The 574,751-nt window shown below is 40.3% G+C and overlaps 12 protein-coding genes and 1 pseudogene across 24 annotated transcripts in view; 8 read left to right on the top strand and 5 right to left on the bottom strand.

The window, feature by feature from the left end:
- Positions 1-24,418: 24,418 nt before the first annotated feature.
- On the top strand, positions 24,419-32,505 carry LOC117055228 (glutaredoxin-1-like). The gene is given in 4 exon segments (XM_033164664.1): positions 24,419-24,487; positions 24,489-24,641; positions 29,541-29,653; positions 32,302-32,505. Coding segments are annotated over 3 exon segments (318 nt in total). The 5' UTR covers positions 24,419-24,433; the 3' UTR covers positions 29,652-29,653; positions 32,302-32,505.
- Positions 32,506-38,371: 5,866 nt separating this feature from the next.
- Positions 38,372-67,360, bottom strand: LOC117054959 (rho-related BTB domain-containing protein 3-like). 2 transcript variants are annotated; one of them, XM_033164222.1, is made up of 12 exons: positions 67,221-67,359; positions 66,779-67,004; positions 62,214-62,406; positions 57,986-58,137; positions 54,959-55,070; positions 53,580-53,945; positions 51,942-52,054; positions 50,754-50,874; positions 46,308-46,481; positions 43,339-43,505; positions 42,672-42,768; positions 38,372-39,077 (listed from the first exon to the last, which is right to left on the bottom strand). In XM_033164222.1, coding segments are annotated over exons 1-12 (1,839 nt in total). In that variant the 5' UTR covers positions 67,223-67,359; the 3' UTR covers positions 38,372-38,961. The 2 variants fall into 2 exon arrangements, with proteins under 2 accessions (XP_033020113.1, XP_033020114.1); XM_033164223.1 differs by lacking the exons at positions 38,372-39,077; positions 42,672-42,768 and having other exon boundaries at positions 43,448-43,501; positions 67,221-67,360.
- Positions 67,361-70,149: 2,789 nt separating this feature from the next.
- On the top strand, positions 70,150-80,749 carry LOC117055149 (carnitine O-palmitoyltransferase 2, mitochondrial-like). The gene is made up of 5 exons (XM_033164535.1): positions 70,150-70,362; positions 72,105-72,185; positions 74,589-74,695; positions 76,109-77,407; positions 80,182-80,749. Exons 1-5 carry the CDS (start codon positions 70,184-70,186, stop codon positions 80,508-80,510), a joined length of 1,995 nt encoding a protein of 664 aa, XP_033020426.1. The 5' UTR covers positions 70,150-70,183; the 3' UTR covers positions 80,511-80,749.
- A 6,864-nt stretch (positions 80,750-87,613) lies between these two features.
- On the top strand, positions 87,614-96,554 carry LOC117055298 (spermatogenesis-associated protein 9-like). Its single transcript, XM_033164760.1, has 4 exons — positions 87,614-87,737; positions 88,268-88,356; positions 94,008-94,211; positions 96,312-96,554. Exons 1-4 carry the CDS (start codon positions 87,677-87,679, stop codon positions 96,552-96,554), a joined length of 597 nt encoding a protein of 198 aa, XP_033020651.1. The 5' UTR covers positions 87,614-87,676.
- Positions 96,555-98,839: 2,285 nt separating this feature from the next.
- LOC117055124 (Rieske domain-containing protein-like) lies at positions 98,840-106,437 on the bottom strand. Of its 2 annotated transcripts, none has more exons than XM_033164498.1 (4): positions 106,369-106,437; positions 101,101-101,281; positions 100,970-101,004; positions 98,840-99,470 (listed from the first exon to the last, which is right to left on the bottom strand). In XM_033164498.1, the coding sequence occupies exons 2-4, from the start codon at positions 101,276-101,278 to the stop codon at positions 99,201-99,203; spliced, it is 483 nt and encodes a 160-aa protein (XP_033020389.1). In that variant the 5' UTR covers positions 101,279-101,281; positions 106,369-106,437; the 3' UTR covers positions 98,840-99,200. The 2 variants fall into 2 exon arrangements, with proteins under 2 accessions (XP_033020389.1, XP_033020387.1); XM_033164496.1 differs by lacking the exon at positions 106,369-106,437 and adding an exon at positions 102,873-103,054.
- A 3,098-nt stretch (positions 106,438-109,535) lies between these two features.
- GPR150 (G protein-coupled receptor 150) lies at positions 109,536-137,179 on the top strand. The gene is made up of 3 exons (XM_033164589.1): positions 109,536-110,909; positions 119,740-119,854; positions 137,157-137,179. Exons 1-2 carry the CDS (start codon positions 109,607-109,609, stop codon positions 119,772-119,774), a joined length of 1,338 nt encoding a protein of 445 aa, XP_033020480.1. The 5' UTR covers positions 109,536-109,606; the 3' UTR covers positions 119,775-119,854; positions 137,157-137,179.
- On the bottom strand, positions 116,362-134,352 carry ARSK (arylsulfatase family member K). 2 transcript variants are annotated; one of them, XM_033164586.1, is made up of 8 exons: positions 133,808-134,352; positions 132,479-132,608; positions 130,575-130,734; positions 128,694-128,976; positions 123,528-123,699; positions 121,207-121,428; positions 118,292-118,516; positions 116,363-116,929 (listed from the first exon to the last, which is right to left on the bottom strand). In XM_033164586.1, the coding sequence occupies exons 1-8, from the start codon at positions 133,982-133,984 to the stop codon at positions 116,649-116,651; spliced, it is 1,650 nt and encodes a 549-aa protein (XP_033020477.1). In that variant the 5' UTR covers positions 133,985-134,352; the 3' UTR covers positions 116,363-116,648. The 2 variants fall into 2 exon arrangements, with proteins under 2 accessions (XP_033020478.1, XP_033020477.1); XM_033164587.1 differs by lacking the exon at positions 132,479-132,608 and having other exon boundaries at positions 116,362-116,929; positions 133,808-133,905.
- TTC37 (tetratricopeptide repeat domain 37) lies at positions 135,794-179,422 on the top strand. Its single transcript, XM_033164585.1, has 41 exons — positions 135,794-135,815; positions 137,160-137,251; positions 138,145-138,288; positions 138,823-138,914; positions 140,145-140,220; positions 141,210-141,350; positions 143,098-143,196; positions 143,309-143,417; positions 144,335-144,475; positions 145,436-145,537; positions 146,332-146,471; positions 146,833-146,919; positions 147,019-147,122; positions 147,200-147,326; positions 149,056-149,235; positions 149,732-149,856; positions 150,792-151,045; positions 151,776-151,878; positions 152,569-152,745; positions 153,591-153,735; positions 153,908-153,986; positions 154,088-154,149; positions 154,233-154,289; positions 155,742-155,810; positions 156,543-156,617; positions 156,967-157,108; positions 157,779-157,872; positions 158,981-159,058; positions 160,359-160,483; positions 162,038-162,161; positions 164,662-164,883; positions 166,147-166,219; positions 167,049-167,102; positions 167,219-167,330; positions 167,828-167,956; positions 168,176-168,297; positions 169,479-169,637; positions 173,225-173,377; positions 175,286-175,416; positions 176,850-176,973; positions 178,857-179,422. The coding sequence occupies exons 2-41, from the start codon at positions 137,162-137,164 to the stop codon at positions 178,938-178,940; spliced, it is 4,704 nt and encodes a 1,567-aa protein (XP_033020476.1). The 5' UTR covers positions 135,794-135,815; positions 137,160-137,161; the 3' UTR covers positions 178,941-179,422.
- Positions 179,423-182,357: 2,935 nt separating this feature from the next.
- FAM81B (family with sequence similarity 81 member B) lies at positions 182,358-213,562 on the bottom strand. Its single transcript, XM_033164469.1, has 9 exons — positions 213,363-213,562; positions 209,985-210,055; positions 201,764-202,022; positions 197,383-197,501; positions 192,616-192,745; positions 189,465-189,571; positions 187,730-187,865; positions 184,361-184,556; positions 182,358-182,729 (listed from the first exon to the last, which is right to left on the bottom strand). The coding sequence occupies exons 2-9, from the start codon at positions 210,026-210,028 to the stop codon at positions 182,596-182,598; spliced, it is 1,125 nt and encodes a 374-aa protein (XP_033020360.1). The 5' UTR covers positions 210,029-210,055; positions 213,363-213,562; the 3' UTR covers positions 182,358-182,595.
- An 11,591-nt stretch (positions 213,563-225,153) lies between these two features.
- MCTP1 (multiple C2 and transmembrane domain containing 1) lies at positions 225,154-395,646 on the top strand. 5 transcript variants are annotated; one of them, XM_033163778.1, is made up of 22 exons: positions 225,154-225,287; positions 276,027-276,141; positions 283,085-283,227; positions 284,267-284,346; positions 285,049-285,157; positions 289,553-289,600; positions 292,695-292,733; positions 298,165-298,335; positions 299,743-299,873; positions 306,526-306,712; positions 311,179-311,272; positions 324,038-324,140; positions 327,469-327,571; positions 327,902-328,003; positions 328,317-328,391; positions 329,933-330,052; positions 365,526-365,645; positions 376,452-376,505; positions 391,503-391,612; positions 392,883-392,992; positions 393,908-394,005; positions 395,489-395,646. In XM_033163778.1, the coding sequence occupies exons 2-22, from the start codon at positions 276,081-276,083 to the stop codon at positions 395,558-395,560; spliced, it is 2,130 nt and encodes a 709-aa protein (XP_033019669.1). In that variant the 5' UTR covers positions 225,154-225,287; positions 276,027-276,080; the 3' UTR covers positions 395,561-395,646. The 5 variants fall into 5 exon arrangements, with proteins under 5 accessions (XP_033019669.1, XP_033019667.1, XP_033019666.1 ...); XM_033163776.1 differs by lacking the exon at positions 225,154-225,287 and adding an exon at positions 244,389-244,415; XM_033163775.1 differs by lacking the exon at positions 225,154-225,287 and adding an exon at positions 268,277-268,466.
- A 12,086-nt stretch (positions 395,647-407,732) lies between these two features.
- On the bottom strand, positions 407,733-442,570 carry SLF1 (SMC5-SMC6 complex localization factor 1). 3 transcript variants are annotated; one of them, XR_004427537.1, is made up of 19 exons: positions 442,438-442,570; positions 441,220-441,333; positions 440,943-441,018; positions 435,748-435,991; positions 433,706-433,868; positions 432,393-432,524; positions 430,639-430,692; positions 428,394-428,546; positions 425,393-425,559; positions 422,950-423,087; positions 421,836-421,995; positions 419,696-419,843; positions 418,309-418,454; positions 417,094-417,257; positions 416,452-416,585; positions 414,453-414,545; positions 413,666-413,848; positions 412,453-412,706; positions 409,030-409,113 (listed from the first exon to the last, which is right to left on the bottom strand). XR_004427537.1 is itself a non-coding variant. In XM_033163693.1 (18 exons), exons 1-18 carry the CDS (start codon positions 442,471-442,473, stop codon positions 408,620-408,622), a joined length of 2,799 nt encoding a protein of 932 aa, XP_033019584.1. In that variant the 5' UTR covers positions 442,474-442,538; the 3' UTR covers positions 407,733-408,619. The 3 variants fall into 3 exon arrangements, 2 of the variants coding, with proteins under 2 accessions (XP_033019584.1, XP_033019586.1); XM_033163693.1 differs by lacking the exon at positions 412,453-412,706 and having other exon boundaries at positions 407,733-409,113; positions 442,438-442,538; XM_033163695.1 differs by lacking the exons at positions 412,453-412,706; positions 442,438-442,570 and adding an exon at positions 441,994-442,020 and having other exon boundaries at positions 407,733-409,113.
- A 3-nt stretch (positions 442,571-442,573) lies between these two features.
- Positions 442,574-574,751, top strand: part of KIAA0825 (KIAA0825 ortholog) — a 180,328-nt gene continuing 48,150 nt past the window's right edge. Inside the window, exons 1-20 of one of the 4 annotated variants that reach the window (XM_033163688.1) lie at positions 442,615-442,713; positions 457,238-457,342; positions 457,814-457,953; positions 460,340-460,508; positions 464,459-465,134; positions 477,616-477,783; positions 482,868-482,962; positions 485,317-485,544; positions 487,196-487,461; positions 489,633-489,783; positions 492,884-493,074; positions 496,052-496,234; positions 502,541-502,654; positions 507,017-507,156; positions 508,486-508,674; positions 509,862-510,095; positions 512,386-512,794; positions 518,734-518,893; positions 522,222-522,377; positions 528,791-528,885. In XM_033163688.1, the coding sequence (XP_033019579.1) occupies positions 457,823-457,953; positions 460,340-460,508; positions 464,459-465,134; positions 477,616-477,783; positions 482,868-482,962; positions 485,317-485,544; positions 487,196-487,461; positions 489,633-489,783; positions 492,884-493,074; positions 496,052-496,234; positions 502,541-502,654; positions 507,017-507,156; positions 508,486-508,674; positions 509,862-510,095; positions 512,386-512,794; positions 518,734-518,893; positions 522,222-522,377; positions 528,791-528,885 (3,755 nt within the window). In that variant the 5' untranslated portion in view covers positions 442,615-442,713; positions 457,238-457,342; positions 457,814-457,822. Of the gene's footprint in view, positions 442,714-457,237; positions 457,343-457,813; positions 457,954-459,385; positions 459,515-460,339; positions 460,509-464,458; positions 465,179-465,238; positions 465,276-477,615; positions 477,784-482,867; positions 482,963-485,316; positions 485,545-487,195; positions 487,462-489,632; positions 489,784-492,883; positions 493,075-496,051; positions 496,235-502,540; positions 502,655-507,016; positions 507,157-508,485; positions 508,675-509,861; positions 510,096-512,385; positions 512,795-518,733; positions 518,894-522,221; positions 522,378-528,790; positions 528,886-574,751 lie in introns of those variants that run through there. The other 3 variants (XM_033163690.1, XM_033163691.1, XM_033163692.1) reach the window with 3 other exon arrangements.
- LOC117055351 lies at positions 565,977-566,088 on the top strand (annotated as a pseudogene).

Genomic DNA, 574,751 nt, shown 5'->3' with positions numbered 1-574,751 from the left:
AAACCCCCAGGGCATTACATCATTAAAGAAGGTACAGGGCATCCCCAGTAAAAATCCTGGGAATCCTAGTTTACCCCTCCCAAAGCTACAATTCTCAGCAGTCTTAGCAAACTACACTTCCCCATATTCAGTGGGATGGGGAGCAATGTGCTTTCAATGGAACTTAACATCTGTAAATGTGAAAGACTACTGGAACATCAGCAAGAAGGGCTGCAATTGCCTAGGTAAAAAAAAAAACAACCCAAAAAGGGACACACACGAATACAACCTGCACATTTCCTTTATGTTTAAATGTGTTGCTTTCAAAATCAAACAAAAAACATTTCCTCAGGCAGCAACTGGAAAAATAAATGAATGGCTTGCTTGGTCAGGGACAGAAAAAACAACTCTGTCCCACCATGAGCATGCATGTTTCCAAACTCTAGCTTTCCCCCTAATAACCTTGCGCAAATGTAAGTATTAAGTGTGTTTCTGCAATTTATCCAGGCTGTGGTGGTTTCACAAGAGTGCCTGTAGTGTTCTTGTCTACAGGAACTTGGCATCATTTTTTCTTAGGCTTTTAATAACCATGGCACAAACACTGAGAAGTGAATATTGGAACACTTCCATCTGCTTTAGCTGAGATTCCTGCATTGCAGGGGGTTGGACTAGATGACCCTTGGGGTCCCGTCCAACTTTACGATTCTATTCTACTTCATCCCTGAACTGGACCACTGATAGGAGTACAGGGTTTCACGTGTACTGAGCCAGCAGAGACCTCAGACTCCAAAATTTTTGTTTGTTTGTTTTTAGTCAAAAATTTCTGGGGGGGGGGAGTTAGCACACCAAATGTGGAGGCAGCTCTAAGACTTCAGCACCATTGCTAAGGACACTTAATCACTGTTGCTAAACAATCAAAGCTAAAAAGGCTGACCACTCCCACCAGGGTCTTGGGATGCCCTCCCCATCCCAGCAAGAGTGGTGACTGCTACTAGCCTGAAGCTAGACAGAGGTGGATCCTGGGAAATGGTTAAACACTTCCCTCTATGCTGAAATTATTTAATTCACTCCCCAAGTGCACTGCCTTTACAGAATAAAAGGCAACTGGTTGACTTGGGTATGTGTTACTCAGAAGTAACTCACTTGAAATAAAGCTTCCTTCCTACTTAGGAAAAAAAGATGCTATTGCAACACCCCTGGTGTTGATTGGTTTGTCATCACTGGGCTGTTATTTATGAATCTGCAGCAACCATAAACAAAATAGAAAATGCAAAAGAATCAGCAAACACGTTAGGGCTGAAGCAAGCTAAAATTCCTATAGGCTATGCATTACGGTAACTCAATGATCCTTTTTTATTTTTCATAAAAGTTTTGTGTATGTGTTTTGCTGAGAGCTGTGACTTGTGCTTGTGGTTGTAGATTTGTATCTTGATTTTACTCCCAGGAGCTCCAGGCTGCGTACATTGTCTTCCTCTTCCCCCTTCACAACAGCCTTGCGGGTAAGCTAGGTTGGGAGTTGGCAGTTCAGACACCCAAACAGTGAAACTGCACACACTTAAGAGTGTGTGTGTGTGTGTGTGTGTTTGCGCGCACACACACTTATTTTTCCTTATCAGAGTCGGCCCTTTTCTTTTTTTTCCCTTGAAGGACTACGAAATGTTGCCAGTAAAGCAAGGGGGCCAGTGTGAAGGACATTATATATTGCTTTTGCTTTTCAACAAATGAGCTCAAGGTTGTGTAAATTACCAACCCCCTTCTTCCGCTTTCATCTTTGCAAAGGATCCAGCCTATTCCTGTAACTTATGTGTTTTTTTTAAAAAAAACCACTGCTTTAATATTGTGTTTTATTTGGCTGTAACACGCCCTGAAACCTTAAGGTGAAGGGTGGGCAAGAAATCAAATAATAATCACAATAGCCCGTGAGGTAGGTTAGGCTAGTTAATATATGTGCATTAGCAGCAGTTCTTGCTAATGGATTGAGGCGCAGGGAGGTGCTATGCCTAGGAAATCTTGTTGTCATCCTTCTCCAAAGCTTACTGGCACTGCCAGAGTCTGTTCTCCGGCCCCACCCACTCCCCACAAAAAAAAAATAAATTCTAGAGCATTTCGATAAGTATTTGAGCAATGAACATTGCAAAATTACTTACTATTCCAGTTAGACTTGGGCAATGCTGAACTGCAAGCAAATATGCTGAGTGGAAAGGCTTTAAACTGTCAGTTGCAAAAGCGGGTGGTTTGTTATGCCTGTTGTTCAGTCGTTCAGTCGTGTCCGATTCTTTGTGACACTTAAATGTATCCTTCCTCTGTAAAAGGATCCCCTTTTTCTTTCCTTCGACTGCTATCTGACATCACGCCAACTAGAGCATGGCTAATATTGTGGGTGGGCGCAATTGAAGTGAATGGGGGCTGTGTAAGCACATCCGGCAGCGCTAGGAATAAGTTAATTGGTAGTGCTAATGGAGAAAGAGTTTCACCTGGATCAGGCCCATTGTTCAGCCTTACACAGAATTGTAGAATGCAGGAATCTCAGCTAAAGCATCTCATTGTTTTGGGAAGAGGTTTTTTTTTTTTTTAGGGCTTTCAAACTGTATTGTTATAAGAATTTTAAGGTTATATATAATCATAAGTGTATAAACCACATGTCTAAAACCCCACAGAAAAAGTCCTGAAACCATTTGTCTCTTCCAAATTGACCTCAAATATTTCTCTGCAAGGTCGAAGGAAATGGGGAGCCTCCCCATTGTCTCTTTGCTCACAATCCTATCTCAAGGGCACAGTTAAGATATGAATAGGGTGAGCCTGTGATCTGGATTCAATAATTGAGTAGTTATCATAACAAAAGAGTGGCCAGGGTGCCCAGGTAATCCAATCAGGTAACCTGGCAGACAGAAAAACAACCCTCACTCAGATTTCTGTTGGGGGGGTGTTCTTGGGCTACACCCCTTCTGTGATGTATGTATGATGTATGGAGTGGTGGTCTTGAGCTACAGGGTGGGCAGTTCAAAAGTCTATACACGTATAAGGGCTTGCACACCTCTGTCCTGGGTCCTGCTCCTCTCTCCTGCGTGTGGGGGGCACCCTGTTGCAACAGCTTTAATAAAGATCAGGCTTACTAGCCGCTTTGCTTCTCAATATATTTCTCCTACAGATGGAGAACCTACAAAGGGCTCTATAAGGGCACTTGTGTACCCCATAAGGGAAAGGGAGCAGGTTTTGTTTATAACAGTATGTACTCAGGTCTTACATTTGCTTTTAGCCATGCACCCAGAAGTTCTTTATTTATGCCTGATTGGATCTAGCCTGTCCATTAAAATTTTAAATACCGTATATCTCTTCTCTTTTCAGTGTCCTATATCAGAGGAGCGGGGGACATAATGCATTATGCTTGAGGTGCAACACTACCAAATTACATGCACACCAGACATGCGATGTGTAGATTCCTGCCCTACTTTTCAAATAATCATTCACCACTTTTTACATTAAGGCCAAGCGCTGACTGTCCCCCCCCTGTCATCAGAGGTGTTCTCTGCTACAGAAAACTTATTTTCATGGAAAGTTTTCTCTGAAACCAAGGTTTTTTCCACTCAGTGTTTTCCTGGAACAGCTGCCAAAACCTTTCACAAAGGTGCGACAGTATAAATAGGTCAGTGGCTCTTCCAAGAGGTAGAGTGTGGTTTGTTGACTAGAGGTCAAAAGCAAACTTAGACAGCTTTCTGAACTTCACCTATTGCATTTCAAAGCTCCAGTGATTGCCCGTAATAGATTTGAGAGGCAGAAACTCTTAATGTAAAAATGACCTTTTGTGCGGGCGGGTTAGGACGAAAGAAAGGTAAACACAGCAATCCCACTTTATAAATCTTGTGTCTTCATGACGGCAAGTTGCTTCCTGCAACCATCGCCATTATTTATAAGGCATCTAAATTTACTAGCAATATGCAAATTAAAAAAAAGAACAAGATATTATTGCAAATGTGCAATCTCTAGAATACGGGTGGCAAGATCAGAATATACTGGTAGATCTCTGGGTGACTGGCAGTAAATTAGCTAAGGTCAATTGAATCCCAATTACCCAACAACTGCAACAACTAAAAGCATTTACCCCTGCCCCAAATTAGGTTAGAGTGCATTTCATCTGTAACATAACAATACGTGACCTTACTCCTAGTACTGATCACAAATCTGTGAGCTGAATATATGCTCAGAAGCACTCGTTGTACCCTCTTAGCATAAGCCTGCCCTTGCTAAGCCATGATTTGGACCTGGCTCAGGCTGGTGGACCTAGGCGTTCTGGTAAGTAACAAATTATCTGAAGAACTGTGCATGCACACAAAAGCTCATACCAATAACAAACTTAGTTGGTCTCTAAGGTGCTACTGGAAGGAATTTTTTTATTTTGTCGACTATGGCAGACCAACACGGCTACCTACCTGTAAATTAAATCCTGCAAGCCTGGGGCCTGCCCATCTGTAACCTAAAAGAGATCACAAAAGGAAAAGGAGTGGAGGAGGGGAAAGGAAAACAAGCAAACTCGGGCACCACCATAGTGGTTAGTATGGCCATCTTGAATGAAGACAGTGCAGGGAGAGGAGGAGCCAAAAGGCAGCTAGATTCTTCGCTGAGCTAATGAAGTGGGCCCTGCTGTCTCAGCTGTGCTTCTGCTGCAGCCAGAAACTAATACTGGGAACTTGTACACAAGTAACTGTATATTACAATAAAGGACACGTTCCAGACATTGGAGTAAGGGTACAATGCAAGGCTAGTGAGGCACGTATGACAGGGGACAACCCCAGAGGCCAGACAAAGGGGACTGAAGAGCCTCATTTAATTCCTAGGCCTAAGGTTCCCCACCCTTGAATTACAGTAATCCAGTCCTGGAAGTAATTGAAGCATGGATGACTGAAGCCAAATTTGCCTTCTCCAGGTAATAATGGCCACATCTGGCATATCAGCTGAAGCTGATAAAAGCCTCTCCAAGCAACTGTAGCCACCTGAGCACCCGGGGGGGGGGGAAGCTGACAGCTTCTGTTTCTGCAGCAGTTGCGCTGTTGGCTCTGCTACTGGGTGTGTATGTCATGCCGCCTTTGTTGTAGCCTGACCATAACACCCAAGCCTGTGATGACCAGGGGATTGGCATGCCAACCAGTTGTGGGTTATTCTGCTGGTTTCTGGCTTATCAACACCAACCAACTGGCAAAGTACAGATCTACTGGTATTAGTTCCTGGTTCTGAACTTCTCTTTGAATCAATCCTAATAATCCTTTGGTAAATTGTAGCAGGTAGTTTGCACAACCTTATTCCAATACTTGGCATTCCTCCCCTTTTTCTTTATAATTGCAAGCTTGTTTTTGTTTGCTGTGTGTCCAGTGAAGATGAGATACATTGGGGACAGGGGATATTCAACAAGCTTGCTATGTCCAGTATTTTAGACTTTTAATTAAGAAATAACTACAGTGGTACCTTGGGTTAAGAACTTAATTCGTTCTGGAGGTCCGTTCTTAACCTGAAACGGTTCTTAACCTGAAGCACCAAGGGGCCTCCTGCTGCCGCTGCGCCGCCAAAGCACAATTTCTGTTCTTATCCTGAAGCAAAGTTCTTAACTTGAAGTGTTATTTTTGGGTTAGTGAAGTATGTAACCTGAAGCGTATGGAACCTCAGGGACCATTGTAACTTGTAGTGAACCTGTAGATTCTATATGTAGCGCAAAAAAAAAACAAAAACAAGCACCATGCACATAGAAGGAGGAGTTATTAGCAGGCTAGTAGGATCATGGCCACTGATCCCATCACCTCCTGGCAAATAGAAGGGGAAGAAATGGAGGCAGTGAGAGATTTTATTTTTGGGATCCATGATCACTGCAGATGGTGACAGCAGTCACGAAATTAAAAGACGCCTGCTTCTTGGGAGGAAAGCAATGACAAACCTAGACAGCATCTTAAAAAGCAGAGATCTCACCTTGCCAACAAAGGTCCATATAGTTAAAGCTATGGTTTTCCCAGTAGTGATTTATGGAAGTGAGAGTTGGACCATAAAGAAGGCTGATCGCCGAAGAATTGATGCTTTTGAATTATGGTGCTGGAGGAGACTCTTGAGAGTCCCATGGCCTGCAAGAAGATAAAACCTATCCCTTCTAAAGGAAATCAGCCCTGAGTGCTCACTGGAAGGACAGATCCCGAAGTTGAGGCTCCAGTACTTTGGCCACCTCATGAGAAGAGAAGAATCCCTAGAAAAGACCCTGATGTTGGGAAAGATGGAGGGCACAAGGAGAAGTGCGACAGAGGACGAGATGGTTGGACAGTGTTCTCAAAGCGACTAGCATGAGTTTGGCCAAACTGCGGGAGGCAGTGAAAGATAGGTGTGCCTGGCGTGCTCTGGTCCATGAGGTCACGAGGAGTCGGACATGACTGAATGACTGAACAACAACAATAAGGATCCCTGAGATTTGAAGAAATGCAAAAAGAAAAATATTTCAGGGGTGGAATCTAAGGGGTGTAAATGAAAAACAATCTATTGAGGACTAAGCTAATGCCATGGGCATGTTATACTGACAGTTGGGGGCAGGAAGACAGAAAACTAGAGGAAGGAGAAATGGAATGGAGTTTCCTGAAAGAGGGCATGGCTGGCTTTTAGGTGTACTCTGCACTGCAAGATTTTGTTGCGGGTGCCGCCTGTAATTTCTCCTGCTTGTGAGCTGTTTTCCTGTGCCTCTGAATAAATCATAGTATAGGAATAAAGAACAGAATGGTAGCTTCCCCCAAGGAGAAGTGGGGCAGGACAGGATCACAAGGCCTTTCAATTACAGCAATTAGTCAGGGACTTGATCTTAGGTCTTATTATCCAGCTCTGTTTCTCTTCAAGTAGGAGGAAGCATGGCTGATTGCTAACTCATAGGCATCATTGCTTCCTGCACTCACTTTGAAGCCCAGTTGCCAAGCAAGTTTGGCCATGATGCAACTGATAGGAAGCACTTGAAGATGCAGGTGTGTGTCGCAAGAGACATTTAAATATCATTATTAGCAGTTGGGCATTTATAAGAATTCGAGAGGAAGGTCTCATAAAGTGATTCTGAGCCCAAAAAAACAAGCCATTTCTTATATAGCTTACACATTAATATGGTTTATGGAGTGTCTTCAGTGTAGAGGCTGTTCTACAAAGTAAATAAGCAATAGAAGCTAGGTGCTTGCAACCAAGCCACTTACAGCATGCTGCTGTTAGAATAGAATTGTAGAGTTGGAAGGGACCACGGGGGTCATCTAGTCCAACCCTCTGCAAGGCAGAAATCTCAGCTAAAGCATCCATGACAGATGGCCATCCAAGTCTGCTTAAAAACCTCCAAGGAAGGAGAGTCCACGACCTCCTGAGGGAGACTGTTCCACTGAGAACAGCCCATACTGTCACAGTTTTTCCTGACATTTTGTCAGAATCCCCCTTCATGTAACTTGAAGCCACTGATTCAAGTCCTAACCTCCAGAGCAGGAGAAAACAAGCTGGTTCCCTCTTCCATGAGATATTGGAAGATGGCTATCATCTCCTTTCAGTTGCCTTTTTCCAAGCTAAACATGCCCAACATTGATGGTCTTGTCTTCCATATACCAAAGATATGCTTGCAGACGACACCGCATGTCTCCCTGTCACATCTAAATGCTACTTGTAGCACAGATCACAGCTGAGGTTCTTGTGAGCAACTCTCCACAGAAAAGATACCCATTTGTAAGTTGAGTGTGCATTCTGGGCTGTTATGTGTGGTTGTAAATGTGTAGAGGGAACCTGAAATTCTTTGAAATCCAGGAGAACAGCACTCATAGGCCATATGACTAAATGGACTGTGGGTGGTTCCTTCCTCAGTAAGCACTACTTCATGTCTGACTGTCTGTGCTGCCCGTCACCTCCTAGGGAGGAGTCACTTGAGGTTGAGCCGCCAGCTCATTAAAAACAAAGAATCACAACCGATGCAAAGGAAGCTGATGACAAACCCTTGAGCAAAAGGGCTTATTAAAAACCCAGCCTCATCTAGCTATTTAGCAGTATAGTAGTAGGTCAGGAAATTTCACTGAATGGGTGGGTGAAGTATATAGCCTGTTTGTAATTAGCAAGCCAGATTGCATTCAGCCGAAACTCTGAATCTTCCTGGGCCAGGCAATTATAATTCCTTTTTATAGTGTCAACTTCCCATGAACCAAGGTGTATCGATGGAACAAAATGTTGGATGGATCTGAAGGTGTGAGGAAGGTTTAAGTTCTACTTCAAGCAGTGAATCATCAGCTTTCAATCTTTCTCTACTTCTGCTCCTCCAGCTGGCTACTGTGATTAAGAGTGGCTACCAAATTTCACAGGAAGGAAGAATCATAGAATCATAGAGTTGGAAGAGACCACAAGGGCCATCCACTCCAACCCCCTGCCAAGCAGGAAAAGATTTGAAGGGATTTTAAAAAAAATAAGTCAATTAAGGAAACTAACATAGTTTTTCCATAAATTGGTCTCAGGACAGGCAAAAAATTAATATGTAGGTTGTGAACAAAACTCTATTGTCCCCCACCTCTCACCAGCACCGGAACATTTAAATATGAATTTGAAGGACCTCGTGAAGAAACTCCATTTCCAAAGGAGTTAATGAGAAACTGCCCCCCCCAAGTAACTTGGAGTGAAATTCTCACCACCCTGTGGATCTGCGTCAGGGGTTCCCCACGGTTTCGCAAGCGCCTCTGTCCTCTTGAAATGGCTCGGCCCCTGAGGGCATCCTATTGTGTCAGCATGAATAATTCCTTTGACAAAAATGCCAACTTTCGAAAGCAGCTATAGCAGGCACAGTGAAAAGCTAAAGTTCAGCCGATGAAAACGGAACATAACTCTGTTTATTATTATCGTTCGAGTGGGGAGGTGTTGCTTCTTAAAAATCCAGTAGATGAAGGTTTATCTTTCAGTGCTTGGTATTATATGCTGCTCTAAAGAGTACCGGTAATCAATCCCTGGTAATTGGAAGAGACGATAACCTGGAATGGCTATGTCAAACCTATATGGCCTGTGTTTTTACATATAAACAAGTTGGGGGGGTCCCAGCGGGGGGTGGGGGGACAACCGGGAGGAATTCAACATTGCACTTAGTTAATTGTTCCATCAGTGTAAGCATTTCAGCTTGCTAGATGGAATTATCTGCTCTTTCCTTTCCCCGTGTGCAGTTCTGGGGGTTTCCTCAACCATTCAAGCCAATTTTGGAGGGTGTGTAGGGGGTGCGGAGAGTGGGGAGAGCCTCATTGCACAAGTGAGGGACCTTGTTAGGTGACTCACCTTGTTAGGTGCCAAAGAAATCGAGATTCTCGTCTCAGAATTAATAATTCATTATGTGCTTTTGTATTCAGCTGAATATCATAACTTTTATTAAATGTTTTTTGAAGGCAGGGGTGTCGCCTGGGGGGGCGATGGGGGGGTACACCCCGGGTGCCAGGGGAGGGGGTGACAAGCGGCGGCCCCTCCCACCACTCTCCAAGGGGAGCCCCGCCGCTCGGCACCCTGTCTGTGCAGCTCTGCTGCTCCCGGGGCGATGGAGCAAGCGGCGGCGCGTGGAGAGTGGCGGGAGGGGCCACCGCTTGTCACCCCCATGTGACACTCTGTCGCCCCGGGAGCAGCAGCGCACGGCCCAACGACGGAGTGCATTCCGCAGCCCTCCTGTCAGATGTCGAACAGATAAACAACTATATGACTATTAGAAGATATCTGATGACAGCCCTGTATAGTGAAGTTTTCAATGTTTGATGTTTTATTGTGTTTTTATATTTTGCTGGAAGCTGCCCAAAGTAGCTGGGGCAGCACAGTCAGATCGGCAGCATATAACTAATAAAATTATCGTAACATTATTGCTTTTATCCCACCTTTCCTCTGAAGAAGGACAGTATGGTTCTCCCCTTACTCACCCATTTCAGGTAAGTTAGGCTGAGACTGAGACAGTGACTGGACCCCAAATCACCTGAAAAGCCTGTGTGATAGAGTGGAAATTTGAACCCGAATCTCCCCAGTCACACGCCGACCAATATAACCACTTTACATCATTATCCAAATTCTTATTCCTTGAGAATCTGAGGGCATGTAAGACAACTCAGCAGATGATAAAGAGACACAGATTGTGAACAAGGAATTAGGAGGGACAGAAAACAGAATCTATCAAACTGGGACAGGAAGTTGTGTGGTGCAATGACAGTGGTTTGAAACCTGTCCTGCCTTGTGGATACTGTACTAGAAATTAGAGAGAGAGAGAGAGAGAGCGCACCTCTGTGGATTCTTTAACTGTGATCGTGTTGTGTTCACCAACTCACCCTTTGGGTGCTTCCAGTAGATGGATTGTATCTGACCAAGTCATTCTGTTTATGCAAGTATTGTGCAGCAGAATGTCCCCTCCCACTCCTCTCCCTGTGCACCCCCACATCCAATCTTTTCTGGAAGGTTAGAGGAACCCCCAGAGCAGATTTTGGGAGGACACACGGGGGGGAGGGGAGTTCTGTCGTGCATTTGATACAACCCTGGATAATAATATAGCTGCACCTGATCACTGCAATTCTGTTTCAAGCTAGATGTGCAATTAAGATTGGGTCATACACCTGGAATTTTCTGGGATTTAACCAGGATTTAAAATAGCATCGGGGGGGGGGGGATGTCTTGGATTTAGAGGCTGATTGCCTAAACTTTTGTTTCCTGAATTTCACTTCTAGAAATATGGTAACCCTAAATTAAGAACTCCAGGTTCTGGAATCCAAATACAGTCGTACCTCGGAAGTCAAACGGAATCCATTCCGGAAGTCCGTTCAGCTTCCAAAACCAAAGCACGGCTTCTGATTTGCTGCAGGAAGCTCCTGCAGCCAATGGAACCTGCGGAAGCCCCGTCGGACATTCAGGTTCCAAAGAACATTTGCAAACCGGAACACTCACCTCCAGGTTTGCAGCGTTCGGGAGCCAAAACATCTGAGTAACAAGGCATTTGGGATCCAAGTTACGACTGTAACTTCGTCTAGCAGTCCTCCTTCCCCCAACCTTTTCAAGAGCAGCCCCACTGAGAGTGCATTACAGTGTCCAAGCTGGAGGTTACCAAAACATGGATTACTGTGGCTAGCTTCGTGCAGGAATGCCCACAGGTAGTGAAGCAACCATAGCTGGAACTACCAGACACTCACTTCTACCATGGAGGCCCCATGGACTTCCAGCAACAGGTCTGGATGAACAGTACCTCCAAACAATGCCCCTGGTCTTTCAACAGGTATGCAGCCCCATCAAGGCCAGCTCCCAGACTCAGAAGTACCTCCTGTCTTTTCTGGAAGATAGCCAATGCAGCACTAGCTTTTTAACTAAGCACTGGAGCAATTAAGAAGCAAGTTCTGGAGCTCAATCTGTTCAGCAAAGCAAATTGTAAGGATTTATATCATGCCAAAGGTGCGTGGCAAGCCTTCTCTGAAAAGCACGTCCCGTCTTTGCTGTGCTGTCAGCAGTCTGCTATCTAAATTGGATGCACAGCAGCAGCAAGGCTAATGTTTTAAAATAATAATTCTTTATTATTCTGTCTGCCTGGCCCTAATTAGCTGCTTCTTTGGTGAAGAGAAAAATCAAATAAATTGTCATTTACATTTCCCTGATTCATTTCTAGCTAGCACCACACCTGCTGTTGGAGTAAACTATGCAGTTGGTCATTGTAGCCAAGCGAGAGAATTCTGACTCAGCTGCTGAACCAGAAGTCTCAGAAGTCTGAGGTGAAATGGGAAGGTGCTTCCACTGGCTGCCATGTCACTTACCAGCTAGCTTTTCATGGAACTATCTCACAATATCTTCCAGAAGCTGCCGCCTCACCTCACTTCTCTGGTGATGGCAGCCTCTGTGCCCTTCATGGGTCTTGTCCAAGAGTGTCTGTTACTGGATTGGCTTATTGGTTTTAAAATGTGCTGAAGGTGGGAATTATACATAGTGCTACTCATTTACACCAGCCTTCCCCATCCCTGGTGCCCAGCGGAGTTTGAACTAAATACTCCATTCCCTCCAACATTTCTCCGAGGAAAAGAGGGGTTTCCTATTCAATAATAATAATAATATTTATACCCTGCCCATCCGACTGGGTTGCCCCAGCCACTCTGGGCAGCTTCCAACATATATAAAAACATAATAAAACACTAAACATTTGAAAACTTCCCTTTACATGGCTGCCTTCAGGTGTCCTCTTAAGGTTAATAGTTACTTATCTCCTTGGCTCAGTCGCAAATGCCATACCCTCCAACAATTCTCTGGTGAAAATAGGGACATCCTAAGGCATGGGTGAAACTAAGGCTTTATTTCTCACAGGTCTAATACCCAGTTTGCCCCCCCCACACACACAGACTGGGAACCTCAATGGTACCCCTCTGGAGGCTTCACCTGGGGCAAAAAAACCTGGCTAGCCCTGCTGCAGCTACGGCTCTGCCTAAGGAAAAGTGGGACATTCCAGGATCAAATCAGAAACTGGGGCGGCTTCTGTAAACCCGGAGCTGTCCCTGGAAAATAGGGACACTTGGAGGGTCTGTTATTGGTTTTATAATGTGCTAGAGGTGGGAATTATACATAGTGCTCCTGGGGAGTTTTTTGGAGTTAAACTCCCATCATCCTTGACTACTGGTCATGCTGGCTGGGCTAATGAGAATTGTAGTCCCAAATAGCTGGAAGGCACCTGGTTGGAAAAAGTCGCTTTACACCCTGTGATTTATAGAATTGCACAGGCAAAAAAGGAAAAGGTTCCCGGCCTCAGGAACATACATTCTACATTTAGATCAGTGTTTGCACTGCTTTTCCTCTTCGTATCTGCTTAAGCCACTTCCAAACAGATGCAGAAACAATTTGTCACAGGATTCCAACATTTATGGGATGACGTCTCATCTCCAGGTTATGCTTGTTCAGACTTCATCTTATTTGCATATTTAGAAATACCACACCTAACGCTTTCTTCTTCAATAGGACTGTGTTCCCAGGAGGAGAACCCAGATGCAATGTAAAAATGCCAATTTAATGCAAATCTACACAGCTGTGCCTGCTCACGGGAATAGGGCTATATGTATTTTCCAGATTCAATACCCACACTGCCAGGAACCATCATGCAAACTAGCAACACTTGTTTAGCACATTACATGCTGCATTAATTGTATTCCTAAGTTTTGAGAAAGAGAAACTGTTACACAAACATCTGCACAAGCCCTCGTTGGTATCAAATACTCAATGGGGTTTGTGAGTTGCTTATTTGATTTAGGAGAGATGACTTCCATGCTCAAGTGAGGTCACATTGTCAAAAGTTTTGATAACAAAAGACATAGTGATCATGCTAGTAGAGGTTGGTCAATATGGGCCCTGCCTCACTAACCTGTCTCTACCCTCCAGTCCAGGAGGTGGCGCTGTCTGACAACCTCTCCACTTTAGTCTCAGCGTTGCCCTTGTAGAACTGAGCGAGGAGGAGGATGGGGATAAAAGTAGAATTAGTTTGCCTGTCATTGGCTCTGGCTTCACCTCCTATTGGTCTACCTTGTCTTGTTCCCTAAAAGATCTTTGGATAATTTGGTGGTTAAGAAAGACACAAGGGGAAAAATGACTAATCCCAAGCAGTGGTCATCAGTAGCTGACAGGTGCAAACAGGACCCCACTGTGATGACTGGTTTAGTGGGGACTTTCAGCCGAAGGAAACCTCCACACTTCCACAAGCACAGGGCAAAAGTAAATAATAAAAAAGGGAGCAAAGCATTCGTAATGGAGGTCAGGGAGGATGTGCCAGTCAAAGTAATGGTGTGAGTTGTTCCACTAAAATTGGCACCAGAGACTCACACAGGGCAATGCAGGTACAAAGGGAGAAACCATGCGCATGCTGTGGTCAGATGTGTGCCGCTAAGTTTGACCATCTTCACATGTTGCATCGTCCTGCCTCATAGCCCTTATCCCTTGCACACAAAGGGAACATCAACGCTGGATATGTATGCGAACATATTCTCATCCAGGGAAGAAGGATTTAGTTCCCTTCCTTTATGAGGCCGTAGGGGTGTTGGGGGAGGGGTAGCACCTCTGGTTGGGGAGAGGCACTTCATACTCCTCCTGGGGTAGCTTGTCCACCTTTAGTCCCCCACCCTTGAAGGAGGGCACATAGGAGTTTGATACGCAGGAATTTCAAAGATGCCCAAGCTTCCAGAGTGATCAGGTATACAATTTATCAAAGAAGGGTACAAACTTACATCAAAGGTCCGATGGCTTCCTCCTTGCTCCTGCTCACAGCATTCATGTGGGACGGACTCCGCTGCGAGGAGATGCCTTGTCCATACCCAAGTAAAGAGACACACAACCTTTTAGGCCCAGGCAGGTCACATCACAGGGGAACACAGGGAGCTGGTCTTAACCATTACCTCATCTCTAGCTTGGCCTGGGGCCTGTGGATACATCAAACTGTGAGGTGAGAGAGACTTTCTGCTGGCCATCAGGCAATGGCTTTTTCCACCTGCTTTGCCCCACCCTCTCCAGCCCTGGGAACCTTTCCCACACCATGGCTTTAGGAACAGCAGAAGCAGCTGGGAAGAGAGAAGAGGAGTTCAGGGATATATATATATATTTATATATTTATATAATATATAATATATAATTTAATGTTTAATACAGTAAATTGTGTGTCTTTGCTTCTCAATTCTTTATTGTGTTATTTTATGCACTGTGAATTGCTGTTATTTTTATGGTTATAGTTTAGAAATTATTTATTGTTATTTTAAGAATAAATTTCTGTTTGATTATTACTTGCTGATATTTAATTTTTTGTGTACTATGCTTATGGATTATTAATATTACTTTGATATAAGTTGTTTATTTTAAAGTTATGTTTTTATTATGACATTTTGTATTCGATCAGGTTGTTATAAGTTGTACGATATTTGTTGTTTCTTCAGCTTGCAAAACGCCTTGTGTATATGGAAAGGTGGTATACAAATCAAAAGTGAAATGAAATGAAACGAAATGGGGGGGGGGGAGCTTGTGAAACACATATGAGCTCAGCACTACAGCTGCTATCAATTAGGCAGGGGTCATCTTGATCATCAGTATGCTGCAAGCTGGGCTTCCAGAGCAGCTTGCCTTTTGGATGAAGACAACTCTCACCTATGGCTCCTAGAAGCTATCAATATGCAACAGCAGTCAAACCCCAGGAATAGCTTTGGCTGACCAGCTAAGCCAGGTGGGGTAGCCGATGCATCTCAAACCCTTGGGGAGTTAGAGACTTCTCCTGCGTGCCTAGACAGGCACTGGCAGATTGAGCAGATGAGACCAATAGCGGGGTCCAGCGATGAAGAAGGCAGCTTCTGCATATGGGAAGTGAGGAGCAGATAGGGCTCCTCAGCCTGAGAAGGTAGTCCATCTAGCAGAAAGAAAACTCTGATCCTAAACCTCTGCTGCCTTGATGGAAAGGCTAAGGAATAAAAACCTGCCAAAATCCGGCAGAGTCCCTAAGACGGTCAAATGGCGCCTTGGACGCTTCCTTCCAGCAACTCCTGCAGCCAAGCCAGTGCCAAATGGATTGCTCTGCTTTCCTTTAGACCGCATCAAGAGAGGGTTCTTGTTGTCTGGGCTGCCCAGGTTGCGCTCCAGGGAGGTTACTTCAGTGTTGCTTATGCAGTGGCTTGACTTCACCCTGGAGGCGCACTCCATTGTCTCTCGAGACTGACGGACGCTAACAACAAGAGCAATACATAAGAGCAGCTCTTCAGCAGAAATACAGTAATTGAAGACCTTATATGCAAATCAAGGAATGAGGAATCGGGAGATGCAAATTCTATGACAAGAATCTGCAAATTCACATTCTTTCTGCATGATCCAAGAGAATTCTATCTACCTCCACCATGCCTTCTGTAAAATGAGAACCATTTCACAGGGTAAGGAGATCCTGCAAGTAAACTGGCCCAAAGCTGTTCTAAAATACAATACAATACAGAAGCGCTGGTGGGTATTACACACAGTGTGATGCTTATCTCGTCTCTGCTGAATTTGAAGGCTATGGGTGGGCCATTAGTTGCTCATACAAAGCTCAATTAGAGTTGGACCAGAGTCACTGACCATTGATCAATGATTCACTGACCCATGATGACCAACAGTTGTACTCTCCGGGACTGAAATCTCAGGGAGGTAGAATATATGCATATCACAAGTGAGATATCAACAGTCCTTCGGGGGGGCGGGGGAAGGGATTCTCAAAGCTGATTGCAAGCAGCGATTCTTTCTGCTGGTTAATAAAATGGAAGTGTAGTGCAACAATACAATGCTGCCACCTAGTGGATAATCTGCATACTGTATGCACCTTTGAATATATAGCACCATATAGATAGAAAACTTCTTCGAAACAAACTCGTAAAGCCAGTGGAAGGAGGAGACTTAGACAACTGTGGGAAGTCGGGGACCTTCAGTCCACACAACTGCCTCATAGGGGCAATCTGCCCGGAGGAGTTGCTGTGCTCATTAGGCCTGGTTTCCTGAGCCGACCCAGTTTCCTTGAATAAAGAGTTAACTTCCAGTTACAGGTAGGTAGCCATGTTGGTCTGCCATAGTCAAAACAAAATAAAAAATAAAAAAAATAAAAAATCCTTCCAGTAGCACCTTAGAGACCAACTAAGTTTGTTCTTGGTATAGCTTTCGTGTGCATGCAGTGTATCTGAAGAACTGTGCATGCACACAAAAGCTCATACCAAGAACCAACTTAGTTAGTCTCTAAGGTGCTACTGGAAGGAATTTTATTTATTTTGAATTAACTTCCTTGATGCTGTGTGATTTATTGCTGCCTTGCTCCTGACACCCTTCTTCAGCTGTGAGTAACAGCTGCTGCCACCATCCCAGTCAGCCCCTGAGGGGAGAGGATCCCCCGCTACCACCTTGGAACCGGAGTTTGGAAATGGCTCTGAAGGCCCACAAGGGCCACCACCTTGTTGCTCACTGCTGCTGCCACTCAGCGGCGGAGCATATGCATGCGCTGCTCAGGGCGGGCCGCACTCCCGAGGGGGGCAGGCCGCGGAGGGTGCCCTCCCAAGGCACGGGATAGCCGCTCAGGTGCACGGAGTGGCCTGCGCGCCCTGCACCCAGGGGCGAAGCGAGCTGCACCTGGGAGCGGAGCTAGCCACCAATGGCAGGCATTTGGCGTGCCACCCGCAACTCCCAAACCTCCCCCTGTAAAAACAAGGGGGGAAGCGGGGAATGCCGCCGGCAAAGTGGCACAGCTCCTCCCTTCCCCAAAGGCTCGGGGTAGTCATGGGAGTCGCAGGTGGGTGGCACACCAAATGTCACCCCCTCACAAAGACACCCAGAGTGGTCTGCCCCCACCTTACCCCCCCTTCGTCCGCCCCTGCCATCCCTGCTGCCACCTGCTCCTCTCCTCTTAACATCTTATGTCAACACTAAACTGCTCTTAAACTTAAATACCCCCATTCCAACAAGTGAGAATGATAGGCAAATCTTTAAAAAATGTAGTACAAACATGGACAACTGGGGAACACTGGCCTGCAAGCACTCCAATTGGAAAACAGCCTATACCAAAGGTGTCATGGGCTTTGAAAATGCTTGAACTCAGGACAAAAGGGAGAAACATGCTAAGAGGAAGGCACGCTTGGCAAACCCTCACCGTGATCAACTCCCACCCGGAAACTTATTTCCCCACTGTGGAAGGACATGTGGATCCAGAATTGGCCTCCACAATCACTTATGAACTCACTGTTAAAACCGTGTTTATGGAAGACAATCTTACTTGGCTACGAGTAATCACCAAAGAAGAAGAAGAAGACTCTTAAACTTAAATGACCCAATCCGGCAAGTGCAGAAGTAAGTTTTGGGCATGCCTCCTTGAATTGGCTTCTGAGATGAGTCAGTGACCAAAATTAAATGGGATAGCTTCTACAATTTCCAATGTAGGCCTTTCCGGAGAAATGTCTCAGAATGTCACCATCACCAACTTAGTACCACAGCTTAAATGTGTATTTCATTATCTTAATTTCCCTGAAAAACAAACAAACCCTATTTCTGTTCTCAGGACGTATATCTTGCACTTTTTCCCCCTTCCCCAGTCGCAAGAGGTTGTTATGGCAACAAGACAGCTGTATACACCTACTTTTGACTCACAGCCCATAGTTATTTATAGCTGCTGTAATTCCTCATGGTACTTTAGTAATGGAAACCACAGCGAGCTAAAATTGCACAATTGATAACTGGCATCTTAATCTAGTCTCCGTGCTTGCTGAAATTATCCACACCTCATGCTCCAGTTCCATATTCATCCCTCCAAAATGAAACATGGCAGGGTGTAGGAAGGAGCTGTTGATATTCATCCCTGTCCAAGTCATCTTTAATAGCAACACCTCAGGAATATGTTTTATTGTTGTTGTTACATGAACTTGAAGTGCCTTTACCGTCTCCTCAACCACAATGAATAAACCTAGGGATGAAATAGTTTATCTGTGGTAATCTTATAATAAAATAAGCAATCAAACAACCACTTTTAAAAAGGTCAACTCTGTTGAAATCAGGTACATTATGGCACTCTGGGTGCACCAATATGCTCGTGTTTTCTTTTTCATTTCCCTTACTCCCAGGGATATCAAAATAATGAAGTTATTTTCTGATGTGCTAGAATCTGAAAAATGGGGTCAGTATACTTTAAGATGCCACAATATGAAGAAAAATCTGAAAACTGAACAGTTCGAAAGCACATCAAAGTGCAAGTAGATAAATAGGTACTGCTCCAGCGGGAAGGTAAACAGCGTTTCTGTGTGCTGCTCTGGTTCGCCAGAAGCGGCTTAGTCATGCTGGCCACATGACCCGGAAGCTGTACACCGGCTTCCTCAGCCAGTAAAGCAAGATGAGCGCCGCAACCCCAGAGTCGTCTGCAACTGGACCTGATGGTCAGGGGTCCCTTTACCTTTTATGCCTCCCCCCTCAAAATGCAGGACCCAAAGTGCACACCCAAATTATTTAGGGTTCAAGTTATTCCAGGTGACACAGATTTTGGTGCCAGGGCCATGCACGCTGCATGGTGCTCACAGCTCCGGGTACCCATGGTCGCAAGGCCAAGCTAGCCCTCCTGATCTCTGCCACACAAAAAGGTTGTGTTATACCCAAAAATAAGTAAGCTACCGGTACTTCCACAGTAGGTAGAAAGCAGTAACTTGGCACGCACATAGTTCGAAGCATGTTTGAACATTTGCACGCTTTGTCCCCAAATAGAATACTATTACAGGCCACCCCCAATCCCTGCCAAGCCATGCACGGGATTCCAGGGGTCTTGGCCCTCAACCAGGGTCTGTGCATAGGTTAGCCCAGGAATTCCTCTGCAGATTGTATATTCCCTTCATATCCCAATCAGAATCCTACCATTTATTAATTTCTAGAGTTTAGAGGTTCCCCCCCAAAAAACTCAAAACAACCTATAACAATACTCTCACGTCACTTATGAAGCTGGTACATGTCTAGAGAAAGGCACTCTGGTTACAAGTCTGAAAACGGGACTTTCAAAGGTGTAGCAATCCAAACTGAGAATGTGACATTTACCGCTTCTTCTTAAATGGCCCTCAGCCCAGCAAAGGACTCTGAGTTCCTGTACGGGACAGAATGCAGGGCTGTGGGAGTTCCATTTCCTCTTCTCACACTTTAAGCCGCCTTGGAGGAACTTCCCGTAACAGCTAGGAATGTGCATTTCTACTCACAGAAAGGAAGCGCAAGCTGGGTTCATTCCTTTATTTCCTTTAAAGTGCTCACATCCTGCCTTGCGGTTAAAAACACTTCAAATGCTGCTTGCAAGACAGAAAGAAACAATTAAAGCACTGGAAAGAGAGAAACTATGAAACCACATTAAAATGGCAAAACAGACAAATGGCGGCAGAATCTGAAAGAGCAAAGCAGCAAGATCAATAAAGTTTTGAATGAATTAGTGTGCAGATATATAACTATATCCAAATAGGAATAATATTCAGCATTTGAAACAGAAGACCCTCCAAGTGTCCCTATTTTCCAAGGACAATCCAGGATTTACAGAAGCCATCCTGGTTTCTGATTTGATCTCAGAATGTCACTGCTTTTCCTTAGGTCATCCCTATTTTCATCAGAAAAATGTGGCGGGTGTGGTGTTATGCTATCCCCAAGCCAAGAGATAAGTAACTATTCAAGCTTTGGAAGACATCTGAAGGAAGCCTGTATAGGGAAGTTTTTAAATGTTCAATATTTTATTATGTTTTTATATATGTTTGAAGCCACCCAGAGTGGCTGGGGCAACCCAGTCAGATGGGTGGGCTACATTATTATTATTATTATTATTATTATTATTATTATTATTATTACTGTTATTATTATATAGGTCTTCCCTATTTTCATTGGCTAAATGTTGGCAGGTATGGAACAGTAACGTCACCCACCACAAATATCAAAGCTACTTCCTTAGCAAACTGAGAGGTAGTATGGTGTAGCAGTTAGAGGGTCAGAGTAGGATTGAGATGGTTTGAATACCTGCTCAGATCTGAATCTGGCCCGATGACATTTGGCTAGTAACAATCTCTCCATTCAGCATATAACAGAGGTGTCATGAGGAAGGAGGAGAACAATTAATGCCACCCTGAGCTCTTTGGAAGAAGGGCGGCATAACATTGTAATTGATTAAAATAAACAAACCCTTGCGTGATTCCAGGACACTGCACAGCATCCAGGAATCTCCTTTTTGTTTGTGTGTGTGTGTGCTTTTTGCAGGCTCCCCTATTCATTTCAGTGGCAGGAACTGTCCCCTTCAAGGAGACCCATGGGATTTCAGAGGACCTAAATCAAGAGCACACCTCTAGTCTCCTAGATGTGTTTCCTGTGTATGGCACATGGGTGCTAAATCTTACAGATGATGAATACATCACAGTTAAAGTGCAGCTTGGCATCAGTAGGTTTGTGCCATGACACAATTAAAAATATGGTTGCAATCAGCTTAATCCCTCCTGAGGGTTGAGTCTGCAGGCTTGAAAGGCTGAATAGGCAATAACACAGCCTAGGTAATCCTTGTGATTTCTATGCCAGAGCATATTATTGTATTTGTTATCCTTCTTAATAACATTTTTTTTATTAATGCAGTTAGACAAGTCAATCCAAAATGATAGCTCAGGATTCACGAGTGCTTTTCACGTTTAATAAAAACTCACTCCAGGCAATGATATTAAAAAATTCAATAACAAAAACAAAACAACAAAAAATCTCCATGTGGTAAGAATTTCAGGGTTCCCAAGTAGTAGGCTGGTCAAACTACACATCAATTTAAAGTCACAGGGTAAATCATATCAGTAAGAAATTAAGTCTTTTTCTTGATTCAGAGTAAGGCAATTTGCCTTGGAAGAACTGAAAGCTTCATAGATGACTATTGCGCAGCCAGGCGAAGTCCCCCAGACCCCAACGGCCGCTTCCCAGGTATGACTCAAGTTCTATTGTGTGTACTGTATAATCCCACCTTCTACCTGGCCAATCCCCCTGGCAACACCTCCCCAGCCGGGATTGGGCAGCTGCTAGAGTAGGTGGAGTCCACAGGTATCCCAACCTGGGGAAGGCGATGCCAAGACCAACTACCAGGAGCTGCACCTGTGATCCAATGGGGCTACTCGCGACCACGCAAAAGGCGCACCCCATTTGATGTGGGGGAACGCTCATTCTTTGCATTTAGTTTCAAGGCAGCAAGAAAACTCAGCACTGCAGTGCTCACAAAGACTCTAGATAATGGGTTGTCAATGTTCAAGTGTGCTCCCTCACTGACCCAAGAAGCTTAGCCACTCATCCTCTAGATTTTGCACATAGGTATGAGAGGTTCCAGTGTCGTCTTCTTAAAAGATTTCTGCTGATGAGAAGTGCCTAATCCACATGTGGAACAGCTTCAAATATAATGCCTGCAACATGTGGAGAGACTCAGAGTGGCCTTCAGATGGTGGCCAAAGCTTGTAAATCTGGGTTAAAGTATGCACCCTGATATCACCTTGTCAGTACACATGCTTGTATCTCATTTCGATCAAACTGATGGAGGGGGGCAAGTAGTTCAGTTGGTAGAGCATGAGATTCCTAACCTCAGGGTTGTGGGTTCGAGCCCCACATTGGGCAAAGGATTCCTGCATTGCAGGGGTTGGACTAGATGACCCTCGCGGTCCCTTCCAACTCTACAGTTCTAGGCTTCTGTGATCCCAATTTATCCTCACGACAAGTGAGTTAGGTTAAACTGAGAGCATTGACTGGCTCAGGGAGCCACATGGCCCCAGTTGATAGCGTTGTGCCAAGGCCTCCAAAGACTGGTGCCAGACTTGAAGCAAGGGGAGAATGTAGGGATATGCTACTATGCCTGCTTAAAGCTTGGAAGAATGCAGAAAATGTGGATTTTGGGGGGAGGATTTGTAGTTAAAGTGAGAAGTGGCATGTACAGTAAGTATAACCGTTCTGCACATAAGCAAACATGCCCGCCATATCAATCTGGCATGTTGTGTCCTGTATTCTGCTTGCTGTCAACATAGCTAAAGAAGCTATGTACATGACAAACATGGGACTGCAAGTGTGACAGGCAATGATGGTCCAGAGTTATTCGCTTGACTTTGTGGCTTGTTTAGCAGCAACATACAGATGCAACACGGCTTTCCTAGCACGGCTGTGGAGATGACACTGTTGCTATATGTTGGCAATATGTCAAGTTTCGTGGCACTGGCATTTTAAAAAGGGTTTCACAATAGTCTCACAAGAGCTGCGTTGTCACATGCTAGGAGTCTTAGTCAATCAGGGAGTCAGCTTACCTAACTGATAATCTTATAATCATGTTGATAGATTTACGTAATAGTTTTGAGCTCAAGCATGCTACTCTTCTGGAGGCAGAGAGTTCCTCAGGTCACCTGTGTGAAATGCACTGTGAAATGTCATTGTCTTTGGGTGTCTCCAGTGTTTTGTTTACTCAGAGTAAACCCACTGAAATTAATGACAATCAATTTAGGTCTTTTAATTTCAGTAGGTCTACTCTGAGGAAAACTAAAAATGGATAAAATCCTTTTCATTTAAAATATGTTGCAGGTTAACTCTATTTTATACATTTTTATTATAATATTAAGATAAATTATTTCCTCTGTTTCTCCAAACTTCTTCCTTCCAGGTTTTAGAGAGGAAAAAATCCAATCTATGTGTTAGGGAGTTACGCCTTTTTGATCTGTAAGTATTCTCAGAATAAGCATATGATCATGGGAGGATATACCAGGAAGAAGGTCTTGCAATCTGGCAAAACCGGTTGTGTGCACCAGCTCAATCAGATGAGGGAAATCCTAGGCAGGTGAAAATCTGAAGCTGCAAGCTCTCAGTGAGACTTTGATCTATTCTGCTGTTCCTCCATGCGTTGTATAAGAGGTTGTGTACGTCCAGTTATACCTGATGAGAAAAAGGAACACATGAAAATGTGATAAATACATAAATCTGGAGACCAAGGTGGGTGCCCCCACTCCCATTTCCAGGATCTGAGGAGTGCAGTCCCGTATATGTTTTGCTCCAAAGTAAACTCCGCTGTGTTCAATGAGGCTCCTGCTTAGCTTGGTTTATGGCATTTACTTTACTGTATATTTGTTGTAATAAATGTTCACTATAGGAACCTTGGGGCCAAAGATAAGTATATAAATACACGTATGGTGATTTATTTATTTATTATTTGCACAAGAGCCCTGTCTTCTTTTGCACCTGGCCACGCTAGGTTTAGGATTTCAGGCTTTGAAAGTGCATTGTATTGAAGCACCTGTTGCTTCCAGCTCTGCGGCTATTTTGTCACATGAACAAGCCCAGCAGAGCCCAGTAAATACAATGCCAATGTCACCAGGGAAGAAGAGAGGCATGACTTTCTGTCGCAGACCAACATTTTATTTGGTTGGTTAGACAACGGTGCCGATAATGCCAAGGTTGCAGGTTCGATTCCCCCTGCATTGCAGGGGGTTGGACTAAATGATCCTCAGGGTCCCTTCCGATTCCATTAGAGGGATTTCTATCCTGCCTTTCAATCCCACAGAAACTATGCATATTTACTTGGAAGGTGGTCTCAAGCTGTTCTGTAGAGTTGCACCTCAAGAAGCAAGTTTGACTGCTGCAATGAAGACTCTTCTATCCAAAAACAAATACAGGCCATGCAAATGCTATGAAGCAAGCGACTTCAGTCCAAAATAGACTAGGGCGCGCCAGCAAATTATTTACCACACAGCTTGTGTAGGGAATACAGAACCATAACGCTTCCACTGGGCAACCGTTCATAGTCCTTTCTGACATTTTTTTTTTTTTTAAAGAAAGCCGCAGATAAGAGAAGGAGAGGGCTCCTCCTACAGGTGTTGTCCCTTAAAGGAGGAGCGACGGCTGTAAACTCATAAAGAGCACACAACGCGCTGGGAGCTGCTACAATCTTCCAGTTGCACGCGGCTGCTTGTGGCGAGGCGGCAAAGGTCCCAGAATGGCCCAACAATTCGTCAGCAGCAAGCTGAAAGCTGATAAGGTGGTTGTATTCGGGGAAGTCGGGCTGTCCTTACTGCCACGACGCTGTGAAGCTCCTGGAAGGACTTCATCTCAAGCCTGGGCACTTGGAGTATGTGGATCTCACCACCCGAAGCGACATGTCTGCTATCCAGGACTATCTTTTGGAGATAACGGGGGCCAGAACAGTGAGTTTCCTTTCAATAATCCTAATCCTTGCGCGCGAGGGAGAAGCAAGCAATATGCTTTTTTCTACTTTCTAGCCGTGCATTTTTCTTTAGATTCCCGCCCCCCCCCCACCGTAGGAAGTGGCTCCCCGCCCGTCCTCCATCACTTGGGAAAAAAGCTCTCCAACATGTGGACAGCAGCATTAGAGGTCTTTACACATGGCTCAGGAAATGACCCCGCCTTGAGCAAAATCCCTTGCAAAAGCTTCCGAGCTCTCAATGGATCCCTGGGGGCTACTTTGTGCGGAAAGGAGCGCCTGTCTTTGGATACCGTTGCGCTCAGTGTTGCTGCGATGTAATGACGAGAGGGTTGCGGGAATCTTGAGTTAACGCCCATCCATCCCCACCTGAGCCGCTTTCTGTGAGAAGCAGGACAGTGGACTGTAGAGACTTTTGGTATGACCCATGGGGCGTCTTTTGTGTTTGTTACCTACCTGATAGGGTTGTTGTGTGAATACATTGGGGTGGGGGAAATCGTGTGCTCTGCCTCAAGCTGCATCTGGGGGTGAGGATAGGATAGAAGCAAAGTTGGGTAGCAGAGGTGGCCCCCCCTTGTTACTTAAGGGCCACTTCTGCTACCCAGCTTTACTTCTTCCAGGGAAGCCCTTCATATGTCCTTGTGAGGGTTTGTTTTTTTTGTTTTTTTGCTTGTAGCTCACCTGAAGTTGGGGTGGGGGGTGAGCTACATAGGGATTTGCTGAGAGTTGTTAGGAAACCCCTGTTCCCCTCAGAGCTGCAACTCCTACAGCAGGGGTGGCCAACTCCCAAGGGACTGTGATCTACTCAGAGTTAAAAACTGGCAGTGATCTACCCCCTTTTGGGGGATTCATGTCAGTGTTGTTGAGCTATTTTTAGGGAGGAGGAAAGCCCCGCTTTTTGGGGTGCAGGGCAAAAACGCTGAGCATTTTTAGGAGAGCCACAGTTGTTGAGCTTCTTGGGGGGAGCCAGTGATCTACCGCAGACGTTCAGTGATCTACCGGTAGATCATGATCTACCTGTTGGACGTGCCTGTCCTACAGTAATTTAACAACAGATCCCTCTTCCCCGGGATCTCCAGAAACTGTTAACTCTATGAGGAGACCAGGTGTCTCCCAAAAATTCTCAGCAGCCTTAAAAAAACGATGGTTTCCGGGGTTCTTTGGGGGAAGACATTACTGTTCGATAGGGGTTTGAAAACACTTTAAATGTGCAGTGCAGATGGGTCCCAAGTCATGCTCATTTAGGCTATGATGGGGTTAGCAAGCTAACACACCATACCGCTCTACTTTTTTTCCATTGTGGGATTTAAGAGTCCAAGCAGTCCTTAAAAAAAATAAAAACATGTAGGCACATGTAAATTGCTTTCAGTTTTCTTACAATCAAGCAGTATATAAATGATGAGGATGATGATGATGATATATGAAAGCAAGTGTCTCATGACATGTGATGGGTAAGATAAATCATTCTTGACACTCACAGCAACAATGTGCATCTTCTGGAACAGTTCCCAGAATTCTTCCATAGGTGACAGAGAGAGATTTTTGTAAGACACAATGTAACATGTATGTCTTTTGAAACATAACTATTAAGAAGTGGGTTTTTTTGAAACGTTGTACCTAGTAAGACATGAGTCTTTTGAAACATAACTAGTAAGGTATGAATCTTTTGAAATATATTGTAGCTAGTGTACACAGAATTTGAAATATTTCAGTATGTCAAGTAGCCTACTGTACTTAAAACCAATCCCTCCAGGGGTGGACTGGACTAGCAGCCTGATAGACCACTACTATTTCCAAAAGAACATGTGGCAACTATAATGTAAGTTAAGACGTAACAAGCTCATTCTCATGTTGTAATAGAGAAGCCAGAAAGTCTGCCTTCCTGTGCCGCTTCTTCCCTTTGTGAAACTTAGGTAATGCAGCTGCTTCCTTCAAACTTTTCAAGATGAGCAACATGCCTGGAGCAGGGGCGCTTTAGGGAATTCAGATTTCTTAACAGGGCAGGGTGTTTGGTAAGGGAGGAAAATCCCATTTGGAATTCCCTTTTTGGAATTCTCACTTAGTCAGACATCTATTCAGTCATGCATTGCAAGGCAAAGAAGAGTCTGTGAGTTTTGTGTTCAGTCCATACCCTTGTGTATATGAAGCTGGCTTCTCTGACCACAGGTTTTCAGAATTTCTACCTCAGTGGCTCTCCTTTTGTTACTGGATTCCATCTCCCATCATCCCTGACCGTCAGCTAGGCTGGCTAGACCTGATGGGAATTTAGAGTCCCAACAGTTTCTTGGAGCCACCCCAGTTGTAAATGAGGCGCATGGTGTGTCAACCATGGTGATAATTGGCACAGTCCGTTGGTGGGTTGCCAACATTTCTGCTGGCCCTGCCCTTTTCTCTTGAATGGCTGCCTATAATGCATAAAGTTAATGGGCAGCAGTTCTGTTTCCGCTTTCCGTAAAGGAAAGGAACAGCTGCACTTAACTGCATGTCATAATAACTCTATACAAATCTGTGGGGCAGCTGGGTATACTGTATACAGTCTTGGTTGCCTCATCTGTAAAAAAGAAAAAGGATGTTGTAGAAATGGAAAGAGAAAGAGGAATCCAAATTATAGTGCAACATTTGGGGGGCTGTTAGCTTAGAAAAAAAAAGTTTGTCTCCTTCTCTCTGGGCTCATCCAGTGAAGATGAATGTTGAAAGATTCAGGACAGACAAATGGGAGCACCACTTCACATAGTGCATAACTGGAATTGGCTACCAACTTGAATGGCTTTAAAAGGGGAATTAGATAAATTTATAGATGGAGCTTTTGGTGGCTATCACTCATGATGGGGTATATATTACCTCTATGGGACTTCCCATAGGTAGGCCACTGTGGCAGCAGAATCCTGAAGGACCTTTCGTCTGATTTCAGAGGTTTCTTCTTGGAGAGCCAGTAGAAGCCGAATCCCCAGGGAATTTCCTGTTTGCAAGCCCCACTGAAATGAACAGAACCCGTATAGAAGCATGGTTGGGTGGTTGCCCATCCCATTCACCTCAATGGGATTTGCACCACAGAACTTCAGAAGGAAGGAGGGACTGTGCCTGTTGTATTGTGGGGACCTATATCTAATTAAACTTAACATTATTGCACTGATAGCACCTCCGATTAAAATCCACTTCGTACTGTGCTGGTGAGCAACAGAGAACAGATGTTGCGTAAAACCTCCTGATACACAAGCTTCAGGCCAAGAATGGCAGCAGGCACAAAAGTGTCCTGTTACCTTGGCTGACTAGTTTATAATGTCACTGGTCTTCTTAAAATGTTCTGGATAGGGGCCTTCTGGGAGTTACTGCAAGCTGCAACGAGAATCCTTTGTGCTAGGAAGGCACTTCCTCCTTGGCAAAAGCAAGTTATGCAAATCTGGGCGATGCAGTCCAAAGCCTATGGCACAGTGACCTTTGGCGTAGTGCATGGGAGAATTCTAGGGAGGGTAAATCACACCTGCACCTGATGGAAATTTGACATGTTCAACTTTCCTGTTACCTGACATTCAGCTGCAATGGCTCTTGTTACAACACTCTTTTCTGCACCCTCAAGAGATGAGCTGCCTCTAGTATTGCTTGCCCTTAAATTTACAGCACCACACAGAGCAAGAATGTGTCTTCATGGCCTGCAAGATACATATGTGACTTTGCAGGACTTTTGCCCTGCTGTTCTGTTCCATTTGCTTGCCATTCTATCCCATGGTTCACAGCATGGAAGAAAAGCAGATTGAAGAAATTATTGGAAGAGGTGCCATCACTGTATACTGTCTTGGGAACTTTTAGCACCCTAAGTGATGGGGAAGAGTCTTCAGATTTGTACCTGGAAATCCTGTTCACCCCAGGAGCGTGGAAGGTCTGATCCACATACTTAATTAGGCCTGGCATGAGTCCCAATTTGTCCTGGGAGGCTGTGTTTTTTCCCCTCCTTACCACACCAACCTGTTGCACGCAGGGGTATTCTGAGGGGGGGCGGGGGGTGGTGCACACCGGGTACCATTCCAAAGGAGGGGTGACGAAATGTACCCTCCCAAGATGCACGCCACACGCCCTGGGACGAGCGCAGCTTCTGGGTACTGGAGCAGGTTGCTTCACCTCTGGCTGCACATACCTGACATAACATACGATGTCAGGTGAGGGCCAGGTAGGGATGTGGCTGCCAATGCCCAGTTGGGAACCTTAAAATGCACTCCTGATTGCGCATTGGCAAGGGAGGCATGTTGTCACTGTGAGTCAGCTGATTGAGAGTCAGAACGCACCAGCTGGCAACGACTGCATTACGGAGTTCCCCATAATGAACACAGGGGAAAAGCTGAACTTCAAGTAAGTGCCTGTCAGCCTCTCAGACCTTTGCACTTCAAGGTCTCTGGGATCAACTGTTTGGGAGCTCCATGAGGAACTCTGTAGCCAGTCAAGACTTGCAAAGAGCCTTGTTCTGCACCTTGAACTCTGACTATCAGCTACCTGGCACTTCAAAGCACCACACAGGATTCTATGTAAGCCCTGTGTATCACTTATCAAGTCCTAACAATTGTCGGTACTTCAAAGCACCCCATCGCCAAATGTCATTGTGACATGGGGTGATTGACAGGTGTCTGGCCACACCCACATGTCAAATTTCACCCATAAAGGTAGGGGAGATAAGGAACAGGTCTGCTAGCCAGATCCAGTTCTCCAGCCCTGCACTACCCTTACCCCTCTAACTTAGTAGTCAAGCTGCCATCTCTCTCTTACCTCTTATCTTTTGCTGTCGTTCTTATAGCTCTATTTTAAGCTCCTGCCTCCCTAGGAGACTATGCTCCTAAAATCCTTTTTTCTTTGCTGAGTAATCCTAACTAACAACTTTAACTACTTCTTCTAGGTCCCTCGTGTCTTTATTGGAGAAAAGTGTATAGGTGGCTTTACAGACCTGGAAGCTCTATATAGGAGTGGAGAACTGAAATCCATTTTGCAGAAGATCGGAGCCTTGTGAAGGTAAGTGTTTGGATATGCTATCCAGCCGACATGAGAACAAGGAAGAAATGCAGATGCAACCCTGTGAGCCAAACTATGTGTTACATTCAATACGTAAGAGCAGTACATCTAGTGTTTTGTTTTGCTTAATACTAAGTGGTCTGTGGCAGCGTTCAAAATTCACCAGCCATTGGCCACTTGTGACCAAACGAAGATACCAGGATGACGCCTGACATCTCCAAGATCTGGAGGAGCCTGTCTGGAGGTCCTCTGATCTTGCCTGTTTTCACACAGTAACAACAACATACGCTTTAGAATTCTATCCATGGTATTTTATCTGCACCATCGGAACAAATTTCAGGAACCAAAACATTGTGTTGAAAAAGACAGCCTTCTGAGCCGTCTGGTGCCCAAATGGCAACTAGACATTCTGTTTTGGCGACTGTAACCCTGGTTTAAGGAGCCATTTGGTGCCTAGGTTATATATATCTGAGATTCTAGCACTGGGGTGGGTGGAATTGTATCAGGTAGCGCATAGGGAGAGGAGGTTTAAACCTTCCCTCCCTTGCTGCAGCTGCACCCCCATATAACCATTAGCCATAGCTGGGTGCTTTTTAATAAAGCAAGCTGCTGTGACAGGAAGGGACTCTGGTTGTGGTCCTGGTGGTGGAAGGAAGGTTTAAACTCTGTTTCCCTATGCATTGTGGCACTCATTACAATTCCTTCATGCTTCATATTACCGTAATAAAAATTCGTAGCTGCATGCTTTGCATAACATGTTGTTTGACTCCAATAAAACTAATGTTGTTGTTGGCCGTGCTGGCTGGAGTTGTAGTAAAGAAAAATCACAAACAAACAAAAATCAGGAGGGCACCAGGTTGGGGAAGACGAGCATAGCTCAAGTAGCTGCCAGTGCAACTCCTTGCACACAAAGCAGAAACATGTGACTGGCTGCTCCCACAAGCAGCATAAAGGATTCCTGATCTGCACAGAGGTTTATTTTGAGAAAAGCTTGCTCCAAAAGTATTTTCAAAATGTACAGAGGAATCTTGCTGCAGGAATGAGGAGGCAACTTTAAAATGGCAAGAACGTTTGTTGGCATCTCATGCTGCATCAGATGAAGAGAAACGAGGCTTGCCAGCATCTTGCTTGCAGCTAGATATTGTAGGGCGGTCGATTTCCTGAATTGTATTAGTTGAAAAGAGGCATACCAGAGGCCCCGGGGGGGGGGGATACTTTTTCTAGGCCAGGCAAACAGCTCTTCCGAAGGCCGCCTAGACACTTGAAATAATGGGGTTGGAAACATGCAGGGGTTTGCAAATGCCTGATCTCTGGAAATGAACAGCTGCTTCACAGATCAGTTGCCCTTGGAAGCATTCTCTGTGACAGGGGTGGCCAACTCCCACGAGACTGTGATCTACTCAGAGTTAAAAACTGGCAGTGATCTACCCCCTTGGGGGGGGGGGTTCAGGTCAAAGTTGTTGAGCTTATTGTTAGGAAGGAAAGCCCCATTTTTAGGGGTGCAGGGAAAAGTTGAGCTTTTTTTAGGGGAGCCAAAGTTGTGGAGCTTCTTTGGGGGGGAGCCAGTGATCTACCAGTGATCTACTGGTACCACAGACATCCAGTGATCTGCTGGTAGATCACGATCTACCTGTTGGGCATGTCTCCTCTATGACCTTCTGTCTGGGAGTCTGGCTTTGGAACGCTGGAAGCAACAGGTGGAGAAAGGAGCTTTTCAATATGTTCTGCAGACCCTGTTAACCTTTCTCATTCCCACAAAGCAGTGACTTTACCCTACAAATCAGCTACAGGTGGCTTATGCTAACCCTGTGCTGCAGAATAAGTGCTAATTATTGCCAACTGTAGTCATTGCCTCAGTTCAAGTTGCACTTACATCCACGCCATAAAATAAAAGCAACGGGTTTCCCGAAAGATTCCTGGGCCTTGTAGTTTACCTTTCACAGAGATACAGTTCCCCAGTACACTTAACAAACTACATTTCCCAGGATACTTTGTTGGAAGCAATGTGCTTTAAGTGTATGGTGTGATTGTGACCTTTAAGCCTCTGCTTTTAACACAGGGGCATCATTCACTGCAGGAGGCAATAGGAAGTAAAATTGCTAACTGCTCCTAGTGTGCAAAGAAGTGAGAGCCCTACAAAGGTGTGCAACCATCTTGGTACACTTTGCACCAACAGAGAGAGTGCAGAAAACAGAGTTTGGATAGGTTTGCACAGTCCAGGGCAGTTATTGGTCACTTAATGTTCTTTTTTCAACTACAGTGGTACCTCGGTTTTCAAACGTAATGCGTTCCAGAAGACCATTCAAGTGAAACATTCGAAAACAAAAAACTAAATAGCCAACAGCTAGGCCCCAGGATCTTGCACTCAGTGGAAGCTGCATCACATGTTCGACTTCTGAGGCGTGTTCAAAAACTGAAGCATTTACTTCTGAGTTTACAGCGTTCAAAAACCGAAATGTTCAACAGCAGAGACATTCGAAAACCGAGGTACCACTATACCGCATTTCCAGTATTGTCTCAGTGGCGATGGGTTTATTTTTTGAAACCAAGCTTTCTCCCAAAGTACTGCTCAAGATCTTTATAGCTGCCAAATGTCATTTCATGGAAACCTTCCAGTGTCCATAATGTGTCCCTTTTTTAATTTTCAGAGCAGCAATGGACAAGAGGACGGCACTACCTCATGCTACGGCACTATCTCCTGGAAATGAAACCGCAGCTGCCTACCTCTCGCTTTATCCTGCATCTACTATGTTCCTTATGGTGCTTTTCAATGTAGAGTAATGATGGTCGAAGGCTTTGGTCACTGTCTGGTTTTGCTGAGCATGTGGCTGGAACTTCTGGCGTGTTTTAGTGTGCACCATCTCTGCTAGTTAACATGGGGACAGTCAGAACCTGATGCAGTGGAATAAAATGCTTGTACTAAGAAGGAGTTTTATTATATAATTTATATGCATATATACACTGGTAGCAATCTTCATTCTCCAAGAGCTGGACCTTGCCTAGCCCAAACAGCACTATCCATGCACATAGGGGAGGCATCAGTGGTCTTGGGAGAACTGCAAAGTTTGCAGATTGGGGGGGGGGGGCGGCGACTCTTAAAGGGAGCCACAGAAAACATCCCAGGGAGGTTTGAGCATGCTGCATGAGGCACAGAATTCAAGTTAATTTGTGGAGAGTAGGAATGGAAAAACCAGCAGGAGAGGGAATGCAATGTCTGGGGTTCTTAGCAGTTGAATATGCTGCAGCATTTTGTTGTAGGCTGTACTTCTTCTCATACAACGAATATCATTAGCTTTGTTCATTTCCTTCCAACATGGGTGAGTCCATACATTGACACATGGCTTTTCCACCTTGTAGAAATTTGGTTCCATTTATCTGCATCCTGGCCTCCGTCAATCTCTTCTCAAAGTTAGCTGGTCCTTCTTCAGGCTGAGAATAACGGAGCACTTTGTATCTGCCCATCCTCATACATTATTGGGCCATCCATCATAAAAGGGATTTAAGTGATACAACGCAAGGTATCTCCCTCTCAGTCATCAATCCCTGCCTCAAAATTAGGACCATTCTTATTTGCTACAGCTGCATTCTAAAGCAGCTTTTTGGGACTCTTGTCTCCTGTGTATTTGGGCATTGTTTGTGGGGCATCAGTCAGCATACTTCAAATTTTATGAGACTCCATTTTTCCTTCTAGTGAGCCCTAGATTGTTAGGCCTCTGGGCAGGGGATCTGTACAATGCCTGCCCACAAAAGTTAATGTTTAGATTTAATAGTGCTTGATGGCAAAGCACTTAGCAGCTGTTCTCTTGACCTTCACAATTACTTTCTGGAAAAAAGCTTCATCTCTGTTTACAATACACTGGTGGAATTTAGAGGATGCAGTCACTTAACTCCATACCACCCAGGAATGCAGCAGCAGAGAAGGAAATTAAATCCTGTGCATTTAAGGGCTGTGATCAGTCAACTTGTTGCCTCCTATGCTTGTACAGGGGTAGCACTGTCCAGGAAGGTGTTGAGTTCGGTGTCGGAATATTTCCCTGTATTTGAAAACAACAACAGCACCCTCCAACTGATATGTCACTAATTCCCTACACAGTTAATTTTCCTACACAACGGGTGGCACTGTGGTCTAAATCACTGAGTCTCTTGGGATTACCAATCAGAAGGTTGGTGGTTCGAATCCACGTGATGGGGTGAGTTCCTGTTGCTCTGTCCCAGCTTCTTCCAACCTAGCAGTTTGAAAGCAAGCCAGCACAAGTAGATAAATAGGTACAGCTGTGGTGGGAAGGTAAACAGCATTTCCGTGTACTCTGGTTTCCATGTACCCTGGTTTCCATGTACCCTGGTTTCCAGTACAAGGGAGACTTGGATTCCAATCATCCCCACCGAGCTCACGGACTGAGCTTGGGCCAGTCACTGTCTCTTAGCCAACCGTTCATCAACCTACCCGAGATGCCTTCTTGATGCTATTGCTGTAACTGACAAAGAACTGAGTGGGAAGACACAGGATCCATCCCTTGGGGCATGCGCATGGTTCCTGAGGAGCATACAATGCCACCAAAGTCTAGCTCTGGAATGCTCTGCACATGCTTTCCCATATATAAGCCCATGCTGTGACCTCACAGAAGCACTGGTCTCTTATGCATGTATACCTTTGAGTCATGCATTGTTAAGTTATTGGAAAGCGTTAGCAAATATCAGATGCCTCTGATGAAAGTCTGACACACCTTGGTGGCAATCTATTTTCTTGTCAGCCGTACAAAATGCAAGGTGACTTAATTTTTCCACCCATGAATGCCATTGAAGTTTGTGCTTTATTGTCAAAGGGAGAGGCCATTATTCTGTGAACGCTGCTAAGTTGTGCAATCGCAGATTTATTTATTTTTGAAGTTGCTGTCTTGAGGTACAATTATATGAGTCTTAACATAATTGAAGCTCTTTTATGTCAGCACGTAACATAATGGTTGTATAATAACCTTGAATATGAATAAGGCTGTTTTGTTTCATCTTGGGCCATTTCCATCTGGAGAACTAAAACAGGACTTTGAAGGCTGATTGCTGTGTTATGTTGCACACCAGCAAGTCATTCTTGTGGTGGAAATCATAGAAACAACCTACCGGTACCTACAAACCATAAGGTCCCAAGGCAGGTTACAGCAACATTTGAAACAGTTGAAAACCATGACACAGTTTATAAATTATAAAAAACGAAAGTAAAACAATTCTCGATGCAGCAAGTATACATTACATGATTGGTCCCATAAAAATATTTTAAACTGTCAAAGGTATAGGTATGTCTTTAGCACAGTGAAAACGGAATCATTGTGGTGTTCAATGCACCTCTGCAGGGAGCAAGTTCTGCAACTTAGGGGCTGCCACTGAGAAAGCCCTCTCCTGCATTTGCATTGTCTCTATTTCTGAAGTTGGTGAAACTGCCAATCTTAACACCCAAGAGGATCTGTAGGAATGGAGGCTCTCTTTCAGATATTTGGGTCATTTATGACTTTAAACACCAATGTGAGTGTGTTGAATTAGGCCCAGGAACAAACTGGCGACCAGTGTGGCAATTTTAAAATGAGGGTTATATGAATTCTAATTGGAATCCCAGATAGTCATCAAGCTGCTGCATTTTGGACCCTTGAAGTTTCTGAATTGTCTTCAAGGGCAGCCCCATGTAAAGCACATTGCAGTAATCCAATCTGGAAGTTACCAGAGCAAGTACAGCTGGCAAGTAATTTATATGACACATCTGGGTCAGGTGAGGCTATCCATTATGATTCAGATAAGACCTTAATCTTTCTGAAGTGAGTGCATTGTCTTGGAAGTATTGTTTGAATCCAGTGCACACTCCTAGTATGCGGCACAATGAAGTATCAATATAATACAAATTTACTGTGGAATATGTTAGCTTTGACTTTATCTACCATGAAACTGATTCCCCCCCACACACACATTTCTAAAGATGATCAAATACACACTGAGTATAGTTTATATATCTATTTAATGGATAAATAAGCACATGAGATGAACACTTAGTAGAAACATTTTATTGAGTTAAATATTAAATTTAAAATCTTGTAATTTTTAAGCACCAGCTAACATGTGAAATTATTATTACATATCCAACACATGCCATAATAAAATAAGTGTTTCTTTGAGCTACAAACACTCTCATCCACGTGACAAGACTACAACAAAGATTCTTGTATCTTAAGGTTGGCTCTCTATACACCTCCATGCTGGCTTGACATTAGCCCATGTTCATAATTTCACTTTAAGAAATTATAACAGTCTGTTATCAGAAATTATTATTATTTAAATAAAAATAGACATTGAAGTAATCCCTTCAGTGTGAACTCTCTTGAATGCTACTTACAATACCTGCTTATTAATAAATAATTGCAGAATTAGAAATGTGAAATCTACTAGTTGTCTTCTAAAATAGACTTACATCAATTGCCCCATGAAACCACTTTAGGAAACTTTAGGAAAGTTACAAGTTGCTATCATGTGTTTGCGGATGGGAGGGCAGGATTTGACTATCTGAGCAGAGATTATGTTACAATGCATGTGCCTGTAAGGGGACCTGGGAGCTTTTCTGCCTTTTTGTGGTTCATTCAGCAGATCAAGCTACCCAAGAGTTTCTCGGTTAATTGATATATTAAAACCAAAACATGGTTTGCTAATTTTCAAGCTAAACTAATTCATATATCTTCATACTAATTGTAAACCGATTCAACTATGCATTCTTCCTAATCCAGCTAGGGCCATACACCATCTGCATGAGCATCGAGGAACACAAACAGGTGTACCGTATGTGGTTTCTAATCCTAAAACCCCCCAAAAAAACCTAACTAGTTCCCCTCAGTTCCAGGAAGCTTCTTAAATTTCTATACTTGCCATATTGCAATACTAGTGCTCTGTTTTTCTCTCACACAGTTATATGCAGTTACTGCTGTAAACAGCGTTGCACCATAGCAGGCCAGAATTAGGGGTTTAAATTTTTTGAGTGCAGAATGCACATCTATAGCAAACTCCTATGTGTGGCTATCCTCTTTCAAGTGAAGAAATTGTTTACAATAAATCTTAATTTTAAACACGTTCAAGCCCGGGTGGAATTCAATGACTGAGTCACATTAGCGGAAGTCTAGCACAAGGCCTTCCACTTGCACATTGGAGTTTTCCTCTTCTCCTCCCCCCCACTCCATGCCCCCAAAATTTACTTGTGAGAACCCCTGGATCAGCACACAGGGAAAGGAGGTGGGTACCATTCTGTCTGGCAAGCCAAAATGACAAAACTATCGCCTTAGCACAACAATGAATTCCTTCCATTATTCCCAAGGTTACTTGTCAACATCACCGCAACAAATTATCAAATCCATTTGAGTTGCTGTGCTTGTTTGTAGTATATGCAATGTTGTATCTAATACATGCAATTACAGAGTGCAAGTAAGGAATTACAACCTATTTTGTGTGCTTGCATACTTAACAAATCATTAGACATTTAGAAGGGAAACTGTCATGCTTGCCCTGCTGACCTGCGGAAAATGTATTGCAAAATGCAGCAAGTGTTTTTTTTTTAATGGCCTCCATAAAAACCACGCTGCTGGAGATTAGTTTCTAGTAAGAGATCCACAAATGCTTCAATTTTTTTTTAAAAAATGTTAAAAATCTAATAGAAAACACTATTTACAAGGGCCACTGAAATGCATGTGGGCTGTAAGGGAGGAACGCTTGGTGTAAATCTCATCTCTGATGACATCAACAGGATCCTACACCTACGACGTTTGCGCATGTGGAAGATACAATGTTGCAGCCTCTGGATGTGCACACAGGTGTTGAGGATAGGTGAGGAAATACTGGCACATATAAATATATATAGCCTCATATGCACACAAAAGCAGACAATAGTCTCAGCAGGGATATGCCACTGAAAACCAATGGGAGGCACCTCTTGCTTTCCAGTAGGGCATGCAGCCCCCTGGATCCTGGCCAGTCCAGGCATGCAGACTCGATGTGGGGTGACTACATGCAGGGCCTCATTGGAAGAAACTGACTAAGGACAGGAGAATCTTGCTGGGACATCATATGTCTGGAGATATGTAAAAAAGGAAAGCCAGGGCTTGTGAATTAAACTTGGGAGACTGGGGTGGCGGTCTGAGTGCAATAGCATGCCTGGATCCCCTGGAATCTGCAATATCTAGCTCCAAAGTGGCCAAAGCCAATCTGTCCAGCTAGCTGCTTTCTTCTCTCTTGCAGCTTCTGGGACATCAAAGTATAAGCAACAAGCCCTGGTCAGGGTTTTTAAAAACTACACCTGGCTGCTGAGTGTCACCTTGCTCCATAAGCTTTGCCTTGCAGATTTCCAACCCTTGCATTTTCATGCCCTTGGCTAAGCTCCGAATGCAATGTACTTTTGAAAAGCGTTTCTGTCACATGTCCCCTTTAGGGATAATTTTCCTGGAAAATGTTAGGACTTAATTTGTCATCTACTCAGGAAGAGCTGGCAAAAATGCAGTAGCGTTACATGATTGTGACAATTTTTTGGTTTTTCTCCACATGGAAACACATTTGTAGAGGATACACACACCAGAAACAATGTGGAAGAATGCTTATTACTTGATCATTTCTTTTGCACTGCAGGATAAAGACCTGCAAATAAATGACTGGCACTATTTTAGATATATTAGACCATTCAGTGAGGGAAAACATAAATCAATATTTTCTAGAAACATAGTGATGTATTTTACACCATAACATAGGAATTTAATGATGCTAACAGGAAGTACATTTTTCTAATTCCCAGTACAGAAAAATAATACTCTATGTTTTTACAAAATTCTTAAAAGGTCCAAAAATAAATCACAGAAATCCTTAACAGAGTAACTAGCAAACAAAATTGGGTTCTACAGTTTCCAGACAAAGAGAACCTACAAACATTTAATGAATTTGGAATCTCCTTCAGACTCTTAAAATCCCAATCACAGAGGCTGACAAGATTTCCAGGCTCTAAATAAGTCCAAATTCCACTACAAACCTGAAATAATATGACATGAATTGATGTCCCTATACAAGGAAATTAGACCCAGCAGCAGAATTGGGAAACATCCTGGTTAAATGCTTATGCTTTTCTAAATTTTGTTTCACATGCTTTAAAAAAAATACAGTAGTTATTCATTAGCAAGTGCAGTATTAGATAATAGTTTCACAGCATGTAAGCTCAGCATTTGCCTTCAGTCTTGTGAAGTTGTAAGATTCCTGAAGCAATTGACTTTCTTCTATTCATAACTAAAGATGGATCAGCTTTCAGTTTACATTACTACACAATGGCATTTTCGAGAATGAATGTAGTTCCTGTACTCTGCGAGCTGCTTCAGGTACATACTAGAAGGCCATCTATGCATCTCAACAAAATTGCGTTCTTCCACTAAAATGAGAAAAAGGGAAATGTATTTCTCATCAGGTTAAAAGATTGCTCTGTCCAGCGTAGTATTTCTAAACCAATTCAGAAGCTTTTTCTCTCTAAGCTAGGAATCTGTAAAGTTCTACCTTGTACCAGATCTGAATTGCAGTTTCATACATTCTGCACTCAACTTGGGTTGGAAACGGACAGGGTAAAAAGATTCTAACACACTACAGATTTGAAAACAATATGTGACGTACTTTCATCTAACACCATGTTTAATGGACTTGGTAGAAATGAATTGTCAATATATTTTGTTACTATAGAAGATAAACTGAAATACAGGGAAATGATACATTTTGAGGGGAAGGGGGCACTGCCAATCAGTGGGGTATCACAGAACCTTGCTAAAAGTTGATAGATCCTGCCCAGGATCTTCTGAGGGCACGGCAGAAAAAGAGGACATGGGAATCCATAAAGCTGTCCTAGCTTTTGCTTCCAAAGCTCTCTTACGGAGGGGAAGCTTTCTTTTACCCATTGGTAAAATGTTTTAGCCATGACTACATGTTATTCTTCAAAGTGCCCTTCTTCCTTTCTCTAGATACAATACTAGTTATGGCATTCCAATATAATCTGGCTTTTTTAAGGCTGCAGAGAAAATGGATGTACATTCAAAGGGTGCTACAGTGGTACCCCGCAAGACGAATGCCTCGCTAGACGAAAAACTCGCAAAACGAAAGGGTTTTGCGAGTTTTTAGTTGACTCGCAAGACGAATTCGTCTATGCCTGTTTTTCGCAAGACGAATTCGTCTGGCGAGGTACCACTGTAAGCTGGCTTACCTTTTCGCTCTGGTCGGGAGGGGTGATGTCCGCGTCCGCCATTTTGGATCGACTGTGCATGCGCAGTCGATCCAAAATGGCAGACGCGGACAACATCATTCCCAACCGCAGCGAAAAGGTAAGCTCCGCTGCCGGTCGGGAGGGGGCCGTGGGATCGTGCCCGATGTCGGGCATGATCCCACGGCCCTCTCCCTCCTTCCCGGAGCCCCGCCGCTGCGTTTTAAGACTGCAACGATCGCTGCAGTCTTAAAACACAGCACCGCGGAGCTCCGGTGCCAGTCGGGAGGGGGCCGTGGGATCATGCCCGATGTCGGGCATCATCCCACGGCCCCCTCCCTCCCTCCTGGAGCCGCGGAGCTGCGTTTTAAGACTGCAGCGATCGCTGCAGTCTTAAAACACAGCACCGCGGAGCTCCGGTGCCGGTCGGGAGGGGGCCGTGGGATCATGCCCGATGTCGGGCATCATCCCACGGCCCCCTCCCTCCCTCCCGGAGCCGCGGAGCTGCGTTTTAAGACTGCAGCGATCGCTGCAGTCTTAAAACACAGCACCGCGGAGCTCCGGTGCCGGTCGGGAGGGGGCCGTGGGATCATGCCCGATGTCGGGCATCATCCCACGGCCCCCTCCCTCCCTCCCGGAGCCGCGGAGCTGCGTTTTAAGACTGCAGCGATCACTGCAGTCTTAAAACACAGCACCGTGGAGCTCCGCTGCCGGTCGGGAGGGGGCTGTGGGATCATGCCCGATGTCGGGCATCATCCCACAGCCCCCTCCCTCCCTCCCGGAGCCGCGGAGCTGCGTTTTAAGACTGCAGCGATTGCTGCAGTCTTAAAACACAGCACCGCGGAGCTCCGGTGCCGGTCGGGAGGGGGCCGTGGGATCATGCCCGATGTCGGGCATCATCCCACGGCCCCCTCCCTCCCTCCCGGAGCCGCGGAGCTGCGTTTTAAGACTGCAGCGATCACTGCAGTCTTAAAACACAGCACCGCGGAGCTCCGCTGCCAGTCGGGAGGGGGCCGTGGGATCATGCCCGATGTCGGGCATGATCCCACGGCCCCCTCCCTCCCTCCCGGAGCCGCGGCGCCGTGTTTTAAGACTGAAGCGAGCGAACAGCAGCGCTGCTGTTCGCTCACTGCAGTCTTAAAACGCGGCTTGGCTTGGCTCCGGTGCCGGTCGGGAGGGGCCCCCGGACTTTTTTTCCCATAGGAACGCATTAATTAAATTTTAATGCGTTCCTATGGGAAAAGGTGCCTCGCAAGACGAAATTTCCGCAAGACGAAGAGTCTTGCGGAACGAATTAATTTTGTCTTGCGAGGCACCACTGTACTCTGTACGACTTTTAGAACCCAAAGTATCATAGTTTACAGTGCCTGGACCACCAAAACCCTACTCAGAAGTTTTACTTACGTAATCTCCAAGCACATGAATGGAGTTGCGCCAACTAGCCCTGCCCCCAATATCATGTGCACTATTCCTGCCCATTGATGACTGCACATACAATGCAAAAACATCTGCAGGGATGCAGTCTTCACAGGTACTACTATAAGCGCAAAGGCTTCCACACAAACTGGAACCCTGTGTAATCTGGGTTCCAGATGCTATGGAAGTCTTTACACGTACAGCTATTCCTGGTATGAGATACTGACTTACAGAACTTTTGGATTTTACATAAAAGTGTCATAGGTGTTCCAGATAATTTTGTTTCTCATGAAAAATAAAGTGATATAAGGAGCTGGACTGTAAAGGATTTAGAAAGCTAGCTACTGTGTTGTAATTTTCTTTGCTTGGGTGTGGAAGCAGATAGCGGACAACACAGGCCTCTTCCAAATTTGGTTTCTATCTAGACCTGGGCCTCCTTCCTTCTCCTCCCAATGCAAAGCTTGGCACCTGATAATAAAGTGCATACTATATATTCTAGCGTATAAGACTACTTTTTAATCCAGGAAAATCTTCTCAAAAGTCGGGGGTCGTCTTATACGCCAGGTGGAGAATCTGCGGTCGAGTATATCTCAAACTCTATATTTTAACTGGAAAAGTTGGGGGTCGTCTTATACACCCAGTCATCTTATACGCCAGAAAATACGGTAGATTGATTTTCCTCCAGACTCAGGCTTTCCCTGCTGTACAAATTCCTTGAAGGGTTCCCCCCCCCCTCATTGGATCCTTGTGGAAGGGAATTTTTCACCAGACTCTCAGCTTTCTCCTCCCACAAATGCTACTCTCAGCATTCTATGCTACATGTTGCCCTCAACTTGGGATGCTTGTTTGAGTAAAATGAAACCAGAACCACAAATGTTTATTACCCCTGATATGTAACAAGGGAGTAGGGGGTAGGTTTGTATGAGAAAGTTATGCACCAACCTCTATTTTTCTTTACATATGTAAATTTATTGAATTAAGTCTTCATAATTCATCTTCATAATTTTATGTCATGAATGTCCACAGTGTGACATATCAATGATTACAGATATGTTGTCCCCCTGATACATTCATGAAACTACCTGTTTGTCTGACAAAGCTCCATCAATTTCATAGCAAAGTTGGAAGGGCAGATTCTAGGTGATTTAAAGGTTGGTGAGTGAGATATCCTATCACTGCTAAAATAACATCAGTGACAGTGTGCACTCATGTTAATAATGAGCTGGATCCAGACCTCATCATGCTTAGAGTACTCCTACTGAAATCAATGTGCCTACTCTAAGCATGACTGAGTCGCTCCAATCCACCCTAGCATTAGTCTAAACATCAACTTCTTTGTGGTTAGGAAGCAAACTGGTAAATTACCTGAAAGGTCTTCAAATTCAGGTTTTTGACTGAAGATTAAGTAGTTAGAAGCAATAAAATGAAGAAGCCAGTTTGAAAGGCAATCAGAGTTGTGAAACTGCAAGAAAAGAATTGGGGGAAAAATACAGAGGAACTCAGAGTATTATAGAAAAACACATTTTGGCAACAGCATTAACTAAAATGGGTAGACATTTATCTAGAAATGTCATCTCTTTGCTGTGACTGGAACACCCATTTACCCAGTCTATTTGACACTAATAGAAATTGCTTATTACTCCAGTGTCTGCCATTTATACGCACACATGCATATGCTTCATTTTGCCTGTTACAATGCGCTGTATCCAACTATGTCCTACTCAAAGTAAACCCTTTGCCGTTAATGGATCCAAGTTAGTTGTCTCTACTAATTGTAATAATGGGTCTACTATGAGTACAACTAACACTGGCTACAACCTATATATACATTCTTCCTGCACTCTGCAGAAATTACAACCTATCCTAACAGGAAGAAGAAAAACAAATAAACCAAGAGGATTTAGAATAAGCCAAGTCATTTGATATGTCTGAGGTAGAAGAAATGGTAACAATTCTCATAGACTTGTAAAGAGAACATCACAGGCCAAGTTAGAAGTAGGAAATGTGCATGTATTGGATGCTTAGCACTTACCTTTGCTTTTCGAAGCAAGCTGACAACACTCAGGCTTGTTGATGCCAATTCCCTACTAGGCATACTCTGGAGCTGTGTGATGATATACAGCTCACAGATGTGCTGGAGTCTTGACACCTGGTACATCTCAGCACAAATCAAGAGCGACATAGCTTGCAGAATGCTGGCTGGTAAGAATATCAAACCTGAGTTAGATTACTGCCCACTTGAAAGCAGGCTAATCAACACAACCCTTATACGTCTGTTGCTGGTGCTCTTCTATGCTCCCTAACTCAAATGGGTCAGCGGTCATTTTTAAGCTGCTCTTCCTCTACACATAATCGGCTAGTTTACTAGCTATGAGTCCAAAATGGCTATGCCAAGAGCTATCAGAAGAGTCCCCTTCCATTTACCAATCACAAAGCATCCTTCTTGAGATAAAGGGTGGTTCTAAGGGAGATCTGTCCACAATCTACTTTAGCCGCAGTATGATTTAATCTCACTGGAGTGTATAGAACTAAATAAACTTAAATCCTACTATTTGTATTTAACTGGGTAGTGAATATGTCTCTTGGGAGACTCATTTTACTAAGTGCAAGGTATGACCCATCCTGCGGAGTCCTGCATAATCAAGGAGTTCCTGTTGCTGGCTGTATAAAGGGCCACCTCAAAGAGTACACAAGGTCCTTTCTTTTCCTGTAGCTGCCAACTGGGAAACCCCGTGACACACACAGACAGCAGCATAGCTGTAATTTCAGAATATTTTAGTGCCTGCTTCCTCAAATGGCAGAAAGAAACTAAAGAAAAGAGGGTGAAGTGAATAAAAAGAGAGAGATGTGATTTCTTTCTTTTAAAGTGCTGTTTCTTTTCCCTTTGGGGAAAATCATATATAATTTTAGGGATTGCCACTGCAATCTACAATAGAGTTATCAAATCAACATCCAGTAGTTTTCAAGGCCATACCATAAAATATTCACATTAACATGCCCTTTATATTTAACAAGAAACCAACCTGAAACATTTCTTTTGAGGGTTTTTTATGAGAACATGTTAACCATTATTATTATTAATAATAATAAAAGTCAATGTATAGAAGTTAGTACCAACTCAATTTCAGTGTTGATTCTGACACAGAAATGGAGATCTTTTGTTAGTCTGCTGTCTCTTTACAATGGGGTCAAGGAGAACGAGTACACAGCTGGGTGTGTCTGGTAAACAACTGTTTAATGAGATCTGAAGCGAGGAATGATTCAGCTGGGAATGGGGCAGTGTGGGTAGAGGAAATTCCCTGAGTAACAAATAAAGGTGTGGGTGACATATGTCATATACTGATTGGCTATAAATTATCAACCCTCAAATTTCTACTTGCACAATGCTGGATAGAAATTTGCAGGTTGGGTATTCCTCTCACAGTGAGACGCATAGATATTAGTGATTTGAGAAATGTGGAGATTTTGAAGTGTAGTTTTCTATATTCTATGTTGTAGTTCTTTTATTTTCAGCCTTTTTAGTCTTACTTGTTTTCATTAGCTCTGAGCCAAAAAAATTCTGAACAGTGTACTTGGTGGTCTATTTGTTTTGGGGGTATAGATTTTACAATCAGTCACTTTTTACAAGTCATCCAACATGATGACATCATTTGATTATTGCCATCTTATATTTCTCTATGGTTCTTTTGTCTTTTCTCAGACCGCAAAGTCTTTTTTTAGAGGAACAGAAGAGCAGCACAATCTCTCCAGGTGAAAATAAATGCCTTTTGCTTTACCATTCCACCTTTTTTAAAGTTTTTTTTTTTAATGTGGACAGTGACATACTAAAAAAAGAGGACCTATCACAGCTCAGCAGGCATTTATTATAAAATTTGCAGTGAGTGCCATTTTATGGCCCATTTCTTTAAAAAAAATCAATCTCTTAATTATCACTAGAACACTTTGCTGACTGTATTTTTTTTTAATGAAAGGGAGGCACGGTACTATAAGTCTATGGTGGTTTTTTATGATTTAAACAATCCCTACCCCTTTCTGGTCACACCACCATTAACCATGTCGATAAAACGATGAGAAGCTTAGAAAATTTTTAAACATTATTGTATTATAGTATTACAGCACCATAATAGATTACCGTTATAGCATTTTGGTGATAATGATGTTAAACCCTTTTCTCTCTTGGGCTAGAAAGAACATTTTACCAATAATTAAAATACTGATTAAAAAAAAAGATCATAAAAAGGTACCCACCACAAAGTAAATGTACGCTAAGGTTCAACTGTCCCCATATTCAGCAACTACGCCACACTGTTGTGGACAAAACATGGAGGGATAATAGAAAAAGCATCATGCTCCTGGGAGTGTGAAAAGTCAATTATGATTCTGCCTGTAGCTTCCAACAAAAGAGCAGTGACTGAGTAGCACTAGGAGTCACTCATATTGAAGCTGGCCTGAATTGAGCCTTTAAAAGGTAATGCAGGAATGCCCAGAAATATTTTTACCCAATATCAAAAAAATCCCAAAGGTTAAGAAACAGAAAATTCAAAAGGTACAACACTATGCAAAATGTACTCAGCAGCAAGTCCACTTAGCTCTTAATAACTATACTTAGGATTACAGCTGTGCAGAACAATCATATGCAAGTATACTCAAAAGTAAGTTCCATGGTGTTAAATGGAATTTACTGTATTTTTCCGTGTACAAGACTAGGTAATTTAAAAAAAAAAAAAAAAAAAAAAGGTTTAAAATTGGGGCTCGTCTTATACATGGGTAGTGCTAATGGGTGTTTTCTTAATTTGGAGTCCTGAAAAATAGGGAGCATCTTATACATGGAACAATACGGTACTACCAGCGAAGTCTGCACAGGATTGCAGCCTTGCTCAGCCGTAGAAGAAAAATGATATGATGGTATCTACTTCTGTTCCCTCTTCCTTCACCAATGAAGGAGCAACCAGAGCACCAGAATTGTATGAATATACAAAAAAAGCTTAAATATTTGTTTACCTGGACAACAGGAGTCCGTATACAGATACTCTAGAAAGGACAAGAAAGTGTCTTTGGAAATCCCATAAACTGGAACCAGAAAACTATTAGATTCTGCATAGTTACCGTTGAACATAGCCGCCATTACCTCACAGCGAGCCACAAGGACTGCTCTGTGAGCTGGCACTGTAGCACCTGCAAGAAGAGGGGTGGGGGAAGAGAAAGAAAACCAAGACAATGATTTCAACATTTTTATGCTGAAATATACTTAAGTTAGGGATGTGGAATCTATGGCACTCTAGATGCCATTGGACTACAGGGTTGATGGCAGTTACAAGTAACACGCAAAGGGCCACAGTTTCTCATTCCTAATTTAAGAGCGATGTTTTCTTAAATTATTGAACACTGATGTTTCAGGAAAAATCTGCCATGGTTAACAAATTTTACAATATAAAACAATATAAAGTGACAGGATTTATAGTGATGCCTTCACTTAATGGGATCTGAATCCACTGTCCATTTAGGATGAAATATTTGGTTTCTAGATCTACTCTGGTTGCCTTCAGTACACCTAAGTTTACAATTCTCTACACATTTACTGCGGGAATCAGTCCAATTTAATTCAGTAAATATGCTTAAAATTATATGGCACACTGGCCTGAACCCAAATTCCATAATTTATTGCACCAGCAAAGAAAAAAGACACTGTGTGTGTGTGTGTGTGTGTGTGCGCGCGCGCTTCTATTAATGCTGCCCATTGAAACTTTATGATCTGTGGCACCAATCTGTAAATATGGCATCCATGTGTATAATGCAAACGTCTGCATGGAGGCTTCCACATAATCTACAACCCTAACTATTCAGGGTTCCATATAGTATAGAAGGCTTTGTGCACTCAGCTATTTGAGTAAAGATTTCCACCCAGCCGATGTGCGTCTTGTAGACAGAGGTGCCTGAGAGCAGGGCTACTCAACACTGGTTTCAGGGGCAGAGTTATGTTCTTGTTTGCTGCAGCCCCACTCTTTCCTCACATGATCAATTCAGTTTTGAATAAAATGCCTGAATAGGGTTTAATTCTTTGGAAAAAGCACTGATAGAAGTAAACTGACATTTGCTCTGCAACTGAAAAACTTCTACAGTAAATGGCCCCAACATTTCACATTTCTAATACATTGATTTGTATGAGAGAAATAATGCACTGGTGAGGCATTTACCCATAATTTTATTCATCTCTAGGCCTAACTTACGAGTACTTAAGTATTTAAAATGCACAATCAGAGGCTGATTTTTTAAAATAACTGTTCCAGGCTCAAAACTGTCTTAGTGCCATGCTCTATGACTTGGAACTATTGGTTTAATCCCTGGGATCCATCACTAAGGAAGGAATAGCACTTTTCACATCCTCAGAGGTACTCCTATTATTACTGGAATTAAAAAGTCTCAGGGACTGATCTGTGTGCCCTGACAAAAATCTGGACACAATCTGGTAAACACAACTGAACTCTTTTGTGCAGTACATTCCTAAATTAGGTGTTTTTAGCTCTAAAGACAAAAAAACACTTTAAAAAGTACAAATTCATTATCATTGTGTTCTGTTTAGTAATAGATGGCTGCACTCTTGTTAATATGAATATATTCCTCTGTGGCATTTGTTTGAGACAAGCAATGAAACCTACTGTTCCCTCAACTTCCTACAAGAATTGTCCAAAGAGTAGCCCTTAGAACTGAGCTGTCTGTCTCACCAAGCTGTGCATTTGTATTTTGTTCTCCTTTCAAAGGACTGTTTGTTTTCTCTGCATACTGAAGGCGGCATCTAGAAAAGAATTCCCTTGTACGCATGTGCCTAGTTCATAGAGATTCAGACTTTGCTGTGGCTTTTCAAAGCTGAAAGCAAAATAATTAAACAACTCTTTAATCTTGTGCAAGCAGAAGTTTGAAGTTGATCAAAAATACTTGCCACTACTTGCAGCAAAAACTGCAAGGATTTTAGCGGAGGCAATTAGAATAAGATCTATTATTTGATTATTGATGTAAACCTCCAAAATGTATTTGGTATAGTTAAGTTTTTACCTCTTTCTTCAGTACATTTTATTTTATTTTATTTTATTTTATTGCTATGGCTAGTGGCTGATGCAAATAAAGATTCTTCTGATTCTTGCCACTACTCCTGTCTGTGTATAGGCATAGAAGTAGTTAAGGGTTGCAATTCTGTACAAAATCCTGCTTAAATCCCACTGAAGTCAATGAGATTAGGCACTGTTAATAATACACAGGACAGCAAATATAGCTCCATTACTGGGAAGGCAAAAATGAAGAAATGCCAGTATCGTCTGTAAAGGCAGCTGTGCTAGCGTATAAGAAAATTAGGCCAATACCTTTAATAGGCCAACCAAAATAGCACACATTAGAATTGCAAGTTTTTGAGTTTTACAGAACTGTTCATCAAGCTAGATGGTAAACAGAGCAATGTGGGGACAGGTGGGGGATTTCTTTTTTATTGTTTGGTTGCTGTTGAAAACATGGATTTTGCATCTGGTCATAGTCTTACAATGGAATGGGGGAGGAGGCACTAGCAGACATTAACATGAGGCTATTTAGGTGCAGCGGGATGCAGGTGGCACCGTGGGTTAAACCACAGAGCCTAGGACTTACTGATCAGAAGGTCAGCGGTTTGAATCCCTCCGACGGGGTGAGCTCCCGTTGCTCGGTCCCAGCTCCTGCCCACCTAGCAGTTCGAAAGCACGCCAAAGTGCAAGTAGATAAATAGGTACTGCTTCAGTGGGAAGGTAAACGGCGTTTCCGTGCGCTGCTCTGGTTTGCCAGAAGCAGCTTTGTCATGCTGGCCACATGACCCGGAAGCTGTACATCGGCTCCCTCGGCCAGTAAAGCGAGATGAGCGCTGCAACCCCAGAGTCGGACACGACTGGAGCTAATGGTCAGGGGTCCCTTTACCTTTACCTTTATTTAGGTGCTATGTGGCTCTCACCTTCACTAATATAAGGTCTGCGTCCTGGCCAAGAAGTGGTGCCAGGATAGGTGCTGATTTCCTGCAAGATCTGAGCAAAGTGTTGAAAGATGTCTAGGAGAGCAAAATATCTCTTGAGATTTGAGAGAGATCTTTCACGGACCAATGCCACCAATGCAAGGACCCACAGTCCAGGTGGGGCTCGCTAACTCAGGAAGGAGGTGTGTGATTCCTCAGCTGGAGAAGGCTCAGGTGAGGGTCAGATGCCTTGTCAAGCCCAGAAGCTATAACAGGCCTGCGTCCTGGTTTCCACCTACTAAGGAACCTGTGTGTTTTGCCTAAGGTTGGAGACAGACCTGTATAACAGATAATTCTTGAGTTTTGAGAGATCAGGAATCAGCCACATTTGATTCTTTTCCCCAGCTGGCCTTGATGCAATCTACATAGCCCCTAACCATTCTCATACATACTACCTCCTTCCCCATTGTTTTGAGACTTTGATCAGATACAGTGGAGCCTCGGTTGTCAAACGCTTTGGAAGTCGAAAGTTTCAGATTTCAAACTCCGACAACCCGGAAGTGAATGCTTCCATTTTTGAACGCGCCTCGGAAGTCAAATGGCTCCCAAGGTGCGTTTCTCCATTTTTTCAATGGATTTTGCCAACTGGCAATTCCACCTTGGTTGTCAAATGTTTCAGAAGTCAAACGGTCTTCCAGAACGGAAGAACTTCCTGACAGTGAGGGCTGTTCAGCAGTGGAATTTGCTACCAAGGAGTGTGGTGGAGTCTCCTTCTTTGGAGGTCTTTAAGCAGAGGCTTGACAGCCATCTGTCAGGAATGCTTTGATGGTGTTTCCTGCTTGGCAGGGGGTTGGACTGGATGGCCCTTGTGGTCTCTTCCAACTCTATGATTCTATGATTCTATAACTGTACAGGCTCCATGACTTTAATATCAGCTTAAAAAATAATGTTTCCTCCTTTCCCTATCCCACTTCTCTGTTTACCATCTAGCCTTCTGAAAAGTTCTGGGAGACCTGGAAGCTTTGAAACTATTTTGTGATTATTTTAGATGGCATACTAAAGGCACCGCCATAATTGGGATTTTGCAATATAATCAAATATCAAATGAGATTCCCCCCTCTCCTACCATACATTTGGCTTTGCAACATTTTCACAACACTATAATAAATATTGCTGGAAACCACAGGAGGGAAGAGTGCTCTTATGCTCGAATCCTACTTGCAAGTTTTTCTACAGGCATCTAGTTGGTCATTGTCGGAACAAAATGCTGGACTAGATGGGCCATTGGCCTGATCCAGCAGCCTCTTCTTATGATATGCTCTTACATATTGAATTCTCCCTTGTATTCTAGATAATGAAAACATATTGATGATGCTACTCATTTTTATTGCAAAAGTTATTCAATTCATCACCAGGAGGTATTTTATCATTGTTTGACTACTTAAAGGGAAAAGGTGGGAAAACAAATGAGATAAGTTTAATACCTTGTATTTTGAACATGACGTCAGCTAACACAGTTGTGTTAAAGAAGAGCCTGAGAGAGCTGTTACATAACTGCAGGGGCCTTTTTGACAAATATGATCTGCAATTTCTTGAGCTGTTAACCTGAAAAAGGAAAAGACAGGAGAACTTATGAGTGCCAATGCTTTTTAAGTGCCTACCGTACTCTTGTTCCTGCTTTGGTAGCAAACGGTATGAAACCACTGGAGCCTGTTTTTTTCACTTTGTTCATGACTGATCAGCAACATCTGTTGCACACTTTCAAAAGCTCTTCCTCCATTTTTATTTCTACTACCATAAATAGGGATCTCACAATGGTTCTTACTCTAAATATGTATCCTGCCATTGTAAGCCCCCCCCCCCCCGATGCATATAGCGTCCCACAGACCATAATTCTGGTGCAAGGTAGTAATCAATATTTTCCCAGTTTCCTTTTGGGATGTTCTTCTAGCTAGACACCTAACATTGGGAAGATCAAGCCGGGAGGTTGCAAAAAGAAATGTAACATTCTCCTACATACACAGAATCCTGAACACGACACTTTGTTTCTGACCATGGGGCACAATCCATCACAAAGTGATCCTGCACTTATCTTGTTGAAATAAACAGGAGCTGTGCAAAAGACCACCCTTGCACATTGTGTCCCAGCCTTAAGTCAGATGACTGTGTCTCTCTTAAAGGTATCCAAAAGCTGGCAGCCTGAGACAGCTACTTCACCTAGCGTGATGGCAGGGTTGCTTCTGCATCAACATTCATAAACAAAATAAAGTAATGCTCCCTCCCTTATATGAACCAAATATTTTCCCCTCTGAAACCTGACGCTTGTTAGCGTTTAAGCTTCCCATAGCTGCATCTTAAACTCTTTCATTGATAGGAAGAATATTAATTAAGAAATAATTGTTTAATAAGGATCATTTTGAATACTCTGTCATCATCACCCCGTGAGTTATTAAATCCACATATTCAAAAAGTTTATAATCTTTCCAGTTGTTGAATTCACCCTTTCCCCTTATTTCTATAGTCTAACTAATACTGAACTTAATGGTGAGTCATTTGGACTTAACACCCTTTATTGATAAACCTTCTATCTAAGGGATCCAATCCAAACCACTCCATCTGGCCTTTTGCAATCCAATAAGTGCAACTGAAAGGGGGAAAAAAATGTGGCTTACCTTTCCTGGAATTTTCAAGATACATTTTACTCTCTCAAGAACAAGCTCAACGTTCCCAAGATCCTTCAGCTTCTTTTTGATATGTTCTTCTAATAGTTCCCATTGGAAAGCACCTGTGGAGATGAGACAAACAATACTTCTAGGCTATGGCGCCTCTCAGACTATCAGTTTTTTAGCACCAGAAATGCAGTTATTATCAATATGTGCTGCACACAACCCAAGCATCTTCTCAGGGGGTGGCATTTCTGTCGCAGGGACACTGCATTTTTATATAACTGAATGAACTATATTTGGTACCTGGGAAAAGGAAAATCTTGCCTCTCCACATGCCCGAATAGCAAAGTCACTGTTATTGTGCTTGATGTTAATGTGGGTGTCATCGGCACTAATAAGACATCCCTATGGTGTAAGTGACAAAACTACCTCCCCAGTTCCTGACTTTTAAATAAAAGTATGCAATGCAAGGAAATAATTAGAATTGGAAAGGAGGCATCTGTTTGCCCTTTAACAACTGGCCTTGCAAAGGTTGTGAAGTTGCATCCTTCATATGCACACATACACAACAACATTTCAGCATCAGACTTGGAAGAAAATATACATTAAGACATGATGTCTAGATTCAGAGTTCTGCATGTGTTTTGATGCATAAACATATTTCCTGGAGAATATGGCATCCCCACCTAGTGCAATAAACCCAATAGGCATGTGACTGGAGTTGTCCTCAAACACACTGAAAGGAACTGTCCTTTCAAGAGCAAGAACTCCATGTGTAGACAGGAGCACCCTAAGTTTAAGGAATCTTAGGGCAGTAAAACTGGGTACAATCCACCAAAGAGTGCCATTGAAGAAGAGGAAGAAGAGTTTGGATTTGATATCCCGCTTTTCACTACCTGAAGGAGTCTCAAAGCGGCTAACATTCTCCTTTCCCTTCCTCCCCCACAACAAACACTCTGTGAGGTGAGTGGAGCTGAGAGACTTCAGAGAAGTGTGACTAGCCCAAGGTCACCCAGCAGCTGCATGTGGAGGAGCGGAGACACGAACCCGGTTCCCCAGATTACGAGTCTGCCGCTCTTAACCACTACACCAGACTGGCTCTTGCACTATTTCCATTTTTTTTTATTTCCTTCTTCAAAGGCTCTTGACTGCAATAGCTTGGTGGATTGCTTTATTGCACCTCCTTAGTAGAGTAACCAAGTGCCAAACCCTATCATCTCCACGTTTAGTCATCAATATCACTTTTCCTCCATCACCACTATTCAGCAAAAGTTTTTAATATGTAATAATCAGAAAACAACAAAGATGACAGGAATGGGATAGCCTGGTGCCCAAACAACTTAAATTGTGCAAACAAAAGTTCTTGCAACATTTACACTTCCCACTGAAATCTCCTTCATTAAAAAAAATCCCCACATAAAGAACACCAAACATTTGGAAGAAAAGTTTTCAGATAGTCTACTCCCTGACATGCTAGTAATCTGTATGCATCCATCTCAAGTCTGAAGTGGTTAAGTTCAGGAGCAGATTTATTACAACAATGAGAACTAGGCTTCTAGCGAGATGGTATGCAGCCCCATTGCAGTAGGTTAGCTCTTTCTTGCTAAAAGACAAAAAACAGCCAGAACCATTCTGACAGGATACCTGAGTAAATGAAGTGCAGAATGTCTGACAAACAAGAACAGAAGAAAGAGTCTTTAACAATGACTCTTACTGGTGAATTGCATGATGAGTTGTGGTTTAAAACAGGAAGCACAGCTTGCCGGTTTGCTGCAAAGAGAGTCTGGGCAGTTCGAATGATGGAGGAATCCTGAATGTCTGCTGGACTCTTCACATTAAAGAGTAACATGAACACATGGCTAACAGAGCACAGAACAATCCTGTGGGCTTCTGCTACTTCCTTCAAGTCTTCAGAATAAAATACCACATCTGCACACTGGCAACAGAACAGCAGGTTATGTAAATCGGAGTCATAATGCGAGGCTTCACCTTTTAAGATTGGCATTTTTTCTAAAACAAAACAAAAAAAATAGAAATCATGAATAAACTGTTTGTAACTCCAAATTTGCACTAGGCACAATGCAAACAAAAGCATTTTTATTCCCTGGGACTGGATTAAATGAGGACATAACAGCGTTTTCCTAACTGCCCTAAATACATTTCTCTTTACTACACTTTGGCCAGCAAAGGAAGCCCAATTTCTCTAACTTCTCAGGTTAATAAAAATTGTAAAAACATTTACTAAAAAATTAGATGTTTCTGAAATTCATCATTGGAGAATTGCTTGAACTTCAGTTGTTTTAAACAATATAGCCAAAGGACTGTGAGGACAAAAGGCTGCATACTCACAAAGGCCAAACTACGTTTTATACTGACCATCACCAGCAACTGCTTGTAATAGTGAAAAAAATGCAAAACATTCTGATGTCAGGGTAAATTGTATTAGATGCCAAAGGAGTCTGAGGAGCTACACAGCATTTTTGACAGCAGCCATGCACTTAACGTAATCAGAATTCAAGAAACTCACCTGATTCCTCATTATGAGCCAGGGCCCTTTTGCCATCTGGCTAGTAGAGGATGGTGGGGTGGAGTGGAAAATAATACCAGTGGAGAGTGAATAACGAAAGTTGTTAGGTGCCAGAGAACTTACAGCTGGCTTCTATTCAGATACTGGCACCAGTACTATAATTATTTGTTGTAGTTCACACTTTCCTCTAGGCCCTGAAGCCCCTCTGCTGCAGCAAGCCTGCCAGGAGTTAATCCCAAAACGGGGGATTCCAGGGATAGGGCAGCCTATGGTCTACCAGAGCCCTCCATCCCCCTGAGTGATCCTAGGGTCAGACCCATCTACTACACAAGTATAGAGCTACTGTGTTAATTTGGGAGGGTTTGTCAAAAACATTCAAAATAACCATAAAAAGAAGACCCCACCACCACCGACAGCACAGGCCAGCAGGGCTTTAAAATTGATAAATTCTCCCTCCATCTCCTGCTGCTTAGATGTGCTCTGTTGGAAATTATACCTGGCTGATCAAGTTGAGGTGGCTTAACTCCATGGCACTTATGGCTTTTTTTCCTTTTCTTCATTTTTTCAGAAGATTTCTGATTCAAGCTTTGTATCATAAAATATTCCAGCTAAAATAAAATATACACATATGTATTTACTTAACCTTCTTAGATTTATTTAAGAAGCCACAGCAGATCAATTATGGTTAAATGCTGATTGGACACTTTAATCAACTTGAAAGATAACAAATTTCTCATGTACCTTTTCATACAAAAGCAGGAGCACTGAACATTTAGAAGATATTAAGTAAAGTAGAAAGGATGACTCCTATAGTATTCATGTCAGTGGCAGGGAGTTTGGATGTTTCAGAACTGACCAAGAGTCCAAATCTCCATGTGGTTTTTACCCTTTCTCCCATTAAATTAGCCTCATCTGTCGAGTACAAGAAACAGGGCATTTCTTCCAGCAGCCTCTATGTCTATTATGGAATTCCCTGCCAGTGGAAATGCAGTAAGAGCCTCCTCCTCTTTGAAATTTTTAACATTCTTTGAAAATGTTTTGTAGGAAGGCCTTTTATGTAAAGGGTGTATAGGGTGCCCATTGCAAGAGAGGACTATTCTGGCTCCCGCCCAAGGCCAAACCAAAAAGGCATTTACTTGCAAGTAAAGAAGTAAATTTTGATACAAACTTAGCATCTAAGAAAGAACATAATCAAGTCCATAGCTTTGCATATACTGGACAGGCTGCAGAGCTGGCCTTCTCTGTATGGGAGTAGACTCTAGAGCTCACAGGTACATGCCAGTTCCTATGCCCATGCTTATGAGCTCCTTGCCATAGGTCTGCTAGGTGCTGCATTGCACACTGGGCCTCCTTGGTGCAACAATGGGGACCTCATAAGCCTCTCTGAAGGAAGAACATGAAAATCATCCAAACTTGATGAAGTGAGGTATTGTTTATTATACTGTACCAACAAATCTTTAAAAGATTAGCCTTTATCATCCCTGCTTCAAAATAACACTGATAGAAATTAGTACAAGGAAGGAACACCATGCTTAATGTGCTTATAGAATCAATTTAGTAGGCAAAGCCAAGCAAATGAGGACAGCTCTCACAGATGTTAATTTAAAAACAATAACAAATCTACATAATATGTATTCAATTAGCTCCCTCACAGCTAAATTACTACCCTGCCCATTAACTATCCTGTTTTCCATGGGAGAAACCTAACGTCTATTGAAATTCATTTTTAAAGTAGCTGATTCAACAGACAAACTAAAGTGCCTACTGACTGCAAACCATACTGCAGAAATCTTAAAACAGGCTCACTTCCAATACACAATTAAGATTGGCAAATCCATTAATGGCACTAAATATTGTTTCCCAGAAATAATTCGGAATCTATTGCTACTGTTTTCAAGACAGTGATTCATTTGAGAATGGGTGTAATCCGTATTCATTCAAACCATTTCTTTAAAAAAATCTGATATGGCTAGCCAATGGCTAATGTAATTAATGAACTGAAATGAACTATTTGCCAAGACTGGGACGAGGAAGGAAAGGCTGGTGGTGTGAGAGCATCAGGCTTGCAGTGCCACGCACAGATGCACACGTACTTAGGCCCACTGCTACCAGAGGTGTACCTAGGCTCCCTTGTGACCTTGGCAAGGCACTGTATTGGCGCCATCCCCTTATCGCTTGCACCCATGGCAAGGAGATATACTGGTGCCTCTGAAGCCAGGAGAGACCATGGACTCAAAATTCAAAAACTTTGTTTTTCATCACCTATTGCACTCTGCCAGTTATTTCCTCCTTGGCCACTGGAGTTGGGTCTGCTCTGCTCCACCTCCTCTCCTCCTCCTCCATCGGTCCATCTGCCTGCTTTCCTCCCTCCCTCTGGTTGCTGCGTTCCCTTCTGCCTCCTTCCACCTTCCCTTCCTTTTTCCTCCTCCTGCAACTCTCACCCTCCTTCTTCTGACCTGAGCCCTCACACTTCTAACAGCGCCACCACCCACTGGGGAGGGCCCCCCAGCGAGCAACTGGATTCCATCACAAAGGCACCCAGAGGAGCCGCCAGGCCTTGCCCAGCCACTCAGAAAAGCTCCAAGCCAGTCCAAGTGGCACCATTTTTGTGCCCTCATGGGCCTGCGTCCTTAGTAGGGGCCAGGCCAACCAACCCTTATGTACACCCCTGAATGCCACCACCAACCCAGTGCTTCTGCTGCCCTGTCCATACTAATCAGTGGCAGCGTTGCCCCAGCTAGGAGTACGCAACAGCAGCACTTCTTACATACTGCAACTGTAAAAAACTGAAAATGCATCCAAATTAAGGATGTAATACTACACTCGCTTACTAGGAGCACGCCCCACTAAACTCAAAGGCACTTGTGTTTCAGAAAGCATGTTCACAATAGTGCTGAAACATTTTGCTGCATTTCAATTTAATTTAGTTCCATTCCTCCAAGTACTAATCATTGCATGTAGACTTTCTCCTTCCCAAATAGTGGACTTTGAACAATGAAGGAGCCTTAAAAATGGCTCGGAGAAGAGGCAGCGCAAGACTGTTGTCAGTGAAAATACCCCCACTTCCTAACATGATTTCCTGTGGTACCTTGAGCAAAATGTTCCAATTACATCGTTTATTTCACTTACACAATTTATCCTTGCAACAACTCTGCCTGATATGATAGCTTTAAGCTAAAGTTTAAACTGTCATAATGAGTTGCCACATTTATATTCCATCTTTCCTTCAAGGAGCTCAAGGTGTCATACAAGATTCTCCCCCTTCCCATTTTATCCTCTCTTAATAACCTTGTGAAACATTTTAGGCTAAGAGGGAGTGACTGACCCAGCTTCACAGCTGGGTGGCAATTTGAACTCTGTTCTCCCACCACTTTAACCACTACACCATGCTGGCTCTCTGTGTGGATAAACTGTGTATGAAACAGTGTGTGTGTGTGTGTGTGTGTGTGTATAGCATAGCCCAAATTTCAAAAGATATTTGAAATCTTACCATTTGATCATTCTGAGATTCTTTTCTACTTACCACTCCTCCAAAATATTTTCCTATGTAGAAATCATTGAGACTGTGCAGTTCCAAATAAGTAGCTCCAAGTTCTTTAGCAAGCTGAATCCCTTCAGAAGCTGTAACACAGTTCCCTCTGTCTGAGATGCACAAAGGACAAGTGCAGGGGACTTCTGAGAAAACAAATCATTTATGCAAAATATTTTAATTACATTGGCTCTTCTTCAGTAGCTTCAAAATCATACTAAGGAATTAATAGCACATTCAACAAAAGGTAAGATTTTTAAATCTATTAACAGCATAAATAATGCAAGTGCAAATGCAAAGCTACTCCAACAAGAATTAAACAATAATTTTAATGTTAATTATATTATATATTACTTTTCTTATTGCAAGCTATTTTTGAACATGGGTTGTATTCAACTAAATCCTACTCAGCGTAGATCCACTGAAATTAATGAACCTAGTAATGTACATTTACTTCAACAGGTCTCCTCTGAGCAGGACTAGCACTGAATACCACCCCATACCTTGTTATTTGCGGTTTGTTTGATGTATAACAGCTAAGGTTGCATCAAGGTTTTCTACAAAGATCCCTCCTGAAATGCAAATATGGCTTGCCAAAATGATTAATGTACATGACACAGTATTCCCCCCCCCAAAAAAATGAAATTAAGCGTCTTATTATTTTCACTTCACTTTTCAATTTATCAAAAGTTTCAAAAAATTAAGACAAGTTTCAATGGTAGGACATTATAAATCATAAGGCAAATAATGAGGAAAGCTTGTAACACTTTGCAAGGACATTTGCCAGACCACAATTTCCTCTAAATTGCAGTCAGCATGATATTACACAAGAATTCTGCATTCCTTACTAGGAAGTGTCAGTAGGACCACAGACAGAGTAAACAAGGCTCTGCAGACAGCATTAACTATTATTTTCATTGTTAACTGGAGGGAAAAAAGTTCCCATAAGAAAACAGACTTGTCTTGTTTTAAATAAAAAATATTTAAGTGCATTATTATATTGTGTCATCAGTGTACATGACACTGATATTCAAAAAGACAAGATTTCCTTGCCCCTAAATTTAATCTCTACTATGCCCTAGGATATATCAAATTGCCTATGAATCACATCAGATAATATTTCATGAAAAAGAAGATTGCTATCTACTGACAGTTCTTACTGTAAAAGCAGTGGTGCAGTCACAACGAAATAATCTCTCTTGGGTCATTTATATTCTGATTATCAACTATTCCAAATAACATTGCCTTGCAGATGCATAACAAAAAATGACAAATATAAGGTTGCATCCAATGGTAGGTATAGTCAAAGCAGACCCACTGAAATAAATGGACATTAATGGACTTGGGTCCAATGATTTTAATGGGTCTATTCTGAGTATAATTCAGTTTGATAGAACATAGATCTGTATATATAAATGCAGAGAGAGAGAAATTTGAGACATCGATACATTTTCACCAAGCATCAAGTTCATTACCTATGGATAATTTTCAAGGTTTACTTCATAGAGTTTGGCTAACATGCAACACAACCTTTTAATACTTTTAGTGTTAACTGCCCACAAGTATTCCAGTAAAGAAATTTCAATTGGGAATCAGGTATTATTACATCAATGAGGATAAATTGCAGCCTTTTAAATAATAAGTATGATGAATGTCAAACTGGTTCATATTATTACAATCTTACTATGGTAGAAACTATTGAAGTTGATGGCATGTTTTCAGATAAAGTGGAATAGAATGTTTATTAACAGTGTGATCATACAAAGCAGTTTCATTCTTGTACATGTTCTCCTTTTTTACACAAATTTAATCTGGAAAAGTTTCCCCTTTTCCTTCATGTTGCTATTCAGTACAGTGGCATCATAGTTTTAATTTAAAAGCATTTCAAATGGTCTACCATATGGAAATGGTCTGCAAGGTATTTGGACCCATAATGCAACAGTGGACTGCATTGCAGCAACTACGGTATATTTTTTAAAAAACTACTTAAAAGTAGCTGCAACTTACAACAATACTGTATAATGGACAAAAACATGACAATGTATTAAGTGATTGTATAATGAAAAAACTTTTTAGCAAATGCTTCTCAATAAGAAATTACAGACTACTCTGATGCTACAACTTTCCAATAATCACATTAGCATGGAAGGTACCAGAAGTAAGGAAGAAACAAAAAACTTTTTTCACTTTTGACACTGTATCAGATTTCACACAAATAATGCCTTCATCATAATTCATTAAACATCATTAAAATTAAAAGTATTAAAAGTAGCTCACAAATGCCCAAACAACATTCTAGGGGGCAGGAACGCTGATATGCCTGTCACTATGCCACAATAAATACATTATGTTAAAATTTCAATTTTCCTGTCAACCTGAAATAACTATTCAAAGATGCTACCCACTATGCCTCTGACTGAATAAATGCTCTGGACATGCCTCCTTCAGTTTCCACTGAGAGCAGGGTAATTTTGCCACAGATATGTTTGGATCATTCAATTGCTCATGATACAGATACACAGCAAAATTACCTATGAGGAGGCATACCAAAATGGAGATATACTGTACAAAGTAACACTACTCTGGGCCATGTTGAGTAAACCTTTTCAGGAGTAAGGACTCAAATCTGTATCTCAGCTATTAGAAGCTTGAGAAACAATGTCACAGCTAAAGTTATGACAATGGAATCTACTCATGCAAAAGCTAAGGGCGATGAGATTCTGAACAGATCTTCACATACACGAGAGACAGCTGTAGAAATCAAATGTGCAAAATCATTTTTTTTATCATGTGTATCAATTTTTCAGAAGATGACATTCATGGTTTCATCATCCAGAGCATAAATTTCACCTAACTTGTGCAGCAGGATAAAATATAGGCAGGGATTTGCCCAGAGCTTCATAGCTCAAAAGGGATTAAAGCCTCAGTCCAAGTTCAAGTCGAACACATCAGGCACCCTTTAAATAACTTTTTCATGAGTGGCTCCCACATGGGCAGCGAATGATCTTTTTGGTTCTAACCAGAGAAGCATCAGGAGAGGATGCCAATTTCATGGGGCGGGCACTTTTGATCAGCCCTGCCCATATGGTTGGATCATTTTAATGAAATTGCAACTGTGCAGGGTCCACTCAAATAAGTTAAGCTCTTACACAGTCTGTGGGATCCCAGCAGACCACACAGCTGACGGGTACCAATGTGGCTTCAGCACAGACAATACAGCCTGCATGACTTTAACTTCTGAATGCAAAGGTGACAGGGGTAGGCCCTTTTAATGGAATCCCTTAACTACTGGGATTGACCTACAGCAGGGGTGGCCAACTCCCAAGAGACTGTGATCTACTCACAGAGTTAAAAACTGGCAGTGATCTACCCCCTTTTGGAGGATTAGGGAGGAAAGCCCTGTTTTGGGGGGTTCAGATCAAAATTGCTGAGCTTCTTTTAGGAAGGAGGAAGGTCCATTTTTAGGGGTTCAGGTCAAAGATGTTGAGCTTGTTTGATGGAGGAAGAAAGCCCTGCTTTTGGGGGGTGCAAGGCAAAAATGTTGAGCTTTTTTTAGGGTAGCCAGTTCTTTGAGGGGAGCCAGTGATCTACCAGTGATCTACCACAGACTTCCAGTGACCTACTGGTAGATCACAATCTACCTGTTGGATGTGTCTGACCTACAGTATGTAAAGTCTATACTAAGCAAAGGAAATGATGTTATGAAGTTACCTGTTACACACAGAACTGATACTGTGAAAGAGTAGGCAAATGTTTGGCAAGCAATGCTAACAATGTAAAGAATTTTCCAAGCAAATTACTGATATGCAATGTCAATAAGCATTTTAATGTTGCAATCTTACCCACACTTACTAAGGTATAAGCCCCACTGAACACTGTGGGATTTACTTTCAAGTAAATGTGCACAGGAGTCTGCTGAAACACATCAAAAGCAGCAATTCTGAAACCAACTAAATTTGGCAAACTTGCATTTCCTGGCTTAGCCCCAGTAACAGCACAAGGGTACACAAACCTAAGTGCTTAACCAATTGCGTAGAAGTGCAATTCTGGAACAAGTCTCTTGACTATAACAAATCTAACCAACAGTACAAATGTTTTGTGACCAAACATTTAGCTTATCATGATTGAACTAACAGCATAGTTTTTTCCCCACCATGATTAACCCAACACTTAGTCTCATATCAATACCTCAGCTGTTTATAAGATGAGCTCCAGCACATACCGTTTTGTCTTGCACCAACAGCAGAAATTATGACAGGAATTGAACAGTGGTTTAATGCTTTTTTTATCAGTGGTGCATAAATGTCCTTTACTTCTTGAAATGAAGACTTGTCATTTACAGAGTATTTAATCACAATGATATCTGCTTCTCCAATAAGGTTCCGAGATGTGTACCAGTCACTGTCAAAAATATCCTATACAAAACAAAAAGATGGAGCTAAATTCCATTTTCTATGGATCAAGAGCAACTGGCAAAATAGTCCTTCACACAAAAGTAATACAAAAGAGTGGTTTTTAATGATGAACTGAATGGTTGCTAAAGCCAAGAACAGAATTTGTAGTCACAGTTTTGTTTGTTTTTACTTTAAAGCCATTTGCGTAGAGATGGCCAGAATTAACAAATTCATTACTATGAAAAATTACCTTTAAACTTCATCTCATTCATTTTTGCAGCAACCCTGTCTTCGATATTTCCATTTTATAGATAGGGAACTGAGTGCATGACACTAATTGGTGAGTTAATAGGTGCACAGCACTTTGGATCTAGACCTCCCAACTCCAAGACCAACATTCAGTATGGTTTTAGAACCTCTGGTTGTTGCGTTTATTGGTTTATTATAAGGAATCTTTATGCAGTAAAATTGTTTTTAATTTCTAGTAAATTGTAGCTACAACAATCTGTTCACAGGTACGAATATAAATTAAAAACACATGCAGTTCGTTTTTTAAAATGCTGCCTTTTTGAGAAATTAATGGGAAGGTGTAATTCAAAGTCACCTGCACTACTGACAGCTTAATCTAGGCATAATATCCCTGGCATGGTTGTATCACATGAATACTAATCATAATTTAAATAAATCTGTCTTCTTTTCTGAATATCAGTAACATTTGTAGCCACAAAAATGGGAGAAATCATTCAAATCCAAATGAAGCACTTACAGATTTTTAAATGTATGCCCCAACTTTCTTTTAATAAAGAGCTAACCAACTATAGTGTTGGCTTATTTTTCCTCTGTGAGACAATTTACTATTATTTGAACTTGCTTCTGCCTACATGTTCCCAGCATACAATAATCTGCATTCAAATAATCCCTTTGACTGGCACTTTCCCTCATTCTCTTATTTCAATTATTATAATAAAATTCTGACTGTCCAAGTATGGAGAATGACAATCTTTTGTTTATTCTGACAAGCAGAGGCCATCGGATATTCTACATTGGTTTCTCCAGTAGTATTCTGGAAAGTTCACTACTAGAGAATGGAAATGCCAGTCCAATGTCCTTGCTTCTTATGCAATGTATACTTATTACCAGCTGGTGAAAGGCTTTCAGAGTAATCTCCTGCTCTCCTTATTTTTCAGTTTGTAAAATTCCAGTCTGCAGAAGTGCAGAAATAGCACAACAATTTGAGATTAGCATTAGACTTCCCAACATTCTAAATAACACTAGACAAAACAGAGAATGAGATAAATTCAGAATGTTTAGATTTGTGGGAAGTAAATGCAAGACAGGAACAGAACAGAAAAGTACATTCAAAGGAGAAGGAATGGAGAAATGTGAAAATCGAAGACACAGAAAACAAGATCTGGAAGATTAATAAAACCAAAATTAATGCATTACAACTTGTTTAGTGAATGAATGCACTGAGAAGTTTTAATTCACAGGCATATCTTTGTACATTCTTCACCCTACCATTCTAAATGTTGACCAAATATTTGCCCAATTAGAGAGCACCTATGCTGAAATCCCAGACTTCTGCAGGCACATTAGGAACCTTGACACACTTCTTAGGCCATGATAGTCAAGTCCTTCTAGACATCAATTCCATCCATTTCAGAAGTTCAGAGATGGATGTGGATCCTTGTGTAGCCAAAGCAGCACCATCCATACTCAAGGAAGAGGGAAACGGAAAGCTTTGCAAAAGTGCAAAAAACAAAAACCTTTAGGGGGAAATCCTAAGGGAGGGAACCCCAAAAATAGCCCAGTAAGGACTGAGCATGCTCAGTGCCACAGAATGTTGACTGGGTGGAAGAGGGAGAGAAATAAGTGTTCCCTGGAAAAGGGCATGAGTAACTGACTGAACACTAAACAGGCACAATTCATGCTGCAATGGTTTGTTACAGGTCTCATTTGTTTGCTTTACTTGCAACAAACAAGTTAACAACACTGGAAGTATTTTATATCTAAAAAGTACCTCTTACCCATAGGATTTGGAGCTATTGCTGCTACTCTTGCACAACAGTAATTATCCTATATGTGCTAATATTTCTACCACATTGTAGACTGATCAACATGGCAATCTCGAGAGTTGCTGCCTGACTTGTAAATATCTGGAAAGATCAGACAAAGTGCTGCAAAAACATTATGCCTGAAGAAAGCTGACACTGCAGTTGTATACTTACACACCTAGGAATTAGTTTATTTCTAAGTAGACATATATAGGAATGTGCTGTTTAGTCAAACAATTTGAGATGTGCTTAAAATACTAGTTTTCAACGCCAATAATAAATAGCAGAAGTAAGCCAACTTGGTTGCATTGTGTTCCAGACAGTAAATGCAAGGTCAGATGAATCAATAATGTTGACTGTCAGTTGTCTCTGCATGTTTCCATACACAGACATATGTATGCATATACTAATCATTGCACAGCAGAGATTGTGAAAGGGTAAAGATCTTAAATCACTGTTCTGCACATATGCTCAGGAAAAACTACAACCTATGAATGCTTTGTGTGAAGCTGTTCAATCGATTTCATGTTTTTAACTGTGGGTACAGACCATATTATTCATTCTAGATTTAATAGCTCAGAATGAATTTTTAAACATTGTCCTCAGGATTTGTCATGAGGCAAGAGATATCTTAACATTATTTGTAATTAATCACTTTTTAAATCTGGAAAATCTCCAGGATAGGAGATAGGATCTATAACACAACAAAAGTTCTTTCTAGACAATGTTGTTTGGGGCACATGGTGCACATATGCCAGGGATACAGGGGACCTTTTTCATCTACTGCACCAGTTCACGGATTTGAATGTTCCCTAAAATAAAGCTTCATTACTGAGTTACTATGAAAATTCAATTTCTCCCCTACAACAGCAACTATTGCACTGAAGTTATATGATCATTGTTTCACTACTTAATAATGCTTACAACAACGTAATGAAGAGTAACACAATAGTAACTCCTCACTCTACCCATGTCACGTTGTACTTTAAATGCCCTGTGATTTAAATTATTTTTTGTTTTTCCTGGTTTCCATATACTCTCTTCAGATACAGGTACTGTGCACTTCTGCTATACAACACCTATCCCAATATGTCTCAGCAACAAGATTACCCCTCTTCCATTCCAAGTGGTTGCAAATATAATAGGTGGGTATCAAAATTATAAGCTGCTTTTTTGGAAAAGGCCCAAAGAGTGTGGTCCACATCCATCAGATAATTTCAGGGAATAGATTCTTGTTAACAATCTACTCTATGTTACATCTTTAGATACCAGAGTCAACTAAAAAATAACCAACCGTTCAGTCACTTGAAAGATTTTCCTTGATGTACGCTATCTCAAAACATTTAGGAATTTCTAAAGAACCATAGTCTTCAGCCATTTCAGACCTGGCACCCATGTTTAAATTTTAAACTGCCTTTCTTCCCCTCTCTTTCATTCTACTCATATCACCTTGTTCCCATTAAATGCATACACAAACACTCCAAAAATGGTGGTGGTGGTGCTTTTGGTACAGCCCAAGTGTGGTTGGGAAGCCATGATTTTTAATAGAATATTTGTAAATTAAGTTGTTGCATACAAGGAATGAGGGTAGGGAGGGAAATCTTTTTAAGTGAAAATGAATGAAATTTACTAACAGAACCGTAAGTTGACCTAATATAATTTACCCAAGGTCTTATCAAAAAGTTATAAACTACGATTCCTGATAACTGACCCTATCACTAATTCCAGAAACACTAAAGAGCCAAATTGGTATATGGTCAACTTATTACAAAAATAAATAACAGAATATGCACACTTTTCAAATCTTTATAATCATGCAACTGTCAATCAAATTTAAAGCTGAAAGACTCATAGAAAATTAGTTGCTTAAACTGCTTTACCATTCTATTAGTTCCAGCTAAATGTCTGCATTAATAAACAGTTTTTCAACCCTCCAATATGTGTTTATTCTCTGAAACACATGACTTCCATATCAGAACAGCAGGTGATGGTCCTCTTTATTTAGATCTTTTCACGTTTCTTCGAGGAATGAACTTATTCAAATGGCAGTAATTTACAGAAGATTGTATTTTCGGTTCTTTTTTTCTATGAAGCTATATTCTAATAACCTTATACGGTTTAAAAGTTGAGCAAACTAAGGCAGCAATCCTAACTCCACTTACCTGGGAGTAAGCCCCACTGAATTCAATAGGACTTACTTCAGAAGACATGATTAGGATTGCACTGAAAAGCTACAATATTAGCATAATTACAAGGAAGTAAACCCCTTGGAACTCAATGAGACCCCTGTGTAAATACATTTAAGATGGCTCTGTTAATTTCATATTACAGTCTCTTACCCAGAGAGGACAGTCATGTACCACCAATCTGACATTTCCAAACACACAGGCTTGATATTCGGTGAATGCAGGGTTTCTAACATAATTGGCAGAGTTTAACAACAAGCTGCTGTCAGTCTCTGAAACCAGAGCACTTCTCCCAAGATAGGTCCAAATCAGACTCCTCTGCTGATCATCCTCGGAAAAGCCACCTCTTTCATTTCCAAAAGCTACAACGTGAACGGACCTGCAAATAAACAATGTTTTTAACCTGCTGGTATCAAACATCTACTGTATTATGACAAAATGAAGAGAATGTGGGAAGGGGAAAAGAGAGGGGAAAGCAAATGGTGTTTTTCAAGTGACAACAAGAATCATCATTCTTTTCTCAAGGCACACGGTTTGTTTTTGTTTTTGCCAGAGACAGGAAACACTCAAGGAATAAATAACACAACCCACGTACATGATCTTAAATCCAAAAGCAGGAGAGCAAGGTGACTATGGATCCTGCAAAAGCTGCTTGCATTATAAATCCAAAGCTCCTTGGGTTTATTCTTTCTCCATTTCCTGAGGTTTTTCATTCACCCCGTCGACGGCTGTGGGGTGCTTCCGCCACCGTCGTCCTCCTATTCAGCAATCCTTTCTCTGCAAGTCGAAAATGAGCGTTAGCTCTCTGTGACAACAGCTCGCTGCTGCCGAAGGTGAAACCGGCACGTAAACTCAGCAGCTCCCAGCTTCGAGCTCAGCCATTTGCCTCGTGACGTCAGTAAACCCTACCAACAAAGGGTATTAGCACCCGCAAAGGGAAGAGCGGCTCGACATTTCTGCAGAGCCAACATAATACGGTCAGGTCAGCAGAGGGAGAGAGAAAAACAAAGTGTGGCGTTGGGAACAGCAGCATCTCACCGAACGAAAGGAGCCTACGTAGTACATTGCTGTTGCTGCTACTTGCGGGAAAGAGATCCATAAATACATGAGCTCACTGGCAGCCAATCCACTTCCAGTCATTCCCAAATGTGGGAAGGCGGGCAGCCCGAGCTGGGGCAGAGGCGTCAGCACTCAAGAAAGAAATGCCCTCAATTTGAAACATTTGCTTTCAGACCTTTCACTGGCACAACAGAGTCATTGTTTTGAAAAAGGGCGTTTGGGAAGCCACATCCTGCTTTGTTATTAATAGGAAGGTTAAATTGCATCTTATATTTGATTGTAAATATACATGGGTTTTTTTTAAGGTGTGGTCTCTAAATAAAGTATCTTTTGTTCAGTAAGAATTTGTTCACTATGTTACCTTTTTAAAAGAGTAATAGGTGTTTTATGAGGCTCTTAATTAAAAAAAAACACCCTGCTCCTAGCAATGCCACTGCAAATCAATTATGCTAAATAAAAAAAAATTCTTAAGTAATAATATTAACAGAATATGCATGGTCTCCAACTTAAGTTGCAGACCCATTGAAATCAATAGACTTTTACTTAGATGGATGCAACAATATGGGCTGTCGCCAATGTCTGTTAACCTCAATAGTAGATCCATTAGAAGTAATTGACATGGCTTAGGCATTAGTTTAAATGGGTTAACTCTGAGCAGAACTTAGTTGGATACCATGGTATGTCTACCAAAGATGGGGAAGGGGAGAGTAAAAGCAACAAAGAGCACTTTAGACAAGTTTGCTCTGGATCCTGTAGCACATATTTATTACAAGGACTAAACAGAAATCTTAATTTTATTCACAGTAAAATGTTTTGGCTTCCACCTTCATCAGTTGCTCTGATAAAAATGATGCTGTTTCACAGGTGGTAGTTAAGAGACCTTTGAGGATGCTCAGAAAGCCTTCATTCCCTCAAGAGTGCTGGTACCACCCACTAGGCTGAGGTCATGTGGTGTTAATGTGTCCAGCATGTACAGCCAGAAGTTCTCCCTTTTTTTGCTAACACTGCTGGATCTGTTGGCATATGTCTAGAATTACTATTGCTAATTCTGGCAGGCCACGTTTCTCAGAAGTGTTTGGCAAACACTTTGTCAAAATTGCCGATCTGTGGTTTCTAAAACTGCGCCTAGCTTGTAGCTTTACCTACATATAGTGGATACACAAAACACATGAGAGGAGCCTTCCTGTCTGCTTTGTTTTTAATCCTTAATAAATGCAGCGAAGGCAGGAGGCGTTGAAATACTACTTCTGGGTTGTGCAATGTGTTGCTTTCCAAAATAAAAAATGCCATTAATTCCTATAAAATCATACGGGCTGCACACATGGATGTAGCCAGGATTTTTGTTGGGGTAGGGCAGGCTTTTGTTGGGGGGCGGGAGAGAAATCTCAGTTAGTTAAAATTTTTATTTATTTTTCTTGATGGGGGGTCAACTGCCACCCTGCCCACCCCATTTGGCTACACCCATGAGTCTTCTCTTTGAGGCTGCAAATGTATTCATACGTAAAAAAAAATGAGTGACCTTATTTATACTGTGGAACTATCCTCAGCATGCTTCATTACGACAATAGCAGAAAGAAACGGGGGTGGGTGTTTGATACTTTGCTGCTCCTTAAAACAAGGTTTGCTCTCATGTTGGAAAACTGTTTTTAGGTGTGGGGAAGCAGCGCTTCAGTCATTTATTTCATTCTGGGCCAGATTTAGGTATGATGAGGTCCTAAGCTACTGAAGATAATGGGGCCCTTTATATATCCAGCTGTCCTTTGTCAACAACAAATTGCTACTGTTTTTTGTGTTGAATATATGCTATATGGTAATTTATCGACCTAATAGGTATTTAAAGCCATTTGCACATAACAAAATATGTATTTTATTAAAGGAATTGTTGAACTGAAATACAATTAAAAAGAAGTATATTAAGAGTGAAATACAACCCTATATATAGAAAAGAGCAAACCAGTGATATTTTAGGGAGCAGGCAGCTGGGGCCCATTACTTACATCTTAAGAGCGTACACAACGCAAAACACTTGCTATATGTAGGTTTTATTTTATTTGTTTTTTATCTTATATTTTGGAAATGTACACCCAGGTTTTTTTCTTTAATTTTTTTTTGGGGGGGGCCAAGAGAGTGGGGCCCTAAACTATAGCTTGTTTAGCGTATACGTAAATCCGGCACTGCGAGGTAAAACGGGTGACCTAGAAACATGCACTGACCAACCAAGATGGAATAAAATATGAGGCGGGGGGAGAAGCTCCATCCCCCACCCCCGCCAGAAGAAGAAGAAACGAGCACGAGGCGAGGGCGCCATGAGGGAGACTCAAACAACAAGGCCGCCTCTGCAGAAGAGCAACACTCCCTCGCGTTGCCCTGGTTACCGCCCGAGCGCCCCCCCCCCACCCGCCGCGGCCGTTTGCCGCCATTCTATGAAGCGCGTGCCGGCGAAGATCGGTTGGCGCCTGCTCTGCTCCGCCCGCTCCCCCCCCTCCTTCTCAACGTGACATGCACCGAGCGAGGCCCCGGTGGGGCGCCGCGGCCCTGTGGAGCAGCGCGGCCAGGAGCCGCCGCTACTGGAGGACCGTGGGGCAGCTGGAAGGCATCGTGTCGGAGCAGGACACGGACCATCACTTCGTGCACCGGAGCACCATTCCTACCATGCACTTCCAGCCCAGCTTGCCCAGGTTCCTCCAGACTTGCAGGGGGTGGGGAGGGGGGTGTTTGAGGGAGAAAGGAGCAGAGGAGGAGGAGGAAGAAGAAGCTTGAAGGCGAGCAGGCCCCTCGTGCCTTCTTCCTCCTCCTGCTCTCCCAAAAAGCCACTCGTTCCAGTTCCCACAGGGGTTATATATGCACAGTAATTTGCACTTACAGTAAGAGCAAACGCAACAAGGCACCTCAAGTGAAAGCTGGCCCGCTTGTTGGGCAGAGTGCTTGAGGTTGATCCTACTTGAGTGAGCTCCTCATTCCACCCAAAAGTGCAAAATATTAAGTAAGATTTATTTGACCACGTTGTACTTTTGCATTGTGAATCGTTTCAGGACCATTTTTAAAAGCTGTCACCTTAAATAATAATGCAGTTACCATCTGCAGAAGCTTATGCTGTGCAGTATATTAGGTTGCAATCCTATGGCCACTTGTTTCAGGGTAAGTTGGTCGAGCTTTGTGGAAGTACATTTTCCAGAAAACAGATAGGATTTCGCTGTTAGGCATCAAGGCACCACGAGACTCTTTTTGTGCATGCCAATTTAACACTAGGATCCATTGTGGGTACACCATGCAGAGATGAAACACTGATAAAGGACGTTAGCAAAGCCCAGAGCTTTCCAAGTTTTTCATGTTGGTGACGCACTTTTTAGACATGCATCATTTTTTGACACCATAATTCAGTTTTACTAGCAAACCGGAGGTTAAACTAGCCTGTTTCCAGCTCCTGGAAGACTGCAGGGAGCATTTGCGCAACACACAAACTGCAGCTGATGGGCTCATGCATGTCCTGGGCAGAAGAAGGACCTGAGAAGGATTCCTTCATTGGGTTTTTTATAAATAATATTTATTGACATTGTGTGTACATCTGTCCACCTAACATTTGTTCTATTAAAACTAATCTCATATCAGTTTTCCTGCTAAACCTAAACATTAATTAAGACTAATTACGCCTTAATATGTCTAGTTTACTGGAATAGCTGCACCCTGTTCAGTGGCTGCTCATAATCCATAAATGGATGTAATGCACACGTGGAAAGTGTGCAGCATTTAATAACTTTTTAATCATCCTGATTATACTGCAGGATTGTAGAAAGCATTAAGCTGCTTGAAATAAAATGTTTTTTTTTGTAGGAGACAAGTGTTTCAGCGCTTCCGATCCTCACAGGACAAAATTCTGTTGTGTATCTTTGCATTCATGTTTCTGTGAGCATGGGGATAGCTCATACTGGTCCTCACCTGCAGACATTGCAGATATAAATCAGTATGGGTGAGGCACTGCTGGTTTGCTACTGTAGAGGGTCCCGTATATGTGATTTATTTTGCTTCCTCTGATTTTCATTGTGCATTATACCCTTTAAATCTTAGAAGGCATAAAGATTTATCAGTGTGGAAACAGAACTAGTAATCTTTCCACTCTTGCTGTTTTTAACATTTGTAGAGAAGAGACTCGGGTGTCTTCATCATTTAAGTTCTTTTTAATTTTTTTAAATAATACTTGTGGCAAGTAAGAATCACCTCTGGGTGATCAGGCAACAAAGGCTTTGCAAATTAAAAGAGTATTTATTCTCCCACACTCCAGCTAATCTATAAATTATGTGTCTCTGTGCCATAAATTACTAATTTAAATATGAATGAACAGGTGGGCTGGTACATTGAAGGGGAAGGTAGTAATCTGAGGATTTGTGTGCCGGATCTATAATTTGTCAATATCCATTTGTAGATTGCCTATTCCAAAACTGGAGGATACTATCAATAGATATTTAGCTGCCCAGAAGCCACTATTGAATGAAGAAGAGTACAGGTACAAGAAATGGCAATTATTTCAATATGTCAGATGTAAACACGAAAATTAACATTTGCTCTCCAGCTCTACCACTAGCAGCTGCTTAAACAACTCTCTTGTATGGCTCTGTATGTGTTTTCTGTTGGTGCTCCATGCCAATAGGAAGAGCTGTAGCATAGCACAGTACATGCTTGGCATACTGATTGTCCCAGGTTCAATCTTCAGCATCTTTTCTGAAACCCTGAAGAAATGCTACTAGTTAGTGTAGAAATAAGACCAAGGCTGTGTACACACTAACCCATTTGTAGCACAAAAATGTAACTTTTATCGATCAAGAATTGTTAATGCCTGTCCTCAACATGCTGCTTTCAGTCTTGATGTGCTGGTTATCTCCCGCTTGGACTACTGCAATGCACTCTATGTGGGGTTACCTTTGAAGGTGACTCGGAAACTACAATTAATCCAGAATGCGGCAGCTAGATTGGTGACTGGGAGCAGCTGCTGAGACCACATAACACCCATCCTGAAAAAGCTACATTGGCTCCCAGTAAATTTCCGAGCACAATTCAAAGTGCTGGTGCTGACCTTTAAAGTCCTAAATGGCCTCAGCCACAACCACCCCCACTGTTCAGCCCAAGGCCCTTCTGGTGGTCCTCACACTGCGACAAGTGAGGTTACAGGGAACCAGGCAGAGGGCCTCAGTTGTGGCGCCCCCCCCCACCAGATGTTAAGGAAATGAGTAATTATATAACTTTTAGGAAACATCTGAAGGCAGCCATGTATAGGGAAACTTTTTAAGGTTTAATGTTTTATTGTGATTTTATATACGCTGGAAGCCACCCAGAGTGGCTGGGGCAACCCAGTTAGATGGGCAGGTTACAAATTAATAATGATAATATTGATTCTAGATCCTGCCATCCACAAGGTTTGGTGTGGTTACTTAGTACCCATTTGAAAATCAATGCCTTTTTTAGCTTATCCATGACTTTTCCTCCCTGCGCATGTCCCAGGTGAATGAAGAAGGAAGTGGTGATTGTGATCTTGATATAGGCCCACCCACAAAATTATTGAGCAATTGTGCTACACACACACACACACACACACACACACATTGCCAGGACCGCCTATATCTTGTTCTTGTCTTTTTTCAAATGGACACACTGTGGGTTAATGCAGAATCAATCTGCAGTTAGCTTTCATTTTCAAAATGGAACCAATTTCTCAAGAAGCACTTTTCAGGGGCCTAAAAAATATTAAATAAATCTAGATTGTGTGTGGACTATGTAGAAAAACAACTACACAGTCTCCAGTGGTTCTTGACTAAACTTGTGTATACACAGCCTGAGCCAACTGGACGTATTCTCTGACTCAGTGTAAAATAGCTTATATTTACCAGTAACCCCTTCCCAGAACAAATGTATGGTGCCACTTCCCACCCCTCAGAAACCACAATTTCTGTGAAACCTTTGACTTAAAAGCATAGTTTCCATCCCTAGCTCAATGAAAACAATCTAAGATACAATCCTTTGCACACTTACTTGGGACATGTATGTTGATGGTGCTGTTTCACTGATAATTAGGGGGTCCAGCCCTTGGTTTTGGTTGGCAGTGCACTTCCTCTCCCCCTTCCCCCACAAATTCTTTGGTGTGTGCAGATTATGTAAGAGGGTGGTGTGCTCCACCACTCACTTCCTGCTCAGCTTTGGAGAATCAGAAGTGGCACAAGACACTAGGGATGTACTTTTCCTTCTTCTGCCTTCTTTTGCTGAAGAAACCAGGGAGAGGGGTTCTGGTGTCACTTCATACTGGGTTTGAGAGGTGGCAGAAACAGCGCAAGTCCTTTTGCTGCTTCTGCTTCTCTAAAACCTAGCTGCTAAGGCCCCTGATAAGAGAAACCAGTCCCACTTCTTTCAACATGCACAGTGGAAGACTCGTCTGAGTTCTCTGGAATTTGTAGACACCATAGGGGACCTGGAATTAGTGTTGATAATCCAGGTCATTGATTCGTGCAGCAAGATCAGGAAGACTTGTCACAGCAAACTGTCTTTATGGACTCCTAAATAGAATTCATATATAAACATTAACTCCTTCAAAAACTAAGCATGGAATTACAACAATTTCTATTTACAATATTAGTTAGCCTTCACTTTGATTAAGGAGCACACCTAACTTGACTTTTTCCAGAGTCATATTTACTTCATCCATTAATTTCATATGATGTTTATTTAATGTGTGATTCGTTGAAACACTGCTCCTGCACAACCTATATTAATGTCAAGGTGTGTAAGGATGGCACTATATATTGCATATACCTGTATATATTACATAAAAGGGAATCATATTAACTAAATATTAAAATTTATTATAACAAATACTATTAAAATCCAGTGCTAAGATGAGTAACACTTTTTCAATTTCTAGAAATACTGAAAAAATTGCTAGAAAGTTTGAAGCTGGAGAAGGGAGGTTAATACATCGTGATCTTCTGGAACATGATAGACTTAATAAGCATACAAGTTATATAGCAGGTTGGTTTTTAATTTTCTTGCAATTAAAAAAATGCCCATGAACTTTCTTACTATTTTTGATGTTTATTCCAGAGACAGTTTAGGAATTATTTTTCACCAACCATGCTCTCTCATTGTGTGCCAATTGTTTTTCCCACCAGATTACTGTATATGTTTGTGATGAAGTAGTCATGTAAGAATTCCACTTCATGTGGAGACTGCAGTTGAATGCTCTATTCCAAAACCTTAAAAGTTGATTTCACAATAGCTAGTTCACTCATATCTAGGTGAATAACAGAACTGTCACATGATCACCTTCAATTCTCAAATTGCAGACAAAACATAATTCAAGCAGAAAAAACTTAAGCACTCAAAATGGTCAGCTGAATGAACTCTGTGCCTCTGCTGAAACTTTCTGTCTGGTAGACTATTTACACATTATCCTGTATCTTTTAGTCCTCAGAAGCATATATAGTATGACCGTCTTGACTTCTATTACTCTCTACAAAAAAGTTAATTATCTTCAGTGTTTTTCAAAGTTCTTAAATCACTGGTTTTGTTTCAAGTTTTGGAACAGCCAGGTCTGCGTGTTGCATATTCCCCAGATAATATCCTTATTTAGTATTCATTAGCTTAATGAATACACACATTCTGTTAGTATTAGGTGAATAAATATTGACCAATATAAGAAGAGCTTATTGGATCAGACCAAAAGCCGGTATAGCTGAGCATTCTGTTGCTGTTGACTAAGTAAATCTCTATGGGAATCCCATAAGCAGGACATAAGCACTATAGCACTTATGATTCCCAGTAACTAGCATTTAGAGGCATACGTCCTCTGATATTGGAGGTAATATATAGCCATCATTGATAGGTTTATCCTCCATAAATTCATCTAATCCCCCTGTAAAGCTGATCAAGTTGTCAGCCATCACTACATTACATGGTAACAAAATTCCATAGTTTACCAATACCCTGCATGAAGTACGTTATTTCTGTTTCTCTGTCCTGAATCTCCCTAAAATTCAGCTTCAACTGATTGCTCTGGGGTATTGAATTTTTCAACACCACATATACTTTTGTACATGTCTATCATGTCCCCTTATGCCTGCTTTTTTATAAGCTAAAAAAACATAAACAAAAATCTTCTGCCTAGGGAAGTTGCTCCAGCCCCTTGATGGTTTTGTGAACTGCACATCTTCCAGCTCTACAATATCATTTTTGAGAGAGGTGTGTGTGTGTGTGTGTGACCAATACTGTTCTTATTTGGGTAAGACTTCGACTTTCTTAAGGTGGACTTTTTTCTTTAATGGCACATGTGACAGTGATTGTTATCCACACTGGTGACCTCTTGGATTTGGTTGTGCAACTATCTTTGATATATCAAAGAGCCAAATGTGCATTTTATTAACTGGATTGTTTTTGTTTTTGTAGGGCCCTGGTATGATATGTATCTTTCTGCAAGAGATCCAATTGTTTTAAACTACAACCCTTTCATTACTTTAAATCCTGATCCAAAACCAGAATACAACAGGCAAATAGTGAGAGCAACAAATCTGGTTGTATCATCGTTAAAATTTCTTAACAGCCTGAAGAATAACTATTTGCGGCCAGATATATATTATGTTAATCGCAAATGGGGTCAGAGTAAAGTATTCAAACATTTTATCCGTATTCTTCCACCTAGTATATCCTGGTATGGAGCGTATTTGGTGAATGCATATCCTTTAGACATGTCACAATATAAGTCACTCTTCAACAGCACTAGAATTCCTAATTTAAGCAAAGATGCATTGTTCACAAGTGAATTTGCAAGACATTTGTTGGTGATGAGAAATGGACACCTCTATGTTTTTGAAGTATTGGATGCTTTTGGTAACATTCTACACCCATCTGAAATCCTGGCTCATTTAACACAAATAATATACGATGCTGATCGGTTGCCTCAGTTTGATCTTTGCTACCTGACAACTGAAGAGAGAAATACCTGGGCAACACTAAGACAGGAACTTGTTCAAAAAGGTAACGAAGAAAACCTCAAGAAAATTGACAGTGCCGTATTTTGTCTTTGCTTAGATAGAGCTTCCCCCAAAAATGAACTTGAACTCACTCATTGCTTTCTTCATGGATATGGTTTCAATCGCTGGTTTGACAAATCTTTTAGTCTGATTGTCACTAGTGATGGTACTGCAGGAATAAATTTTGAACACTCTTGGGGAGATGGAATTGCAGTTCTGCGTTTTATTAATGAAGTCTATAGAGACAGCACAGAGCACCCGGCTCTTGTACCACATGCCAGTCCAGCTCTATTTGTTACATCATGTGACAAGCTTGAATTTAATATGGATCACACAATAACATCTGCTATAAGTGCTGCACGTCAGAAATTTGATAAAAAAAGGGGAATGTTCTGTGTTCGAACGCTTAAGTATAAAAAGTTTGGAAAACAATATTTAATAAATCAAAATTTGAGCCCCGATGCTGTGTTTCAGCTTGCATGTCAGATGGCTTTCTATCACAAGTATGGAAAACTTCTTCCTTCTTACGAAGCATGTAGTACTGCAGCTTTTAAGCACGGTCGCACTGAAACAATTCGACCAACATCTGTGTACACAAAAAAATGTACAGTTGCATTTATTGATCAACGAGGGAAGCATAGCCCTGAAGATATGAGAAACATGATTGATGAATGTTCGAAGTATCATAAACGCTTGCAGCTGGAAGCTACATTAGGTTAGGCCTTTTCAACATTTTCTCATACTATTGGGTTTCTGTTGTTTGACTTGTCTTACAGAAAGGGTAATTTTCCTAGGAGTTTTCACATGTAGATACATTCATTCTGGCTTTTCTTCATTTAACTAAAGACCTTACTGAGAGATACAGAATGCAGTACAGTGGTACCTCTGGTTAAGTACTTAATTCGTTCTGGAGGTCCGTACTTAACCTGAAACTCTTCTTAACCTGAAGCACCACTTTAGCTAATGGGACCTCCTGCTGCCGCTGCGCCACCAGAGCATGATTTCTGTTCATATCCTGAAGCAAAGTTCTTAACCTGAAGCGTTATTTCTGGGTTAGCGGAGTTTGTAACCTGAAGCGTATGTAACCCAAGGTACCACTGTAAGGTTTGTGATACTTTATTTATTTCATTTATATATCCCCCTTCCTCTGAGGAGCTCAAGGCATTATCTGTCATTCTCAGATGCCCATTTTATCCTCACAACAACTCTGTGAGGTAAATTAGGCTGACAGATTGACAGCACAATCCTATCCATGTCTGCTCAAGATTAAGTCCATTGAATTCAATGGGGCTTACTTATTACCAGGTGACAGTGCATAAGATTGCAGCAGCCTTTGTGACTAGCCTGAGATTTATGGCTGAATGGAGCTTTGAACTCCAGTGCCCTTAGCCCTAATCTGATCACTACACCATATTGGTTCTTGTGAGAAAAATGCCCTTTCTCTAGTCTATTTATAATGTTAACCTCTCACCACATGCTTTCAAAATAAAAGCTCTCTAAATGAAGGGTACAAAACATGTTGAAATGAAGATATGTGACTTTTAAAAAGTCTCTCCTTTGAAGGATTCTCAGCAATTCAAAATTGGCTAGGTTTGCAAATATGAAGAGCTATTTGCATTTTGGTTATTATAGTTCCAGTGCTCTTTGTATTAAACCCACCAGCAACATTTATTCTTTACAGTGTCTGCATTCTAAAATATTGTTTCTTTTGTTATTCTAGCAGAACTTGGTAGGTAGCATCACCCCAATGATACAGCATAAGGGCTTTTTTTCTTTTGATCTTATAAAATATGCTGAATCATTCAAAAGCCAGCTTTATTCATTTATTTTATTTATTTATTAAATTTGTATTCCGCCCTTCATCCGTAGACCTCACGGCAGTTCACAACAAAAATACAAGCTGAAAACATCATAAAAACAAGAACAACAAAAACAAAAACTTTTCAATATTTAAAACACTAACTGACATAGCAGTAATAGCACCTCACTTGATAGCAGCTTACTTATGTCCTTTGGGACTTCGTGAAACTAGGAGAGTCTATTCACCACTGTCCTGTCCCTAAATTAAGGTCATTGAGGGGTGCCAGTTATGTTTTACCACACTTCAATGACATCTGCTGTGTGGTAGCCTAAGAGAGGGCCTCCTCTGTAGTGGAGCCTCAGTTGTGGAATGCCCTCCCTTTCAGGATATGGCTAGCACCAACATTTGAGTGTTTGTCACCAGCTAAAAACAGTATTGCTTAGATATTTTCTAAAGAATTCTCTTAATTATGTAGGTTACCTGAATTTGTTTTAATTACTATTGTACTTGGTGCGGTTCGTTTTTATCTGCCCTGTAATTTGATGTCAGTTAAATTGTTTATTTGTTTCAGTGTACTCTCCTGAGATTGGTAGATTATCAAACACAGCCTTAAAAAAAAAATACTCTGAAACAGGAATGTTCTTAAATTTGGCATATTTCCTAACAGTAATAGACATTCAGATGCCATGCTAAATAGTGTTTTAGGATGGCATTTATGAGCCTACCTTCCTTCCAGGTTTACATGCTTTCCCCTCCTATTTCCTCCTGTAGCCTGGAGGAGCTTAGAAGCTTAAATTTGCCTTTTTGCATCTAAACCACACACCATAGTTTACCATTAAATGTACCAACTTGAAAACATAATTATGAAGCTGGTTTGTTGAGACTAATTAGTGCTAAACCACACAATGAAAAGTTGTATCTAAGAGAAAACAATGAATGCTTTCAAATTCCTCCACTCAGTTGTGTGGGAGAATCAGAACTGTAGAGTTGGAAGGGACCCTGAGAGTTATTTAGTCCAACCCCCTGCAATGAAGGACTATGCAGCTGTCCCATACAGGGATCATACCTGCAACCTTGGCTTTATCAGCACCATGCTCTAACACCAACTGAGAAGAGATACAGCACAGGAGGAAGGTAGGCACATGCAGGTCATGCTAAACCAAATGTGGCCATACACCCCCTAGTAAGATGAAGTATGGTTATACTTAGTGGGGAGACATTTCAGTGTATCTTTGGGGATACTCATGGGTGTCTAGCTGTCTGGCATCATTAGACAAAGTTACAGGTCATTCCAGGATAACAGGAAAATATAAAAATCAGGAATGGCATCAAGTCAATGACAGAAGAAACCGCTTAAAGCTGTTTAAAAGCTATCACTTAATGGAGGTGTTTTCACAAAATAATGCGTAAATAGTGTTTTCTATTTCATATTAGAATGGAAAAGTTTATGTACTAAGTATATAATCAAAATGTTCTAGCTTTCTGTACATTAGGTTGTATCCAAGGGTAGTCATAATCAGAGCAGACCTATTGAAATTAGTGAACATAGCTAGCTTTCCTTTTCACCTGAGCTTTTGGTCATTCATGTGTGGGTTTCAAATATTTGTGGCCTCTTACTAGGCAGGTTCTGTAAGCCCTGTTGTTGTTTTAATACTTACTCTATGTATTTGCCCTTTTTTTAAATCCAGGCCAAGGATTTGATCGCCATTTATTTGCCTTGAAGTACCTCGTCCAGCGCAGAGGTGGACGTATGCCTGATATTTATACTGACCCAGCCTACAAAAACATAAACCATATTATAGTTTCAACTAGTACCTTAGGCAGTGAAGCAATTAATCATGGTGGGTTTGGACCAGTTGTGCCAGATGGTTTCGGAGTTGGATATAACATGTTCGATGACTGGGTAGGAAGTATTATAACTAGCTATTTAGAAAAAGACTCAGAAGAACTTATAAAATACCTCGAATATACATTGAATGATATATATGATGTCTTGGAAGGAAGAAGTCTTAAATAGTATCAAATTTTCTATTGTATGGAGCTAGCAAAATAATGGTGCAAAATTAAATAGTTTAATATTGTGCAGAGGACTATGAAATGCAACAGAATTAGAAATTAAACACTAGAAAGCAACAATTTCAGACAAAGGTTAAAGTAGTTCTATGTCAATGTCAGTATACTAATATTGTAATTTCTTGTTCTTACTGTATATTGTTACTACTATTAATGATTTTATAGTAAACATTTTTTATGCAATATTTTTTCCATTGATTTTATTCACTGCTGCTCGTCTAGGGAAATCATATTGTACTGAAGAATATATCAATTCTGAGACTAATCCCAAACACTGCAAAGCCAAGCAATATATATGCTGGTGTTTATATTTGTCATCCAGTCAGCCAGCTCTCAAAATGCTTCCTTCCCTCCCATTCTCAAGTGTGGGAAACTATGTGTATACATTTTAGCATGCAGAGTCTGCACTGCATCATATTATAATTTCAAGGAACTTTCCCTTTCTTATATGCACATCAACATGGGAGCAAGGAGCAGATCTGAGTAGCTCTGCCCCTGATGTCCCCTGCTCCTTCACCCAGACTCTAAGTCAGCATGACTATCTGAATGGAGGGGAAATGTGGGTCTTCTGAGGAGGAGTGATGGCAGACTAGTTGTTGATTGCCGACACTCTCCTCGGCAGAGATAATTATGTGGTGATTAAAGGTAAGGTATAAATCTTGGTTACCAAACTCCCTGAATGGAGGGAAACTTCACAAGTATGTGCAGGTTGTGTGTGTGCAGTTTGTTAAACCACACCAGTTAGAAAAGGATATAAAAACCTTCCCTCATTTCTCTCTCAATAAACCTTTGTTGTTCAGTCGTGTCCGACTCTTCGTGACCCCATGGACCAGAGCACGCCAGGCACGCCTATCTTTCACTGCCTCCCGCAGTTTGGCCAATTTGGCCAACTTTCCCTTATTTCTCTCTCAATAAACCTTACCCTATTATAACAGTCATAGTAATTTGCATGAATTCCCTTTAAAAAGAACTGGGACAGGAGTTCAGGGATGATTCCTGGAGAAGCATGGGGTAGTGAGGAGGAGCTCCAACAGAAAACTAGTTGTAGCTGTTGATTAATCAAATCACTCTGTTAAGTCTTGTCTCAGCTTATTACTCTTAGAGGATTCCATTTATACTTAATATTTCTTCAATAAAAGCCATGTTACTGACTTACAAAGAAGAAAGATAGCCAGTGCAAAAATGGAGTAAAACAAGACTTAAATAAAAGCAATGTGGTGTCTGCGAGGTTCATTTTATAAAAAGTAGCTTTCAGTGAAATAAAGTCACCGAGTACACGTGATAAAGCTTACAAATCCTAAAAGCTACTGAATAGTTTGCAGAGACAGAAAAGGAACACACACTAAAAGCAATTGATTAATCTGTGTACAGAGAAAACTAGCCAGTTTAAAGTGCACAGGTCACAAGTTAGAACCATTAAGAAAGTAAACAATTAACGACATAACTTGCTGAGCAGTCAAAATAAACAGACCAAAACACAATGGGATATTTTCCTCCTTTGCATCAATGGAGATTCCTGCCAACCATGGAAAGCAATTGAAAAGAATACCCAGATTTCTGACAGATGAAATATGCATGTTTAGTTCTTTAAGTAATCCCACTGACATGCAGGCTGAGACCTAATCTAGATGTGTATTTTGGATACCGGTAAAGTGTGGTGAATCCTGAATTTTATCTCGTAAGAAATTGAAAAGGGGTAGTAATCAATTGTTGGGGATAAATTGGGCTTTGACAGAGACAGCAGCCACTGCAGAGATTCAGTACTAGACCCTCAGAAAAAGTAATGTATATATGTAATTGGGGACTCAGTCTGGTACTACTTGCCCCCCCCCCCCGCCGCCACTGCCCCATATCAGGCTTTGAAATTAGTGTGAGAACATTGTAACCAGTGGATTTCTCTTGCAGCATTGATGGCATTTGTTTGTAGCAGTTAACACACAGCAGCAGCTTCTGCATTCTGGACCAACTTAACTTTCCAAACTATCTTCATGGGCAGCCCATGTATTGTAGTGCATCAAGAGGTGATGAGGGCATGCATAACTGTGGCAAAACCTTGTCTCCGTGGGACAGATTACCCACATAATTCAGGAGTACCCAGTGTTGCTTGGACACAGACCACTTAGTCCAAAATCGGAGTTACGGGTATGATGTACTAGCTGGAACAGTTTCTCCCAGAGAAGTATTGGTTAGATACAACAGGGATGGGGAATCTCGGGTCCAGCGGCTGAATGTGGGTCCCTTGGTCTCTACCCAGCAGTCAGAACTCTCCCCAGCCACACACCCTCTCCCTAGACTAAGGTTACCAGATTTTTTTCAAAGAATCTGGGGACACTTTTTTAAGAAAAAAGAGGGGGGGAAGTTAATTAAATTTATATTTATTTAAAAGTAATATCTTCTGTGGTCTCTTCTGTTGTGTGGCCTTCCTCTGGGCCCCGGCCTGCTCTCTTGGAGTGCTAGCCGCTGTGGAGTAGGCTTGGATCAGACCTGGACTTGGCCATGTGTCCTTGCCCTCCTGGTGCTCTCCTACCTTTTTTCCTCAGCGGCAGCAGCAGTGCAGCAAAGTCGAGGCTCCCCTCTTTTTTCTCCTTCCTCTTTCTCTTCCTTCTCCTCTCCTCCTCCCTGTGTCAGCTCCGGGGCTTTCCTGGCCTCGGAGTGCCGCTGGGCAGGTGGCCGAGCGCTCTTGCTCCTGGCTTGATTTGGGTTGTGGGGGGGGGGAGGTCAGTGGTTCCCCCTGTTGGCACACTGGGTGTCGCTGGTTCCCCCTTAGCAGTGGCGGCAGCAGCGGCAGTCTCAGCAGCCTGGAGCCAGCCTGGTAGCGCAGTTGGCTCTGGCTGGCTTCAGGAGCTGCTTGCTGCTGTGGCACCCGCTATTTTGCCTCGCCAGAAATCCCCATATGATGTGTCTTGTGCCATTGAACAAATCACGCAACATTCACTCCCTACTAATAAATCTACAACACTTAAAATATAAATCCGGGACATTAAATGAAATCCGGGGACATTCCAGTGATGGATTTTCTCCGGGGACAGATTTGTAAATCCGGGGACTGTCCCCAGGAAATGGGGACATCTAGTAACCATACCCTAGACTGCAGTCCTCACCAAGCCTGATCTGTACCTTTTCCAGGTACATTTACCTGTTTGGAATGTGTCCTTGGGCTGTGATGTTGATAGCTATTGCTTGCCTGCGTTACACAACCAACAGGTATGTTTAGGCATGGTCAAGCAGAGACTGCTAGGTGAACAGAACCGGGTATCCTGCCCACATCCTTGGATGTCAATAATTGAAAACCAGCCGATAAAATCTGATTAGAGGACTTAGGTGGCTCTGCTGTTGACGCGGAGATAATGGCAGTGTCAAGGCTGGAGCAAATGCAAGGGTTTTTATCTGCAGAAACTGTGCAGGGAGCTACAGAAGATTCCAGCCCTTGTAAAGAAAGGAGGGGGAGAATGTAAAAAAAACTATAATTACGTGGAAAAGCTGTTTAATATTGCTGTTACAGGAATTCTAAGGTCTCGAATATAGAATAAATGTTGATAATTGCACAAGGTAAACACACATACGTAAGTATATAAAACACTTGTCCAAAATAGTACAGGAGAGCAATCCAAAAGCCATCTTGGCTCTCCTAAAGACTCTTAAATATTTTCTCTGCCTCCTTATTCCCCCTTGCCTGAGAACACGTAGGCAGATAGCAACCAGGGGAAGTTCCTAAAGGGATGCATCTCCTATATGTATAAACCTTTGTATTAATTGTCATTGTTTGCCCAGATGCTCTGCATTGAGGGATAATAATAATAATAATAATAATAATAATAATAATAATAATAATAATAATAATAATAATAATAATTTATTTGTACCCCGCCCATCTGGCTGGGTCTCCCCAGCCACTCTGGGCGGCTTCCATCAAATATTAAAATACATTTAAAATATCACAGATTAAAAACTTCCCTAAACAGGGCTGCCTTCAGTTATTTTCTGAATGTCAGGTAGTTGTTTATTCCCTTGACCTCTGATGGGAGGGCATTCCACAGGGCGGGCGCCACTACCGAGAAGGCCCAAAAAGGATGTCTGGCAGGCATCCTGAATGTCTAATCAAATGCTAATGTTCTGTGTAAACTGTGTCTGGAATTATGTAAAACTTGCTGAATCCCCAGGAATATCACACCTTCGCCTGTCTGAGCCACAGTACCCCACTGTGATGTAATTTCTGACTGTAGCTGGGATGTTCTTCTTCTCCAAGCAAAAATGCAAACCCTTAAAAGAGATGTTTCTTCTTGGTTCTGGCTCTCTCTTGATTCCTTGATAGGAACAGAAAAATAAAAATCTGCCTTGCTTTCACTGCATCCGGCCTCCATCCATTCATCTCTGACCAATCATGGACTTAGGGGACTCGGTCCCTTGGGGAGTTGGACCGCAAAAGCCAACCACCCATATTTTTCTATATCAATTGTAAAGCCATAAGCCACATGAAAATGAGGAACACCATGCACCACATTCTATGGTTATTGCAAAGGCTCTGGTTTGAGGCACAATTCTCTGACTACATGATTAATTAACATACTAACAGCCACTTTACACTCCAGGTGAGCAGAAATAGTTGAAATTGAGCCAATTTCATTCACTTGGCTTCAATAGGACATAACTTCTTTAAATCCTTGTTGTTGTTGTTAAATTCATACCCTGCATTTCCCCTTGACGGGACTCAATTGCATTGAGTCTGTAAAGGTAAAGGTAAAGGGACCTCTGACAATTAAGTCCAGTTGTGAACTACTCTGGGGTTGCGGTGCTCATCTCATTTTAAAGGCCGAGGGAGCCGGCGTTTGTCCACTTCCACAAACAGTTTTCCGGGTCATGTGGCCAGCATGACAGCCGCTTCTGGCAAAACCAGAGCAGCGCAATGATACGCCATTTACCTTCCCGCTGGAGCGGTACCTATTTATCTACTTGCACTGTGTGCTTTTGAACTGCTAGCTTGGCAGGAGCTGGGACCGAACAACGGGAGCTCACCCCGTCATGAGGATTTGAACCACTGACCTTTCGATTGGCAAGCACAGTGGTTTAACCCACAGCACCACCTGTGATACTGTAGAGACTGGCAAAAGGATACTCACAAACTTTTATCCCTCCTAGCAAAAGCTTCAGAACCAACTGGGCCAAAGCAAAGAATATGAATTTTATCAGGGAGAAATGTAAAGTACTACACTTGGGCAAAATAAAAAATAAAAAATGAAAGGCACAAATACAGGATGGGTGACACCTGGCTTGAGAGCAGTACATGTGAAAAGGATCTAGGAGTCTTGGTAGACCATAAACTTGACATGAGTCAACAGTGTGATGCAGCAGCTAAAAAAGCCAATGCAATTCTGGGCTGCATCAATAGGAGTATAGCATCTACATCAAGGGAAGTAATAGTACCACTGTATTCCGCTCTGGTCAGACCTCACCTGGAATACTGTGTCCAGTTCTGGGCACCACAGTTCAAGAAGGATACTGACAAGCTGGAACGTGTCCAGAGGAGGGCAATCAAAATGGTCAAAGGCCTGGAAATGATGCCTTATGAGGAATGGCTTAGGGAGCTGGGTATGTTTAGCCTGGAGAAGAGAAGGTTAAGGGGTGATATGATAGCCATGTTCAAATATATAAAAGGATGTCATATAGAGGAGGGTGAAAGGTTGTTTTCTGCTGCTCCAGAGAAGTGGACACGGGGCAGTGGATTCAAACTACAAGAAAGAAGATTCCACCTAAACATTAGGAAGAACTTCCTGACAGTAAGAGCTGTTCGACAGTGGAATTTGCTGCCAAGGAGTGTGGTGGAGTCTCCTTCTTTGGAGGTCTTTAAGCGGAGGCTTGACAGCCATCTGTCAGGAATGCTTTGATGGTGTTTCCTGCTTGGCAGGGGGTTGGACTGGATGGCCCTTGTGGTCTCTTCCAACTCTATGATTCTATGATATCTTGAAAACATGGTGGAAGTTGTTCTTTGTTTTAATGAACAACCTGGCAGAAAGAAAGCTCCTTTTGATCTCCCTTACAAAGAGGGAGTATAAGCATTGTAGGATTTATAAATGTTTTCTCTACGTTGCTGGAAGGGGAATTTAGCAAACAGATTTTATCAGATACAATTTAGAAGTGCCAGAGGGAACCTAGAGTATGGCAAGAAAATATTACGCAATGCAGCTACACGTACTGTAATATTAGAAGCTTAATGTGAAATGTGCAGCTATTAGCAACAATCCAGTACTAAGCAGGCTTGCAAAAAACACCTAACTCAACTGCTATGTACATAATACCAGCTAAAAATGCTGCTACATCATTTGTTTTCTCTATTCGGATTGAAGTTGGTTTAGGGGGGAAAGCATCAAAACACAGTATTTTATTAAAAACAACAGAATAGATACAGGGCAGATATAGACTGTAGCTAACATGTGAACATCGCTTCCCAAACCAGCTGTGGGAGCACCCTTGATGCAATGTAAACAGAAATGTGTGCACATCCTGCTTATCTACCATGTCTTCAGCAAATGGATTCCAGGAGTGGTGTAATAACAGTTTATTTCACTAGCCATATGTGGAGGGTACTTCCTGTCTAATATGTCCTAGCAAGAATTGGAACGCAATATATAATTAGTGCCTTTCCACCTGATTTTTTTTGTCAGTTTAGAAAAAATATATGCAGTTATGTATAGTAACAGTACAAACATATAAACACCTAAGTTCTATTAAGCTAAATATAACTAACTTTCCTAGTAGGCATGCATAAGTCTGCATTGTCAGTATCCCAAAACATACAATTCATAAACAGAAAAATAAATTGTAATATTAATATACCCAAGGCAGAGTAGGCCACTAAATTTTCTTAAAGTAAAACTTGCACACATTCCATCCAACATTCATTGTACTCTGTTTTAAAACTCAAGGGAGGGGACTTCGGAACTTCTAGTTCATTCTGAAACAGAATTCTAAGAATGTTAGGTTCTGTATAACCTAGAAACCAGAGCACTTTTTCCACCTTGCTCTTCAGCTTTTATGCTAGTCTATCAAGGACCATAAATATCAGCTTGGTTAGGCTAATTTTAGGAGCTGTAGTCAGACACCAGGGCATGCAGGATGTCTCTCAGGCCAATTGGCTGGATATGTGGAGAGCTGGTCAGGAAATTTGCTGGACAAGGTATGAGCTACTCTGTGTCTGAGTCTTGAATCCCCAACTGGAAAGGAGTTCTCAAATTCTGGATTCTGAGAACACTGCCTTCTCTACACCTTTGTACTTGATTTTTTTAAAAAATCAGTTTCTACCAGATAGGCCAGGGGTAGGCAACCTCATTCCTGGGGGCCAAATATGGCCCTCAATGCCTCTCTGGCCTGTGGAATTTTCCCCAGGCCACACCCCTTCTGCACCAGCCATGGCCCTCGCTAGCCCTATTCCACACATACATGTTTTTGCCTAGCTGGAATGCCTTTGGTCCCACCTACCACTAGCACATGGCCCTTGAAACGTTGGCCATATTGGTTTAAGGCTCAATAGAATAGAATTCTGCTAATTTAGATCAGCCAGCAATTGGCTAGACAGCAACTATAGTTCTTCGTTCTGATGCTGCAGATTTGCTCCAACCTGAATATTTCATGTTTGAACAATGTTTACATGATAAGTATAATTTTGAGGATGGATTTATTTTTTTTAACTACTGATTTTCAATTCAGCCCAGATAATACAGAGAGTCGTCTTGGAAATTATAGATGAGATTAGGGATGAATTCCCCAATTTACTGAGACTGACAAGCTCAAACCAGGTAATGTTTCTGAACTAATACTAATACTATTTCACTATTATTTGAAAGTTAAGTTTCTTTATACAATAGTCTGTTAAAGATTGCATTTATCACAAACTCAGCCAAGTTTCAGCTTAATGTTTTACTTATACATAAAGTTATACACAAAGTTAGAAAAATAATTAATATATTCAGGGGAGACAAGTTTTGGCAGAAAGCTGCTCCACAGATTTTTTGTTTTGTTTTGTTTTTAAGTATCATTTTTATCCAATGATGATAAAAAACTATATTATTACTAAATCCCCAAAATAAGCATACCCACCCATGTGTGCATCTATTGAGTTTTGGCTAATTTATCCAAGTAAGCAAGGTTAAACTGATGTTTCTTTTTTCTTTTTAAAATATTTTTATTCATTTTACAAGATAAAAAACATAAAACACAAATACAAAAAAACAAACAAAACACAAACAATTCTTATATCAACTTCACATTTTCCCTTTAACATCTTAGGGTGACTTCCCCCACCTCCCCTTCCTGGGTTTCATTACCATTCTTCTTTATGCATATTTAACAATAATTTTTGCTTTTTGCTCAGAATAAATCACATCAATACCATTTAAAAGGTTTTTGCCAACCTCCATATGAAGCAAATTCATCTTCATAAAATTCCATGACACATTATCAAAAGCTTTCTCTGCATCTATAAACTTTAAAATGGCTTTACATTTCTTTTTGTTGTTGTTGTTTAGTTGTTCAGTCGTGTCCGACTCTTCGTGACCCCATGGACCAGAGCACAATTCTTTTTAGATTGTAGCAATTCCAAAATATCAACAACATTTCTAACATTATCTTTCATATGTCTGCCAGGTAGGAAACCGGCCTGGTTGTTATTTATAAATTCTTTTAAAACTAATTTCAATCTTCTTGCCAGAATATTAGCAAAAAAATTGTAATCACATTAAGTAAGGAGATTGGTCGGTAGTTCTTGTCCTGAGCTCTGTCTGTGTCAGGTTTAGGAATCAGAGTGATGAAGGCATCTTTCCAGGTCTCGGGCGCCTTGTCCCCCCTTAAAATCTTATTGCAGACATCCGTCTGCGGTTGAATCAACCAATCCTTCAACGTCTTGTAATACTTGGATGTTAAGCCATCTGGTCCTGGAGCCTTCCCAATTTCCATTTGGCTTATAGCCAACTCCACCTCTTGTGTTGTTACCAAGTCATTAAGTAGGGTCTTCTTATCAGTGGGAGTCTTCTGCAATCCATTAGATTTTAAAAACCACTGTATTTTAGCTTTATCTTCTTTATCCTTTTGTGTAGAGCTGTTTATAATGCTTTTGGAAGTTTTTTCTAATCTCTGTAGGGTTCTCGACATGTCTTCCATCCACCACAATATGAGTTACTGTATTTTCCTTCTGTCTCTTTTTCAATTGCCAGGCCAAAAGTTTGCCGCATTTGTTAGCCGATTCAAAGGTCCTTTGTTTCATCATTTTAATCTTCCACTCAATTTCCTGACTGATGATTGATGAATATTGTGATTGTAATATCTTAATGTCCTTCTGAATCAGTGAATTTTTTGGGTTGGCGCTTAACTTTTTTCCCTTTTCCTTTATCTGGGACAGAATGTTATCTTTTTTCTCATTCTGTGCTTTTTTTCTGATAGCATTCTGTTGAATCAGGAATCCTCTCATTACCGCTTTGCTTGTGTCCCAGACAACCCTTAAATCTGTATCAGAATTCAGATTCAGTTCAAAATAATCTTTCAGGGTCTTTGAGCATCCTTGATAATTTGTTCATTTCTAAGCAATGCGTCATTCATCCTCCATCTAAATGAACCTTGCAGAGTTAATTTTAGTTGCATAAAAACAGCATTGTGGTCTGAACAAGTCTTTGGTAGAATCTCCACTTTTGAAACCCTTGGAACAAGGTCCTTTGTAATCCAAATGTAGTCCAAACGACTCCATGATTGCTTTGGCTTGGGGAAATATGTAGATTCATTTTCTGTTGAGTATTTTAATCTCCAAATATCCAGCAAGTCCAAATTGTCCGCCATATCGAATAATGTTTTGGGTAGTCTTCCGTCATTTGTAAATTTTTGTCTTTGAGATCTATCCATCAACGTTGAGACTACCCCATTTAAGTCTCCCATTAGAATTATTTTGTAGTCCAGAAAATCCAATAACTTTGTTCCAAGATTTTTGAATAATTCTGCTTTGCCATCATTTGGTGCATAGATTCCCACAACCAAAAGTTTTTCGCCTTGTGCAGAAATTTCAGCTGCTATATATCTCCCTTCCTCATTCTTGATGATCTGTTTTGGGGAGAATTTCTCTTTCACATAAATCACCACGCCTCTTTTCTTCACTTTATCCGATGATATGAATTCTTATCCTAATCTTTTGTTCTGTAAAATTTTCCTTTGGTTCCTTGTAACATGAGTCTCTTGTAAGCAAATCACTTCAAGTTTATGTTTGAGTAAGATATGGCTGGTTTCATTCATTTTCCAGCTAGAGTTCAAACCATTCACATTCCAGGAAAGCACCTTAGTGCCATCTTTATAAAGTCTTGGCCAGAAAATTAACTGTATATTATTCCACTCCTCCTGCACCTGCTTGTGCTCCCAGTTCTGGATCTGGCAGGCAAGGGCCTGATTCAAAGTCTGATGCATTCTTTTCGATGAATCTTCTCTTTTCTTCCACTGATCTAATTATTTGTTTCTTTCCTTGGTATTTGAATGACAGACCTTGGGGATATTCCCAACGAAAGAGAATTCCCTTCCTTCTCAGAGAATCTGCAAGATCAGAATAATGTTTCTGCAGTTCTAAGGAAAGCCTGGTGACCTCTTTAACAATACAATTTGCTGGTTTTGGATTCTGAGGGCTTTGGTGTAGTAAAGACCCAAAATTCTATCTCTCTGCTCCTTGATTTGAAACATGATACAGTCATTAACAAATTTTGAATCCTTTTTACCTTTTAATCCTAATCTGAAGGCACTTGCAATCCAACTATCAAGCTCTTGTTCTTCCAATTACCAAAAAATAGCCAATTTTTTGACTAGTGATTCTTTCAAATTATCAGTCTCAATTGAAGGCAGTCCTCTAATTCTTAAATGGGTCTCTTTCTGCCTTAGCTGAAGGAAAGCAACTTCAAATGAAGTTACTTCCTGATTTTTTTCCAAGTCCCCAATTCTAGTATCCTCCAAATCCTGAATTTTCTTGTCCACACCAGCAATTTTTACTTTATTTTCTTGAACGTCCTATTTGACAGCTCCCAGGTCTTTTTTCAGTTCTTCAAAATTGGCATTTGTCTGTTCCAAAGCCTGAGTATTTCTTTGCAGGTTCTCTGTGTTCTGGGTAACCTGGTTCCTGATTTCTGTCAATAGTCCTAGAACAAATTCTTAGAATCCAGTATCTTTAGAGGCTCTCCTGCCAGAATCCTTCTGAGTAGCTGTCTTGCCTCTGCTGACAGGTGCTGCGCTCCCAGGAAGAAAAAGGGCTGTCAAATTGTTTTACAACTCTTCACAGAGATCAATTGTCTTTAATTAAACCTCCCCCCCTTTCCCTGCAAAGAGGGGAAGCTACAAAGAAAAAATCTTAGGACACTTCAAGGGATTAACAGTCAATAGTTCCCGGCTCTGGCAGCTGCCGTCCTGGTCCCAGCGGAAGAGATCGGCTTCTGTTTTTAAATCTCTCCATGACCAAATCTTTTCAAATTAAATCCAAATCCTTTTACTCACGATTATAGTTTAGTCCTTTTTTTGTTCTTTTTAAACGGAAAATCCGCCGCTTGCTGCCACAAGTCCCGAAGCTTTGCACCGGGAAGGTAGCGATGTCGTCCTTAGCGCCAAGGGCTCCAACCCCTCTCACTCACAGCACGCTCAAAAGAGCTTTGCTGGGGAAAGGCGGAGTCCCAAAAGGTACCCGCTGGATCTCCACATCCCCAAAACACACTATTTGGGGTTTCTTTGGGGGTCTGCAGCGCTTTTGTGGTTCCCCCAACCTTCGAGAGCCAGTGTGGTGTAGTGGTTAAGAGCGGTAGACTCGTAATCTGGTGAACCGCGTTCGCGTCTCCTTCGGGTAGTGATAAAGTGGGATATCAAATCCAAACTCCTCCTCCTGCTCCGCGTGCCGGGATTCCAGAGCTCTGGAATTCCTCGACTAATGGCTGGCCCGACAGACCGGAAGTCCCTTAAACTGATGTTTCTAAAGCAGTCTAAAGATCCATGGCATACAATGTTCTTTGGTAAACAGCCCAAGGCTAGTAATGCTAATTTCCCCCCTTACTGGTGTTTCTGTTAATAATTGTCTAAAATACATGTCAACTTGGTGCATTTGCTGGAATGTTGGACTAGGAGGGACCAGGGTTCAAATTCCTACTCAGCCATGAAGTTACTGGATGACAGCCCAGTCACTGTCTATCAGCCTAACCTCTCCCACAAGGTTATGGAGAGGCAGAGATCCATTTATGCCATCTTGAGCTCCTTGGATTAAAAGTGAGATATTAATATAATAAATGAATGAATGACAGGGTCAGATGTTTGCAGATCTCATCATATATTCATTTTCCCCAATGGCAAACTATACTACATCAGCAATAGGGCCCAGTGTGGGAATGTTGAGGATAGTAGGAGAGAATATATTGATTAAATATTATCCTTCCTCACTCATGCTAGTGAGTTAGTAGCAGAGCACATTCCCTTGTACAATGCAGGAAGCTAGTTGATGAATTCGTGAGAATCATTTGAGTTAAGCAATCCAGTCTGGCTTGTTCAGATTCGATTGTTCCTGGTAAATCCCCTTTAGTTCCCCCTTAAAAAGAATAATGACACAACAGTCTTCCTTTTAAAAGTAATGGTAAAGTTTACTTACATTCAGTTCACTGTTTGGTCCTGAAGGCAGGCTTTATCTTGTAGTTACAGATACAGAGAAGTGTGGGTTCATCCTCTGTGAGGGATGAGCCCATGTGCTGCTGGCTGAGAGCCAGCAGACAGCAAAAGGCAAAATGGAATAAGGCGGAAAAGGGAAGATGGCTGCATGACCAGCCCTTTTGTAGATTCTGCTAGGGTCACACCCATCTAGCTGGTCACACACAGGGGGAGGATGCTCCAGACCAGGTGTGACAGTAAGTCCTCCTGGCTGGAGCAACATTCCCCTGTGTGCCCACTCTGGACAAACAGGAAATGTTGTATTTGACTGCTTCAGTGATGTTACATCCCACACCCAGAGGCATTGGAAATAAGGAAGATGCCACCAGCTGCAGCTATCTCACTTCACACTTGGCTTTACAGTGCTAGGCTGAGGGCGTACCAAGTGTCTGAGCTGCACAGTTTCCAGTGGGATCACCACCTACTGCCACTCATTTCCTCCGTTCCCCTGGTAAGGGAATTTCAATGGGAGGAGCATGTTCTGGAAGCTAAGCCTGCTGAAATTCATCTAGACAACTGTTAAAGGTACAGGAGCCCTGTCCTCTTTCACATCTGACCACATCACTTTCCCTCTTTCCCAGACACATATTGCATACTTAAAGTGAAATCTGGAATTTTCATGTGACCCCGAATGCTCTACCCAAAGGTCTTAATGCATCAAACTGGCTTTCTCTGTTCTAGGCCTCCCCCCCTCCCGAGTACCATAATTTGACTATTTTTTTCTCCCCCCTTGTATTGTCTTATATTTCAGGATGGCAATCGCACCGTGCAGCAGTCTAGATCTGTTGTGGCGAGAGTGTTCTATTCCGCTCATGCGGTAATGGTTAGCTCTTCAAAATCAATAGCTAAATTTGTGCAGCCACACCTTCTTCAAAAATTGACGGACCTGCAAAGAGTATCACATAATCTCTTGCATAAACTGAATGCTCCCAAACAACCTCTTTATAAAATGAAGGTAGGCAATGAGTATGACTGCTCCATCTCATATTTTCTAAGCGAGTGTGTGAGGGATTTTCCTCAGCACCACAACAGAGGATGAGAAGGTAAGATTTCCTCCTCCATGCCATCTTGAGATTCTCATAATTATAAGCCCCATCAGCTGATGCTATTTGCCCTAAAAATGTTAGGTGCAAATACCTTTTTTTTTTAACATTCACATATAGTTTGATCTTGCTTGTGCAGACAAGGATTCAGCATGAGATAAGATTCAGTATGGCAGCTTCCAATGTTCCTGTGATAGTGTATTACAGCACAAACAAAAAGGAATCTTGTGGCAGACTAATAGATATATTGTGGTATAGGCTTGTGGATTAGAGACTAGTGTTTTGTGCATATTTGCTAGAAACTAAGTCCCACTGAGTTCAAAAGGGTTTACTCCCATGTTAATATGCGTAGCCTTGTAGCCTTATGTTCTATTGATATCAGTGGGAACTATTTCCATGAAATGTGTTTAGGATTTACATAATCTATAACAGGGTGGTTACCTGTCAATTTGTTGATCTGATCTTCCCCAAGCCCCCTCCCCCCGCAATAATTTGTCTGGGGCAGCAGCGATAGTGTGTGTGCACAGAGATAAACCACATCAGGGGCTTTGCATTGAAATATTTAGGAACTGTCTAGCATGTGAATATTAGATTGTTATCCATGTTGATCTTTATGTCCCATTGATTTAAGCAAGTTCTTAACTCTCCATTCAAACCAAAGGAACTTAAAAGTGCTAAACTTTGAAAGGATCACATATACCAAACTGCAATATGGCAGAAGAATGAATCCCTTGACTATGAATCCCAGAGTGGTGTAGTGGTTAAGAGCAGTGGACTCGTAATCTGGTGAACCGGGTTCACTTCCCTGCTCCTTCACATGTAGCTGCTGGGTGACCTTGGGTTAGTCATACTTCTCTGAAGTCTCTCATTCCCACTCACCTCACAGAGTGTTTGTTGTGGGGGAGGAAGGGAAAGGAGAATGTTAGCTGCTTTGAGACTCCTTAAGGGGAGTGAAAGGCGGGATATCAAGTCCAAACTCCTCCTCTTCTTCTTCTTCTCTACAGGTAAAATCCATGTTCCTTTATGATGTCATTTCCTATCCAACAAGGACCGCCCTCACTGGTGTAATGTGCATTTCTTATGCAGCACTAATTTATTTGGTAGGTTAGTAAATAATGTTATATCTGATCCTTCTTGTTTCGTGCTTCCCCTTCCCCTCAGCAAAGAATTGAATCCATGCATTATTATTCAATCACTGTGCACACTTTTAGTGCACATTACCAATGCCCAGCTGTAGCTGGCTTGCTAGCTGTGACCTTTCCTCAACCAGCATTGCCTACTTACAGTAGCATATATACGGGTAACCTGTAATTTAGGCTATTGCTATTGCACTCTGCAAAGGGCAGCTCCAGAAACTGGCACTGGCACTAAAGCAGGATCAAGTGTCACTTATCCTTAAACCTCAAGAGGATGGCCATCCAACTGTCAATATGCCAGTATTTATTAAAAGTGTTCATGAGAAAAAGTGTTGACCACATGCAGTATTCCTTGATGGGATGGTTCAAGGGGTAGGCCAACACACAAACATACACACAGCATTTTAGACTGAAACCAGTCCGGAAATTTTCAAATTGTGAATCTGCTCACCTCATCCCCATCATGATTCTGTCCTTTCCCCCAGGCATTTGATATACAGTGGTACCTCGGAAATCGAATGGAATCCGTTCCGGAAGCCCATTCGACTTCCAAAACGTTCGGAAACCAAGGCACGGCTTCTGATTGGCTGTAGGAAGCTCCGGCAGCCAATCATAAGCTGTGTCGGACGTTCGGGTTCCAAAGAATGTTCACAAACTGGAACACTCACTTCCGGGTTTGCGTTGTTCAGGAGCCAAAACATCTGACTCGCAAGGCGTTCACGAACCAAGGAATGACTGTATTGATATAAGTAATGCATCCTAACCAAGTACTGCTATACTGCAAAACTGTATCTCTTAAAGTTAGGCAGAAATGCAGAGGATTCCAAACCTTTCCGTTTCTTTATGCCTAAAAATGTACCTCTTATGTGTATACAGACAGTCTCCATTAATAAAGCACTGGGAAGAATTAAAAGCATAATTGAAACAGAAAAGAGCTCCAGGGAAAGCAGCAGTGATGGTCTCGATGCAGATGGATTTCCCAGAGTCAGGGAAATGGCAAGCGAGTCTGCAACTTCCTCTGCACACGAAATATCTTCAGAGTTGACTATTAAGGAATCACCAAGCAGCGGAAGCATCCATACACTACTTTCGGCAATAGATAAAGAAAATGAACAATAATGCTCCCTTGTACGCTATACATAGCTGTAATTTTTCTGCTTGTGCACTGTTTTATTTCAATACACAAATATGTGAAGATAGTCTTCATTTTCCATTACTCAACCAAATGCAATTTACACACACACAGATGAACACAGGTTCCATACTGTAAATAGTTTTGTATGTTCCTTCTCTAGTAGAAATAAACCAAGTAATGGCTTGCCCCTGTGTATGCTCAGTATCACATTTCATGCAATAGTTTCAGAATATCACAAGCCTCAAAACATTGAAAACCATTTTGATAGAATCAACAGGCATGTTTTTAAATAAATATTACAAAAATAGGTCAATTGACTTATGCAAGCAAAACAAACATCTCTAAAGTCTCATTTTTTCCAGCATATATAATTGGCTGGTACCTAATTGTTAAAGAAGTAAAAGTAATATTAAAAAGTTGAAGAATGGCTAACATTTTAATTAGTTGATAATTACAAGGCTATTTTGGAATTTTTGACAGCAAAATAGCTGCCTATGTATGTATATATGTCACAATTCCTATTATTTTCCTAAACACACTCATAGCTTCTTTTGACTGATCCTGTCCAAAAGGCATTTAGTTTCACAGTATTTTGTCTTTTAACTCGCTCTTCCAGTATGTATGCATTACTGTACAGAGCTTTCCTTTGGGCTTGGTTTAAAAACAAAGTTCAATCGTACACTAGAAAATGGTTTCAGAAATCTGAACCCCAGAGAACCGTAATCAAATTAAGGGCAGTGCAGGGATTTGGTTATTTTATTTTCCTTCTCAATTGTCCTTGTCAGTCAGCTAGCCACATACTGTATAGGAAGGGCAGATTGCTCCCAGCAGCTCCACCTACACAGCAGTGAGTGCCAGGCTTATCCAAAGCTACTGTGTAAATGGGGCTTTGTTGCTCACAAACTCTTTCCTGTGCACAGTTTCTCGCTACTGGAAGAAAAGGGCTCTGTTTGCAGCTGGGAGAAAAGGGCAGATTTCTTTACTTAGCAAGAAACCCAGACCTGATTAAATGTTACAGATATGTGTGGTTTCTGCTGCTGCTGCTGCTGCAGTTTATCCTTTGTGGTGGCATAACTTTTGAAAGCTTTTACAGCATCTCTGCATCAGTTCCAGCACCTACCAGGGATTTGCAGTGTTTGTGCGGGGTTGGCAAACACAGTAGGATGGGTTTTTTAATACTACAGCAGCCACATAGAAGGGCGCCACATGGTATTGCTTTACATTTAGATAGGCCATCATCCAGAGGTGCCAACTTGAATAAAATATTGCGGAGGCTCAGGTAAGCCCCTTCCTGCATAGTCAATCATATGATGTGGTGCATGCATACCATATTAATGGCAATTCCCATCAACTTTTTTTGGGGGGGGCGGTCCTCTCAAATATGCTCCCTGAATTGCTTTTAGCCTTGCCTTCTGTATTTTCAGCAAAAGTTTCATAAGTATTTCAACAGACCTTTGTGATGCATGCATATCTAGAAATGAAACTGACAAACTAAGAGTTAAATACTAACATTCCTCAGAGCATGGCTATACCTAGGTAATAGGCATAATTGAGTAATTGCACATCTATCAAGACAAGAATAAGCATGAAAAAATGCCAGTGTGTCATCATCATATCGTGAAAATGAAGCCATCATCAGAGGAGGATTATGTGTCTCTGTGTTAAAGATGAGTTATAGACTTGGACTGGATGGCCCTTGTGGTCTCTTCCAACTCTTTGATTCTATGATTCTCTAAGTCATGGTCCATCCTTTGGCAAGTAATTTCACCCTTTTCTGGAGTACATTCTACCAATTTGGACCACCCAGGTGTTTATCACTGCATTAGTTTAATGTATCTCTCTCACTCATATGTACACACACACACACACACACACACACACCACACCTACCCTCTCTCCCTACAGCCACATAGAGGCATACCTAGTATTCAGCCACAACACACACCAATTGCACTCTTCTCCTTGCCTGTCAAGAGAGGCATGGCAAACTACCAAGGAGTTCAACTTTTCCAGGATATACTTTCAGCACAGTCAATTTGGCCCAAAAGCAGCCTGTCACTTCCAGATGATACATGGCTGAGCTGGCCTCTAGCCGAGTTGCATTAGGCAGAAGCTGGGCTCCCTCCTGCCTCACTTACGGGCAGATCTATGCACTGCTAAATAACTACACAGCTGGAACAGCCTTCAGGAATTCTTGCAGGAACCAATATGAACTTTGGCGATCTTTTTGAGAAGGATTGGATTAAGTGCGAGAAAAAGAATCAAAGACTCCCAACAATAACAAATCATATTAGCATACAAGCACAACATCTCCAATTATATTGATAACATTTGTACATCATAATACTTTTAAAACATCATTTTATATTCTGGAAGCGAGAAACACTTGAAGGCTGGATCAATATAAATCTTCTATCATTTTCATTACTGGCACACTATTATAAGCACACTATACTATTTTCTTCTCAAAGGCACAAATAATTCTCTGATCAACTCCCTTTTTAGAGAGACTGGAGCTCAGTTTCATATCATCACTCAGAGCTGAATGCTCTTTAGACAGCAAGGATGCCATTCACATACATCACATTCATTGTTATTTTAAAGCCATTTACTATGAAGCACAGAAGATGCTATTTTTGTTTGGGAGGCAGTATTGTCCTATTGTGTATGTTAGCATAATGATCAGAATCTATATTGTCATCTGTATCTGAAAGAGTCACATAAACATTTCCGCTGTCCACAGTAACTCTATGAGTCCTCTGTTTTACTCCTTTCGACTTCCATTTGGGTTTCGGAGATGGCTCCCTGGGGTTTATTGCTTGATACAATCCTTCACCTGTTGCCAGAGTTATTTTATACCTGTGCCAGGGACAAATAATGCATGGCTGTCCATTGATGTCCTAAACACACAAGGGAAGGAAGGAAGAACAGATGGGTGGGGAATAAATAATAAAATTATTATTATTATTATTATTATTATTATTATTATTATTATTATTATTATTATTAGGAACATGCCCCACACAAAATCCTTCATACCACTATAATAGGAGTACTAGGTTCCTGTTTTTTTTAAGCATATAAATGTAACAAACAAAACAAATAAATAAATATCTGAAATTTCACAAAACGTGGAAATCTCAAGTGTGCAAACTCCTGGAAAGTCTCCCTTAAAGTTCATTGGAAAATAACTTTAGCACTGGTTCACTCTTAAGAACACCCCCCTTCTGAGATTGCCAGGGCAGGCAGCCTTAGGAATGACCATCACAGAATAAATTATAACAACCCTTTCTACTTCATTCTGCATTGCAGTAACACAGTAGCCTCAGATAACCAGAACTCTTACATCACCAGCTGAAATTTGGTTTCATCAGTTGAAATTGGCACAATTAAAGATTTTTGCTTGGATCCCAAGTTTGATCTCATTTGCAAGAATATCCCAGGAGCACAATTCTGCTCAAACATGCTCCTGCCAGTGTACAGGGGGAGGTTATTGATTGATTGATTGATTGATTGATTGATTATTACCCTTGCAGTTCCCTCTGCTCTCAGAAAATCTGCTGCGGAATGTGTGGGGACCACCTGGAACAGCAACTAGGGAGAAGAGGGGTATCCGTAAAAAATGGCCTCCTCAAACTTCTGCCTGCCATGATTCTCTACTGTAAGCAGGGGAGAACCTCAGGCCCAGAGGCTGAATGAAGGCCTCCAGGCTCTCTGGCCCTCACGACTCTCCCTAGACCTCATCCCTCACCGCCCCTGGTCCACATCCTGCTTGAATGCCTTTGCTTGGCTGAAATAGGCCATTGAACTGTGATGCCTCTTGCTCACTTGGGTGGAAGATGAAGAGGGGTTTGTGAGTGTCTGTGTAGAACTCAGGGACTTTTGTGCAGTTGAAATGAGAGTCACATTAACTGCTCTGGCCACCCCACCCCACCCCGGTTCTACACACCACTGGAATGTGGTACAGGGAAGGTAATCCACAAGGGAAGGAAATCCTTTTTTGGGGGGGGGGAGGTTCCCCACCCCTGCTCCAACAGATCTAAAGTCTTTTGTTAACACAACAAGCACTCCCATTTGTGGAAGGCAGTTAGGTCACATACATTTTAAAGCATTATGGTATCACTTTAAACAGTCATGGCTTTCCCCAAAGAATTCTGGGAGTTGCAGTTTGTGAAGGGTGTTGAGAATAGTTAGGAGGCCTCTATTCTCCTCTCAGAGCTACAACTCACAGAGCACTTAACAACCAATCCCTGTTCACAGGGAACTCTGAGAATTGCTATAGCTACTATATATGCTGTAGCTAATATATGCACAGTAGTGCTGCATTACTGTAGCATTATGTTAATAGTATTCTCATTTATCAGAAGGTTCTGAATGAGGAAGTACTGTATTTACATACCTCTATATCTCCTTCATGCAAGGGACCTCCTGTATCTGTTAAAAGAACAGAATACGAAATTAGAGCAGAGGTTTTAAACTAGCTAACGTTTAAAGTTGTTCCAAAAACACTATCTTCAGGAAAATTCTTACGGTAACAGCGGCAATCCAGAGCATAAAACCTTCCATCGTGATAGAAAACAACAACTTCTCTGTCATGGATGACCACTGTTGTCCTTCGTAGTTTTTTAATATCATCTTCTCTGCCAACACAAATTGGACTTCTGTCTTCCTTCTTTTTAGATGTTTCAACAGAGCTGTCCTCATTCATATTCTGAAAGCAAGAGAAAATGCACTATATTACTTAATATGACTGTCAGAAATAACCATGTTGAGGAAAGAAAAGCACAACCAATACTGACCACCATTTATAGCAGAATGGTAGGCTGGTGTACAAAGAACTTTCACTGCAAACAAACAATATACAGTGGTACCTCGGTTTATGAACTTAATCCGTTCCGGAAGTCTGCTCTTAAACCGAAACTGTTCTTAAACCGAGGCGTGCTTTCCCTAATGAGGCCTCCCGTCACTGGTGCTCTTCCACTGTTCAGTTTCTGTTCTTAGGCTGAGGTAAAGTTTGCAAACCAGGACACTACTACCGGTTTTGTGGAGTTCGTAATCCGAATAGTTCATAAACAGGGCTGTTCTTAAACCGAGATACCACTGTATTTATTTTATGTGGATCAAATGGCACCCTCCTATTTCAAGCACGATATGGAAAGGGTGGATGAAAATTAAACAGGAGTAGTACATCCTGTTCGGCATTTGAAAACCTTTCTGAAATTTACTGTAGACTATGTATTTTAAAAAGAGGGATCCATCCACTCATGTGTGTGGCGATCCATTCTGTGAACTGGACAATTTTCACCCTATCTTTTATCCACGTATGGTGGTGTGAAAATTTTAAAGGTTATCTGATCTATGTGGCATGCTGTTGAATGCAAATGGCTTATCCTGTAAGGACAGCGTCACAAGGATCAACTCTTTAAAAGTCCTGATCTGATGGCCAGTATATTGAGACAAGTAGCCCTTGATGATGGCACCAACATAGCAACAACTTTCCACAGTAATAGCAGAATGTTAATCAAAAGCTAAAGTAAAGGGTGGAGGTTTTGTGGGTATGAACATTTTCCTTTTCTTTTCTGAAATGCTGTCCATTTTCATTCTGTGACAACAGGGTATTATTTGTTCAAAAGTATGCAAAAACCTTGATTTTTCAACTTATCACAAGTTCTTCTGAGGATGCAGTGGCAGCCAAAAAATAAGATATAAAGCATATAGGACAACCTGGAGGAAAAAAATCACATTCATTTTGCCATCAGTGTCAGCTATTAATTTATGTTATATAATACACAGTTCTTGGTTGTTGTTGTTTTAAAAAAAATAGATTCATATTACACAAAAAATGTGTTTTGAGAGCCAGAACAGATAAAGTGTGTAATGATTTTCTGAGTGCTTAAAGCTGCAATCTAAGAGACAGTGGAGTAAATTGCATAACTGTCAGATCTGCAGTCACTGTGTCTCGTCTTCGGTCTTAGCTTATAATACTTTCCAGCTTACAAACCAACCCTAAATGAGCCCCAGTGAGTTCAATGAGAATTCACTGCATTAGGCATGCATAGAATTGTAGAATAAGATAAAAGGAAATACTTAGCAGCACAAGATGAAAGAATACATATAATTACAGGCAATATCTTAAACTTTGGCAATAGAAGACGTTGTACAAAATAGTACAAAATAATACATATGCAAGAGAGAAAACCAGATACTTTCTGAATCCACTTTAATTATATTTCAGGATCAGAAACACGTTTAAATGAAAAGTCAGTGGCACTGCATTTAAAAACTATTGTTAAGAATGGTACCTGTGTGGAAAGTGGCAGATTCACATTCCCAGGGAAATCTGAATGGTGATCCTCTAAGACAGTAGTGCGGCAAACAACACAGAAGTTGTATTGTCACAGAAACACAGAAGGAAGATTGTAAGAGGTGGGTGAAAGTTCTGAATCATCAGCTTCCAATGGTCACATCCACCACATACGCCTTTATACAGAGCAGTTCTTTACTGGGAAAGACGTTTTCGTAGAACCTTCACAGAGTGACGTGACTTGGGAGAAGATGCATCCTGCCTGAGCTGATAGGAAAGTTAAGAACCAGGCTGCACTGAACTGATAAGGACATTTTAGATCCTAGGGAGTTCGACAACCACTTGTTCACCTTAAAAGTAACCCTAACCTTAAGCAACTAGATCTTTTAGAGTACCGTAATCAAATGAAACTTTATTACGGAGCATGACCAAAGTCTGCAATTTTATCGGGACAAGTTGTTTGTTGTTTACTGTCATAACAAAATATATCTTATGTACCATGAAAAATAAATAAAAACATGGGTTTTTTAAAATAAAAAGTAGCCCTAAACCTGCCTCCTCCAGGAACGCTGGATTGCAATGATGAAAATATTACTCATGTCTCAGGCTTAACAATATAACAATTATGTTAATACTATAACAATAGTAATAATAATTTATTTGTACCCGCCCACCTGACATCAGAACCCCACACCTTTTGCAGACATAATCGCAGTCAGATGAATGGGCTTCGTGCTATCACAGAAGCTTTGAAATATTTAATCTATGCAGTTCCCAGCACACCGATACAATCCTTATTCAGCTACAAGCAAGTGGAATCTGATTGCTCATAGAGGTGTGTAACTCGTAGCAGCGTCTGTCTAAATTGGCCATAAAAACTCTCAGTACGAAGAGAGTGTAAAAGGATTTCAGTTGCAATGGGAGAAGACCAGCTGTGGACACTCACCAATGTCTATAGCAAATTCGATTAACTTGTGTTTCCCAGCTTTCATTCTTCCTGTGAGTCACCCTTCCTACTGCCAAGCAGACTCTTAGCTGGGTACACTCTGAGATTTGTGATGAACTAGGAAAGAACTGCCTGGAAGTAAACATACTGGCACAGCATCCATAGAAGCATTGTGTTCAGAATACAGAAATATGAAGGGGAAGGGGAGAGAACCACCTAGTAGTGGTTGGAGTTGCCAACTCCACTGCGATGCCATGGCAGTCCTTACTGTATGTTAATAACTAGATCAGGAGTTCCCAAACTAAGGGCCGCAGGCCGCATATGGCCCACACGAGCCAATTATCTGGCCCCCCACTGCCCACTCTTACCGGCGCGGCGCTGCTGCCCATCTCCGGGTCGGTGCGGCACCAGAAATAGCTTGTGCGCATGCACAAGTGTGATTTCCGGCGCACTTTTGGCGTGGTGCAGCACCGGAAATAGCTTGTGCACATGCGCAAGCATAATTTTCAGCGCACTTCCAGGTCTGCGGAGGCCCGTGCACACGTGCACAAGCTAATTCAGGTGCCGCACCGCGCCATAAATGTGCCAGAAAAACGGAGTGCGCGCGTGTATGTGCGCACGCTCCCCCGCCCTCCACGCGATTGGGGCCGGAGGAACCGGCCCGAGGCCGGGTAAGTTTGCCAACCCCTGAACTAGAACTTACCCCTCTCTTCCTGCCAACCTAGCAGTTTGAAAGCACATCAAAGTGCAAGTAGATAAATACCGGTAGGTACTGCTCCGGTGGGAAGGTAAACGGTGTTTCCATGTGCTGCTCTGGTTCGCCAGAAGCTGCTTAGTCCCTCGGCCAATAAAGTAAGATGAGCGCCGCAACTCGAGTCGTCTGCAACTGGACCTAATGGTCAGGGGTCCCTTTACCTTTACCCCTCTCTAGGGCAACCACCTGAAAGAAAGTGGGTTCTTCTCACTTGCACATGTTCATTTATTTGTATGCACATTTTTTTAAAGTTGTCTTCTGCCTAATATCTAGCTTTAAATTAAAATAAGCCAGATGGCTTAGAAGCCAAAAGTCATGCAAGTGTGGTTTATTGCATACTTAATGTATAAAAAACCCACCACGTGTGGGATTTATATAATGTGAAACACACAAGCATGCTTCCCAATTTATACATAAGAATAAGAATACTTTATTTATACCCCACCCATCTGGCTGAGTTTCCCCAGCCACTCTTCAAGCTTGGGAAAAGCTTTCGAGAAATCTATGGAATAAGATAGGAAGTGGGGAGAAGTATTAAGTTACCACTGAAATCATATAAAGCTTAAAACATACATTGTGATAATCACAGAATTGTATAATTGGGAGGTCATCTAGTTCAACCCCCTGAAATGCATGAATCTTTTGCCCAACGTGGGACTTGAACCCAAGATTAGGAGTCCAAATGCTCTACCGACTGAGCTATAATAATGTAATGGGCACAATTATTTTTTTAAAAAAATCAATCAAGTCAAGTAACTTAGAAAAATATATCATGGCCATAATCCAATCTCTCATTAGATCATCTTCACCCACTCCTGTGTGTGCTGTTTTGAGTTGAGGAGCTGTCCTTCTAATCTAATCACTTCCCCTTCTTTCTGGCAGCTTTACTACAAGCAGACAGCTGTGGGCAGCTAACAGCATTCATGAAGTACAGCCTGGATGGGGCTCTAGGATATATCCTATGTGAGTCATACTCATGGTCATTTACTGGAATTAATGGGCATTATGATAGAGGATTCACTGCCTCCTGCTGTTTTTGCAGTACATTTTTAGAGTAATTGGCTAGAGTGGTTATATAGCTATAACTGAGCCACAACTTTGCTGTAGTGTAAATTACAAGTGTCCAACAGGAGTGGCTCATACTCATTGGAGAATGCCCCCCCCCCTTTTTTTGAAACACGAGCAGAGAAACCTGAGGCCCTTATCGATTTAGTTTAGCTCCTCACAGCAAATATAAATATAAATTTTCACCCATGCTACACAGCACTCTTAACAATCAAACTGCATAAATCTACCAGGTTAAATGCACTGTTTAAAATATCCTTGCTTCTTAGGTATCACTTTTCTAAGAATATCACGACTGCAAGATGTAGTGCGTGTGTAAACGGGAGTTACACAAATATATTAGCTGAAAGGATCCACACGCCACGGAGTGATTTGTTTCCATTTATACTTCCATTTAGAACTTCGGAGCCAGGAATTCTCCTCCCTCCGTACCCAATTTGGCCGCAAAGCTCAGAAAACGCCGGCAATTAAAGACAATATAACACTGATAGCAACCGCTAGGCGGCGATCGACACAAAGTCTTCAAGCAGCGTATAGGCAACACGCAGGTGCACAAGCTTTATCTCCCAGCTCAGACTGCAATACCCAGCAGCCACCGCGCCCCTTGGGACTACAACTCCCGAAGGCCCTTGCGCTGTCACCCCTCCCCCCCGCCTCCCTTCCTCTCGCGCGTGTTATGTGGGCTTAGGAGGGAGGGGGAAGGGAAGTGGCTTCTTGATGTCTACAAACCTGCTTAATGTGGCCTAAGGCTGCAGTAGCACCCGGAGGGCGAGACCCACGAGTGAGGCGCCACCGCAAAACGCTGGAACCACTTTTGCTTCTCCGCGGCGTCACGTCATTAAAACGCGAAGAGAGAAACGGCTGCTGCTCCTTTCCTAGATCTAGAACGCAGCCCTAAACTCACGCTGGAGGAGGGAGCAGTCCATTCCCACTGAGCGGAACGTACTTCTGAGTTAATATGCGAAGGGCTGCGCTGTTAGGAAAGCAAGAAAAGCGTTGGAAAAAATAATAAGACGCCATATGGCAATGCCGTCATTAGGCCACCTCTGCGCGCGGGCGCACACACACACAAGTGCAATGAGGTCCTAAGCGGACTTTAGAAGTACTCCAAAACTCTTCATCACACTCGGTGCCGGATTCACGTATAAGCTAAACAAGCAATAGCTTAGGGCTCCACTCTCTTGGGGGCCCCCAAAAAATGCAAGGGGGGAACTAGATGTACGTTTCCAAAAAATAAGATAAAAAAGAAATAAAATAAAACCTACGGTACATAAATTACCATATAGCATATATACAACACAAAAAACAGCGACAATTTGTTGTTCACAAAGGACAGCTGGACATGCAAAGGGCCCCATTACCATCAGCAGCTTAAGGCTTCATCAAACCTAAATCCAGCCCTGATCACACTTGAGGAGCAGCACAAAGGAAGGGGGACATGGGCATAGCCAGGGACAGGGAACAACTGCTCCCCCAAACAAACAAACAAGTAGAGATAATTAGCATGTTTGAAATTGAAATGCTCACTGAGGTCACTTGGACAAAGCTGTGGTGCATTCTAGCAATGCAACTGGCAACCCTAATGAGGGATAGTGCTAGACAGAGGATGATGATAGGTGAGTGTCCTGCCCCCTGCCCCAACATACAGTATATCCTGGCTACGCCCATGGGGGGAGGAGTGGGTAGAAGAGGGGCTGCATCCCCTCCTCTGCAATCATGTGGTGGTTGGGGCCAGAGGCAAAAGTGGGCAGAGCAACAAATGGTACTCTTTAACTTTGTACAGTTGGCTACACTGCAGCCACATAAAAGCCAGATGTTTCTACACACCTGTACATCTCTCTCCATCAGGCAAGAAAGAGGCATTGTCACAATTTAAGAACACGTTTCAGACATGCCCAAAGCACTAGACAAGGGTACAGAGCACAGCTGGTGGGGATGGGTGTGACCTGAGGACATGGGTTGTTTTCTGGGGAGGGTCCATAGAACCGGACACAGAGGCCTGAAGGACTGCGTTCAACATCTGGGCCACTGGTTCCACAGCACTATACAGGTAGTAGCCATTATGGCTAGAAGCCATTGAGTTCAGATGGAATCAGACTTTTGCCTTACAATCCAAACTCACTAATTACAAGTTGGCTTCACTGATTTCAGGCTCAACCTATATCAATGTTTTGAGGGTCAAAAATGAAATAGTAATATAAAAAGTCGCAAAAAAATGAACAGAAAAAAGTAGTAGCAAATTTTAAAATAACACAAGCAGCATTTTTGTTGTTTAAACAAGGAGTATTTCTAAATCTTCATTTCTGGATTATTTTCTTTATTTGAAGATGAAAACCTTGGGTGCTTTTCTACCATTTCTGATTCATTTCTGATGGGGGCGTACTTATAAAGAAGTACCATCTGGTAGAAATCATATTAGAAATGCCTTGGTGTAGGAGAAAGATTTATCCTTTGCAATGAAAATACAAGTGCATTCATGCAGTATTAATTGCCAACATTTCTGCGGCAATTCTTTATAATGAAAAGATGCAGAAATTTTTTTTTGTAAATCATAGCACAGTAACAAATATGCCTTCCAACAGGATACAACTTTCCAGACTAGCAAGACAAAGAATCACTTTTGGTTGAACAGGATTTGTAAACAAGTTTAGCTGTGTATGTGTATGGGTTGTTTTAATTAATAAAAAAAACCACATAACACATTAACAGTCAATCAGCCTTTTTGTGTGCCCCCCCCCCCAGTGATTGAGCCACTCTCCCCAAGGACCTCTGTAAAGTCACCAGATCATTTAGGCTTTTTGTTGTTGTTGTTGTTCTTCAGGATTTTTTTTTTAAATCATGGGGAAGGTAACTGTTTGGCTATACAAGAAACACGCATTTATATCCCATCTTTCTTTCACCACGGAACTTAAGACAGAATACATAGGCAGTCTTTCATCCAGGACTGAGCACACTCAGACCTGCTTAGTTTGAGCAAGGTGGTAGCACCTTAAAAAAACAACAAACTATTTCCTGTTTGATGAAGAGGGCTCCAGTTTACAAATATCTATGCCTCAATACATTTGTTTGCTGTTAATGTGCCACAAATTTTGGGTCTGCACTGCATCTTAGTTACTTCATTTGTTCCTGTTCTCCAAGGGAAAAATGGAAAAGACCCTTTGCTGGTCTGATTTCCCCTTTCTATCAAGTTGGGGCAAAAGCTGTGAAAATACAACAGGAACACTGTAGGAAATATGGAAATCATGAGCAATAGTTTCTGGCTGCTTAATCTGCATTGGTGAGTTGCAGTCGTCAGCTATTTAACTGGCCACTACTACTGTATAAGCTATGCCTATAACAGCAGCTTGATGTGCAGACATCAGCTGATAAGTGTTGATGCTGTGAAAAGCGTAACAATTTCTGTACATCAAACTGCTGCAGGGGCGCAAGGCAATTTTAGCTTTGATAAGGTTATGAAGGATATGCAGTCTGTTCTTGGTGGCGTCCGTGGCAAGACTCCTGGGCTTTTCATATACAGTACAGCAGGATTTGTTTGTGCTTTCCTTGCAACAGGTTTTCTAGCACATTCAAGCTAGATATGAACCCCTTTGGGAAAGCAACAGTGAAAATTGATGTGGCGGCTGCAGAGGGGAGCGGGGAATCGACCCCTTTTGTTGAGTGAGAATTGAACGCCGGTATTTAGCTGCGAAAGGCGTGTGTTTTCGGGAGGCGTCTGTGGAGAATGTGACAATGAAGAGATCCTGACTCCGCTCAAGACGACTGCAACCGTTGAATTGGAGGGGAGGGCGAGATGGGCTGCGGAGTGGGCAGAGCACACAGGCGCGATGGCTACAGCCTGGTGCACCCACTCACGGTGAGTGACAGGTGACAGAGTCCCTATATATGCTGCTGAGGGCACCCGTGCACAATCCCCGCTGCTCCTTTACCAGAGTAAAGTTCACCCCCAGTTGGGTGGGCGTCGGAAGCCATGGAGGACACGTTCAACCCGGACAGCCTTGCAGTCGGACCCAACTTATCCAGCATCGCGATTCCTGGGTGGAACTTGAACATTTCGTCCCACGGGGCTACTCTGGGGCAGCCTAGTGCGCGGACCCTGTCGGCGGGCGCGATCCTGCTGCTAGCGCTGGTGGGCAACGGCTTGCTCTTGCACAGGCTGCGCTGCGGAGGGTGCTGCTGCGCGGCCCGCTTCGGACGGCGGCGCAAGATGGATTTCCTGCTGGCACACTTGGCCATCGCCGACCTCTACGGATGCGGGCTGGTGCTGCTCTCCCAGCTTCCGCCGGCCGACGTGGAGCCGGGGCAAGCGGCGTGGCCTGCAGAGGACGCCACTTGCCGCCTCCTGTGGTTCCTGCAAGGCTCCGGGCTGCTGGCGCCCTCGCACATGCTCGTCCTGATCGCGATCGAGCGACACCACATGGTGAGGGGCCCCGCGCACCCGCCGCTCTCTTTCCTGCCCTCCCGGGGCGCTTTGGCGGCGCTGGGGTGGCTGCTGGCTCTGCTGCTCGCCTTGCCGCAAGCCTTCGTCTATCGGCTGGCACCTCTCGAGTCCGGGGGCCGTTGCCTCAGCATCTTCGCACAGCGGCCCCGCTGGCACGGCCAGACATACGCCGTGTACTGGGCCGTCGCGGGCTTCGTGGCGCCCGCCTGCCTCCTGGGCGGGACCTGCGGCCGCATCCTCAGCACGCTCGGCGGCGCACCCGGCGCCAAGGACGACGACGACGCCGAGCCGTCGCGGGGGGCAGCGGGCAGCGCCCGCCACTACGGCGCGGAGCTTCCCGGCGCCTCCGCCGCTCCTCGCCCGCTCTTGCTGCGGCTCCTGCCCGTCGCCAAGTGCGCGCTGTCCTCGCCGCCTGCGCCGCGGAGCCTGCCCCGCGCGCGGGCCCGGGCGCTGCAGCTAACGCTGGCGCTGGCCACGCTGTTCGCGCTCTGCGGCTTCCCGCGCTTTCTCCTGGAGCTCGCCTTGGCCTTCGCCTCCTCGGAGAGCGGCGGCGGCGGCGCCGACGAAGCGCGGGCGGCCCTGGGGAGCATCATGGCGGCCACCAACAGCGCCCTCAACCCCTACGTGTGCCTCTTGTTCCACAGCCACGGCCCGTGGGCGCGGCGCCTCCAGCGCAGGCTGTGCCGCTGCCCTAACGGGCAACCCCGACGGCGGGCTCGCCACCGGCATCGCCCGCCGCCGCCGCAAGCGGCTGCCGAGCGCCCTGGACGCTGGCTGTGTCCTTGCCAGACCAAGCCGCCCACCGTCTCCACGGTCGTCCACCTCGAGGCGGGTGAGACGCCGCTCTCTGCCGCTTGCGAAAGCGGCTTCTAAACAGTTTCTTGTGGGATTGCAGGCACCGAAGGATTTTTGCAGTATCCCTAGGACGTCGTCAACAAGTATTTTTGACTCATTTAACCCAGATATTCCTGGGGAAATCCGATGTTTAACATCTACACAACCCACGACATGTGTTAATGCAATCCCTTGGGGATGTCTCAGCAGCCTATTTGCAGTATCTGGACTGGGAAGCACCCAAGGAGGAAGACAAAAAGGCAAAAGAGAACTGACAAATTATTATAACGCCCACCTCAAGCACACTAGGTGCTCTCTTCACACAATGTGTCACAGAACTTTGTTGTCCTTGGTTGTAAGAGGTGCTGGGGTTCATATTCCCTGTGGGCTGCTGCTCACTTACTGAAATCTGGGAGACTCCCATTTTAACACCGGAAGTCTGAGGGCTGCTACCTACTCCAGTGTGGAAAACTCACTCTGCACTTGCTCAAGAACCTTCTTAATTAATACAGGTACTTTGCACTTCACAGCGCTGACCCACTGAAATTTTCTGTGAATCTGGAGCCCTTGTGACCCTTGCTTAGCTTAATCCATTATGAAGCCATGAGCCTCTTCCAAATCAAGGAAAGCCAGGAGATTCCACTTGACCATTTCAGATCTAGCTGCTATTTTAAGCCCTTGCTGGGAATGTAGGGACTTGTTTCCAAGTAAATGGGCTTAGCTTGGACATGGTAACAGCCAAATGTTTTAAACTTCCTGAAGTTTTGTTCAATTCATTGCACTCCGTAACTTATGATGGGACTTGCACAATGTGGTTTTAGCACAATCATTTTGTTAGGTTTGTCAAGAACGGGTTCTACATAATCTGTTGCTTTTGCTATGCAAACTGACTGTATATACTGCCTTTCTTAATTTTGTCATATTCCACACAATCAGTGCAAGTGAACTTAATATTAGACATTTTGTATATGAAGCATATGATAATTGTCTTTTCTGTTCAGTATGATTGGTCTAATTAGCATATAAGCTGTAATGATAGCTGCCAGTGACCTGTGGGCAGAGGTTGAGAAAAATCAGCAGGTACAAAATGTACCTGTAACTTGCAAAACTGAAAGGCTTTTAAGAATGCTTTATGCAAATTTAGCTCCTTTCTAAGTGGGTATTAGTGGCAAGTATGCTAAAATATGTGGCCTTGTAACAGGCATAAATAAATGTCATATATAAGTACCCCTGACTGATAATCTACAATTGCAGTAGTTTCTAAAGGAGTGTAATTACTTTCACCTTTGATAGTTAATATTCTGTTCTATTTTCTCACATAATAGTAGAGTTTATTCCAGCAGGTGGATTATTATTTTTTGCACAATTTGCTCTGGAAAATAGTGCAAGGAGTTGGTATTATGTCTATGTTCTGGGTACTCCACTCCCTTTTCACATAAAGTGTCTGTTTCTCAGTAAAAAGGTTGAAGCTTTTGTGCAGTTGGTCCCCTGCACACTATATAAAATGATATTTGGGTGTAAGGTAAAGGTAAAGGGATCCCTGACCGTTAAGTCCAGTCACAGACAACTCTGAGGTTGCAGCGCTCATCACGCTTTACTGGCTGAGGGAGCTGGCGTACAGCTTCCGGGTCATGTGTTCAGCATGACTAAGCCGCTTCTGGCGAACCAGAGCAGTGCACGGAAATGCCGTTTACCTTCCCGCTGGAGTGGTACCTATTTATCTACTTGCACTTTGACATGCTTTTGAACTGCTAGGTGGGCAGGAGCTGGGACCGAACAACGGGAGCTCACCCCATCGCGGGGATTCGAACCGCTGACCTTCCAATTGGCAAGCCCTAGGTGCAGTGGTTTGGACCACAGTGCCACTCGTGTCCCAATATATTTGGGTGTGAATGGGTGTAATTAAGGAAATTAGCATTTATAAACGAAAAAGGAACCCAACAATTCCAGGACAAGGGTGTATGCACAGGACACATGTAAGCAAATTGTAATAGAATAGAGGGAGTGAAATAAAATGAAATGTAACAAGTGCTTGTCTGAACACAGCCCAAGCTGTTTATTAATGCTGAAATGAATTCCAGCATCCTGTCCTATTTCTCCCTTCAGAGGCAGCATCACTTAAAGCAGTAATAGCTCAGTGTCTCATGAGCTTTCATTTGGGAAAAAACACAAAGATGTTGTGTAGCTTGTGTAACGAAAGATTAACAAGTAGAAACACCCACAAAAGGGGCACTTCATCATTAACCCATGACAGAAGTTCTGTTGTTCAGTATTTCCAAGCCATCTGTGACAGGAGCTGGTGGTGCTGTCTGCAGTTTGCAGGGGGATGTCAGCCTCAAATGCAAGCATTTTCTGAGAGTAATGGGGGTATATTTCTGCAGTAGGAAAAGGCAAAACTCGTTTTTCATTTTCCTTCAGAGTCCCCCCCCCCCAAACTCTGCAGTTCTAGGATTCCTGCTGAAACCATTTAATGCTGGGAGAGGAGTTTGGGGCTGTTGTTTTTAATTTCATAAGGCAATCTCAAATGGGTAGCATACTGGCAGCCAATACAGTTCTTACAGCAAGGGTGTTACATGCTGATGCTAGTATGGCCACTGTATTCTGCTCCAGCTGCTGCTTCAACCTCAGCCTCCACATGTAGGTCTTGGAGGCTATTGAGCACAGGTTCATAGCAGGATATTTTTGTTTAATCTTATTTGAATGTACAAACTAAAACACTTCTGCTTGCCTGGGGAGTTCCCAAAGTGTGTGTGTGTGTGTGTGTGTGTGTGTGATGTGTGCATGTATAAAACCACTACCTTGTTTTTGGATGGCTCCTTTTTGCTTGCAAACTGATAGGCAGGTAACAACTCATGTTCAGCATTTGAGGGAAATAGGATGAGATTTGCCCACAAACGCCACCTTTCTTCATTTTAAACTTTACTTCTCAGTTCCAATACATGAGGGTTTGGCGGGGGCAGGGAGAGATTAAGACGACTACCTGTACCTAGTTTTTCCCACTGCACTAGAGAGCAGATCCAAATTATTCTGAGTTTCTTCTTATTCTTTGCCCTTGCATTTGCTTGAAGGAAAGGGTACTAGCGCTGTGTGTGTGTGTGTGTAATGGAAAGGACAACGGTTGCTAGGGAGATTTAATATATTTGAGTAACAGAAATCTGCATGCAAATCTCTTGGATATTTAGACCAAATGAAACAACATATGCTGCTCACACTTAAACTGCAAATGCAAGCCGTGTTGGTATACCCAGACAAGTATCTGGAGTGTGTTGCATGAAGGTTAAACAATACTTAAAAGGCTTATGCAATACAGTAAAAGAATACAGTGGTTTTTAATAGCTGCAAGCCCTTAGAAGAAGAATAAGGAAGTATAGATGAATCTAGCATTACCCCACACAATGTTCACCACCACCATAATACTAACTTCATTCAGTGGGGTGGGTGGGTGTTTAAAAAAACCCACTTGTGAATTGCTACACAAACCATTAACCCAAAGGAATTCAGGACAGTATCACACAATCGTTAGTCACAAATGGCATCAGTATGGTGGTGACCTAAAATTGCATGTATCTCTTTTGTGTTCAGTAGTAACTGAGGCCATTGCCACTCAGTTTTGTGGGAGGAATTCAAATGCATACCAGAACTTCAGGTTTCTACATTTAAAGTGAGTTAAAGGGTTATGTCGCTCTTGTGCAACAAATCTACTTCTTAAAAAACTCAAGACTTTTTGTGGTTTTGAAAGTGACAGAAAAACGCACCGAAAAGTGGAGGGTGAACAAATGATTCCATGTAAACATAACCGCAAGCAGAATGGAGGATGAATGCTCAATAAAGACTAGGTATAATCTACCCTTCACATAAGCTTTGTGCAAACAAATCAGGATGAATGCTTAAGAAATGGATCACCTGGAGGGAGCCTGAACAGATGTGCTTGCCCTTGTTCAGCCCTAAACTGTTAATACTGCACTTTGAAATGTTTTGAAATGTTGTGTTCTGACCAAGAAAAATCCAGTTAGAACACAAACTCACTCACAAAATGAATACTTTTAACTAGGGCAGGAAGAGCTTACAAAGTACACTGTGGATGCTGTTGGACTCCAATTCCCATCATCCCTGACTGTGAACCATATTGGCTGGGGCTGATGGGATGTGGTGTTCAATAACATATGGAAGCCCAAAGGTTAGCAACTCCAGTTAGGGCACTGCAAATACTATACTTGCTATTCCAAGTATAGTAATACAAATGCGTATAGTGCTTTCAGAATGTTTTACATGCATCTAATTGTTATCCTTAAAACACTTTATGGCAAGCCACTGATTATTCCCCATATTGCAGGCAACAGCGGAGAAAGAGTGGCTTGTGTAAGGCACCTAGTAAGTTCATGGCAGTGACAAGATTGAAACCTGAGAATTCCTAATTCACAGCTAAGTCCTAGCCACTACAGTATATACTTTCCCACCTGAAAAAGTATAGTCTTGGGGCTAGTGCAGATGTAATAAGCAACTTTTGCTTCTGTTTTCAGTTGACTGCTTTTTATTGCTTTGTCCAAACCCAAAACTCGGATTAAGGTTTAGGGAAACAAGAGAATGGTCCTGTTCCAACCATGTCAGGGCTTAGTTCTTAGGCAGAGGCTGGGGTAGCCCTGTCTGCTCCTGCAACCAGGTGAAAAGCAGACTAAAGTCAAGGTGTAGTCTGTGTCAAAGCACAATAAAAGCAGTCCATCAACAAGCCTAGCTCTAAAGGCAGGATCCAAGTAGAAGCCAGCAACAGAGGCCATCAGTCAAAAGGCAGGGCAGAATAGACAAGGTGGTTCACAAGAGTTGCTAGATTTCAATATGTGCTGTTCCAGCAGCTTCTATAGTCTGGTCTCCCACACTTCACCCAAGACCCCTTACTATGAGTAGCTCTATAATTTTGGACTCTTTAGTAGGTAGATGCCCAGCCCAAACCTGGACTTTCTGGGCTCTATGCTCTCTGGGGCTGGGAGATGGTTCGGTCTCCCCCTCTGAAAGGGGGATGAGTTGGGAACCCATCTCAAGAGTCCTTCTAGAGCAACCTCTGGATACAGGCATGGTGAGATTTTCCCTAGATGTTAAGGGCTTCTTATCAGTGCTTGAGATTGTGGAAGGGTGGTGGTTTCCATTTGCTCTCTAGGGTATCCTTTGCTCAGGGGCTTTGCTGGCAGAATACTCTTCCAAGTCTTGGCAGGGCCCAGTGTGGCATCACATTCACAAAATGCAGCTTGAAGTTGGTTGGTTTCTCTGAACCATAGTTGAGACTAAGCATGGTTTACTGGGGTTTGAACATAATGGTAAACTCTGGTTAAAAATGGAAGGAAAGTATTTTGATACCCCCTTTGTGGCTGTGCCAGAGGAGACGGGAGATGGGAAGTGCAGACAAGGCTCATGCTATCAACCACAATTTAACATTATGTCCCAATAAGGCCATTATATCAATATCCATGTTAATCACAGGTCACTTAGCAGGGATTCTTAACCAGAGTTGAAATCAGATTCTGAAGCTGGCTAGCAAATCCTGGTTAAAAGGCAACTGGGACTAGCTAGTATTTATAGCTTAGCAGAGTAGATTTGTGTCGGGAAACGGGAGGGACTGGAGGATAGCATCTGATCCCATGTCCCATTTCAGTATCTGTTGCAGTAAGATGTAACTGCTTATTGCACCCGCACTGCCTCTTTACATTCAGGAGCAGATTGTCCATTCTCACTTTCTGCAGACATATCACAGATTTGTCTTCTCTTTAATCCATCTATCAATTGCATCCTCATACTTCTTTGGGTCCTTCTTCCAGTTCTGGTGCCACCTGAGGTTAGCTACGGTAACAGAATAGTTCTGTCCTAAACTTTGTTTCCAGTTGATAAACTCCTGTTTGTTGTACTGTTCAACAGAGGCAGAGACTTTGGGATAATCAACGATGGAGTAGAGTTTTTTGTTCAAATACCGTGTGATCTCTGGAAACTTGGTTGCTACATTTGTTAGTTCATCTGGATCGGCAGAGAGATCTGCAACAAAGAACGATTAATACAAATTAACGAGCCTGAACTTGAAAAAAAAAACAGTAGCGCAGCACTGGAGCATTTGTTTGGCATGCAGAAGGTCCCAATTTCATTCTGCACTATTAATTTTATTATTATTTTGCTTTTTATATCTCAGCTTTCCTCTAAGGAGCTCAAGGTGGTGTACATGGCTCTTCCATCTCCATATTATCCTCACAACAAAGCTGTGAAGTAGGTGAGATTAAGAGATGGTGCCTGGCCCAAGGTCACCCAGCAAGATTCCTATCTGAGAAGGGATTTGAACCCTGGTCTCCCACATCTTAGTCCAACACCCTAACGGCTACACCACCCTAGTGTAGGTTGGGCTAGGAAAGCCCCCTGCCAGCCAGTACGGAGCAGGAGAAGGGAAACTCTTTCATCTGAAGGACCATACTGTGTTAGATACTGGAGGTGGTACATAGCTTCGTCTTCCTTTCGAATCCCCTTTTAAAGCCACCTGAGTTGGCAGCCATCACTACACCTCACAGTAACAAATTCCATTAACTATGTGCTGCGTGGCAAAATACTCCTTTCCCTCCCCTCAAAACTCTCACCATTCAGCTTTATTGGATGGTCCCAAGTTCTAGTTTTATGAGAGGAAGAAAAACGTCCCCACTTTCTTAACACCATGCATGCTTTTATATACCTCTCTCACGTGCCACTTTACTCACCTTTAACAAACAAACAAACAAACCCCCCAAACCCTCAAATGTTGTTACTCCTAATAGGGGAGTTGCTCCCTTGATGATTTGGCCTAGACTACAGCATGCCACCTTTTCGGACCTTAACCTCTTTGGGTGCTTAGACATCTGACCACATTGTCCAATCTGAGAGGATGGAACCATAGTTCAGTGGTCAAATTCAAACCCAGGTTTATGGGTTTAAGCAGACTGGGCTATGCAAAGTAGAGACATTAAAGAGACAACTGTCCTACCTGTCTCAGGCTTTGGCCAGTGATTCTAGTGTTCTCAGACTGTACTTTTGCTGTTTCCAACAGTGCAGTGCATTGACTGCAGAACTGTGTTTTGATCTAACTGTCATATTTTGTTTGTACAAACTTGCATTGTTGCAAAGGAGGGTGCTGATCCTTATGAAGAATGGGATGCTAATTACTATCACTACTACTTTATTACACTGCTTCTCTGCTCTTCTGGTGAACCACACAAGACATGATGCAGCAACAATTAATCATAGGTCTGGTAGTTTGTGTTGCTTCAAGACAGGAGCTACACAGTTGTGCTAATGCAACACTGATTTGCGCCTCCCTATCATACTCGTGCGGACCAGAACAGAGGACCAGACTGTACATTAATCAAGTAGCAAACATACCAAACAGCTGAGGAGAAACTGAACGACCATCCGAGTATGCTATGTATTTCCATCTGTTAGTTCTCAGCATGTAGGTCGAAGAATTCACATTGCAGCCATGGAATTCACTCAGAATCCAAGCAGGATGTTGCTTTTTAGTTGGGACTTTATCATCTGCCTCTTTCAATACCAGGGGCATCAGTGAATATCCACTGAGATTTTTTGGTATAGGTATTCCAGCAACGTCTGAAATTGAAATTGTGACTTAAGTCAATTTATTTTTAAAATTTGGTATTTACATTATTTAAAAAGAATTAAGCATAATTAAAAGAAAAGGCAGAAATATATAAAACCAACAAGGAAATAAATTACCGGTATATACTTGTCAACCATTGCTACTTGCCCTTTGCCCCTTATAGTGATATTTCTGATCCTCTTATCTTTGCATTTATATTAAGTCCAAGATGCCTCTTACATTTTCTTACTGCAAAATTAATACTAGCTACCTAGGGAAATTATTTCCACTAAACTTCAGTTCTGTTCTAACCATTAGCAGTTTATTTGTTACTTTTAAACAACTCATATGCGGTGCAAAAGAGAGAGAGAGATTTTTAAGTCAGTGAAATTAAACCTAAGATCTTTCTGAACTAAGGGTGGTATCTAATTGCAGTGTCCTGTTTGCACAAGTTACAGGTAGGTAGCCGTGTTGGTCTGCCATAGTCAAAACAAAATAAAAAATAAAAAAATTCCTTCCAGTAGCACCTTAGAGACCAACTAAGTTTGTTCTTAGTATGAGCTTTCGTGTATCTGAAGAAGTGTGCATGCACATGAAAGCTCATACCAAGAACAAACTTAGTTGGTCTCTAAGGTGCTACTGGAAGGAATTTTTATATTTTATATTTTGTTTTGACTGTTCGCACAAGACTATTCCTTCCTTCTCCCTGAAGCCCCTCCCATCTGCCTAATTTAAATAACCCTTAAGATGGAAGTACAACACCATAGGTTGCATCCAGTGCTGTCACTGCACAAATGGAACAGACATCCAATTGTGCAATGGAACTTCCTGTCCCTTTTCATCCCTGCATATCCTCAAAAACATGCTTCAGAGGGCTGAGGAACCCTATGGAGTGAATTATATTTTTGGGGGGGGGGTCCTGTGGTGTACTGCAAAGAGAAATACAGGATGGCAAAATCTGCTGCAGGAATAAAAGTCTGTTTGTGCCATGTTGGATACAAAACCACACTTTTAAGGGAAATTGTTAAGATGTGACACACACATGTACAGAAAAGAACTGTAAAATAATATGGTAAGGCACAGAGACAGAGACTATATTCCTATTTACAGATAAGGTCAGAGCTTCATCAGTCAGAGTGTCTGAGAAAATAACATTAATCATTTGTTTGTTACTCACCTAAATAAATTAATCATTTTTGATTTTTGTATTTTTCTTTTAATATTCTGACTACAGGAAGGAAGAACCAGGAGAGAACATATGGAGAATGAGAGCACAGGAAGGACGGTGATTTAAAAATACAAACTTCATGAAGAGAGAGGGGGGAAATTAAGACAGTTGGAACAAGAAGGTAGGGGCTGAGATTTGATTAAGAGACTGTGTGACTCATTCATTAGTAATGTTAAACTAAAGTCTCTAGTTAGAATATAGGGTTTGAACTGAAAGTACTAACTATTTTCCAGCAGTGTAGAAATCCCCAACTTCTTGGCGACCTTTCAGTGATTCCTTCATAAGAGTTTACCTATTCAGAAGGCTTTGCCCTCACTCTGAATTGACCCAATTTCCCCTCCGTAATACTGTCATGTCAAATACTGTTAACTATGAAGCGTGGCCATCTTATCATGTTCACAATGTGATTCCCAATTGGTTAGGATCACCCATGTGACCGGCCCAGGAAACATCATCCTCACACTCATTAATTTTATGCTGCTGCACTTCCATAAAACTTAAGGTGGCATACATGGGGTTACTATCAAAGCATTAACCAGACCTGCTTTGCATCAGAAAGGTTGTTGTACCATATGCCTTCAGACAATGCCAGGGTAAGTGAATAAGCTTTGTTTCTCTCAGTAAAATCAAATTGGCTATGCAATATTACAAGTTCATCCTATTTACTAAATGACCCCTAGACAACTGAATTCATTTTTCTTCCGTCAAACTTTCCCAGTTGGATAAATTGTTCTTTACTGTGGGTGTCTACTTTGCTAGGGTTTCAGTACAGTTTTTAATGTATTTGCTGTTTTGGTGTTTTTAAGTGTTGTTAATACTCTTATGTGTTAATGGTTGTTCAGAGGGCAATGAATAAATCAAAGATGATGATGATAATAGGTGGGACAACTCATGTCACTGATCCAGGTAGCAATGACCCCAGTTTCACATTGATTTATTGTCCTCAGCCATGTCACATAGCTAAATCTAACAAGTTTCTTAGCATCTTGACAACATTCAGGTCACTATGTGGCCTATGATTAGTCTAGGATTGCCTGTTTGATTAGTCTAAGAAGAAGCAGTACTCAGAAATTTGGTGGGAGGTGAAGCTGACTGGGGCATCTCCAAATTTTGGCTTTATTGATCAGTGTCAGGTCCTTTAAATGTCCCTTCTTTGCAAGATGAGCACTAAATCACAACACAGTGTAGGCATGTTGGGGAAGTCATCTGACAGTAGTGACACCAGAGGTGGCTAACCTGTGGTCTTCCAAACATTCTTGGACTCCAACTCCCACCGGCCTCAACCAGCATGACCAAAGGTAAGGGATGATGGGAGCTGTAGTCCAGCAACTGCTAGACAGTCCCAAGTGAGTCGCCCCTGCTTTTAAGCCATCTCCTGCAATCATATGTTAGCAAAGGGGATGGTTTAAAATATTTTTTATCCCTGCCGGTCATGTGTAGTGAGCTTGCTATTCCAACAGAAATATTGCTTACCGAGCATGGTAGGGTAGATATCCACAAGGGATACCACTCTGGGGAAGAACTGCAGCTTAATATTTGGTCCCATTATAAGGAGAGGAACATGGGAGCTTGCTTCGTACATGCTCATTTTGTAAAACTGCCTGTGTTCCATGGCAAGTTCTCCGTGATCTGCAGTGAATATGACAAGAGTCCTTCTGAGTAGTCCTGTGTCATTTAGAGCAGAAATTATTTCGCCTGCAACAAAATATAAGGGAGGGTTAATATGCAAACATCAAAATATTCATTAAACATTTACATGCATAAAAATAGTTTTTAGATGTCACAAGGAGGTAGCTCTTCTGCCAGTGCAAAGAAAGCACTAGATCATGTTGCCTGTGTTCTCATTTATACAGAAGCCATTGCTGTTTCAAGGATTCCTAAGAAAAGTCCTCTGGGAGGATGGAGAGAAGCTGATTATGGGAGATCATGAGGGGCAGTTTATTTTCTCCTTGAGAACTCTGAATAAGTTTCTTCCACAGCTATATATCAGCATGCACAACTGTGGCTTCCATACTTCCAGAAAACTCCATCCGAAATGCTGCATTTTGCTAATCTGTTGCTAAACACCCACAGTTATCCACTTTTAGAAGCTCACATTTATGTCTGCCATATAGATCTCAACGTATGCTTCAATAGTCTGAAACTTGCAAGAGTTTTAAAAACTGCACTGAACGTTCAGTGATGAGTCTGAATCCCATTTAAGGTGGTGCACAAGCTCAGATACAAGATTTAGGTCACAATCCTATATATGCTTACATGGGCGTAGTTGGGGAGGCAGGGAGGGGCAGCTATCCCCTAAATAAATAAAAATCAATAAAATACATAGCAAACTGAGGTTCTGCCCCCCCCAAAAAGGCCTGCTCCTCCTAACAAAAGGTCTGCCCACACAACAAAAAATCCTGGTTATGCACATGCATACTTATTTGGGTGTAAGCTCCACTGAATACATTGGGACTTGCTTCTGAGTAAGTGTACCTAGGATTGGAGTTGTCGATATCTGGGTTCATTGTTGTTCTCTTGAAGTGTTTATTATCATGTATGAAACTGTCAAATTTCTCCTGAATTTCTATACACTAAGGGTTTTCAAAGAACTTACAACTACTAGCAAGGATTGTAATAACTGATCAGTAAGCCCAAATCATTGAGATTTTCCATACTGCCCATATACCTTCAAGGAGACAGCAAGGCACCAAAATTCTACCCAAAGAAAATACTTGACCTAAGCTCCTTCTCGCTTCTGTTCTCCATCTCTCTCATTACACTTAGGCTTTTATAGGAATTAAAGCTGGAATTCTCAGAATGCCAAATTCTGCAGCAGATGAGAACTGCATTCCAGATGTGAAGCCAACATATAAAAAGAAGATTCATAATAATAACTGAGAGAGGATTCCTCACTCCACCTCACTTCAGTTTCAGTAGATGTTCCTTGACAATCTTTCTGCTCTTCTGGCAATAACAATATAAAAATGCTACAGTGTCAGAATTGATGTGCCTGAATATCCCTTCATTTCCAACCTCTTCCCCCAGGACAGCCATCTCAGAATATATTATTTCCATAAAGTACATGTCCTACATGTATTAAGCTACAGAGAACAAATGCACCTGATTCATTACATTCCCTCCCCAATGACACTCCTGTCAGAATTGCATTAAGATTGCTGTGTACACTCCTGAGATTGTGTCCCGGCCAGGGACAGCCTCTTGCATTTTGCCACCCCAGGCAAATCAAGGAGGTGGCTACCCTTCTGCGCAGCTGTACCTTCCTCTGGCGAGATCTTGCTAGAGTTCAGTGAGATCTTGCTGGAAGAAGATGCAGCTGCCACTGCAGCTGTGCAACCCCAGCAGTGGTGGCAGGGGTGGGGGAACCGCCCCGCAGGATTCTGCTGCCTGAGGCAGCTGCTTCAACCTACCTCATGGGTGGGCTGGTCCTAATCCTGGCCTCTGCAATTGAAATGACATTACCATAGTCCTTAATACATGAACTGACACATATTGTTTTCTTCATGGATCAGATTCTAACCTTGTAGGCTGAGTATGATAGAAGTTTTATTAAATAATAGATTAAAGAAACCCCAGCAGAAAACATCTAGTTGTTGCTTTCTGGAAAAAATATTTTTATGTGAAGCTTAGCTATGAAAAATATATAGGCTGCATAATACATAATGTATTATTAATAATACATAATTAGGACTGTAGCCTCTACATGGCTAGAATCAGGGAAGAAAACTATCTGTGCAGTAATAGTATTAAGAAATACATTATGATATTAGTAAGATAATCAGGACATCACTTACCAAGCATTGCATCCGTTTCTGCACACATGGCATAATAATGTGCTCGGATATCTCTGATTTCTTTCTCCGTAAATTTCTCTGTGCAGTTCTTTGTATAAGAGGAATAGTAATCTACTGAGTGCATCTCTGAAAATGGAAGCCATTTTGGAATCTTGATGGCTTCGTATCTCACCTAGTAACAAAGTAAAAATGTTTTATTTTGTAAAAAGGTAACTATTATCACCATCCAATTTGCCAGCAGCCCAAGGTAGACATACTGACTGAACATGAGGACTCCATGTTTTATAAATGAAGGGAGAAGAAGAGGGGAAGGCCCCATTGCGCAAGCAGAAGTCCTCGAACAGGGCTTGTGCTGATGTGGCTTCTTAGGTGAATCCTGCCCAATGCATTACTTACAGAGAAGGATCAAAGTGCATAGTGCTTTACAGAGAACAGGAGCACAGGATCCTGCCCTGAGGGGCGTACAATCTGTAATATGACCCAGAGGAAGAGGAGGGAAATGGAGACAGGGATAAACAGGTATGTTCAGTTGCACATACTTGGGCATAGTTAGAGAATGCCATGAGGACTACAGACTTGTGCCAAAAAGCTTTGCAGAGAAAGTGTGCTTTGAGGAAGGTGTCCAGGGTGGTATTCAATGAAGGGTACACTTATTGAAATCAGTGGGCCTTAGTCATGTTCACTAACTACAGTGGAACAGTGGATGTACTCAGGGTAAAACTAACTTGAATACCACCCCCAATCTGCTTCTCAATAGGTTAGAACATTGGTGCAAGGAGAGAGTCCCTGACCCACTGCTATTTTTATCAGAGATCTGTGCAGCAAAATGTAGCATGTGTTTAGAGGCTTTTTTCCTGCCTGTGAAATTCATTCAGAATGCATAGGTAAGGAGTTGGATCTGTTACAGCCTGCTTCCATAAGTTTCTGTTAGATTTTAGGAGATTATCACAGCCTTCCACCGCAATGACTTCTTCTTTTGCAGCCAGTAGCTTCTTCTGGTTACGATATCCCCTAACTATACGAACGCTTATACAAATAGTCTACACAAGAAAGACTTTCCCTTAAAAAATTGAACGTGTGGTCTTCCCTTGCTCACTGCAGTGCCTGTGTCTAGGAACAACGCCACACGTCTTAAAGATGGCTCCAGCTGATAACTTACAGACCATATGCTTAGCAACACAGCGTACCGTGAGAGCATCATGTTGATGCACTCCTTTGAATTGATTCAGTAAATGAGAGGGCTTGATTCAGTGCTAAGCTCCATTACAACATAGACAGGCCATTGCTGCAACCCCAAGAACCACACAATTAATTCTGTGTGCCCGGCAGGACTTCCAATGGTGCATACACATAAACACAATGGCAATCCAATATTCAAAGCAAAAGTCAAAGTGTGACATACTGCATAGAAGTGAATATCCGATGATTTTTTTTTTGGTAGAATGTGTATTCGAGTTCATGTTCATATTTAGGCTTCAATGTTAGCTGAAGTTGCTGATTCAACTACAGTGGTACCTCAGTTGTCAAATGTAATCCATTCCAGAAGACCGTTCAACTTCTGAAATGTTCGATAACCAAGGCGCAATGGGCAGTTGGCAAATTCCATTGAGAAAATTGAGAAACGCGCCTCAGAAGCTGTTCAACTTCCGAGGTGTGTTTGAAAATGGAAGAATTCACTTTCAGGTTTTCAGCACTCAAAAACCAAAACGTTCAGCTTCCAAGACACTTGAAAACCGAGGTACCACTGTACTGCTACTGGACAAATGTGTTCAAGTTAATTGTTATCAATGGAGACAATGTCACAGCTAGAGAAATGGACAGTGCTTATTGGTTGCTATGAGGCAACAGCACAGGAGGCCTACCCTATTGCACTGCTTGGAAGCATGTGATTGGCTACTGTGAGAATCAGGATACTGTAACTAGATGCATATTTGGTTTGATCCAGCAGGGTTCTTGACTTCTTAGATGTTCACAGCTGCCCCCTCAGAAAACTTAGGAGCAAACAAAAGACTTATTTTGTCTGGCTCCAGTTTTTCCATGGAAAACAGTATAACCAAACATTCATCTAAAACAATCCAGTGAATTAGTGCCCTAGATACTACAGCCAACTAGGTTTTGTATGAAAATGTAGTAAATAGATGCTTCAAGGAAATTCAGAATCCATACATACAACAGAAGATAAAACATGATTGCAATAATTACTTTCATAGTCAGCTCACAGGAATGGGGAAGCCACAGTACACATTATGTACATTGTACAGTACACATTATGGTATATTCCAGAACATACCACCCATACTTCTCATTAGGCATTCCAACACACAAGTACTGTGGTGCCCCGCTAGACGAATGCCTCGCTAGACAAAAAACTCGCTAGACGAACGGCATTCGTCTAGCGGAAGCTGCCCCGCAAGACGAAAAAGTCAATGGGGCTGCTTCGCAAGACGAAAAATTTTCGTCTTTTTTTCCGTTTAGGGGAGCGCGGCTGTCCTTGCCGCTTCGCTAGACAAAAAAACCGCTAGACAAAAAAATTCGCAGAACGAATTATTTTCGTCTAGCGGGGCACCACTGTATGGGGGAGATCCTAGCAGAAGGCACATAACCACAGCTTTTTTTAAAGGCAGAACTCACTGGAACTGAGTCCGCACACCTCTCAGGTGGGCACCATTGCCATTATAAGAGAACCAGGGAGGCATTCATGGTGAGTTCCGGCACCTCTTTTTCTAGAAAAATAACACTGCACATAACTTTTGTCCCATTGGGCCTCTCCTGTGCCAACAGTCAAAAGCCATCTCTGCAGCTCATGCTGGCCCATGCTGGCCATGAGGTGGTCCCTGCCACCCAGAGGGATGAAAGGTGACCTGAGAAGAATGAAGAAATTGGTTGCACTGCATGAGGCACTCGGTTCCCAAGCTAAGAACAACTGCATGTTCTCCCTAGTATAAGGATATTCAGGGACTAGAGCTAAGACAAAAATTCTAGCACAGACATTAGAAAACTGAATTCAAGGTATACACTTTCTGAGTTTATTGTACTTCACTAGCTCAATATAGATCCCTTGGAGTGCATGACAACAGGAAAAAAGGAGTAAGCAAGAAATCATTCAAACAGCTGAAATTATAAGACATTGCAATGATGGAAGGCTAAAACTGAGCACTATTCTCATTATATATAAAAAAGTAAACCATGTACTGAAGATGCTTTTGTGAAGAAATGGTTGTTTCCTTTAAAACATTCTGCTGAATTACAGGGTTGCACTGCCATTTAAGCCGTGGGAGCCATGGCAACCAGTCTGGAGAGTTTTGTGTAACCACTGTAAAAACAGAACCTGGAAACAACTCAAATGGAATACAAATAAACAGGAAGAGCTGACTCCCCCTCACAGAAATAAACCATGTATGCCATCTTGAACTGACTGGAGGAAATGTGGGATAGAAATGTAATACATAAATAAAATAAAGGGTATCTTTACATCACAAGCTTAAACTGGTTGTATTAGTCATTCTTGGGGCTTTTTTCCCCCAGCCAGAACTCGTTGGGACTCAGTTCTGGCACTTCTCAGGTGGGCGCCATTGCCATTCTAAGAGAACAAGGGAGGCATTCATGGTGAGTTCCGGCACAATTTTTTCCTAGAAAAATAGCATGGGTCTTTGTGATCCCATGCGCTAAACCCTGTCCCCGGTGCCCACCACACCCCCAAGAGATGAGACATGACAACAGTGTATGGGTTTAAATTAGGCCACAACTTTATTTAATTTCAGGTGTAGGAACCTTGGCTTAGGCCTTGGAAGGCATCCCTCTCATCCCCGACAGGGACTGAGGATGTGCAGGGCAATCAGGTGTTGTGGGAGGGGACTGGAAAGAGTGCCCCCCCCCATTTCACCTAGCCAGAAGTTTGACCTATATGCTGCCGCTGTAGGGCCAATGACTCCCACAATAAACCCTTTAACGGGCCCTGCAAACGCCGCCGCACGGGGGTGCATCAATATGCTGGCCCCGACTCACATACAGACTATAGAATACTGATGAAGGCCTAAAACCACCAAAGTTGTGACAAAATGCTACGGGGAAGGTGAAACCTGCCAATGCAGGGAAATTCCTTCCTGGTTCTGAATACAGCAACCATCTTACGACCATAGCAGCGCCCGCTGGCCTGTAAAGCAAGAGGTTATCCTGCAAAAGAAGACCATGTTATATGTAGGGAGGGTTTGGTGGGTGAACCTGGAAGGAAAAAGTGAGCCTGGGCCGAGGGGCATCAGCCCCTTATGCTGGCCCTCGCCCCACCCCTAGCCAGCTGCCCATAGGCCTGCCGAGATGGGGGCAGGGCGATGGCCTCCCTGGAACAAAGGTGGGTGGCTCACCTGTCCCAGGATCCTGCACGGTGTCACAAACCCCGCCCACCCAAGGGAGGGGTGAACGGATATTCCATTTATCTAGGGAACCACGAGCATAGCGGTTTTTAACAGGAAGGATGTAGGACTAGGTATTCTGAAAAGAGAATTCTCAGCACTATCACCCAACTATAATTCCTGGGGGACCAAGGAGATTACAGTTTAGTATAAAAACTTTAGTACATATCTGCTGTACTTGGTCACAGACAATCTGGCAACATAATAAAATACAGTCATACCTTGGTTCTTGAATTTAATCCATTCTGGGAGTCTGTTTGACTCCCGAAACGGTTCAAAAACTAAGGCATGGCTTCCAATTGGCTGCAGGAACTTCCTGCACTCAATCGGAAACTGCAGAAGCCACGTTGGATGTTTGGCTTCCAAAAAACGTTTGCAAACCAGAACACTCACTTCCGGGTTTGCGACGTTCGGGAGCCAATTTGTTTGACAACTAAGGCATTCAACTACCAGGGTACCACTGTACTGTGGTTAATCTTTCATCTCACATTTGAGTCACACAGCATTAGGAACATAGCAAGCTGCCCTATACTGAGTCAAGCCATTGGTCTATCTTGCTCAGTATTGTCTACACTGACTGGCAGAGGTTCTCTGGGGTTTCAGACAGGAACCTCTCCCAGTCCTACCAGGAGATGCTGGGGACTTGAGACCCTCTGCCACTGAGCTACGGTCCTTCTGTGGGCTGAGGAATAAAATGCTCTAGAAATACAATTCTTAAAAAAAACCCATATCAAGCTATACGCTAATATTTGCATACCCTCTGTAGCCAATAAGGAGACGTCCGAAATGTAGATGCCCCATAATTTTCTCCAGAGGAAGGTGAAGGATATGGATGAGGCAAATTTAGCCCCAAGTAAAGAACGAAGGGTTGTGTCAAGTTGGTGGCTTTGTTTCTTAGCCAAGCTGCAGCGTCATCAGTGGCCTTCCAATCTTTTTGCATGACTCTCACATAAGACTTGTTACCTACGAGTTCTGCCACAGGCCTGCCTTCTTGCTGAAGCAAAAAATCAACACTTCTGGTCCAAGCCTCCACACGGTTACTGAAAATCAGAACAGTATTCAGTATACACGCTATTTCCATGTAGATACAATCACAGTCAAATTATCATCACGTTCATATTTCTGACATGCCTACCATTTGTATTCAGTGGTTTATGACATTAAATTTTAACTAGGTTTATAAAAAGATATTTATATCAGCTTGCCTTTGCAAATGATGTTCAAACATGCCCCAGCAGTGAGCCTTGTACCTGGGCACTTCTCTCTCTCCCTCTGCCTTTGCATGGCTGTAGGGACAAGCTGGGAAGTTAAATTTTGCTTGTTGTGACATTTAAAAATGGAGGAACCGTGGCTAGGCTTAAGTAAACTAGGTTTAGTGAAAACAAGTCAACTCAAGTCATAGTGAAAACAAGCCAGGTTTGACAACTAACTAATTTAGATTAAACATGGTTTAGGGTTTGGCTGTAACAACAAACCATGGTTAATTTAAAATGGAAAGGGACATTTCTGATCTCTTCCAAGCCGTTCTGGAGAAAAGGAGGGAGTCTCCCTCTTCTCCCCCTTGCAGCCCTCTGCATTTTCAACTCTCTGCAGCATGCACAAAGGAAAAGGGAGAATATCTTTATATGAAACGAGCTTCAGTAGACATGTTAGAAGTGGAATGACACATCCAATTATTTTCTCTTTATGCAGCATAAAGAAACTGACCCTCAGAAAGGTTGCCTACAAGTGGTTGCATTGTGAAGAAAAAGACTAGGCAGTAATATTTGTTCAAGAGCAAATGACTGCAGCTCTCCCAAGGTACTTAGTTCTTACAATAAGCCCTTCTGAGAAGTTTGCTGCCTTTATAATGGATTTTGTAGCTCCCTGACAATAAGGACTTCTTTGAGCAATAATGAGGATTTTAGTTACAAAATTAAAATGTTTTTAAAAAGTGTTTTTAAAAAATCATCTGAAAAATGCTACCAGTTTCATGTACTTAATGGAACAAAAAATTGACAGGGTAACACATTTTACAGACGAGTGAACTGTCAGAACTTGAGGTTACTACAGAGAACACATCCATTTATGAGTAGGTTTACAGATAGTGTCCTGTCCCCACTATACTGCCTGGTAACACATGTAGTTTCACAGGCAGGTAAACCCATCTGTCCTTTATAAAAGAGACTGTTTCAGCAATATAACTTTATTTAAAAGACAAAGATCGGGTAAAACAACTATGCGATACCATCGGTGGAAAACATGTAACAGAAATCCCTCAGGCTCTCTCACCAAATGGAACCTCCCTCCCCTCATACACCTCTGCCAGCAACTTCCAGCAACTGCCATCCGTTGCAACATTCTTTCTAGCCAGTAGGTGGAGCTGCATCAATAAACGTACAATAGCAATAATATACATCTTAGTATGTGGTGAAGGCACAACAGATAGTACAAAACAAAAAGTACTGTTTCAACTTAAAGTCTTAGGGCCTCAAAAGGGGTGTTGTCAGGATAAATGAAGTAAATACTGAAAAGCACTTTGTACATAGAAATGATAAAATAACAATTCAGTTTTAACCAGGAGGCTTTCAATTAGCAGTAATCACACCTCTGATTAACCAGTTTTAACCAGAGATGGGTTTTTCCTCCCATTGCTTACCTTAGTGAGTGATGCCCTGAAGTATAATCAAGCTTTCCATATTTCTGAGCATAGTAGCCATGTTTTTCCATGACGTCCACCCACGTTGTGTGATTTGGATCTAAACCCTTGAAATTATTCCATGATTCTGTTATGTGAGTGAAGAGGCCACTCCACATAGCTAAAACAAAAACAAGAAACCCACCCATAACATAATTTGCTGATGAATCATATAAAACATATAAAATCTGACTAAAACAAGGTACCGGTATGCACAGCTGTCCTCTTGCATATTTATTAGACATTTATCAGATGCCATTTTGAATGTGTTGTGGAAGGGGGGGATTATTGGGTTGTCTTAGTACTTATTTTTATTACGTGTTTTGTGTTTTTTTATATTGTAATTTTATGTTGTGAACCTCCCTGAGATCTATAGGTACAGAGAAGTATACTAAATAAATAAACAAATAAATGTTTATGACTTCCACTGCAGTTAAAAGGTATCCTGTAAGACAGGCATGGGCAACTGTAGCCTTCCAAATATTGTTGAAATACGATTCCCATCAGCCCCAGCCAATAGGACCAATGATGGGAGCTGTAGTCCAGCAACTTCTAGAGGGCCACAGGTTCCCTACCCCTGCCATAAAGCAAGAAGTTGTGGCTTCAAGGAGCCATAGAGATTTTGCCACTGTATTTTTCTAACCCAATGTTACAATGGCTCCAGGAGGCCAGAGCTCGTTCAGCAGCATGAGGAATCTTCACAATCCCTCTGCCCTCTCCACTGTCTCTCCAATCACAAGAAAAATAGTTTTATTATTAGTTCTACCTTGCCTTTTAAAGCAAGCCACTTACAATAAAAATATTAAAAGCAGCACAATTCTTCCCAGGCTTTGACTACTTTGTACTCAGCAAGGAAAGGAACTTGAGAACTGCTACTGCCACTATTTTCCGAACTACGAGTTAGAGTCAAATCTCCAAACTTCAGTCACACTATTGACAGATTAATTTTCAGAAGCCGTAATACAGTAAGAGGTGTGAAGAAATGGAAGCAGGTTTCTGCTAATGGATAACCTCTCAGCTCTGACAATCCATGGAAGAGGGAGGGGAGGGGAGCCAGTGCTGGACTCAGTCTAGGTATCCTAACCATCTATTGAGGGTGGTCCATTCTGATCATCAGTGTGAAGAAAAAAGGAGGAGCACCAATAAACATTGCAGTCCGTTTAATCAATCCTCAGTTAAGTGTTTGTTTATAAGGGCTTTCCATTTTGTCTTCCCACTTCTAGGAAATGCCCAAGGCACCTAATAATCAAAATATGTGATCAAAAAAATAAAAGTAAAGAGAAAAAAGTAGAACAGACAGAGCAGCAAATAAAAATATCCATAAAAACAGAAAACAGCCAACTAATCAGATGGAATGCCAGTCAAAATAAGGGGCTACAAAAATGATAAGGGGGGAAAGGTCTCTCCCAAGGCAGGGAGTTCTTGTAACACAATTCCTAAAGAGTGTGCAAGGTGTGTAAGTCATATAACCTATTCATCTAGAATAAGAGAAGCCAATGAAGCCCACTGAGTGGCTTTGTGCAAGTCACTGTCATATCCAGCCTAGTTTCTCCACTTATAAAAGGGGTATGACAACAGGCTTAGTCCTGACTCACATGATGAATCTTCTGACGTTGACCTCCAGCCACTCTGCACTTGGTAAATACAGACAACAACCCACTCCTAATGTCCCACCAACATATTATTTATTTCCTTTTTAAAACATGCAAGTGATACTATGTCTATCCTGAAGGCCTGGCTCACAGACACGAAAAGGAACCAGAAGTTTCAAGGTTGCCCAGGGAAAATCTTTTGAAGTTTAGCTATCATAAAGTAATATTTAAATAGGTTCTACTCATGTATTTCTTGCCTGAATATGATCTTACCTGCACGGGAAGGACAACATATTGGAGAATTGGTATAAGCATTAAGAAAGAGACTGCCATGTTTTCGCATGAGGTTGACAAAAGGCAAGTCTACTGTTTCATTTTTTGGGTGAAATGTCAGCCTTCCATCCTGCATGCAGAGGGGGAAAACATTTTGAGAATTACTCTGGACATTAATCAATGCAACATTAGAAATCACATTAATCAATGCAATGTTACAAATCACACTGTAAAAAATCACACTCTACCAAAACACCCATTTCAGTGGTTCTGGATGCAATATAAGTTTTCTAGGAACATGTCTTCACTGACAGGACACCAGCATGGTTAGAAATATATATTCCTACAAATATACATATTGACAATTGAAACATTTCAGTGAGAAGTACAATTAAGCAAAAACTGAACTATGTGATTTCCTTACTGTGATTTCAGTGAGACTTTCAGTGACCGGTTCAAAGTTTTTCCAGGAATGAACAACGGCATGAGAGCAGTGACTAATTGCTCAGAAGACTTTGTGTCATGTGTCATGTTGGTTAAGAGCAGTTTTGGAGCTGGCCATTTGCAATAACGCAGGCAAAGAAGACAGTGTGAAGTATGGGCCAGACATATGAAGTATGACAACATGGGCAACCTTTCCACATCCCCTGCTCCTGATTTAAATCAGAAGAAGAACGAACTCATTGCCAATGACCCATTTGCAAAGTAAATCCCTGTTCTGGAGCACCATTAGTGCTTCAAGTTCTGTACCTTTTACTTTTTCACTATTGAGCAAAACTTGCAAGCTGCTTCATGTTCACTCCCACAAATTCACTTATGCTAGAGGTGTTATAACCCCTAGCGTACATAAAGCACTATTTGAATTGTTTCATATAATGCTCTCCTTTTTTTTTTTTAGTATAATGCTAAATTTCCCTCTCCTCTCTTATAACAGGCAGCAGTCTGTTCGGATGCTATAATCTTGCAAAAAGTTAACTTTCACAGTGTTAACTGAATTTCTTCCCAAAATAAGCATGTATAGGACTGCAACCCAAGTGTGACACAAGAACATGCTCTCCAATTATTAGGTGAAAGTTTAGCAACAACTGTCACTCTCAATGCAAGCTCTTTTCGCATGGGGTTGTCTAGCATGTAAATGGCACCCCCAAGCGGAAAAAACAGCAGCTAGGCTCAAGCAGTAGGGAGATCAAGTCCATAGCAGCTGAGCCTGAAAAGAGTACTGTAGTTATTTTACACCATCCCGCCTCACATTCCTTCGCAGGCAGAAGCATCGGGAAGAAGTTGCTCTGGATAGTTTTGCATTTGTTTTGAAAAAGTCAAAATACTTACTAAGGAATCGCACATCACCATCACAATGTTAGGCTTCCCGCATCTGCTGCAAGTGTAATCCTCGTTGAGCAGAGGCCTCGCCTTCACTGCTCCCCAAAAAGCGAAGCCCGGGAGCAGGAGAACCAAGGCAACGAGGTGGCTTGCAGAAGTTACATGATTTCTACCTTTTCCACCCATTTCGGCCAGCTCAGCAGGGCTTCCATGCAGAGCTCCCTTCTCTGCCCCACCCTTCTCTTCACGCTACTAGACGATCATGACGCGCCCCTTGAGTAACCAGGGTGGTGCATCTCGTTCCGCACCCGCTGACCCGTCCAGGAGCAAAAAGCTCACGAAGGGAAGGAGGGCAAGTGACACCGTTCACAAACTCAGCCGCCGTGTCGCGGGAAACAGCGACTCTCATCATGCATGTCGGTAAAGAAAGCGGGAGGAAATAATGTCAAAGGCCATTGCAACGCGCCAGGGGAGAAATAAAGACGCACCCCCTTTTTAACATACTTTCTTTAGGGAGGGCGGAAATAAACGTCGGGTGGAGAACTACAACTCCCATAATGCAACGCCACCGGGAAGGGTTCTCTGTTGTCAGAGGACGCATATAGAGTTACCGTTCCGTTGCCAAATGGTGGGGTCGCTTGGTGGCATTTTCCCACTCCTCCTGCGAAGTAAAATTAGACAGCCGCCCATTCGAAACGACGGAGAAAACCGGGATTTCTGAGCAGGTAATGGGATAGCAGCATGATGACCTTTCTTCACGATGGCAGAAAGGAGGGCAGGAATGTATGCTCCTTATAAATCAGGCCTGATCGCGTGCTTCAAATAAAAACGAAAAATCCAATTTGCAAGCTGCATTTCCCTTGCTATGCAGGGTACACGCAATGACCGAACAGTCTCACTGAACTCCATGGAACTTTCTCCTGAGTAGACCTACACAGAACCGCAGTGTGTCAAGTCAGATCGCATGCATGTACTGTACATTGGTTGCTGTCTCGGGTTGTCCTCCCGTGTCTGAGTTCTGTTCAGGGTTAGACTCTGAAGCTTTGCTGGACTCCTCTGCAGGTGATGCCCTACTCTGCTGACCACACCGGTATAGGTGTGATATCAGAACATTACCATTGGTGTGGTGCAGCTGAACAGAGTGGCGGGCTACTAGTACTGTACTACTCTGATGACAAGAGTTCAAATCCCGACTGTCTCATGAAGCTCTTTGGATAACCTTAGGTCTGGCACTCTCTTCTCAACCCAGCCCACCTCACAGGGTTGCAGTGAGGATAAAAATGGTGCGTGTGTAAGAGAAGAAACATATATGCCACCACGAACTCCTAGGATGAAAGGTGGGGTGTTAATGCAATAATAAAAACATAAGCGTGTGCGACTCCACTCTCACCACTTTGCTGAAAGCAAAGGGCCATTGCTTTGACAGCTTGACCGCCTGAGAACCAAGTGGGTTTCATGACGGAAGAAAGCCGATATATAAATATTAGAAAATAAGCTATGGGCATAAAGCAACAGAGACAAGTAACTCTCGTCAGTGCCATCAAGAGTAAGCCCTATGATGTTTCGATTCGACTTGTTCACTTCACAGGAACTGCTCATACCTTCCAAGTGTCCCTATTTTGCAGGGACAGTCCCGGATTTACAGCAGCTGTCCCAGTTTCTGATTTGAACTGCCCCGCTTTTTTTTTCTTTAGGAGGTCCCTATTTTCATCGGAGAAACGCTGGAGGGCACGCGCGTTTAGGATTGCAGCCTCAGCCTACGGGGTTGGAAAAGGGGCTCGGTCGTAGCTGAGGCTGGCAAAACCGCGCCTTCCTGCGCGACACTAAGGAGAAATACGACTACCTCTGCCGCGTGGAAGGCCGACTTGGCGTTGCACAGCGACGAGGGGTTTTCTCTCTTCACGACATCGGTTGAGGGGCGGAGCTAAGGAGGGGTGATGCCTTCCGCGCGTGCGCGGGACGGCATTGATGGTTGTCTGCTGCCGGCGGTAGCCGTGGCGGGGTTTGGTAACAGCCGGTGAGTGACTGTTCGCCGCGCGGCTTCGTGGCGAAGGAAGGCCTGGTTCCTCGAAGGCTCCGGCGGGGCTTGCCTGCTGTCAGCGCCTGCTTTTGTGAAGGGCCAGCGGCGCAGTCAGTCGCTTGCCCCTCCCTGGAGCTGGGCTGCGGTTCCTCTGGGAGAAGCGGAGGGGAAGAAGAGCAGCTGGGTCAGGCTCGGGAGGCTGCGGCCCCTGCTTTAACAAATCCCCGTTTAACTTCCCGTTTAAATCCGGGCATTAACGCGCGCATCTTTGGCTTTAACATCTTAGTCTTGCGCCCTGGCTTGAATTGCGTGTAAAAGGCATTTACCGTAGAAATCGTAGGATTGCGGAGTTGGAAGGGGACCCTGAGGATCATCTAGTCCAACCCCACTGCGAGACAGGAATATGCAGTTACCCCATACGGGGATCGAACCTGCGACCTCCGTCTTTTCAGTGCTAGGGCTCTAACCGACTGAGCTTTGAATGGGCAAGCAGCAGGTATCAGATAAAGCAGTAAGGGGTTGCTCCCAGATGTCAGAAAAGGTTATTTATGTATGTTACTACTGCAGCACGTGTTTTGTTAGCCCAAAAATGGAAAATGAGTGGGGTCCCAACCAAAGAAGAATGACAACTTAAGCTGACAGAATATGCACAACTTGCAGACTTAACATATACAATAAGAGAACAAGAAGAACAAACGTTTAAAGAAGATTGGAAAATGCTTATTGAATATATGGAAAACAACTGTGTCCAGCTGAAAACACTGGCAGCATTAAGATAAATTCAACAGTGTAAATAAGTTTTGATGGATGCAATAATGGAATACTGAATGGTATAGTTTTTGTAAAATACGCAGGGATTTATGATATGTAAAATGAACCATGGAAAGAGAAGCAGGGAAGTCATTGATGTCTTAAGGATATAAAATGAGTATTTTAAATTGTATAACAGAAAGTTTAATAAAAAATTATATGCTGTCCTATGGTCAGTGTTGAAGGTAAGATCCAGTCAGCTGCTGTATGTGGAATGGGAGTGTATCTCTTCACTATAGCGAGCAAAATGTCTTGGTTTGGCCCTGAAGAATTAGAATCGCCATTCTCTATAATTATAAACCTGGATGATACCGCTCATTTTTGTCCTATAGGAAGAGGTCCATTTAGTGGCAGGACTAAAACAAAACGAAGCAAAACACTGCATCATAGGTTTGTGGCATAAATTATCACTTATTTTGTCAAGAAGCAAAAATACCATGAAAAAGAAGGGATTGAAATAAAACTGTTTTGAAAATTCTCCATATGGCCTGGTATAATTGCTGAAATTTTCTTCCGTTACCTTGCCAGTAGTCATGTCCAACAAGGAAGTGAAAGCAGCATTGAAAAGTGCCAGAGATGCTATAAGGAATAAGGAGTACAAAGAAGCACTGAAACACTGCAAGGTAACTAGCACTCAAATGTACAATTAAGCTTTCAGCATGTGAAATTGTATGTTCTATTCATATTCCTCCTATGATATTTTAAAGTATTTCTTCGCTGTCTTGGTCTTTTTTGCTGTATTTGTTTATCTGCTGCCAAACTAAAAGCTAAAGTTGGGCTGCACAGCAGTGGTCATTTTCTGTTTCCGCCCTGTTGGTGAGGATTTGGATGTTTTGTTATCCTCATAGATATCAGCACAAAGAGTTGCCTTATATCAGGGGTCAGCAAACTTTTTCAGCAGGGGGCTGGTCCACTGTCCCTTAGACCTTGTGGGGGGCCGGACTATATTTTGAAAAAAATAATAATGAACGAATTCCTATGCCCCACAAATAACCCAGAGATGCATTTTAAATAAAAGCACACATTCTACTCATGTAAAAACACCAGACAGGCCCCACAAATAACCCAGAGATGCATTTTAAATAAAAGGACACATTCTTCTCATGTAAAAACACGCTGATTCCTGGACCATCCGTGGGCCGAATTTAGAAGGCGATTGGGCCGCATGCGGCCCCCGGGCCTTAGTTTGGGGACCCCTGCCTTATATTGAACCAAGCCATTGGTTCATTTAGGTCAGTACTATCTTATCTTGTTGGCAGAGGCACTCAAGGGTCTTAAACAGGTTTTTTGCTTTAACTTTGCTGTTTGAGATCTTTTGAGCTGGAAATGTTTAGGATTGAGTTTGGGACTTTGTACATGCAAAGCACGTAACTTTGGGCTCCTTCTGCAGCTTTAGAATCTTTTGATGATAACATCTGAGCATGTATCAGTTCCTCTTTCTTCAGCTTCGAAATGATTTATTAATATTGCTTATTGTAAGTGTTTCAGTGTTTTTTTCCCACTTGTGTTCTTGTAGGCAGTATTGAAACAGGAGAAGAATAACTACAACGCCTGGGTATTCATTGGTTTGGCAGCTGCTGAGCTAGAACAACCCGATCAAGCCCAAGGTGCCTACAGAAAGGCTGCTGAACTTGAACCAGGGCAGTTGCTAGCATGGCAAGTACGTAGAATCATAGAATTGGAAGGGACCACAACGGTCATCTAGTCCAACCTCCTGCAATGCAGGAATCTTTTGCCCAATGTGGGGCTTGAACCCACAACCCTGAGATTAAAAACATCATGCTCTACAGACTGAGCTATCCCAGCTGATGTTGTAATATGACTGGTTCCATTGCCCTATTCCATATATTTGTATGAGTAAAATGCAAATATTTTGCAAATAGCATGCAGCATTAGATTCAAATTTAGGAGACTGTACATTGGACTATCTTCTAGGCATCTTCCTGACTACATGTAACAAGGCTAGTCTTTCTTGCTTAGAAGTTATAAATGATGTGGAGAATGTAGACAAATTACTCACTGCCTCTGCATCATTATCTTCACACATTCAGTTTGATGAACCTTGAAATGCTATGCTTCAAAAACTATTAAACAGTAACATGGTTATATCTCAGGAATGGATATGAATATGGGGGTGATAGTTGTGACCTAACAAGGATTTGCTTCAAACGTTATATGCTTCACTTTCCCCTAGGGCTTAGCAAATTTATATGAAAAAACAAACCATGCAGATGTCGGAGAAGATTTGGTTAATGTGTATCAGAAACTCCTGGAACTCTATGAGAGGTAGGAAATCAACTATTCTACAGCATTTTGAAAAAAATAAGCTAAACATTTACTTGAGGTGAATATTATGATACTAATTATAGAGGAAATGTTTATTACAACAGTATTCATACCATTTCAGTGTCAAATTTATCTTATGTATTTCAACAGAATGTAAAATGCTTCCATCATTCTGAAAATGAATCATTGTTCCCTGATAATTTTTTTACATTTAATCAACATGATAGAAAAGTTGTCCATGCAAAATGGTAAAATGCATTCTAGTGTGAAATTTAGTTCACCTATTTGTTTTATGTTATTACTTTACCCACAAAACATTTTGAGTGCATCTATATTTTCCTGAACTGGGAGAGATCCTTCTCTTTTTGCTAGAAAATGCAATAAGGAAAACAAAAAAGGCTGTCTTAAGTAGGTAGGCTTCAGTGCCACAGTGCTAGATCAAGCTTTTGTCTACTCCAAAAACTTAATTAGAAACACATTTCTCACTGTGTAGGACTGAAGGGAAGGAGATGGAGAAGGTAAATAGAAGTGAGGTAGCCCTAAAGCAGGAAGCAGGTAGCCCTAAAATGAAGTGGTGGGGAAGCAGGGGCCAAAGGATGGGAGCCTGTGCCAGGACCACCTTGGTCGGTGGTTGGCAGGAAGAGCAAAGGGGAAGGTCCCCAGTACCTAAGGGGAAGGGGAAAGGAGACTGCAAGATGGCATACGAAGAGGGGAGAGAGGACTGCAGGAAGCAAGGTTCACAGGTTGAAGATGGAGTGGGAAAAGCCACAATTGAAAAAGAAGTACGAAAGAGCAGATTGTTAAACAAATACTTTAAATTGAAAAAGTATGTTAACTGAGGATTTCCTTAACAGGCAGAGACATATAAGAAGAATGAAGAGGAAAAATATGTGGCAGTAGAACTGTCAGGTTTTGAGCCCTATGGGGTTCACTCCAGCCAGGGTTTAAAGGGGGGAAAGTCTGGAGGAGAAAGTAGTAGGCAACTCCAGGGCTGGCAGATTCAACCGCCCCCCCCGCCCGCCCCTCCAACCACAACACATTCCTTTCCCCCTCCTATTGCTCTTAGAGGACTGATAAAGAAAGAGGGACAGCCAGTGCAACAAAGGGTGGATTTCCTGCTCCAGCTGTAGGTCTGCTCCAGCTGCAGGTCTTATGTCTCCTGACAACCGTCTTTCCAGGTACGATAGGATTGCACCCTTATACTGTAGACATTTTGTCTTTTCCCTCCAGCACTGATAAACAGAAATGGTGTGAAGTATGTAGAAAGCTTGTGGAGCTGTATCAGCGAGAGAGAAAATACCTTCAGGTTAGTCATTGTCATGTTTGTTGTAACTTATTGTGATCAATGTTGGTAATCAATGTTTGTTTGTTTTGCAAAAAAACAAACAAACAAACCACCAAATTTTCATTTGCAGAAATATTTACTAGCTTTATGACTTCACCAGTCTTGGGTGTGCTTGCACGCTGTTGCTTTCAGATGAAATACCTTATTTTTGTCTATTGCATTGCCTCAGAGACCACTTCTGTTTCCACAAGCCTGTGGGCTTTTTTTCTTCTCTCTCTCCCATTTTTAAATAACGGAATAACAATATTTTGCGCTCTCTATCTCTTTTTTTTAAAAAAAGAACAACCATGAGAGGAAGCCGGTGACTAAAGCGTCCCTTTTTGTGAAATCAAACACTTCATTGCCCCAAATCTAAAGTTTGTTTGAGGGGCAGCTAGTAGGCTAATTCATCACTTTTCCACCACCCACTTTAAAATGAAAGCAAGGTGCAGTCAGATATGTTTATTTCTATGTTTAAATGGAAAAAGGAAGTGAGGAGCCCATTAAAGCCTCAATAGTGCTTTGCTGTTCATACTAGGCAAGGCTGGTGCTGCGATTGCATTTTATTACAAAAATAAATAAATAAATAAATAAATAAATAAATAAATAAAGGCACACGATATGGAAAACATTAGAATAAAATGGACTGATAGTAGCATTGTCTGGATGCTCCTTAAGAGGAAAGACCTAGTATGGAAGCAACCTGTATCAAGGTATTTGAAATGTCATGAGAGATACTGCCCACACCATACCACTAAAAGAATCTGTATAGCTGTGTGACTTGGTAGGCAGCAGTAAGCAAGAAGACTGCAAAATCATCTCATAACTCTGACACCTTATTGCTTCTGACATCTCATTTATGTTAAAAGGCATACGCCTTGATCTCTGGAATTGGGAGGTGCCTTCCAGTAGTCAAAGGCGATGCATGTCTCTGAGAAGACATTGAGGCTTGACTGGTTTTCTTTTGACAGGTGGCTCGGACATGGCACAAGCTAATAAAAATACGACAGGAAGAAGGTGCAGAAAAAGCTGAGCTTCATCAGTTATGGAAGAGGTTGGTTCAGTTACTGGAAGAAGGCACACATCTCCAGGATAATGAGACACAGCAATTGGTAAGGGTTCATCCCCTGATTCGGCTATATTCAAACAATAAATCTATATAAAATTCAGCACAACAATTGTAACTGATTCTTAGAACAGCTTGGAAGGAATGATTCCGAATTTCCATCTTACAGATGGGAAGTGATACAGTTATTTTCTGCAGACCGCCTGCTTGAGGCTATGACTAAATGGCATATGCCCAGCTCTTGGTTTATACAAACTCGGGGCTGTAAATCACAAAACCTATTAGGGTAGAAATAATATCTTACAGTGCGAAAGTATAAGCAGTAGTCCTGCTTATAACACATAACTACATTAGGGCATTGGGGTAATTTTTTTCAATCCCTGCTTTATGTGTTTTGGCTTACTTTCACTAAATTGGTCCTTCCTGCATCTTCCCCTTAACGTGGTACATTATTTGCTTCTGTTCTGTTCTTGAATCAGACTATCTAGATGAAGCGGTTTGTATAGTTCCGGGGTGGCCAACTCCCAAGAGACTGCGATCTACTCACAGAGTTAAAAACTGGCAGTGATCTACCCCCTTTTTTGGGTTCAGGTCAAAGTTGTTGAGTTTTTTCAGGGAGGAGGTAAAAAGGGGAGCCACAGTTGTTCAGCTTCTTTGCAGGGAGCCAATGATATACCAGTGATATACTGCAGACGTCCAGTGATCTACTGGTAGATCACAATCTACCTGTTGGACATGCCTGGTAGTACATAGTTCTGAAAAACAACACCATTCTGTAAATTGACAGAAAATCTTGCTATGGATAGTGCCAATTGGCTAATGCTTGTGATGTCATGGAGACTTTCTAGCCTACACCCCAAGAGCAATTTTGCAATTGTTTTTAAAATTTGAAAATATGTATGAAGCATAGGATGAACATAGAGAGAACAAACGTTTCTATCCAGTTTCTTTCACTGGTCTTGAATGTTACCAGCACCACCTTGTGGTTGAAAGGCAGGAAATGTTTTGGCTACTTTCACCCAAAGTCAAACAGGATCATAGTGAGATCCTTTCTATTTGCCTGTCTGTCGTTTATTCATTCTGGTGATTAAAATGAACTTCAGGCATGCTCCTGGGACTGGAGATTGTAGCATGGGAAAATAAGCCATGCTGCATGCTGGACGGAAAAAGGTGAAATAGCAACTTCAGTAGCAATACACTGTATTCACAATTTTACTGTATTAGTTTGGTAATATTAGGACCAAACCTTTGCACCTAATATGTGTAACTGTATGAACTGTATGACAGTTGTTGCTTTTTTTAATAATAAAAAAGGAAAATAAAAGTTGAGGAGATCAGAGCACCAGTGTGAGCAGACTGGCTTGAAGGGAAGAGGGGAACACCCAGCTCTTACAATGACAGCTATTTATTCACTCAGTGTTCTCATTCATGGACATGGAGAAAAGATGAAGTTCATCTATTTTACCCTCCCACTGTGGGTGGGAAAGCACTTTGTGGAAGGTGTGGATCAATTTTGACAAATGGCTAGCAAGTTCCTCCCTCTGACCCCCAATGAATACTCTTCGTTAAAAAAAAATCACCACAAAAACCACACAATTACCGGTATGTGTAATGATAGCTTGGCTCTGATTATGTGTAGAAAAGAAGTATTTGCTGGCACAGTAGTAGAACTGAATCTTTTCAAACTTTTGGTGCATTAATTATCCAGAGATTGCACCATCACTTGTTAAAATCTTGCTGCATTTTGGGCTTTGTTGTTCGATATTGCAGTGTCTATACTATTTGTTTTTCAGCTCCTCAATGCATTTGAAGAGGCTGTGAATTCCTCAGACCCAATTCCAGGTGAAGAGCATCAAAAGACTTACAGAGAGTTCATTCATTGTTTGTCAAAAGTAAGGATTATTGATTTATTTTGTTGTAAGGTAAAACATCCTGCTTTAAAATTGACAGCTATCTACAGACAACTGCCTACGTTGCTAATTGCTTTTCTCCTCCTGAAATAAGTTTCCTCATGAGGATTTCAGACTGAAGAAGGCCTGTGAAGATATGATGATTTTGTATCCTGCTGCGAGTTATCCTCTGGAAGTTCTTTGCTTGCGATTCATTCAATCAGGTAAATTTTGTTTTTGTTTTTTTGTTTGTTTTTACTACAGTACTTTCTTTTATTTGACCACTGTATCTGCTGCCTTTCTGTACTTTTTTCATACATCTGAGTTGCTCTGAGATTACCTGGGAGATTTGAGTTTGTCACAGAAGAGGTTCTAAAAAGGGGGTGGGGGAGCTAAAATAAAAAACCCTAAAATTTGTTGGTGGAATTGAGCGACTCATTAAGACAGATATTGCATCTGCCCCTCCCTGTCCCTTGCACATTGTTCACCTGCTTTTTGTATGCTGTTCCAAGAGCTTTAGCTGAAGAACAGCTAATAAGTATTTTAAATAAATGAAAATAATTCTGGTGGGCATAGAAATAAAGCTGCCTTAGTGGTCTTGAAATAATCTCCTTTTCCTGTATTGCTCTGATTACCATTAATGGCAGCATTCTTGACCTCAAAAGCTTTCAAATCCTTTGGCCTCTATGTGTGTGCCATATATGCTATTGCTTCCTTTCTTTTCCATTATTTACCTTCATGTGTTCCAAGCAGCTGGTCTTTATTTATATCCAGATTTACATTCTGCCCCATTCTCAAAGCTCTGGGCAAGTAACAGTTTAACAAGCAATGTAACAAATATCGAACAAAAGGCTTGCCTAAACCTTATTAAAACAGTAAGAACTGCTAATGTAAGCATTTTTAACTTAAAGCAGCTTGCTTTTACTATCAATGGTCACTAGCCATGGTGGCTATGCTCAGCCATTGCAGTTGGAGGCTGCAATGCTTCTGAATGACACAAGGCATTCAGAATTTGTTTTGGACAACTCAGAAAATAGTATGCGACACCAGAAAAATAATATAGCGAAAACACTAGAGAGATTTTTGTTTTCTTCTCACCTTCTAAACTGTGGCCAAATGGAAATTCCTCCATGTATTCTAGGTAGTTTCACTGATGAGGCCCTGAATTGTTGTCGGAAGCTGTTGGATATTGACTCAAGAAGTGGCCCAGCCCTTATTGGATTAGGGATTCAATCTCTCCAAGAAAAAAAATATGATGAAGGTGAAAAAAAGCTAACAGAAGGTGAGCGATATGGGAAGAGGACAGTGGGTGTGTACATAATGTATATTATAGGAATAATATGCTTGAATTGGAGTGAAATGCTATCCTTGTTTTTTAGGGAGACATTATTGAGTCTGGCCAAACTACCATATATACTTGAGTATAAGCCTAGTTTTTCAGCACATTTTTTGTGCTGAAAAAGCTGCCCTCGGCTTATACTTGAGTGAGGCGGGCGGTGGGGGTGGCGAGAAAGAAGCCCTTTCTCTACGCTCGTGCCGCCACCCGCTCTCCCCAGTCAACCATTCCTTAAGAAGTGTACAAGAACGGCGGTTCTTTACTCTCCCCAGGCAGCTTGTTCCATTCCTGAACTGCTCGCATAAATGCAAACTTGGCAAAGGAAGAAGAGGAAGGAGCAGCCCAAAGGGTTGCTTTCGGGCTGCTCGTTCCTCCTCCTCCTCCACAGCGGCAAAGGTGAACCGGCTTATACTCGAGTCAATAAGCTTTCCCAGGTTTTTGTAGGAAAATTAGGTGCCTCGGTTTATATTCGGGTCGGCTTATACTCGGGTATATACGGTATCTTTTTTCTCCCAGTTAGGACTCCAATATATTCTTATATGCAATCAGTTTTTAGAATTTATGCTGTCTTTAGTACTCTACACTAGAATGTAAATTATCATTAGACACCTTTTGAGGGAAGGAGGCGTTCAAAGTTAGTTCTGAGGGACAATTTATGTCCAGTCTATATGAAATCTAATTTGTGTATTGTTGTAGGTTTGAGGTTGTTCATGTATATCAGATACTAAGATCAAATATACATAAGGCAAAACATAATAGAACAGATTACTTTTGGGGTGGGGCTATGGTTATTGTCTGGTATTCACGAATTGAAAAGTTAAATAGCATTAAAATTCTAGTAGTTGCAAGTGCCATCTGAACTCATGTGTTTAAATCATGTTACACATGCAAAATCTTTCCTGCCAGGTTTGCAGCAGACCAGCCAGTGTCCGGAAGCATGGTGTTACTTAGGAAAGGTACAAGTGAAAATGCATAAATACAAAGAAGCTGTTCTTTCTTGCAATCAAGGTAATTGCAGAGCTAAAATACAACTTCTTTAGAAAAAAGGTAGTTAAACTTTTGATAAAATATCCCAAAGGCAGGCAACAACAATATAATAATAAAAAGTAAATAAAGCAATCAAATAACTATAGAGGCAGTAGAACAGCAATTTCAAGCAGTAGTGGTAAGCTGGAATTGCAGCATTCCACTAACATGCTCAGCAGTCAAAGGCTAATCTAATAAAGGTTTTCAAGGCCTGTTTAAAAAGAATGGGCTCTTGCGTCTGGTGTATTTCTTGTGGAAGATTGGTTCCACAATCTTGATACTCATAACAGAAAAAGCCTTCTCTGCCACTGTAATTTTATAGTAGCAGGCACATGCAATAAATTGGTACTACACCTGAGTGTTTAGTATATTTAATATTTTTTCGTCAACGTTATTTCAGATTTCTATGATCCCAGATATAGTCACTCACTAATTGGGCATGCTGTATTGCTGGTTTTGTATTGTAACTCAACCTGGGATCATTTCAATGAAAGGTGGGCTTATAAATTGGGAGGGGGTGGAATACATGTTTTATATAGTTTTAATAAAATATAGGTTACAAACTGGTAGATCTTAATAGCCCTTTCTTGAAATTGCTTCATAGGATACAGATAATATGTTGATATGTCAACCACTTCTCAAGCTAGTGGTTTATTTTACAATCCATAATTGATGGGTAGTGTATTGAAAGAGCAACGTTAAACTGTACAGGCAAATACAATGTCTTTTAAACCAAGTTTAAGTCAAATAGAGAATTAGAATTCTTTCTTTGGCAGCTTTAAAGATATTGGGACAACTTAATGAATCCAGTTCCAGTCAGCAGCAGAAAAACCTTGCCCATCGCTTCAAAGCCACGGCCTTGATTAAAATCCCAGGTGTCGACTCTGCAAAAGAAGCTATAAGTTCCCTTGAACAGGTATGTGAATAGCTCCTCCCCCCCTTAAACAACTTTGGTAAATGAAATCTGCCTTAGGCTTTCGAGTTTAAGATGCTGAGGGGGCCTTTGTGCCTTTATAGTTGTAAGGAAGGAGAATTTCATTGTCTACGTTTTCCCTTCATAGTGTTTTGGTGATTGAGGAAAGCCGGTCTCTTTACTGAATACTCTGAAACTATTGTCTGTTTCTGGGCGGACAGACAGAGGAATCATTGTGTTCACAGAGTGGCAATATTATTCTACTATTTAGACTTCAGTAAGGTTTGGTTTAATAAGTATTTCTCTCACAAGGTAGCTTCAGTTTTCTGAAGATTAACATTTCAAACATGCGTTTGGTTCCTAGGTTTTGGATAGAAACAATGATCCCAAGCTTATAGCTCTTAAAGGAGAGGCCTGTCTCAATAAAGGGCTTGTTGACGAAGCTTTGAAGGTTAGTATGTCTCCCCTCCCCCCATAATACAGCCTATTTTTCAAAAATATGACATTGCTCCATATGAAACTGTAGAATTTAACACTTTTTATACTATAGATTGCACAGGAGCTTAAACAGACCCACCCAAACTTAGCGGAAGCTGACTACCTTGAAGGTTTGATTCATTATCAGCAAAAGAACTATCATCAGGCAGAAGCAAGGTAAACCCTGCTCATTTGGGGGAGAAAACTTGAAATAAACAAACAAATAAATAAATAACATACTGTTTTTTTTTTAGTTTCCAGAGAGCTATTGAAAAAGAAGCTGAAATAGCTGACTTCCATTTCTGCCTGGGCCTCACTTATTGGTTTATGAGTGAAGAGACAAGAAAAAATAAATCCAAAGCTCTGACTCAGTTTCTGAAGGTAAACCATGAGGACAGAAATGGGTTACAGCTGAACATATTTCATAATGGTTTTCCCTCTTCCAAACAGTGGTCAGCAACTTGATTACTAGCCTGTGGGAAAATCAAGGGCAGAGTGAAGGAACCGAGGAGCCAAATCTTTCTCCTTACGTGTTCCTCCCGGTTCTGGAATGTTCCAGATGAACACACAGTGGTTATCATGAGAAGGAAAGGGAATTGTGAGAGATGCGACCTATGTGTTTCAGGTTGTTCCTGCCACACCCATTAGAAGCTAGTGGTGCGGAAGTTAGCTGCTTCCAAAAGGTTCCTGTAAGCCCCCTTGAGGTGATAAATGAGGGGAACGAATACAAATCTCCATGCTACTTATTAAGCCTCAGAAGAGTTTGTTGACATAGTGTCAGTGGTATTCCCACTCCGCTATAAAACAACATCAAAAAGATGTTGCCCCAAGGAGCTTACCATTTACCGTATTGGCCTGAATGTTGTTGTTGTTGTCGTTCAGTCGTGTCCGACTCTTTGTGACCCCATGGACCAGAGCACGCCAGGCACGCCTATCTTTCACTGCCTCTCGCAGTTTGGCCAAACTCATGTTAGTAGCTTCGAGAACACTGTCCAACCATCTCATCCTCTGTCGTCCCCTTCTCCTTGTGCCCTCCATCTTTCCCAACACCAGGGTCTTTTCCAGGGAGTCTTCTGTTCTCATGAGGTGGCCAAAGTACTGGAGCCTCAACTTCAGGATCTGTCCTTCTAGTGAGCACTCGGGGCCAATTTCCTTGCGAATGGATAGGTTTGATCTTCTTGCAGTCCATGGGACTCTCAAGAGTCTCCTCCAGCACCATAATTCAAAAGCATCAATTCTTCGGCGATCAGCCTTCTTTATGGTCCGGCTCTCACCTGAATGTAAGCCTCATCTTTTCCCCACATTCCGATCATGAAAAGTTAAAGTGCGGCATATATTTGCGACCTTACGGTATGCAGCCAGGAGCGTGGGGCAAACAGTGCCAGGAATGCGGCGAAGCTTATATTCGGGTAATTTTATATGGCCTATATTTGAGTATTTTTTTCCATTTTTCTTTTCCCTCCAATTTTAAAGGTATATTCAAGTGTGGCTTATATTTGGGCCCAGTGCTTTTTTGTTTTGTATTAGAAATGAGGACAGAGTGTTAAGTTAATGTCTCCACAGAAAACACGAATTCTTAGTGATTTTAAACGTGAGATTGAAATTTCATTATTTCCTTGCATTTCTTCCTTCCTTCCCTTCATTAATGTTTTTTATTTAAAAGATTTATGAGCTTGCCACTTCAAGGGAGCCTCCAACTTTAGAAACATTAACAACAATAATAAAACATAGCAGTAAAACAGTGGTGTACAAAACTAGTTGGTTAGTAAACAAACCAACCAACCATTAAATCACAGCAGCATAATAAAACCTACACACTCATCCACATTTTAAAAAGGTCTGGTAAATAAAAAAAAAGACTTCATCTGCAGCTGAAGGTTGCTGGAAGGTCTGGAATCCACAACGGAGATAGCCCTTTTCCCATTCACCACCCATCTTGCTCTTGATAGTGGGGGCACCCAGAGAAAGGTGCCAAAGGTGTGGACAGGAGATTATGAGAGAAGGTGCTCTTTTGGTGTCCTTTTTGTTAGTTTTTGTTTCCTCAGCTGGCACGTGCCTGCATATGAAAATGATGGATTGAAATATACTGAGTTGTTGTTTTTCTTCACAGGCAGCAAAACTGGACAATTACCTGGGAAGTGCTTTCCACTACTTAGGTCAATACTACAGGGATATAGCTGGAGATAAAAACAGAGCACTTGGCTGCTATAAAAAGGCTCTTGAAAAAGATAGAACGGATGGAGAAGCTGGAGCAGCGGTAGTGGACTTAAGCACCGAGCTTGGAGACTTGGTACTGTAATAAGTTGGAGCATTTTAATCAGAATAGCTGTAAAATGCAAACATTTCATAAACATTTTCTCTTCTTGAATGTTTTATCACCTATCACTGATGTTGCAAAGGGTTGTTTTACCTTATTTTGCATACATTCTCACTCGAATTAAATTGTCACTGTTTGAATGTCTTTCATTTCCTTCTGACCTCACTGCTTACAACCCCTACATGTGAATAAATACCTACAGCTGAGAATTACACTTTATGCAGCTGAAGCTTATCTTTAAGATGCCCCAACTCAACACCATAGCAAAAAGAACAAACACTGCTACCCCTCTGGCTATAGTTCAGAAATCTTCTCTGGGTTTGCTTGATTCTGTTACAGTAGTAGGAACGCTGAGAAACTGCTTCAGAGACTCATACTTAAACTGAAATGTGCTTACACTTTTGTCTGTTCTTTGTAATTACATATGCACAGATAATAAACTATTCATAACCTTATATTTGTACATTAGCAAACTGCCCTTGCCATCTTGACGGAGGTAACAGAACGAGCAAGTGCCGGGAGAGCAAAATGGGCCTGGCTTCGTCGTGGACTTCACTACTTAAGAGCTGGTCAACATTCGCAAGCAGTGGCAGAGTAAGAGAATAATTGTATTTCAGTGTCTTCTGAAAAAGGCAAGTTAAACAGATGATCTGATAATACCCATGTACATTTTTTTAAAAATGGCAAATCCTCTATGAATTTGACTGCTTGCTGCTGAATTGCAGTAACAGTTACAAACAACTTGCCTTTTCTTCTGTCTTTGCAAAACATTTGAGGTGCAATACCGCACTTTTTAGTTACGAAAGGCTCACACTGGACTGTATCCCGCCTAATCTCTCCCTAAGCAGTGCCTCTGTGCATGGGTTGCTGCTGCTAATGCAAGCATGTTGCAGCTTGACAGGGTCATTCAGTAACAGCTTCCTGCGTCTTGCCAACAGCATCTTATTGCAAGCTTATTGCCAGCCAGCCAGCCACAGCCCCACAGCAGCAGCAGCAACTCAGGAACCTTGAGGATGGAAGGATAACATGCAAAAAAAATATTTTTTTTTGAATGGCCTCTGCAAATTGTGACAAGTTTGGAGGCTGAAGGTGGGGTAGGGTTGTCATGGAGCTCCTAGGCAACCTTGCTATACTCTGTGAATGCAGGGTGCAGGATTCTGCCTTTGTACAGAAATTGGACATGGCCATCTAAACTTGGTTTTTTAAAAGTGTAAGTTACTTGGAGACTTTTTAGGTAACAAGTGACTAATATATGTAATGATGATGATGATGATGATGAACCTGGCAGCTTCCATAGCATTCTTGCACGAGTCCCAGTGTACTGAATGCACTGCTTTTGTGAAGACGTGGTTTCCCCCAAAATGAACCATTGGTACATCTTAAAAACCAAAAACAAAACTAGTGTAAATTCTGTTTCAAATCGGTAGCCCCCAATAGTAGCCTGTTTAGTTACTTGGGGCTGTGATGGAGGATTTAACAAAAGCAGCCCGAACACTTCTGAATATAAACTACTATTCCAATGTGCCCAGTTTGCAGGCAGCTCTGCGAGCAGATCCAAAGGATCCCAACTGTTGGGAATCTCTAGGAGAGGCCTATCTGAGCAGAGGCGGCTACACAACTGCATTGAAGTCTTTCAGGAAGGCCAGAGAACTGAACCCCAAGTCTATATATAGCATCTATAAGGCAGCAGCAATTGAACAGATTCTAGGAAAATATAAAGATGCTATTGCAGAATATCAGCACATCTTGAAGAAATCAAAGGATTATGTCCCTGCGCTGAAAGGTATTCATGTTTTGTTTTGTTTTTGTTGGGTACAAAGATATACACTATATATATTTACTACGTCTACAGAGTTAGGTTGGTGGGGAACCACTGACCCTCCAGATATTGTTGGACTACAGTTCCCATAATTCCTGACTGTTCCCCATGCTGGCTGGATCTGATGGGAACTGGAGTTCAACAATACCTGGGAGGGTCACAAGTGGCCCAGCACTGGTATAGGTGATTGGAAGTCAGTATAGCTAATTTAGAAGCGAGAGAAAGCGGTAGTCTGTTCTTGAGACACAAGGGAAGAGTATTTTGTAGAAATCTGCCTATTTTGGAGCTATGCATTGTTAACCTCTGACATACCTTAAATATGTGGGAGATTAACAAATAGCTAGCAGAAGTACTTTCTAACAAAAATCAAGAGGAGAATTCATTCACTTGCTTAATTCTGCCATCATTCTACATCTTGAATGAGGAAGGAGGTAAAGATATCCCTCACCCCTTAGTTCCTTGTATTCACTTATTTGGAAATAACTTGCACGTATATGTGATACTAATATCCTCATCATTCTTAGCTTATTGCTGTATTTCTGGTAATGTGCATCTAAGGATTTTAAAATTATGCTAAATATGCATAGTGTCCATCAAATGGTTTTCCAGCATCAGCCATTGTATGAGACTTAGGAGCTTAGTTCATCCTTCTTGCATTTTTACCGCACATTAACAGGCCATTAGTTCTATTCAGGTCTGGGAGAGTGTTATCTCATGATGGCCAAGACTGCCCTTGCTGATTACCTGGATGGGAAAGCCCTGGACTACATAGAACAATCTCTTGGCTTTTTAGCAAGGTTAGTGTTCGTATATTTAATCTCCTTTAGCAGCTTAAGGGTTGCCTTATTTCAACAAACAATATCAATTTTAAACAGTAAAGTAGTAGCAAACTCACAAACGAGAGCTGAATCTTATAAATGATAAAGGTCAATATATCCGGACATGGCCAAACATGGCCTTCCAGCTGTTTTGGGAGTACATTTCCCATCATCCCAGACCACTGGTCCTGTTAGCTAGGGATGATGGGAGTTGTAGTCCCAAAAGAGCTGGAGGGCCAAGTTTGGCCATGCCTGAATATACAAACCATTTCCTATTTGTTTCAGCATTGGAGGTAAAATGCATCCTCATGCCTGTTTTGAAAGAAGTTCCCAGCATTGACGGGGAATGACGAAGCCCATGTGCTCATTGGAATTTCCATAGATTTGGGGATCAGAAAGATGGGCAGAAATCCAGAAAGAGTTGAATGCAGCTAAGTCTCATTAAACTCAGTAACTGGATGTTAAGAATTAACTGTAGAGTGTGTTGAGGCATATAGATGAAATCCAGCACCATTGGTTTTTCTTCACAAGTTGATACTTGGGGTATTTTTAGGCGTGTAAGGAGAATGCTTTTTTGTCATCTGAGAAGGTTTTAGCTTTATCTTTTGTAAAAGGTAGCAGGTAAATTAGATGGACTCCACTTTTGTGATTTTTCTTCCTCCTTTTCAGAGCAGCAAAGCATCGTCCTGAAGTATCCTGCCTTTGGAAAATGCTTGGAGATGCCTGTAGTAGTGTTTCTGTCATTTCGCCATCCAAAGTGAATGTGAAAGTTTTAGGATTCCTTATTGGTCAGAACACAGACAAATGTGTGTTAAAGAAAAGTGACCTGCTCAGTCTGGGAGGAAGGTAATGTATAGTGTGTGTTATAAAATATTCTACGGCCTATAAGTCTGGATGCTTTCACATGAACTGCTTTGCTAGCACAAACCAGAGAACTGTAATCTCAAAGCTAAGGAGGAGAAATTAATAGACTGCAGTTTTGAAACTAACCACCCCCTCTTCCCCTGGAAGTGCTTAACATTGCTCTCCTGTGCTTTGAGGAAATTTCAGTGACTTTGGGTGGCAGCCTTTGCTCTGATTCCCCCCTTACTTCAGTCATATTTTCATGTCTAGCAAACAACATACCTTACATCAAATAAAATATTTAACAGATCTGGAAGCAAAGGGTATAAAGACTGAATGTGGGCATACAGTTGTGAACCAGCAGCCTGTATAGCTACTGTCTAGAATCCCCAAATGTTAGATTATGCATGCCTTGGGTAAACAGGGAGAGGAGAAGGTCCCAAGAGATGAAGAGAGGGAAATAACTTAGGCCTTGGTTCTGGCACTCCACCTGCTCAGCTGCAGCCCAGGCAACATATTTTGGCTCTTTTATTGCTTGCCTTTAGAATGTGTGGCTTTACAATTCTTCAGTATCAAATTTGCCCCCAAATTGATGCCATGTGGGCCAAGGTGTATTCAGATTTCTCGCTGTCTAACTGTCACTACATTGAACAGCGTTGCTCTCAAGTATGATGCTTGTGTAATGTTCCTTTCTCTCTTTCCTTAAAGGCATTTGTATTCAGGAAGACAGGATAGAAATACAACAACCTTTGACAGCATCACTGAATTAATGTTTGTTTTTTTTAACTTTCCCATCTGTTTTGCTGATACAAATCACTCTATTAATTTTGTGATTTATATTTCTGTAGGTGTTATGGTAGAGGATTAAAACTGATGTCTTCCCCAAATACGTGGTGTGATCTTGGGATAAACTACTATCATCAAGCACAGCACCTTACGGAAATGGGCAGTAACAAGAATGAGATTAGTGAGCTGCTAGAGAAATCTGTACAGGTAATTTTAAAAAACCTTCTTGTTCTTTAATACAGTTTACACTAATGGACCTATCACTATTAGGAGTATTTCTAAGCTATGGCTATTAAAAAACAAAAACAAGCCCTGTTGGGATAACACACAAAACATTTAACATATTGAATTACAGCACTTCACTCTCAATCTCTTCCAGTGTCTTAAAAAATCTGTGAGGCTAGACAGTAACAACCATCTATACTGGAATGCTTTGGGTGTGGTGGCCTGTTGCAAAGGTACATTTCAAAGTAAAACTTCTAAAATACAGTCCTTCTCTTAATTACTCAAAGTTCTGTTGAATATAGCAGAGGATGTTATAATTCGATCTGTCTTTCAGGTGTTGGAAACTTTGTCCTTGCACAACATGCATTCATCAAATCTATTCAAGCTGAACAAATTGTAAGTGTTCTACACAAGTGCACCTGTTCCAAAGGAGATTCAGTAATGTTAAATTTAATTTTTGTAACCTTTGTTTTGTCTAGAATGTTGTTGCCTGGACCAATTTGGGAGTCTTGTACTTAACAACTGGAAACATAGAGGTAAATAAGTATGAGTGCATATGCAACCTGTTCCAAAGACAAGAGTCATAAATGGAAGGACTTAAGTGATGTGCCAACTGTAAAAAAATAATAGTTTCTGTATTCCTGTTTTAGTGTGCTTATCAGACCATTTAAACACCAAAATGTCACTGTCAGTGTTAACCAAGGTATATTTATTGGGATGAAGAACATAGCCATTGAACATGCCTTGCCAGCATTATCAATAGCTTGTCTGTCTCTCAAGATGTCATAAAAGCCTTTCGGAGACTGTGGCAACAAAAACCTTTAAAACTTTAACACACTCTTTTAAATTGTATTTATTTTATTTATTTATTGAATTTGTTAGTTGCTTTATCTTGCCCAGGGCAACCCCAACCAACTTACAAACAAACAAACAAAACTACACATAAATACATTAAAACCAAAAGGAAAAAGAGAAGCATTAAAAAAATATCACTAATAGACAATGAAGGTGCCGGGCGAGCCTCATTGGGGAGCGCATTCCACAAATAAGGAGCCATCACAGGAAGGGCTGTTCTCATGTTGCCACCCACTAGACCTCTTGTGGAGGAAAAAGTACAAGGAGTTGAAGGATGCATTATATTGAAAGATGAACCAAAATAGGAAGAGGAGTAAATTGTGGTATCAAAAAGGGTGGTTCTGTGAAGGGAGAAGAGTTAACAGACCAGGACTATGCTTGATAAGAAACAGAGAAATAACTTGTGAAGATAAAAAGTCAGGCCTTGCTTGCCTTTAGTTCCTAAGAGAGTTCATGCTTCCCTACCAATTTCTTAAGTTTTCACAGTTATAAATTAGGCAAGCTGACTTTTGTTAATTGCTGCTGTTTTGCACAGAAAACAAGGATCTCTTCTTGGGAGAACTAATGCTAGTCTCTGGCCTCCATTTCAGACTTCTGTGCTTTGTGTAATATTTTTTTATAATTGTCTTATAATTTTTTTTATAATTTTTTATATTGTCTTATTTGATGACCAATTTTCTGCTTACTAGAGATACTGGCAAAGCTCACTGTATCCAGGCACATATGCGAGCTTTTTCATTAGTTCATGGGGGGGATAGAAAATGATATTTTAAAAATATTTACAATATCCAGGTTACCACACATTATCACTGGCGTAGGGGGCGGGGCACCCCGGGCAGCGCGATCCCGGTAGGGTTCCATCTCGGCTGCCCCCAGAATGTGTGTCACGCCCCTACGGGTGGCGCGCCACGCCCCCAGAACACGCGCCAGCCCCGCCCTTGCCTGCTTCCCGCCCCCGGTGCCAGAGCATGAAGCTCTGCCACTGCACATTATAACATTACCTTACATTATTTGTAAGTCAAACATGAGAGGAAGGAACAATTTCACTTGTATCTTGTAAAAATACTTGGTGACATTCTCAGCCACTGTCAGCTAATTTAACACTTCTGTATCAATTTTATATATTCTTCCAGCAAGCACATGAAGCCTTCAAAGTAGCCCAGTCCCTAGAACCCTCCTATCTAACATGTTGGATTGGGCAGGTAAGATGTTAAGCAACTTCTTTCAGCCTTGCATATATATATGATTATGATTATATTGAAACTGAATCTGATTGATCTGCAAGTTAAGTTACTGCATATGAGTGCTGGCTTACCATAAAACCTGGCTTTCTAAAAAGACTTCCTCACTATTACCTTTCTTTTTCATTCAAATTCTAGTTCATTGTATTCTCCTACTTCTCTTGTTGTCACCTATTCTTTTATAGTGAAACTGGCAGAAATGGATTTTGTGGCATTTCCACACTGTGCCAAGATATTGCTGTGCCTCTGGTTGTTGTTCAGAGACTGTAGCAGCACCATTCAGAACGCAGTTGAACTCAAAGTACAGACCCTGAAATACAGGCTGCAGCACCATCAATTTGCATTAGCGCGATAGTATAAAGATGGGTGTGCACCACTGCAGCTAAAATGGTCTCCTATACCCAGGCAACCAGGGCAGAGGACATTTCCTCTGTGCAAGGAATCTAATCACCCATGCATCCAAATCCTAGTGCTCAGAGTACTAGCCTACAGGATTGGGAGTGTTACTCTTGAGGACCTAACTAGAACTGGCTGCACTGAATTTTAGTTCTATCATAGATGAATTTAGCAACTGATGGTGACAACCTGTAGTGAGGAAAAAGATAGGAATAAGCTATTTATAAAGAGGAACAAAGCTGGTGCGTGTTATGTCAAATCAATGAGCTATTTCCCCCCTTTGCTTTTCCCCCTCAGGCGCTCATTGCAGAAACTGTAGGCAGCTATGAAACAATGGACCTCTTCAGGCATACCACTGAACTCCGCATGCATGTAAGCACTTGACCCTGTTTCAGGTTGCAGACCATTAAACAGGAAGCCGAGGGACTGTCCCAAGGCTGCCACTAGAATTTCCCATGTTCCTGGTGCACTTTGTTCAGGTGTATTATATGGATCTTCTGGAACATGGTGGCTGAGTTTGTTTCAGAGTGCTGTACTGTACGTGGAATACGTTTGGGGCTTTAGCCAAATGAACGAAATGACTGGCATTTGGCTCAAACAGTATTGATCCAGGTGCTTTCTATACATTTCAGATAAGTATAAGCTTAAAACCAGGAGTAAAAGAATTAAGGCTTCCTAGTTGTGCAGTTATTAACTTCACTTGTGTTTTCTGTTCAATCAGACTGAAGGGGCAAAAGGTTATGCCCACTGGGTGTGCTCAACCCTGCAAGATAAAACCAACCGAAACACTGAATTGTATAAGTACAATATTCTTCAAATGAATGCTATTCCAACAGCACAGATTGCTCTGACCAAATACACAGGTAAATTTCTCCCATGTTTAAAGCAGCTGTCTATTTTCTCTTTCCTTGTAATCAGGGATGTCACTTATTTAAACCTCAGTCGAGCCAATCACTGAAAATGGAACCCAGTGGTTTATTAAGTTATGCATTATTTGCTTTCTTGGTGGCTGCTCCCAGACTTTGGAAAACCTTCTCTAGAGAAGTGGCTCCCTCCTTGTTGTCCTTTCTCTGGCAGGTGTAGACTTTCTTGTTCCAACTGGCTTTTAATGAAAGGGCTGGCGCTGTGTTGTTTTTATTGTAATTATTGGTGTCGTTTAAGCAGATTTTATATATGTATATAGTATTAATTCTGTCAATATTTAATAGTTTTCAATTATTGTATTTATTTTTATCTGTAAGCTGCCTTGAGTCCCATTAAGGGGGGGGAGGCAGGGTATAAATAAATATGTAATAATGATAATAATAAAAACTGTGAAAGTATGGGGGAGAGGACTACTATTATGATGACTATTTTATTATTAGGCTGTGTGCCGGTATGCTTTTTATTATGCTTTTATTATAGATGTTCTGTAATGTGTTTTTAATGTTGTGCACATTAAAGGGTGGTATAGAAATTGAAATAATAATAATAATAATAATAATAGTTTTTTTCTTTTCATTTTGTTTATGTGTGGATCATTTGTTATTTCAGAAAGAATCCAAAACGATGCATGTGCCTTCATAATGCTTGGTTATTTGAATGAATATCTCCAGCTGAAAAAGCAGGCCGTAGATGCCTACCAAAGGTAAACTGCTGAACAACAAGGGATCCTCTCTGGCAGATCATAACAAAAGGGCAGGTCTATACAGGAGAAGGCATTATTTCAGGTATTCCGGGTATGGATAGGGCTTTGTAAGTCAGTAAAAGTAAATTGAAGAGGATTGGGCTCAGTAGCATGCAAGCAGCTGGTGCAATTCTTTCAGAACTGGTGTTGCATGTTCCCAGCTCACCCCAGATATAGGAATTAGATATGCTAAAAATGATCATAATATAGACAAAATCAACACTTTAAAAAACAATTAGACGTCATAAAGTTACATGTTTGGATAGGCTTGCCTAAACAGATACAGTGGTACCTCATGTTACGCACGCGATCCGTTCCGGATCGTGCTATGTAACATGGGCGTGCTTAACACGAACGCACCCCCCCCCAAAAAAAACCAAAAAACTGGAATTTCATGCGTTTCTGCGCACCTGTGCGTCGTGCGCGCTCCGGGGAGGACTACTGGGTCATGGAGGTCCGTAAGTTGAACGTACACAACATGGAGCGTACGCAACTCGAGGTATGACTGTAATAAAAAATAATAAAAATTCCTTCCAGTAGCACCTTAGAGACCAACTAAGTTTAGAACAAACTTAGCTGTTCTCTAAGGTGCTACTGGAAGGAAAAAAAAAATTCCCCGACTACGGCAGACCAACACGGCTACCTACCTGTAACTAAACAGATAAGTTTTAGCATTGAAAGCAATACAATTAATGTGCCTAATATTAATCTGCCTAATATTAATCGGCAGGGAGTTTCAGAGAATAGCTGCTGTCACACTAGATGAAGATTGATTATGTGCAAGTGTGAAACGAACATTATTTAAATCTGAATCCTGCTTCATCTGCAGTGCTCAAGGAAGATTATAAGATAATTGGAAAGATGAAGTAATAAATAATGAAATAATGGTTTTGTCAAAAAATGCAATAAAATGGTATTCCCCCCCCTTTCTCCATGGGGCTTGCATACCTGAGAGATTTTTTTTTAAATTTTAATTACTAGAATCAAGCCCTAGTTCTTAAACTTTGGAAAAAGCGATCTTACTGACATAAGTATGTAGAATTTTGAACCTCTTATTTTTTACATTCAGGGCAGTTCTGCTGTTGAAAAATTCTGAAGATAAAGAGAAATACTGTATAGCAATGAGAAATTATGGCAGAGCACTGTGGTAAGTCTGCTTATTTTTGGACAAATTGTTATTTCAATCTTCACCTAAAATTAAGAACTCTTATTCGCAAAAACCTTTTAATAATGAACATGACTCTTACTGCATTCACACATTGTGCTTCTACTAGGTTATGGTATTCCTGTGTCACTTGATGTAATACATTTTCATACTAATAATCCATTAAGACATAATTTAGCATATATCAAACCTGGGATCTCCATTGAGCTATGAAACTCACTAAGGGACCAGTCGTCCTCTCTCATTCCAACCTACCTTACAGGGTCCTTGTGAGGATAAAACGGAGAACAATGTACTCTGCCTTGAGATTCTTGGAGGAAAGGCAGGATCTAAGTAGTAAATGAATAATGAGGAATCCACCAGTATTTTAATTACTGAGATTTTCTGCTGTTTTCAAGGGGTGCAATTGGAAATGGTTTGACTTGCATTAAGCAATTGCTCTTATTAGAAGATTGCTTCATCTGCTTTATTAATTCCGTAATTGATTCCAGACATTAATAGCCAAGATGCAAGCAGAGCAAATGGCATTCTCCTTTGGATCGCAGCCTATGCTTAGAACTTGAATTGCTGAGTGTCAGTGTTTGGATATTAGTTTTTGACTAGATGGGTATATATTTTGTATCATGGGTGATTGATTGATTGTTTGATTTATACAGTGCCACAAGTGTGTATGGGAGGTCCCAGCCCCAGTTTAAAAATTGGCATGGGAAACAACAGAGAACAGGTAGGGTAGGGGACACAGAGAGGTAACATGTGGTTGTTTCAGTTGCATGTGCTTAGGCTTAATTGCAGTCTGAGTTAGAATAGGGTGTGGGAACTAGGCAGTTCTACCCAAGGCTTCATGGAAAAGGTGGGCTTTGAAGAAGGATTTGAAGGAAGGAAGACTGAGGGTGTTGTTTTTTTACCTTGGTTCCTTGTATTCTGATTGCATTTTAAATCTCATAAATAATACATTTTCAAAGTTCTTCAGTGGAGAAGCAATTTTTAAGGTAGCCACGATTCAAACACGTGGCTTCACAATTCAAGATCAGCACCTTAAATTATACTCCCATGCCTCTCTCTTTATAGCAGTATTCCATTTTGAAGCAATTCTACATCATTTCTGGAGGTGAATCGACTAATGCACTAAGTGTTGCTCACAAATGAACTACTGCATCATGTGGGTAGCATTTGCTCCTTATAGTTTTTTATGGATCTCGATTGCACCAAACCATTTGTTGTGAGCTCATAATTAGGCCTGAAATGGATATGAATGAGTTTTGTTCTTTTTCCTTCTTGAAAGTGCTCTAGGTCATTATGATGATGCCATCCAGGCTTACTTGTTGACTCGTCTCACAGAATTTGATGATATTTTAGGAATTGCCCAGGCTTACTTCAAGAAAGGACATTTCCAAGAAAGTCAGAAGGGTAAGTGTTGCACATACATAGCATCTCTTCAGGGTAATTAGTATGAATTTGCAATGTTAACTGGATTATATTGTGATGTAGAAACATGCATTAAGATCACAATGTTTTGGGTTCCCCCCCCCCCTATAGATAATCTTCTCTCAAATACCTTTCTAATGCATACAAATGATACCTTTTCTCTTCATACAAGTGAGATGCACTGCAGATTGGTCCATTCAGTTGACCCAAGCTATAGTATGAGGGCCCAAAGATTTTGGCTGGTCTTAGCACCCAGCCAGCATTTAAGGTTGCCAGGATTCAAACCTCAGCAAGGCAGGGCAGGGCAGAGTCTTGACTCCAGCATCACATCAAGCTTTTGCAAACCTTCTAAGCACAATATTCGTACCTTGGAAGTCGAACGGAATGCGTTCCAGAAATCTGTTCCAGAAGCCTGTTCAACTTCCAAAACATTTGGAAACCAAAGTGTGGCTTTCGATTGGCTGCAGGAAGCTCCTGCAGTCAATCGGAACCTGCGGAAGCCCCATCAGACATCCAGCTTCCAAAAGAATGTTCTAAAACCAGAACACTTGCTTCTGGTTTTTGATCGTTCAGGAGCTGGAACGTTCGACTCCCAAAGCGTTTGGGAGCCAAGGTACGACTGTACATTATGGAATATTCCCAGCTATCTTCCAGTATTGGAGCTGAAAAGTGGGAGCAGGAAATCATCACTGAAGTTGCTCTACGCTTAGGAGACACCTGTAGAGGTCAGGGCAGAATAAATAATCCCCAGCTCTCTTCCTGAGCCCTGCCATCGTAAAATTCTTGTTGGGGGGGTCATCCTCACAGGCATACTTCTGATGCACTCCAAGCATCTGCAAAATGCAACAGGGCACAAATCTGAGCTAGGAAAAATATGCTGGGTGTGTTTGTATCATTAGGCACACTGCATTTCCAATCTCCTTGGAATGTCTTCAAAGTGCAGCACAACTTCAGGGATTACCTACCATCCTTTCAAGCTTAGGACAAGGCTACTGTCATTATTTTGCCAGTGACACTTGCCAAGATAAGTATGGCAAATGTATTTGTGGACTCCTGCCATTGAAAAGTTTTGACTAAACAGCTTTTTCAGCTAGGTATTCTGTATTTGTTTGCAGTCAACTCAGAAAGGACAAAACTTGCTATTTCCAGTTATGCTCCCTCGGTCAAATTATGATTGTAAGCTTGAGAGTATGAGCCAAAGCTGCAAGTTGGATAATATGAGTACACACCCTCACTGGGCCACTTCAGATATTACTTTGCCCTTGGGATCCTGCCTGTGAGATTAGGGCAAGTTTAAGGCTTCTGCTCTCTCCTACCTGAAAGAATAATAAGCTGGAAACAAAAAGCAAAACTCTGTTTTGATGCACTTAGAAATTCCCATTCTAACCAAATAGCGATGTACAAAACAGCCCATTACAGAATATGTTTTTAAATGTATTGTGCTGCTTGTCTTTGGGGAAATCAAGGCAATAATTGAGCATGGTTCCTTTTGCTATTGTTTTGAATTTTCAAGCTTTGTTCCTATTTTATTACTAGCTTATGAGAGAGCACTCTCTGTTGCCGAATGTGAGCAAGACAAAGCATATATCCTAACAGCCCTTGCAATAATGGAATACAAGCAGGAGCAAGTGGATGATGCAAAAACCCTCTTATTTAAGTGGTATGTAATAGGTTCTTGCATTTACAGAAGTCAATAATTAAAGTGATTTTCTTGTACTGCAAAATATCTTCAGAAACACACACACACACAAAGGAACAACTCCTCCCCCCACAAAAAACCCCAACAGCCCATAGTCCTGTTAGCACTGTATATGCCTTACTAGCTACAAAATGTAAAGTAACAGTTGAGAAAAAAAGAATGCAACTTGAGAGGGAGTAGAATGCCCTACTTGGGTGGAATGGCATGATGATAGAGCCCTAAAGAGAAGCACTCCTTTTAGGTGGAAAGGGTACACAGCAGCATTTTGTTGTAGACCCCGCAGTAAACTCAGTAGCTAAAATACCTCCTGATTGAAAGCAAGATGGGGTTGCCCCAGAACAAGACAGCAGCTCTTCATACTAAGAGGACTTTCTGTGTATGTAGAAACACATAACTTTGTGAATTCGAAGAGAGCCCTGTTTAAAAATAACCCAAAACAGGATAAGAAGGACTCCTTCACTTTCTACTCTTACACACAGGGAGGAGCTCATAAGGACCCCTGCTTTCAGGCTTCTACAGGGATCTGGTTGGCCACTGTGAGAACAGGATGCTGGACTTGGTGGGCCATTAGTCTGATCCAGCCGGGTCCTTTTTATGTTCTTAAGGAGCCAGAACTTGTAAAGATTGATTGATTCAAGCACTGAGAGCAGCTGAGAATAGAGAGTTAAGATGTTAATTGAAAAGTCATTTTCTCTCTGCGTGTCTCTCTCTTGCTTCTCCTCCTCTTCCTGTCCCACCTCCTGGGCAGTATCCAGAGGTCTGAACAGTACTTGTAATGTTCCTTTTCCAGATTTACTAGAGCCAGTATTCTGTTGCTGGTCCCACTTGTATTCACCTATTTGGAATGTTTTACATTAACTTCATTTTGCCGTATTAAATTTTTTTTTTAGTAAAACGTCTTAGGACAATTTACTATGAAGCCTTCAGATGATGGCGCTGATAACTGGAAGCAGAAAAGGGGTGCAGAGATTTGGGTTCAGTACCAAAATGCAACGTCGGTTGGGGGGGCAGACTTTGTTAACATGGATCAGAAATGCTTGCCTGTAGCCATTATGTAGACCTCAGATTTCCTGAAATACCAAAGGATTCTGATCAACTATTCTTCAGGCCTGGAACACTTGGTAACCTGATACAAGAAAATGTAAATGCTCACCACTGCAACACCATTCTTGTTTTAGCCATCTGTTGAATCACTAAGAGCATCCTACACAATATTAGTCATTTATTTTCGAGACTAATGGTAAACATGCATTGTTTTATCAGGAAGGGCAAAGCAGTGCTGTAAAATGTAGACGTATTGCTCTAGAAGCTAAGTTTTATATTGCTTCAGTAAACCGGCTGTAATAAATGAAAATGAATGTAATTCCCATCTCCTGTTAAAAAAGAAAAGAAAAAAGGAACAGCAACCTTTCCTGGAAATAGGGGAGAACAGGCAACGGTCAAGGTTGTTTCACTCTTCTTCTTCATATCAGTTTTCAGTCCAGTTTTAATGAGTCATAATTTTTAGGTTGTTTCCCCCCCCCCAGTTGCCAACAGATGTTGTAAGAAGTATAATAAAGCCGGTCTTTGCATTGATTTTTCATTTGCAATCAAAACATTAGCTACAAAGGATACTGCCTCCAACTATGGAGCCAGAGCAATAGTCACCATAGCAGGAGCATTACACTGCCCCATATGATCTCAAGGAGGTTGTATGTGAAAAGGTTTTTAGGGCAAAATATAATTCACAACTCAATAGGTTATGAGTTGTAGATTCAGCAGCAGGCAAGGAGAGTGGTGTCATGAAAATTAAACTTGCCTTTGCCAGTAATGTGAATTTTGTATATCTGCAAGATTCTGTACGAGTGCACTAAAAGGTTGTAGTTACTTGTTAGGGGTAGAAATTCAGCTATCTTGATCTGAGGATGGACATATAAGGTTGACTTAAACAAAGTCAGACCATTGATTCATCTGTCCCAGAACTATCTATTTAGCTAGAGGCCTGCATTCTTGACATACCCAGTTAAAAGAAGCAATTGGCAATGGTCGGATTTAAACCTGGGGATCTTCTACATGTGAAACACACACCCTGCCAGTTTGCTGTGGCTCCTTCCCATTCTGGACCAGAGCATTTTGTAAAGCTTCAGAAGCACAATAAATTTTACAGATCGCATTAGATATTAGGTGAATCCCACCTTTGGCATCTAATGAGCCCCATCAGCAGAGGTCCTGCAGAGGGGCTTCTACTTGTACAACAAGCCTTCCCTGCACCCACACCTCACCAAGATAGTTTCAGGGGAATCGGGAGAACCCCCAAAACAGCAGGGGAACCTGATGTGCTTGCACAGGGGGAATATTCACCACAGCACAACATTGCATTCTACTTCAAGTGAACTCTAGCCCATGTGAACAACAGATCCTTCATGTTTTATTTTATGGTAGTAGTGCAGTGAGTAACCATTTATCTGTGTTGTACTTCCAGTTCTATATTACAGGAACCTAATATAGGAAGTCTGCAAGCTCTGTGCGCTTTAGGGCTGATAAGGCAGGATGCTACACTTGCCACAGCAGCTCTGAAAGAATTATTAAAGCTAGCAGAAAGAAAGGATGGTGTTTATGAGAGGTGCCTTCTTACATCAGCTGTCTATGCATTACAAGGCAGAAATCTGGCTGTTCAGAGACAAGTTTCAAAAGCTGTTCACAGGTATGTAATCCATACTTTCCCAAATGAATTGTGTTGCATTTGTATCCCTCCGTTCCTCCAAGGAGTGCTCTTTTGACATTAAACCACCCTGCAAGGTGGGCTAGGTTGGAAAGAAGTTTGCCAAGCTTGCCCTATGAGTTGCATACTTGAGTTGAGCTGAGTGGAGATGTGAACTTTTACATTGGAGTATGTTCATTTTTTATTCAAAGTCAAACTTTTTATTCTGGATGTGTTTGTTCTCTGTTTCATTTCATGGTGGTGCAGAGAGTTCTTATCAAGTCATTAAGTAGCCAAATTCTGTGAAGTGAACTTTTCCAACTTAATGTGGATAACTGATTAAATTTCAAAAGCACTAGGCACCAGTGAAACAAATGAACCTGCTTGGAAACAGATTTTCCGTAACTCTTAGGTCAACCCTTCTTGTCCTCTCTGAAGGACCATTTCTCTGTTGCTTCAATAACTAAGGGTTATCTAATTATTATTTATTAGCTTTTCATCTGATAAAGCTGGAATGTGTTGCAGCTACCTAATCTTCATAATCAGCTGATTGCTTTCCCCATATTCCTGTTAAGTCTTTTATGCTAAAAAATAGTGGCAGTGAAATGATAACATTTCATGCTGCCCCTTTCGATAATATTTAATTTAGGAACAATCATCTTGTGTTTATAAAATCTCAGCACGGTACCTAATCAGGTAGCAACTAGTAATGACAAATTCACAACTGTGGGACTCTTAGCTTAGGAGTTCACCTCCAATGCATTATTATCTAAACCCAAAAACTAATAAACGTTTGCAGTGGGCTCTATTACACTCCAGTTCTGTTATCAGGAGTACAGAAATGTCCAAATTTCAAAATGGCAAGAAAAAAATGTTACTTTCTGTTCAGGCTAAAAATAAACCCCAACTCATTTTAGCAGATCCATCACTAATTGCAGCTGATAAAAGAAATGTTTTTTGATCTTGAGTAATTTTTGCTCCCTTATTTGAAACCTTGATCTGCCAGTATAATTTTGAGATTTAAAACTTAGTAACCTAATTGTTATGTACGTTGCTCTAAAACTAATTCCTGCACTTGATTATGTCCCCCCATTCTTAAACTACTAGCATTTTATAAATGAGGGCTTCCTTTTCTTCCTTGTAAGTTAGAAGGTGCTGACTTAGAAGCAATCACTTAGAGAGCAAGTTGTATAACTTCAGTCCATGTTGATTGGTTCTACTACCGCATAAGATGGCAATTTAAAACTGCTGTGCTCTCTTCTCTAGCAACCCAGATAATCCTGCCCTGTGGTCTCTCCTGTCCCAACTGGTACCTCGGTATACACCACAAAATGCAAAGGTGAATATGCATAGGTTGAAATAGAATCAAGGCATTTCTTTATATGCTGAACTATCATTAGATAAGTAAGAACTTGGCACCAAGAACTGTGTGCACGACTGTTAATTGATTAGACAATTGCCCTTCAAGATGATCCGCTTGCCAAATTGGCATTAATTTTACACTTTCCACTGTTTTACAAATAAGTGTATAGTATCTCTGTATATCAGTTGTGCTGCCAGGTTGCATTTACCAACCTGTGCAGAATTCCCTTCACCCTTTATTCCTCTTCTTAGAAGGGTAAGATTTAAGGATGAATGGTCGCTGCTACTGCAGAATCACTCAGCACATGGAGTTCCCTGTCTCAGGGCCAAGCTGGATACGAAGTTTGTCGCATAGCTTGCCTTTGCATAGATGGTTTTTCTTTTACAAGTAGTTGGTGTGGAGGGGAAGCTAAATGGGGACCATGTCATGGTTGTGGTGGACTTTTTAACCCCTTGATCCTGCCTCATTCCCAAAAGGAATTGCCCCTGCCTGCTGTTTGCAGCAGGAGGAGGACTTTCCTTCCAACGCAAATAGGGTGGAGGGTGATTCTGCCTCTGCTTGTTCCCTCCATGGAATGGAACATTGCCAAAAAATATGTGGAAAAAAGAAGAGGGCAAGGGAGCAACTTACAGCTTGATTCTCTCCCCTCTATAATTTTAAGAAGTCAGAATATTTAAACGTACAAACCTATTTGACATTTCCACATGCATTGATCCAAAGAGCAGAAGAATTATCCAACTTAATAGATGTCTCAGACTTGTAATACTCTGTCATACCATAATCAGATCAATATTTTATCTTGCAGGGTGGGGCCGCTGCAGGAACTATTGCTCATATTCACGATTTAAACCATGGAAAGGTTAATATTTTCCCTTATCAAAATATTTTTCTACATTGAGAATTTAGAGTGATGCTTTTCATTAGACAAGGAATAAATTAAAAGTTCTCTTTTGCTGTGCATGCACCCTTATTTAGAGAGCCTTGCTGAACACTGCCGTTAATCAGTTGGCGTTAGGATGCCACACAGCTGAAAATAAAAAGAACATTGCATTGAAGAATATCCAAAAGGCAGTCCATCTTTCTCCAGGTAACTTTTACTTCTGAATCCTTAATTTTAAACCAGATTCAGGGATGCAGCTCAGTAGCGTAATAAGTTAGTTTTTCTGGGACACTAAAAAAAAATATGACTCTAAACATTGATTCATAAAAAGTGAAGTTACAGTTAGCCTACCACTCTTAATGAGCAAAGGCAATTTTTCATAATGAACTCCCCAACTTTATCTGTTTGCAAAATGAGCAGTTAACCTGATGATGATAATTACTACTACTATTACTACTCCACTTTTTTCTAAGACAGCTTACGGATAAAAAACAGAATTATTTCAAACCTTAGAAAAAACAATAATTAAAGAATTAAACATTTATAGAATTAAAACTGCAATGTCAGTTTTTAAGTATCTTGGGCATGCAAACTTCTGGGGGGTTTATTCATTTTACTTCTTTGGTTTTGCATCACTAAGTACACCCTCTTGTATAACTGCTTAGTGTACCTTGAAAATGACAGTTCTCTCATACTTATTTCAGATAACCCTGCTTCTTGGGCTGTGCTCCTGGCTGCTTGTCATGCTGAAAACACGATTGTTTGCCTGCATAATACACAACCCAAGAGGACAGATTTGGAAAAAATGATTGTCGCTACAATCTCAGCTAAAAGTAAGGCTTGCATTGTTACAAATAGTTACTTATGAGAGGAAACCTTTAGAAATTTTTCTTCTCATTTGAAATGATTAGTGAATGAGAGTACCGGTACCACTTTTATAAGTGTTGTTGGTGTTTGATGTTTGTTGATTTATAAAAAATGTAATAATGAATACCACTTTATGTAGGTGCAGATTGGGCTTTGACAAATAATGACCTTTACATGTTTTCTAGTCAAAGATAAGGATCTTCCAACTTCTTATGCTCAAGCTCTTGAAGAATGGTCTCTTTTCCAAGCTGTTACTAGCTTAAATGAGACAGGTAGAACTTCGGAAGCTGAAGCGCTCTGTACAAAGGTATGCATTAGTAATAGCTCAGTTATCAGCAGTTAGGGTTGCCACTTGTCCTGTATAATACAGGACTATCCCATATTTCAATGTTAAATACTATGTCCTGTATTGATACAGGTTTGTCCTGTAGTTCAGGTCCTCTCTCTCTCTCTCTCTCTCTCTCTCTCTCTCTCTCTCTCATCAGGGATCCTCTTCAAATTCATGTGTGTGAAAGGGTGTTTGAGCTCTGGGTAGCCAAGCACAGACAGGTTTAAGAATGCATGAGAGTAAAACTGTATCAAAAGAACAGCTGGGTGCATCGCTGTAGTTATTACAGGTGTGAGAGTGATTTTAGTTTTCCTTAAACAGACAAGTTTCACTTCAGAATTGCTAATAAATGTATTAGCTTGAAATGGGCAAGCCTTTGCCAGTTTTCCATCTCTACCACAGTAAAAGAAATAAATGATGTGCTACTGATCCTTGTCCCTAGCCAATATTGCATAATAGCTGAGAAAAGTTTCAAGAGACAAGGGCACAAAGGTACAATGAGTATTTAGCACAGAGCTTTCCAAACTGTGTCGCGACACGTTAGTGTATTGGCTGCAGTGTGTAGGTGTGTCGCACGAACGCTCCTTGCACTCCTCCTGGGGCTGGAAAGGGGTTAGTTTAACCTCCAGTTTGCTAATAAAATTGAATTACTGTGTCACCAAATGATGCGTGTCCAAAAAGCGGGTCACCAATTTAAAGTTTGGAAAGTTCTGATTTAGTGAGTGATTTCTGACACATTTTGGTTGTCTTCCTTTGGGGGATTTATTCCAGGAGATTGCCAGACACAAATTGTTATTGCCTTCTGGGAAAATATGTTTGGAGTCGCATCTCCTCTATGTAAGGGTTGTGTCTAGGTTTGTTTCGCAGCACAGTTCCTTTGCCAAAATGCACTGGGAATTACTAAATGTCATGGCGATTTTGGTTTCAGTGGAAAAAGTATGGACTGGCTTGTTGAAAAAGAACTGCATCTTTCTTCTTTCTTTCCTGTTGTTAGAGAAGCAACACTATTCCACCCACCCCTTTTGCTTATGGATTGACAGATGAGCATGCCGTAGTTCCTCTGAGTCACTCCAAGTTACACTGTTTACATGAAGGCACTTTTCTTTGAAACTGCTTCGAATGATTTTCTGTGTTAAACTCAAAATGTTGTTTACCTCTAGGGATTGAAAATTTTCCCTGAACAGCCAACTTTGTACTTGCTTTTAAGGCAAGTTCAGTGCAAACCACTTTGGCAGTCTCACAAAGAGCTTCCTGATGCAATCTTGGAAGAGCTCCGGAAGGCAGTGATGTCCAATTCTACTTCAGTTACAGCTTGGCATGTAAGTTTGGATGTGCTTTTGCCCTGCAGTTTTGGGTCTCTTTATCATATGATCACAATGTGGTATAATAATAGCAGCTGGTAGTGCGAAAGTTGAGAAAGGCTGCACTTGAGAGCTGCACCTAAACACAACCTGGAAGTGACTTCCATTGAAATCTGTCTGGAAAGCAGACAATCAGCTCGAGCTTTTTTTGAATCACACAAAACTTGGAAAGTCTTCGCCCATGGGAGCTGTTCCACCATCACCAACCTCTCATTTGCCCTTCTCTATACTTTCCTGCACTTAGCAGATTGTGAGGTGAAGCCAGGAGTAAAACAGACTCAGTGAGCTTAAAGAAAAGATGGACGAGACTCTTTCCATGCAGTTCTTGGATCTTCAGTGAAGGCTTTTGAACCTGCTTTGTTGATGAGAACAATGAGGTGTAGTTTTGTATTCCTCCTGCTTCGTTTTATAGAAGAAACGTTTTTTTAAACCAGTTCTCTGAGTTCACATCATTAATGCATGTTCTGAGCTTGCTCAGAAAAGCTCTCATTGCAGAGATTCAGGAACTTAGACTCTTTGAGCTGCTGTTTCCTCTCGCCTCTCCCCGCTCTTAAGCTGGCAAGCTGGGAAGAGACATGAGAAAGAAAATTGGTACAAGACTGAAGCTGCACTATTATGAGCAGAAATAAAATGGGGAGAGGGGGGCATTGATATTGGCTTATAATAGTGGGGGGGTTTCTGAACGAGGAGAGTTGTTTACACAGGCAAACACGTGTGTGAATGCTCCTCGGGGGATTTTTGGTTTTCCTCCTTGCTTCTTGGTGCTTCTGATCCCTGTTTATATTCCAGTATATTGAAATGTTGAGTTCTCTGATCCATGATTCCAAAACGTTTCCCCTTTTGCGGTGCTGGATAACCAGTGATGCTTATTGGCTGCCATGCAGGGGTCACCCAGAAGAGACCAGCTAGGGTCACATGACACAGATTTGATTGTCTTTCCCCCAGTTCTGTCCCTGCCTCACCTCTGCTTCAAGGCTTTTCACAGTAGCAATTCCTACTAGCAATTCTTGTTTTTTTCCCTTCATTCTGTATACTATTCAGCACTTAGTTTTAACTCAGCATTTTGTCCTTTTCTTGCCTCAGCTCCTGATCTTAAAAAAGGTCATTTCTTGTTTTACTCATTTTATCTTTCACCTTTTCTTCACTCTTGACTATGACATCCATTGGAAGAAGCATCTGGAGCTACAATTTGTTAAAAGAAAGCCTTTAAAAATAGTAGGTGGTGGGGAGCCAAGCCTGTAGTAGACAGACCTTGTGTACTGGCAGAGGCCACCAATGGGGCTAGCACAAGTCAGATTGCAAAGGGGATTGCAAGGCAGATGAAGGTGCATCGGTAATCGGAGGTTGTTTAAGTCCAGTCATGAGAGAGACAAAGGTGTATCCGGTTGTGACATGTATTTTTACAACTGAAGCAAGCCTTACAACTGAGCTGTTTAGTCGCCGCAGCACCTTTAACATCACACTACATAAATCAATAGAAGTTGACATGACAGCCTGTAGAAGAACAGATACTGCAAATTAATCTTGTATCAGCACATTGGCCCTTGGTAGCTTCTTCAGCTGGTCGTTTAGAATTAAAGCCTTGAGATTTTCTCTTTGATGCCATTTTTGTGCAGATAAATGCACCTGACACATTGCCCAGAGTAGATGGCTTTTTGCATTTTATTGTTGCAAGCAAAGATGTTTTAATGTCAGAGCCAAGAACTGAAACAACAAAAAGTAGTTAAGCACTGAGCTGTTGTTTCACTCTTTCTTGACAACAAAAGCTTTAGATCACAGATCTGCACAGGGAAGTCATTTATGACTAAGAATTATCCTGTTCTCCCAGGAATACCCCCATTCACATACTTCCCCTTTCCTCCTTTTGAAATTCCTCCAATATTACTACTACTAATGTGGGCCAATCACCAACTCATAAAAGGAGAATAGCTTGCTTGGGAAAGAGCTACATACAGCAGTAGGGGCAGCTGCCATTAGCTCAGCTTAATCTTGTTTGGCAGTCATGTTACGTAACAGAACTTTGCTTACCAATTTTGATTTTATGAATATAGGCACATCTAGTGCACCCAGCATAACTGTGTACTCCCTCTTTCTGGTTCTCTCTGTTTGCTCCGACATAAAATAAGTTTCAACTTCTACAGTTCCTCACTAGCATCGTTCTTTAAAAAAAAAAGTCATTCTAACAGTTGGACTATTATTGATTAGACTGGAAAAAAATTATAGGAATTTCAGTACTGTGTGCCTGAACCACATTAATACTAAACAAGTGGAACTTGCAACAAGTCATTGCAGTGTGGACTGCTCCTTTTTAGGTTTCCAGCCAATCCACTCCATCCCCTCTTCCCCAGGTACTGGTTTTATTTTCCCTCTTCCCCCAACCCCTTCAACAGGCAAAGCTCAGTCAGATGCTCAGCAGGGGTATGTAAAGTGTAGGAGCACAAGGGGAATTGCGAAGAGATTAAAGGAACTCAGACAGGCAGAGCAGTTGGTGAGTGACCAGGCATGAGGAACCTTTGGCCCTCCAAATGCTGCTGAACTCTGGCATCCCTGGCTGGTAGAAGCTACAGTTTGCAACGACCGGAAGACCAAAGATTGCACACACCTGCCCTAAATAATTCCTTACATGTCTGAATGAGTGGAGCAGAGGCAAAAATGCAATTATAGCGACTTAGACCTTAAGTGTTGTGTGGGAAATGCAGAGGACAGATTATGATATAATGAAAAAGGGAAGCGCAGATGGATTTGGTGAAACCTTGTTGTGGCAAGAGTTAAATTCTGCGGTTCTTTCATCAGGCTGTGAGTTGGGTGTGCTGAGCAGACATGCAAAAACTTTTCAGGGGGAGGATTTAGCTGTTCAGCACCATGATCAGCTCCTCTCGAGCCGTTTCCCAAATGTGTGTGCTGAGTTGGGATAGCTGGAGTGCCAGTATATCCCAGTTTAACGATGGCTGTGTGACTGCCCACAAAAAACAATAGTGAGTACCAGAGTCAGTTTTGTGGGAGTCATCTGCTTGCCTGGTAGCGGCTACCTGATTTTGCTAATCCGTTTTGGCTAGTACTAGGAACAGCACAGGCTCCTTGTGGCTAGCAGATGTTACCCATGCTTAGTCAGAATTTATTATACTCGCAGAAACCCTCTTGTCTGGTGGGTATGTCTCATATGCAGCAGGTTAATAATCCTGTTTTATGCTATGATCCGCAGCACTTAAAGGGAGAAGCTGTCTGTCATCTTTAGTCCCCCCACCCCAGTCTCAAATTAAGTTGCAAATTCAAACTATGTGCAAATTCATTTACCTTTTCCAGCTCTAAGATCCATTTTACCCAAATCTAATAAGTCAGTCAGGAAAGCTCTATATAGAATTGCAGATTATAGTTTTAAGAAATGGTATGTCTCTTCTGCAGATGCTTGTATTTTTACTCTAAAGTAATCTTCGCCATTTGAGAGTTTTGTTTTTAAAAGAGTATTTAATAGAATTATAAGACAAGGAATTTGATAGGCAGTAGTAGAAAAATATGAAATTTGAACTTTGCTCCTCTGTTTTCAGTGGTTGGCTCAAGTGTACCAGTCACAGGGAATGATGGTTGCGGCAGAGATGTGTTACCGTAAAAGTCTGCAGCTGGCATCTCAGCAGGGCCACTGGAGTGGAAAGCTCTCTAGTCTACTAAGGCTTGCTAAGCTTGCCCTGGAAATCTGCATGGTAAGAGAGCCAAGTTAATAAATATGTTGCATGTGTGAGGCTGCCTTTGAAACCAGTTTGGAAACTACAGAAACAAGTGCAGAATTCAGCAGCCAGCTTATTTACCAGGACCAGAAGGTCTGAGCATATCACACCAATTCTGGCCTGGCTGCATTGGCTACCAATTACAGTAGTTTACAGGTTCATTTCAAAGTGCTGGTTTTGCATGAAGCAGCTGAGGACCTCAAGGGCCTCTTCTCCCCATATGAACCAGCCTGGACCTTCCTGTCTTCATCAGAGGCCCAAATCCATGTGCCTCACCTGAGAAAGGTACAAAGGATGGCCACACAATAATGGCCTTTTTCAGTGCCCACCCCCCCCCCCCAGGTTTCTGGAATGTTTTTCTAGGGAAACACGCCTGGAACTATCATAGTCCAGTTTTAGGTGGCTGGCTTAAGACATTTTTATTTACCTGGTAGTTAAGTTAGTCTCTGCTGTAGTGCTCATCTTTGTCCTTATTGTGTTGCTCAGGAATTTTATATTGCACATTGCTTTAAATCTTCTGGGTTTAAATTGATTTTATCTGTTTTTATTTTATCCTCATCAGTTGCTTTGGTTCTTAAAAAAAAATAAAAGTAGTAGTAATAACGATAGGATAAAATGAACTGATTGCACGTGAACTGAATTTAAAACGTAATATGGTGCTTCTCATCTCACAATTGTGAGTAAGATAGTGCTGTAGCTTCCAGCAAAATAGATTACAGGCTATTTCAGGAATATACATGTAAAACTCAAAAAATTAAGTCCATTTATGTAAGCAATTGTTTTCATTAGCTACTGGAGTTTAATATATGAGATAGACTCATGACATGCAAAGCGAGATATGTCAAGCCTTTATTTGTTATAATTGTGATGATTATGACGTACAGCTGATGAAAACCCTAAAGTTGAAATTGTTAATTTTGGGTTCTCATCAGCTGTACACCATAATCATCACAATTATAACAAATAAAGGCTTGACATATCTCACTTTGCATGTCATGAGTCTATCTCATATATTTGTTCCACCTTTTAAGTTGAATTACTGAAAGAAATGAACCTTTCCATGATATTCTAATTTTCCAAGTTTCACCTTATATGGATTCCTGACATTTGGATAGCTGGAATAATGAAAGTTCAAAATGTGCTTGTCCAACACTTTGGTGACAGCCAGAACAGTAACTCTGGCTCAAGCACTATTTGGAAAAGGCTTCATCTCATCTGCATAGATTACAATTCCATCTGACAGTATGAAATACTGCTTTTACCCTTTCTTTCATAATTATAAGTGAAATCAAGCAGCTGGGGGAAGTGTTCTTATTTTCATAATACATTTTCTCTGAAAGTTGATCAGCAGAAATACCCTTATGCAATTTGTGTGGATGAACTGTTTTGCCCGTACATTTTGATTCTGTTTGTGGATTCAAAAGTACTTCATCCAACATGTTGCATTAATTTAATTGAAGCTGGCACGTAAGTTTTCTAGGAGTTGATCTATCACTGTCCATGGATTTTTCTGCAATGAGAATGTTTTGACTGATAAGAGATCATAATCATCATGATTAAGATGCAGGTGAAACTTTCAAAATATTTATACATTATGTCGCACCTCCACTTGTCCAGGATAGTGTTTGAAACTATCAATTGAATGATGAAAATACATTTTTTTAAAAAACAACCTCTAGGAAGATAGATTGGTAGTCCTGGTTGTTCTGTTGCATCAGCAGTTCTGGGAAGCTGTTTTATTACATTATAATTCAAAGCTGCAGTTCATAATTATCTATGTGGTACACGGGTAAGCAATCTGTCATGCAACATCGCAATTAAAACCACTAACCATTATGACACAATGACATAAAACATTGTTCTTAAATTTGTTTTTGTTTAAAGGGTAATATTTCAAATGATCACTGGCCATCCCTGGTTCAGGAAGCCACAACAGAAGCTTTGAAGCTTTCCTTCTGTCCGTTGGGTATTCTGTTGCAGGCGCTTCTGCAGTACAACCGCAAAATGGGGTCAAGGTGTGCATTGATCTGTATGTTATGTGTTAACTGTCTATGCATTTTGTTAGCATTTTGGCTATAATTAAAATATACCTAATGTAACATGCCCATATGTTCTAATTCAGAAAATGTCCAGATGGTAAATTTTATAAAGCAAACCCTTATTAAAATCCTGCTCTTTATAAGGGGGCTAAAGTGTAGGGGGAAAGCACAGGTTTTCAACAGCAATAAGATACAAAATAGACAATACTTGATGGAATATTTAAAAAAAACACCCATAATGGTCAAGATCCAGAGAAGCTCTCTATTCATAATATGAAAATGATGCTTGCAATTGTAGATTTTTGTGAAGTTTCCACTGGCTTTTTTCCTCAAGAGCAGGAGCTACTAGAGGGAGAGCAAACAAAATTTCTGGGTGCACATTCAGTTATTTTACTCCAGGAAGATCCTTGCAGAGCTTATCTGAAGCCCAGGGCTGGAGTTTTGTTCTTGGCATGACAGCGTGAGTCTGGCAAGCCCCTAGCAGGGCCTCCTGGCTGGCTTAACCCTCTAAGGCTTGGGGCAAGTGCACCTGGCTGCCCCCCCCCGCCCCCCGGCATGTACCTGTTCTAGGGGGTGGCAAAGCTCTAGGCCATGGGTCTGATTAGGACTGACATGTGTCCCAATTTGTCTCATGAGGCTGCTTTCAAAGGAACATGGCTACAAAGGAACAACCAGGACCTTAAAGTTCCTGATTGTTCCTTTGTAAGTGGGGATCACTGACAATTGCACTGTGTCCCTTTGCAGGTGTGGTTTGAATTCAAACCATACCACTGAGCAGACTTCAAAGGGGCTCACTGTAGCCACTGCTCAGCTGGGCTCCTCTGCCTGCCTGCCATCAAAGTTCACTCTCAGAGGGTTGTGAAATGAAGGTTTGTATCCAATAAAGTAATTTTCATGCACAAGGACTTCCAGCTGCACCATGGGGTGTTCTATTCCTACATATCTCCCCCAAATCTGTTCTGGAGGTTTCTGCAGCCCTCGGGAGCAGATTACAGGACACGGGGAGAGGAGAGGAAGTCCCATTGTGCAGGTAGAAGTCCTTGTGCTAATAGGCTTGTCACTAATGAAGTCGTCTTAAGGTTCTAGCCATCAGCAGGATCCAGTTCTCCAGTTCTTGCGTGGCATAGTGATGATATGTTCCACCGAGTCCATGCAATAGGAGATTAGTGACATGTAACTTAGGTTGTTCTAATGGAGTGGTCCACTATTTTCTTTTTGCTTCAGCAGTAGGTTTGTTCCCTGCTCTTTTGTTGCAAGTGCCCCAGATTCATGTAAGAACTTGCTGTATAGATAATAAATTTTGCTTTTTGAAAGCAAGGTTGAAACCTGAGCCCTTACAGTGCTGTAGATTCACTCTTGTTTTCTAGTTTTCTCATCGCATTTTGCAACGTTTTCTGTTTCCTTTGTAGGGAAACTCGCCGCATGCTAGAAAGAGTGGTGTATCAACCTGGTTATCCAGAAACTGTAGCGTCAGTTGCCCGGTGGTATCTCTTAAGGCACTTGTATGCCAAAGATGATTATGAATTAATAGATGTGAGTAGCGCTTACCTTTTAAATTCTTTATCTTGGGAATTAGATAAGGCCACATGCTTCTTCTAAGTAGTAGAGACCAGGAGGGCTCGTAGGCTGCCTGCCTTGCTGCATCCCAAGTATGCTGTTGTGAGGAACAAAATGTAAGGTGCGCCGATGCTTTAGCAGAGGGAGTGTGTTCATCTCCCTCTGGTCAGTAGAATTACCATGGGAACATAGCTCAGGGGTAGAATATACATATTAGGCCTTTGTAGCCACATGACCACCTTTGCTTATGACCTACGTTGTAGTCTTACTGCTGAGCAACAATGTGGAGTGGGAGACCAGCCCACCAGAAGAGTCTCTGAGGTGTACTTGCCTAGAGACAGAGTCAGCATCCAAAGTCAGGTCCAGTCCTAGGGTCAGGGAAACAGCAATCCACGTGCTTAGATTGTCCAGGGGTCAGGGAATCCAATGAACAAGGCTCAAGACAAGCAGGAAGCAGCAAGGTAGGGCTAGGAACAACAAGTGCTGTTTCCAACATCTAACTGCTGGTGGAAGCTCTGCTTAAGAAGGCTGAAGCCAGCTGGTTCTCATCAGCACCTTTTCCTCTGTGTCCCTGAAGGCTGATCAGCTGCAGGTGGAGTCACTCTGCCTTCTCCCCCTTCGGGCTGCTGTTCAGTAGGCAAAGCTGGCTTCTGACCCATGACAACCTCTGTGGAACAGTAGTCCTTCTTGGTCATTGAAATTAATTAACATAACTAACTTAGGTTCCTTAATTTTAATACACCTACTCTGAGTTGGACTAGCATTGGCTACAATAACTTTAAACTTTAATTCCTCTCCAACCAATACATATTTCAGCATCAACATTATTATTTCCTCCTACCGGTGGTATATCACTCCAGAGATACTATCAAAAATGTACAAAAACCAATCCAATCAGTGCTGGAAATGCAAAAGCGAAGTGGGCACCTTTTTTCATTTATGGTGGGGCTGTAAGGTTATAAGCAGATCTTGGAATGAAGTTTATGAGGAGTTAAAGAAATTATTTAAAATTACATTTACAAAAAAGCCAGAATCTTTTTTATTAGGAATAATTATGGATGAGATCCCAAAAAAGAATATAAATGTATTCTTATATGTGACAACGGCGGCCAGATTATTAATAGTGAAAAACTGGAAAGGGGAGAAAACCCCAACATTAATTGAGTGCAGAAGCAAAATGTGTGAGCTGGTAGAACTGGCAAAATTAACCGCAAATATAAGAGGCTGTTCAAATCAAGAAGTAATAAAAGAATGGCAAGGAGTGAGGAATTATATGACATGGCAGTGCTCCGGATTTGACATTTTGATAAATATGGATTGAAATGGGTGGTGGTAAGCAAGGTGAAATAAACAAAGTAGAATAGTAGTATTGGAATAAATAACACGGCGAAAGATAGGAAAGTAAAGGAAGAATTAGGGAGATCATACATAGGTGAGGGGGAGTGGGGAAGAAGAAGAAGAAGAGTTTGGATTTGATATCCCGCTTTTTCACTACCCGAAGGAGTCTCAAAGCGGCTAACATTCTCCTTTCCCTTCCTCCCCCACAACAAACACTCTGTGAGGTGAGTGGGGCTGAGAGACTTCAGAGAAGTGTGACTAGCCCAAGGTCACCCAGCAGCTGCATGTGGAGGAGTGCAGACACGAACCCGGTTCCCCAGATTACGAGTTTGCCGCTCCTAACCACTACACCAAACTGGCTCTCAGGGGAGGGAGGGGTAGGGGGTAAAAAGATGGGAGAATGTATTTTTTGTGATTGAATGTTTGTATGGTTTTTATTCTTTTTGTCTTGTATGAATTTAAATTAAATAAAGTTATTTTTTTAAAAAGAAACATTATTATTTCCTCCATTACTCCCGCAGGCTCTTGTAGCAAATGCCAAAGCTAATGGAGATGTTCGAGCTTTGGAGCTAGACAAGAAACTCTCAGCGGCAGCTGCATCCTAGTGCCATTTTCACTGGGAGATTGACAGATGGAAGCCCATGGCAATAACATCCACTTAGCAATTGTTCTTTAAAAGTCAAGGTTCCTGTTTGTTAAACAATTAGGATCAATTTTCCAACATATTTTAAAAGGAGTCTGTCATTAAACCAGTTGAAATTCAGTGGAAGTTTGTTTTGTGCTCAACTGAATCTACCTATTGCATGAAAGATTCCAGCAGATGCCTATGGACTTGGGAAGCACAGAGTGAAACATTGTTTCTGTCTGATGAAGAGCCTGATAAATATTTCCATGAATTAAGCGAATATGAACTGAGAAATTACAATACCCTATACTATATTGCACCAAAGCTTTTGCCAATTTGCAGTTGTATCAGTATCTCTTTTTTACTATTTAGAGGTGAACCTTAGCGCACCTTCTCAGGCATAGGAAATAATATTAGTTTGGTGGAGTTGATGATTAAATGTGTATAACGTGTTGATACACATGCAAAATATTTGTTTTGGAATTTGCAGTGCTGTTGCTGCAGTTCAGGGCCATTTGGTGATTGCAATAAGACATAACTTTGTTTCATTGTTAGCAATTTTCACATGAAATTTAAAATAATGCATTTACTCTGCTGTTGGCACTGAACTTCTGCGTCAAGGATATCTTTCAGAATGTGATCAGGTACAGGAACAATCTGCAAATATCCATGTTCTAGCATACGTTGCTTGGTTTTGATTTATGGGACAGAAATCAATTGCCACGAAGAAAAACTTCAGCTTTGTTCCTTAACTTCCTGCATAATAATCTTTTTTGTAAGAAATTTTTATTTGTATAAAATGTTTTTATGAATGGTGTGAAACTAGTAGAGACATCTGGGGCACCAGGGACAAGTCTGTTCCAAGTCTGGCTGCTTAGGAATGTACCCCAAAGTGAATGGAAACCTTCATCTAAGGCTGAATTTGTATGAAGGGTTTGGGGGTGGGGTTGAAAATGAAAAAAGATGTTATGTTCATTCGGTGATTCTATTTTCAGATGGCTGTTTTTTGTTTGTTTTACAAATGTCAGGTTTCTTTAAAGCATGAAGTCAAATGTCTTGAGGCTATAATTGGAAATGGACTGACATGGGGCTGGGGAGAGGGGCTTCTCAGCATCCTGTTTCTCTACTGAAATTCTTGCTACAGCTGCTTCTATCCTCTGTAGAGAGAAAAATGCAGGTACCTGCACTTTGTTCAAGCAAGGCTAGACAGTAGCTGGAAGCTGTGTGTATGTATTTTCAGCAGAATGATGGTGCACAGGGGAAAGCTTAAGAAATTTCTCCCTCCATGCCATTCTACCACTTCATGTTGCAGTCTCAGAGATTGTGGTGGTGGTGGTGGTGGTGGTGGTGGTGGTGGTGTGTGTGCGCGCGCGTGCGCGTGCGTGTGCGTGGTTTTTTAAATATATTGGAATTAAGCCTTTGTTTCAAATATTCTGAAGAATTTCATTCTTGGCTCAGATACATCAGATGCTACATGGCTTAGGCCTGTACTGATTGTGGGCTTTTATAATTAATATCAATGGTTTTGCTTATTATTTTACTGAAATCATTCTATGTGTTGGTTTATATGCCATTACGACATGATGATAATTGCAGTAAATCTAAACACTTGGGATTTCTCAGTGCCTGAAAGAGTGTTTAATGCCTTGGGAGAGCTGTATTTTTTTTTTAATTTCAGAAACTCATTATCTACATTGCCAGGTTTTATAAATGCCAGTTGTGAAAGCCATTTAAAGTATTAGAAAGACATACAGAGTGTTGTTTTGCCTGGAACCTACCATTCTGCATCCTGTAAAAATTAAAGAACAAGTAGCAGGAGAACAGAGAAAGTGGCTTTTATCTTCGGACTGTAAGGTATGTTGCTAACATCTCCCCTCAAACTGTCACCAACATCATTGAAGATAGCAATGTTAAAGGTAATCAATGTTTCCTCACGCACACACCCCACCTCTATTCATTTCTGTCACTCATAGATGGGAAGGTAAAATGCCACTATTTCAGAGGTAACTCCCTGAGTAAGTCCCCCATTTTCCTTGCAGTGCAAGAAGACTAGCTTCCTGAAATACCAGTAAGATCTAATTTGTAAGCCTACTGCTGCACAGTACTTTTTATTGCTGGATGTTTCAAGAGAAGTAATTATAATTCCTAAACTGCACATTGCGAGACTGAGGAAGAAGAATGTAACTAGTTCCCTCACGGCTTTAAATGAAGACAGTGGCTGATACGGAAGAGCTATCTACAGTGCAGTCATGTTTTGTATCTGCTGCTTGGCACTATATTTTCCTTGAAGCAGAATTGCAGCTCAGACACTGCAGAGGGTATCGAGATCTGAAAGAGCAGTGGTGCTTGGAATTTAGTCCTTCCAGGAGCCACCAATCTGTCATTCCTCAGGCACCACGGAGCTCATGATAACATTGAGAAGAGAGGAGGAAGGGCGCACCTCGACACTCTTGGCTACCACTGCTGTCTGTATGAAGAGAAGGAAATAAAAGGGCCAGCATAGTTCTTAGGAAACTCGTGGGAAAGGGAGCATTCATTTCCCAAGGCCTTTGGAATGGCCCAGGAAATAAGCAGTTTACCTTTTTAGGAAACAAAATTGGTGCACTTCCAGGTTGTTACCCATTGCAAAATGACTGAAAAGCAATCTTTCAAGGTTAAGAAAATGGTGATGAATTGTATTTGCGATCTCTTAACACGAGAGAAAGTACAGAAAGTTGGTCAAGGAACAGTAATGAGTTGCACAGCCTTCTTCCCTTCGTTCCAGTTTTGCAACCTTCCAGAATGCTTTCATCCTTTATGCCAGGCTACTTTTGGAAGAGATCCATCATTATGCCAATGGATACAACAGGACCTTCCCTTTCTCTCCTCCCAACCTCATCCCCCACCTACTCCACAGGTCCCCCAACCCTCCAAAGTAGATTTTAGGGGTGTGAGGGAAGGGCAAGAATGAGTCATTCCCTTATACAAGAAGTCATCATCCATAGTCACAGACTACCTGGATATCACTTAGATATCACTTTCTACCTTTTTCCTATCCTAATTCTCTGTGCCAAAATAGAAACAGCAAGAAAAAAACAAATCTGTAGGTAAGACACTATGTAGGTAAGAATAATATTTGAATTTTCAAGACTGGTTACTGAAGGGACAAATTTATGACATCTTTATAAAATTAGGTGGGTTTGAGGGGCAAATTATATGTAGGTGTCTGTTTATATGAATAGCACCTGTACCTGATTTTTAAAAAATACACTGCAAAGATTTAGTAGGCCTGTTTATACCGGTAATTTTTGTCTGAGGCTAGAAAACAGGCTTTTATGGCTTTGAGAATTTCAAAATGTAACAATTACTGGTTAATAATCAATTACCAAAGTAGACCAAGCAATTGCTTATACAACAATTACTGACAGCCCTTACATTTTATTTTTTTCCATAAAATAAATTCTAATGTAGGAATATGATTCAGATTGATTTGACTTAAATCCATTATAGACATTGCAACATTAACATACAATACTAATCTCCTAGGGAGACATAAGAAAACAAGCTTGATATAGTAGAATTCTTGAGCTTATTTTTTGCAATCTCTTACACACTTTCCCAAGATGGACTAAATGCAAATGTTTTAAGAAGTGGGATCAGTCTTCTTGAATTTCAGTTATCTTCCGCCGTATCTTTTTCATGTCTTGTTTGAACTTTTCTTCTTCGAGTTTAAGCTTTGTTGTCTGTATTTGTTTAAGTGCATTGAGCGAGTCACGGATTGACTGAAATCCTGGTAAATAGCAGGCATGGTTAGGGTGACAAAAACTCATTTTAATAACACATTTTTCTTTTTATAAAAACTACTGAACAACCCTTTACCTACATACTACCTGTGCTAAAGTTTGCTGAATTAAATCAGTTTAATCTCTTCCCATGAAAGTGCAATAATAATTACTTTAAAACTCTTTGCTGGAGGATATCACCCTACCTAAATTTTTCTTATGTGCTATGAGCAAAATTGCAAATTTAAGGGCAGGAGTAGCCAATATGGTCCCCCCCCCTGGATATTTCAGACTCCCTTGGGAGGTTGTGGACTCCCCTTCATTGGAGTTTTAAAAGCAGCAGCTGGATGACCATCTGTCATAGATGCTTCAGTTGAGATTCCTGCCTTTCAGGGGGTTGGACTAGATGACCCTCGGGGTCCCTCCCAATTCTATGAACTCCCATCAGCCCAGGCCAGCATAGTCAATAGCCAGGAATCAGGGGGGGGGGGAGTCGAAAGCATCTGGAAGGCAGCATGCCAGCTACCCCTGTGTGATGTGATACCACACTGGAAAACCCCAAACTTTTTGTGGGGTGTCAGGAGCTGTTCATTGAATAGGATAGCTTTAACCATTCTCATGCTTGAGCACAGCAACTGCTTGCACTGGTGTGGAGCCCAGTCGGAATGCTCACTCATGGAAACATAAGGGAGCCACTGCACCCTTCCCCACGGCCGCCCTGGCAGGGTTGTATCACTTGATGTATGTCAGGGGTGGCCCCCCTTCAGATTTGAGTCCCACCATACTAATCAACCAGCAGTTGGGCAGCTTGATTCTGGATACATACCCAATGCCTTGGCCGAAACCTACTTACATCTGTAATCAATAAAGTTGAGGCCTAGTTCAACCCAGTAACAATGCCCTGGGTCTTATTTATGGTTGGCCCCTCACTGGGTCACGGGCATCATGCGCCTGAGTATGCAAACACGGCATCTTACTAGGATGGAACCCAAGGAATTTGCTGTGGGTTTGTTGCTTTTCCTCCATTAACCAGAGGTGAGTTCATTTGATAAGATTAGGTTCTTGAAGTTGTTCCCCAAACGAGCAGGCTTGTAATTACAGGAGAACCCTTCCTGGTTATTCAATGGGATGCATTTTTTGGGGCAACCAAGGCTGCTGCTGCTGCTGCTGCTGCTGCTGCTGCTGCTGCTGCTGCTGCTGCTGCTGCTGCTACAACTGCCCAATGGCCAATGTGCTCGCAGCCATCATGAGATTGTTACTGGAAATAATGATCCACCCACAGATAAGGTAACTTGCTACTGCTTTGTCTCATAGTAAATGTGACGTCTAAAACGCACCTTATAGCCAGTGGGTACCCCCTGATTGGTAAGTGTGACTTGGGGGGAAAGGACCAGAAATAGGTAGCAGATTTGCGTTTCTTTTGAGTTATTGTGGATTTCAGTTATTGTCAGAATATGCAATGGCTTGATTTTGACATTACTGACAGAAACATCCTTCACCGAGCTATGAGAGGATTATGAACAGCACACAGAAATATGAAATTTCTGGTGTAATCTGGTAAGTACACCTGATTGGAGGTTAAGGCTTCTTAATAGGTTTCTCTATGCATTTCCTTAAAGAAACCCGCCAAAAATCTTACCTGATCTGTATTCACTTTGGATTTCCTCCAGCTCATGCCACATCAGTTTTTCAAACCTAGCAATCCTTGCATTGAGCTTATTTTGGTCATTTTTCACTTGGTCCAGCTCTGCGTTAAATTGCTCTGTTTTATCAGTGCTTTCTATTCTTTTGCAAAGGAAATAATAGCCATCATCCATTTTCTTTTCCACTGTGTCCTTTTCAAATAAAGATTTATGATAAATCAATATAATTACAGAATTTGGAACAGTTTTTACTGCCTCCCACAAAACTGCATCTGAGTTACCTATTCTTTCCCATAAAGACTATTTATAAATATTTTAAATTCTACAGGATTATGTTTGGGGTGTTAGGGGAGAGAATAGTACCTCTGGTGGGGGACACACTGTGCTCCTTCTGGAGTAGTTTGTCCACTTTCAGTCTCTATCCTGCAATCGGCTCTCACCTGTGGCTCCTAGAAGCTGTCAGCATGAGACAGTAGCCACATCCCAGGAATGGCTTTGACTGGTTGGCTAAACCAGGTGAGGGTAGCCGATGGCTCTCAAACCCTTGGTGAGTTAGGGGCTTCCCCTACATGCAAAGACAGGCTCTGGTGGGATTGAGGAGACGAGACCAATATTGGGTCAAGAAGGCAGTTTCTGCATGTGCTGTAGAGGGGGCAGATGGGATTCATCAACCTGGGAAGGTAGCCCATCTAGGAGAAGGAAAACCTTGACCCAAAACATCTGCTGTTTTGTGGGATATCTTTGGGAGAAGAAAAGGCTAAAGAGTGAACACAATCACTAAGGCAGTTGAATGGCCCCTTGTACGCCTCCTTCCGGCAACACCTGCAGCCAAGCCGGTGCCAAATATATCACACTGCTTTCCTTTGGGCCACATCAGTGAGACTGAAAGGAGGGTGACCCTCTTGTCTGGGCAGCCCAGGACCTCCATACACACTGCCCAGGCCACTTTGGTGCTGCTAATGCAGTGGTTTGACTTCACCCAGAGGCGCACTCTGTTGTCTCAATACAGATGGATGCCAATAGAGTTCTATCCAACATTATGGCAATAGAATTCTGTTCAACATTAGTCCTACTTAGATAAGCTGTAAGCCGCCCAGACTGGTTGGGGCAACCCAGCCAGGTGAACAGGGTATAATTAAATAATAATAATAATAATAATAATAAAGGTACCGCTGACAGTTAGGTCCAGTCGCAAACGACTCTGGGGTTGCGGTGCTCATCTCACTTTACTGGCCAAGGAAGCCGGCGTACAGCTTCCAGGTCATGTGGCCAGCATGACTAAGCCACTTCTGGTGAAACCAGAGCAGCGCACAGAAACACCATTTACCTTCCCGCCACAGCAGTACCTATTTATCTACTAGCACTTTGACGTGCTTTCAAACTGCTAGGTGGGCAGGAGCTGGGACCGAGCAACAGGAGCTCACCCCGTCGCAGGGATTCGAACCGCCAACCTTCTGATCAGCAAGTCCTAGGCTCTGTGGTTTAGACCACAGCGCCACCCGCATCCCGGTACCAATATGCTTTAGAACAAACAAACAGATAGGCACTTGCCTGAATTATATGGGGAAGTGTCACTTTCAGGCAGTGGCCAAGAACTTGTGTTGGGCTAAGATGAGACAGGGTTGGGTAACAGTTATAGAATGTTGTTCTTGAACTGGGGAGGCAGGACTTTTAATTGACATTATGCTCCCTGGGACAACCTTGGACCGCTCACTATCCTACAGCCTAACCTACCTCACAGGGCTCTTGTGAGAGTAAAACTGACTTGTGGAGAGAAAGGACATGGAAACATGTATGCCACCTTGAGCCTCTTGCAAGAAAGGTGAGATATAAATGCAAATAATAATAAAAACTGCATCGTGGAGCATGTTAAGGACACATTTTGAAATAGCAAGCAGCCATACTTAGACAACGCTCAACCACTTAACAAGCATCTTGCTCATTTATATATTTCTTGTTGCCTTTGCTCTATTAACAAATAGAAATGTGAATTGTTCATAGTGGTTGCAGCAATCCAAGAAAGTCTTTGAATATCTACTTGGGGCAGCTGAAATGAAAGATCGCGTCATCCTCTCATTGTGGTACTCTAGATATCTCCATTATCCTCTCCCATCAGCAATGAAATTAACTATGGCCAAAGGAATGTTCACCCTGTACTTGTTATTATGGCAATAATGATTATTAAGAGAATGACCCTCTCAAAAAAGGAAGGAGACAGTTTCTTCCTTGCAAATTCAAAGCAACCCAGCACTTGATATTTTTGAGATTGTCAACATTGACCTTGATGTTTTAATATAGGAAATGTGACATTTTAAACTTGCTATGTAATGTCAATAATTTAGGCTTAGCAGTTACTTAGATTTCAGGCTCTTGTATATAAGAACTGGATATATATCTCTCCTGTGATGTGACTTAATGAAATGAATCTTTCCGGCTGCATCCAGAATTTTGTGTGAGACATTTAATTCAGATAAACACTGAGAGCCCTAATCCTGGAACAAGGATTTCCTGAAGCTAAACACTCAACTTAAGTGGTTGCATGGAGCCAGGAACTCTTCTACTGCCAAGAATCTAAACTAATTTAGAATGTCGCTCATTGAAAAGTAGGCACTTTGCCATCCATGGGAGGCTTATTAAAGCCACAGTGTTAAGATTTTCCTTCTGATGCAAAGTATTTTACCCATAAAAAGGTAAAGGGACCCCTGACCATTAGGTCCAGTCGCCAACGACTCTGGGGTTGCGGTGCTCATCTTGCTTTATTGGCTGAGGAAGCCAGCGTACAGCTTCCAGGTCATGTGGCCAGCATGTCTAAGCCACTTCTGGCGAACCAGAGCAGTGCACGGAAATGCCGTTTACCTTCCCGCTGGAGTGGTACCTATTTATCTACTTGCTCTTTGATGTGCTTTTGAACTGCTAGGTTGGCAGGAGCAGGGACCGAGCAACAGGAGCTCATAGTGGAAGGTAATTTTATTTTTTATGATGCATGCTTTTTGTATGTTCCATTTCATAAAAGTAGTATTTTACCGCTTGACAGCATTATGTTGAGCACAAGGGCTAAAATATTGCCGAATATCAGATCTCTGATAGTAATATTCGACATCCTTATACTCAAATTCCTTTCATGTGCATTTGCTTTGCCTCTGTGCCCATTTTCCCTTCTCAGTTTATCCTAAGGGACTCTCTCCCAATTTTCTCTTTGCCTGAGTTGTCCCTGCTCTGCCCTGAAAGTATTTAAGCCAATCTCAGTTTGTATTCCTTGTTGGGAAATCCTTAATTATGGGTACTTTCACAAAGTCTAGGTTCTAGTAAGTCTTCCTAGGTTCGCTGTAACATCCATTGGAAGTAATAATTCTAAGTATACTTACCAGTCTTTCTTTCACTGAATAAATACACTGATTTATAAGGCAGGCCTGCTCTTGCTCAGATCTCCTCAACTCATTTTCTATCCACTGCCGCTGGTGTTGGATTTGATCCTTAAAGTCATTTAAAACACCATTTATCCTAGCATTTAAAGATACCGTTAGTGAATATTCATGCAACACAGTACGATAACTATGTCCAGTTAAATGTGGAGACCTCCCTAACTCTATCTGTCAAAAAAACCCTCAACCTTTACATTTTAAGGTGGCTGGCAGGGCCGTCTTGTCATAGATGCTGGGTGGCGCACCGCACCAGGGCACCGGGCCCCCCAGGGGCGCCCCCGCGAGCCTGCCAGCATACCGGGCACCCCCTCCCCAACCCGCCCCCGCCCCCACGGTCGGGCGGGCACTCGCGCGCTGGCGGGCAAGCTGCAAGCCAGCCGCCCTCCGGAGCCCCAGCTGGAGCGCTGGGAAGGGCGCGCAAAGCCCCGCGCCGCTCCAGCGCCACGCCCCTCATCCCCCGCTTGCCCACCCCCCCTCCCGAGGGGTGGCCAGCCGGGGGCGCTGAGGGATCGTTGCACCACGGCGGCCGATCCCTTTAAGACGGCCCTGGTGGCTGGAACATTACTAAGCTATATCTCACACAGGCCTTTTATATTGTCTAATTTTGTGTCTGCTAAATATAACTTCCTCAAGGCAGCCAACTTTCATGTGTGGAGCATCAATCAATCAAGTAAATATAGTCACCACAGAATCACATTTGAGATATATTTTGAATTTGTTCCATATACTTCCAAGTTTTGTATGTGAGATGAAATTCCTGACTTTCTGCTCAAGGGTGTAGATATCAGTGTAATACTTGGACTGAAGTGTATTACCAAATAAGAAGCAACTAAAAAAAGCAACAACTGACACTTGAGGCATTTGATTCCTTTCATTTTTCAGTATTTTCAGTATGAACACAATTTCTGAGCTAGAAAACCCAAAGACTTAAAAAGAAAAAAGTTGAACATAACATCCAGCTATGCAACAGGTGGGTGGAAGTATAAAAGGCCAGAATAATACTGAGAAACAGAACTGATTGAGAATACGAAATCTCCAAAGTGCAGCCTGAGGATCTGAAACGCAGGCCTAGTTAGACCATCCTGAGAGTAAGAAACGAGATGCCTTGATATGAACAACAGTGGCAAAGCATGAGCCAGAGATGGGAGTCTCTCTGGGGGAGTGTGTACCTACATACATAACATCAGCAATAATTCGTGAAGTGACTCAAGGCCATGTTTTACTCATAGCTCTGAACCTTTGTGATTTTGTGGTTCACTTTAGCATGACTCATGTACCGGTAGTTAAGTTTTGAATTAGTTTTTCTGTGACTATTTTTCTATATATAACTAAGAAATTGGCAGAGAAAACCATAAGCCCCGTGTAGAGAGACCTTAGTGTGGAGTGAAAAGTTGAAAGGGGTGGGTCGCAAAAAATAGACCTTGAGCCTCATAATGCACCCCCCCCCCCTGTAAAAATACTTTTGGCATTAATGTCTCCAGTACGCAAAGTTATTGTTACATTTCTGAATATTTTCCCACATTAAAACAACACAAAAGAAAACACTTGCGCACAAAAAACTAAACCAAGAAAGGGGCTTGGTGGAATTGTTTCTCGTAGATGTGCTAGATTTCTATACAAAGGGATTTATAAATGCAGGTAAACAAGGTTAAAAAGTTAAAAAGCTTCCACCACCTACTTGAGATCCAGGAGCTGCAATTCATGATGTTGATTTCCTTGTACTGCCTTCAAATTTGAGTTTTGCTCTGAGTTTGAAGTGTCTATCTTGCCTAAAAGCTGCATTACCTAATAGGAATTCAACAGGGAACACTCTTTATAAGGCAGAATTCCAGCACTTACATTAAATACACATTATTGCTGCAGTGAGTGGGAAAAGCCAGAATTTCTGACAGGCCCATTCTTAAAAGCTTTTCTCAGAATTAATTTAACTCAGTAATAAAGGCTTGCCATCAACTGGTACAAAATAATTTAGTAGCCGCCAGAATTCCTCTGATTGAATTGTGTGTATAGACAACTCTTAAAACCCAGTGAATTCAGTGTGGTTTTCAGGAGCAGTTATAACTGACTAAAATGTTAGGGTCATTATATAGTTGGAGAGTACATAAGGGTGCTCAGATAAGATTGAGGAAAAATCAGTTTTTATTTGGGAAATGTATCCTGAGGGACAACTGCACTACAGCTGACCGCAGGCCATGAATGAACAAAGCCAGTTTAGTACTCTTGAAGGGACAATGTGGTGTGAGATTTTTAGTGTTAGCTGTTGATGCTCTGTTTTGCATTCTGATCTTACATGTAATCCAGGGAGGGCTGTATCGTGATTATTTCTAGTTGTGTGGCTAAGGTCTGGGCACCCACCCACCCCACCCCACCCGTGTGTCTTTTCCTGTTGAGCTTTTATTTGTCATTTCCCCCCTGCTTGATGTCTCTCCATAGGAAAAGACTAACTTTGTTTTTACATTCTTTGGTATTCTGGTATATGTGATTTATGACATGCATTTATTCTATTTTACTTGGATTGTGGAAGCATCATTCTCTGCCAAGAGGAAGACAGGTTTGAAACATGCCTCTGACCACATTTCCCCAGTGAAATATTTTCACTCGCACCCTCTCAAGAATACCTGTCCTTTGAGAAAATACAAAGGAATACAGAAGATTGGGGAATAAAGTGTGGCCACTATCCTATGAAGAATGAAGGCAATACTGAAGCAAAAGAAAAGACCGGCCATCTAATGCTTGCTAAAGAATAGCTTTGGTCTAACAGAGCAGGGCTTAATCTACAAAACTGAGAAGCCATGAATATTACCGGTATATGTAGCAATATACCTGGGTAGCTTATTCTCTATTAGTACTGCAAACATCTGAACATTTGTGTTAGATCAGATTCCTTCAAAAAGTATGCAGCTTAAAAAGTTCTCACAATAAGGATATGTCAACAGTCTTTATTACATACTTGTCAAAGAATGACAGAATTATAGAGTTGAAAGGGACCTAGAGGGTCACTTAGTGCAACCTCCTGGAATGCAGGAATCTCAACTAAAGACAGATAGCCATCCAACCTCTGCTTAAAATCCCCTAGTGAAGGAGAGTCCACAACCTCCGGAGTATTTCTCAGTGATCAGGGCTGACTCCAGGTATAAGGGGCCTCTTGGCAAACTGCCCTCTATGGGAAAGCCCCACCCCACTCCTTTGTGGGGAGGCCACCATGAAAGTGGGTCTACCTGGTAACAGCAGTGAGTGGCTAAACCAACTACTACTGGTATTAATTTCTCGCAATTCCCCGGAGTGATAGTTGGTGTTCCACGGCTCTGTGGGAAGCTTTTGGCTGTCTATCACTCAGTAAGTTGGGTGGGTGGGTGGCTGGAAATCCAGGGGAGGCACCAGCAGTGGTGGGCCCTGTCTAATGCCTAAGGGTGCCTGGTGCTGATACTTTTTTTTGGGTTACTTTCCTATATATGTAAAAAAAGGTAGAGCTAGCAAGCAATAGCAAATCTCCTTATTGATATGAAAGTGTAATCCACTGTTGTATATTACTGTAATAAGTCTGCACATGCTCAGTGGCAGAGTTGAGGCTGGCAGCAGTCACCTTTATGGGCAGCTAGCTCATTACCTCAGAACAGTTTGGATGCTGCCTTTTTGCCTCCTTTCTGTAAGGCCCTGAATGCCTAAGAGCAGGTTAGTAGTAAGGTTCCCTTTGAAGTTTTAAAATGAATTACAAATTTCCTCAGCAAGTTCCTTGCTTGTTGGTGTTTTTGTGCTGCAGTGGGCTGTAAATTTCAGTTCCTGAGTGCCAGCTTGTTTGAGAGAGAGCTGCTGTGGAACTGAAGTGAACAAGAAAATGCTCTGTCTTCATCACTTGCTAACCGCACCCAGATTTCACATATCTGAGATTTACAGATAGGGTTTCCAGGCAGGCTTATGCAACTTTTCTTTCTTTCTTTCTTTCTCTTTCTTTCTTTCTTTCTTTCTTTCTTTCTTTCTTTGGTATGATTCTTACATTCTTTTGTTTATCAAAGGTCTTTATTAAGTGTCTCTGAAGGGATTCACACATAGGTAAATCAAAACACCAAACAGAAGTATATAAAAAAAGGTTTTTACATAATTTTAGGACACTTATGTAAATTATAGGATTAATAAAACAGCACTGTTCTCCCAAAGTTCTTTCTTTCAGGTTGTGTCACCACAAAACCTTTTCCTAAAGCTTAATCTATATGCTGGCTGGAAGGGCAAATTGCCTCTTCTCTGTGCTCACAAACATTTTTTTCCTATTAATATAGACATTCCCAGACTGAGCTTTTGCCCTCAAGCATGAGCCTCAAATGCACAAAACACTGAAAATCAGGCTCCTGTAAGATTAAATCTAAAATTATTTTGGGATTTCAATCTTTAAAAAAAAATAACATGGAAAAAACTGTGTATTCTTACAACTCCATTCTATTAATGTTAATAATTTTACACACCTTTGTACAGTGTTTAGTTTTCAGTACTGAAGAAGTACTACCTCTCGCAATATTTATTAACAATCCAATGGATTCTTTTAAACAAACCATAGGTAACACTAACCACAGTTTGTCTGTTTAGATACAAGCTGCCATTAAGCAAAGATGGTAGTAATTGCTCCCAAACTGCTCAACAGAAGAAGCAAAATGGGAGACCACGTAAGCCAAGGCTTTCTGTAACTCATTCATGGTACATTAAATTATAGTTTGAACTCAGCCTCTGTCTTTCACTAAGGTCAGTCAGCAGTTTGGAATCAAATGGGGAACTGGGGCAATGTCAGACACGCCTTAAAGATTTGAATAACAGAAATATTTTCCTTCAGATTCACTCACCTTCAGCTCCAAATTATTAGCATAATTTTCTACAGTAGACTTGATTGCATGAATTTCTTTCTCTTGTTTTGAGATCTCATGCCTGATGATATTTATATCTCCAGAGAGTTTTGCAATGCTGGCATCACATCTGGAAGCAAAGGTGGATGACAGAATGCAAAGTAGTGTTAACAATCCCCAAATTCCCACAGCCCCATCAATTCCCGACACCATCTCTCACCTAGAAGTGCATCGACCCAAACCTTTAACTTTCCTCCATAAGGCAGAATCCATACACCATGCACTTAGCTCTTTGACTCCTACCTAAAGACACCCCCTCCAATCAATTCATTCTATTTGAGGCTGCCTTTGAAGAGTATCTTGAAACTACACTGGTGCGAAATGTTAACCAGAGCAGTTGCTGTAACACCCGTTCTGCACGATAGCATTGGTTTCTATGTTCATGTTATTTTGTTAGGCAACATCAAGGCTTGCAAATATGGAGATCATCATTTGTGCTCCTGGGCGCAGCATCAAGAGGCTGAGCTTTCTTTTTTAAGATAAAAAATAAGTCTATAGCCCTCTTAGAAAGTTATGAAACAAAACATGTAGATACCCTAAGAAATTTATGTGAAATGAGGCAGCCTGGCTGCTCCTGCCTACCAGTGCATTTAGCCAATGGGTGAATAATTGCTATGATTGAAAAGTGAGTTGTGTTTGGATACAAGGAAATAGGAATCCATGGGATCCTAAAGAGATGCCGACACACCCATCCCTTATTGCACTTTTCCTAGTTTACTCTTATTTTCTAGTCCTTGGCAGCTTCATAGTTTCTCCTTCCGTTTTTCTTAGCAGCAAGGAGGCATTTTTTTCTGGTGCATGTGTATTGCTCTACAGGAGGGAAAGTACAGTCTCTTATTAAGAATTTACTGTATAATTAACTTACAGCGCAATGCTATACATGTCCACTCAGAAGACAGTCTCTTTGTGTTTAATGGGACATATTCCCAGGTAAGTGGCTGCAGGATGGCAGAAACAAAATAGAAAATTCTTTTCAGTAGCACATTAGAGACCAACTGTGTTTGTTCTTGGTATGAGCTTTCGTGTGCATGCACACTTCTTCAGATGGCAGCTTAGGTTTTGGTTTGGCACTGGGGAAAACTGGGTTCTTGTGCCTTGCTGGATTGCAGGGGTATAGTATGGGGGGTGTGCAGAGGGGCTGTGGCCCTGGGCATGGATTTTTGAGGGGGCTTGAAGCAGCCGTCCCCATACAGCCGCCCCCAATGCAGCCTAGCCCAGCGCTTCTCTCCTGGGCGTCAGAAGAACCGACGCCCACAGTGAGATGTGTCGGGCTGGGCTGCACTGGGGGCATAAATTTTCCCCATCACTCATGCTCTAGAAGGGCATATTCCCTGAACATGGAAAAGTAGCTTTCAGATGTGTAGAGACGGGTCCTAAGCAAGCACAGTAACAGCTTTTGTACTAGAGGTTTTTCAGTATTTCAAACTAGGCTAGCTCAACATTTCCATAAGAGAGCACTGGTAACAAGCAATATGCAAAAAGTGCTCATAATGTGGTATAAATCATTCCCTTGTACTATAGCTTAATCCAAGAGCAATTACTCAATGAAAATTGACTGCTTAAATACAGCTACTAAAGCCAGCTTTTATTGCTGCAATGTCAGGAGGTTGTGCTGAGCCTAGAGATTTGTGCTCGCTCATCTAACTCTCACAAAAAAGGTGGAATAAATTGGCCTTACTTTAATAAAATAACCCAGGGAACTAACACTACCGTAATTATTTAGATCACTACTTGCTCTGTTAATTATATAGGAAAGTGTCACATTTTAAATTGTTTATCCCCTGCAGTTCCTAAAACGGTGTTTCAGTGCCTAATACGGTGTTTCAGTGCCAACCTTAAGGCCAGAATATAATGCACACTCTTTGAGACACTATTAAATACACAGGCCAAGTTCAATAACTACTCTGAAAGGGGTGATCTCGTGGCAGATGGGTAGGGATATCTGTGCAAAAGTATTGAATGGTAATTCAGTTTCATCGACCACACGTTTTCCTGTGTTGCTTAATATTTATGTACTCGATCTACACATAGCTGACCCACCAATACCATTCCAAGGCCAATAAATAATTTCTTTTGTTTGACTCTTGTGACTAAGGAGTTTGTGAAATCAAGACAGCTTCTGTGATAGTGAAGACAGATTTGGTCCCATGGATAAAAGCTTGAAAGTGCAATTCCTGTAGTTTCTGTCCAAAAGCCTCTTTCCAATTCCAGTCTATTTAAAACACAGTAAGCACCTGCAAGGCAGCACCATTGTAACTTACCCCATATCCCTGTTTCCAGTTTCTGCTCATGTTAAGAATCCTATTTTTATCAATCCTCTCACTGCGTGAGTTTAATTAATGAGGCAATATTTATACCAAAATTTAACATAGTATTATAAGTTTGGAGTGGAGGAAATAGGCGCTGTGTGAGATCCTTCTGCATCCAGCAAATGTTAAAATACAAGCCAGGCTAGCTTCCTGTGTTGAGGTCATAGCATGGGTGAAGGGCCATTAAAGGGAACAAAGGAACGGGGCTCTGTGTGAGACAGCAAATGGGTGGGGTCCCTCCCCCAGATCACAGTTAGTTAGAAGACAGTGCCAGAGTTTGGAGCAGACTTTGGCCGTGACGTGACCTAGAAGTAAAGCAGCAAGCTGGAGAGTCAGAGCAATGTTTGATTTCTGTTTGAATCCAAGGCTGTAGCTGTGGGAGAAACAAGACGGTTTTTGGGTGTTCATGAAGACTCCACAGTCTTCGCTGTGTGCCACTTCCAAAAGGAAACATGGGCCCTGGAATGCCTGGAATTTCTCAGTGCTCAGAAATTGGGGTGATGTGCAACAATATGTACAGAACACTTCCTCCAGCTTTGAACTTAAGAGGCACCAGTTCAATGTTCTACAAATGGGAGTGTTCAATTATAAAACCAAGGTATTAGAGGAAAACTTCAAAACTACATGATACATTAAATCACTTGTGTCACCCCCTTAAAAAAAGGAGGAAGCCAGCAGTGGCCTACGTGTTTCAGCACCATGGCAGTGGAATGGGATCTACACTTCCCCCAGATGCTATGATACTGATCATTGCCACTGCATGCCGAAGCTGCTATTTGCCTCAGGAGAGAAGGTTAAGTAACAGCTTCCTGTTCAGAGCAAATGGTGCTGAGGGGAGCAATTTCCACCAGGCCCACAGCACTGGTGAAACGTAACTCCTTATGCCACCAGCACCAATTCTGATTTGGATCAGCCTCTATCCACCACCACACAGTTCATAGAAGGTGGCAAACCACACATTTAATGTAACACGTAGTTTTGTTATTGTAATGTGCTTTATTTAAGCACACACCGTTTTAGGGTTGGGGTGTTTGTATGGAGAAGGCTCTTTCTTGTGTCGCCACACAATGCATCTACCCCCATAGTGGAACACAGAGAAGGGCTCTTCCAAAAATCTGAAGGCGCAGGTATGATGATAAAACTGAAGGGGACAGTTCAAATAGCTAAATATCCCATATTGATTATGAATGCCTTAATTGCTTTCTAAGCTTGTTTATTTGTGTATCATTCACAGCATTTGTGCATTAATATATTTTCTGTATTTTTGTAATATTAAGAGAGACAAAGGAATGTGCCTAATGTTGCTTCTTCAACTATTTCTGGGAAATCAGCCAAAACTAGCCAGCAGCTTCAAGGTTTTGATAACGGTGTACGGTCTGGAATTAAACAATGGCCTGTTAATACAGAAATAGCACCTTGGCTGTTACCATAGAAACATCACAGGGGCCCCTTTTAAGGAATGTGCCGTTAATATTAATTGTGGTTAGCCTTTAATGGGCTTAAGAGCTGGTCTTGTTGATTGATCATACTGGAGGCATCAGGCTTGTTGGAGTTGGGTATCCTTACATGTATTGGTATGTATTGATTGCATATTTGTGTATTGTTCCTATGGGTCTTTGGGAGAGGGGCAGCTCTGAGTTGTGTGAGCAAGGGGGCCTCTCAGCCTTGGACGGGATGCATGCGCTTTCTGAGCAGACAGGAGGAATGCAGCTGGAGTTGGCTCCTGCCACCTGTATTAACATTATATTCAGTCCATTAAGATGTAAGGTATTTCCTAGTTAGTAGACTCATCCCCCTGCATGGGTATTATTGATTTATGCTTTTGTATTTCCTATCTAATGCAACAAGTATTATTGCCGGTTAATTAAAGTTATGCTTTGATATTGTTTAGGCAGACACATGCCTTATGAATAGGTTCAACCTTCAGCATACAATAGCGGATCTGTGTGCTCACAAGCTAGGTGATGTTGCTATATTTCTGGGAAGCCTGCCAAGTATATTCAAGGCTTGCCAGGACATTCCCAGACTGGGGAGGCTTTGGGAGGTTACCCTCCTAGGGAACATGTGAACCTTGAGCCAATTTTCGGTTTCTATTTTCGGTTTCTGTATTGTCTTTATAAGGAGTACGCGCCAGTCTCTCAGTGCTCAGTCCAACTTTTGGATTGTGCCTTTTGCTTTGCATATGTAACTCAAAATAAATCCTGCTGAACCCTGCATGGTGTTTTGCCTCTTCATGTTCCTGAATCCACCACTCAAGAGCTCAAGAGCCCATTATGGTCTTACAAAACCAGTGGTGCTCCTTCAGGTATTTGGGTCCCCAGCCCAGGATGTTGTAAATGTGAGACAAGGTGCAAATATTGTCAAGGTAGCTTTCCCTTAATAGATATGTCAAACTTACCTAGCCACTCTTCCACGTAGATCTCCAACTCCCTGCAAGTGTTTATGGTCTAGACTCTGCATAGCAAAGTTAGTTCCTGATGTTGCATCATCTCTTGATTTTATTTGCCTCTCCAGAACCTATAATTTTAGCAGAATTGTAAAGGACTGTACCAATACGTGTTCAGTTTATTGTTTTATACAAATTTTTGTTGTTGCTTTTATTACTATTTATTAAATTTGTATACCACCCATCATCTGAAGATCGCAGGGAGGTGGTTCACAACATAAAAACACGTGTTATACAAACACACAAACTGCTGTTATTACTTAAAAGCGGGGGGGGGGGGGGCTTACTTTGGAAGATAAAGAGCAATTGAGTCTGTACTGGTTTACATTTTTTAAAGGGCTAAGGCAATTCCTTTACCTTAGAGATTATCACGTTCCTCAGACCTGGTGGTACCTTTGGAAGTTGACGGTCCCACACTGTCGAAGCTTCCAATATCTGCCTGTGTTTGTGTATACAATTTTCATCCATATTGCCGACATTCAATATAGATTCTTGAGATATGGGGAAGGTTCCTAAGGCCCTAATCACATTATTTGTGTTTTCCATGGCAAGTGAACAGGCCTCCAAACCAAACAATCCAATGGATGAATAAACTAGGTCTGACAGCATAGTGGCAGCTGAATAATGAAAGTGTAGAGCAGTTTGTACTGTGGAAATGGGGGCTTTGCTGTTGTCCAAATGGAAAGAAGGGAGGGAAGCCTGCCTAACCTGAAAGCAGGAAGGCCAAACCTAGGAGGAAAGTTCCTTGAAACCACACTACATTCCTCACACCCATTCCCCTAATGGCAAGATATTTGGCCTGGTTCAGATGCAAGGGGAAATCATAATTTCCCACTATATGAATTAGAGTTGTATGGGCCCTGAACAACCCAGGCTCTGAAATTTATCCTGGCTCCTTTTAACAAATCAACTTTAGACAAACCATTATTTGCATTCTCATGGCAATGAAAGGTGAAAGGGAAGGGGGAGCTTGTGAGTACAAGGCTCACCACAGTTCGTTCAGATAGCAGGAAACCATGGCTTCTGTTATGCCTTAATTGGACCATAGTGTGTGCCTCTAGAGCTGGCCAGAAACTTAAATTTTAAGTAATATATTGCTGTTAGCTATCAACAGGGAAGGCATGCATAGCCAGGCTGCAGGCTGCTAAGAATATCACAAAACTGTGTTACTGGTGCTGTCTGTGCCACAAGTTCGCTACCTAAGGACTAAATGCTAATAGTGGGGTGGGAGAGCTGAAAATAATGCCAAAATATTTCACACCTGGCCATTGATTTGGTTCCAGATAGTACATGGGATAGTACACTTTGGTTCCAGATAGTACATGGGTAGACAAGTCTGAAAAGCCCGGGACACAATGTTTTCCCCTGTATTGTGTTCACACAGTACATTTGTTACTGTGGCTGATACTTCTGGCACTCGATTATATGTAACACTCAGGCCCAGATGAGACAGTTTGTTTGTTTGTTTGTTTGTTTGTTTGTTTTCTTCAGTGACGGTGTGAATCATGAGAACTATATACAGTGAGAGGGGGTGTTTCTCTCTCTGAAACAGGAAGTACACTCTGAGTACTGTATTGTATTTTCTTTCATGTTTGATGCTGTTAAATCAAATAAGGGTGGGGTGAAGGTTTCATGGTCATATTTGCAAGGGATTGGGCTAGATGACCTTTGGGGATACCTTCCAATTCTACAATTCTATGGTTCTACATTTGGGGGGGGAGGTAATCCTGGTGTTTATTTTGCTCTAGGAGGCTTAGTTTGGTCAGAATCTAGTAAAAACTTCCAGAGTTAATGCAAAATACATTACTTCTGGTAAATGAGCCACCATAGCTGCTAGAGGGCTGTGAAAATTTGTGTCCTGGGCTTTTTAGACTTGTCTACCCATGTACTAGGGACGTGGGTGGCGCTGTGGGTTAAACCACTGAGCCCAGGGCTTGCTGTTCAGAAGGTTGGCAGTTCGAATCCCCACAACGGGGTGAGCTCCCGTTGCTTAGTCCCAGCTCCTGCCCACCTAGCAGTTTGAAGGCATGTCAAAGTGCAAGTAGATAAATAGGTACCGCTCCAGCAGGAAGGTAAACGGCGTTTCCGTGTGCTGCTCTGGTTCACCAGAAGCGGCTTAGTCATGCTGGCCACATGACCCGGAAGCTGTACACTGGCTCCTTCGGCCAGTAACGCGAGATGAGCGCCGCAACCCCAGAGTCGGACACGACTGGACCTAATGGTCAGGGGTCCCTTTACCTCTTTACCCATGTACTATCTGAAACCAAAGGGGCACATTGGTTGCCAGATGTGATTCCCCCCCCCCAGCTCTCCCACTCAACTATAAAGCTGCTGTTAATTCTGAGAATTCATGAGAGTGTGGGAATAGAGGGAACATTCTCTCCTTGTCTGCCTTCAACTTTCTTCTAAGTGATTCATTATTATTTCATGAATATAACTGAAACAACAATGTTTAAGTACTATTTTAAAACATTTTTAATTATGCTGAATCTCCCCATAATTTGAAATACTCTATTAGAACGTATCTGTCCTCCTAATGGTTTTGTTATTTTATATAACATGGAAGTGTTGATTGGTTTGTCCTGCTACTTGCTAAGCAAAGAAATCCATCGTGGCTTTATGACTCTTCTCAATTTACCTCCTCATGTGGAATATCATTAATGCTTCCATCAGTATAGTTGCTATGACTCTGAGAATAGGGTTGTTAGCTTACAGTCTCCCTGGTGGCCACCTCTGCCAAGATCCAAATTATTCATGGTTATTATGGCAGTTGCTTCTTCCAGTGCAAAAGAGGCCAATTAAAAACAACCTTTGTGCCAGGAAGTATTTCATTATTATGACAGTTTTTTTAATGCCAAGTTTGTGTGTGGGTAAAATAAATGTCTTGACTCAAGAGGGTGGGGAGTGGGACTGCAACTACCTGACCCCCAATTAACACCCAGTTCCATGCACGGAAGAAGGAAAAACCATGATAATCTGTAAGCAAAACATAAGGTATGAGGGAAGCTGGCTGTAGAATCCTAAAAAAAAAAAAAAACCTTCAGGAAGGTCTAGAAACATATAGTACATGTAGGGAGCTTTTTTCATCAATAGAGTATGGAGAACTATTCCCCACCTGCAATTTGAAAGGCTGTAGTCCATAATTCTGCCACCTTGTGGTTCTAAATTTTTAAGCTCTGGGGGTGGGGGTGTCTTGTTGGTGTTACTCCAGTGTTTGAGCTGTACCAGGCAATGCTTCCTGGATTATTGTTATGGGGCAAAGACACAAGGGCCCAAAAATGTTTCAGGAAGGCTAGAGTCTAAGTCAGAGCTTTCCAAACTGTGTGTCGCAATACGTTAGTGTGTTGGCTGTAGTCTGTACGTGTGTCACACGAACGCTCCTTGAGCTTCTGCCGGGGCTGGAAAGGGGTTAGTTTAACCTCTGGTTTGCTAGTAAAACTGAATTACTGTGTTGCACGAAATGATGCATGTCTGAAAAGTGTGTCACCAACTTGAAAAGTTTGGAAAGCTCTGGTCTAGGTGCTTTGGAGAATCATCATCTATCACTTAAGCATGGACAAAGAATCAAAATGATGGCACCATCTCTGAATTCTAGGGGCCAAAGTGCAAAGAAAAGAGAGTCAAAATCACCTTTCTGGATACTCAGCTGAAAATGCCTTAGAAGATAAACTAGTACATTCATACCTTGTCGACTCAAATGCTTTGGCTCCCGAACGCCGCAAACCCAGAAGTGAGTGTTCTGGTTTGCAAATGTTTTTGGGAGCCGAATGTCCGACGCAGCTTCCATGGCTTCCGATTGAGTGCAGGAAGCTCCTGCAGCCAATTGGAAACCACACCTTGGTTTTTGAACGTTTTTGGAAGTCGAATGTACTTCCAGAATGGATTCCGTTCGAGAACCAAGGTGCGACTGTACGTAGATCTTAAAGCCTGCATGTACCCTTTCTGAATATATATTATAAGCAACAGCCAAGTTCTGCGATGAGTTATGGGAGAATGGGAATCAAAGTTCTTCTACCCAAATCCCTCTTTTCCCTAGTTTGGGGGTAAGAGATGTATCTGAGCAACAGTTCAGAATCTGTCATTTGAGGCCTCCCCTGTCCTAATGGGGATCATTGCTAAGAGGTAATTTTCATTCAGGAATCAGTACAAAAAGCAGTTGTTGGAAGCTAGCTGGCTAGACTTGCTGCCTCCTGGGGAGAACAAAGATATGCATATTTTATAAGTAACTTAATCTTAAGTAAACCCATCTGGAGCTAAACACAACATAGCTACTGAATAAACCAGAGCTTTAACAAATTGCTGGCAATGCCAAACACGACTGCGGTGGTGGTACCTCTATGTCGTGGCTCAGCTTTCTAACTATGCTTGTGATCGTCTGTATGTGGTTCTCCAGGAGCTGGCGTGCTGCTGTCTCCCCTTGCTGAACGCCTTTATTTCCGTGAAGGTAAGAAACGAGGCCATCTTTTATCCGAAAGGCCTGATCCAGGAGGACAGCTGTGGTTCTCTCCTGGTTAGACAGCCGGTCTTCAAGAGAATGCACTCTGCTTCCAGAAACATGAGGAATCGTAGGGAGGAAAGGCTGGCTCTGACTCCTGTCCAACAAGTAACCAAATGAGTTAAAAGGTTATGGAGTTAAAGGTAAGGCATATATTAGAATGCCCAGCTATGACAGCAGTGTAAAATAAGAAAGGTAAAGTGTATTCAGGTTGTTGTAATTCCTCTCTCTCTTCCCCTCCCCCCTCACTTCGTACCGATCATTTTAACAAAATTTGTACAATGCTTGAATCTAAATAAGCAGTTTACAGTAAAATAAAATGAAACATTAAAATTTTTAAGAACATAATTTTTTAAAACATATTTGAAATCATTCAGAAACTTAAATCAACAATAATCTGAAAACGTATTAAAACACATGTAACCTCTTCATGTTTGGAAAGGCTTGCTTTAACTAGGGCTGCCATAAGTCCAGACATTTCCCCTGGACATTACTGGGAGTTCAAAGGCAGAATTGTCATCTGGGGGGAATTTCCGAAAGGCGGATCTTAGGCGTTGTTGTTTTTTTGGCGTTTTTGTAATGAAAAAAAATACTTTCGGGGTGTCCTGGCTTTTACTTTTTGAAATAGGTCAACCGTACCTAAACAGAAGTGTTTAAGGAAGCACTGGAACGAGTACAGCGAAAGCCTGATGTGAATAGGCAGAGATTTCCAAAATGCAGGTGTTGCCACCAGAGGCAAAGCAACCTGCTCCGGTACCCGGAGCGGCGCTTGTCCCAGGGGGCATGGTGCACATTCTTGGGGGTGCGCGGTGCGCCCCCGGGGGTGCTGCTGATTGGGGGTTGGCATTTTGTCACCACCCTTTGGAATGGCACCCAGGGCAGAACACCACCCCACCTCGGAACGCCCCTGGCTGCCACCCCAAAAGACTGATTTCCTACAAGTGAAGAAAAAAAGTTATGTGGCACGTGTAACAGTGCCACTTCTGCAGATTGAAGCATATATGAGATAAGCCAGTCCTACAAGTAAATTATATACATATTGTTATATATAACCATCATATTTGGTCTGCAAGATCATGCAATCTGCCCCAAGTAAAGAGATTTGGGATTAGAAGGTTCAACATTCAAAAGAATAAGGCAGTTTTCAAGTACTATGTACAATTATTCTGTGCATCATCTGGTCTTAAAAGGTAGTATGAAAATTGTTGCAGGGATGTTGGCAGCCTTTCATGAGGAAAATATGGTAGCACAAGATACCATATCATGTGATATAATATGGTAGTGTTCACACAGAAGAATGGAGCCCTAACTTGTTAGTAGGACTTCAGGTTCATACTGCAAATCAAATACTGTAATAGGTACAATTCCGTCAGTCTTAGGGCACCTTTTTATGTTCTGCTTTTTTATATGGCTTTGGTTGATGGCATGCTTACCTCTAAAAGGGATACAATGGGAGTAGTCTGAAAAGGGAGCAATTTGAAATAACTCGAGCTGTTCAGACTTGGAGACCAGGCAGCATGAACTGACCCACTGAGCTTCAAATCAGCATTAAAAAGAAATTTAATCAAGAATTAGTAAAGCCTTGCAATTAGGTCTTGAGGTTGGTAAGCTGTAGTTGTCCCGTCCCCGTCCCCCCGAGTTAATTTTGCAACCTGGCATTTCATGGCTATGAACTAACATTTCATTTTTCTGTTCCAGGAGAGTTAACATTGAGCAGAGAGTATAGGAACCAAATGTGTTTTTATTTCCTTACATACTGCACTAAACACATTCATTTACAAGGTATCTTCACCATGATAGAGACATAATATAAATTACCATACTTTTCCATGTATAAGATGAGGGTTTTTTTACTCAAAAATAGTGTCCAAAAGGGGGGGGGGCATCTTATACACGGATAGTTCATGGGGGGGGGATGGGTGATTGGTTGCAGCCGCGAGCAGGAGCTTTTAAGCGGTGATTTTTTTGGGTGATTGGTGGCTGTGTCAAGTGCTGCTTTGGATTGGCTGCTGCTGTGGTAACTGGGTGGGTGATTGGTTGCTGCGGCAAGGGCTGCTATGGATTGGCTGCCGCTTTGCCAATAAGGATTGCGATTGCCGTCTGCTGTTGGTGAGCGTGCAGACGCATGTTGGCTTCGGTGATGCGAGCGATTGTCAGTGTTTGTCAGTCGAGATAGTGATTTCCAGCATTTCCCCACCCCAAAAAAGCTCAAGAACCCTGGGCAATCCTCCCCCAAAAAAGCTCAACAACTTTTGGCAATCTCCCCCCATTTTCTTAAGTTTGAGTCCCCCCAAATATGGGGCATCTTATACACGGAAAAATACGGTACTTTGAAGACACCCACCCTCCACTTTGGCTTGCCATCATCATAGGAATCTAAGAAGCTGCCTCAATTGAAGTCAGAGCATTGCTAGTGTTCATGTTAGCTTAGGCTGGATCTACACCAATTGTAAAAATGCTGTGTGTGGGGGGGGGGGAAGCAAGATAGCTCTCAATGCAATTTTCTATTGATTACGGATCACTACTCTACAGCAGCCTAGTGTTACATTTTTATAACACATTTTAAATGTTTTAATTGACCATTGTAGATTCGCCCTTAATTCCGTCTACATGGACTATCTGTGCCTTTCCAGGATTTCAGACAGTGATGTCTCCCAGTCCTTCCTGGAGATGTCAGGGATTGAACCTGGGACTCACCTGCATATGAAACAGATGCTCTACCACTAAGCTATAACGTTTCCTCATGTACCTCCTGGGGGTTATATGTGTGGATTTCCCTGACTTCATCAACTATCAGAATAGAAGTGACACACAGTCAGCCTCTCTTGCTTTCTGGCTTCATAAACTAACCGGGCAAATTGTAGGCAAAGACAGATCACAATTAAAAAGTGGTCTCGTTGCTGGTAAGTGTTGCCCAGCAGATTTTGGAACAAGGACGGGCATATCTTATCTTGCCTCTAGCAAAGGATACCCTTAAAAGGGAGGGCTACACACTGGTGCTGGAAAGATCAAACCCTAACTTTGAATTTATTATTTAACAATTAAAAACAAGAGGTATTAGACATTTCTTAAAGAAAATACTTGAAAATTAGAATAAAAAACTATTTTGAAAATGTCTACCAAAAAAATGCATTTTAAAAAAGCCATTCCAGCAAGTAGTGTTACAAATTTTAGATCACCTGGGCTTGATACTTTGACAGCAGCGTTTTGCATTATAAAACATCCATGACATTTGTGTTATGTCCAGATCTTGAGCTGAAACAATAAATGCTAGGATCTGTAATAAAAATGCAGAGTCGGTCTGCTGGCGTGACTTCAAATTGACAGCAGCAGTGCCAAATCACATTAATTTTTCAGGGGATCAGTCCATATGGAATAGAGTATCCATCTCTGGCTCCAGCTCCAAAACCTTAATGCCTGAAAACTGAATGGCTCTAGTAGTTTCATCAGAGCATATCCCAGTTGCCATAAGACAAATTATTTACACCCTTATTTGTTAGAGGCAAGAGCTGAGTGCAGAGGGGATCCAAAGGTGGGCAGACTACCCCAGAAGCAGCATGACATGCTCCCCACCAGAGGCACTGCCCCTCCCCTGACACCCCACTCACCTTTGGTCCCCACTCTACACTCAGCTCTCACCTGTGGCTCCTAGAAGCTGTCAGCATGTGACAGCAGCAACACCCTGTGAAATGATTTTTACTGGTCAGCTAAACCAGGTGTGGGCAGCTGATGGATTTAAACTCTCAGGGAGATAGGGACTTGTTATCCCCTGCATGTGAAGAGAAGCTCCAGTGGATTGAGCAGACAATAGTGCATCTGAACATGCTGTAGAGGGAAAGGAAGGGCAGATGGGGCTCGTTAACCTGGGAAGGTAGCCCACCCAGGAGAAGGAAAACTCAGGCCTTAAACCTCCGCTGCCTTTTGCCTATACTCATTTGTGAGAAAGGCTTTGGGAGTAACCCCTGACAAATAATCTCTATCCACTGCTTTTCAGGACATCTTTGGGAAAAGGAAAGGCAGAGGAGTAAACCCTACACAATTCCAAAGTGGAGTCCCTAAGGCGGTTGGATGGCATCTTTTGTGCCTCCTTCCGGCAACTCCTGCAGCTAAGTTGGTGTAAAATGTATTATTTTGTTTTCTTTTGGATTACATCAGCAAGGCCTAGAAGGGGTCTTGTCGTCTGGGCAGCCCAGGGCTTCCATATACACTGCCCAGGCTTGCACCTCAGAGAGGTCGCTTCAGTGCTGCTAATGCAGCAAAAACAATGTGGGAGGCAGCAGCTACAAGTTATAAGCTCAACCAGACGGGCATAAGGTGCCAGTGCTACAGGTTGCCTTTGTCAGTGGGAGAGAGATCATTGTGTCAGCTACCGCCCATCTTAAGCCAGGCAGACCCCGGTCAATACAGTGCTGACCTGCCACTGTTCACCTGCTTCAATGGGTATGTGTAGTTTAGAGTATAACTTGACAAGCAGACTGAACCACTGCACCAGGCAACAGAGTAAATAAATAAACTATCTTAGGCCTAGCAAGCTGGAATGCCAGGACCATGTATCCTGGCTTGTCCACCAACCTGGTGCAGGTTAACGACTCATGGAAGTCAGCCATCATTGACCCTGAGCAGAAAACACTCAACATTGATGTTGCCACTATATAGGAGACCAGACTCACATTGAATGGCAGCCTCCTAGAGAATAACTATACCTTCCTCTGGCAAGGAGGGCACCTAGAAGCACATGTTCACATGGGCTTTGCAGTGAAGAACTCCCTTCTGTCTGTGATAGAATCACCAACTGGGGGCTCAGAATGCTTGCTCTTTTTCTGTCTCTAAACCACCTCTAGTGTGGTTAACGTCTTGAGCATTTACACTCCCACCATGTGCTCTGACATACAGATCAAAGATCAGTTCTAGGGGGAACTAGACCAGGCTGTCTGGATAGTCGCAGCCTGCAAACACCTATTCCTGCTGGGAGATTTCAATGCCAGAGTTGTGGGTGGACACTGTGAGGGATCCCACTCCCTCCCCTTTTCGATGCTTCCCCAACCGTGACTCTCCCTAAGTTTCTCTGCCAACTAGGATGAATCCTTCAGTGGGTATATGGGAGTTGTCTCTGGGGTACCTCAGTGCTTCACGTTCAAAACAACTCTTGCCACCTTTGGGATCTCCCGCCCTGGGTTCCCAAACTACTGCAGCTTGCCTTCACTTTAGGCAACTGCGTGGTACCTTTGGCTTCCCTGCCCAGTCCTCTGTGTGTTAGGGAATTAAGCCACCCGTCCCCTTTTCCTCAGGAAACCTCTAGTGCTTTTCCCCTCAGCCACACCTCTTGAGGCACTGACGCACTGCCACAGTCAGCGAACGTTTAAACACTTTTAACTGTATTAAGGTAACGTGAAAACATGGATGTCTTGAGTTGTTACTGGTACAAATCTTCTTATATAATTCAGCTCAGTTATAATCTTTCCTGCATCCCGTTAGCAATGGTAATGACCTTTCCTCCCATTCCCCAAAGCCTAACCTCGTAGTTTCTCTTTCTAAACCTCCACACCCAACTGCCAAACCCCCAACTCCCTTTCCAGGTTGTTCCCCCTCCTTTTAGAATGCCCAGTAGCTCCGCCTCCCAGGGAACACCTACCTAACATGGGAGTGATAGGTTAACCCATGATGAACCAGGCCTTATTCCGCCACAGACACCACACATGGGACATCTGCACAGGCCACTTTGGTATTGGCAGCATGAATGAGAACAGACAAAGGCTGCTTGAGCTGTGTTCGTAACACAGCCTCTGTATCTCTCTCACACATTCTTCTCTACCAAGGTAAAACCAGTGTTATTTTTCTAGAAAAAGAGGTGTTGGAACTCTCCACGAATACCTCCCTTGCTCTCTTATAATGGCACTGGTGCCTACCTAAGAGGTGCCAGATCTGAGTTCCGTTGAGTTCCGGCTTTGAAAAAGCCCTGGGCAAAATGGCAAGTGTCCTGAAGACATCCAAGGTCAGGCCACTGGTACCAGCTGGACTTGACTATCACCAGGCAATTGGCATTGAACTGTGTCAGGTCACATGGCATGCAGGTGGCGCTGTGGTCTAAACCACTGAGCCTTTTGGGCTTGCCGATCAGAAGGTCAGCAGTTCGAATCCCTGTGACGGGGTGAGCTCCCATTGCTCTGTCCCAGCTCCTGCCAACCTAGCACTTCAAAAGCACACCAGTGCAAGTAAATAAATAGGTACTGCTGCAGCGGGAAGGTAAACAACATTTTCATGCGCTCTAGTTTCCGACACGGCGTTTGGTTGCGCCAGAAGCGGTTTAGTCATGCTGGCCACATGACCCGGAAAGCTGTCTATGAACAAAAGCCGTCTCCCTCAGCCTGAAAGCGAGATGAGTGCCGCAACCCCATAGTCGCCTTTCACTGGACTTAACCATCCAGAGGTCCTTAACCTTCTACCTTTAGTGCTGACTGTAATACAGATCACTCCCTGGTGGTGAGAAAGATCCTTCTCCAGCCAACGAGAACCCATAGCACAAAGCAGGAAGTACAGAGCCTCGAATCAACACTGCCAGAACAGTCATGCCTAAACTTTGTAAACACATCTCTGATTCTGTCAAACAAGCACAACTGAACTACCCTAGAGACAGCGCCAGAGTAAGGTGGGACCACATCAAAGAGGCAACCTGCAATACAGCTATGTCCTCTTTTGGCAAAAGAGAGCAACAGATCCCCAACTGGTTTGAGGCTCAAATCTGAAAAGTGGAATGAAAATAAGTTTGAATTCACCCCCATTGTCTCTTGAGACAGACGGATGCCAACAACGTTAGAGGCAACAAATATAAATAAAAAATAATTTGGACTTAGAAATGTCCATGTCATGAGCCTTACAACATGCATCTAACTGCTTCATTCCAAGCAGATCCCATGGGCTGAAGGACATGATTTCAAGAGCACTGAAATTCTGCCAAATAGTTGCATATCTCTTTTCCAGCGCCGATTTCCTGCCAGAGCAGAATAATAATAATAATAATAATAATAATATTTATTATTTGTACCCCGCCCATCTGGCTGGATTTCCCCAGCCACTCTGGGCGGCTTCCAACAGAAATCAAATACAAAAATATCAAACATTAAAAACTTCCCTAAAAAGGGCTGCCCTAAAAAGTAAATAAATGCAGCTGAGTCTCCTCCAACATGGGCAAAGGAGATCTGTCTTTCACAGATAGAAACCAAATCAGATTCTTGTATCATATAAACACAGTGAACCCACACATAGCCAGACTAGCCAATACTTCATTCCTTTTGAAAATGCTGGTTACTCTTACTACCTGTGTTTCTCTTCTTATGAGAAATGTGACAGCAGGTGTCAGAGTGACTGGTTGCAGGAACCCATACATGAAACATGGATAAATTATTTATGCTTGTTGACCTTGTGAAATTTGTATCTGTGAAGAATGTAAATGATAACCTACTGCAATTACCTTGCTTCCTGAGAAACAGCAGCCCGTGGAAATGTGTGAGGTTTGTACCTTTAGCTCAGCTCAGCTCAGCTTGTTTTTCACTGGCTTTCACTACTTTTTATCATGAACCATGCTATGATTAATTTCTAGCTGTGCCATCATGAATGCTTCAAGGTTGTTCTTAAAACCTGCAAAGAGGGTTTTCTTTGACTTAAAAAATTCAAATTTTAGTTCAGCTATACTTTTAAAAAATGCTTTTTATTTCTACTATGGTATCTCACATTGCCAAAAGAGTATCAGAACCTGCAGAGAGATTTATGGAACTTTTGTGTGTTTGCTTTTTAAGTGAGCCATTCTGAAAAGTGGGATATAAATAATTGTCTATAAAGAATTTGTACATCAACTAGTTAAAACGCTTTGACAAAGTTGAGGAAAATATCTGCAATATGAACAAAAGACAGACTTGGATATTGAATGTTGTCAACAGCTCTTAGCAATGTCACAATTTTTAGTAATGGTGAACATTATCACAAAGTCTTGTTTACCTTAACAATTTGTGCCAAATGAATGGTATCTTAAAGTGATGGAAATCCTAGATAATGACTGACTTACTTGTCAAGGTGTTTAATTGGCTCAGTTGTGTTCTCTGTTGACATCTTTATTTGACGTATTATCTGTAAGACCTTTACAAGGACAAGAAAACATTATTAATCATGAGCTTCAGATGAACTAATCAAACCAACTACAGCCCACTTATAGGTCAATATAACCTCCATTTACTAAACGGCTTGCAGAAATGCCAACAGTGTCAGTTAATCTAATGTCCACATAAACAGAGTTTGCTTTCATATATGGAGGATACACTCAGTTATTCATTCATTCATTCATTCAGCCTTTATTGGCATAATTTAGACAATAAAATCCTAAAAGAGAAAAAAAATCCATAAAACATTGGTAATCCAGACATATTGAAAACATAAATACTCAATAGCCACCATTAAATAACTGTTAAGTACCGGTAGTTTAAAATTTGACTTTAAACAATCTCGGCTAAATATCCTGACACAATCTCAATAGTTTTGGGAATATCACCCCTCAACAGACATTGGATTACAAATTCTTTGCAAGTAGATACTTTAAGCTTTAAAGGAGTCGCCAGTAGGTTTCTCCGAAGCATGTTGAAGAGAGGGCAGTCCATAATTATATGGTATATTGTATCTTGTGTATTCATACCACAAGAGCAAAGTCTATTCTGGAAGGGTATTTTTTTCCGCCTTCCAGACAGTACAAATGAGAGGAATGCATTTGAATGGGCTAACATAAAAACTCTATGATACAAAGGGGTATCTAAATTATAAAAATAGTTGGGCACAAACCTAAGTAAGCAGATGAGCATACAGAGGGGCTTAGTGTTATGTATTCAGTGGTCTGTGTTTGCCTGAGCATGAATCTGGACTAAGAATTCTGAGCTCCTGTGTTCTGATTCGTTACAATGATATCCAATCACAGAACATTTCAGGATTTGGGCCTCTGCCATTGGCCCTTAAACTCTGAATCAAGATTCGCAGCTTGGAAGTTTAGACAGCCAATCACATTTGGAGTAGGAGTGGCCCAGGCCTTCAGAAATGTATATAAGCAGGTGCTTTGTCCCTGTTGTTCAGCTCTGTAGTTCAATAAAGGTTATTGCTGCTATCACCTACACTTCACTTAGTGCAGTAAAGTTTTTGAAATTCGTGATCTAACAGCCTCTGCTTAATGAGAGAGAAATTGTGTAACTCATCCAGTAAGAGCAGAGAATGCATTGCAAGCTCTATCTGTTTGAGTTTAAAGGTAATTAGTATGCAAAATAGTAACGAACTGACATCAAACAAAATCACCCCATCAGTCATGACAAATTAATAAACAACCATGGGAATGTTGGCAAAAATACAGTAGACAGAATGCCAGCGACCATGGAAAATGAACAAGTGTAAAACAGCTAGGTCACATCTTTCTGTCCCTGTCCTATGGGACTTATCCACCCACTGGCCATGTCACCCAAGCCACTGAGGGAGGACCAAGTAGTAGAGCATCTGGTCCCTGGCTCAGTCTTCAGCATCTCTAGGTAGGATTGGGAGATATCCTTGTCTGAAATCCTGGAAAGATGTTTCCATGTAGAAAGATGATACTAAGGTAGCTGGACCAGTTGGTCTGACTCAGCATAATACTTCCTGTGTTTCTATTCACTCCCATTCTTTCTGTCTGAATGTGGCATGTGAGAATAGATTCCCCTGTAAAAAACCTAGCTAATATAAATATATTAGGAAGCTTCATGACTGGTGAGCATCTCCATGACCAGGAGGCATAAGAATGCCAAAGCTGTGCCTTATCCCACAGTTGAAGTGGATGGTCTGACTTGAAGATCAGTGGTGACACAACCAACACCTCCTTCCATTTTTCCTGCCTTTCCTCTTTCCCTGCTCCTACTCAGTGAGAGGAAATAAAAAAGGGAGGGGCTATAACTCAATGACAGAGCTCATACTTTACATGTATAAGGTCCCAAGTTCAATCCCTGGAAGGTAGGACTCGAAACAATGGTTTCAAGTTACAAGAAAGGAAATTCCCACCAAATATCAGGAAGAACTTTCTGACAGTAAGAGCTCAGGGGAAAGGTCTTCCTCAGGAGGTGGTGGACTCTCCTTCCTTGGAAGTTTTTAAGCAGAGCTTGGATAACCATCTGCCACGGATGATTTAGCTGAGATTTCTGCATTGCAGGGGGTTGAACTAGATGACCCTTGGAGTCCCATCCAACTATGATTCAGTCCAGTTCAAAGAGTCAGGTTGCAGGTGATGAGGAAGAACCACCCCCCCCAGACTAGTCTGGAGAGCCAATATCATTTTGAGTAGGCAGAACTGGGAGAGATGAACTAATAGTCTGGCAGGTTCCTATTTTCCCAGAAGGAAAATTCTTGTGCAGCACTAAACTGTCCTATGAAATGGCTTATTCTCTCCCCCTCCCCCACCCTTCCTCTGTGCAATTTTGCTCAGCGATGCAGTACTGAAGTAATAGTTAATTCATTACCGTAATTCAGAATGCTTCTACTAAAAGCAGAATTTTCTCCTGCTGCTATGATCATACCACTCACACAGCTATGATCTCTATACCAGCTCTAGGCTTTCAAGATCAACCCTAAGCGCTCCCTCTTCACATTTAAAGCTCTCGGCCCCTGACTATATTTCTGTGTACATCTCCCCTTATCCCCCTTTGTTCTTTCCACTCCACATTAGCTCATTTGGCTTATGAAGCTCTGTAGGTCCCTTTCACATACTTCCATGCTGTTACCTATGGTTGGGGTAATCCTTTTGCCTTTGTATCCAATTAAGCTACACTTCCTGTCCCTCCATAAAACCCACTACCCTCAGCAAAGCCTTTTCTGAATTCTGCCATCATATCTAATGTCAGAAGGAGACTGGGCCATCCTATGCCAGCTCCCTTACTGAGAAAATTTGTCCCATCCTCCCCACTTAAAAATAATAACCAGAAAGCCTATTTCCCAGACACCTTTGGATATTCTACTTTGGTTAAGAAAAAATCAAATGCTCCTATGGCATTTTAACTGACATAATTTTATCATATTATGTTAAAGTAAAATATATTGCTCCATCAAACCCCACCACTGTCGACCAGTGGTTTGGATTGCAGCCTAAAATAGCACGTTTTCTTGACTATTTTCTAAACCAAACTGCAGTGCCTAGCATACTGTAATTAATAACTGCTAATATTTCTATTATCATCAGACATTCTGTTCTTTATTTGGTACTATTCCTAGCAGTGATACATAAAAAGATTTGATGATAGAGAACAAAAACACAATTCAATTATATCTGAATGATATTTATGGAAGAAACCTAAACTAATGAACACTACAGCACCCAAAATTAATTAAATAGCATGACGATTACAAATATTACAAAGATTCCAAGAAGCAGAAAACATCTTAAATGGATTACCTGAGACTTAAGATGGTATAACTCTCTTCGCTCAACAGTAGGTGCTCAGCAGCTTTTTGCTTAGGCGATTCAACTGTTGTTCAACTCTGAAAGATGCTTAGAACCAGCATTGCTGTTTCCCCGGTGATGCCTTGAGGTCAACATTCCAGTTCCATGACTCATGGCAGAACTTGGAAACCTGTATTAGTAAAAAATAGTGCTATGGTAATCTTTAACTTACAAAGCAGTATTTGAATGAGTATGTACGATAATGGTTGAGTGGAGAATCAAAAATTCCCTTTAGCATCTGAAGTATCTGAAGAAGTGTGCATGCACACGAAAGCTCATACCAAGAACAAACTTAGTTGGTCTCTAAGGTGCTACTGGAAGGAATTTTTTATTTTATTTTGTTTTCCCTTTAGCACTATTAGATATGTTTACCCAGGTTCCTTGTTTATCCATACAGAAGTGAACTATAATACTGGCATAAAGTTTCTCCCTTGGGCTTAACTATATTCCAAAAGATTATTTAATACCCTCTCAATAAGATTTAATGTCCTTTGGATTTTCCACATGGTAGCTACTTTTAAAGAACTGGCACCACTCTTCCCAATAAATGCATGGGGCTTCTGTTAGCATGCTTATTTGCATTTTCAAGGAGAAAGGCTGTACTTCAGTTGATTTGTTTATTTCCACAGGTTCTGTATTCTCAAAAACTCATATCACTGTCCCATTGGAGAGACAGAATAGCTTTTATTAGGCAGAAAAATTGTATCACGAGTGCTCTTCAAATGACCACGTGGTTAGATTTCACCCCCAGAGGCACAATCTAATGTCTCTCAAGACAGACGGGTGTCAACAAAAACAACAAAATACACCAGCAATACAATTCATAAATATTATTAAGTGTACATTAAATTGTAATTAATGCTTATTGTACATTCCTTTCTGCTGTAACTTGCTTCTAATAATTAATCAGGTAGGGGGCTCAGTGTATTCTCCTGCCTCATAAATATCGGAAGCACCTTAACTTGTTCTTTACCGCTATCTGCCAAACTTTTCTCAATCACTCAGACAAAATAGATGGGGTATTTTGCTAATAATGCTCTGGCTTTCAATCCTAAATTGCTGACAGGTTCATGTTTTCTTCTTGCATTGCCTTTTAAATAACCCATAAGAATACTAACTTTCTGTAGTGGATGTCATAAAAGACACTTATTCATAATCCTGAAGGGTTTTTTTAAAGGTTCTTTTTACCCATATAGTTTCACTCTCCATCATATGTGAAAAAAGGATTGGCAACTCCATAAATTTCCCAAGCAATCTGCACACACTTTTTGCAATACAAAATGTTGTAGACATGTTCTTTCTTTGAGATGCTCGAAGCACATCAGAACTACATAATATAATTCCACCATTCTTCAGCATATTCAAATCCCTCGGGAGAAGTAATCCAATTTCTTGGGAATACAGAACTGGAAGAAAATCAGGGAAATTGCTCCACTTATAATTTTATTATATTATGCAACGATCAAAAGTAAACACACACAATTAATATCATGGCATTGGGGGCTGGTTCATAAGGGTAAATGGGGCACTGCCCCCACCAACCCCAGCATCTCCCTACTTGCCTGCTTTCTTTCTTACAACCAGCCAGGTGGTAGCTCTGCCTGTCATTGGCTGTGGCTTCACCTACTGTTGACTTCTGTCTTGTCATTCCCAATGGGCACCACCAGCCACTCCTGTATAATGGAATGGTATGATTTCTTTACATACCACATTTTGGCCCAAAGGCCGCCTAGGAGCTAAGCTGCATGTTAATAAAAAAAGACATGTACAGAATACAGTCAATAAAATAAATCACAACAATATAAATTCACAAAATACCCACCAGTCACTAGCATATGTGTTCCTGAGCTGCATTTGTCCTCTTGCCACGTATACAAAATATACCGGTAGGTATTTTAATAAATCAATAATAAATACAGGTTTGGTTTTCCAGGTAGTGGATTATAATAATTATAAGCTCTTTTGAACACCACTGCAACCTTTAAAGGCCTGCGAGTGCACACCATCTTTGATCATCAGAACAGAGCTGTAAAATTAGCATTTTATCCCAAGTCTGACAGGTTCTCTCTGCCATAACCCAGCCCTATTAATAGTCTCAATTCCACAGCACCTGACTCCAAGTACCAGTCCCAGAGAAAAAGCTGCTTCTAACCCAAGCCCAGCACTCATTACTGTTGTAGTCATTTGTTCTTCGTTTGCCTAGCAGCTTGCTAAAAATGTCAAAAAGATAAACCATCAGTACCTGGTGGGAAACGTCTTGGAGGAGCTACTGTGCTTCGTTTTGCGTGAAAATCAAAAGACAAAAGCCCTAGAAGATGGATTCCCCCCCCCCTTCGTTTCTCATGAAGAGCAGCAGCAGCAGGCAGCTCCAGGAAACTTCGCACTCTTGTCACCAAGATACTTTTGTTTACTTCTGTCTCCAGGCAACTAGAATGCCAACTTTCAGACAGGGAAATGTACAGCAAAGCTATGGGCTGTGCGCTTTACACTGAAAACTGGATTTAACATTTAAATCTGCTTGTTTTAATTTCTGTACGTTACCTTGATCTCCAAGGCTGTCGTTTACCTCTTGCAAAGTGGAAATAGCCTCCTTAGTCCAAGGCCAGAGTAATCATCAACATAGCCACCCACCTATTACTCCAGCTGGTCTAAAGCGGTGATATTTTTTTTTTACAGGATTAAAGCAGGTGATGTAAGTTCTGAGAAAGAAATGGCACCCATTTAAAAACAAACAAACAAACAAACCGCCTGCCTCCTTGGCACTGTTATGTTCCCTGACAAGACTCCCAAACCTTTAACAGCTGTGCAACAGGCAGAAATTCAATAGGTGCAGATTTCCCCACTTTGGATATATATAGATGGGGAAAACTACAGCTATTAAATTTGTGCATGATAATGACACAAAAGGTCTGTCAGAACAAAAGGTGACCAAGACCGCATACAAACCACACTTTTAAAGGACATTTCCGCTTCAGGAAACCTGGAAGCTGTCGTTTATCTCTAACACAGCTGCAATTTCCAGTACCCTAAACAAACTACTGTTCCCAGGATTCTCTGGGGCAAAAAAATGTGTTTTCAGTGTACTGTATATGCAGTCTAGGTTTAAGCCTCTTTATGTTTTGGCACCCTGCTCTTCTTTCCAAGTATCTCAGAGCAGCATTTAGGCTGAAAGTAACAATGACTGCCCCAAATCTTCCATGGAGTTTTACAGGCCCCATGTGAGCCGGATGAGGATTCTCACACAGGGCATTGCAGGCATGGAGACAGTGGACTCAGCTATACAGTTGCAAATAAAACATTTTGAGTGTGCTTTAAGTGCAATATACAATGTGACACTAAACGGCGATGGTGAGCCTTATGGAAAATTCCATGTATTTTTAAAAAATGCTTTTAAAAAAGCATTTTCAGAACATTTTTTTTATATGTGTGTAGATTCCACCAACCTTCATTTTGAAGTAGGCCAGTTGAGAGCCATCTAGACCTCTCCTTGGCCTAAAAAGGAAAATGTGGCAAATTACACTTTTTTAATGTAATATGGTGGTGCGAATGGCGCTGTGGGTTAAACCACAGAGCCTAGGGCTTGCCAATCAGAAGGTCGGCGGTTCGAATCCCCGCGATGGGGTGAGCTCCCGTTGCTGAGTCCCTGCTCGTGCCAACCTAGCAGTTCGAAAGCATATCCAAGTGCAAGTAGATAAATAGGTACTGCTCCGGCGGGAAGGTAAATGCCATTTCTGTTCACTGCTCTGGTTTGCCCAAAGCGTCTTAGTCATGCATTGCCACATGACCCAGAAGCTGTACGCCAGCTCCCTCGGTCAATAAAGCGAGATGAGTGCCGCAACCCCAGAGTCGTCCGCCACTGGACCTAATGGTCAGGGGTCCCTTTACCTTTATGTAATATGGTAACTATCAACTGTTGGGTTTTTATGTCTAATGTATTACTTATATTTATGTATACCAGTTATAAAATAAACCATTTAAAAATATGTTGGTCAGCCTCTTTCTTTCATACTTGTCATAAATGACAGTATGAAAAATATACCATAGTATTTAAGGTCCACTTGTTAAGAGCTAGACAGATGGACTCCTGTGTACCATTGTACCTAAGGAAAGTCACTAGAGGCTTGGCTTAGGTTTGAAAGAGTCACATACTGTTCCTCTTGAGCCTTGTACTTTGAAATCTGATGTGATATATTTAGTCTAGAAATGAACAGATGGGCTGTTTGTACTGTACTTGGTGCTTTAAATTCCCACAATATTAAAAATGATTGTATAGGTTTTTGACATGGTTTAAATGAATGATTTCTCATTATATAACAAGAGCGGGATTTTGCCCTTCCACTATTAAGATCTTTTAAATTTTTGGTTAAGAGTTGCTTTTCAGATTGTTGGGTTTTTTTTCCCAATTAACTTACATTTGTTGTTCAGTCGTTCGGTCGTGTCTGACTCTTCGTGACCCCATGGACCAGAGCACGCCAGGCACACCTACCCTTCACTGCCTCTCGCAGTTTGGCCAAACTCATGTTCGTAGCTTCGAGAACACTGTCTAACCATCTCATCCTCTGTCGTCCCCTTCTCCTTGTGCCCTCTATCTTTCCCAACATCAGTGTCTTTTCTAGGGAGTCTTCTCTTCTCATGAGGTGGCCAAAGTACTGGAGCCTCAACTTCAGGATCTGTCCTTCTAGTGAGCACTCAGGGCTGATTTCTTTGAGAATGGATAGGTTTCATCTTCTTGCAGTCCATGGGACTCTCAAGAGTCTCCTCCAGCACCATAATTCAAAAGCATCAATTCTTCGGCGATCAGCCTTCTTTATGGTCCAGCTCTCACTTCCGTACATTACTACTGGGAAAACCATAGCTTTAACTATACGGACCTTTGTCGGCAAGGTGATGTCTTTGCTTTTTAAGATGCTGTCTAGGTTTGTCATTGCTTTTCTCCCAAGAAGCAGGCGTCTTCTAATTTCGTGACTGCTGTCACCATCTGCAGTGATCATGGAACCCAAGAAAGTGAAATCTCTCACTGCCTCCATTTCTTCCCCTTCTATTTGCCAGGAGGTGATGGGACCAGTGGCCATGATCTTAGTTTTTTTGATGTTGAGCTCTGCCTTGTCGTGGCGAAGGGGCTTGAATTACTCAGGGAAGCTACGGACAGGTCAAGATTAACTTACATAGCCACTGCTAAACATTGTGATAATAAACATACATATTGTGCTAAAGTGTTGCCCTTATAACCCCCCTCTCTTTTTCCAGGCAAGAAGGAAAAACATCAATTTCAACTGCATATGCCGAAATCAAATCCTGTTTTGAGTACCCAGCTTTGTGGTTATGTTTGGCTTTTGGTCACTTTGGAAATATCACAAAATATGCACCATATTGCATAGATGGGGAGCCTGTGGCCCTCCGGATGTTGCTGTTGCTAACTATTAGCTTATATTCCTCCTTTGAATGGAACAGAGTTCACATTCAGGGAACAGGGATTTCCTGCCTCCCCATTCCCTTTGCAACCGTGCTGGAAACCCTGGAAGTCAGCTACTAATGGTTGGTTGGACCATTGGAAATAATGTACGAAGAGTCAACAGAAATCAACTGCTGAATGGAGGAACAGCTTAGGATCTGAGCCATTCTCCTGACATCCCTTTTGCCATTTTCTTGGGAGAGCCAGTGTGGTGTTCGTACTATGACTGGAGAGACCCAGGTTCTAATTCCCACTCCCTCATGAAGCTCACTCATTGGCCTTGGGGCAGTCCCCATCTCCCAGTCTCATCTATCTCAGAGACTTGATGATAAAGTATGTGTGTATACGGAGAGAAAACAATGCATGGCACCTTGAGCAAATGGAACAAAAGAAATAAAAGCTTGCATTTCAGTTCCTATTTGGTATGTAAGTGGGATTTCTTCAGCTCCCTTTATTGCTGTTTTCACATAGCTCATAGAAAGCAAATATGCTTATTGTACGCAGTGTATCATCTGAACAATATATCCTCAAAAGGCTTATTGCTAAGAGCAGTAATGCTGATGGAACATTACTTCCAAGCTAGGTTAATCCTAAGAAGATGAGAGCATCCTTTTCCCAATTATTGAGATTATATTCCTGTATTAGTGGAGGATATGTGTAGCAGCAAAATCACAATGGAACTCACAACAAAATAATCCAAAATGCTGAAAAAATAAGTGCTCTGCAGCACAATAACTCAGTTATGGAACTCCGAAGAACGCATTAGGGATAAAAATGCAATCCTGTAGTTCTGAAAGCTAATGGAATTTTAAACAAAAATGTTTTTCCATGCCCCTAAAACCTGTTGGGTATTCTTGTGAATAAGATCCCATTAGTAAATAAATTATAGATGCTTTGATGAATGTTTACTCCAATTTGCACACATACACCCCCAATGTCATAGGCTTTGTATATGTCTTCTAATCATTTGTATCATTTCTCCTACAGGCTCTGGAACATATACTTTGTCCAGGGAAAAGTAAGGTCAAATCCCTCCTCAGCTGTATAGCTCACTGTCTGTCTGTGGGGCAGTCACTTTATGACGATAAAGTGGGGTAAACTCTATCCATGAATGCTACCCTGAATGTTTTGGAAGATGGGTGAGATATATTAGTAGCAGCAGTAATAATAAATAATAAGCACTTTTCTAAGGATTGTTACCTGGGGGGGGGGAGAGAGAAATGAAACATGAGAATTCTGTGATTTCTGTTAATTTTCCATGGTAGTTTCCAAAAAGTTTGGGTAAACAGATAAAACATCATATTTTAAAGCAGCATTTTCAAAGTGCTGCTCAGTTTATTTTAACATTAGCTCTGCAGGATTGAGAAACGGACCGACTGCATGAGCAATCCAAGTTGTTGCCGGAGAGACTGCAATATTTCTATAGGCATCAATAAAAGTAACTAATAATCTCAGGATCCTTTGCAGTGTTGCAAGGTGGTAGAACATAGCATGAGATCATGGGGTGCAGCTCTCTGTATAGTACAGCTAGTTTGGCATGTCAAGATAGTTTTCAGCAGCACCTCGAGATGACATGAAGAGCAAAGCTTCCTTTGTTCTGAACTGGAAGAAGGAACATTTGTGAACTCAGCCTACTGGGCCCTGACTGAGGTGGGGAAACACTGCATGCTGAAGTAACCCACACATCTGGAACAGGATGGAGAACAGTGACTGCAGAAATCAAATCTGTTTAGAGATGCTCTAACTATTGTTTCATGATGCTATTGTGCTTATGTTCTGCTTCTGGGCTTCTTACAGGCATCTGGTTAGCCACTGAGAGACAGAATGCTAAACTAGATGGGATTTGGGTTTGTTTTTTTGTTTTTGTCTGCTTTAGAATGGCTCTTCTTTTGCAGAGATTGCTTATGAAGTGATGGATTAAAAGGCAAATTATTTGCAGCTCATCTTCTGCTGGCTACTACAGTACTAGGAAGGGGGATAAAGTCTATGGTTGAACCCTTTGTGGCCTATCACAAGTCATTCTAAACCTTCAGTGCTGAAAACTGTAGAAAATGTTTCTACATTTATCTTTCTTTTATGGGTGCGAAGCGTACACCCATTCTACCCCAAGGCAGAGCCAGTGATGGGGGAGCAGGTTAGTGGTACCAAGCACTCTGCAAAGGTAACATATGAAGTCGCTCCAATTATTCTGCATAGAAAATGAACAGTTGGGAAGAGCACATCATATGAGTATACTGCTGGAGGCAGAGAATGTGAGTCAAAAGCTCCCGGAGAAGCAGCACACGTAGCAGAAAAGTCCACAGTTCTGGGGATTTCAGTCAAATTAGTTTTACAAGAAGTCGCCAGCCTGAAAATTCTGAGCCTTTCCTTTCATGCAGTAGAATCCATTTGCAAAATCCTAGTATTTCTTGTGAGCAAATAAAGTCTCTCAGGCGGCCTGAGGCCCCTGTAAAAACAAACAAACAAACACACACACACACACACACACACACACACACACACAGCTGGAGATAGCGGGAAAGACAAGGCATTGCAGTGGCTCAAGGCAGTCATGCGGAACAGGTTGGAGATCTAAGACTGGGCACATTTCTGTGCAATGAAAGAGAATATGACATTTGTGCTACTATAAATAGAACATGCCTTTTTGGTCTAAATTAAAATGCTGAGCATCCCATTTCTTCCCAACCCCCAGATGAAAAGGCAAATATAATCTCAGTAGAATCTGGTATCTATAAGTTGATGATAAAAAGTACAGTCTTTTCATTATGACTCATTGTTCCTAAATGTGATTGCAGTGGGAGGGGGGCGCTGAGGGCAGAATAGCATGATGTAACATTTGATAAGTCATTTGGGAATCATATAACCCGTCCGCATCATTGGACAAGACAAAGTAGGCTTTGGATGTGACAGAGGGACTGGCCTGAAACATGAACTTGCCTCTTCTTTGTCTCTCTCTTCACTCTGTTCTCAAAACACCACTGGTTGCATTGACAGATGGCTGGAACTGTAACTGCTGAACCAGCAGAAGAGCTTCCTTCATATTCCATTGCAGGCAGCTTCTGCATAGGAAACTAGAGCTCTCAGGTTGAAACAGTGATGAGGGACTGACAGCACGCTAATTCAATATTGTGATTAGAAACTATATTTTTTATATAAAGAAAATACTAAGTGGGGGTGGGGCAATTATAATCAGAATTCCATCCCGTTTCCCCATTGAACTGGGCTTTTAAAAATACATATAAAAATCTGCATGATTTGATCTCTGATTTCTGCAGTAATAGTCCAATGCTCTGTCTAGGATGCCCATCTTTTCTCTTGGTCAGAGTACTGAAATAAAACTGCAATACACGTGTCTGCTCTGCTGCTATCCAATATGGTACAGGATCCTGTTTAATGCCAGAGGGCAGCTTTTGCTCAGTTACTTCAGCAAATTTTCAAAGGTTGTTGAAAATTACCTGGTTCCAGTGAACCTGCTTTGGATTGTCAAAACACCACTTGCAGAGCAATGTTTCTGAGGACTGGCCCTATCATTAGGCAGAGTGAAATGCATGTGGCGGGCCACAGAGACAGAGGGGTGTTGATTCCCCTGGCCATTCCTCCTGAGCTGTTCCCATCCTCCCAACCTGGTGCCCCAGCAGTGCTGGTTCTTGCATCTTGCTATCCTTTGCAGCCTGTCTATGTTGTCTAATCACCTTCTCCCAATGCATTACAGTCAGTGCCATTGGGGAACACTCCCAACCAAGTAAGCAGGCAGATTGGTAAGCCTGCTCAGGCCATGTGCTCCAGCATGCATCATGTGTGTGCACATGTTGCTCTACTCATGCGATGCACGCTGTTGCTGTTGCATAGGAGCAGCTGTTTGAGTGGGCAAAGAGTGCAGGAACCATGTGGAGTCGCAAATGAATGGCAACAAAATGTTGGTGGCCAGAGCAACTACGTTTGCAACTTATTATTATTATTATTATTTATTAAATTTATATGTTGCCCTTCATCCAAAGATCTCAGGGCAGTTCACAACATAAAACATGGTGTGCCCTGACCCTCTCAGCTAGCTTACTGCCCTCAGAAGGGTATGTTCACATTACCGCTTACTCTGCATACAGTGTGCTCCCACTGCTAGTTTTTGAAGCCACATTCACACAACTTTAGCCACAATCCATACCAGTCCTGTAGTTTATTGACAAATACTGTTGCTTGATGTGTTTTCCCTTGAAACCAATTCAAATAGAAATGAGGATGTGGAATAAGAGGTAATGTGAACATTTGAGACCGCCATTGCACACACGAAGATGAGTGCTCATGTGTAGATCACAGCATCACAAATAGGAGTTGGGAGGTTGCAGGGGTGGGGCAACCAAAAAGGTCATGTGGGTCAAATGAAGACATCACAAAGGCCCCTCTCTCAGGTGAACTGCACTGTGCAAATGTGGCATGAAATGCGGGGCAGGGGGAGAATGACCTTGCTGTGTTTTAAGCTGCTAATGTGAACATACCCTAAGGTTCATCAGGCAACCTGGTTGGCTGTGTGTGTGTGTGTGTGAGAGAGAGAGAGCGAGCGAGGGACAGAATATTGTCCTTCACCTCCAGCAGTAAAAGAATGTTGGGCCAGACCTGCGTACTGGTATTGTGCAGGGTTCAGGCTTGTGGGATCTACTTAAAAAAAAGCAACCTAAAAAAAGTAGCAAAACCTTTACAGATCAGCCAGAGATCTACTACCAGTAGACCCCAACCCACCTTCTCTCCACCTTTCTTTTGCAGTGTGTACCCTGTCCAATGCCTCCAGTGGAGCTTCTATGAGCCAATGGAAGTGACAAAGAGACAGGATAAAAAGGAAATGCCTCTTCACCTGGAGGCGATATTCACGCTCCACTTTTCACCCCCCCCCCCTTCTAACCTCTAACTTGGCTTGTGGGCTAGCATGAGTTGTATGCGTCTGCCTTGTCTCCCGGTGGTTATCTCATTCCATATGCATCCTTCCTCTACGGGCCAGTACAAGCCAGCGTCTCTTGTTCCCCTTATCTGTACCCAGCACCTCTTGATCCCGCCCTGGAGCGTTCCTCTTCTTCTTCTTCTTGCACCTCCGTGAAGGCTGAGCTCTGCAGACCGCCCATCTTTCATGCTGACCCATCACCGCGATCATCATCCTCCCCGCCCCCCCCCCGCCCCCTTTTGGCCAGCTGCCTCCAGCGAGCGCACACGTGCCTGTCATTAATCTAATCACCCTCCCCCACCCCCGCCGTCAGTCAGTCAGTCAGGCAGCCAGCACGAGCCTGCGCGGTCCGTGTGACTTAGCAGCTGCGAGGAGGGCGAGAAAAGTCCGGCGCGCGAGACACAAAGTTCGGTGGAGGCGCGTTCCTTGCTCGCTTGCGACGCCTCACGCGACGACGGCGGCGACGGCTGCTGCTGCTTCCTCCTCCTCCTCCTGCGGGTGGTGCACCCGGACTGAGTAGCAGCCGGGCCGGCCGGCACGCCGCTGAGGTAGCCGCCTATCGCGGAGCTGAAGCGGCCAGAGTACAGCCTTTTCCTTCGGCCGGCCTGGATTGAAGCCTCCAGGCTCCACCGGGCTCTGCTGCTGTTGCCTCCGCAGCAGTAGACGCCGGCGGTGGTGGCGTTTGTGGAGAAGCGGGAGGAGGCGGCCAAGAAACGGGAAGGAGGAGGAGGAGGAAGAGGCGGCGGCTATGGAGCCTGAGGCAGCAGCGGCGGACAAACCCAGCGACCCCGAGCCGGCGTCCTCCTCCTCGTCCTCCTCCTTCCAGGCCCGGCTGTGGAGAAACCTGCAGCTGGGCGGCAAGAGCAAGGGCAGCGGCGGCAAAGCGGGAGCCACCGAGCGCCGCAGTGCGGAGACCTCGCCGTCGCTTCCTCGCGCTCGAGCAGAACAGCAGCAGCAGCAGCCTCCGGCGGCGGCCAAGGGGGATTTGCTGAGCGGCGGCGCCGTCAAGTGGAGCGGCTTCAGGCGCAGGAAGCACGTGCTGGACCGCGTCTTCTCGTCGTCCCAGCCCAACCTCTGCTGCTCCTCGGCGGAGCCCCTGGAGGCCGTGAGCAGCGAAGCCGGCTCGGCGCTGCACCGCCTGCGGGAGCACATCCTTCACCACCACCGCCACCAGGGCAGGGGGCCGCCGCCGCCTCAGGGCCGGCGCCCCGACGACGCGCGCGCCGCCTCCTCCTCGGCGTCGTCTTCGCTCTGCCCGTCGCCGGTTGCCCCCGCCCGAGCCGACAGGGGGCGCGGCGGGGATGGCCCCCCGCAAGCCGAGAAGGGGGAGGAGCTTCCCCCGCCCCCGGCCCCCCCGCCGCAGCCCCGGCCTGGGGCGCACCTGTCCCACCAGAAGAGCTCCTCCCTGCCGGGCACCGCTTGCTTGGAGCAGCTGCTGCAGGAGTCGCCCACCAAGGGCAAGGCCAGAGCAAGGGAGGGCAGCGGCAGCCCCGCGGTGAGTCCCGGGAAGGGAGGGGAGAGGGGCGACGTTTGGCTTCCCGGTGCTTGCGTGGATGCTGGGGGTTCCCCCTTCGGTTTGGGAGGCAGACGGCTTTGTTTTGGAAACTTTCCCCCAACTCATGAGGGTCAGGAAAGGGTTAAAATGGTATGTGCTTCGTGTCTCAACCCGGATTTGTGTTTCACTTTAAATGTGATGGGGAAACGACAAAGAATTCAGTTTTTGCTCCTGTTCTTCCCTTCAAATCCGTCCATGCATAGGCCGGTGTACCTGACAGGGGGCTTCCATGACAGTACTAGATAGAACACAGGAAACTTTGGCCTAAATTGGCCATGGATTGATATCTATACTCAAGGGTATACAGGTAGTTGTAGTTTTGTTTTACATAACCATACAAAGTAGGCAAACTAGGTGCCAGAGTGTGTGAATGTGGCAAGGTTTGGCAAGGACCACGAGAGTCAATTTTTTTCTTTTTTGAGGAGAGGAGTGCATTGGTGACTGTTGCTCCAGCCACAATTTCTCGGTGTATCAAAGTGTACACCCTTGGCCCAAGGGCTAGGTGTTAACTTAGGAGCAATTCACTTTGACATAATTGGGTAGCTTGCTGGATGTTCAGCACATTTGCCCTGTAAAAGAGAAACTTTGAGCATTATTTTGCTTTTTTCTGTAGCTCTGTGGTATCTTCACCAAGGTAACTTGGCAACATTTTCTTTGCAAAGTTTCCCTTTTTTAGTGGGGGGGGGGATGGAGGAATTTTGGTTCAGGTGTTCTTTAATTCTGGAGAAAATGTTTTACACCTGGTTATGTAGGAAGGTCCAGGCAGGTGAAAGGTGTTAACACCTGTACACATAAGAATGTGCAGTTATCTCTTTTTCTTAAACAGCAGGTTTGAACACTGGAAACTGGTCTTGACATTGAAGTAATCTGCATGTGTGTTTACTGGCGTGCAAACAAAACAAAATAAAAAATTCCTTCCAGTAGCACCTTAGAGACCAACTAAGTTTGTTCTTGGTATGAGCTTTTGTGTGCATGCACACTTCTTCAGATACACTGAAATGGAAGTCTGAAGAAGTGTGCATGCACACGAAAGCTCATACCAAGAACAAACTTAGTTGGTCTCTAAGGTGCTACTGGAAGGAATTTTTTATTTTGTTTTGTTTTGACTATGGCAGACCAACACGGCTACCTACCTGTAACTGGAACTACTGGAGTGCAGTTAGCTTGGATGTATAACGTCTGACAGTAGGGAGATAAAGAGTGTAAATTAGAGTTGGAAATATTTGTAGTGGCTGCAGCATTTGGGTTTTCCCATCCTATATGATGTCAGAGCCTTTGTCAGCAAAATAAGCTCTGAATAAGATTGATGAATGAAGAAATGGTGGCTCAGGCAGGATACATGCAGAGAACCAGTGCTGCTTCTGTGCAGGTAAATTATTTCATTCATGCTTACTGTTGAGATTGGTGTGAGATATTGAGTGCATATAGTCAGTCCAAGTTTATTGCTTGTAGCCAAAGGCTGCTGCAATGTATGCAATGTTATTCAATAAAATATATACTAGTTTGATACACTAACTTAAAAAACATTTGTATTGTCAAAACATGACCTAATCTGCACAAAGCTATAGAAACTCCTTAATATACAAATTGAAACATTAGGCAATGAAATTTATAAACTAAAATCGCCGCGGGGCCACTAATATATTAAAAGTAATGTTAAGTAATACAATAGACAATTATGTACAAAGTTTAGTGATAAAGATATAGCTTGATGTAGATGGGGTCAAATAAACCTTTACAGTTGATAGCTATCTCGGCTATATAATTTTTTTCTAATTTTCCTGGAGGCAGTTGCAAAAAGTGCTACACGCCAGGTCACATAGTTATCTATGTCTGCGAGGAGATATAGAATCATGGAGTGCATATAGACTTACTCTGATATTTGCATGCAGCTACATTAACAGCATAATGTGCAAAGTAATTTGTAGTGTCAGTATTTTGAGACTGACGCAAGGCTACTTGTTCCATCCACTTGCGCAATCAATCCCCCTTTAGAAACAACATATATAATTATTTTGAAAATGAGATGATTTCTTTTAAAATGAGATATTTGTACTCCATAGGTTAAATATTCCTTAGGTAAACGGAAAATGTGCACAAACCAGTAGAAGTTCTACCTTCAGTACCTCTGAGAGACATCTGCCTCTCCCCCCTCCCAATTTGGATTATATCCACTTAAATGCCAACAACTTTCTTAACCTTCATAAAGGGGAAAAATGACAGTCTTATTTGGGTAATTTTCACCCCCAAACTGACTTTCATTGCATCTTATTTTATTTATAAATACTAGTATTTATAAACTGTGAGGTCATGAAAAAATATTGTGGCAGTGATACATGTGCGTCTTAGGAGTAAGATCTTCTGAACTCAATAGGACTTACTTCTGAGTAGACATTCTGAGATCATGCCATTAACCTGCTTTCCTGGATCACTTTTTGCTTGAAAAAGCACGAGTCAAATTTAGATGTGTTCTGGGTGGGTAAAATGTGCTGAAATAAACCAATGAGTGGTGTGTTAGAAGAAAGACAAATCTGTTTCTTTAGGTTGGGGTTTTGTTGGAAAAATCACATGGAACATTTTTACTCCAATATGCTAACTTACATGGATTTTTGAAAAACACCACCTTATCCCCCTCCATTTTTAAGATTAATTTGGTTGCCTTGTAATGTCTTTTGCCCCATGTGGTTCCTTACAGAAATAAAACTTGTAGGTAGTAAGTGGCTGAAATATGGGGATGTTGTTTATTACTATGCAGGTGAGAATAGATTTTAAGGACCGTGATAATTTTTTGCAATGAACACTACACCCCGGAGTGGATTTCAACCCTGTGTTTCATATAAAGAATTAATAAAATTTAACACTGGAAATCCTGGTCTAGGACCTGATTAATTGGTCCCAATGCCTTGGAAATTAAGTGTATTGTACAAGTAACACTAAAATCTGTGATATTTCCTTTTTAGACTATTTGCTGTAGTTGTCTCTAAATTTGTATACTACCCATCCATTCAAATTGTCTAAAAGCAAGATAAAATAAACCAGAACAGCATAAAGCTCAGCAACTCCCCTAAAAATATGTATAATAAACTATATGTTTCTGAAGTATAGGCTTAATCCATTAACTCTTGATGTCAACAAGATTCTCATGGTCAGTTGGAATGCTTCAAGTAGCAATTGGAGGGCTGCTGTCTGAAAGCATTATTACTCATGCTCTAATTCTTAGCACATTAACTTGGAAGTTAGCTCTGTTGATTGAAATGGAGCATGCTTCTAGGCAAGTGTGTATAAGACATCCTTTACTTTGCTGCATCCTATTATCTACGCTGTAGAGTTGGTTTCTTTAACCGTACATATACATTTAACACTTCTCTTTAGGTTTTAGAAATCCCGCTCTAAACACAAGATTAAAGATGAAACAGTTGTAAAAAATAGGCGGTGTTCCTATGTTTCTGTGCATTTAATTTAGTTTGTCCAGGAAGCATAATAGCAATGGGAAGGCACATAATGGTAGGTTTGTATGATGGAAAAGCTGAAGCTCATTAGAAGGATTATGAGAGATCAATGTTCTTTTTGCAGCCTATGGGATGGTTGTCTTGGGGGGGGGGGGCAATCCTTTGTACACCTTGCTTGACATAATTATGCCCTGATAAAGGGTACAATTCTAAACAAATGGCACTAGTTGCATAATCTGTATTCTGGAATCCACTCTTGCTGTTCTCTCGAGCATAATTTATTACTACTTTTGTTTACTCTTAATGCCTATGTGGTTACAAAAATCAATTATGCTAGCTCCATCTGTGCACATACTTTTTTTTTCCTTGGAGAAAACTTGATAGCTGAATGCATAAAATCCTTGCAAAGCACTGTGTCTTGGAAGCTCTTTAGGGCACTGTCAAAACAATGGGAGTTGAACTTCAAGGAGCAAGCTTCCGAGGTCTCTAGACTCTAAAATAGAAAAAGTGAGAGGGAATCTTAGGCAACAACTTTGTATACATTTGTGTTTTTTCCTTGGCTTCAGTAGACCAATAATAAGCTTCTAGTCGTACAGCTATACAGATCAAATAGGTTTGGCTGTTATTAGTCATGGAAATGGGTGAGGCAGGGAGAAGAGCTCTCCAGGCGCCCAATTCTTGATCTTGAACTGTGTGTGGCAAAATACCGGGTAGCTGAAGAACACTGCTTGGTTCAGCACCTGATTTTTCTCCCCAGAATTCAATAATTTGATCTAGGCATTGAAAGTGAGTGGGGCAACAAATAAGGGGGGAAATGCATTGGTCAGAAACAGAACATGTGGCACTATTTCTGGAAGTTGCATTTACAACCTTAGGATTGTACATCATCATCTGAAGACCCCACCTGCACGCTTCCTTCGTTATAAGTCTGCATTTGAAGTTGTATAACCTGGGAGAGAAGAAATTTGTAGCTCAGGGTGACAGGTTGTTCCACCTCCTCTGAGGTGTACCATTTCTGTGGCAGAGAATCTTTCGCTTGCAGACTTGCTTTTGAGTATTATCCTTCACTTTCTTCTTGTTGGTATTGTTCTACTAAAAGGGGAGGAATGCAGAGGTGTCTTTCTGTTATTACTCTTGGCACTAAATTATCTCCATCCAGGAAGCATAGAGGATGTATTTAGAATATCATTGTTATATGCCTGTCTAATTTGATCTCCTTACAGAAAAAGTAGCTTACACGAGCTTTTTAACATCACCAATTGTGTGTGCACTCAGACCATTGCCTACTTAAATATTACTGTGCATGTGTGAATGTAATGGAAAATGACTAACTTAGGAGAGAATTGGAATCTTAGCACATGTAGAAGGGCAAATCTCTCAGATGCGTTTTGGCACCCCCACCCCACCCCCATTGCCCCAGTTCAGTATCTTAATAATGCTAAAAGAGCTTTACTGGTTCAGAGCAAAGGTCCACAGAGTTCCGCATTCTAGACTCACAGTGACTAACCAGATGTTCTGCAGGCAGGACTTCTATGGCCATGAGAGGAACAGTGTTCTCCTCGTTTGTGCTCCCCAGCAACTGGTATTCAGAGGCACACGTCTGTTCTGCTCTGTGCTCCATTTAGAAGAAGAGCTGGATGTAAATATAATACCACCTTCAGTATCACAAGGGGAAGTCAGCCTACTTAAGGGTTATTGGCTTGCTTCCTGGGAGGAGAAAGTGGGATAATGTACACCGAGGTCTAATACTTACTGGGAACCAATCTTCTGAGTTGTGGGTGCTGAACAAATTAATCTCATGTAGTGCCTTGGAAGGAATATGCCCAGCCCTCCCCTAGGAGAGAAATCCTTTATTTACAGTGTGTGTATGGTACAGATGGGAAACTGACGGTTTAGCAAGGATCTCTTAAGCCCCTACCTGACCCGCCAATCCCAAAGAGTCTTTACCACCCATGCTTAATGATGCATGCCAGCCTTTCCCCCACAGGAACTTGTGCAAAGAAATCAAAACAGTTTCCTCTCCAATGTAAATTGCTATAGAGGTTCCAGAGTTTGCTTCTTCAGCACTCTGAGATTAAGTCTCATGCTCTACCAACTGGTCTATTAGGGGGTAGTCTTCATTTTCTGTTGCCTGTGATTTTAACACACGCACTCTCTCTCTCTATATATATATGTATGGCCTTTTAATCCTCATTCAATTTTTGGCTCTTGTTAGTGTTGTCTCCTAGGACCTTAATGTAGCCCAGGGCAGAAAATTAAATAATACCCTTGCCATGTGCTCAAGGTTGACATGCTATGATCGACGCATCAGTGGAATGAGACAGAAGAGTTCTGAGTTGGCAGTGTGGATTGCACCACCAGAGTGAATCTGAGTTATGCATTCCTTCAAATGTGGATCCTGTGGCCTTCACAATGCCACCCTTTTTAAATCCCCGAGTATTGATCATGCTGACTGGAGCTGATAGGACATGGGAGTCCATCACCTTCTGCAGGGTTACAGGTTTCGTATTCCTGATGTAGAATATTAGCATTGCCAATAGATGTTTTTGTGCCATATAAAAGGCAGAAAGGTTCATTTTATATGGGGTGCATGCTTAAACTTTTGTGTATTTTGATACTTGTATGAACTTTAATTTGTAGTAAGTGGTTGTATACTAGCTCTCTGTTTATTGTGATAGTTGACTATCTGTATGGAATTTCTTATTTGTTCGGGAGAATTAAAGAGTATAAACCGTCACCTGCACTTGGAAGGGATGCAATTTAATCCATCACCTCAGAACTTCACCTCACCATATTGTTGCATGTGTTGACATGACCTAAGATATTAGATAACACAAAGGAAGCAATCACTTGAATGGAAAAGGAGAGTTAAGTAGCGTATTTCATATGGCAGTCAAGGGAACCACTAGGTGGTAGAGCTCCAGTAACAGGAGACAATAAGCTGAAAGATCTTGAATCTGAGCATGTTGCACATCAAATTTTCACTTTTGTCAGTCTAAGAATTTGCCAAGAGGTTCTATTATTATTTTTTTTAAAGTAAAAGCCCACCCAACATGTTTAGCCTGCCATAGGAAATTCAGTCTTAATGAAACACTGGAAGAGTGAATTCTGAAACAAATTGTGAACATGGATGGTATTTTTCAGGATGTTCTACAGGGATCCTTGTCAGTGTGGTGAAACGTTGCATACAAAATGTTACAGCTATAAATAGACTTTCTCACGAACACTCATTTCAGTGCAAGTAGATGTGCCTTTCTAGCTCATTTAAAATCAGCACGTAGTTCTGAAACTGACAGCCTGCCAATCAGCAGATACAGTGCAGTCCTCTACTCAGAAGTCCCATTGAGTTCAGTGTAGTTTACTTCCAGATATAGGATTGCAGTTCTAAAAAACTTGCTGTGTTCTGTATATGACTAATGCGTTTGACATATATATATATATCACGTTCTGTCCAGGAATATTCTCTTATATGGCAGAAACAAAGGATGGTGGGGAGGGAGGCAGTTAAGGTAAATGGCGTAGGCTTTAGATAGGAAAAATGGTGGGGAAGTAAACAGCCTGCCCCGACACTACTCTAGTCAGATTCTATGCCCCCTGTGACTAATTTTGAGTGGTTTGTTTCTGGAGGCTTAAATGAGATATCTTTCTTGCTTCAGTGTGCCTCTATCTCTATTTTGTGGGAAGCCTGCAAGCAGGACATGAGCACAACGGCACTCTGCCCACCTTTGATCACTGCCTCTTGACAGTGAATGTAGAGCACAGCTAATGTTGGCCATGCTCTCTTCTAAGATACTAAAAGTCAGGTGTGGGAAGCCTTCACTTTATGGGGCTGATCTGGCCTGTTTAGCCTTTCCAAGTGGCCCACCAACCCTGATCCATTGTGTTGGTATCATTGGCTTTGGCAGCAGTGCTCTTCCCATGTCACCTTTGAAACTAATGATTGCTCTTTTCCTGGGTTGTCATTGGAGGGAAGAAGCATAGAAGAGTGGAAACAAGGGGAAACAAGTAATTTTTATGTTGTGGGGGGGAGTAGTTGTGCCCATTTTTGTTTTGACCATGTCCGTCACTGACATACAGCCTCATATGGTTGACCAAGAAACAATGCAGCCCCCAGGATGAAAAAGGTTTCCCAGCCCTTGTTATATAAGCTGTAAAGAGCTCAGATCCAGATTTCCAGTTTTCTTTTCTAACTGATGTCTGTGGCTGCTGAGGATGTTCAAGCCTCACTGGAATGTTTTTGGATGGATTTTCTCCTTAGATGTTAAAACATTTTTTTTAGTACGTTTGCATACATGGTTTCCCTGATCATGTTGATATCTTCCTCTTGTTTCACAATGACCCTGTATTTTTGGCTCAGATCCTATTGGCACTCAGTCACCTGTTTTGGTTATTAGAGGGAGTAATAGCTGCAGTTCTGAACAGATTGCTTTAACTAATTATGTTATGCTGCATTATAAAAAGTCCAGTCTATAGGTTCCTTTTCATTCTGTCCATACCGTTATTTTATAAAATGATCCAATTATAGTGCCACATTGGAAACGTAATATTCAATTTGGTTCTTCATGATAATATGCGGGGGGCGGGGGGGGGGATAAGATTTTAAAAAATCCCTGTGCCAAACGTTTGTTCTTAAAATATATTTCTTTCTTGGCTGCATTTTGCTTTAGGGCATTTATTCATTTAAAATGTTTCCTTTGCTTAAATTTTACAGGAAATCAATTAATAAATAGCTTTCATTTTACTTATGAAAGACCTGTCTAACTGCATCTGTCTGAAGCAGGGTTATTAACTGTAATGACACAGGACGAAACAACAATGAATAGCAATAACCAGAACAGTGATTTTTGTAACTTTCGTATTGGATTTCATCTAGAAGGTGCCTGCTTCATTTTGCAGGATATAAATTTGTGAAATTGCTAAAGCACCATACTAAGTCTGAGGTATCTATTTCCCTCTGAAATCAATAGGACTTGGCGGGGGGGGGTGATATAAGAGAACAGGGAAGCAAAATGTGTTGCTCCACTTGCTCCTGTACTGCAGAAGAGTGATCTTCACAAGGATTATATGGTAGACTACTGTTACCCTTTGGTCACACTCTGGCTAATATTTGTATAATCCACTGTGCTGTCATTGTTTTTCCTCTAGAACAGGCATGTCCAGCTCCCAAGAGACTCTGATCTACTCCCAGTATAAAAAATCTGGCAGTGATTTACCCATTGCCATTGGAGGGAGGTGGAGTGTGTGTGGGGTGGGTGGATTGCCCAGAGTTGTTGAGCTTTGTGGGGGGAGGATTGCACAGAGTTTTTTAGCTCCCCCCCCCCATACAGTGGTACCTCGGGTTAAGAACTTAATTCGTTCTGGAGGTCCGTTCTTAACCTGAAACTGTTCTTAACCTGAAGCACCACTTTAGCTAATAGGACCTCCCGTTGCTGCTGCGCCACCAGAGCACAATTTCTGTTCTTATCCTGAAGCAAAGTTCTTAACCCGAGGTACTATTTCTGGGTTAGCGGAGTCTGTAACCTGAAGCGTCTGTAACCTGAGGTACCACTGTAACTTTTTGTATACGATAAGCATCCCACGATCTACCAGGATCAGCCAGGGATCTACCGGTAGATCACAATCTACTCGTTGGACATCCCTGCTCTAGAAAATCTTCTAGATGCAGATTCTTGATTCTCCTTCAGGCATTTCTCAGATGTTGCAAGTGAATCTGTGGTAAACAGGTATGGAAATGGGAGCCATGGACAACTACCTAGATGTAATTCCTTGCAGTGGAGAGAGAGCTTGTGAACTTAAAGCACACAACTGCTTTTCATCATTCAGGTTGGGCTCTCAGGGTGCCTTCCAGCTCTACAGTTCTACGATTCCAGTTGTGCTTTATGCTTCTGGCCCAATGTAAGCCACAAAAGTGGTGTGTCTGATGCAAATAGAAAGCTGTTGATGGGGGGGGGGGGAATATGCTGGGGTGGCCTGATCTTTTTCCTACCTTAAATTTATTCTGCCTTCCCAACTTTCATTGTGGCATTTGGTTGAATCAGAGCATAAAACCAATTTACTTTGGCTCCTAGCACACATTGTTTCCCATAATCATCAGTCCTTTCTAAGGTGCAAAGAGAAGCTAATCTTTTTACTTTCAATATTGTTTCTCCATTGGGACCATTTTTATTGGATCTTATTTTCAGTATATTGCAAGCTTTCATCCTCTTTGATGGTAGGTCAGTGATGATGTATAATTTTATGTGAAAAGTTCAGTGCATTTGGTTACTTTATTTATTTTTTATTTTTTTGCTGAGAGCTGCTCTGGCTTCAGGGTTGGAGAAGGAAGTTCATATAAGAACCTTGCAGTATTTTCTTGTCTAAAGGGTAATGCATGTTATATTCAGCTTACATCGTGCATATCTGAATTTCACTGTAGATAATCAGGACCGAAGAAACTTGGTTCTTAATTACCTCTTACTAGTGAGCCCTGAAATGTCAAGAATAGATACATAGCTTCCTCTCTCCCTCACTCCTTGGAGAATCGGAGGAGGATGTGTAGAAATCTGCCCCAGGAGTGGGTTGGGGAAGAACATTCTCTCACATTGCCTGCAATAGTTGGGTGCAGGGAATGAAGTAAGCTGCTGCCTGTAAAACACCAGAATAATGAACTGTGAAGGTGACTTCATTCATCTCTTGGAATTTAGAGAGAAAAAGCAGTGCCTGTTTTCTAGGCAGTTGCTGTTGTGGTTGCTGCTTTGAAGCTGCACCCCTTGCTGTGGAATTGTCAACCCTGGTGTTCGTTGGACGTTGAGGTGGCTCTGTAATAACAGTTGCTCTGAAGATCTTCAGACTTTTATTATGCTTCGTGGATTTACAGTGTAACCCTATGCATGTTACATTGAAGAATGGGACTTACTCTCAAATAAATGTGCATGTGTTTGCAGCCTTAGATTTCTTTTCAAAATAATAAGTGTCAATATTTAAGATAGAAATTCTTTAGCGAAATCCTCTAACTGTTGGATTAGTAGCCTCATATAACCAACAAAGCGAGATGAGCGCTGCAACCCCAGAGTCGTCCGCAACTGGACCTAATGGTCAGGGGTCCCTTTACCTTTTTATAACCAACATGCTTACAGCTAATTAATGCATGAAGGGGTTAAGACCATAGAGTAAGCTGTCCTGCTAGGTCACTCCACCTCACCTTGAGAAGGATGGTTATCAAGCCTTTGTTCTTCTCATTCCACCATGTGAACTCTACCAATAAGGAGGACTTAAGGTGGTCACTCCAAACTAAGACCCCATGGCTTAAGTAAGCTATCCTTGTGTTTCTACACAAATAATTTAGAAACATTTATCACTTTTGGAACCTATGTTTTACTTACTATGCGTTCTTAACTGCTGTTGTATGGTAAAGCACATAGTTTGTAAGTAAACCAATGGTTTGTAAGTAAACCAATTTTAACTTACCAATGTGTGGTCTCTTTCTGTGTTAAGGGAAGAGGGAAACTTTGGAATCAACTTAGAAGGGGATATTTTAAAGGTCAAACAGTATATTTTTGAATTTGACTTTGCTGCATGTTTGTGATTTTAAATCTCTGCTTGGGTTCTCTCACAAAAGAGCACTTGTCCCAAACCTGGATCTTGCCATCCAGATAATTCACCTTTTTTTTTTATTAAAGATTTTCTTGGTTTACAAAAGTGTACAATGTCTCTCACATTTTTCCATGTAACATTTTTACAGATCAATTTTGGTTGTTGAGACATTAGGCAGAAAGGGGGGGAGGAGGTGGGTGGGATGGGGTGGGGAGGGGGTGGGGGGGGCGATGTTTCTATTTTCCTTATGGCTAACCTGATCCAAAACACCCACCCACCCCACTCACACAGAAAACCAAGATCAACACAGCCAACCACAAAGGAACAAGCACACCCTACGCCAATCGTGACCTCTCACCGCCAAAGAAACACAAGCAAACAACAGAGGCTCAAGTTGTTATCTAGTCCAGCCACTCCTGGGTGTCAGGATGAGATCCTCATAGTACATGCAGTAAATATATTGTCCATGTTTTCTGACACTTGGTTTATAATTACTTGATTATAAAAACACAGGTTTTTCACACTGCAGATAACCTTATGTTAGGAGTGGTCTCATTTTGGTACTGCCATCCTTCTGAACACTGACTTCTAACTGCAATATAGGTATTTGCCTCCCCAAGGAAATTTGTCTAGCCAGATGCTACTGCAGATACTTTCTCTCCCTGCCCCCATCCTGTGTACCAGTGAGTTGCACTTGAGATCTTATCTTCTGCTTGTTTAGCAATTTCCACTTTAGCAATTTCCACTTCAAGCTCCTTATCCATTTTCTTGGATTGAAATCAGCATGGAAAGCATATGGTATTATTTTCAACAGGAAAAAAACCCCAGCCACTTTCCATATATAGATCGAAAGAAATACTGCATGCCTTTTAAACTGAATTACATATGAGAGAGTTAGTTACAGTTATGGCTTTGCCACTCACATTTGCAGCAGTAGAATTACTGGGCGAATGTACCTTTGACAGTGTAAGATGTTCAAATACAGGTAGATCTATAATAATTACTTTGGCTGCTGAGTGCAGCAAGATGTACTGAATTCCTGGACTTGTGATTCATGGTAATTTGTTTGGTGCTTTTTGGAAAGAAACTCTGGTGCAATCATTTAGAAGACAAGCCAAGGAAAGTAAATACTATGTAGATATAGATGTGTGCTAATTTATCTCTGCTTTCTTCTTCAGTGATTCCATTTTATGGGGTTGTGACGGAGGGTTCTTAAAGCACATACCATTCTTTAGCAGATACTGCCTATCTTGCTGATTTAATCGGCACTGGGTCTATTTTAAATGAAGAGTGGCATATAAACTATCAAAAATGTGTTGAGGGGGGAAGCCTTTGTGGAAATACGTTTTCAGGTGCTCCTGCACCTTGCCGCAGTACGGTAACCTTCCGCGCTATGCACGGAAGGCAAGGAGATCAGGCAAAGGTTTGTTGCCTGGATCCCTCCGCGCTTAAGGCAAAGCGCGCCAAAAAAGCCTTTGGTAACAGTCGGAAAGAAGTTTCCTGCCCAGAAACTAACCCAGATACAGTGTTGTGATTGGTTAATGATGATGTTATGACGTTGTTCAGTTTACTAATAAAAGGCCCCTGTTCTCTGTAGCGGTGTGTAGAGTGCGCGAGACAAGCCAAGAGAGAACAACCGTGCGAGACAAGCCAAGAGAGAAAGCGAAAGAGAAACCAAGCCGCACAGAGCAGTAGAGCGCAACTCCACCATTGACTGCAGTCTCTTAGACTTTGTTTATTTAGTTCTTTATTTTATTTTTGGCCGCCTTCTTCGTTTTGGCCACCTCTTTTATCCTTTCCTTTTTGGAACCTCAAGCCTTCGTAACTCCAGAGGAGCCTTCGTGACTCCAAGAAACCTTCGGAACTCCAAACAACAATCTCACGACCTTCAGCTTCATAACCAACGGCACTCCGGAATTACTGCCTGTCCCAGATGTTGGTTATCCCCACAAGCCTTGGCTTGGGGAAGCTTTTGGGACTGACATATATTCTGAAAATGGTGTGTTGGTACTATTGACAAGATGTTCAGAAGGCCAACCTTCTGCTTTCTTAAAAATATTTTTTTTAAGCTGCTTAGAGCCATAGGTACATGAGGGCTATCCATTCTTTCCCCATAAAATTGTGCTTGATACTTGAAGAGGACGCATGCTGGTACTGATGCATTATAAGTAATACCTAGTTTGCTTTTAGTTAGCCAATCCCTCTCTTAAGACTGATTTATCAGTCACTTGGCTGACTCATTTTTGTACAGGGTATTTTACTGCTTATATAGAGCTACTGTTCAAAAAGGCCTTCAACAACATTACATGTCTAGATTTCAAAGGCTTTCTAAATCAGAAATACACAGTCAGCAGTTTATTAATAGGCTTGCTATGTGTCAAGAACAATGTTCATTGAGAATACAAATGTCAGTGGTACCAGCAACCTGTGGTCTATTTTTACTTATAGGTGAAATGTTAGTAGCAAGTGAGTTAACTCTGCAGTAGCTGGCCAAGTGAAAAGCGTATATAAAGACACTTAATTTATTCAGTGCTGAAGAGGCCAGAGGTTCAGCAGGAGTTGGTTTAGGCTGCTCAGCCTCCCTTTTGCTGAGCCTCCCCGCATAACAGCTGACTTGTGGGTAGCGCAGCCGCCACAGCCGCTTTCCTATATGTCCTCCAGCCTGCAGTTGGCCCCGGAGCGTCAATCCTGGATATTTTGTTCTGCATTTGAGAGAGAGCAGGGGAGATAGCTGAAGAGCAGGTAAAACCAGGTGTTTAGAGGCTACCCCCAACTAACACAAATTTCGCTTATGCACATGGCGGCCTGGAATGTAACCCCCACGTAACTGGGGAGTCACCTGTATTGATAGGATTTGCCTTAGGGAACCATAATATTATCAGACAAGCTCTTGAGTGTTCTGCAAGCCATGGGGTCGGTTTTCATGTATAGGAAAGGGTTCAGTGCATTTGCAGATTATCTCCCCTTATAAGAACACTGCTATTGCTAATTCCAAACAAGCAGTGCAATTTAAAGGGAAAAAGAAAACTTGGAGTGAACTTGCTGGGTGGGGTGGGGTGGGGGAAAACCTTGGGTGAGAAGAGGTCAGAAATAAAATAAAATTTTGCCACAAAGCACAAGATCTGAAAGATTTTCTTTAAATGAAACAGGCAGGCTAAAGACTGTCTCCCACTTTATTACAGGTTTGCTCAGTAGGAATAGATTTACAGGGGACCTTATGATTCTTCACAGTGCAACGCTTAATAGCGCTCTGCATTGAATTCTACACAGGAGACCCTGGGGCTTTTTTTACTTTGAAATTTGTCTTCACAGCTGAATAAATAGCTATAGAGGTGGCAATTGTATTGTACCAGCCCAGCACTGCAGGGTGTGATTTCTTGTGAAAGAGAGCAAATGCAGTTAGTATAACCACAATGTTTTGGTATTTATGTGTGTCTGTATTTGCAAGGAATATATTTTGGGAATAGAATTTCAATTGGGGGGAAAATACAAAGGGAAGCTAACAGTTGGCCCTTAACCAAACTAAAATCCCAAGGTGCCCTCTGTAGTTGACTAGCCATATGGCAGTTTGCTTTCGCGACTGCAGAAGCTGTCAAGCAGCCTGCACATAACGTACACATGGAATTGCAGCGAAGATGACAAATGAGGGACTTGTTCCCATCATGTTTGTGCCTTTGCCACAGGAAAGTTTAAAAGAAATAAAAGTGCTATCTTCTCACGTTTAGTCTCCTAAAATACAAAGTCTGCTGAATAAATTCTGTTTCCAGTGCTGGAGCTTAAGGCAGTGCAAAAATATACCGTATGGACCTTTCAATGCACATTAGATTCCTGGATATAGAGAGAGCATAAGGAATACAATGAGTAGGGGAAACACAGCAGTGTGTTCTGATGTGTAGTTAAGTTACTGTGTGTCTGGTGCTGTTTTGTTTTGAATATGAATTATGGAATTGAAGTAAACAGTCTCCTGCCCCTCCACTTCTTCTGCCACAGATATTTCCTGCATTTTTGTGTTTGTGTGCAGCTAGCTACGTTTCTAGGGATGCTGTGTCAGAAGGGAAATAGGGGAGACTCGAGGCGCTTCCAGATGGCCCAATCTGCCAGCTATATAGACTCATGTTCCAGTTTTCAAGTGAGGAGGGGGAGCAGAGTGTATGGAAGCACATTACCTTCCCCTTCTTTCTGCACTGTGCTAATTAGAGGTTTATAACTAGTGCCAAGATTAAGGTGGGGGAAATGGGGGGAACTTATCAAAAGGAGCTTCCCTGAATAGAGCTTCACCATTTCCTTCTTGCCCAAACTCATGGAGAGCTGTAAATGGGATAAAGGAGATGGGGTTTGGCAGCTTTTCCCTGCCCCCCTCTTACGTTTACATGTAATTAAATGAATACCTAAACAGAGCTCTGCAAAGGCCCAGGGGCGTACCCAGGATCAAAACTGGGGGGGGGGGCGCAAGCCATGGTTGTTCAGGTTGTGACATTTCAGCACGGAAAAGGTGAATGGAACCAAAATTTTAAGAAAATTATATATAATTATAGCAGTGCTTTATTACAGTAGTTATTGCAATGATTTGCTTGATTTTTTTTAATTTTTATTCTAGTTACATGTCTTATACTAATATCATTTTTCTTGGGTTTGAAGAAAACTTGTTCAAAACTTTTGTTTCAATCCAGACCCCATCCACATCCATTATTTAAAAAAATAAAGAAAAAACACACAGATTACCTGAAACAGCTAGCAGCAGGCTCGGGCATGGGCGGCTGCTGCAAATGGCGCTGAGCCAGCTCCGCCCAGCCCTCTTCCTGCTCTCAGCCATGCAGAGCTGCATCCCCCATATGTTGTTGGACTCCAGCTCCCATCATCCCTAATCACTGGCCACACTGGCTGGGGCTGATGGAAGTTGGTTTTTTTTGCGCCCTAGGCGAGACCACCTTCTGGCACCCCCCCCCATCGTTCTGCATACTTCGCGCATGCGCAGGAGCACTCCATTGCGTCATGTGCACGCACAGAAGCAGTACTCTACTTACAGACTTTTCGGGGTGCAAACAGCACCCCGGAATGGATTGTGTCCGTAAGTAGAGGTACCACTGTATTTAAAATATTTATGCACCTGCCCTTACATTCAAAATTCCCAAGACAGTTTATAAGAACTAATACAAATTACTTTAAAAACTGTAATAGGCAGTACTGAAAATGACCTATGTGCAGGGGGTTAGGCAGAGGTTAATAAAGCCTGGGGAGATAAAAAGGTCTTTAGAAGGAAAAGGATGGATGAGTAAAAGCTTATTTATTTGGCACATAGAGCATTGCCATACTCAACTGTGAAATAAGCAGTGATGCTCCTTCCCTGCCTGCTCCACAGAGCTGTGAGTGCCGTGCAGCCTGCCCTGTGCCCACTAGGCCAACCTGTTGCAGCGATGGACTCTGTTTTGTTAGCAGTGAAGTTTCATCTGCCAGTCTGGTGGGCCTCTGTAGTGTGGTCTAGTGGTTAGAGGATCAAGATGAGCAGTGTTCAAAGCCACTCATAGACCCAGTCTCTTAGCCTAACCCAGGGGTCAGCAAACCTTTTCAGCAACAAACTGTCCCTCAGACCTTGTGGGGGGCCAGACTATATTTTGGAAAAAAAAATCAACTAATTCCTATGCCCCACAAATAACCCAGAGTTGCATTTTAAATAAAAACACACATTCTACTCATGTAAAAACAACAAGCAGACCCCCCAAATAACATAGAGATGCATTTTAAATAAAAGGACACATTCTACTCATGTAAAAACACGCTGATTCCCGGACCGTCCGTGGGCCAGATTTAAAGGCGATTGGGCCAGATCCAGCCCCTGGGCCTTAGTTTGCCTACCCATGGCCTAACCTTTTCTATAGGCCTGTTGCACAGATAATTGGGGAAAGAGAAATGTATGGGGGGAAATGAGATAGAAACCTAACAAATTACTAAATGCATAGGATGGGAAGGGTGAACTCTCATCCTTGGCCTCAGGCAGCAAAATGTCCTGCACTAGCCCTCAGGGGAACAGTTCAGCTGGTAGAGTAGGAGACTTTCAATCTCAGGCTTGTGGGCTTGAGCCCCATGCTGGATAAAAGATTTCTTCGTTGCAGGGGGGTACTTGGACCAACTCTACAATTCCATGAAATGCACAAGCCCCATTGATTGTCACCACCACCCCAGTTTTCACCAAAGAAAGCTTCCTTACTGCTTTCAGAAAGCAGTAGCCAAGGGAAGTGTCATTGACTGGGTCCCCTCTCTGGGTCTCTGCCTGGGGGCCAAGGGGAAGGGAAAAGGGAATGAAGGGGCAGCAGACGACAGGCTGAAGACAATAAAAGGCAAGAAAGCGACGAAGGAATGAGGGGAGGGGAGAAAAGAAAAGTTGAGTGAGGAAAATGGCAATGGCGCAAGAAAGGAGGTAAAGTATGAAGGGTGGAGTGGAGAAGGCTGAAGGATATCTGGGGCTGGGGTGGAAGAAATGGAAAGGATGCAAAGAGAAGCAGGAAAGGAGGAAGGGAAAGGGACAGAAAGCGAACGAGAATCAGGAGGAGGCTGAAGGAGACCGGCAGCGCGAAAGGAAGGGAATATGAGGAGCGAGGGGAGAGGAAAAGGGCGAGAAGGGGAAGGGGCGAAGGCACGCAGGCACCCGATGGAGGGGCAACGGCGAGAGAGAGACGGCCTGGCGGGGAGGGAGGGAGGCTGAGGGAGGCGCGAGAGGGAAGAGCGAAGCCTGACGCAGCGGCGGCAGCACAGTGAGCAGAGCCGCCGCAGCCCGCCGCTGTGCGCACGCGACAGGCACTCCTCCTTCGCTTTCGGGTCAGGAGCTGCCTTGGGCAAGGGGGGAACTCATGTGGCGGGAACAGCAGCCTCCTCCTTCTCCACTGCCTCCCCTTCTTCTCCACTCCTCTCCTCCCGCCTAAATGGACGCGCCGGGCAGCCCGGGCTGCGGCTCCTCTTGCCCAGCGCCAATCATTTTTGCTTCAGGGGGGGGGAGCAGCTGGCTTCTGGGGGGGGCAGATGCCCCCGCCTGCCCCCCCCCTGGGTACACCCATGCAAAGGCCCTTGTCAGTTTCAAGTCATATATTTAGTTGGGACAAGAGACAAGGCCTTCTCTATGGCCACACCCAAACTTTGCAGCTTCATGTCTAAGGAGGTTCCTCTTACCATCTCCTTATTGGCCTTTCACCACAGTCTCAAGACTTTAACATTTAATACTTTCTTGGTCCTTTAGATACTACTATAATTATGCAGTCTTTTTAGGACTTTCATTTTTGTTTTTCACTCCAGCTTATTATTATTATTATTATTATTATTTATTAAACTTCTGGCTTTTATCTGTCTTTCCCTGTATATTGATGCTTTCAGCTCTCAACACATTGCAACCATTGTGAATTAAAGCATTGTTCCTCCTGACCTCCATATCTCTTTTGATTGATCTATTTATATTGCCCATATCACGGTTCTGACTACAGAAGAAAGCATCAAAATTATGAATTTAAAGTGTTTCCCCCTCCTATCGGTATATGAATTTAAATTTCCTAGTCTGGGGATTCTCTGTTTTCAGTGGCTGTAATAAATAAATAAGAAAGTTGCTCAATGGGAGCAATTGGACTGTAGGGCCTAATCTAAAAAGAAGTTTTGTGCATTTGGAAAGCAAGAACTCTGTGAACAATTGGTTTTGACTGTTTCTGCTGTAGCAGTTCCTGTTGCTGAAAAGACAAAACCACATTGTGAAAATTACTGTGGCAGAGGAAGCTGTGTTCGCATACCTTCACTTCCCCTTTTTTGCATATGTATATTGCTACTATTGTGTTGCACATCTGTAATCTTGTTCCTTCTGTGATCATCTTTTCTGCAGTATTTTTTGTTTCCGTTAAGATATTTGGATGTGGCTGTTGCGTTCTAAAGGCATTGACACTAATCTTTCCAAACACTGATGCTGGAACTTTGCCCTCAACTTTTAGCCTTTGCTATTTCCGTTCTGTTCTCAGTGTTTATTTACTGCTGAAGTCCTAGACGCCGAGTGGAAGTGTAGAACATGCATGCTCTGGTAAGTGGGTCATCCTTTCTTAGTAGTTGCACTAAGCTTTAATAATTCACACTCTTAATGGCATTTGCTCCTCACTCTAATAACATTAAGTGGATTACTTGAAAGTGTGTTAAGCGTCAACACAAATGTTAACTGGTTGGAAGAGTATGTATGAGTTAACTGGTTGGAAGAGTATGTATGAATCAAAATGGATATGATTTTTGTGGGGTATTCAACTATAAAAGAAATCATGGCAGCAGTGGTTCATGTTTTGATAGTTCTCCTCTAAAATAACATCTTATATTAATGTAGGCAATGAAAATAATGTACCTAACAGTATCTTAAGTATGAGAAATTTGTTATCTGTCAACACTGGTGCAGGTGCATACTGACCTCCTGAACTAATTTGTGAACCAGAACACCATTATCCTTCAGAATTCACACTTCTTCATTTTTTGTTATACTATTCTTGGTTCAAAAATGTAGGAAAATGCACAATATCTATTTTAGGTCAAAATATTTTTTAAATGATTACAATGAGAGAAAATATGTGTTTTATTATAAAATGCTATTTAAAATGGCTTAAATAATGTTTCTGTTAAAAAAACAACCTCAGACTTAATTTAGAAACAGGAACAAGGCAACCAAATTATAAATGAAACTTACAAATGAACATGCAAATTTGATATAGGCGGGAAATAGTCTGATCTGTTCACTCCTAGTGAAATGCTTGGGACCTCCTTTCAATGCAGGATGTCCAGGTCTTGCTTCTGTCCTGTTAAGCTTTATCCTTTCCAAAACTCTGGCAATTTTGAACAGAAAAAAGCCTCAATGTTTTTCACTCAAATATTGAGCACAACTATGCTTCTGAACTTTTGTAGTGAACTTACTACACCTCTGTGTTTTATGTCACAATAATGAAAAGTGCACACAAAGTCACAGAGAGGGTAAACTATCCCTTGTGGGTTTAAAAATGAAAAACAAGCAAACTTGGAAGCCTCGTTGCACAAAATCCCTCTACTTATTTGCCTGTAATGTGGCAGCTCTCATCCCTTCAGAAAGGATTACTACTCGTTGTTGTTGTTGTCATGTATAATAATATAATAATAATAATAAATTTTTATTTATACCCCGCCCTTCCCCGCCAAACCGGTTTCAGGGTGGCTAACACCAATACAATCACAACAAACACATAAAACAATTCATTAAAATAGAGATTAAAATACAATTTAAAATTAAATCTAAACTGCAGCCTCATTTTTAAGTAGCCCACCAATCACACCAAAAGAACGAAACATCAGGGTTAAACTGAAACCAACCCAAAGGCTAGGTGGAACAGCTCCGTCTTGCAGGCCCTGCAGAAAGATGCCAAATCCCGCAGGGCCCTGGTCTCTTGTGCCAGACTGTTCCACCAAGTCGGGGCCAGTACTGAGAAGGCCCTGGCCCTAGTTGAAGCCAACCTAGCATCCTTGTGGCTCGGGACCTCTAACAAATTATTATTTGAGGACCTTAAGGTCCTACCCGGGACATACCAGGAAGGGCAGTCCCTTAGGTATGAGGGTCCTAAGCCGCATAGGGCTTTAAAGGTCAAAACCAGCACCTTAAACCCGACCCTGTACTCCACCGGGAGCCAGTGCAGCTGGTAAAGCACTGGATGAATGTGGTCCCGCGGCAAAGACCCCGTGAGGAGCCTCGCCACGGCATTCTGCACCCGCTGGAGTTTCTGGGTGAGCTTCAGGGGCAGCCCCGCGTAGAGCGAGTTACAATAATCAAGTGTGGAGGTGACCGTCACATGGATCACTGTGGCCAGATCAGGGCGAGAGAGGTATGGGGCCAACTGCCTAATACGCCGGAGATGGAAAAATGCCACCTTTACTGTGGCTGTAACCTGCGCCTCCATAGAAAGTGAGGCGTCAAAGGTTACACCCAAACTCCTGACAGAAGGCGCTGGCACTAATTGCACCCCCGCAACAGATGGGAGTTGGCCCCCCGAGCCCATGTCGTCTCGACCCAGCCAGAGGACCTCTAAAGGTAAAGGTACCCCTGACTTAGGTCCAGTCCATAGCTGTCAACTTTCCCTTTTTTTGCGGGAAATTCCCTTATTCCAGGGCTGTTTGCCATTGCAAAAAAAGGGAAAGTTGACAGCTATGTCCATTTCCCAATGCAAAAAAAGGAAGGTTGACAGCTCTGGTCTAGTCATGGACGACTCTGGGGTTGCTGCGCTCATCTCGCTTTACTGGCTGAGGGAGCCGGCGTACAGCTTCCGGGTCATGTGGAGCGGTACCTATTTATCTACTTGCACTTTGACATGCTTTTGAACTGCTAGGTTGGCAGGAGCAGGGACCGAGCAACAGGAGCTCACCCCATCGCGGGGATTCGAACCACTGACCTTCTGATCGGCAAGCCCTAGGCTCTGTGGTTTAGACCACAGCGCCACCTACAAACAACAAATAAACAAGACATATAAATAAAACATTTTAAACACAAGAAAATATGAAAATAGTCACATTAGTGCAGCTAATAATTTCAAGGCTGCCAGGAACAGAATAGTACAGTATATTGAATGCCTGGGTGAACATGAATGTTTTTAAATTCCTCCTGAATGCTGTTAATGGCATAATAAAAATGTCATCCCATCCTGCAAAAATAAATGTGGTTTTCAGATTGCAGGCATTGGAGAAGGCCTGTGAAATCAATGGAGTTGTGTGTGTTCCCTCCTGTGGACACTCATTCTTTGGGATATGGTTCTCTGTAAACTAATATAAATTACAGAATGCAAACATTAAATCAACTGTTAAAGAGTTCCAAACTCTGGGTGCTTAAAAGGGTTATCTACCAGTATTAAGGGTGAATTAGCCTCTCAAGGCTGTATAATTGGCCTGAATCTTTATTCATCACCCGCCTTGAACTGCAACTACTTACCTATTGGTCAGATAGGAATCTGTCTCCAGACTCTTGTCTCAGAAGTACTTGTGGTTCTTGTGGTTGCATAGACAAAATGTTTGCTCAAATGGTCTTTCTGCTTTAAAGTTCCAATACTTTGCTTTTTCAGAGTGAGTCCCAAATATCTGGATAGTGTTTTTATCTTCCTCTGGTAGTGCATGATGTGAAGGGCAGCAAATGAAATTAGGCCAAATTTCATTGACTGGCAGCTGGCAAGATAGTGGTTGGCATGGCTGTAGGGCCATGATCAGTTCATCATTCAACTACTCAATGCTGGTGGAATAGAATCCACTGGGTTGGACTGAGACAAACCCATTCCATGGGAATCAGCCCATGGTGAACCTTGTTGTGGCGCAAGCCAAGCTGGCAAGGTCTTACTGGGCAACTGGGGTGAGAATTTCAGCCAGGCAGAGACCCCAACCCGAGCTTGGAGGTTCCATGGTCAATTCCCCCTCAGGCTCCTTAAGGGCTCCCCTTTTACTATGTTGATCCAGCCCAATGCTATTTTTCCCCCTATACAAAGTCTTTCACCTAACAAAGAAATCCATAATTTTTACTGAGGGAAAGGTGGGGGGGAAAACCCAATCACAGGCCAGTCAGGTTGGGAGAGAAAAATCATTTCCGGCCCTGTCAACCAGCTATCCAAATTGCACGGTGAAGGCTCTAACCTGAGGGTGGGCAGGTGAGAATCCCGTGGGACAAAATGTCCTTGAACTCCAGAATGGGGAAGTCTTGTAAAGGCTTCTGCCTCCTCCGTCTCCCATTGTGACCCATAGTATTCTCCTGCAGGCCCAAGCAGAGATCATGGTGTAGGCCAATCTGTTCCTATTTGCTTCTCATTGGCCCACATACCACTGGGCAGAGGGGGCCAGGGACCTAATTGGCCTGGAATGAGGCTAAAACCCTTATGGTACACTCCTAATAATAAAAGCATGGTGTAGTGATTAGAGTTGAGCTAGAACTGGGGAGCCCTAGGTCTCTATGTAAGCATGTAGCTCAGATGACCTTTTGGGTGGCCTCTCTGTCTCAGCCTAAGCTCGCAATGACCCTGAGCAGAATAAATAGCAAGTGGGAGAACCATTTAAGGCACCTCAAGTTTTCCCCAGAGAAACTGTGGGATATAAAGGTTTCACTGTGGTGCTAGAGAGGGTAGTTCTATTCCAGCTAATCACTAGGTTTACATTTCCTCGAACTGGCAAAGAGATGATGGAAAGCTAATGACTATTGGAGATAGACAAGTTTTGAAAGGATTTTGGATGGCATTAGCTTGAAATGTCAAACCTTTTTGAAGTTCATTGATCCATGTGACATTTTGTTTTGGTCTTCCTTAGATGATGTATTGCAGTAAAAATGTACTGCAGAAATAGACAGATTTTTATTGGACGGAAAATGATCGAGAGAATCGGTGTGTCTAAAGCGGACTTTAAGATTGGAAGGCAGCAAAATGATTACAATAGCAACATTTTAAGCAGTAGGGAGAAAATAAGGAAGTTCAAGGCAAATGTGGTTGTAGGAAACATTTAGATGTATACAAGTACTGTACATCTTTTGCCACACCTGAGAGGAAAACACCTCAAGCCATCTAGTATTTACTGATTTGTGGTCGTTTGTGTCTTTAGTGCTATCTTTGCTTATCAAACAAAATTTTTCTTAGCTAGTTCATACTTTTTGTCTTAACAACAACAACAACAACAACAACAACAACAAATGCATAACCATTCTTTCTGCTCTATAAGTATTTCCAAGGCAAGTCACATCTCTCTCTCCTCTCTGAGTTTTTCCAGAAATTTTGTGAAGGTATGTGTTTCTGTTTTCAATTGACAGTCCTTCAAAGTCTGCTTGGTTACCTTTTAATATTGACAGAACTTTTGAACCTGTAGTCTAGTCATTGCAGAAAGGGATTAGTGGTCCTGTGTTCACAGCACAGTATTCTGTAGAAGTAAACATGTTTTGTGTTACATTTTTGTGTACTTTAGTCTGCCTAACTAGTGTTGCAGATTAGTAATAAAGTGGGTACTTAAAAGTGCGTGAAAAGAAACTGTTCTAGATTTCTAATTACAGTATTTGAACTCTTGCATTGCTCTTGCAGTAGGTGCTCCTAGACAGTTTAATATTATATCTCAATACGATAACTCCTTGAGGTCTGTCCTGCTGAGTATTCCAGTTTTGTGTGACATCCACTAAATACAAAATTTTTGTGCCAGATTTGATTTATTATTAGAGCGTACTTAAGTAACGGCAATGGATTTCTGCAGGATAAAGGTGCATGCCAGTACTGGCACGGATTGTTTTAAATTATGTTTAATGTTTTAATGCTGTAATCTGCCCTGGGAACTTAAAGTAAAGGGTGGGTAATAAATAAAAATAAAAATAATACTGAGTTCACTTGTCATGGCTATTCAGTAAATTACAATTCGTGTTAGTGTGTATTTAATTGCATTTAGAGCTCGCCTTTCCTCTAAAGAGCCCAACGTAGTGCACAGAGCCCCCCCCCATTTTATCCTCACAACAACCCTGTGAGGTAGGTTAGGCTGAGAATGAGTGACTGACCCAAGATCACCCAGTGAGCTTCATGGCTGAGTGGGGGATTTGAACCCTGGTCTCCCAGGTCCTAGACTAACACTTAAAGTATGATCAGAAAATATATTAAATTTATCGGATTAAGAGGCAATGAAATATCTATAAAGCAAGATGCCAATTAATCATTTTTAAAAGGTCACTTTTTGCATGTGGTTTTTTCCTGCATAAGATGCTTCTGATTTGAAAACTGGCATGTGCTAAGGCTGCAGGTGTATATCTACAGGTGAAACTCAAAAAATTAGAATATCGTGGAAAAGTCCATTTATGTAAGCAATTGTTTTCATTAGCTACTGGAGTTTAATATATGAGAGAGACTCATGACATGCAAAGCGAGATATGTCAAGCCTTTGCTTGTTATAATTGTGATGATTATGGCATGCAGCTGATGAAAACCCCAAAGTTGAAATTGTTAATTTGGTGTTCTCATCAGCTGTACGCCATAATCATCACAATTATAACAAATAAAGGCTTGACATATCTCACTTTGCATGTCATGAGTCTATCTCATATATTCATTTAACCTTTTAAGTTGAATTACTGAAAGAAATGAACCTTTCCACAATATTCAATTTTTTTTCGAGTTTCACCTGTATTTCTATATATTAGAAGCAGGGTACCAGCTACCTGTGGCTTTGTTCCCTGCTCCTCTCAAGTAGCAGATTACAGTGGTACCTTGGTTTATGAACTTAATCCGTTCTGGAAGTCTGTTCTTAAACCAAAGCGTTCTTAAACCAAGACGTGCTTTCCCATAGCAGCAGGGGACTAAATTTACAAATGGAACACACTCAACAGGAAGTGAAACATGTTCTTATTCCAAGGCAAAGTTCACAAACCAAAACACCTACTTCTGGATTTGCAGCGTTCTTAATCCAAGTTGTTCATAAACTAAGCTGTTCTTAAACCAAGGTACCACTGTATCTGTTTGTCTTCTGCTAGATTTTTTTTTTATTGGCGAAGCTGGAATTTTAAGGCCAAACTAGAGGCAATAACTTGTCTTTGCATTTGGCATCCAGGTTTTAATGCAGATAAGCTGGAAGGCTGAGAAAAACCCCTCTTCTGTTCTATAAAAATGCCCCTCTGTTCTCTGTGCTATTTGATATTCTTACAATAGAAAATCAACTGGGGAGGGGAGGAGATTTCCCCTAGGACACAGCAGGGAGGAAATGGCTATATTTCCCCTTTGCATTTAAGAAAATTCTGATAATCATCAGGTCCTCCCTATGATTCAGTTCCACAAGAAACACACACAAACATGCACATTAATTGCAAAGGCACAGCTAATGTTATATCAGCTTTGGCTCTTAGAAAGCAGACCTCACTTTGGTGACTTTGTGCACATAAGTTAAGGAGCTTCAGTATAGCTGGTTTTCTCTTGGGCTCCTTGATAGGAGTATGTGCTGTAGCTCATGCTGCATTTTTTTTAGCAGTTCGTTGCTATTTCTGCATACATCTGTGGTCCTATGTTCTATATGGGGTACAGTTGTTAAAAGTGTGAGAAGGGCTGAGCCAAGTGATGGCTGGAATGTGAAGGTTGTGTTTGCATGAGAGAAGCAACATGTAAGCAGGAGCTATTGTTATAAGTGATGAGGACAAAGGAAGGGGCAAAAGATTAGAAAGTTGCTATGCCTTGTGTTTAAGACAGAAGAAGCCAGTAGAAGGAAGCATTGTCATATGGGCATATCTGCCCTTTCACTTGTAAGTGTATAAATACTCAAACATGTTTGGGGTGCCACCCCTCAGCTACTTGCTGGTTGTGGTTGTGTCGCACAGGCCTTGCAATGCTTAAATAAATGTCCTGTTTGGCTGACAATTTGATTCTGTTGGCCATTCCAGGCAGCCCAGTTGAACCCCGATATTTCACTAACAGCTGTATTATATCCCTGAACATCTGAGAATGCTGAGCTCATCTAGAAGATAAAATATTGCTACAATAACTTAAGATCATATTTAAAATCTACTACAGAATCTTTGGCATGCACAGACAAAAAACTAGTTTCTTGCTAGCTGTCTTTGCTTTATCTTGATGCAATTTGCACCTGATTCCTTAACATTTTTAATATCCTGACCTACAGGCTTAAGTGTAGTCTCCACATGCTTTATTGTGATATGCTCTGATTTATTAATGGGTTTTGAAGAAATGCATTTTTAAAAAAGCATTCACACTTTTTAAAAAGTTAAGAGATTTTCATACTTAGATATTTTGTGCATGCTTAACAGAACAGTAAGTCCTCTAATTTAAGAACAAACTTAATTTAAACACTGATGGATGTCTTGGTGGCAAATTGTTAATCATACTTAGTTGTCCTCAGCTGCAAATCACCATGCTATTCTTATTCATTTAACTTCAGCATTTGTTTTCCTTTCAGTAGATTCTATTTTTAACAAAGAAAACAATACTACTGAGTAAAGAAAACAATTTTGAGATTTGTATTTTGCAGTTGTCACAAATGAACAAATTGCTTAGAAACTTTGTATATAGTTAATCCTTGACGAACATTCTGTGATTACACAAAGTAATTAGTCATCTTCTAAAATAACCCAGGGCTGGAAACTCATGAATTTAGTAGCATGTCATTTGAATGTCTTTGGTCACAGTTCTGTAACTTAATATTTTGATTAGTCATTTGCAGCAAATACATAAAAATTGAGATGCAGACATTAAGAAATGCCAAGCAAACTAGCTTAAAGATGGCCAGTCTCCTAATGGTAAAACTAGGCATGCTTTGAGAGCCTATCTTGAATATAAAATGGAACATAGGTATTCTGAATAAATAATAACATAATTAGTAATTGTGTGAATAGCTTTTAAACAGAAAATATAAAGTATGATTATCAGGGCAGATAATAACTTTGGTTAGTACTAAATTCAATGTGCAAGGGACCTGAATGTCCTGAAATAATTCTTGCTACTTATACCATTGCCTAACTACAAAGTGATTTTCCTCCATTCTTTGTGAATACTACATTGTATTCCCTCTTGAGCCAAGCAAATTGTACCCTTGCATTATGATAGTCTATCCCTGGATATTTTAAATCGGAGGGCAGAAGACCGAAAGCAGGTCCATCAAATGGGGACCCACAATCACATGTTGTAGAATATTTTGTTGATTACTACTGCCCATTCCTGTTGGTGAAAAATAAAGCATTATACAGTATTGGGGAGACCACAAATGGTGAGAAATAAACCTACTCACCATTGCAGGTGCTGAGTGGCCTTGGCACCACTAGCAGAAACTTGACTGGTTGCTGGAGGTGGTGGCTATCTCTTCTTCCAGTATTGAACATTTCTCAGAGGACCAGGGTTCCCTCTTACCTTAATGTCCAAGCAGGAGCCAAGTTTGGGCAGGATGAAGGTGGGATTTGAGGGACAATATAAAGCACTGAAGACTAGATTGTACAAAGGTGAGGTGCAAGTATTGTACCGTTTGTAAAATTGCATTTGTACAAATAGCTTCAATAAATAGCTTATGCTGGGGGGAAAAATCTGAGCTTCTGTGGCCTATCCACTGGTAACCTTCCAGTTCGATGACTGCAATGCACTGTACATGGGCTGCCTTTGAGAATAGTCCAGAAACTTCAGCTGGTGCAGAATATGGCAGCTAAGCTGTTAACAGGAGCTATGCGCTCTGATTGCATTTTGCTATTCCTTGCCCATCTGCATTGGCTGCTGATTCTTTTCTGGGCCCAATTCAGGGTGCTATATTAACCCTATAAAGCCCTGCCTGACCTGAGCCCAAGTACCTCGCAGAACATCTCTTTCGCGTATGCATCTACCCAGGCCTTAAGGTTGCTGTAAGAGACTGTCCTCCATGTGCCAGTGCCTTCTGAGGTGTGAAAGCTGGCAACAGGAGAGAATGCCTTCTCAGTAATGGCCCCCCATCTGTGTAACATTCTCTCCAAAGAAACTTGTATTGGTGCTCATCTAATGTCATTTCAGTGTCAGCAAAGATTTTTCTCATTTCTCTTAAGGAGTGCTTTGGAACATTAATTTTTAAAAAGAAATTATTGCATAGAATGTTACGTTGTACTGATCAGCTATATGATTATGCTGTTCTGTTAGGTTCTGTAATAAGTTGTACATTACCTAGAGGGTGTAGCAATAGGTAACTTCTAAATTTAAGAAAAAGTAACTTTAGGTTCACTTATCAAAGTACATGTATACTGTGTATACATCGTAGACATACCCCTATATTCTGATGTACCCAAGGTGTCTGGGATTTGGAACCCCTACTCAGGAAGCAGAATTTTGGGTTTTGTCTCCAATATACTTTGTCAGTTGGATCCTATTTTTATCATAGGCTCGCTGGTCTAAACTGACTAGACTTTTTCTTCAAATGGAAGTTCTGAGCCATTAAATGGAAGCACAGAGATGGGGCTTTCTTACAATCTAAGAGACTGGTCTCAGATTTCCATAAATATATGAGGCTTCTTCTTGCTTCCTTTGACTCCTCAGAACCACCCCAAAATACTACATGATTAAAGCTTCTAACTTGATAAACTAGGATAGCATTATAAAATTGATGATCACTGTTTATCTGTTAGTTTACCAAACACTAACTGTTTTGGCTGGCCATAAACAAGATTCTAGTGGAGGCTGTTTACATGTAAAGAAGAAGAAGAAAGGCTCTTGCATGTATCCTTCATCATTAGAATTCAATATGCAAAAGTAGTTCTCAGGGGGCCAAATTGAGATTGGGGAGTGGCTGGGGCTATTGCAAGACACCTTGCAGTAGGCTACTTCCAACACTTCAGCACAGCTTGCTCATGGCTGGACCTGATACCTGCATGCTGTCCCACTAAAAACACACTTCGCAATGCTGGAGTAACGGGAGAGTGGCAATAGTGGCACCTGCATACATTATAGGAGTAGAACAACACATGCACACTTGCTGGAATGCATTGCCTGGCTACCTCTATCTATCCACTTGCCCAGGGGCCTTTCCCAGTGCTGTTGCCAGTGTTGAATGAGAGAATGTGACTAGGCCAAGAGGACAAGGCAGGCTAGGCCAGTGACAAGCACAGACTCAGGCAGGTGAGAATGTCCTGAGGGCTTGGGAGAATAGCTCAGGGACTCCCCATGCTTCCCACAGGCATTAGTTCCAATTCTGTCTAATGATAGGACTGGCTCTGTGAGCACACAAAACCTGCCTTATGGCAAGAGATATCGGTGACTAATCCCTTCAACAGGTAATTTCCACAGTTAAAGCTGCACTGCTGTGTTGGATTTCTGCTGGGTGTGATCAATGCAACCTGTTCCTGCCAACTGCAATTGAGAACGTTGGGCATGTATAAACCATGTTGTATGTTCAGGAACATTTGCCATTGTAATGTTGAACCATCAGGCAGGGTAATATTTACATCTTAGGAAAATAACATGTGTTTTTCCATCACATATAACATATGTCAACCAAACAGGTATTCTTCCTCCCTTAACTCTACAGACTGGATTGTTGTCCTTCCATTTTCCCACACAGTTAGGTTTTTTCATGTTCTTTTGTTCTGATGTATCAGCAACTTTTAAACAAATGATCAACTCGTTCTGAGTTATAGATATGTTGTTGTTTTTTCCTGATTGTAAAACATTTTGGACTTTCAGAAAGAGAATGCATCCCTTTATTCCAGTAGGAGGTATAGGCTAAGTAACTTGAAAGAGCTAAGCCGGGTTGTACACCTGTGCTATTTTTTGATGACTATTTGCATTAACTGCAAGAAAAACATGCAAAGTATTGCAAATCTTCCTTGTTGACAGCACAGTAAGTTTCATGTTCTGCAATCTAAGGCTACTTCATGTAATTTGACAAGATAAACACTTAACACACTCCTCATTTTGTGTTTCCTACACAGTTTGTCCATCTGTTGATTTTATCAATATATGGTAGTCTTACTATATCTACTTGGTGTTGGGTTTTTTTAAATCTGTAGATGTTATCAGTAATCTTTTAGGATTATTTCATGTAAATCACCTAGAGGCCTTTTTATTATTAAATATTGTATAGTCTGGTTAAATAAATAAGATTTAAGCAGAAGATCCTGAGCCCTAAGTGGCCCACAGGATGACCTGCATGGCTTGACTGTTCATGGCAGTAACTGCATGATCAAAAGGTCATGGAAGTGCCCCTTTAGTTAAGGTGTGTTGTTGCAACAACAACAGAAGTTACACCATTTAAGCCTAAAATTCTATATCTTACAAAATGATGCCTGTTGAGCTAATATCTTGAAAATTCATCAAAAGCATCTGCCTGATTAGGTCTTGCTAATGATTAAATTTCAAACTGAGCAAATTACCACAGGTTCAGCAAGTTTAAAAGTGCTAAAAATTGACATGTCAATCTTTCTCATTGCTGTTTATACTGGCTGATATAATATTTATTTCTTTCCCATTTTGGTTGAAACTATTAATGGGTCTCTTCAGGGTCATCAAGGAAAATACACTTTCATTGGTTTGGTGAAGTTCTGAGCTCAAAGTTACTAAGGGCATGTTTGCATTAACATCTCAAAGAGCAGTGAAATGGGTTTCCCATCCCCCCCAGTTTGCTTCACAGGGCTCCCCCCCCCATGCTGTTCAAATAAGCCTGGCATTATTAATGTCAGATGCATTTCTAGTTACAGGTAGGTAGCCATGTTGGTCTGCCATAGTCAAAACAAAATAAAATAAAAAAATCCTTCCAGTAGCACCTTAGAGACCAACTGAGTTTCTTCTTGGTATGAGCTTTTGTGTGCATGCACACTTCTTGCATTTCTGTTTATGTCTTGAGTTTATTGTTTAACGTTCTTTGAAATTTCTGCTTTGCTAGATATGTAAAAACAGAACCTTTTTAAATCCTACCAGTTTCTTTGCTTCACTTCATTTTGTCAGTCTCTGATGTATGATTCACAAGCTGCCTTCTTGCTGAAGCCTTGCAGACTTTATGGTTCTAGCGGTATACTGATTTTTCTCAGTCCCTAATCAATGCTGAACTTCAAGTCAAGTGATTAGTGCCAGTCTTGAGAAAGGAAATAATTTTGCCAATTAAATGTTACAGTTTTGTTTGAGATGGGTATTGTCTAGCCAGAATTAAGAAACAGAATTTCAGAGAAAATATTTGTGGTGCGTGGAGAAATCACCAATGGAATATCCTTAGGAAAACTAGGCTTACTGTGGTTTAGAATTCTTTTTTAGAAAACAAATCCTTCAGTAATTTCCCACACTAACTATGAGTAAAGAAATTAGTAAATGACTAGGTGAAGTTTGTTAACTACCGGTATTTAGTACTGGGTTCTCTTCTCCCTTTGCATGTGGGAAATGTGTTTTATGCAGTTGCTTCCAGTACTTTTATGTGGTTTAAAAAATTATTTCTTATTTACAGTACTTAGACATTGCTTTTCACAGGAGCTCAAATCAGGTAATGTCAAATCAGCAAAGCAGAAACCGCCTTCAACATAATTAAAATGTAATATTGGAAACCAAAGCAAACAATTAATTGTGGCATTTCCAGCTGAGATGTCCAATGCATCATTCCCCTCTGTCTTGTGGGATGATAGTCATTTTTTGCAACCTGATGATGTGGACAGGATAGGTGTAGCTTTGGATCCAACCACGTGCTCTCTGGATCCCTGCCCAACTTAGCTGTGCGACTAGTTGGGTTCTGGGTGTGGTAAGTGGATCACATTGAGAAGGCATTTTGTTTTATTGTTATTAATTTATTAAGTTTGCATACCATCCTTCATTCGAAGATCTCAGGGTGGTTCACAATGTAAAATTACAAAATAAAAACACAACATGCATCATAAAAACAAGAACAAAAAAACCCCATAGCTTTGCCTCCCACAAACACGTTTAAATTGACATAGAATGTTGATCATGGTTCCTGCCATCTTGGAGGAAGCAGCTGTGTGTCTATTCTGTAAAAGCTTTGGATCTGATAGCATGTAACAAGTACTGTCCAGTTGCTAATACTCAATTTTGGGATAAGGTGGTAATGAGGGTCATGGTGGTTCCGCAGAGTCTCCTTTTGGGCTGTAAAGTTTTCATTTTACTTGCTGCATTTGAAGCTCCTTTTCAAGTTGTGCTACCATGTTTACTTTTCAACCTAATTTCCCCCATTTAAAGAGTCAATTAACTCATTTTACATGTTTGTGAAAGTAAGCAATGTGTCTTCCCATACCATAGGTATATGTGGATACAAGCCATTGTGGTTCCCCAAAAGCAAGGAATTATATAGATGGAGAGCAGAGATGGATACTGTTTGAGCATTTTTCTTGTTTTTAACTTGATTTCCAGATGATAAATTTAGGATTACACTTGGGGGGCCCTGTAACAAGGCATAGTAGCAAAGGCAGTTTCTAAAGCATGTTCACTCAGTCCTAGCCGATTGCTAGATGAGTTTAAACCTTAAAAAAAAAACTTTATAAATTGTTATTATTTTATTCATGTTTTTAGATTTAAAACCATTCTTATAGTAGCAGACTCTCCTGAACCTGCAAATAGCACTGGTAACATTTTGCAGCTTTACAGGGATAAATAATAGTTCATGCCTTTTACTTTTTGAAGTTCTTCTACCCATGCCTAGAGCAGTGACACATAAACTGGAATATCTAACTTTTGAAATTTATAATCCTGTAAGAAGTACAGTTTGTTCAATTCTCAACTTGCTGTTTCAGCAGTGACTAAGATAACATTTAGAATTTATTCAGTTTATGACTACTTCTCTCTGATTGTAGGATGTCCAATTCTACAGGAAATTCAACTGGACTAGAACAGGATTCTTTTAATGTCATTGAATCCAAACCATTTAATAAGTTTTGACTAATGTGTGTACCCACCCAAAGTGTAATAAATCACAGAAACATAAATATTTAGTGTGTTTATACACTTATAGGCTTCTAAAGGCTTTAGCCAGCCACCTCTGTTGTATGGGGAGCAGTTGACAGAATCTTTGTCCTTTGCTTTTAGGGCTACATTCTTTCTTTTTAATAATAATAATAACAACAGTTTTTATTAAATATGTTCTTTGTATACAAAAGTACATGCATTGTCTCTCTTTTCAGGTTGTGTTTTCTACAGACCAGTTACATTTCTTATGAAACATAAGTGTTGCATGTAGTATACCAACCACGCCCTAGGCCACCTCCAACCTCTCTCACTTGACAAGGAAATATAACAAGCAAATAGAAAGAGAACCTACCCAAGTGATGTTGACTCTAACCCCCCTCACCCAGAGTAAAAGAATATAAACTTTTAAGGCTACCTTCTGCTGTCAAGCAGGCTGTGAATATAAACACCGGCAGCAAAACTGAGAAGGGAGAGATCATTTCTGTGCACTGCAAAGTGCCTCTTATAGCTGTTCTCGGGGGTGGGGGTGGGGTGGGGTGGAGCTTTCAACAACAAATTTAACAGCTCCAAAGGTTTGACCTGAAGACCAGCATTACACATAACACAGTTAGTAATGCTGTGTTCTCTTGTCTTTTGTGGTGGGTAGGCTTGCAAAGTTCCAGGCAACCTCATTGCCCAGGCACTGATGTAGGAAGGGAATATGGGTACGTGGGTGCATAAATTTTGAGTAAGCAAAGGATTGCATGGCTCTTCTGCTCACTTTGTCTTCACTTTCTGCCATCAAGGTTGTGTCATCAGCATATCTGAGGTTGTTGATATTTCTTCCGGCAATCTTAATTCCGGTTTGGGATTTATCCAGTCCTGCCTTTCACATGATGAATTCTGCATATAAGTTAAACACTCTTTTCCAACAATATAAGAGACGACTCTACACATGGACATCACCAGATGGGCAGCATCGAAATCAGATGATTATATTCTCTGCAGCCAAAGATGGAGAAGCTCTATACACTCAGCAAAAACAAGACCTGGAGCTGACTGTGGCTCAGATCATCAGCTTCTTATAGCAAAATTCCAGCTTAAACTGAAGAAAGTAGGAAAAACCACGGGGCCAGTTAGACACATTCTAAATCAAATCCCTTATGAATACACAGGGGAAGTGAAGAAAAGGTTTAATGATTTAGATTTGGTGGACAGAGTGCCTGAAGAACTATGGATGGAGGCTCGTAACATTATACAGGAGGCAGCAACGAAAACCATCCCAATGAAAAGGAAATGCAAGAAAGCAAAGTGTCTGTCCAATGAAGCCTTACAAATAGCGGGGGAGAGAAGGCAAGCAAAATGCGAGGGAGATAGTGAAAGATACAGGAAATTGAATGCAGATTTCAAAAAAATATATAGCAAGGAGAGACAAGAGGGCCTTCTTAAATGAGGAATACAAAGAAATAGAGGAAAACAACAGAATGGGAAAAACCAGAGATCTTTTTAAGAAAATTGGAGATATGAAAGGAACATTTCATATTCTGATCTAATTTTTGTAATAACAGCAGAAGGACTCCAAACTATGGGTGATTTTATTTTATAGATGATTTTTAAAGGCTAGAGGTAAATTACAATATGCATGCAAAACAAAAGGACCTGCAAGATAGTTTTATTAGCCATTCTAGGAACAAGACTTGAGATTTTACAGCTCTTTCCATTTACAGTACTCACATTTAATGCAATATTCAGTACCTGGAGAGCTGCATCAATAAATCTGTATTTAAGATCTGTCAAGGTTTAACTTAATTGTACACTTCATCTTTTAGTGAAGCTTTTACCTTATCAACTTTGGGCATGCTGCACACACACACACACACACACACACACTATGTTAACTCACTGAGGCCTGTGTATGTTCAGCCCTCTGTATGTTGAGCCTGAGCCTGTTCCCCCCCCCCCCACAGTAATTTCCTTGTGCATGTGGTTGCAACCAATTTAACCATGCAAATCCCCTAAGTTTAAAGCTTTTGTTTCTTAATTACATTAGCAGGCTTTTGACAGCTCAACTGTTTAGAATTTAAATACTCACCGAGTTAAATGGGCTTGACCTTTGACTCAGTTGGGTATAGAATTTCAGCCTTAACCTCAGCCCAGTTATGGTTAAAAGTGAACTGGTTATGCTCACCCACTTCATCATGAGCACCTCAAATTCAAAAAGCAGTGGTTTCCAAGTTACGAACTCACATGCGAGTTAAATACCAATTTTTGTGTAGCAATACAGAGAGCATGGTTCACCAAGGGTACCGGTCCTATCCCTCCCTGCACCCCTCCTGTGGACACACATGCCACCAAGCTTGGTTTTTATTGGTTGATTCATACTGATGAAATAGCAAGATGTTCCTTACCTTGCAGCATCAATTTTAGCTTTATGTTTAAGTTGGAAAACCCTTGTGGTGTGACCATTAATGCATTTACCCCAGCAAGAATCCTAACACAGAATCTTTCTGCCAAGAAATAACCTTTCATAACAATCTATATACAGTGTCTCTGATGTCCTGTTCCCCTCAGTACATATACTGTAGGACAGCTCAGGGTTTTCTTTTGTTTTTGTTTTGTTTTGAACCTTGAAACTGAATGGAAAATTTATATTTGATTAAAAATTTATTAAGGATGTGTGCCGATTTGTTCTTACTGTTAGATACCCTTCTGTGTGAGGACAACATTGTGGCTTTCATCTTGCATCTATAGATAGATCGAAAGGGAAATAAGTTGCATTCAGGCTGAAGTGAAGCCTTTGATGTCACAGGAAGGCTGACGTTCTATTAACAATGAAAAAACAAAACTAAGATTGAGACCTATAGAAGGCAGTTCTTCTAAGGCACTTTCACTCAGCATAAAGATCTATCCCAGTGTTTCCCAAACTTGGGTCTCCAGCTGTTCTTGGACTACAACTCCCATCATCCCTAGCTAGCAGGTGATGGACGATGGAAACTATAGTCCCAAAACAGCTGGAAACAGTTTGGGAAACACTGATCTATCCAAACAAGTTGGATCTCTAGGCAGATGCACACCCTTGAAGTACAGGTGTAAGGAAGCTGTGGTTCTCCATGTACTCGCATCTCAGTTCCCATCATTCCTAACCAACATGGTCAGTAGGCAGAGTTGTAGTTGAGGAACATCTGGATGTCAGCAGGTTCCTCACCAATGCTGTAATAGATCAAGGAGAGTTCAGAACCGGAGCACTTAATATCTCAGGAACACTTGGATCTCTTACCTAACAAGGTGCCACCTCGTTTCATGATCACATTGTCTCTTTTCTTACCTCTCCCTGGCCCTCACTCAATTATGTCTATTTGGGTCATGAGTGGCTAGCTTTCAGCTTGTTCCAGTTAGGACTGTTCAACACAATGTGTGATGTTACAGTGGTTCCAGATTGCATTACAGCTATAGTACAGTAACACTTGCTTAGAAAAGAAATTACCGGTAGTGTAACTATGTGGAGCACTCAAGGCAGGCAACAGTAAAATGCATAGGTCATGAAAAAAGAAACTGGTGGAAGGTTTCTTTTTCCGTTGAGGAGGATCTTTCTGAACCTCTTACCAAATGCATATTAGATGTTGACTGAACAGAAGGGCTGCCACAGAACATCTCAAAACTTAATTGCTAAATTAACAGGAAAAATCGGACAACAAGATGAGGCAATTTTCGACAGGGAATGGAAGAAATTTATGGATTACATAGCAGTAGAGTTGAAATAAATCACAATTGGCATTTGAACTTCTCCAATACATAAACTTTATTGGATCAACAAAGGGGAAACAAGCAAATTAATTATGTATATACATGTCACAAACTCCTTTGTGCGTTAAGTGTAACTTTTCACGTTTTAAGTAAAACAAAGCACTGTAAAACATGAATGAAGACAGCTAAGGAAGATTGGAAGCCATTGTAGATATAGGAAATATGTGTGTAAATAGAAATTAGTGAGAATCTAAAAACAGTAAACATCAAATGTGTAAATGATAAAATGAATGTAAAATACTTGTTCATGTCATACATGTTATGTTGACAAAAATGAAAAATAAATAAAAATTATTGTGAAAAACGATCTCAAAATATGGGCCAATTAAGCAAACTGTTAATGACATTTTACAAACTATAACCAGCACTGTGAATAGCGCCTGGGGATGTATTGGCCACCAGTATAACTGCTATAACCCTGTCACCAGCCACATTCAGCAGCTAGTTTGCAGTGTTCTGAAACAGCTCACATTTCTGAATACTGTTCAAAGGCAGCCTGTTGAACATGAGCACGTTGCACTAATCTGACCCTAATGTAACTAAGGCACATGTTAGTATGGGCAGACCTGACACCTCCAGTAACAAGCATAACTGGCACATCAGCCTCAGCTATGCAGAGATGTTCCCGAGAGCAAATCCATCTAAAATGGGTTGTGCATCTGTTTCCTGAAGTGCCTTCTACTGACCAGAAACATATCTGTATTGTTTGGATTCTGCTTCAGTTTAATTGTTCTCATTCCAGCCCAGTACAGACACAAAGCATGGATTCAGGACATCAGTAGCAAATTTGGATTAAGATGGAAAGGAGAGTTATAGTTTGGTGTCATGTGTATATTAGTAGTACAGAACTCCAGTACTTTGGGCAAGCTCAGACCAGTGGTTTCTTGTACATGTGAAATAGTATTTTAAACCACTAACAGAGAATGGCTTCGTAGGTGGTTATTGGATAAGTGACACACAGGCATTTTGTTTTTAGACAGCCAAGAACTAATCAACATAGCCACATCCTGGACCTCGTCACATAATAGAAAAGCAAAGAGAGTGCATGTTGACATTTTTGATTGAGTATGATAGAAAAATATAATTGTCCCATATGTTGTTCTACTTAAGAGTTTAGAATGAGCCTCACTCACCATTGACAACATACGAAAATGTAAACCAAACAGGGGGCAGGTAATAGGAAATAAGGACAGTTGTGGCATATAAGAGACTCGTCCCAAAATTCTGACTCATGAGTAATTCCCATTGAAATTAGCAATTGCCTTATATGAAGTCTGCTTGCCTGATACGAATTTACCTGGAAAAAAGTTTGAAAATGCTTTATTCAGCCAAAAATTTAGAGCTGAGGCACAATCATGACTATAATTTAGTGCAGAAGTCTTGGGAGTAATTATACTACTGGCAGAATGAACAATGTCTGCAAATGGGGAAATTGTAGGACATAATTTTCTTTTTCCTATTTGAGCAGAGTTTCATTAAAATACAGCATTTTATCAGAAAGAAGGAAGAAATAAACTGAACAATAGATCCTAATGCAAGCTTGGTCCTTATTTTGGAAGCCCAGCTTATTGCAAATGTATGAGTCAAATATTTCTATTCTCCAATTTATTTAAAAATATTAAATATTTTGCAGGAATCTCAGTGCCACAGAAATATTAAAATTGTGTGTAAATTTTTCAGAAAAGTTCAGAAGTATTCAGTGCTAGTCATACTCATTGTACACCAATTAAAATTAGTATGTTCAACTTCAGTTCATTAATTTCAGTGTATCTACTCTGAGTAGAATTTAGTTGGATATAATCCTCAGTTGGCAAACGTAATCTCTTCTTCTTTTAAACAGTCTGCAGGAGTGTAGTTCTTACTTGGGTCCACTTCTGCTGTATTCCATCTTTGGCACACAAAACAGAGAAGTGACTGTTCGGGTTTGAAGCATTCACATAAGTGGCATATTTCCATGTTGCCACAGTCTTGGGCATGTTTCCATGTTGCCACAGTCTTTCTGATTCTCTGTTCTCTTCCTGTCCCCACCCCTTTCTCTTCATACTAGACTCAACTGCCTAATGGCACAACTCGTTCTTGGCTGAAGCAGTTGCCTTAATCATAGATGGAATGTCTTTGTTTCATTTTAAAATGATAAACAGTCTTTTGAGAGAAGATTAAGCACTGAAGCTGATTTATATGATTTACATTGCCCATTTTCATGTCTGTGAAGCCTAACATTTGGGTCATACTTGACTAGATAGTCCATCCTTTTTCTTCTTTCTGATGCAGTAACATAAGACACGCATGTCAAAACAGTGAGCCTTCATCAAGCCACCATTTCTGTCCCATAAATTTGGAGTACTGCAGTGGGGCAGGGTGGATGGAGAAAGTGTATTTCACCAATTGTTCAGGTGACATTAGTTCTGAGTGAGGAGTAGAATTCTAATAATTCAGTTTTGCAAATAATTTAGCTTTTTCAGGATGGAAGTACCACTATAGGAAAAATCATTGGGCCATGTTCAGCTAAATCATTGTGCTAGCAAAAGCTAGTGCAGCTATTCCCAGTAGTGCAGTGGGACTACAGTGCCCTCCCCAAATCCCTCTGGAAGGGATTTGGGTTGGGAGAACCCCTAGAACAGTGGTGGCAAACCTTTTAGAGACTGAGTGCCCAAACTGCAAACCAAAACCCACTTATTTATCGCAAAGTGCCCAGAATTGTTGAGCTTTTTGGGGGAAGCTGCTGACCAAAATTTTGGAGCTTTTTTGGGGGGTCTCACACAAAAGTTGCTTTGCTTTTGGGGGGGTTCCCCCAAGCTGCTGAGCTTTTTTGGGGAGAGAGATAGAACAGAAATAAATGATGAATAATACCTTCACGGGAACTAACGTGCAGCACCGACATCATCGTCTACCAAAGCGCCAAAAAACCCAGCACAATAAGGGTTAAAAAACGAATGCTGTTACACCCAATCAGAAACAGCCACTGACGCAGCAAATTGAAAAACAGACCAATTGCTGAACACAATCTCTGGCTAACAGCAAAAAAAGAAAAAGAAAGAAAGAAAGAAGGAAAGGTTCCGGGTTTTAACAGCAGACGCAAGCTGTAGCCGGGGGGGGGGGGGGAGAGAAAATGGGGAAAAAACAACAACAGCACGGATGGGCCGATGGCGCTCGTGCCAGCAGTGAGGGCTCTGCATGCCAAGTCTGGCACACGTGCCACAGGTTCGCCACCACTGCCCTAGAACCTTGTGCAGGGGAAGGAAAGGGGAAATTGTTCCATCGGGCAAGCAGAAATGTTTGCACTGATGGAACAAAGTCCTCAGAACTATGAATATAAACCACAGAGTTTTTGTTTGGGTGAGTGTTTCAACACCAGAGTTGGATTAAAGTTAGGCTTTTTCAGATTGGTGCATTTCTCTCCCTCCAAAAGATTGCTGTCTCTTCGGCATGTTGCTGTCTAGACTTGCATGCACAAGACAGGGCCTTCTCAACTATGGAAGTCTTTCCCAGCAACACTCCTTCTTTGCAGGCCATTAAGTGAACAGCAGAGGCTCATTTATTTCAGGGGCCTTTTGGGGGGGGGGTATTATTTTGCCCAAAAAGTTTTTTGTAGTATAGTTGAAACATAATGTTAGGCAATTAGTAACAGGAACAGTCTTTATTATGTAGTTACAGAATGGAATTTTGTGTGTGTAGCCAGGTTTTTTTCCCCAGTCAGAACTTATGGGAATTCTCACTGCCATTATAAAAGAACAAGGGAGGTGTTCATGGTGAGTTTTGGCACCTATTTATCTAGAAAAAATAGCATTATGTGTAACTTTTGCTGGTTCAATAAGCAAGCCTCTACAGAAACTCAAGAAGGACAATTTACGGTGGTACCTTGGTTTGCATACATTTTGGATTACAAACACATCAAACGCAGAACTGCATGTCCTGGTTTGCAACCTTTTTTTGGATTGCAACCCCTTTTTGGGGGATTACGAACAAATTGTTTTTGGAGGCCCCATTGCGAAAGCACGCCTTGGGTTACAACCTGTTTTGGTTTACAAACGGACCTCCGGAAAGGATAATGATTGTAAACCAAGGTACCACTGTAGAACTGAAAATTACAGAAACCCTTCTAGTGGTTGTTTTCATCATGGCACCTCACATAACTGGATTCTTAAGGCATTGCTGATTTTAAACAGTAGTATTTAGTATTTTTTCATGGGACGTGGGTGGCGCTATGGGTTAAACCACAGAGCCTAGGGCTTGTCGATCAGAAAGTCGGTGGTTCGAATCCCTGCGATGGGGTGAGCTCCTGTTGCTCGGTCCCTGCTCCTGCCAACCTAGCAGTTCAAAAGCATGTCAAAGTGCAAGTAGATAAATAGGTACCACTCCGGCGGGAAGGTAAACAGCGTTTCTGTGCACTGCTCTGGTTCGCCAGAAGTGGCTTAGTCATGCCAGCCACATGACCCAGAAGCTGTATGCCAGCTCCCTCGGCCAATAAAGCGAGATGAGCGCCGCAACCCCAGAGTCGTCCGCAACTGGACCTAATGGTCAGGGGTCCCTTTACCTTTTATGCTGTTCTAATTATTTTTCATGATAGTTGGGTTTATGACTTTTGTGTTTTTGTATTGTATCATGCGTGCAACTTGTTTATTTTTTGTGTTTTAAATATCTATTTGGAAGGTAGCCAACCTAACAAGTTGGTTTATGAATCTTAAGCATACATGCCCTCTTTTGTACCAAAAGCAGCCTGGTGCACTTTTATCATGTTGTCAATCAACAATTCCGCTGATGCTGTTTTAGAAGACTGAAATCAAGAACTAGCATTGCCTGTAATGGGTGGTCATTCTGTGGAGTGGGTGCCACAAATGGTAGGTGTTGGTCAGTGCATTTTTTCTGGGGGTACTCAAGGGTACAGCACCTTCTCCCCCCCCCCCGAAAATGTTTAAAGTGTAACAACTTCATGCTGAGTACCAGTACCTTTTTATTTTTTATTTTTAAAAGCACTTGCGTTGGTGCAGACATAGGTTTATGCTGACTTAAGAGAGTTCCATGACAGAGGAGCAGAAGTAGGAAGATGTCTGCTTTCACTGTTACCATAGTTAATAGGAATATTACATCCGCACCAGGTCTGAAAGATGGAAAGGTGGAGAAAGCTTTTAATGGAGAAACCTTAGATTGCCTTGCATTCCTCTAATAAGAGATGCATTTGTGAATTTATTTCTGGAATATATATAATTTAACCTTGCTCTTCAACCTTAAAATGGGTAGTTCACACAGTTGTCTTTATCGCTACCATTCTGGTAATTGCAGGTTGGGAACTTAACGCTGCCAGAAAATGGAACACAGATTTGCATAAAACATGCTTATGTTAACTTGGATGTATAGCTGCAAATTTAGAAATCACTGTAATTTAAACAAGTACTGTATTTTTGTCACCATACTGTGGAAGACTAAGGGCCAGGTGACCTGGGGATCTATGTGCCTGTATGGACTACAATCTGGCTGCTATATGTGTTAGTGGTAGGATATACTGTGTCTTGTGACTTCTGCCTGTTGAATATTTATGTGAATATTTATGTGAATATTAACCATTTTGAAAAGAAATATTGTGTTCTTGCCCACTTGTTGAAAACATCCAACAAAACTGGTCGGCATCTCATGTTCAGTGTTTGGAGACGCTAAAAGATGTAGTACAGTGAGATGGGAGATTAGATTCGTGAGTCATATCCTTTTAAAGCTGTGAAGCAACTGTATTCGCACTCTATGGTTTCCTTTTACAGTCCCTCCCAGTGACTGCAGTTCAGAGCAGCAAGCTGTGTGCTAAGAAGTCACTGCTGCTAGATGGAGGCAAACAGTATCGTTGGGGGATAACTCATTTATAGGAGTAATTTTAAGTGTTGATAGATGGATGTTGAAGTCCAAACATCATTGTTTGATTCTCCAAACTGAAAACAGGGAACATGTTGCCATTTGAGAACAATAAGGTAATTTTTCCTTTCCTTCCCTCCTACTTTAATCTGTTGCTAGTGATTCTAACAAGGTTATATTTAGGGATTAATTGGGTACATCTTACATGTTCTTGGTTTTTTTAAAAAAGTAATTATAAAAACAAAAGACCTAAAGGTGCTACATCTGTGGAAAAATTATAACAATTTAAATGTTTTCATAGTTATTAAGTCTCTTAAGAGAACCACGTGAAACCTATTTTCTACTATATACTTTTTAAAAGAGCTTTTCAGTATTACATCTGGCTTCAAATGTATTGATTTAAAAGGTTGTCAGTTAACATTATTTGCACAGAGATGTAAGAGTTCTTGCTGCTATAAAATAGTGATACTTCAAATCGTATCTCATCTGTATTTGCTGAGAGAGTTGAAATCACTAGGATTATTATTATTTAAATGCAACAACAAAAAAGGCTGCAGTCCTATATCGCACTTAGCCTGGAAATAAGCCCTATTGGTGTGTCTTTCTTCTGAATAGACATGTGCAAGATACTGTATATGAAGTTGGTATCAGGTATAGATACTAAGCCTTTTATTGAGCTGATTACTAGCAGTGCTGAAACAAAACAAGCTTCTCAGATGTCTACAGTTTACTTGCAAAATCTAAACATATGCTACTGACTACTTTATAGGCAAGAGGAGAATTTGAGTTTTTTCAAGGTGTATACAAACTTAGCTGCTGGATGTTTTAAAAATATTTTTGCTAGTTTGACTTTCTAATACCGTAGACCTAAGACTACTAAGATTTTTGGTTTTGGAAGATATTAGTAGAATTCAGCTAAGCATGTCTGCAAAAATCACTAGAGCATATAAGTAGGTTTGAAGAAGAGAGGGATGCACACCTTTAATGAAGCTTTATTCTGAAATGTAACAATGACAGAATAATCATACTGATTTTCTAGATGAATCAGATATTCATAGTGAGTTCTACAGTTCTGACTGCTTGCCTTTTAAAAAACCATTGCCAATTAAGATTAATTCAGAACCATTATTTTTTTTAACTTGATAAGTTAACTAGAAGTAGCTATCAGATTGGGGTAATAATTCCGAGACTGTTCTAAACTCAGCTTTGTTTGAGCATTCAGGATTTCTTTATGGCTCTGATGCAGTTAAACACATGCAAAGGATTGTGTATATGGCCAAATTCTGTTTTCTCATGCTGAAGTGTGATTAAAGTATGGGGTGGGTGTGAATTAAACAGCTCATTGCTTTGACAAAGCTCATCAAAAGCTCAGCTGTTCATGTGGATCATGCATCATTGGTTTGGGGCTTGGGTGCCATTGAACTGATAATGTGATATTATCATCTGTAAGAGGATTGCTATGATAACAGCCTCAGTTGCTACATTTTGCACATCTTACTGGCATGGGAACTTCTTGTTGTATATTGTTTTTTTGACCCAAGTCACCCTCATTGAAAAATTATCAAATGAACTATCAAACGATACAACTTGAGCAGGAGCAGAACATGTCAGGAAACAAAAAGTGAGCAACAACAAAGGGAGAAGTAATGTCTTCCCACATACTAGTTTCTAATAAGGATATCCATAGTGAATTTAGGAAATAATTAGTTAAGCTTTATACAATGGGTACTGACTTTGCGTTATAGACCTTTGATCTTCTTCATGTTAGTTGCTGCTAGAATGGAAGTCGCTAGGAAGTGGAGGACAGCAAAGGCTTTAACTTATGAATCTTGGTTTCCACAGCTGTGACACTTTACCATGGCAGAAAGAAGGACTTTTATAATAAACTTAGTGAAGGCTCCAGCAAAGGCAACAGACTATCATACTGTTTGGAATATGTTTGGAATGTATGTTTCAGGATAATCATGCTTCAGTATCCATGTCAGCTGCATTTCTTAAACTTTGGGATTGTGACTGATATTTTCCAGTAAGTGATAACAACTGAAAGAGATATGGATTAAGTGTTATTTTAATTCTCAAGTCTTCCCATTCGAATGGTGTTAGTCCTCCCTGCTCGCCAGTCGTATCTAGGTGAACTCGAGATGGGGGAATGTATGTTACTATTGTTAGTTTCTGCTTATCAATATTGAACTAACGTCTTTTTGTGTGTGCATCATTTACCTATGTATGCTCACTGCATTACCCACCTTGGACAATCGGCAGGTACTTCTACATCTCTACTTAACACTCTGCTCTTATACTTCTAATTAAAACAAGTATTACAAATATTTGATAAAGTGATGCCTCTGAAACTTCTCAGTACTGGGAACACACAACATAGATGAGGATATGATGGAATAGATAGAGGGGTACCTGCAATCTGGGGGCCTAGCATCAATTTTATATTAGCTGCCTTGGTTGTCTGCTTCACAGAAGGGGCAAATGGGGAACAGAAGTTATTAAAACCTGACGAAAAGGGGCTTAATTACTAAAGCCTTCTGTAACTCATTCTGAGCCCCTGGAATAGAATATACCAGGGGTGGAGGATACTTGGTCCTCTAGATGTTTTTGTACCACAACTCTCACCCTCCCTGACCAGATACTGTGTTGGCTATGATTATTCAGGGTTCGGCCACACTTCCACTTGCCTAGAAAGTATAGGTCCAAGAGGTTTCCCACTTGTTGTCTGCTTTATAGGCACAGATCCAAGTGGTTTTTTGTTTGTCCCTGGGAAAACCTACTGTTTACTGCCAAATCGAAACAAATGCCAATCAATGTTTGTTCTGGTTCAGCAGTAAACAGCCAATTTTCCCTAGTTGAAAGTGTTGGGACAAGCAGAAGTGTAGACGAACCCTCACAGTTGGAGTCCAGTAACATCTGAGAGCCACAAATTACTGGCATGCCCCACCCCCCATTTTTCAAACTTCTATCCAGGACTGTGACAGTGTGGCCGAAGTGCAAATGTTGCTGAACTGTTAATGCAAGTTGCATCTATGAGTCAAGTATGGTAAGCGACCGCTTTATGTTGCTGCTATGAGGCCCTAGCAAACAGCACCAGGAAGTGCCATGGCACTGCATGTTTGTCAAGCAGCAGTCCGCAACAGATGTCCAGGCCAGCATGACAATATTATCAGATTGAATGCTCACATTTGTGCTGTAACTGATAAGTCTTTGGTTATGCATCTGTTTCTGATCAGTTGACCCAGCAGAACTGTGCCTCCGGTGAGCTGGAATTTAACTCCACTTCCAGTCAAACTAGGAAGAAAAATAAAATATGGTTTCAGAACCCTATGTAACGTGTGCTGTCCTTGGCTGGCCCTGCAATGTGCTATAGTTTTGCTAAGTGGTTGAACTCATTTTTTATTTTTTTTAAAAAAAGATTCCTGCACCCGAAGGAGTCTCAAAGTGGCTAACATTCTTCTTTCCCTTCCTCCCCTACAACAAACACTCTGTGAGGTGAGTGGGGCTGAGAGACTTCAGAGAAGTGTGACTAGCCCAAGGTCACCCAGCAGCTGCATGTGGAGGAGCGTAGGCACGAACCCGGTTCCCCAGATTACAAGTCTACCACTTTAAACCACTACACAACACTTGCCCACCACTTCCTTCTAGCGTGAGCTGGAAGGACTTGGAGTGTTGTGTTGATGTTATGTACTGAGTTGAATAGGATCCAAACTGCAGCAGTCTGATTGGTCCTAGAACAATAGGATTGAGATTGCAGCAGTCTGACTGGTCCCAGAACAATAGGATTGAGATTGCAGCAATCTGATTGGTCCCAGAACAATAGGATTGAGATTGCAGCAGTCTGATTGGTCTGCAGGAGTCATCCAATCCAGCTCCAGGTGGAAGTGAATCCGCACTCTGATTGGCATACAGGAGTATCCCAGAATTAGCCAATCACGTGGGGCCCATTGTGTAAATAGTGTATATAAAGCAAACGTTTTGGGGGAACTACATTCCTCACTACTATGAGCTGAATAAAGAGCATGAAAATCACACTGGACTCCGAGTATCTTTCAGTTGAATCAACCACTTTCTCTTTCCAGACCCTACTTAATAGTTGCTCTGTCCCTTCTCCACTCCTCACCTAATTATTGTTGAACTTGAATGTGCCCTTAATTGTAATAGACACTGTTTATTCTCTATGATCAAGCACTTTAGATCAGGGATGACTAGCCTGTGGCTCTCTCAACTACCACGAGCCCAGCTAGCATGGCTGGTTATCAGGGATGATGGGAATTATAGTCCAACAACATCTGCAGGACCTAAACTACTTAAGTTGCCTTCCACATCACATGACATAATATAATATAATTATTGCTTGACCAGGATTTTTGAACTGGCCAAATGTTATTTTTGACTGCTCTTTTTTCCCCTTTCTTTTAAAAAAGAGCCCTGCTGACTTGTTCATGCATATTGTGAGGGATGCTGACCATGTGGATAGCCAAGATATGGTTAATGCATCCTTGTTTGAGAGAATAATCCACACTGCCTTGAATGAGTCCCGTGTTCATCATTTTAGTTTGGTACTGTGGTGTGTATAGTTCAAACCTCACACCTTTGGAATAAGTTTTAATTTGAATGTATTTTTGAAATTATATTTTTAATAAGAATTAAAAATTTCAAGAAGTACTTTTATATCATTGAAATGAGTGGGAGGAATAGCATTGCCATGTTTGGAAAAGGATATTGAAAACTGGACCTAGCCAGTCTGTGCCGTAAGTATACATGATAGCTTGTTGGACAGCCTGAACTAAATACAGGAATTCAACGTTTAAACCAATAGAAAATGTGACAAAAAACCTTGGTTATCAATCAAGTGTAGAATTGCTTAATAATCCTTAAAATTCATTTTATAAAAATATATATAATTTATAGCAGGACTATAACAAAATTAAGTTGCTTCTGAATGCGAATTCAGAAATTATATTCAAGTAATCAAAGTAGTCTTATAAACTCTAGTATTGTGAATTTTAAAAAAGATTTTAAATACATTTGTAGCTTCCTGGATCTGAAGACCATGCTAGGTGTGACTTGAGTAATTTGCACATTACACCTAAATTGCTTGACTGGGAGTTAATTATTCTTCTTGGATATTTTGTGCTATCCCTCACTTCCCATCCCAGCCTTAGGCCTAGAACTGGAGAGGGAAGCCAAGGGTTTTGTTCTCACCTTGCTCTATCTTTAGGAAGTTCTGTGTGAGATCAAAATCAGGGCTCCACCCCTTGGAAGAAGGACATTGTCCTGGTAATCACACATTTTGGTTGGCTGCTAAAGCCAGCTAAAGTCCATGTACCCTCCATAAGAGACCTTAAATGGTACAATTAACATTTATATAGAATTTTGGAGTGCTCAGTGTACTTGCTGAAATGGCATTTAAACTTCAGCAGATGTTTCATTGGATTCTTTTTATTGTTGATCTTCTGCAAAACTGCAATATAATGTTGAATATGTCTAATGATATGTTGGCTGTGTACTGTTACTACTTTTGATATGCAATTCTCACAATGCTATGAAACAAACAAGTCAAGACTACCTTATGTCATTTTATATTACAATGTTGTTTCTGATGCCCTCCTATAGTGATAACAACTTGTAAACAATAGCATTTATTACTGCAAGGTACATAGCTAGCAGGCAGTGGGTCAGACATAGGTTTCCTGGCTAGCATGTTGATTGCTGTTGTCACCAAGGCAATCATACTTATATATAATCTTGGCACATCATTTGAAAGCTGCATGGTGAACAGAAATCATAGTTTTAGTACACACAGTATTAAAAAAATTCTACTTGTATCTTGTCTAACCAGATTTTTATAAATATATACATATATAAGTTCAATGAAGTAGTTTTAATTTTAAATGCCATTTTCACCTAATGAGTACTGACTAACTTAATAGCCTGGTCGAGACGTAATGTTAAACTTTGGATTAGTGTTTCTGGTACTGGCCTTGGGTTTGCAAGCTCCCCTCCTCTCCGGCATAGCTGCAAGGAGGAACTGGGAGTGCTTGCTTTAAAATTAAATTGAGTTTTTTTCATGTCCAGTCCAAAGGAACTCTAATTGGTTTAGCCTATGATTGGTGAGCAAGCTGAAGTAATTTTAACCTGGGTTCTTTCCCCTTTGCAAAGTTAGCAGATGAATTAACTTCCTGTGCCGAGTGGTAGTATATCTGACCATGCTTTGTTGTCTCTATATGAAAACTGTGACTGCATTCAGATGTAAACCATACTTTGTTGTTATGGGAAAAAGCTTAGAGGTCTAACTCACACACTTCAATCCTCCCCTCCTCTGGTGCAGCCACAGGAATTTCTTCTTCAGTTTTAGATTAATTGCTGTTGCCTGAACCCTAATATGTGGTTCAGATAACTAGTGGAAACAAACCAGCCTCACAGATTATGTTCTGTGGTTGGCTTCCATTAAACATAGCTAACCACAGCTTTTAAGAGGTTGGGTGACAAAGTACCGGTAAACTTCAGTTACTTTAAAACAGAAGTGAATGATTCTGCACTGGAGAAGAAGGGCGGAGGACATACGTCCAAGCTCAAGACACTCTCTGTGGCTTCTTCATGTAATGTCTAATCAGTGGTTTGGTATAAAACCAAATTAGACCACATTGTATTGGAGCAGCAAACTTAAGGCCAGAGGCTTAGAGTTTTATACTTTTCTGGGTATCTTAATGTGTGCATTAATGTGTGCATTTCCGTACGGAAATGTACGGAAGTGAGAGCTGGACCATCAAGAAGGCTGATCGCCGAAGAATTGATGCTTTTGAATTATGGTGCTGGAGGAGACTCTTGAGAGTCCCATGGACTGCAAGAAGATCAAACCTATCCATTCTCAAAGAAATCAGCCCTGAGTGCTCACTAGAAGGACAGATCCTGAAGTTGAGGCTCCAGTACTTTGGCCACCTCATGAGAAGGGAAGACTCCCTAGAAAAGACCCTGATGTTGGGAAAGATGGAGGGCACAAGGAGAAGGGGACGACAGAGGATGAGATGGTTGGACAGTGTTCTCGAAGCTACTAACATGAGTTTGGCCAAACGGCGAGAGGCCTTGTTTGAAAGCTACAGCTGGTGCAAAATGCTGAAACTAGAGCATTGGTGGGAGCAGTCTATCACCAGCACATAGTGCCAGTGCTTAAAAGTTTGCACTGGCAGCCATACACTATAGGGCCAAGTTAAAGGTTCTCGTATTCATTTACAAGGGTCCATGATACCCTAAGGACTACTCAATGCTTTATATCACTTTCTAGTCATTTCTAGTGGTCCCCCATGGCTCAGACACATGGCTCATATTCATCAGGATGTGTGTGCTCAGTACTGTACAGCTAATTATGTGGCACTCCCTCTTGGTTGAGCTCAGCCAGGCCCTCTTCCTGTTGACCTTCCGGTGCTTGGTGAAGATATATTTTTATTTCAGCAGGCATTTTATGTGAGTTCTGCCTCCCTGATCTTATTTTTCATTTTAACTGACTTTATGGCGTATGAGAAATCCCTTTTGTACACTGCTTAGAAACTGCAGTATTGGTACATAACTTATTAAGATGAATTATAAATAGTTACATGAATACATAACTTCGCAAAATGGCAAATCAGATTAATAACGTTGGGCATCATATATGTATTTCCTTTGTTCTTTAGAGAGTCAATCCTACTGGAAGTAGTAATGCAGAATTGCCTCTGGCTGAACCCGGAATGTATCAGTTGGACATTACATTAAAAAGAGGTCATAATCTAGCAGCTCGTGATCGAAGAGGTAAGAATATGTTGATCAAACACTGTTTTTACATAAAACACTCTGCAGAGGCTGGAAAGGTTAACCTCCCTTGATTAAATTTTATATATTTTTATTTTAATATTTGTGCACTGAACATGCTACGCTTGTAACAATCTCCAGCGGAGAAGCTTTGTTGGTCTGTTGCACCAAAACCAACATAAAGCCTTGTAATATCTTAAAGTGCACCTTAGCCTATGATGAAGCAGCTCCTTATTTATTTATTTCATACAATTTACACTTGAGTGTAAAAAAAATTCCCTCAAAGGAGTTTACAAAAAAGGTAAAACGATAAAACTATCAATTAGAAGAATTAGCAGCAACAATTTACAACTTTCAAAAAGTTAAAATAACAATAGACTACAAACAGATTAAAACTTGCACCAACTGTCTAAATATTTGGGTAGGCTTGTCTAAACTAAAACATTTTTAGCAGGTAGTAAGAAGGCCAGTACTTTGGCCACCTCATGAGAAGAGAAGACTCCCTAGAAAAGACCCTGGTGTTGGGAAAGATGGAGGGCACAAGGAGAAAGGGACGACAGATGATGAGATGGTTGGACAGTGTTCTCGAAGCAACTAGCATGAGTTTGGCCAAACTGCAGGAGGCAGTGAAAGATAGGTGTGCCTGACGTGCTCTGGTCCATGGGGTCACGAAGAGTCGGACACGAATGAACGACTGAACAACAACAACAAAGAAGGCCTGATACTGATAGGCAGGGAATTCCAAAGTGTAGGTGCTGCCACATAGAAAGACTGAGTTCTTGCAAACGTGGAACAGTTATTATTTGGCCCCTGCAACAGTGCCAGTTCCCCACAATTATGTAAAGGCTTCTACTTGCATTCAAACTAATTAGGTTGAATCAAAAGCTCCTTGTTTTCTGACTAATGGAGGGCATTTTTTAATCCAACCTTGTATGTTGAAGGCTCTGTGATGATGGAAACCTTTGGTTATATGAAACAACGAAAAGAAATATAAAGGTTAATAATCAAGATTGCTCCCTGTTGAAATTTAAATATGAACTAAATTTAAATTCTGGAATTCATAGGAAGATTTGATACTGTACTTTCAGATACAGGCTGAATATGTGCTGGGAAGAAGCTAACTCACCACAGAAAATATTAGCCCCTTTTTAGATGGTCCTGAATAGTATTTATTTTGCTGCGTCAATTTATTACTTGAATTTAGGCCAAAAAGCTTAGGCATCCCTGCATTTACCACTTCAGGATTTTTTTACTGTCTTGTTTGCATTTGATTATATATAGTAATATGACTCTTGCATTGCTATCTTACCGGTACTTTGTAATCATCTTTCTTTGGAATAACACCCCCCTTCTGTCTTGACTCTACACCAGCCTGAGCTATCTCTCCCTCCTTCTGCACCTTTTCTTCATTCTCCAATCCTGAGCTATCTCTCCCTCCTCCTGCACCTTTTCTTCATTCTCCGATCCTGCATCTTCTCCTGCCTCTGACTTTCATTTCCTGGCTGTTAAAGGCTCCCCCAGATCACTGATCCCTTCTTCCAAGTCAGACTCCAACTCTGCCTGTCCTGGTGCCCAGTCATCAGCATCCAGTATCCTCAGTGTCTAGCCAGACCCTGATGCCCTGACCCTTGCTTGCTAGCTATTCTGCCACCATTACCACCTGGAGAAAGTTAAAAGTGCTCCGCACCTGGGTGCCTGAAATGTAACTGGAAAGTGATGGAGTGAGGTGGTGTGCCAAGACTGAAAACTTCAAATGCTATTTGCTTAACTCTCCTACTTGGCATTGAGTACCACTGTGAAGTCGGGAAGAAACTGCTGCTTTGAGTCTTACTTCTGGATTTTATTTTGTTAATAACATCTGTCTTGAAACCACAGTAGCCCTCTGAATTGCTATTAAAATGGAAAAGCTATTAATGTTTGTCTCTGTAGCCTTGGATTTTCCGAATGTCACAGGCATGCAAAACATTACTTGTGAATATGTAAAATCTTATGTAAAGAACTCCTTGAACAAAAACAGTAAATCTCCTTTGAGTGGTAGTCAGATAATCCTGGTGCTCTAGGTTTCATTTGCTTCAGAGATAATGATTTGGGCATATAATGAGGAATAATTCAATGTGATAGTCTAGTCATCATAATATTCTTAACACATTCTGAATCACTTTTTATCTGTATTGCAGCAAATAACAAATTACCTCAAACAGATTTATTGCTGACCCTCGTTGTGTGGCACTGAAAGCATTATTTTGTGAATGCTGAAAAGGCAGTGCTTTGCTTTTTTTAATGCGTAATCTCATTACAGGGCCTGCCAGACTGCCTAGTAAATGAAAACACACACACACACACACACATATATTAGCAGTGTTTAGATCTGAGCTCTTTGTCCATGGAGTTTTCTTGGCAGGGATACTGGAGTGGTTTGCCAGTTCCTTCTCCAGGTGGATCACATTTAGTCTAAACTCTCCGCTATGACCTGTCCATCTTGGGTGGCCCTGCATGGCATAGCTCATAGCTTCCCTGAGTTATTCAAGCCCCTTTGCCACGACAAGGCAGTGATCCATGAAGGAGCCTGGAAAAGACCCTGATGTTGGGAAAGATGGAGGGCACAAGGAAAAGGGGACGACAGAGGATGAGATGGTTGGACAGTGTTCTCGAAGCGACTAGCATGAGTTTGGCCAAACTGCGGGAGGCAGTGAAGGATAGGGGTGCCTGGCGTGCTCTGGTCCATGGGGTCACGAAGAGTCGGACACGACTGAACAACAACAACAACAACAACAAAGATCTGAGCTGTGGGACTGAGTGTTAATTGTAAAGTGGTTCCCCACCCCAGCACCAACTCTGTAGGGTAGTCTCATAGCCCTAGGGAACCTAATGCCATCCTTTCTCTTTGCTGCCACCACCAGCGTATGGGTCACCTAGGGACAGGGGTGTGGGACTCCAAGTGTCTTCTCAATAATGCAGGAACAGCCAGCTGAATTTCCAGGTCTCTGGCATGGCAACTCCCACTGCCTCCTTTCCGCTTTCCCAGGCCCTTTAACAATTCGTAGCATGGTACCAGTAGCCTAAGCCATGTGGAGAGTTAACAAGCCTTTGAGCATACTGTATTCAGAAACTGCTATAGCCCATAACTCCAATTCAGCATTTTCTTTAAAAGGAGCATATGGAAAAGGGATGCGGGGCAGGGAATTGCAGGTAGCCAGTTCAGAATTGAAATAAAACACTACACCACGATACCAGTCTAACTAATCCTACACTTAATCCAATCTAACACTGCAGAATTTACACTGTGCTCTTCTCTGGTGCAGGCAGCTTCAAACATCAGTTGCAGGTTGGGAGTTTGAGAGGGACAAAGCAATATGGCTACTATTTTTAAGGATTTATTACCCATATTGGTTTGGACAGGCAGCTGGTTGATTCCTGCCAGACACCAAGTCAGGTAGAAGGGAACTGACACTATTTTAGGAGTGGGGATTGGTAGACCTTCCCCTGAGAGCAGAGGAAGATAAGAGAGATGCTTATCGTGCATGGAAATTACCACCAAATTTCCCCGTCTACCTGCTAAAAAGACTTAATCAATAACCTGCAGATGTGACTTTGCTTACCTATAATGGAAGCTGGATATCCTTCAAATGACAGAGTAGGGTACATCAGAAGTACTTAAGAGGCACTATGATAATTAGCATTGGTGTGAGATGGGTGATGCAGTAGTAATGCTTGGCTAGATGGTTAGAAGACAAAAAGGAAGAAAACATGGATGCATAATGGGCAAAGTTAGCAAACCCTCCTGTTCTCCTGAATCATTTGGCTATATAATAGGATGAAAAAGATACTGAATGGAGGCATTCAGTACTGATACTTAATGTTCTAGGGAGGTGGGTGGGAGAGACAAATACCGTATTGGGAGAGCAAAGTAGACGTAAATAATTGATGATAGGGATGAACTGATTTGCAAACAGTGATTTTGTATGATAAATGATTTCTACAATTGTTGGTTTTGATTTCTTCTTACCCCTCTGGAGTCTCTACTGCGTTTTTTGCCATTACAGAGGTTTGTGCTTCTGCAGTTGTGTCACGTTTTATTACGGTGTGCCTTTGAAGTGGCTTCATGCTTATCCTAGGTGATGTCATTGCAGCGAAATTACTATCCTGCAAGTAGTAGTTTGCTTTGCGATAAGTTAGGATTAAAATATGAACAAGTATCTGGGGACCCATCAATTTCTGTCAGTTGGAACCTGCAGTTTCCCTTCCTATTCCTCTGAACCAATTGCCACTGGAAGTCAGCCCATATAATTGAGAAAATACCTGCATTTTATTCAATGGTTTCTATTTGACAACTTGAAACGATTGCTCTGAGAGTAATAAACCACTGCATATTTGAAGTATAAAAATTGGCATGAAATCTGAGAGCTCAGGTGTATGTTGAAGGAATTGTACCAATCATAAAAATGATGGTGGCACTTAACAAACCTTCAATGAGAAGGTCTTGTAGAAGTTGATAGAGTAAGGTGGAATAATTTTGTTCTTTGAAAACTGAGTTGGATAACGAAGTGATGCATAATGTCAGGTGGCAAATGTGTTATTCTTATTACAGGTTAAGAGCTTATCAAATCAAATCAAACTTTATTCACGTAGCCAACAGGCCATTGCGACTAAAAAATACAGATAAAACAGATAAAAATACTGGAGGAAGACCAGTCAGGTACACAAATATATAAAAATACTGATAAATCATATGAAACCCCCAGGCTAAAAGGCCGTTCAGAGGTGGCCTCGTTCGAGTTATCTGTCAAATTGTGGCCCTTAGTCTCATTGCCCTCTCAATAAATCTGGCGACCTTCTCTGTTGTCTGGATGTTCTGGTCCGCTAACAAATAAAACATTGCGGCCGCTGATGAGCAACCTGGGATGGAAAGTAGGAGGGGAGTAATGATCTCGCTCCTCAGGTCTTTGTACAGGGGGCAGGTCAGAAGAACATGTGACACTGTCTCCAAGTTTCCGTCTCCACATGGGCAGAGTCGTTTCTCCCTGGGGAGTTTCTGATATCGGCCTTCGAGCACGGCAGAGGGTAATACGTCCAATCTTGCCAACGTAAAAGCACGTCTATACTTTGGGATATTTAAATTATGCAGATAAGATGCCGGGGCATCGAAGTGCGAGGGGGGCAGGTGGGCAAACCATGCACAAAATTTCTTTGTTTTGGCCAAGTTGTTTTGCTGCTCGATATCCATCAGGCGCTGATCAATTAAGCTTTTTGCTTTAGAGGGGCCCAACATTAACAAATGCTGAGCATGTAGACCGCATGATAGAAGTTTGAGTCTCACCATTTTGAACCATGCGCTTTCGTGAGCATCCCGTATCACCTGGGGCAAGAGTCCTGTTGGATTTTGGTTTAAGCGGAGCCAATAATTAAGAGTTCTTTTCCAGATCTGTGTTTCCACAGATGGGAGACCAGCTTCAAGGCGTAATGCTGCAGTTGGTACACATGATGGAACGGCAAAGATTTGTCTTAAAAAGTTAGATTGAACCGTTTCAAGAAGATTGCATTGGGTCCCCGTCCAGATTTGGGCCCCATATGTTAGCTGCGCTAGAGGTTTTGCCTTGAAAACTTCTATGGCTGCTGGAATGTACTTGCCTCCCTTGGTATAGAAAAAGCGGGACAATGTCTTGGCGCTTTGGGTTGCTTTCTCTCTGGCATATTTATACTGTGCGACCCACGACCCCGTAGACTGGAATAAGAGCTTATTTGCATTGAAAAATCCATACTGCAAGATATTTCCATTTCTCTTCTGTATGATTTTTTGCAAGCAGATATGTTCAGTGGAACTTGGAGATCATAATTTGGTAGGCATTATAGAGTATATGTATAGAATCGTAGAGTTGGGAGGGGTCCCAAGGATCATCGAGTCCAATCCTCTGCAGTGCGGGAATCACAACTAAAGCATGCAGAGAGAAGGATATAAGAGTGGCAATTGACATTAAATTAACATATGTTACACCTGTAATTTAGATAGGAACTATGTTGCCCCCCCCCCCAGCTTTTTGATGCTAGCATAGATGGAATAGCAGGTTTGTTGTGGCAGGTACAGTAATTTTCATGCAAAGCAGCTGGTCTAATGTTGACTATAGCTTGTCTTGTTTTAATGCAGCGTTGTATTAAGAAACCCCCCTCTCCTTTGTACAAGATTGTAGTCTGTAAATGAGGTATCTGTTATGACGGGGAAATACTGCCACCATGTGCCCAGACCTGTTGTTGCTGCTGTAACTTTTTGTAGCAAGCTGATAAAGACGTGCGCTATTTAAAAACAGTAGAGTGTTAGAAAGCTAGACCTTTTGTGTGTGCATTCAAGTTAGTATACTTAGTTCACTGAACCTGCTTATGTGCAATTTGAATTAGTATGGAAATGTGTTTCAAGTAATTTAATTCATAGGGTATACTTGTTAAATGTCTCTTAGGTGCAAGTCCTTAAATCTAGAATTTAGCATTTTATAGACAAAGTCACACAGTGAAAGCCGTACACTTAATATGTAGTTTTACTTGGGTCTATATTCTGGAAGTTCCCTCATTATGAGAAGTGAGGTTCCTGGAAGCCAGGCAGAGGGCCTGCCCTGTGGAACGCCCTCCTGTCAGATGTCAAGGAAATAAACAACTATCTGACTTTTAGGAGACATCTAAAGGCATGCCTCTATAGGGAAATTTTTTAATGATTGATGCTTTACTGTGGTTTTATAAATAGTTGGAAGCTGCCAGGAGTGGCTGTGGCAACCCAGTCAGATGGGTGGCATATAAATTGTTGTTGTTGTTGTTGTTGTTGTTATCATCATCATCTGCTGCTGCTGCACTTGCTAGTTTTCTAAAAAGATAAGGATTGCCATTTTGTTTTAAGATTTTTCTTTATGACTTCCAGAAATCATGCAGTTGTCATACATAATCTTGATTTTTGTTTCAGGGACAAGTGATCCATATGTCAAGTTTAAAATTGGTGGAAAAGAAGTGTTTAGAAGCAAAACTATCCATAAGAATCTTAACCCTGTATGGGAAGAAAAGACTTCAATCATGATTGAACATTTAAGGGAACAACTGTACATAAAGGTGAGCTACATGTGATTCTCCTTAAAAACAGTTAAGTACAATGTTGTTGTATCACTCCACACAGTGCTGTAGTTTTTCAGTGGAATGTTATACCGCTTGATATTGCCATAATGGAAATTCAAGTTATGGAAACATAAAAATGCTTACGAAATTTATAATGTTGTGCCTTGCCAATTCTCATAACTGTTCAGAACTCAAATATTTGGTACATTCTTTGAAACATAGGCCAGTGTTGTGCTATACAGACATAAAAGGGAATGGCAAAATAGAAATGTAAACCCTAATGAGGACAGTATGCAAATAGACCTAATGTCCAAAACAGTTTGAGACATCACTGATTTTGTAGTTGGGATATTCCACCAGAGGATCTCCTTGTATAAGTATATAAGAAAAGCCTGCAGGATCAGGCAAATGGCTCATCAAGTCCCAATGCCTATGGAACCCCCCCAAGCAGGACCTGAACGCAACAGCACTCTTCCCACTTGTGAGTCCCAGAAAATGCTTCTGATAGTAGAGGTAGAACATAGCCTTCATGGTTAAAAGTCATTGATATCTACAGGTGAAACTCGAAAAATTTGAATATCGTGGAAAAGTCCATTTATGTAAGCAATTGTTTTCATTAGCTACTGGAGTTTAATATATGAGATAGACTCATGACATGCAAAGCGAGATATGTCAAGCCTTTGTTTGTTATAATTGTGATGATTATGGTGTACAGCTGATGAAAACCCCAAAGTTGAAATTGTTGATTTGGGGTTCTCATCAGCTGCATGCCATAATCATCACAATTATAACAAATAAAGGCTTGACATATCTCGCTTTGCATGTCATGAGTCTATCTCATATATTAGTTTCACCTTTTAAGTTGAATTACTTAAAGAAAGGAACCTTTCCATAATATTCTAATTTTTCGAGTTTCACCTGTTACAGGCAGGGTTGATGCGTTACGTTGTATAATGTTTGCTTTTGCTAATATTCTCAAATAATTGTTAATGGAATCCCCAACATTGAGAAATGCTATTTCTTTTGTCCACCTTAGGTCTTTGATTATGATTTTGGGCTTCAAGATGACTTCATGGGATCAGCGTTTTTGGATCTCGGCTCACTTGAGCAAAATAGGTATCGTGTTGTAAAGCTACTAAGGTAGATAATGGCGTTTTGGACAAGATTGGAGACAAAGATCTAAGCAATGCTACACTGACGGTGTTATCACTAGTTACTTCTGTTATGAATGGACACCCCATACATTTTTTTTTTAAATGAATTTTCATAGACCCATCGTTTCATTGCCATCTTGCTCCATTTTTCTCTATACCTATGTGTGTGTATATTAGGGGTATGAACTGGCCACAAGATTAGGTTTGGACTGTAAGTTCAGTTTTCGGAAAGAGCATGCTTTGGACCAAGGTGCTCTGCAGGCTGTCCAAATTCACAAAAAGCCTTGTTCTTGCTCTCTTTCCCTAGAAGGTCTCTGGTCAGGGATGTGCTCCTGGAAGTAGTGGCAGCTGTCTGAAACAAGGGAGGTAGAGTTGCAGCTTCTCCTGCATAATGGTCTTCTTGCTGTCTCCACCAAACATAGTTGAGATGCAGTGAAGCCCCCCACCTCCTTTTGAATCCAGAGAGGATGGAGATCAAGTGCTGTGTATTGCATGGAACTTCTGCTTTCCCCCCTTAGTAGTTTTGCAACCCTAGCTGATAGTTTACAGGCAGAAGGTGGCAACAGGCACATTATTATTGTCCCTTTTTAAACTGTATGACCTAATGGAGGCAATATGATGAAACTTTTATTTTTATTTTCCGTTTCTAAACTTGGTTTCCTAGGTCAACTGAAGTTACGTTGAGTCTCAAGGATCCACATTACGCTGACCAAGATCTTGGAACTATATTATTGTCTGTATTGCTGACACCAAAAGAACAGCAACGGGAAGGGGTAAGTGTGGATTTAAACAAATTATGTAGCTTCCCCCCTTTCCTAATGGGAAGTGTATCACTTTTGCAATGTTTCCATCAGTGAGCATTATTAAATGAAGTCATATTCTGGTGGGTTTTTATATATTATTCCCCAGTAAATATTGAAAGGTACTGATCAGTTTTTGGATGCATTTGACTACAGATGCCTTGCTCCAGGTCGGCCCCTCTGTATAATGATATTGGTACAGATGGGATTTTGATAGAATGCAAACATACAGTGGATTCACTCAGAATTTATTAAATATAAGGAATTTTGGATCTAGTGCTGTGGTGTTCAAACTGCAACATTTCAGTCCTATTATAGTCCTATTATAGTAAAATCTTTCACAGTTATGAAAACTAGTCAGCTAATTTGTTCTGTGTAGAGCTTAGCTGCTGAAACAGGCATTTATTTGGAGTCATTATTATGCCATGACATTCCTGGACTTAGGGCATAAGTGTAGTCAGGAGCAATAATTTGAATATTGGTAAAAACACCAAGAATAAATATATGAAATGTATTTCCAAGAGCACAATTTTAAGTCTAATGTAGCCAGTAAAGGCGTAACATTTTATTAAAACACAAATCGAATCGAAATCACTATTCATACATTGCTACTCTATACCTATGGTCTGGAAATCCAATAGTATAGTACCAAGTCAGTGCTATGATTTGTTTCTTCCTTGCTTGGCAAAGGGAAGAGCAGGTTAGCTGCAGTTTGAGCAGTATGCACCAGCATGCTGCTCTTTCATGGTAAGCCATGGTTTCTTTCAGACAATGGCTTCTCTGACAAGCTTTATTGTAATGTGCAAAAAGTGCCTTAATGTGAATTAGCATGGGATTTCAACGTTCAAACTGTAGGTTTGCTATTTGGAGTTGTGATGTTAAGTACTCAAATAAGTGTCTACAAATACATGATGATTCACTTTCTACCTCTGCAGATATAAAACCAAATTGTCCAAATTGCAGGTTATTTTATAGAGTTCAGTTTTACCAAATTGCCTAGAAATTCAAGAGAGCAACACTTCTTAGTGGGTTTTTCTTTTACCCCTTGAAATAAATTGCAGGTTTGTGTGCTGGAGTTTTTGCAACCCCAACTCATCTTTTCAAAACTTGGCTACATTTTTGTTGTTGCAGTATATTGGAATTGGAAATAGGTAACATGGGAAAGCTTTCGTGAGATGTTTAGCATTCTGTCCTGCACTCTAAAACATTAGGTTTACTGTGGCTGTCATTTGTGGACTGTAATAAATCTTTAAAATCCCTCTAGCTATATCGCGTAGTCAAACATTTTTTAATGGCAGCTTGAGAACAGTTTCAAGAGGTATCATACAAGCCCTGTTTTACACATAGTGTATTCCTGAATATGTCCACTCAGAATCAATCACATTGAGCTTAATTGGGCTTAAAAGGGACGTGGGTGGCACTGTGGTCTAAACCACTGAGCCTCTTGGGCTTGCTGATCGGAAAGTTGGAAGTTCGAATCCGCACACTGGGGTGAGCTCCCATTACTCTGTCCCAGCTTCTGCCAATCTAGCATACCAGCATACCAGTGCAAGTAGATAAATAGGTACCGTTGCAGTGGGAAGGTAAATGGTGTTTCCATGCGCTCTGGCTTCGGTTATGGTGTTCCGTTGCACCAGAAGCGGTTTAGTTATGCTGGCCACATGACCCAGAAAGCTGTTTGTGGACAAACACTAGCTCTCTTGGCCTGAAGCGAGATCAGCGCCACACCCCATCGTCGCCTTTGACTGGACTTAACCATCCAGGGGTCCTTTACCCATTTACCTTTTACCTTAATTGGGCTTACTCCCAAGTAAGTGGGTATAACAGTGTTGCCTTAAATGTATGTGGGAGGAGAAGATGGTTTCTGGTTTTCTTTGAGCTTTTGTCAGCTTTAAAACATTTTCAAGTACAAAAATTACAGTTAAAATTTATTTGATGGGTGCAAAATTGATGGGTGCTAGAAATTGATGCATGAGACCTAGCTAAATGGAGGGATCTTGGTGCAGTTAGTTTGCTGTGTAGCATGATGAAATGTTCAAGTAGTGTTTTGTAAGTAAGTCAGTGTGGAAAGAAGGATTTTATCATGCAGCAATGATGAATTAAAAATAGATGTTGTACTACATAAGAACAGTTTAGCAAGCTTTCTAAGCTCTGTATTCCTTTTGATGACTATTATCATTTTATATGTTATATTGTTAATTGAAACTCAAAACCAACAATACGTTTTTTGGGGGAAAGTATTTCTAAAGTAGACCTTAGTTAATCAATCAATTTATTTATTGCATTAGCCACACCGCCATAGCACATTGTGAGAGACCAGGCAGTGACCTGTCACGATTATACAAGAATACTACGAATACAGTTAGAACATTAAATGTAAAATCATGCTGAGTAATACAGATGAGATAAAGAGCAATAACAGGGCATGTCGTCTGTGTCTATGTCAGGAAGTTACATAGGACTAGGGCTGAGGTAAGTTAGCCAAAAAGGTGGCCCTGAGTGCCATTACATACACTGAAGTTTCCCTTTATTTCTGGTCTCAGTCTTCCATGCAACATCTTCATGTTCACAGGCTGCTCAGATATTCCATTGAGTTACTCTATTTGAAATACCACATACATTGCATTTCACATAGGAGACACCTAATTTTCAAGAGGAAAGCTTGGTTTAGTAAAGATGGAAATCAGTAGCAAAGGAATGCACTTAAAGACTGTAGGACAACTGTGGTTTGTGAGATTCTTTCAGGTGGTCTCTGACGTATCTGTAAACAAAAAAGATGGCTTGTATTTATTTTGAAAAGTTATTACAACATATAGGTAAGGAGCATATTTGTTTTATCTTTTTTTACTTTTATGTGTGCTTAGAAGCCATATATTTTAATTGGAGGACAGGCACATACCGGTACTTTGCTGCCTCCATTCCATCCTCAGTGCACCATCCAGCAGAACTTTTCCAGTTGCTGCAGGCCCTCTTACAGTTTGGTGCAAATGAGGTGGTAGAACTGAAAGTAGCTCAATGTGACATGTTTGCAAAGCATTTTGAAGACAATGCATCCACTTGCCTCCACCGTGATCCTGACTCTGCTATTACAGCAGATGAATCTTAAGGGTTGTCCAGAGCAATGTCTAGTCCTGTTGTGTTGGATGAGTTCAAGTTAGTAAGGCTCAAGGATGTGGCCAAAGTGCTTGGATCAGTCAAGGTGACCGCTTGTGCAATGGATCCCTGCCACTCTTGGCTGATAAAAACTAGTAGGGAGGGAATAAATAGCTGGGCCAGGGAAGTGATTAATGCCTCCTTGCCCATGGACCCAGATACAGGTACTCTTGGAGATAACTGATTTTCAAGATCCATTTTGATTGAGGTCATGCTCAATCTATACTCCTCTTATTTTAGAGTAAAACACGTTGGGCTGTTTGTTTCTGTAGAAGTACCACTGAATTATAGTACTGTATTGGTCTGTGGGAGGGAGTTGTCATGATTTTTAAAGGACTTAATTGGATGCAGGGCAGAACAAATGTGGAAAAAGATGTGCAAAGTTTGTAGTATAGTTTCTTGTGGTGTATAACTGGTTTAGTAAAACTTGGTGTTTGCTTTAGAACTAGAAAATCCTCAATGAAGAGCTGAATGTAGATTCGAATCTCGTGTTTAAGGTACATACTTTGGCAATACCTACCCATAGTAAACTCTGGTCTGCAAAGAAAAACCTCATGTTGCTCAGTTTATTTAAGGTTCTGCCAACCTATTAACATTTGAGAGGTCAATACGTTATCTCTATAATTCTAGTATTTGTGCAATTTCATTCCTAATTTTGTTTATTGTAACTTAGTTGCAGTAGCACTAGTTTCAATAATTCTCAATTGGATGTCTGATTTTGCTTAAGTAGTATGAACACCAAGAAGATCCAAAAGGTACCTTTCTATTCGGATTGACTAATCTGTCCATAAAAAATTGGTAAATTCCAGGGGGAATAAACTACTGTTTCTAATTAAGCAATGGAAGTAAAATAGGGAATAATGAACATACAATCTAAACTATTAAGGCTGCTATTCTATGCACACTTACTTGGGAGTAAATCCCACTTAATTTAGCTGGAGTTACTTCTGAGTAGGTATGTATAGGATTGTACTGCAATCTGGTAAGCAAAAAAAAAGTATTCACTGTATGTTGTATATTGTTTATTGTTAACTAACATGTTTCTATATGTAAGAATAATGCACGGCATGCATTGTACTATTGCATGTACTGTTTATAGCTGTGTATTGTTTTTGATTTGCTTTTGCACACTTGTGTCTATTATGTGCATACTTTGCTAAAATGAGTGCATGAGTGGATTTTTGTTTTGTTTTGTTTCACGTGTTGGTTCTTTAGCAGAGTTCAGTGCAAAGATTTCATCACTGGAGAACTCGCAGATTAACAGTGAGTTCATTTGAGCAGCTTGCTGTCTTATCTTCTAGACCTATAATCTGCTTGATTAGCGTTAGAAGATATAAAATCCTCAGAAACATATGAGTGATACCTTAAATCCTGGGATATAACTAATTCAGTGCCACTGCCTCTCTCAAACTTTAAAGGGATTTCCCCCTTGAAAATGGGAATTCAAAGCTGTTGCATAATTCTGGAAGGGGGGGGGGGAAGTGATGTGGTCTCTATTGAGAGGTGCCAGCCTTAAATTCAACACCTCTAAAATACATTTAATGTATTTATTTCTATACCATTTACAATGTGCAGGCTCCCAAAGGGGATTGCATTAATAAGTGGTTGTAGGGCTGAATCCAAGGCAAACATAATGGAACTTTTGTTCCTTTTCATGCCCCTCTCCCCCCACCCCCAGCACCATCTCCAGATCTGCTCCAGAAGGTTGGAGAAAGCCCAATAACAGATTTGGGGGGGCATGCAGAGTGGGAGAGAGGGAAGGAGAAGTTGCATTGCACTCGTAAAAGTGATTACTGCTTATGCACTGGATATAACCCAGTGCCTTGAAATGTACTGTTGCACGCCACCCCAGTCTCGTGATTGGTCCAAGATTCCAGGTTTTCCAGGTGCTTACCCAGAGTTTTGGTTTCTTTTTAGAATGAGGCACAGCAGAGACTGTAGTATCTTTAGGATATATGGTTTGTTTACACATATAAACAACCTGAGCCTACAATAGTGGGATTCACAGCATTCATGCCCCCAAAGGATCTTGTTTCTCCCATGGCCACAGCCTTGGACTCCAACAGACATAAAATATTGCTGTGTTTGTCTTCTGCCTGCTTCTCTTCTTCTAGGGCACATCACTGCAAAACTCTGTACAGTGGTACCTCGGTTTACGAACTTGATCCATTCCGGAAGTCCGTTCTTAAACCGAAGCGCACTTTCCCTAATGAGGCTTCCCGCTGCTGGTGCCCTTCCACCGTTCGGTTTCTGTTCTTAGGCCAAGGTAAAGTTTGCAAACTGGGACACTACTTCCTGTTTTGCGGAGTTCATAAACTAAATTGTTTTTTAAACAGGGCTGTTCTTAAACCGAGGTACCACTGTACTCCAAATTCTGGCTTTGTCTGTTGAGGGAGGAGGCCCCACCCATTTGCCATCTCGTACCAAGCTCCTTAATGGCTCATCACCCCGGCTATCACCTCGGCAGGAGGTTAGCCTGGCTATTCCAAGAAGTAGAAGACTTGATTAAATTCTAAGACTCAATGAATCCAGGGATTAGAAGGGTATGGCACACAGTTTAACACCCGAAACTCATAACAGTATTACGAAAAGGAAGTGACCGGAATATCTGCATATATGTTCCATTTAAAACAAAATGTTTTGGCTCTGAAGTTTCCTTGACTATTACTACAGCGTTTCTCTAATTATATTCAAGTAATCACCATATGTTTCTGTTGCAAATTGCAAATGCAAATTAATATTATCAAGGCTGAAATAGAATTAGATTTCTAGCTAGGCTACAGGCTTCATTATTCACCTGTATTATGGCTTGCAAACCTATCCAAGCCAATGACCATTACTTTAATCAGCTAAAGTGTCATCCTATGTGATGTACTTCCATTGATTTAACTAAAGACATTCTCTGTAATGCGTACTAACCCTAATTGTCTACAGTGATTGTTCAAATTCAGTGCTTTAACTAATTTACTTTTCTGTAAAAAAAAAGGCAAATAATATCTCGAAGTATAAAAAGAGAATAAAGCAATTCAGATGAAACTGTTAAGAATCTGAAAACAATTTTTGTTTCCTCCAGCATTTTTGCTTCCTAACAAACTTTTTAAATGTGTCCACATTTACAGAAGCGGTAGAATTTTGAATGTACTAACATTTTGCCCCCTGTTTACACGGAAGGTCTTACCCTTAACTCCAGGTGTGTGTGTGTGTGTGTGTGTTTGTGGGGTGGGTTTTTTTTTGGGGGGGGGGGTGCTACAGTTACCTAGTATCCAGAAGGAGGCACATTTTGCCAGTTTTCCTATGAACAAAATGAGGCTGCTTTTTATTCAGTCTCAGTCTGTTCTAAGTTCCCCATGTTGGAAATTGATTAATTCCCACTCCAGCTGCCACAAAATCCAAAACCTGCTTCACAGTCAACCCCCACAAAAAAAGCTGGTAACACAGCCTTATCTCCAATGAGGAGCCACAGCTCAGGAGTATTTTGCACATGTAAATTCCAGGTTCAATCCTGGCATCTCCATTTAAAAGGTTTTTAGATAGTAGAATGGGGAAAGGCCTCTGTTTCAGATCTTCACCCGTCAGAGTACATAATTCAGGAGAGCTTGCATAGCAGGGCTCGGATTCTAAAGTATTCGTGCCACAAATTAGGAGGAGAGGTTCTACTCAAATTTTGTGGAGTTGCTTTTCATTCACAAAACCTTATGTTCTAAGCTTAGGTGTTAATTCGGGGGGTGGGGGGGTGGAATCATGCTTTTCTGCACTCTTTGCAGGATATCTAAGCAAGGTTATCAAATTTTTGTTCTCCTGCGTTTTCTGTGGGGTTCTTCAGCCTTGTTTGAGATCAAAAAAATCCAGCAAGAACAAAATAACAGCATGATCTCTACTGTAGAGGTGGAGAGATATTAGAATGGCTCAAAATGACACATTCTGTGACTGGAAGGGCCTATTCTGTGAACATCTTTTTAATCAAATCCACTCTTCTTCCTTGCTGATGCATAACAATTAAACTACATTATTGTACAGTAATTGGAATAAATGGCCTTAAGTCTAAAATCACTGATTTTAATAAAATCTAAAAATTGGGATAATTAGTTGAGTTCATTGACATTTGAACCTCTTTTTTATTGATCCCAAACATCTTCCTATTGCTTTATCCTGTTTTTCTTTTTCATAATGAAATAATAGGAGGTTGGCATCTCTGAAATGTGCTATAGTGTGAATGATGCTTGTAGTTTGATTTCAGTCTTATGTAGTTGTTTGGAATGTGTTTGGCATTTCTGTATGTGAATTGCTCCTTTGGAAGACAACTGGCCTCCAGTGTGAATAAGTAAAAAGTTATTAAAATGCTCTATTTCATTTGCAGACAATGTTAATGAGGAAGAGTTGGAAAAGATCAAGTAAGGTAATTCTTAGTATGTGGTCTTGAGAAGAACTGTGGTGCTCTATATTGTGTCACTTGAATGGAAAGTTGTGACACATAGACTAGGTCTGTAAAACTCAGTTTATAATTTCGATAATGCCAGAGGCCTCTTTAAGTGATAAGGATTTGTTATATAATGCAGCACTATTGAAATTCCTTAATCATTGTAGAACATTGAAGTACATCTAACTAGGCATAGTTGGGGAGATCCGTTTATATTAAGATCTGTTTCATATTTTGTGCTCATTTTTCTTAGTCAACACAACCTAAACAAGTGAATGCATTTTTCATCAGGTGGTAAGGAATTCCAAAAAAGTGCAGTAGAAATGTAGGGTGAGATCAAATGCAGATCCAATTCTGCAAGCAGAATTAATTCCCAGTTGCATAATGCAGCCCCTGTATGGACCCCAAATCTTCTCTGGAGAGTTTGGTGACCCCCAAAGCATATTTGGAAAACTGAAAGGTTTGGCGGTAGGGAAAGAGGAAGGGGAATGTTGTTTGTCCAACACATCACTTCCAGAATTCAGGTTACCTTTTTCTATAATGTGGTTTATAGGATGAACAAGCTTTGAACAGGCAACTGAATATATTCACCTGAATAGGTCAGTGGTTTGGCATTCCTGCCACTTCTTGCAAATGATACAAAACACACATGGTTTTATTTAGTTCTAACATTGTGCTGTGAGATGTATACGATCAGTGGATTATAAACTATTAAGTAGTGTTCCCACCTGCATACACGTTCATTCACCCCTGCATCAAACTTTTCTCATGCTACTCAACTTGATTTTTAAAAATTCACTCTTGACATAAATAATCTCATGCCATCCAGATGCATAAAATAAAGGCTAAGAATTGTTACCATTCCACAGACCTGATTTAGGAATAAAAATGGTGGTAGGCATGAGTCTTCATCCCTTCGTGGTGAAGAATATGAGGTTAAGATGAAATGGGTCCTATGTCTGCAACCTCTGTTGCACATATTAGATATTTTGCACAACTAGGCAAGGATTCGCAAAGTGCATTATAGCTGCAGCTTCATATTTGTTGTCAGCTCCAAAACGTTGCATTTTTGTTGTGTCGATATATATAGAGAATATTATTCAATCTACTTTACTCTGAAGTTGTACGAACACTTGCATTTAAGAGTTTGCAAGAGGTTAAACCAGGGATAGCCAACTGGTGCCTTCCAGATGTTGTTGGACTGCAGCTCCTATCAGCCTCAGCCAGCAAAGCCAGCTCCAGATGTTATTGTAGTCTTGCAACATCTGACGGGAGGGACCACATTGGCTTCCCCAGATTAAATAATAGACTTGCTTACTTAAACCATAAATAATGAACCTCGGGTTTTTATTCATTTTTGGCTTTTAGAAACATTTTCTTGCAATTGCTGGTACACACTTGCAGGCCTGCTGCTTTTATTTTCATAACTTGATCCCTTCTCACTACCACTGTTTATAGAATTCTTTGGAGAAATGGCAGTATTAACTGGGCTTGTGCAATTCCACAATTATAGCAGCACCTGTTGCAATAACCATTGGTGGCAGTAGTGGTCAGCTTTGGGTTTATCCATGTACAGCCTCTTCTTCAGAGACTCTCTTATGTACCTAGCAACCATCAGGAGGGATTATGGAACTGAGTCGCATTTGTGAGCCAAGCCTTAGAGTTGCTTCCTATATTACCTTTTGCAAAGGGACATACATTCTTCAATACACAAAAATGTACACAAAATGCGCAGAATGTGCAAAATGCACATGAGCTGGCTTAAAATTGTTTGGGACTGAAGTATCTGAAAGTCTGCCTCTTCCTGTATGAATCTGTCTGTTGGTTATAGGACACCCTGCTTTTTATCCTATTTAAAGCGGTTTCCTGGTGAGAACATGAAATGGGGCATCTTCTATGGCATTCCCTCCTGAAACATTAAGACTAGTTTTGTTTTATCGGGCCTTTAATTATGATATATAAATTTTAATTCTTCTTCTCTCTGCCCTTTCAATCACTGTTCTCTTGTGCAGGTGAGATGACATAAGGTGGGAGTTGAGCTCCCCCTGGTGGTTGAATGCAAAATCACTGTTCAAAATTCAAATAAGCTCCTGGACTTCCATTCTGCCAAGAAAATAGTTCAATTCTGACTTCACCCCGTGGTTGTCATGCACTTTTTTGCAGCTTTGTGGCTCTGTTCTTTATTAATTGTATGTGTGTTAACCCTTCCACCCCACCCAGTTCCCTCTGTCTCCTTCCTGCTGGCTCCTGTTCTCCCCCCCCCCCTTTTAAGGTTTTTTTAAAAACAACAACAGAAAACCCTGTGTATTTGCTGCTTTGTTCCCCTACTCTGAAGACCAGTCTCAGTCTGGCCCCCAAACCCTCCACTGTCCTAGCTAGTCCTCACCATCCCACCCCCACATCTCTTTTCAAGTCTCAAGTTTACCCCATTCCCACCCAAAACTGTGCTGTAGTTTTCAGCAACTGGCATTCAGCAACTGGCATACCACAGACAATTTAAAAAAATTATCTCTTCCCTTAAATAAGTGCCTTCTTTTAATATGTATCTCATATATCAGGGCAGGGAACCTCTTTTGGCTCATAGAAAATGAGGAATGTTGTCTACCTTAGTGCTGTGGTCCTCAGCACTATGCTCAGAGAAGTCTCTGCTTGCTGGCTTCTACTGTCAAAGAACTTACCTCTGATCTTAGCACTATGTTAGCACTACATTGGAGATAATACATCTCAGCGCCTGACATCATATGATGTTAGATGAGTGGAGTTTGCCACATGGCCAAATTCAAAGGCTTAGTGGGCCTTATAAGACCTGCAGGCTGGTAAAAGAATTGACAGTATTAACTGCTTTTGTTTAGATACAGACCTCAAAATACAAACATGCAATAAAGATATCAATGTTTACATGATAAGCATTGCATTCTGCATACTTAAAGTGGCGTAGATTGTGGTTTGTGGATCTATTAATCTACATTGCATTGTAGCTGTGAAAGTGAAGCATCTGATGAAGCAGGTGCGATAGCTGGCAGTGCTCAAAACACATTGTCAGTGTTTAGAGCAGGGTGGCCCTCCAAATACTGCTAGACTACAACTCCCATCATTCCTGAAAATTGGCCATGTTGGGTGGGCCTTATGGGAGTCAGAGTCCATAACTAACATCTGGAGGACCGGAGGTCAGCCACTCTTGTGTAGTGCCTCCATGGTTTGTAGCCTGAGCAGTCTCTCATGCTGCAGCTTACTCCTCAACTAAAAAAAATTACTCTACATTTGTCTATTCACTCTGGATTGGAGACTGTGGGGAGAGGGAGGGAGGTGCAGGCAGGAGGAAACCCTATTGTGCAGGTGGAAGAGTACATTTAGTTGATTGCTAAGGTAGTTTCATAGAATCATAGAGTTGGAAGAGACCACAAGGGCCATCCAGTCCAACCCCCTGCCAAGCAGGAAACACCATCAAAGCATTCCTGACAGATGGCTGTCAAGCCTCTGCTTAAAGACCTCCAAAGAAGGAGACTCCACCACACTCCTTGGTAGCAAATTCCACTGCCGAACAGCTCTCACTGTCAGGAAGCTCTTCCTAATGTTTAGGTGGAATCTTCTTTCTTGTACAGTGGTACCCCGCAAGACGAATGCCTCGCACAACGAAAAACTCGCTAGACGAAAGGCATTCACTAACGAAAGGGTGACTCGCAAGACGAATTTTTCTATGGTCATGCTTCGCAAGACGAAAATTTCAATGCATTCCTATGGGAATTAAATTCCTATGCATTCCTATGCATTCCTATGGTCGTGCTTCACAAGACAAATTTTTCGCAATACGAAGCGACTCGCGGAACGAATTAATTTCGTCTTGCGAGGTACCACTGTAGTTTGAATCCATTGCCCCGTGTCCGCTTCTCTGGAGCAGCAGAAAACAACCTTTTCACCCTTCTCTATATGACATCCTTTTATATATTTGAGGATGTCATATATCCTCCAATATATCATATCATGAGGATGTCATATATATTTGAGGATGTTTGCGGAGTGAAATTAGTATATCTGGTATATTTTGTTCGTTTTGTGTGTAATCAACTTTTGGGTTAGCAGATGTGAATTGACAGGTTGAAATGCCAGTAGAAGGGTTTTGGTTTTCATTTTGCAAAAAAAAAAAACAAAAAAACAAAAAAAAAACCCTCCACGTCTACTGTTAGGTTATCTCTTTCTGCATCATCATGTGGCCACCCAAGCTGTACTCATAGTTTCTAATAGGAGTTTCACTTGTGACATTTTGACATGAAAAGAAACAACTGAAATATAAAGATCCAAATAGTGTCTAACCTTTAGAAATAGTGCCACAGAACCAGGTGATAACATACCATCCTATGGAATATTCTTAACCTACCCTGCATTTGGTTTCAGGGACCTAGAAGCCAGCACCAGATCTCCACAAGCCCAGTGCTACTAGCCAGTCCACATCAGTGAATGATTAGATAAATGATTACCAGGGATTGTCTGGAAGCAGTGTGGGTAGCCTTGGTTTAGATTAGTTTCCTTAGGTCAGGAAGAGGGCTGTTAGGTAGATATGATGGGAGAATGGCAAGCTTGTTGAAAGGATTGCCATCTAGTTGCCTTCCTGCATGCTACATCGCTAACGAGACTGGGGAAGCTAGACTCTGGAGAGAACATGGGAAACTCTTAATGGACAACCAAGCCTGTATGATTTGGAGGTTTCTTTCTGGATCATAGCTGGTGGTAGCCATTTCATATCTCCCCCCCCCCTACGCTCAGGAAAATGGAAATTAGTGGCAATCAGCTCTGCCTCTTAAGGGACTGTACTGTGTACAGTGATGTGGTAGCCAAAAGGGAAAAGAAAACAATGTTATGTAATGAATCCATAATCTGTATAGGTGTGTATATACATATAAGTTTATAATGCCAAGCAGAATGTGAATAATTTTGAATTGGCAAGCGTGCTGGTGGTCTGAAAGCACAAAGTGCATGGGATCTAATTTTGAAAAGGCATCCGGGTATAGATTACCGTACCTATGATAGGTATAGCCATCATGTTGCCCTTCAGATGCTACTGGACCCTATTACCCCCAGCCAGCATGGCCAACGGTCATGAATTATGGAAGTTGTAGTCCAGCCAGCATCATCTAGAGAGCACCATGTTGGGTTTCCTCTGACCTATGATATGGCTACATAAGCAGACAATGTACTGATTAGTTATGCCCTATCACTATAAAAATGGTGATTACACTGTGCCAATTTGACAGGGAAATCCAGGTTGAATATATATTTTTTAATTTGTTCTTTGTAAGTTTTTGGGTATTCACTTATGCACTTTATTTAAATAGCCATTCAGGTGGGAAACAAATCACGGGGTTATGGTTTTCCTTGTGCTCTAGCTAAATCAGAGTTCTCTCTATACCTAAAGTTTCAGACCCAAAGTATACGTCTGTCAGACCTGCACAGAAAAGCTCAGCTGTGGAGAGGGATAGTCAGTGTCACTTTGATTGAAGGTCGTGAACTCAAAGCCATGGATCCAAACGGGCTCAGTGATCCCTATGTGAAATTCCGACTGGGACACCAGAAGTACAAGAGTAAGGTAACTTTGTTGAACTGTTATTCCAAATGGTGGTGGTTTTAAATGTATTTGCAGCATTTTGAGTGTTAAATAGAGTCACTGAATAATTCATCAGACTGCCAAACTGAAGTCCAAGGATTCTTGTTCAATCAACAATGTTGTAGCTGTAGTAGACATAAATCTAGTTACTACATATACCTTAGGCAGGCCTAGCCAACATGAAGCTCTCCAAATACAATTGTCATCACCTGCAACCATTGACCATGTTAGTTCAGGCTGATGGGAACCGTAGTACAAAAGAACTGCATGTTTTATATGTCTAATGGGGATTTCAAGTTTTTCTTTTTAAACCGCAGACACTCGGGCCTCTATGTACTTACGTTGAAACTCTCTTGAGCTTCAAACTGGTTTGCCATGGATAGGATTCTGCAGATCAAGAACCATATCCCTGAGCTACACCGGATGTATGCACCTAGCTTTATGGTTCTTGAACAGTGACGCTAGTACTAAAAGGACCTTTGGACAGGATCTAGTACAGTCAAACCTTGGTTGTCGAATGTAATCCATTCCGGAAGCCCGTTCAGCTTCTGAAATGTTAGACAACCAAGGTCAATTGGCTGCAAGAGCTTCCTGCACTCAAGTGGAAGCCGCATCGGACATTCAGCTACTGAAAAACGTTTGACAACTGGAGAATTTACTTCTGGGTTTTCGGCATTTGGGAGGTGAAACGTTCCAAAATGAAGGCATTCGGTAGCTGAAGTTTGACTGTGTATTACTTTAGTTATGCCCAAGAAGCTTTGGGGAGCTAGACTGGGGATAGGTGGTCTTCTGATTATTGTTTATATGAAGCTAGTTTTTTTTTAAGATTTAATTTTTATGGATAAGCACTCTTGTTGAAAACCTATTTATGAATACTACAAACAAAAAAATCCTATGTTGAGAAAAGGAATTCTATGAAGGAAGGCATAGCATTTGTTACATTTTACCTGTATTCTTCAGGTAAGGTATGGTGGGGGAAGTCATGCTTGGGTCTATGCCTTTTAAAAGACCGGGAGAAAATCAATATAGAAACTCAGCAAACCAACTTCTTTTCCTATGCAAATGGTAAAAAGAACTGGTATATGCTGTAGCTAATCATTTTATCCTGTTACTTTTTAAAAGGAAGCTTTGCTGAATTTTTATCAGTAGGGAACTGACTTTATTAGCTTACTTCTAAGGGAACTTTTTAGGGAACCTGAAAAAATTCTAAAATAATTCATACTTTGCAGAAAAGCATACTATATTTAATCTTTAGTGTACCTTATTTCCTACATAAATATTTGAAAATGACTGATTAAGCTGTTGGTTTGCTGAACTATTTCTTAACTATACCAAAAGAATATTCTGTTGTTCCAGAAACTTTCATAACTCCCTTTACTTTTTTTCCAGATTATGCCAAAAACTTTGAATCCTCAGTGGAGAGAACAATTTGACTTGCATCTTTATGAGGAACGAGGTGGAATTATTGATATTACAGTGTGGGACAAAGATGCTGGAAAAAAGGATGATTTTATTGGCAGGTTTGTCTAATTACAAACAACTTGTATTCCGAGAATGGGAAATGATTATTTTATTTGTTTGTTTGTTAAATTTCTATACTGCCCTTCATCTGGGCTTCACAGGGCAATTTACAATATAAAAACACAAAAATGCATAACACAGTAACAAACAAAAACCAAAAAAGCTCCTCATACACAGTTTAACTAGACTGACTCCAACTACAAAAGTTGAGGCTGCAGAACAGATTCTTGGGCTGGGGTGTTGTTTAGGGGTTTTTGTTGAGTGTCTGTTTTTTGCTGCTTTTATTGGTGTGTGTGTGTGTGTAATAGTATCTTATTAGATATTATTATGATTTATGTAGAATTTGTTTTAATTTGTTTGTTTACCTTTTGATGTTTTATTTATTGCTTATGACTACTTTTCTCCTCCTATAGATTTCTCACAAGGCAGCTGGTAAGGCTTGCTCCTCAGGGTTTGCTCTTGAAGTCTTTCTCACAAAGGCCACTTTGGTGCTGAAAACACAGCACAAACAATGCAGGAGGCAGCAGCAGTATGACTCATTTCATTATGTTTGTAATTATTTTTTCCATGTTGTAGGCTGCCTTGAGCTCTTAACATGCAGCATACAAATAAAATTATGTATGTAATGTAAAAGGCCAAAGATTGTTTAATTAGAGAGGATGAAGTTTTGAATTGATACTGCAAACTGCCCTGTGATCCTTGGATGAAAGGTGGTATAGAAATTTAATAACTAATAATAATAGCTATGAATTATTATTATAATGGCAATGATTTCATATACATTTGTGCTACTTTTTATGGGGGGCACCCTAGAAATTATCTGTTGTTGACTTTTTCCATTTTATATGGGAAGAAATTTCCTTGACCAGTAGGTGGCAGATCACACCAACTGAAAGATGTCATTTTTTCAAAACTGAGTTGCAAAAGAATCAAGATGCAGGAAGTTCCACTGATGACATTTGAAGAGGGAAAGATGATTGGCTATTTTGTCATGACGGCCATTAATATACTTGAGTGAAATTGTTCAAAGCAGTCTGGCCAGTATTTTTGACAATGAGGTTTGTTTGAATGAGTGTTTATCTCTCTTCCAAGGGAACACACAAGAATCACAGAATCTGTGTGTGGTTTTTTGCACTTTCCCAAACCATTCTTGTTGTGCTGCTTATGGTTTCCACACCTGAGTTCAGCATGATTACCTTGAAGGCTAGGCTTTCCTAGGTCACTATGGTCAGTGAAGTGATAGGTAGTGAGGAGTCACAAATGTCTCTCACAGAAGCAAACTTACAAAACAGCAGCAGCAGCAACAACAACAACAACAACAACATGTGTGGTAGAAGTCGCCATTGTACTTCCTCTGTGTAGGGTTTTTGTGAAGTTCCATCAGTTTAACAATTGATAGAGGTTACTAGAAGCAATGCTTTACTATTGACAACTATTGCTGGATAGTTGTTAGTAAAATTGCCCATACTTACTGGTTTGTTGTTGTTGTTGTTTACTCCCACCACACCTGCTGTGGAGCTAGGTAGGCAGCCTGGAGAGGGAGAGCTTATTAGTAAGAAGGTAGGCAAGGCTAAGCAGAGGGGGGAAGGAGGGTCTGCAAAGTAGCCAGTGAGCATAGCTTTCTTTCTGTTCTTTCCTTGTATGCCTACAGCCAGATGGATAGCTGGATGGAGCGATGAAACACTAGGATTAAGCAAGGATAGCTCGTCCATTTAAATAAATATAAATAATAAATAAACTTTTCTTTATATCCCGCCCTCCCCGGCCGAAGTTGGGCTCAGGGCGGCTAACATCAAATATACAACATTGGTATAAAATCTAACAATAATTAAATTACTTCCCCAAAACAGGTCAGAATCAAATTAAAGTCTAATTAGATGGCTTCCTGCAGGGTTAGGGTTGTGAACAGTAAGTGTTCAATGACGAAACATGGTTCACAGGCCAACGTTAAAACATTGTTACAGATTATGTGATCTGTTAGCTGCAAACAAGTCATAGGTTTGAGCAAACAAACCATAGCTAAGCTAAACAAGCAATGGTTTTACATTGTGTCCAAATGCAGCCATTGGGCATGGGAATGGACTATTGAAAGTTTGTTGTGAATAGCACATGGATGTTAGTCCAAAAACTAAGTATGGTTGAAAGGTATTTTATACATGAGGACTGTTAACTAGTTATCCCTTGTTTCCTGCTACTCCCTATTGACCTGTTCTATCAGTGTGTGCATGCATCTGCGTGTCTGTGTGTTGAATCTGGGAATTAAACACACTATGAATAATGTAAAGATCACGACTGTTCTCCCCCCCCCCCATTTCAGATTTTTACCATTTTGAAGTAACAGCCTGAGCACAGCCTCTTAATATTGTTATCCACCCTTGTGTTGTTAATAGGCTTTAATGGTTGAAGCTCTATTTTAAAAGCTATGAGCTGGAATTTCATCTTTCAGAATGAATTTTCTATAATTTATACATACGGTTAAAGGTCTGCAACATCCTGCCTGTTTGCCATGAACTTAATTTTCATGCAGTACATAAGGCCAGTCTTGACTGCTCATTATGCTTTGGAGAACAGCTTTTTCCTGTTACTCGAACAGTGTTTCTTCCCGGGCATGTTGAATTCTCAGGTGTTTTACCAGACTGCTTTCCTATCCACTACCTCATGCAATTTTATTATTAGTATTCCTGTAGTTGCTTAAGAGCTTCAGAGAGAATCTCCATTCCCATGCAACCATAACAGTGTGAGAGGCGCCTCCCTAATCCTAGCAGTTCTCCACTGCTTACCCATTTTTTTTTTGGCTCCATTGTTATAATGGACCCAGTGGGGCTAGAGAGACTTTGCTTGTGTTGCACAAATGCTGATATGTGGCAATTGCTAGTTCCTGGCTCTAGCACTAGGGAATAGATGGTGCTGAAGTAGAGTTACACCAGTTATTTTCCAGTTTTGTTTCTACCCTCATCCTTTTGTGTATCTCAAGCATTTATTCTATCATCGGTAAAAGATGGGTCATCCTAAACCTTTTGCTTTCCAGTCTCTTGGCCGCCTTCTCCTGTCATTTCCTTTTCTCTTTTATGTCAAGTACCAGCATTGTTTCCACTGTAGTCCTATGGCACCTTGTTGTGAGAAAAACAGACTTTTTTTGCCAGGTAAATAGTTCAAATGCAGCCTCATTCCAAACCCTTGTTATTTTTTATTTTATTTTTAAGTATTGGGGATGTCTCCTGCCCTGAAGAAAAGCCCTCACCTTTTGTACAGTCAGTGTCAGCATAAATTACTGTGTCCACAAAAACATAATACATGTAATGGGATAGCTATGCAGCCCAAAGAATATAGCCACAAAGTGTGGCTATATTATGGCACATGTGAAACATCATACATCTCCACTTGCATTGTCTTTTAGGCAGCTAATTTTCATCTGCTAATATTGAAGTAAAATTTTCAAATGAAGGAGACTGTCTTAATCTCCATGTAATTATTTAACTTTCTGTCACCTGTGCTTTTGAACAATCGTGACTCTGCCACCTATACAATGATAAGCTAATAAATCCTTGTGATTGTTACAAATTTAACACGTAAGAGTAATCTGGCCAAATTGGCTGCTGACAGCTGCAATATATTTCCGGGAATGAGTGCTGTCCGTGAACAAGTTGTTTCAGTGAGCATACAGGATAAGTGAAATCCCATGTTGTGTAATTTTATTCTCTTGGAGTTATTTACAGTCCCATACTGCAGGATTTATAGTGTTGTTTATTAGTAGGAAACCATGCATGTTTATCTTCAAAATGACATTGATTTTTGCTCATATTTTTATGTCGAGGGATTACCGGTGACTGATTCATTTTCATCTTCTGTGAGTCATCACTGTCTGTTCTCAATAGCTGGCAGCTCTCTCTGCATTTTGGCAAAACGTGTGACACATTTGTTTTGTGTGTGGTGAGGGGTGAGGTGAAATAATCACAGGCCACCATTTAATTTAACTGGTTTAGAAGTGTATTTCTATATGAACAAGGTCTTGCATCATTTTTTTCTGACTTAACCTACCATAAAGGTTGTGGGAACCTATGCTAAAATATGATTAATCACCCCATTTCCCCCTGCACTGTACATACTCTGTTGTAACGGTTTTGCTACAGTACCATTTTCAGAGCAGAGGCTTTTGGCACATACATGAATGGAGTAAGAAATGTGACTGTTTCATATGAATTATCTCACAATAATTGTTGTTCAATACCTTAAAATGAGCCTTGAGCATTGCTGCACCAGGGCTCTTCCCCCCCCCACCATTTGTTTGATGTTACAAGTGTTTTCCACTTAGGATCAGTGATTTACTCCAGCTGAGCGGGGCAACCATTTATAGAAGGCAGGTGACAGACCTGTTCTAGGTTCTGAATATATGCAAGTATTCTTTTAGTTTTTCTGGATAATTAAACAAGCAGAAATTTGTTGCTAGGAATGCATGCTAAAGAGAAAAATCCACTTGTTCTTAGTGCTCTGCTGTTTTGAAATGTGCCTTTGACTCTATGCAAGAAATTAAATATGGCTGTTGGGAACTTCTGTGAACCTGTCCTCACTTTGCCCAGGTGTGTCCTACCTATGTTCGGCAATGGGTGAAAGACTGATCCTTGATATTTATTCACAATCCCTTTCCTATAGAAATTTTAGTGTGCAAAGAATCTTGTGTGTATCTGTGCAAGTACAAATGAATAAACACACTGAGTGGTCCATATACAGGCTTCACTGCATATAAATGTTCTTTATGCAGGGCTGGGCAGCAAATCAAAGTGTCATCAATTTCAGAATATTTAATAAATTTAAAAAAAATTAATTCAATGATATGCTGCACATTAACACTTACCAGTTAATCTCTCTTGAAAAATAATGTTTGACTTCAGCCCGGTAGAGAAAAGGTGCAGAGTTTCACCACATATGCTATAAAAAGACACATGGCAATGTCATCGATCCCTTAATTTAATAGATTTGGTTTTTTCCTGTTGAACTGTATTTGATGTGCTATTCAGGTGGATCAGTGCATATAAGCACTTGGCTATGATTCTGAGTTGTGGAGGCTATGCTGCCCTGTGTTTATATTATACATTTATGCTATGCTTCATGTTAATGGAAGTTCATTGTTCTTCCAGGCTTTTATGTTAGTTTTTAATATTCAGGGTTTCTATTATGTCTGCTTTGTTTAAGGATAGGATGGTCCTGTGCTGATTTGTCTGGCATGTTTTCTATTCGCCGCCTCCTCTGCAGCTGTACTAAGGCACTCCCAGTTAAATATATTACAAGTAGGTGTCCCAACTTGCCCTTGACCCTATTCTGTAAAATAACTAACAGAGTGATTACTCCATTGCTGGTGTCCGGACATCTTTTCTGATTAACAAGTAGAGCCTACCTTGTTTTCATTCTTGCAGCTGAAAACAACAACTTGCCTTTCAGAGGGAGGTTTAGAGATGGGAAAATCTGTTCATTTTGGTTTCTCTCCCCCCCCCCAACGCTTAAGTTCAGTTCCGAATCAGTTGTTTTTTTTATATCATTATTATGAACATTCAGTAGCCTTTTAGTGCAATTTTCTCATAGTATATACATACATACAGTTTTGTCTAATGTACACATTTTTGCAAATGAATTTTCCCATATATAAAAGAGTTTTGTATGTTATGTCACCAATAGATGCATTTTTTATGGTCAGTCTACTCCAATATGCATTTTTGTACATGTTACTTTGCTGAAGTGGGAATTTCATATTGTTTCAGAAAGTGTGGGTTAATAGGTTCACCTGAAATGCAAACTGAATAAACTTTCTCCACCATTCGTATCCGCAAGCCATTCAAATGGTTTAACTTTCTTTGGGAATGCTGATGGGAGAGTTTCTCTTGGTTTGATTTGGAACTAGGCTTGGGAAACCAAGCTACCCTCGGCAAAATAAAACTATCAGGAAATTGCTCAGATTTCCAAATTCAGAGGCTTTTTGTGCTTCCGGTGCTGACATCCAGAGCACAAAGAGCTGTCTGTCCTTTTCCCCTTCCATCTTCTTAGCTTTCTTTCTCCCTGCCCTAGCGCCAGTAATGCTGCAACACAATGATAGATAGAGGTGCACAACATTGGAATATGACCCAAGATAGAAATGGTACTTGGTTCAGAATACAGTAGAGCATTACAACTTAGACATGTATTTTTATCGATTTCGATGACATCCCTAAATAATTTAAGACATTAGCTGAGTTGGTTAGAGTGTGAGGCTCATAATACCAAGGTTGCAGATTTGATCCCTGTACAGGCCAGCTGCATATTCTTGCTTTGCGGGGTGGGGGGTGGAGTTGGACTAGATGACCCTTAGGATCCCTCCAATTCAATTATTCTGTTATTTGGATAAGAAAGGTGCATCATTTCAGTTCTAGCATTGTGCCTTTTAAGCATGTTTCGCTTCAGAAGCAGTTTTATAATGTAGTGTATTTATATATAAAGAATAAGAAGTTGTATCGTCTTTCTTATTACGGAATGAGCTGAACAGCAAAAGAACAGGGTCTTGAAATACTGCCTTCTAAACCCCAGAATGGCTGCCTTTGTTTGTGTTTTGCATAGCTGGGTGCGTGTCATTCCACACTGCTCTTGCGAAGGCAGCCACATGCTAATCAAAACATTTGTTTCTAGGTGCCAGGTTGACCTGTCGACCCTGAGCAAAGAGCAAACTCATAAGCTGGAGTTGCCTCTGGAGGAAGGGGAAGGCTTTCTGGTATTGCTGGTCACCTTGACTGCCTCAGCTGCAGTCAGCATCGCTGACCTCCCAATCAATGCCCTGGAGGACCTAAAGGAACAGGAAGAAATACTAAAGAGATATGTATGTAGTGCCTCTCTCTTGCTCTTGCTACATATGATTGCAAATGTGAAAAACTATGAACTATATTCAGTGATGAATAGGGGAAATAGCCTGTTAGCCCTAAAAACCCATCCAAGCTGTTGCTTTTTCAGAATGTTTATTTAGTACTAAGTTAATATCTGCAAGTAATGCTGTTTATAATGTCCCAGTGCATTGCCCTAAAGATTATTCTGTTGGGTCTTGCCAATTAGTTTTTGTTCAGTAATTTTCAATTCCAGTCACTACGTGAATTTACTTTGTTGCTGTTCTCAAATGAAAATTTAGTGCCATAATTAAAAAGTTATGCAACTGATTCCCCCCCCCCAACAGTAAGTCAAATGGCTTTAAGAGTCTAATAAATAAATGGACCGACTTTGCTATTGTTTAGAGAGTGTTATGATAGGTTTTTCTTCGTTAATGCATAAGAATGGTGGCATGACCCTGTGTAAAAATAATTGTGCTAAATTTTAAAATTGTGCTTAAATATTTTGAAAACAAATATTTCCCAGCATCCTCATAGCATGTCAGCTTCTGTGTAGTTTTGGTAAGGCAACAGCAAGGGGAGCTCTTACTCCAGCATTTATGAATACTGAACTCACTAAAACTGACTTACTAGACACAAAGAATAAAGAAGAAAGCTATTTTCACCTAAAATTACAAAGCTTTTATTGTACAGTGCTGCCAGGTGTTTAGAGGGCTTCTCTAGACACTCTGCCATTAAACCCAAGCTCTGACTAACAAAGGGCTGTTTAATTTTTATTTTATTTTAAAATATTCCTATTCCCTTGCTGACATCCTTTCAATAACTGAATTTAATAAAGATGTACCTTATCAGGCTCTGCAGATAACATGAAGTGCTAGTACTAATGCTGTACAATATTCTTCAAACAGATTAGCAGGATGTGCGCTTCAGCAAATTTATTCTACCTATCTCCACTGAATCAGCTGTCTGCTGGTGCTTGTACAAATCATACACCAATAGTGTTATCATAAACACAGTTTAATAGAGGTGACTTAGCAAGGCTAAACATTATATTTCCTAAACCAACTGAGAGCTAAGATACAGTGTACTATGCCTGAAATCTAATAATTACGAGTATTATTTCAGATTTTGGTATCAACCAAGACAGACTGGTCTGTCAGACTACATCTTAATAGATATAATGCATTTCTGATGGATTAATTGCAGTGATACACATTTTGATACCAAGTAGTGAGAATAATATATTTTTTTCTGAATTATTAGGTTAATGTGAAACAAGTGATACTGACGATACTGATAATTTTATAAGACCACAGAAATACTGTCATGTATTTCACAACTTTTTTGAACCTTGAGCCATTTTTTTTAACCCCCCGAATTGTGTCTCTGGTATTGTTGGTATAAAAACAGGATTGCATTCTGTAAAAAAGAAAACGAAAAAAGCCTGGTATGTCAATTTATCATAATAGTTATTTCAGGCATTGTTATGTTTACTTACAAACTTAAATACCCTTTCCCCTAACATGACCCATACATACATAGCTGCAGAAAGACAGATTAAAGAACCTGAACACAGTACTGCACAGTATTTGTGGAACTCTTGCCATTCCTATATGTTGTCACCTGTTTTATTTCCAGCGTTCGTGCTGCCACCCTTTTAGGGAATATACAGTGAACTATTACTGTGCAACTAGAAAGATTCAGGAATCCTTTTATCATCTTTATTTTATAGATTTTTTTTAAAGCTTTCCTAAAGAGACTTTTCCATTTTAAAATGTATTTTGCGTCTATTCTTGAGACAGAAACCAGTAAATGAGCTGACCTTGCCATCAGATCAAATAGCCTTGCAAAATGACTCTATTACTGTCATTTAACCATTTGTAGCTGAACATCAGAGCCCTGCAAATTAAACAGGCATTACTGTTTGAACCATTATTTTATCACTATTGTATGAAAAGCTTAATTCCTTTTGGGGTGGGGGGAAGGAGGGCCATAATGGGTAGCAGACCAAGAGAGAGATTGTATGACCTTTTCAGAACGGGTGTGCTGAACCCCTGCTCCCCCTTGTCACAGTTTAAAAACCAGAGGAGCTAGTTTAGTGAAGAAGTTGTTAGCATTCCATTTTTATTATGACATTTCACAGTCATCCGATTTAATGTCCCTTGACCGGATTGTCCACCGTGAGACGATGGGCTTGAAATGTTATTTAGAGCATTGATAAAAGGTGAGCAGTTCTAAGATGACAGCGAGTCATAAGGCTGGTGGTGTGACATTAATTTTCTCCATAACAAAGATGGAATAAGACGTCATGGTGACAAGCTGTCAATCAGTACTGGCCCCTCAGTGTATCTCAATGCCATAGGATGGGGTATTGGTTCTCCCATAATAGAGCTGAACTGAGATGCTCTCCCTGACAGCTGCTGCAGCCATACAGAAAATATATTATACAGCCTTTCATTAAAAAAATAAAGAGGACTCATCTCCAGAGCATTTCAATCTTTTCCCATCTATTGAGGGCTGAAAGGATTCACAGCAAATCATAAGATTTCACTGCTATGGAAATTTCAGGCCTTCGATACCATCCAGGTTCTGAAGCCTTCAATAATAATCATAAATAAGAAGGCTGACAATCGGCTGATAAATCATTACTTTAAGTTGCATGTTTAAAGTAACGTATTAAAGTAATTTGCTTTTCACAAAATCCTACAATAATATTCTACAGTATGTCACTGGCCCAGATTGTCAGAATGTGCAGTAAATTGCTCCAAATCAGCTGACTAGCTGAATCTAAGTTCAAACTATAATTACCCCATAGAGCCCTGACAAATAGTACCAAGTGAAATACTGCAATCTCTCTCTCTCTCTCCCTCTCCCCCTCCCCCTCTTCCCCCCCCCATCCCGTGTGTGTAATGTGAGTGCAGGTGGAACAAAATTGAATTTGTGCTTTTGCTTTTATCTTGTAGGAAATGTGAGATAAATATAGTTTCAAAACCTACAGAACAAACATGTAATTTCCACATGCCTGCCACCCTTGTTCTACATATGTGAGAACTGAAAAATATCTGAATTTAGATACAAGCTTGACAAAAAAAAAAGCCGCCAAACCTTCTTGAGAATTGTAACAAATGACACGCTACCAGCAAAGCATCTGTATTCTGATGCTATCTGTAACATAACTTTCAGAATCAGGCAGTTTGGAACCCTATAACCAGTGTTTGCTTAGTTTTGGTCCTATGATTAAATACAATTCTGATGATAGACAAATGTTTTTAAAAATTTGTAATAAATGGGCATGTGTTTCCATAGAAAGCAATAGATATAAATGCATTTATATGTGAAAATTGATGTGCCATATAACTGCAGCGCTTCAGCTCAGTATGCCAAGGTCAGACCTTCTCTGTACGCAATAAGCGTCTTAGGGGATTTATATTGTGGGCTTTGTGTCTGACTCTCATTGGTAAAAATGTTTGTCTAACACTTTAATAGTTGATATTTCAAGCAGAAAATATTCCTTTTTTCCTGAGCAATATACCACTAATAATTATCCATTAAGCAGCAACATAGTAGAAAGGAAAAGTAATGTCTACTTCTACTAAATCCTACTTTGCTTTAAATTGGCACATTAAAACGTATAGAAATCTTGTTTATTCTTGATATATCCTGCTTGGGTTTTATATATACATAATATACATATATGCACACAAGTCTTGTTTTGGAAAAAAAATAAAAGTTTGTTACAAAACATGATGTTGCTTTTGGAAGAATGATCAGCTATTATATAGTTTTCTTTATCTAATATATAATTTTATACAAAAACTATATGGGAAATTAATGTGCACAAACTATGATATATTTTTTTGAAAAAGTTACTCGGTTTTTTTCTCCCTGTGTCTATTTATAGGTTAAATACAAGTTGTTGAATGCATTAGTGATATTTTTGCCAAGAGATATGGAAGCTGTTGTGAAGGGATCTGCTTTCTCTAGCTGCTTAAAGATAGCTCTAGTCTTGTTTAAGGTATCCCCTAAAACCAGCAGGCATTGGCCATTAAACACGGGCTTCTGAACTACATCTCTAGAACTGGATATACCTCTGTCTTAGGGTATACAGAAATATCTCTTGATGCGTTGTGACTTGGGGCATTCTCTTTCAGTATCATTTTGGTGCACTATTTATTACAATTAAATATTGATATATTCAGAATAAATAATGCACTAACATGAAGCTGAAATATGAGTGCTGTGGTTTAGATCTTTTAAAATCAAATACTGGGAATGGAAATAGATATTTCCTACACTGGGTGGAAACTATACAGTACTGAAAACACATAGTTGACTTCCAAGAATAAGATTTAAGAATAATCAAACAACCATTATAAAATGTGATAGAAGAGGGAATCGCATTTGCCTGTTTTCCCTCCCTTTGCAAGCTCTTCCTAACTTCATAGTTTTTTTGTGTGTGTTCTAGAGTCTAGTGCGGATGTTTCATAACATGAAGGATGTGGGATTTCTCCAGGTGAAGGTTATCAAAGCAGAAGGTTTGATGGCAGCTGACGTTACAGGCAAGAACTACTTCAATTTTTGTGGTGATAGTTATCCTATTGAAGCATTTCTGGTTTATAGTCTTTTACAAAACTAGCACTCCCAACAGGGTAGAAAACTTAAGTTTGCTAGAATCTTTGCAAATGAGCTCTGTCTTCTCATATTTGTGTTTGCGTGCAAATTTGTTTCAGCTAATGAACACTTTCCCAAACCGTATGTGAATTGAAACAGTCATCATTTGAAATTTGCATGTTTTTGAGTTTTTGAATGCAGTTCTCTAGTTGAATGTGTACACATACTAGGGTAAAGCGTGCATATAAATGCATATATTAGTGAAAATAACATAAACCACCTTTTATTAGGGGAATTTGCTTTATGAAAAGGTGTGTTTTAGAATAAATTTCTGGTGAATTTCCGTGGGCACCTTTAATTTAAAAATTGCAAACTAATGTGGAAACTGAATGTAAGATTAGAAAATTGAGAAAAACAAAATTAACATACTTGCCCATCCTTAGTTTGGACTTTGGACAGCTCAGAGCTTTACTGAAAATAGTAATGGAAAAGGATTTTAATGAAACAATGCATCACTGCACCTCCAAAAGGTTTCGTGTTGTTCAGCTTCATTCCCAGTGTGCTACAGCAGATACACAATAGTAAAACAAAATGGAATTCAGTATTTTGCAAGATAAAATTCACTTGTTCATGGCAGGGCAAGTTCATATGTTAGTCAAAAACAGTATTTTTAAAAAAATGTAAAGCAGAGGAGGTCTTAAAATGCAGCTTCAGAATAGTATGTTTCTGATGGATGTTCCTCTGAAAATGTTGGATATTTGCATCAGCGCTCTGGATAGCATCATCATGCCTGTTGCCTTATTTATTTACATTTGTATGCTTCCTTTCTTCAAGGTGGCACATGTGGGGTTCTTGGGTGGTTTCTCATCTGTGTTGATAAGACACAGACCTGTTTGGGTTCTGCAGGGTTGCTGAATCGTAAATCTTCTTACGAAGCTGCAAGCATCATGTATCTTTACATTTGTCCAGAGATATTTACCAAAACTACCTACTTACCAAAACTTCCAGCACACATTTTCTTAATGGGCCTTCTATAGTGGTTTAACAGCTGATTCCACACCCACACACCCATCGAATGGATGGATTTATGGCACCTTTCTGCCAAGGCGGTCTGCAGTTTAAAAATACTAAAAACAAATTGACTGGAGCAGGCCTTGAAGTTGTTTTTGTCTCCTTCCCACGATATTCATTGGTCGTATGGCAGTGGGGCAAGTCTGCCTGGAGGAGTAAGCCTTGGGGTTGCCTTTGCCTGCCTGCTTGCTTCCCTCTCTTCCTCACAGGGTAGATGGTGTCTATTGCCCCTTCTTGGGCAGAGAACGTAATGATAGCAATATCATTATTAGTTATTTATGGCTTTACGTTTTAAGATTTGTTGCAGTCAATTGTGAGTTAGCTTAAGGGTTTCCTGGTGCAGAAAGGCAGGTAGAAATACTGCATGTGATGGTGGAACCAGGTAGTCTTCCATTACTGAGTCAAGTGGAAGTTAGTCTGTTGCAGTCGCCTGCTTCTTCAGTGATGGGATCTTGCTCATTTCAAGGATGAGCAGTGGGATCCCCCCCCCCCAAATCTGTGTGATTCTCTACTATTATCTATGCAGTACATTACAAGGTGTATTTCTGCATGCTGGACAGCTTTTTTGTGTGTGCAGGAATCCCTAGCTTGTTCATGGGGGTCCATTTAGATTAGGATGAATTGTGTATTTCAAAGTGTTTTGGTTTTAGCTTAGTTTTGATAATAGAATGGTCACATTGCTTTCCTTTTGTCTGTAGCTCCAATATGCAAAAATCATCCTTATGTAACTAAGTATTTTACACCACAAATTTAGAAACGTTGGGGGTGCATACATAACCATTTTAGCATGTGTTCTGCTTGCAGAAAACCTTCCAGCTTGGTTGTTTGACAAATAACATCTGTACGTCACCTGATATACACAACAGAAATAGACAGAAAAATCATATTTCAAGACACAGCATTTTTTTCTTCTCATATTTTGTTTTGTGTTCCATAAAGCATTGAATTCCAAATTATCACATTCGCTATGAGGCAGAAAGCATGAGAAGGACCTTTCGTGTGCTTCCAAGTTCAGGTTTGAACAATACTTTCAAGAAATTGATTATGTGCTAGTTTATGTTATTAGATTGGTTTCAGTGCTTTATGTTTACACCTGCAAGTGTTGAGTCTTACACAGTTTTAGTGCTTCATCTTATATTGAGTAGATTGGCAATGCTTCTATGCAAACAAGTGTTGCATAGGCAATGGTGCTGTTTGGGTTCTGTTTCTACAGTCTTTCTATACAAGTATTTCACAGACAAACATAAAAGGAGTATATGCAGAGGTGTACATAAATAAGTGTTGACCCTTGATAGTAAATAATATAGTCTTATGTATGAATTAGGCTGCAGTTCTGTGATCACTTACATAGGAGGAAGTCTGGGTCAGTTCCTGGTTGGGAATTTCATGTATGCTGCCTTGAGTTCCATAATGGAAGAAAGACAGGATATAAAATGTAATAAATATATCGGAGGACCTTGCTTCCCAGTAAACATGCTTTTTACCAATAAATTATTATTATTATTAGTTTTTCTAGTATTTAAGAGCCAAAATATTAACCTACAAATTCCATAATTTTGCCTTGGGATAGACTATCATATTAAATCCCTGAAAATAAAAAGTAAAGGCAAAGGTAAAATTTGATTAGATTTTGCTGAATTCTAAAATATTCTCTCAGTAAGCAAAGAGGAGGATTTAAAAAGATATTTTATAAAGCTTTTGTTTTAGGGGGGGAAAGCATTTCAAAATGTGCACTTTTGTCACAGTTATATTTTCTAAATTAGTGAATAAAAAACACAAATTATATCTGAAATGGGCCAGTCTTCTCCTTTCCACAAAGCACACACCCTTAGTTAGCTGAATAGTACTAGAGTCAGTTGCTCCAGTTCACTGTTACTAAAACGTTGCTTTCAGTAGAAGAGTATTTGGTAGTGTGCTTAAATGTAATAGGCATATTTAAAAGATTCATTGATTAGTTACTCAACATTAAACTACAACAAGAAATTGAATTTTTAATCAAGTAATACAGACTTTCACAGTCTCCGTATGTGGATAAAGCTTTTAAGGGATTATATGGGGTCATTATTTCATTTGGAAGAATAGCTAATGAGAATGAAATGGCTCAAACTATGGCTTGTCATGAACAAGTAAACCTGCAAGCATCTGGTGCAAAGATCATAGATCCAGCAATCCTATCCTGGTTCTGCTTTAGCTGTGCTACCAACCATCAAGCTATGGTTTGGCTGAACCTGGTTCATGGTTTGTCCAGCTAAACCATGAGCTGTAACCAAGGTTTGTTCTTGGGTTACTCTTCATGGTTCAGGGGAAGCAAACCACAGGAACTTTGTGAACTCTCATGCAGTTGATAATAGAAAACCTTTAGCAGTGCAGTACTACAGTGTTTTGGAGTTGTGTTACAGTGAACATGGTGATTAAGGAAGATACAAGCTAACACGTATAAAAATAGGGGGTGGGGGACAGCAAAATTTCGTAGAAGACATTACATGAATGAAATCACTTTCCTAAATTAGGAGGAGTTGCTGTTCACACAGCACCAGGTTGGAATCAGCTCTTCAATCAGCAGAAAAGACTTCTCACTAGCAGAACATATCTCTGGATCTATGCCAAAGATATGAAGAACCTGGACTGCATTGGTTCTTATAGTTCCACTGCTAAAGCATGATTCTGTGCCTCTGTTCTGTGGAAGTTGGATACTTTTAAGGCATTTTAATGGACGTTTTAATTGTAATGGCATAGACCTCTCTTGGTTCCACTACAGATCCAGAGACTCATAGGACTGGAATGTTGAAAACAAGAGAATTCTAGTCCCCCAAAGTCATGAAAATATTCAGTGAAAGGACCCTATATTCATCTTACCTTCAAATCTCATGGTCCCTAAACAGGTTGTGGTATTTGAGGAAGTATTTTAACCATTTCTCATCTTGTGAGATGAAGAATTAGAAAATTATTTTGGGATAAATGCATCACTTCCCCCACCTTGGTAGCTAGCACAATCATGCCAATAACTATTAAATACACATCGCCAACATATGCAAATCCTTTTTTTGGGACACCTACCAACTTGTTGGCAGCAGAGAGATTCTTGATAAGGAAAACAATACAAAATGGATGAACATCATTCATTGGGTAATATGGCAAGAGAGTGAAAAATGGTTATAGTTTATTCAGATAAATTTACATTGATAATCCTAAAGCAGGGTGTTACTGAATGAGAGAATGTGGAACTCACCTTTCTATAAAGTTGGCACAAACCAACTTAGGCCAACTGCATTCTGATGCGAAATACCGGTAATTCTCTAGCCCTCCAGTGGGAGTCTGTTTGTTTAATAAGATGTAGATTATTTTCGTCAGGTATTTTCATGATTTTTTTTTTTAAAAAACTGAAACTGCTGAAAAAATAAGAAATAACAGTAGAAATTATGCTGAATCTTGTATTCACTGTTAAGCAAATCTTTTTTTTTCTTAAGAAATGAGGATAACCCGGTCTCATTAGTGAAGTTAAATCTAAGCTGCATTTGACAGGCTGCCTGGAAAACAGTTTATTATTATTTTTTGCTATCTGTGGGTTTTAATTAAGATGTGTTCAATTATAGTCTCCTCACACACTCACTCCCCCTGCTTGCTGTGTCACAGACTGGTGATCAGGGCGCTTTCAGATGGTCCGGCCCATGACTTTGACCTTCTGCGCGGTCCAGCGTTCCCTGGGGAACCGTTCAGCTCATGAGGTCTGATTTCACACTTCCAGGATGCCTCGGCTCTCTTAACAATGACAGGGAGACAAAGCCCTTTAGAACGGGCCGCACGGGGACTTGTTTAAATTGGAAACTAGAGAGGAGTCAAGGAACAAGGTTATGGACTATAGAATAGTGTTTTTAATAAAGAGCTCACAGCTCTGGTTCAGCTCAAAGAAGGTTACCTCTGTACAATTAATTGAGCCATTTATCTTGGCTTCTAATTTTTCACAGAACGGTATGATAAATATTAGCTAAAAGGCAAACGAGATATGATGTCATGTATTTCAACATTAATTTAGGCTTTTTAAAAAGCAATCAAATACATATTTGGTTGGATTTCCCCCCATTTTCTTAATTGCACAAGGTTTGGGATTTTCCTGGATAAAAGATGGAATTTGTTTGACGGCTTACTGCTCTTGGATTTATTATCCTTGATGTTTCAATGCTTCGTGTTAGAGGCCAAAGGGAATGTAGCATGAAAGATGCAGTCATCCTGAATGCAAGTAAAATTCCCAGAAAACTGAATGTTCTTACTGCTTAGTGTCATACTTTTGGCTTTCATTTATGCTATTGTTTATGAATCCTTCATAACAGTAGTGTAATTTGTCTCAAACAAAAAACAGCAGCCCAGTATTAATTTCTGTTCTAGCTGGGTGGGAGAGCCAGAAGGCATCAGGCAAAACACCAGAAGTGGCAGGTGAGAAGGTTTTGGATGGAGATTTGGCAGTTAGCAGTGAACAAGTTTGCAGCTACCAAGGTTGTGAGCTAATTCTGCAGAAATGCAGTAGCTCCTTGACTAGTGCGCACATTGCTCAAACAAAAGCCATAGTTTATTTGAGTCTGGTGTAGACTTGATGACTCCTGAAATCCTGCACCTTGTCTAAGAATGAGGAAATTTAAAAGGCAACTCATTCAGTCACTATTGAATGATTTCATACTGCATTGCACATCATCTCAACTGGAAGGGGTCTACAAAGAGTGAGTATTATTGTGTTTGAGTGTGGGGTTCTGAAGTGAGTTACGAGTTTTACTAGAAAAATCTTTCTGGAGAGGACTCTGGCAGTACATGGACTTTGATGTTCTAGGAGAGTTCCTGATTGTGTTTCATACAGATAGGATTATTTAACTGGTAAGCAATGCTTCAGTAAAAGTTTTCAGGTTGGTTTACATCTAAAAGATACAAAATAATAAACAAGAAAAGAACAAAACTAAAAAATAACTGCAAAAAATATCTAATAAGTTACAAGTTTTGGGGAAATGAAAATGTTTTTTTAACTAATGCCAAAATGAAATTGACATAGATACCAGGCAAGCCTTCCTGGAGAGATAATTCCATAAGCAGGGGGCAATGACTGAGAAGGCCCTGTCTCCAGAAACTGGCTTCCAAAAATTATTGAAGAGGCCTCCACAGCAGGCTCCTCTGCCTTTTAATGTCTGTCGGAAAGCAGGGTCACAACACCTGGGCATTTATGTTACTAAGAACAGTTCATTTTCCTAGTTTTTACCTTATGCTGCCTCTTGCTTTGCCTTCTTTTTCAGTATGAAGAACACTTGGGATATTAAGATGGCTGAGATATGATCAAGTTGTTGAAAGCAATCAACACTTTGTGGTTAATATCTGAAAATGTAAAGCTAACAAGATGCAAACTTGTTCTAAACTACATATGTTGAATGAAAAACTCCTAGCCTGTTTGTGTCCCATTATCTGTAAATGCTTTCTTTAATATCTGAAATGGAGCAGTATATTTTTTGCATATTTTCGCACAAGTAGGGCAACCCATCCCTTAGGGTGTCTTCCATACCTGTCTCCTAGCCCTCTTGCAGTTTTGAAGAATGCAGAAAAAGTAGGTCAGCTAGATATTACCAAGGCACAGAACCTGTGATTCACTTAGAAATACCTACGCTCATGCCTCAATCCCCTGGAATCAATGAAATCAGTTGGCAGATCTCCTGTTACTTGAACTCTTCTTTTGTCCAGTGTAATTTTTTGCTTCTTCAGGGTGGATTTCTTTTCCTTCCCCGATCTATCATATGTTGCTTTGAGCTGCATATCTGAATTCCGCCATCTTCAAAAAGAGTAGAATATAAGTGGAAAGCATTCTAAATGTAGAATGAGATTTATTTTTTTAGGTGGTGTGGCAATATCAAGCTTTTTTTTAAGGGGGCTTATTGGCAAGGAAAACTTTGGTACTAGAGTGGCAGTTATGTGGCACAATTCTTTTATGTTTATAAGTTACAGTTAAACAAGAAAGGACAACCTGTTGCCTCAATCGCTTCAGTGAAACCTATTTAGTAACCCCTGTGATGACCAAGGTAACAAGGTCAATAGCTTCATGTGCACTTTTGTTTCTTCAGCAGTGGCTCAGATATTCCACAATCCAGTCAACACCACAAAAATACTTCCTTAATGCCTACATTTCCCTCATGCATCTTGTTTGCCTTGGATACTTGGTCAGTCACACTTCCTCAATTCTGCAAACGCCTTTCGTTCTCGTTCTGCTACTTATGGCAAGTCTCCACATCAACAGTTAACTTTTATCTTCTTGCACCACTCATGTCTGTGAACCTCAGTCCTCAAGTTCTTTGCTTCTAAAAGCTCCAGGTAGTTGCATTCTCCTATTGCCTGTGGTGGTTATCATGCTGGGTTGGGTAACAGTGCCACTTTGTGGTTGAAGCCAGGAATAGAACTTGAGGCAAGCAGGCAGCTCCCATAATTCAGTTAGCTTCCTGCTTTCATTTTTATTTAAGCTTTTTCATAAAACTATACAGTAAAAAACTAATTGAAATTTTAAAAAAATAAAATAGAAAATGCAAGGGTAAATCTTAACCCTTGTCTCACACAGAAAGGGGGAGGGTCCTCCCAGCTCTCACCTGGGAACTTCCCTTTCTTCTCCCAGCCTCCTGCTCTGGGGTATCTTCCCTTCCTGCCTCTCACACAGGAAGAGGCCACTCGTTGGCCAATTTGAAATGCAGCTGCTGGCGGGAACTCAAGCCAACTACCCAGGGGGCTTGGGGAAATCCCCCCAACGGCTGCCTGGCCATGTGCATTCCATTCTAGCTTCCCAGGGCTAGACACTGCGCACCCACTGCCAGAATCCAAAGGTATATATCCTTCCTCTGTCCTCCTTTTGTCCGTTGGAGTCCCTCAGTGCTTGTGTTTAACCCTCTTCTAAAGAAGACCAGTGGACATTGCCTGTAGCTTTCAGCACACAATATGCTGATGACACCCAGCAATTCCTATACAGTGGTACCTCAGGTTACAAACTTAATTCATTCCGGAGATCCTTTCTCAACCCAAAACTGCTGGCGTGTGATTTCTGTTCTCATCCTGGGGCAGAGTTCGCAACCCAAGGTACTACTTTCAGGTTAGTGGAGTTTGTAACCTGAAGCGTTTGTAACCTGAAACATTTGTAACCCGAGGTACCACTGTATTCCAGAAATTTATTCCTGCATCCAATCGCACATCTACAGCTGCCTGTCTCGTATTGTCACTTGGATGCTTCTGTCATTTTAACTGCAATACTTCAAGACAGAACATCTTATCTCCCACCTCCTCTCCTTATACATTCTCCATCCACCCAATTTAACAGGTACAGAGCCTCTGTTTTCTACTTCCTCTCCCTTTTTTTATTTCCCATATGCAATTTGTGTCCAGGACTATATTTCTTCTTCCCTTTGCATATAGTGCTGCAAAATTATGCTTTTTCCCTTCAGTGAAAATTGGATAATGCTCTGGTCCTTTCTCACTTGCCCCATTTCATTTGCTACCTTATGCAGATTATAATACTGCAATGCATTATATGTTGGACTTCCTTTGAAGGCAAATTCAGATTAAACAGACTCCTAGTCTTCTAGAGCTGCTGCCAGTCACTAGATAGGCCAATGACCTTGACTTGGTATAAGACAGCATCCTAAATTAGGAAATTACTGTTTGGAATGCACTTAGATGCAGTGTTGTTGTTGGCATCCATCTGTCTCAAGAGACAATGGAGCGCCCCTCCAGAGGTGAAGTCAAACCACTGGAGAATCACAACGCCTGCTGTGGCCGAAGAGACCAGAAACATGTAACTGCTGCCTCCAATGTTCTTTGCGTGATCAGGCGGAGTCCCCCCAATACCCAGGCAGCCCCTGAGCGGAATAACGACACAAGACAATGTGCTATGTGATTAAAATTAGGCCACAACTTTATTAAGATTCAGATGTAGGGAGACCTTGGCTCAGGCATTGGGCGTTTTCCTTCCCAGCTCCCCAGCCGGGGACCTGGGTAACTTCAGGGTTATCCAGCACGTGAGGGGATTGGGCTAGCTCTGGAGAACATATGTTCAAGCAGATAGCCCGCCCCCCTGTTCGCCGCCGCTGGAGGGGGAGGGCAATGACAACCTCGGGGCGTATGGGCCAAATGCCTCCCCCCAAGACCCCTTTAACGGGAACCCTGATATCAAGACGCCATGCTATTTGTCACCAGCTTGTCTGCAGGAGTTGCCGGAATGACATCTCATCCATTCTATGCCCATTTCAAGGTGCTAGTGTTGATCTTTTAAAGCTCTTCATGACATGATACCAGGGTACATGAAGGATCACTTCATTCCATATGTTGCACACTAAGCACTTCATCAGAGTCTCTTCTCTGGATTGAAGTTCAACATATGGTAACCAAGGAAAGATCCTGTTCATTAGTCTCACATAGAAGGTACATACATGATGCAGTCACAACAAAGAAGTAAAGTTTCCAAATACGGTAAAAGATCGTACCTTAGGACAATTTGACGTTGAACCAACCAAAATGGTGGCCAATCTGGACTTACTGTTAAACGGCATTCAGGAGTAGTAAACATAGCGCTATCTAATTCCGCAAATATAAGCGGACAATGGCCTATAAAGTCCAATACAGTCACATTTGACTTGAAAAGAGGAAACTTTCATCCAAATGAGGTGATGCTTTGAAAGTACATTTAAATGCAGATAGAGAGCTTGAAGGAGCTCCCCATGAAGGGAGTTCCATAGCTGCAAAGCAACACCAAAAAGGCCATGTCTGGTCTTTGTTAATTGTCGGTCAGACCCGAGAATTCACAAAGCTTTGTTTTGAACAGCACTGGAGCAGTGTGTATCTTTATAGAAAATTAGGTGAATGTCAGCTTTTAAAAGAGATTGGAATAATTTTTTTCTGAAGTTCAAATCCTGGAGTGTCAAGATTAAGGGTTTTGAGGTCTTTTGCTGTACATATGTCTTAAATTTAGCTAATGTTTGTGGGATCATTTTTAAAATAACTAGATATTTATATCCACACCCCCCCCCCAAATATGGTTGTTGTTGTTTATAATATATATATGCTACCCTTTATCCATAGATCTCAATGTGGTTCACAATATAAAAAGACAATAAAACCCCCAAAATATGTAATAAAAATAAGAGCAAAGCAAACCAGTAACCCCACCCAGCCACATAATGAGAGACGTGGAAGTGATTTTGGTGCAAATCTAATATTGTTTTAAGGCTTGTAATAAATGCTCACAATCATTTTCACATGGTGGAAGACCTTAGACATTAAGCCCCTGCGTTATTGATATGCCTATTGTGCACCCCTGATTTGATCATGTCTATATTTTGCATGTTAAAATTATTAGCCTATAATATTAATTCTCTTGTCTATTCACCGTTGGGAAGCTAAATTGATGTGATTATGTATTTGGAACAGCATGTGTTGCCAGATTAAATCAACACAGTGAAGAGCATTTTCGTAACGGTAATGCTGTTATTATATGTTAAAATTATTTGTGACCTTAACATTAGCTGCTGAGAGTTAATTATAAAACAGATTTTAGTTGTAGTGAAAAGATGAACTTTGGACTTAAGACTTATTACTACAAGTATATAGGCACACCCACCCACCCATGTACAACTGCATTTTTGCAGAGCGCTGTAAAATAAATAAATAGGTTTTCCCTTGCTACTGCATGAGCGAGGGAAGACAGCCGCCTTCTCCTCACCTCCGTGCCCCGATCTTGACACTAGTTCTTCTGGACACCTTTCTTGGCCCTCACCCTCCATGGCCAGCTGTTGCTACTCTGGGCACTGGCTCCCCTCAGGCAAGCAGGAAGGCTTGGGATAGGTCAGTCAGTGGCCCTGAGTGATTTCCAGGCTGAGTCTCTCTCTCTTTCTCTCTCTCTCTCTCTCTCTCTCTCTCTCTCTCTCTCTCTCTCCCCACACTTTACCTGATTTCACTTTCTCCTGGTTCCCCCTCTGAGAGAGGTTTGAAGGTTGTGGAGAAGGGAGAGGGCCTTTTTGGTTTTGGCCCCCTGGTTATGGAATACTTTCCTCAGCGAGGCCTGCTTGGTACTATCATGTCTATATTTTTGACGCCAGCTTAAGATCTTTCTTTACTCCCAGGCGCATGTTGGTGTGTGATATAGTGATTATACTGTTGTTTGACTGGTCATCATAAATTGGTTGGTGTGGTTGATGCTCTTGATACTGGTTTTATCTGGTGATGTCTTTAGGTATTTATGATTATTTGTATTTGATTGTTTGCTTAAATTGTAATGGCTATACTTTAAATTTCTTTTGTTTCACTAGAGATGGTTGATGAATTCATTTTTCAAGTTTGGGATAAATGTTACCCTTTTGCAAAATAAAAGCATCAACTGCAATTGTAATGTTGCATATTTAAAACAATTATTATTTACCATTAAAATTCATAATGTGCACATTAACCTGTGATGGCGTTTGAATCAATATTGTCGTTTGGAAGATGTGATTCCTGGACAGCTTTGCTAAATATTGATTTAATTGTCATTTGTTTAAGGTATGAAACAAATTGCATGCCTTACTGCTATTGTTAATCTGGCTCCTTTGAACTGCTGAATCTATGGGTTCATGTAATACATGGCATTACATTACAAAAATATTGAAATTATTGTGGAATACAATTGTCTCGTGCACTAGATTTGCTGGATTGCAGCAAGATCCCTCAGGGTCCCCCCCCCCAACCATTTTACCATCAATATTAGATCTGGGGCATAGTCTTACCACTTCTCCCCCCCCCTTCCTTTCAATTTATGTCAACATGTTTAATGTTGTAAAATTGAGCGTGTGACTATTGGCTGTTTGGCAATGTATTTTGAATGGGAAGTGTTTCCTTGATGGAAATTCACTGTGTTGTCTGAAATATGAATGCACATGGAAATTGGCATTAATACATTGTTATATTACGTTGGATAATTATAATACTTAACTTGGCAACATAAATTTCAATAAGATTTACTCTCTAGTAAGTGTTAATTTAAATGTTTGTAGAATTGAAGCCTAAATTAAATTAAGGGCAACATGAATGGTGAAGTTACAGGTAGGTAGCTGTGTTGGTCTGCCATAGTCAAAACAAAATAATAATAATAATAAATCCTCCCGGTAGCACCTTAGAGACCAACTAAGTTTGTTCTTGGTATGAGCTTTCATGTGCATGCACACTCCAAACTTAGTTGGTCTCTAAGGTGCTACTGGAAGGAATTGTTTTATTTTTTTATTTTGTTTTGACTATGAATGGTGAAATTAGTTATTTTCAAGGGGAATTAAAAATGGTAGACTTACTAATGTTTTACCCCGCCCCCAGCACAACCATATTTCATTACTCCAAAATTAAACCCAAACCTTGCTCTCTGCATTGTGCAGTACATGGATTTGTTATGAAAACTAGGCCCTGCTTCCTTAGTTTTCTAGCTGTCCAAATAATTTTTGATCTGTTGATCAGCATTTGACACTCTAAAACTTATGTATTTCTTGTTCCACTGCAGAATTAATGAGTAAACATGCAGGTTACTTTCATTGTTACAGTGTGAATTCAAGTTACATAGAATGTGAAGATAATTTTAAGTTGCAAAGTATTCATAATATTGTTAAATGGTCTTTTCCCAGGTAAAAGTGATCCATTTTGTGTAGTTGAGTTGAACAATGATAGACTGCTGACCCATACAGTGTACAAGAATCTTAATCCTGAATGGAACAAGATCTTCACATTGTAAGTCTTAATGTGTCACTTTTGAATTTTACTTGTATACCTGGCTAATCATTTCAGAGCTATCAAGATAAAGCTAAATTGCTTTGATTTCTTAAGTGGTACAAGAGATTTCATTGGAAAGAACAGAAGCACAAAGTAGATAACTTCTCTCTTTGATTTTGCCTTCTGAGTGATGATATTCCAAATGTCAATATACTTTGAAGGTACTATAGTATACTGCTGTGCAGCTACTAGGCTGAAACTTTTTAATGTTCGTTCCAATAATTTTTAAAATTTATTGGGCAGTTTTACCCATATTCCTGACCACCCATACTGCTGCTACCGAGTTGATGCTGGGGAAGATGTCCAATATAACCCCATGCACATTATTTTAACTTTAAATGTGAGTAAGCAGACTCACTAATATTGGACTTAAAATAATGCTGATTTTCTTTCACAATGATCCACCCTTGCATTTAGAAATGTAGGGCAGAGTCTGAGAATCTGAACATTTGTTGACCCTCATATAGTATCTTGAATGCTAGACCTGTTGGCTCTTTCATTATATTGAGATTACCGGTATTCCTCTGAATTAATTTTAGAGGGGAGGGGAGGAACCATAGAGGTAAATAAAAAGTTAGAGTGAATAAAGTAGCAGGTGAAGTATGGAAATATTATTGGAACTTTTATATACTGTTTTCCTTAGTGCATTTATCCTGGATGTGTGAATTTGGTTTATTAACTTTAAAAGGTGAGCAGGATGAAATTCTCATTGTCTCTACTAAACCAGTGGTTTGTAAAATAAATAAATAAAAATGAAGGCCTGTCGTGATAATAGGTGAAAGCCATTGCTCAGTAGTACAGCACGTGAAACCTTGCCTAGTGACAGAGGGTTTTGCTACACAGTCTGCTGAACAGCAGATAGTTGACACACAACCTTTAAGCTCTGTTACTATGATTATTCACTTAATGAATGGGAGCTGGATATAGGAAAGAATGTTAAGAGGCTTATTCTTCTGGAAGATCTTATTTTTCCCCTCTTATTAATTATGCTCCTTCCTTTTCTTTTTGTAATGTTCTGATTTCCGAAGTCTGTTGGATTGAAGATGATATCTTAGATCAAAAGCCCTAATAGAAGGGGTTTGCTCTAGCATCAGGGCGCTGTGCTAGATGAGTTGCATTACAACTTTAGAATTCTGTGAAACTTCTATTTATGAAACACTCTTTGTGATGGAAAATTACTTTAGTACTTAATAGTTTCTCAGTGGCAATATTTTGAAACATTTAAAAATTAAAGAATCAAGCATCTTCTTTTTCTGTGGTTGCTCCGATTGCAGTACAACACAAAGAGAAAGTAAATCTGTTTCAGGTTTGTTTGTTTGTTTTTGCTGCTTCACTATCCACTAAACTTTCCCAGCTGGAAGCTTTAGTTTTATGTGTGTTCAGTCACCTTCTACATTTATGTTTGTTATGTCGCCTTCTACATTTTTGGTTTTCTAAGAACCAAGTTAATACTTACTATGTAGCCTGTAAGATGTATTTAACCCCCACCTCCTTTCTTTGTGAGATTGAAGAAACACAACAATAAGCTATCAATTTAATTATTATCATTATTGTTACTTCTTTGTTTATTTATTATCTGCCCTTCACCTTAGGGTCCCAGGGTGGGGTATAACATTAAAACAGAATACTAAAAACAGTCTAAAACACCTTAGGCTACAATCAAAAAATAAATCAAAAATAAGATGAGTAAAAAATACACACCTCAAGTATTAAATTCCAGGGCGAAGAGGTGTGTATTAAAGGGTGTATCCCCATTCAGTATTCTGTGTATTTGCAAAACATGTTGCATTCATTGATAATTTTGTTTATATGCAAAAGTTCCACCAATCAACCCCCATTATTTCATTCTACAACATCTCAGTTAGCTATTGCAAATTATCTTGAATGCACTATATCATGAGTCACACATCTTTAATCTTTAATTTTTGCCTCACTCCTTATTTGTATATATTTTTCAAAGTTGATTATGCCACATTCCTCTATGTATTATTACCTGGATATGAAGTGCTAATAATTTTTTCAAAGTAAATATCAGTAGCTCCTAAATATTTATAGAAGTACACATGGAGCTTGTTTAGATGTAAAGGCCAAGCTATAGTTTAGCATGAATGTGCAGGCTCTTGGGAAGGAGATTCCATGCAGCTGCTTTGTTCTTCCTCTGGTCCTGATGGTGTAAGCTAACTAATTGTTTGACTTAGTCATCCAAATTTGGGGTCATGTCTTCTCTAGACAAACCATGATCTTGGAACTAAAGCTTATTCTTGGGGTTTGTCTGGAGAAGAAGCGGAGCAGCAAGAGGTCTGGAAGAGGCTTGCATCAGGCACAATCTCCTCTTTGGGGACCCTCTCTCATTCACGCCACAGTTTGGCTCAGCACTGCATGCCAACTAACCCATAATTAAACCATATTTAAAGGTTGAAAGACTGAACCTTACAAATCTTCAGGCTTGGACATTTCATCCCTCCTCTGGCACAGCCATGTGGGCTTTAGGAGAATTTACATCCATCTTAGGTTAACTGTGGCTTGCAATGTCATCTGAATGAGGACAAGCTGTGGTTGAGCTTAGCTATAGTTAGTGAAAACAAACCAGCTTCTAGTATTTAGGAAAATTACTAATCATAATTAAGACTAACCACAGTTTGGGAGTTCAGATAACTTGCCCAAGCGCAACATGCTAAACAACCAAAGGGAAGGGGGACATGTGTGAACCTAGTAGCAGGCTAGACCTAACATTATTTTCCTACTAAACCATGATTTACGTTTACATCTGAATGTAGCCTAGCTGGCATACAATTTAATACCAGAAAGTTGAAACTGTAGCAGTTTAAGGAATGGAGAAAGTGAGAACTCTGGAAACCTCTTAATGGCTTCTAAATCTGGTGGGGACAATTTGATTGGGGTTTTTTTGGGGGGGGTCTATATGAAACCCACCAAGGATCTGGTCATGTCCATTTTAAATTTCAAGTGCTTTTTGATTGCAATCTTACTTCCTAACTCTGCAAACGTATCACTTATTCAGTATACTGAATCAGGGTAAGTATTAATGAAAGGCTTTCTTGTGCTTCTTGTAGGTTGTGTAATGCATGCCCAGGCATGAAATGATCGGTATCATGCCTAAGTTGCATTCCTGGACATTTCTATTTCAATTCATGCCCCCTTTTTCTAGTTTACACTTCTAAAAATTCACGCAGTTTTTCATTTTCCTCTAACTTGTTAATGCATTTGCCTTGATAATGTTTCAGTTAGGTAAGTTTCCTACCTCTGTTCTGCCCTATCCCTTTCATAGCAATATTAAGGATATCCACTCAGTTCTTGAAGTGACAGTTTATGACGAAGACCGAGATCGGAGTGCTGACTTCCTGGGCAAAGTGGCTATACCATTGTTGTCTGTAAGTTTATTATTATTATTTGGTTAATGCACTGCTCTGTATATTTTTATGCCCATGGAAAAAAAATCAGGGCTGTCTGTCATTTTTCAGCCAAGGTCTGTAATAAGAACACTAAAAAATTTAACATACTCAATTCACGGCCATGTTGAATCCCATGATAGTTAATTTTTTCTGACAGACTTGGTCCTGGTAATGAACAGGTACTTGTCAGAATTGCCACAGTTGTTTTGGGTTCTCTGTCAGTTTCAGCAGCTGGGGGTCAAAGGTCACTGAGGGAGTGTATTCAGTGGAGACTGCGAGACAGACGGCTGTCATGTCCTTTTCCCGCAGATTCAAAATGGTGAACAGAAAGCCTACGTCTTGAAAAACAAGCAGCTGACAGGGCCAACAAAGGGGGTCATCTATCTTGAAATAGATGTGATTTTTAATGCTGTAAGTCTTAACTTTGCCTTTTTTGTACTGCTAAAGAGTTCAGTTTCATGAAAGCTTTTGTTCCTGATTTGTAGAGAATTTCTGTCATTCCTCATTTTCTCTAAACCTTGATGTATGCTGCAGAATGCTCTTCTGCCACTGGCTGAGACACCCACTTTGCTACTACTGCTGCTAATGTATACACAAGCATAAGTTTCTGTGCCTCACATTTCTGGATTATAGTCTTGGCCCCATGACTTTGAAATGCTACAGTGATGATTCTATATATATTTGTGCAGTTTTCAGCCCCTAAACAATATATTTTGATATATAGGTGAAAGCCAGCTTCCGAACGTTAATGCCCAGAGAACAGAAGTATATTGAAGAAGAAAACAGAATTTCTAAACAGGTAAAGAGTTGGAAACTATTATTTATTCCCAATAGACAGAATATCAGGTGAAACCTTATAACTGCATTTTGTCAAGCATTAATAGCTAAAAGAATAGCACATCTCATTTATATTGAAAAACTTATCTGGAGATATCAAAGAAAATTTGCACAAATGCAGATTTTTAAGTTTTCTAAATTGCTTTCTGCTAGATTTAGTTATTTGTAAAATGTGTGCATGATAACTCTAATTAAAGTTGTCAGTCTGCCCCCATGTATCAGGTTATGGCACAGGTGGCTGTAAACTTAGTCTAGCATAAATTTTTGTGGCCAACTTTGACCTGGAGAAACTCCCATATTGTTTTGGATTATGGTATGTATCAGCCTTTTGTTCTCTTAGTTCTCCTTTTAATGTGCTTATTAGAAACTTAACTCAGGCAAATATATAAAATCCCTTTGATTTTGCAACATGATCGACAAGATTCTTCTTTTTCATGTATGTTTACTAACTAATTGCTGCAATATTTACCAGCACTAACTGTTTTCAAAAGTGCAGTCCTACTGAATGCTTTCAACTTAAAATGATTTTTAAATCTTGCAGCCCTGATGTTCATGTTTCCTTCTGGAGGATAAGAAAGTTGGTCACTGAAGAGTCAAACACTAAACAACTCTTCTTTGTAGAATCTTATTTGTGTGCTGTTCAGTGTTTTACAATTATTGCATGAAATCATCAGTACAGATATTTTATAAGCAGCAATATAACACTTCCATTATCAGAATGTAAGCAGGCGTGCCTTGCAGGGGGGGGGGAGAGTATACAATACCTATTCTTCCAGATGTATAGGTGCTGCTCAGAAATGGCTAGACTCATATGCAGAAAAATACAGTAGTAGCCAGGAACTTATAACTATTACTAATCAATGAATATTATCAAACCTTGGTTTGTAGTATAAGAATCTCATTAGAGCAAGTTCTTTTCTTAAATATCAGAGATCTTGAATTAGTGAATATAACCTAATACTGTAAAATGTAAGTTTCGTAAAAGTTAGTGAGTTCGTCTCCAAATGAACTTCGTGGTACTCAACTATTCGTTTTAAAACATAATTGCTTAAAAATCTACTTGTTTTGTATTGTAGTTTCACAGCTTACATGGAAAAAGTTACTTCCTAAGAGATAATTACTCAGAACTGCATACGTGGTTTCTCAGCAGTCATCTCTTTAGTATCAAAAATTGATTTGGCCAACTCCAGTGCAAAAAAATCTAGGTTGGTATCTCTGGATCTCAGTTCTTAGAACGTGCTTAAAGATTGGGAAAGAAACATTAGTAGGTATAATTGTAAATTGTACTGTCATTTTAATTATTTTCATGCTGGAGAGCAGAACAGTGCAAGCCTACAACTACTGATAATACTGATAAATATCTAGATAATGAGTTTCCCCCTTTACTGCAATACAAAATATTGTCTGTACGGAACAGTATTTTCAGTTGAAATGTGTTGTGAGCAGTTTTCATAGCTAAAATGCACAAATTGAGCCGACACAGTCTATGTTTCTTTCCTCCAGCTTCTTCTAAGGAACTTCATGCGGATGAAGCGTTGTGTCATGGTTCTTGTAAATGCCGCCTACTATATAAACAGTTGCTTTGACTGGGATTCACCACCAAGGAGTCTTGCTGCTTTTGTGGTATGATATTAACCTTAATATTAATATATGTGTATACAAAAAATAAATAAATGTAATGGTCTCATCAGTAGGACATGTATGAAAGATCACAGTCAATACCTAATAATCAATCTGTAGTTTAAAGCCAATTTTAGAACATCCAGGGCTTCCTAGAATTGGCTCTCTTCTACAATCAGTGACCTCTAATACCCTAACCATAAAACTCCAGGAAGTTTAATGCCAGTAGATTCTTCTCTCTAATTTCCGTTAGTATAGGAAACTTCAAAGTGCTTGAGTTCATCATGGCATCATAGCCATGCTCCCAACGATAATCTATATATGTAGGCAGGTGTATTGATCCTAAATAAGTGGTCTAGTCACTATCACTAGCTGGCCCTGCAGGGTTATTGTGAGGTTAAATGTTATAACCCACAACTATGTACATCACTCTGAGCTCAGTCGGGGAAAGTGAGATACAAATATGAATAACTTTAAAGCGCCATGTAGCACACAAGATGCCATTTTACATGCTGGTGGGACTAATTTTCAACTGATTAATAACAAATTATAGAACAACCGTGTTAGTTTCTAACATGGGGTAAGGAACCTGTGACCCTCACAGGTGTTGTCAGATTTCAGCTTCCATCAACCCCAGCCAGTATAGCCAGTAGTTAGGTGAGAGTTGGATACCAGTAACATCTGGAGGACCATGTGTTCCCCATCCCTCTGCTATTGCAGTCACCCCAAGTTAACAACACTGGCAAATGTGGTTGCTGCAGATGGATGATGCCATTAGCACTTGTTTCACAGTAGGAACAAAGTTCAACTCCTCTGCGGTCATGTCCCATGTCAACATTGAGGACCTTTAATAGGCCATTCTTTGGGTATGAGATTCTAAACCTAAGCCATTCATACCTGCCAGTCTTAGATGAAATATCTGATTGTGAGAGAAATGGATCCTCAGTTGTTTATGTTATACATATCCAACAGATCTGCCTCCATCCAAAAAAACTTCCCACCCAGTATTTTCTGTGTGTCAATTTAATACAATTTTCTTCTAGACGTCTTAACATTGACGTTTGTCTTCTACGTCTTCACTTCCTTGCCACGACACCAAATAGGAGCATTTTGAGGAACAAAAACAGAGGCCCCAAAAGCTAGCAACATTAGTCATCTTGGACTCCTTTAGGAGGAAGGGTGAAACGGAAATTTAATAAATAAATAAATTGACAATTGATAATTTTAAGATCTGAGAAATGTGATAAGAGACATTCCAGAAGCCTTGATAAAAGGTTATGCCTTTATACATAAGTTTCAGAAACCGTTGCGTTATAGCTTTACTCAAAATGCTGCTGCTTTTGTGTGTTTCCTTCCTGCATTAGCTCTGGGAGGTGCCTGTGACATAATGGCATAATGTTCCTTTTTGCCTGATGAAGGGAAGCACTCATGTGACCATATGGCTTCTGTAACATTACTTCTTTAGACAATACAAGGTGTAGCTTAATAACAGAACCAATATGTTGATAAAGGAACAAACTTCATTCTGCAGGATATACCCGTCATGGCAATACTTGTCACTATTTTATTTTTATTATTTCAACTTGTATGCTACTTTCCCACATAAATGTGCCCAAAAGCAGTACATATGATTAGAGGCAGCATGCCTTTGAATACCAGGGGCTGGAGAATCAGGTTCAGCATCAACGCACAGCACAGTCAGGGAAATGCAAAAAGGAACATTATCATTTCCATCCTCTCCCTTGTGGTCTCCTGAGCTGGAGCTATAAAGGAAGTGACCATATGGCTTCTGTAACATTACTTCTTTAGACAATACAAGGTGTAGCTTAATAACAGAACCAATATGTTGATAAAGGAACAAACTTCATTCTGCAGGATATACCCGTCATGGCAATACTTGTCACTATTTTATTTTTATTATTTCAACTTGTATGCTACTTTCCCACATAAATGTGCCCAAAAGCAGTACATATGATTAGAGGCAGCATGCCTTTGAATACCAGGGGCTGGAGAATCAGGTTCAGCATCAACGCACAGCACAGTCAGGGAAATGCCCACCACCACTGATACCTACCATGTTTCCCTGGAAATAAGACATACCCATAAAATAAGCCGTAGCAGGATTTCTAAGCATTTGCACAATATAAGCCGTACCCCGAAAATAAGACAGTGATATGTGCCATGGGGAGTGGTGGTGGTGGTGAGGCCAGGGGCATAGCTGGGGGGGAGCGCCACATACCACGGGGAGCGGCACTTATCGCACCCGATCCTCGCGTTTCACCCGGGAATGACGCGGCAGCTCGGGCACCTGCAGGCTCTGCGCTGCCCGAGAGGGCACCATGACGCTTGCGTCTGCCCGCTGCCTCTCTCTCAGGCTGCCACCCTACAGCTGAGTGGGAGGCGCCGAGCAGACTCCCTGCAGGCTCCACACCACTCAGAAAAGCAATGCAGGCTTGCAGGGCGCCGGAGCGGAACGCAGCTCGGGCACCAGGATTCTGGGGCGCCCTGGCCCATCCTGCCCCGAGGGCACCGCACCCTGGACCCCCCGCGCAGGGAGGCCAAGGGGCTAGCTGCACCACTGGGGGCAGTGGGCACCAGTGACGCAGAAGAGGCCCCTCAGGAGCCGCTCCTGCCATGAGCGGCGGCTGAGGGGATTCCCGCAGCCAAGGGAGAGGAGGCGGTGGCAGAGGAAGAGGCGGCAGAGGGCTGTCCTTGGCCACCGCCTCACAGTTCAGGAGCGCCTCGTTGTCCGCCGCAGCCCGCACTGCCACCGCACAGCGCTTGTGGGAGCAGCACAAGCAGCAGCAGCAGTGCCAATGCGCCCACCCGCAGAGGGGGGCAGGCCAAGGAGAGTAGAAATGAAGGCCTTAGGGAAAGACGGTTCTGGGCGCAGTTCTGGAGGGCGCCAAGGAAGAGGCGAAGCTGGACGCGGCGCCTCCCTTAAGACGGCCCTGGATAGGTGTGGCTATGCAGCGTACTGACGCGGAGCGGTTAAGAAGACGGGGAGCAGCATTTGAATAAATGTAGATTGCTGTACCATGCTGACGTATTAAAAATAAGACACCCCTGAAAATAAGCCATAGCGTGTTTTCTTGAGGAAAAATAAATATAAGACAGTGTCTTATTTTTGGGGAAACACAGTATGCACTGATACCAGGTGGGTCCTTTAGCTGCTTGGCATTGAGAAGAATTCCAAGTGATTGCAGTGAGGAAGTATCATTTTAATCTTTCCCTAATGACTTTGAATGCAGCATTGTTGCAGAGTGGTGCTACATTGAGGATGCTGGGAAGAATTAAACTGATAGCTCTTGCATGCTGTAGCAGCCTGGAGCTCCTGTTAGCCCCGAATAGCAAGGGGGAAACACCAGCAGCACAGGATCCTTTAGGATTCCTCCCTCTTCATTGATCAGCACAGAGAAGAGTGCCAAGCAGTTGCAAAAAGGGACCATCAATTGAATCCCCCCCCCCTGTCTTTTATGTTGTAGAAAACTGGGTTTAGTTGGGATTCAATTCACTTTAAGAAAAGCAACCAACTTTGAAATCTGTACAATACCCCCCAAACTGCCCTACTAGATGAGAGCACAGTCATGTCCTCCAGCATCTTCCTTCCAGCAGTGGGCAAGCAGATGCCCATGCGATGCCCAAACGCAGGAAGTAGAGGTGACTGCCATCTCCCTCTTATTCTCCACAGGACCAGGTCTGAGGTGACCTTGGCCAGAGTGCCCTCACTGGGCCCCCCCCAAATGGCCCTGTCTTGGGGGGACTTACCAAGCAATGGGGGTTATGAATAGTGGTGCAAGCAGTGCCTTGAGAAAGCCACCATTCTTGAGAAAGCTGTAGTCAAAACAAAACTACTATGAAAGAAAATTAAATTGTATTTCCCCCCACTCCTCAGATATATCCATCTATCCTAAATATTTTTTATGGTGTATACATGGCCTTTAGAATCTTACTCAAGATCTACTGTAGGATCATCTTTGTGCCTCAGGTGTAATTAACATGACTGAGTAACGACCTGTTCTTTCTTAGATGCTGCCTGTCCTTTTACAGGCACTGTTGCTTCAGAACTGACAAGCTAAAGTCCATCAGTGCAATGGACTATATTTTTAATCTTCAATAAAGTCTCTTCTGATCCCTGTTCCTGCCCTGCCTCTTTTGAACCCATTAAGTAATCTGCTGTGATGTCACAGCATGGCATTGGAGTTATCACAGCCCATCTGTCTTCCACAGCCTCTGATGTCATATGTGGGTGGCCAGTGTTGTTCTAGGCAGAAGTGCTGAGAGGGTCTTGTGAAAGACTCATAAGTTGACAGGCAGCTTTAAAAAATTAAACACTTTCATCTTTGCATGCCGTGGTCTTTAGAACCTCTTTACACCTTGTTGAGTGGTTTCAAAGCCTTTTAATAGAGGCAGATGGCACATGGCAGCTTACACCCTAGAGTTTTGACCAAGATCGTAAACCAGAACTCAGCAACTTACAGTGTTGTCAGAAAACCGCAACATGTACATTTATTATTATTATTATTATTATTATTATTATTATTATTATTATTATTATTATTACAGTTCTGCATACAGTTCCACCTTGTATGTCCCTGTGAAATCTCTGAATCTTAGGCAGGTTGATTAGCTCCAGGAATGTAACATAAGGGTACAGTTGTCCAAGCTAAAGGAGCACATCTCAAGGTTTGAGTTAAGAGGCCATTGGATTTAAATAGTCCCTTTATCGTAACATAGTATATGAGATTTAAATGTTGCAGCACTTTTGGGGGGAGATGCAGAAAACCACCGGATTTCCTATTTTTATATCCCTATTGCCTACTCTGTGTTTTATTTGAGTGAAATCCAACATAGTGCATGCAACAGGGCTTCTTCTGTTCCTGACTGTCGCCCTGCCCCCTGGATCAGATTTTGAAGGTGGACAGGGGGCTGCCTCAGGATGGAGAGGAAATAGTCCTGCTGCACAAGCAGAAATCTGTTCTGCCTGCAGTTGGGCACAACTGGATATCCCCCTTTGTTTTTAAAACTTGGAGAAGACTATAAGTAAAAGCAACTTGAATATTTCATTCATGAGTTGTTCTATCAAATGCATTGCAGTGTTTAAATTAATCAGTTTGCATTACTTCTACGTAATTTTAGCAAGAAATTATTATTACAGAAATACTGTATGCAGTCTTCTCATCTGCGGAAATGGCATGGTTTGTCTTCAGAACAACCTAATGAAAATACTGAAATGCTTTCTAAACTGGGTTTCGTTTTCTCCAGACTCTTGATTCATGCACCTGTGGATGTGGGCAAATGCAGGGAGATATAGGGCAGGAGATGAGGGGCCGTATGCAACCTCTTTCACTGTCACTTCTTACTTTAATGAGCCGAAAAATAATTGGACAACTAAGCTATCAGTAAAAGGACACACTTCAACATGAGTCAGTGAATTATTTTGCAGGACAAACTTTAATCTTTATATATGATTGTGGATAATTTGTGGTACCATTTATCCAGCTTGAATTGTTTTAGCCTTTTCAGTTGTTATACAGTAAGTACTGTTATGTTAACATTAACATTTGATATTTTACACATTTAATTCCTGTACTGTTGTGTGTGGTCTTTGGGGAAATGCGCTCCGGTGCTTACAAGGGAGAGACAAAGTATTGATCAGCTAACATTTCAGCTACATTTATGTATGTCGCAAAATTAATGAAAATGCCAGACAAAAATGTCAGAGTGCACAAAAAGGTAGGATTTGAATTTTGGTAGTTTAATGAAAAGTTTAAGATGAACGTTATCACATGTCTGTTAGCCTACATTGTGCAGTTCATAACACAATAGCTAAAGGGGAAACACATTTTACTGGGGGGGGGGCACTGAACATGAATCTAGAAGGAAATTTAGAAGGAAATATCCAGTCCTGAAAGTAGGTGATGTTCCCAAATGTAGGAAATGTGAGTTCGTTTATTCTAGCATTGCTCAAAATAACAAATAGCATTTGCAAAAATAGTGCTTACGTTTTCCTCTCCAGTTGGGGGAGTTAAGCAGTCCCTCTCCTTTCTACCATAGCTTATATTCTTCTGAAAACTACTTTTGAAAGTTAAAAAAAAAACACCAATAATCTTTCTCTGGATTTTTCTAACCATTTTTTGGGGTATCTGAATAAGGCCAACTCATTCAATATTTTTGTTCATATTGTCAGAGCCAATGCAAGATACTGTTCTGTGTGAGGCAGTCAAAACTTCTATCCCCTACTGCTGCTGCCCCTCTTCACTCCTGCCTGCTTACCCATTTAACTTTTTTAACGTCACTAATGCAGTGTCAGTACTGGCAGTGCCCCCAACTTCAGTCTCCCCTCTCTCTGGGCAAGGTGTCCCAGGAAACTGAGTGCCTGTGCTGCAGTGGCTTTATCACCATAGCTAAAAATTCTTTTAAAATTCTAAAAGTTACTTTACAAACATTAAATTTAAGAGAGCATGTTTAGCTGCTGTGTCAAAGCCACAGTGAGGCAAATGCTCTCCTATTAACAATTGAGAGATAAGGAAGTGGTTGGTGGGAAGTAGTGGGGGCTGCAGTGGTGAAGGAAAGGAATTGGGCAGGGTATCGAAAGCCTATAGGAGCCAGGTGTGCATGGATAGCTTTATGGGCTGACTTCTTTGGGATTTCCAAGAGAGATTGTTCTGACACAATGGCAGTGGTAGTTCTCTTGTCTTCTGGGGTGTGAGCATGGAGAAAGTGACATGCATCAGTTGTTATATAATACAGTGGTGCCTCGCAAGACGAAATTAATTCGTTTCATATTGCGAAAATTCTGTCTTGCGAAGCACGGGTTCCCATAGGAATGCATTGAAATTTAATTCCCATAGGAATGCATTGAAATTTTCGTCTTGCGAAGCACGACCATAGAAAAATTCGTCTTGTGAGTCAACTAAAAAATGGCAAAACCCTTTCGTCTAGCAAGTTTTTCGTTGCGCGAGGCATTCGTCTTGCGAGGTACCACTGTAGTCCTTCCTTCAGTTATAGAAAGATGCAACATGAGCATAGCTTTGGGCTGCATAATCTGACAGAAGATAATTCCTTTTTCCGGAATCTAAAGGGTTGCATGTACTGTTTAACACTTTCACCATTGCCGTTTCCACCACCATGTGTTAGCTGAAAAGCTTATGAGAGTCGGAGGCTCCTCCAGTGCAAGAAAGGAGGAGATATTGGAAGGGGCTTGGTAACGCACACACCTATGTTCACATAGAAATGCTTTCTGTTCTCAGACAGGAGGACTCCTTGGAGCACAGGCTTTAAGCTGAAGAAAACGGCTTGCCATCAGTGCTGTTTTCTAGAAAAAGGGGTGCCGAAACTCACCATGAACACCTCCCTCTTATAACAACAATGGTGCCTGCCTGAGAGTTGCCGGAACTGAGTTCCAGTGAATTCCTGCTGAAAAAAGCCCCACTTGCCATACTGATTTTATCTTGATCAGTATTTAAATGCCCTATTGCCCCCAGTTCTGCTAGACGTTTTCTTAGGGATGACAGAAACAAAATGTGCAAGAATCCTGCAATTTGCTTTATGGTGCAAGCGAAGTCACAGAGGTTCTTTTTCCTGCAGTAAATTGTGTGCCAGTGACCTAACATGGATGGTACCGTATTTTTCGCTCCATAGGACGCACCGGACCATAGGGCGCACCTCATTTTTAGAGGAGGAAACAAGAAAAAAAAATATTTTTCTGGTTTTCTTCCTCTAAAAGCCCTGGTTTTGTTGTTGTTGTTTTTTTTGAGGATCAGCTAAAAGTTTTGCAGCTGTTTTTGCAAAGGCAAAAGGCCTTTTTTTAAGGATCAGCTAAAGGTTTTGCAGCTTTTTTGCCAAGGGGAAAGCCCTGGGTTTTTTTTTTAGGATCAGCTAAAGGTTTTGCAGCTGTTTTTGCAAAGGCAAAAGGCCTTTTTTAAAGGATCAGCTAAAGGTTTTGCAGCTTTTTTGCAAAAGGGAAAGCCCTGTTTTGTTTTGGTTTTGGTTTTTTTTTTTTTGAGGATCAGCTAAAGGTTTTGCAGCTTTTTTTGCAAAGGGAAAAGCCCTGGGGTTTGTTTTTTTTAGGATCAGATAAAGGTTTTGCAGCTTTTTTGCAAAAGGGAAAGCCCTGTTTTGTTTTGTTTTTGGGGTTTTTTTGAGGATCAGCTAAAGGTTTTGCAGCTTTTTTTTGCAAAGGGAAAAGCCCTGGGTGCTTTTTTTTAGGATCAGCTAAAGGTTTTGCAGCTTTTTTTGCAAAGGGAAAAGCCCTGGGGTTTTTTTTTTAGGATCAGATAAAGGTTTTGCAGCTTTTTTTTGCAAAGGGGGGAAAGCAAAGCTCCTTTTGCAAAGGGGGAAAAGCAAAGAGGAAAAGCCCCATTTTTATGGGGTTTAACTCACATTTCTGAAAAAATCTTAAGGAAAGGGAGCCATTTCTACTGTTTGTAGACAGATAATCTAATCAGCCAGTCACATGTCCTGGGGAAACAAACAACCTCCCTCTGCAGCACATTCAACAAAGGAGGGCGGGGCTGAAAGGGAGCCGGGACTCTTATCTCTCTCCCGATCTCTTGCTGATCAGCTGCTGAGCGGGGTCCTTTCAACACTCCCTTTTCTCTTTGTAAAATAAAAAGCACTATCTGCTTTTGGCCCCTGGGCAATTCAGCTCCAGGGACCACCATTCGCTCCATAAGACGCACAGGTATTTCCCCTTACTTTTTAGGAGGAAAAAAGTGTCTTATGGAGCGAAAAATACGGTAAATGATCAGATTCATGCACAAACAAAGCAATATTTAATGGCAGGATTTGTAGAGGTATTCCCAACAACTTTGACATGCCTAGTGGAATATTTGACTTTCGACAGTAGAATTCCGTGCCATTTCACAAATTCCATCTGCAGACAAGGGAGGGGAGAAAGAAGAAAGTGGGGAAGTGATTATATTTTATTCCTGAAACAACTATTTAAATACATCTTTGTTCTGCACTATAGATTTGCTGGTACAGAATCAAACAATTTTTTTTCCTGATCTAAACCCTCACATTCCCCTAAATGGGGGATGTGGCGTATTTTATTTTAATAAAGAGTATTTAATAACACAAGTAGACAACTAGCAAGGAAACAGTTTTGAAATGTAAGGAAATACTTTTGCATATGGAATGTGTAAAGCTATTTCCAGTGTAATTACATCACTTTAATCTGCAGTTGATCATACATATAGTGATTGTACAATAAAAGATCCCATCCAACAATAAGCCTGCTTAATAGCTAAATATTCCAACCAAATGCAAAACAGTAAGATAGCGAAATATATATTTAATATGAAAACCCTGTTTTGTTTAGGAATAGGAAACATGCTCAGTCAACTTTTAAAAAAAAAAAAAGGAATATGAAGTGTGCAGCCAAGGAAGAGTTTACTTATCCTTCAGTTTTTCAAAATGTTCCCCCCTGCCAAACTAGTGCATCAGATCAGTTTCCTTATATATGAAGGAAAGAATTATCTTGATTCTCAGCTCAGGACACCTACCACAGGTAAACATGAGCGTTGAATGCCGCCCTGCCCCCTTCCACTGTTTCCAAGTCTTTCTGTGTCCCTTTTCAGGCTCAGCTACTTGCTGCCCTAGGCCAATATTGCTTTGATGTCCCTCACTAACAGTGTCGTTTTCCCCATTTGTTTTCACATTTCCAAGGGCTGCTTTTGTGTTGACTCTTCGGTCAGCAGGTGCAATTCCAATTGACAACAATTCTTCATTAAAAACAGAGTGCAATCTAGGCTGTATGTTTGCCTAGATTCCTTAATTAAAGAGTTAAATAAGTAGCCGGTGAAAGTTTTAGAGAAGACTCTAGGACAGGCAATATTCTTCTGCTCATGAAAACTGGATGTGTGCAATTCTCAGTGTTAAATTAGGCATTAGAGCTAGGTTATCACTGAGAAAGAGTAGATCTTGCCTTGTTATTCAAAGCAGGCACCCAACTTGCTTGAAAAGCCAGAGGAGCTGGATGTTGTTGGACAGCAGATTTGAAATAAATCTCCTTCCAGAAGAGAGTAATCTAATTTACAGTGTGAGAAGCTGGATGATTTGAGTTGTTGTTGTTGTTGTTGTTCTTGTTGTTTTTGCCTGAAATAGAGATTTCTTTCAGAAGTATTTTTCTGTAGAATGTAGAATTGGTGGGAAATGCTATTTCATGGAAAAAAATGATGTTTTCAGAACTGAAGGTCTGCAGTTTATAATCATTAATGCATTTGAAGGAGAGTACATATAATACTCTACAAAGCAGAATGTTGATCAAATTCATGATTTTTTTTAAAAAAACAAACAAACCCTAACAGTCATTAGCTCAGAAAAAGTGAACTTTCTGTTAAAGGGCAATGCAAAATTGGAATACAGTGAAACTGCAATTAATGTCTACCTCACAGTAGCCTTTATTGCTTTCCAGAACTATATTGTCAACATGATTAGGCATGTCTGTATTCATATTATAATGGATCACCTTCCTTAACTAGAAATAAGTCATTAATGGGTCAATTCAAGTTTTCTCTGCCTCATTAAAAAGATAAAGTTTTTTTTTAAAAAACCATCCCTTTTTGACTAATATTGTATCAGTTCAATCCTGCATATTTATTACTTACAACATAAATATTCCCCCATATGGAAGAAACATGTAGACTCCATTCTAGGATGTATTTGACTTCCTAGTAAAATGCAACATTTGATAAAAATCCAAAGTATTGATGTTGGCCTACAAGGAAAATCCAAAAATCCATAATGGCATTGCTGTGCTCTGTGTTTTGGATTGTTTGAGAAGTTTGTTTTGAACAGCTTTTGTGTTTCCCCATGTAAACTTAGCAAGTAAGTAAATGCTGTGTGTGCGTGCGCAACCATTGGGTCAATTTCAGCCCCCTCCTCCTAATTTTTCTTCCATAAGAATCTGTATGTTGTAATGCATATTACTCTGCTATAAGATTGTCACCGACTTTTCTCTGTTAATGAAAGCAGTGTGTGTGGGCAGCATCTCTCTCCCTCTCTCTTCTCTGCCTGTTTATAATGGGTGGGGTGGGGGAAGAGAGTCTTCTCTTTCATTCTGTGTAGTGTTTAATCCCAGTGATTCTCTCCACATCATCCCTGCCAGGGTGGTTTAGCTAGCTAGCAACATTTCATTAGCTTCATTTCCTCCCCACTTTTCCTGCCATAACGCTGTGCAACTCCCAACCCTTCACTCTTTCCTTCTCTGCATTCTTCCACTTGTTGTGCATAAGATCAAGGCAAAACTTGGACACTGGAGTGCTTTCTGAGCTATGATGGGATAGTAAAATCTGTTGCCCCCCCAAAAAAAACCAGGAATTGGTAGGAGGCTTGTGTACCTACACCAACCAGATTGGCAAGTGTACAATGGCTCTAGTTTAAAACAAAGCATATTAGAGGTACAAATTATTATTATTTAAACTCCATTGGTAACTTGTGAATTATTGGAATTCTTGATGAAACAGTCTGCAAGATTTTGTATTGACTGAAAGAAGCTCTAATTCAAAAAACAACAACCCACTATATGCTTAAGTTGCAGATTTGAGGAGTATTCAGGAGTAGCTGCCTCCCTCATGTAGTACCATTAACATAGAAAACACGAATTAATAAAAAAATGTCACAGTGTTACATAATGATAACAATTAACAGTGTGAGGACTCATTAACAGTACTCTTAGCACTCAACTTTTAAGTAAATTGTCAAATTTCTAACCATGAATTTATAACACTTCACAGATTTAGTTTCAACCAAAAAATTAATTTGGCTAGCTAAATGCTAACACTTTTTGTGGCTGGTAACAGTTAAGCATTTTAGATTCATTGTATAGTATTCAAGCCTGTTTATTTTCAAAGCTCAGAAAGAACTGTGAAACTAATAACAACTGAGTTATGAGAATGCGTTGTTTCTTTATGTGTCCTAATGCTACAGTTGTTGTTAACTGTATATCATCTTACTATCAGCCTTTATAAAATGTATCCATTTCAGCGAAAGATCATTTGAGCATGCCTGTGCAATTCACAATTGAAAACTCTGGCAGCCCTATCTAGTACTACCAAAATGATATCAATGAACTGGATGGAGTTACCTACCACAGGAACAATTACCCGATCAGGGTCAAATACCCTTCCACCTTTCTACCTGAACACCTGCAAATTGAGCTGTGTCCCATTCAGAATTTTAAGAACAGAGCCATTGTCAGGGAGGTAGTTTGTTTCTGGGAGAAAATTATGCCAGTTCTCTTTTAAATGAAAGACAAGTCTGTTGTTACTTAAGGGATATTAGGCTTCACTGCATTTTTGAGGAAAACAAATTTGCTGTAACTTTATCTGTAATGTAGTACTGAATAGGTGCAAATAGGCTCTACATTGTATGTAGCAGAGAAGGGGAAATAAGGGTTTGTTAAAACCATAAAAGGGATTTGTAACCATTATATTTCTAAGGAACTGCTTTATCAGAGTCTGGGTTATAAATGTTTTAGTTACAGCCTTAACATTAAATGCTTGCCTTGTATTTTACTCAAATGTAGTCTAAAAGAAGCAATATTTTGTCTGTTCTGCTCACATTGTAAAATCACAAAATTCCTGAAAGTAAACAGGCTGATAATCTTCCATTTAGCGTTTTTAGCTAGCCAAGGATTACAACACAGACTAAACCAAATTAATCATTCCCAAAACTGAACATTGATTTGTTTTGTGCTGTGATGTTAGTTTATTCATTTAGTAAATAGCTGCTGATTTCACTATTTCATTTTTTATTTTTTTTTAATACAACTTTAAGTGCAGTTAAAATGTATCAGCGCATTAATTTCCCATTCACTCAGAGAAAATATTTGAAGCTAAATGTTTTCCTTAGTGTTTCACTGGGTTATTTTACTTGACTCATTCAAAATGCCTTCTGTATCTAATATTAACAATACTTCTTGACTTCACCATAGCAGTGTGTTGCTGAGTTGTCTTTGTTTCTTTTTTTTAAAAAAGCACAAATATGAACTGAAACTACTAAATTTATTGAGAGATATTTGTGAATGGAGTCTACCTTATATATTTCAGGAAGCAGCCCTGAGAGTCAGAGGAAGGGCAGGTGAACAGTTGTACCTGCTAAACCCAAGGGTCAATTAATTAAACACAGCAATTTTTCACCATAGTTTTCAGAATCATGCATGCAGAATATATGTAAACCAGGATTCATGTGAAATTGCTGGTTATGAAATACAGGTAATAAATATTTGTACACTTCAAAAGATTGAACCTGCACTTCTGTGTACACTTACTTGGGAGTAAGCCTGTTGAAGTTGGTGAGACTTGCTTCTAAGTAAATATGATTAGGAACAACCTGTAACGGTGTGCACGTTTACTTAAAAAACAAATCTCACTGAGTGTTTGAGTATTTACTTCTGTGTTAGAAGTTTATTTTAGGACCAAACTATTAATCTGTAACTTTATGAAAAATTTATTGGGAGTAAATTCCACTAAAAGTTAGACCTGCAAGTAAATAGGACTTGGCAGTAAAGGTGCAACCAAGAGCCCTTATAATAAGAGGGATTTCAGTATACTGAGAAGAGAAGTGTTGGTTGCCTGAACAGAATCGTGCCACATCTTCTATGCCCTTTTCTGTCAGTAGCAAGATGCAAAAAGCGCTTCTTGACTGACAGAATGGATCCGTATTTACCATGATGTTGAAGCTGTCTGTATTTAGATCTAGAAATAAAAGTTATCCTTTAAAATGGCATTATATATGTTTCTGTTGTAAAAGTTAGAAAGTATAATTTAATTGCCATACCACTAAAAACCATTTTATGTCCAGGATGGATGAGGCACAATTTTAGTGAGATTTAAAGTACAAAGCAGCATAGGCAAACCAGATTAAAGAATGATTTATTATATTTGGGTTTTCACTTTTATTCACCTTTAAGACATCTATTTTAAAAGAAAGTTTAAAAATAATCTTGATAACCAGAACAAATGATAAAAATGAGACATCGAATTCACAAAGGCTTTATAACTTTATGACAAGTAATTCATCTTTTGGGGTTAGTATAGCATTCTGCACCAGCATATGACTCATAATTGACAATCTCAGTTGTGTATTTGTTCTTTTATGGATTTTAAAGACTGAATAATGCCAAAGATCAGAAATCTTCCGGAAAACCCATGCATTAATTATTATTTTTCAAGAAACATTGTTAAAAGTTTTCAAAATGATGCTTCTTTTTATGCAGAGAGAAATTTTGTGGGAAGACAGAGTTGTCATTAGAAATGTGGAAATAATTCATGTCTTATTGCATACGCATTCTGAAACATGGAGATTCTGAGAACTAATGTAAAATTTCAGCACAGTTTATAAGCACACTGAAGTAATCTCTAAAAATATGTAATTGGCCAAGAATTGATGTTCACATGTGAAATCCAGCTTTGAGGCTGACTTTTCTTCTTAGTATTTCATTGGGCACAGTTCTCGTATATAATTTAAGGATCTGTGTTGATCATTTTAAGACTAGCCCTATTCATTTTAAAATCTGTTTAAAAAAATTAGTTTGTATTTTTGCATTTTGTATTTTCCTTAAAAAATAATAATTACAAATTGTTGTAAATTTCAATGCATTTGAATTGGTTTTTCTAATTCAGTCCTCTTAAAAGTCCATAATATTGCCTTCCACCAAACATATTCACCATGATTGCAGTACAAATAAAAATAGCACTTAAAAAAGTCAGTCCAATAAAGAAGTTTTTGCAAAGTAGGCATAATGCATTTTTTAAATTAAATATTAAGCAAAAATGCATTTTTCAGTTTCAAATTGCAACCATTTCATTATAGTGAATAAATTTATTTTTTAAAGCTGAATAGAATAAATTTACAGCAATATTAAGTGAATGTTTAAAAACAAATTTATTCAGCAGTGTTTGCATTTAGATGGCACCCTTTCTTGATTTTAGACTATTAAATGAGATTAGTGGAATTGAACTGTTACTGTAAAATCTGTATGCATACAATACTTCAGGCTGCAGTAGTCTTATAACAAATATTAAATCTATTGATGGTTCTTTTGAATTATTTTAAAAAGAGTTTGTTTAATCAGTAATATGTGTTGACATAGTTAATTTGCATGTTTAATAGAATAAGAAATGTGACGTGAAAATGTTGAATTCAGCTCACAGCTGTTTTACAGAGAAAAGCCATCTCATACTGATGTTGAAAACTAACGAAGTGGGTAAATTCTTTGGGTGATATTCAGCTAAGTCATATTCAGAGTAGACCCCATTGAACTCTGAGCATGAAGGACAATGGATATCACCCGTTGATTTTAATGGGCTTACTCTGAGTATGACTCTCATTGCATAGCACTCTTCATCATTTGCACAAAAAGCCCCCAAAACACATATAGATTCTGCCCACTGTTTAATAAAATTCATGTTCCTCCAATTATTATATGTAGTTTGGAAATATTTTTAAGATGCTACTGTGTCCGTTAATGACAAAATGGAGTGATTCTGTACAATGCATTAATTGTCTTTCTGAAACAGGTGTAGCTGATGCCCTGATTATGCTTAAACTATTCTAGGAAATAGTATTTAGAAGTCAGCCTGATTCAAAGGCTCCTTTTGTAGTTGCAGGAATGCTGAGATATTCGTAGAGTTCTTCTGCATATACTGTAAGTGATTTTCCCATTCACTTTCCTGTTAAGAGGAGTTCTGGCCAGGCATCTCCACTACATCCCCTCTCCTTGCTGGAATTTCGATGTAGGAGCATTAGATCATGTTCAGTAAGCACCAGCGGCGGAAGAGTATCAGTGTCTTCCCCCACCCCCAATTTTTAAGCTTGCCTATATCTTTGTTGAAGAATGCTAGTTTGCCTTGTTTCCTTGAGTTCACTAACTGCACTTTTAGAAAATGCCAAATAAGAGAAACTCATAAAAGCAAATGTGTGTTAATATTGGATTAATGGGGTGGGTGGGGGAGAGAGAACAGTTTAAATGTTGGGATGGGGAGCTAAACAAAAAAGGTAAAGATAAACAAAGCCATTCTAAAAACTGTGTATAATAAGCAAAATAAACCTTTTATACATCTGCTACGTCAATATTTTAATATGGGGTGTTGATGTGATTTTTAGAATTTCCGTCTTGTCTGTTGAACAAAATAACCATTAAATGTTGTTCTTCATTTGAGCCTGTAGGTAGCACTATTGCCTCACAAAAGCAATGATCTTTCAAAGAGGCACGGCCTGATTTATTTATTTATTTAATCTTGGTAGCCTAAATCCTGGCTAGCAGTACATTTGCATAATTTCCAGACTTTCATGATGATCTGTGCTATTACAACAAGTGGCCTAAATATTGTCTTGGCCTTGGTGGGTCTCTCTTTCAAAGATGTTGTGTTCTGTTCTTTCCCTCTGTGATCTGATGGAGCCTCAGCTCAGCACCAAAGCCCAGTATGCTATTTGAAATCCCGAAAGTTACAGTGATAAGCTATCTGAAAAGAAAATTCTTTTTTAATGCATTGCTTTTCAGATACAAATGCATCTGTGGGGTTCTCTCTTAACGTTCTGCATTCCATTTTCTTCTTTATACAAAACACTATTCAGCACTTGCTTTATTTTCAACTCACTAATGAGGTAAATGAAGTCTCAATCTCTTAATCTTGCTTTTCTTTTCATCTCCGGACACGGCCACCTACAGTATTTCCATTAACTTGTGTGAGAACTGGATTGGTTCGTATGAGAGTGGCATATAGCAGTAGTAAGCGGTCCCTGCACGGTGCTTACGCCATTTATTAACTAGTACTCTGAAGTTAGCAGCATGTGTGAACAACAGTTGCTGTTTTGAGAGTTCCTTGGTAAATGCTGTGAATAACCGCTGTAGGGTGAAACAACATAATTCAAAGCTTGCACGTTCGTAATTCTCCCAGAAGGGATGCATTGTCTTAAAATTTCCCAGAATGGCTAGTAAACAGTACACCAGCTACTAAAGTGCATCTTTGTCCAAGGTTCACATGGCTTTACCAGTGGCACTTTGAATCATCAAAATAGCCTCTTTTTACTAGAGGGATTGTTCTGCCCCTTAATACGTACTTTCTTTTAGATCCATTATACCCATAATCAGTATATGCTACCAAAGGAGATTTAGTTATTATTCTAACTAGCAATCATAGCTTCCCTGAATGAAAATTTGGAGCTTTATTCTATTTTATTAACAACAAAGCAGAGAAAAATACTGTTTTGAAGTTATCATAGATTTGTTATATCTTGTCTCTAAGGAAGATGGCCTTTAACGATTACAATAGTTTCCTTTTATTCATTTGTTTTTTTTTTTGGTTAACATAAGGCAGCTGTGAGTGTAAAATTCATTGAAATTCACTAAGTGGGATTCAAAAAAAAACTTACAAAGGCCTATTAATGTGCATCTTTATTATTCCTTTGTCAGTGTGCTGCACCATGGGAGACTTGAGAAGGGAACACTACAGCCTTCTATGAACAAGCTGTTTTCTAATCATATTATCTGTGCATTTGTGCGTATACTAGAACATGCAAAGTCAAATGCAGGTGGGAGGGAGCTAACCTTTGACTCACTGTAGCAGCAAAAATATTTCAGGCTATCAGCATGGGAGTTTTCAGCTTTTCATTGTCTCAATAGAATAGAAGGTATCTTTATCTTGAAGGCGAAGAGCACAAATAGATCCCCTGTGTATGCTGTACCACTGTTTGCATGGATTCTTATAAAATGTGAACCTTGCAATTTGAAAAATTAGTGAGGGAATTCAAGCATAAAAGAAACCGAGAAAAAGTATTGTGCTATCTTATCTGAGTGAATGCAATAAGGTTAACAACGAGAGCCTCTCTTGCCTTTTTGGGGGGTGTATGTGATAGGTTCTCCTTTCTCTTTTTCTTCTCCCCCCGCTGCCTCCGCCCCAATTTTCACTGTCACTAGTGAAGTTAGAACAACTGGTGTTCACAAAAATGTTCATAGCTTTATTAGTCAGAGAAGGGAGACCATTTCCATTGTAGAGGGCCCCAAAGAATGAATAAGGGCTGTTGAATGCCTGGGCTCCATTGAACAGGAACACAAACTGATGTAAAAGAATCTTCTATCTATACATAATGAAATCTTCACAATGTTTTCATTTTTTTTCTTGTGGAAAGCGCCCAATACAATATGCTATAGCAATAATGATTTTGTGTGTGTGTGTCTACAAAGTTATAAAGCTTTTATTTAAATGAGAAATAGCTAAGCCAAGTAGGTACCATCTTAATTTTGAAAATAAGTAAATCAAAAACTGCCCTTGCCTAGTAATTTGGCAACACGAAAAGAAATGGGGGGGGGGGGAATCCGTTGGTATCCATAAATGCTGCTAGGATTCAAAGAGTTACCAATCACTTTTGCCAGCTCAGTAAGCTTGGCTGCTTTCTTCTTCTGCCTGCAGCATATATGCACTGGGTGGCAGTCCAGAAAAGGCTCCAACTTTTCAGGTGATGCAGGAGGGCTTCAGTACGAAGGTAGTGTGCTCAGAAGCCCCTGGCTTGATTGTGCTTTGTAGAAAATGTAGAATTGGATGTAATTTAAGCAGTGGCAAAACACAGGTGATATTATGATCCTATATTATTTAGCTGAAATAGCGTTCTTGTAGCCTTTTAAACATTAACAAATTGATTGTGACATAAGCTTTCATGGTCTGGAATCCACTTCATCAGATGCATGAAGTATTATCTTCAGCTGGCATGTGTATATACATATGGGTGTTGAGAAAGGAAAATTGTAAATAGTAGGGTCAAATGGTAATGAAATGCAAAAATGCAACAGTCTGTGTACTTTGACCCTACTGTTTACATGTCATGCATCTGATGAAGTGGACTTGAGTCCACTAAAATTTATGCCATAATAAATGTGTTTATTCCTGAAGGTGCTGCAAAACTCTTCACTGGTTTTGCTATAACAGATTTGTATGGCTACCCTTCTGGGAGCATTTACATGGTGTGGCTGAAGGTGTTGTAGATGTGGTGGTGGTAGTTGTTGCTGTTATCTTCACCAAGTTGTCCAGGCCTTAGGGAAGTCAGTAGTCAAATGTAAAATGTAGAGTACTTGTGCTGCCACCCTCCGGACCTCTCAAGGAGGAGGCACACAAAGAAGGGTCTCGGAAGATGATCTCAGGGTCCAGGCATGTTCATATGGGAAGAGGCGGTCCTTGAGGTATTGCGGTCCTGAGCCATTTAAGGCTTTATAGGTCAAAACCAGCACTTTAAATTCAGCCCATAAACTAATTGTTAACCAGTGCAGTCAGACCAGGATCGGTGTAATATGCTAAAACCATCTTGCTCTGGTGAGCAACCTGGCTGCTGAATTCTGCACTAGCTGAAGTTTCAGAACCGTCTTTAGAGACAGCCTTACATATAATGCATTGCAGTAATCTAACCTTGAGGGTACCAGAGCATAGACAACAGTAGTTAGGGTATTTTTGTCCAGATAGTGGCGTAGCCGGGCCACCAGCCAAAGCTGATGGAAGGCAGTCTGGGCCACTGAGGCAACTTGAGCCTCGAGCAACAGCAAAGGATCCAGGAGTAACCCCAAGCTACAAACCTGCTCTTTCAGAGGAAGTGTAACCCCATCAAGAGCAGGCGATCTCCCACCCATCCGGTCTAGGAAACCACCCTCTAACAGTGCCTCAGTCTTATCTGCATTGCATTTCAGTTTGTTGGCTCTCATCCCGTCCATTACTGAGGCAAGACACTGGTCCAGCCCTTCCACTACCTCACCTGCAGCTGTAAAGGAGAAATAGAGCTGCTCCATGTACTCCAAAACCCCCAGATAACCGGAGCAGTTTCGTGTAGATGTTAAACAACATAGGGGATAGGATTGAGCCCTGCAGAACCCCACATTGAAGATTCCACTGGGCTTAAAAGCATTCCCCAAGCAACACCCTCTGGGAACGACCTTCCAAGTAGGACTGGAACCACTGCAAAGCAGTGCCACCCACCCCTAGTTCGGACAGTCGCTCCAAAAGGATACCATGGCCAATGGTATCGAAAGCCATTGAGAGGTCGAGAAGAATTAACGGGGGCATGTTTCTCTTGTCTCTCCCTCAACAGAGGCAACCAAAGCAGTTTCTGTGCCAAAACCAGGCTTAAACCCCATTTGAAATGGATCCAGAAAATCAGTTTCTTCCAAAAGCGCCTAGATCTGGTCTGCAACCACTCACTCCAGAACCTTGCTCAGGAAAGGGAGATTAGCAACTGGCCGGTAGTTAGTTAGGTTTTCCAAATCCAGGGAAGGTTTCTTAAGGAGTGGTTTTACCACTGCCTCCTTCAAACAGGCAGGGACCATCCCCTCTCATAAAGAGGCATTGATCAGCTTCCTGGCCCAGCCAGCTGTTCCCTCCCTGCTGGTTTTTATCAGCCAAGATGGGCACCCTGACTGATCCAAGCACCTTGTCCACATCCTTGAGCCTTACCAACAGAAACTCACCCAACAAGACTAGACTCTGCTCTGGACACCCCATGAGATTCATCTGCTATAACAGGAGAGTCAAGGTCTTGGTGGATGCAAGCAATTTTATCCTCAAAATGCTTTGCAAACAAGTCACAGCAAATGTGGGTTTTTTGGGGGGGTATTGAGTTGTTGTTTTTATTCTGATTATGTATTTTGTGGTTTTATATTTTGACTTTATTCTGTGAAACACCCTGAAACCTCCGGTTATAGGGTGGTATATAAATTCAATAAATACAAATGAAACAAATAAATACTTGTTCTGTTCCAACAGAAAATAACCCCTTTCTTTTTCTAGATGAGTGTTCACAGCACATCTTGTAATCACAATTCAGATACTTTACTGGCATAGTTATAGTATACATACATGCCTGAGTATGTACAAAGGGATGACTCCAAGCATTTGCTAGGATGTGAGTAAAGGACTATATGTTCTGCTACCCAGGACATGCTTAGGTCACATGCTTGGTCTATGAGTCCTTTGTGTCTTTTTACCTGGTGATACAATGGCGAATAGTCTCGTATTGGGGACAATGTGTTGCACACTCTGACCAGACCAGAAGCAACCAACTTCAGTGGCTTTAAAAGAGGATTAGACCAATTCATGGAGGATAAGACTATAAGGGACTGCTAGCCAGTATATTCCACTGTTCGCTGCCTTGGAAGTCAGTATGCTCCTACAAAGCAGCTTCTGGAAACCATAGGAGGAGAGAGTTCTGTCACACTCAGGCCTGCTTGCAAGCTCCCCCTGGCATCTTGTTGGCCACTATGATAACAGAATGCTTAACTAGAAAAAGGGCACTAGCTGGATCCAGCAGGGATCTTCTTACTGTCTTATGTGAACACTATACCTCTCTGCTTTTGACATTCTTGCTATGGCATGCTATTCAATTCCTATGTTCCTATCAGAGTTGTTGGATATCCTTGTGCACTGTACTAACATTTCAGGAAGGCAGATTCTGTGGATGCCTGAAAATGTAATGTGCTCCCAGAGAGCTCCGGGAATACAAGTATGTCTAGTGTGTGTGTGTGTGTGTGTGTGTGTGTACAAATAACATACTGTAGTCATCAAGGCTTTAAATTTCCATTTATTTTAATCTTACACCTCCTAAGTTACAGAAGTATCAGAAAATTGTGAAATGCCAAAAAATTGTTGTATTGACTGTCGATACCAAGCTGAATTCCTGTGATGGCACACATTGGAAATTTCTGGTGTATTTTGGTAGGAGGACTGGAAAGTACCCAAAATTACAGTGACTTTCCAAGGGTTCAGACAGGTATGGGTTAAATGAACCAAGGCAACTCTACATATGTTTGAGTAGCAGAATTGTGCCGAGCAAATATTTGGGATTTCTCTTTTTGCCACATAGGCTATATACGATAGAGTAATGCAAAAATAATTTTTGGGCCTCCAGGGGGCCAAAAGTTACAAGTCCCATCATCCCTGGTCATTGACCATGCTTGCTGGGGTTCATGGGAGTTGTAGTTCAGCAGCATCTGGAGGCCCAGAAGTTCCCCACACCTGATGTGTAGACAATTATTCTTTGTGCTTCAAACCCCAACACTGAATAATATGCCCACAGGGTGCCAAGAAGTTATGTGTGAAGACCCAGATTAGGCAGGCCTGTACTTTCACCTGCTAAATTCATTTTAGTTATTAAAAAGCAGGTCTCGTTAATCCAGACTTGTTTTACTACTTTATTTTGAACATTCTGCCTGCCACCGACTGCTATATATTTCTATGTTTGCTTGTCTGTCTTGGCGTTCTGACAGCACACAGTGATTCTCTTGAAATGATCCTGACTTTTGCAGTATTTCTCCTCGGATGGTGAAATCTTGAATCATTCTAACCATTTCCTTTCTCAATTGGTTTTGCCTTATCTTTTCTTACATTTGCATTTGCCTGCCTTCCACAGCACTGTTGTATTGGCTAGGCAGATGATAGGAGTTATAGTCCAGAACATGTAGAGGGCACCAGGTTGGGGAAGGCTGGTTAATATACACTTGTTTTTCTGAGTCTGTGTAAATGCTGTGAGACCCGAGTAGAAGCTGCTTTTAACAATGCTAAGCTTGGTGTTAATTAACTAAAATAGATTATCCCCTTGCCTCTGCCATTGCATTTGTGCTAACATTTGGTTATTACCCTTTGCTACGGATTTCAAATTTTATTTTCATGTGTGAAGCAAATTCTCACACGGTCTTCAAATTATCTCCTTGGGGGTGTTTTTCCTGAGTTAATCCTGACAGAATCTTCCTGCCAGATATGCCCATCAACTCTCTACATACAGGAACCTCTGTGCTTCAGGCTGTATGCAAATTTAATGCCCATCTCAGTTCTGTTTCTCTTACATGGATGACAGATATTGTAACAATAACCTACACATTTCCCTATGGGGTTTCGATTGGATTTCCGTATATAAGAGTGCTTATATATGTTTTTTTGTTTTGCATGTGTGTTTCAGTACAATATTGGTAATGTATATATGGGTGGTGGAATGTGTGTTGTTTGCTTACATTTATGCATAGGTAAAATGTATATGAATGCATGTGTCAAGGCAGTAAACAGCCAAGGAATATCAGAAATGTATCTAGATCCCAGGGAGACTAATCAGTTACTAAAAAATAGATATGGTGGGGGGAAATGATAAACAAGGAATGATAAACACGGGATGTATACTGAAAAATAATTCCTAACATTCGAGGGTTTCTGCCTTCATAAGGAAAACAAGAAGTAACAGCATAGGAAATGAGCTTTTGTTTTCTGATGTTTCAAAACCAGCATAGTGAGGGCAAATGATATACCAGCAATCACACAGTTTTCTTTACATGTGTCTGCAGTCGTCAAGAAGGCAGACTTCAAGTGTTTGTCTGAAACTAATTTTCATCGTAAGTAGCTTAGAAGGATTGGGATCAGTTTAACACCACCTGCTATATTATGTATCTTAAACGGGAATGGTCCTCATTAAAAAGAAAAGAAAGAAGCCTAAACTTAGATGGTGTGTGCGTGCGCCTAAGATTGGGGGGGGGGAGTTTTAAGTGGAGCTGCTTCATATTTTACTGTGCCCCCTGCACCAGCACCTCAGGAGAATGCAAGGTTGCTGTTGAACTCACAGCTAGGCCATGCTAGTATGATTTCATGCCACTGTATATTTGGTTGCTATCATTTGAGTCATTGCTACATCTTGGGAAAAGAGCTGCTGTAATGACTTCATTACAGCAGTGGCAAATACAGCTCCCACATTTAGTACACTTGCTGTTTCTGCTTGATCATAGTCCAACTGCATACCAGATGAGGTCTCACATGGTCTGAGGTGCTCGTATCAGGCCCATCATAGAATATGAACCAGCCCTGAGAGACTGGCTGAATCATGGAGACCATTCAATAGTGGTTCATATGCTTCATAATTATACCGCACTATAATTATGCAGATCAGGTGATTTAGAGTGGGGAAATGGATAATATGGTGCCGCTGTCAAAAAATTATCCTCCATGCAGTTATCACCCAACCCTTAGAGTTTCTGTGCTTTTAAAAAAAATGATTCTTCACACATATTGGCACAATGGGAAGTAGACTTTGCTATTCCGAGGAGGAAAGTGGTTAAAGCTCATTAAGACAGAATTTGGTTTTTTTTCTGATGAAAATGCTACTGATGGAATCTTGCTTTTTGGTATTGGGAAAATTAGAAAGGAGCTTCAATCATAGTCAAACTGTGAAATATTTGTCACTAGCAACCTCATACCTAGCGTTGCTCGGGAATTCTAAGAAACAAAAAAATCAGTGCAGTTGTGAAAGGTTTGTTTTGCCATCTTGATTCAAAATGGTGTCTAGATACTGATGAAAACAAGTTAATTGATCTCAGGAACCATATTATACCTTAAGAAATAGTTAAATGCATAGCAGACAAATAACTTTCTAAAATATATAGTATATATCTAGAAGGCACATGAATTGTAGTTTTTTCACAAATACTGAATAACTACATACATGGAATTGAGGGTGCAAGTGCAGTTGCAATACACATCACACCTTCTCTGTTGGTAAGGGGAATCTGCAGATATTTGTGTAATTTAAAAAACCTGCAATATCTGTTTAGCAAGGAATGTGTATATACCATGGGAAGCAAAGCGCCTCTTATCACTTTCACCTCTTAAAAACTATTGTCTGTGTATAAGTAGTGAGAGAGAGCAGAGGGAAAGCAGCAAGTTAAAGCCGGATTTCGCAAAAACATCTTTGTAACAATTTCTTAGCTGTTCTTGGCCTTAACATGTATCAGAGGGGCTTGCTCTTTTATGGTCACATTTTACAAATTGCTGATAGTAAAATTGTTACTGTGCTCAAAATCTGTCTTTCAGAATAAATCTGTGTTGGTTTTTGGAGGGTCTGACTGATTAAACTGACAGCAAAACCAAGAGCGGGGATTTTAGAAATTTGTTGTGAGGATCCCAGCACAAAGTCCTCATTTCTAGTTTAATTAGATTTATAGGGAACAGATTCAATTATAATACAGTTGTGTGTTGTGTATTCTTTGAGACTGTTTTCAGTATTTTTTTCCTCTACATCAACTTTGTGAAACATGGTAAAAATATCTCATGACGGAAACAAATTTCAATTTAGTACATCTAGTCAGGATGCTATGTATGCGTGTGTGCAATTCTACATTTGTTCATGTTGAATAATATATGACTAAAATATCTGGAATAGTAGTAGTTGTATGATTTAGAAGAGGCGCTTTGACACTATAGATACAGAGTTTGATTAGTGTAATATCATGGCAATATATTTGCATAAGAATATTTCACAATGCACTTTGGTGGAACATACATTCTATCAGTAGAATTTTGCTTGTGTTATCTTTCTGTGCTTTCTACATTTTGTTTAAGCTGCAGGTGAATCTCTAGGTGCATATCTGAAACAAGGTGAATATTCAGAAAACAAAAAGAACCAGATTCTTGGGCAGTGGTACTATATCACTGCATTCATCACTGATATTATCGCCTCCAACATAAATTGTACAAGTTTCAATGCTATTGGTGTAGTTCAGATTTCCAACGGGCTAGCTATTTCCTGTTTTGCAAGAATCTCTAGATTGTTTCCCTCTGTCTTTGAGCTACCTTATATTGAACTATGATCACATGGGATCATGCATGTTGAAATTTCTACACAGAAGTAGCTTCCATGTAGGGAATTGCATGAATCCCTTCACTGCAGCAGGGGCAGGACATTTTTCTTCACAACCACACTAGGAAGAAGAGTTTCAATCCCCACCTCTGCCCATCAGACTCCCAAGCATGATTGGAGTCTCAGTCAACTGTTCTTTGCACTTCTAATATGATTTGTGCAACACAGACATTAAATATGTAGGCTCTAATATCTACTGCTCTGGCAAGTTCACTAGTCTGGGTTACCATCCTGTAGGGATTACCTGAATGTGAGCTGCTGAAGGAACCTTCCTCCTGGCATTAGTTGAGAGGTTTTAATATTGTATGTTGCCTCAGTTGCCTTTGGAAAGAGAGGCGACCTATAAATAATGGTACAGGAAGCCACGCAGAAGCACAGAATCTAAAGGTGTTTTGACAGCTGTTCCAAGAAGTGTAGCTAAACCTTTACATCATATCACAGGTTCCCTTTGGACAGCTTTTTCTGTTGCTTCAAAAGCTCTAAAATCAACATTTTTCAGACACAACCCCTTTCATACACCAGGGATGGATGAAATTATGTGGGATGGTGTCCTAAAGCTAAACTAGATTTGGGGGCATAACATGTTTCAAACTCACAGGCAAGGGAGCGGGCTTGGGTACTTGAACTTGGTGCTGCACTCTTTCTGTTCAGATTGTTACAAAAGTTGGGTGCCACTTCCGCTCTCTCTTATTCCTGAGCCGATGGTGCATTAGATGGACAGTAATCCTATGCACCCCTTGCATCCAACTTGTACCTAAAACTCTGCACAAGCTTGCACCAGAAAATTGTAGAGTTGGAAGGGACCCCTGAGGGTCATATAGCCAAACCCCTGGGGCAATGCAGGAATCTCAACTAGACCATCCCTGACCGATGGCCATCCTTCTTCTGTTTTTCCCCTCAGCCAGGACACACAACAATAGAGACTGGAGGTGGGGGGAAAGATAAATTTTGACAATGGAGCAGATTTGTCAGGTGTGGGCAGGAACAGCTTGAAAACTTTACACAGAGAGGAACCCCACACAGGTTTCCCCACATGTAATGTAACAGGGAGCCAGCTCATATAGAGAGAAAGACATTGGGGGGGGGGAGTTCTTACCAAGTATTTTATTCAATATCCACAGAGAGAGGCTCAGAAAAGGTGCCTCTCACAATAATGGCGTTGCTCCAAGTAAAGCCCTACCCCCTCCGTCTCTCTTATTATATGTCATCCCTACGTTGGCTGATCTGTGCTTTTTGCCTCTGAGCTTTCTGTTCTCCTACTTTCAATGCCTTCTGGGTTCTGAGAAAGGGTAGGTCTGGAATGCTTTCTAAAGATGCTGAGTCTGTCAGCTGTCTCTCCCCTGGTGCTGCTGCTTTTTCCTGCTCCTCTCCCAATATTTCCTATCTTCTCCTCTCTGCAGTCTATGAGCTGTAACCTCCCGCAAACCACTGTTGCAACTTTATACTGTCATCCTCTTTTCTGGAAGGTTCAGGCTGGGGAGATGGTATCCACCATTCCTCCCGCTCCACAGGTCTAGGTCTGTGTCTGTGTAATAAGATGAGAAGAATCATGCAGGATCAGACCAAAGCCCAATCTAGTTCAGCATCCTGTTCCCCACAGCAACTAGCCAGCCTGTGGGAAACCCACAAGCAAGGCATGAGCACCACTGCATTCTCCTGCTGCTATTCCCCAGTGACTGGTATGCAGAGACAAGATACCACTGATCCTGGAAGTATCATCCAAAACATGCCACCCTGAGTTCCATGATGGGAGGGAAGAGGAACAGGGCTTGTCAAGCTGTATTTTTTATAAAGAACATGTTCCATATAAATTTAGCTGCAGAATTGGACAGAACTGGCTAAATGTACTGCCATGTAGTTTTGAGTCAAATTCTTTGCTAATGCGCCACTTATATGTAGCATGTAAAAGGCCTCTAGTTTTTTCTGCTTTACTATTATAAATAATATTTGCCAACATATGTTGAAATGTCAAGTAAGCAGATGTAGAAATTAACTCCAGCATCAAAACGGTAATTTGAAAGGTGACATTCTTGAATAGTCAAGTACTTAAAAAGCAAAGGCATATCTGTCTGCGTGAAAACTTGTATGTCACCAAAACTGAAGTTTTTTGCAGCTGTTGACTGAATCAGTGACTTGCAAAGTTAATATTCTCTGACTCAACGCTAACACAGGCCCTGTTTTAACACCTAAATGACTCAACAGACAGATCCAAGGCATACAGTATTTTTTACATTAAGCAAACAATAAAATGCTGTAAGTAAAAATTAAACACAATTTAATTGGAAGCCCCTTCCATGAGTTTCAAATGCCAGCAGAATCTGTTCAAGCATGTCCACCCCCAGGAACAAATCTGAAAATTGGAGGCTAAAGCTTACAGATTTGTGCTCATGACTGCAGCTTTTTATTTTACCCCAAACTATCTTTTTTGCAATTTGGAACTAAATCAGTGTATGATACCATAAAACAATTACTTTATTGAATACAAATATGCCGCCAATTTGTTGAAAGTGCTCTTTTAAAAAAACACCTAAAATGTTACTTTGCAAAAGGATCCTTCTAAATTAAAGAGAGCACTTAAGTTTCGTAACTTTGTTGGACAGTTGTTAAGGAACTTTACAAGCCACAAAGAATCAGAAAGATCTCTAACCTGAAAGGCATAGATAATGAGAGGGTTTTTCCAAAAGCTTAATATGGACATAATTGAATTACATAATGACTTCTTATAGATGGTGATTACCCCTCACTTCAGCACTACATTGAAAACATAACTTGACTTTTAAGGTGTACATAATAATAAAGCAAAAAAAACAAATTGAGAATGGGCTATAAGAGTCATGTGTTCATTTAGCAAATAATTAATGTACAGAATGGTCTGCTAGGTAAAATGACCAAGACAAAGGCCCAAGAAACAATTGGCAACTCTGTTGGGGGAAATTGAGTACTAAAAAGAGATAAGCTTCAATGAACCTGAAACCTTTACTACTTAGACATTATTTGATCCAGTCATTAATGCAAGCCAGCTGCAATTTGATACTAGTGTATTTCTACCATGAAAAATAATGCCAGCTCCTCCTTGGTTGGGACTGTAATTCTGAGTGAGTAAATGAGTGTTGAACTTCAGTTAAGTGCCATGTTGACTGCAATGTGTGTATTCTACTTGGATTCTTTAAAATGTTTGTCAACTTAGTAATGTATGAAAGATCACTTACTCTTTGAAGAAATCATCTACAGTGGTGCCTCGCAAGACGAAAATAATTCATTCTGCGAGTGTCTTCGTATAGCGAATTTTTCGTCTTGCGAAGCACCAAGGCAGAATAGCGGTTTTCGCAGAAAAAAAAATTGTCTTGCGAGGCAAGCCCATTGACTTTTTCGTCTTGCGGGGCAGCCTTCCGCTAGCAAATGCCTTTCGTCTAGCGAGTTTTTCGTCTAGCGAGGCATTCGTCTAGCGAGTTTTTCGTCTAGCGGGGCACCACTGTACCTGAAATGGTTGTATTAAGCATATCTTAATATCTTAATAGCCTCTTATCCAACCATATGCATATGAAAATTATGTGTCTTTGAGCGTTTTCTTATGTAAATGTTAAGATCGTATCAAGGAGTATATCAAGAGGAGCCATGGCACAAAGCAGAAAGTGTGGCCTCGGATCAACACTGCCAGAACAGCAATACACAATATGGTTGCATCCTTCCACAAGAACATGCACAGCACCATCCAGTATGATGTCTTATCCTCTGACACATTCCTTATAAAGAGCGTTGTGAAACAGAGCTCATTTGCCCCAGTGCAACAAAGCATGTCTCTCCCGTATTGGTCTCCACAGCCACAGCAGGTGCTGTAACTCTCCAACAGTTTGACTTCACCCCCAAAGATGGACTCCTCTATTGCTCCTGAGACAAACGGATTCCAACACATGAAAACTCTGGAATTTTGATAACTTGGTAACCTTTGTCATTGAACCAGTAGTTTTCCTCTCTCCAAAGCAAGGCGCTATAGAAATTCTCAGTTTGTTGTAAACAAAGATTTATCTAGCTACAGGTGGCACAAGAAGATATAGGAGGAAGATTTGAAATTTGGAAAGCATTTAATCTCACCCCCATTTCAAGTCGTGTTCCGTTGCACTTTTTCTTTAAACATGGTAGCCTCTTTCCCCTTCAGACTTCACAATAATGAAAGGTTACATGTATGTATCAAGTGTTATATTGCACTTCGATATATAGAAGCTGGCAGCCATTTAAAACTCTTTGAAAAGTTTAAGAATAAAATAAATGCAGTGTATTAAAACTGCAACTTTAAATATTGCTAACAAGTGGAACAGAATGAAACCTTTAAAAAAATCACATACAGAATACTTCTGGTTTACAATGTTAAACATTAAACCTTACATGAAAAGTTCATGCTTGTCTTATATCTGATGTTGTCAATTAAGGCATGTGATCTTGGCTTAGTCAATAAGTTAGATACAACGTGAGCTTCAAACTCTAGGCGCAGTCAGCTTTTATCCTTAGCCGGCAGCCCACAGCAAGAACTTCCACGCTCAGGTCCACTGGCCAGACTCTGTCCAATCGGCTGCTTATGATTGGCCAGTTTAAACTTTAGACTTGGAGGGTTATCCCACCCTGCAGTGCGATCGGACAGGGAATTTGCAATAGCTGGTTGCTGGGACATGACTCCTTGCAGCCCTGGGAATGGAGGGCAGCCCGCGAGGGTTTGCAACCACTGTCCACCGGAGCAGGGTAAGCGGCCATTATGTTACAACTAAATACATAAAATTTCCTTCCAGTATTAGGCAGGATTCATTTGATGTTCTTCGGCTTATCCAATTTTAGTATGAAACATTAACTGGAGATATTCCACATGAAGAACTGCAAAGTTGATGGAGCCACCTAATCAAAACAAATTTACCTTGGCAGATTTGTCAACATCAGTGAAGTCTGCTTTTAGCTAAGGCCCTAGAAATTTTGCAGAATTTCTTGTTTTAATATAAATTTGGTTTCCCACCCCTTTCCTTTTCCCACTTACAATCATGTAAAGACATTTCACATCATTTTATAGAAGTTAAAGATGAAAGTGCTGTGACTTTGCTTTGAAAGTACTGACATTTCCACAATGCAAGCCCCAGAGTCTGTAGATACAAGCATCACATTAACAGCCCACGAATTACCGATGAAAAATTCATGCCACTGTAGTAACTTTCATATTGGCAAAAGTCAGACAGAAGTGAAAACAGCATATTTAACAGAGAAATCTGTAAATATTCACATGATGATGATATCTGAGACACTTCGCTCCCCCTCAACTGAGGATTGCAGTGTACACAAAAAAGAGGAAGGAAAAGTCTTTATCTGCAGCCCAAATTAATGGTACAGCTTTCTGTATCACTAATTCCTTTTCTGACTTCCATAAAGCAGTGTGTGCTCAACACACAAGCATGGTAGACCTTTACTTTGGTATTGGTTGTTAGCATCACATTCTCCCCAACCCTCTTGGAGAGGTGAGCCATAGCTGTGACTGCCTTGACAATATGCTTGTCCAGCTCAGCATTGCTGGAGAAGTTGCTTGTTATGGTGGAATCCAGGAAAACAAAATCATCCATCACCTCGTGTGTGGTCATCAGTGGTGATGCATGGAGTGCTGGCAATGTCCTGACCCAGGATGTTGGTCTTTATCAGGTCGATGGTGAGCCCGAACCTCCTGCAGGCTTGGGCTGTAGAGCTCCTGGAAGTGCACTGTAAATACTGTGCCATCTAAACATCTCTCAGAGAAGGATCCGTCACACTTTTGTCATTGTGTGGAGATGTGTCAGGTTGAACAGACCCCCGTTGTTCCTTGAATGGAAGTACACACCATCTTCAGTTGAGCTGAAGGCATAACAAAGCAACAAGGTGAAGTATATGCCAAAGAGAGTTGGAGCAAAAACACAGCTCTGTTTCACAGCACTCTTCATAGAGAAGGCATCGGAGGATGAACTATCATATTGGAAGGTGCCATGGATGTTCTTGTGGAAGGACACAATTATATTGTGGAGCTTATGTGGGCATCCTGTCTTATTGAGCAGTATGAAGAGTCCTTTTTGGCTGATGAGGTCAAAGGCCTTCATCAGGTCTATGAAGGTGATGTACTACTACCACACTTAATTGTAGCACGATCTTTGATAGAGGAATATGTTTTTTGCTGTAAGTGGCTAAGATCTTTTTGCTTTGAACATAGGCAAGAACCTTCTTAATCAAATGAGAATTATGCTAAAGCTATTCCACTGTACATTCCATTAAGTCTTTAAGGTGCCACAAGACTATGTCACTTATTCTACACTTTTTTTTAGTACTTTAGAAAAATCTCACAGTAGAGACATTTTCAGAGGTGCAGAAATTGCTACTATAGTCTCCAGGTATCAAGGTGGGTGGGTTGAGCTGACAGAATTACATTAAGGCCTAGTTTGCATGACACATGAAGGCTCCCAGAGAGGAGCTTGCAGCCACTTTACTCCTCCCCAGCCTTTTTTTATTCCTGTGCTGAGCTAAGCCAATGTTTTGTTTAGTGTGTTGTCTGAACTGGGACTGGGCAAAAATATTGTCGAGGATCAGAGTGAGGGAATTCCTCATCACTGCTGAAGCAACCATGCTGGTGCTGATTGGCATGCCACAGTTCACTGCAGTGATGAAAGCCAGGACCAACAATGAAACTGCCAGTGGCTGGATGGAATGTCAGCTCAGGTGCCTCTGCAAGAGAAATTCCTTCCATCCTCCTGTACTGTGTTCAGGCATTGTTTCCCCCCACAAACAGCCAAGTGGGTAACCTGCACTTGGCTGCCACCTTAAATAGGCCAAGCACAGGCTGTGCACAGTTCCCAAGCCCCTGCCACTGATTGGCTCTGTGGGCGCTACCCGCCCATACCTGAGAGGACCATTGTGGCTGGAGATGAATGGTAGCTGGTAACCATCTCCTCCCCTGGCTACACCAGATGATGAAGGCCTACCTGGACCCACCATGGCTGTGCCATGCATCAAAACGTTTCCCACCCGGAGTCCTTAGATGAGCTGTTATTGCTTCCCCCTGTACTCCAGGCATTGTTTGTCCCCAGTGATTTCACTGTATAATCATATCTGGTTTGACTGCATGATCATCACCAGATTTACTGATGTAGCTGCAAGAAAGGAGCACAAATTCTAAAAAAACAGCTGATACTAATCTCACAGAAGATTGAATCATGTGTTTTGTGTGGATGGTTTCAGCATCAATTTTATTTAATTCCCCCCCCCCCCAAAGATGTTGGAATTAAATATGTGAAAATGATGCATCTTTCATTATTAGCTCTTTCTCCATTGGTCATGATCCTTCATTTAAAGTTGAAATCTTATGCTGCCCAGCAACAATGCAGTCCTGTGTATTTATCTCTTATTAAAAACAAGGTAGCTTTCTATTTGCACAGGTGTGTTTAAAATGGCTGAACAAGAATCATTCTACAATTTTAAGAATTAAAGGGTGTTTTTTGTGAGTCTAGACTCCCACATTTTATACATTTTTTCCATTTTATACATTTTAGCATGTATGGTTTTATTTTGGACTCAGGCTTGGTGCGGATCATTTTGGATGTTCTAAATGTATTAGAATTATGTGATCATTGGTTCCCAGAAATATAATAAAATGAATTTGAACCCAGACATTATGCCTACATTTCCATAGTGTTATAAAGGATATAGCAGTTACACTCCCTCATTTTTTAAGCGCCTATTTGCTTCATAGGTTATGGTCTACTTAATGCTAATAACTGAAAAGGGTGAAGCATAACTGCTCATGAGGAGACAAGTCATCTGTGCATTAGGGGTTTTGGTGAAGAGTGGGCTGCTGTAGGTGAGAGAAAGATGGGGAAGGAAGTGTTGCAAAGGCCATTTAAGTTGTTTTAGTCAGTTGGGTGTCGTGTTTTATTTATCTGGGTACTGGGTTAAATTGAAATTTCTAATTCTTGACCTTACTGCAGTTGAGTTGTTTTCTTTTTTTTAATGTAGCTGTTAATTTTTTTTTTGTTTATTGGTCTTGTTTTTATGGGTTCTGTATGTTTTGTATTTTTTCTGTATTTTTTATTATTATTTATTTCATTGTTACCCAATCTGGAATTGAAAAATTCAGAGAAGAGTGGGTTAACAACAACAACAGCAACAGCAACATTGACTTTCGATTTCTGTTTGGAAATAAGGATGGAGGACATTACTTGATAGAGATGATGCCTTCTACTGGAAAGATCAAGCAGGCCTTTTGCCTCCTCTCCAGGAGGAGGAGGAATCCCTCTTTCACCAGACCAACTGTCAGAGTGGACAACTCCCCGACCCCTAAATGATTATTCAACTGGAACCACATTGATGACTGGAACCTAACTGTTACAACGCTACGGATAACAGGAAAGAAAAGGAGACAGAAGTAACAAAAGAACTTGCCCTAACAAGAAAAGACAGAAATCTCAATTAAGGAGCAAAAACCTAAGGAAGGGAAAGGAAGCCCTAACAGTATGTGAGGCAGCAACAGAAGGCATATCCCACACTCATCAAGATTGTCGGTAGAGGCAGGAGCGGAGGGTGAGGCATACTAGATCTCCAAACAGAAATTCATAATAAGAACATGTTTTCATTTTTGTGAGATGAGCCCAGAGGATATTCCTTGACAAGGGACATATGAGAGCAGTTTCCTAAGCCAAGGTAGACTTCCTCTGCCCCCCCACCCCCATTCCTTGTGTGTCTCAGTGTTTTGGAGAACGTTTGTACTGAAAGCATTATCTAAGAAGGCATCATCCCTATCAAGAGATGTCCTTCAATTTTGTTTCACAAACAGGGAATAGTATAATCTAGGATTATAATCTGCTTTATACCATTGCAGAGGTGTTATGTCACTTCCCACATCTTCATTAATTAATTAATTACCCATAAGTTTTAATAGATGAATTTGTTGATTATATCTGCAGAAACTTGCATAGAAATGAAAGTCACCCTTAAATAAGATGCATGGCAGGCACCATGTTAAGAGGCCTTCTCTGAAAAAGAGGCAGAAGAATATCTTCTAAAATAGCATCTGTATATTTTTGTAATACTTACATTTTCTCATTTGCTGTACACCACTTATGGAGATTTATATATTAAGCGGTAATATTTTAAAATAAAATAAAATAAATCTGCCTCGTGGGTTTTTTTTCCATGATAATATGTTTTTAACACAAGTAAACATTTCTTTTAAGTCTGCTTCTTTAAGTCTACTGTGCGATTGGTAGCTATTATAATATTTTTGTTAATCGATTGATCTGTTCTTAATTACAGTGCACTGGGGAGGGGACTATATTTGTTTTCAAATACTTGCACCTTGTTTCAGTTCTGAAAAGATTCCTTATATCAGCTCATGTGAACAAATGAACGCTAACATTTATAATCTCAGTTACAGGTAGGTAGCCATGTTGGTCTGCCATAGTCAAAACAAACAAACAAACAAAAAATTTCCTTCCAGTAGCAACTGTTTGTTCTTGGTATGAACTTTCGTGTGCATGCACACTTCTTCAGAAAAAGCTCATACCAAGAAGGAATTTTTTTTATTTTATATTTTATTTATAATCTCTTTAGTGTTAATGTGGCTACAGAAGGCTTTGAAAAGTATCATTTTTTTTTCTTTTTGCCTAAGATAAAGTGGGTTGCCCTGTGTAAGAACTGCTGAAAGCAACAGATTTTAGGACATGTTTAATAGTTTTTTCTGTGCCAGAAATGGGAAATTTTAGTGTATAATACTCTATTTTGCATATTGTCATTCAAGGAAATCTAAATACCTTGTCTTTCTCTTTGGTTCCAGCTCTTCCTCTTTGTGACCTGGAATTTTGAGCTGTACATGATTCCTCTGACACTGTTGCTACTGTTGGTGTGGAACTACTTCCTGATCATTTCAGGAAAAGATAATAGACAACGTGATACGGTAAGTGTCTCTTAAGCTTTTTTGCGGTGGGGGCAGAGGGCAGAAGACCCTTTTCTTCACGGAGGTAGAACTTTGAAGTGGAATTTAAGCAATAAGCCTATTTGGGTGGTTGTTCACCCCTAGAGAGACATTAAGTGATTGCCTCTTAGGCTATGCAGTTCTACCACACTCCTGGCCATAATAAGAAGTTGAACATCCAAACAAGAGACCCCGTAAATGTGAGGACCTTTCATGAATTGCTGCCAACCTTCTTAAAATCCCAAGGAAACTGTGGAAAACACCAGAGACCTGGTGCGAAGTTGTGGACGCCGGAACATAAAATCTTGGCATGTACATCCTTCCAGCACTTCTCTGATGAAAATAGGGACAATGGGTTCAGGTCAGAGTCTGGGAACCCAACAGCTCTGACAGTGGCAGGGCAACACAATCTAGACTTGGAAGTACAAGGGGAAACGAAAAGCACATGAGAGTAGATGGCTCCGGTTGACAGAAAAATAGTGCTTTATGTGGATCAAATAACATGCATATTTATTAAAGAGTATTGGTCTAATTTTATAAAACATAGCAATAAGTGACTAGCTGAAGTCCAGTTAATAGATGGTAGATAATAATTATGTACAGGCAGCAACCATTTTGCACAGGGGTTCAGTTCCTGGTCCTTGCACGCATTGGCGGAGTACACATAAGCCCACCCTGCTCTGCCACCATTCTGACTTCTGAGTCCAAAAAGACCCCCATGTATGCGGACCCATGTCAGTTAGGTGCATGTAAAATGGTTGCTGCAGTTAGAAACATTTATGAGTACAGGTAACTTGCAGCTTGGGCACATTTAACTTACACAATTTCAACTTTATGCACCTGATGGATGGCCGATTGAAATCACACAAACTGAACATAAGGAAAGCAGAGAAGTTAAAAAGTTCTTTTTGCACAGGATATTCCCAGTGTGGAAAGAGTTTTTAAGGTTTCCACCTTGCTTACTGGGGTTTAGGTGGCCTTTCTTGGAGGGTGAGACTCATTCAGTGCACTAGTTCCAGAAGGTAAGATTGCTCACACGGGTTATTCCAAGGGGTTATTTTGACTATACACAATAAGTTGCAATTTACCTGTACCTTGAAGCACATGTATGTAGAGGGCCGAGTCAAGCATTTCCTTGGCCCAAATGTACCCAAATTCATGGAGGTTGTCTTTATGTTTCAGTGGCTATTAGCCACAGTGGCCGTATTGCACCTTCATGTGCTTCCTGGAGTCAAGAGTAGGAAACAGAAAGCTGGGCTAGGTGAATCATTGGTCTGATTCACCAAGGTTCCTTTACTGTTCTTATTCCTCGTTAACATGCTGATATGCATTAAAGAAAATTAAAATGCAGCATCTCAGAAGGCCTTTGCCCATAGAATGCCTCTCCTACATAACAATCTCAGTTTCCCAATCAATTCTAGCATGAGAGTCTGTAATAATGCTTCAGATCAATGACATTATTCACCAAGTTGCTGTCTGATTATGACAGATGGACCAATCTTGTCTCATCACTTTTAAGTGGCAGGGAAACATTTTCCACCTGTACGTATGCTTTGTTCTACTTTGTAGTATTTTAAGCTAATTTTCTAATGGCTTAAAATATTCTTTTATTTCTGAGTGTTGCTACATGTCCAAGAGCAAATACCATTAATCTTTTTTTGTCTCAGCCTAGAGACAAAATGGTTGCCTTTTTACAGTAATTTACAAAAATAAAACAAATAAATAAATGATGGTTTACCTTGTGGGACAAGGAACAGGGCTTCTTCAGTTGTGGAACATCTTCTTTGGAATAGTTTTTTTTCCTTGTGCCATCAAACTGTTGAATTTGTAGTTGTGTACAGAAGGGAGGTCAGTTGGTGGTATGGGGTTCCTTTGCTGTGCTGTGGTATCATGAGGGGGATAGTGTTTGTATGAGGTACGCTTTTCTTTACGTTGCAATGTAGTTGAAGCAAAATTCCAAGTATGATTGATACTTGGCCAATAAATTATTCCTTCCTCCTTATTCCTTATTTATTCCTCCTAATGATAAAGCTCTTTGTCCTGCGAAGGGCCTCCTCTTTGTGGCCTCTTTCACTCATTCTAGAACAGGCATAGGCAAACTCAGGCCCTCCAGATGTTTGGGACTACAATTCCCATCATCCCTTGCTAACAGGACCAGTGGTCAGGGATGACAGGAATTGTAGTTCCAAACATCTGGAGGGTCCGGGTTTGCCTATTCCTGTTCTAGAAGGTCAGTCTTGGAGAAAAGGAAACGGAATGGAACTCAACTTAGAATAGGTCAAAAGTATTTATGAGCTAAGCTGAAATTCAAAGGGATATTTGACCCCTATTACAAAAAGCTCACTATGTGTATTTGAACTGTCACCACCACCCCCAGTTCTGAAACCCAACAACAAAACAGCTATTATATATTTTGGTCTTCTTCCTAAGTTTCTGCCACTCTTTCTGTATCATTCTGTTAGTAATATAAATAGAATCTACAACACAAAACAGTGGTGCCACTGATATAGCCCAGGTATGGGCCACAGCTTCTCAGTTGAACACTATTTTTAAATTATTCTTTTGTGGGGAGGGGTTTCAGTTGATCACAATTAGCTGCAGCTTTTCCAGTATCTCAAGGTAGTTAACAAATTAATAAATCAAATATTTGATTAGGATGCAGTTCTATGCAGAAAGGATGGTGACGTGCCTTCCCTATTTATCTTTGCAATGCAAATAAGGAAGACCCGGTTCCTATATTTGTTTTGTACTGCAATTCACACAGAGTTCCTCATTCACACACTGCACTTCCCTGTCCCCCATATAAAGTTCCCTTAGAGCAATTCAACTCTCACCTCCTGCGTTTATGCAATGTTTTTCTGTGATTGAAGGCTAGTTTTCAAACAGGGCAGTCCCTATGTTATCTTCTTTCTGGGCAAAAATGCTATATTGCTCCCACAAGCAATAGAATGTGTAAACACATGGTTGAGGCTGACCGTGTGAAGCATGTCTCCATCCATATTATGAGTGCTGGACAGTCCATTTGTGCCCTCAGAATCTGTAGTCGTGCCATAATTTTGAGCTGCCCAACTAAGGCCTCTAGTCCTATCCCTTTTATCTATCCCATTGAATGCAATAGGACCTACTTTTGAGTTGACCTGGCTAGGATTCTCCTGTATATAATGGTGTTATTAGGAAGAAGTGAAACAATGCTTTTCATAACTGTTTATGTGAAACATGCTTAACTGCTAAGGTCCAGGTTCCTAACTGAGGATCCCAGTGCCATGATACTAAAATCTCACTTGATAAACTATATTAATTCATTTATCCCAATCATGTATACTTTGAAATCTCCCTTGAATTCATGGGTAATTGTAAATGTGCATTTTGGGGATATGTGTACAAGAAAATTACAATGGACTTTAAAATCCTTTAGATGGAGACATAGTTCAAATAAACATTCAATATACTGCATAGTTCTTTGTGAAAAAAGTGACAAACAGCACACGAACTCATGAAAGATATATACAAGTGTAGATTTGCAGTAGTCTTAGTATTAACTGTACTAGCATAAAGGGCACATTAAGCTAACAATTAAAGTTGCACATTGCAAATTACGTTGGATTTACTGTAGTGCCTGTTTATACTACGTAGATCTCAATTGTTTTAAAAATCTGTTGATCATACAAGGCTATTATGTAGTGAATTAAATGCATCACAAGTGAAATCCCCACTTCCTATGAGATGTCTGCCTAAAATTACAACATTTACGTTTCCCTTTCCCAGACTAAAGCAATGAAACTTTTGAAAGCATTTCTTTAAAGATCAAGATGCCTATTTTTCCACTGCAAAGTACCAGTGCTGCTTTCTTTCAACTTGCTGCCTTATGTAGAGCAATATATTCAGCCTTAGTGGCAAGCTCATCATATTAATTATGACATCTAATGGTTCAGTTACCTTGATGACTATGGTAGATGAGATAGCCCAAGGTCAAATGTTTAATAGCGGCTTGGTTTTATTCATGCTGCCATGGGTTTTCCAAATACTGTTGCAGATATGCTATACAGTTAACATCAATTGTTTATAAATGCCTTCTAGAATTTCTACCTATGTGTAGAAGCAGGCTTTACATGCCTAGCCTGGGGATAACCTTGTGCACAGGAAAGCACATCCTACATAGGTTGTGAGCCTGGTAACCGCAATACCTTGCCTAAGCAGCTTGATCCTGCATGTGCTCTGTCCACAGGTGCATATGTTTATCTTGAAGCTGCCATTCTGTAAGAGATGGATGTTTTGTTTCAATTACGGCATTTTAAAAAGTTCTTCCTCCACTGTTCTGTGTGAGAGAAGCAGATGCCCTGTTGTGAAAATGACCACATAAGACTCTGATATTAGGCTTATTGACTGTAGGGAATCTTCAGCTTGACCTAAAGTACTTTCAGATGACCTGCAATAGTCTGAGTGGTTTTACACATCCTCTTCAATCCATGCACATTCAATAATTTTATATTATAATTCTGTGTAAGCACTGTAAATCAACTGACACGCAGACACATATTGTGGTTTAGATTTTGCAGAGACAAATGGGAGGGCAGGGAATTAAATCAGCTCCAGATTCCTCACGAATCCCTTTGTGTCCCTAGAGTAGAAACATTGACTCAGGACCCAGTTCTGTTCCTATTATTGAATTAAAAAATAGTGTCAGGCCATGGTTTCATATTATTTTAGGTCAAAATAAATATATATGAAAATACTTGTTTTGGTAACTTATGTTAACTTTTGTGTACTTTCAAAAAAACAGGTGTGCTCTGAATGATGTCGAGTGCTCCAGAATTATCTAGCATTTCACAAGTTCAGATGCCTACACTTTTTTTCAACTATTGAGAATACCCACATGACTTGTGATTTTCTGTAGCTTTCATTCTTTATATTATGCAATTCATTCAGAATTGTTGTATGGCTTTTTAACTTAGCCATGTTTCTATGCTTCTTGGTAAATATTTAAGTCAGCACTATTCTTACTATATATGTGCAGGACCATGATGGTGGTACAACAGTTAATAAAACAGGGCTGCGTATCTTTGTATCGGAAACATTTTAATGTGTTGACTGCCAAGTGACAAAAAGGGCCATTCTGCATTTTATTCATTTCAGAGGTTTACCCGGGTTTGACACACAAGTGAACAGTCCATACAGAGTTTCTGTTACCCAATGTTCTCTAAGAAGCATTCCATATGTTTAGGTGTAGCGCATAATTTAGCCAAAGTTAAGTTCTTTAAATCATATTGATGTCACAAGGAGAGCTAATCAAATGCCTTTTCTCTAATTTAATTCAGTGGAATATGAAAAATGCTGTGCTTTGGCAAGATCATGAGCATAAAGTGCTAAGTAGCCCTGTGATTCTGTAAAATTGCCATATTAATATGACCCTACCCAACAGGAATCTAGTTGCAAAGAACAATAATATTAATATACTAATAACCCTGGCTACATGCAGGGAAAATGTGCAGCCATGTGCTAGGTTACATAATAATCTGGGTTGATTAACATAGATATGATGGTTACATGGAGTGAGCCTATTTTGTTGTGTGTCTGTTTCTACATATAACATTGCATGCATTAGCACACTTGCACATCTACAAACTTTCCTCTTTTCACATGTTTTTCATGTGAAATATCCTTTCACATATTTAAAAGTGCTATTGGTCTAGTGATATTAAACCGTATTACATTGCAATTTGAGTTATGTCAGCTCCAGAATTTAAAGTCAATTGTGTCCTGGCGGTTTTTGTTTGTTTTGTTTTGTTTTGTTTGTTTGGTGTGTAGGTCAGCACTGTTGCTTGAACCATCTGGGGCTGTTTGTTCTACAGGGAGCTTTTCTGCTTCTAGTCTAGCATGCTGTGGTCTGGTTTGCAGAGGCTGATCTGTGGCAGGATTACTTGGTTGGTTTTGTTTTCTTTCCTTTTGATCAGGATATCAAGCTCCCCAATGTGTCTTTGCATGACACAGAAGGTGAAACACCCAGAGAAACACCAGTGCAAATATTGAGTTTAGGGCAAACAAGAACAGTTTGATTGCCATAGTCAATTCAAAGGAAACATAAAGCCAGAATTGAATGGAGCCAAAACTAGAGTATATTCAGGGTGGTAGGGAACTGAAGTTAGCACAAATCTAGAAGGCACCCAAGGGAGAGGGATGACTGTGAAGCACCAGGTCCCACCTCCCCCTGAGGTTTGGCTGGCCAGACCTTTAGTGTGGCGGGCCCTGCCCTGTGAAACCCCTTCTTGATAAAGGTTTGGCAGGAATCATTCCCAATCATTTTAGACATCTTAAAAAAAGAAAATAAAAACCTGTGTTAATCAAGCAGGCCCTTAAAACCTGAGATCTTTAAAACATGAGACCTGCGATTTCAGCTGAATTTGGGGGAACCACTTGAAGCATCCATTGTGTCAAGCTATTTCAATTGCTTTTGTTTGATTTGCTCATTGCAAACAGCTGAAAGTCTGTAAATTTTGATAACAAACCTGATTTGCAATGAGAGTTGAATAATTTCAATTACAACTGTATGAAAGTGCAATTTATAAATATTTAATGAAATAAGTAAATCTTGGCTACATGTGTGTGTGGGGGGGGGGGGTCAGACAAAGGCCTGAGTCTCATCTGGAACCTTTTAACTTTAGGAGGGTAACCAGTGACCTGTAAAGAACAAATCCTTCAATTGCAAATACTTGATTCAGGAAAATAAACTCCGAGACCCAATGGTGTTGGTTCAACATGCTATGTATCTTACTGAGTATAAACTGGATGAACTTCTGGCTCCTTCCAACCAGTGAAGGCTGGTCTATTAAGGCAAGTGGGGTGCTGCCCCATCAACTTCAGTCTGCCTTCAGCCAGCTCACACTTGCCATTATAACCAGTTCAGGGTGGGAAGCTTCATCTCTCTTATTCTCACACAGTGAAGAGGAGGATGGGGACAAAGCTAGAATTTGTTGGTTCTGCCTGTCAATTGGACCTGGCTCTACCCACTGTTGCGTTCCCTGCCTTCCACCCTCCCTGTTCCAATGGGCATCAGTCACCACTGCTTCTAACTATATAATTACATGATTTCAATGGATTCTGCATATTTTAATTGCAGTTATATCTACTATGTTGGGATGGATATGGGCATCTAAGCAACTTATGTGTCATGTTGTCTGCTGCCTATTTCTGCTGCATTTGCTATGTGTATACTATGATGCTTGCATTCTGGCAGGAGGAAATGATATATAGTCTGAATGCTGTCATACAAATAATTCTGTCTTGCTTTTTTGTCAATAAATACCTTGCAAAGCAGAAAGCAAAGAGGGTTCTTGAGCCATATTGTGTAATTTATGACTAAACAGTAAGCACAAGAAAGAAACTTGTGCGTAATATGTGAGACCATCTTATGTGTGCTCTTAAGTGTCATCTATATTCGTATAATAATCATGGATCAGCACCAGGAATTAGGTTCTTTCAATATCTTCCACTGCTATGTGTCATATACATCTGTGACAAGTGACATTACAGAAGGTCATGTCACTTTTAACTGCTTGCATTAGAGCTTTCTGATTTCCCCGGTGCCTTTCCTTTGTTTGATTAATAATGCTGGATCTCGAGCAAGGTTGCAGACAGCAAAATTTAAAGCACAGATTCTGAAGCGATGTTAAGCGTTCCCCCCCCCCTACATAAACCTTAAGTAAAATACTGTTTCCTTAATGTTTGCCCTATAATATTTTTTTCGGCTATAAAGATGCTATCCCATCCAAAGGTCTGAGAAGGAACAGCAGTGCCTTATAAAGCAAAGCTGAAATGATCCTAAACAACTACAGAATAAATGCACTTGAAATGTATATGCTACGGAATAAACTTTCTCTCCAACCACAGTCAGCTGCATTACTTGATTTGCTCCCAATAACACATGAGTTATTTGAACAGAAAGATAGAACCAAAGACAGAGGATAGAAGGAGTATTGTTCTCTCATCACACTTTAGTTCCTGCAACACCTTCAGGTGATCCTTTGAATCGACAATGAAAATGAAACATTGATGGCCTGCTCCAGCACAAACAGTAGCAGAAGCTACATTAACACTCATATTTTTGGCATTCCTCCTGTGCTGCTTTTTTCAACTTATAAAGATAAAAGGAAGTATTGCTGTTTAGTGGGAAAGCGTTGCTAGAAAAGGGAAGGGGGGAAACTTAAAAAAAAGTAAAAATAATGGTCTCTAAAAAGTATTTGTATAAGTTCTTCACACAACTTGATAGACTTCCAAACTACAGTTCACATAGCATATAAGGGCTTCAGTGGTGTGGGGTCAGTGGACAAAGGGACTAGGCTAGTCCCCTAAATGCTCCCCTGACACTTCCTTTCCAAAGCTTGGGAAGTTTCTGTCTGGCTTAGGGAGGAAGATGCGATGCCTCTGGCCCGAACTGTTCCCCTACGGAAAATTTTACTGCATGCCGCTGAAGGGCTTCTTCCTTACTTTCTCCATGACATGTTCATGAATTCAATTTCCTGTTAAGGACAAGCCAGAAATGTATTTTCTGACTCTAGCAAGACCTTCCCACCACCACTTATGCCCTTCCACTTCTCAGCAATATGGGGAGAGAGATGGCCGGGCAAGAGAAACTCATAGGATAGAGGCAGGCATGCTTCATTTAGGTAGGTTTTGTGTTTGGTTTTTTTTTTTTTTTTTTTGCTTTCATCAAAAGTAGTTGGGAGGAAATGATCAAGGTTACCTACCCCCGCAGTATTATCAAGGAAAGGGCAAAAACACGAAAAAACATTTTCAATGAGAGTTTGCTCATCACGAATAATGGCTAGTTTGGGATGGAGATTATTCATTTCTAAAAGGGGAAATACTTCTGTCCATCTTCTGCCCCTTCTCTACACTGTGGATATCCATTCTCTTACAAGCCTTAGCAGTCACCTCCCCCCTGCCCCCCCCCCACTATTTAATAGGGATAATAACTCACAAAGACTAGTCAGTTTAACAGACAAACTTCTCTATCATCAAATCACATAGACGACCCTGTTTATAATCTGTTCTGAGAAAGTGGCTAAAATTAGTCTTAAATGTGTAGAAACAACTTATGGTACAGATTTTCCTGAATCTTATGCCTTCATACCTAGGTACTTTGAATATTTTTTAAAAGCCTTCTTGCACATAGAATTTAAGAAACCCAGGGTATTTTATACTGCTATTGTTAGTAGTATTTATTCATCTTTGTATCACAGGTCCATATCAGATATATCTATGCCATGCATAATATTTCAATTTAAAACCAAAACAATGAAAACAAAACAAATTTGAGGCAAAATAAAAAGATAAAGGTACCCCTGACACATTAAAGAAATAACCCTAGCCTTCTGCATACACTGTATTGTTCATGTGAGAGTGTTGTGATCACCTACCTTAAATCTAAACTGTGTTACAAGTGTTAAGCATGCAAAGGCTCTTGGTACATATTGGCTGTTAATACACATATCAGAAGTCATGATAAGTCATTAAACAAGCCATAGAGAATTTATGGTTTGCACATTCCCCGGCCTTCCATTCGTCTCCCCATTTCCTACAGCCAGGAGGATGTGTTTGAGCTCTTTCACTTCCCCTTTTGATCAACTACAGCATGTTACTTAGTTCAGACTTGGAATTGTGCTTAAACATTACTATGGTAGCTTCCAGTAGCTATGGTTCGAAGATTGTTTGAAATAACCATATTAATCTTAACCACAGTTTGTTCATCTTGATAGTTGATATTTAAGTAAAACCAAATGCAGCAGTTTCTGGATAAGCAGGGGGAGGGAAGAAGGGAGTGAATGAGCCTAATGCTCACTGCAGCTTGTTGCCACAACAGATCGTCAGTCATGGCCATATGGCCATAGTGTGATCATGCAAAATATTGTTGCAAACTATCTAGTAACTGCAGTAATACTATAAATAATACAGCGTCAACATGCAAATAATGTCCTGTTAGGTGAAGGTCGCAATCTTTCAGTGGTTGAAAAAAATCTACTGTTTGTTCAATTCCATTTCTATGCTTCTCAATGTGTGCCTTTTGTATATCTTAATGCTCTAGCACTCAGTCAAGGAGTCCTTATCCTTGGACTCCTTACCTTTCAGGGACCACCTTTTATTTTGTTTTTGGTCTGCTATATATACACAGTCGTACAGCTTGCTTTTTACAAGGATGTTAGTTTCCACCCAATCATTGCAAATCTCCTTTCAGTTCAAGGATCAATTGCTTGGCAGGGCTATGAGAGTCCTGGAAAGGAGATCACAGCTGCTTCTTCACTCCTTTCTGGTTGCTTTGCTCTTGTGCTGTGCTAACCTAAGCCATAGTTTGCCTTAGTGTGTCATCAAAATCCTAGTTTTGCCTCTAACTATGAGCCATAATGAAGGTTTGTCCTATATAGGTTAATGCTAATAGTTTGTCCAGGAAAACTAAACCACAAGTCTGGGTTCAGACGACATGCTAAACCAAACTATGACTTAGCTGAGTGACAAACAGCAGCAAAGTGACAAGTACAGACTCGGCGTGTACTTCATAATGAGTCATGCTTTTTTCTTAACATAGCATTCAAATCAGGGCACCATCTTGATGGGATTGTATACAGGACAAAGCTTTTCAGAGTATTACCGTAGTTTGAATCTGTAGGTTAAATTTTCCTATTGTGCACTTATTTGAAATATTTAATAAAGATTTCCAACCACAGAAGGCTTAATGATTTGGCAGAACAAAACACTACCTTGTTGACTCATGACAACTACTCCTGTTTGTGTCTGCAGGTAGTGGAGGACATGCTAGAGGACGAGGAAGAAGAGGATGACAGAGATGACAAGGTAATTATCTTTCCTAGCACTTGGGTACCTGGGGATGGGAGAATTTAGACATGACACTGTTCTTGCAGACAGTTAAAAAGGAGCTGAAGTGTTTTTAGTCTAGAAAATTGGACAGAGCTGTTTATCATCCTAACAATGCCAGTGTATGTTGTAGGAAGGGAAAGAGGACTATAAATCCTCCCTTTTTTGTCCAGAGCTGGGTCAATTTTTTTTTCTCCTACCAGGAACAAAAATAATTCAGCTTGTCTGGAACTTGATAGCTGTTGTGAAGATAACTGCAGTGACAACTGTTTTTGAAGGACAAAAATTTGTCCTGTCTTGAGTATTACAAATAGGGGTGTACTTACTTGTAGGAAGAAATGTTACAAAAATAGAAAAGCCACACTGTTTGAAGGTGGTCTATTGCCATCTATAATTTTCTGAGAATTACTTGGCAGAAGAATGTTTGGTGCGTGTTTCACTCCGTATGATATTTAAATAATCACAATTCTCATGGGCCTCTTACAGATGGATTTGGGATTGGTGTTGTGCAGCCCAGCATCAACCTAAGGGACTATGGTAGCTCTTTTAGCTCTTGAGAATGTTGCTCAGTTCCTAGGTTGCTGGTCAGGTCGAGGATTTGCCACCACAGTAAATAACAGCTAGTTTATACAGGTTATTGAAGCAAGCAATAGGACTGCATGGTTGTCCCTAGAGGGGAGGGAAGAGGCACAGAGAGGAAATTAGAATGACCTTGTAAGAGTGAAGCAATGGCATTAGTTGGCAGGACTGGTTTGTGGGGAAGTAAAAGTACAGCAAGATAAATGTTTTGTTGTGTTTTAAGTTTTGAAATGAGGGTATTTATAGAGAAAAGTATTCAGATTCTTTTAAAGCACTTCACGTTAAATACAGAAAACATTGACCTTTACAAACGTTCTTGTACTTCTGTTGTAATAAAGCACTGACTTTTTTTAAGGCTAGAGAAGAAAGAAAAAGTATCTTAATTTATGCCCTCGACCTTTGTTGCTAGTAGAGATGTACAGTTCTGTACCGCTATAAGAATTCGTAGGCTGGCAGCTACTAAACATTTCAAGTGTCAGAAAATTCACTGTGATTAGTTAGCCCCTTGAACAATTAAGGTCTATGTTTTGAAAGATGAAAATTTGGACTATTTCCTTTCTATCTTAACATTCAAGAGACAGAGACAGCATCTCCCCCCTTACACATTTAAATCATTTTGCTACAAGCTGCAATCATGAAATAACGCCATACCTAAATTTTCTTTGTGCAAAGTCACGTGTGCTTTCTTTCAGTACTACATAGTGTTTATATGTCTGGCAACAGAATATGTGATTTATTGTGAAGGTCAGCCATGTAGATGTAGTGAGCTTGTATATTAACTCAAAAGCATTTCTCCTCTGATAAACGTAGGTCTGCTATCCATTTGTGAGTATTTTCCTCCTCTTGTTCATATTTCATTATAATTATAGCGTATTATATGGGAATGTCCAGTAATTTTTGTATCCATAGAAATAACTGTAACACCTGTAAAATGTATACACATAAGTACTTCTAATATACCCTTTGTTTAAATAAATCTTAGCTACTTAGTAATTAAGAAATTGAACCACTCTTTTTGTTACTAAGTAATCAAGAAAAGTATTTTATTGTTTTGTGTAAATTACTTAACAAGTAAAGCTAAAAATAGCATACTATCTGGAGAGGTATTTGGCAGTCTGAATCCAACAAAATGGTTCCAAAATACTTCTTGAATATAACTACCCAAGCCACGAAGATATGAATTCAGTGCTATTTATTCTTATGGGAAAACGTTTAGACTGAATATTCACAATATAATGTTCATAAGTGTCTGGGTTTATGTAACACTATAGTTCGATGCAAAGAATGTATACAGGATTATTTTGCAAAGCCTTCCTGGAGACTAGACACTGTATTTTTGGAAGAGAACCTTTACATTTGCAGAATTTTAGAAGGATAAGTTTTAGTTCTCCTCCATACACTAAACTAGACTTGTATTGCATGGATAATTGTGTATAATACACAACAAGAGTGAATTCACACATTTTAACGGTGTGTATAATACAGTTTTGAGAGAAAACAAATGTAAATTCTGCAGTGTTGATTGATGCTGACCTCTAGCTCTCATTACTTTTCTGTTTTCTCATTTGGTAAAATAGCAAAGTGAGGTCAGTGGGTCCCCTTATAGAATAAAAGTCAAAAGATTAATAAATGTGCCAAAGCCTCACTTTAATTGAAGCTGAAGCATATGTTGCAAGCATATAAAATATGTCCCAGATGTTTGGCCATGCCAAGTAACTTAGTTTTCCCCGATTACCACAAGGCAACTATTAGGCCTGTAACCTTTGGACTTGGGGGTAAATAGGGTATTACATGGCAGACAACAAGAGCACCTGTTTTCCATTCAATAAAGACCTTTGGCAAGCTTTGCCTAAACTGCACCATATGTTTTCACTTAGCAGATAGTTGGGTGATTATGAAAAGTGTCTTTCCTCAGAACTGGTATAGATATTTGCTTCTTACTCAAAACGAATGGATAACTCATTGACGGCTTCTAGAATGCCTGTGTGGGCACTCCCTGCAATAGGTTTTTAGATGAAAAGGGTTTTCTCTCTGACGGCCCCAAATAAACTGTAGATTCATAAGCAGAATAATTAACCCTTCTGTGATATATGTTTGTTAGTAGCCTATGGGGAGCTTTTAAGTGGCTGGAGAAGCGTAGCTCTGATAAATAATCTTGCCCACTCAAATGTTACTTCAATATTGATCGCATTACATTGTTTTGACTTGCTCTTCCGCTGATGTTCAAGTCATGTGCCATGTAACACTCTTATCTTGTTTGCTGTTACCCTATTTAAAACATTTTAGATATTACAGTTGAATATTCATTTGGTTAAATTCAAATCAATAGATGATAACCAGTGTCAGTCATACTCAGAGTAGATCCATGGAAATAAATTGAGTTAAGTCTGTTCATTTTGACAGGTCTACTCTGAGTATTACTAACATTGGATATCACCCAATATGTAAAACTCAATACTGCTAGACTAAGCCCCAAATGTTGCAGAATTTCAATTTCCTACATATGTAGCTACCGCTTGTTCCGCAAATTCCTCCCTCTGATCACCTATTCCAGCTGTGCCTACAGCTTGAACTAAGGGGTGTGATCAGCAATGCTAGTGCTTAGTCAGACAGTCAAATAATTTGAAACTCTAGATCACCTCATCAGTGTAAGAATATCTGTCTGCCTTGTGTGATGGCAAAGGCCATCACCTATTTGATGCCCACTGGTTGGATCTGGAATCCTTCAGAAAGGACAGGATGGAAAAAGATAACAGAAAAATTGTTTGGTTTCCATAACCCCTTGGTCCAAACAAGCTACTCTTGTAACTTTGACTTTCCCAATATGTACTTAAATTGGTGCTGGTTTTACTTGGGACAGTCAGGAATTAATCATGCCCATCTTCAAAGCCATGTCTCTTCACAAATTTTACAACCCTGTTTCTAGCGGCTGTCACTCAAATTAAAAATGTCTTGTTTCTTGTGTTAAATGCAGAATAAGCCATATTAACATTTTCTTCAAAGTGTTAATAACTAAAAGACACTCTAAGCATCACTTTTGAAAGCAGCCTTGATCTATCATAATGCAGCAATCGTTCCTGATCTCGCATTAGGGCAATTGACATCAAAAGCAGCACTGTATGGTTCTGAATTAACTTGCAGTAGCCATTCTGAGTTCAGCATTGAGAGATCACATTTGGACTTGTGTTAGTCTCTCTGGGACTGTGGGTTTGCAAACTATTGAATACATTACTCTGATTCTTGCAAGGAGCTTTCTCTTTCTCGTCAGATATAATATACATAACAGTAATCAATTTATTGAGTATTCCAAGTATAATGCAAGTCATGTTGAAGGCAGTTCTTAACTTTATTAACTGTTTAGGAACATAACTAAATTAGATTTCTCTCTTTATTAAAATGCCTCTGGATATAGGGAACTTTTACTTAAATATATAGATAAATGTTCTAAGAATGGGTTTTCAAAATAACACAATGGAAATATATTTGCTGGGAATTTCTGAATCTAAGGAGGTTATGTACTTATTTATTATAGAATTAAACATCTCAATTATTGTATGTCCAAGCTCTGGACAAGGACATTTAAAAACTATAGCCCTGGAATATTAAAGAGAATATTAAAAATGAACTGCTTGTTAAAAGTAATGCTCTGCCCATCACTAGTCACTATAATGCTTCCTTAACACACACGCAAAAAAGGTCAGTGCCAAGTTTGCCCTTGTTTGCTTCCTTTCCCATCAATAATTTTGTGTGGATAGTGATAGATTTTTAACATTGCATTCTGATACTTTTGCCAAAGGTACACATTTCCCACAGTTTCACATGTCCCCTTATCCCCCTAGTTTCAGCTCTGAAATTGAAGAAAGAAACTTTCTGATATATCAGCACAGTGGTATAGTTCGAATGTGATGCTAACCTAAATTATGGTCTATCAAAAACATGCAAGCATGTAGTGCCACTTTGCCACTTCGATCCCCTCTGGCAGTTTTGCTGCCATGCTGAACTAAGCCATGGTTTGGTTTCGGGTGAAAAGGAGTGCTTCTGTGGAATGTATTTGTTCATACCTCCTAGGAATCTTCCACTAACCAGCTCCACCCATTATATCAGAGTTTCTGGCTTGCAGATAGGCCTGAGCTTATACAGGCACACCTTGCGCTTTACAGATATTGCTCTTTACAAGGACACGGGTGCAGCTGTGGGCAGCTCAGCTGCTTCCAGGGAAAGGAAGCCTCCTGCTGCCATCACTCCTCTTCTGACCTGGCTAGGGCTAGAGCTTGGTTTCCCCACCCCACCCCTACAGCCAGCAAGCCTGGCTTAATAGACTACAGTATAGTATAGTGTAAACATAACTTTTATATGCACTGGGAAACTTTTTAAAAATGGTGCAACTCACTTTATTGCAATACTTGTTTTATTGCGGTCATGTGGAACCAAACCCGGCATATCTCCGAAGTATGCCAGTACGTTTTTCTTTTCGGAAATTAGCCATTGGCTATATAGGTGTAATTCATGCTGGTGAACAACCAAGATGTTAGAACTAATTGCCATGGAGATTAATGGGAAAGGAAAATTAGATCTGGTCTTGAGAATTTTCCTTCTGTGAAGTTTTATTTGTTTAATTGTGCTATATTCTTTGGCTTTCTTACTCTTCCAAATAGGGTCATATACTGGAAGATTAGTAACAACTGCTTCCATGCAAGCTATTTCTGTGGTGGTTCTGCATTGTGGAAAAAAGTATGCTCTGGTTATTCTTGGAAGCTACATATCTGATGACATTTTAACTGACATGGACTAATTTAATTTGTTTGGGTGTAGTATTTTTTTTTAAAAAAAAATGGTGCAACTCTGATTCCATAACGTTAATCACTCTGCCTAATAAATGGTGAGTGCCAACAGGATTGAAGCTCAGTCGAGACCACTGACAAACAAGAGGGCAAAACCATTGAAGACTGAGTACGTTCAGTAGCCACATAATATTAGAATGGCAGCAAGGAAGTTCAGAAATGGTTCTGTGACCAGCCAGGGGAGAATAGTGGAATGCCTCCTTGGTGTGAATGTCTGGTTAAAACCCTAAACAAGAGCATTCCTTTTTGTAAGAAGGATACACTGTGACATCTTGTTGTACCTCCCACTTGTTTCCTGCCTGTTTTTCTGCAAAAATATTTGTGTTGACTTAAGAAGTTTTGTTGTTATACACCTGAGAAAGAAAAAAGGGGGGATAACTTCTTAAAATGTTAGTGTTGGATTGACTTGGGGTCAAAATGGACAGCAAGAAGAGCAGTTTTTAAAAAACATGCTCATATATAAATACGTTCAAGGATGGATTATCAATGGTGCAGTTGCACCAGGGCTGATGTTTTCAAGGGGCCCCGGGCTCTGACCTTACTTTTAAGGTCTTTTTAATCAGATTAGTTTGTAATTCCTTGGTTTGGGATATGACACTTTCAGCGACTTCCACATTCTATATACAAGCAAGCACTATAGCCACCAAGGGAGGAAATAAGTCATTTCTCTGTGTTCCTTCAACCCCCTGCTGAGGGGGTATATTTTGTAGTGGCTTTTTCCATTCATTACTCGGCATTGTGGAAGTTACTCCAGAAGATACCTAATTCATATATTAATACTTCATTGGAATAATCAACAATTCTTTCTTTCTTTTTGAACAAATCAGTATAGTGTGTATGCTTACACATTTCTTTGGGGTACATCATTCCCACTATTCTTCGGAAACTCATTCTTCTAAATATATACATTTGGATATATGATTTAGAAGATGAGCTATCTAGCCCTCTTGTATGGCTGGAGCACTTTTGCGAATAAGTAGGTTACATTTATTAATCTTTTCAAGGGTTTTTCTTTTTAAGAGACTTCCCTTTTCAGTGTCACACCCTCCCCCACAAGTACATTTCTTCTGCTTTTGCCCTGTGGAAAGAAATTAGAACTGTGATTTGGTATGCTAAATTACCTGTACTAAAAACTGTAATTTGCAATATTAAGTCATCACTGTCATAGTTTTAGAGTTCTTTCCTCTTAAATCAACCAGCCCTAATTACTTTTTTATTATTAAAGATGTTCATAGTGGCAATGAAGCTAGCTGAAAGTGTTAGTAACAATAAAGTGTATTGCCCATTTAAACCTATTCCAAACAAATTGTACCCTTTTTTGCATTAAAAGTCCTTAATTTCAGTTTAAGCATTCCACTCCCTTTATCCTTTACCTTTCTAATGGTATCCAGGCATTATAATCTGATATCATGACATTGTGTCAAGTTGGAGGGGTTAGTTAGACATTGGTATGTGTATTGAGCTCAGGATAATGCTATAAAATGTGCATGAATATGCAAAGCTACTACTTGGTGATTTCCAGCAATCCCCTCTATTGGCTGCATCCCCCTTAAAAACTGTTTTTGAGGGTAGGGGGATCCTCTGAAATGAGATATAAGCAGCAGTCCTTACAGGGGATTGCTGAAAATTTGGTGCCTTGCCACTTGTGTGTGGAAGCTCTTTCTGAGCTAGTCCAAAACCATCCTTGGATACTACTAGAGCTGGACAAATATTTCAGTTTTAGTTTCTCCTAGCTTCTCACTTTTCAACTTCAGCTCACCTTTCTGCAGCAGTCTGCAATAAAGAGGGGTTCTCATGAAAAATAAGCCACTTTAGTGTCTATTTCTCCTAACTTATACCTCTTTGTATGCAATTTGCCTAATGTGAACATTTTTGCAAAGCATTTTTGACTAATGTAATATATTTCTGTATGTTACTTTCACTATTATATGCATGCTTTTACCCTAGTATATGCATTTTTGTTGCATATTACCTGGCTGTAGAACTGCATTGAATAACTCAGAAAAGGGTAATTTTGAAGTATCCCTATGTTTCAGTTTGCTTATTGTTTTGCAAAATGCAAATTAGGCAAGTTTGCCTTTACATGGGGGGTTTCTACCCCATCTGCAGATACAACCTGTTAGGAATGGGCCTGAGTGAGGAAGTTCCCAATTGTTCCTACCATGTTTCTTGTTCCTGGTTAGAACAACCCAAGGAGCAGTTGAAGGTCCCACGTAGCCTCTGCCTCTGCTACACTCGATATAACAATCAGCACTCCTCCCTTAAGACAGAAGCAGTTATTCTGTGTGCCTAAACAAATGGTAGCTTTATCCATGATAACATTGCATTCTGTATTTTTGGTGCTGCTTTTCTAATTCTTATTCTCCATTTAATAGACTGCCTATTTGTAAGATTTGTTTAATGCTTCTAAACATAGCTTCAATGTCTTCTAGCCATTTTCCCTCCTCCCCCTTCTTCTTTAGGCTCCTTTTGTATTTAGTTCATTCCTTCTCGTGCTTGTGATCTGTGTCCTTATTCCAGGCAGGGCAAACCCCTGTATTTTCTAGTCTACTGAGATCCCATTCCTGCCAAAGGAAAGGAAGAAAGAGAGGACTATTTTCCTTGTATCTCCCTTTTCTTCTATGAAAAATCTTGCAACAAAGAATACGGCTCCTTTTCCCTGTAGTGTGAAGAGATTTCAGACAAAACACTTAACCTGCATCCAATCAGGATTTGCTGCCTCTGGTTGCCAAGGGAACTTCTTTATATTCACATCATTTTAGCATAACTCAATGACTACAGTTATTTGCGGTGACTTGGTGGGAAAGCACTGCGTGTTGGTTACTTTTCCAGTGTTTTCTCTAGTGTTTTGGGTAAGCCTTGCTGGAGAATATCCATTATTTCTCCGTAACACATAGCTAACAGAAAATGGCCATTGTAAGGAAACTATATAATACACACACAAGTGAAACATGCACAGGAATATTACCCATTGTCCAGAATATATAGTGAAAGTTGTTATTCATTGCATTTTTGGTAAAGGATCAGTTTTCTAAAAACTAGTTCACCTTGAAGCTTTTTGCAGCAGTGACGAAACGATTCCTGAATCTATCCCATCTGCGGTGGGGAAGACCAAAAAGGAATGTTGCCTGTGTAATGTCAGAGATCAGTATCTGCCTCTGTTCTGAGCCATAATGAAAGTCAGTAGTGCTCTGTACAATACATATAGATAATGCATGAATACATCCAGTGGAAATCTAGTAGCCTTCCATATTAACTTCAGTATAATATGTTGTGGTTGTGTATTGAGTATTGAGTATTCTTCTGAATATCACCTGGTACATTTTGGAGAATAAGCACGTAGACTACAGAGTATTTGTATATTTATGTTTCAGGTGTGGCTTTGTTAATAACTGTTAAACTTCATCCAAAGTTGGCTAATGGGCAGAGAGAAAGCTCTCCTGTCCAGTCTCATAGCTGTCAACCTTTTCCTTTTTTTCAGGGAAATTCCCTTATTATAGCAGTGGGGAACAACAGGGAGTGTTGACAGCTATGCCCAGTCTACAGTGCCATTGTGTGATTCATCCTCATCCAAACAGCCCAAAAATCATATTAAGCCCTCCAGCTGCCCTTTGCTGCCTCTGTCAGCAGCTAGAAAAGACATTTATTAGGTATGTGGCAAGCTAGTGCCATTAATTTTCTTTGTGTAGCTAGTTAAGAGCCCATTAAATTTCACAGGTAAAGGGAATGAGGGAACATGCGCTGAATTGTGCATCTCTTTGTGGGAATGAATAGGCTGTGTATATAAATGGAAAAACGTGTTGCGTAAAATTATATGGGTCTCTGCTCATGAACAGATTTCAGATCATATTCTATTTAGGCTAAAACTGTGCATCTTACATCCCAAGGGCTTGTTCACACATTCCTGTTAACTGTTTGATAACTGCGGCAATGACTTGTATGCTTGTATGAACCAGCACAGAGTTAGATACAATTTTAACATTACTAGAAATGTTGAGCTGAAGCATTTAGCTGCTAGTCATTCCATGTAATCGGGTTACCAAGCTGGTGCTGCAACAGAATAACATGGTTGCCCCAATGAAAACTATTCAAGTAATGTGCCTGCATCTGTGAATCAGCCCTAAATGTCTGCAATCTGACAAAATGTCTGTAGCCATCTAATCTTCAGCAAACCTGCAAGCATCTTAGGGGTGTGTGTTAATAAAGTGGAAGCAAGCTACTAGGCTGGAGAAGAACACACACACACACACACACACACATTCTTTTGAGGGGTGGGGGAGGGAAGGTGCAGGAGGCTGAATATGTTCTGTCTCCCACTCCTGTTCCAAGGATCATAAAAATTTCACAACCCTCCCCCGCCCCGTTTACTTAGCATTGCTGTGCCCTAGATCTGACAATATATACCTCCAGTAGCTATAATGAAATCCATGGAAAGGAGGCACAAAGAATGGGGGGGAGGGGGGAGGAAGACATCAAATGATGGCAGCTTTTATTCCCTGCTGTTGAACTGAAAATGGGTAGATAGTTTGCAACCAAGGCTGGGGGGAAAAGCATTTAAACTTTATTTACAAGACAATAAATAATACAAAACCTACCTGCCAAATGCTGGAGATGAGTGCTGTCATTGAATTCTTATATTGTAGCTTGTGATATTTTCTTTGAGACTCACTAAAAAGAGCCATAAGTACTATTTTGGGGAAGAAAATGTTTTTATAGAGGCCCAAACAGTGCCATTGTTGCAGAAACATTGTGTGTTAGATGTGCACTCAAATTGCTTGCCTTTATCACATTTATGTGATGTATTAACTACTCCGTTTATACACGGGGATATCAAATTTGTAGATTCAGACATTGTAGAGCTGCACATCTTTGTCCTGGCCTTTGTCTGATCCACCTTGCAAGGTTGCTGCCCCAGATAGTTTACTCTGAGATCTAAATAGTGACGCGTTTAAAACACACAATAAGAGCTTATCACCCATTCCCACCACCCTTCTGAGTAATACCCCTCCCCACTCCCTCACTATATTTAAGGATCTGGTGACTTCTGTTTCAGTGTATCTGAAGAAGTGTGCATGCACACGAAAGCTCATACCAAGAACAAACTTAGTTGGTCTCTAAGGTGCTACTGGAAAGAATTTTCTATTTTGTTTCGAATAAGAGCTTAGTTTGGAACAAGGATTTCACCTCAAATCTTATCCTCCATGCATGCCAGCATTAGCAAGATGTTGTGATTTGTGGGGGTCCCAGCCTGAGCACATTCATGTCCCTTGCTAGGAGATTCCTGCATTGTAGGGGGTTGGACTAGATGGCCTTTGGGTCTCTTCCAACTCTAAGATTCTGTGATTCTATGAAATGCCAGGCTATGTGCTATGAGAACTTTTAAAAATATTTGCGTGACAATGCTGCTAGATTTTTCTTAAACACAGAGCTGACTGAAGTGCCATATCACATTAAGGAAAGTAAACTGTATTCCATTTCCAAAGACTTAATTTTCAGACATATTACTCCCTCCAGTATTGAACTCTGGTAGAGAGCAAACAGGATAGGAGGCAAAAGAGGAACCACTGAGAAACAGGTGAGATGTATTTACATACTTGGATGAACTTGTAAGGTGAAGTCTAGAAGATTTTTATTTTTTTAAAAACCCAACAGGGAGAAAAAACACACATGCCTAAAGAAATTCATGGGGGGGGGGAGTTGTTTGGTCTGTTTGAGACACAGCTTAAAATGTGCTAGAGGACACACAAATGGCTTTTTGGAGCCCCAAACAAGAGCAGTCTGGATGTAGTTGGACAGCAGCTCCTGTTAATCTGTGACATTGACCACATGGGTTGACAGGGGCTGGAGTCCCAATGATTTCTGGGATGCCACAGGTTCCTGACCCATGTGTTAGGATGTGAGGATGAACTGCAAGATTTTAGGCTGCAGATTACCAGGGAGCAAGCCCATTGAACATAGCTGGATTTACTTCTGAGTAAAGCTATATAAAGTAAAGCTGTGTAAGGTTGTGTTCTTACTATACTGTGTTATCTCAGATGTAGTTTTCCAGACTCTCTTATCATAGGATTCTTTCAGAATTAGAATAAACAAGGAAGGATTTAATCCTTGCAGCAAGATTTTGCATCTTCATAAACATGGCATTTAGAATATATCCTGCTTACAGATTTAGAAGACTGAGATCTCTGGTTGTTTACATTTCTGATTGTTTTCTTCAGCATTCTGTAGTTCCCATGGCTACAAAAGCCATTTCAAGAACTCATAGATTCCAAAGCCATGCTGATAGAATTCTGCAAATTCTGTTTCCACTGCCCCTCCACAGAAATTCTGCCTCTGGTGTGTTTTCAACATGCCTCTGGGACTAGATCTTCAAATCAAACCATGAATTAAATCTTTCCAAACAGAAGTTACACTTCATTCAGCTATAATGACGTTAATCACAGGCTAGAAATATGCATGTGACTATTACAACAGGTCCTCCAGCTCTCAGTGACATTTTTAACTCTTTGGAATGCTCTGTGTCTAAAAAAAGGCCTAGAACTTTGAGAACTACCATATCTAGTGCCGCAGCGCAGGCCAAATTCTGTCATTAAGGGGGGGAAAGGGCCTGCACTAGATGGTTTTGGTTTCTTTCAGCAGGTAGCCTTTCTGTAATATCACAAACTGCTTTTGAAAACTTTCATCCATTTCATAAGCAGTTTGCCATATGGAGAGTCTACCCCAGCCATCCAATTAGGAGCCTTGCTGGCCTCCCAGAGGAGAGGGCAAAAGTAAATAATGTGCATCACTTTTTGTTCTCACCTTTTTAATACATTAATATGTTTTGCGGGGAAATCATGACCTACTGATTTATTTATGAGTAACCGAAACAGCAGAAGATTTTTCAGAATCTTGACAAAACACCCATCTTGAAACTTGTACTGTATTGGATTTAGAATTATTTGGGTAGTATGTGGGATCAACAAAGTCTATATATTTTATTCTGCTATGTAGCATATTATACCACCTTATAAAAGTTACTGCAGAGTAGCTAAAGGAACAAATCTTTACCCCCCCCCACACACACACTGACTCCCTTTTGATTTTTGTGAATTCCAGACAAGCAACAAGATTAACCTGATATCTCTAATACTTAATTCCAATCTGCTCCCCTGGTCAAAAAAACAAACAAACCCTTGCTTTTGTTAAACTAACCACACACAAACATACAATGGAAATCAAATAGCTGTAAAACTGTTGTTTGCACTTTTACCCAGTATTTAAAAGACAATTATTTCCAGAAAGTTGGCACTTGTAACCATACAGATGATAAAATTGATTCCAGTTACAGTCCATCTTTGTTTGGACAGGAAATACCAGTAGTGTTTGAAAAATGGATTATTAAGGACTTTTGGTTCACTGAAGGTGGCTCACACAGCAGCGTACTAGGGAAAAGTGTAGCATTTCTCCAGCCCAGATTATTTTCTCTGCAAATCTTTGGAGCAGGAAATAGAAAACAGCTAATGGTTCGTGGGGCATGTGGAATTAGTTTAAGCAAACCTCAATCCTTCTCCTTCTGGCTGCCTCCTCTTTCCTATGCTGTTTTGTCTATGCTTGCCTCAGAATATGTCAACAAATTTCATTTAAGCTCCAAAGAGGAGTGAGCAGTGGGAATGCAGGCAGTATAGTGGTCCTTTCCATTAAGGGGGGAAATTTAGAACAGATGTGCATTCAAGAAGGTACAAGTTGGTCTTGTTAAAATATTTGTAAAGAAAAATAGCTTCAGGATCTTCCAAATAAATCTCTATTGAGCTCTAGAGATATAAGAAAGGGGTATGGTTTTTGTTATTCTGATAGCATTCTTTCCACACAATACTTGATAATGAATCAAGATACGCTTAGATCTGGGAATCTAAACTGAAGAGGCATAAGGAACAGAAAACAGTTGTGATTTGAGGCTGGATTATTGTTTACTTAGTAGTTAATGAACAGAATAATTGTTTCATGGTCCTCTTATATGATCATATTTGCTGGAAAGAATGCTGCAGCAGCAAAATGACTAATTAAAATAAAATCCTATATATCCTAGAGGTCTACAGCTATGGCTACAACTACCCAACCATGCTTACTGTATGTAGGATACCTGGATGAGGTTTTCTTTTAGGAGATAAACACTTAGGAAATATCAGGGTATCGTTTGATGTATGTTATCCAAGTGGCGTGGATAAGTAAGAACAGGGTTTTGGGGCTAATGTTTTCACAGGGAGCAAGGGGAACACAGTGACCCTTGCAAAGTTGTTGTTTTTAAATGCATTGTCATTTCTAAGCATGAATGGCATCCAAATGTATATTTAATCATTACAATTAGTTCAGTAATATTTGGGTACTTAAATGCTATCTGATGATTCATTCTTCCAGTTCAATTTCTAAAGAACAATAGTACAAAAAATTGAAGCCAATAATTTTTTTTTGTAATGTAGCTTTTATTCATTTTCATCTTTAAACTGTTTAACATGGTTGCATTGAGATTGGTCTCTGAACATTTTTAAAGTTTGCATGTTGTTGTGTGTTTAAAGCATGCTGTGCATTTCTAAAGCTTTTATCATCCCAGCTAATGATTTGGCTCCATATTTTGGACATAGAGTTGTGAAGTTGGGGAAGAAGGAGAGAGGAACAGGAGGAGCTCAAGCTTCTCCTCCCCAAAACCCCAAACACCTATCCAATCCTGCTCATGACATCCATGGACCTTTAACAAATATTAATATGTTTTAGGCTTCATTGGAATGTCAGTTGATATAGTAAGGCATATCATAGGTCAATGGTGAAAGTCAATTAGTCTTATTAGTCTCAGTTTGCCAAATCAGTCATTTTGTACCATGAGTCCACATTCTAGTTTATTGGCCAATTATGTTTGCCCATTTGGCATCATGGCAAACCATGTTTTGTCTGCACTGAGCCATTGTGCATCGAGTACTGAAGTTAATTTATCTCCGAAATGTGTACTTTTACTTCCCTATGATTAAGAACAACATACCACTGCTCTTTTCTAATACAGTGGGGGGAAAGCACAGAAACTTTGCCGAACCCTGGAAAATTGAAGTGCTTGTCCTTAGAATCTAGGTGTGTCTGGTTTCTTACTTCACCAAAGAAGCTTTTATTATCTTGAAATGTAGATATACCGTACTCCTGTCAGCAGCAGAAAATGCATTTCAGAAATGTGAGCTGGTAATATACTGATACTTATCTCTTACCAAAGTGCACAGGATATGAAATTGGCATCCTCAACATATAATAATAATAATACACCAAGTTGCTGAATTATTGGAACATATATCTAAGAAACTGATACAGTGACAGATGAAGGTAGCCACTATTGCATACTCGTTTTATATGCCCTCTGTGCACACAGTTCAAAGTACAGGAAAATAACCAATTGCACAATGTGTGTGTGATAGATACACACACACTTTACTTTTAATGGTGGCTTCCATGTGTTTCTAGGGGAAACTGTAATATTTCCAGTATGACCAGCAAAACTTGCCTTTGATTGCTGATTTGGCCTCTTTCTCATAATCCTTAGGACAGTGAAAAGAAAGGATTTATGAATAAGCTCTATGCCATCCAGGAAGTATGTGTCAGTGTCCAGAACATCCTTGATGAAGTGGCTTCCTTTGGAGAAAGAATAAAGAAGTGAGTGTTGACACACTGGTGCTCAGTTGCTCTCAGGTGGTGTTCACATGCCTATGTTTCCCCAAGGAAGTTGTGAAATGTTACCTGTTTTAATTTAGACCAAAAAAAAACATTGTTATGATGTATTTCAAAATAACATTATACAGTACATGTTTTGCCACTGTTTGTAATTTTTATCGGGATTTTACAAAAATATGTAGTATAGAACAGAAATAGCAGTGCATCTCTGAAGGAAGAAATAATTCTGAGTCATAGTTCATAGGCTTAACACTTCGTGACAAGAGAGACCACGCAGATGGCCAAGTTGCCCCTGACACTCTTGAGAATAACTGGGACTCAGTATCATCCTGTCAAATGGCAAGAGTAGCCTACATTAGGTGCTGACGTGGGGCAAACAAGTTTTTAGTATGGGCTCTTGGGCAACAGAAAAACTTCAGCGCAAGAGCCTGAGAAGGTGGGGTGGGTAGAATCAAAAGGATTTCAGAGACTTACAACCATTCCTAAAGAACTCACTTGAAAGCAACACTGACTGATTTCAATGAAAATGGGTGTGTTTAAAAATCACAGCTGTGTGCAAGGGCAGCAGGTCGTGTTTTGTCTCTCCTGCCTCTCCCGCGGCACCACCATCAGCACCTGTTTGGGGCAGGATCTCAGCAAGCTCTGAGCGGTGAGAAGTTTTAGGGGTTCCAGCGTGTGCCCTGTGTTGTTTTTATTGGAATGAAGGTAACTGGAGACTTCTGGCATTTATGTGAAATCAGGATTTATTTATACAGAAACAGCATAAGATGGAAGGTTCATTGATCCTACTCTGCCATTTGGTTCTGAGGGGGCTCCCGAATTCCATAGCACTGGGTTTTTCATAGAGAGCAAGTCTTGCATTTCAGACTCTGTTCCAAGGCTACAAGTCTACTGTTGTCTTTGACATGGAGAGGTTCCTTGAGGAGATCACCTTTAATGGGAGACATAGCAAGATCACCTCTACTTCACCATTTCTTTAGTTATGCAAAGGGACATTTTCTCAACTAAAGGGAATCTGCCAGGCTAAATTTGTCCAATCAGTCTGACCTCTTCAGTAGTCTCTCTTTCTGCAGAATACAACCTTGCAACTATTTTTAAAAACCGAAGGGTCCCAGAGTATTTTATTCCCCTTCCTCATTTCATTTCATTACAATACCATGTTCAGTTTGACAGTGTGTCAAATTGCTATGAAGTTGGTAGGAAGGGATGGGAGGAGACAACATGCCTTACATCTGTTAATTTTTTCGTTCAGTACATTCAATTGGACTGTTCCGTTCTTGAGCTGGCTGGCAATCGTTGCCCTCTGTGTGTTCACAGTCATCCTGTATTTCACTCCACTGAGATACATTGTCCTTGTCTGGGGTAAGTAAAGCCTTTCTTTCCCCTCCAAACCTGTCTATGCCACATAGAACAAACTGTTTATAAGGGATGAGTTATATTGTCAGTAGTTTTCTGTATTTATGATCATGAAGCTACTACATGATGGAAACAGACAGGTTAGTTAGAAATCACAACTGTGTAAAGATTTAGACTCACCTGCAAAACACATTTTTCTTGCCCAGCATCTTAGACTTAATCATGCTATAAACATGTATCCATGAGGATTCTTCATATATCAAACTGTAGCTTTGTCTAGATATAACTCTGATTTATTTTCACCACTTATATAAAAATAGTGGCATTTCAATTTATATAGCACATTTAGGACAATATGCTTTTGTTTAGCCTTTTATCAAGTGGAAATATATAGAGGCAGTTCCTATGAACTAGCAATGAGAGGTCACCTTTAAATGAACAGAAAAAGATACATGTATATTACACAGGCTGCTTCAGACATTTTTTAAAGTGTGCATTTGTGTGTATTTTAGAGCAGGAATAGTCTACATTGTGCCCTCTAGATGTTATTGGACTGCAATTTCTGCCATCCCTGACCATTGACCATGCTTACTGGCCATGATGGGAGTCCAAAAGCATCTTAAGGACACCATGTTGGCTAGTCTTGCTTTAAAGTAACCAGCAGTGGCATGTGGTGAGTGAGAGTTAGAAGGTGTTTCCATTAAACACTAAACTTGAGAGGCCTTTAGTAAAAAATGTTCGTTTGATTTACTGGTCGGGACCAGAAGGGAAAATCAAAATTCCCTCTGCCCCAAGGAGGAAAGGAAGAAAAGTGAGAATAATAGGAGCACTTGGCAAGAATGGGCGTGTAGCCAATTGTGTCTTAATATCATTGTAAGAGCCACTGGACAATATATTAATATGATTTATCACTTTATTTAGGGATCAATAAATTTACAAAGAAGCTCCGAAGTCCATATGCAATCGATAACAATGAAGTACTTGATTTCCTTTCCAGAGTTCCTTCAGATGTGCAACTGGTATGCAGTGCATTTGACTTTGATCTTAAACTCATTAATTACCATTATCAGGCAGTGTTAATTTTATGTGTACTTTCACATGATGCTAAAGTTTCACATTTTGGCAATTTTTTATGTAATACGTTCAGTTACAGTTCTGGCAGACATTATTCATTATATATACACAGTGGTACCTCGGGTTACATACGCTTCAGGTTACATACTCTGCTAACCCAGAAATAACACTTCAGGTTAAGAACTTTGCTTCAGGATAAAAACAGAAATCGTGCTCTGGCGGCGCAGCGGCAGCGGTGGTGCTTCAGGTTAACAACAGTTTCAGGTTAAGAACAGACCTCCGGAATGAATTAAGTACATAACCAGAGGTACCACTGTACAAGGAAACATCTCAAAAGCTTCCATTCATTATTTAATGTCTATGGATTTTGTAATAGGTATGGGTTTCTTTTGCGGGAATTTTATAGGATTTTTTTTTTAATTTAAAACTAGTTCTGCATTCCAAATAGGCCTATGTATTCTGCATTCCAAAGAGGCCTGCTGTTTGGGGGTGGTGGCAGCAAAGCATCCCATTTGGCATGCCCCTGTGCCAAATATAGAGACAATGTAGTGCCAGGCTGTTTTGCCAGACACTCCTCTCTTCAACCATGCATAGCCTGGGGTAGCAAACAGGAACATGAAAGCAGAAGGTACCAGCTTATAAGCATGAGCAGAAAACTTTGCCCAGTGTTTCATAGCAGCAAGATGGCCATGTGGAATTGTCGCCACCATTCGCTGATGGTGGAAATTATTCTTGAACAGTCCGTTGCATGATGGGGACATTTTCAAAAATGTAAGGCTGTTGCACACTCTGCACATAAAATCATATTTGCAGAGGTGTGTGTTGTCTGTTTATATAAAACATTTTCTTTGCTATGAATATTTTCATTAACTGAGGGTTGAATTTGAACCTGCTTTAAATAGCTGAAACATCAATAGAAAGACACCTGGATACCTGCAGCTTTAAAGTTCCTGACAAGGTCGGCCACGTTATTTTGAGGATGTCATTATACAACTGGGAGCTCTCTGTTGGTATAGCATGAGACTCTTAATCTCAGGGTCATGGGTTTGAGCCCCATGTTGGGCAAAAGGTTTTTCCACTGCAGGGGGTTGGATTAGATTACCCTTGGGGTCCCTTCCAACTCTACAATTCTATGATTCTGTAAAGAAGTTTATAAAGTAGGTACTGTTCATTTTAAAAGTCATATCCCGTGGGGGAGACTTCACTGAAGTTTCTGCCACCATACTGCATTATTTCCTGGCATTACTTTCCTTGTGTTGCTTTTCCTCCTAGCAATACATTAAAGTATTTGACCTTTGGGTGCAGGGCTCAAATAGCTTGTAGGTGTGATAGCAAGAATACTTCCTTACTCCTTTGCATGGATATTTTTAAAAAAATCTTGTGGTTGTGTTGAGTTGAAATTTCTCTCTTAACTTTGTGTTTAAACAGGTGCAGTACCAAGAACTGAAACATGATCCTACCCACAGTCCAAGTAAGAGGAAGAAAAACAACCCTGGCTAGCCAAATCCATGTGCTGAGGAGACCATCATCTGTTCAAGGGGAAAATAAAACTTAAAAGCTCTAGACCTAAGGAGCATTTCCTCTCTTAAGCTTTATTTATTTTGCCTTTTATTCATAATGGGAAAATTTTATAAATACTGTACAAAGGGATTTATCAGTGAAATTGCACTTGAAGTTGGACAGAGTTATGACGAAGGCTTCAAATTTAGTTTAAGCTGAAGTTTTGTTGGAGTCCATTTATAGCATGAATGTGAAATGGTAAGTGAAATGATAGGCACACATGACTGGATAAGCAAAAGATACATTTTTAAACTCATGCTCTGGTTAATTTTTAAAAGCTAACAGAGGATTTATGCATGACCCATCCTTTTATCCAAAGAAGATCACTCTTTTTTATATTTTATACATTTTGCCAGAAGAACAGAGCAAAGGCACTTGTTTGTGTGTTTCATCCAAAAGAAATAAAACTGAAATTAGACCCTTCTGCAAATAATCAAACTGACTAGGGCTTGCCTAAAAAGCAAGCTATATATACACTAAATGCAAATGTCTTACTGGATCTCCAAAGATTTAAAGATGTTCTTAACACTTTTATCATTCCACCACAAGACTTTGAAAAAATATATATCTGTATCTAAAATACTGCCAGGTTTATAACGGATTGCATCTTTAACTTTTTATATTGCCACTAATCTTGATTTGTACTTACTTAGCCTAGTGAAGAACCTGCATATTGTTCAGTAGTGAAAGAAATATTATCAGATTAAAACCATATTGCTTCAGGTGTCAGGCTGTGAACACCTTTTGTGCACATATAGTATGTCAATACTAAAATCTGTTTGCTTCCTAATCAAAAGGCCATTTTAAAAGGCTTTACAGCATAGCACTTGACCTATTACTGTGGCAAATGAAAAAGAAACAATGTGGGCTGAATTTATATACCTGTTTTGTTTCTTCATTTGATTCACCTAATCAGTCCTCCTGATAGTTAAGTGCCCTGTTGCGTGGAAAGCATTTTTTAAATTGTGGCAGATGGGAATATGGTTTACATTTCAAAACATTGCCATTGCATAATGAGTGGCTAGGAATACCTTAAACTTATATCCTTAAACTGTGACTAGTGGAGCTCTTGAGTTGAGTCTGTACACCTAAGGACCTTATCATATAGTCCTTACAGAAAACCTGCAGAGGATGTCAAAAGGACCAATTAAGAACTAATGGATTTGTGCCCTCAGGGGGGAAAGAGATTCCACACTCTTCATTACAGAACATTCAGTCTGCGTGGTGGTTGCTTACCAGATTCTATTGCACTACTTACTGTTAAAATAGTACTTTTTTTGAGAGAGAAATATTCAATAGTATATGCACAGGAAAATGTATATACATTAATTTACATCTAAAAGTATTCTTAAACTACATTTCTCATGAAAGCTGATTTTGAAAATTATTTTTATCTTAGAGATGTGTTGCTGTTTCTTACAAAAGAACTATTTTGAAATTGCCTATTTATACAACATGCTTGAAAGAATGCCAAACAAGTTATGTATCTGCAGGGAAGACTTGACCCGAACATGTTCTGGTTATGTAGCCAGGTGATTGTGACTTATTCAATATGCACATGTATGCAGGACGTGTCTCTGTTTATTGCTGATGAACAAATATGCCATTAATGAAGTCAGCCTATTGAATCGTATGTATTAATGTTGATAATTTATTTTGGTCTGGAATATTTTGTTCACAGTGAAAACCTGTTACATACTACATGAAGACTTTTCTCTTTATTTCTTTACTTACTATTATCTATCATTCTGTGGGCTTTTTCCCCCCTGTAAAAAATGCTGACCTAACTTATTTATGCCATTAAACTCATATGACAAATGACTGATTTACTGTGTGAAACATTATGGGATAAAGAATAAAGAGTTAATATACTCCCCACTATCCCATGCTGAGGAAGAGCAAATATCCACAATTTGCATAACGGTATTCATGTGAAAGCATCTATAATGACCACTTTGGATTAGGGCCAGCAATTAATAGTAATACAGTATTGGTGACTGCTTAGAGAAGTTATTTTCTCTCCAAAAGTAATACATGCACTTGGAATTGCTGCATTTGAACCTCCCAACACCCCATCTGAGCTCTTTACCTGCAGGGGACTGTTGCCTTTTGCTTTCTGCAATGGTCAACCAGATCATAGAACCATAGAAAAGTTGGAAGTCCAACCCCCTGCAATGCAGGGACAACCCTAGGAAGCCCACAAGGATGACATAAAGACTGCAGACCTCTCCTGGTGTATGTTCAGTGGCACGCTGATTACTGAGATTCCAATCAGCTACCATTAATAGCCATTAGAGCTTATCTCCCATGAGTTTGTCTGATCCCCTTTTGAAGCCATCTAAACTCATGTCAGTACATTATGTAAATGAATTGCATGATGTGTGCAAAAGTGCCATTTGTCTGTCCTGAATATACGGTTAATCAATCAGTTTCATTGAATGATTCCAAGTCCTAATAGTGTAGTGTAGTGTAGTGGTTAAGAGCAGTAGACACGTAATCTGGTGAACTGGGTTCGCGTCTCCGCTCCTCCACATGCAGCTGCTGGGTGACCTTGGGCTAGTCACACTTCTCTGAAGTCTCTCAACCCCACTCACCTCACAGAGTGTTTGTTGTGGGGGAGGAAGGGAAAGGAGAATGTTAGATGCTTTGAGACTCCTTCGGGTAGTGATAAAGCGGTATATCAAATCCAAACTACTACTACTACTTCTAATAACGGGAGGGATAAAACCTTGTCTCCTCATTTTCTCCAAAACATGCATTTTTTTTATTAGCTTCATTCCTGTTCTCCATTTGTTATATGGATGTTCCATCCATGTAGTAATTTTATTTTCCCTTTCTGTACTTCCCCAGATCTTTTTAAGAAGGGGTTACCCAAACTGCACATGGTATTCCAAATGTAGACTACTCCATAAATTCATATAGAATTCAGGTGTGTGCCAAATACATATTCTGTGCTGCGTAATCATGAGACTCAGCAGTATCTTTTCATAGCACCAGGCAGAGTATCACAGCTGGAATTCAGCTGCTGAATGAGTATATAAACCATGTTTTTCCTGCCTGAGAACTTTCTTTGCCTTTCCACAAATTTATCAAGGGTTACTGCTAAGTTTACAAGCTTAGAATCCATGTAAGAGAGTTTGCATGAAATAATTAGTACCAAATTTTTCATATTTCTGTTAGTGACTTGTCTGTAAGCTGTTGATGTTCTCCTTTGGAAAGGAAACTTCTTTGGGGAATAACCCTGCCTTAAGCGTCAAGTGTTTCAAGATGCTCTGTGTGATAAAATTAATTCTGGAGTAAGCATCGACACCTGTTAGCGTCCTTATTTTGATAACTCACCTCAGGCATTTTTTAAAAAGGCATTTGCTTTCAGAAGCACATAAAGCTGCTTGGTAGTATAATAACATTTGCTATAAACAATTTTAAATCCATTGAGAGAAACAAAAGAAATTTGCAAAATGTTTAGGTTTTCTATCTACTGTTAAAATCCATTCATAACTGTAATTTTCAAATATTACTTAGGGAGGGAAATGTTCATTTTTGACAGTAGATGTTTCATGAATTACTGTTTGAAATGCAATAAGAGAGTGAGATGGAAATAGTATTTTGGGTGTTTGTGTTTTTCTTTAATCCAGTAGAGTGGAAATCAGGTCACACTTTAAAGTCACATTTTCCACAGTTCGGTCTGAAGTGATCCTTTGAGCCTGAGGTTTATGTACTTTTACTTGGAAGTATTTCCCATCAAGTTCAATAGAATTTTCATCCAAATAAGTGTGTATAGGAGTACAGCCTTGATGCAGTCTTACGTTTGCACAGCTTCAGACATCGGAGCTTTAAAGTGCAAGCAACTACAAAATTCTGAGCTTGGTACCCTGAGCAGACCTACAAGTTGAAACAGTGAACAAAATGAAAAAGCAACCATTTTAAACTAGTGACTAGGAATATTTGGCTAGGTCTGCAGTTTGTGGAACAGAGAGTGCACTCCATTCAGAGATTTGACAGGAACCATGCCCGTCAGAGTGGCTGCAATCTGCTCCCTCTACTTAACGGGAAGCAGAATATGGAGATGCGCCTCATCATAGCATGACTCCACATTGTCACCATGCCACCCCTGTGCGGTTCTGCTAAGTGTTTTGTGATGTGTCAAATCAAGCTTCCCTCCAGACATTACGGACTATTTGTTTTATTTATTTGCCGCTTTTTACGCCCAAGTGTCTCAAAACAAGTTATATTGTAGAAAGAACAAGGGACATTAAAACCTAATTTAAAAACAAGATAGAAAATGCCCATGTGTTATATATGACATCCTACATACCACACCGCTTAAAAGGAGGGCACAAAAAGAGTCCACAGACATAACTGGTTACTCTCCCAATTAAAGACCAAGGGACTGAGTAAATAGAAATGCTTTTGCCTGGTGTCTAAAAACAGACAACAATGGTGCCAGGTGCTCCACAAATTGGGGGGGGGGGAGAGAAAGAGGAGGAGGAATGTAGATCTGGCTGAGTAGGTGGTGAAACTCGCCTTCTCCACTGATGGTCCCAGCTGCCACACCCAGCAAAGCCTCCAGCTGGGGCCTACTTCAAGCTGACAAGCCTGACATAGCAGTCAATCGGTTCAGGGGGTGGGGTAATAATGAAGCCAGTGTTCTCATACATTCTCAGGCAGGAGGGGGGAAGAGGAGGAGGAATGTAGCAGCAAGAATATCAGGACTGGCTAGGTAAGTGGACCAACAAAGATTCCATTTCCCTCCATTGCTGACCCTTGGCTATGCTGGCTGGGGCAGATGCAGGCAAAGTATTGGGAGGGCACCAGGCTGAGGAAGCATTCATCAAACTATTCAAGGTTCTTGTGCACCTCCAGGTGGTGGTTGAAGGAGGAAACTACTAGATGTTTTAAGGTGATATGCACTGCAGGTGGGCAGGTCTCGGCTTGCCATTAATGGATGGGTGCTTTGCAGCACATCTGAAACAGTGGCAGAATTGGGCAGGGAAGAGAATTAAGCAGAAGATCTTAGAGGACCACTTCCCCACTCGACAATGTCAAACTTTCTGAGTAACCGGTAGTCTCTTCCCACCCCTGTTCTCTCTCACACACCACACACTGTCTTGAGAGCTTCCTGTAATGATTATGAACGTAACATAGTCTGTTAACTGATGATTGCAAACATAAATATTCATAATAAGGACGTTGTTGAGTATTAAAGCAGAGATGCTAAGAAAAGTTTCAAACAGCTGTACTCAGCTCAATCCTGCAAGCATCTGCCCCTTTCCCCCAACCAAGAATGGGGAAAACTGGTGGAAAGCGTTATTAAAGAATGATTTATAAAGCAGATAGAAGAACCAGTGTAGCTGAAGCAGAATCAGCATGGCTTCTGCAAAGGCAATTCCTGCCTCACAAATGTATTTGTGCTTTTTGAGAGCATATGAATCAGAAATGGTGAACTGCAGGCCTCCCAATTTGGCTCTTGCAGTTGTTTGCCCCAGATCATGTCCACCTGCCCCACGCTTGATTGAGGCAGCTGGGTCAGGTGCTTGTTCAGCCAATACTTAGTGAAAGCAAAATTGTCACCCCCGCCAACCCCCAACAGCTGCACAGGGAGTTCGATCCTCCTTGGCTTGTGTGAAAATCATCAAATTTCAGATTTCAAAATTTGAGGCTTTTTCATTTGCAGAAAAAACAAGGAGACATGATAGAGGCATAGAAAATTAAGCATGGCGTGGAGAAAGTGGCTAGATAAAAGTTTTTCTCCCTCCCTCATAACATTATAATTTGGGGTGTTCAATTAAGCTGAATGTTGGTAGATCCAGGGCAGATTTAAACAAAGGATTTCTTCATTGTTAAACTATGGAATTAACTCCCACATGATGTAAAGCCATCTGTCTTATCCTTCATTAATTTGTCTATCAATGGCTACTGGCTCTGTTCTGCCTCCACTGCTGCAGTGAAATAAGCCCCAACTTGGATTGTCATTTGAAGGGAAATGCTTTGGGGCTCAAGTTACACGAAATATATTCCTCTGCCTATTTTTGTAAGACCATTTGTCCTGTTTGAAAGTGAGGGAGGGGGTAATTGGTTGCTTTCAAAGGATGGGCAAATTAGAAGTAATTCAAATTTTACCTTTTTTAATGCAAGGTTGCTGAGGTTGGTTCTTTTCTAAACCACTGAGCCTCTTGGGCTTGCCAATTAGAAGGTCTGCGGTTCGAATCCCCGCGACGGGGTGAGCTCCCATTGCTCAGTCCCATCTCCTGCCAACCTAGCAGTTTGAAAGCACAGTCAAAAAGTGCAAGTAGATAAATAGGTACCGCTCCGGCAGGAAGGTAAACAGCGTTTCCATGCGCTGCTCTGGTTTTGGTGTTCCATTGAGCCAGAAGCGGCTTAGTCAGGCTGGCCACATGACCTGGAAAAATTGTCTGCGGACAAACACCGGCTCCCTTGGCCTGTAAAGCGAGATGAGCGCCACAACCCCAGAGTCGTATGCGACTGGACTTAACTGTCAGGAGTCCTTTACCTTTACCTCTTTTAAAAACCTAATGAATGACAAACTTAATGCCACTTAAAGCAACTTTTCTGGGATGGAATACTTCTGGGAATGGCACCTTGTCATGACACAGCCTCATTCCCAGAAGCATTCTGGGAGGAAGGGAATGAATGGCCACAATGTGGCTGCAAGTTTATGCCACTGCTCTAGCGCAGCCATTAGATGTGGCAGCCATTATTTTGTGGATTACAAATGTGAGCAAAATGTAATTGTTCATGCTGCAGGGCTCTAAGCAAGAGCTGAAACTAAAATTCTTTTATAGCGATCACAAAGTCGCAATAGGGTATGCTCATTCCGTCATTTCTCTATTAAAACATAAAAGGTGCTTTAATTTTTGGGCTACGATCCAGGAGAGCCTCAGGAAATTCAAAGTCAAGGCTGAAAACCTGTCTGTAACCAATGTTGTTTTCCTTTTAAATTGGTTAATTCTGCATTCCTGAAACGTTGGAAATAGCCATCTGCATGAACATCTGTTCTAAACCTCTCCTTTAACTATGCACTAGCGGTGAAATCACTACCACCACATCATGCAAGAACATAAGAGGAAATGACCATTTAGTCCAGCCTCCTTTCCTCCCAAAAAACCACTAGTTGTCCATGACAGCCTCACAAGCAGGACATATGTGCAGTCTCTTGTGCTTCCTGGAAACTGTTAAAATATAGTCATTGTGACTAGTAGCCATTGTTAGGCTTATTAACCAAGAATTTGGCAACACCTTTTCAAAGCTGTTCAAGCTGATGGTTATTACCATATCCTGGGTTTATGAATTCCATTATTTAACAATGCAGTATGCGAAGAAGTACTTCTGTTCTCCAACATTGTGCTTCTTTGGATTGTCCCATATTCTAGAATTATGGCATCTAGAATCTAGTATTTTAGGAGATGAGAGAGAGAGAAACTTCTTTCTATCCACTTTCTCCAAAACATGCAGATGTTGCTGGACCACAACTTTGACATCCCTGGCCAATGGCTATGCTGGCTGAGGCTGATGAGAGCTGGACTCCAACATATGGAAGGCAGCCGATTCCCATTCCTTAATCACACTCCATCATGCTTCTGTATGTGAACTCTCTCCCATCAGTTTACATGACTGCAAACTAATTATTCATACATTTCATTTCCTTTTCAGCATTGTAATTGCTGAAATACTGATCTTGACTCCATATATTGTGTGGGTGCAACCTTCTCTGCGCAGATGGCTATTGGGAAGCATCTCTTGGTTGGCTGGAGATCTTTCTCTGTCCCCCTCAATCTAGTTACAGGTAAGTAGCCGTGTTGCTCTGCCGTAGTCAAAACACACACAAAAAATCCTTGTAGTAGCACCTTAGAGACCAATTAAGTTTGTTACTGGTATGAGCTTTCATGTGCATGCACACTTCTTCAGATACACTGTAACAGAAGTCACCAGACCCTTATATATAGTGAGATGGTGGGGAGGGGTATTACTCAGAAGGGTGGTGGGAATGGGTGATAGGTGTGGTAAACCTGTTGGTGACTGTTAACGACTGCAATTGGTCTTACAGGAAAAAGCAAGGGGTGAGATGGCTAAAAATAGCTTTATCATGTATAATGAGATAAGAATCCAATGTCTCTATTCAGGCCAGGTCTCTCCATGGTTTTAAATTTGGTAATAAGTTGCAATTTCCCCTCAATCTAGGCAGCTTTTCACTAACATCCTGGAAGCATTGCATACTAGAGCCAGCAGTCCCAAATAGCTAAAATGTCACCACATACTGTTGACATCCATCTCCCATGAACCATTGTTAGGGATAATGGAGGCTTTCACTTAAGAATATGTTTAGAAAAACTGGAGCCATCACAGCAAGTATTAAATGAAAAAGCCATAAAATGAGATGAACGCAGTCCATCTGCTTATAAAGCTTCTTTGGGGAGAGAATATTTTTTTGCCATGGACTCAGAAAGCATCATGGTGTAGCCTGCCTTTGAAAGGATAGCAAACCTAAGGATGGTTGGAACTTGTTGTAGGCAAACAGGTTAGTAATATTTCAAAGGCTTGTTTCCTACACCTACTTCAGCTTCTGCTGCAGTACCGCATACTTTCAAAAGCGGGGTTTTTGTATGAATTTGCCAAGGGTAAAAAAAGTCTTAATTTAATAACAGGAGTGAACTCCCTATAAATACATCCATGGCAGAGCCTTTGATAAGTGTACTCAGTCATTTAATCTTATCAGTTCCCTCCCTTCTTTTTGTGCTGAATCTGAAAAGGCACATCAGGGAACAAGCAATTCTTCATGTTCCATGAACACTCCTAAAATCATAAGGGGTTGATAGAGGAGATAGACTACGTTATCATCAATCCACATGGTATCCATATGAAAAAAAATCCATCTTTAGCAGTTTAAGAGCCATTATAGATAGCATGTCCCCCACACAGAGAAGGTCTGCTTTGAAAAGGTTTAAACTAATGATAGGCTGACCACATCAAACTGACACATCACATTTATTCTTCTCAGAGAGTTTAGCACATAACAGAGAAATTTTAGGACATTTCAGATAATGTAATAAGACCTCATTATAAAAAAGCACATAAGGATCAGAGTTGTTTCAGTAACATAGACTTACTGTGAGGCAGAAAATATAAGCTACTGTACAGATAAATGGGGAACTCAGCATGGTCAGAAATGTCACCAACAATTAAAACTTGAAAATAATACTTTAAACGCAGCGTGGTGTTAAGATGCTGATAAGCACTTGCTCACGTGAATATGGAAGAACTTTCAGTGGAGATACTGATTTAGAAAGCAAAATTTAGAGCATTATGATGTGGTTTATATTAACTAAAACTTTTTTTGTCCCTACAGAAGAAGTGTACTTTAAGCACTGTTAATATAGGAACTTTCACAATTCATTTTTTGAATTGGAATGTTTTCTGCAATTTACTCTCTACTGTTAACAGCTTGTGCAACCAGTCCTACGCATTAAAAATATTTAGTGTGGGACTGACATTTTTAGCAGAAACTGGTATTGAATCAGGTTTTTATAATCCAAATTTTAGTGGACATCTTCAGATGTGACCATATATTAACATTGCTCTTGAAATGCTTGTGATGTTTCGAACAAGTAATGCTTGAGGAAATAGGCTTGAATCTTGAATGGTTGAGGTACATATTTTATTTATGCCTCTCTCATATCATCTCGGTTCTGATGGTAGTATAACACAAATTTGTATTTCTTGGGTTGTACTGTAGCAGGACTTCAGTTGGTTAGTGTGTGGTGCTGATAATAACAAGGTTGCAGGTTTGACCCCTATATGGGACACTGGCATATTCCTGAGATCATCCTCAGTGTCCCTTCCAACTATGTGATTTTATGACTACTTCAGACCAATGTCTCTAGGTACTGTTGAGTAATGGCAATAATTATTTGAATCACTGTATTATACAAATGTCCCAACAAGTTAACAGCATGCTTCTATGTTCTGAACAACAGTACCTGCACGTAGCTCAGAGCCCCTGATGGCAAGACCTGGCCCTCCTTATTGTTTTGTTAGAGCATTACATCACATCATTAGGATGGCTGACGTAACCCTACAATGCTTCTAACATCACTGTAGATTTCTATGGGCCAAACTTCATCAAAATGCCTGGATGAGGGTTTGGGGAAGGGGACTTTTTGCTTGCTCTGTTAGAATTGATTGTTGCTATGGTTAAGGCAGAAGGCTCACTCAAATATTCAAAACAATGATTAAATAAGTCAATTATTTGGGATAGCTCAATCAGTAGAGCATGAGACTCTTAAACTAAAGGTTGTGGGTTCGAGCCCCACATTGGGCAAAAAGATTCCTGCATTGCAGGGGGTTGGACTAGATGACCCTTGGGGTACCTTCCAACTCTATATGATTCAATGACTTACATAGATGAGTAGCTCCCTAATACTTAGCTTGCAAAATCAAATCTCAAAATGCCTTGGGATTAAAGAGTTCTGTACACAATCATTTGTAGATTAATCCTCTGTGTGTTACATAAATCTATACCTATCTGATAAGGCTATTGTTGGCTACTATCAATTTTATTACAGCAAGAGCCAGCAATACAAAACAACATAAGTAAAAAACAAAAAAACAAAAACAGCAACACCCCCACAAGAAATCAAAATCCCAAGAGCCAGGACAAAAGATCAATGGCGCAAAAGAAGTTTATGATGTATTTTTCATTAAAAGAGATTTATGTTTTTTAATAGCTAAGGTGCAAAATTTGGCCACAGCATAGGATACTGAGCTCAGAGTCTTCCAAAAGGAATTTGCGTAAAATTTCGGGGCTGAATTCCAAATAATATTGCAAAGGTATAAATTTTGATAAAAGGAGTAATATGAGTAGAGACCGTTCTTCACTGTAAAGTTCACAAAATAGGAGAATGTGAGTAACAGATTCCACCTTATTGGTCATGCATGGACATAAGCTGTCGTGAATTGGAACCCGCAGGAATTTACCATATAGTACAGCTGTAGGTAGTGCCTCAAATCGGGCTTTGGATAATGCCCATCTGTAAGATTCATAAGTAATATTAGATAAATAAGGGGCAGCTGAAAAGCTGGGTCAAGATTTTAGACACCTGTAATTCTCAGGGAGTAAAGCATCTTCTTTTTGCAATTCGATGTCAAGGAGCCTCTGAGTGATAGTTGTTTTTGCCTTATTCAGGGTGCCATTAAAGAGGTATTCGGGGTTTAGACCAACCTGTTTGATCTTGTTAGCAATTTGCGAAAGCCAAGGTGGATAAGGGGCTGTAGCCAGGAAATGAGATAACATTCCCTTTGGGTTATAATGAATTTTCAACCAGAGGGATATTGCCTGTTCCCAGACTTTTAGCTCAACTCTGGGAAGGCCTGCCTCTTGTCTTAATATTACATTAGAAGTACTCTTAGGAGTGGTTGGCTACTATCTACAGTGGCTATGTTCTAGCTCCATTTTTAGAGTTGGGACAAGTGATGATGTGCTCAGCTTCTACACTTGGGTTTCCCATGGGCATATTTAGAAACTGAGTGCAGAATGCTGGATTTTGCTATGTTAGTTTTCATCTACTCTCCAAGGAGTTCAAGGTCCTGTGCCATTTCAGTCTCACAACAGCTCTGTGAGATATGTTAGACTAAGATCTGGTAACTGAACGAAGAGCACCCAGCGAGCTTCATGGCAGATTTCAAAACCAGGCCTCTTCAGTCCTAGTCCAACACTACCACACCAGTCCCACTTATCTTGCAAAGTGCTGCTTTAGCCTAAGGTGCTCCTGATTTTTGTTTCAAATCAGGAGCATTGATTTTTTAAAAAAATACATTTTGTTCAACTTACAAAATGTTTGTTTAATGAACATACATAATGAAGCTATGCTTCAACCATTTTAATTTATTTAATGGTTTTTGGTTGAAATTACATTTCTAAAGCTTTAATAAAAGTCCAATCTTAGGGCATGTTTTATGGAAACTTTGACTTCTCCTAGATACTGTTGCCTCCTATACAAGATAATTAACATGCCCTACCTTTTAGAGTGGCCTCAAATTTTCCAAATGTCCCCACACCACCCAAGGTGGGCTGCCTCATAATCTGAGAATGACAGTATTAGGATCAAGAGCATCTTTATTCATTCTCAAATAAATTGTGAATGCAGTGTGTGATTGTGGTAGTATATTGCCTCCTAAAAGTAAATGAACCAAGTATACAGTACTCTATTCAAATATTGATCACATTACAAAAATTTTATTAACAAAAATATTATACAGGATTAGTGATTGCAGACAACAAAATGAGGTAGCCAACAAAATGAAGTGTTGCTTGATAGGATGGAGTAAAAGGATCCCCTGAGTTGGTGCCACAATCGTTGCTGGAGCTCACCCACCCAAATTTTAAGAGACTATGGGCTGTTTCACAGCTGGTGGGAAACCAGTTTCCCAGCATGGGAATGTGCCGTAGTGCCCAAGTAAGAAGCATCCACTTTCAGTTCCCTATGACGTCTGAGCCTGGAGAGTAGTTTGTTTACAAACTAGTTGGTGAGGACAAGCCAGCATCTGAGAAAACAGATTGCTTAATTAATTAGTGGGAACAAGACAGGATCAAGTAAGTTTCCCCGAGTTCAAACAGCGTAAGGGAAAATGTGGTTAGTGCAAAACTGGGAACAGACGATTCTGGTTTTCTCTTCTGGGAAAGGCAAGTGTGCAAACCTGATACTCAGTGCAGCTTGCTCACATTGTAGTAGGAAGCCAGTTTTGTGTTACGGCTAAATCAGGCAAATGCAGTCTTAGTTCCCTTGTGCTGATCAGCAGCTCAAGCAAGCAAGGGTATTATGCTTATATGTTGAAGATGATAAACATGTTAGACCAGGATCTCTTATCATTGGTCATGCTGGATGGAGCTGATGGGAGCTGGAGTCCAAGGACATCTGGAGATATCACATTAGCTACCCCATTGTTAAGACTATCAGCTTTTGGCAAGCAGACCTAGTTTGGAAGCTAGTTGGCCAAATAACAGTTAGACATTTGGATTTCCACTGAAATTTGCTGTAGTGTCGCTGCAAAAGCTTGCTGCTGTTCACCTGTGCCCTTTTTAAGCTCCTCAATCATCTTCTGAAGATACACTGGGAGATGTCGAAAGGTTTCAAGCTCTCTAAAATAAAGATCTATGAACCAATGGGTAGAGCTAACATTAAACTTGCAACGATCAGCTGTCATTAGCAACGGTTTGGAGCAGGCTAGCTTTTTAAAGGCTACAGAAAAAGGCTTAAATAGCTTATATACAGAACAAAAGTTCAGCAACATCTTGCAATATAAGACTGTCCAAAATTCTGTCTGTGTTTTATGAAAATTGCTTTCCACTTGTGCATGTAATTCCTCAACTGTCCCTTCTGGATTAACAAGATGCAAAAGTTGCTGCTTAGTTGTTTCACACTTTATGATATCCAGTGGCAGGTTCCCCTCAGAATCTTTCTGCTGTAGCAACACTGGTCCTGCATAAGAAACAAAACATGAAATAGGAAATAGCTTATTTAGTGCAGCTAAACAACTGGCTGTTTTTCAGTATCTGCAGTTTTCTCTGCAGCATCTAAAGCTTTTTGATTAACAAATCACATTATAATTCCAAAATGGATTAGAATTAAAATGTTAAGCCTATTTCAGGCGTATACTATGTGCCTTAAAGCTTATGGAGTGAAATGCCCTGCTAAGACCTTTGTTCCTCACCCTCGCAGCCATGTGTTGAGTCAGTCATAGGCTGGATGTTCTAGAACACTGGATCCAAATTAGCTAAGTACTGCAGACCCCTGTTTTTCAAAACCCCAAGCCATGGACCCTCTGGTTTTGAAAAGTTGTATATCTCTAAGGTAGTTTTTGTTATGTGAATGGTGCCACAAACCTCTGGGGGTCTGGAGACCACCAATTGGCAACCACTGTTCTAGAGCAAAAGCTACTTCCTGATCTCATCAGTGTACTACAGATTTCTTTTTGTTAACGTAACCAGATGATACATATACAAAGAACTTGAATCATGCTTCAGTATATTTAAAGAAATTGGTAAAACCTATTAAAATACAGGTTTACAAAACGTGTTTTGCAAGACACAGAAAGTAGATGAAACTGATAGATGAAGAATGATTAACAAGAAATGAGGAAGCAAACTTTGGGGTACACAAATATAAAATGGGGGCTAATGCCATCCATGGTGACAAATTTATTTCACAATATTTATATACTGCAAGATTGTAATTTAAAAAGTGGTTTACAAATCACAGTAACATTCAATTAAGTTGAGCGCATGGCAGAAGGCTGTGCCAGCAGCTGAGTTACGTAGCATTTCGCATGTCTCAGCCAGATGTATAAAGAATCCTAGCCTTGTTCATACATTTAGGGGGAATTCCTTATGTATGGCAGATAGCATTCAGTATGAGCCAGGCCTTCTATGTGAATGCCGAAGGATGGTAGTTCGTGGCATTTCTCTGCCTCCAAAAGATGGGAGAAGGGTCTTGTGAGCTAGTCACCCTTACAAGACAGCAGGATCTCTTACCTACTATTTTGGAGAAAGAGAAATGCTACCAACTAACTTTCTTTGAGCATTCACACGGAGAACCCAACTCAAACTCAAAGAAAGGCCTTCCTGCTAGTCTGTCACACTGTTTCAGCACTCCCTTGCCAAGTGAAGGTATGAACTGGAGTTTGGAATGTATTTTTAAGTTTAAACAGTGGCACAATAAGAAACAGCAGATTAGATATGCTAAAAATATAGTTTCCTGTTACTTTCCCTAAGACCTACAAAATTAGAAGAAAAGGCGATATAGCTTGCTTGCATACAGCATTTTTAACATGCACCAAAAGCAACAAACTATTAGCATATGCTGTTTATCAGGAGGGAGTAGGTTTCACTGCACTGAATGCCCTCTATACAAACAGCCCCAGCTGTCAGATGAACTTGGCCTGTGTGGTTCCACCAGAAGTAACTCTTCCTTAGTGGCTGAATGAGGCTGAATGCAAGAATGCAGCTTCTCAAATAACCAGGTTTTAAGCTTTTATTCCATAAACCCCTAAACATTCAGAGAGGTAAACAATGTGTTTGCATCTAGAAAGCACACACAGAGAAAACCATGCCTAGATTCATCTACATTTTGGCATTTAAGTGGTATATAAATTAATAATAATAATCAGTGGCAGAGGAAGCCTCTGCGCTTCCCGGGCGGCGGCGGTGTGGAGGCACCCCCTGGGGGAGTGGCACGACACGTGCGTCCTAAGGTCGTGACGTCACGACACACGTGGATGCCGCTGAAAGAGGGAAAGGGGGAAGCTTCCCCTTTTCCCCCTTTCCGCGGCTTTTTTTCGGCAGGGGCTGGGCCAGCGAGGAGGGGGCATCACGCTTGTCGCTGGCATGACGCCCCCTCCTCGCTGGCCCATCCCCCGTCCAAAAAAACCGCTGGGAGGGGGGAAAGGGAAGCAGAGCAGGCACGCCAACGAGGAGGGGGGTGTCATGCCAGCAACAAGCGTGACGCCCCCTCCTTGCTGGCCTGCCCCTTGCGCCGAAAAATAGCCACTGGAAGGGGGAAAAGGCGGCATGCCCCTGTTCGGGGCCCGCCTGCCAGGCAGGGCGGGATAGGGAGGGCCGGCCAAAGTGTCACCCCCCTCCCCTGGAACCCGGGGTGGGCCACCCCCTCGTCCCCCTTGCTCCGCCCCTGATAATAATAAGTTTCCAGGATGGCATCTGTATACAGAGAAGACTGCCGTGCACAGTTTAAATACCCAAAGCCTGTATCTTAACACCCAAGCCTATGAGTGCAGAACTCATCACCCGCTTGGCAGATAGGTCAGAGGGATTTAATGATCTTGCTTCTACAGACAGACCCCATGTTTCTTAGATTGGAAGACTTCTGTGTGTAGCAATGTGGTCCGAGCCGCCTTCTGCTGCTACTAGAGTGATAGATAAGCTGCAGCATTTTTTAAAAAATAAACAAACCAGCAATTCAATTATCAGTTTACATGTTGCGCAGAGTTTTTAGTCATGAAGAACATGCAATGTACTTAACCGAAATGCTTTAATGTGCAGGGGAAAATGGTATGTTAAAGTGACATGGATCTGAGTGTGGGGCAGGGAGAGAAGAGCAGCCTTCTATTGTGAAAGGTAAACTGCACGACCAGGAATAATAATATTAATAAATAAATAATAATAATAATAATAATAATAATAAATGTTATTATTTGTGCCCCAGCCACTCTGGGCAGCTGCCAGCATATAGAAAAAACATAATAAAACATTAAACATTAAAAACTTCCCAATACAAGGCTGCCTTCAGATGTTTTCTAAAGATTGCATAGTTACTTATCTCCTTGACATCTGATGGGAGGGCAAATCCAGGAAAACCAGGATTCAAATTCCCACTCAGCCTTAGTGCTCATTAGGAGCTGTGGGCTAGTCACTATTTCCCAGCCTACCCTACCTCAAAGGACTGTTGGGAAAATAAGAGGAGAAACATGGGTGCCCCCTTGAGCTCTTTAGGAAAAAGATGGTATAACACATCAATAAAATTAACAGGTTGTGTGGCTACAGAGACAGTGCCATGCACACAAGTAAAGAGCAATATTTTAATTTTCAAATGTAGATATTGCATCATAGTGTAGATTAAAAACAACAACAACACTAAAAAGGATGGCTTATGGGTGAGGGAAGTGCCAAAGGACTCTATAAAGTTTAGTCACCAACAATGAGCAATTGTACACTGAATGTGCAGCATAGTTCCTGCCATGCTTCTGTCAAACTGCTTGACAGGCGAAGGCCTGGCATGTGACAGCCAAGATAACTCTGCACACACCGTCTGCACCGTTGCAAGAGGACCTTGATGAATGAAAGTGCAAGCAGATCTTCTCCCCTAGGACAAGGGGATCATCCACTGCCCATTCTTCACAGACACCCAGGAAAAATGCACATCTGTCAGTGTAATGCCACGTTCTATTGAAGACTTGGGCTTTCGGTAATATTGGCTCTTGCATCACTTAGACCGATTGAAGTGAGGCCAGGTATTGGCTTGGCGTGTCAGTCGCATGGTGCAGTAGATAAATAAAACACCTGGGAGACAGCATTAAGGTTCAGCACAAGCACACAGAGGGAGAAGAGCAAGGGATGTATTGATTGTGAAAGAATATCATCCAGAGACAAAGAAAATAGCCTTTAGGGGGCAGGAGAAGACTGCAAATGCACAGAGGTCTTATTAAACAGACTAACCAGTGTAATGTTTGTGTTTCTGGCTGAGTTTAGCTAAAAGCTATCTAAGTACAGAACATTATTTTGCACTCCACACAGCAGAATTAGTATAGCCATAACAAATCTGATAACATGAAATATTTGAAATTAAACTGACACGCAGAGTAGTGGTATGAGCTACATAAACTCTAGTGTTTATATATGGCTCATACACAAATTCTCTAAAATATATATACTTTCTCTCCTTTGAAGATGAGTACTTTGTGAGGGGAAGACATCTCATGGAGGGTATACACAAAATGTTGTAATTTTTGAACTGTTTTAAGTGGGTATTTTTTTAATGCAAAATGCTAAAGTAAGCTATTTCTAACCCTTTCCTCTCCAATTTTTAAAAACCTAGACTTGCCAGAAGCAGAATTATCAGCCTAAATGTTTGGATAACCATAAATATAAGCAGAAACACAATGAAATTAAGCAGCACAAAGCAGTTAAGCTAACCATTTCTGCAGTACATTGTAAAAATTAATTTAAAATCCAGATTTTGTGAAAAATGCCTGGTAGGCATGCAATCCACATCACTGCTTGTTCATACAGCTTTTACAAAAAATCTGCAATTCAGCAAATATGAGAAACAGCCAAAGTTATGGGCTTACTGAAATAATTTAACTGACAAGATGAATGAGTATAAATATGGCATGATGCACATCAATATTTATGAAAACCTCTAGCTTTCAAAAATCACATCAAGAACACCCTCAAATTTTAATACTCTGCAGTTTTTACAGATTCAAATTTCTCTAAGCTTATTTAACACAAACACTCACCCCCGTGCTGAAGTAGAAGCCTGGCAATTTCTACATGTCCATTTCTAAGGGCATCATGCAAAGGAGTCACCCCATCCACTTGGCTGAACAGGTTTACCTCTGGACAATGATGCAAAATTTCACGGACACACACAGTGTTTCCATGGTTACAAGCTTCATGCAAAGGCGTCCAGCCAGCATAGTCTGAATTACAAATCAAGGGAAGTTTGAGAAAACAGTAAAATTAGTAGCAGGATGTTCATAATATTGTCGTTCAGATTCCTTTTACCCTTTCCCCCCCTCTAACTAGTGCTATGACGAATATTTTGAGAAATTAATATGCTAATTCTGTATTATACTTTTAAAATGAAATGAGGCAAAGATCTACTTCAGTGTCATTCTACAATGAAGCTGTTTCTTGCTTTCTGCAAAGCATCATATTTGTTATTGCTAAAGTAAGAACAAGGCATCTGCAGTCAAAACCACACACTGGCCCAGGTCTGTTAGAACCAGAATTTCACATAAAAATCTTGACTATAAAGCTATTCGCAGCTTTTATCCTCCTATCTATAAAAAGGCCAGAAATGAATTATTTTAAACCACAACTGTGCTTTAATAGAAAAACCATGCAGACAATTAAATGCAATCAATAAGCTTTAGCCGCAAAACTACCCATAAAATCTTTGCTTTAATTCATAATCCCGAAGCAGGAAAACAAGGAATGAAAAGAACTCTGCGAACACACAAGTATCACAGCTATTTGTGAGGCTTAATATGTTTGTTCAGGGAAGAAAATAAAACTACTTACCTTTAACGTTAATATCTATTCCTGGAAAAGAGAGAAGATGAATCAATCTCTTCACATTGTTCCTTTTGCAAGCAATATGCAGGGCAGTCTCTCCTAGCAAACAGAATTAATAGATTATACCAGTCTAGGCAAAATGGCAACTGAAGAAAATAATCAAAGCGCAGGAACTAGGAGATCTGGCTACACGCCAGAGCACTCAGTAATGAATAAGATTTCCCTTTGTCCTGTTTAAATACCTTTTAAGAAAACTCAAAAAGCCCACAGAGCTTCTGTTCCATCAGAGATCCAGCAATGGAACTGCACTGCTAAAGGGTTAACACAGGAATTATCTCTCCCTCTCCCCCACCCACCCGTTCAAGCTGTAAAGCTTCAACCACATTATAAAAGCACCGAATGATCACAGAACACCAAAAATGCTTGGTTTTGAAGCAATAAAAGTTTAGAGCGCAGTTGCCCTCCCTTAAATTTATTCATGAACCTACATTAAGTGTATGGTTCTTTTTACACAGCGTTTGTAGCTTAATTCAAATGAATGTTTCTGGCTAAGCACGAGTGCCTCTACACACTCAAGTATAATTCAGAACTTCAAATCCGTTAACAGATGGTTTGCTGTTTCTCAATAGGCTGTCTGGCTTGCCTACAGTACCAGAGAGAAAAAGGAGGGGGGTGGAGGAGGGAGAGGGAGAGAGATTAAGAAGAATGAAGCAGTCTTAAGAAGAGGGAACACGAACACACACACACACGCACACACACACACTCATCTAGACCTAGAAAAAAAGAGAAGACTGAAGACTTGACTGCAGTTTACAGGTGGTGGCTCAATTAACAAAGGCAGGCTGTAAAATTCTGATATTTGTTTACATTTTTGTCCAGTGATTATACTGGAACAAGAGTTGACAAAAAACACGTTTCCAAGTGAATGATGAAATTTACCCAAATGAGAACATTCTGCCCTCCCCACCCCCACATTTGTTCAATGGGATTGGGTCAGTAAATTTCCTTATTTTTATTCAACAGGATATATTCTTATGCAGAGTGTCTGGTTGTTTGTTGTGGGCAACAATCAAGTCTATTTTCCCCAATGTATCATATTTTAGCCACTTCTTTTAAGAGTAATTATATATCAGTTTGTATTACCTCTCCAATAGCACACCAGTAGGGGGGAAATCAGATAATTTTTTTATCAGTGCATTTGCTGATACAGTTAGAGGCTTTGGCACAGGGTGGGCATAAAATTTAAATCCAAGTAAATTGAGGGTTCTGCTGCTTTTGGCTCTGTCCATAGCTTAGCATATAGTTCTAAAATATCCCTTCTGATATCCATTACTGTTATACTTCGGAGCACTTTGAATGGCAATAATTATATATGTCTAGGTTAAATTCATATTAAAAATTGTTCAAGAAATTGATTTAATACAGGTACAAGCATATAAGAACATTTTATTACATTTGTGTATTAAACAGAGCCTGTGTAAACTACTGTACCGTGCTATTTAAAACTCAAGTGCTTGGGTTCTAGTGTAGTTAAAACTAAAATCCAAATGCATTTCATAGCTTGGGCTCAATGCCTGGAAGAAAACCATCCATATGCTTAATGGGGCTATGTAATTCAGCATACACTTCGGTCTTTGTTTGCAAAACGTCTAGGACGGAAAGAGATGAAGACTGAATTAGACTTTCAAATCAGAGGACGATGCTGATTTTCCAAGCACAGGTTGAGGTGGATTAGTGAAATAAGGCTATGGCTGGAATGGACTCATTTTAGGATGCATCCTCAATTTACAACTCAAGCGAAAATTTTGTGTGTGTGTCTGATTAAAAAAAGCAGACAATCATAGCCCCAACTTTTAAAAAATGGCATTGCATAACAAATAGCACAAGAAAGCCATGTTTGACTTATGCAATACTGAGATACCACTCCATCTTCACTGGGGCCAAATGTGGAACTACGGATTGCAAACTTGTGAAGTACTAAGCATAAGTTAGGAAATCACAGTACCTTTAACATTAACCTTGTCAAGAGTCCCCTGCTTCGCTGAAAAATGATGGTTATCTTTGCTGTGCATCATCTCAACTTCAACTTTGTTTCCCAATTTCTTTTGAACACAAGCAGAGTTACCAGTGCCTTGTATACTAAAAGCAAGAAGTGGGGAAAGTACATTAAAAGACTGAACTTTATTTACATTTAAAAAACCAACAACACCCCACTTGTTCAGAAGTAACAAGATGCAGACGGATACATCTACATGATTTCATATTTTGAAATTTAAGTCACGGTAGTTTTGAAACATTCCATACAGTATGTGCTTGTAATAAACCCAGCAATCATTCAATATACAGGGCTTAAGCTCACTCTAAAAACATTATTTCTTGAATACTTCTATTTCTCCTGGGAAGTAATTTACATTAATAGTGGGAAAGTATGTATAGTCTGTGAAGTCTACATATATGCAGGGAAAGGGAAAGGGGGGGGGAGAACCTCACTATTCCCATATGTGTTACAGGATTAAAACTGAGCTTTCTGCCAGTCACAGTAATTTGCAGACAACAACACAGGTCACATAAAGTTCAAGAAATGTGTCAGGTCAGAAGCTGTCCCCCAAAGCAGAATAAAACCGGTGATGTTATAGGTATTACTTACGGTACATCAGGCAGCACTTCGGCTTGGTTCTGCTTATCACCATTTAGCATCAGTAATGCCCTTTGAGACTTAGGGCAAGGCCATTGCCCTATTTTCCTTTTCTTTGCTTTGTGTATCCTTGGCTCACACAACCCAGCTTGTAAAGCAGGCAGATAGGAACAAACCTGTTGCAAGAGTCAAACTTTAGTCCGGCTATGTTAAATATGACATTAACACACACCTGGTAATTAGCAACGCTAACAGTTCCCTCCAGATCTTTATTGCATTTAAAACTAATCTTCCAAGATTATCATACCTAGGCTTCACAAAAGCCTTTTAAAGTAAAGCTTATGGTGTGAAACTCTTAAGGACCCATATAGCTTCTCGCACCCCTATGCTGATTATGTTGTGTTAGGGTGCTGCTGGGAACTTGACTTGCTTTTCTCACACATATTTTGGCTTTTGAGTGGTTTGCTGTATTGTGGGCTATTGTGCTTAGGGTTCAAGTACATGCTCGAAAGTAGCATCCATGTGTTGGAATCGGAGGGAAATATGCTGCACTACAGCCACGAAGTCATGGGGAAGGCTAGGCAAAAGGTTGCTTCGTTGCACAAGGCAATTTGCCATGGGGAATAAGAGTAAGATGCACTGGGCTGGATCCAATGCTGCACCAGCGGAAGTCCAGTTCATAATGTTTACCATTAAGTCTTGCAACACTAGTACCCAATCTCTGTTGATTGGAAAGAAGCAAAAATTCCCAACAGGAACAGATGGAATATAGGTATGTATAAAATTAGGGGGGGGGGCAGGAAGAGAGGTTGTAGCAAGACAGTTAGGGGTATCCTGAAATTGAGGAACAGAAGAGCCAGAAGGAAAACTTGCAAAGTGGTTTCTAAAGAGTCCTTTAGAACCCTCCCCCAGTCCCAGAACAATACCAGCTGTCTAGTTGCTATCATGGTTTGATACCTGACATCATGGTTGGAATAGCTCAAACATCAGTTTCCCAGCTCAGTTGTCACAAGAAAATTGGTTTAACAAACCAATGAGTATTGAGTTACTGTGTATGAGGGCGAGGCATGGATGAAAGAAGGTCAGAGAGGAGGATGAAGCATGCAGGCACATAGTTAATTCCTGTTGCAAAAATGCATGGTTTATTGGACCAGGATCATTGCATTTCATCTAGGCCAGAATGTTTTTGCATTAAGAAAGATATTACCTAGTACAAATGACACTTACCATTTTTTGGAGAGACAGCAATTCAGTAGAAACAACAGTGTTGGTTTGGAATAGCAAGTTTTTAAAAACTGCTTCTGCAACAAACATTTCAAGCCACAGAGATGTTATGGAAGAAATGAATGTTTTTAATTCCTGTGGTGAAAAATCTGAAGAGAAGGGAGACAGTAAGAAAGTGTTAGGGAGACAATACAGAGAATATTATTGCTGCATTTCTGTCCTTTAATTGCTATTCCTAAATTGTTAGAATTACTAAACCAGCTGTAGAATTGCTTGCCCAATTCCTGAAACAGAAAAATACAGCATCCCAACAGACAACTGCCCAGCTTCTAGAGAGGGAGAGCTACTTCTTTTGGTTCTTCTGTCGGACTGTTCTTAGTGTCAAGCTTATCCTAATGTTCAACTGAAATCTACATTCCTGTATATTGAACCCAGGGAACCTGGTTTTCCCACCTGCGGCGGCAGAGAACTAGACATAGTACTCCAGACATCAAATTGAAGAAAACACATTATGCACTAGCTAAGAGGAACAGGTTTGGAAAGCTGAAATACTTAAAATATAAGGTAAATGCTGTTTAAAAACAGTATGTAAAATCCATGCTTGCATGGATTTTGTTGGTTTTTTTTAATGGAGAGATTTTTGTTCATGAAAGTTACAATACTTGAAACTTTAAAATCTGTACTAGGACAGAGATTTTATACTGCCAGCATGCTTGTGGATACCCAAACTTTACATTTTAGCAATCAGGCTCTAATATGAAGTATATACAGTAATCTGTTAAGGTGAAATAAATAATTAGTTGTTTACAGTAACTCCCTCCACTAATACTCTTGGCAATGCACAGTGAATGCACAGTTTTGTGTCCCCATTTGTAAAATGACAATGGAATATATGGAAGATTGCCTATATAGCTCTGGACACTTTTGCATGCTCTGCCACCAATTGCTTATGATTTACAAACATGAGGTGCTTGATTTATTTATGAAAACATCCTAACCATTATTATTATTACCATCAACATTATTATTATTATCTAGCAAACATTAATAATAATTGCACTTTCTATGTATAAGTAGTGCTGTAAGATTACAGTGCAGAACCAGAATCAGTGGCCTATTAAAAAAAAAAAGAGGCAAGGGAAGTAAGCTGGTAGTTAAAAATGCCAGCCACAGTATTCTGATATGGGAAGAACACCAAGAGAGAGAGAGAATGAAGACGAGACAAGGATAGGTTCAGGAGTCACAGATGAGGAAGGTTTCACACACTGAGTTGGAATAAGTGATGAAATAAGCAGCCAAATATTCCAACTATAGTCTTCTGGTTTAGCTACAGAGAACTGAAGTGTTTATTCACTATGCATGTGTATGAAAAAATATATTAAAATCTTACCATTACATGAAATGGCAATATAAGATGCAAGATCAGCAGCTACAGGATGTAACATATTTTTGTCTATTAGGAACCCTGAAAGAATCCAGTATTCGACCACAATTCCTAAAATTCTGTTCAACAGGTCAGCTACTTCATGCTTGACGATCTAGAAGAGAAGATCACCTTTAAAATCTCTCTATTACTATATTTTTTTCTTAACATAGTCATGAAATACTGAAGTCTGTTTCATCCATTTTAAACTGCTCATACGGTAGACACAAGTGGTCTACCCTATGAACATCGTAACTCCAAGAAATTTACCAGGTCTTACTACAATTTCCTTAATTATACCACAATCTTGCCAGAAGATTATGACTTGTTTGTTCATGTGATTGGTGATCAATAAGATTAAATATTTCAGCTGCCAATCTTTATCCACTACCATTCAAGAAGCACAAATTGCAGATACTTGGATACAGAACAGATAATTCTCTATTAAAAATGCCGAGGCCCTGCTACCATGTGCTGCTAACTTCAGCGCCAGGATTGGACCAAACAACTTACTCTTGAATTCAAATGCCCCTGCTGAAATATTTTGAGGAGGACAGACTACTCCCCTAGAGGAGCTAAAATGAAGGCCAAATTAATTAACCCTGCTTATGTTTACTCCAATTAACATATTGTTTCGCCATGCTAATCCAAAATAAAACTACAGGCTGATACATTCTCCATTTTGTTTTTGAGGCTCTAATATAGTTGATTGTGGGATCCAGGTAGCGCTGTGGGTTAAACTGCAGAGTCTAGGGCTTGCTGATCAGAAGGTCAGCGGTTCGAATCCCTGCCACAGGGTGAGCTCCCGTTGCTCAGTCCCAGCTCCTGCCCACCTAGCAGTTCGAAAGCATGTCAGAGTGCAAGTAGATAAATAGGAACTCTGGTTCGCCAGAAGCGGCTTTGTCATGCTGGCCACATGACCCGGAAGCTGGCTGCGGACAAACGCCGGCTCCCTCGGCCTATAGAGTGAGATGAGTGCCGCAACCCCAGAGTCGGACATGACTGGACCTGATGGTCAGGGGTCCCTTTACCTTTTAGTATAGTTGATAATGGTAGCTTCTAGAATACCTTTCCAATTAACCAGGTCTTCCATATAAGTATTAAAACATATGACAACCACCATGCTTCCAGCAGTTGTCATAATTTAACTTTGCAATCCACAAAACCACTTTTGATTTAAAAAAAACCATAAGAAACTGATTCAAATCAATAATTCCTGCATTTAAAACCAGATGGTTCTCTTCAATGGTTTGACTCATGAGTACCAGCAACTCCCCACGCGACTACTAACACGCATGCCGTTTTTGGTGCCGAAAGGGGGCGGAGGCAGAACAGACTGGAAGGAGCTGACTAGTGCAACAGCAGGGATTCCCCTGTATAGAAATTGTCAGAAGGGCACTGACACTGATGCTACAGGAGCTCAGAGCTAAGTAAGCTCCCATCAAGCTATTTCTAATTAAAGATTACAAAGTCTTGCCATGTTGAAATAAATAGCATAGCGTTTGCCTCCAGGACATTTTGAACCTTCTCTTAGGCAACTGTTTTCCAGGAGCCAAGCTCTCCATTTTGCATATTTTACTTAAAACTAGGGGGAACCGTTTTAGATCTATCTTTAGCGACACAAAGGGTAAAGAGTCCGTTACTTTGAGGAGATATTGGAGATTACAGAAAACCTCTTATGACATAAGCCATTAACCAAGATTTTCAGGTATCAGATTCTCAGATACATCAGTTGTGAGAGAATTTATTTGCATTCATCAGATGAAATTCACAATTCCAAGGATCCATTTTTACTAGGATTTTAAACAAACACCAACCCATGGTTTCAAAATATACATAAGATGACATTACTAATCAGTTAAGTGGCAGTGCCAACATAAAGAAGATACTCAGCTAAGTCATGCTCAGAGAAGACCCACTGAACTCAATAGACAATAAGCTTTAACAGTGATTAAGGCCACCTGGGGAACAACAGTGCAAAAGTCTTGTTCTAGGGAGTAGGGAACATATAGTCATGGAACGTTATTAAGAGTCCTGAGAGAAGGCAGCAAAACACAAAAGACATTATTGGGCTTTCTTTACTCTTCATAGTTGATAAATCACTCACATCATCTGTCTTGTACTTCTCTCTATAGGAATTTATGACCCAGTCTACTAGAATCTTTATACGTTTTGTGAAAAGCACCGATTCACTTCCTAACCAGAATGTTTCCAGAAGAACAGTTTGTGGCATCACTTGTGCTTGCTGTGAATCTTCTTCACACAAACTGTAAAAGAAAAATAATTCCTAAATATGTTTTTTCTGTTTTGTTACAATGATTATAACACAGTATATCTTCTGTTAAAATCTGCAATTTAGCATGTTTTAAATTACAACAGAATTCAAACTTTGATAGAAATTATATCTCTAGTTACAATCCAGAGTGATATTCAGGCATGATGAAGTATATTTGAGCCCCCACCCCCAAACTTGGGGACGGACGGACAGTGGATAGAGTTGTATCAGAGAAGCTCAGAGAAGACCCACTGAAATTCATAGCCTGAAGTTAGTCATGCCTGTAATTTCAATAGGTTTACTGAGTATGGCTAATCTTGGATACAGCCCATAGTAATGTCAATTTTAAAAATTTGAGATTTTTGCACTTCAAGAACAAAGAACATACAGGAAGAGGTTAAAAGCCTCAGGCTTCTTACTGTTACAGTGCAATTTCCAGAATTGTCTCCTGTAAAATCTAAGTATTATGTGCACATTATGAAAAAAGGCTTTTAATCTAAGTCTAGACCAGGCATAGGCAACCTTCGGCTCTCCAGATGTTTTGGCCTACAACTCCCATGATCCCTAGCTAACAGGACCAGTGGTCATGGATGATGGGAAATGTAGTCCAAAACATCTGGAGAGCCGATGGTTGCCTATGCCTGGTCTAGACTAAGAAAAATCACAGAACTGCAATATTTAACACTTACACACTTAAATGAGTGTGTGTGTGTAAATTAAAGAACTAATGTGTAAAAGTAATTTTTGAAAAAAGTTTAGAAACATCTGCCCATTTACTTAGAATGAGAATAGCTTTCTTAAAAACTGACATAAATGTGCAGGGAAAGTAATCAAGTGGGAAATGCTGTTAACGTATAAATAGTAAATGTACTTTGGGCACAACTTGATGGTAAGATACAAAAATGGGTTAGAAATTAAAAAGGTAAAAACATTCATTGAAACAAACCTCCTTGTTAATGCTATTACTTCATCTTGGAACAAATTCATAAGAAACATTAACAGTGTTTTGTGAAACATTCTTGCCTCATCTGTGGTTTCTGTAACAGGGACTGAATGACAAATATTACTGCAGTAAAGGCAAGACCTGGTGGGGGAAAAGCACAAGCAACAGTTAAGGGTCAGATAAATCAGGATATTTTCTGATCTTCCTTTCTGTCCCCACAGCCCAAAGTTCACCAGCTCCACTAAGGAGCCTGTGTATATTGAGCTTCAAATAGTGCTGACCTTTTTTCAGCTCTGGGTGCCAGCAGAAGACCTGTGTTTTCCATAAAGTACTGGTATCTAGAAGGATGTCTATAGACTGGCTACAGGGACTGACAGATTGTTTTTACTTTAAAAGTGTTGCTATTTTATTTTCTATGCATTTGTTACTGTAACCCAACCTGCACTCTTCAGATAAAGGGCAGGATATTAATTTTTAAAAAACCAAATAAATACACAAATCGCGATTTATAACAGTTATATATATATATATACATACAGTTTATTTACTTACTCATCTTTAATCTCACCACATCACTTTTAAAGCCATCTAATCTAGCAGCCAACACATTGTGTGGCACTGTGTTCCATAAACCAAAATTAATTATGCCTTGTGTGAAGTACTCTCTTTTATCTCTCCTGAATCCACTGCCAATCAACTTCATTGCCTGACACTGAGTTCTAGTACTATGAAAGGAAGAAAAACTTATCTCTGTTCACTTTCTTTGCACCATCCATAATTTTAAAAACCTCAATCTTGCTTTAGTTCATATTTTTTCTGAACTAAAAGGCTCAGAAAGCATAAGCCACTTTAGTCAAAAGTCAAATTAACATCTTACAAATTTGAAATATTTTTTACTTGAATATTTCAAGAGTTTACTGAGCAACTGAGTATACTTATGCTATACTGTTGTCCCGTGGGCTTGAGAAGTACTACACCTGACAGAGTGGTTTGTGAATACATACAAAAAATAGGAAAAATAAAAAAATAAAAAACAAAGTGATGCATTTTTTCAACACAATTTTTCAAGGTTGAAAAATGCAGGATAAAACCTCATTGACTTGACATACACACTGATAATATGCTAAACAATTCTGACACAGTGCTCCAACTTAAATCTGTGGAACATTGTGGAAGTGCTCTAAAGAGGCATGCTTAAACCCCATTGAAATTAATAGCAAGTAAAATTGCCAATAAGGGATGCGGGTGGCACTGTGGTCTAAACCACAGAGCCTAGGGCTTGCTGATCGAAAGGTTGGCGGTTCAAATCCCCGCGACGGGGTAAGCACCCATTGCTCGGTCTCTGCTCCTGCCTACCTATCAGTTCGAAAGCACGTCAAGTGCAAGTAGATAAATAGATACCGCTCCGGTGGGAAGGTAAACGGTGTTTCCGTGTGCTGTCTGCAGACAAACACCGGCACCCTTAGCCTATAGAGCGAGATGAGCACTGCAACTTCAGAGTCGTCTGTGACTGGACCTAATGGTCAGGGGTAACTTTAAAATTGCCAATATCCAGACAGTATTATTATCTGGATTGCACCCAAACTTTCCTGCCCCCCTTAAGGAAGATTACTTATTTATTACATCTATATATCACCTTTATCTTCCAAGAAGCTGAAGGTAGTGTATACGGTTTTCCTCCTCCACATTTTATCCTCACAACAACCCTGTGAGGTTGGGCTAAGAGACGATAACTGGCCCAAGGTTACCCAGTGAGCTTCATGACAGAGTGGGGATTTGAGCCTTTGTCTCCCATGTCATAGTCCAACACTCTTACCCAGGGATAGGCAAACTAAGGCCCATGGGCCAGATGTGGCCCATGGGCCTTCTCAATCCGGCCCATGGACAGTCCGGGAATCAGCGTGTTTTTACATGAGTAGATTGTGTCCTTTTATTTAAAATGCATCTCTGGGTTATTTGTGGGGCATAGGAATTCATTCATATTTTTTTTCCAAAATATAGTCCGGCTCACCACATGGTCTGAGGGATGACCCCTGCTCTAACCTGATTGTAAAAAACAACCCAAGCCACCTTCTTTCACTTTTCCCTAATATTGGGGTGGGTGTACATGGTTAAGAAATAACATTGTATTCCATGAGAAGCAGCAGTTACTTTTTTCATAGTCTATTGTAATTTCAATGCCTCATTAAAAAGTATGTAGTTTATAAATCCTAGTTAACATTAACCATAGGTTTAGCATTATGAGCAAACTTGGATTCCCTCCTTATGGAATATTTACCATGCACAAGCTATAGTGCCACAAGTGAACAGCAGCTCTTGTGTCTCCTTTAATGGATCAAGGTTTAAGTGATCATTTACTAGATGTGTCATCTTTAACTATGGTTTGTTAACCATATTGTAGTTTTGTGCAAATCAGGCCAATGTAATTATTCCAGAGTGCTCCTACCTCACAAGCATCTCTATCAGAGGCCATGTTCCCCTCATGCAAACAGGACACTGAAGAACTTCCAGGTAGTATGTTAACATAGAAGGTGATTTCCAAGGAGGATCGTGTTGAAGAAGAGCATACATGATATGAAAGAACTGAACAGGAAGTGCAGGGTCTGAATTTCCCTGTAATCAAACATGAACAAATCTCAGTCTCCCACTCTGCTCCAATCTTACACCTGTTGTTCCTGCCACTGAAATTAACTCATTTGAGACAAATAAATGATATTTTAAAATACATACCACCCTTCAACAATGTTTCCATACAATATATACCGTATTTTTGCTCCATAAGACGCACTTTTTCCTCCTAAAAAGTAAGGGGAAATATCTGTGTGTCTTATGGAGCGAATGGTGGTCCCTGGAGCTGAATTGCCCAGGGGCCAAAAGCAGATCGTGCTTTGTTTTTTACAAAGAGAAAAGGGGCTGTTGAAAGGACCCCACTCAGCAGCTGATCAGCAAGAGATCGGGAGAGAGATAAGGAGTCCCTGGCTCCCTTTCCACCCTGCCCCCTTGCCCAGGCCTCCATTGTTAAATGTGCTGCAGAGGGAGGTTGTTTGTTTCCCCAGTGACATGTGACTGGCTGATTAGATTATCTGTCTGGAAACTGTAGAAACATTTCCCTTTCCTTAAGAAGCTGCAGAAATGTGAGTTGAACCCCATAAAAAACGGGCTTTTCCTCTTTGCTTTTCTCCCTTTGCAAAAGAAGCTTTGTTTTTCCCCTTTGCAAAAAAGCTGCACAAATCTGAGCTGATCCTAAAAAAACAGGGCTTTTCCCTTTGCAAAAAAGCTGCAAAACTTTGAGCTGATCCTGAAAAAACAGGGCTTTTCCCTTTGCAAAAAAAGCTGCACAAATTTGAGCTGATCCTCAAAAAAACAGGGCTTTTGGAGGAAGAAAACCAGAATAATATTTTTTTCTTGTTTCCTCCTCTAAAAACGAGGTGCGCCCTATGGTCCCGTGTGTCCTATGGAGTGAAAAATACGGTATATTTTATCACTAAGCCATCTTTCTTTATTGGATCTGCCATTTAAGCAGCATTATAACCCACTTTTTTCTATCATGGAACTCATGTAGATTTCTCAGGTAATCTTTTACCTTTAATCCCAAACCATTAAGAATAATTTACATTTACACAGTATGAATTAAAAGCCCATCAGTTTCAATGTGTTGGTGGGAATGAAGTGCTAGCTCTTTTCTATGTCGAAGACTGGCAGCCTAGAAACCTAGGGATACACCATAGTGAAGGTCCTTAAATACAAAAGCTGCCTTATACCATTGGGTCCATCTATGTCAGTACTGTTGCCACTGACTAGCAGCAGCTCTAGGTGTGTCTGCCAGTTCTACCTGGAGATGCCAGGGATTGAACCAGGGGTGCTCTGCATGTAAAGCATGTACTTTACTGGTGAGCTACATACATTTCACATAAGGCAATCAGAAATGCTCCAGACTCGCATGCATAAATAGGAAGGGCTGCTGTTTGACTTGAGCCTGGCACCCAGAGGTGGGTGGCTGAGGGCTACCTGACAAATGCTGATTAGCCCTACCTACACAGATATATATGGGACACGGGTGGTGCTGTGGTCTAAACCACTGAGCCTCTTGGGCTTGCCGATCAGAAGGCTAGCAGTTCAAATCCCCACAGCGGGGTGAGCTCTCGTTGCTCTGTCCCAGCTCCTGCCAACCTAGCAGTTTGAAAGCACACCAGTGCAAACAGATAAATAGGTACTGCTGCGTCATGAAAGTAAATGGCATTTCCGTGCGCTCTGGTTTCCATCACGGTGTTCCGTTGCACCAGAAGCGGTTTAGTCATGCTGGCCACATGACCCAGAAAGCTGTCTGTGGACAAATGCCATCTCCCTCAGCCTGAAAGCGAGATGAGCGCTGCAACCCCATAGTTGCCTTTGACTGGACTTAAATATCCAGGGGTCCTTTACCTTTACATAGATATATGTCTGTCAGAAGTGACAGAGTTCAGTGGTAGCTTGGGTTACAAACACCTTGGGTTACAAACACTTCGGGTTACAAACTCCGCTAACCCAAAGTAGCACCTTGGGTTACAAACTTTGCCCCAGGATGAGAACGGAAAGCACGTGCTGGCGGCGCAGCAGCAGCGGGAGGCCCCATTAGCAAAAGCGCACCTCAGGTTAAGAACGGTTTCAGGTTAAGAACAGACTTCCGGAATGAATTAAGTTCATAACCCGAGGTACCACTGTACACAGCTTTTTCTAACATGGAAACAGGGTATGTACATTGTAAACAGGGAAGAATGGCAAGCCAAGCCTAGCTGCTGAAATTTGCTTTTGAAGTCAGAACTCAAGTGTTCTCGGCTACTAAGTAATCACAGCCAACTCTAAAACTTTCAGTTTCTAGGTCTGAGAGTGGCTTGAAAGGTCATGGCATCTCCATTTGCCCTTCAGTGCCATGGTATGGATGTCAGAATTCACAAGGAAAGGGATGCAATTGCCTCCTGCTCCTGCAAGTTCCTTATTCACTGCAATGGAAAGTGCCTCCCCAACACAGCCTGCCAAACTGGCTAGCATTTCAATACTGCAGGAAACATTCATGTAGCAAAATCAGTGTGCATTGTGTGCTAAACACATTAACTGGGATTTTAGTGTGGTAAATACTAAAAACCATAGCATCAAACTGGGGAAAAAAACAAATGGGAAAATAAGGTTAAAAATAAAAGCAACTGAAAAGGGGGGGGAAACAACTTATCAACCTCTATTACATTGACATCATACTTCATATCTGACAATCATATTTAGTACTTACGTAGTAGTATGAATAAAATCCTTACAAAAGCCTTGTAAGGGAGGTCAATATTAAGCTAATTTTGAAGATGAGGTGCTGAAGGCACAAACAGTTGGCTAAGGTAAGGCAAGACCCATGACCAGTGACCTGGCCACTTCTTCTTAGCCACTGGAATGTACCAGTTCTCATAAGCTGCCATTCTCACCTGAAGTATGTGCTCTAGAAGAGAGTGAACAAGTTTAGCAGGAGGAATCAGATCTTTTCCGGATAAAAATTCTGAGATTGCAATAGGAAATAAGTGGTCATCTACTAGTTCAAGTATATTGTTGGTTCCTCCAGAACAGCGAGTATTTTTTACCTAGGGAATGAAAGACTTAAGAATTAAAAGATTAAGCACTGATCAGATACACGTAAACATAAGTTAGGGCCATTTAAAGAAACTCCTAAGTTTGTTGGTTAATCGGTTAAACTGTATTTGCATATGAACGGAGGCAATTCTAAAGCACAAAGAAAGCCTTTATTTTTAGAGAATGCACAAAAGTGTCATACTAGGTATAGTCTTAGAAGTCACATTTCCTCCAGTGTGGCAGAGAAAAACAGTTATCCATAGTTTTTATAAGTAGTTGTATTAAAAATGACTGTTTTTAAACAGTCTGTTCCTTGATTAATTGGGACTTTTCTTTGGTCAATTCTTTAAAAATTGAGAAATTCAAGTTGAAACCCTAACACAAAGTCTTTACTTTAAAAAAAAAGGAAAAGAACAGCCCATTTTGTAACCAAAAAAATAAAAATAAAAATAAAATGCAAAGAACAGACTGCCTGCTTGCATCCCCCAACCCCAGTAAGCCACTTTGACAGTTGATGGGGCTGTGCCCCATGTCAATCACACAACATGCCTGGTGACAATTTTTTCCCTTGTAGTGTGGCAAGCTGATAGATGGTAACTCCAAGCTTGCTTTTAACAGGAATCAGCTGCACAGCCAATCCAGTGGGCTTGAAGTTATTGCTTATTACCGTTGATAGGCAATGATAAGCCCACTGGAGTTTGACATGGTCTGTTTTGGGCGGGGTCAACTGCACTACTAAGTTCCTCCAAAGCATAACCAAGGAGGGCACTTTAAGGTTCCTGCATCTCTACCTGCCCCACACCTGACATCACATATGATGGGCATGGTTTGGGGGAAATGGCCTGATGGGCCAAACTGGGACACCTGCCAAGCCTATTAGGCCTGTGAGCTGGAGGTTTTCCACCCCAGCCTACTGGATTAACCCACTGGGAATAGCAATGTCATACCCCAGGTCTATCCCAGGTACTCCTCTAAATACTTTCCATCCTCACATCCACCATATTTGCAGTTTAACACAGGATTGTAAGAAATAAAAATGAAAGTACATTTTTTTAGTTATTCATTTAATTATGTTGTATTGCAGAACATCTATTATTAAACTTAATTTTCTTAATGGGTAATGTACATGTGGGTTTCAGGATTGCAATCTCCAAGGAATAAGTTGTTGGGAGGCTCAGTGCATGACTCACTGGGGGCTTTCATGAAACAAAATTATAAATCTGACATATACCTATCATCCTAACTCCAGCTCACAGAGCTATCCCAAATCACAACTAGCTGCGTTCCAGATTTATAAATTGCATAACTTCCATCGTAAGCAAGAAGAGCAGCAAGTGCTGAATTACCATAAATTATACATTAAGCACTGGGATATCCCTTTGTGAATTTCAAAAGCTATAAAAGATAGATATGCTGTGCAGATATTTAAGCCTACCTAATTGCCCCATGCTGAGGACTCTGAAATGATCCAAAGGGTTGCTATGTAAAACATTTGTATGTGGCAATTTCTGTGGGCTTAGGATCTTTTAGTGTGAGCTCAGCTAATTCTCTGGATTGCAGACACTATCCAGCACACACAGATACATTTAATTAAGAATATATTCACATTCTACATTGGCAGCAAAGCTTGTCATTTGAACACAAGGGCTTGCAATTCTAAAAAGAACAGATTCCCCAGATGGGAACCTGGAGAGCACCCAGTCAATATTTGTAAGCAAGACATGGTAAAAAGGGGTGGAGAGTCCATAGCCATAACGTCCTTCAGGTTTGAATACTCATACGTATGTGGGAGTATCAATATCTGCAATAGAAAGACTGCTTGTTCTGTATGCATGCCGGGCTTTTAAGGTGTTTTTTCTATTGCCCCTGAAAGCAGCAGCATTTGAAGTAGAATAAAGAAATCATGCATGAATGTGCTATATATGTGTATGTTGATCTGCGATAGACACCACCATTCGTAACCTTTCCTCTCTCCTTACTTAGCATAATATTTAAAGGTAAAGGCAGCATTTGTTGAAACCCGATCGCTAAAACTATTACAGCATCATCTTTCTCTTTCTCTCCCTCTCTCTATCCCCTCCCAACCCAGTATCCATATCTTACCACATTTCTGCACTCAGTCATTTGGTCTATTTGAGTATATTTTCTTAGCATAGCCTGTAAATTAAAAGCAAATTACTGATTTAAAATAAGAATGTCAGTCATAGTGCATAGTAACAATACAAAGGAAATTGTTTGATCCTAAAGCTGTTACTTGGAAGCTAGTTTCACCAAGTTCCGGGGTGACTACTGAGGTTTACAGTCATAGGTTCATAAGGGATAATTACTGAGGCATTTTGTGAGCATCGTAAGAAGTACTGGCAGGCATTATGGGGAACTGCTGCTGAGTAAGCACATGGGGTAAAAAAATGCCACTGGATACACAGAATAAGTCGTGAGGATCCTTGTTTTAGTCACACAACATATCAACTGAGGTTTGGTATCAGCAGCATTTTCTGTTCTTATGAGATTCACTATTCAGACAATGTCCTTTCCAAGATGTCACTCTACCAATGTCACTCTACCAAGCTATGGGTAGAGTGTTATGGGTAAAACACAAAAAAGTAATCAAGTAAAATTTGCCAGATGTTGGCAGACATATACACAAACAGCTGCCTGTGTCCCACAGCACAGAGCCAAACTCAGGTAACTAGACTGTATGCAATTGGATGCATATACTGAAATAGTTTCCTCCATTTGATTTTGAAAAAATTCCTCCTATTGCAGCTCCCCCCCTATGACATCCTGCTGATCAAAATCGGGATGCTCATTTTTTTGGTCCTGAGCTCTCATGGGATCCAGCTGACCAGACCAAAAAACAGGACATTCTGAGATCCAGTGAGAAGCCAGGATGGCTTCTGTAATTCCGTAATGTCCCGCTCAATTTGGGACAGTTGAGCAGTATGCAGCCAATGGTATTTGGGATGTAGGCAGAAAGGAAAGAGTAGTTGTTTAAGTAGACTTCTGCTCTTGTAATTGCTGGGTGCCACTCATTAGCTAGGATCCAGCTGAGCCCATCACAAGTAATGACACATCTGCTTGTGTAGGGGGTGCTTCCACAATTTTCTTCCTAGCTGCAGTCCCCTATGCCACATCCCATGCCTTTCCAAAGGTTCCCTACTATTCAGCTTTGGAAGGATGGAAAAGTCCCATCGCACAGGGAGTAGCCACAAATAATTAATCCAAAATATAGATTTTTAAAATAATCCACCACATTTTCACTCAGTTACCAAAGTAGGTATCAGTTAACCTAGTTGTGCATAATATTAATCTCTTTAAGAGACTAAAGGGGCTGTAATACATTGTTTAAATATTAAGGCAGTTAAACTTAGAGTTAGCTCTAATTCTCACAATGATTGATTTTTTGATAGAAAGAAGTCCCATTTGAAAGGTGAATAATTTTTCCAGTGCATGTTCTCTCCACCAACTTAATAACAGTTTTTCATTAAAGCAGTACTGACAGATTGGGCCTGTATCATTTTTGCATAATTCTAAAGCTTTTAAATCCTTTCCATTGATTTACCACATGGCATCATTTCTTTTGTAAGAATTCCTTTCATGATTCCTTCACAAGACCTCATGCATTCTGTTTTTTTACTATTTGCATTTGTAACAGCCATTTCATCATTGGACCTGCTCTGCTCAATGAGACTTTAAGAAGTGGATCCCAACCTCTATACCCTAGGTTTTTTTTTTAACAACAAAGGCAAAATTACACAGTGCAAGCAGTTTTCTTCCACATTTATTTCTGTGGAGACTTTTTTCTTCAGTTGACTTATGCTATAAAAGTAATAAATGTACATAATACTAGTTTTTACCTGTTCAGAATATATATGTTTTATAAGTTCATTTTTCATTTCAGCAACATGCCTGCCAGTCATCACCTGTCTTGACTGTTCAGGTTTAAGATGGTTCTCCTGGTATTTTTCAGTATCACTTTTAATTTCCTTCTGGGTGATAAATGCAGCATATTATTGTCTATTCAAATATAGAGAGGGCATACAACAACACAGACAATTACAGCTAACAGTAGGGATTGGATCCAGCCTGGTCTTTTGGTGAATGGAATGACTTCTTCCATTTGCTATAGGAATTGAGATCCAGAAGAAGCCTCCCCACTGAAAGAAAGTGCCCAGTGCCCTCTGTCATCCTGTTCCAGGGTATCTCCTGATTTCTGAAGCTGCTTTTTAGGGGCTCATTTTCAGGGGTTCATCCTGGAGGTAGTCTGGATCCAACTCAAGCAATTTGGACTTTTCCTAGTGGTGGCTAAACTGTGGCACTCCAAACGTTGCTGAACTGCAACTACCATCATTCCTGGCCATTGGTCATATTGGTGGAGGATGATGGGACCTGAAGTCCAACAACATCTGAAGGGCCGTTAGCTACCCCTGGCTTAGAGAGTACAGCTCTATTATTAAAACAGCTGTGAATATGTGAAAATATAATTAGAAAGAGAGCTTGTTCAAGCATTCAATATATGGTCCCCAATCTTCAGGAAGGCACACACAAGGCTTTCAGTAATATGCTGTTAACAACCACAAGAAGAGGCCCAAGGAAGTGAATGATTTCCATTCCCATCTGGATCCTGAGTTGGATAGGAAGGTGCTTTCTGCTCAAGACTGTATGTCAATGGGATTGCAGACATAGACTAAATGCACCAATCATGTTAGACTACCAAGGGCAACTCCAAATCCAGCGCTGAAAAAAACATGCTTGCAACCCTGTTAGATGCGGGCGTTCAGTTAGGTGATCAACGTACATAGTGTACTGATCCAAAGATACGGTCTGAAGTCCTGGCAAACATTGTCACAAGGTCTCTAACTCCAACCTTGCCAGGATTTGCTATCCTCAAACACAGAAAAGCAAATCATGGTCCAACATTTCCTTAATGCTGCTATACTTCACTGTCTTGTATGCAATCTAAGGAAGATGATGGATACAATAGAAGTCTGATAATTTTCACTCTGAAGTATTCATGAGAATTTAAATGCTTTGAAATAAAAATCAGAGTTGAAATATTAATCCAATAATAATTTGGCTTAAACTGGACTTTTAAATTTGCCACAAATCAACAGCTACACTTAAAAGAAAGTATTTCGATTACGATTTTCATTATGTTAAGTGTACTTGCCTCTAAGAGATAAATTTCTAAATAGCCAACTGGACAGTATGGCACACCAATGAGATGCTTCTCTCTTTCTTGATCTAATGCTGGATTATTAGTTAACACATGAGTAATGTCCGTTGGTGTACTTAATCCTGCATAGACTGTGGCTTTTCCTGCTTCTAGAACTCTGTAGGAATGAAACAATATAAACTTGATGAAAATATAAAATGTAACTCTTATTTTAAAACCTACACAACATACAAAAAAGGAAACATAAATCTACTCTTTAATTCTGTGGTGGGGTTGTGGGAACACGTACCTAAAAATGCAGTTTAAAAAATTCCTATCAGAAACACGTGTATTTGCTTTGTCAATGCATTAGTTTAAAACTTAACAGATTTCATACTGTATAGTCAAAATGCTTGATTCGGTTGTTGTTGTTTTTAAACTGGTCAACAGAAATTACTACCGGATTTACATGCAAAGAGCCAACTGTGTGAAAAAGTCCCATGTGAAAAACAGGGGCAGAAATGGGAATGACCATAATAGATAATATTCATTTCCCATTTTTTCTTCTCTCCAAGTAAGTTCATTGTTCTTCAGATGGGAGCAACCTCATAGAAACACCAAACCTAACACACACTCACACACACACACACAGAGAGAAATGCAAATAGGGCCTAGGAAGCACAGTGGACATATAAAGATGCTTTCACAAAAAAATTAATTCAGTTAGGATTTATCCACACTTTACATTCACGGTCAACGCTTTAATGTTCTCCATTTTTTGCCCCCACAAAAACCTGCTCTTTAAAGTTGAATCGGAGCCAACGTAAATCCATGGAAAACCTGAACTGCTTTTTGTTGTTTGGACACAGAACACAGAAGCATGGACCTGTGTAGGGCACCTGTGTGGATAAGCCCAAAATCTCTAATGCCAGATTATTGGCTCCTGTGTGTAACCTAGGCCATCTTCACTCCACTCAACACCTGGGCCCCATTCTGCAACCATATGATGCAAACTGCAATAGTGCACCCCACTTCTTCCTTTTTCTACCTATAGTTTGTTGGGCAGCACAGTGAGGCTGCTGCTTCCTCTCCTTCACTGTAGCTAAATGAGGGTGTGAAAGCACCACATGGACTCCCCCAAAGTTTGTGTTGGAAAACCAGCACAACACAAATACATGTGGGAAAGGGGCTGCCAATTCTGCTGGAGTTTTCTTGTATGCCTCTTATCAAATACTTGAGGCTTGCAAGGGCCTAAGTCTGTGTGACAACAAGTGATTTGAATTGTAGTTTACTGGGAAAGGAAACTAATTTTAATTTCATCAAGAAAAGGACACTTCAGGTACAACAGGACAGGTGGATTCGTAACACTGTAATACAAGTACCATCTCCTCCTGTTAAGCCCCCCACAATCAACCATGATGGGGAGAGCTATGGGCAGAAAGACAGAGAAGCAAAAGAAAAGTAGTAAAACAACTGCTGAGTTTAGCAGTGAAAACAGTAAATTAAAAATAAATTCTAAAGAATGTATATTGAAGGTGCACAGGACAGTATACATGCAATTACCTCACTTTATCCTTACAATCCTGAGATCATTTGTCCAAGGTCTCCAACTAAGATTCTAATAGAGATTTGACTGGTTTGGTTTTGGAATTCAGTATTCTATTTGTTCCAATTACTAAAAACATATTCAAGATCTCTGCAAGACAAAGTTGCAGACTGAAGAAAATGACCTTTTGTCCACATGGAAGTAACCCTTGTGCAGATTCTTCTACGCAATTGGTTGTGGTATTGTTATTTAATTTGCTGTGTAGCTGGGTATCCTAACTCACAGGGTGGGGGGAACCCCAAACATACAAAATGCACTTCACAATTCATAGCAAACAGTTTCTCCTATGCCAATACTATCTCTATATAAATAAAACATAGTTGAAGCGACCCTGTAGCAGAATTGCTGTGGACCATAGTAAGTGAGAGGGAGGGAAACACCCACAAAACTATTTTCATCTAAATCAAAGTGAATTAACATATTTCTTCAGTTTTAAGAAGTCTTATCCTACCTTCTCAAAGAATCCTCTAGTTTATCACCATTCATAACAAGGAGGACAACTTTCCATCTGTGAAAGGCCCCTGCAGCACCAGAGCGTATCAGCTCTTCGCGCCATCTTTTAGGTGCAGATTGCATTTGAGGTGAATAATGGGAGACTTTTTCGATTTTATATCCCCATTCGTAAGTTGTTTCATCAAGCCATCTGCCACTTTCGGCACTATTAATTATGTAGTCCTTGGTTAGTATCCACTTTCCTGGAAAGCAAATCAACTGTCATCCACGAAAGATTTTTTTTCTGCAGACAAATGGCAATCAAATGAAGATCAAATATAAAAATTAGCAACAACCACTGTTAGGGCAGAAAAAAGGGGATCTTAATGTAATTTTCTACTACAGTTGCTGACCTCTTCTATAATGTTAAAATGTTTTGGCACATTTTCATTAAAAACAGTGATCCTAATTTTTTTGGTAAGAATTCTTTAGGTTTTTTTTTAATGTGTCTATTCATTTTGAGCAACTTTGTACTAATTAACATTTTATGCTTATACACTAGTTTCTATGCATAATATATTCTCAAAAATATAATGTATTTACTTCCAAGTGTATATGTACAGCATAGTATTGCAGCCTTAATCATGCTTTCAAAACACTAAGCATTCTTTTGGGGGGTGGGGGGGTGGGGAAATGCTTTGAAAAATCAACAGATTTTTTTGCAAAGGACTGCAAGCAGGAGAATAAATGCCTGCCCATTGCTACACGTGGATTCTTTCTTTAAGAAACCCCCTCTTTTATTCTGCATTAGCATATTTCAGATATATTATTCTATGTTGTCAGCATGTGCTCTAAAAGAAAAATATAGCCGATAGACACTCATACTTCTGCAACTTTTCATCTTCAAAATGTGAAACATAAATATCACACACCCACCAGCTAGCATACTCTGTAAAGTTTAACTATAGCCATGCCCACCCGAATTCTGGAGGCCCCTATAACCTCAGTCAAACATTAAATTTGAGAGATAATTATTTTATACCAGCAGCTTCCACCTCCAAAATTGATTTCTCTTCTATTAGCACATCATGTACTCAACATGCTAGCTTAAATGTGATTTTGATGGTATTGTCCCCTTTCCTCTTTTGCCCAAACCTTATTTTCCCATTCTTTCAGGGTTCAAAGCAGTAACAGCAGCACCATACGCTTTACATAAAAACGAACTACAGCATATTTCATAGTGAAGCAGCTAAAACTGTGATCCTAATCAATTTTACAGCCGAGCAGAGCAGATTGTGCCATTGCAAGGCAACGTTTTACCAGATGGTACTTCTATAGGTGCTAGCTTTGCATGCCAGCAGTCATCTGATGGAAAGGGAGTGGGAGGGGAAAGGTACTCTCAGCCTCTTTGTTTAGGAACCATTACCCTGTATTAATATTTCTTGGTGAAAAGGTTCCCAATCACAAAGGCATGCTACCTGAAACACTCAGATTTTGTATGAAAAAAATTCAGTCACAAGTTTCCTTTGAGTAGCTTCCACTAGTGTGCATTTGTAACAAGTTTGTAGGGAGTTAACATTCTAGGACAGAAGCGTTTTCTGTATTATTGATGTTGACACAAGAAAAATATATAAATAATAATTGACCTTTATAGCTCAGTGTGCATGGCACTTTATAAAGAACAGCTATAATACTGTAGGTCCCTACCTCAAGGAGTTTACAATCTAAAATAGACACACTAAAGCAGGGGAAGAAAGGGGGAAATAGAGGCAGGGGTACTTTGGTTTATTTACCATAGGGATTAGGTGAATATTCATAAGCTTTCCAGAAAAGGTTAGTATTGAGGAAAGGCTTAAAGAAAATAAGTTACATGGTTGAATGGAGACATGCTGAAAGGTGAATTCAGGCATTAGGGCCAGCAAGGAAAAAGGTGCAGTCATTTCATGGAGCTGGATGCCACAGTTAAAATAAGAGCTCTGGGTTCACACCCACAAGAAGAGGAGGCTGAAAGGTGGAGTTTGTGTATCCACAGGTCTCTGAGAGCACGAGTTGCTATTTTTTGTGAAAACTCATGATTTTAAACTTATTGATACCTTCCATTTTTATCATGTTAGATGCTTTAATTAAAATCCAGTTGGGATCTAGTATAGCCTAAAAAGGTAAAGGACCCCTGGATGGTTAAGTCCAGGAAAAGGCGAATGGACTTTTCAGGCCAAGGGAGCCGGCGTTTGTCCACAGACAGCTTTCCAGGTCATGTGGCCAGCATGACTAAACCGCTTCTGGCGCAACGGAACACTGTGATGGAAGCCAGAGCGCACGGAAACGCCATGTACCTTCCCGCCACCTATTTATCTACTTGCACTGGTATGCTTTCAAATGTTAGGTTGGCAGAAGCTGGGACAGAGCAACAGGAGCTCATCCATCGTGCAGATTCAAACTGCCGACCTTCCGATCAGTAAGCCCAAGAACCTCAGTGGTTTAGACCACAGTGCCACCTGCGTCCCAAATTAGAATAGCCTAAAACCAGCCTGATGCCCTCTTAGATGTTTGTGAGTGCAATTCCCTGCATGGTCTACCCCCTGCCTTGCAGGACATATTTGGGAGGGAAAAAGGCTAAGGAGTAAACCCTATACAAATCCGGAGTGGAGTCCCTAAGATGGTTAGATGGAGTCTTCTATGCCAGTGTTTTTCAACCTTTTTTGGGCAAAGGCACACTTGTTTCAGGAAAAAAATCACGAGGCACACCACCATTAGAAAATGTTAAAAAAATTAACTCTGTACCTATATTGACTATATATAAAGTAATTCTCTTGAATTTTTCAATTTTTCCCACGGCACACCAGGCAACATCTCGTGGCACACTAGTGTGCCGCGGAACAGTGGTTGAAAAACACTGTTCTATGCCTCCTTCCGATAATTCCTGTAGCCAAGCTGGTGCCAAATGTATTGTTCTGCTTTCCTTTGGACATCATTGAGGTTGAGTGGGGCAGCTCTTGTTGCTTAGACCAGTGTTTTTCAACCACTGTTCCGCGGCACACTAGTGTGCCGCGAGATGTTGCCTGGTGTGCCGTGGGAAAAATTTGTTTATTTGATTCCTATTCAAGAGAATTACTTTATATATAGTCAATATAGGCACAGAGTTAAATTTTTTAACATTTTCTAATGGTGGTGTGCCTCGTGATTTTTTTCATGAAACAAGTGTGCCTTTGCCCAAAAAGGTTGAAAAACACTGGCTTAGACAGCCCAGGACCTCAGTAAACACTGCCAAGTTTTGAAGTGAGGTCACTTCAGTGCTGCTAACGCAGCAAAAACAAATGCAGGAAGCAGCAGTTACAAGTTTCTAGTTACAGCAGATACTCCATTGTCTCTCAAGACAGATGGATGCCAACAATTACAAGGTATTTTCAAATTCGTCAAAATCTTTGGCATTAGCAAAAAATGTGTTAAACGATCAATGAGAATTACCACAACTATGAAAGCTAAAGAGAAGTTATTGTTGGGAAATTTATGGTGATATGCAAGAAATGAAATGAAAACCTTGTAAAATAGGTACAATACCCAAAGTGCTCACTAAGAATTAGTATCTGCAGGATTTTTAAGGTCACAGAAGATACAAAACAAAACCAACTCTAGTTATGTACACACATATGCATACTTTTATTTGTATGCCACCGATCCACAGTTCAAGCCATGATCAAGGCAGCATACAACATGAAAAAAAATTCTACACAAATCGCAACAAGATCTAGAACACAGATACAAAAAAACAACAGCAACAACAGCCCCCAACAATCATACCCCAAGAGTATGTATGTGGATGCCAAGAAAGCATGTAACAGATTAGAATGGCCTTTAAAAAATATTATGCATTAAAGTTTTTAAGGTAACACCGGTCCTGAGAGACCTACATTGGCTCCCAGTATGGTTCCAAGCACAATTCAAAGTGTTGGTGCTGACCTTTTAAAGCCCTAAACGGCCTTGGTCCTGTATACCTGAAGGAGCGTCTCCACCCCCGTATCTGAAGAAGTGTGCATGCACATGAAGGCTCATACCAAGAACAAACTTAGTTGGTCTCTAAGGTGCTACTGGAAAGAATTTTTTATTTTATTTTGTTTTGACTATGGCAGACCAACACGGCTACCCACCTGTAACTCCACCCCCATTGTTCAGCCTGAACACTGAGATCCAGCGCAGAGGGCCTTCTGGCAGTTCCTTCATTGCGAGAAGTGAGGTTACAGGGAACCAGACATAGAGGGCCTTCTCGGTAGTGGCGCCCACCCTGTGGAACACCCTTCCATCAGATGTCAAGGAAATAAGCAGCTATCCTATTTTTAAAAGACATCTGAAGGCTGCCCTGTTTAGGGAAGTTTTTAATATTTAATACTGTATTGTTTTAACACTCGATTAGGAGCCACCCAGAGTGGCTGGGTAAACTCAGCCAGATGGGCGGGGTACAAATAATAAATTATTATTATAAGGTAACTAATTTGATAGATTGATTGTGTTTATACTCAGTGCATCATCAGTAGTTAATGGTTACAATTTTAAAATGTTTAATCTGAGTATAGGTATTATTATTTAACAAACTTGTATACAGTTTACAAGAAAATATTCTTCCAAAGCACTCTATAGACTATACATCAAAATGTTACCAATTAAATGTAATTTAAATCCATTAAAAATACCCTAACCATTTTAACACACTATTATTTTAAAATGTTATTAAAGTCAACAATGGCCAACACTAATCCAGCATAATAACCACACTTAAAAGGCCAAAAATGTTAATCAGTCAAAGACCTGGTTATAGATGCTTGTCACCTAAAGATATGTAATGAAGGTGCCAGGCAAGCCTCCCTGGGGAGAGCATTCCACAAACAGGGAGCCACCGCAGAAAAGGCCCGTTCTTGTGTTGCCATCCTCCAGACCTTTCATGGATAAGGCACACAAAGGGCTTCAGATTATGATCACAGGGTCAGCTCATATGGGAAGTGACAGTCCTTACGGTATTGCAGTCCTGAGCCATTTGAGGCTTCATAGGTAAAAACCAGTACTTTGAATTGGGCTCGGAAACTAATTGGCAACCCGTGCAGTCAGGCCCGGATCAGTGCAATGTGCTCAAATTATCTTGCCCTATTGAGCAACTTGACTGCCAATTTCTGCACCAGCTGAAGTTTCCGAACCGTCTGCAAAGGAACAGCACACTATACATACCTGCTGCGCATGCTGCTAAGAACTTTTCACTCTTGCAAGGCCTCTTTGCTATAAGGTGAGTGCAATCTCTGTATTCCTAGCAACAAAAAGAACACACAACCATAAACTAAAAATTGCATACACATTTTCAAAAATAACAAGGTAAGAAGTAGAATTTGCTCTTTTGCCAGAGTGTAGCATGCACTCAGTTTTACCACTATGAATACCATATGTTGTAAAGTATTCTAGGTGATAAAAATCCACAAAATATTTAGGCTTATCAATTATCATAACTTACTGTAGTGTTAAAAAAAACACATTTTAGTGTCTGAAGCAATTTGATTAGGGCCTTCTTTTCTTGGTTCTTAAATCCAGTTAGTTGGATCCTCCGTTTTTGGATGTCACTTTCCATCTGTTAAAAGAAAAAAGAAAAAAAGATGAACAACATATATTCTGGCACAATCTGTTAAGATGCAGAGTAGATACAATTAAATAAATCATCAACTCCAAACTACTGTACGAATCTGCTTATTATTACTATTAATTTCATTTCTATAACACTTTATATTTTCAAGGGGAAAATCTCAAAGGAGTTTACAACCTACATTAAAATATCAAAGAGAAGGTCTTCCAGGACACACAGCTTAATGCCTGACTGTATCATTTGCAATGTATATGTAAATGGAATGTTTCTTAGCAGGGCATGGGGTGTTTGGGGATTGTCATAAGTATTTTCAGAAAAGGTGTGTGTGTGCACAAAGGTAGCCTAGAGACTTCAAGATCCACACCTGTTTATTCCAGTATTCTACTTGAGTTATTTGAACTAGTCATGCTATACAAAACCAATAACCTTTCTAGGATTTCACCATTCTCTGTAGAGCGAGCAAAGTTAAATAGCTGTGCCCCAAGTTTGAGAAACTATGGAACTACAAGCCAATGCACATTTACTACAGCCACCCCCACTGTATTCAGCAGGACTTTGCTTCTGGATAAACAACGCTTAGGAAAAAAAAGGCTGAGATTCTGCCACGATAGTGGTTAAGCCATTCGTTCGGGCACGCAACCTTCTTACCTGGGGAGACATGTCCGCAGGGAAGAGAAGCTACAGAAGGAACCGCACCCGACGGAGGAACATCACTAAGTCAGCGAGCGACTTTGCAATACTCTACGTAGTTCTGGAACCCGCGCAGACATTCCTACGGAGACTACGCCCGCTACGCTACTCGCGTAACCACACCTTGCCGCCCGGTTCCGAGCGCGGGAAAAAAATCGCAAGCCAAAAGTACGAAAAGTGGGGGAAGAAGGGTGGGCTTACAGGGAGTTTCTGAAGAAGACGCTCCCCCTCCACACAGAGATAGATAGAAAGATAGTTTCAAAAGCAGAGAAAGCCTCGAGGGCAATGCTGCTGAGTTAAGGAGAGCGCAGCGTTGCCAACCAGCTCAAAGAAGAACAGCAGCAGCTCCCGCCAACCAGAAGCCTCCATCTGACTGTATGTAAAGCCTCGCGCGCCGTTTACCTCAGGCGATTTCCCCCTCGGCCGGCGCCAGAGCATCGCACGGCGCGGCCTCTCAGTACTTGGAGCGTTTCTCCCGCCTTCCTTCCTTCCCGCGTAGGCGCTCTCTCTCTCTCTTTCTTTTTCGCGCGCGGGAAAAGAGCCTAGGCCGCCTCCTCCGTCTTGGTGGCTCCTCCTCCGGATGTCGGAACCCGGCCATTCCGAGCCGTCGTTACTGACGCTCGTTTGGTCTCCGGGGCTACCAGGCGCCGAAAGAGGGAGCGGGGCCCGGCCTACCTGGTAAGTGACGTCGAAGCCTGTCAGGGCAGCGGGACGGGAAAGGGGCTCGGCGGCGGCGTCTGCCGTCTCTTCCTTTCGACCTCTGAAGCGCCCACTCAGCCTCGCCTTCCGTCCCTGGTTCTCCTCATACGCCGAAGGGAGGCGAAGGAGACGGAGAGACTTACTGACAGATTTGTTGTTGTTGTTGATAATAATAATAATAATAATAATAATAATAATAATAATAATAATATGAACTTTCTGGCGAATGGGTTTGGCCTTAAAAAGATGCCTCAGGACTGCTTCCTTAGCTCAGGACGGAGCTTGCTGCTCCCCTGAAACTTAGGGCACATTCTGTGCATCTCCTAGTCAAGGTGCCAAAGGACTTTTGTGTGCTACTGCTCCTTGGTTAGGTTTTTATCCAAACTAATGTAGCACCAGGGACGCGGGTGGCGCTGTGGGTTAAACCACAGAGCCTAGGGCTTGCCGATCAGAAGGTCAGTGGTTCGAATCCCTGCGACGGGGTGAGCTCCCGTTGCTCTGTCCCTGCTCCTGCCAACCTAGCAGTTCGAAAGCACATCAAAGTGCAAGTAGATAAATAGGTACCACTCCGGCGGGAAGGTAAACAGCATTTCCGTGCGCTGCTCTGGTTCGCTGTACGCCGGCTCCCTCGGCCAATAAAGGGAGATGAGCGCCGCAACCCCAGAGTCGTCTGCGACTGGACCTAATGGTCAGGGGTCCCTTTACCTTACCTTAATGTAGTCCCACACATAGGCGGAGCAGGGTGGCGGTTGCTATGGGTGTAGCCAGGAGGGGACAGGGGCAGCTGCTCCCCCAAAATCAAGTAAATAAAAATACTTAACTGACCAACAGCGTCGCTGATAACTCGGTTCTGCCCCCCCCCCAACGCATTCCCCGTCCTAAAAATAAATCCTGGCCATGCCCATGGCAGTTGCCCCCCGCCCCTCCTGCCAATCAAGTAAATAAAAATACTTAACTAAAAAAATTGTTTGACAGGTTTTTCTGTCAAAATTGTTTTGACAGGTTTTTCTGAGCACTTGGTCAAAAGAAAGTAATTTAAAACAACTTATTGAAACAATTCATTCCAAATCTGCTAGACAGAAGAGGATGACAGGTGGGGGGTCCTGCCCCCCCCATAAATCCTGGCTACTCCCATGGTCCCAGTTTTGTATCTTGTTTAGAAGTTCCTGAGCTTTGGTTTACAGTGGTACTGTATATTCTGGTGTATAAGACTACTTTTTAATCCAGGAAAATCTTCTCAAAAGTCGGGGGTCGTCTTATACGCCAGGTGGAGAATCTGCAGTCGAGTATATCTCAGACTCTATATTTTAACTGGAAAAGTTGGGGGTCGTCTTATACACCCAGTCGTCTTATACACCGGAAAATACAGTACCTCTGGTTATGAACTTAATTCGTTCTGGAGGTCCGTTCTTAACCTGAAACTGTTCTTAACCTGAGATACCACTTTAGCTAATGGGGCCTCCTGCTGCTGCCGTGCCTCCACTGCACGATTTCTGTTCTCATCCTGGGGTAAAGTTCTTAACCCGAGGTATTACTTCCAGGTTAGCGGATTCTGTAGCCCAAAGTTTTTTCAATAAGAAAAAATAACTATAATTTAAAACTTTAAAAAAGTTGAAATAATAGACTGGAAACAGATTAAAACTTGCATAAACTTACTAAACAACTAGTAGGCTTGTCTAAATAAAAATGATTTTAGCAGGCGTCAAAAGGAGTACATAGGGTGCTTGCTTGGTATCACTAGGCAGGGAGTTTTAAAGTTTTGGTGATGCCACAATAAAAGATCAAGTTCTTGCAGATGTACAGGTAGAACAGATATTATGTAGCACCTGTTCTGATGATCAAAGCAGCTGAGTAGGTTAACTTGTCCCAAGTTGTTAAGGGCTTTATATAATAATAGTAACACCCTGAACTCGGCCAGGTAGCAAATCAGCCACCAGCGCAGTTCTCTGAGCACAGGTGTTATATGCTGACAAGGCTTCACTTTTGTCAGCTATTATGCTGCAGCATTCTGCACTAACTGCAGCCTCTGGATCAAGCGCAAGGGAAGCCCCACATAAGAGTGCATTGCAGTAATCCAGTCTCGAAGTAACCAATGCATGAAATACTGCGGCCAGGCTTTCCTGGTACAGCAGTGGCAATAGCTGTCAAACCAATTGCAGCTAGTAAAAGGCAAATCTAGCCACTGAGGCTACCTGAGCCTCCAGTGATAGAGCTACATCCAGAAACGCCCTAAACCAAACGTGTTTCTTCAGGGAGTGCAATGCCATCCAGGGTGGGCAGTTGACTAATTTCTTGGACAAGCAAACTAGTTACTGTACCTACAGTGTCTCCATCTTGCCAGGATTCAAGCTCAGCGTGTTTTACCTCATCCATCTCACTACTGCATGCAAGCAATGGCCCTGGGACTGCACAGCCTCTCCTGATTGTGATGTTATGGAGAAATAGAACCAAGTGTTATCAGTATACGGATGGCACCTGGCCCTGAAACTCCCAATGACCACACCCAGCAACTTCATGTAGATATTAAATAGCACTGGAGGAGATAGTGCTCTGCAGCATCCCATAACGTAGCCTGCCAAACTTTTTTTGTAAAGTGTTCTCTTTTCTCTTTATAGTACTATAGCTACCCGGTATATATTTCAAATCCTCCACTCCTTTTGTCTTTCCCTACATCAGACACCTCTCTATAGAACCATTCCTGTCTTTCTTTCTATACCTCATAGAATATCCCCCACTCCACATTGTCCCTCAGAAATCCCTTATTTCTACTTTTCCTTCTGTACTTAAGTGATATAAATCCAAGATAAAATTTAAGATACCTTTTGGTTATGCCTTTTGGGCTAGGAACTTTTGCTACCTTTACCTTTTTAGAACACATCTAGCATGAAGTAAGAGAGCAGATCATCATAAGTAAAACTATTTTTTTTCTTTTTTTTAATTAAAATGTTGCATGAACTATAATGTCAGCATATTATTGAAAATTAGTCTTCTTTAGTACTTAGGTGAAAAAGAAAATATGTCCTAAATTCCTGACCACTTGAGAATGTTACTCTAATACCTTACTCCTTATCACAAGGCAATGCTTTATACTTGTAATCTTGTACTCTCTTTTGACCTACTTACTGTTCTAATCCCTTTCGTTGAAAAGTAATTAACTAAAATAGCTTTACAATATTCTTATACCGGTATATGATTTTGTAGCATCCCTGTTGATACATTAATACAGTGAGCTTTCTATGTTAAGTGTTTTCTAATATTTATCCTCTTCAGCCACACAGTATCCCTGCAAGAGAGGCTATTAATATTAAATGATAGTAACTTGTCCAATCCCACCATATGAATTGTGGCTTTGCTGCAATAGTGTACTGTTCTTATAAAATTTCCTATTGCTAATCAGTTAATTGGATGCTTACCATAAGGTTGATAATTTAGTCTTTGTATTTAGTCTTTGTATCCTTAAAATTGTTCCAGGTATTATGACCCAAAATAAGTATCAGTCTTATTTACAGCTTTGTTTCAGTTCATTTAGTCCAACACCAGTCAGACCTTCCAATAGGATCACACTAGGCACTGTACAATAATAGAAATCTATGAAGATACTGTTTCAGTTAGCGTAATAGGAGGAATTCTAGAATGTTTTACTTAGAACAAGTATGCTCAAAGTTTTGGGGTGTGTGGTCCACATAGAATATGCTTATGTGCTTGCTCCTCACTTGCATGGCACATGCACATACATGTCAGTTTAAAATAAAGACATCCAAACCCCTGTGTTGGAAAGAATTTGGTGGCTCTGCTTGGATCCATTGTGCTCCACCAGCAGGGGATTTGTGCCGCCATAAAGGTTTCCTTTGTGTGTGCCAAAAGTGTAATCAGGGTGTTTTTGAGATGAGGAAGAAGTGGAATTGAGCTGTCCAAGGAGCCAGTAGATCCTAAGTGGGTTCACCTACTGACAGTGGGCTCAATCAGGGTTGTGCCAGCAAAACCTGGGATGAAACTGTTCATCTTCCATCATGAGCTCTGTTCCACCCAGCCACTGCTAGATGGGAGTTATGATTGGTCCCTAAGTCGCTTTATGTTCAATGAGACTTATTCCAGTTTGAATATGATTGCAGTCTTATTAGTGGCCTTCTATAGTTCCTTCTCTACTTCAGGCAGAACTACATGTTGTATGCTGTTTCACATTCTCTCTCCTTTTTCAGCTTTTTAAATGTAAAACAGCCATTTGAAGGGAAGATAAGTACAGGAGAAGTGGGGCTTCTTAATTTTGCAACCTGCTCTGGAATGCCTTTTTAGTAATGAAGAGCAAGCTATACATTTTAAACAAATAACTAAAACTTTTTATCTTTGCTCAGTTTTCTCATGGAAATTTTGCCTTCTCAAGTGCTTTTACCCTGCATGAAAAATACACAGGTGAAACTCGAAAAATTAGAATATCGTGGAAAAGTCAATTTATGTAAGCAATTGTTTTCATTAGCTGCTGGAGTTTAATATATGAGATAGACTCATCAAAGCGAGATATGTCAAGCCTTTGTTTGTTATAATTGTGATGATTATGGCGTACAGCTGATGAAAACCCAAAAATTGAAATTGTTAATTTGGGGTTCTCATCAGCTGTACACCATAATCATCACAATTATAACAAATAAAGGCTTGACATATCTCGCTTTGCATGTCATGAGTCTATCTCATATATTAAACTCCAGTAGCTAATGAAAACAATTGCTTACATAAATTGACTTTTCCACGATATTCTAATTTTTTGAGTTTCACCTGTATATAGATGGTCTGTGATTCTACTTTGTTATTTGGTACAGGAGATCAGTTGGATGGCCACCTGGTACTCGTGCTATGGTATGTGATGAATGCAGTTAACTTACACAGCACTGATCCATCTTTTCTATCTCTTTTCATCTGGTCTGGCTCTATGCCTAGGAAGACTTTGCTATGCCAGTTCATTTGTTGTTTGAGTTTTGTTTGCTGTAGTTATATTTGATGAGGCTCAGCTGTGTAGCTGGGAATACTCAGTATGGCAAATTATAAGAACCATATTGCAGAGGACAAGTAATTGATGTATTCACTATTTTACATCCTGAGTTTCCAAAAGGTTGTGTAACAGTTCTCTTTCTCATTTTATTCTCAGAATCTTTTCTTAAAGGTTAGGCAGAGAGCTAGTAGTTGGTCCCAGGTTACCCAGTTGGCTTCATGGCTGAGTGGGGATTTGCTGGGTCCGCCCAGTCCTAGTCAAACACTGTAACTACTAGACCATGCTGGTGTTCCTAGTATAGTAATATTGACCATAGTTATGGGGTGCTCTTACATTGATCACTGATATTGGAGACTCAAGTAACCTTTGTAGTGAGGAGTGCCTTCTACCCAATCCAGCTGGTATGCCAACTATACCTGTTCCTGGGCAAAGATAACTTCATCAATGTCACCCATACATTGGTAACCTCAAGACTGGAGAATTGCAATATGCTCTGTTTGGGACTACCCTTAAGGTTGGTTTCAAAGCTGTAACTATTGTAAAATGCAGCCAGTAGTGGCAGCCTGTCATGTAACATTGCACTGCTCTTACAGGAGTTGTACCAGTTGCTGGTAAAGTTTTTGCATTGACCTATAACAACTTGGGACTAGGATAGCCAAAGGAATGCCTTTCTTCCTGTTACCCTACAGCAGGGATGAGGAAGCTTATGGCTTCACAATACCAGATTGGTTTGTCAGCCAAATTTGACATGTGGGGTCCGTTCCCACTGTCAGTTACTTGAAATCACAAAGATCTGGCACTTGGAAGTTCCAAAGTTGAGACCGCAAAGCACCTCACAGGCAGCAAGTCACTACTAAAATGGAGCGGGGAGGCATGGGTTTGGCAGGGGCTTCAATGCAACCCATTGGAGTGATGTCAGGTGATTGATAGGTGGGTATGGTTTTGAGAAACTGACCTCATGGACCAAATTGGAACGCCTGGCAGGCCAATATTGATTCCCCACCACTGTTTTGGATAATATGACAATCAGGTGGTGAGGCCCTTCTAGTTGTGTGGCAACCTCTGTAAGTACAATAAACAGCCACTAGAGGCAGGACCTTTTTCTGTGATGATAATAGCAATCAAAACTCTTGAGAAATTAAATTCAGTAGTTTCATTTTGTGGTCTCTGTTTTGAAGTTCAAGTATAGCCACTTTAAGGTCAGTTATGAGATTTGTGTCCATTGGTCCTTTCATGTAGAGACTGGGTGGTTTGTCCTATGAAGAATGTACAAGGACATTGTTGGCAAATCACATATATCTCATTGAAAGATGATCAGATAAATGAATGTGGACGACATTATTAGGTCCTGTAATAATTTATCCAGAGTAGACAAATCCAGGATAGTACTTCAAGCATCTGTTGAAGTGGACTATAGTCCTCAAGCATAGTCTTTAAGATGCCACAAGATGCTTTGTTGATTTTGCTGCAACAGACAAACATGGCCACTTCTTTGGAAATTGTTAAAAATGTTTGCTTCTGCTTAAAGAAAGTAGCTTATTTGACTTCCAAGTTCTCTAAACAAGTCTGATGCACAAGATTCATACTCTGAAAGGTAAATAGTGACAAGTTCAGTCAAAAGGAAAAGAGTAATAATTTATAAGGGAACCGTAGAAAATGATGCCAGCCAGTCGTTTTAAAGTGCATCTATCTCACCTTTAATGAATTAGATTTGTCAACAATGTATGTTTTATGCACTACTTCTAATGAAATGGCATACCAGTAACGCGGTGTACTTTGAGGTTTCCTCTATCAAAGCTTTTTGCTGTCTTAAAATAGACCTTTTAAATAATAGATACTAAAAACTACATTTAAATAACATTAAGGTTGTGACACAGACACCAAATGACAAACTTCAGGCAATTCAAAGTCTGACATCTTGTCATTAACTCATATTGTTGTTTTTTAAAAAAGAATAAGCACAATAGCATGATTTAAGGTTGACTGTCAGCTTAACTTTATATATCTTGGCTTTTGTTATTGGTGTCACAACCTTAATGTCATTTTCACTTAGGCTTTCACATTTCTTTTGCTAAATTCTTAAAGGAAAATAACTGAATGGCACATCTAAAACACATAAATAGCTTCTTCAATAGCTTATTCTGAGCCTCAAACTAAAAATCTAGAAACTCTATTTTAGGGTGGGGTGCTTCCAGCTAAATTGCCAATGCTTTGTTTGTGGCCACCCCTATCAAGCACAGAAACATATTCCTATATTTAATTTCCTTCTATTCAAGGCAATTAAGATTTTAAATGTTTATTATTTTTAATATAAGCCCCATTATATAATAACACAACACATGCATAAGTGCTTAACATTCGTTATTTGACACATTTTATTTGCCAACCAATTGCACTTGCAATTCTTTCGCATTTGTTTTATAGAAATGTTTATTTAAACTGTATTTGATTAAAATATTTTTGTCTTACCATTCTGCTTTCCCAAAAGCACTCAATTCAGCTAATGGGATAAAACTCAAAAGATACATAAAGTCCAAAAATCAAACAAATCTATCTATCTATCTATGAATGAAACATTTAGCAAGATCACAAAACCAAAAATCTGAAAAGCAGGCAAAATGATGAAAAACCACTGCAGCTTCAGAATCAGGATCATTCTAAAAAGCCAACCTCAAATGCCTTCCAAAATAAGAACATTTTTATGGATCACTAGAAGGCATGGGGCAGTTTGGCCAAACAAGATCCTTGAGTTATTTGGCCTGGGCGTAATGTCCCATGTACTCAGCTTCCTCACCTCAAATAGTGAGGGAACTCAAATCATGGCCTCCTCTGAACAGAACAGAAGATTCATTTAGGAGGAGGCAGTCCTTATGATATCTAGGTCTCGGGCAAATAAGTGCTTTGGAAATGAAATCCTTTCAGTATCTGGATCTATTTAAATCTGGCTTCAGACCTGGTTTTGTTACTGAAGCATTCTTGGTTACCCTGATGGATAACCCCTACTGGGAGAAGGATGAGTGTGGCCCTGTTTGTTCTGGATAGGCTGGCTGGGGGGTTGGGATGCTATACCTCTGTGGTTCTGGTCCTGCCTGGTGGACCAACTCCAGAAGGTGGGATTTGTGTTTTGGAGGTCACTCAGGATTCAATATTGTCTGACGAGGCCTGCTCGTCCTGTGCGAAAATGATCAGTCTCACACCGGTGTGTGTTGAAAGAGTCTGATAGCTCAAAGACTCCAGGAGCCTTTATTTATACAAAAACATACAGGAACATTTCATCATATTTGGACTACATTGCATCAGCCAGGGGTATGGAAGTGCCATATATGGGTAGGGTGGACTACATTCTTGCATCAGCCAGGGGTATGGAAATGCCATATATGGGTAGGGTGGGCTTCATACTTACAACATGCCATGTTTACGTGGGTTAATGGGCCTGTGTGCATGTGATATTCCTTGTGCCCAGTGGGTGTGGTACATGTTCATCCTGATAAGGGCGGTACCCCAGCAGGCAGAGTGCACGTTGGTGCATGGCCTTCCTGATAAGGGCAGTTTGTGGTTTTTGTGTCACTACGCCCAAACGGCCAGTTTCCCTACAATTGTCTCTCATGCTGCTCATCATGCATGCTCATATTTTGGATATGGCTATCGAAAGACCAGGGATGCGGGTGGCGCTGTGGGTTAAACCACAGAGCCTAGGGCTTGCTGATCAGAAGGTTGGTGGTTTGAATCCCCGCGATGGGGTGAACTCGCGTTGCTCGGTTCCAGCTCCTGGCCACCTAGCAGTTTGAAAGCATGTGCAAGTAGATAAATAGGTACCACTCCGGCGGGAAGGTAAACGGTGTTTCCGTGTGCTGCTCTGGTTTGCCAGAAGTGGCTTTGTCATGCTGGCCACGTGACCCAGAAGCTATACGCCGACTACTTTGGCCAGTAATGCGAGATGAACGCCGCAACCCCAGAGTCGGACACGACTGGACCTAATGGTCAGAGGTCCCTTTACCTTTATTGAAACACTAAAGTAGCAGCAGTACACTGATGACACTAGCATTCAGTTCTGCTTATTTTATTCATCTGAGTGCTGGTAGATCCAGATTTGAAATGAGAGGTTGTGGTAGACATGGCACGCAGCATCTTTCACTTGCCAAGGCAGCTATAACCACTCCTGGACAGAGAGTGCCTGGCCATGGTTATCCCTGCTCTGGTTAACTTCCAGGTTAGACTACTACTTCAGTGTCTGGGTTACATGAAAATTTCAGTTAGTCCCCAGTATAGCTTTTGTAGTTAACTTGAAGTAAGTTAAACAGTGGAGCTCCTTCCCCCAAGAAAATCACAATGGCAAATAATTTTGAAATTTACAAAATGGGATTAGATATCAATACAAAATTATGCTGGTAATTACTAATTATGCCAAACTCTGCCTTTACCTGCCACCATTTTGTAATTGGATTCATCCCTGAACCTTTTGACTGAGGCTCACAAGTTTTGTGACTGTTGGGCTCATATTTTTCCACCTTCTCAAGTGGGAGGAAATGAGAACCCCTGTTGTAGAGAATTGCTCTTAGAAAATTCAGGTATACTTTCTGAAAATAACTATGTCTCTGTAGGAATGTTGTTTGTTATATGACACTGGAAAGTAATATAAATCAGATTCTTAGGTTATCTCCCATACAGATACAGCAGCCTTCTGGCCAGTTTTGTGATCTCATTAGTTCCTTAGCAAATTAAGTGGTGAAGGTGGTGAAACTTTAACAAATAACAAAGTGGTGAAACTTTAACAAATAGCAGAACTAGAAATGTTGTTGGAAATAGTCATGTTGTCCTAAAAATAAAATAAAGAATTTTCACTGCCTTCGCAGTGGTGTTGTACCTCCTCCATGAGCAAGGGGAGACCCACAAGCATATCTGCATGCATGGTGTGAGCCCAGCCCACCTAGACAGCATTCAAGTAGCTGCCATGTCTGGTGTATTTGTTGCAGGAAGGATGTGATAAAGATGCTGGTAATGTTTGAACAAGAAATAGACAATAAAGCAGATGAGCAACAAGCAGGAACCTGATATGCTTTGTTCTCTCAAATCCATTTTTTCCCTATAAAATGGGTGAACATAGCTGCTTAATTTGCCAATATAATGCATATTGTGGCTTGGCTGACTTTCTTGAGTTTGGCTGACTTTCTTGAGTGCTCTGCTAGGCTCATATTTTGAGTTTTCTGCTGTGAATTCACTTAGCGACAGTGTTACCTATGTGTAAAAATATGTTCACATTTTTTGTTATGACTTTATGCCCAACATTGTTTAGTTTTGTACTCTGGATTTTGTGATTGAGCTGTGGTGGCTGGCATCATGTGTGGCTAGTATTACTTGGTGGCAAAGGACTTGAAAGCATATACACAAAGAGCATTTTCTGTAAGCTCTACCCTCAGGTGGCTGAGACTGCTTCTTTGCACCCCAGGTTGCATCCAGATACCAGAACTTTGTTTTTCAGGAGTTAGTAATACTGTGAATTTCAATTAGAGAACAATTCAGTTCACACAGATAACCTCTTCCATTCTGCCTACCCATATTCTGCATTTGCTAGCAATGATATGTGTCATTTGGGGAGGGGGGCACAATGCTATCACATCATCCCTCAGCACCATTGGTGAGACAGGTATTAGGATTGAGAAAAGTAGAGAGTTTGTAAAATATTTTATGGTTTCTCTCCTGAAAACATAAGTTTCTGAAATTATTTCTGATCTTCCCCTTTCTTATAAGTTTTTATATATGTTGTTTCTTTCATTCTGTAGTTTTTTTCTGTGCAACTCATTTTATTTGGTCTTAATTTTTAAAATACAGTCCCAGTTGTTTACCTACTAATCCCATGAATCTATATTAAACAAGCAGTTTATATCAAACTCCTAGCAGCCTTGGTTTAAAATTAAAATACATGATTTACTGTTGAAGTTGTCAAGACTGGAAATAATATTTGTCCAGCTGGACAGCTTTCTTTTGTACTTACTAAATGAAAGTTGAGATTCTGTCTCCTCCATGAAAGCTTCTGTGTCAAGAAGGTAATTTGGACAGTTTGTGCCTTGACAAGGAATATTAAAATCAGATGGAGTGAAGGGAAGTGAGTGTGAGAAAGCAAAATTAACACTGACACTCTCTATTATTTGTGGCTAAGATCAGGATGCCTAAGTTGATAGATTTTAAATGTTAGAGTTATTCACATTAAGCAGTGAACACAGTACAACTGAATTACAGTTGGGTTCTCAAACACTAGATGATGTACTCTTTGTTTTAAAGAGTCAATTTCAGTAGTTGCAAGTTGATATAAACCTATAGTCCATGTTCCTTCTCTATAACATAACTACAGTAGTAGCAGAAATGTCAATGGAAGTGAAACTGATGATTACATAGGGAAGGAAATTATGGTAGTTTCTTTTTCTACTTACCGGTACGTATTCTGTGAGGAATTTGGAATACAAAAATTCATGAATCTGAATATTATGATATAGTGTTCAACAGTAAAGGACCAAAGAAGAAATATGAGACAGAAACTAAAGAGGCTTCTGAATGCATGCAGCTGCTTATGCATGTGCACTGGGGTTCTATGGATTCTCTGTTGTAGCTATAGCTCCCTGAGCTGCATCACAGACTGCCCCAGAGTCTCCCAAGTTTTTCTATAGCAGTTTTTGGCTGGAGGAGATACAAAGGTCTATAGGAGGAAGTGGGGAGGAATGGCGCAGGAGTTCTGAAGTACATGCAGAAACTTTGGGCCATTTTCACTGCTGCAGCTCTATTGTCTCAAAGGACTTGTATGTGTGTGTGTCTTCCTTTTCCTCTCTTGTACCCTCTGACACCACACACTCAAAATTGGCTTCAGAGGTATGGGAGACCCTCTGGAGCAGATTCTGGGAGCACAGGGGAGAGAAGGAAACAGAAGTCACATTGCGTCAGCAGAATCCTGCTTGCCTAGCACTGAATAGCACCCTTCATCTCTTCAAATTATTCCCATGCAGAAGAAGGAAGTTTTAAAATCAAGCTATTTAGTTTGTGTGATTTTAAGGAATTGTTCATAAATATGAATAAAATGTAGATGTGATACCTTATAATTAAAATGTACAAGGTAGTTAATTGTTTCATTATTCATTGACAAAGTTACAGAAGTTAAAATCAAGCTACTTCGTTTGTGTGATTTTAAGGAATTGTTCATAAATATGAATAAAATGTAAATGTGATACCTTATGATTATAATGTACAAAGTAGTTAATTGTTTCATTATTCATTGACAAAGTTACAGGAGGGTGCCATTTGAGGCAATGAGGGCTTAATAATGATAAAGAATTGTCTTACTCCATATGTTCCCACTCAACTGCTTCAATCTGTGGATGGGCACTTACAGGTGCCACATAATACTTGTCCTGAAGTTGTAAGATAATGATATTTTAGTGTGACAGCACCTACACTTCAGAACCCTCTGTCTGCATTAGGCAGGCACCTTTGCTGTATTGGTGCCTGCTTAAAACATGTTTAAAAGTATGTTTGTTTGTTTGTTTGTTTTTAAAAGAAACAGATCTGTCTATTTCATTATAATAGGTGGAATAGGGAAACCTGCCTTATACCATTGGTCCATCTAGGTTACTATTGTCTGTATTGACTTGTAGCAGCTCTCAAGTATTTCAGGCAGGGGTTTTCCCCACCTAAATCTGTCATGGAATGGATCTGGAACCTTCTGCATACAAAAAACAACAACACTTGCATCTTTCCTTGAGCCCAGAAGAAAGTTAGTAAGTAAAAAATGTATTGTCTGAGACATGGGCTCATACAATAATAGGAGGGGTGCAAGGATCTCTTCTTCAACCTTCCTTTCTGTTTGGTTAATGTTAATAAAGAATGATTTCAACATTGAAAACTTAGTGCAGCAGAATTTAACACAAGGGGGTACTTTTTTCTAATAGATACATTTTCAGATACAGTATAATATCAGGGATTAGTTGATAGATGATAGATGATAAAGCTTCATATTCATACTGTGGTCAGGAGTTGGCAGCCATAGTTTAGTATGATCATACTTGTCAGTAAAGTGGTATGTTGAGGATATTATTAATAAATCTGGCTAGATAAACAGTAGCTTTTAAAATAGTTGAAGGTGATATGATAGATAACATTGCCTTGGTGCATATGCTCAAGTAAATTGTCTCATTGTTTCTAATAAAACATATTTTGAAGCATTCCAGAAATTTACAAAATGTGAGCGTACTGTTGACAGTGATGCCTCTACCATACCACTGGTCAACACTCTGAGAATGCTGTCATCTCCAGCCTAAAATAACAACTTCTAAAGATCCTCAGAGTTTTAATGGGCATGCTAATTTGGTACCTATTGTTCTATGTTCGCTGCACTTCACCAAATTATAACCTGCCAAGCCTTTCTTTTATCATTCCTGGGATTGTGGACAAAGCCATAATACCTTATTTTGATTCAGTTTCTTATATCCAGTCACAGAGCTGTCCTGTGCTTAAAGAAGAGCAGATAGTTTTACAAATCTGCATCTATCCTAATTTAGCCTCCTTTGTTACTTCTTGCCACTTATCTCTTGCCAATTTTTAAAATATTGGAAGCTGACGTGAACCTGCAGATGGCACCAGGGTGTAAATGTAAATTGATACATCTTATTAGGTCTCCTTTGGATGATGTGCCAGAGCATGAGCTGATTCTCACGTTACTTTTTGTACTTTGGTTCCTTTTGCTGAATATAAAATAAATGCTTGTCCCATCAAGTGTGAACTTTTAGAATTGAGTATATATCCCTTAGATTTGTACCTTGCTTGAAAAAAACATTTAAATGGATGAATACAGATTCTAGGGAATATGTTGTGTTGACTAATATTTACTGATTACTTTATTAAAATGATATGCTCAGAAATTCTGTTTTAATTCCCATAATAAACCAAGGAAATTGCATAAACCTAACATTGGCAAATACAATGTTTGTATTTTCGCAGTAGATTGTAATTTGTATTGTAGAAAACATGGGATGTTTTCTTTTTCTTATAATCTGCAAAAAGTGTACCAAAGCATGAGCACTTTCCAGAAGCAATATGAAAAAAGTTTTGTAGCCTATGTTGAATATGGATTATTTTTGGTGGCACTGTGGTCTAAACCACAGAGCCTAGGGCTTGCCGATCAGAAGGTTGGCGGTTCGAATCCCCGCAACGGGGTGAGCTCCCATTGTTCGGTCCTAGCTCCTACCAACCTAGCAGTTCAAAAGCACATCAAAGTGCAAATAGATAAATAGGTACCGCTCTGGCATGAAGGTAAACAGTGTTTCCGTGCACTGCACTGCTCTGGTTCGCTAGAAGCAGCTTAGTCATGCTGGCCACATGACCCGGAAGATGTGTGCAGACAAACGCCGGCTCCCTCGGCTTATAGAATGAGATGAGCACCACAACCTCAGAGTTGTCCGTGACTGGACCTAATGGTCAGGGGTACCTTTAGCTTAATTATTTAGTAAGAATTTTTATGTGTTCTGTTTTCTGTAGAGAATAATATCTGATCACTGATGTGACTCCTATGCCCTCTGGTGAGCCGTTGTGGAGGACACAGATGCTTCTCCAGCCTTTAGCCACCTTGGTTCTGCCCATCAGGTGAGTTGGACTCCCTGCTCTCTGTTACCAGATCTGCTTGTGTGCTAGTACACACACATGTGAATATATATCTTACGTACGTATGTAGACAAAAGGTTTTTGGGGGGAATTAGCTATACTGACCTTTGGATCATTACAGGATGTGAATTTGTGCTACAGACAGGATTGCATTGACTAGTTTGCCTTGGGGAATTTTGCAATAATCAGTAAGAAACCAATATTAGTGTGCTGGCTTTTGAGAGCTGGCCGTAAGCACACCAGGGAGCCTGAGGTAGCTGGTTTCTCTGCATAGATGATGGATTCCCCATCTCTCCCTCTGCTGCATTTTGACTGTTGAGGGAGGAGCTCACTATACATGGTCTTTTATAACTCAGTATGCTTCATTTTTCTTATCGTTCAGCATTTCTGCAATCAAATTTTCAAATATATTTAATCTTACTATTTATCTTCTATTTTTATTATCTAATTTAGTATTTGGAAATGGAGTGGGGAGGTGAATATTCTCTTGATTCTTCCAACTTGGATTGTTTGTTAAACATACTTCCTGGAGATCTGGAGTTTCAGCAGATACTTGGTGACATTGATGAGAAAATAAAGAAAAATGCTTCTAGGTAAGCTGTGTGGTATTGGGGCAGAAGTCAATTTCAGTTGCATTTTATGTTGATTGCTACTGCTTTTGTTAGGTAGTTTTCTGGTAGTGCTGCAACCTGATTTTAAAAATTCTATCAATTACTTATATACTTATCCTTATTTCATTCTAAAAATGAAACATGTACTTACCTGGATCAAGAAACTCGTACCAGAGTCAGACCTGATAGCAGAATACATTGAGAGAGTACACATTGTATTGCTACCAAGACATTCAGGTGAGGGAAAGTCCCTCAATATAATTGTGTGTCCCCCCCCTCACTATTGGTTAAAGGATATAGTGCTAAAAGCCCCGTGGAATGCATGGTTCATTAAATTCAAAAACATTTCAGTGCTATTTGGCAAGACTTCAGCCTTGAGACTGCTATGCACTATATTAAGTCAGAAATTATTTTGCTAAATGAGTTAGAAGATTTTGTGAATATACTTATTGAAATTTGGAGTTCTGTGGCCTATTAATAAACTGGAACTGAACTGATATATATTTTGTTTTGATGAAGCGTGGTTTTTACTAAAGTGATGTCTCTGTGCCTAATCCTAATCCTTCTATCAATGTTAGGACAAATTATCGGAAACATTTTGTTCTGTAAAGGGTTGTAGTGGCTTGTAATAATTGGTTATCACTTATCAGGTAGATTAGCCTCAAACTTTATTTTGAATGGAACCAGGTTTAGGTAACAAACAACAGTTGAGCCTTTAAAGTTCACAAAGCTATAATTCATTAACTTTGATTAAGTGAGACACATTAGATACTACAATAGAAGTCTTTGACAAAATGTCCCAGAAACCAAAGTCTATGAGTAGTGCATTGAGTTTCAGATTCCTAAGACAGACTTAAATAAGTTACGAAGATACATCCTGGTCTTTTATCACATTTAGAAGTAGTGTTGGAATGGTGTATTATATCTGGAATTTGAGTGTGGACCATAGGGTATTATTTTCCATAGAAGTCCTTGAATTCATGAAAAGGTTCTTTGATAAAGATATTTGTTTCAGGGGGACCATTTCAAACCCATTCTTTCTCTAAGGGTTCTTGAAAAGGCCTTTTAATGTGCTTGATAGGCCACCCATATTTGATTACGTTTTAAAGGCGCTTTCATATATTATAGTCATTAGTATGGTTTCAGAGGATGATGCAGTAGGGGAAAATTGCATCTTTATCAGATTAGATAGCATCTGCAATGTTTAGATATTATTGAACTTTGTTTAAAATTATACAATCAGCACATCAACCATGGCTTCCCAAAGAATCCTGACAGTTGTTAGAAGACCCCTAGTCTGTCACAGAGCTGCAATTTTCAGAATGGTTTACCCTTCAATCCTTTCTTTTCAGGAAACCCTTGAGAATTGTAACTCTCTGTCGTAGACTGGTTTGACGTAGAGGAATGATGGGGGAAACTGCTGGGGAATCACCAAGGGAAGAAGGCTGGGAACAGGAGGTGTTGAAAGCTTAAGGAGTAACAGGGCTTAGTGAGCTGGGAGAGTCTGTGGCAGAGAGGTCAAGAATCGGAGGCAGAAGCTGAAGCAAGTGAAAGGAAGGAGGTCAAGAGGCAGTGATGAGTCAGGCGGCTGAAGAGCCATGGGTGTCAAAGAGTGAGTTGGCAGTAAATCACACCATTCAGAGTTGGAGTTAACTCTTTATTAGGAAAAACATGATATTCACAGGGTTGACTGTCATTAGTGAGGTCTAATGAACACAGCAGCTAATCCCCATTAGGTCTTACCCCATTAATCAGTTGACAAGACTGAAAGTCCCCACCTCCTAACAGCTGTGTATTGCACAAGTCCCCTCCTCTCCAGGGCTTTCCCCAAGCAATTGGAAGCTGCACCTGTTGCTACTGTGCTTGTTTCAGCCCTCTTCTGGTTCTAGCAGATGGGAGGGAGGGGAGCGGAGTTTGTCTCAGCAGGAAAACACTTTGGCAAAGAATTCCGCCCCCAAATGGATTACAAATTAGTAGAAAATGATGTCAGTCATTACGAGCTGATTAAACCTGCCACCATTTTGTGACTGGCTCTGCTCCTGCACCACTGTTATATTCCTAGTGAACTTCAGGGTAGAAAGGATAAAATAATCCCTGTTTTAGGAGTGATAGAAATTGCTGATACAAAGCACACACATCCAATTGTTTTTAAGGTTGTAAGGTGGTGATTAACCCCAACTGTATTATGACACATGCACAGTGAGGCCTGCTCAACCGCACAGGCTTCTGCATTGATAATGTCCATAAAACAAAATTTCTGTTAATATGGTAAATTAAAGTGTTATATAATATAATGCTATTTAATGTTGAATACTTTGCTGTAAATTATAAGTATTCATTTTAAATGTTTGCTTATTTTCTACTTTAGCATGGAACAGTGTCTTAAGGAGCTACAATCAGAAATAAATGAAACTTGTCCTGATGAATTGCTACAAGACACAACTGACTGCCTTCAGTGGTTAAATAATTGCAGTTTCAGCTCAATCAAGCCATCTTTAACCCCTCACAGAGAATTGATCAAGTTTCTCCAAACGCTGGTAAAAATGCTACTGTTTTATGCCATAGCTAAAAAATATTTTCTTTTATATATATAAAAATGAATATCTTACAATGTAGTAAGTAACAAACTAATTAAATGATAAAAAAGAAAAAGAAAGAGTGAAGAAAATACAAAGTCCTTTCTCAAACATTGATCTTAATCCTTGTCTCACAAAGAAGGGGGTTGATCCTCCCAGCTCTCACCTCAGAGCTTCTTTTTCTTCTTCCAACCTCCCACCATGGGATATTTTCCCTTCCCTGCCTCTCACACGGAGTCCTTCACCAGCCAGCCAGCAGCTTCATGTGTGCGCAATCCTCTTAATGATAAAAAATAATAAAAGAATGAGAAAAGAAAAAAGGGGAAAGTGGAAGATATGAAAAGTGCTTCTGCCACAGATTAGGATGAAGAATCAGCATGGGGAAGTTGGTGTCAGCAGCAGATCCCTGGACTGGCCATGTCTTCAAGCCTCCTTCCTGTGGTGCTTCTCCTGCCAGGCTGACTCTTTTAAGGGGTTAGTGGGGTAGGGATTGAGTTCTAGGGGGTAGCAGATAAGGCATCTGCAAGGTCTAGGGATTGGGGTAGGTGGGGCTAGTGAGCCAGGGGTGCAGCCTCTGGCATTTAAATATTTTTTATTGTTGATCTTAATGTGTTTAATTATATGCTTCTCGCCCCCCCCCCCCATTTTTGCATTTTATTTGTTTGTATTTTATTTGCCAAAGTTTGTGTTCCTTTTTATGCTGTTCATTTGCACAAGGCTTTTGTTTTCTGAAGGAAACCTTCTTGCCTTTTGTAGCTTCTTTGACTTTGCTCATTAACCTTGTTGGCATCCTCTTGAAATTGGTGGTACTTTTCTTGATCTGCAGTAAAATTCTAGCTGAACTGTTATTATGGCTTTAAAATCACAAGCATTGTAAAGAGATTGATCCCCCTTGATTGAGTGGCCTGTAATTTCCTAGTTTGCTCCTCTCTTTATTACATCATAAAAATTGGTAGAATTTTTATCTAAAGACTAAACAATTAAAATGACTTTGAAACCATTAGTAGAAAGGCTTATTTTAGTAGCAATTTCCCTTTTTTTTAAGTAAACCTGTAATTTCTCATTGAATTCCCAAAGAGCCCCTGTAGATGTCACTTGGATCCAGTGATATGTTAATTTTCAAATTCTTAATTAGCCAAGAGCTTCAAATCTCATCACTTCTATTTGACTCATTTCTTCAGAAATCTTCCCTGAAAAAATTGATTCAGGCATGTGTAATTATCTTTTATCTTCTGCAGTTGTTCAGCTATTTGATCCACTGTATACAGTATACAAGACAGAATAAAGCATAGGTTTTTGTCACACACATTGAAAGCTATTACTGAATTTACATAATTAAATTTTATTTGCTGCCATTTTGTTTAAACATTCTGAAATCAGTTAAATCAGAGTTCTAGATTCTGAGTGGGTATCAGCTAATGAGTACTGTCAGTGGAAGCTCCAAGCAAGGACTTCCTCTTGCACAATGGGGCTTTCTCTCCTCTCCTCCCTCCATGCACACCCCCTTAAATTGGCAGGGATCAGGAGAACCCCAGGAACAGCACACTGGGGGTGGGATCATTCCATCTGGCAATCCAAAATGCACTTTAGCACAACATTGAATTCATTCCTCTGATAATATCTTTTGGAAAAATGAATTTATTCTGATCTGTAATCCATCAAGATTAAATGTGTAAAGTGATCAGTTAAGAAGAGACAAGTACAAATATTCTGTAAGGTACCATGTACTGTAAATTCTAACCTGAAAATTCTAGCACCTTAATAAAAATCAGTGCAATTTTTATTTGAACTCTGAGGAGCTTATTAAAGCATTTATAAAATTGTGGTATATGTAGGTATATTTGCAAATTAACTTGATTGTGTTTGGTTACTACCGATAAAATACACTCATAGGATATGTACAATCTACTCTGAAAGAGCCTGTGTCCACCATTTTGGATACGTTTCTTCCGATAGGCACCTGCAGCACTGTTTGAAGCCTTTTGAAACCTTGACTTTCAAATACAAAAGCCTGCCTTAACATAGGCAGTTTTCAAAAAGACTTTGAAATGGGAAACTAAGCTTGCAAAGCTTCAAAGTCAGCTGCAGGAACTGTTCTTTTAGGAGTACCAACTCCAAAATGGTGTGTGTAAACCACCTGGTGACCATTTTAGGGATATATTTTCAATTTGAAAAGACTTTGAACACTGCTTAGGTTTAGGTAGGCTTTTGTAATTGAAAATATTTCTGTTTAAGCTTCAAAAGCAGCAGCACTTTATTGTGGAAGACATTTTTGGATTCATATTCCATAAGAAAGAAGCCCATTGGCTGGTTTGAAAGCTATTGAGCTTTTATGCTATCTTTAATAAAATAGCATATTTGACAATCTCATAGAAAGTTAAGATTGTTTAAATGTAATATTTCTCATATCTTCCCATATATCTTGAAGATTAGTAATTTCTCTGCTAATCTGCTCTAGGAATTGCAAAAATAGTGAGTAGATTAATTTGTATCTGTGCATTTGTATATTACGTACCCACAAATGCACCCTGTTATTTAAAATGATATTACTGTGAGTCCATGTGTAATATAATGCAATATTATGCTATTCTCTCTTAGAGTGCAAATAAATATTGTACTTTGAGAAACCAATAGGGGGTAAAATAATCCTTTTTATTAAGACATACTACATGTATAACTAAACACAGTAATAAAATACATAGAATGAAACAGAATTCAGCAAGAGGTTGTTAAACTTCTTGCATCTTCCTCAGATCTTTAGATGAAGGATGGTATACAAACAAACAGCTTTCCTTCTTTTTAATGGTGGCAAGGCTTTAGAGAGAGTATTAGTGTTTAATTACACTTTCAGGATGGCAACAGCTACCGCTACTCACAGGTAGAGCTATTCAGAATTACTTCTTCCTATAAGAGAAGCCACCCACCATTGGGTCAGTGCTCCTAGAGCCTGATGTGTTTTGGGACTGGAGTGTGACAATCAGGGCTTTTTTATAGTTTGAAATCATTTTTGAGGCCTTTGCAGAGTTTCAAGAGAGTGAATTTAAGCTGTTGATGACACTCATGCACTTGTGATCTTCTCTAGTTTTGTCTGGGTGTGGTGGGCTACTCCTCCTACAGGAGGAAGCAATTTGCATGGTTATGCCTTTGAGCTCCAATAGGAAATCATTGGTTCCCTGTAACCTCTGTTTCTGGGCTGAATGATGGGGGTGGAGATGTTCCTTCATGTGTACTGTGCTGCAGTAATCTGACCTAGTTGCAGTAAACTAACCTAGAGGTTACCAGAACATAGAAGACAGAAGTTAGGCTATCCCTGTCCAGATAGGGGTACAGCTGGGCCAGCAGCTGAAGCTGATGGAAGGCCATCTGTGCCTCAAGTGACAGCAGATGATCTAGAAGTACCCCCAAAGCTACGTACACCTTTTTATCTGAAGGTGAATTTTTAGAGGTGTATATTATTTTATTTTTTGATACTAAGGTTCCTTTGTGTTAACACAGAGACTTAAGGTTTTACATGCCAACAGACTTTATTAGAGGGCTTACATACCGGTAAATGTATGCAAGTGTGCGTAGATATTGTGGTTTATGTTATAATTAACCTATAAAAATATTATACCACTATTACTGTACAGGTCATGCATTCTTTTGATCTAATAGCTGCTGTTTCAAGTCTTCCTTTAAAAGATCCAGGAAGTCCCTTGTGTTGAATGAATGATAGTTTTTGCCTTCTCACTAGTAAAGAGAATTGATTCAGCTAACTGGAGGAATATTGGGGGAGGGGAATTCTATATTAGAAAATTTTGTTTTGTGGGCAATAATTAACAATAATTTGCATAGTTTTTCAAGAGAGCCATTGTTTACTTTAAATTGAGTCATTCACATAACTTAGCATATTGTTATTTATCTTCTCTTAGCAAAGCTTACTGAAGGATGAACAAAACCAAGAAGAAACTATTCTTCACTTTCTTCTTGATCTCTCCAGTCAATGTGGTGTCTTATTTCCCTGTACTCCAAGTGGGACATCTTTTGAGTTTATATCCAGTGCTTCCCTTCATGGTGTTGAAGATAATTCTGCAATGGATACACAGTATATTTGGGATGATGTAAGATTACATCTTCGGCGCTTCTTAGTAAACCAGCTGCAAAATCATAATGAAACAAAAACTGGTACCTTACAACAGCAACTGCAGTTTAAAACTCGGTGTCTACAGCAGCTTTTATTTCTTTATCCTGAGGCAGAAGTTTTGGGGAAGTATCAAAAAATGCAGAATAAATTGGTTAGTGATCTTTTACAGAAATGTGTTCTAGAAAGCATGGGTGAAACAAACTTTGAAAAGATGGTTCATGGTTATGAAAACTCAATTCCTGCATTGTGTGCAATGATGAAAGAAGATTTCTATGTACTGAGCGGGATTATTGACCCTTCTTCAACACTGAAGTTTATTAATGAAACTTATTTGGATACCATCACGGAAGAAATGACCGTTCTTCTTGAAACACTTTGTGAGCTTCAGTTTAAGGAAAATGCATTACATGGTGTTAAAGCAAGCAAGAGCTCAAAGAAACACAGAGGAGTACCTCATGTTGGGGGTTAGTGGCATTTTTTTCCATGAATTGTCTTAATTGTTTTTATCCTTTCATTTATCTTAATTATTAGTTATTTAATTATCTTAATTATCTTAATTGTTTTTATTCTTTCATTTCTCATACATGTGCCTCATACATGTCCAGTGAAGAACATAAGTACATGAATATGGTAGCCACAAACATTCAGTGGCAAGGCTTAAGCAACATTTATCTATATTCTTCTATTCCCACTACCTACGTCCTCACTGTCTCACCAGAGTGGTATATGCCCTGGTTATCTTTCACTTGGACGAATGCAATGCACTATATGTGGGGCTTACCTTTGACGCTGACTCAGAAACTACAACTAATACAGAATGCGACAGGTAGACTGGTGACTGGGAGTGGCTGCCAGGAGCATCTAACACTGGTCCTGAAAGCACTACATTGACTCCCAGTATGTTTCCAAGCACAATTCAAAGTGTTGGTGCTGACCTTTAAAGCCCTAAATGGCCTTGGCACTATATACTTGAAGGTATTTTAAACTGTTACATTTTCGTTCATTTAGCTTCTTTTTATATTACCAAGGTATTTGTAACCAGATTTTGTATTCTCTTCCATGACATTACTTGGGCATTTAATGATAATGAGGCAGAAGAATACTGATTTAAAATGACTAACAATTTTATTTATTTTTATTTTTATTATTTATTAAATGTGTATACCACCCAAGGCAGTTCACAACAGAAAAATACAAAATGAAAATACACAATACCTAATAAAACAAAAATGAAATTAAAACAAACCAATAACACCCCTTCCACAAACACATTTAAAAAACCATAAAATGTTAATCAGCTGAACACCTGGTTGAAGAAAAACGTTTTCATCTGGCACTTAAAGGTATGTAATGAAGTCACATGAACTAGGCCACAGGTTCCTTATGCAGCATGCAGAATTTTATCAAGAAGAAAGTCAAAATTAATTAACACAGTGACAAATCACAGATGATGCACTAAATTTGTTTTACTCCCCTGAGCCGCAGTGGAACTGATGAGCACAGTTAGAATTAGACTTAGAAAAGAATAACATTTACCTGGATGTTACCAGAGGGAGGTATCCCAACTACCTTGTTCCATCAGTGCAAGGATTTTTGCTTGTGGAATTGAACTCCCTTCCCCCTTTCTCTCCCCATAAGTACATTGTGTCTTCCCATAAACTACCTCAGCATTGGGGTAAACCTCAGAACAGATTTAAGGAGTGTAGAGGGATAGGAGAGGGGAGGAAGTTTTGCTGTGCAAGCAGAAATCCTTTGCTCTGATGGAACAAGTTAGTTGCATACTGTCCACAATTTCTGTTAACTTTTACTGGCAACATTTTATAATATTACAACTCTGAAATATAGTGTATGGCTTGGGAATGAATTCTAAGTAAACAATGAATTCTAAGTAAACAATGAAACACAGGCTTGAAGGTTTCCTATATATAATACCCTAGGGCCACATATTTGTTTCTAGAGGCAGCATGACACTTTAAAAATATTGCAAAAGAATTAAGCTTGCTACTTTTAAGTTTATAGTAGGGGGTAAGATGATACTAGCTAAGTTACCGAAATGTCAATTTAGCTGAAGAAATTTCAAAGCTGCTAGCATGTCCAAATACCTTACTGTTGCTTCAAATCAGTTATTAATCTGACGTGAGGCTTGACAGTAGAATTTCATTATTGACCGCTATTATGTTTAAAAGAAAGCTTTCTTGTTCTTGCATGTATTATTTGAGAGAAACAAAATATTAGATGTATTAATATTTGTCGTTTAAATATCTGTTTTTACAGATGCATTTTTATTTTTTGCATCATATGTAATGTCTATTTGAATCCTGCAAGTTACGAAGATTCACATCTGTGATTTGATTTTCTTATGCACACTCTGCAAACAAAAAAAGCAATATAAATTTTGAACATTTTTTCATTTGTTAAAGAATATTTCCAATTAGGAAACACTAATTATTTTCATCTCAAAGCTTCCTTTGCACACCTGGGTGTTCTTCCTAAGGGTGAAAAGAACATTTAACTCACCATGCCCCCTAATTATTGCATTCTCCTCCCAAGTATAAAAGATGAAAGTGATTTACTCTTCAATCCATTTTCTTTTGAGCGGTCAAAGGTCAGTCTGAGATTTATATATTAGAGTAGTCTCTTTAATAAAAGAGTGTGACAAAGAAGTTGAGAGGGAATTATTAAGTTGGTTTTTCTTAGGAACATACAGTAGTGTGTAAAGGAAATAATAGAGGGCTATGAACGTCAAAAGAAGGAGGACTTCTAAAAGGTCTCCTGAAGAGGTTCCTAAGGCTCCTACAGTATTGTTTGACAAGGAAATTGATACATGACTCTTTACGTGACTCTTTTCAACACACACAAGCTGTCTCCTGAGCAGAATGTAATTAGATGCTCCTTGGTGAGATACCATTAAGTTGTGGGGCATTTTGTATACCTTCATTAGTGAGGCTTGGTTAGCTTTATGATTTTTATTTTTTTAAAAAGAAATGGCTCATTAATTTTTTTTGTGCACATTATGTTGGTTTCTGTGAGAAAGTAATATTTAAATATATAGGTCTTGATACATCAACCCTGCCCCACATTTATATGTTCACTTAGCATAGGTTACTATTTCTCACGTTGCACTCTCTCTCTCTGCAATAAAAAGTATAATTGGTTTTATTTAATTTGCAGCAATCATTTTTTTTAATAGACAATGATCTTAAACATTCATGCTTACTAAAGCATTCATAACGTTTCCATAAACCAGAGGTTTTCAACCTTTTGGAGTCCCCAGCTCCCTTGATCAACTGCATTCTTTCTGTGGCAACCCTGTGGGGCTCAGGAGCCCAGTTATATCACCCCTTGCCTGCAGAGCTAGCAGCCTCACCCTTTTTCCAACACCCTCCCTTGTGGAGTGTTCCCTCAGTGTCCTCTCCTCTTCCCTCTCCTTGGGAGTCCTCTGGGCAGTTGCTGCTGTTGCCTTCAGAGCTTGAAGCCAGGGCAACTGCAACAAACAGCTGTGCAAACATTTAGGAGGCAGAGACGCAAGAGGGAATCAGAGGAGGGTGGGCAGGGAAGAGAGACAGAGGCCAGTGTTGCCTGTGGCACCCCAGATCATCATTCGAGTCACCCCAGGGTGCCATGGCACACTGATTGAAAATCACTGCCATAAACCATACCCTCCAACATCTTGAGTCCCAGAACTCGGACATGTATCTTCCCACCCATGCTCCTGTGCGAGTCACATGATGTGAGATCATAGAACCCAAAATATTTCCTTTTTTCAGGAAATATTTTTGAGGGCCATGCTTTACATTGCCCAAAACGTGTTTTTTTTTGGGGGGGGTTGCATGAGATTGTTGTTGTTGTTTAGTCGTTTACTTGTGTCCGACTCTTTGTGATCCCATGGACCTGAGCATGCCAGGCACTCCTGTCTTCCACTGCCTCCCGCAGTTTGGTCAGACTCATGTTGGTAACTTCGAGAACACTGTCCAACCATCTCGTCCTCTGTCGTCCCCTTCTCCTTGTGCCCTCAATCTTTCCAAACATCAGGGTCTTTTCCAGGGAGTCTTCTCTTCTCATGAGGTGGCTAAAGTATTGGAGCCTCACCTTCAGGGTCTGTCCTTCCAGTGAGCACTTAGGGCTGATTTCCTTAAGAATGGATAGGTTTGATCTTCTTGCAGTCCATGGGACTCTCAAGAGTCTCCTCCAGCACCATAATTCAAAAGCATCAATTCTTCGGCGATCAGCCTTCTTTATGGTCCAGCTCTCACTTCCATACATCACTACTAGGAAAACCATAGCTTTAACTATACGGACCTTTTTCGGCAAGGTAATGTCTCTGCTTTTTAAGATGCTGTCTAGGTTTGTCATTGCTTTTCTCCCAAGAAGCAGGCATCTTTTAATTTCGTGATTGCTGTCACCATCTGCAGTGATCATGGAACCCAAGAAAGTAAAACCTCTCACTGCCTCCATTTCTTCCCCTTCTATTTGCCGGGAGGTGAAGGGACCAGTGGCCATGATCTTAGTGTTTTTGATGTTGAGCTTCAGACCATATTTTGCACTCTCCTATTTTACCCTCATTAAAAGGTTCTTTCTTTAATTCCTCCTCACTTTCTGCCATCAAGGTTGTGTCATCAGCATATCTGAGGTTGATTGCAGCCCCCCAAATCCTGCGTTTTTCAGGGTGAGATCTCTGTGCGAAATCGTGTGAGGTCACAGCATCCGAAATGGCCACCCTGCTCTCACATGAGAAAACAGGATGTCCACAAAGCTCCAGATTGTCCTCAATAATGATATTTAACAGCTATATGAAACTGTAATAAGAAAAACTATCTTCCTGATTACTTGTGTGCCCTCCATAATTTTGCCGATGTTCTGTACCCATCAATTTCCTTTTGAATTGTAATATTGTTCCTGAATATCAGCAAGGGATTCTAGAAGACTTGTTAGTTCACATTTATTTCCACTAGCCTTCTGAAAGGTATGGCTAGTGAGTTTTTTATTTCTTTGGATAACAAACCCATGTCGCCTCAGACTCTGCTTTTGAAACACCTCTCATCTTCAAAAGAAGCTTGCCATGTGGCATGGCAGCTGCTGTTCGGGAAACACATGCTCAAAGCCCTCTTGAGTGTGTGGAACTAATTGTACTGTTCTTTGGATTCCAGACTATATTTTCACTGATAGAATTTATGAAACACAGTGCTTTATGATTAGTGGTTCCCTTAAAAGTGACTTGTGTCATCTCTTATCGGGTTTCTCTGCAGTTCATAGCAATAAGTATGAAATACAGAACATGCATATTTTGTGCATGTTTTCCATGGTTGGCAATCTTTCATAGACTTCTATAATTTTGACATGATGAAGTATGGGGCACACATACTTCCCTCACCGCGAGAAGCAAAGCTACAGGGAACCAGGCAGAGGGCCTTCTCGGTAGTGGCGCCTGTCCTGTGGAACTCCCTCCCTTCAGATGTCAAAGAGATAGACAACTACCAGACATTTAGAGGACATCTGAAGGCAACCCTGTTTAGGGAAGCTTTTAATGTGTGATATTTTAATGTATTTGATTTTTGTTGGAAGCCGCCCAGAGTGGCTGGGGAAATCCAGCCAGATGGGTGGGGTACAAATTGTTTTTATTATTATTACTATTATTATTATTATTATTTTATTATTTTATTATTATTATATCTAGAATTACAAGTAGGAAAGTATATACAGTGTACATGATTCCTTTTCTTTTGAGAGGAATAGTGTAAACTGCAAAGCCCAGACTGGTTGCTTGGTTTCATTTGAATTTGTTCTCCCTACCCCTGAATATATTTTAATATCCCTAGATTGTAGCAGAGCAAAAGGGAACTGAAAAGCTGGCCACTTTTTTTTAAGCCTTAAACACTTTGATAATGGTTTGCATTCTTGTGGTTTCCCCTGGTGTACTGATAGTTCTTCATTATTCTGTCATTTTCAATCAGCAAAAAGTACATGTTATCTGTATATCTGATAAACTTGTCAATGCCTTTTAAAAACAGGATTCCCCAATCTATTCTATTCAGCCCCCTTCTTCATCATTTCAAGTATAATCTTGATAAGACGGAGATATGTAACAGACAGCTGTGTATAGCTAGCTCAGACTACAACTAATTTGTGCAGGAAAAAATTAAATCAGGAGGTAAATTATTTCATGATTGCTCATTCCCAACAGAGTTGGGCATCATTCTGAAGAAAATATCAAATAATTGGTTTCAGGCCATGTCAGACACATGCAATTCCCTTCACTAATGGATGTGTGAGGTAGCACCAGGCCTCAGGGGTCACAAAAGAACTGGAATAGCTTACTGCTAGGCACAGCAATAGAGAGGCAGTGCACATAGGAAATGAAGTGGCAATAAGTGCAATCCATAGGGGAAATGTGCTTCACTTGGAGTTTAATATATTGGCTCAGAGTCTGGCAGTAAGCCACGCAACAATTGTTTACCTTTTTGTTAGCATCTGCATCTGTTTTGTTTTGTAAACAGCACTTAAACTCAGTCCTTAAATGCTGGAATCAATAACAACTGTTAAGGGATTTCCTTCCTTTTTCATATTTTATAACAAATGCAATCTACAAACAATGTTTGCCTTAGATTAACAAGGAGCAGACATTAACAAGGTCAAAGGGATTTGCTTGTGAACATTTTATAGCTTCTTGGATGTGCAGTAATTATATCTGCAATTTGAACATAACCTGTTACCTAGTCAAATGTAACTGTTTTGAAAATTGCTGGTGTGGTAATGAAGCAGATTTTAAGTACCTTAAGTTCTGTGTATGAAAAACTGCTGGCATTCTAGCACTTTAGGTTGAAAATGTATTGCAGCTGCTATTCAGAAATACACCTTTTGAATGCATAGATGTTTATTATGCATCTAACATTTAATGCATTAGTATTAGGTTGCAGTCCTGCACATACAGGCAGCTTAAATCCCAGCTAAGTCATTTGTTTGCAAAACATATTTTAAATCTACAGCTGTAGTACCATTAACAGTGTTCTAGTATAAAATGAACGAGGGCTGATCATGTCTAGCGTGTATAAAGTGAATACAGCATTACAGAAAACACCTGGAAGCATAATCTTCTTCTTTGGTTTAAAAGAGACTATGCAAATGATGGATGACTTAATTGTAAAGTGACCGTTAGCTTTGGCATCACAAAAAGATTGGTATAATTGAGAGCACAGAAACCATTGTCATTTGTACAATATTTTGGCTTATAAATCCCCATTCAGTGTTTTGAATATTTATATAGCAAATAATTGCAATTATATTTTTTGCCAAATATTAGCTACATGCTGAGAGCATTATGATCATTTAAATATAATGTGCAATTGACCTTTGAAAAATCTTTGGCCAGAATACAAAGAATGGAAAGACGTGTATGTATGGCATTGAACTATATGTGGGGCTAGATCTTTGTTTTGTTTCCCTTTTCACTGTGGATGTTCTAATTGCTGAAAATCAAATCTGCTTTTTAAAGTTCAAAATCAGGTTGTTTCTTGGGCAGTAAGAACTACTGTGGAGAAAGGTGTGCTGCTGCTGTTTTGTGTGGTTCCCTCACATGCATGCAATCTCAGCTTTCTCATGCTCACCCAATAATAATGGGGTTGGTCAGGATTTCTGTTCAACAGCTGACAGAATTATCAGAATATTGCCCACTTAGAGCTGTTGTGTAAGTTGTTCCTTTCTCTTTTCAGTGATGCAAAGAAAATGTTTTTTTTTTTTTGGTAGGTCCCCCCCCCCCAAGGATTTCTCACAAAAATGTTGTCATACCCTACCTGTTTGGGTTATTAAATTCTCCTCATATTGTGTGATCTGACAGCCCTAGCGTAGACATACCTACACCTGTTTTTGCATAGCCAAGTAGTTTTCTTTCATTTGTCCCTACAGCTTCTGAAATGCTATTCCCAAATGCTATTCACAATTGGCCAAAGAGCCTCATTACTCTCAACTAATGAAGCGTGATGGAAAGGGAAAAATAAATATTAAGACGGATCTTTCACAGGTTAACAGTGCAATTGTATCCATGCCTATTCAGAAGAGCAAACCTTATTCAGTTGAATGGGACTTACTCCCAGGCAAGTGTTTATAGGATTGCAGGCTTAATTTCTTTCACTGAAGTTTAGAATGTAATCTAGAAGTGCATGTGGAAATAAAAACAAAAGGTAAAAGTAATTTGAGGCTTGTGGTGCCTTTGAGATTTATTTTTGTGTGAGCATTTATGAACTTTTACCAGACGTTATAAGCATCAGTTGGGCATTCTGACAAATTTCACTTTCTAATGTGTGGATGAATTAAAGAATATAAATACAACAAACAGTTATTCTGACATATTAAACACACACACACACAGAGAGAGAGAGAGAGAGAGAGAGAGAAATAATAATACTTCAATGTAAAACACACATTAGATTACAGTCACTCACTGACAGAGTCTATCCCAAATCACATTGAGACTTTAGAGCTCAGAGGTCAACAGTCAGCATGATTTTCTCACTGCAGGATAAATACAGAGAACAGAGACGCCCATTGTACATTGCCTTCATTTACCTGACAAAGGTTTGGATATCATCAGCCAAAGGAGACTCTTCACACTGCTCAACAAGATACGATATCCATCTAAACTTCACAATATGATATTGTCCTTCCACGAGAACATGTGTGGCACCATCCTGTATGATGGTGGATCCTTGAATGCCTTCCCTATAAAGAGTGACATGTAGCAGGGCTGTGTTCTTGCTCTAACTCTTTGGCAAATTCTTCTCCCTGGTGTTTTCATATACCTTCAGCTCAACTGAAGATGGTGTGTATTTTCTTTCAAATAGTGATGGAGTTCTGTTCAACCTGGCACATCTCTGTGCCAAAATAAAAGTGTGGATCTTCATCCGAGAGATGCTTGCAGATGACACAGTCTTGACAGTGTACTCCAGGGAAGCTCTACAAAGACTCATCAGCCATTTAGCCCAAGCTTGCAGGGAGTTCGGCATTACCATCAGCCTGACAAAAACCAACATCCTGGGTCAGGACATCACCAGCACTCCACACATCAGCATTGGTGACCACAAGCTTGGTCTCCCAAGGTTCCACCATAATCAGCAACCTCTCAATTGATGCTAATCTGTATTGAGTATTGGCAAAGCAGCTACAGCAACAGCTAACCTCTCCAAAAGGGTTTGTGAGAATGTGATGCTAATGACCAATACCAAGATGAAGGTCTGCCAGGCTTGCATGTTGAGCATGCTACTTTATAGAAGTGAGTCATGGGCAGCTTACAACCACAAGGAGCGGTGTCTCAATGCCTTCCACATGCTCAGCATCAAGAGGAACTTGGGCATCACGTCGCAGGACAGAATCTGAAACAAAGATGTGCTCTCCCAAGCCCACATTCCCAGTATGTTTGCACTCCTGTCTCAGCAATGTCTCTGCTGGCTTGATCATGCCCACAGAATGGAAGATGGCAGGATCCCCAAGGATGTGCTCTACGGGGAGCTGGCTTATACAAGCCTTTGTCTGGCTTGTTAATATTTGCTCATTAGCAAACTTTCTTGTTTCCCTTTTCTATTTATTTAAAGCTGAAGAGATAGCCTCTCTTTTCACTCAAATTTATTATCTGTGTTACTCAGTGTGAAAATGACAGGGTGACTTACATATTTATGTGATTCGAACTATTAAAACAGAAAAGGGTGTATTTGATTTACTCAGTCTGCTATTTTCACTACAGAGATTTTCTACATTTAAAATGTTTTTATTAACTGCCTTGAAAATGAGTAAAATGTTAAAAAAATACTCTTCAAATAAAAAGAAAATCAGGGTAGTGTCCAATGTTTTGCTGGTTTAAGAGACTTGAACTAGTGGAACAGAACTTGGCCCTCCTCTCCCCTGCATGCTCTCAAAAGGACCTCCAGAGGGTTGAGACATCCTCTGCAGATTTTGGGGGGCTCATAGGGGGAGGAGAGGAAACTGCCAGTGGAACTCCGTTAGCAATGCTTGGGATACAACCCAAAGAGTTTAAAACAGTTGATAGTATAACATAGTTGCAGAAACCATTAGTAATTTATATGCCGAAGTGCTGATTTTAAATTACATTCCTCCCTGGAAGTTTTATTTTTTATTTTTAAGGACTTTGAAAGAAGTGAGAACCATGCAAAACAGAAGGAAGCACCTTATTGTGTCAACTAAGTTGACTTTTCTGTTCTGGTGGTATTTAGAATACACATGATCTTTATTTACACACACACACACACACACACACACACACACACGATATACAATATGCTATAGCCAAAGTCATTAAGAAGGTATAACGAAAATTTCACTACTTGCAGAATATAAATTCTGGGCTGCAAGTAGCTAAGTCTTAGTGCTGCAATTACAAGTAAGGAGTAAGAACAGAGTCTAGACCATGGGTAGGCAAACTAAGGCCCAGGAGCCAGAGCTGGCCCAATAGCCTAAATCCGGCCCCGCGGATGGACCAGGAATCAGCGTGTTTTTACATGAGTAGAATGTGTTGTTTTACTTAAAATGCATCCCTGGGTTATTTGTGGGGCCTGCCTGGTGTTTTCACATGGGTAGAATGTGTGCTTTTATTTAAAATGCATCTCTGGTTTATTTGTGGGGCATAGGAATTTGTTCCTTTTTTCCCCTTCCAAAATATAGTCTGGCCCCCCACAAGGTCTGAGGGACCAGCCCCCAGCTGAAAAAGTTTGCTGACCCCTGGTCTAGACAGAAAGCTGTGGCAGATCTCATGAAAGAACTAAGACAGAGTTGAGGAATAATTAGATCCATATCTTGCACAAGTAGGGGCAGCTCAGAGATGGTAGCCCATTTAGGGAGGCAGGAAAACCAAAAGCAGAAATGTTGGTAAAGGTAAAGGGACCCCTGACTATTAGGTCCAGTCGCGGATGACTGTGGGGTTGCGGCGCTCATCTCGCTTTATTGGCCAAGGGAGCTTCTGTGTCATGTGGCCAGCATTACAAAGCTGCTTCTGGCGAACCAGAGCAGCGCACGGAAATGCTGTTTACCTTCCCGCCTGAGCGGTACCTATTTATCTACTTGCACTTTGACGTGCTTTCGAACTGCTAGGTTGGCAGGAGCAGGGACAGAGCAACGAGAGCTCACCCCATCGTGGGGATTCGAACCGCCGACCTTCTGAACGGCAAGCCCTAGGCTCAGTGGTTTAACCCACAGCGCCACCAGGAAAACAAAAAGCAGAAATGTAGTTAGATAAATGAAAATAAAGGAAGACAGGAGATAAGCAGGTATGGTGAGCCCAGAATATAAACTGGCAAGTAAGAAGAAGAAGAAGAAGAATTTGGATTTGATATCCCGCTTTATCACTACCCGAAGGAGTCTCAAAGCAGTTAACATTCTTCTTTCCCTTCCTCCCCTACAACAAACACTCTGTGAGGTGAATGGGTCTGAGAGACTTCAAAGAAGTGTGACTAGCCCAAGGTCACCCAGCAGCTGCATGTGGAGGAGCGGAGACGCGAACGCAGCTCACCAGATTATGAGTCTACCGCTCTTAACCACTACGCCACACTGGAGTCTGCAGAGAAGGATATTCCTTTGACCCCCTCAAATTTTAGTTTTGAGTGGCTATCCTCAAGAGGCAGCAGTGTACATATCACAAAAAGTTTCTGGACAAAGTCCTCAATTAAACTTGATCGGGAATCACATATTGAGGCCTTCTCCTCCTCTCTTTTAGGAAAGATTTTAAGCTAAATCCCAGGCTGGATCTAGACACATCAAAGAAGCATTTCAGTTAAATATGTTGTAAATTTACACAGGGAAATCCGCTAGGGAAAAATGGTACTCCACAGCACTATCTGGTGGCACAGTGTTATATCGCATGTACAACGCGTTTAAATTGCTTTTTCTTTACCAATCTAGCTGAGTCCCCAGATGGAAGCAGAAAGTGCTTTAAGAATAATAGCCTTTATACGTTGGTTGTTAGCTTCACTTTCTCTGCTTACTGTAATCTCTATGACTAGCAAAATATAAATGCATAACTCAGAGCAGGAAATCCCTCAAAAACCAGTTATTTATCATTTAATAATTGACTCCATCCTTTTGTAGGAACTGAGTTGCCACCACCAAAAAACTTCTGATCCTGATCCACATAGATTTCACCAACCACATGGACAGAACTTCATCCTTTCTTTGGGGTTCATTTACAAAACTTTTAATGGACAGTATTTTAATTTTCATATGAGTATAGAGTTACTTACTGAATGCACTGCAGCAATGTTTCTCAAGGTTACACAGTACTAAATTACAGTTGCTAGATTCCAAATCTACAGAAAGGATCACAGCTGGCACATCAGATGTTATCTCTTGAGCCTCCAGAAGCCACATACTGGTTACAGATAGGATTTTACATGGAAATACTTGAATAGGAAACCTCACTATCCCCATTTTGCCTGGGTTCAGTCTCCATCTACTTGCTTTCATTCAATCAATCAATCTAAGAGGGGCCCCAGACAATTATTCTAGGCCGTGATCTGTGGTAAAGTAACTTTTGGGGGGAAAAATAGAACTGGGTTTCTTTAGCATATTAACATCTCACCCCAGATGTTTCAATAATTTATTCCAATGACTTCATAGATGCTCAACTGTTGAACAGTATCAATGACGATATACAACTTTTTTGTACATCATAAGACAATTCTTGTGGATTTTACAAATAGTCAACACTAATTTTATGAACTTGCCTGGTTAAGAAAAACAGACCCTTCTCAGAGGCATCAAAAAAGTTTTAAATTTTTATCTATAGTGGCCTACATTTCATACAAGTATTATTTATATAGGCATCATTTTTAGTAATATTGTTGATGTAGGAGATAATATATATCACATTTGATGTATTTTAGTGCACTTATATACATATGCTACAATATAGATATTGTATGAAATTTATTTCTCCCACTTGTTTTGCAGCGGCTCAAGAATGTTCTAGAAAAGGGAGAAACTTCTGTTTGACACTACATCAACTCAGATGTCTTTCTGAGCTTATAAAGCTTTTTTTGTTGATGGAAGAAAAGGTTGAAGAACTATCTTCAGAAATGCTGTTATTACCATGTTTTTCTGAGAACAGAAATGTTCAAGGTAATGTCCATTTCCCCCACTTACCTTATTTTTCCTTCAAAAGAATTGCCTTGTAGAAATTCAGTAGATAGAATAATTGGGATGAGAAAATAACATACCTCTTTATCAATCCTGTAATGTCAACTTATTTCTGGTGTAGTCTGGAGTCTTTTGAAATATTTTTTCTCACTTTTTCATAATTAACATAAACATTAACTTACTAGCTATAAGATGATGAAAAATTTAATAATCACCCAAAATTATAATTAGTTAATTGCTCAGAGTGGGGAGATCTGGACTGAAAGTGTGTTTTAGGAAGCAGCAAGCCATGGGGGGGGGGGAGCAGTATCTTCGCAGGGGTTATGCTAGAAGGAAAGATCTATTAGTAACCTGCTAAGAAATCTGGAAGCAATATAGAAGTGCAATGGCAGAGTACTTTGGATGGTGCCACCATGTTTCTTTTCAAGGTATTGCACTTCAAATCAACTAGGCTACTTTGTCTGTGGGCTGGGTTTTCTCAGCATGGAATAAATTGGAGCCCTGCACTATTTTCATATTGGCAGTATACTGAAGTTAGTTAGACAAATGAAAAAATTGACACTAGAACAGAAAGTTTAGTGTTTCTTTGTTCAGGATATCATGTGGAACCTTTATATTTGATGTACAGAACATTTGTAAAGCTCCATCAAAAATAAAGTGGTCCTTTGAGAAGTTATTCATATTTTATTTTATTTTGCCAGAGGTGGTATCGTGAGTTTCAGCTAAGCCAGAAGGTTTCTTGGCCATCATTTTTTTCCCCTAGACCCAGCGATGACAAAGAGCAATGGCTGCATAAATTGGATGTAAGAAGAACACTTAGGGTTTATCTCAGAAAAATCAAAGATTTCAGATCTTCTGACAGATTGTTTGTACTCTTAGGGGGTCTTAAGAGGGGTCAAATGGCTTCTAAGAGTTCCTTAGCTAGATGGTTAAGGAACTGTATTAGGGAGGCGTATGTAGTTAAGGGTAAAGTGGCTCCCAGGGTTTGTAAAGCTCATTACACTAGGACTATAGCTGCTGCTTGGGCGGAGAGGTCGAAGGCTTCTACATCGGAAATTTGCAAGGTGGCCACCTGGGCTTCTCTTCATACGTTTTCATAGCATTATCCCTTGGAAGTAGTCTCTTCTGCAGATTCTGCTTTTGGTAGGAGGTTGCTTGTGAACCCAAAAAAAAAACCCTGCAAAGAAAAGAGAGATATGTAGTTCACGCTACTTCTCGCTGCCATCAAGACAAGTTCCTTTGCAGTTTGCACAATGGAAACCTATGAAGGCCAATTTAGGTGGCAGAAAATAGAAGTTACAACTCAAGGAAGCACTGCCTACTGATGTTCTCTGATTGTAATCCCATTGCAGACAATAGCATCAATGGACATAATGGGGGGGGGGGAATGAACACTATCAGAGAATAGTGAAGTAATCAGGACTCAATTTTAAACTCAGTTTAAATTCTCTGGAATTTGATTCTTTTAACTCTACTTCTATAAAACAAAGAACTTCATTTGGAACAATAATTTCAAAAGTGTTCCGTTTGATTTCAGCATGCTCACTTTTATATTTACATTTAATTCTTTGTCTTTATACTAAGAGGCACAAGTAGTTCTCACTGAGGGCCATATATACGTGATGTATCAGGTAATAACCTGGAAAAAACATTGACCGAAATTTTAAAAAGAGCAGTCTGAAAGAAGTCTTCAGTTGCATTGAATGCAAAAACAGTTGGCTTAGAAAAACATGGGTTGAAACATAATGCACGATGAATTCTTAACCTAATATGAATTTGATTTGAATAATGAAAAAAGTGAAAATGTTTTTCTTCCCACCGTGAATTCTGTGACATCAGGGCAAGGGGGTTATATTTGTCATTTTCAGCTAAGATTTGGGACTTTGAGTGTATTCTGACTTTGCTTCCTTGTTTTTCTAGAATTAAAATTGACCAAAATTTGAGTAATACATTGATTTTGTCAGGTATCAGCTGAAAAAAATTAACCTTTTCTTTGTTGATCTTTGTCCATTCCTGCTGTTCCATTCTTGCTATACACTGCAATTAAGTTAGTGGAATGTTCAGACGTACCTAGTACGTTCATTATCACAGGCAATACGATCCTTTGAAGGAACCTGGAACATTCAGCAGCAGTCATGGATAAAGCAGAACATTCTTATTTGGATTGAAGAATGCTTGGTCAAATTATATTCTCCTTCTGCCCTTCTGGTGTGATTTCTCTTTCCTCTGGTCCTTCAGAAGTCTCTTGTTGAGATTTTCAAAAACATCTAACACACTTTTCATCTTCCTCTCACCTTTTTTCTCTCCATTTCAGCGAGAAAGGTGAACTTTAGACAGATCTGATAATGAGTGCCAAGAAAAGCTTTTTCCAGTGGAGCTCTTTGAAACCACTCTGGGCAAACTTGTCAAGGCCTTAGGTTTTCAAGCTTTGCCTCAGGGGACTAGAAAGATTTGCAAAGGTCTTCCCTTCACAGCTTAAGAAGAAATCTATTACTTCATATAAATCTCTAGAAAGCACTGTAAAAGAATAACATGATCACATTTATTAAGTTACTGCTGTAATGGGTAGCCTTTTAAATCATATAATGTTAGTTTTGTCTCTGTGTGTAGATCCTAAAGATAGCAGCAGCAGCTTCTTTCATATAGATTATTTTCAAGAAACATGGTGATGGGGAGATGGAATTTACACTGAGAACATAGCAGCTAGAAAAACTTTATTTTCATTAACTTGTTAGCACTTTATTGGAATTGACTAACAAATAAAATTCTCACTCAAAATGTTTGCAAGTCTCCCCTCCCCCACTTAAAAATAATAATTTATGTAGTGCTCATTTTTCTTCCAGATCCCTTCTCTATGACTATCACACATTTCCCTGGGCAAACTATGGGAAAGAATACTGCCTTGAAAGATCCTTTTGGATATTTATTTGACTGCTTAAAATACATATAGTAGTAATAGCTTTTAGCTTTTAAAAGAGTGAAGTGGCAGTTTTAAATGTGTTTATGGGATCTCGCTTGTTAAAGTAGTGTAGCGATGCATGTCCTTTGTTTACTGTATGCTTTTGTATATAATGTAAATCGTCTGGATTCCTTGGCAAACACAAGCATTTGCAGTTGTTGATTTCTTTTTTTCTATAAATGTTTATATATTTCTGGGCAAATAAAAGACAGAAACTATAAATCACTGATTGGTTTAAAGTGGCACAAGCTCTTTCCAGCCACCATGATTATTAACAGTAGCCAGAGTGGATTTCAAAACTTGATTAGTAAACCCATCCCTATCCATATTCAACACTGGATAGGACTGGTTTTGAGACAGAAAGAGCTTTGGTTGCTGTGGTGAATGTCTTAAAGCTGACAACTGAATGATTACAACACTTGGTTCTACTCAACCTCTCTGAGGCTTTTGATATAATCAACTATGGGTGTCCTTCTGTGACTGGATTGGACCCAGGATGCAGAATATTACAATATTACATCCTTCCTGGGTGGCTGATTGCAGAGGAATGAATGAATTCATTTATTACAGTCACAGATCAGAAATACAACCGATGGCAGAAGGTAGTGCTGGGTGATATCTGTTCCACCCCATGCCTATAGGTTGTATCTTATCCCCCATGATTTTCAAGCATACACATTAAACCACTGAAGGTTTTGTCTCTCTCCCCCCCCCCAGTATTTTTTCTATCTTACCCTTCAGTATAAGTGCTCTCAAGTTAGCTAACGAATCCAAAGGCTCAACTGTTTTAACAGTTGTGCTGTTTTAGTGAGTTTGCATTTTTGTAAATTTTTAATCATGGATGTTTTTAATGTTTTGATGAAATTGTTTTGTTGAACATTTTAATTATGTTTGGGTATATATATTATAATTGGTTTATTCTTGTAAACCAGTGGAAACCATTTTGGTGTGTAAGTGGTACAGTATATATTTAATAATTCTAACAATAGGTTTAATCCGCTGCCCCATTCATCCTCACAACTACCCATGAAGTTGAGAGAGACTGGCCCAAGTTAACTTCATGTGTCAGTTCACCAGGTCCTAATATCATGTTCTAATTAGTACACCACATTGGATCAGCAACATTGCCAATATGCAGATGACAAGCAGCGTTACTGCTCTTTTCCACCACTTAATCTCAGGGAGCCTGTGGAACTCTTGAACAAGGGTTTGTCGACACTTGGCTTGCCTCGTGCCTAGAAAGCATGAGTTCAAGCAGTATTCCATTTGCCCCACCGCTTTCCCCAGGAAAACCCGCTCTTTACCACTGAATCTGAGCAAATGTCAATCCACAGAAACCCCAATTGGTGTTTGCTCCAATTCTGTGGTAAAGAGCAGGCTTTCTCGGGGAAAGTGGTGGGAGAAGCAGAAGTGTGCATGAGCCCCAAATTCCTTGAGAGACTATGGGAGAGCCTCTGAAACTTAATCCAGATTAGATTGTCAATGTGTAGGTTGGAAAGTTGACTGGCATGAAATCAATCCCAGATGATGTTGTACTCCTCTTTACATACCAGGTGCGCAATCTGAAGGTGATCCATAACAGACTATTATCTGGAGAGGCATCCTTGGGCAGGTATGCCTCCTGCCAGGCTCCAGTTTGTACTCTAAAGTGCACAACTCCTACTTTACATATGATTGGGAGAAACATTTATTTAAAGATATGGGTCTGTCACTGGCAGCTCACAAACATGTCAAATGCTGCAATGAGCTGGGGACAGATCTCCCACACCAGCAAGTTGGGAGACTGTAGATTCCAATTGTTAGAAAGTTTTGAATATTTTATTTTTAACTGACTTTTTCTAAGTTACTAATATTTTTATGTAAGTATCTTAATAGACTGTTGATTCCAACATTTAAATATCTAAATATTGTATATACTATATATACCATTAAGTAAAACAAAAATGTAGTTATCAAAAAGAGAATTTTGTTTGCAACCTGAATTTTACTTTTATTTCACTACTAACATTCCACTGCAGCTTGCTGAATATCTTTATAGAATGTATTGATATATCAAGTTTTCCACAGCCTTAATCTTAACTTTGATCCCATTTGTCATACTGTGCAGGAGTTCTGAAGAAAGCTGGTGGGGAGCTTTTAATAGGGGAAAGTAGAGCAAATGAAACCAGTGTGCTTCCTGAACAGTTACTTCAGGTAAAAGAGGTGAGTAAAATAAAGAGTCAAACTCTCTGGGAGCCTGTTTTGTCTGCACCATCAATACAGATAAGGACCTATTAACATATTCATTACAAATCCCTTATGCTAAGATGCTAATAATTTCAGTGCTATTAGTAATTTAAGCCTGCAAAGACCAAGGCTGGAAAGAAAAAAGACCATATACAAATTTGTGAATATAAAAGAAGCTGTTAAACCATTTTGTGGCATCACTATTAGAAGAACAAAGTCACTATCAGAAAGGCAGTGAACATAAAAACATGTAAAGGTGCCATTGTAAGTTTTTATTTAATGTTCCTGATGTTTCCAAAAGTATTTTCAGGTGTGTGTTGAAAACAGGATCTATTTTTACATAAGCTTGCTCTTACAATTTATGATGGCCATTTGCACTGGCTCTTTTCATATTAATATATTCCATATTATCCTACAAATGAAAAGCACTCATATCTATTTCTCATAGTCTAGCATAACCAAGAAACAAGCCACTTTCTGCAGCTAATGCATAACTACACTGATGCCGTGGAGCATATGAGTGAGGGGAGTTCTTCTCCCACTTTGTCTGAGCAGTAAAATATATTGCTTTTGAGCTGCATCTGACCAAAATTAATGAATCAGTTCTATCACATTTTAAATATAGTTTTAAACAACTATCAGCAACTTAATAAGACTGAATCAAGAACACATAGGGGAGTAATCCGTTCATCTAGAACCAAGGATCAAGAGTCCCAGTTATATACACATACAACATTTTAGATCATCAATGAAACAAAGCTTGGCATCAAATGGATTACAAAGCTGATTACTGAAGAAATTAACTGGATTGCTATTCCCAGCTTTTAGGGCTGGGATCCAAAGAACTGGTGACACTGAAGTGTAAGGGCTTACCAGTGAAATTTTTACTTTTTGTCTTTACGTGGCAAATACCTATTGCGCCCTCACAAAAGTCCCTCACTTTCAAAAGCAAGTTTGTTTGAGAAAGAAAACCCAAACTCTGCAGTTCTTACATACGTTGTTCCTTTATTTAAACATCATCCAAACATCATGAATCTTCAGAGTTGCATCCAACTGCTGTCCCCTGGTGACAGAAGACTGATCTAGCAGACAGTTTTGTCAGCTGAACAATGTCCCCCTCCTCCAGAAGCTTTAGGTGTGTGGCAGGTGGTGATGGCTTTGGGACAGCATGGGAGGTGGCATAGAGAGCTGCAGAGGACAGAGGCAATTTCCAGAAATCGCCTCAATCCCTGCTTCTGCTGATGGGAGCCTCAGTTGGATAAAAAAGATTTCCCTTATTAGGGACTAGCTGGATACAATTATTTATTTTGTTTATATCCTGTCTCACCAGGTTTGGTTGAAACACTTTATAATGAATAGAAATCATCAGTAAAACATTTAATATACAAAAGAAATATAACAATAAAACTGACTGCAATAGCATCTACAGCAGCCAGAGAACACAGATATTACAGCAAGTAGAATCTCAGTTCCATAGCATTAAAACACTTTACATTATTTCTTTGAAGAAGTGCAAGTAGACACTGTTGGCATAGGCAACAGCAACAGCCTTTAATTAATACCCACACTACCGAGAAGAAAAACACACATCTGGGTGCAGGACTTGGGTAGCTTTCCTGAGTTGTTAATTTAGTTTGAGTTTCCCCTTTCTGGCTTGCTTCTCTTTGTAGCATGTGTGAACTGATCATTTTAAGTAAAGGAACCTGAATAAGGCAAAGAAGTCACTCAGCTATAGTCACTGGGTTTGTACACCAACCAAAGCATATTCTGGAACTGAGGGGTAATTACTAAAGAGGCTATGCCTCCCCCCCCAAAAAAAGGAAATTTTGAGCAGGCTGTTGCCCTTAAACTTTAAAGAACAAGGGGTGGGGGTATGAGAATGAATAGCAAATTAAAGGCTTGACCATCTAAATTTTTTGCAATGTTAAACGTTCCTGCTTTGCCAGCGAACCCTGACCTCCCATTTCCCAAGCCAGTCAGCAAACACTTCTGACAGTTGCTGAAGCTTGGGCTCTGGCAAGTTTACAAAAGCACTTTCATACCAGTGGGATAAGGAGGGACATGATGTGGGGTGGTGGAGAAGGTGGGTAGGGAAGTTACCTAAAATGTTTCCTATATGGGCCCCAGTGAAATGAATGGGAGAGGAGGCATAACACAGCAGCACAAATATCACCTTCACACCACATCCAGAAGAAAAGAGTCAGTCAGTTCCAAGTGTATTGTGTGTTAAGTATACAAAGAGCTTCAGTAGACCATTTGATCAGCTTAGGTATAATTGAAACAGAAATATTTGACTGTTCAGTTTTTGTCTGTATACTTCTATATTTCAGACTACCATACTAGATTTCGGCTGGAGAAAAGCATTTAAAGACCTGTCCTCTTCAGTAGCTCACTGTATAACAATTGCAGTTGAAGATTTTTCCAATAAAATTCTTCAACATGAGCAGAATGAACACACTTCAGCTGCCTGCTATGTGATGCATATTGTAAAAGTACAGCACATGAAGGAGCTCAGGGAAGTAGTCCATGAGGAAGAACAACCAAAACAAATTTCAAAGGCATGTATCAAAAAGATCTGAAGTTTTAAGGGGATTACAGAATGCCAAGTTTGTTTACCCATAAAGCATTGAAGTACTTGCACTTCCAGTGTTTTAAGAGTCAAATTCATGGAATGAAAACCTGTGCTAAATTATTTAATAGTGCTTTATAGATCTCAACATATATTCTAAGAAACTTTAAAAATGTATCCATTTTAATACTTTTAAAATGTATCCATTTTAGTAAATAACCTAGATTTCTGTCCCATGAAGAAATTAATTTTGTAGGTGGAGACACATTGATGAGACTGAGACACATTAGTAGTTCACTAGGGAAGGACTAAAATGCAATAAACATACAGTAAAACCATAAAAACACACAGGAGTAGAAGGGGTTCAGATTTGAAGCTGCAATAGGAGAAAAATTAAAGCCTGATTCATGGAGTTGTGTATTGGGGATTGAAGATTAAAAACAACTCAACCCAGAGTATAGTAGTCTCTTGTACTCCAGTTCCTTCCACATTTTCGGTCAGTTTATATGCCTTGGAATTAAATTGCAAAGCCTTGGACTGTATTACATGTTTGAATACCACCTCAGCTTTAAACAAAAAACCTCTCTTATCACACAAAGCGAGTGCATCAAGGAAAACAGTTCAGCCCAGCCTTCCTCCTCATGTCCTCATGTTCAGGGAGATTTTCTTGTGGGATAGCATTCAAACATTCAATTTATCCAACTACAGCCTGAAATGATACTGTCCAGGTAGAGTTTTACCGCTTATATGACTGAATGAATAAATTGACTCTTTTTTAGGCTTTCTCTGGAACAAAGCAGTCTGCAACTACATCACTTGTTAAAACTGTGACTGCCGCTTCTCTTCCAATAAGCATGTCATGAGGGGGCAATTTGCAGTAAAAAGGGGTAGAGAGTATGTTTCCCCACCTAGTTAGGGTTCCAGGTGCATGCTTATAAGATACTTTTGTTTTTATAAAGTGAAGGCAAGAATTATGGCAGCACTACTTAGAGTCAACTGTGTGACAACACTACAGTATGTGTTTAATGCCCATACTAGAGGCTACTGCCCTGTCCTGACTGAAGCATTTGGTAAACAGTGCTCTTCATTCACTTAGCAGAAGAGGGAGTAAAAAAGCATTAAATATCTAGTTGCACAGGACTCAGTCACTTATAACCATTATATTAAAATCTCAAATCAACTCAATGAGTTTCATGTAACATGCTTGAACTTGGAGGGAGTTGAGCTCAAAAACAAGTAACCACTATTATTGTCTGTTTTGACACTTGATTAGAAGATAATGTGTGCATCTATGGAGATCACAGAGTTCTTCATATAGGAAAAATGTCAATGGAGGAATTCAATCTGGTAAGGTCATCATTACATCAGGGCAAACATTTCAGCTTGCCAATGGAATGACCCCTCTTTCTTCCCCTGTGTGCTCATACAGGGCTTCTGCTCATTAGTTGAATTGTTCCTAGGGTTTTTTTAAAGAGATAAATTTGGCAAATATTAGCTTCAACTTACATGGTCTAAGCTTTTCATGTATACATTATGAAGCCTACATTTGTCTTTTGCCAAATGCAGTGTTTGTCATATTGTAGAAGTATAAATAATGCTGTCAGTATAAAATTAACTGGGTGTCACATTTATTTTCCTAGTTTTGTTCTGACATCATGGAGGAACTTGACATGTTGCTTCCCCTGGCTCTGGCATGCAGAGATGAGTCTCTCCAGGAAATTAGAGCAAACTTTGTAGAGGCCTGCTGCAAAGTAGCAAAAGCTGTCCTGACAAGGTTGGAGGAGAGAAGTAAAGATGTCCCTTCCAGAGCTCCACTGCAGAACTTGTATACTATTCTCTCCACAGCAGTGCATGTCTATCAGCATTTTAATATGTATCAGCATCTAATGAAAGATACCACTAGAAAGTGAGTCTGTTGTATTGATTAAAACACCCATAAATAGCAGTAAATCAAACAATTCCATTTCAGTGATACAACAAATATATTTAAAAGAAACAACTTAAAACAATGTGTTGTTTACTGTCAGTACCTTGAATTTTTTGCTTTCTATCCTGGTTTACTATGATCTAGCATTCACTCTGTACACCACTGTAACTTCAAAGAAGCATCTAAAACTTTTTTCTAAGACAGAACAGTTCCAGCCCTGTCTTTCTTCATCCAGACCTTTAAAATTAATCATGTAGTCTGGACCACTTTGGGTTTCAAATTGTGTTTGAATGTTGTGGACGTGGTGAGTTTTATTTTCCTTGTTGTATTTATATTGCTTTGGAATATGTTGTTTAATGTTTACTTTTGTATTTAAAGCTTTTTATACTCATTTATTGTAAGCTGCCCAGAAAACATTTTGTCATTGAGCAACTTACAAATAATATTATGTACACGCACGCGCACACACACACAAATACATATGTTACATCTAAATCAGATTTGAGGAGAGGGTAATGTCATGTCAGGGACGTGGGTGGTGCTGTGGTCTAAACCACTGAGCCCCTTGGGCTTCCCGATCAGAAGGTCAGCAGTTCGAATCCCTGCGACAGGGTGAGCTCCCGTTGCTCGGTCCCAGCACCTGCGAACCTAGCAGTTCAAAAGCACGCCAAAAGAAGTGCAAGTAGATAAATAAGTACTGCTCCAGGAAGGTAAACGGCATTTCCATGTGCTGCTCTGGTTTTTCGTTGTCCCAGAAGCAGCTTAGTCATGCTGATCACATGACCCGGAAAAACTTTCTGCAGACAAACGCCGGCTCCCTTGGCCTGTAAAATGAGATGAGCGCTGCAACCCCAGAGTCGTCTGCGACTGGACTTAACTGTCAGGGTTCCTTTTAATGTCATGTCAGTTCCCCCATACCACTTAAGTCAAATGCCATTTTATTACTCTATTTGTCTTTTTCTCTCCTCTTCTGTTGTTACTCTTTCTTTTTCTTTGCTGCTCAAATCATTCATTTCTCTTGAAATTCAAACTATGTGATGTTCTTCTTCAGCAGCTTCTGCATTCAGCACAAATTCACCGGGTTTTTCCCCCCTTTTGAAACTCTCATTGGGCTTGACTTACTGTACCTTTCTGCCACATTTTTTCATAAGGTCCTTTCCTGTGGTCTTGACTTCTTCAGAAGGTTGCTTCTGTCTCAAAACCCTTCTCCCTTTCTTCACCTTAGATTTGGAATTCCTTCCTGAGAGTTTCTTTTGCACCATCTTCTCTAAATTCCTCCTCCAAATTCACATTGTCAATGCTGCCTTTCACTTAATCCACATCCCCAAATAAAACTACGCCTAACTATGTGTAGTTGAAATAGCTGATATTGAGTGCTTGATAACCTTGCTTCACTTATTTTTATCCCCTCCCCTTATTGTGTTCACCACTACAGACAATTGGATTATAAACTTCCTCTGTTGTAGCAAGCTGTGGTGTTGGCATAGGCACTCCCTTTGCCACTGTGTCTGAAATGTTGTTCTTTCAGGAAGGATTTTCTTGCTTCTTCCTCAGAACAAGACACCGAGGCAGAGAGAATAGGCAATGCAGGTGGCCAGGGGAAGAGGAGAACAGCTCCACTGCTGGTGCAAAGAGGAGGATGGGGTGGTGGGAATAGAAGGCATGGAATTAGCAGCAGAACCACCACCCTGGTCAGAAGAGGCTAACCTTTCTTGTGCTAACCTTGATAATAGTATATATTTTTATAATAATTTTGCATGTATCAAACAGTTTGGTATTTTTCGTACCAGACCACTTTTTTTAAATAAAAAGAACTGTCCCTTAAGTATTGTTTAGAAGTACCACTTATAATTCTACATTGCATTTCAATAATAGGGATCCAATCATTTATATGAGCATTTTTTCTTAGCAGTAGATTGACAGTGCTGTTTGCCTAAGTAGTATAGTACACATTTGTAAAACAGTAAAAGTAGATTTTCAAAGAGCCTCTGTAACAAATACCAGATTTTAACGTGAGCGTGAGTTTAGATTCAAGAATCAAGAGGAAATGAGTGATTGATACTTAATAATCCAAACCATTTGTACAACTGTGGGTTGTTACCTCCTACTGCACTGGTCTTAAATCTTTCCTTCTTTGATCATTTGAACAGGCCTGTATTCCTAATGCCTCTCCAGCAATATCAGGAATTGATCAGTGTTCTTCAGTTTCAAGTTACAAACTACTGCATCAGAATTTGTGCTACTACTATTTTACAGGATGCCGAGAGTCACTACTGGGATGACTACAAAGCTTTTTATGAGGTGTGATGTTAAGTTTACTAGCTTTTCCTTTTACACAAATGTTTCTTTTTTTGTTTTCTTTTTGATTAATTTGAAACATAGGTTCAATACTACCTGAAATCAAGGTTACATTGTAAGGTTGCTGATCTACAACAACTATGTGTGCATATGCCTCATTGAGTTCCATGGGCTTTATGTGCATGCAACAATGGTCAAGAATAAAGGCCAAGCTATAATATTATGAAATTACAAAACAATATTGAGTCCTTCTAGATGTTTTGGTATGAGTACATCTTTGTGTGCTTTTTAGTACTCTTCATTTTTTTTCTTTTTTTGAATTGGATATAAAACAGATGAATTCATTATTGTCTTATCTACACTTCTGTTAAATGTCCCCAACTGGTTGAATCCAGTAACTTTGAAACTTTGTTCCAAACTACCGTGCCTTAAAAGAAATGCAGTGTGTTGCAAGAAAGTCTATACATAAAATAACTATAATTTACTATGATCCCAAAATATGCACCCATAGAAGCAGCTGCCTGCTTCCTCTGAATGATTTACTGCTTGCGAGCAGGGCTGGCCTGTAACATTTGGCCACTTGAGGAAAAATGCTCTGCCATGTAGGTGTGCCCTACCACAGGTATAGCCCTACTGTGTTGCCATGCCCCCACATGGTGCACCCATGGCAGAGGCAGCAGCAGGACGCACCTGCAGAGCAGGAGGCAGCATGGGGACACCCACGGGGTGTAATGGCAATGTGCTCATCAGGCCCATATCTGCCCCGTGGGGCAACCACCTAATCTTGCTTCATGGGTGGGCCAGCCCTGCTATCAAGGATGCATGACTAGTCAACACTCACTGGAGCAATGAATTTTTTCCATGGCTACGCACTGAGCTCAGTATTTTGTCTGTGGATAAAATAATTAGCTAGTATGTGAAGTATAGTAATTCTGATAGTCTTCTTTACAGAATATAAATATTTCAAAATGACAGTGAACCTTAATTTCAAACTCTGGATAGCTGAACCATAGTTAATGCCACAACCAAGGTGGGCAGTGGGGATTTGCACTCTAAAACAGATACAGTTTGCAGTAGCTTGTGGTGTGATGTGAAAACAATCTAGTGCAGTTTCTCACCAACTAAATATATTGAATACCTGCTTGGCTACCAAACTGAAATAAAGCTTTTAATGAAACAAACATCTGCTGCAATCTCCAAAACGTATGTTTTCTAGTTGTCAGAAATAAAGTTGTCTATTTGTAGATAATACTGAGTGGCTTATGTAGTACTGCCCAGCTGCCTGTTTCTTGACATACAATTTAAATAAAAGCCCACATCTGTTTTATTGTATGAAGCTTGCACAAATAGCAGATGTTTACCCATTCAGATACTTTGACATAACAACAAATAGCAAACAGGAAAAGGTTCCCTATAAATCTCAATGAGGATTCTATTTATTACCAAGAATCTACTTTGATATGAAATAAAATGAATAATTTAAATAAGAATAATATATATTCTGGTATATTGGAAGTTTCAGATAATTAATATCAAATAACTACATACAATGAACTTAATATAGAATATATACCCAGTAGAACATATATTTAAATGTATTTTAAATACTTTCTTTTTTAAAAAAAATACTGAATTCAATTTAAAAGGCTTCAGAATGGTTCACAAATTATTAAATAGTTTCTAAGAAAAGTGTTTTCCAACAAAGTCATACACAATGTAGACCCATTGAAATCAGTATTCTTAAATTAGTGAGGGTCACTTATTTCAGTGAGTCTACTCTGAGTATGACTAATATTGGATATTACCCAATTTATTTATTTATTTATTCATATTACTATTATTTTAACAATGTTTACTCATAATGCCTACTGATAATTTACTGCTATTGCAGTATATATAAAATGCATGATAAAACATTAATAAAATATCCACATATAAATCATTTAATTTGATGCTAATCTTGGAAGCATTATTTGCAGAGCTCTTCACTGGTAAGGTTTTTTCAAAAATAGTTATACTTCATTATAGTGACCCATAATAATAGAACTTCATAGTATGTTGCATATCAGACAGGAAATTATAATAATCTCTGGTCTTCTGCTATATGAAAAAAAAATCTGCAGAGTCATTAAATTGTCACAGAGTTTAGACTGTTACTATATTTGTTTCTGGTATTGTTAAAATACAATAAAATAGCTAAAGGATCTTTAAAAAGAATTCTAACAATGAATGAACATTTACATTCAGCAAGGAACACTGGATGTATTTTCAACTTTCTGGTCGAACTTATAGGCTGTCAGATTTTAATAATGTCTATAATATATTAGTGTAGGCAAATAAGTGTGTAAGTTAACTCATTCAGTTGGTCTGTAGGTAATTTCTCTTACATTGTGGTACTATTAAGGCTCTCAGCAAGGATCCTCTTAATTTTTTTTGCCAAGTGTACCTCCAAAGGGTACTTTAATTGTATGGCATGTCTATTCAGAAGTACTTCCCATTTAGTTCAGTAGGGCTTGTTCCCAGGTAAGAATGTGTACCTGAGTTACCTGTGCTACATAAAACATAACTCAACTTGTAACGTGGATATTAATTCCCCATTTGGAAAACATCGGCTTATGGCCTTCAGTGAAGAAGTTGGAGCACCTGGAGATGTATTAACTTGCTGGTGACAGCTGCATAGAAAGTTATTCTCAGTAGCAATTAAGAGTCTAAATAAGAGTAACTGCTTCATGGTTGGTCAGCCTTTTACAATGGGATTTGCCCTTGATCACAGCAGAGATTGTGAGTACTTGTACACGATTTCGTAAATTAGTAACTACACAGTACAATATGCATATCCAAAATAGGTTTGGGGAAGGTAAGTTTATGGTAGGTCAAATGTTTGTGGTTTTGGAAGAAAACTGCTTTCCCAGCTGAAACAAGACATGAGTTGTTTTTGGGAGGGGAAATATGTTTTGCATCTTGGAAGGTTTCTGGTCGAGTTATTCAGCAGTTCATACTTTTCAACTATTTCCTCTCGTCCTGAATGGATTAGATTCACTGAATCCAACCTGACATTCAGGAAGATGAGTTTCTGTTGTTTAACATTTGTTGGTTTTGCCAGGGGGAAAGATGCTCATTCTCCATCCAGATGTGGCATTATTTCTGCTGTGCTCTTCATCATGATCTATGGACTGTTCTACCCCCTGTGCTAGCCCAGGAGATTTTAACAGAAGTGCTGGAGGAATCCTTGGCACTCCTGGCTTGCAGATATTTTCAGGCCCAGCCCAGTTACAAGAGAACACCGCAGATAAGGTAATGATTGATTCTAATTTTGAGCTGTGGGTGATGTGAATGTATTATTATTGTTTCCTGTTCTGCTTATTGAACACTCAGAACAACTTACATAAATTAAGATGAAATAATCATGAAATAGCATATTAAAGACAATACAGGCTAACAAAACTATACAATTTAACAAGCAATGAATATAAAAATGTTTTTAAAAGCAGCAGAAATTACACATTAAAAGCCTGTTGAAATAAATCCATTTAAAGCTTTGTCTAAAGCACAAGACTGAGGAAGCCATCCAATCGTTTATAGAAGGTTTATTTTGTTTTATGCCTAAGCATTGTTGTTTTGTGCCTGAACTTTTTACTCTGTGAATGTTAAGTAAACTCTTCTGCTTTCAAATGTAACAATACAACCATGGCTTAGTGATACGCAAACAAGCTACGGTGAGCCTTTGGCTTGCACACTCATGTCTCCGTTTTTCTCCGGTGTAGCTGTGGGGAGATTAGAAGCATCTGCTTCTGTTTCAGATTAACAAGTTAACATGTCATACAAACCTGAAATAGGGGATCACCACATTCTTTGGCCTGTGGATGCATTTGTACTTTTTGGTGAGAGCTATGGGCCATGCCCCCTCTAGCAACTTCTCTCCACTTCCCTCACAGTGGAGCTGAAAGAGGAAGTATGAAAAAGCATCACTCTCCTGCAGCTCTATGTACTTCTCAAGGGAGAAGAAGATAACCAGCTTAAACCACTTCATGACCAAGGGAGTAGTGAGTAGAAGGGATGGCTGAGAGGCTTCATAAGTACTTAAAGGGAAAATTTCAAAGTTGCCATTGCTTCTCTTCTATAGGCACCTCATTGGCAACCTCTGTCCTAATCTGTGGTTTATTGAAACAAGTTACCGGTAGCTTGATTTAACATACTATAGTTGAGACATCAGTTTGTCCAAGGTTAGGGATCATGTGCTTACTGTAAATCAGAAGCTCTGCTGGAGCCCATGGTTTGCTGTGAATTGTTCTAAAAACAATATCTCACTGAAAATTTGTTTTTCATGCATGAAAAAGTGCTTTTTCTAGTCCTAGCTGTAGTTGCGTATCTTTTCAGTGTTCACCAAAATGGTATGCCTTTGATCATTCATACTGCAGCTTTTAACCTTTAAGTTCAATATGGGATATGTTTCCAAGGTTAGTTGTGGGCATGATATTCACAAAGGAGATAATAAAAACGGCTAATGACAGGAAGCAACTAGCAATGGAAGCAAAAACTACAAAATAAATACAGTGGTACCTCGTGTTACATACGCTTCAGGTTACATACTCTGCTAACCCAGAAATAGCGCTTCAGGTTAAGAACTTTGCTTTAGGATAAGAACAGAAATCGTGTTCTGGCGGCGCAGCAGCAGCGGGAGGTCCCATTAGCTAAAGTGGTTTCAGGTTAAGAACGGACCACTGTATATTTGGTGCAATATACAAAGCTTTATTTTTACAGAAAAATAATAACATGGTAGACTGGAGCCAAGGCAGAGCAGATTCATTCTTCAAATGTCACATATTTTCCAACATCTAGGTACAAACTACAAAGGAACATATTTTTCAAAATGTTGCTTGTGTGTATAACCTCATTATACAGAGGATTTATAGATTTCAGTATTTCTGATAATACTTAAGACTATTGTCTGTAAGCATACATAAAGAATGGAAACACCCTAGTGAATTTTAGATTTAATTTTCTTTATAATTAAGAAGAATGAGAACATACATACTCTATTGTGTAGCAGAGCAGGCTTTTAATATTAATTCTGGAATTAGGAGTATGATCAAATTCAGCAGTTAGAGTATTTGAGTCCTGATCTGTTTCTGCTGTTCCCTGCAGATTCTGTTGTTTATTTGCTTTTTGTCAAAATTCATTCTTCTTGAAAATCCAATAGGCAGATGTATACATTGTTTGGATAGCAATCCTGCCCTATTACAATCAAAATGTGAGCTTTGTCATTAATGCCAGTGGAATGTAGGTTGTATCCATAGTCTTTGCAATCCTTTTTCACAACTCACTATTCGTTCTTTGTCATGCCAAAGACATTTACAGTGCCACGTTAACTGGTAGCTATGTAACTCTTAAACAGCATTTGGCATATACTAGTTATCATAATATAGCATGTTCATACAAAAGCAAGTAAGAATAGAGGAACCAAGAATAGAGGAACCATAGTGAAACAATGGGAGATGGGGCAAGTTGCAAAAAAATCTTGGGAGAAAAGAGAGGGTACTCAGAAAGCACATCTGGAGCCCGTGATGAGAAATCAATTTAAAATGGAACTTGCATACTAAAGGAATGGGGAAAGGGCACCAGTTTTCTAAACTCTTTATATAAAATTGTGCCATGAATATTTAAACTAATGTCTTCCTTTCTGGAAAATATGTGTGTCTAACTATTATAAGGTAAACAATCAAATGAATATATAAATTATTTAAAATGTATTCCACTCATATTCAGTATTGTTTCTGAAATTTGTTAAGAACCGGGGATAAAAAGTTCTGAAGAAAACAGAAAAAGAACATACTAAATTTTCATTTTATAACAGGTGTAAGGAACAGAGAAATTAAAATATATTTAGTTGTAATGTTTTATTTGGTGTATTCAGAATTGGATAAAATTGTAAATTTTAGCAAATTATAATCCTAGCTTGCGCATGTATAACAGTGCAAATGGTGAATTCCTTCCTCATTCATATCTGTGGAGGGAGCTAATCCACAGATAATCTTCATTTCATAAAATCAGTGGGGAAAGTGAAACATAAGAGCTCTGTGTATACTTTGGGAATGTTGTGTCAGGGACAAGATTATATTATTATTATTATTATTAATTCCTAATGATTTAAAATAATTTAAAAGATCACTTGTATATAAAAATCCTTTCTGCATTGTAGCAGATTACTTGATGGAATGGGTTGAATTGCATGCCTAGATTGATTTCATGGTTTTTGCTTTGTCTCTTACAGAATAGATGTTATAGCAATTCTGATGACCTGTGAAAGCATGCTGTGGTCAGTTTGCAGTTCTGTGCAAGAACTTTTGATCCCACAGAAAGACAGAAATCATCATATTTATAAAATACACAAGTATTGCAATAATTTACTTGCAGCAGCTGTCTTTTTAACTGCACCATTGGAGAACCTGTATAAGTAAGTGTGATGTAATATTTTAAGACAAACAGACATTTATCCTATAGAAGGAGTAACAATCATCTATCTTTGTGTAATGGCTGGATTCCAGTATGGTAATAATGCACCAAAATCTGAACATTGATTTCAACTGTGGATAGGAAGTGGCGCTTGAATGTACATTATTTTACACTGCAGCAGATTTATTTGAGAAAAATAATGTCATTAGAATCTGGTAAACTTGAAACCAGTCTATATTCAATACTCTCAAGGCTGCAATCCTAAACATGCATACTAGGGAGTAGTTGAACACAGAGACTACTTCCAAATACACATGCATAAGATTGCGTTGTTAAGAATTTGGTAATAATAGCAAAGCCTCTAGCAATATGTAACTACTGCCTGTTTGGTCACATTCACACCATACTTTTAAAGCACATGGTTTCTCCCAAAGAATCATGGGAACTGCAGTTTGTATAGTGTGTTGGAAACTGTAGCTCTGTGAGAGGTAAACTACATTTCCCAGGATTTTTTGTGGGAAGCCATGTGCTTTAAATGAACCGTATTTCTTTGTGCAATTCTAACTGCTGTCATCTATTAAGCTCCATATTTTAGCTGTTGGGAAGAATATTTTTTCTTCCAGCTCTTTGTGCATTCGTGTCCTGTTACACAGCCCTTTGAGACTGTAAACAAAATAACACAACATGGCTATTTCTAAGCTTAAATCCAGAGGGTTTTTACATATTGTATCCAAGGAAAATCACAACAATCTTATTATTGATCAAGCAACAGTTGTACAACTAACATTCCATAAACACATGCTTGTGATAGTTATCTGTGTTTCCTTGGAGAACTGAAACCTGCTTTGCAATCAATAAACTACATCAAGTAAGTGACACATGCGACTCAAGACTATGTGTCCTGAAGCCCTTCAAAATATGGAATTCCTTCTATTCTTTCAAATAAGAATTAGTTGGGTTTTTTACAAATTGTATATTTTAATACATGAAGGAAATAAACAAAATAGAGAGATATCTGCTATTCCTGAAAAAAATTGAAATGTGTTCACTAAGGTTCCTAGGGGTTGAAAAGTAGCTCATTTTTGAAAGCAAGCTTTATTTAACTGATGCTAGCTCAGGCCATATATAGAATATACTGGTAGCTATTTTGAATCATATCCTATGAGTCACATACTATTTTTTCCTAACACTGATATAAATATTTTTGACTTGCAATTTAAAACAAAACCTCCTTCTCTTTCTTGCCAATCCACATTTTTTTCCTGGCCTTTGTTCCCACCCACCATTTTGTTTGGTGATTTCCCTCGCTGTTCATCCTCCCTTCTTTTTGTCCTATGTATTGTTTCTCTTTCCTCCCTATCCATCTCTGACTTGGTGGGGGGATGTGTGGAGGCAGGTGGTCCCCATTCTTCGGGGCTTGGTTTGCTGCTTTTCCAGCCACAGAACTTAATCCACCACACCTATATACCACTGCATGTGTTGACAGCAAGACCTGATACATTTTCAACTACGACAGCAGATTTTTCTTCAAAGGATGCTCCCAATCAGCCCTGGTTTTCAGTACAGCAAGCCTTATCAACCACTGATGCTTCTGTGCTCTGTCAGTCCTCTGCCTTAACTGCCCAAATGGCAATAGTTCCTATCATTGCTCAGGACCCCCCATGCCCCCCAAACCCAAAAGAAAGCTGCTTCAGCTACTGCAGCAGTTGCTGGTGCAATTAGTGCAAAGGCAGTGCTGGATCAGCCACCACACAGGGTGCAATATATGGGACATGAAAAATCGACCAGCAGCAGTGCCTATCTCCCTTTCCCTGTTCTTTGACTGTTCACTGCATGCCAGAGACAGTGATCTGGAGCTGATGGATGAATGGGAGCTAGAGTGGCAGAATTTTTAAACTCTTCCCAGTAGTCCTTTGAGAAGGAGTCTTGCGACTGCCCTGCTCATGTTTTTGATATCAGCACTGCTACTGATATCTGAAGAAGTGTGCATGCACACGAAAGCTCATACCAAGAACAAACTCAGTTGGTCTCTAAAGTGCTACTGGAAAGAATTTCCTATTTTGTTTCGACTATGGCAGACCAACACGGCTACCCACCTGTAACTAGCACTGCTACTGTTGACTTGACACAGGCATCACTTACCTCCCCAAACAGTTTCAACTGGCTTTTATTCCCAGCCAAAGTGTTTTTTAAAGAGGGCATCCCTATATGTCCTCCTGTGGTGCATCGTTTTCATTCATGGAACTTAAAGAAGGTTCTGCAGACTCTCGTGTTCAAACCATTCCTCTCCACATCCTTTCTCATAAGGTCCTCCATTTGGTGGCCATCACATCAACATGGCTCATTTTGGAATTGAGTGCCTTATACATGTTCCTGAAAGACTGTGTGGAAAGACTGTGATTCTTTGTATGGATCCATCATTCATGTCTAAGGCAAATAAAAGTTTTTACTACAACTAGAACCTCCTTCTGGCCTAACCAGATTCATTCCTTAGAGAAGGCCTGATACTTAGTGGATCATCTACTGGACGCATAAATTCTGTATCAGCCAGACTAAGGACTTCAGGTTGACAGAGGTGTTGTTTCTTCCTTTCCACCCAAGAATGTGGGGCAAGAAAAGCTAGCATGCTGGCTGAGGGTATGTATCATCTTGGCTTATGATTCTCTCAAGGTGCCTGCAGAATATCACAACCCATTCCACAAGGTCTGCTTTTACTATAGCAACATTTGCCACCAATGATCTTTTTATTGGCATCCAGAGAGCTGCCACTTGGTCCACACCAAAAACTTTGGATAAACATTATAAACTGGACTTGTATGAATCTGCTGATGCCTCTTTTTGAAGATGTGTTTTGCAGCAAGTGCTTCTGTAGACTTAGGTGTCCTGGAATTGCCTGCATTACTGGGACTCCTTTGTACATCCCACCTGATGGACTGTCACTCAGGGAAAAGCACCTTTCAGGGGAGACCAAGAGTTCCTTTTCTGGTTCTTGGCTTTAGTGGAGGTAAAGCCAACAGTGTTGAAATGAGCAGCTTATATGTGTCAGTGAATGTAATTATCTGAGACGCCCATCTGCAAATATCATGGAAGTATTGCCTGAAGTTAAAATCAACATTGACATCATAGGAGCATCAAACATTCCTGACAATTCATTCTGGCAGTTAATAAATTATCATGACTGCAATCCACAACAATTCAATTTTGCTGTCAATTTTAATGGGAACCTATGTTACCTGTTCAGTTTTATTGCCAATATGTTGTATTCCATTAAAAAATAAAAGACTCCCATCTTTTTATTTAAAAATTTCATAGAACACTCAGTTATCCTAATTTGTTTTAATGCTATCAGCATGTAAATGGTGCTTTTCATAATCTTTGCAAACACTCAAATTCTAAAGGAATTTTAATGAATTTAATGATTATACTATTCACATATTCTTGGTACAAAGTAAGCATATTGATGAATAAGTCAAGGTGTACCAAACTATCTCAACTGTGTCCAATATTAATTTCCAGTTTATTTTCTCACTGCCCCACAATATATGCAACATGTTGCTTCTGTTAATGAGATATTGTTCATATTTGTCTTTTTCTGTTTTTTCCTATTGTTTTGTTTCTTTAATTTTGTTTAAAAGGGTTAGCTTTATTTTTAAAAATAAAACAGTCTAAATTCATAGAACTTGATATTCTACAAAATTTAATATTATTTCCAACATCAAATTATTTAAATTCTATAAGGCAACAGTGTTGGGAATTCATCATTTATACATCTCATCATTTCATACTAGCACTGAGATTTACAAAATCAGTTTTCACCTTGTCATACGCTACAGAAGAATAGTACAACTCAAACATGGTACGTTTGTATCAAGTACTTTCACAGATGCTTTCCCCAGCTTTTGAGACAAGAGGCAGCTGCTATAGGATATTTTATACATAAGGAACATTTCCTAATAGCTGTGGTTATGCGCTAATGATTAAAGTAGGAAATTTAAGCTGAATATATTTGTCTGTTAGTAGTATTTTCATTACTAGTAATGGACAGTGGGGGCAACCAAGTTATCCACTGATGTTTAGGCTGCATATCCATTTGAAAATTACTTTAGAAAAATGTCTGGAATGTGTTCCAATGAAGACAGGGGGGCATTCAGTATCCTTCAGGGTATCAACTTACATCTAGCCAGGGGTCAGAGCACTCTTATTGTTTTACTTTTTTGCGAGAATGGCCCCATAATCTCCAAGATGGGTCATGCTTCATAGCCAGGAATCAGTTCCACATTTAAAGGTTGGCACCACCACCTAGAATCATACAAAGAACCAGGAATCAGTGCAGTTGTTTAAGCACTGACAAAATACGTTCCCAATGACCAGTTTCAGTTAGTAGCCCAGTGTCTGCATTTTGATTTACTTGTACTTTCTCTGAAGTGTTGTCTGCATTCTTCAAAGTAGTCTAATCTGCCAGGCTATTTTGCCCAGGACAAGTTACCACTAGGGCACCAACTGAAGTTAATGAAAGTTGCCTTGGACTACTAAGGTCACTTGGGCCTCTAGTGACAAAGTTGGATCTTTGAACACTTATTGACTGTGGCCTTGATCCTTTGGGGGGGGGGTGCCACCTACTCAGAACCCCACTTCCCTGGGCACATTGCCTAATTACAAACAGTACTTTCATTTTGTGTGGCTTGAGCTTTTGTTCATTGGTTCTTATCTAGTCCATTACTGTTCTCAGACAGTGATTTTAACACCACCAAAGGTCAGATGTAAAGGAGAGGTATTGTTTCTTCATTTTCATCACAGACATGGTGAGGCTCTGTAATAGGTCTTAACTGTGTTGGGTCACCACACAGTAGTTTCCTGCTACTTTCACTACAGCCATTCTACTTCCTACATCACAATTCCCAACACACCAGTAAACCAAGGAATTAAACAAGCTTTACCTGATGAAGACAATGTCAACCACCTCACAAAATGTCTACAGTATCACCTGGCATATCGGCTAGAAATTTACCAAAGTCCACCACCCCTGCAGAGAGAAGTGGTTGCTGCCAGTCTGAACCTTAGCAAAAAGTGAAATGAGCATGAGAATAGAGACAAAGAGAAATCCTCCACTACCAGATAGCAATCTTCTGCCACAGTTGAGAAGGTGGCCTCCCACATTCATTTGGCTGATGACATGCTGAGAAAGTCTATGGTTGTCATGGCAGTCATGAAGTCCTGAGCCTCACTATGCAAGGCAGACAAGAACCACAAGCCTAGTAAGTGCTGCTGGGCTGGAAGCTGCCATGCAGAGATCTGCTCACTGCTGCAAGCACACTCAAAAAAGTTTTAAGATCAACAAAAGTTGCAGAAAAATACCTCCTTAGTTTGCAAGGGAGCAAATGGCTATAAAATGTTTATTTGTGGCCACTGAACTATCCTGTGTTGGGACATGGAACAAAGCAGAAAGAATTCTATATTAAGTGTAAAGGCTACATAATAGCGAATAGAGAATACCAGTCTCTGTGCAGCAACAGCAGGAGAGGGTTGTTACTGTCTGTCATGCTCTGTCTAGTAGAAACAGGATACATTAAAATGTAAGGTAAAGGGACCCTTGACCATTAGGTCCAGTCGTGTCTGACTCTGGGGTTGCGGCGTTTATCTCGCGTTACTGGCCAAGGGAGCCGGCATACAGCTTCCGGGTCATGTGGCCAGCATGACTAAGCCGCTTCTGGTGAACCATAGCAGCGCACGGAAACGCCATTTACCTTCCTGCTGGAGCGGTACCTATGTATCTACTTGCACTTTGACATGCTTTCAAACTGCTAGGTGGGCAGGTGCTGGGACCGAGCAACGGGAGCTCACCCTGTCGCGGGGATTCAAACCTGCAACCTTCTGATCAGCAAGCCCTAAGCTCTGTGGTTTAACCCACAGCGCCACCTGCATCCCATTAAAATGTAAATCATAGCTTAAATCTGAGCAGAAAAAAATTATATTGTACTTTGACTTGAATCCTAAGAACAGCAAGTGAAGCATTGCTTTCCTGCCATTGTTGTGGGTTTGGAGACACTATATTCCACCCTGTTCTGCAACTGTAATTTTAAAAAATGATTTTTAACTTATTATGATAAAGGGCAGATAATACTAAGGAGGAGGAGGAGGAGGAGTGGACTGTGACTGTGACTTGAAATTGGAGACCCCCTTGTGTGAACTGAAATACCTTCTATAAGTAGCTCATTGATTCCAAGCCAAATACTTGTTTGCTGTTCAAAATCTGTTAAAGAAGTATGATTATTAAACTAATTCTACCTGAACTACTTGTATTTTTCAGGACATTTCATAATAGTGTTGGTGATCCCTTGTCCTCAGATTTTTTGGAGCCTACTGTTGACCAACCATTACGCTGGTTATCTGGCATCACAGAACTTTCCCCTTCTTTACTGAAGTAAGTATCTATATATTAAAATGTAGATAAGAAACTGAGATAGAATCTATTGATTTCTCAGTTCACATTGTTATTTACTTATTTTTAATTTTAGCCTGCCCTTCACCAAATGAGTGGGTTACAGGAATATCATAAATAAAATAAAATAAATACAACATACAATTAAAATCATAAAATAAAACCACAGAAACAACAGTAGCAGAATAACAGAGCAGCTGTTCAAGTCAATTGCAATAGGCTATTATACAGATATCAAATATAGTTTCTTCATACTGGTTTTCTCACACAGATTTCATGTGGGGCCTGTGTAGACTTAATGTATAGACTGTACATTTTTGCCCAGCTGTTGAGATCTGAAATGAGCCACACTTCCTCATCCAGATGCTCCACTCTCTGATACAAATTTTCTCTATTGCTTTTCTAATGGGGCGCTGGCCATAAACATGGTTTTAAGCTGCTTTGCGATTTCTGCCTTTGTTTACCATGTTTGAGACTGATGGTAACAATGTGGCCAAATAGTGAGCAATTGTGATCACACATTCCCCAGCCCACGTACCCAGGGCTAAACTACAGGCACCTTATATAGTATTTACACCAGCTTCCAATTCAAACTGTTTTAGTGTGATGGTAATTGTGGTTGAAGAATGGGTAGTTCTTCTTTAGCAGTATCTAATTCTTTTAACATTGATGTTTGATTATAGATATAATCTCTTGTTTTAGTAATGTATAAATGTGCAATTCTTGACAATAAAATAACTCAATCTAAGTTTTTCTTTCCCGTTTAACTATTTCAACTTTAAATTTTGAGTATTACATGTAACTTTATTTGTATCTGGAAGAAGTAGTAACTTTGGGCATTAGAAAAGCTAGATAATTCTACAAAACTAAACTTCATTTGAACAACTGATTTGTTCGTACTTGGTATTTTTAGAATTTGTTGCATATTTGGAAGCAATGCATAATTTCCTTGTCGTTTCAGTAAGTGTAATGACAATTTACATATGAAACATATGCCATCAGCTGTACTGTCATTCTTTTTCTAACTTTGGACCAAAATTCCTCCCACACCCATTTTAGCAGGCTATCTATGCTCCCCACAGAATTTTGTATCCTTTCTCTGTAACCTGCATATTTAAATGAATGCTATGATTTTTTAATACTTATTCTGAAAAAGTATATCTTTAGCTTCTGCTACATTTAATGACTATGTCTTTAATTTCAACATGCCATATTTTTCCATGTATAACAGACACAACCCATGTATAAGACGACCCCTATTTTTCTGAACCCCAAATTGAGTCAGAGCCTGAACCTGAGACCAGGCCGCTTGCACCAGAGCCCAAACCCAAACCTGAGCCTGGGCCGCCCACACCAGAGCCCAAACCTGAGCCCAGACTGGCTGCGTCAGAGCCCAAACCCGAATCCAAGTCCAGACCGCCCGCACCAGAGCCTGCACCCAAGCCCAGGCTGCCCACACTAAAGCCCAAGCCCAAATACCTGTACATTCACCATCCCAAGTATAAGATGACCCAATTTTTGACTAAATTTTTAAAGCAAAAAACATCATTTTATACACAGAAAATTACAGTAGCTTTTTATACCATAGAATATCTTAATACAGAAAAAATAAGAGAAAACTGCACTTCAGTTTATTAATGTCCAGTGTGAATGGAGGTTCTTTAGGGGCAACTATAAAACAAATATATAGTCAGCATATCTGTGTAAATCCAGTTATAGAAATAATCATAGCTCCATTTAGATGTCAAATGCCTTGTAGAATTGGAATCATATGTGTGGTAGAGCAGGGGCCACACTTTCTGTCCCTATCCACTCCATCAGGACCCTGTCGGTTGGCCTCGCTACCCTTTGTAAGGCTTAGAATACTCCGATAGGGTTCATGTCTTTATCATTACACATTAGTCATTATTGCATAAATAATGTGTTGAAGCTTATAAAATAAGACTAAATAAACAGTATACCGGTAAATGTTGTTTTGACATGAGAAAGAGCCCCATTGCACAAATGGACTTCAGTTTGTGTAATGTTGGAATAAATCCTTTAGATTAGATGTTAAGCTTCCTGTAATATAATTCAAAGTAGGTTTGAAAAAAATTGATGTTGATGATATGCGTACTTAGTTATTTACTATTTTTAATTCCCTCTGTTCTCCAAGAATGTCAAGACAGCATATATGGTTCTCCCCACCCCTGTTCTATTTGCAAAGCAATCCTATGAATTAGGCTGAGAGAGTGTGACTGATCCAAGGTCATCCAGCCAGCTCTGTGACTGAGAGAGGATTTTAAGCTGGCCTCCCTGATCCTAGTCCAGCACCCTAACCACTACACTACACTGCACTACACTGTAAACCACTTTGATATTTTCAAGATATAGCAGTATTTACATATTTTCATAACTATTTAAATAAATAAATACATGCATGCATCATTAGTTAATAAGAAATGGATTTCCATGCATGTTCATGTTGATTTAGTGGCTGAATGCCCTATTTTAAGCTTTGGTGAATGTGCATAAAAGGAGGAGGTTGAATTCAGGGTTATACCCTGATTGCTGGTGCTGCAGTTTCCATTGACATTGCCATACGTCATTTCCTCCTACCTCCAATACAGCTTAGTGGTACTGTGTAAAAGCATTCATATACTGCTGGAAAGGATGTGAAAAAAGTGGTGAGATTGCCAACAGCTCCTGGATGAGCTGGACTCCCAATTGTAGATTTGTAGAGGTAGATGCAAACCATCACTTGTTATTTTCTTAATACCAAATTAAACATTTATATGTGACATATTTTATATATAGTTCACCTTTTCCTCTTTACGTGGCTAGCCTTGTGTTCACAGCTACCAGTATATGAGCTTGTAAGATGAGAGAACATATGCCTCTCCATATGTCCAATATAAAACTTTTCAGTGCATTTACTAGTGTTAGTATAGTGGCTTCAGGGAATGTCTGTAATACTCTTATTTTCCCTCTGAGTGAATCACATCAACTGTACATTTCAATTTGCATGATGCTCTAAGAGCCAAGAATTGGCAAATACTGAAAAGCAATAACATCCCATCTGGTCAATGATAGTTGAGCTTTTTTCTGTACCTCAGTATTCTATAAGTCGCTTTAGATATTACTTTAAATACTTAACTGTCCAAAGGCCTTGTTTTTCTTATGTTTAGAAATTGAAGGGAAGTTTTGCTCTATTTTGTATAGTTAGATACCTATTTACGTAGGGTAGACAATGGTAGCATGGTGAAAAGAGCTATGCATTTCCTGAACATTATCTGAATACATAGAAATGTTGGGAATTGGAGCAGAGAACTGGGCTAATATGTAGCCTTCACACTTAATATATAATTCATAGAATCATAGAACCTAGAGTTGGCAGGGACCCAAGGGTCATCTAGGCCAACCCCCTGCAATGCAGGAATCTCAGCTAAAGCATCCATGACAGATGTCCATCCAACCTCTGCTTAAAAACCTCCAAGGAAGGGGAGTCTACCACCTCTAATGGGAGTCTGTTCCACTGCCAAACAGCTCTTACTGTCAGAAAGATTTTCCGAATGTTTAGTCGGAATTTCCTTTATTGTAACTTGAAGCCATTGCTCGAGTCCACCCTCAAGAGCAGGAGAAAACAAGCATGCTCCCTCTTCCATGTGACAGCTCTGAAGATATTTGAAGATGGCTATCATCTCTCAGTCTCTTCTTTTCCAGGCTAAACATACCCAGCTCCTTCAAGTGCTCCTCGTAAGGCTTAGCTTCCATACCCTTGATCATCTTGGTAGCCCTCCTCTGCACATGTTGCAGCTTGTCAACATCCTTCTTAAATTGTGGTGCCCAGAATTGGACACATCTGTTTTATGTTACCGAATATACTTTTATAATTCTGCCTTAATTATAGTGTGACAAGTAGCTCGCATCGTATTTCCCACCCATCCCTATTTGTTTCTTTCTTATTTCACAGACTTGATTTCAAATATTTTATAACATCACTCTAAACACTTAAATACAACATTGAACTAAAATATAATGCCTCAGATTTATTCAGGCATTAAAAATGATTTTTGCCTCATGAAACAAGAGCATACCTGGCCCCAATGAAAGAGATAAGTGAGGTTACTTTGTATCAGTTAAAATTTGGCAGTCTACCAATTGTTAATTTTCTTTTTAGCTAGTTGAGATTAAATGTAATTCCTTCCCTGAGCAGCCTTAAAGTAAGCAACCATGAAAGCATTTTCAAAGTAATCTGGGAGGAATTGACATTTAAAGGAGTTAGCATTACATCTGCACTTTAAGGCTATTAATTTCATAGATAAATTAACGACATTATTCTGTCTTTATCTTACATTTTGAAAGGACTCCATCAGCCAAAGGAATGGCAGCCCAGGGTCAACTCAAGCTGCTCTTATCCCAGCCATACTGTAATTGGAACTTGCTTTTGGAAACCCTGCTACATCACGATTGTCTCTTAGTGAAACTTTTACTGAGGAGTTCTAGTAAGTACTGACGCTTTCTATAGTTGCAATATTTTACTGCTGAAGAAACACAAGTAAATTGTTCAGGATTGCCACATTGTTCACTATTTTAATATTAACAGAAGGATTGTGGCCATCACTTCACATAATTAGCATCAGGCTAAATACTTACAACCTAATTTTCTCATTTTTTTGCTCAGGATTTTTTGTTTGGATAGGAATTCACATTTATCATGCTAATACTGTTTAGAATATAATATGTTTGTTATTTACTAAAATGTTAGCTGCAGATATTCTGCAGTTCTCTTGGTCCAACATTTGGTCTAACATTTGTCAGAAGAGCACCACAACTAAACTTCTGTCTTGTTTTTTATTGAATGTTGCAATGCACTCATTTACCTATTCAAATGCATGTCAGCAAAGACTGAAAGATGTCTGAAGATCATATTCTTCCCCTGCTGTTGGATTATATTTACTAGTGTGTTCAAGGATCACAAGGATGGAGTGACAGCATTTTTTAAGCTTTTGGCTGACCATTACCCTGAGCTTCAGCAGATTGCATCCTGCCTAGACACGCTGAGCCATAAACTATTGTTTCTCTAGCACAGAACATGGAAATCATTTAAGAGTTTGTTTTTGTAAGAAAAATCCCTATTGTGTAAAAAAAAAAGACCATAGATCTTAGCCTAAAAATACTATTACATGCCACACCAATCTCCATGAGCAGTGTGAGAATCCAGGGGTTCCAACTGCTTACACAGGGTTGGGTTTCCTTTGGAAAGATCGAGGCATAGCAGCTAGTGTCTTTAAGAAGTATGGTTTTATTGAGACATAATTACACATAGAAGTCTGCAGTGGAGGCTGTGCAGCAAATTATACCCCAAGAGTGTCTTCCATTGCCCCTCTCATTGTCCACTGTCTCTCAGTGCAGCTTCCTCTGACCATTGCTGCATGGAGTTCTGGCCTGCCCTGCAGCTCATAGAGGTCTAGCCTCTGGCCTCCTCCTCCTTGCCAGCACACCTCTCAACAAAAACCCAAGACTCCTGTAAAATGACACTTTTTCCTGTCACCTTTCCATCACATCAGGAACCCTTGCTTTGCACAGACCTGATAAGCTTCTTTGACATGTAGATGCCTGGCCATTGTTTGATAATGGCTTGCATTCAATCAGCCTAGTCAGGCTGCCCAGGGATTCCTTGTCTGGCACAGTTCTGTAGCTTGTATTTTCCTTCTTAGCCCAAATATTAGCTAGATTCTGACATTCATTATACTACAAAATTTTGTTGTAGGTACCACTTACACTTTCACTACTACCTCAACTTCTGATTTTTTCTTCTTTCTTTATTCAAGAATCTGAATTATCAAAAATTGGAGAAAAAAGTACTTGCCTAGACACGAAGAGCAGCCAAGAACCTAGTCTGACTGAAGCAATCTTTGCAGTGCTGTCTTATTGTACTTTATCTCCCAAATCACTTGGTGGCGTTCTTGAAAACTACATGGAAAAAGAACAGATGTGGGATTGTTTATACAATATATCAGGTATGAAAAATGCAGTGAAATTTTCTTTCTTTCTTTCTTTCTTTCTTTCTTTCTTTCTTTCTGGGGTGTATCCTGTCTTGCTGGGAGTGGAGTTCTGTTTATGTGATTCACCAACTCCTACCCCTTGTAGTTCCCTGTACCACACTCCCAATTTGCCCCAGAGGTCTTCTTCCAGTGTTAGGTGGGCAGCAACATATGCGTGGGATGCTTTAGAAAATACAAAATTGCATCTGAAGGAGGATCTTAGGTTTCAAATTGAGAACCAGTGGTAGAAATTTCTTATAATACCACAGAAGTTACTTTCATTCTTGGATGCTCTAGGTCTAGGACATGGGTAGGCAAACTAAGGCCCGGGGGCCGGATCCGGCTCAATCACCTTCTAAATCCGGTCCGCAGATGGTCTGGGAATCAGTGTGTTTTTACATGAGTAGAATGTGTCATTTTATTTAAAATGCATCTCTGGGTTATTTGTGGGACCTGCCTGGTGTTTTTACATGAGTAGATTGTGTGCTTTTATTTAAAATGGATTTATGGGGCATAGAAATTTGTTCATTTCCCCCCCCCAAAAAAAAAATATAGTCCAGCCCCCCACAAGGTCTGAGGGACAGTGGACAGCCCCCTGCTGAAAGTGTTTGCTGACCCCTGCTCTAGGAAAATCTCCACTTAGCTTCATCTCTGGCACCACATCAGGCACTTCCATTTTCCCCCCTGTCAAAATCATTAATGCATAAATATGAGCGGTACAAGCACTTCCATTTTGAACTTCATTTCATGTGCCTCATTCTTGCAGATTTAACTCAGTGTTTTCTAAAGCATTCATTTGTTCAGAGTATATTTATCCTGCTCTTCAGCCAAAAAACGGCTGCCAGGGTGGCACACAAATGTCAGTGATAAGTCTAAGTGCAAAGATAAACAGAAGTAGTATGTTGGATAGTAGTAATTATCAACTTCTAAGCAAAACAACAAAGGCATGGTAACTGAGAAAATGATAATTTATAAAAATGTAGCATTTGATAACATAGTATTGTTATGTAGAAACTTATTTTACTCTGGTTGCTTTTTTATTGTGCGACTGCAACATGGAAAAGTATACAAAACTTTCTAAAATAGTAACATTAAATGTTGCTAAAGAGGCTTGACTTAATGTTTTCTTTTAAATTAATATTATTACTATTTTGTCTCCAAAGTTTCTAGTTGTGTTGAGTCAGAGCCAGAGGTTATCAGATGCTTGAAGCTCACTTTGATTAATTCAGTTAAGGGTATTGTGAAGCAGATAATTTCTTTGATGCATTCATGGGAAGCAACAGAAAACTATGGAACCTATCAACACAAGCAAATTGTTCCTGAAAGTTTGCTGAAGACTGTTCCAAAGGATTGGAATTACACACCTAGAGAAATGAAGAGAAAAGAATCTGGGAAATGTAGGTGTGCTTATATAATTCCTGTCAAAATAATAGCTTTACATTTAACGAGGACAAATCAAAACTGAAGAATTAGAATTAAGTGGTGTGATTTGATAATGAATACTATAGTAATACAATGTATGGTATTTTAGAAGACTATTCATGGAATTGCTTACATACTTGGGTGCAGTACTTTGTCTTATGAGTTATTAGCGCAATCCTTGTCATTGTGGGCTAGTAGAAGGCCCACATTCAGCAAGGTCTCTTTGGGAAAGCAAATGGGGACACAGAATGAACATACTAGTAATCCTGGCATTGGTGACTTCAGTATTGGATTACTGCAATGCACTTCATGTGAGGATTCCCTTGTGCTTGGTCTGGAAACTGCAGTTAGTGCAGAATGCTGCAGCCAGATTCTTGACAGAAATGAGACCCTGTCAACATATTACTTCACTATTCAGAGATCTGTGCTGGTTGCCAATTAGTTATTGTGCCAAATTCAGGAAGTCACTATTAGTATATAAAACTCTTAACTATTTGGGACCCATTAACTTGAGGAATTGCCTTATCCCATATACACCCACTTGGCCACTTTGAACTGTGACACTGACATTTTTACAAGTGCCATGTAATGTCTATTCTACACTTGCAAGGAATCAATCTTTCCATTTGGTAGCACATGCACTCTGGAACTCCCTGTCTATTGGTGTTAGGCAGACACATTCACTGTACTGTTCTTGGTGCCTGCTGAAACCCTTCTTTTGTTCAGAAAAGCCTACCTTGAAATTTAAATTTGACATGCATTTTAATATGCAACTTTTCATTATGTAATTTTAACTACTCATGTTATTTATATTTTGAAATGTTTTCGGTCTAGTTGTTTTCAACTTATGACTTTTTAGTGATACTTTTAATGCATATTCTATATAAACCAATTAGATTTTTAAAAAAATAATAATCTCTGTGCACAATACAAACTAAGATGCATACTATCTCCCCCACCCACCCTGGCATCAATACCATCCAATAGAGAGCTGGTTTTGCTCTTGTTGCATTAAGTTTCCCTCAGTACAGCACTTACATTTTTACCTCATAGGAGAGAATGGCAGCCATTCACTAATAGGAAAAAAAATTGAGGGGTATATTTAGTGATGCTATTTGGGTAGGGGCTATAGCAGTTGCAACAGGTAAATGTCAGCAACCATCAAATTTTGTTACAGATAAGTTGGCTATTCTTAGTTCAGTGTCTGGCAAGACTGGCATTATACCATGTGTTTGTAGCGGGTGGGTCGGAGGGAGAGTAGGATTAAAGAGCAGGTGGGACCCTTCCCTACACTACTATGCTGCAAATAACATACAGCCTTGTATGTTTGTCATGGTAGCTCTCATCATGATGTGGCGAGGTTCCTAGGCTCCCAGTAAGCCAGATGTTTCTGCCATTGTGTTGGGACAAGTGAGGAGGCAATACTCTTTCTTCCTTAGCTTACATATGCAGTAGCAGAAGCAGAGAGCTGTTGTGTGCTCTGCCTTCATTGTCTCCACTGTTGTCCAGTCACACTGGCCCTTCTGGGTCTCTGAGCGCTTCCTGCAGGACAGGAAGAATAACAGCATGAGCAACAGAAGATAAGGAACTTAGTGCCATAAAATAAGCACAACTGCCATTTAAAACCAATTTTAATTTTATTTAAATTTTAATACATTCTTGTATTTGCTAAAATTATGTTAGTGATAGCCAAAGGTCTCCAATTATTAAAATAGCAACCTGTTTTTCTTTACGTCTTTTACAGTTTATTAAACAGATTGCTATGTTCATATTTTGTTTATTGTAAATATGTTACGATCATTATAAGTGAATTTTAGCCTGCCTAACATTCAGGCAATCACAGACAGGCTGGTTGCAGGGGGTGGGCTGGGCTGGGCCAAAAGGCTTCACTCCGGTCTGCTTCCGGGACATTTAACCCTGGCCTGCCTCCACCACCTTGTCCAGATGCTTGGTACAAGAGGCTGATCAAATAAAGAACTGGTTAATGGGATTTCTTCACATAAAAAGGGTTGGGTGGAAATACGCACTAACTAACCCTCTGCATCACCCAATGGTCTTATGGATTGTCCAAGTTACACAAAATGTATGAAGTCGTGTTCACTCCACCACCACAAAATAATGGTAGCAACCCCAGCAAACATGTGAAGCAGGGCTATACATCTAAAAGACACCTAAAATTAAGCATTGGCATTCAGTCTTCATAACTGCATTGTATAGCAAGAATATTTAATGTTAATCATACCTTCTTTCATTCTTTTTTTAAAGGCTTCACAAGGCTTGCTGCTCAGGCAGTATCTATTGTAATCAGCAAGTTACCTACAGTGATTGCATGTTTGCCTCCCCCAATTAAGTATTTCTTTTTTCTCTCTGAGAGAAAAATGCCAAAAAACTTAATTGAATCGAAAAAAGCTGGTCTTCTTGTCTGGATCTTGATTGTAATTATATGTCGGATATTTGAGGATGGAAACACCACAGAACTTTTAACGGGTACGACTCTTGACAGATGGAGCAAAGAGAAGCTCAGTTTGGTTCGTGTATGTTTGGAAAATATTATAGGGAAAAAGAAAAGTAGCCCTAAACAAGTGACTCACAAGATTATACAGAGCATTGAACAACAAAGGCCAAACTGGATTGAAAACCAGTTACTAAAGGCAAGAAAACTGGGCATAGACTGGTAAGAAGACCTGATATTTCACTTTTTGTTTTTGATTTTTGCTACCATTTGCCTATACAACATGAATAATGAAATGTTTCATAGTAAAAATGTTTACTGTAGCAGATACTGAATTCCTGCAGGGCTCTGATTATAGGATAAGTAGAAAACAAGGAAAATTGTGTTTTTCCCATAGAAGAACTGTCATTACATATATTCTTGCAATGGATTTTACTATGGAGATTTAATTAAGGAGGATATAGTTCATAAAAAAGCTTTTATGGTCTTCTGTGATTAGAAACTAATAAGCACATTTAATTTTGTAACGTAACAGCATATCCAGAGAGAAAGTCAGATCTCACAGTAAAAGTACCCCTCTGCTTTTTTGTGAGAAGAATATAAACATTTCCAGATTTTACTTCCAATTTGCAACGTTTAGAAGATTTTTCCAAAAAAGTTGAGGGCTTACATGTTTTATAGCTCTCTGAGTTATGTGTATTTTTAATTGGTAGCATGTGGATTGGTCAAGTCTTCTTTATTTTATTTAAAAGCATTTATATACTGCTTCATAATTCAGAAATCTCTTTTAACAGGTGATTTTCCTGGTATTGCTAGTTATTGTTTATATAGTTTGTTGAATTAACTTCACTAGTAACAGTAGAATGTTCTACCTATTTCATCTACATTTTATAAAGGGCAACCTCTTGTTTATAATCTGTATAGGCAAAATAGTACTACAAGACTGAGTCATCCATGCAAATGAAAATGTATTAATTCAGCACATTGACTTTTGCTATTTTATTGCTAGGGGTATTTGGTTGGCAAAAACTGCAAAAAGCAGTAGCAGTATCACACAAATGCTCATGGACATTGACCTTCATCATCTATATGTGTGCATTTAATACTAATTTTCATGCTCTAATCCAATGATTAAGAGATTAAGCCTGCATATCTATTTCATTGAACCCAGTCGGTCTTCCTTCTGAAAAGAATTGTCTACAATTGTGTTGCAAGACTGGATGCCATCTATGATAAGGGGGGAAATGTTATTCACTAGGACAGTAGCATAAGTCAGTTTGTAACATTGCTGAAATTGGAAGGCCTTTTATACAACAGAAATTATATCAGTAATGTATGGAATTGGAAGATCCTAAAAGCTCCAGTAATACTTTCCCTTGCTTCTTATTTTTATAACAAGAGCATGCCATGATATCAGACAGATTGCATATGCCAAATTTTTATATATAAATATATTTCAGGCTTCTTACTCAACATTTTAATAATAGATCCAAACATTTTCTATAGCACAACATCTGTTATTTCAATTAAAGGGTATACACACATACGCAGGCACGCACACACACACACACACACACACACACACTCTTAATTGAAACACCAGTGTTTGCATCCTGTACTATTTTTTTTAGTTTTTAGCTTGACAGATATTTTGAATAAATTTATCCAGAAGCCATTAGAAATGTCACTTTTGTAGCGCCCTGTTGCTGAGAGGAGCAATGCTCTGTCTTCCTTCAGCTTATATATAGACTTTATTAACTTGGAAGCAGAAATTTACTGTGTAGGAATGTGATCTGTATCATTGTAGGAATGTGATCTATATCACTGTAGTTAAATAGAGAGGCTCTAATCTAGCCAAAGTTACTTGTGGTTATGTCTCATTGAAATCAATGCAAAAACAGTCCCTGTTCATTAGCATTGAAGCACAACCATGTGGTGAAGTCCTGTCAATAATACTACAAGCACCAAGGAGAGGTTGTGGTGGGGGATGGGTGAAAGAGCAGGGTTGGGCAGAAGAGGGTAATTTCTGGTTCATACATTGGCAGTGGAAATTATGAACTCTTATCACTTAAGAGATGACTGCCTCTTCCTCTAAAGAAGTCTACCTCACAATAAGAACATAACAAGAGCCCTGCTGCATCAGATCAAAGGCCTACTCATACCAATGTCCTGTCTCCACAATTGTCAACCGGATACCTATGGGAAGCCCACAAGGTGAACCTGAGGGCAGTAGAATTGTCCTACTGCTGTTCCCCAGCAACTTGGTATGCAGAGGCATACTGCCTCTGATCCCGGAGGCAGTATACAGCCATCATAACTTGTTTCCACTGATATATACTCCATGAATTTCTGTAATCTCCTTTTAAATCATCTAAGTCAGTAGTCATTACCAAGACAAAGGGGCAAAAAGTAGATGAATTGAAAGTTCTCCCAGAATCCTGTGATCAGGGAGAAATGCATAGGTATGTATGTACCAGCCCAATATGAATATTCAGGTCTAATGCAGATTGAAAGCATTAAATATGTGTATGTTCCTTATAAAATGAATTGAAATGTCACATATAATAATACCAGTTCAAGCCTTACCATGCTTGTGCTTATTTAGCAAACAAACAAACAAAACAAAACAAAAACCCTCATAACCTATGCACAAGAAAGCGGTGTTGATGTGAACTTGGGTAACACAGAAGTTAGCGATGCTCAAAAAAACTTGTGTGTGTGTGTGTACAGGGCAACCCCCACCACTAGCATAACAAGGAGCACAATGGTTCTCTAAAGATCTGCCCAGGGAGTGAGGACGTGACCAAATATGTGCTTTTGTAGCCTCCCTCTCCTGGTGTTCCTGAAACAGCTGACGTCCCTTGTAAGCGGAAAAAAGGACTGGGACCCTGCCTTCTTCCCTGACTGAGAGACCAGAGAGAAAGCAGCACCTATAGTTTTGTTTGATTTTCTCCCTTTTAACATATAAAGCAGTGTAGAAATAAAATGAATAATAAGAGTCATAATACTATAGCAGCATCTTGCATCAGTGGCTGACTAGGTCAGGTGTCATAAAAGCAGGGCACCCTTAGGCAGCAGACTTGGCATCAAAGAGAAGACATCAAAAGTTATTTCCCTTGGGGAATGCCCTTGGGAATGCTGAGGATGTTTGATTGCAACCAGGCGGAGGCTGGATAGTGGGGTGGTCAATAAGAGTTGTGTGTTTCCTGCATAGAGTGAGAGCCCATGCAGTAAATTGTATGCCAATTTTCTGATGCCCTCAGGGTGGGAGTACATGTCATTTTGTGTAGAAGAGACTGTGTGGGTCTTGTGTGCGTCTTGTGTGCATTAGTAAAAAAGTTCTAATCTGTCTGATACCTTTTGCGATACTTGCCTGATTGTAGTATAATTTTTGTCACTGGACCACTGGTTACATCATGTGCTTGGGAGGAACTTTTTGGAGAGGGAAGAACATGGTAATGCCACCCCAATTTAAATGATCATGGGTGATAAGAGACATTGTGACATTTTGTTGCAGGGTCCCACTTGTCTAAAAAACAAAACCTCTGTCCATAGCTGATTATTTTATTTGCTAAAGAAATGGCCAAAATATTTTCTAAAGGAAGTTGGCAAATTTGATTTAATTATCTTATTTCTTTGTGATTTGATTTCCTCCACAAGTCTTGTTCTGTGGCAATTTACTAAGTGCAAAACTATTTAGTGATTAAAATGAATAAATAACAATAACTGGGAGTGTGTAATAAATGTCTGACTGATGCATTTATTATACTGGACACTGTTTTGCATACTGAACAATGTGGCTGTGTAATTTAACAGAATAAGGAAATTGTATTTCTGTTGAACAATGTTTCAGTTCATATCAAGTACATTATATATTAGCTGAGTAAAATATTTCAACTGATGAACAAAGATATAATTTTATCTTTATGGAAACAGTGAAAATAAAAGCCAATGAGAAAATTGGCAGCTGTATTCATTGCCTGTCTTGTATACTGCCTAAAAACATTACTATTCATTAAAATAACCTTCACTTTGTTGTTAACACCCAACCTATAAACAGTCAGCTAAGATTCTGGAGAACACAGAGCCCCAAAAGTAAAGAAATGTCTGTCTTTGCAAAGTAATTTGTTGAGTTGAAGATTATTATTTTTCATCATGGTGACCCTGAGTTGCCTGACTGGGTGCATATAAAGATTAAGATGAATGCAGTTATTCCTTGGCTGAGGTCTGCCTCTTTCAGGGCACATTCTCCCTAATGACATGATTGATAGGCAGTCCCAAATCCAGAGAGGAACTCATTAATCATAGCACTGACTGAATCCAATCATCTGCTTCACCTGCACAGTGATGGACAGGAAAGGATACAGTTCGGGTGCTGACACTGATACACTCCTTTGTCAGAGGGCCTCAACTTTTTCAATGTCATCGTCTAAGCAGTTTGACATAGAATTCTGTTGTACCTCTATACACCTTCAAAAAAAAACCAAGCTAGTTTTAAAATTTGCTGAAGTTGTAAATATATGCTTCCCTGGAATATTTCCAATAAAACAGATCACAGCAATTGTTGTTGCTATTATTATTATTATTATTATTATTATTATTATTATTATTATTCAGCCCAAAATAAATTAGAGCTTATAGTATTTTAAAATTATTTACTGTCTAGCAAATTCTGAATGTGTATTTTGAGGCACATAGCATTGTAGTGATAAAATCGATAATTTTAGCAGAACAAATTTTATAATAATGGCACATTTTAAATAATTCATTGCAGTTTACTGGTAAAATCCACATTGTTCACAGTGCAATCCTAGGCATAGTGGGGGGGGGTTTCAGCCTGAGGGCCGCTTTCTCTCATGGCAACCTCCTGGGGGCCACATGCCAACAGTGTTGGGTAGGACCAGAGGCAAAAGTGGATAGAGCAATAAATGTGACTCCTATCTGACTTTTTGCATATCTGGGATGCAAGGTGTTTCTGCATACACATATCTCTTTGTACTCTATTCACACAAGCAAGATGCGTTGTCACAGCTCAATAACACATTCCAGCCAGGGGGAAAACATTAAAGGAGGCCACTGAGCAGAGCTAGTGAGATGTGTGGCCCCAGGATTGTCCCAGGAACCTCATAGGGAGGCCTGGAGGACTGCATTCAGTCCCACTGCTCTCATACTTGTCTACTCAGAAGTAAGTTTTATTGAGTTCAGTGGAACTTTATCCCAGGTAAATGTATAGGTATAGGATTACAGCCTTAGGTTCAGTTTTGTATACATACTGTATACCTGAGAATAAATTCCATTGGACTCAGTGGGGCTTACTTCTAAGTAGACAAGTTCGAGATTGCATGTTTTGGTCACAGCAGCAAACAAGTAACATGCTTTTCATTCAGAATATTACACTGTAGGCTCTATTGTGATTACCATAAAGATTGTAACGTGTAGAGGCAGCCTGTCAGTTTCAGGAGCTTCTAGCACACCAATCAAGGTGGTTTGTGATGCTATCACAAAAGTTGAATGCTAATGGTAAGAAATCAGATCATAATGCAATGAAGAAAAGGTGAGCATTGCAAACCAAAATGAAGAGAGTGAGTCTGACCCTTCACCTACCCGGAAACAAAGCAACTAGTGATATAAAGTTACCCATTAAGTAGCCATCAGAAACATTTTAACCTGCACTTAGCATAGTGGCTGTTTGTGTTGCATTTTAATCAGGACTTAAAATATTTTGTGATGAGCAATGAGGTAATGCCAGACAAAGATGAAACTTTTTAAAATCAAAAATACTTTTGTTTAGTAAAAGAAAATGAAAACTTATATTTTTCTTAACGTTTCGTTTGGAAAATGAGATAAACGTAATTATAAGAAAAATATTTATCTAGTTTTATTTAGATTAAGGCAGTGTTTCAGAACAGCATTGACAGGGAAAGATACATGTAAGGATAAAAGAGTATGGAAAATAAATGATTCATCAGCAGTGAAAAAAATTATGCAGAGTTATTCTTTTTCTTTTAAACTGCACAAGGGCCCTTGCAGAAACACATTATTGTTGTTTTAACTACTGCAGTTTAGATAAGTGTATATGACTATTACTCTTCTGGTTTAATATTTTGAGTTCTGTAGTATTCAGCACATACTCTTTGTAATACATGCTTCTTTTCTCCTAGCACTATTATTGCAGCAGAAGATAGTAGGAGCTTAGAAGAGGAAGCTATTGAGCTTGAATTGACTGAGCAGAAAATAAACATGATGGTCCTGGATATCTGCCACAAACCAGGTGGCAGTGAATACCTGAGGCAAATTTATCACATCATCCAGCTCAATGAGGTAGGGAAACGGCCTTTTTTACCGAGCAATTAGGTGTGTAGTGGCCTGAGGCAGCGTCTGCTGGCAGCTAAGGGTTAGTCAAGGAGGTGATAATGCTTCGTAAAGTCAATACCTAACTCCATATCGCACTGTCTTAGACTGTTCAGTTTAAGCTTTTCTTGCATCTATTTAGAAAAGGTTACTTTAGAGGAAATTATATTTCTTTTATTTATATACTTGAACTGTGGCATGCTTCATTGGCTTTTTTCTGAGTTCTATTTCACAGATGACAGGGATATGTTAGCAGTTAAAATATTAATAAATTAATAGTATTACAAAATCAGCCACTTTTTACTTTTTATAAAACAGAATGAAAAGTAATAACTAATTTTCAGTAATTTATGAAGAGATAAGTCAAACATGAATTGGTACACATAGAACATGTAGACTAAATTTAAAACATTTTCAAAGTGAATGCCCTATTTTACACAACCAACCTGGAATCAGTGAAGATTATTTTACCAATGTATGAGCATGAATGTTACTAATGTAGAAAATGCATCTGCAGAACCAGAAGTACATAAAGCTCCTGCTCTTCCTGATCAGCCTTTGGATGCCATTTTCTTTTTTTACTAAGAAAACCCATACCTACATAACACTGTCAATGCTTACAGTGGGATGACTGTCTGATGCTTCAAATTCATAGGCATAATTTTACAATTGACCAATATAACTATGACCTGCTAATGGAAACATTTGCTAGCTTTAGATTATGTTTGCTGTTTGCTTCAGTTTCTGTCTTTTAGGACCCTAATGGCCATCAAAGGTTAAATTATGGAGCATGAATTAATCAAAATAATTCTCACTTTGTTAATCACTTGAACAGCTGGAAAAAGTAGAATTTGCCCTTTGCTGTCATACAAGCTTGTCATGTCCAATTTTGATTTGGAGAATATAGGCAGAATAAAAGTACAGGCTGATTTTAAATGTAATAGTCTTATTTGTTTTTGATTATGAACATCCATAACCTTTCTTATCCCCTCAGTGTTGTTTCAGACCCAGAAAGTTTGTTTTGGACATTTTTGCTATCATACTCCAATGCTTACCTGGGGGAAATGGAAAAGCACAGCCCCCTTCTAACAATGTACCGTTGTTCGTTGTTCATTGTGAAGTCCTACAAACAGTGCCAGATTGTTCTTGATGCTATCTGCATTAAAATTAAAGTAATCAAAGCCAAAGTAGAGCATTTCCCAATCTGGTAGTCTCCAAGTATTTTGTACTCCACCAGCCCTAGCCAGTGTAGCTTTGCTGGCTGAATCTGAAGAGAATGGTAATATAAAACATCTGCAGGGCACCCAGTAGGGTAAGGCTGCCCTGGTATGATTATGCTTACAGCACTATCAGTTGCGTATTGAGACTCCGTGACCACCCTGTTCCCTAAGATGTAAATAACTACACACCACACAGGATATTGGTTTGGGATCAAATAAGGGCACAACTTTATTGGTTACAGATGTGAGGTTTGGCCATAGGCATTGTAGTAAGCAACTACGTATGTCACTCCTGCCTGTCCGCTTGGAGTGTTTCTAAGGCTGAAGCTGGGGGGGGGGGACTCCCTATGAACTACGTCAAATTGGGGCATCCCCCAGACAGTTCCTGTTGGAGGAATGGCCCTAGCCCTCATCTGGGCATTGGACAGAAGCTGCTACTCCTAGATTCTTTTAACAGGAACAGATAACCCGTGGAGGGGCAGGCGGAGGCTACAACCTCCCCTCCAACCAAGATTAGGCTTACCCAATGCCTATCCACCTTACACAGTTGTGATAATTGCCATGAGGTAGGCGAAAACCTAACTGGCGATGTCAATTTGCCAAGTGGGGAGAAATCCTGCCCGGCCCCTTAAAAATTAGGTGACCAACATTGTCCATAGCAAGGTCAAAGCATCCATGAAAACCCTAATCGGTTTTTAATCTGCATTTAATCTTCCCCTGGGCATGGTGCCAAGGGCTACAATTGGTTGGTTGGTCCCGTGCCCATTGGCCCATTTGGCGGCAAGAATACAATTCAGCCTGCGATAGGTCGGTTTGGCAAGGAGTCCTGGGGCCTGCCTGAAAAGCCGCCTGCCTGAAAAGGGAGCAAATAGACTTAGCTGAGAAGTGGCATGTGGAAGAACAGAAGAGCTGAGAAGGGAACTTCTCAATTGGCTTGAGGAAAGTGTCATCATACTTCTTGCCTAAATGAGGTTGGCCTCTCAGGTTTTCTGAGTATAGCTGCCCATATGGGTTTCTTGGAAGACATATAATGGCCCCTTCTTAGGTCTCATCCAGACTTCCTTTTGTGTTGTGCCTTCCAGGCATAGGTCTGCACTTTCCAGGTCTGAGTGGTTTTCTTTTTGTCCTGCTATTCCCAGAAAAAAACGCCATTTAACACTGAATTGGAACAAATGGTATTCAGGTTTTTCGTGGATTGCTATTTGTTCTGATTCAGTGGTAAACAGCGGATTTTCCCAAGGAAAGCAGTGGGACTATAAACAAAATCAAAGCTGCTTGGACACAGACCTGGAAAACACAGGCCTGTACCTGGAAATCGCAGCACAAAAGGAAATCTGGAAGAGCCCATACTCTGAATCTCCTTTGTTATTCCAATGAGGCCATTCTCTGTTTTTCTTGCTTTTGTCCCTGCAGGGACTGATTATGACCAACTCACTCATCACTAGGAAGTTCTACATTCCATAGCATGGGAGCTACATTAGCTATTTCCAGAGCAGGGGTTTGCATAGCTTGCAAATTGTGAGGTCTTGGTCCATCTTGTCTTCCACATAGGCAGAGGAACTATGAGGTTATTTCTCATAATCAATATACACACATTTCCCCATGACCATTGTTTTCAGTGAAGTGAAATTCTATTTGAATGTTACTACAATGGACATATGGAAAACAGGTTGTATGCCACAAAAAAATAATCTAAAAAATAGCATTCTCTCAAAAACATATCAAGTTGAACTACCAGATAGATGTTTAGTTAAAATTTTTAAATGGGTCTTTTTGAAATATTTAATATTTTAAGAGTAGAAGAACTTACATTATTGCATAAATCTGTATGTTAAATATATGTGTTGTAATATATATGGTCTGTAATCTGGCTCTCAAACACTATTCAGTGAATGCCCACATTTTGGGACCAGTGGGTACATTCTGAATTTTAAGGATGTCGTATGGGCACCAGTAACAAAATGGCTACCAGGGCAAGGAATAGCACAAAATGGCTGCCACATCTAAAAGATCGGGGGGGAAGAAACAGGATCCCAAAATGAGCACAATTTATATCAATCTTGACTTCTTTTTTAAAGGAATATTTGAATGAACAGCTGTCTTATGAAGAATCTTCTGAAGAAAACAGGTCAAGCACTAGACCTTTAAACATGACATTCAGAATCAAAGAACAGCATCCTGGTTTTGACCCTTTTCAGGTGCACTGCCTGTATTGCACTAATGTGTTAGAAAAGGTTAGTGATTATTTTAAGCATTTTCACTTCCAGTTGGGATAAAATATTGCATGAAGTACTGTAATTGCTATGAAGTGAAAATCCAGTCAGATGGTTTCTGATAGCTGTGATGTTGTGATAAAAATATATGGACAAAATCTAATAATTTCCACTTCCCAAATACTATACTTTCCCCCTGTATATATGCCCCCTTTGCAACTTATCAGTGAGCTCCAAAAATAAAGAACTGTTGCTGTATGTCATGAATTGTTTGGACACAGAGGAATGGTGGGAGGAACCAACTGGTGGAACCACCAAGAGAAGAAGGCTCAGAGTCTGGGCAGTGGTGATGGTGATGAGTGGTAAGAGGAAGAAGAGGGAGAAGGCTGGGAATAGATGTCAGAAGCTGAAGAAATAACAGGGCTTAGTGAGGTGGCAAGAATACACAGAGGAACTATACCAGAAAGATATAGAGGTCTCATACACCCCAGGTAGTGTGGTTGCTGACCTTGAGCCAGACATCCTGGAGAGTGAAGTCAAATGGGCCTTAGAAAGCCTTGCTAACAACAAGGCCAGTGGAAGTGATGATATTCCAGCTGAACTATTTAAAATCCTAAAAGATGATGCTGTTAAGGTGCTACACTCAATATGCCAACAAGTTTGGAAAACTCAGCAGTGGCCAGAGGATTGGAGAAGATCAGTTTACATCCCAATCCCAAAGAAGGGCAGTGCCAAAGAATGCTCTAACTACCGCACAATTGCACTCATTTCACACGCTAGCAAGGTTATGCTTAAAATTCTACAAGGCAGGCTTAAGCAGTACGTGGACCGAGAACTCCCAGAAGTGCAAGCTGGATTTCGAAGGGGCAGAGGAACCAGAGACCAAATTGCAAACATGCGCTGGATTATGGAGAAAGCTAGAGAGTTCCAGAAAAACATCTACTTCTGCTTCATTGACTACGCAAAAGCATTTGACTGTGTCGACCACAGCAAACTATGGAAAGTTCTTAAAGAAATGGGAGTGCCTGATCACCTCATCCGTCTCCTGAGAAATCTCTATGTGGGACAAGAAGCTACAGTTAGAACTGGATATGGAACAACTGATTGGTTCAAAATTGGGAAAGGAGTACGACAAGGCTGTATATTGTCTCCCTGCTTATTTAACTTATATGCAGAATTCATCATGCGAAAGGCTGGGCTGGATGAATCCCAAACCGGAATTAAGATTGCCGGAAAAAATATCAACAACCTCAGATATGCTGATGATACAACCTTGATGGCAGAAAGTGAGGAGGAATTGAAGAACCTTTTAATGAGGGTGAAAGAGGAAAGCGCAAAATATGGTCTGAAGCTCAACATCAAAAAAACTAAGATCATGGCCACTGGTCCCATCACCTCCTGGCAAATAGAAGGGGAAGAAATGGAGGCAGTGAGAGATTTCACTTTCTTGGGTTCCATGATCACTGCAGATGGTGACAGCAGTCACGAAATTAGAAGACGCCTGCTTCTTGGGAGAAAGGCAATGACAAACCTAGACAGCATCTTAAAAAGCAAAGACATCACCTTGCCAACAAAGGTCCGTATAGTTAAAGCTATGGTTTTCCCAGTAGTAATGTACGGAAGTGAGAGCTGGACCATCAAGAAGGCTGATCGCCGAAGAATTGATGCTTTTGAATTATGGTGCTGGAGGAGACTCTTGAGAGTCCCATGGACTGAAAGAAGATCAAACCTATCCATTCTCAAGGAAATCGGCCCTGAGTGCTCACTAGAAGGACAGATCCTGCAGTTGAGGCTCCAGTACTTTGGCCACCTCATGAGAAGAGAAGACTCCCTGGAAAAGACCCTGATGTTGGGAAAGATGGAGGGCACAAGGAGAAGGGGACGACAAAGGATGAGATGGTTGGACAGTATTCTCGAAGCTACTAACATGAGTTTGGCCAAACTGCGGGAGGCAGTGAAGGATAGGCGTGCCTGGCGTGCTCTGGTCCATGGGGTCACGAAGAGTCGGACACGACTGAACGACTGAACAACAACAACAACAGTGAGCTGGGAGAGTCTGTGGCAGAGAGGAAGAGATGAGTAAGGCTGGGGAAGTGTAACGGGTGCCCCCTTCCTACTGTGACAAGCTCCCCCCCCCCCCGAATAGGCATGGCTCAGGTATCTGATTACAGTGGTACCTCTAGTTACGAACTTAATTCATTCCGGAGGTCCGTTCTTAACCTGAAACTGTTCTTAACTCAAGGCATGCTATCACTAATGGGGCCTCTTGCTGCTGCTGCGCCACCAGCACACGATTTCCGTTCTCATCCTGGGGCAAAATTCTCAACTCGAGGTAACTCTTTCAGATTAGCAGAGTTTGTAACCTGAAGCATTTGTAACCTGAGGCATTTGTAACTCAAGGTACCACTGTATTATCTTTTCTGCTCTGCAGGATGGCAGCTTTTATCCCAGTAGGTCAAGTGTCCTGGGAAGCCAATAAGATCCCATCAAGCCATATAACTACTGAGTTTCTTAGCTCTAATCTAAGCTTGTCGCTAAATGCTGACTGAGATGCAACCACTAGTGTGCTTAACAGTCTTAAATGCTCTTTTGCATACTTGTGGCCTAGTTTGGAAGGGGTTTCATGCACAAACTTATGTTACCACATGTGGGTTGACCTTTTTGGATTAGGGTTACATTTGGCTCCTTTCAAAGATCCTGTAATGGTATGGAAGTTTCACTGAGAACATGGTTCTCTTTTCATATTACCTCAATCACATAGCCATATTTAATTGGTTGAATGTGTTGTCATCACAGGTATTATATGACTGATTCTGTGAGAGATTTTGCAGTCAAACCTAACAATGCATATTTATGCTAGCTAGTAAATGAAGGGTTTAAGGACCATAGAACTATAGATTGCTAGAGAAGGCCTGACTAGGTCATGCCCCCTTACCTTTGGGGAGGGAGACAGAAAGACTAGTTCCTATTTCTCTCTTTCTCCCTCTCACCTCTTTGAACCATGTAATGGACCAGATGTTTGAGCCTGAGGCTTCAGACCACATATTTGAGACTAGCTTCTGTATTTTGTAAGCAAAAATACATTGCCTGTGTTGTTTCTGCTGTAGCATTGAATAATGCATGAGTGAGAGCTCTGATTACTGTAAGTAAAGCATTTAAACTTACTTAAGGTTGTGGTCTATTAACTCTGAAAGAGGTGGAGACATGGAAGCACAATTGTGAATGCTTAGTACTGGAACATTTTTTTGATCTAACAACCTATATTTCCCGCGCTTTGCAAGCACTTCACATATTTCTGTTTCAGCTCTACTGGAGGCTCTTTTGGCTAGAGAGTGAGTCAAGCCCCCCAGGCTTTTTAAATTCTGCCTGTCAGCCATTTTTCTTCTGCAGTTTCCCACACACATGGGAATTCAGGATTAACTGGTATTCCCCAGTTATTTCCCAACAGATTCACCAAAATTTCTCAAGGAAGAGGACCAGCTGTGAAATAATTCCACCATATTATCAATGTAAAGGAAAAACAAGACAAACATGGGGGGCATTCAGATTTCCTAAAAGCACCCTTTTGCTACAAAAATATTTATAAGTAAACATTCAACCATCAATCAATGCTTTCATATTGGAATTCAATTTTTAAAAATAATAAGCACATTAATGAAAAGATGTCCACATAGCTAATTAAGCTATTGGGTTCAGATAAATTCCTCTTAAGTTGGAAATTTAACTTTTTTAATTCCATGTGGTCCTAACTAAGCAATACTAAAGAAAGGAATTGCTTGTTTTAGATAAGGAAGTAAAAATTAAACTAAGTGTTAATTTGTAATGCAGATTATATTTTAGCATGTCTGTTACAGCTCCCTCCTCCATTCATTAATACTGTAGTAGCACAAGACCTTCAAATGCTGACAACTCAGGGCAGAATTTCTCTGCTGTGTGACAGGACTGCAATGCTCTATTAATCTGCAAGTGACAAGCAATAGTTAAATTAGATTACAGAAACTTTTACTGTGCTATCTTATTATCAGCCTGTGGACAACTATAAAAAAAATTAATTAGTTTTTGTTTTTATTCTATTTTATACTGACAATCCAAAGATATATAAAATAGCCTAATATATCAATACTATAAAATACAACCATAAAATAATTGAAATTGCAAAGAACTATATGGACCCACTTGACTTTAAGAAGTCCTATTCAGAGTGGGGAGGCAGGTAGTAAATAGCTATAGGACCGTTTCAATGGTGATACTTCAACTATGACCCCATTTCCTAGTTAATTCATTTTGTATCCTCTTTAATGGTACTGTATTTAGACACCAGTTCAGAGCATTTGTTGCTCAACCAGGCTTTTAAAAATGATTGCATCTCTGTAAATGGAACTCTGCTTATGGGGTGCTCCCACTGGCAGAAGGGAGTGAGTTGATTTTTGCCAATTTCATCTCCCTATGTAGGCACATGACCCTCTGCAAACCTGTTCTAGAGGGTTTGGAGACCCTCCAGAACTGTATGGAAGGTAATGTTGTGGGCTGCAAGGGGAATCTGAAAAAAATCACCTTTACTCTGTGTCACCATTGGGAGTCTCTGCTGGACTGAACCTCCTTCTGTGAATGGAAGGAGACTGAAGCCTTAGGTTTTTTTTTTAAATCTCGCTGCTGTTTTAAATTGTTGTATTGTTTCCCTTGGTGTGGATGTTTATTTTAATTTATGGTATTTATTATTTTAATATAGTTGTGAGACAACTCAGAAACCATGTTATAAAAATATATTCAATACATCAATAATAACATTTCATGAAAATGCAACACATCTTTCTATAAATCTGTAGCAGGTGGAATCTAATTATTCTACCAAAATTATTTTAAGTCCCTTGAACCGATTCATTTTCCTCATACTTTTGTGTTTACCAAAGTAACCAGAAAGAGCATATTACAGCCCAGAGTAAATGGGGAAGTGGTGTAGTCGGGTGTAGAACTACATGGACCAACGATCTGATTCAGTGTGAGGCAGAATTCTGCCTTGCTTCCCGCTTTGTTTCCCAGGTTTTGGAATGCTCTTGCAAAAGTCCTACAAGATCTCACAAGAGCATCCCAGAACCCTTGTGCTGAGCAGCACTTGGCTCTGCCATTAAAGGCCTGCTCAGTGTGCCAGCTTCAGAAGGTAAAGATACTTGTGTGGGGTGGTTCAAAGGGGGCAGTTCAAGTATATGCATTTTTGGAATGTAACTCATGCACAAGATGCGATTGTACTCTATTTCATGCAATAACCTCATTTGTCTAGCTGGCAAAATATGTTTTATGGAAAGAAGAGAAGTAGAGCAAAACAAAGATAACAGTACCACCACATTGTTGCTAAAACAGGTGTAGTTGACCTATGTGAATCAATCCCAAGGGTCTCTGTGATGGATTTCATTCATGGCTGCGGCTGTGTACGCACTTTGGCATTTGAAGTGCTGTATCTTATAGTTTCTCAGGGTTTCCCAAACATGGGTCTCCAGCTGTTTTTGGACTACAACTCCCATCATCCCTAGCTAGCAGGACTTGTGGTCAGGGATGGTGGGAATTGTAGTCCAAAAACAGCCAGAGACCCAAGTTTGGGAAACCCTGATATAACTGAATAGGTACATTTGTGAACATGGAGAAAAGTGCTGCAACTGGGGGATAACCTTGTGTTGCGGCAAACCTAGTCCTCTTCCTCAAGTGTAGCCTTCACTGAAAGGGATGCTGTGTGCAGTGCAGTGTTTTTCCAGGTGCCTCTGCATTATACAAGCCTTTTCCCTAGTCATCTCTCCACCCAGTATGTCATAATTACATGCACTTTTATATTTAATAATATAATTAAAGTTATGTAATCACAAGTTTTGCTTTGTATGTCATACTTTCTTGTGTATAACAAGTGGCACTGTTTATATTTATAGAAATTTATGACAGTTATCTGGTGACTGGGCTGTCTTACAAAACAGCAGATAAGAAAAATATCACACTAATTATGAAACAGCATTGACTCCCAATTCCAGTTACATGGAGAGTTTCTTGTTGATAAGGTTGTGCTGATGGTAAATAAATAAACAAATAAATAAATATATGTAAATTGCTACAATACATAAAAAGTTGACAATTATTTTGCTTATGTAACTGATATCAGGATTTCAGAGTAAGTGGTTTGGCAAAATGCTGTTAACAGTTGGAAGAATAACTACTCAAAAATTGATTTATCTTTATATAAATAATGGCTATACCCCCAAATGGAATTATAAATTAATTGCTGTCTTACTAGAATAAAACCCTTCTTCCCTGGGCATGATTGATGCTATCTGTCTAAGTCCTTGTTTCAACCACCCTCCTCCTTAGTTAGTTTATCACAGCTGGAGCTTTAATTTACTTTATCATATTAACTGATTAATAACTAACAATACCTTCTTCTTATATATCAACAGTCTACCATTACTGAGTGCAAATGGGATTGGTCAGATTTGCTGCCGAGTTATCTGGGACTAAATAAAATGACCTTCATGGCACTACTGGAGCACAGGTAATACTTTTTGGGGGGGAAGATAAACGTTTCTCTTGAGTTCTGTCAGTTTTGTGTTCTGTGCAAAGCAACCTTGCAAATAACATTTAAACTGCTTGCTTAAAGATGTAATTTGAAGTTCTGCTTGTGTGGTGATACTTTTCTGTCTTCCTGTTGCAAGTCCCTTGTGAACTTCTGAAAAGATGCTGCTGAGGGCCACAGGCCCTCTGTGATATTGTGCAATGTGTTGTGGGGGCTGAAGTTGGAAGGTGAGGGTGTAAAGAAATTGGATACCCACCGCTTCCACAAGTAAAGGTGCCTTCTTATCATAAAAGCGGCTCTCTCAATACAAAACTAAACAAACAAACAAACAGTGGGAAAAATAAACACGGAAGGGTTCTAAAGGGTTATACAGGGGGCATTTACATCTATGTGCAAGGACTATTGAGGGACCCCTTTTTAGGGTATCAATCTATATTGCCCGACAAGCCAGTCTGGACTCAGTGGTATCTTATATGGCATAAGAAATTGCAGTCAGAAAAGTATATTATGGAGACAAAAAAAATATTGTATGCATCGGTATCTTCAGTGTATAATATTCTTTCCTGGTGTTGGTGTGCATGAATGAGCTCACATGAATGAGTTGGCATGAAAGGAATGTAGTTTAAGTATGTCTAAGAAGAGATTGTTTGTAATAAAACAATGTGATTGTTCCACTGTGGGCAGAACACTTAATTTACTTTTAACATGTTAACACAAGCCGCCAAAATTATGTTGAGTGCAGGTGTGATAAATGCTGCAAGTTCTGTTTATGGTGATGAAGCAGATTTTTGTATTATATATATAGTATTGTAGAGAAGCTTGAGTTGTGTGAGGTATGTTCCTTATGAAGAAGTAGCTACAATTACATCCTGGCCCAACTAGTGCACTCACTAAAATGAGCTGTTTAAGTGCATTTACGTGAAGGCTATGGTACACTGATCTCTGTTTGAGATCTTAAGGCTAAAAAAAAAATACCCCATTTGCAAATGGTACAGAAATGAGTGCTATATTTGTGCCACATTCTGCTACGTTTCTGGAAATGGCTTTAATGTCACGTGAAAGCTCAAACGTAATGTGGAAGTTAACAGGAAAACATTGGGGAAATGGAATAAACTGCTGTGTGAATCCAGCCTCAGACAGCATGGGGTTTATAACTAAAGCAAAACTTTTAAATTGAAATGTGAATTGCTACTGAAAACTTGAGCTTGGAAATAATAATTAATATGTGTAAAATGTGATCTGATTTTCAAACTGCAGTTTGTGAAATTGTGAAATAGCATGCTCCCCGTTTTGATATGTAGTAGGGGAGAGCTGACCAGGTAGTTTCAGCTGTTCTGAATTAGCTGTGTTTTTAAGTCCTAGGTTTCTGCTGGTGATTACAGAGAGTTGTATGGCATTTAGTAAAACTGTTGCCTTGTATATTATACAGTACGTATATTTACAATGGATGCTGTTGGAAAAAATGGTAACATATCTTTCAGAAATCAGTAGTTTCAAAATTGCAAACTGTAGCCAGGTCAGCTGTAGAACTTTAGAGTGTAACTAATATGAAGTAAAATATATTTCTTGTTTAGAGTTATCACAGAGCAAAACTGAAAATATCATGTATATTTTTTAGTGGATACACAGACAGCATCTGTTGTGAATGTTAGCCATATGGTGAGCTATTTATGGGGAAAATGTTTACATTTATAATGTTTATTGTGTTGTTGATTATCCATATATTCAGAAAATGCTGTTCTAAAATCTTGTTCCATCAACATGCTTAAAATCTCTTTTATTATCATGAATTTGAGAAATATATGAGCAGGTTTAATTGAGCATGCAAAAGTACCTTTTTATGGCATCTGATGTGTTAGCATAGCATGATGAAGTGAATCTCGATGAGTCTGATTTGTTTGTAGAAAAAAAAGAGGTGCCACATAGCCCACTCCACCCCCCTTATAAAGTAATAGAGTGGTTAAGGAATATAGTAAAAGAGACTTACATGTTGCAACCGACAAATTCAAATTAGAGATGGGGACAAATTCAGAACTGTGGGAGCTGATAATATTGAACTTTCCCAGTATCAACATTCTCAACTGAATAACAAGCCAACCCCAGACCCTTCCAGATTTGGGCAAATTGGTGGAACAGTTAAGCTAAGGTTTTCACAAACAAACAAACAAACAAACAAACTGAAACATGCATTTTGGATTAAAATAACCAAACTAGCCATGGGCATGCAGTACAGTGGTACCTCTAGATGCGAACGGGATCCGTTCTGGAGCCCCGTTCGCATCCTGAGCAGTCTGCAACCCGCAGCGCCGCTTCTGCGCATGCGTGGGTTGCAGTTTGGCGCGTCTGTGCATGCACATAATGTCATTTGACGCGTTTGCGCATGCGTGACCCGCCAAATCCGGACGTAATCCATTCCGTTACTTCCGGGTTCAGCGCGTTCGTAACCCGTGTCATTCGTAACCAGCAGTGAACGCAACACGAGGTATGACTGTAATAAAGTTTAAACATTATCTGATGTGGATCCACCCTTAAATCCACTCCTGTTTTGAAATAAACAAGTTTAAAATTGTATACTGTTTGTTTATAAATGAATAAGAACACAAGACAAGCCTGCTGGATGGCCCATCTAGTCCAGCATTCTGTTCCAGCAGATGCCTGTAGGAAGCCTGCAAGCAGAATGTAAGCACAATGCACTCTGCCCACTTGTGATTCCCAGCAGACCATTTTTATTTTCATTGAAGTGCTGGGCCCATAAAATCCTGTTGGTGCCCATTCTTGAACACCCGGTGCTTGTTGATGGTGTTTTTCCTTACTTCTGATGGCATCTTCACATTTCTGAATCATTCTGTCTACTTCAGGTCCATCCACTGCTTCAGAGCTGAAAAGACATCTGTCAGCCTCATTGCACCTCCGTATCATTTCACTGGGGCATTTACTGGTTACTGGACCTGATATTGTGCCATGACAGAGAATGGTGATTTTCTTCAGTCAAAGTGAGAGTACCCCTAAACATTTAGCATGTCAGAAACTATACAAAGCTGAATTCTTGCTATAATACCCACTCGAATGTTTGTGCACCAAGGCTCCTGAACTCAGGACTCTTCCAGATGACCTATTTATTTTTCATCTTGATTTGCTTGCACAAAATTTACACAGAGGTTAGGATATATCTGGTCTTTATTGAGCATTAATTCTTATTTTTTATAGGACAGTTATAGGCAGTGATTCCCCCCCCCAAATAACTCAAGAAAATCACCATTTTATGCTTCAAATCGGACAAAATGAATACAGTAAATGATCAAAAGTACAAAGATTCACAAAATCTTTAGGGGTATGCTTACCCCTGCATACCCTCCAGAAAAAAGCACTGGTTATAGGACAATAAGCATTCATCCTGATTTCCTTGTGGGGTGTTTACATGTCTTCCCATTAGGCTTTTGTTCATCCCAGACTTCTCATAACATTTCCCCATTACTTTCCAAACTGCTAAAAGTCAAAGGAGTGTTTGCCATCACTAAATCATATGACAATATTTTATCAAAATATGTAATATAAAACTAACACTTTCTTATGTTAGTGGTCTTCTGTTCTGGTCTAAGCTCTTGTTTTTCTGCACTGACCCATCTGAGCTTTAGGAAGCATGGTGTTGCCCTCTCCTGAGTGATGGAAATTGTTCATTCCCAAGACCCTGTTGATCATGCTCCAGGATGTCCAACACTACCCTAAATTTGGGGGGGAAATGTTCATGTATAAGCTTGTGTTTACTTTTCTGTGATAAAACTGATTATGAAGCCATTATTAGATTTTACCAGTAAAGCATATATCTTATCAGAAAAATAATAAATCTAATGACTAGAGATCCAGCCTTACAACAGACCATTTACATAACACATTAAAAATAAGAAGTTCTCTCATTGGTAATTCGGAAAACTAAGTTTAGCTTAGCTAATGCCATTCTTAGACTTTGATGCAGAACTCCACATCTTTGGCTCATTACTTCATTGTGTATTTTTATTGAGGGAAATACGGTAGTTCTGTTCCTTAACAGAAAGACAAAACTCTTTTGCAATTCTTTACTCATACCTGGGAGTAAGTCCCATTGAACTCAGTGATGCTTATTTCTTGAGCTGCTTGGGAAAACAATGGGATATAAATGTAATAGTAAATAAATGCATTCAATATAATCTCCTTTTCTCATATAATTTGACCTACATTTAGGGATCATACATCATAGTATTATGGAGTTACATAAAATAACATAACATATGACAGTTGCCACATGTGAACATATATACATGTTCCATAAGTGGTAATCATATGCATTGTTGGTATGATGACATTATGGGTACACAAAGTGGATCACAAAAATCAGTTTACTTCCTGTACCCTTAGAACTTATTTCTCCAAACCAGTATTTGGAGATGGTCCCATAAACTATGTCACAAATTGTGAGGGGTATGGCTAGAAAAGTTATTATATATGTGGGATGGGGTATTGGTTAAAGCATGGAAAACATGACAAAGATGAGGTGTGTGTGTGTGTGTTTTAATACCGATAAAAGTGTTATATATTTTATGATTTTCCCATTAGTTCTGTTTAGACTACTCACACATCACAAAATGCCAGTCTTTGACTTAGTGCAAATGTGCAGGCTCCTAGATAGGAGCTTCTTCTCCAGTCTTCTTTACAGCTGTATTGCACCAATGTAAGCCGATGTTTGCCTTGGCATGCCTCCTGAACATGGGACTATCCAGACTAACTGTGAGCTGCAACCGATGTTTGTTCTTTGTTACAGCTTGTGGTTCATAAGGAGAGAGCTTAACCGTGAGTCCTGGTTTCAATTAAACACTAAGTCAAACTGGGGATTAGTGTGGTGTGACAGCAGAAAGAACTGGGGAGAAACTAAGGGGCTACAAGCTTGTTTCTGGGAGCCAAGATTTGGTTTAGTGTGCCTGCGAAGCAGGTCTTTGAATTAAATATCGCTGAAAATACCGGATTGAGATGGCCCATTTGTCTAGATAGCATTAGCAAACTATTGTTTTCAATGGGCAAAGCGCCTTGTTGTAAGACCTGCACATTATAGTAACAAAGAAGCAGAGTATTGTCATTCCGAAAGTTTGCAATATGAAATATGTCACTGAGGAAAGGGTTTTTTTTATTAGTCTTTAGATTGACAGGTTATGACAAAACTGTATTCATGTTGCTTGAATACATCTTTTGTCTAGTTTTACATCCTTTTTTACTTGTCTAGAAAATGACATATTGAGGTTTTCATTTGCTTTAACCAGGTGTGGTTTTCTGTATAGGAGATATCTTGGTAGGGCTGCAGTTGAAAGCGAATGAACCAGTGAAGCTTGGAAAGGCCATGGCCCTTCTTCAGATGGTAGCGATAAGTTGAAAGACTCATTAATCAACAGCAGAGTCACAGGTGTGGTAGCTTTCCTACAAACTGCCAGCAGACTGTGAAAGTCATATCCAACACACAGTACTGTCAAAGTGGACTTACAAACACTCTTATTAAGCCTTTATCTCCTCTCATTTTTAGTTAGAAAAATGCTATAGTTTAAGGAGGGGAAATTGCATTTCTTTTTTTATTTGTTTGAGGCTATTTTCATTTCTGTAGGTTACAGTAAATGAATAACTGCATCATTTTACACAGATTTAATGGCTCTTGATATATATTTAGGAACTGGTTTATTTAATTCTCAAAAGAATACAATACATATTTATTTTAAAAAATAACAAACTTAATTTGTAATAAGTTACAGGTAGGTAGCCGTGTTGGTCTGCCATAGTAAAAATAAAATAAAATAAAAAAATCCTTCCAGTAGCACCTTAGAGACCAACTAAGTTTGTTCTTGGTATGAGCTTTCATGTGCATGCACACTCATGCACATGAAAGCTCATACCAAGAACAAACTTAGTTGGTCTCTAAGGTGCTACTGGAAGGATTTATTTTTTATTTTTATTTTTGTTTTAATTTGTAATGTTACTGAACTTCAATATTGACAGAAAATAGGTGGACATTTGCTGTAGGAACAAGGTTATAGAAATTGTATGTGCATGGAGCCCAGTATGAAGCATGCTCTGAGTTCTACCCAGTACATATGAGCTATAACCCTTAGATTTAGGGACTATGTAAGAAGCAGCCTCATTGTGAAGAAGCTGATGCTGCAAAAAAAATGGAAGGTCTGAATGGGATTAGATATAGATTGCTAGTCTTGTGACCTCTTGACCTTTGCAGCCAATGAGAAAGTTACCTATAGATATAAAATACTACTTTAATAGTATTATTTGAAATTAATGAACGCAATGAAGTTAGGCCCATTAATTTCAGTGGGTCTCCCCTAACAGTTGAATGCCACTCATAGAATCTGGATACATAGTCTTCCATGATTTCTTTGGGGATTGAGAGGGTATGAAAAAATAGATTAAGTGAAGCAGCTGATGGAGAATATCTGTAAATCTCCCTCCTTTTCTTCTTCCACTCTACTCTATTAAAGTTTTTATTAATTTAGTTACTTGTGTCTTATCTGATTTGAATATCCTGAGGATTGGGGGGGGGTAGAAATACAATTCAAGGAAGCTTGAAGTTTTATGACAAGGTTGGTTGGATGGAGAAAGGAAAGGTTGAATTTATTGTAGAGCAAATGTTTACAAATACAGTGGTACCCTGGGTTACAGACGCTTCAGGTTATAGACTCCGCTAACCCAGAAATAGTACCTCAGATTAAGAACTTTGTTTCAGGATGAGCACAGAAATCAAATGCGGTGGCAGCGGGAGGCCCCATTAGCTAAAGTGGTACCTCAAGTGAAGAACAGTTTCAGGTTAAGAATGGGCCTCCGGAACGAATTAAGTTCTTAACCAGAGGTAGCACTGTATAAGGTTTTTTTTGGGGGGGGGGGTATTTTTATATTTCAAATAAAATACTATAAAAACCAACAGTGCAGTCAGTAACCATTTTAGGCACGTCCAACTGACTTGCAATTGACGTGTGAGACCTTTTGAACCCCTGTGTGAAATGATCACTACCTGTATTTGGATTTTGCTAAGTAAACTTCTGTGATAAGCATTCTGGTATAGCATAACGGTTTCTACAGCAACTTTTAAGGATGGGGTATAATGAACTTGTTGAGATGCTGTACACCGTGGGAAAGAAGAATATAATCTGCACTTCTACACCTCACTGGAAGGAAGGTACAGTTTTGTTAAGGCATCAGAAAATGCGAAATTAAGAACATAAGAGCCCTGCAGGATTAGACAGGGTTTCCTGATACTTACTGTTTTTAATGATGTATTTACTCCTGGCCTAGGACCATTTGGTGAAGGGTGGGTTATAAATACTATAAATAAATAAAAGAGCCCACCATCCTTTTTCACAGTAGTCAACCAGGGCATGAGTGCACTAACCATCTTTTGTTTTTTGTTTTTTTGCCTATTTGCTCTGATACTGGACATAGTATACAATAATCATTATAGTAGCCACTGATAGTCTTATGATGATTTGTGGAAGCCCCTTTTAAAGCAGACCAAGTTGGTGGCCATCACTACCTCTTGTGGTAGGGTAATCTATAGTTTAAGTGTGTGTGTGTGCGTGTGTGTGTGTGTGTGAGAGAGAGAGAGAGAGAGAGAGAGAGAGAGAGAGAGAGAGAGAGAAGCAGCCTCTTCATTGTACAATAGGAAAATTCCATTTGCAGAACATTAATTTCCATGGCCCATCTTAGATTAGAGCCATTGCCATCAGTGTGGAAAATAATGAAATGGGCATTTACTTGGATAGCTCTTTCTGTTGTTGTTTAAATTCAGTAATAGACACCCTTTTAAGAAATGACACACTAAAGTAATATGGGAATTATCTTATTAATTGTATTACTGAATAACCTCATAGCCATTTATATACAACCAAACATTTTCCAATGAAGTGTTAATGAAATTAACAATAAAAGGGTATAATAACTTTTGAAATAATTATATGGGTAATGTAACAATACATTTGCTTAAAAACGGAAAGCATTTATATAATATAAAGCAAAATCTCTGTAAATGCTATGTTGAATCAAAGACATTCTGATTGTTTCTCAAATACAAAGAAATCTTTTTTTAAAAAAATGCAGAATAGTGGTATCTCTAAAAAATAAATTTTCTCTTTTATTACTTCCACTTTTAAATAGCTAGCTTAAAATTATTCCACATGTGGATTTATTTTCTTTCTCCCTGCTCCCAATGAAAATAGCATTTAGGCTGAAATCCTGTCCACATTTTCCTGGGAGTAAGCTCCATTGAAAACAATGAAACTTACTTCTGAGTACGTATGTATGGGATTGCACTGTTTATGTATTTACCTCAACTTTTTTTCAAGCATAGGCAGGGCTTTTTTTCCAGCCAGAACTCACCAGAACTCAGTTTTGGCACCTATCAGGTGGGCACCATTGCCATTATAAGAAACCAAGGGAGGCGTTCACAGTGAGTTCCAGCACCTCTTTTTCTGGAAAAATAGCACTGAACATAGGTATTCTCTTCAGTGCAAAAATTATTGTAGATACCTTGTGCTTGTGTAAAACATTTAATGAAGTACTTTAGAATTTCAGCTTACAGTCACTTGCTTTTACATTTTTAAATGTACATTATTATTATTATTATTATTATTATTATTATTATTATTATTATTATTAAAAGCAGGGCTTTTTTCAGTTGGAACTAACTGGAACTCAGTTCCGGCACCTCTCAGGTGGATGCCATTGCCATTATAAGATAACAAGGGAGGTGTTCATGGTCAGTTCTGGCACCTCTTTTTCTAGGAAAATAGCCCTGATTACAAGTAACTAGGAATGGAACTCTCAGCAGGGAAGCATTCTGAAAGAACAGATATGGGCTTGTATTTTATTTGCAAACAATTATTCAACAATTTTCAATTATGTAGTTTCTAAATATGAGGTTTAGATTCTTAAGTTGCCCTGAGCCAAGTCAATAAGAAATGTGCTCTGTATGTGTAAGATGAACGGACTTGTGTGATGCCTACCCCATTCATAATAACTCTTAGGCATCACACTTCCATGCTTTGGGAGTTCTTAGTTTGGCTTCTTTATTGCATTGTTTAGAGATGACATCTCAGGGATTTCCTAAGACTTTGGCAGTTGCATGTCACCTACCCACAAGAGAATTAAATGACCTGCCAGATCCCTAGAAACGGAATACAGTAGTTCTTATTTATTGGGACATTTCTGAACAACCCAAGAGTGTACAAAACTTGGCAGAAAAGTAGCCTGAGAGTACAAGGTGATACAAGAAAGTAGAACAATAGGTAGAGAGGATTCTTGCATTGAAAGGTCTTGAATTACCCTCACAAATGTAACAAAGTTAAGCGGTCCCCAGCGTCATGGTTGGTTTTAGTAAGCCAATATACATTTGGGGTGATTTGCTAGAGTTTGGCATTGATGACAACCAGTAGCTAAAAGACACATGGCAAATGTACACACAGTTTTAACACAGATTTTTTTAAACTTTAACAACTACATTTATAAGTGCCTGCCAGTGAAAAATTCTCTCTTCTTAATTGTCCTATCAGTAGATCAGAAAGCAGAGTTCCATCAATATAGGTAAAAACAGTATTTTATTTAGTATTATTTTTATAATATGTGTTATCAAACATACTAGAGACAAATATTAAATGCATCAAAATGTGTAAAATATTAAACACATGGGAAATGAAGCCATAGATATTGATCCAGTAAGTTACAATCTTTACCAATCTTGGAAGCTAATAATTATTAGAATATAATTATATTTTAATTTACTTCAGATTTTATCCCCTCTATGTCTCATTCCATTCTGAAAACAGTACAAGACAAACAGAAAAGACAACAAAGGACATATCTGCCAGGTCCCTCTGCCCAACACCAGACTTTATTCATGATACTCACCAAAACCCTACTCTTTGGAGTTTTATACATTAACTTTATCCATTTTGTAAAATTTGGGCCTACTCCAAACTTTTCCATTCACTTTACAAAGGAGGTCCATTTAGTTTGAATGTATGCATTTCCTGCATTAATAAAATATAATGCAGTTGGTGTTCCCCTGATCTTATTGTTTTATTTATTGCTTGGATAATGTCCAACAATCTTCTCTATTTAATAAATCCCATCTGATCCATACCAATATGTCTAGGTAATATTTAATTCAGTCTCTCTAGAAAAATTTCTACCAGCATCTTACAATTTTGGTTCAATAGTGAAATAGGTCTATATGACTACCTTCCAGGGATGTTTGCCTTCTCCTGTATTACTACAATTTTTGCTTTGGCACGTGCTTTAAAAAACCCTAGTTTTCCCTAATGTACTCCTCATACATTATTGATGTTCAGGTATGTTTATTTTTTAGAACTCTGTTTTTCAACCATCTTAATTCTGGCATGTTTTGCTTTATAAATATCTGAATTTCATGCAAATGCTATTGTGGCGTTATAGGGGTTTTCAGTAACTCTTTTTTCGTGTTCGGTAACCCATGGGAAATGCACTTTGCTTAGAAATGTCTCCATTTCTATGAGACTTATATCAACTGAAATAATATGAAGAACTGTGCTGTTATGCTAATAGGGTACATGGCGCCTTACAGAGTTATGTGGTAGACATAGGCATGTAGGGGCACTGTTAAAGGGGTAGAAAGGCTTCAGGAACAGGACCATTATACAAATTTGCACAAAATTTCAGATGCTGAATTACATGTATAAATTTTGGAAAGCCTTTCTGTAAGAGAGAGAGAAAAGGAGGAAAGAAGCAGGAGAGCCAAGTCCCAGCACAAAAGATCTCGTGTTCTGACCCCCTGGGACCATCCCCTAACAACACTGCTTGGACTTATCTTCAATCCAAAGAAACTTACAGTGTAAAATACCGGTAGTTAAGGGGTAGAAGGAAAAGGAAGAAGAAAAGTATGCTTCACTTACATTGCAGTTTGGAACAAGAGTTAAGAAATACAGACCCTCCAAATGTCCCTATTTTCCAGGGACAGTCCTGGACTTAAAGAAGTTGTCCCGGTTTCTGATATGGTCTTGGAATGTCCCGCTGTGCCTTAGGACATCCCTATTTTCATCGGAGAAATGTTGGAGGGTATGGTTATGCAATCCCCGAACCAAGGAAATAAGTAACTATACAACCTTTAGAAAACATCTAAAGGCAGCCATGTATAGGGAAGGTTGTTAATGTTTAATGTTTTATTATGTTTTTATATATGTTGGAAGCCACCTAGAGTGGCTGGGGAAGCCTAGTCAGATGTGTGGGGTATAAATATTATTGTTGTTGTTGTTGATGATGATGTGTGGGGTATAAATGTTGTTGTTGTTGTTGTTGTTGTTGTTGTTGTTATTTAATAGGGTGTCCCTATTTTCATCAGAGAAATGTTAGAGGGTATGGAAATAAAGGTGGGTTTGAGGAGGAAGAGAGTGAAACCATGGACGCAGCTTCAGGAATAGGGGGCAGCAAAACTGAAGAAAAATTAAAGAAATTATGGAATCGTATATTTGAAATAATACAAAAAGCACCAAGGTTTCATGTTAAAAGATAGAGTAAGTTTCCTGTTGTTGTAGAACCTGAAATATTAAGCAAAAGGTGCACGTACTTTTCTACTCATTTGTTTTGTGAGAAACTAACCATTTAGTGTTTTTATACTGTTAATGAATTACTGACTGACATTTAGGAAAGCAGAGCTAGCCAATGAGTCAAAGACTATAATGAAACATGTATAAATAACTATTGATGAAGACTTTTCTACCTCCATAGAAAACAATCCAGGTATCCAGGATTTTAGTGTAGCTGTGACTGGGTAGCAAATGATCTCTCTTACTCATGTCATTACATGCAAGAATGTGATTGTCTTCTAAACTTTAATTAATTAATTTTTTAATTACTCTGTTAATGCCAATGCAGATAAAGTCAATCAAAGCCATGTTGTAAAGAGCAAGATTGTGGCTGAGAGATTGTGAGCTACATCAGCCCTGCAAAGTAACTCAGGGTTGTTATATCAGCTTGCTGAAGGGACAGGAGGTAATGTTTGATGTTTTATTGTGCTTTTATTTTTGTTGAAAGCCATCCAGAGTGGCTGGGGCAACCCAGTCAGATAGGTGTGGTACACATAATAAAATAATTGTTGTGGTGGTGGTGGTGTGTGATAGTCCTGAAGTGTGATTCAGGGTCATTAACTTGGTGGAATTGTTGTTGAATAGTGAAATGCAGTGGAGAGGGGATTGTGAAGTTTTTTGCAACTATAAATGACTATTTGTCATGATTGGAGTATACTACCTCCAGGATTAGACAGAAAATGTTTCTGAATGCCAGTTGGGCAAGGGGTCAGGTAGTTAGCTGCACTTCTTCAAATAGCTTGTCCACATCCTTAAGCCTCAAAGATTAAAACTTATACAGTACAGATGGAACGAACTATGTTCTGGATGCCTCCACTGGAATTGCTCTAATAGGACTTAGTGTGGCATGCAAACCAGGAAAGAGTCTTCATAGCACTTTGACCTTTATGCCTGGCTGAGATTCAACCCCAGCACTTCTGAACAATATATCCAGAAAGTGTTCTGGGTGGTCATTAGAAATGCTGGGAAGTTTTGGTTGTCCATGTGAAAACTTCACCTTTTTCAATGTGACATAATCTGTTCTAGCATTGGTGGCAGGCTGTTTGTATACTAGTTTTCATCCTGGCTGCCATTGGGAAATCTCTTTATCCCCCCCACTCCAAAGTTAAATTGTATGAAGAGAGAACTTTCATACCCCTGAATTCTGTTCTATGTGTGGTGTGCTTTGCTCTATCTTTGAATGCTGATCACTCTTTTGAGGCAGAGAGACAGTGTGGTGTAGTGGTTAAGAGTGGTAGACTTGTAATCTGGTGAACCAGGTTCGCGTCTCCGCTCCTCCACATGCAGCTACTGGGTGACCTTGGGCTAGTCACACTTCTTTGAAGTCTCGCAGCCCCACTCACATCACAGAGTGTTTGTTGTGGGGGAGGAAGGGAAAGGAGAATGTTAGCCGCTTTGAGACTCCTTAAGGTAGTGATAAAGCGGGATATCAAATCCAAACTCCTCCTCCTCCTCCTCCTCCTCCTCCTCCTCTTCTTCTTCTTCTTCTTCATGTTTTGAGTTACAGGTGGGTAGCCGTGCTGGTCTGCCATAGTCAAAACAAAATAGAAAATTCTTTCCAGTAGCACCTTAGAGACCAACTGAGTTTGTTCTTGGTATGAGCTTTCGTGTGCATGCACACTTCTTCAGATACACTGAAACAGAAGTCACCAGATCCTTAAATATAGTGAGGGAGTGGGGAGGGGTATTACTCAGAGGGTGGTGGGAATGGGTGATCAGCTGATAGGTGTGGAAAACCTGTTGACGACTCTTAACGGCTGCAATTAGTCTTGCAGGGAAAGGCAAGGGGTGAGATGGCTAAAGATAGCTTTGTTAAGTATAATGAGATAAGAATCCAATGTCTTTGTTCAGACCAGGTTTCTCCATGGTTCTAAGTTTGGTGATTAGTTGCAATTCAGCCACTTCTCTTTCCAGTCTATTTCTGAAATTTCTTTGTATTAAGACAGCTACTTTGAGATCTTTTATAGAATGTCCTGGGAGATTGAAGTGTTCTCCTACTGGTTTCTCTGTCTTGTGATTCCTGATATCAGATTTATGTCCATTTATCCTTTGGCGTAGGGTTTGGCCTGTTTGTCCAATATAGAGAGCTGAAGGGCACTGTTGGCATTTGATTGCATATACAATGTTGGAAGATGAGCAATTAAATAGTCGTGAAAATGTATGTTTGATGTTGTTGGGACCAGTAATTACTGGTTTTCCACACCTATCAGCTGATCACCCATTCCCACCACCCTCTGAGTAATACCCCTCCCCACTCCCTCACTATATTTAAGGATCTGGTGACTTCTGTTTCAGTGTATCTGAAGAAGTGTGCATGCACACGAAAGTTCATACCAAGAACAAACTCAGTTGGTCTCTAAGGTGCTACTGGAAAGAATTTTCATGTTTTGAGATGTGTGATGGATGTAATGGTGTCTCCTTTTCAGACTTTTCTAGCAATTAGAGTGCCTTAGACTAGATATATAAAAAAATGTTAGCTGGCTATCTAAGGCAGTATTTTAACAACATTGATACCTCTGTCCATAAGCTAAGCCCAAACTTTAAATATCTGATAGTGTGAAATATACTCAACCAGGTATCTTTCCAGATTATCTGATAACAAACTATTACATTTAGTCTGGAAAATTAGCCTATAATCAGTCAACCATATTCTGTATGCACAGAATTATACAGAAACATTGTCTTGAACATTCTTATTTTTAAGTCTGCCATCTTGAGTGGGTGGTATTTTTGTTCCTGAATCACTTGAGTGCTTTCATAAATATCTCTCCTTGTTTTTCTACTGATGATTGTTGGTATGTGATTTCTGTGAAGTTCTGCTACTAAAATAGTTCTTGTTTATCTGACTTTGCAATAACATAGTTGTTGAACATTCATTCCAGGATGTCTATATTACAGTAAAGAAAGAGAATATCAAATTCTGATCATTAGAGTCAAAATGATGTAAGTGTGCCATTTCATAGAAAATTGTTTCAAAATCTTTTTGGATTTATCTAATGTAAATAAATGCAATAAATTGGAGAAACTATCTGGAAACATCAGTGATACTACATTTTCTATTATTCATTGTTTCTCAGTTTGGTCATCATATAGTCTCTTAGTTGATACAATAGCTGGGTGAAATTGTTTCTTTTGTCTCTGTTTTTCTGAAATGGCTGTAGAAAAATAACAATTTTTTTGTTTTGCACATCAGCATTTACCAACATTATTTACAATTTTGTAATTCAGAAACTCATAGTTCAGCTAACATTAATTAGCCGCACAAATAAATGTAAGAGAAGATATGATGTTTGTTAACTACTCTAAGTTTCACATGTTTTTTTCCCCTGTGCATTCAGAATCTAACAACAAAAATGTGCTGTTAGTTTACCTGCAATACATTTGTGAAGCACTCAAGTAATCATCTAATTTTGAAACATATATACACTTCATTTTCACTCTAAACCATTTGCATTGGATACTTTAACTATCTTTTCTCTACAGTTTTAAATGTGTGGGAACATTAGATGAGGATCTTTTTTATATTTAAATGAGTGAGCTTTCTGTCTAGCAAGTGTCTCATTGTCGCAATGTCAGTACATCTCAAGATTTGACCTTTTGCACCATATGGATTCATGATAGTCCACGTAGTTTTACAGACCAGATTGCTTTTGTCCCCCCGCTAGAGGGTATCAAAGCCTTTTGGACAGGAATTTTCAAGTACTGATAGATTTGAAAAAAAAACCAAAACTAATTTTTTGCATATTCTTTGCACCGCCAGATGTCGCAAAGGCTTCATTGATGAAATGTTTTTTATCCAAAATGTGGCACTACTGGTATTGTGTTTGAGAGGGCATGACAGGTCACTAGATTGTCCTTCAAACGTTTGATTTACACATTCACGAATAGGTCAAGTTGAGAAGATAACCACATGTCTGACATGGATGTTACTACCATTTAGACAACTGGTGCAGTTACATTAGTCACTAGAATCCCTATTACTCTGAAACTATAACTTAGTTTCCTCCTCCTCCTTCTTTTTAAAATGGCTACTAATATTATTCAGCTAAAAAGATATATATTTTGAAATTAGACATTTTATAGATTCATATTAAGAGTTCCCCCCCTTGCTACTATTGGCTAAAATATATAGGTCACATTTTTTTTATTTTATTTTTTTTAAAAAATCTGTCTGAGATGTATTGCAGAATAAATTTCAGGTCTGTGTTACTGTGTATGCATAAATTGACAGTTCAACAAGTAAAAATTGGGAACATGAATTTGATTGATTTTTTTATTGAGATGAAATAAGAATGATAGTGGATAAAGTGATCTTCCTTATTGAAAGAAAATATGGTGTTTTTCAACATGTCTCCAGAACGAATGCAAGGCCTGTCAAAAAACTGAGCAACACATTATATCTCTTAAAAGGTAAATTAACATAAGTATGTCACTTAGTTTATGGATCAAATTTCACCCTTGTCAGTTTTATTCAGAATATCATAAACTTTATATTGTAAAATAGTGTTATTATATTACGTTTTGAGAAAGAATATTCACTGAAATTTATTGCAATTTAAAAATATATTTACCTGAACAAATGTCAGTTCAGCAAATTGTCCAAATTTTGTATTCATATACAGAACTTTGTTGAACTCCAGGTACATTTAAGTACTTAAAATAAATGATCAAAAAAGTATTTCCCTGTGTTTTTTTTTTACTGTGATGTACTTTGCCTGTGTATGTAGCAGCTGTCAAGATAAACTTGACACGTGCATCACTTTTAAGTCAATTATGATTCCCCCCAAATAAGCTGAGCTTTATTCTTACTAGTCTTGTTTTTGTATGTATAATGTACTAATTGTGCAAATAGTTAATATTAATTTATTAAAGCTACATCACAATGTATTTGACATTGCCACATTAAAATCAATGGGTGTTTGTTGTTGAATTCACAGCAGCAATAATGTATCCTAATTTTTATTAACCAAAATTGGTTGATAGTTGACAATTTATCTACATCTGTTTCAATTTTACTCAGGGATTATTTCTCCTAGTGCATTTTACAGGGCGAAACTATATTTATCTATATACTTATTTGTATTGTTTTTAATAGTGTATTTATTGTTGTACACTGCCCTGATACCTTTTGATATGGTGCCATAGAAATGCTTTTATACATAAATATTATATAGTCACATTATATAGCATAAGCTATAATTGTCTATCCAGTCAAACAAAGTGGAGTTATACCATTTGCATATCTCTGGGTGTACATGTGTGCACATATTACATGGTCATCCTTATCCACATTGTACCTATAGATAAATAACTAGATGATAGATAACTAGATGATCATACTGACCCACTAACTCACTTATTTTAATAGCATTGGCATTGTTTTCATTTATATTGAAAATACTGAGTGGCATGCAACATAATCATAAAAGCACAAATACAACAACCAATTTATAAAAGCAATAACAAAGAACATAATGCATGTATATTCTGCAGCATGTGTGAGAAATGTGGTGATTGTTGACATTTACCAGTAATTATCAAGATTTGAATAAACTCAGAGAGAAATATCAGAAAATTTAGCATTAAATTTAAAGCTGAGTACTTTAAATAAAAAGTACTCATTTCTGTAATGTTATCCCATTTAAGTGATTTCCTAGTAAAAGTTGTTTTTCATATTCTGAGTATAAATATAAAAAGCAAGGATTGTGACTTAAACGTTTCTGACATTTCTTGCTGAGCCACTTAAGGAATTAAGAGTCATTGTCAGCATTCACTCCCATTTCTGATATCTACCATGTTATATTCATACATAATGTTGATGTGCACAGCATTATATGCACTTTGATATACCGGTACATAGTGCCAAAATATGTACAGGCATTCAGAAGTTTTATGTGCATGTAGGAGCAACACTAAATACTAAAAAAGGCAAACAAAATACTTCTTAATAGCAGATATCTGAATGTGTGGTTGTAATTTTATTTTATTTTTTTATCACCATGGCTCTAATCCAGAGGAGGCATCTGGTGGTGGAAGGGGTAGTGGCAATTTTTGCTGCTTCTCCCTACAGTCTTCCATATTTTTCCACAGCATCCTCCAACCCTCAAGAACATATTTTCTTAGATGGGTGGGTGGGTTCCAGGGGAAAGAAATACCCTTCTGCCAACAGGTCTCTCCACTGGATGGGAGACTGTCACTAGCATTTTAAATTAACAGGTTCAGTAGAATACTTACTTTATTTTTCCCTATATATGAAATAGGTTGTTGATGAGCGGCACTTAACATCCATAATACCCGAATGTTTATCTATAGATTAATTCTTCTGTATTTTGATACAAGGATTTTTGACTGCTTGATTTAACTGTCATGTTGCTATTGCATATAAACAGATGAACATTGAATTTATTTAACTATTCATGATATATGATCTCTCATTTCTAAATGATTATGACATTGAAATGGTTAGAATGCTTGTATAGTTTATAATATATATTTGAAACATTATTCCATATGATATAGATCATGGTAACCACAAAAGTTAAAGTTAGCAACTTTAAAAATGTGCACAAACTTTTTCTCAGCTTTGCATAATTTTACAGTGGGTTGGGGGGATTTTCAAAACCTTATTTTGTTTTAAACTAAACATTGTACAGGATCATACAAAATGTTGCACTTTTGGATACATTCAACATAATGTTACAGTTGATTGTGTATTGCATCATTTTGAAGCACATTAATCAGGAAGATACTGTGTAATCTGGAAAATATTTATCTGAATTTAATTATGACACTCTAACTGTATTAGTATGGGTTTGGTGGAAATTAGAATTTCACATAATGAAAGCCTTAGTGTGGTAACAAAATATAACCATAAGCACACCTTCATGGAAGTAAGTCCCATCGAACTCAGTGGGACCTATGTCTGGGCATAGGAGTGAGCTATAAATATTGTGTGACCACTTAGCTAGAAGATGCATTTAAAATTAATAGGAATGAATCTTTGATTTCTGAATAGCTATTCTAGTTTTTGTTTTTGTTTAAAAAATGTATCCCCTTTATCTCACAGAAGGGCACGTTGCATATTTGGTTATTTGGTTCTATAATATTACCTTGCTTGAAACACATGGTCTCCCTTGATATACAAGGGGGGGGGGGACTGAATCCATTTCAATAAATTAATAGGGATGAGAATCCCAGTCCATCCTTCTTTTCAGAGGTTCGCATACATTGTAATGAAATGCATTAGGAGTTTTCTTCACTTGAAATCCAAATGAGACCCATTTTGGCTCACACCCTTGACAGTCTCTTTTATAAGCACTGCTGTCTCCTGTTCATGTGTGGGCTTAGTAAAAAGGCTTCCTTTGTAAGATGCACAGAGACAATATAATGCCACGAAAAACGAAGGTGTCAAAACAGCAAGTTAGAGGCAATCTAATCAATGCCTCCTGGTTTTGCCTTTGAAAGCTCTCTTCATTAAAACTCTTTAATTGTGAGGCTTATCTGGAGGTAGAGCTGTTACTTAATATTTTCCAGTGTCATTCTTCGGACAGTCATTTGTACCTTTTAAATGTATTTTCAATATTCATTGTTTAGTAAATTGGATGTCTTATTAGCATGGTAGTAGTAGAATGACTTTCATTAGAATTATTTGAGGTAATGAGATACAAACATATGGTATTTATCCCCTCCCTCTGACAAAAAAAGTTGAGGAGCTTTTAGACTACACTAGGATAAAATCAGTGTGGAAAAAACATTTTAAATGGATATGCATTTTTTTAAAAATGCATTGTCATTTATGTTTCCAATCGACTTGTGATCCCATCAATAATGGTGTAATTAAATATGCCAAAGTACATAACTTACAATATATTTAAATATAAAGTAACTGCAATTGAGTTATACATCTTCCATTGTATAGTTTGTTTTAAAACAGTATATTGTGTGCTATTAATATTTATGTAAGTAAATATTCTTCCAAATTAGTCTTTCATCACACTTGTGTTTAATAATAATAATAATATTTGCAGAATCTGCTTTACAATTTTTCAGAAAAAAGTGTTGAATCCCTATTGCTGTATTGCATTGTAATTAGGAATACTAAATAATTATAAAATAGGTGGAAATGCCATACAAAGCAGAGTGGATTTTTTGTGTAGGCATCATTTAAAAGGAACAGATTCATGCAACTTTGACCTGATTTTTCAATGCCTAGTATGGCGAGTACAGCTGCTCTAGCTTAGTAATTATTTGTGATAGGTTGTTTTTGAGTCCCATATGTATAAAAGCTCCAGGCCCAACTATCTCATTTGTTGGCACACAAACAGATTCTTCCAGGTGCTGAATATTAAATTTTAATATATTATTTAAATATTAAGGGAATTATAGTTTCAGTAATTGTATTGCTACAGCTGTACTACAAAATATGGCCGTTACCAGCTAGGAAGGGTGCATTGGTTCAAAATACTTCATAGAAGTAAATATTTGAATTATTATATTGGATAATGCTTCATGTAATTAAATTAATATACTGTACAGTTATTTCAACACATAACCTGTATAAAAATTATATTGTATAAGTTTATAATCAGAATTCATAGTATTTTCATTTTCTTTTGTGCAAAAGACCAGTCTGAGACTTGCATATATTAGTATATACTGACATAGTGAATTTGTACGTTAAATTATAACATTTATAACAGCAAATTGCTATGCAGATATTGTATTGTGTAAGCTGTTTTGGGCACAAGACTTTAGAGGCTTCCCTGCACCTACAAACATAGGTCCAAGTGCATAATACACTGGGTTTCCAACTTTAAATTTCAGGGCATGGGAAGACCCTTCTTGTGTGTCAACATTCTTGATATGAAGTCAGGAAGGAACATGGTGGATCTTTAGTAGAACCTGGTAGAAATTGGTGGGTCAGCTAAAGTGTATGGGGTAATGGACTGAGTTGGTGGGTCCAACACTGCTGTTAATATCAAAAAAGTTTTGTTAGGTCAACTTTGAAGTAGTATTTAATATAGTTAATGACTTTCCAGATATTGGTACTAACTACCTCCTAGAACACATTTTTTACAGAATCATGGGTAGATAGCAACCGTAATAACACATTAAACGAGTCTACTTCTGCTTTTTCCATTCTCACTCATGCAATTAATAGAATCATAGAATTGAAGAGTTTGAAGTGACCCCGAGGGTCATGTAGTCCAACTCCCTGTGATACAGGAATCTCAACAGTTCTGACATCTGAAGTAGCTATCCTCACTCACATGTTACCGTATGCTGGGTATTACTTACATTTAAACTTCAAAATATGTGAGACATACCTAACAAGGATGGATAGTTGGATGGATGGATGGGTGGATGGTGGTAAGGCTGTGGATGATGTGACTACTTTGATTTTAAGGTGGGAGAAATTCCATTTTAAAAGGCAGGGGGAAATGCAATTCTGAAACAATATGTGTTGGACCCAGACCTGCCATTGCACATATGAAAAAGGTTACAGAAGTTGACTGCATCACCTCCCACACTATTTCAGAGGGTCCCCCAACCCTCTGGATTTGCTTGCCAGCAGGCACAGTAATCTGCAGAGAATGTTCTGTGATCAGAAATTCACTCATGGAAAGTCTGGATCCAGTTCAATATCAACAGTTTTCCAGAAGTGTAACAAGCAGTGTAACAAGCAGATTTGTAGTTATCTCTCCAGTTCTCCAAAAGACAAATGCTAGTCCACTTATTGGGAACTGAATATTTGCAGGCTTCTATAGGCCCCCTGCGTAATCATAATATTGAATAAGGAGGGGACAACAGCATATGGTTGCACCTTGTTTTCAGAATTATTATTTCTAAAGGTTATAAGCAAAAGTCATCCCCCAATGAACCCATCTAAAATAATTTACTCAAAAAAGCTAGTTTTGTTAATAAGGCAATGTCCCATATTTTGTGACCCCTCTGAAACAATTAAACTCATTAGAGCATAAGACTCTTAATCTCAGGGTTGTGGGTTTGAGCCCCGTGTTAGACAGAAAAGATGCCTGCATTGCAGCGGGTGGGACTAGATGACCTTTGTGGGGTACCTGCCAACTCAACAATTCTATGAAATTGGTATGATGAGTCTAGGTGGCATATTATTAAATACTCAAGACCAGTCCTCCTTTGAATCTTCGATAAAATCTCTATCCTTTTTCTTTTTAAAAGAAAAAGGTAGGTCTTCACTATCCATCAACAATATATACATTTTACTTATACGATTATGCAAAGAACTTATTATTAATAATTCAAAAATTGATTTTGTACATAAATGAGAGTATTTTACCATGTTATGTAATAATATGCTTATGTTGAAAACACTGAAAAATAGGAGGTCTGATTCTGAACTACTTCTTCCGCATGCAAAATTATGTAATTATTCCCAATTTATTGGTGAAAGCATGCACTGTGGCTTAACAGTTTCAAATTCTTTGTAAAAACTGTAACTCACTTTTAAATCACTCTTACATCACAGCATGTAGCCTTTATATGTAATGAGATGTTGGAGTCATCCTTGAGTTGTATGGAATCACTCATAATGCATAGTACCTCAAAGGTGAACTATGATTTATGCACATAAAAAGCCTATGTGAGTAGGCCCTGCTGCTGCTCAATTCACACCTTGTTGAATGAAATCCAGCCATGATATCCTTTTGCTTGGTATCCAAATGCGTCTTGCCCAATGTCTAAGTCCACTTGTCCAATGGACTTCTGCCCAAACATACTGAGCCTCCCCTTTCTCCTCCTGCGGCTGTCTAACCACCCCCCCCCCATCTGCTCTGGAAGCTTGAGGCAGAATTGGTAGGAGCAGGGCCTGCAGGGAGATAGAGAGGAAAGGGAATTCCTGTTGTTTCTGATGGCTTGATGTTGGATCTCACCCAATATTTTTAAGCACAGGCATTGATTTTGTGTAATCTGCAGTTCACAATGGAGAGTTTGTATTATTGAGGTTTCTCCTACTTTATGTACATTCTACATTCTAGGCAACTGACAATTTCATTAGAACTTAGTTTGGCTAGATCTAAAGCAAAATAAATAAATAAAAATGTAGAAGTGCAATTCAGCATGCTATGTTTGAGTTTCTACAACAATTCTGAAACTGCTTTTAATATAGAGAATGTGTGATCAGAATAGCTCAAGACTGAAGGGACTGAAAAAATAACACCAATAGAGACATGAAGGTAAACTCTTGTTCTCTTGAAACAAGTTAGCTGGAGCTCAAACAAGCGGAAACAATGACTAAAGATGGGCGTAGTGAGTTTTATACACATAAGAAAATCCCTATTTGATCAGGCCAAAGGCCTAGCATCCTGTTCCCCCATAGTGGCCAGCCTGATGCCTGTGGGAAACCCTCAAGCAGGCCTTTGGGGCAATTGTCCTCATCTGCTGTGGTGGCACGGCAGCTGGTATTCAGATATTGGGAGGAGGAGCTCAGGGTAGGGTAGGGTATGGAAAACTAGGGTTTGCATATGGAAGTTGGATGACGACATTGATGCCAACATTGATGCAGTTTTCTCCCATTTGAAGTGCAGAGTGTTTGAGGACTGGGACATTCACAGGGAAACCAAAATGCTTATTTATAAAGCTATTGTACTACCAACCTTATTGTATGCTTGTGAAACATGAATCATTTATAAACGCCATCTCCAACTCCATGAAAGATTCCATCAACGGTGTCTCATTAAAAAATTACATATGACTTGGGAAGACAGGCGAACTAATGCCAGCGTACTGGCAGAAGCAAAGATCACCAGTGTCTTAAAAATCAACTTTGGTGGACTGGTCATGTTGTTCAGATGCCTGATTATTGTCTTCGAAAGCAACTACTTTATTCAGAACTTAAAAATGGAAATGCTGATGGTCAACAAAAGAGGTTTAAAGACTCAAGGCAATTTTTTAAAAAATGTAGTCTAAACACCTACAATTGGGAAACACTGGCCTTCAAGTGCTCCATTTGGAGAACAACTTTTACCAAAAGTGTCATGGACTTGGAAGACGCTTGAACTCGGAATGAAAGGGAGAAACATTTGGCAAACCCTCACCATGATCAACTCCCACCCAGAAACCTATTTCCCCACTGTGGAAGGACGTGTGGTTTCAGAATTGGCCTCCACAGTCACTTATGGATTCACTTTTAAGACCATGTTCATGGAAGGCAATCTTACCCGGCTATGACTGATTGCCAAAGAAGACATCAAAATTCATGTTTACATTTTAAATGTCCTATCACAATAGTTGCTTAACAATGCAAAGATTTCAACTAGCAAATGGTAGTCATGACTAAGACCTTTTTGAAAGCAATTGGAACTTTTAAGCATTTAATTGTATGCTTTCTTTTCATTGCATCTTTGACATGTTTAATATTGCCTAGGATGGATGTAAATTGTATAGATATATATTATGAACAATAAGAACTGAAAGATATATCATATCCTGAAAGTTAGATCATATTAATTTCCCACACCTTAATCCCAAAAGCATTTAATTGGAAGTAAGGACAGTTTACACAGTATTCCTGAAAGCGTCTTCTTATGCACAGAAGCCTATGACTGTAATAGCTACTGGTTCTGATGGGTGATACTGTCAACTGGACACTCCGTAACTCATCTTCTGGTAGCATGAGGAGTCTTCTAGCACACAGTGCTTGTTCCTCTCTAGTGCTGTAGGACTGAATGGTTTTCTTGACTACTCACCATGGCCATTGCATTTTTTAACACAAAAAGCATAAAATAGCAGTTTACAGGGGAATCAAAGTTTAAGCAGGCCACTTACATCATAGATGTTGATTTATTAAAACAACAAAATTAAAGGAATTAAACAAGGTGGCCATATTCACCAATCACATTTTGATTTACATAATTTCCCCTTACTCTTGCAGCTGTAGAACAAATTTAGTGACAGCCCTTGCAATATATTTTTGTTCATTTTTAAATAAAATAACCATTTAACATGCCAATAGGTTTGTCCATAATTAGCCAAATGGTGCTGTAAGAAGAATCCCCATGGTGTTGGAGAGTGAGTGGGCAGTTGGGTAGGGGGAACATAGTGTGGTTAGACTGAGACTATTCATTTCATTGTAGCATCTGTCGAACAATATCTGCTACAACCAGCTAAAAGCAATTGACCCTGTGGTATCAGTGAGATTTAAAGCAGTAATGCTTTGGATCACAGCCCGATTCTCCAGTCCTAAATATCTAAGTTGGTAAATCTACTATCATGTTACTATAATATAACAATGCCAACAACTTACTACATTTTGCTGTGTTCTGATGAAGTATGTATGTTCCATTGCAAATACTCTGTGGTAAGAGCAAGTTTTAACACTTTCACACAGATTGCTCTTGCTACAGGGCTGCCACTGAAAACAGCATGCCTTTGGTGTATTTCTCCACCCTGCATCCTATAACATTTACATGCTGTTGCTATGTGCTGTGCAGCCATCATGTAGTTTCTCTGCCGCTTCTACTGGCTGCCAGAGAAGTGGCATTGATAGTGATGATGCTCAGTACATGATAGTTTGCTCAGCTTGGTGAGAGCTCATAAACATTACAATCCACTGAAATGTAGATGCTGAGATGGTGGTGTCTTTACTTTATCAATATCACTATAACAAGTGTAACATATGCTCTTGGTATTTGATGCACCCTCTGTATTTTGAAGAATGAGGCGGTAAGCTGAAGTGGGAATTTATGGACTGGTACCGCTTCAGATTACAGGTGGATGGTCAGCTTTTAGAATGCTCCCCTACTTTAAAAAGCTCTGTACATGTAGGACTGCACTAAACCTTCCCCTTGAGATGCTGGTTTTCTACATGTAGGTTGTTGTATTTTAATGGGAAAGCATATAAAGTATTTTAATTTATTCAAATAGAAAACTGTTCTTTGTTCTGTGCAAGACAGAAAGAGTTTGGGAAGGAGCACTATTGCATCAGGCCCTGAAGAAGGGCAAAACACAGAGGCATCAGTGTATGAATTAACGAATGCTATGTCTGTAGATGGCAGCTTGGGGATTTTGATCAATGGGCTATTGCTTGCATTGTCCCTGGCTTGCCCTTTTTGGCTGCACTCAACCACCCACATACCTTTGGTTTGTAGTGGAGTAGTTGGTTGTGTCAATGCCAGGTAGGATTCCTTCCTCTCCGTCCCACGCAGTCTACAAGATTAACAATGGGAGATGGGTTTTTCACCTATACTGCACTGTTTATCTTGGATCTAGATTGGCAGTTAGTGCAAGGAAGTGCCTGAGACTATTCATCAAAGTAGCAGGTATAAGCAGAATTAGCAGTGAGCACTTGGAGGCACCAAAATGGCGAAGGCAGATTCGCTAGACCTGTCACACACAATTTGGACCCTGGGATGATGAAAGGAACCCATTTGCAACTAACCTGGCAAACACACTCAGATTCTGTCATTCTCAGGGCATAGTCAAATGGAAATGCCAATTGTGTGACTGGTTGGGGAGATGGCAGGCAGCTGACTCAGGGTCTGATCAAGCTCATCCTTACATAAATCAGGAATGGTTTTAAGGTGGGTCCTGCATCATTATACAGTTTTACACAGTCACAGAATTGATCTCTATTATGTTTACAGTTGTAATAAAGAAGGGGCCTCAGCTAACTCAGTTCATGCTGAAATAGGGGGTCATATTCATAGTTGTAAGAATAACAGCTCTGTTGCCAAAACCATTATTTGTAGAGTTAATATTTGTAGACTATTAAATAGCTTTTTATATATTTATTTTTTCTGTTTCCCCCCAACAATATGGTTTTAAGGTGGGCTACTAAAGTTGGATGCGATTCAGTACCCAAAGAAACAGTTGTGTTTATTAAATCTCTGGAAGGGACAGCTAACACATCAACACATTGCTTATCATTTTTGTTAAATCTACATACTAGGTGAAACAATTTTTTTGTTCTGACTTAGTAGAAAATACATCATGAGCATAAAGTCTGCAATAATTAAAAGTGTTGTGAGACTAGTAAATTATGGTATTCAAAACGTTTGTTAATACAGTTCCAGAAAACATAGCAATTTTACAAAAACCAACATATTTTCTTGTCATTATGTTTCTATCTAAAAAATTTTAGTACAGTTTTCCTTTAGTGCAGATAAAAGTGGCAAGCTTAATTCTTGTGATTGTGTGGGATTTGGACCCATTATAACTTGAGAAATTAATTGGGGTAAAAATACAAAGGATTGCAGAAAAGTCTTCTATTTCTTGCATTTGCTCTCTCCTGTATATCACATAATTTGTGAATAGTTTTTCAACTTTTTCACAGTGTCCAGAGACTCTTAAATCTGTTCTGTGAACTCCACACACTTGCAACTTAAGGTCATCAAAGTTTTGAATGTTAACATTTCTTATAATATTGAAAGTTAGACAAAATACCCTTAAAGGCCTCATTTACATGTAACACTAAGCTTAGTGTGAGTGAGCAAGTTTGCTGGTGAACAGTTAGAAAATCATAGCCTTCTTGCTCTTTCACCGCTCCTGTTGCATTACCAGGAACTAAGCCATAGTTTGGCTTAGGATTAAGTGTGAATTAATATGTCTCAGTGTAAAATAATTACAGTATATGCTTAGGGTAGAGTCTTCTTTCAGGTGATCCTGCAGTCCAACTTGCATCATCTCTGACCAGTGACCATGCCAGCTGGGGCTGATGGGAGGGTCACAATTTCCTTTCTCCTGCTTTAGACAGAAGAAACTCAATTCCTCTGCTATGTATTGGCATATACATATGCCGCCATGATTGAGAAAGAGCTATTAATCTGTCAGCCCTTTCTGTGTCACTGGATGAGAGGCAATAAATTGATGGTTAATCCAGATAAGACAGAGGCACTGCTAGTGGGTGGTTCCCTAGACTGGATGGATGGGAGACTGCCTGCTCTTGAGGAGTTTACATTCCCTTTAAAGGAGCAGGTACATAGCTTGGGAGTGCTCTTGGACCCATTGCTGTCACTTGAAGCCCAGGTGGTCTTGATGGAATGGAGTGCCTTCTGTCAGCTTTAGCTGATGGCCAGGCTATGCCCCTATCTGGACAGGGATAGCTTAACATTAGTGGCCTATGCTTTGATAACATTTAGTTTAGATCACTGCAATGTGGTATACATTAGGCTGCCTCTGAAGATAGTTCAGAAACTTCAGCAGGTGCAAAATTCAACATCCAGGTTACTCAGTGGGGCAAAACAAGTTGAAAATATAACGCCAATCCTGCCCCGACTACACTGGCTGCCAATTACCGGTAGTTTCTGGGACCAATTCAAATTGCTGGTGCTGACCTATTAAGCCTTATGTGGCTCAGGACCTCAGAATACCACCTCTCCCCATACAAACTGACCTGGGCCCTGCGCTTGCCATCTAAGGCCCTCTCCCTGAGAGATTTGGAGTTGAAGAACATGAGCCTTTTCTGTGGTGGAATGCTTTCCCCAGAGAGGCTTGCCTGGTGCCATCATTACATGCTGCAGGCAAAAACATTCCTCTTTACCTAGGCCTTTGACCGTTAAACGATCTATGGCTTTTTAAATGGTGGGGGGGGGGACTGTGATTTTATTGTTTTTTTATTATTATGTTCTGGAAATTGTGTTTTTAGTGTTGTAAACTGCCCTAGAATCTTTAGCCAAAGGGTGGCTTGTCAATTGAAATAATAATAATAATAATAATAATAACAACAACAACAACAACAACAACAATAACAATAATAATATAGTATTTTAAAAGTAAAGAAACTCATTTCTAGGGGAAATTATAGTACTTTGGTTAATACCAGCCTTGTACTTCTAATTACAAATCATAAGCACCATTCACTTATAACAGTGAAGCTATTTTGTTTTTCACTTTTTTGCATTCAGAATAAGATCTCAGGAATTAAAACAGTGAAATAGATTTCAGAGGCCTACAAAATGTATGTTGAACATTCATCTTTTTTCATGCTCAGTAATTAAAAATGGCTGTGGACATTTTTTTTTTAATCCTCTGAGATTTGCCAAATGCTATAGCTTTCAACATTTGTAGAATGATTTCTTCACCTGCTCAATATGCTATTAACCAAATATAAGAATAGCTTGAGGAATTTAAGGGTGGGAAAGTTCATCTCTTGGCTTCTGGTTTTCAGCACACAAAAGTTTGTCACTCTTATTAGTTTCTAAATTGTAAGAACAAAAGTAATTAATAAGTCTTTTGTCATGGATAGCAAATAAAAAAATCCTTTTAGTATTTGTATGTCATCATGCAGGCCTAGAAAATTAGCCTAATTTATTATTTAAAACACTGGTGGGATTCCTAATTGCATTCATCATTAGATATGACACGTTTAGACTGAAGAACCGTATCCAGTGAGAATTTTCCAGTTTGAATTTTGAAATAAAAATATTTTTCAAGAGATCCCTAGCTATTCCTTGTTACCATGACAACAGCCCTATTTGTCTGAGAGCTCAGTCCATGGCCAATGAGAGAGCAAGCAGCATCAACTAAACATACGAATACATCAAAGACAAATTCATATACTCAATCTGATCAGCTCAATTAATGTAAGAACAGAAGCTGAAGGGGGTTAAAAGAGGGCACCCATTCAGGATAGATGGAGCCCCTTTTAACAGAATACATACGCTGGCCTTTGGGGGGAGGAATTTAGCACACTGTCAAAAACATTATCAGAAAAGGAAAGTACTAGGCCTCCTACACCTAACAGATATGAAGCTGTCAGACAAAGAATAGCACTATTCATTAAATGACACTTATTTTCTCCCACTTTACAAGAATACAGCGAACAAAACAAGCAGGGGAGCAGCTGAGAAAGACACTTTTTTCTTTTCCTAGTGATGACAGACATGCAGCAATTATGGTGATAACTAAGGAATACTAAACAAGAAGCCAGACTCCATTCTGTTTATCACCTCAAATTTTATGTTACCAAATTTGCATGCAACTCTTGTTTTCTTCTATTATTTATGCCTGGGACAAATTGGATCCCTTTGTTTTTAACATGGTGCTTTCAATTTTAGTGAAGAGCTTCTCTCTAAACTAAACACATTCTCTCACTTCTCCTAAATGGCCATATCAAGTTAGAAGTGTGTTTTGAAGTAAGACATTTTCAAAGCACAGCAAAACTGTTATCTGTTGGGGGCAGGGAGACGAAAAAAATAGTGTAATGTCATTTATTGTATAATACTTCAGTTACATGTAGTTCAAATGCGATATAGCGAAAGTCTTCTTAATTGCTGCCAGTAGAGAGTAAGAATACACGTGGTAGCTTTTAATGGATTCATTTTAGTTATTTTAGAAAGTAGCATGCAATAGAAAGTGCCAACCTTCTACAGTTTCTAACAGGTGGAAGTAAAAGGGAGATCCCTCTGGATTAGTAGGTTTAAGAATCTTATGTTTAAACCAAAATGATTTGATTTCTGACCCATTATCAATAGTCTGCTACTTATATCTGCATGATCTTGGCCTGATTGATACCGACTTCGTAGCCATGTGTTCTATAATGTGCTGTCAGGAAAAGCTGACAGTTGCAATGAAAGAACAATAAATGCAGGACAGGAGTAATGTAAAGGTCCAGCCAAACTGTATGAAAACTGATAGCTGGGATATTGGCTCCTATGTAACCATGTATACCAGTGCCTTTGAGAATTTAGTTTGAGTGAATTAAAATGGTCTCCTGATACATGGAACGGGGGGGGGGGATCTTCATTTACAGAACCTGCAGAGTTTGCCAAAATACTGTACTAAGAGAGTAGAGCCAATATATAAAAAGAAACAGCCTTTCTCAAAAATCTGGGCATGTCTGACACCTTGGAAGAACTGACACTTGAAAAATCTATAAACTTATAAGCATGCTATAAGCATATCTAAAGTATGTGTAAAAAAAATTGAGAAGCCTGTAATTTTAAGCACACTTACTTAGAAAACAATTGAAATTAGTTGAATTTCTCAGTAAATATGAGTTGGATTCCTCCTGTTTTGTTTTTGGTTGCTGATGGGCCAAGCAATCCTCTGGTCCTGTTATGGTAGCCACTGCTAAGCTGGTTTTAAATCAGCAGGGCTAGTCGTGATTCTGTAACCATGAACAGCAATGTAAAAAATGCATTAAGACTAGTAAGGTGGCAAGTCAACATAGCAAGAACAGCCACTCCCATAGCATCCTTAACAACTCCATTGCCATCCGACAATCACAGTGATGCTCCTAAGAATTTCCCCTCATTTGTCTTGCATGAAAGACATCAGTGAACATGCTATGCTGGAATTAGGGGAGAAATTCAATTGGGTTCATATTTAAAGGCAAATTTATCAAATTCACACTTATCCTAATTTTACAAGCATTCTTCAATCAAACAATAATTACAAAAATGTATATGTTATGTTAAAGTGTGTGTAAAAATTAATATATTTGTGAAAATAGCATACAGGTGTGCATTATGTTTGGATAAACTAATTGCAAAAATGTGTACATTAGTCAAAACTGCATATAAAATGTGTTTATTTGGATAAATTCAGACTAAAATGCTGAAGAATTTTCAGGAGAATTTTTTTTTACTGAATTTAAGACTGGCAAAATGAGAAGCAGAACCAAAATTAACATATTCTTTAATCCCTAGGTAAAATCATGGGGGGGGGGGGTGTCATAGAAACTACGCTTCTGCTACATACTGTGCCAAAGCATACTCCCAGAAATGAATTCACAATGCCATCCCTAGCTCAGGCTTCCATAATGTACTGGGAAGTAGGGCAGCAACTGCTAAATGCAAGCTGATGGGCTTCCTAAAATAGGCTTGAAGAATCCCTTGACATTCCATACACAGCCAGAAGCAGTTGGCAAACAATCCTTTTGACAGAAACATAGCCAGGGCCAGACAGGAAAAGAAGTGCCTTTCCAGTCACAACAGCCAATCAACATCATGGTCCAGATGTTAGGTGGTTTTTATGAAGAACTTACAGGCTACAGGCCCACAGGAGAAGGCTTTGAATCTTTCTGCAGTATTTATTTATAAGATTTTTGTCATGAAGTCCTAGGGCAGGTTACAACAAATAGGAAATACAGTTTTAAACAGATAAAAATCACAAAGATTTTCAGATCACAGCAAATTCAGAAAAGGTGGTGGGGCACCAAAAAACTAAATACCTTAACTGTCAAAGGTCAGGGTATAGAGGTGTGTCTTCAGCACATGGCAAAAACCATACCAGTGAAGATGTTAGATGCACCACTGTGAGGAGGGAGTTCTACAATTTAGGGGCTGCCACAGAGGAAGCCCTGTCTAAGTTGCCAGTCCTCACACTTCTGAGTGTGGAAGAAGGTTGGTAGGATTGAAGATAGTCTCTCAGATATTTAGACCCTATGTTCTACCAGGACCTGTGCCTACCTAGGCAATGCACACATTTGTGCTGGATTTTGTGTGAGATCAACAAGCATTTTGCAAGGGATCAGAACTTATGGATGGCACTTGCACATTCCAACAAAGAGGAAATGTGTCAGCAAAAAGAAATGGGGACATAGATTTCCATAAAATTTGCATAGGATTCTGCATGCAACCTGCATAGGCTAATTTAGAAGTATAGGTGCAAATTAGACATAGTTACCATAATTTAAATCAAAATACATTTCTCACAATAGTGAAGGAGACTGTGGCTTGTGTGAAAACTGCTGATGGGCAACTTCAGTGCCTGCCCCTGTTTTCCCTTCTGTTAACTGAATAGAACCAAACGGAGGACACCTTCAAACAGAGGACTGTGCTCTGTAAATTAGAATACTGCATCAATAAAGTCACAGCGTGCAACAGTGTAAGCTGTCTGGTTTCCCAGCAGAGAAGAGCAGTACAATAGTAAGTGAAATATATGAATGTGACTTCTACAATGGCAAGCCTTCTTCCTTTGTGTCTTGCTGGTACACAACTATGGTAGAATTTTTGTAGGGGATACCTTAAACCAAATGTTGTTGGACTACACCTCCCACCATCCATAACCATACTCTAAGTTTGCTGGGGATGAGTGGAACTGGTGTTCAAGAATAACTGGGTACTAAAGATAGAATAACTATGTTCTAAGAGGTCTAGCTAATGTTTACTTCTCTGTTCATGCATGGAACCCGGGTCTGCTAGCCAGATACGCCAGTGTGTGAGGAGCCTTATATGAAGCCATAGTTAAGTAGTAATTCAGCTAGGTAATTTTAGATCTTGGTCTTAAGAGCTCCCCTTTTAGATAAGCATTACTTACAGCACAAAATTGCTAATATGTATGCTAATACTGTTAATTAAAGATAACCATTACAAACCAAATACTCCCTTTAAATTATATACAGTAAAACATAAAGATTGATCTTGTATCTACAGTAATGCATGCTCTTTTTCAGGGGACCAACAAAGCAGTTTGCTATTAGTAAGGTGCAATGATATAAACCTATTGCACACTGGAGGTTCCCCTTGTTAGTTACAGTCTACATTTTTGCAAAATATGCATACTCCTGCTTTTATATATGATAGTGGATCTCCTGGAAAATACAAACTACATAGAGATGAATGCTATTCTGAGCTCAGCTAATCAGCAGAGAGGAGAGAGAAATATCTGCAATCTGCATTCAGATAATGATGAAGCACATATATATATATTTACACACACACACACACACACACACACCTTTTTGTGGGTGGGTGGTGTAATTTTGGATACACACACACACACACACACACAACTGCACAAAAAAGGTATCAGTAGACTCAGGGTGCCTGTAAGGTGTGCAGGTAAGCCAAAAACCTTTCAGAGAGAAAAAGAATCTAACGGCTCTATAATAACTCAGTGACACAGAATGTTGGCTGCCTGACTATGAATAAAATAGACAATCAGATGGGAGGGGAAATAGAATGAAGTAGCTGGAATAGCAGGACAGAGAAACACAGAAAGAACTGCCTCAGTTTTTTTTTAAGAAGTTGTAAGTAAATAAAAATAAAATAACTACACAAGAAAGAAACTTGCAATTACCATATTTTCCGGCATATAAGACGACTGGGCGTATAAGACCACCCCCAACTTTTCCAGTTAAAATATAGAGTTTGAGATATACTTGACCGCAGATTCTCCACCCGGCGTATAAGACGACCCCCGACTTTTGAGAAGATTTTCCTAGATTAAAAAGTAGTCTTATACGCCAGAATATACAGTATTTTACTTTTCTATAAATCTATCAAGCTAAATTCCTAATAAATGTGTTACATTATTTATATGTATAATAAACACAAAATAAATAAGAGAGCAAATGTCAACTGTTTAGGATAGCTCACTTCCTAGTTCACACAGGGATTTATGTTCTTAGACATCAGTGGAGAAGATAAAGAAATAAATGTAGCACAGATTGGAAACAAACTGACATCTCAGACACAGCCTAGATATAAGAGTTCCTGCTCTAACTCAAGTTTTTATGTTTCAAGTTTTGTGAAAAATTCAAAAAACAAAAAAGCCCCACTACTATAGCAAATTCCAAAGCAAATGCACTTAATAGGGGTTGTTGCTGCACTAATGACAGCTGTGTTGTGTAATTCACACTGAATACTGCAGATCATTCTCTGGCTGATTTATGTCAGCCCTGCACTGGCTATTACAGGTTGAGAGTTGGGCTGGAGCTGAGTGAGTAGCTTACAGTATCCTTGCTGTTTATTCACCGCATTACAGATTGCACTGAGAAAGTAGTATACAATAACCCTGCAGTATAGCTCACTGTTGTACTAGTAGTGCAAGAAGAAGAGCTGTGCTGAGAGAAAATAGCTTACAGCACCCTTGCAATGTAGTCCATGGTTGATACTCCAGGCCACAGCTGGGGCTACTTAAATTGCCCCTTCACATCTCTTTCTAGGCCAAATCAAGCACTTAATAATTGCATGGAGATACCTCACATTCCATTGACTTGCCTGTAAACTGGTGGCACTATTTTAACGTTTAAAAGCAATAAATAATTTTTGCACATGAAGTAAGACCCAAATTAGAGTAGAGATTAAATTGTGTGTGCGTGCGTTTTAAGCCACCTCAGCAACACATTCAGGCAAAACACACAAGTCTTGCTTGTTAAAATAGTAACAGTGAATCCTGTTTCAAAGGTACCTGAATTTCTTGTGAATACTAAGTGCTCTTTTGTTTATCCTCCCACTGATAACTTTGATGAGAAGTTGTTGCTTCCATTGCAAACTGACAATTGTTTGCACTTTTGTCTGGAGTATACCGGTAGGTTGAAACTCAGTTGAAATCATATTAAGGTTTGTCAATTTCTTAAGTGCCATAGTGAGTTATATTGGTTCCTGCTGTTTAGGGTTGAGTTAAGCTCAGGACTTTTTTTCAGCTGGAACTTGCCAGAACTGAGTTCCAGTACTTCTCAGGTGGCCCCCATTGCCGTCATAAGAGAACAAGGGAGTTCTGGCCCCTCTTTTTCCCTAGAAAATAGCACTGTTTGTTTGCTTTCAAAAGTAATGGCCTTGCATTTGTATGGTTCTCAAACACCTAACCTTCTGTGGATTGGAGTCTGCTACTAGCTGCAGGAGACAAGCAGACTCCTCACTGTTATACTGTGCTCCATTGTACATTGTTCAGAAGGGACCCCCAACCTTCCAGAGAGATTTTTTGGGGACATAGGTGTTTAGAGGAAAGAGAAGGGCGAGAGAACTTCCCTTCTGTGTACTTCTTTAATTTCACTTATCTCAGGATCCATACCATCATATTTTATCCCTTGACTCACATATAAAGAGGCATGATTATATATAATACCTCTGAGCGATGACTGAAAGTAAACACGAACCTATCAGGTTTGATTATGAATATATATTTTTAACACTAGTTTTTCAGTTAAAGGATATTTTAAGATTACATTCTGTTGTATTACTTTCCTTGCATATTTTTTCAGTAGCTTAATGTTCTTTTTCATTTGTTTCAGTTTACTCCTTATTTTTTAAATATATGGGATTCTAAAGTGAGTATATTGCACTTTTTGTTTTCATATTTCTTTTTTAACATAGTATTCACCTAATTTATTCACATACCTGTAGTATTCTTTTTAAACATAGTATTCACCTAATTTATTCACATTGCTATATGATTAAATAGTAACCAGCAGTAGACAATGCATTTAATTTTCTTTGTTTAAAAATACTTAAGTCTGTTGTTGAGTGAGACAATTTATTCAAACAATCTTATAAATATCATATTTAATAAAGAGCAATCCAAGGCAAAGAGAGCAAATGTCTTTATCCATAAGCAACCAGATGAGAAATGGATTTTTATTCAGTCAGATCTTTTTAGTCAATGAAACAGCACTTTCATGCATACTGCACTCAAGTGATAATTAATATAGTCTAATTCAGGACATGATGCTTGAATTGATGTACTGTCATCGATACCCCATGTTAGAATCAAACCTTGACAGGGGTTTAATACCCTGGAACAGGTCATCATATGATAATACTTCTTTTGCTTTTCAGTATTTGTCTTCAGCCAAGCAAAGTATTACAAGATGGGTTAAAAAAAAGGAAATAATTACAAATGAAGAATGACGCAGGCTGTGAATAGAACATATGTTAGGCTAGGCAGAGGCATCAGTGAATTATAACATTTCATGATGAAGCGGCACTGGGGCTGAACGGACCTATTTTAAACCTTGATGTATTTTATCTCTACTGTATTTGGACTGTCATCTTTGGAGAAAGACTTTGTGTAATTGAGAGTCAACTCCAATCTGCGTGACTTGAGCATGAAGTGTAGGGTAGATGAACAGTATTATGGAAGAAAGGGAAGCATCTAATAAGGTATAAATGAGTTATAACCTGTTGTACCATAGACTTTCAGCCATATCTTGTAAAATACTATTTTCAGATATATTAATTTCAAATATGATGCTCATAACATAAAATTTTAAAATTATTTTAATTACACGCTGTTTTTGTTATATTGCTATAATATGCTATAATTTGCACATGCCTCTTTAGAAAGACTTAAAATAAGTTTAAAACATGAGGCTGTGTAGTACTGAAAAAAATTACTTTGAATCAAATAAGTCTGGGTTTCTTGAGTCAAGTGGTGGGGCAAAAATGTTTAAATGTTGTTGTTTTTTAATTATTGTATTTCAGTATTTTGCTGGAAACGGCCTAGAGTTGTTTCATCATTATCATCATCATCATCATCATCATCATCATCATCATCTCTCAAGATTAACAACTTGAATATTAGGAAGGCACTTGAAGGGTTTAGAACATAAAAACCTAAGTTTCCTTAGAGAGATATCCTCCAAGAAGTAGCATACAGTAGAACAAAAATGGTTCTGAGATACCAGTCCTGTGAATCTATGACATAGTCTGAAGCTGTATGTGCTGCTTTCTGATCTTTGGAGGGGGGTGCGGGGGGAGTTCACAGGAATTCTTAGTCTGAGTCATAAAATAAGGTCTTATCGCTTCTTGGCCTTTTAGCTACGATCAAGTGTAGTATCTGCTCTTATCAGTTTAATAAAATACGATCTCAGAATTAATTATTAAGTAGATTTTTTTCTAATAGACTTTCCTGCCATGTTTTCAGTGGCTGGGTACCAAAATGGTGACTTCTAATGAGCAAGTGTTTTGTGTTCTTTTTCTCTCTCAGAAGGCAAGTCAGTATTACTCCTATTTTACAAATGAGAAATGGAAAAAGATATACCGGTAGTGACTTGGCCAATCCAAAGATTGAGCTAGGAGTCAGTCTTGAACCCAGACACCTACGCACATTATCCCCTGGCATATACTGGCTCTTAAAAACTAGGTGCAAACATTAGGTAAAACACGATAGGTAAAACACTGCATATCATGTCAAAGGCAAGATGTACTATTTGGTTTTCCTTCTTCCAGTGTGGGAAGTAGCACTTAATGTACCACATCTCCTATAAGGGAAATGTAATTGAACTTGCTGTCAGAAGCGCAAGGAGGAAATGTGAAAAATCTGAAGCTATTCTGTAAAGACTAACCCCAAACCATAATCTCTGAAGAACTTTTCCTTTCCTCAAATGTTAAGGGTATGTGATATATGTATATAGATATATATGTTTTGATATATATGATATTTATGTTATATATTTTGTCTCATTAAGAGGGGTTTATAAAAGTTTTTGTAAATTATCAGCTACTCATAATTAGTAATATGAAGTGGGAGGTCTATTGATGTACTTGCTTGGGGCTCTTGTTTTTTTTCTAACTGTTCACCAGCCCCAAGTTCCACTAATTTAAAATTCAATGGTACTTCTGCTTGGAGTATATTTTAAGTACTGAACTATTGATCTTCTCTGGAAGCTCTTTTGAAAAAAGGATAAATACACGCCTGTCAGATGGTGAGCTTGGGCAAGACGTGCTCTCTCTCTCTTTCTCTCACGCTTAAGATTTTCATTTTAGTTGCTATGGTATGCTTCATCCTGAAGTACGTTCCACTGGTCAGAACCTTTAGTTCATCCACTTATTTTATGACAGAAAGTCTTAGATAATATGTTTTGCATTTGCACAAAAAAACCTCAACAACAATAGCAAAGGAAGAAGCCTGTGCTTTAGAGAGCCCCCTGGCTAAATTCTCAGAATGTACGGTATATCTGCATTACTGACAAGTGAGGTATGACATAGTAGTAAGAGTAACAAATTATATGGTTTCACAGTGAAGAGACATCAGGCTGGAGAGATTGAGACAAGGTGGCAATGATGTGCACTGGGCCATTGCAACCCCTGTTAGTTGCTTAAGCCTATCCTCATCTAAGAGCATTGAGGGCAAGGTCCTTTTCAGACCACCAGGCAGCACACAGCAATGGAGCTAGGCATCTTTTTAGTATCCTTGGAGAGACTGCTATGTGTGTCTCTACAAATGTTTTAAAGGGAATTAACTAGGCTTTGGGTAATTAATTTCTCAACAATCTGTTGATTGGCAGGTCATGTAACTTACATGGAGGGTAACATGTGAATTGAATATGAATTGAATATCCAGGAAGGGGAGTTGTGGTGGAAAGCTCACTGAATACGTCAACTCAATACACTGCAGTGGTTGAAAATTCAAATTCAGTATAAGAAACTATTAGAAAAGATTGAGAGTAAAAAAGGAAGTATAATGAGGCCACTAATCTATGTCATGATTACACTGAGAATTCTGTGTGCAGTTCTAGCCACCTAGTATAAAATATTTTTTATCTGATAAATATTTTACTTTGGTAAAAAAAAGGGGACCAGGATTGTCCCCACTTTTAAATGGAATTTTAGAAAGTTCATGGGGAACCTTTGGAGGGCTGCATGCCAGTGATGGGCAATGGTGTCTTGAACTTGAATGCACTAATGCAGGAAGCTACATAGTGCAAAAAAAGAACATTCCCTTTTCTGTTTATAGTTCTGGACTTGGTTGGGCACAAAATTATCTTGGTTGCCGTAATGGTGGCCCATACTGACAGAAGAGGGGTATTGTGACCCTACTAATTCTCCTAGATGTTTCAGGGACTTTTGATACCATAGACCGGGGTAGTCAACCTATTTATACCTACTGCCCACTAATGCATCTTTCTTGAAGGTTAAATTTCCTTACCGCCCACCAGTGCTTGATGGAAGAAAGATTTAGCTTGTGCCGTAGAACCCCCTACTGCCCACCTAGAATCCTGAAACGCCTACTAGTGGACGGTAGGGACCAGGTTGACAGCCCCTCCCATAGACCATGTTATCTTTCTGTAAGGGCAGTCTGGATGGGATGTTGGAGGCAGTGCATTACAATAGTTCAGCTTCTACGAAGAGAGTTATTATCAGAAGGTGGTGCTGGGAGATTACTGCTTGACCTCATGACTATTCCATTATGGTTCAACATCTTCAGGAAACTGCTGAATTGTGTCATAGGGGGATTTGGAGTGCAGCTGGAGGAGAGAACTGATGATGAAGAAACAGCTGTGAGCAGAGGGGGACCCTTACCCCATCCTTCAATGGGGCTTCCTTCTGAGTAATGTATGGTTACTGTGACATCAACCCACACTAGAAATTGTGACACACCTTCTAAACTAAGGTTAGACACTTTTCAGTTTAGTTAGCTGCTAAGTACTTGTACAATTGCAATGCTTTTGTGTCCACACCTTTACAAGGGAGGATGATGGTAAGAAAACCAGTGCAGCTTGGCTCCACCCATGTGACTTTATTGATGCCACTTACATGACCCACTTGGACACAAGCCATCCCACCAGGTCCGGGGGTGACCAACCACCACTGGGACCTAGATACCTAGAGAACTCCCTTCTTCCACATATACCTGCCAATATACTAAAACTGTCATTGTGGCTCTTTGTTGGGTGTCCCTCTCTTCTTAGGGGTAGCTGGACAGAGGGACTCTTAATTTGTGGAATGATATCCCCTGGGAGGCTCAGCTCGTAATTACTCTCGTGTTTTTGATGCTAGGTGAATAGTCTTATTGTATCCACTGTGTTTTGCTATTTTTCTGCTACTTTCTGCTACTTTCACTTGCTTGTTTTATGCTGCTACTGCTACTTTGTTTGTTCCGCAAATTACTTTGATTTTTTTTTAAGTTTGACATTTGACTGTACATTGCCCTGAGGGTTAAAGTGTGATAATGTAAAGTATACTTTTTAAAAAATAAAAAATGAATAAATATTTGACTGCGGGAACTTCTCCAATATTGTACAGTTAAATCTTTCATGGTATGGGAAAGTACTGTGCTCAAATAGCCACTGGTCCTCCCCTTTTGTAAACTTCCTCACTTCACAGTAAGGGCGATGAGAACAGCATGTGGGAAGCTCTAAGGCCTGCTCCAAGCATTTGGTTGACCAGGCCAAGATAGTCTGGTAATGGATAGTTAACAAATATAATTTCCTCAAATTCTAGTATTTCCCTCCAGGCAGATGTGTGATTTAATTAGCATAGATTATAGATTTCATTGGAATTTATTTGGAAATAATGAGAGTAGTGAGGCACATGTGAGTGAGAAATAAGGAAATTATAGCCATGATGGGCTCAAGTATTAGGTATCTGTAAAACGGGGTAGCCAATCTTTATTCTTTGAGGGGTACATTCCCTCAAGGGTAACCCTGGTAGGATGAAAGAATGGAACTGCTTTAGGAAATGTTGGGGGACACTTAGATTGAGTTTGAGGTTACATGTAGCTCCCAAACTGCAAGTAGCCCACCTGTACTGAAACAACAGCCAAAAGCACCTCCTGTGGCAGATAGATAGTTTGAGGTGCTGATTTCCATCAGAATTGCTGCAAGAAATTTTCCACCAATGCTACTTAGCATAACATTGCCACCAACCAAATTTACATAGGTAGAGCATTCTTAATGCAGTCATGGATTCTCTCAGTGTGGCTTAGCCACATCCAAGTCTGTGCAGAGCTGTTTTCTTTTTTGTTGTGCCAGCTCCAGATTGGTGAAGGAGAGGAGTATGGATTGTGCCCCTCACCAGCAAATGGGCCTAGTCAGTATCCAGTGGCTCCTTGGTTGCCCTTACTCTGTCCCCTCCTTGTTTTGAGTTTTTGTGCCAACTAGCACCACCAGTTACCGGTAATCCAAAACAGTCTGCAGCTTTGGAAAGCACAGTGGGAGTTTCTGCACTGCTTACTAGATGAGCCCAGCAAAGCTTCTGACAAATCCTACCTGTCCCCCTCCTCCAAACAGCTCAAATTAGGGGTTAGGATTGCTCCCTTCATGCATCATCTAGTTTTACCTCCAATCAACACTGGTTTCTAAGAAGCACTGACTGATTTTGATGTATTTTTAATCTTCTAATGAAAAGGTCTTTGTTTTATTGAGCCTATTCCAGATCCTAAGAAACAAGTGTGCACTCTAATTAAGCCTAAAGCAGGACTGTTTTAAAAAAGAACTGTCATTGACACAGTATTGCATGGGCGACGTAGTTGCCTTTGACTGGACTTAACTGTCCAGGGGTCCTTTACATTTTACTTATACTTTCATGAAACAAAGCAGTTATATATTTTTGATTATCACTGTCAATGAAATGATTATGTATAGTGGTTCTGAACTGAGGAACAAACTTAGAAAAATGAAGGGTAGTACAGAAATCTTTTAAATAAATGCATAAACAAACTACCTGATGATTCATTTGCCCTGAGCAGAATGCAGGACTCTACACTATAATGACTCATACTGTCAGACTGAGAAATACATATTCTGTTATATGTCGCTGGAATTATTCTTACCAACCCCCCCCCCCCACCTTGTATAGGTGTGTTTAAATTCATTATTAAAAAAAAAACATACACAGAATTTAAATAGGAAATAGCAATAAGAAAAAGCATAGTATCAGCAAGCCAGTAACAAAACTGCTTATACTTAAAGAATTAGTAATTAGTGGTTTAGCAATTGATACAATTAAACAAATAAAATTAAATAAAAATATTTATGGCTAGTGTATTAATTCATTTGTTGTTATTTTGACTATCACGAGCATATCAACACAGGAACACACACACACACACACACACACACACACACAAACACACACACACACACAAAATGTTCAGGAACAGTGTTGACCAAAATATGCATTTTCAATGATTTTGAATCAGGCTGGTAGCCTTCCATCAAAAATCTGTTTTCCTTCCCCTTGCCTTACTTTAGGGAGTTCTTTCAAGACTCTCCCCATCCACACCCTGGCTGAATCTTGCATTTTGGCTGAAGCAGTTGCAGTTGCCCTATCTCTAGACTATTCCCCTCTTCAGCAAACATTTTGTTTGTCTTTCCTCAGAAGTGTCAAATTTGCTTGAGCCATGGATAGGTGCTAAATGGAGACCTGAACAATGGCTGAAAATGTGCAAGTTTTACATATTCTTTTTTGCTTTTCATTCGTAAACCGCTTTGTGATCTTTTTTCACTTTACAGTTCACATAATGCAGGTTTAAAGTTGTTTTTAATTCGCCTCTTCTCCTTTGCTGTGCTGTTGGAGGACAGCAACCTATTCCACTTTTGTTCAGCTTCTAACAGATTCCCTTTCCAGATTCCATAGAGCAGCTGGTCACATTTAGTGACCGTCTGCACCAGTACTCTCATCTTTTTAGCATTAAAATTAATTTTCCTCATCTTGGCATGTAAAGAACCTGAGTGTGCCCCTTACCTCATTACCTGAAATTTTACAGTGGCACCAACAGCAGGGGATGTTGTGGGGCAGGGTTTTTTTTGGAAATCAAAAAGAGAAGCACTGGGAGCATTAGCATCCATAGAATTTGCTGAGGCAGCCCTTACACTCCCTAAATGTGATAACAAGTAGTTCCTCCTTGCTACATGCCAGTGGCCTCTCCTGTGCAGATAAATAAAATGTTGCGCTCAGTGACTATTTTGGCTTAGAGTTTCAGGAGAGGAAAGAGAGAGATGCTTTTCTGTATGTATCTAAAGTCCACATCAAGTGTACGTCACTAATTGGCGAGCTTTTTGGCAGTCTCCACATAGGGTTCAAGGACTGAATGGGCCTGCAGCTAATATACTCCCTCGGTCTTCTATGTGTATATGCAGACATGCACCATTTCTAAAAAACAACAACAACAACAACAAACATTTGTTTAAATTTGATGTATGTATATCTTTCTATCCTACTCAAGAAGGTAGTTTTCAAGAAGACAGTAAAAGCAAACCACATTAAAATCTCAGCACATAAAGAATGGAGCTTCTAAAATACTATCGCAACAGTAATCTTTCTCCTCAAAACAAAACAATTTCCTGATGCGCCTTTAAAGCAAGCCCACTCTGCAGATTTAGATATTTTTTTTTGCTCCTTTCCACACAATATCTAAATTCTTTCATTACTATAACACTGCACATCTTTTAAATATATATGTATGATGATGTAGCATCTAGGAGGAAAAGTATTCTCAGAGAAATGCAAGTCCAAGATAAGAGGAGCTTTAAAAGTCAGCAACAGCAACTTGAATTGAACCTGGAATTTTATTTAAATTTCAGGTCTGTTAGCCAAGCTTTTTAAATTACATACTATAAACTATAAGCTATTAAAGCAAACTGAATGTAAAAATGTTTCATGGATGTTAGCTGCTTCTACCTCATTCCTGATTAACAATAGTGATTTTAGAAATGCATTAATACACTGAAAGATGGCTTACTGTCTTGGTGGCAGCAGCACCTATAGTTTGGCACACGTGAGCAGGGGAGGGGGCAAAAAATCTCCCCGCATGACTCGTGGGCATCATCATCAGTCGCAGGGAGTATCGGGACTCTCCTTCAAGTTAAAGCTGAATGGGCCAATTTAGGGGGCAGTCTTTTGGGGACAGGTCTCATTGAAGCCTACCCTGCTTCACTCAGGTCCATCTCCAACCATTTGAACTGGCAGTGGATATGAGTATTCCTGGAGAGGTCAGCAAGTGGTCAAATAATTTTTGGCCACTGAAGAGGCTGAAGATATTTTTTCTGGCCACAGTGGCAGGGCCAGAGGAAGAGGCCAAAGATTTGTGGGCCCTTTTAGCCTGCTGCACTTCTAGGGAGTGCACTAACATGTTGGAGGGTAAATGGAAGAGACTTCCTCTTTCCTACAGCCAGAACACTGTTGCTGCTTCCACCACTCCAGACCCTGTTGGGTGAGCTATCAATTTGCAGATGGTACCAAATGGTTCAGTGCTGCTAAAACACAAAAGTGACTGAAAATAGCTCACAAAGGACCTCTCTAACCTGAGCAAAAGGCTGGTAAAATGGCAAATGTAATTATGTGTAAACAAGTGTAAAGCGATGTATGCCGTGGCAAATTATATTAATTTCATGTATATGCTCATGGGGTCTGAAATGGCAGTGACTGACTAGAAATGAGATCTTTGAGTCATAGTGGATAGCTCAGTGAAAGTGTTGGCCCACAATTATTATCCTAGCAGCCATGGTCCTATGGAATAAAAGCTCTTATTTATACTGTATATCCTATCACTTTTAGAAGACATTCTTTATGACCTGAAGGTATAATTACTTAAAATTCCATTTGGAAAGTATTAGCTTTATTACAAGATCATAACGCAGGCTCTCCACTTTCAGACACTTCAGAAAATAATAGTTATATTGCTGTGGTCTTTAAGTATAACCAGATAAAGTTGCAGTCTTTCAAGATAATATTTTCAAGGGGTGGAAAATTAAAACGGATAATTAATATACTTTTCTACCTACCTAGGCTCTTCTTTTTATGATGCCTTGCTATAGCAATTTATTAATGCCAGTAATACTTTTTTTTTTACTTTTTAAGTCTTCCCTTCCTTTTATGAAAGTATCATTCCTCTGAGCCTCCAAGTTAGACATCTATATGTTAGTGAAGATATTTCATGTTTCCTGGTATGCTTCCAGAGCTGTATCATGCAGTGAAGGTTTTATAGTCAGTGTGCAGTGCAGCAGATGTCATTCCATTTGCCTAAGTCCTGCTGACATTTGGAGATGTGGATTAATTGAGCTACAGAACGAAATTTAATTAAAATTAAATACAGACTTGGCCATTGTATCTGTTCATTTCCAGCACTCTAGTGTGTACATTTGCAGTCAGTGCCATAGTTAATTTGTTTAATCAGGATGCTATGTGGGAGAAGCTGTACTTTGTTTTAAGCTGGAAGACTGAAAGTATGGCAGGTGCCAAGCTGAGCAGTATCATCACAGTCTCTGTGAAAGGTGAGCCTGATATGTCTCTGGGAACCACTTGGAAAGTGCAAGATATTCATTTTCTGACACAGTGGAAGAAATAGCTACATAAAACAGTCAAGTTTTCAGAATGTTATGAATTTACTGTAGTAAGCTACGTGCTCATTCTAGTTATCTTGCTTCTGATCCTGTAAATCATTCCTTACTGCTTAGGAGTCATTTGGGCAAGTACATGGTTAATTAAATTAATTCATTAATACATTATTATTAATAGTAATAATAATAATTCCTCTGAGACAGAGGCTTGTAGAATCTGATGTAAGGTTGCTAGAACCCAACCACAGGCCCACAGCAAGTATTTTATATGCTGCTGCACTGATGTTTCCTGCTTGCCCATAATCCCTTTGGTCCTGACATAGCACACTTGCCATTATGCTGATCTAACAGAGGCAGAAATAGTTGTCTTCCTATTTAGTGATACTTCAAGGTCCTTTTTGTTGTCTTTCGTTGCTTTAAATGGTGGGGTTAGATGGTTTTATAGTAATGAGTGTCACCTGCATTGGGGGGCCTGTTTGGCATCAAGGATGAGTACACATAGAATCCTAGAG

This window comes from Lacerta agilis, chromosome 11, assembly GCF_009819535.1.
Source record: "Lacerta agilis isolate rLacAgi1 chromosome 11, rLacAgi1.pri, whole genome shotgun sequence".
NCBI lineage: Eukaryota > Metazoa > Chordata > Lepidosauria > Squamata > Lacertidae > Lacerta > Lacerta agilis.
This window is presented reverse-complemented; position numbering and strand designations above follow the sequence as displayed.

Coding starts and splice junctions, on each gene's coding strand:
- FAM81B (XM_033164469.1), bottom strand. CDS start 210,028: ATGTCAACAGAGAACACAACTGAGCCAATTAAACACCTTGACAA. Junction 202,023..209,984: donor CCAATTAAACACCTTGACAA/GTAAGTCAGTCA, acceptor CTTGTTGGACAG/GAGTCAGAGCCAGCCTTTCC. Junction 184,557..187,729: donor ATTCAGTGAAAGAAAGACTG/GTAAGTATACTT, acceptor TTATTTGAAAAG/GACACAGTGGAAAAGAAAAT.
- LOC117055298 (XM_033164760.1), top strand. CDS start 87,677: ATGTCTCTCAGGCCAATTGGCTGGATATGTGGAGAGCTGGTCAGGAAA. Junction 87,738..88,267: donor CAGGAAATTTGCTGGACAAG/GTATGAGCTACT, acceptor TTTTCAATTCAG/CCCAGATAATACAGAGAGTC. Junction 88,357..94,007: donor GACTGACAAGCTCAAACCAG/GTAATGTTTCTG, acceptor CTTATATTTCAG/GATGGCAATCGCACCGTGCA.
- ARSK (XM_033164586.1), bottom strand. CDS start 133,984: ATGGGTGGAAAAGGTAGAAATCATGTAACTTCTGCAAGCCACCTCGTT. Junction 128,977..130,574: donor TCAGGGCATCACTCACTAAG/GTAAGCAATGGG, acceptor TCTGATTTTCAG/TAACCGTGTGGAGGCTTGGA. Junction 121,429..123,527: donor AGAAACGGATGCAATGCTTG/GTAAGTGATGTC, acceptor ATTTTGTTGCAG/GCGAAATAATTTCTGCTCTA.
- GPR150 (XM_033164589.1), top strand. CDS start 109,607: ATGGAGGACACGTTCAACCCGGACAGCCTTGCAGTCGGACCCAACTTA. Junction 110,910..119,739: donor GGTCGTCCACCTCGAGGCGG/GTGAGACGCCGC, acceptor TTCTGACTACAG/GAAGGAAGAACCAGGAGAGA.
- MCTP1 (XM_033163775.1), top strand. CDS start 268,443: ATGTTGCCATTTGAGAACAATAAG. Junction 324,141..327,468: donor TGGAACAAGATCTTCACATT/GTAAGTCTTAAT, acceptor TCCCTTTCATAG/CAATATTAAGGATATCCACT. Junction 328,392..329,932: donor AAAACAGAATTTCTAAACAG/GTAAAGAGTTGG, acceptor TCTTTCCTCCAG/CTTCTTCTAAGGAACTTCAT.
- LOC117054959 (XM_033164222.1), bottom strand. Junction 62,407..66,778: donor TACATGACTGTCCTCTCTGG/GTAAGAGACTGT, acceptor TGTTTTGTATAG/GATATTTTTGACAGTGACTG. Junction 46,482..50,753: donor CGTCATGTTCAAAATACAAG/GTATTAAACTTA, acceptor CTCTTCTTGCAG/GTGCTACAGTGCCAGCTCAC.
- TTC37 (XM_033164585.1), top strand. CDS start 137,162: ATGTCCAACAAGGAAGTGAAAGCAGCATTGAAAAGTGCCAGAGATGCT. Junction 145,538..146,331: donor TGTTCTTTCTTGCAATCAAG/GTAATTGCAGAG, acceptor TTTCTTTGGCAG/CTTTAAAGATATTGGGACAA. Junction 152,746..153,590: donor CTGCTCAGTCTGGGAGGAAG/GTAATGTATAGT, acceptor ATATTTCTGTAG/GTGTTATGGTAGAGGATTAA.
- LOC117055149 (XM_033164535.1), top strand. CDS start 70,184: ATGCACCGAGCGAGGCCCCGGTGGGGCGCCGCGGCCCTGTGGAGCAGC. Junction 70,363..72,104: donor TTCCAGCCCAGCTTGCCCAG/GTTCCTCCAGAC, acceptor ATCCATTTGTAG/ATTGCCTATTCCAAAACTGG. Junction 74,696..76,108: donor GCATACAAGTTATATAGCAG/GTTGGTTTTTAA, acceptor TTGTTTTTGTAG/GGCCCTGGTATGATATGTAT.
- LOC117055124 (XM_033164498.1), bottom strand. CDS start 101,278: ATGAATGAGGACAGCTCTGTTGAAACATCTAAAAAGAAGGAAGACAGA. Junction 101,005..101,100: donor TCTGGATTGCCGCTGTTACC/GTAAGAATTTTC, acceptor TTCTTTTAACAG/ATACAGGAGGTCCCTTGCAT. Junction 99,471..100,969: donor TGCATGAAGGAGATATAGAG/GTATGTAAATAC, acceptor TTGTGTGTTTAG/GACATCAATGGACAGCCATG.
- SLF1 (XM_033163693.1), bottom strand. CDS start 442,473: ATGCTCTGGCGCCGGCCGAGGGGGAAATCGCCTGAG. Junction 441,019..441,219: donor GTGTTTTTTTTAACACTACA/GTAAGTTATGAT, acceptor TTTTGTTGCTAG/GAATACAGAGATTGCACTCA. Junction 413,849..414,452: donor AATAGATATTAACGTTAAAG/GTAAGTAGTTTT, acceptor TTTGTAATTCAG/ACTATGCTGGCTGGACGCCT.